Below are 576,716 nucleotides of genomic sequence, written 5' to 3' on the forward strand. Positions count from 1 at the left end.
TATGTTTAAAAGAAAATGTCTGAAATTAAATTTTAGTAAAACAAGTCCTTTCATAGAAACGATGGTGAGTCTAGTCCATGGAATTTAATAGCATACTACTTAATGAGTTTTCAGTTTATTTTTCCGATCGCAACGCTCCTGTCATGTCCCATATTTAAAAAAAAAAACAAGTATAGTTTATTATTCACCATATAGATCGTATCCGTTAGAAGCTTGTCACCGCAAGGAAGAAGGGATGCTAAACTGGAGAATTAGCTACGGTAGGTTTCAACCGTGCCGTTACTGTTACGACCAAATAGAACTGGGATACCCCGGGATAGCCTTGTTAACAATGTGATGTCCTATAATAATAAATTGTTCTTGACCAGTATCTTAACCATAGACAAATAAATAGCCAGTATAAAGAGGAAGGGAAATTTAGACTCTAAAAGGGAATTTAAATGAAGAAAGAGGGACATTTCGTCAGAAGAATTTACCATCGATGTGATCAGGGTCAGGGTTCAGGGCGTTGCTTACGTGATACTACCTGTTTTTTTTTTTTTTAATCATTTGTGTTGTGCGTAAGATTCTTACATCGTTGACGGAAGGAACTTTGATTCATACAATTTACCTTAACATTCAGAATAATATGTGAGGAAATCAAAGTAATAGCAGATACCTAAGGTATTTGGTAAAAGTGCGCGTAAGTCAAGAGTTTTTGACACTTCATTGCGTGAAGGTCAGAATAAAGTAAACTTTTCTCTTGTATTTGAAGTACCAAACAACATTATAGTTGCACAAATAGCACCTTAAATTACTATATTTTAACACATTTTTCAATTGCTTAGAACGCAAAAGTTAAAATATCTTATGCCTTGCAATACCTGACTTACGCCACTGTTGCTTTTAATTAGGTTATGTTCGGTCTGAAACCTTTCAATCACACTTTCTCGACTTGTTTTTTGGCTTTGTATAATTTTTTCCGCAATTGAAAACAAAACTGCTTCTATTTACTTTCAGTTATCGTCCACAACGTCCACATACCCCCGTTATATATTGTGTTGTTCACCACTTGTTGAATAATTATTTCCGTAAACAAGAGACAAATACGGTATCGCTCCCATTATAGATACAAATTATAACCAAATATTTTCCAGTGTAGACATTGAAGGAACAATAATTAATTAATTAATTCATTCATTCATAACTTTCTGGCCGAGGGCAGGTCTTTCACTGCAAACCCAACATTCTCCAATCTTCCCTATTTTCTGCCTTCCTCTTTGTCTTCGCATATGATCCATATCCTATCTACATCTTAATTCGTCTATCATCTGATATAAGATTCTTTTGCCCCGAACTCTTCTCCCGTTCATTCCTTCCAGTGCATTTTTAAGCAGACAGTTTCTTCTCAGCCAGTGACCCAACCAATTCATTTTTCTCTTCCTGATAAGTTTCAGCATCATTCTTTCTTCAACCACTCTTTCCAACACAGCTTCATCTCTTATTCTGTCTGTCCATTTCACACGGTCCATTCTTTTCTATATCCACATGTCGAATGCTTTTATTCGCTTCTCTTCATTTCGTCGTAATGTCCATATTTCAGCCCCGTACAATTCCACACTCCACACAAAGCACTTCACCGGTATCTTCCTTAGTTCTTTCTCCAGAGGTCCGACGATGATGCTCCTTTTTCTATTCAAAGCTTTCTTTGCCATTGCTATTCTTCTTTTGGCCCATAGCTCCTGTCCAGACCTCATCTGAGCTCTCTATAGTACACCCCAAGTATTTGAAGCTGTTCACTTATTCTACTGCCATGGACAGCTTCAAATACTTGAGGTGTACTATAAGCAGTAGGACGTGGGTGTTTAGTTTTTTACCGGTCTAATCTTATTGAGTGGGTAGCCTAGTAAGCTATCTACATGTCCTTCAAAATTCTCAAATTTTTCTAATGTATTGAAAAGTACCAGAATTAATATCTGAACTATTCTATCTGAATGCAGTGATTTTCAAGTTTCTCTAGTGCAGTGATCGGCAAAGATTACGTCTTATAAAATGCAGCCCATAATATGTTGTTGTTGTTTTCTAATGCCAGGCGTTTGACAATAAAGTCATTTGACCTCTTGCACTCCAATATTTTTCAAAGATATTATCATGACCTGCCAATGAAGCACACATTTTGAGGTGTTCCGAATCCATTTCTTGGTTTGAGTTGCACAATGGGCAGTTAGGGGACTGATATATTCCAATTCTATGCAGGTGTTTAGCCAAACAATCATGGCCTGTTGCCAATCTAAATGCAGCTACAGACGATTTTCGTGGTAAATCGGGAATTAACTGTGGATTTTGATGCAGAGAGTTCCATTTTTCATATTGGAACAGTTAAATGGCAAGTTGTAGCCGATTTAAGTGAACACCATATTTTAACATTTTGGTGGCTACTTCATTCACACACAACCCCCAGAATGTCTGGAGGACCACACCTGCTGTTGGTTGACGGGTCCATTGGACCTAGCTGGGAGATCTTGTTGTTCACCAGCTTTCCCTCCTTAAGCCACTGGAGGACGATTTTAGTGCCATAGCAGGTCAGCACTAGGAACAGAAAAGTAGAAAGAGGAGGAAGGAAAGTGAAATGAACCCCTAGGCCTCGAATGCTCTAATGCCGTCGGGTTCGAAGAAAGTAAGAGTTCAGTCAGAGGACTGGATAGGAAAGGGTAAAGAGGGAATTAGGTATTGGATAGAGGAAAATTATACCAAATTGCAACCTATAATATACAGCAAAGGGAAAGGTTTCATGCATTCTTTTCAGGGGGATTTAATACAGTTAGACCCAAACAGACTTCACAGCATGATAGAGTATGTTCAGAACTATACGAAACCATATAACACTCAATTTCGTCCGTGGGTGGGCTTAATACGGTTTGGAATGGACCTCCTCATATAATAGAGGGCTCAAAAATAATCATATACGAGTATATAAATTATAAAAATGGCCAAATGCGCTGAGCGAGTTTTGGGATTACACCCTTCAATTAACGTGAACACTTATTAATGCTGTTGGCAAGTGCAACAGTTGCAACTTTTTCCATGAATTCAACGAATTTTATTGCAAAAAGGATAATTTATTATACTCGATGCTTCTTGAAGGTCAAAGCCTCTCCATTCGTCACATAGAACACTGAATGTTGTTGTTCCACTTTCAGAAACATTTTAACCATCCATTGCTAGCCATAAATGTGTCACTGATTTATAATTGTTTAGCAATCTCTTTTGCTTTCTCCTGAAGCTGCAGTTCATTGATGGGAATACTCTTACTTCAACAAGATTGAAAAAAATTCTACTGCAAGTGTAAATCATCTATATAATATAGTTATACCACAATATTAATTATTAAGATATAAATAGATATAGTCAATTTGTCATATTTTACCAATGTAGATCTTTTGTGATGTAAAAATCTTCCTTCTACGTATATTGGATACCTTTCTAAATTGGACAAATTTTAGTGGAACCATAGGTGTCCAATCTAGACAGGCTTTACTGTTCGTAACTGAAATTAAAGTCGTGTCGCTGTTATTTCCGGCGTGACTCCTCCTCTTTGCTTACGCCTTAGGAAGTGAAGGCTCTATAAAGTCTACTCTATTTCCAACTGAAGATTGAAGTGGACGTAAACAAAACCGAAATATATTACTCCGCAATCGCAAGCTAGCTACCAAAGCAGCCACCAGGGCGCATTATTTTCAGCAAGTGAGCATGCAGGGCAGCCACCGTCTGATATATTGCAGACATTTCAACACATTCATTGAACTAACCCGTAAAATGCTCACAGAGAGTTAATATTTATTATTTCTCTACTGGGAATAGTGGATTTTCATTTTCTGTAGATTCGTGATTAAATGTTATTCTTTGAAGAATGGAGAATTTCTTTAATTCTACAGAAATTTATTTGAGGTTAACAACACTGAATCTCGCATTGTGTTATACCAGCTGTGCTGATGTGCTCTGTGAAGCTGCAAGTCACCTTGGGAGGGATTTAATGCCTATTACGCATGCTCGTTGCCATAATACATGTTACAATGATTTAACACGCAATGTCTGAAACTACTAATATAAACATGTTGTTTAAATCGTAAGAAAGTGTTCTTATAAGCATGTTTAATTCACTCCTATTCCATATATATTATACATTTTATTATTTTAAAAGGAACTATTTTAATATGAGGAAGAAGATGACAAGCATGAGTTTGGAGGCATTGTGCGTCCAATAGGCAATCAGGAACCATATGCCACACATTTACTTCAATCTTTAGCTGGAAAGAGAGTAGGTAGGTAGTATCGTTCGCCATTTTTGTTCTTTCGTTGCCAAGCTACCAGACGAGGAATCTATTTGCCGCACCGTTAAACATTATCCTGTCGTAGCTCCTATGATAATAAATCAAACGCACTGTAATTGAGCAAATAATAATTGAGCGGCAAATAATGTCCTCGTGTGCTTTCTGTGAACACCAACAAAATAACCAAAATGGCGGGCGATTATATTAAGTATTTATCGAGCCTCTTAGAAAGTGCATAATGTCATCAGCAGCGAATGACAAGACGCACACATTTAAATGTAGCCGACCTGCAACGTGATTGGCTGCCGAAAATAAGAGCAACGTGACTATAGTAGTCTCACCCTGCTGATACAAAATTTGTATGTTTCAGGTAATGATAAAAAATAATTGAGTTTTGTGGATTCAGCCAGTGTTCCTACCATGGCTTCAATAAAGAGTTTTACAAGAGCAGGGCAGGCAGAAATCCTTCGATCTGCACAAAAGGACGACCAGTTTATTGACACACTGGACAGTCTTATATCTGAGACAACGTATATGCTTGGTGGAAACAGACATTGGTTGAAATCTCGAAATTTGAGGGAAGCACTTGCAAGATTATTTTATTATGGATTTACAACTGTGTGGGGTTTCCAAACACTTGGTGAAGAATACACAGGAGTGATTCAGATTGATAAAACGAGTAAGAATGTACCAGGCAAGTTACTAAGAATCTCCATGGTTTTGCTTAACTGTGGAGGGGAATTACTTGTCCTTAAATTCCTCACTAGATTGGAAGATCATCTGAAGCAGCCATCAGATGTTACTAAACTGCGACCAGAAGCTCAAGAGAAGTTGCTTTCATATATTAATATTCTCAAAAGTGTAATTCCTTATCTTCATAGACTGCATAAAGGTATTTTCTACCTGAACGGAAATTATTACGACATTTCCAAGAGACTGACAGGAATTAAGTACATTTTAGTACGGCAGTGGTTGAAAGCTGAGGTTTCGCACATTGGTTTTCAGGTTTTGGGAGTAGTGTCATTGTTATATCTTTCGTTACTTGGTATTAACACATGTTTTTCTAAGTGGAGGCAACAGTATACATCCACAAAGCCATTTGATTTACAAGATATTAGCTCCAAAACCTCTACGTCATCAAGCACAAAACTACGATGTGCCTTATGTCTAGAAGATAGGACACACACAACGGTAACACCATGTGGTCATCTTTTCTGTTGGAATTGCATCTTGGAGTGGGTAAAGGAACAACAGATGTGTCCATTGTGCAGAGAAAAAGTGCTCCCATCTCGAGTTGTTTTGCTTCAAAACTACGAACCTTCACATGAAATTAGACATGTTTTCTGAATCAGCTTTGTATAGTAAATCTGAAATAAATTGATTTTGTGTTAAACATCACATCAGTTAAAACATATGTTTTTAAATCAGCTTTGTACAGTAAATCTTACTTACAAATAACTTTTAAAGAATCGTGAGGTTCATTGCCACCCTTACACAGGGCTGGGCAAAATACTGACATCCAAGTATTTCAAATACAAATACAAAATACTTCAAAGAATAGTATTTGAAATACAAATACAAAATACTTTTTAAAAATTAACCAAAATACATATGTATTTCAAATGCTCTATACAATATATAAAGAAATAAGAATATTACTGAAAATCTAAATATTTTTACCTCGAAGTTTTATATAAACACTGTAACTGAACATTCTTCCTTTTCCCAGTCAGCAATGAAATTATGCCATATATGAATAATTACTGCTCCCTTTCAAAAAAACCACTGTTTCAAAAAGTTTATCAGATAAGGATCCCCTTGCTTGTGAATGAATAAATCCTGCAAAACAGAACAGTCTTTCTACAGGCGCAGAAGACCACAAACTTGTATTATACCAATTTTATTATGCTCTATAAAAGCTTGTGTCATTGTTGGATAATTCTGTAGAGTGCACAGGGTTGTCCCTTACAATTGAAGAATTTTGTGAGCTCATACTCCGCAGGAGACAAGTTCTTTTCTTTTTGCTTTTCAAAGTCTGTTGTATTTTAGTTGAAAACATAAGAATTGTTTTGATCATCTTCATCGTCTGAACTGACCAAAGGTGTAGCAGAGAACTGCCCAGTTGATTTCACGCATATATTCTGTGTCCTCTTCTTATCATTTGGTAAGGCAGTGTCAGGTAGCCAGCCGTTTTAAATGATTGGTGGAAGCAAACTGCCAAAATAGCTCAATTTGCTTCTGGGGTCAGATCAAACATTGCTTTAAATATTGATGAAAACGAACTTATTACGATTGGAGTTACTTTGAATAGATGGCATAGATTACTACATAACAGAATATGTAATCTGTTTTTGAGGGAAATTAATGTGGGCAAAAGTTGGCCATAATAGCACGTCTTCTCATTTTGCATTAAATCAAAGGCTACAACAGTGGATTTCAGAACTGCACAATATTCTTCAAGGTACTGAAATTCAACAACTTTGAAGGTTGACCATCACAGATTTCACATATACTGTTTATATCATGTTTGAATTTCAATATTTGAGATATTGAGTCATAAAGAGAATTCCATCGAGTTGAGCAAGGAAACTTTAATGAATATTTCAAGACATCTGATATAATTTCTGAGGATTTGGGTCTCCTAGACGCATTCCATAATGCTGAACATTTAGCAAGTGTTGGGTGATGGATCCTTGATGCTGTTGGAAATTTCTTTATGGCATTAAGGAAATCAGTTGTGGCAAGAAAACTAAGTGTATGGCTAGCACATCTGAAATGTGTAGGCAAATAATACAAAAGCTCATTCTTCAAATCCAAATCCAAAACTTGGACAAGAAGAAGAAAGTATTTTGAGTATTTGAAATACAAAATACATCAATTTTATGTATTTAAATACAAAATACTTTCTAAAATCCTTACAAAATACAAAATACAAATGTATTTCAAATACTGCCCAGCCCTGCCCTTACATAAGCACGCCATTGGTTCCTATCCTGAGCAAGATTAATCCAGTCCCTAGCATCATATTCCACCTCCCATAATCCATTTTAACATCCTCCCATCTATGTCTCGGCCTCACCAAATGTCTTTTTTCCCTCAGACCTTCCAACTAAGTCCATACGCATTTCTGGATTCACCCATGCGTACTACATGCCCTGCCCCATCTCAAATGTCTGGATTTATCGTTTGTAATTATGTTAGGCGAAGAATATAGTAAATCTTAAATTAAGAGGTGGGCAGATTATTGGACTAAGAGTCTGAAAATCATTTATAATTACTAGCATTCTGATTATGACAACCTATCAAAGTTATTTTTTAATCTTTTAATTGTTAGAGAACAATGCTCCTATTTAAATATGAAAACTTTCCTTTATCGAGGCTCTGTTTCTTACTTTTAATTTTGTGATTAGGAGCTTTCCTTCAGTTCAGTCCTCCATATTATGACAGCTACACCGGGGTTCGAACATGTGTCCGTTGGTCGCTTAGGTGTGGCAGCGAGGGGAGCATCTGGATGCCAAGAGGGTAGAGGGGCGGTGTACTACTGCGGCGCGCGAGGGGAGGTTGCCCGTGCATCTGGTGCTGGCAGAGAGGAGAGGGATCTGGATTGTTCGAGAGTGCTATCTCTGGACACGCATGGAACCTTCTCGTCTACGTCGCTGTGGTTATAAAAGAGAAGACGCAAGTGAACGTCATTCAGTCAGTCAGTAAGCCAGTCTTGTGTAGCAGTGAAGCCAGCTTCGAGACCAGAGCGCGACTTGAGTTGTGTCCGTAACTGTGGAGCCTGAAGCCCGGAGTTCGAATGCAGTGGACCGCAGTTGGGGGACCTGAGTTCGAAGTTCAGCGGATCGTCGCTGAAGGTCTGTGGTTCGAGATTCTGTGAACGCGAGTGGTTGAGCTAGAAGAACTAGCCAAGACAAACGAGCTGTGAACTGAGAACTGACCGTTCTGTGTTGTAAATAGTGCTTTGTAAATATTAGTTAATATTAAAATTTCATTGTTGTTCAGTATAAAATTTACAATATGTTCCTCTGAGCTCTATGCCCTGTATACACCTTAAAAAGCAAACAGAGCCTTGAATTTTTCAACCTAGTCGCTAGAGAGCCCCAACCCGGTTCGTGAACGTTAACATAAACCAATTTTTGTAAGTTTTTAATTCAAGGAATTAAAAAAAAATAATATTTTATACGAACTTTAGGCATAAATTGTCTTATGCTAATTTTAGGCCTACACACTATATTTTTACAACAGCTGTTGTTGAGTCTGTCCAAAGACAGGTGTGAACCTCACAAGTGATACCAAGAAGGCACCACTTATGAGGCAACTAGGCCAGGAGATAATGGGATAACATGGCCAGTTCCTTTCTCCCTTACAACAGTTATGGAACACATATTTTCAAGAGTGTTTAACCTACAGTTTATGTCCATTGAAAAAAACGTACAGGTGCGTGTGCACGCACACACAATTATCTAAATCAACAATAAGTATTTGAAATTCCACTACTAATTATGTTGAGACGTAAAGACTTCCAACGACAACAAAAATTGTAACTGGATTTTAGGATAAACTTTAGTGACACACGAACATAACATTTTTGTTCGTGTGTCACAGTATTGTGTTACGTGTGTCACGTGTTTTTCTTGTAGAATACGTACATCAAAATGTTGTCCATATAAGAAGTTGATTGTTATGTGATATGTCTCGCTTTTACACTTATGAAACATGAAAAAATGAAATGATTTTGAAGAAATATAAACAAATGTCCATTTGAGCGTGACACACGAACTCTCAACCTTTCCTTGTAATAATTGCAATCAAGCACGAAATAATCATTGTATTACGGTTTCTATGCATTGTAATTATTAACAAAGGTCTGCGCTTCATTATTAATTGTATTTAACATACAGAAGTAATGATTTATTTGCCTTAAATGTGCATTCAAATATGTGATTTCCAGTAGATAATTTCACGCTCTTAAACCACAGACTTCTTGGCGCTTTTTCTCCCACATACGTGTTGTTACACAATGAGTGTTATCAGATTAAAAAAAATTCGGATCATAACGAAAAAAATGACATATAGCAAGCAGAGATTCGTGAGATTTTTATTTTTCGTGAAAATGTCGCATTTTCGTGGAATGACCCTTACTGTATATTGATTTCAGCATACCTTCTCACATTTCATTAGTGGACGAACCAGAGATCTGTACGCTAAGTCCTTAGATTTAGCACTTAACCTTCTTGAGTGTTTACATTATAAAATGTAAGACTGTCTGTTTTTTCCCAGTCACATAGTTGGTTTGATCCTCCCACCTAAGACTACCACTAAGATAAATGCCTAAGATAAATTCCTCTCTTAAGAGACCATTTCACAATCAATGTTATATTCAAGACTGATCATTTCTATCGTTTTACTAAGGGCACCATTCTACCCTGACTTACAATGATCACTCAATTATTTTCAAATCTCGACAATGACGGAGTTGTATTCATGGTCGATAAAGCCAAAGTTGTGAGATTTTCTCTCTCGGTTCTGCCGTTTTCCTGTCACTCTACCATCATTCTCCAAAATTCCCTTTCAATTATCTCTGTCTTGGTAAATAGGGTACTACCTTGTGTTTGTGTGATGCAGAAATGGTCTGCCATGACAGTTGTTTCTCATAATTTGTCAAAAAATTGATAGATGGCAGTAGTGATGGATTCTAGAACTGAAGCCCTCCAGGTTCCTGCTTGCCTCATGGGGACATCAACGACTCTTCTATATCTGTGAGGAATGACAGGTCACTTCCAAAGGTATGATATACAAATTTGATGGCTGGAGAGGAATGTGTAGTCTGACAGGACAGTCTGCATGCAACTCATACCATGATGGGAGTACAAAAAGCCTATTTTGTCTGAAGTGCACAGTCCCATGTCTCACCCAATTCACATCTCTGTAGTTCCCTCTCTGTTACAAAATATGTTTATGATGAGCACATAAAATTATAATGTGTTTTGATGTGCATTAAATTCAATTGAATAGAAGCTAAAACCCTTTCGGTATTCAGAGATCTGTTGTACATCTGGGTATTTATGACTATACAAACCAAGTCAATGAAAACAATGTATTGAAGATGGCCAGTTATTTGTGATGGTACAGACTAAAGAAAATCTGCATTCTGGTACAATTCAGAAAGATCTCTTGTTTCCTTGTCCCTGGGCCTGTCACCTGGAGTAAAGCAAGTGAAATTGTCCTCATTGATCCAGCGATTGCCATGGTGGATAATTCATCAATTGAGAGATGGGTAAATGGATAGAACAGATGGAATGTGGATACATAGATTTGAAATACGGACGACGACAACGAACGACGACCGACGACAGGCACAGTTAGGCAGACTAGACATCTGGATTGACAGGCAGATGAGCCGAAAGACAAACAGGCAGATGGACAGGATGGATGGACGCACAGATAGAGTGATTGATATTAATGAAAGATGCATAGATTGATTTTAAAGGGGGATAGATTGATTTGATTTTAAAGTGAGATGGACACGTTGGTTTCAAAGGGGGATACATGGATAAATTTTAAATTAGATCTGGCGCGTTTCATAATTTAGCGGATAAAATTGATCTAATTTATACTGTTAATATAGGAGTTTAGCGGTTTTTTTATAACACTCATAGTGGCAAAACGATTTCTTTTTTTCATTGTATATCAGCCCTGGTCACAATTGGTCAGGAATATCAGACTTCAGCTAACAGTTTAGCAACTTCTGCACTGGTTTATAGCGGGTTTTCAGAAATTGAGTTGGCAACACTGACCAGGGTTTTGGAATCTTAAACAAGAGAGAATCATAGGTGCCTGGGGGTACGTGAGTTGTAAAGTTTAGGCTAGTTTCGAGGAGTGTTGCAGAAATGTGATTATGACTTGACGTTACGTGATTATAACTGCTGCGCTTGAGTTGGTTAATATAATATTTTAGCACAGTATATTGTGATAAATGTGAAACTGTAATGCGAAACATTTGTAGAAATTGTGAGAGTGGTCTTCATTGCTAATGTCATGGAATGTAAATATGAGGTAATAGTAATGTAAACAGTGTTAATTACAAATGTTTAGTATAAGGAAAGTTGTCTTACAATAATTGAACATATTATATATAGGAAGAAAGGTACTTATTAGAAGAATTTGAAAGTACTGCAGTTTCTAGCTTGTTGGTTTGTTTACATTTTTGAAAAAATGGCAATTCCATTTTAAATCATGGAATTCGCATAAATGCAGTGGTAGGTCTGATAGTAAGAAAAGGTAAATAATGGTAATATTACTGAGCTATGAATATAAATAAAATTGGATGATTAGATTAATATAGTTAACTGGTATGGTGTGACTGGAATATAGAAATGTAACGGTCTACCATGAGGAATATGTATGTTGATTAACAATAAAATATGTTATCATATGTAAATTAAAATTATTTTTGTTTTGCAGGCATTTTGCTGATGATGAAGAAATGAAGTTCTAACAAGTAGTAAAGTAATAACACCAAAAATGGCCCTTAAACCAGGGCCACTTCTCAACCGATACAGACATTTTTTCTTAGGATTATTTGCCATTTTATTACTCTCCCTTGCCATAGTTGTAACAGTTCATTATTTACCATCAGGTGTTTATGAAGGACATGAAAAGATTTATCAGCATATTTCACTAGACAACCTAGACAGGATACCAGAAGTGGTGATTGCAACAGACGCACCTCTCTCTGAAGGCAGAAATCCTCACTGTAGTTATTATGACTGTTTTAATGTGTATCGCTGTGGCCATAGAGGTAGTAATAAAATACTGGTGTATGTTTACCCATTGAGAAAATATGTGGACGAGAGAGACATTCCAGTAGGAAGTCAGATGTCGAGAGAATTTTATTTCATCCTCCAGACCATTTTAGAAAGCAGATATTATACTCCAAATCCAGAAGAAGCATGCATCCTGGTACCATCGATTGACACATTGAATCAAAACCGCTTCAGAGTCATGGAAACATCTGAAGCTCTGGCTTCTTTACCATAGTAAGTATAGGAGATATCTTACTTTTAACCTTTAGATTTGCATTTAGATTGGCAACAGGCCATGACTGTTTGGCCAAACTCCTGCATAGAATTGGAATATATCAGTCCCCTAACTGCCCATTGTGCAACTCAAACCAAGAAATGGATTCGGAACACCTCAAAATCTGTGCTTCAGTGGCTGACCATGATAATATCTTTGAAAAATATTGGAGTGCAAGAGGTCAAATGACATTATTGTCAAACGCCTGGCATTAGAAAAGAACAACAACTTTTAACTTTTAAAGGCCATGTCCGCCGAGTTAGCTCTGGGGTAGCGTGTCTGCCTCCAGACTAGCAGGCCTGGGTTCGATTCCTAGTGGGGTCAGAAATTTTCTTGTAAAATTTCTACCTTAGGACTAGGAGAGATGGTGGTGCACAACGTCTAATCACTAAATTGTGCATCAATATGCCTGGGTTAAATTCCAAATCTCTTCGCAGTGTATATGAAGGGAAGGCATATGTCAATGTTGATAGTGATTCGTCCGTCGGATGGGGTCGTTTGGTGCTATTTGACAGGAGTAGGCTACTTGCTGGTACCGGGTTTCCCATTCTCCCTTCCTCACCATCATCCTCACTCATTCCCCACACTACACTTACACGAACACTTAACATAATATATACTCACCCTAGTACATGACGTAACTCTTTACAGATACACATCATGCATAATGTGGCCTGCCAAAGTGGTGTGCAATTTGAAAATGGTTACAGTCCTGCCATCTATTCGCAGTATGCGAAACCCGAATATATATATATATATATATATATATATATATATATCGCACACACACACACATACACACACACACACACACACACACAAAACTCCTTTCCCTCCCCTCTCTCTTCCCCCCCCCCCGTTAAAGCCCTGAAAACTTATACACTATTGCATGCAAATTTGTAACTAAACCTGGAATTTGCATTTCTGCATAATGGGATAAATTCATATTGGGTTCGTTAGCCGAGCTGCTTAAGATGCACAAAATATGTCCATCCAACATATCGTGCCTAAGATTGCAGGTTCGTGTTTCGGCCTGTGCAGTCAATTGAGCCTTTGGTAAAGGATGGGGAGGGACTATATAAAATAATCGATGTAATGATATGCATGGAAGCTGACATGATTTCAGTTGACTGTAGTTGAATGATTTCGCTCGCTTTAAAAAAAAAGAAACATTACAGTAGAAAAAAAATTAAAAATTCTTTTAATCAATTATAATGTCCTTAATGTTACATAAAATTAAAGAATATGAACGTACTTTATAAATAATACAAATTTATAACATATTATTATCATGTCATGACTATTGTCATGTCTGCTATAATGGACACTCAGCTCTTAAGGGTTAATTTTTCACTGTATGAAGTAGAATAATCAATTTTAAAAAATCTTCATTTTTCTATATACTGTACATTTTTAACACTTATATATCACTGATTAACTTTCCAACTTCTTTACTGTGTTAATATTTAGGAATTTACCTGGCGATTATTTTCGAAGTGTTATTCTTCATTGTCCAAAGCTTAGTGGAGATCCTGCGCTATCTTCTGGTTTCTTGTTGTGGTGAGGTGTGTTCATGATTGTGTCGAAAAGAGTGTGGTAAATTCCTAAATATTAACACAGTAAAGAAGTTGGAAAGTTAATCAGTAAAAAATTATATTTTCAAGTTTCATTGCTGATACAAGTTTTCAAGTCCTCTAGATGCACTCTCGCCATTTTCAAGTGAATGTTTGAGTATGTATCTCCTAAATTTGGGTAGAGTTTAGTATAAACAGGACCGTATTTTATTATTATTATTATTATTATTATTATCATTATTTAGGCCACCGGCGTGGCTCAGTCGGTTAAGGCGCTTGCCTGCCGGTCTGAAGTTGCGTTCGGGCGCGGGTTCGATCCCCACTTGGGCTGATTACCTGGTTGGGTTTTTTCTGAGGTTTTCCCCAACCGTAATGTGAATGTAAGGTAATCTATGGCGAATCCTCGGCCTCATCTCGCCAAATATCATCTCGCTATCACCAATCTCATCGACGCTAAATGACCTAGTAGTTGATACAGCGTCGTTAAATAACCAACTAAAATAAAAAAATAAATTATCATTATTATTTTTTTTTTTTTTTTGGTATTTAAAGTGAAGGAGGAAAATAAGAGTGAAATTTTTATGAGTGATGTATTCCCTTATCCCAGAGAGCAAATCAAATTCCTCTGCAAGAGCCATACGTAAATCTCAGAACCAAACTCATGGTGTTGTCAGATATCAGATATGGAACTTTTTTAGTGCAGCTGCAAAAGAAAGTTGTGCATCATTTTCACACACAAGCCTGGTACATGAGACTCCAATTGAATGAGAGGAGGAACTTATAGATCATGCTCTTGCAGCTGCTGAATCTTTGCAACAAATGCAAGGAGTCCTATGTATTTGCAGAGCATGTATTGAAGCAGAAGGCCACACTTTCGAATAATTTTAAAAGTGTACAATAAAAGAATGTAATCGTTTCATTCTCAACGATATCAAAGCCATTTTCATTTCTTGTCCTTCATAGGTTTACTACTCACTGAGCAATAGTTTCAGATCTATGATCATTTAACAAAAAAAAAAAAAAAAAGTTTATATTGATCTCTTCTAATATCCTTAGAAATTTGAGAATTGAATTTTGTTACTGTCTATATTAATCCAGAGACATATCCAAGTGTCGATTTTATTATGCTATTATTATTATTTTTTTTGTAATATGTTAGTATTCTATTCTTTAACTTTTTGTTAAATTTTCACTGCTTGTATACTTTGTGACCTGGTAGAGCGTAAGAGAAGTCCCTATGGCCTTAACTTTACCAGTATAAATAAAGAATTATTATTATTATTATTATTATTATTATTATTATTATTATTATTATTATTATCATCCCGTTTATTTAGCAGCAGTACTGAATCAGTCACAGAATACTATACAACTGTTTGATTACTGATGAGAGAAAGATTGTGTATCATTTAAATTTGTATAATAATTTGATATGACTTGCGTATTACACAGCTGGAAGGATGGAGAAAACCACTTGATATTCAACATGGTTCCTGGAGCTGTCCCAGACTACAGTACTGTGGTGGAATTGGCATTAGGACATGCCATAATAGCAGGTGCAGGCTTCTCTTCGTGGACGTACAGATTGGGATTTGATATTTCCTTGCCTGTCTACAGTCCTGTGGTGACACAGTTAACACAAGATGTTCAATACCGGCTTCAGAGGTAGGTGCAATACAGTCATTGTTAGATGAGCTGTTTAAAAATAATGATATATTTTATATACATACCTATCTCCAGTCTTTTGACATTAGTGACACTCCACATTCAGGAGGACCTTCGAGGTTTGATGAAGACCGTTTAAACACATTAATACACAATGATCCACGTCAGTGTATCCGAGAACAGGCAAATGTGATGAACTGTAACCATTCCACCATCGTGCAACATTTATGCCACCAACTGAGACGTCTTGCACACGCAATCCAAGAAAAACGACCAACAAGAGTGCATGAAGTGTGCTACTCCATAATAACGCCTGTCCGCACTCTGCTAACCTGACACAAAACACTATTCAGAAGTTGAGTTGGGAAGTCATTCTGCACCCACCTTATTCACCTGATCTTGCGCCTTCAGATTTTCACCTTTTCCATTCTCTCTCGAACAACCTTCAAGGAACTTGCTTTCCAGATGAAAATGCACTCTGAACATGACTTCAGTGGCGGCTCGTGCTTTTCTTGGATGGGTGTTCACAAAAAAAATGAGTAATGAACACAGTGATATATTCTCGTATAGCTAAGTCACACGTCAGAGATAAAAGTTCTAATATGCATGTACCAAATCTACGCATATAAACCAAAATTAAAACCATTAAACAAGAGTAAAATTAATTTATAGGACTAACCTTCACTGCTGTTGATGAAGATCTAGATTTATTTGTAGAGAAACTTCGTGCGCCTAGTTTTGAGAGATGCAAACTTATCAATAACTTTGCTATTGAAGTCTCTAATGTCGTTAACAAGTTTTTTTCTACTGTCAACATAGCCAATGTACTTAATCGGTCTTCTGTCATGGTGCGGAAGAATGTTTTAATCCTCTTTTAATTTCACACACATCCGTTTCCAAACTTCAAGTGTTACTGTTTCAGCTTTCAATACGCATCATTGCAGCTTGTATTTTCCTTACTTTGCTGAACAAGAGGCAACAGAATCAGCCCCCGCGCGTAACGGTATTTTGAAAAGAAAGAGTAAAGAGAGGAAAGAGGGAGAAAGGAACAGGATGCCAGACCCAAGGTAGATGGAGCATCTCTGTTTCTCTGTCACTTGCACGTTCAGACTTGTGCAAGCAGAGCTATTGTAACCATTGTAACAAACCAGAAAATATTCTCGCCTCAGGCTATTCCACCCTGCTAGAGAAAAATTGTGCGAGCTGCTGTCCAATGGAGATTTAAAGACACATGACACACGAACAGGACATTCTCTCGAGACGAAAAATGTAGGAATGTCATTGCACATTGGAAAGTAATAGATGTAATAATATTAATACAGTAATATGTATGATTATTGTTGGTTTTTAAGGTGTTCACGTGCTCCTGTGCTCATATAGAGGAACCGCCGCTGCATGACTTGACAATTTCTTTAACTCTAACCATGTGATTTCTACAGGTGTGGAATCGGAAAACTATTTCAGCCTTGGCAGGCTGTTGTAAATAGTGAAGGAGAATATATTATTAATGATTAACTTCTTCTCTCTTATATGTATCTGATATGTTTAATAAACGTACGAAAAATTGCTACGGAATTTGCACCAACCTAATATTTGATATTGATGCAGCAAGATTTCTAGTGCAGAAGAAAATTTGAAGTTTTATTGAAAAGAGGAATGTAAATGTCTTTTTCTTGCAGGCCGTGGTTAGTGGTATCTAGTCAGATCAATCTTCATCCTGAATACGAGAGGGAACTGTGGCATCTTGCTCAGGATCATTCTGAGCTGCTGCATCTAGAAGCTTGTACAGGAGATCGCCAGGGAAACTATAGTGTGAGATGTCGTGGGAAGGAAGTATTTCGCTACCCACACGTGCTACAGGCAAGTTTTTGTGGTGTCATGCCTCTTGGCTTGTACTGTAACTTGTGCGTCCTGCAATATGTTTTGCACAATTCCTTATAAAATTGACAGGAGTAGTACCATTTGGCTATCTATTCTTTGTAGAATCTGAGTTGTTTCTGGACTTTTCCAAAATGCTGTCATAACAATTTGTACTTCATATATTAAAAAAATTAATGTAAATTCTGAAAGAGGATAGTTTAGTTATCATTTTGATACATTAAAATAAATAAGATGGCTTAGTACAGTGGTCATCAGAACAGTGCACTCTTGGGCCAGCGTCTCTTATCCGCGGGTTCACATATGCGTTAAAATAAGCATATTTTGTGTAATTAATAAATACTCAGAATGTTCATTTACAATATCAGTAACCTAAAAATATAGGTATCTTTTGAAATTATTGAGAAGTCTAGTGAAAGAAGTGGATAAGCCACAAATCCTTATTATGTAGAATATCTCGTTATTTCACTGGGATTTTTATCTTTCTTCTGAGCTCAAGACTAAATAATATGAATGATTAGAACCAGAGATAAATAAATAGGTCCGAGGAATTGGTACAGACTGTTTTTCGAAAATTTCGTAATTTAATATAAGCCGAAATTAGATTTCTAGAAAAAAAAATTACATGGATCAAAATCATTTTAGAGTTAAAAGTGCCCGAAAAAAAAAAAGAGAAAGAAAAGAAATTGGAGTTAGCAATATGAAATCTTGATAGGTTTATAATAATAATAATAATAATAATAATAATAATAATAATAATAATAATAATAATAATTATATTTATTATTATTATCATTATTATTATTATTATTATTATTATTATTATTATTATTATTATTATTATAGTAATACCAATAATAGATATAAAAACTGCTATGATATTCTTTTCATTTTTCTGAATTTCAAGGTATGATATATTAGTGTTTAATCAGCATAAATGTTATTTATGTAATAGAACTACTTTAATTAAATTTTGGAATATATCAGTTCCCTAACTGCCCATTGTGCAACTCAAACCAAGAAATGGATTCGGAACACTTTAAAATGTGTGCTTCAGTGGCTGGCTATGATAATATCTTTGAAAAATATTGGAGTGTAAGAGGTCAAATGGCTTTATTGTCAAATGCCTGGCATTAAAAAACAACTACTTTAATTAAATTTCAAAACTCACGATTAACTCGAAAACTTTAAGCAATGGAAACATTTTGAAAACAAATTTAAAATCAACGCAATGATATCAATGAGAATTCGCGGTGCTAACAGACAAAAGTTTAGTCATTCTACATACAGAAGTCCGCCAGACGAAAATACTCTTCTGTTTAACTAGTCGTAACATGGAAACTAGTAAAGATTTTGAATAGCAACTATTTTTTTAGAAACTAATTTTCATTCTCTCTAAAAATTCTCTTGCTCCCCCCCCCCCCCCATTTAAAGTGAAATATAAAAGTTTATCGCTTACCAACTTTTGAGGGTGTCAGTATCTATTTTGAACAGGTCACTTTGAAGTTAGTATTTTTTTTCTCACTCGCTTTGCTCATTTTTCAAACTTTTCCTTGATTTTGTAAAAACACTTCTCAACCTTGTATCTTAAAATACTGTTACATACCATCAGCGCAGTTGCCCCTGCATGTAACAAACAAGTGTGTAGTGAACATCTGTGATATTATTAACACTTTTATCTGAAATGTTGATGGCTTTGCAGTTTAGTAGGTATGTGCCTCAAATTCTTAGTTGAATCTTCTTCTCTGTGAAGAACACATTTTGGTGACATATAAATTCCAATTATCACATGACTGGGACTGTACAATGACGTTATTATTTTCTTTTATAGCGTGCAAAGTTTTGCCTGGTGATTAGAGGAGCAAGACTTGGGCAGCCAACACTTCTGGAATCTCTTGCAGCTGGCTGCATTCCAGTTGTGTGTGCGGACTCTTTGGTGATGCCTTTCCAAGATGTGCTCGACTGGAAAAGGTGGACTTTTACACTTCCCTTAATTTATTATTTATAAGTATTGTAATAGTATGTGAAGTAAGCAGGACTCCAGAAGTCAGCAGCTGAATCTCCTAGCTAGAAAAATATTTCGCCTACCCATAATATAGGTATAATTTATATAAACATAATTATATTTCATTGGTGACGATTTTAAAATTTAAATATTAAATGTTGCAATGACAAAAATAATATGTTTTCTAATTGTTGTTAACAACACTAACATAATTCAATTTAAAGCCACTTCAAATTTAATCTCTGAAACATTGGACACAACTATCAACAATATACCTCTACTAGAAACATCAACAACCAAATTTCTTGGTTTGCATATTAATAATACAATAAATTGGAAAAATCATATCAAAGAAATAACCCCCAAACTTAGCTCAGCATGCTTCGCAATTAGGTCGTTACAACAATTTCTAAACAGCAGTATCTTAAAGACAATATATTTTGCCTATTTTCATTCCATTATGTCCCACGGAATAATATTTTGGGGAAATTCTGCAGATAGTAAAAATATATTCTTATTACAAAAAAGAGCCATTAGAATAATAGTTGGAGCAAAGGCTAGAGAATCATGTAGATTATTTTAAAAAAAATTAGAGATTCTAACCTTAACAAATCAATACATATACCCTACAATAAATTTCTTCTTATGTAATAAAGAACATTTTCCAACTAACTCAGCCATACATAGTATAAATACCTGCAGAAGGAATGATTTTCATATGCCATCATCAAATTTATCATGCTTTCAAAGGGGAGTACGTTACATGGCGATAAAATTGTTCAATAGTCTTCCTGAAGACATTAAGAATCATAGCCAAAACCCTGCATTATTTAAGGTAAAACTAAAAAATTACTTAATATCTCACACTTTCTATTCTGTAGATGAATTCTTGACATTTCACAGTACTGTGTAAATATTATAATACTATTAAATGGTAAACATATTACATTGTATAAAATATTACTGTTATTAAGGTATTAATTCTGTACATATTTCATATTTGCATTTTATATGTATTGCATTTTACGGTTAAACATAAGAATTGGACATGTTCTTTATTCTATGCTATAAAGCAAATTTAAGAATATTATGGAACGAATAAATCTATCTATTGTCGATGCGCCTCCAAAATTTGCTATGCATTCCCCCCCAGGAGAAAGAAAAAGCATTGTCACTATTAAGTCCCTTGATTTTCAAAGCTATTTTCGGTATAGTTTCAATCATTACATGATAAATGATGAGATTGCTGAAAGTAACTTTGAATATCAAGAGAATTAAACGTGATAATGCTTTTTCTTCTCTCCTGAAAATTGTTTTTAAAAACACATAGTGGATTTTGTAGGTGCAGCGATAATATGATAAAGAATACTTATATTAATTATATTATTCTAAGCAAATGAAGTAGTATATATTGAATATAGCTGAAACAAGGCTGAAAATACTTGCCTACAGTGTGTGATGAGTATTAAATTGTATAATATATAAACTTCAGAGACAGAGAGCTGGGTATATAAAATAAGTGTGTGTTCTTTACCAATTTCTTACATTTCCGTGCCTGAAAATGTTCTAAACATGGCACCTGTGATGCATTACAGTATTCACAAGTTGGTTTTTTGCATTTTGCTGTAGGCTTAAATTGATAGTTTTAAGCTTCAGTTACACTTTTATTTCATACATGGTTTAGGGTAAAGACACTTTTGTAAGAACGAGATAAGCAGTAATAGCCTTTATATCCATATGAATAAGTTCGACAGAATTATAATATTATGAATACGATATAAATTTACCTATATAAATTCAACTGAGTCTCAGTTATAATTCCGATGGACTAAAATGACAATTAAAACAGACAGTTGATATATTGTGAAAACAATTTTATTTTCTACCTGTTTCAAAACATTAATAAAATAGATATATTGTATTAGCAATTTAAATCCAAATATACAGTACCTAGCATTGACAATAATTGCTGGTCATCTTCTTATAAAGATTAATAAAAACAGCTAATTTTAACAAGGTTCCTCTTTTAGCCACAAGTTAAATCGATGGCTAAGAAGTGATACTTCGTATCTGTAAATTTGCAGGTGAATAAAAAAATGTTTTAAAACTTAATTTTTCTCAGAATAGGTAGACTTGTTATGTATGTTTCCACTTTGCAAGATCTTTTACTCGAGGACAAAATATTAGTTAACTGTCCAATTTTGTGGAAATAATAGGTTCGTTCCAACAACAGTCAAAAACTGTCCGTAACTATCGTGAGCATGCGCAGTACAGAAAAAAGGTTCAAACACACTCCAAACCAGTCCTGAACCGGAAAAATGTACTGCAGTCGGGTGTTCCAACAAACTTTTGACACAAGTCCGCAATGGTCAGAAGTAGTCAGCGGATTGAGCCATGTATTGATGAGTGCGTCTCTCGCACATGTGCATAGGCTCACCAACGTCTCCTGGATACTGAAGAAGGACATGATCAACTGTTCATGTCAATGAGATTAAAAGGAAAGTGACAGTGCAGACGAATAATAAAACTAAAGGTGTAGTTTAAATTTTCTCCAAAAAGAAAGAGAATGAAAATTATTTGGGTATTGAAATAGTTAATTACAATTTCAACATAAAACTTTGATTAAAAGTATAATAAATAACATACATAAATTAATAATTAAAAAAAAACTACTTTTAGATGAGAGTCCCCTTGTACACGACATCGAATTAGCAGAATTCTTGCCTTCCAGTAGAAGATTATCGAAATTCTGTTTTCTGCAATTTGAATTAGCTGCAAAACTATAATGATTAAGCAACCTGTTCTTAGCAAAGATGATCACAGTTATAGCATATCTGGATTAGTACACGATGATCCGAAAAGCATTCCAACATCATCCAGTTCTGTTTCAATCCCGTAGCAGATACTGAACCAACGCATGTGCATAAGATGATCCATGGTTTGTACATGAACTGATATATGAACCACTTGTTGGAATGAACCTAATAATAACACAGTTAATCTAAATAATAGTGTAGTTAAACTAAATGACCATTTTTGTAGATACGAGGTATCACTTCTTAGACATCAATATGTTGCATTACTTTGTTTCACACTTCTCAACACTGTTCCTCCAACCCATAATTAAAAGTGAATGTCCGATTCATAATGACTGAGGACCAAGAAGATAATCGATTGAACTTTTAATTCACAAAAGAATCGATTAATTTCGTTTATTGAATCTTTCCTTATTCTCTTTCAAAACAGAGCAGCAATATTTGTTTCTGAAGATGACTTGGGAAGTCTTATGGAGATCTTGACTAGTGTGTCAGATGACCGAATAGTAGAACTGCAGAGACAAGGAAGCTGGTTTTACACTCAGTATTTATCATCTTTGAAGGCTATCACCCTCACTACGCTCGACATTCTTAATGATCGGGTCTTTCCTCAAAATGCCCGCACTTACCAGGATTGGAATATGCCCTCAGATCCAGTAAGTACATTCAGTAACATACATATATTCATGTACACATGCGTGTGTAGGTTTTGAAAGTACTTTTATAATATATTTAACATTGACTTTCATTAGAACAAGAAAAGTCGGTAGATTTGTTATAATCAATGCTTTTTTTGTTAATTGTTACAGTAGCATTAATAAATATAATATACACTGTGTCCCATAATCTTTGGAATACTGAGTAAAATCTGTGTGTACGTCGTCACCTCTTCATTGAGATGATAATAATATCAATGAAACCTCTCACAGAGGAAGGAATGGTTGGCTAATAACTGTTCTGTCTTATGTCAAAAATATACTATTCATGGCTCATCATAGTGTCAGTATGAATTTGCCCAGCTGTTCAGTTTGATGATATCGATGAATACAGAATTAGTGAGATGGTAGCAAGGAGAATGAAATACTCCGAGAAAGTCTGCCACAATATTGTTTTTGTCGACACAAATTCTGTGGTTCCAAGGCAAAAGGTGATTTATGTCAATTTTTGGCGAAAATGAGATTTTTCGATATTATGTTGTGCATCCTGATCCTATCTCTATTGTATATATTATTTTAATGTACCGAAGTACATATGATATTTCCATGCAGATATTCTGCGTCATCATACGATGAAAGAGTAATGGAATGGAGAAAAACTCTCTCCGGCGCCAGGATTTGAACCCGGGTTTTCAGCTCTACGTGCTGATGCGATTCTGTCCGATGCCGGGGTGTACTTCGGTACATTAAAATAATATATATGATATGCGTAAATCACTTCGTGATTTAAGACGGCGCTTATTCTGTCGGATCCCGGCCAACTAGTCACTCATAACGAGTGCACCTCAGCACATGTGTGGACTTCAGTCCTACGATCATAGCATCTATGACGTAGTGCAGAGGGCGGCCACTAGAGGGAACCCAAGAGTTGGAACTTAAATTGAGACGATTCTGTCCGACGCCGGGGTGGGTATCTGGTGTGGCTTAGTGGATAAAGCATCAGCACGTAGAGCTGAAAACCCGGGTTCAAATCCCAGCGCCAGAGAGAGTTTTTCTCCGTTACATTACTCTTTCATCCTATCTCTATTGTGTCAAAAGATGACATGCATTCCCTATTATTTTTCTCTCTAACTGGTTGTTATGAAACATGGCGACTATGATTTTATACGGTCGTTCAAACTTTAAATGCTTACTCCTGAAAAACTGCAAGAAACGACATTTCATATTTTACCTTGGAGTCACAGAATTCCACTTTTCTTGACTGGGTTTCGATCCTAGGTGTCTGTTGCAAAAAGCTGACACATAAGCCAACAGTGCCATTAGTTTGTACTGTATGGAAATGCTTAAATTGAAGAAGTGTTTAAACATTGAGTCAGTTGAATAAAAATCAGTAAACTCTTGTGAGTGATTACTTGGCACTGAAAGTTATTACTGATCTTTAAAAGAAATCACTGATTTTCAATTGAATAAAAGTTTACTTTTACTGATAATTGTGTGTGTATCTAATGCTCAGGATTTAACAGCAAAGTTATCTTCCTTCTTGTTTCCCAATATTTGGATGTAAGATCCACAAAAGTTTCAAGGGATTCACATGATATGTAATACTATATCTTGAAAATTTTAAGTGTTTACTGGATAAAGAAATGAACAAATGCCTACATTTAGATCTGATATATTGCAGATGGCTTTGATTGTATCTCTTTTCTTGACATACACAGTAGCATGCAAATTAATCCGAACACGACATATTTTTACATTTTCTGTCATTGTTGGCCTCACAGCTGCTCATACCACTTTAATTGACATCTGTAGTACGTGTAATTCCATTGTTGAAGGTCTGTCGTTATTATTTTTTTATAATATGTGACATTTTGCCTGTCGTTTTGTACTTATAAGCATTTCAGTTGTGTTGAAGACTTAATACTGCAATCCTGTGTACATTCTGTCGTCTTCTCCACGAAAACGGTCTAAAATTATAACCTTAGCAAAGCATTCTTCTATGACACAGAGGCAAATTGCTGCAGAATGTCACATCGGTTTGGCTACTATTAATTCGATCATAAAACGATACAGGGAGACTGGATCCATTACACCCCAGAAAAAAGGAAACTGTGGCCGGAAAAGGAAGACTTCACCTGCAGATAATCGTTTAATTGTCAGGAAAAGTAAATTAAATCCTAGACTAACTGCTGTCGACTTAACCCGCGAGTTAATGGCTACCACTGGGCGAATATTCACAACACAACAGTGCGGCGTAGGCTTTTGGAAGCTGGACGAAGGGCTCTTAAGCCTATTAAGAAGCAACTGCTAACCCCTGTTATGTGCAAAAAACGCTTAATGTGGGCAAAATTACATCAACACTGGACAGTGAATGACTGGAAGAATGTACTTTTTTCCAACGAGTCTCATTTTGAGGGCCACGGCCACCGTGTTTCTTACGTACGGAAAGGATCCGAAAAAGTAACAGCAGCTCATCTCCAACAAGCACCCAATTACCCCCCTAAAGTAATGTTTTGGGGTTGTTTTACACATGAAGGGCCTGGAGCATTAATACCTATCAAGGGAATGATGAATTCTGACAAATATATTCACTTATTGGAAACCAGAATTGTACCCCAGCTGCAAAAATCATTTCCGGATGGCAGAGGTGTGTTCCAACAAGACCTGGCACCATGCCATACGTCTCGAAAAACTACAGAATTCTTCAACAAGAAGAATATTCAGGTACTCCCTTGGCCAGGCAACTCACCCGACATCAACCCCATTGAGAACTTGTGGTCAATTTGCAAAAGAAGAATGCAAAAAATGGATTGTTCTACAAAGGAGAACATGATTTCTGCCCTCATTGGTGTATGGTTTCGCAATAAAGAAATGAAGAATATTTGTGGGAAATTAGTGGAATCCATGCCAAATCATCTCAGAGCTGTTATTAGGAACAAGGGAGGCCACATAGATTACTGAGGTATGTCTTAGATCCTTTTTTTATCCCGTTTGAGTGTTTTTGCATAAGTAATTACGTTGTTCGGATTAATTTGCAGGCTACTGTAGGTAGAGATACTGTAATTTCCTTTATAACCTAACTAATAACAAATATTCGAGTCAACTCCTTAGTAAACCTAAAACTGTGGATGAGACAAGTAATCATTGAATTTTATTCAAAATATTTTAAGTCTTCACTGGAAAAATGAGTATTTACTGAACAAAAAAGTAATAACCGAGAAGTATTCAGTAAACTCTAAACTGCAAGTTATTAATGAAGTCTTATTCTGTTGTAATCACTGAAATTTCTGGAAGTAAAAGAGTTTACTTACTTTTATTCATTTGAACCATTATCTCTAATCATTTTGCATATTTTTATTGTTTTAATTTTTAAGTTTTTGTTCTGTTTGTTTCCTGTTTTAAATATAAAAATAATACCACTGACATTGAAAACTGTCTTCACATTAATATCATGGTGATTTCGTATGTCGGTGGGTTTGATAAGGATGTGTTATTAATGATATTGAAAGATAGTGTATTTTTCCTGTGACTAAACAACTATTATTCGTATGTACAGATGACTACGAAGTCACCACTCTTCTTACAAGTGACAGCACCTCGTTCTCAAGGATTCACTGCAGTGGTGTTAACATATGACCGTGTGGAGAGTCTGTTCACTCTTATTCAAAAACTGGTAAAGGCTCCAAGTCTCAACAAAGTTCTCGTTGTTTGGAACAACCAGCGTAAAGCACCACCTCACCGTAAGTGGAATTTTCAGTGTTGCTGTAGTATAAAGGGTTAGCAATTTTGTATAATTATTCAATTATCTGAATTTACTTGTAATAAATATAACAATACTGTAACAAGTCACACAGAGTTTGTGTGCACTCAAAGTTGGGTTTCTGGCGCCTTGTCAGCCCACTTGAAAAAGTAAAAAAGTAAATCCATGGTGCTACAGCCCTTTGAAGGGCCAAGACCGACAAGCCGGCTGCTGGCCTCACATCCACATGCCAAAGCAGAGGTGGACGATCATCAAACCAGAATGGAGGTATCGTGTGGTTAGCACGATGATCCCCCCAGCCGTTATAGCTGGTTTGCGAAACTGGATTTTCATTACCTATTATAGCTCCCCAAGTGCATCACGATGCTGGGTGGGCACCGGTCCCATACACTGGCCGAAATTTCATGAGAAAATTTCTTCCCCCATGAGGACTCGAACCAGTGCACATTCCATAGCGCGAGTCCTAGGCAGGATGCCTTAGACTGTGACGCCAGCCACTTGAGTTGTGTGGATATAAAGGGAAAAATTGAGACGGTGTCGGGTGTAGTTTCTGGGTAGCTCAGTCGGTAGAGCATTTGTGCGCTAAGCAAAAGGTCCCGGGATCGATGCCCGGCCCCGGAACAATTTTTCCCTTGAAATTATTGAAGTCTGCTTCACAGGGAGCTGTACCTGAAAGCTAGATTGCATAATAATACGGTGTTTTGGAAGTAGCAATCGAACAATATACCTTAGACATAATTTCACTCGTTCATTTTGTATTATTGCTATTATTAATCATGCTTTCATGTTTATTATTTATAATTGGGTAAATTTTTGTGCATAAAGTGAAACCTCTCATTTATGGACATCGAAGGGACATAACAATCTGTCCGCATCTGGGAAGTGTCCTTTATTGCAAGGGAGACTTCCCAATCTAACAGTAAATTTATAATATACATCATGTATCCCTTCACGCTTTAAATGAAATGTATTACTGTAGTTTAATTCTAAATACAGTATACTGTACAGTAAATTCTTTGCAACTTTGAACTGCAGTAGATAAGACCGAAAAAGGAAAATACAATACTGTGCCGTGCAATTTTATTCTAGGTCTACAGTTATGCAGTACTCTAATTTACAGTTTTCAACTTAACCTTTATGTTCAGGTGCCATGTCTCTCGAAACAGAACAACTGATTGAAGTGAAGAGAATAATCCTACTAACCCTATCATGTGTCGAATACAATTTCACGATCGCAGAAACCTTGGACCCATCAGATAGGTTAAATTTTATGGCTTTGTTTATCCACTCACTTTCAGCTAACAAAGGGTAGCCGGCTGGACTAGTGGTAGCCTACGAGACCCTCATTGTCTTCTTTCATGTTAAGGAATTTCTGTACAGTCCTCAAAATTAAATTTTCCATTTTTGTAACACATTAGGTCTTGAAATCCAAGTTCTGTTCGTAGTCAGGAGGTAAAGCAAGTTTTAGGACTGTGAAACAGCTATCCATGTCCATGTATGAAAGTGTCCGTAAACGAGAGTTAAATTTATCATTAATTCTATATTATTTCAGTTGGACCATAAAAATCTGTCCGTATATGAGGAATGTCCTTATATTGGGGTGTCCGTAGGGAGAGGTTTCACTGTATTTGCTTTCATATTTCTGCTAGAGTGTGATTTATGAGTCAGAGTGTTCCTTAGCACTCCAAACTCGTCCCTCTTCCCTTATCACAATGTTTTAGCATTTGTAATACTTTAATTTTATAGCTTCCATGTGGCCTAAGATCAACAAACCATTGAAAGTTATCCAGACCAAAGAAAACAAACTTTCAAATCGCTTTTATCCATATGAGGAAATTGAGACAGAAGCCATTCTCACTATTGATGATGACATTGTGATGCTAACTGCTGACGAGCTTGAGTTTGGATACGAGGTGAGTCACTGTGTAATGTTTGTTCATAAAATACTTCACTGTTACCCGAACAGCCAGCATCAGCTTTCCAAACTGGGTGATCTTTATTTCCTTTCATCCTCGTCTCGGTCCTCATTTTTATCCTTCCTTTTCTGTTGCTTATTATCATTATCCTTCTCTGCCGTCACATCCTCTTGGTGCTTTTCTTTCTCCTCCCCTATGTCTCATCTTACTTGTCCTTCTTCCTTCATTTCTAATGTGTTAGGTAATGTTGCCTCTACCATCTGTAAGTAAAGATGAAATCGTTCTTTCCATGTGTTTTCCAGTCTCTCTTCAATTGATTTTATTTCTGTTTTCTTCTTGTTTCTTTTTCTATTAAATCTAACAAATATAAGGGGTTTAAATATAGTTACAAGGATACTACAAAATTTATACCATTACTAAAAATTAAATTGAATCAATTTTATGACACTACACTGGATGAAGCACAAAATGGATTCCGAAAAGGTAGATCATGTGCAGATGGATATTTTACACTGAAGCTTTTGATCGAAAAACAGAGAATTTAATATTGAAACCCACCTGGCATTTATTGATATGAAGAAAGCCTTCGACAGAGTAGATAGAAACAAATTATTGGATATTTTAGCACATGATGGTATTCCAATCAATTAATAACAGCTATTTACAATATTTATAATAATAATCATATACAGGTTAGGATTGAAAACAGATATTCAGATGGAAACGAATAAATCAAGGAGTGAGACAGGGTTGTAGTTTATCTCCTCTATTATTTATAATATACATGAATCACATTATTAATGAATGGAGATTGAAACCACATGGAAGTATACCAATAAGTCGTTTATTCCAAATAGATACTTTATTATTTGCTGATGACATTGTGTTTATGGCAACTTCAGAAGATAATTTACAACGTTTGGTTTACAACTTTAATCAAATGGCAGAAAGTTTCAGTATGGAAATGGAACCAGTCTGTAGCAAAATATGCATAACAAATTTTAGTTATCTCGGTTACCAAATTTCATATGAAGAAGAAAAGGATTTGAATGAGAAAATTATTAAATTCAACAGAGCAATGGGGATAATTAATCAGATATTCAAACCAACCTTAGTACAAAAACACACGCGCACCAGAATTTATAAAACATTGGCCAGACCTATACTCTGTTTTGGTAGTGAAGCTTGGACGATTCGTAATATTGATTCACAAAGATTACTGGGGCAGAAATGAGATTTATGCGTCGTACAGCGGGATACACGAGAATGGATCACATTAAAAATTTTGACATTATGAAAGACCTGCAGATTGAAACGATTAAGGAATACCTACAGAAATGCAGATACAACTGGAGATCACATGTCATCAGAATGCCTCATTCTAGAATTCCACGCCAAATTTTAAATTACCATCCTGTGGGCAAGAGATCCTTGGGCAGACCGTTCAAGCATTGGCAAGAGACCGTAATGGGCCACTAGGCCCAATACATGCAAGGATGATGATGATGATGATGATGACAAGGATACTGACAGGTCACTATCATGTAAAACACCTGCTCTTCTCTTCTTACTGATGATTTCATGTGTAGGTAATGTAGAAAGAAAACGGAAGCTCCCCGACATTCAGCTCCATTGACCTGAAGCAGATGAAATCAAGTATGAATTCCCTGTGAACTGCTTTTGGACTCCCGAGCATTTCAAGAGGGTGAAGCAGTCATCTTTTTGATGTGTTATAAATGTCATTGTTTTGCACAGTTAATCCCTGTAGATTGGACGCACAGTGGACGCAAATGATACATCTACTTGCTTCTGACCATTATTTTGAGATCCCCTTGGAGGAGAAAAATAAACTCGATGTCCTAGTTTATATTTTTATACTCAGTAATTGTATTTGTTGTTGTTGTTTTCTAATGCCAGGCATTTGACAATAAAGTCATTTGACCTCTTGCACTCCAATATTTTTCAAAGATATTATCATGGCCAGCCATTGAAGCACAGATTTTGAGGTGTTCCGAATCCATTTCTTGGTTTGAGTTGCACAATGGGCAGTTAGGGGACTGATATATTCCAATTCTATGCAGGTGTTTGGCCAAACAATCATGGCCTGTTGCCAATCCAAATGCAGCTACAGACGATTTTCGTGGTAAGTCGGGAATTAACTGTGGATTATGATGCAGAGAGTTCCATTTTTTCCCTTGAGATTGTATTATCAAATTTTGTTTGTTGAAATCTAAGTATGTAGACTTAATAAATCTTTTCACAGAGTAATATGTAGATTTAGTAACAGGTCTGTAAGTAGCAGTGCTGCCCTTCTTTGCTGAAGCATCTGCATTCTCGTTTCCCTGGATTCCACAATGGGATGGTATCCATTGGAATACAATTCTTTTATTGAGTGATATTAATTGAGAGAGCATTTTAGTTATTTCTGCTGTTTGAGATGAAGGTGTGTGTTTAGAGACGATTGATAGAATAGTTGCTTTGGAGTCTGACAATATAACTGCATTCTTAAATTTATTGATGTGGCATAGAATATTCCTGAGACTTTCATTTATTGCAATGATTTCTCCATCAAAACTTGTTGTTCCATACCCAAGAGATCTATAAAGTGAGAAGAGACAGCACGTAACACCTGCACCGGCACCTTGTATTTGTATTACATTCCATTTTTCTTTATTTCTCACTTATTGTACAGGTTTGGCGAGAATTCCCAGATCGTATAGTAGGATTTCCATCTCGAACTCATGTATGGGACAATACCACACAGCGTTGGAAGTATGAATCAGAATGGACAAATCAGATCTCAATGGTGCTTACTGGAGCTGCCTTTCACCACAAGGTAAATATTATACAAAGAACTTGATTCAATGAAGTGAGTGTTTTGTAGATCCATCAGTGTTTTCCAAAGAATTTAGTTCAGGAATAGAATAAAAATAAGGTATTACTTGTCTGACGAATGATTACCGGTGACAGCAAAGACAACTGCTCGAAATGATAAATCATATGATTGAGAAACTTGTGTTGAGTTTATTAACGAACTTAAGGGTGCACTGAAGTCTCACAAATTTTGACTAATGGAGATGTACATCCTAAAGAAGTTATGCTGCTAATTTATGTGTTCGAGAAAGAAACAGTCTAGAATTTACTTTCAATAATCTATTTCCAAACATCAATTCAGACAAAAAAAAATAAATTTTAATATTCTAATTATGGTTATCACTTTTCAGTATTGGAGTTTCCTGTACACCACATCAATGCCCGGAAATATCAAGGAATGGGTGGATGAGCACATGAACTGCGAGGATATTGCCATGAACTTTCTTGTAGCTAATGTCACAAATAAGGCTCCGATTAAGGTGGGTCTTCCATATACAGGTAAAAGTATTCTTTTGCCCTCATTTGATCTATTGGCTCAAGAAGTTAATCAACTATGATACCCATATACTGTGCCCTAATAGAGGGTGAATCACATCTAAGGGACTGATACTCTTGCTGTCTCTTGGCACTACAGTCTGGCAAGCAGTTGCGGATAACATTCTTGCCAGTGGCGGCTCGTGATAAAATATTATGTGTTCACAATTTTGTGTTCTAAAATCGAAGAGAATTTGAAATTGTACGTTTTTAACCTAATATGAAATGTCATGATTCCAATGTTTCACTGTCGAAAAAACCGTATATAAATTCAAAACAACATATAATAATAATAATAATAATAATAATAATAATGAAACCTAGTCTTTTTATTTCCAATTTTTCCTGGAAAGCCAGTTTACCCAGTTCTTTACTTTTCAAAATTACTTGAACAGAGTTCATTGTTTACGTTTGTTAAAAATTAATACATAACACAATTTACAAAAGCGTTTGTTCAGTAATATATTTTGATTCACAACACACTGATACACTATAGTCTATATCAGTACTGTAATCCCATTCGCATAGATTGATTACTATAAATACATGCCAGTAAATATTATTCTTAAATAATATATACCACCATACAGATATTTAAAATCATATCACCACATTCAGCCAGCACGTCTTTGAAAGCCAAACTATGCTATATGCCGACACTGAAGTAGAGTAATTCACAAACTACACTCTCGTAGCAGCACTGTACACATATCCACATAAAGTAAACGTTCTGACAGTGAGATGCTGACACCTGCAGGCTGAAATACAGACTAATTAAATTTTCTCCTCCAGATATAGCACGTAAACGATAGGCATCGATGCACCTGACATCTGTAGGATAGATTCACTGTTCACTTAATGCTTTGTGCTCTTGACGAGTCATAAGCGGCCAGCGAAAGACAATTTTCTCCCGCACGTGCGTGAAATTTCTGTAACCTTCTTGAAAAGAGCACGGCTTGTACGTGAACGGATGTTGCCAGGTTTACATAAGAAGTTTATGCAAGATTAGGGAAGTTTAAAATACTCGATCCTGATATTATACATCCCCACTACGCCAATACGGTATTAAATAATAAAACTAGTCGTGCATTAATGGAAACAAGATGTTCACGTGCTCTTGTGCTCTTATTGACGCACCGCCACTGATTCTTGCCATTTCACAGCACTACAGTTTGGCAAGTGTTCTTTCGCGTAACTATAGTGAATTATTTATTTAAATAAATGGAGAGAATCTTGCCTCTCTTTTAGAATAGTTACTCAAAATGTTCTCCATTACATTCTATACACATTTTGCAGTGTTGTGTGAAGTTCTGGTAGACTCACTAATATTGTATAATATAATTTCATTCTTATTAACACCTATTAAATAAAATTTATTTATTTTCAGTCACACACACATCTATGTTATGGTGGAGCATCACATGTCTGCATTCCAATCCACTATAACTCTATCCACCTATCATATATTTTCTTGAATTTTTATCTTAGAAATAATATTAGTAATCTACCTTATCTTCTTAAGTGCCCCGCATGTTTCTATGTATCCATGTTCATTAACTATTCTAATATTTTACTTGAAGGATTTTTCAACTGCTACAATCAATTCACTATAAACATTACACATTAAATTTTTCTTAATACAGTGGAAACAGGATTACCAGATTCTCTCATCAGAAATGTAGCTTTTGTGTATCTGTCATGTAATAATTTAATATAATTTAGTAATTCTAGGTATAATAAAGTAACATAATAATAATAATAATAATAATAATAATTTATTTATTTATTTATTTTATTTTTTTAGACTATTAACATGCAAAACAACAGCACAAGGCCAATTACAGTTTAGCACGAGATATAAAACAAAACAAAACAAAACAAAACAGAGGAAATGATGATGAGAATGAATGATAGAAATGGCATTGAGATGGAATACAATCAGTATAATAATAATAATAATTATTATTTATTTATTTTATTTATTTAGACTATTAACGTGCAAAACAACAGCACAAGGCCAATTACAGTTTAGCACGAGATATAAAACAAAACAAAACAGAAGAAATGATGATGAGAATGAATGATAGAAATGGCATTGAGATGGAATACAATCAATATTATAATTATAATAATAATAATAATAATAATAATAATAATAATAATAATAATAATTTATTTATTTATTTATTTATTTAGACTATTAACGTGCAAAACAACAGCACAAGGCCAATTACAGTTTAGCACGAGATATAAAACAAAACAAAACAGAAGAAATGATGATGAGAATGAATGATAGAAATGGCATTGAGATGGAATACAATCAATATAATAATAATAATAATAATAATAATAATAATAGTAGTAGTAGTAGTAGTAGTAGTAGTAGTAGTAGTAGTAGTAGTAGTAATAATGTAGTGTTGTACTATGAAGCTGGCAGGTGTCTGCAGATTTAAAGTAATCTGGTAACCTGAACTTAAAATGAATGCAAAATCAGGGAAATTTATATTTACATAGATTTTGATGCTACACACTTTCAAGTAATAACTACAATATAGAAATATAAACATTTTAACTTCGCAAAATACTGGTTTTTTAATAACAATAGGTAGATAAAAAGGAAAAAAAAGTGTGTTTACTTAAGGTTATAAAATAATAACAATAATAATAATAATAATAATAATAATAATAGTAGTAATAATGTAGTGCTGTACTATGAAGCTGGCAGGTGTCTCCAGATTTAAAGTAATCTGGTAACCTGAACTTAAAATGAATGCAAAATCAGGGAAATTTATATTTACATAGATTTTGATGCTACACACTTTCAAGTAATAACTACAATATAGAAATATAAACATTTTAACTTCGCAAAATACTGGTTTTTTAATAACAATAGGTAGATAAAAAGGAAAAAAAAGTGTGTTTACTTAAGGTTATAAAATAATAATAATAATAATAATAATAATAATAATAATAATAATAGTAATAATGTAGTGCTGTACTATGAAGCTGGCAGGTGTCTCCAGATTTAAAGTAATCTGGTAACCTGAACTTAAAATGAATGCAAAATCAGGGAAATTTATATTTACATAGATTTTGATGCTACACACTTTCAAGTAATAACTACAATATAGAAATATAAACATTTTAACTTCGCAAAATACTGGTTTTTTAATAACAATAGGTAGATAAAAAGGAAAAAAAAAGTGTGTTTACTTAAGGTTATAAAATAATAATAATAATAATAATAATAATAATAATAATAATAATAATAATATTACCGATACCTACAGTGTAATTTACTTCTTCCACATGTTCATTAAGATAGGTGGTTCCTTTTTTTGCATCCTGATAAACCCTGTACCGGTATACTTTATTTTCAGCACTGCTGGGGGCAGTCATTACATTATCATAACAGTCAAATCTCATAGGTATTTCCTAGCATTGCTGATGCCTTCCAGTGCTGACAGGAAGTTGTTTGGGATTCACTGTTCCCTTAATCTTCCTCCTCCTCTTCTAACATTTGTTCTATGGTCTGAAGTTCACATTTCATTGTCACAGCTTAAATATTCTTCATATGACACACCAGCTTTTTATTGATCCCATTCGTCTTCTCTCATATTTAAGTCTATTCAGTAGTGGTTCCTCGGGGGAGGGAAGGGAGGAACGTCCTCCTCACATTTTCTTCTTTTGAAAGTAAATACCAAATAAAATATATGTGCCTTGAAATTCGAGGAAGATTCGATAATTTTTAAGTTCACAGATATAAGAAAACCTCGGTTGATCGAGTTTTAAACGACGCATGCTCATGTGCTGTAGAAAACTGTGAGAAAGATGCGAGATTGTCTGTGTGGAGGAAAGGCACTCCATTCCTCCTCTACTGCAGTTAACACACATAGACAACAGCGCACTAGCGGCCAGAGAAAGAAGCAGAGTTTTAAAGCAAGTAAATGAACGGAGAGGGAGGAGATCCTCCTCTGAATCAGTCATGGGCGGGAAATAGAAACCGACTGGTCGTGCAGCAAGCTCGCTACCGCTGCCACCTAACAATGTTGCATTCAACCACACTATAACACATCTAGGAGGAGACACAACAAAAACAGTTTTAACGCAACGCTGTGAAAGACACCATGTAAACTTTTTTTTAATTATAAATAAAACATATTATTCATTGCACTTTATATAGGCTACTATTCATGGCTTGAAACTTTCGTGGATATTTGAAAGTTAAAGTCTGGTTTATGCAAAACAAAGAGGAAGTAGTTCTACGTAGTTGGCCCCTGAAATTCACTTCTATTCATTGTTTACTAGATGGGGCAACAGCCAAGCTGTCAGTTTTGTACAAATATATTTGAAACTGAAAGTAGGTACTCCAAACTACATCATTTTTAACATAAAAAATTAATCGGCTACCGGCAGCTTTGAACAATAATGGTAGTATGACTTTACAAGAACTGACATTCTTCAAAAGCATGTGATACTGAACTTGTAAAATGTACATGTGGCAACACAGACCACGTGGGTGGGTGCAGTGTTCTCGCTTTCCTCAGATTATTTCCCATTCCCATTTCCATTTCTGTAAAACGGTTACGAGTTAGTAGCTAGTCTCTTCCAACACGTGTGATGCTGTAGTGTGCTCGAAAAATGCTACGAGGTTGTGAATTTCCTTGTAATTGTTAATTTGTGCAATTATTCAACAATGAATGGAAGTGAAAACATAATATATTTTGGACAATTTAGGAAACTCAGTTTACAAGAACAGATCATTGCTATACAGAAGGAAAGGCCAACCCCAACACTACCTGGTCTTACATGTATGCATGTAGGCTAATTTGTAGCATGTTTCATTCAAGAAGGTGTCATTTCGTGCTGTTAACTTCTTTCCTCCTCTTAAGAAATATGCAGGAGCCGCCACTGAGTCTATTGCACTTTCAACTCTGAAAGACCCACTTCCATCCACAGTAAATCCACATTTATGAAAACAGATATTGTTGAATCGTGATTGCTTTCCAAGAATCTGCAATGAAGTGCAGAGCATTCAAAACATTACCTTAATCAGAGTTGCATCACGAATCAACTGTTGTCAATTGCGCATATTATTTTCTTGCAAGATTATTTGACTATATCTTGATCAATGTAGAATAATCGATTATATTTATTGATCATTAAAAGCTTAGTATGAATGTAAAATCAAGGAATTGCACAAAAATTCAGAACGTAAAATAAAGGAAAATATAACACTGCTCTTATGTTAGTTTCAGTGATACTTTCAAAATCGGACATAGAAACAAGCAAAAAACGTAAAATTGAGATTTTACTGTACATATACAAAGTTACGGTAAAGCTCTTGCATTTTCTGTTGTAATAACTTGTTATGTAACATGCTGTGTCAAATACAATATATTAAGGCTGGCCAGATGTGGTGGGTGGATGTTTTCTGTGTACTGAGACTGGAGCATGTCCTGCAACCCAGGACAGGTATGGTACACCAGAACAGACGTCATCTGGAATATGATTTACTGCCTGCTGCCACTACCTGCTTAGATAGCTAGATAGATTTATTCGTTCCATAATATTCTTACATTTGCTTTATTGCATAGAATAAAGAACATGTCCAATTCTTATGTTTAACCGTAAAATGCAATACATATAAAATCCAAATATGAAATATGTACAGAATTAATACCTTAATAACAGTAATATTTTATACAATGTAATGTGTTTACCATTTAATAGTATTATAATATTTACACAGTACTGTGAAATGTCAAGAATTCATCTACAGAATAGAAAGTGTGAGATATTAAGTAATTTTGTAGTTTTACCTTAAATAATGCAGGGTTTTGGCTATGATTCTTAATGTCTTCAGGAAGACTATTGCACATTTTTATCGCCATGTAACATACTCCCCTTTGAAAGCATGATAAATTTGATGATGGCGTATGAAAATCATTCCTTCTGCAGGTATTTATACTATGTATGGCTGAGTTAGTTGGAAAATTTTCTTTATTACATAAGAGGAAATTTATTGTAGAGTATATGTATTGATTTGTTAAGGTTAGAATCTCTAATTTTTTAAAAAATAATCTACATGATTCTCTAGCCTTTGCTCCAACTATTATTCTAATGGCTCTTTTTTGTAATAAGAATATATTTTTGCTATCTGCAGAATTTCCCCAAAATATTATTCCGTAGGACATTATGGAATGAAAATAGCCAAAATATATTGTCTTTAAGGTACTGCTGTTTAGAAATTGTTGCAACGACCTAATTACGAAGCATGCTGAGCTAAGTTTGGGGGTTATTTCTTTGATATGATTTTTCCAATTTATTGTATTATTAATATGCAAACCAAGAAATTTGGTTGTTGATGTTTCTAGTAGAGGTATATTGTTGATATAGCATGTTTCAGAGATTAAATTTGAAGTGGCTTTAAATTGAATTATGTTAGTTTTATTAATGTTTAATGCTAGTTTATTGGTTGTAAATCAGTCATAAATTTTAAGGAGAATTATATATGTTTTATATTTGAATGTGGCAAAGTTCTTGCCTGTAATTATGATACTTGTGTCATCTGCAAATAGTATAGGATAACCTATTCCTTTTATTATGCGGCCAAGGTCATTTATAAAAATTAGAAAAAGAAGAGGCTCTAATATAGATCCTTGTGAGACCCCTGTATGAACATTTCCCCATGTTGAAGTAGATTTAAAGGAGTTATTAAATGCGTTGATTTCCACTTTTTGTGTTCTGTTTAGGAGATATGACTCAAACCACTGATATGCTATGCCTTTAATACCATAGTATTCTAATTTTTGTAGAAGAATTTTATGCTTAATACAATCAAAAGCTTTGGAGAGATCACAGAATATCCCTCCTACTTGTAATTTTATATTAATAGCTTCCAGAATTTTATCAGTTAAATTAAACGTCGCTTGCTCAGTTGATTTATTCTTTCTGAATCCAAATTGTTCCGTAATGAGAATGTTGTATCTATCAAGATGATGTTATACTCTCTTATATATAACTTTTTCGAAGACTGGTAGAAGAGATAATGGGAAGAGTATCTTTGATTCGCTGTAGAGCTGGTGAAACAAGTGAAAGCTGATAAGAATGCTCTTCTGTTTATGTGCCACATCTAACTAGCTGTATAATAGTAAATTGATTTATGTTGTGCTTGGTTTTATTTATAGGTAACACCAAGAAAGAAGTTCAAATGTCCCGAATGCACAAACACAGAAATGCTGTCCGCAGACTTGAATCACATGATGGAGAGGTCACAGTGCATTGATCGATTTTCTGCCATCTATGGCTCGATGCCGCTCCAGACTGTGGAGTTCCGCGCAGACCCAGTGCTCTACAAAGACAGCTTCCCAGAGAAGTTGAAGAGATTCAATGATATAGGGAGTCTGTAAGGGATCACATGTTCACTCCTCTGCTGCCATATAATCTGTTCTCATTAACACTTACATTCACGTTACTAAAACAAATTAAATGTGCAATTTCAAAACGTTGTAAAGGCCAAAAAAAAATAAATAAATAATAGAAGCTCCTAATCGAATGTGAGAGTAATTTGTTGGCTGGGTTGGCCTCTTCTCCATAAATCTGAGACACAAATTTTCAACTCTTGAAATCATTATAGTTGTAATGTGTTATATTTCAGTACCAGTACATAGTCGTTTAGGTAATTATGCATGATGCATCGACCAAGCAACAACAGTACATCATATCTACAACCCGTTTCAGCTCACGTTACCCGCGGCATCTTCGTGAACCATCCGTTACGTCATATACTGTACAGTCGCGAGAGAATATTAGTCTATCAGTCTAGACTAGAGCAGCGTGAGGGACGTATCTACAATCCGTTGAAGCATTTTAATACTGCATTAGTGAATTGTTTAGTTGTATTATCATTATGCATTGAATCGAACGGTACATATTTATACTCCACTGAAGCATTTTAATTCCTGCATTAGTGACTCATTTAGCTGTAATATCTTTTAATATGCTGTGTATTGAATGAAACGTTTCGTGTTTACATGTCGTTGACGCATTCTAATACTGCATTAGTGATTTATTTAGTTGTAGTATCATTGAATACACTGTGCATTCAATCAAGTTCAGTTTAGGTTTTATATAACCAAATCCATAAGATAGCCTAATGTACTGTGTGGAATTTTCAGGAAAGGATTGCAATTTTGACAAAATATGGAAACTCCTCCAAAGAAGAAACTATCCCCGAAAGTGTACAATTCTCAAAGCAGGAAGATAATTTATAACGTATTGAAATTTTGTAGAGAGGAAAAAAGAGCGGGTCTCATTCTACCTTTAGCAAAAGCAGTAGAAAGAGCAGCAGAAGCCGTTGGGGTAAGCGAAAAAACAATAAAAACAATTGGGAAAGAGTGTGAAAGAGCAGAAAAACTAGGAATTCAAATATCAACTCCCGCTAAAAACCCAAGACGCACAAAAGTAGTAGAGCTAGATGACTTCGACAAGTCCGCTATTCGGAGAACTTATCTGGAATATTATGAACAGCATAGAGAAATTCCTACCCTGAAAAAAACTTCTTTTTGCTATAAAAGACAGCATTCAGTTTCGTGGGAGTAAAACCACACTTTGGCGTCTAGTGAAAGAAATGGGATTCAGGTTTAAGAAATGTAAGAATGTCCGGAGTGCACAAATGGAGCGTAAAGATATTGTCGCTCGTAGGGCAGCTTATCTTAGAGCAGTGCGCAAAAATGAAAGGGGGCAAAATAAACCTGTAGTATACACCGACATACTGTCTATAACATTGCAACACGTACTGTACCATGTTTCCTACCCCCGCAACTCCGCTTGCTGCCCGCAGTCACCGTAGTTCTGATGTAAACAGAGACGGTAGCGACATCACTCCGAGAGATAACGTGAAGTGGAACAGGTAGTAAGTCCTGGTCCACAATAAACCGGGAATGGAAACGAGAAAGGAAAAATTGTTAAAATAAATGTATGTAATCATAATTAACGAGAAGCTTGCTGGAGCCCAGGAACAGGAACATGAGAGTTGGCGAAGTTTTAGCTTTGCTGTTCTTGTTTCCGATCACAGCTTACTAGATTCTTTCTGTTGTCATCATAACGTTATTTGGTCGTTGTATATTCTGTAGCAAGGAGGCCGTGACAATTTCTTCTTCATCCATTGCTTATAACTAACGCAAAAATTCAGTAGAATCACTTTTAATATATGCTGCATGCTGATGCATGTAAATTGAATTCTTAAATATTTCGTGTCATAAATTTTGAAGTTGGTTAATCTGTGTTTATGTTGGCTGGCTTGTACTCATGAGAGAACGCCAATGGTCAGTTATACACAAATAACATCAGACTGCATAATATCGACTTTACATATTGATATGCAGTCATTTCCATTCTCCGTTTAATATGAATAATAGTAATATGCATTACAAGAGCAGTATGTTGAAGTTTTCATGTTCGAGGAAAAGTCTGAAAAAGCAAAACGTAGTTGAGCTTTTTTAATTTCCGAGAATTGAAAGAAAACATACCGCTCGTGTATCTTACATTATTTTGTGCGAAGATCGTTTATTACATAACTGAAAGAGAAATTTCTAATTAGTTGCAATGAAATCTCCATCTTGGTTTCTGTTCAATGACGGCAAATTTGCAAAACAAAAATATCTATCTTCAACATTGTTGCTTTAAAATGTTTTCTGTGTTTACTATACTCCAGCAGGTCGTGATATACGTCTGTCTTCCCCCCCCCCCCCCCCCAGTCTATGATGAGCCTGGAATCTTGTTGATTTTTTCACGGCTTCCTTAATGTTACTTGCATCACGAATGCAGTAACTTTAGTGGAGTTGTAGAGTTTACTTAATTTTTGCAAATATTTAAAAACAATAATTAACAGTGCAATTTAGGTGAAATTGCAGTGGTAAGTTTCCAATTTATAATTATTACTATATTGAACGTCTCTAAAAATATGTTAAAAGCCTAAAGCAGTAAAATCAATATGTCACTTAAGCGGTAAGAAGAGGGAAATTGTTATGTGTGTTAGGTTGGGAATACTGAATGTGGAATTTTAGACTTTCCGTGGATTGGTTTTGTGCGGAAACCAAGCAAATACGCACGATCTCGCACAAAAAATCTTTGCGTTCACATCCTCTGCTTCTGTTCTCATTCTGGTTGTCATTCCCAGTTTATTGTGGACCAGCCTCAACAGGAGATGTGGGAATTAAGAGTTTTTGGGTAGGGACATCTTTGAGTGGAAAGAAAAATTAATTTTCTTTTCTCGTTTTCTTTTTTACTCTTCCTTCCTTTCCTTTCTCTAGTTATCCTATATTTCTACTTGACATACAGTAACACTTTATTTATTTACCCTTGCCTGACCTGGGATTCGATCGCACGTCAGTTGAGGATTTGTATTAACTTAATAGTCCAACATCAACTAGACCATGTGATCTAGTTGGAAGAAATGATTTCAGATGTGATTCATACAGTATTGAAGGGATATTTGCGGGTTACAGGGACATATTTCCCATAATACGAAATTAGGTAAGGAAGGGTGAAACAGCAGAATTCCATTATGAATAATTGAACGAGACATGAAGGAGTGCAGTTCAACCATGGAGAGTGATTTATGTGATGTGACATTAAAAAAGCGAGTGATTTGTGAGAGTATTTACAAAGGAAAGTTGACAGAGAATATTGTGGGAGAAGATCATAATATTACAACATAATTGAGAGAAGGGTACTTAGCCCCAGTGGAGAAAAATATTGCCCATATTTAAACTCTGTGCCCTGGATCTTTATTGCGGGAAGCACCCATGTAAGTACATAACTTTATGAAATACTCCTGGCTTTATAAAAGACATTAGTATGCAGAAATATACACATAAATACACTCTGATCCGTTTGGGTATGGATAATATTAATTTATTATTATAAAGCTGTTATGATAGTAGGAAAAATTTCTTGCTCAGTATATTATGATTAAAAGATAGGAGTTTCCATATATGACAATCAACAATGTATGATCTGAAAGGACAAATGAAAATCGTAGATGATTAAAATGGCTACTACAAATCAACAGCAAGCACAATGTGTTCTTTGGTATACTAAATTTGAGTGTGTTAAAAGAGTTCAAAGGGAATTTCGACGTGAGTATGGTATGCGTAATGTATCTAAATACGATTCCTTAATGTTGTGGTATCGAACATTTGTAGAAACAGGTTTTGTGTTAAGGTACGGTTACACGTCGCTACTTTTGCAGCGCTACTTTTATACTGCAGCTGCAAAAGTTGCGTGTCGTGTTCACACGTAAGCCAAAAGTAGCGCGCTACTTTTCGTGCTGCGCAACCCGAGTGCTGCAAAAGTTGCAACTGGAGGTTGCGAGTCTGTTCACACACAAGGCGCTACTTTTGCAGCTGCAGTCATGCTGCAGGTTTCCATCTCCGTGTTGACTTCTCAATATACATTTTGTGGTTATGTTCGCATTATTAAGAAACTGATGTGAAAGCTTCCTTATCTATTATTTGCTTTTCTGTCATATCTAGTATTCAAAAATTGACATTATTTTTACTATAAAGCTTTTAAAAACGCCTATATACTTAAATGATAACCAACAGCATATTCACGTAATCAATGTTGGCAACCCTCCTGTTTGGAACTACGCTATGGAAAATTTAAAAAATGAATTATATCGTCACCAATTATGCTCAGTCTGTGTTGTGTATTTAATAACTGTTACAAATAATTTATTTTCATCAAATTTAACATTAAAATATATCCAAGCAATGAAAGTATCATTGGCACATTTGGGTGGTAACACTGGTTGCAACCGCAGCAAAAGATTCAACAAAACCGATATCAAAAATGCTGCGGCTGCAACCCTGAGAACCCTGTTCACACGTCGCTGCTTTTAAGTTGCGCGCAGCATGGAAAAGTAGCGGGCAGCAGGTTCGGCAGCCGCTACTTTTCGGGTTGCACCATTGTTCACACGTCGCAGTACAAGAGTTGCGCAGTTTTTTGTACTGCATCGCTGCAAAAGTAGCGACGTGTGATCGTACCTTTAAAAAAACATGCAGGAGGTCGCATGCGATACCCAGTATGAGAAGCAGCTATCTCTTGGCTTGTCCCCCAAACTCCCCAGATCTAACCTTCCTGACTTCTTCGTGTAGGGTTTTGTTAAAGACATTGTCTATTCACAGAAATCCAGGAACATTGATGATCTGAGAGTAGAAATTACTCAAGCTTTTCAACAAATCACCCCTCTTATGTTACAACGGACATGGGCTGAATTGCATCACCGTTATGAGTTGTGCAGGGTGCCAATGGGAGCCATGTTGAGCTCTAAGGAATCTCCCATCTTTCAGTGTTGTATGCACAAAGTTTCATCAAACAAAGTTTAGTAGTAAATATTTTATGGTGTTTTTATTTTATCCATACCCAAACAGATCACCCTGTACTTGCCTATGTGAGTGAGAAAGATGGTGGCTCGGATCTGTGAGGGTGAATAATGCAGGCAGCAGAATTGGTCGATGCATTGTACATGATTACCATCTTTTATTAACAGCTCTCTATTCCTGAGTAGGCTTATATTGAAGTAATATATGTGCACTGAGTTAGTAGCCCATATCACTCTTAAAACTGACTAAGATTACTATGTGAGGTGAGTCATTGTTTGATATAATATGGGAACTTTTTATAGACGTGCCATTGTACATAACTGTAACAAATATAAGAAGATTATATTATTTAATTAAATATTATCCTTCTTATTGCCCCACACATATTACTTTGTTTATACAGAAATCCTCATAGCCAAGATATTTTACTAATGGAATGACAGCAGATTCCTCAGTGGTCAGGGGTAACATGTTCGTCAGAAACCCGAGGTTCGCAAGTTCGAACTCATCTAAGAACAATGCATTTTTAAGACTAGTAAAAATACTTGGCCTAATTTCCTTTAGAATGGACGCCCCAGCTTTCCATGCTGGTAACCCAGGTTCGAATCCTGATTAGTCAAAGTGGAATTTGTGGTAAGCAATGATGGTGTTCAGTGGTAGGTTTTCGTGGGGTACTTCTCCTTTTCCTACTGGCATTTCACCATTGCTCTATTAATCATCATACTGACGTGCCGTAGACAAACTCTCGTGATGACAGTATCAAATTACAGCATACCTCTCCTAGAGGGGGATATTTGAATGAGAGAAGTAATTCAAGTACCTGCCCAGAGAGAGGAATCTTTTGGAAGGAAAGAAAAGTCAGAGTTTCCTTGAGAAGAATGCAAACATAATTGATGAGCCATTTCTCCCATATGTAAACATTCAACTCTGCTAGTCTTTATTAGTTGGCTATTCAATAGCAGTACTTGTAAGCCACCGGCGTGGCTCAGTCGGTTAAGGTACTCTCCTGCCAGTCTGAAGTTGTGCTCCAGCGCGGGTTCGATTCCTGCTTGGGCTGATTACTTGGTTGGGTTTTTTCCGAGGTTTTCCCCAACCGTAAGGTGAATGCCAGGTAATCTACGGTGAATCCTCGACCTCATCTTGCCAAATACTATTTCGCTATCACCAGTCTCATCGACGCTAAATAACCTCGTAGTTGATACAGTGTCGTTAAATAACTTAAAAAAAAAAGCAGTACTTGTAGATTATGAAGAGGTGGAGTTTGAATTTCATAATGTTATGAAAGATGCAGCATCTTTTATAACAGCTTTTCCACCATAGGGAAGATTTGATCCCACTATGTGATATGTAAGCCTATCATAATTCATAATTTAATATTTGTACCTGGGTGGAATTATCGTGGCGCCTAACAATGCCACATCAATTTTTAATTGGTGTAAGACATGGCTGAATAATAGTTTATTACTTTCCAAACGATCACAATTCCAATACGTGAGTTGTAGCATTCGTGATAGTGTAACATTGCCATTGATTGTATTGGCATTTTCAAATGTAGAAAGTAAACCAGGAATAAAACAATGCATTTAGAAATCGTATAATGTTGCTTTGATACATTTTGAAAAACATATTTTTATACCGGCCATTACATTTTCAAAGTTCATTGATTTAAAAAATGGATTCCTTTAATATCACACACTGCATTATAATTTTTATCTTGATGTTACTGTCTTTTGAAAGCAGGAATATCATTCCTACTCGGCTTCAAACAAGGAAAATTTTCATTAATTACCTGGGGTGGATGTGGAGAAGATATTGAAATTGATGCTTCTGTGCACGAACCTGCTTTTGTAGTTTTAATATTCATTCATTCATTCATTCATTCATTCATTCATTCATTCATAGAAACCCAGCATTCTCTAATCTTTCCTATTTTCTGCCTCCCTTTTAGTCTCCGCATACAATTCATTTATCTTAATGTAGTCTATCATCTGATATCCTTTTCTGCCCTGAACTTTTCTCTCTCACCATTCCTTCCAGTGCATCCTTCAGTAAACAGTTTCTACTCAGCCAATGATCAAGCCAATTCCTTTTCTTCTTCCTGGACAGTTTCAACATATTCTCTCTTCACCCTCTCTTCCTAGACTGCTTCATTTCTTATTCTGTCTGTCCATTTCACATGCTTCATTTTTCTCCATGTTCACATTTCAAGTGCTTCTAGTCGTTTCTCTTCACTTCATCGTAATGTACAGTAGTGGCAAAAAACCATACCAACCCTTGTAGCTGATTTCAGAGCCTTGTTCACTCAAGAGCACGATGTATGTATGTATGTATGTATGTATGTATGTATGTATTTATTCACACTGCAATGGGTATATACCCGGTGGCAGTGGTAACTAATTACACTCAATAATGACAATAATAAACTTATTAATTAAAAATACAATTAATGATAATACTAATAATTAATACTAATAATAATAATAATAACAACAACAGGGAATATACTAAATTAAATGAAACGATCACTTAAAATAACATTTGAAATATTCTAATTTGTATCTTAAAACTAAGATCGAACTAAAACCCACGAGTATATGTTCATATCTGCACAAGTACCTTTCAACATTACACTCATTTCGCTGTCAACTCACTCACTGCACTGGAACTACGACACATTTCACTGATTCTATTCTGATTTCACTAACACTTCAAAAACATTTCACTGTTCAAATACTTTGCACTGCCACTATAACCTATACAGCTTCACTGACAGGAACACGTTTCACTTACACAGCACACTTCACTGACACGACATACTTCTTCACTGATACAACACACTTCACTGACACAACATAATTCTTCACTGATACAACACTTCAATAACAACATATCATTTACACCCTTTAAGTACTGTGTATAATTACCGTCTATTAGTAAGGTCCTTAAGCCTATTTTTAAATACATTTTTGGTTGTTGGTAAAGCCTTTAGTAAGTCTGCAGGTAAAGCATTCCAGTCCCTGATAGTACGATTGAGAAAAGAAAACTTTCCAGTGTCCGTCCTCTGCCTTCTTTCCCTCAATTTATATGAGTGGTCGTTCCTTGAAGAGTAATTTGGCGGCTGCAACCTATTTTTTATTTCTTTCCAGGCAGGCTCACCTCTGTATGTTTTGAACAGTGCGCATAATCGAATTCGCGTTCTCCTGTCCGTGAGTGTGTCCCATTTTAATGGTGAATTTTTCCGACAACACTTAAGAGCCCGTTTTTGAATCTTTTCCAGTGTCTTAATATGTTCTAATCTGTAAGGATCCCAACATGCAGCACCATATTCCATTACTGGACGTACTAGTAACATTACTGGACGTACTAGACTGGTAACTAAGACTTTCGTGGTTCGAATCCTGCCTAGGAAGGAAACTTTTTTTTGTTCCTTATTCAAATTTATTCCCAATACTTTTCGATTGCAGCGATATTTTACTACTCAATTAACTTATTATTTCCAGAACATGAATTTTACCAGCAATCGAAAAGTATTGGGAATAAATTTGAATAAGGAACAAAAAAAATTTCCTTCCCAGGCAGGATTCGAACCACGAATGTCTTAGTTACCAGTCTGTTGTGCTGTCAGTGTGAACAAGGCTCTGAAATCAGCTACAAGGGTCGGTCCGGTTTTTTTTTTTTTTGCCACTACTGTACATGTTTCTGCCTCATACAGTGCCACATTCCACACAAAGCACTTACTACGCTCTTGGTTCTTTTTCCAGAGTTCTGCAGAAGATGCTCCTTTTTCTATTAAAAGCTTCCTGTTGTCATTGCTATCCTCTTTTGACTTCCCATGTTACTGCAAAGGCTAATTGGGATTTCTCGTCAAAAATGCTGATAGAACTGATATTTAACTCTTGTGATCAATTTCGGTAGAGTTCAGGGGGCCTAATTAGTCATTTCTACTCTCTGGGCCTCCTGGATCTTTTAAGATGCGAAAGAGTGTGTGATGTGTGGAAAGTAATGGGAAGCTACCTCATTTATTTTAGTATAAGCTTGATATTTAGGATACTGACCATAATTATCTGAATGTTCTCATTATAATTACATTATATAGCAGGATCTTTTGTAAAGTGCGAACCTGTTGTTCTGTGGCCGTAAGGTGAAAAAAATCCAGTAATATTCTTTATTTCTGTATTACAGGTTCTTCATTGTGGATTGAAATTGTCCACAGTGGTAATGTTACTTTGACGCTCTCGTCTGACATTGTGCAAAAATTAAATTTCTCAATTTGGTTATTGTAAACTCTGGAGTTCTACTAATAATTTCTCCTCAGAAATTGCTGATGGTTGATCTCACAAGACTATCTTCCCAGGAATTTCAGATGCTTTCTGGTACCGTAGGTAAAGTATTGAATCTTGTTGCTTGATAGATACAACTTTACAGTATCATTCTGCATTGAAATCTTCGTAGCAAGAAGGTTGAATTCTAAAACTTTGAGTACTGTATAAGGATTTGTATTCTTGCTGTATGAGCTGTTTAAGTTGTCCCAGCAGTTTACATTGTTCTTGTCCACTACTAAACATGGTGGTTGTGAATCTTTCTTATTAGACTTATTATCTGTTGATTCTGCTATACTTGAAATTGTACTAGTAGTTGCTGTCTCCACAATTTTTAAAGAAGTAAAATTATTGTTCGTATTTACAGAAACTGAAGCGGCATCTTTTGCTGTACTACTAATTGTTTTCTTAATATTATGAATTCCTTTGATAAGAGAGTGCACTGTAAGTTTTTGTTGGTTTTTTAACAGAAAGTTTCTCTGGTATATCATATCCAGAATTGATTTCTCTTTGCATTTTGTTTCCATTGTGGCATTTACTTTTTTACTAAACATTTTCCAGTTGCATGTTATGGAACCTGCTATCAGGAATAGCAGGAACATGATCTTGAATCTCTCTCAATAATTCAGACACTTAAATTTACTAATATTTCTATACACAATTTACATTCTGATAAATGTGTTTCTTCTGTTATTATTCTCCTCTGCTCGAACAATGTGAAATATATATTGTTATAGTAATGCAGCTGGTAACATATTGCATGTTTCCTGGCAGTCATGATTCACGGATTTAACTGCTGGAGTATGCGATGTTGATTTAGCAATGGGTTTAACATGATGTTAGCAGTAACAGTAGATGATGATACATCTCTTCTATTAAGTTTATTGTTAAAGTGCTTTAACGACATGTTTAGTATTTCACAAAGCTTTGTGAAACTTTATAACTGAGTTAAATATTGGAATAGGATTTACAGAACACCAACTATTTGAAATAGCCGCCGTTGCAGCAAAAGCAATTAATGGGATACATAATACAATCTGTATTTATGTAGTACTTTGTATGTTACAAAGATGGCACTCTTGTAATAGTTGCAGTTACCGCCATCTGTTCACACATTTGATGAACTGTGTTTATATAGAACCCGATTCCGAAGTTTTGCCCTAGAACCTCGTTCCGTGATTAGTTTGGTAATGCAAAAATTATGTTTGTTTATAAATTGATCCTTTTTCTTTCATATTCGATTGTAAACATTCTTAATACATTCTACAAAATTGAGCTAATTCGTAATTTGACCACCGACTTCGAGTTATTGACTCTCAGCTGTTAATGTCGAGAAATAAAATTGTTAACCTGTCAGACTTTTAAAATTCATGTGGTAATCATATTCGGTTAAAATTTGTTGAGTTCTCTATTTCGTATTTTATTGCATCTGTATTATTTATACGAGTTTCAGAATTATTAATAGGTATTACAGTCGTATTCTATCTGGGTTTTAAATTATATAGTAATAATTAATTTTTCCTTATATACATGTAGTATTGAACCATGAAAGGTTATTTACCACAGTGTTCAGCACTGGCGCGTCCAGGAAATTAAAAAAGCGGCAACAGTTCGGAGATCACGGCTACTGGCTGCTGGTCCTTAACCTTACACGACTGCTCGTTGCAATGCCAAGTATGGAGTGTGACTCTTGAAACTTCTGGTTATATGTAGTCTTGTTTATCCCTTGCTCACACGTAAATCATTCTACTACCCATTGAAAGCGATTAAACATATAGAAAAGATGTTCTCTAGAGATATGTCATATAATGAGATGCGTGTTCTGTTCCATTCGGATCAAGAACACTATGAAATTTACCAAAACGAATCCCCTCCCCCCTTGTACCAATAAAGTAACAGTATAATTGAACATAAAAACGACATTAATTGTCAATAAAAGATATTGTTGCAACCTATTTTTGTATAAAAGTATAACTAATGTAATAATAAAATATAAACATTAAGTTACTGTATTATATATGTTACTGTAAATAGTCAATTAATTCACTGTATTTTGTAAACTGTAAAGAAATATTAAGCTACATATTTTTTACAAGCGTTGGAAAGAAGAATGAAATTCATTGTATTTTTATTTTACGTGCATTTGAGCGCCACGTTATTTTCTACCATTAGCATAAAAATATAGTTTCAATCTATTTTAGGAGGGAGGGTGGGTAAAGACTATTTTTAGGGATAATATAATTTTAATCCCTACTTGGTTATTTTAAACATATACTAATAGTCGTGTTCGGTAATTCAGGAGGAAATGAAGTCCGTATCTGTCAACCACGACTCTTTGCCCGAAAGGGTGGATCTTTGTTTACCATATTAGGAGAAGTTTACCTAATTTGGCAACAGCGACTTCTAAATATGGAAGTGGGGCCGTCCTTAGAGCTGTTGTTGTATCACTCCGCCATTAAGTTATATATTAAATATTTACGATTGTGTGTATTTTTAAAATTAAAATTTCGCTATATATTTATTACTATGACTATACGACTTTATACGTTGGAATAATATCTCCATAAACACGTTAATTTAATTTCCGTTCTTATGGAACTACTTTCTTCCTGTAACTCATCGTGCCAGTTGCTCACTAGCGAAGCACGTAGGTCAAATTACGAACAGTCGTGTTGTGGTGATGGTGCCGTTGCATTGGTTCCAGTGTAATTGGGTGTTGCATGGACGATTCTTGGGCGGTTCTTACGGTATTGTATTTACTGTGATGAAATAGAAAACTAGTGCTGTGCAGTGATGGATACCCCCACAGGCGGGGGAAGAGATTCCAGGTTTAATATGGGTTACAATATGTCGCTTATAAGTGGTGAAACTTCGTCAGAAATATATGCTACAACAGGCAGACCTTCAACCTCATTAAGTTCTGGTGGAGTGTCAAGGCCTTCGATGTTACCAAGTACTTGTGGTGCCGGAATTCGTGCCGGAGTCAAGAGACCTTCTGAAGTGTGTTTTGATCAAGAAGTGTCAGGTAGACCGAGCATGGCATCACAAAGTGGGATGGGCATGACAGAGTGTGGTTCGGACATAGGGGATGATAGTTTCTCTCAGCCTCAGAAAAAGACACCGCCACCAAATGGCAAGAAAACAAAAGGCCGTGTTAAAATTAAAATGGAATACATCGACAATAAACTAAGGAGATACACAACATTTTCAAAGCGGAAAACTGGAATAATGAAAAAGGTATGTCACGTGGAGGAATGTAGCTCTTGAAGCAGGAAGCGGTGTGATATGTCACACCTGTGGTTATTATTGTCATTTTAGGTTGTGTTTACAGTTAAATATTGTGTGTGTTTACTGTTTTTAAATAATGTTTTCAAAACTAATGCGCTGTCTAAAAATTAGTGTCATTAGTGTTTGATATTGTCTTTTTCCCCCCTAATCAAAATAGCTTTGTTCCAAGTTACTTATTTAGGTTATTTATGTATGTATGTCCTTTCAGTGAGTGAAACTGTCGGTATCATTTTATGCTATTCTTAGAAGAGCATTTTGTAAATATCTAGAAAAACTATAATATTAATTGCTATTGTACCGGTGTCGTATTTAATATTTAGCAGGTACATAAACTGTGCCATTAAGATTTTTTAAATTTAAGTTCTATAATATCTGTTGTAAATATAAAATGAATATGAAGTTGGCATATTAGTAATAGGCCTACTGCTCTCAGGCTAAGAATAACTGTTAAAGGAATGGTGGATTGTCTGAAGTTGCCCAGTTTTATTAAGCTATATGGTTTCTAAAAATTAACGTGTTTTTCTAGCCGGATATTTTTTATCTGCAAATTCTACTTCAAAATGAATAGGGCTTATATGCGTTTCATCCATAGTTTATAGGTTACGTTTGAAATTGTGATAAAATGAAGTGATTTTGAAGTAGCGTAATTAATGGTAACTTTATATAAGATAATATTTCTACATAGAAAAGGTCAAGGATTGTTGAAACATAAAGAAGTCGGTGTATCTTTCACTTAAAAGTAATTTATGTGTGAAATTAGTTAAATGCCTTTCTTGTTGAACTAAGTTAATCACAAAGATGATGATTGTTCTTAGTTATTTTGAAGTCATAGGCTACTGGAATGCATTAATTTAATTGTATATATCTAAATTAAATTTAAATTATTTCTTACGACTTACTATGGCATGAATGTTTCGGACAAGGACTGTAATCTAGCTGGAAGGTTAATGTTGCTGACTCTGGCTTGGAATACTATATATAACTAATGTTACTAGAATGTATACCGGTACCTATCTAATGTTACAAGAAGATAAGATGATGCTTTGAGATAATATGTTAATGATAAACAATTTCAAGCTCTGTTGAATGCAGTGTCTTTGGCCTGGGTCTGAGAAGGCTCATTACAATAGTGAACACACCTTACCTACGTGTAATGGTCGTTAATACAGTAGTATGTAGGCTCAATATGATAGAAACACAACTTTATATTAGCTCTGAGGGGGCAATATGTTTCAATTTTTATAGCTACTACCTATGTATGAACTTACCACCGTTGCAAATCCTCTGGCAAAATGGGAACATAAGTACAGTGATCTCGTAATGTATACCTTTTCACACTTTAACAGATATATCGGGGGGGGGGGGATTTACCACTAGGCTCTTCTAAGTTAAGGACAGTGATTCTCCGCAGAGCAGATAATGGAGACTGCGAGCAAAATAATAATAACAATAATAATAATAATAATAACAATGATAATAAATTGCCTCATGAGTGGTCTTATTGGAGTAATTGTTTACTTTAGCTCACAGCACGTTTTATAGACGAAATTTATTTAGAACTCGATTTGACTTGGAGAATACAAACTACAAAAATTGAACGGAAAACAATAATAATAAATAACTCTAACCTTATCAGAGCCCTCGGTTTCCTGCCACTTATCTATCCCCTCATCTAATTCACTGGAACTTTGTCACAGTCCTCTGTCTCCTGACTGGCTTACGGACTGGGAGGTCCGGGGTTCGATCCCGTGTAGTGATGGAATTTTTTTGTGACTAAACTTTCAGAATAGCCCGAGGTCCACTTAGCCTCCTATAAAATTAAGTAGTTGGTTTTTTTTCCGGGGATAAAAAGGCGGTCGGAACGTGGTGCCGACCACACCACCCATTTTAGTGCTGAAGTCAATGAATGCGTGAAGCCCTACCTCCACGCCCCCATATCCCATTCATGGCATGTACGGGATAACCTTCACCTTTCTGTCTGCTGTCTTTCAGCTATTCCCTTATCTAACCTCATTTAGATATACCTAACCTCATTTAGATATACCTAACCTAACCTAAGCCAACCCATAATATTTACGGAAATATACGCCGGCGAAGGGTAAAACACAGTGCAACACGATCCACACGATCAAATACTACAGCTAATATGTACAAAATAGTGTATATCCATAAACACACCAACTTCGGTCACCTGCTGCCAACTACAGTAGACTATATCGCATACCGGATTTACTCAGTGCACTTCAAAGCCGAAAATACCAATTTTAGTAGTTTGTACATAAATTATGACCCAAATCAAATTAAGGAGTTCTGAATAAATGGATGGTGTTCGGGAAAAGGGAGTTAATTTTTTTTTTTTTTTGTGCAAATGGAGTTTTGTCACTTGTTCCCCAGACGATTACACAAGTTAATTCTACAAGTAGGTGTGCAAAAAATAAATGAATAGGCTACTAGCATTTGATGTGTTTTATTTGTGTAGAAAATTATTTGCAAGTTTAATTTTCATATTTATCTCAAAACTCATTTTTATTGCTTATCTTCCTTTACTCAAACACCATCGAAATTTTGTCGAGAAAACGCGTCGCCAGATGAAGTAATTAATAATCACCCTTATGGGTGCCACGAGGGTCCAACCAGTCTTCGGACTTCTGATTATAACAATAGCAGTAATAATACAGTCAACTCCGGTTATAGTGAACCTCTGCGGATAGGATTGTCAACCCTCCCTTATTTCCCGGGTTTCTCCCGTATTTGTCCCAAATTTGTAACAATCTCACTGCTCCCGAATTATTCTTCTCTTCGAGCATTTTTCTCCCTTATTTTTGCATAATGTAATTTTTATTGTAAACATTTGATTTTGCCGTCAATGATGATTGATTATATAATGAATTTTGTTTTTCAAGAGATGCATTAAAATGTGCATCTTTTTAGAAAGTAAAGGTTGGTTCACAATAAATCGGAAACGAGAACGGAAATAATGTTAAAATAAGTGTATTTAAATGTGAGCATTCACAATAGTTAATTGTATTTATTTTAACATTATTTCCGTTCTCGTCGTTTCCGTTCCCGGTTTATTGTGAACCAGCCTTAATGCTTGCCAGAAATGGGTTTTAGTGCTCACTCGTCTAAAATCAAATAGGGTTAAAGCTATAAATTTGGAAAAACTGGCTAGTTTTGTTCTAAGCATACCAAGTAGTAATGCTCATACAGAGAGGCTGTTTCATCTCATAATTGGACAGATGTTCGAAACATGAGCACGACACATTTATTCAAATCAGAGCTGAAAACTGCAGTCGACTTCAACTATTACGCGAGACAGACTCTGCCTCTCAAAATACTCTCAATTTAAGCCTAGCTTCCAAAGTGCAGAATAAAGTTGTTTTTAGTAACTAAACCGAATAATTTGTCTATTTTATACGTAAAATTTTGTCGATTCCTTAGTCTCCCTATTTTCTTACAAAAAAGTTGGCAACCCTATCTGCGGGCCAGCATATTTCATTCACTAGGCCTATATCGGGTTCACTAAAACTGAAGTGTCTGTTTTTATATCACTAACGTTGCTATACATACTGTATAATATTAATGTTTCTGACAATAAATAAAGAGTAAAGAAATGAACCTTAAATTGAGAGGAATGGAAAATAATATAAATAAAATAATACTGTACTCTTATACATGCAAGACAATACCTACTTTATTCTCTAAACAAATAATAAACAAATTATAGTAAATTTTAAACAGTCTCTGTTCCTGACATGTTAGCGCACATCCACAATATTACTGGGTATTTAGATATTTTACCACCAACACATTTTTCTCCTTTAAAGTTCAGTGTTTTATTTAGCTACTGTATTATTAATAGAATAATCCAGTCTCGTTACCATTGAAAATGTAAGGCGAATACCCATTTACAAAGTCTTGGCCTCTCCGAAGTTAACTACCCTGATTTCATTTCTCGATCCACAGAATTTGCCTCCTAATCTCTGAACTCTGATGTCATGCCTTTTCTTCGACCTGTCCAGCCACCCTTCCGAACACACAAATTCTTGATTCTTGTCTACTTGTAGTAACTTGCTACTTTCTCAGCTTTGGTTTTCAGAATAGGTCCATTGAGAGAGATTCCTGAATAACTTAGCTCTGAATAATAACCTCTTTAAAGGAGTCGGAACTAATCCTTCCTTTATCCTTCACTGCGTACACTATTCTCTTTAACTCATTCAAGCTGTCCAGGAAACTGAACAAATTTTTGTCTTTCAATGCACTTATGAAGTAGAAAAGTCGAAATTTTATTCTGGGAAGTTCATGCGAGAAAGGGTTCACTTCAAAATTACATTTTTTTTTGGAAGTTTTAGTTTTTAGGTTCACTATAACCGATGTGATGCACATTTTAATGTATGCGGGTCGGGACCATCAAATTTAGGTTCACTATAGCCGAGTTCACTGCATCTTTTTTTATTTTTATTTTATTGGGTTATTTTACGACGCTGTATCAACATCTAGGTTATTTAGCGTCTGAATGAAATGAAGGTGATAATGCCGGTGAAATGAGTCCGGGGTCCAGCACCGAAAGTTACCCAGCATTTGCTCGTATTGGGTTGAGGGAAAACCCCGGAAAAAACCTCAACCAGGTAACTTGCCCCGACCGGGATTCGAACCCGGGCCACCTGGTTTCGCAGTCAGACGCGCTGACCGTTACTCCACAGGTGTGGACAGTTCACTGTATCCAAAGTTGACCTTTTAATAATACTTAATAATAATTTTTAAGGTAAAATTATTCAATAATAATCTGGCTATTACACTGAACAAATGTCACCTAGTGTTAAAATTCATCCCTGAAGGCAATGATAGCATCGTAGAAGGTTCTGGAATCTTTATTGCCAGTCTACTTCCATCCTATCACTTGAATTTGTGCGCTCGGTTTGAGTAGTTGTGGTTTATCTTGTAAAGCTGTATTCTAAACTTCTTATAATGGAAACTAATCCTCAGGATACGTATTTTCACAATCTGCTGTATTTGTTCGTAAATTTCTACTTTTAACGTCAAGATTAAGAAATAATGTTACACGTTACATAATTTATTAATATTGGGAATTTGCATCCGTTTCTCTTGAGTTACAAAATTTGTACGAATTTATGATAGGTCGTATAGTTTAGAAGGAGGGCTTGGGTTCGTGTTTATACACTTTTCATATGTCTCAGCGTGCATCAACTCATTTAAATAAAAAAAAAAATTGTTTCAGGACGCACACTGTGTTGGAACGCAAATCTGGCTGGACAAAATGAACAGCTTCTCTGCTATCCAACAGATTTTTATGAAACGTTGTACAGGAGTTACAGATAACATATATTTTTTGTGTACAAAGTCTGATTACGTTTGTAAGAGGAACTAACACTTTATAGTGGTGTATTTAGACAAAACTAATAGCTTATCTTGTAATAGATTATTGTGAAACTTTAAGTATAAAATTTACTGGTGCCATATAGTTTTGTGTACAAACTGTGATTATGTTTGTATAAGAGGAACTGCCTCTTTATACGGAGTGAATTTAGACAAAATTAATTAATTTTCTCGTAACAGATTTTTTTGAAACTTTGTACAGAAGTTACAGGTAGCATACAAACGTAATCAGAGTTTATAGGCCTACACAAAATATATGCTACCTCCAACTTCTGTACAAAGTTTCATAAAATCTTTAAAGAAAGAAATATTAATTTTGTCTAAATGTACTCCTTATTGAGGGGTAGTTCTTCTTATATAAATGTACGGTAATCTGAGTTTGTATACAAAAAGCTTATGCTACCTGTAACTTCTGTACAAAGTTTTATAAAATCTGTTAAATAGGAGAGAAGTTATTTTGTCAACTTAGATTTGCGTTCTGACCCACTGTGCAGCTTCGGCTAAGGGATGTAGCTGCCTTCAGACAATCACCCACTATCACTTTCGTCAAATTCATCATATTCGTAGGCTTATCGAGAATGCTAAGCCAGCTACTGATATTTGCATATTCCTGTTTAGTTCATCATATATTTTTATTGTGCAATTTCATAACACTGTAATTGAGTAGTGACATTGCAGCCCCCATATGATATTCATTTTCCACTTCAATGTTTTCTGTCTATGTTGTCCTTGGATTTGCACACATTTTTTATTTATAATTATCGAATACTTCGTTCTGGCAGTCAGAGATATTAATATCAGAAATCAAAATAATAAAATTAGACTCTTTTCGAATGTGGTAATTTATTATAAATTCTTTTTATAGGCCTATACGCTTACCTTATGTAATGTAGCTTATGTTTTTGCGACAAAAGCCATTATTCGACTCATTTTAACATAATTTTTATTTTAAACGATTCGTTAATTTAAATTTAATCGGTTATTTATCGAGGCTCTAAGAGGTTATTTAATATGGGTCAAATAATTGGTATTTGTCGAGATGAGACTAAGGATTCGCCATAGTATTACTCACATTTGCCTTAATGTTAGTTAAAATCTCGTAAGAAACTCAACCAGTTAATAATAATGTTGTATTAACAAAAGCCGCCCAAAATAAGGGTTCAATAGATCGGCCTACTAATCAATTCAGAATGAACAATGATTAAAAACAATTATGTATGTGACAATTTGAAAGAAAAAAAAACATGAACTCAGGCAGATAATCAGTCCAAACGGGATTCAAACACACGGCTGAATGCCTGAACTACTGAGGTAACTGACTGAATTTCTGAAGATAAATTAAAAATTATGGTAATATTTTACATTGTCACTTACAATGCATGTGAGGTATAACGTTTTAAACTGTCGGCCACATTTTTTAATAGGCCTATGCGTAATTAACAAATTGTGGAGAAAACTAGGGTTTGATGACATTTTTGCTAATGTAAATGTTATATTGAAGTAGCTATACATGTATAAAGTTCGGCAATAATTTATTGCTTAAGTCTGATGTCATTGATAATACAGCAATGTTTTCTGGAAATGGAGGTTACACGAGTTAAGTCTACTTTAAGACCAAGTTGTCCACACCTGTGGAGTAACGGTCAGCGCGTCTGGCTGCGAAACCAGGTGGCCCGGGTTCGAATCCCGGTCGGGGCAAGTTACCTGGTTGAGGCTTTTTGCGGGGTTTTCCCTCAACCCAATACGAGCAAATGCTGGGTAACTTTCGGTGCTGGACCCCGGACTCATTTCACCGGCATTATCACCTTCGTATCATTCAGACGCTAAATAACCTAGATGTTGATACAGCGTCGTAAAATAACCCAATAAAAAAAAGACCAAGTTTTCTGATGAAAACTTCATCCGTTTCACTAAGTCAGGTTTACTAAGTCATGGAAACTTACTTCATCCCGCTTAACATACCACGATTGCAATGTGCTGGGTATCTTCACCTCTTTATTTTGAACTTAATTATGAGAATTCCGTTTAGACGAGGTTATGTCGGTCTCATATGAGTCTATTGTGCTTACAGCTTCACGTTAATTTTAACAGTCATAATATCCTAAAATTTTTAGGGTGCTAGTCATAGACATTTCGGTAGCCCGCGCTACGAGCGTGCTAAATTAGCCCCGGCTATCGTCTTGTTACTTGTACAGGATTCATATAATATCATATCGGTAACACTGATTTATGAATAGGCAAAACGCTAGTTCGCTGATCATCCACCGGAAATCCGCGCTAAGAATGTCTATGAATACTGCCCTTAGTAACTTTTTTTTTTTTTTTTTTTTTTTATGGGAAGGGGTTGTATTCTCTGTCCCGAATTTATGATTCTTCCAAACAACTTAATATCCTCCCGGAATAAGGATCTAACTCAAATGGTGAAATAACGTACCTTAGACCCTTATTTCGGGGGTATTCAATTGATGGCTTGTCAGACATATGAATTATTACAAATATACAGGGTATAAGGAGTATAAGTGCCGACCTTTTCACAGTCGTCTACAGGATCGGTGTACAGAATCAAAAAATGTCCATATAACATAGAGTCAAAACTTGATAGTTTTTCCAGAAAAAAAAATTATTTTATTTGTGTTATACTGCTTATATCGTTAGTAAAATCCTAGATCATATATACGTATATGATCTAGGGTAAAATTACGAAAACAATTACATCCATAGGTATATCTAGCAAAGAGTTAATATTAGTTTAAATAATTATTTGTATGTTCTATTACGTTTTCGTGAAATTAAATAAAAATGCATGCTTAAATTTGTTAGTATTCTGGAGTGAGAGACATGGCAACGTGTTCAGCAGGCAGTACTCTGCACAGACTTAAATACGGGTCAGAGGAGTTCAAGCTCCCTGTGCATAGGTATACTGCCGAGCGGATGGCAGTTCAGTACAGGGTATTCAGTAAACAACTTACAATATCATTCACAGTTCAGGAATCTCATATGTTACTAATTTATGGAGAAAGTCGTCGTAATTCAAGTGAGACAAGAAGGATGTAACGTCGTTTTCCTCGAAGAAGGCTAACTTTTGTAGCAGTTTCTCAACGATTATTAGAAACTAGAAGTATCTTATCCCGTTTCGAAAATCACACAGTTTGTTTAAAAATGATACTGCTTTACGGGAGCGGGAGAGATTAAAATTTTGCATTAGAAAAAAGTTCGTGTGATTTTGTACAGAAAATAATTTGTTTATTTTTTAGATATACAATAAAATGGAGCAATATTGTTACATAAAATGTAAATTTGCCATAATGTTCTATTAATGAAATTGAAAGTTTGTAATTGCTGCTCGTTTTATGTAAACAACAGTATTGTCATGGTCCACTCCTGCATTAGAACAGAGCAACTGTAAGAGTACGTCTGTACCCGCTTGAACTGTACTGTGTACTCATAAACCCACTCTTTCCTATCCAGCAACGTTGCAAAAGTCTAATATTGTAAACTTTAATAATAATTAGTTGAGTATTGCAATTAGAAAAAAAAACTGTAAGTTCAGTTTTTCTTTCTTATGACATGAATAATCATCAGTTAAAATAATGGCACTTATGCCCCTTACACCCTGTATGTCAGGTAGCATCTTCTAGCCCAGAAAGTTTGTACTTTGTGTCTCATCAGAAGAGTCCTGCCATGGACATGTCTTACATGCTGTTCCAATTAGCAAACCCATAACAGTGTTCAATTCAGTCATTCTCGGACTACAGACATCTGTTATGTCCTTAGAAGGTGCATTAGTATGGTTTAACAATAGTCTCTGTCATCAACCATCAAGTTCGCTACAGTGTTACATGCATTTCTCTAATCATTGAAGCCTGATTGTTTTATCTTTTTCAACATTGTCAGTATATCTGTAGTTTTCCCGTGACTTTTTCTCATATATCTTTCTTTCATGTCTAGCTTGATTTAACTTTCTATAGGCCCTATAACTGTCATTAGACCTAACTTACTTGCATCTTGGTCATCTGGTTGTTTATTATACAGGGACATCATTTTATTTTTACTTCAATTTTTATTGTACCTGAGTTTTTTAATGTACTTCACTCCCATCCCTTCTACTAATGAAGTTCAACCGTCCTCCACACAGAACCAAGACCGCATATACAATCATAGTAGCCTTACGGTCATAGTAAACAGTACGTTCCAAAAATATGTTCGTGTTTTCCAGTGACGAAAGAGCTTTCAATATTGAATCATTTTCGCACAGGTACTGTCGTCCGTTTGCCTACGTCGTATCCCGGTTTCCCCCACCAGCTTTTATTCGCCAGCTAGTGGCTGGGCTGTCTTAGTTCTTTTCTGAGAACATTAATTTCTGTTAGGAATTGGACGTCTACGTAATATTATACAACTGTTTTAAATAACTTCAATAAAAGGGCCTCGTTAAGTAATTAACTGTCACTTGATTTCCTCCCTTTCTACGACCCTACGACATAACCACTTGGACGGACAGTAGATAGTATGTATGAGTAATTTTATCTTTTCGGATTGGGCAGAAGTGAAGATTGAATTTACAGTACGTAAGATACTCTTTTATAGAGTAGGTACAGAATTATTTCAACATGAGTAAAGACTGGTTCACAATAAACCTGGAACAGAAACGACAACAAGAACGAGAACGGAAATATTGTTAAAATAAATGTATTTAAATGTAAGCATTCACAACAGTTAATTGTGAATGCTCACATTTAAATACATTTATTTTAACAATATTTCCGTTCTCGTTCTTGTTGTCGTTTCTGTTCCAGGTTTATTGTGAACCAGTCTTTATTGGTACGAAGGACGAAACTGGTAATTGGAATTAGGTACAATAGTCTATAGTGCGATAATATGCATATTAGAACTGAAGCCTGTATCAAAATGAACGGCCACTATTTTAAAAAATGTGTTTAAATATCCATATTATGATTATTTTTCAATTTAACTTCATTCTCTATATTATACGCTAATGTGCTGTAGACAGTATAATATACACTGCATAATGAATACGTCCACATGGACAGCTCAGTTCGTTAGTAAAAACACTTATTGTTAATACTGTACTGTACTTTGATTAAACAAAAACCTAATGAAAATGATCAAACTCAAAAGCGCCATATTTCCTAGTTTACGTAAATGGATGATCTACTTTTTCTTCCCTCCTATACCTAGTAAAGTGATTTGTTTGTATATTACGCCAGTACCATCGTACTCCAGTCGTGGAAGGGGGTAAGAAACGGCGTTGATCCAGAAGTATAGCCAAATATTCTTAATATCTTTTCTTTTCATTTCCGTGTCTTCGATCTGTAAGAGTGGGTGGGAATAATTTGTTTCATTTGCACAGTGTATTCTAGTGTTAATATGTAAGATGCGATCATATTTCCTGGAATCTTGTTCTTGATATGAAATATGAGGTCGATGAATGTAGTGATACTGTGCCACGAGCAAAAGAATGAATCTGGGATCTGAGGTAAGGGGGGAGCTGTTTTGTCTTAACGTGGTCTCATCATAAAACAATGATATCGCCATATGGTCGAATCTTGCGTGGGCGCGGCTGTGTTCCACAGTTCAAGTACAAATCGTTAGAAGTACCACATGCGGTTTTGAGTAGCGATGCACCACACACAGTTACAGGAAAACACTGCAGTGATGGTCTAATATGAAAGTGCGTTGAATGTATGCTTTATTTACTATAACATTTCTATTAATGCGTCTTGCTTAGCTTTAAGCTCTGATTACGACTTGCTTTCCTCGCGACTTTAAGGCTGGTTCACAATAAACCGGGAACGGGAACGAGAACGGAAATCATGTTAAAATAAATGTATTTTGAGCATTCACAGAGGTTAATTGTGAATGCTCATATTTAAATACATTTATTTTAACAATATGACCGTTCTCGTTTTCGTTGTAGTTTCCGTTCCCGGTTTATTGTAGACCAGCCTTTATTTTCCCTGATGGTTAATAGGTATACCTGTATCTCTCGTTATGCAGTAATATACATGTTTATTACAGTATTATTTAAGCACTGTATGTGTAATTTTGTTACATGAGCCACCGGCGTGACTCAGTCGGTTAAGGCGCTTGCCTGCTGGTCTGAAGTTGCGCTCGGCGCGGTTTCGATCCCCGCTTAGACTGATTACCTGGTTGGGTTTTTTCCAAGATTTTCCCCAACCGTAAGGTGAATGCCAGGTAATCTATGGCGAATCCTCGGCCTCATCTCGCCAAATACCATCTCGCTGTCATCAATCTCATCGATGCTAAATAACCTCGTAGTTGATACAACGTCGTTAAATAACCAACTAAAAATATATATATTATTAACCGGTACAGTTTTCTTTAGGCCTACATGAAAGAAATTGAAGTTATGAATTTTGCATATGGAAACAATTTTACAACGATTTTGTTCAAAATATGCAAGAAGTGGGATTAGTGAAGCATATTCATGGATAGCAAATAAGATATGTATCCTGTTTGCATTACAAAATAGGCAATACTAGTAGACCAATAGAGTGCCAAAGTATAGGCCTGTATCAAGCTTTGCAGTATTACAATGCAGTGATGGTGATGTAGTAGTGATTGAGTATTTTTTACACCGAGAGAAGAGAAAACTGTGTTCTGATCTAATGCGAACTTGTGGGGTAGCATATCAATTAACTATCCCATCGAACTACTGTAACATTTAAGGAACATACTTGAACTTTAAAGGAAGGTACCAACGTATTAGACTGCAAGCTGGAAATCAACTGACCTACAGCTAACTATTAGGGTTGCTAGATGGATTTTATAAAAAAAATTAGAGAAGTTCCTGCTTTAAGAATTCTGGAAACCGTTATTTTAGACATTTTAAATTTATCGCACTGTTTATTAAACTAAATAAGGTTATTCATAAAATAAAATTTCACTAACAGAGAAAGAAAACTAAATTTTTATAAAACATAATGCTGAGTTTCATTGAGAGAATGTTTTCAAACTTACCTCAGTTTGATAGTTTATATTTCTCTTAAGCATCTCTTAATAGTGACGCATCATTTTTCGCAACTATATAACAGTCTTGACAGTTCAGTTTTGAATTGGCACATACTTGAAATTCTGATTTCATTAAAACAATGGAGCATCTATTCCTGCTATTTCACCATTTGTTGTTCGTTGTGAGCTTCAGTTGGGTTATTCCTCGTGGGCACAAGCCAGTTATATAGGACTACATATTCCCACCTATTTCGATAAACACTTTTTTTTTTCGATGCAGGATCATCAACTGAATTTCGCGTCTCGAAATATTTAGACACTATAATTAAAACACCGATTTCTTTGGATTTACCATTTATTACTTGACCATTCAACAGAAACAGACACAACAAAGACACATTTCCACTTTCCAGTCAAAGTGAATATCCGGATTTCCGCTTTCTTATGACGTGACTATCGAGTATCGAGTGGTGAGCATGTGATCATGATCGAGTGATTACTCGTACCACAGAGCTCAATGCAAAGAATTGACTTACAGTATTACAATCTATGTCAAATGATGTTACCAAACGTGTAGGATTAAAACTGCTGAAATTTAACTTTTGAAAAGTTTTTCAACTTGAAGAGAGAAAAGTGGGAAATCGATGTCTTAAATCCGGAAGCGGGAAATAACATAAATTCTCTAAATTTCGGGAAACCCCGCAAAAATCGGAAAATCTGGCAACCGTACTAGCTATAGCTCCACAATCAAAGAAGCGTCTTCTGACAGCAGGCTTCAGCCAATAGAAACTGAATTTGTCACTCGCCTTTTAGGAGCTACAAGACAAGTGAAGACCTCTTTGCTCAGTTTTCATCGTATCGTAAACACTTCCGCGCTTATCAATAATAAACAAACATCTGTCTGCCTGCTTTTACCTTCGGGATAAGGGGAGAGGAATGCTATGCTGCTAACTGCAACGCTGCTTTGTGTCCCTGTATCTTCCACGTGCTTCGCTAGATGCTCCATAAGTCTATGTTTTTTTTTCTTGTGACAAATACGTTTCCCTTCTGATGACGCGGCGTATGTCTGGGTCATCGATTCATGAATACAAGCATGTCTTGATGCGCGTGTTTTTCGGCCAGGAGCCGAATTGAACTCTTTGCACTGCTGTAAAGAGAATGTGTCTACAATGCTGAAAGAAATATGAAAATGTCTAAATTCTACAAAATTATATTCAACGTATAGAAATTTAGTTAGAAATGTATTGATAGCAGATATAAGAGCAAGCAAAAATTACTGTGCTGAGAAAATTATTAACTTTCAAAACTTGTTTAACACTACAGCTAAATACAATTTATTTCTGGAAGATCTGGAAAATGAGGAACGCTTGAAATAATACCGAAGTTTATTAATCATTATACGATATAGATTTCAGCTGATACATAACATACATATTGGTAGATCAGGGTATTATGAGCACTTTAAGGGATAACTATACAAAATTAATGACATATGGAAAATAATAATTTATTTTTCTAAGCCTATGGTTTTAGTAAAATACGTGAAGCATGTTTTGATGTCTTTTCAACATTTTAGCCTTAATGTTTAACCAAAGGGAGGGGTATTTACTTGATGTGCTCAGGTTGTCCAGATCATTAGTGTAATATGAGCATCCCTTTCATTGTTATATGAGCATTATATTAATTTATCACATGCATGACAACATTGAAGAAAACATATTTTAAAATAATATTTTATTGTAATTCTGAAAATTAAATGGTCTATTTTCTTTAAGTAAAGTATTAATAAGTGTTAATATTATTGATTAATATTAATATCATCAGTTAATCTACTGTATATGGCTATATTAAGTCCTGTTTAAGGGCTAGTCCTCACTTGAGAAAAGTTGAATGAATTATTCAAAATAAAATATTCATCTTACAAGCAAACATTCTCGTGGAAGCAGATAAAGTTTTTTTTTTTTTTTTTTTTTTTTCGTCCACCATGTTAACGATGTCAAAACAAATGCTTGTATACATTTTGGCCACTCGAGCGCAATTACGAGGGCCGTAAAAATAAGTTTCTCTGGGGCCGTTTACAGAACGAAAATACAATTTCACGAAAGATTTATTGGAACAGATACAGCAGTTGTTGAGCTATTTTTCAACATATTCCCCACCGCAATCGAGACATTTGTCATACCGTGGTATCAATTTTTGTATCCCTGTGTCGTAGAAGTCTGCCGTCTGCGATCGGAACCAGTGTGTGACAGCCGTCTGCACCTCTCTGTCGATCCCATGGTATGACAAATGTCTCAATTCCAGTGGAAAATATGTTGAAAAATAGCTCAATAGGTGTATCTGTTTCAATAAATATTTCCATGAAGTTTTCTTCTTTCTGTAAAGGACTCCAGGGAAACTGATTTTTTTACAGCCTTCGTAATTGCGCTCTAGTGGCCATAGTTTTTACAAGCACTTCTTGTTTTGATATTATTAACATGGTGGAAGAAAAAAAAAACTTTATCTGTCCTCATGAGTATGTTTGTTTGTGTGTTAGCCAGAGTGCTTACTGTACATTTACTATGGTGTCATCTGTTGTCAACATCTGAAGTTTTTTAAATTAACCGTCTATGTTACTTCTACATTGTTCTTTGAATAGTTATATCGTGAAACATAGTTCTGTTCCAGGACCATAGTTATGGGAAATGACTGTATTGCTTCTTCCATTCATCTTCTGTAACTGTTGTTGTATAGATTTGTTTCGAGACCAGTATGACTCGTATCATCTGGTACTACTGAAAATATAAGCTGTGTAGTCCTACAATGTTAGAAGGTCACGATTATGAATCAATATCTCTGGCCCACTCTTACTTATCCCTTACAGTGTGCTCCACTCTACCAAATCAAAACCAAATTTCTTAATGATTTAGATAAAGTTACCAGAGGAGCATGCAAAGAGCTTATTGGTCTTCCTCATGACTGCCCTGACGGAATGCTCTATTCCCCTAAAAATATCGTGGTCTTTAGTTAATGAAAGCATCTTGGGAAGCTTATGTACAACATATAAATATCTATAATACTCTTCTTCGTGTTGATTACTGCCATCTCCACATTGTTAGGGACCTTGTAAGCGAAAAAGTTTCTGCTCTGTCAAAATTGAATATCACCACTATTGATGCTATCAACTGGTAAGGTTGTAAAATTCGTAAACACTTAAGAAATGACGCATTCCAAACTTGGACAAACCATACCTTGCGTGGTAAAGGGGTTATTGTTTATAGTGATCTCCCCAAGGCTAACTCACGGGTAAGCAATCGAAAGGGCCTATCTTCCTCAGAATGGACCAATGCTTTAAAAATGTCAAGCAATATTTCGGAGGTTCGCGCAATACCGGGCAGAACTCTAAGCACAACACTTGGACACGTGCTTGGACAATGCCCTAAAGACGAGCTGCTGATCAATGCTAGACATCATCGTGTACGACATGCTTTGGCGACATCGTTAAAAACTTTAAATTGGGAGATTCATGAGGAAGTACATTGTGTATCATCAGATGGTTCTTTCAGACGGGCAGACATTGTTGCTATTAACGGACGCTTAAAACGGGCTCTTGTTCTTGACCCTACTATCCGTTTCGAAAGAAACCTAAATCAGGCCACCGAAGTTGATATTGAAAAGAAGTCTATATAATATGAACCTTGTCTGCCTTATCTTTCTCAAAAGTACAACGTCCCTCTTAAACAATGGTCTGTCATTGGTTTGCTGTTTGGCAGTAGAGGTTCAATTACAAAATTCACATGGAATTATCTTAAGGAACTTCACATTCCTTTTGATTATGTAATGTCTATTCTTATAAATATTATCAAGGATTCTCTTCAAATATTACATCATCATCATCATCTGTATTTCAATTAATCCACTTATATTTGCCTTAAACAATTAACTTTCTTTTTTCTCTAATGTATCACGTCACATTATATTGTACATGTTTATTGTATTCAGGACCCTTGTGGTCACTCAAATTCTTTGAGCTGATGTCTATAATTTAGAATTTATATAATCAGTGATCAGTTATCATATTACCATGCTAAATATAGGGAGTCCACCAACTCCCCATGGCGCAGCAGTCTCGGTGCTATAAAACATTTGTCTAATAAACTGCTGGCAAGTTTCCGAAAAAAAAAAAAAAAAAAAAACATACCTGAACTTCATTTGAACTTACAGTAAAATCTCAAAATGACGACCTCTGTTATGGGCGATTGCTTCTGATGTATAAACGATCAGCCATGCTGCATACAGTGAAGTGTTTTGTCTTGAATCTTTATTTTAAAATAATAATTATTTTTCCTGTTTTCGTCACTTGAAGACGATGAGATAATTATGAAGTCCCTTCTGTGGACCAGTTGGGATAATCTCTGCGGGCTGTTAGGTTGTCGAACATCCCTAGGGGCTGTGAATGATGGTGTAATAATAATAATAATAATAATAATAATAATAATAATAATAATGGTTTATTTCAACTGGCAGAGTTAAGACCATACGGCCTTCTCCAACATTCAACCAGGGGCAAAACTGCGATACAAAAAACACTACAAATTTACAAAGTGCAGCACACGCACACAACTGAAGTAGATAATCATAATACAATGTAAACAAGTCAGTAGAAATGAGATATAATTATGTAACATATAGAAAGAATAATAAAATGTGAACAGTAAGTCAAAATAAATGAGACATGCAAAGTATAAAAATATAATACAATAATAATAATAATAATAATAATAATAATAATAATAATAATAATAAATAGTGAAGTACAAAGCATACAATGAACATAGTATTTTTAGGTACATACAGCAAGGGAGATTATGATTATAAATAGCTCAAGTTATCACATTACAGATATACCATTGTCGGGAAATATGATGAAAACAAAAACAGATAAAATAAGATATCACTATAATAAAAAAAAATGTAGCGAATACGTGGAAACATGCAATACAACAGTTGTCATAATAGTAAGTTAGTTTGATAACTCGTCATAAGATAATTTTCTAACTTGAATTTGAAAGATTTCAAGGTTCAGCAGCCCTTGACTTCAGGCTGAATTGGTAGAAGACACCCAAGTACTCGGGAGAATCGAACCCCTATCGCCTCGGTGGAAGGCCGCCTTCTGACCAAGTCACGGCTCGACTCAAGTTGAAATATTGTTTTAATTCTTGTACTGTATGAAGATTTTTCACATAGACCTGCTATTTGAATTTACAAATAGAAATTGTAAGAATTTAAATATTGTAATCGAGGCAACCACAATCCTCGTCCAATCTTACAATCGAATACCTTCCTAATTGCGTTCCATGATAAATACGAATTGTGCGTGGTTAGGCTGTCCTACAGGAAGGAAATAACAATTTTTATCTTATGCCGTATAAGTGAACGAATGAGTCAGTATGTCATTAAATTCTCTTCTGGATTAATTTCCTATTCATGGAACATCGGTTCTGTTTTTGTTTTGCAAGAAAACTTCCTCTTATTTTCAACATGTATTCAGAAAGTATCTTTCAAGAAGCCCTTGAACGAGTGACGATAGGGTTTTTGATAAAAAAAAATGGCAGAGTGATTTACAGCATCCGATATGCAGCCGATACCGAACGTGATATATCAACTAAATTGTGTGAACGAGAAGTTTGGGCTTAGGATTAATATAAAGAAGAGGAAACTGTTGGTTGTAAGCAAGTTACTGTACCTGTTCAAACTTCAGTAACACCAATTAATAACATCCAAGCATAACAAGTTCAAGATAATAAATTATCAAGGGGCAGGGTAAATTCTCAGGCCGAAAAGAAATTTTGGCCAGGATTGAACAAGTTAGAACAGTATTCATAACAAAATAGTAATATGCGTTACAAGAGCGGTATGTTGAAGTTTTCATGTTCGAGGAAAAGATTGAAAAAGCGAAACGTAGTTGAGCTTTTTTAATTTCCGAGAACATGAAAACAAACATACCGCTCGTGTATCGTACATTATTTTGTGCGAAGATCGTTTATTACATACCTGAAAGAGGAATTTCTAATTAGTTGCAATGAAATCTCCATGTTGGTTTCTGTTCAATGACGGCCACTTTTAAAAACAAAAATATCTATCTTCAACATTGTTGCTATAAAATGTTTTCTGTGTTTACTATATTCCAGCAGGCCGTGATATACGTCTGTCTTTTTTTCACCCAGTCTATAAATGCGAACTTAAAACAAACGGTAAGGTTATGTAATGATTTATTTTTCATTTTAATATTTTAACAATATTATTTATATAACATATTGCAGTAATAACATCGGCATCTGGAATCTTGTTGATTTTTTCACGGCTTCCTTAATGTTACTTGCATTACAAATGCAGTAACTTTTGTGGTATTGTAGAGTTTACTTAATTTTTGCAAATATTTAAAAACAATAATTAACATTGCAATTTAGGTGAAATTGCAGTGGTAAGTTTCCAATTTATAATTATTACTATGTTAAACGTCTCTGAAAATAATATGTTAAAAGCCTAAAGCAGTAAAATGAATATGGCGCTTAAGCGGTAAGAAGAGGGAAATTGTTGTGTGTGTTACGTTGGGAATACTGAATGTGATATTTCACACTTACCGCGTATTGGTTTTGTGCGGAAAGCAAGCAAATACGCACGATCTCGCACAATAGTTATTTGTTTTATCCTAGTGACATAGTGTACTGTTAATCAAACTGTTATCACCTGTCAGAAATAGCCCATTACGTCACATGTGAAATAACATGGCTAACGAGAAAGACAGTCTACGGCGCGACGTCACATTCTTAGTCATAACATGGCCAACATTGAACAAGTTTATGTATTTTTTTTTAATTATGGCTTATTTAACGACACTCGCAACTGCTGAGATATCAGCGTCGCCGATGTGCCGGAATTTTGTCCCTCAGCAGTTCTTTTACATGCCAGTAAATCTACTGATATGAGCCTGTCGCATTTAAGGATATTTAAATGTCATCAACCTGGACCGGGATCGAACCCGAAACTTCGAGCACAGAAGGCCAGCGCTATACCCAGGCCTACAAGTTTATACGTATATAAATGCACGTTTAACATGAGTTTAATATAGCAATTCCTTTGTTTTTCTTAGAACTTTGAACATGTATTTAGGGGAGAATCGGGTAGTATCGGACATCGGGTAGTATCGGACAGTGCGTTTCTTTCATTTACCACCATATGGTAGTACCTAAATGACATGGTTGCGTTTCTCTGTGCGACATCACAGAAACGTAACCATGTCAATCATGTGCTATCATCGTGTGGTAGATGAAAGAAACTCATTGTCCGATATTACCCGATGTCCGATACTACCCGACTCTCCCCTATATTAGGCGATTGTCACGGTGGCCATGACCAGACCAAGATAATCACGCGACTCCGATTCGTGAAATAATGCCATCTTAGATACCATTGTTTCTTCCTGTGAAGCACTTTCTTGATTAGAAACAAACATTTTATTTATTTCCTATCGGTAACAGCAACAAATGAGTTTTTAGATCATGCTAATGCTTTAAACAATTTATTACGGCTAACTGATAAACTATTGTTTTATTGAGGAATTACTTGTCAATAAGTTTATTACGTACAATATATTTAACTTTATTTCAATCGGTAATTATGTATGGAATTATAGGTTGGGGTAGCTCATTTAAATCCAATTTTAATCCACTTTATTTATTACAGAAGAAAATAATTAAAATATGCCTTTATAAACCTATTGATTTTCCATCTCAAAATTTGTTTCTAGACTTTAATGTACTTAACGTAAGACAGATTTATTACATTGTATTAATAAAATTCATACATGAAAATCGAAATCATTTTGAATTGTATTCTCACAGTTATGAAACAAAAGGTATGAATTCTTTAAGATTGTTTGAACCAAAATGCAACACTGTTACAGGATTTAATCATAGTAGTAATTTAGGCCCAAGAATATATAACAAATGTATATTTAAATATCCTAATCTTGTCAATTCTAATAGTTCTACTTTTAAATTTAAAAAGTTATGTATGGATTTTATAAAAATTGAAAAATTGTAAATTTAAATTTATATACTATAATTGCACAGTAGACAAAAGACAAATTGTTTTGTATAATTATTAATTTCAATTCAGGAATCCGCCCCTGAGCACGAGTTCTACTCTTTCAGGGGCGAGCTAAAGTGTTTCTGTATATATTATATTTTATGTTACAATTATTAGCAAAATAATAAATAAATAAATAAATAAATAAATAAATAAATAAATTACAGTAATTACTAGGATCTAGTAAAAAAAATCTGATAGTTGTTCTCTCCGAAAGAAAAAACTGGCATGGCACAAAATTGCAGTTGAGTTTAATGCAAACTCCGAAAATATTCCTGTATATATTTATGGTACACAAAGTGGAAGTGGTATAATTACGCAAATTTTAACAGCTTATTCCTTGGGTAGAATACAAACGAAAATAACACTTTGATGGGACGTGAATACTTTTCGAAAAATACCACTTAAACCTATTTGAAATGATGCTGTAACATAAAACCTCAAAGCAGTATTTTCAACAGTAATGAAGTTGGTAAGCCTGATCGTTGTATTGTGAATTTCAGTGAGAGACACCAGAATATCCACAACAGTGTTCTTGTCGAAACAGTATCTCTTAAATTGTTGGTCACTGTACATCTCTAAAGGGTTTTCCATGTCTCTGATATATCTTTTGTTTTGCCGAAACACATTTTCATTATAGAACTCGATAAATTCATCAAAATCATAATCATCCATTGTATACCGAATCAGCTGATTACAATGCATATGAGGAAACACTTGAATAAGCTGACAAGCTACCTTATTTGAATAAGTGTTCACTTCAGTGGGATTTATGAATTGGAAATGATTATAAGCAAAGCTCGGAACTTGGGGACTTGTGTCATTGCACGTGGCTAAGCGACCGGACTTCAATGTCAACAAACTCCCGCTTCCAGCACGGAGGTACTGTCAGGTCTGCTATAAAAGTGGTTTCTGACTGGAACAACATATTGATAGTATTATGGTAGGTTGAAACACGTAATTTTACACCGTATATAATAAAAATAAACATGAGAAATATATCAAATTTACTGTTCAGCTCTGTACATTTTATTACAGTGTATGACTACGTACATTCCAATATTTTCAAACTCATAACTTCTTCGCTGATTTGAAACAAGAAAAACTTATTTCCAAGTCACATGAAGTGACGAGAGCAAACTTAAAATACTGAATGTTTTCACTGTCACTGTTTTCTGTTTGATTTTCAGCAATTGCTAGCTGATCTCGTATGTGAGAAAGATAAGTATATCCTAAATTTTTCTCAAAAATAGTTTTCAATTTGTTCTACGTAGGTTCCTCTGCTACTTGATCCATGGCTATGGACAAATTTTCCACTAATTTAAGGGACTGCAATGTCTTTCAATGAATGCCGGTTTCCAGCCTTTAGTTTGTGTGTAGCACAACTTACAAAATATAGACCTAAACTCTCCATTCGAAGAAAATAATGTATCTCCTTCGAATTCCTCCACGAAATTCTGTACCTAAAGTTTACAAAAATGTATTTTGAAACTTGTATAATATGCATTCGAAAAACACGTATTTTCTAATTCCTCAAACAGACCGTTTATCTGTAATTCTCTGAATGTCATTGTCTTCGACATGCCACAGTTTCCTCGTCCGTCTTCCTGTCATTCGATGTGACCACTTTCTTAGTACACACGACTGTCCCTGAGCGCTTGCAGGGTGAGCTGTGTGTACGTTGTACCTGTAATCTTACCCGTGCACATGAAACACAAGTCCCCAAGTTCCGAGCTTTGATTATAAGCAACTGCTTAAGGGTTTCCTTACAATAAATGTTGACTATGAATTCGGCCCTAAACCACGCCTTTGAGATGTGGGTTTAGTAACCTACAGTATGTTGCTTATATCTTGGATGGATCGAGTTACTAAACATTAGTGTTGCACAAAATGAAAATGTTTCGTGAAGCTATTTTTACTATCAATAGATTATATGGGTCTTGTTGTACATAATGGCAAATGTAAACTGCAGCATTTAATTTTACAAGGCAGTATAAGGAAACGCAACATTAGTAGACATATCCCATCATAATTGTAGCTATACAAATTCACGTGATTGTTTTGGCAAATCGTATATCCGAGCTTGTACTTAAAAAATTACAACCGATATAATAGCCAACTTTTCGAAGAGGACGACGTAATGAGGAGAAGAAGAAGAAGAAAGTAAATTTCTTGCCATTCATTTAGTAATTAATTGACATATTTTTTACGGTGCAGGTTTTCGAAAGTAACGCACATAAAAATCTACGTTTGATAGTACAATATATATGTTAATTTATTTTAAGTTTATCTATTGTTGCTGTAACCGCGAGATTGTACCGCAACCTTCTTTTGGGAATGGAACATTGGATTTCCATTTTGATAACTTCCTTCGATCTGTCCGCAGACGCATTGCCACTTAGTGACCATATCTGAAACATGTCCACCCTCAGGTCTTGCAAACAAGTGTCTGTATCTTGTGGGGAACAGTCTGGAATTTTTAAAAATAACTACTGTGGTTTCCTAGTTATTTTTATTTTATTTATTTATTTATTTATTTATTTAACCTGGTAGAGATAAAGCCATCAGGCCTTCTCTTCCCCTCTACCAGGGAATTAACAACTACAATATTAAGACTACAATTACAATTATAATTACAATTAATATTGAATTTACAAATACAATAAAAATCAAAGTACTAAAAGATTAACAGACTAATAAAAGCTAGACAGTTCATTGTAAAAATTAAGAAGATAGAATTTTTTTTTATTAACTAAGTAAAAATTTTATTTTATGACAGAGAAAAACATTAAAACCCCCGATCAGATTATCCGACCCTGGGATTTGAACCACTGAGCCACCTCGCTCGGTATATTTGACTTGCATATAACAATTCAGTCGAAATAGGGATGAGTAATATGTACTTACTGTATGTTTAGATCTGGGGCACTCAAACTTTATTTGGAGGGTCAGTAACTGTAAGAATGTTTGGTCGCGGGCCATATGTTATTTATACTAAAAGTAATTCCTCGATATACATATAAAGTTACGCATATTTACAATAATTTTGAATAATTGTATCGCAGAAAGAAGCTATTAACATGTATCCAATTTTGCTTCTGATACCAGTATTAAATTGGCAAATTTTGGTGGAAAAGCGCTTGCATAGTTGGCTACCTAGTGATAAGTGTGGAACTAGCTTTTTGAAAATAAACATGGTTAATATCTGATTTTCGTTCAGTGGTGCTGAGAAGTAAGAAGTCTTGAAGATATTCGTCACTCAAGCTCGATCTCAATTTTTGGTTTTTAATTTTCATTTCTTGAAAACATGGAGGTAATAGGCTACTCCGGGCTTGGTTCTTCAAAGCTAGGTACTTTTCTTCTAGTATTAATAGAATTTTATTAGATCTTTAGATCTTTCATTGCATCATCACACTGCATGCAGATCTAACAGTCTAATTGCAGTTGTTCTGTGCACTGTCAACATCACATGTTTTCATAAAATCTACTACTATTTTAATGCATTGATCTTCAATGCTGTCAATAACTTTCACAAAAAATGTTTCAGAATATTGGTGTTGTACAAAGTGCAATCAATATATTTCCGAACTGAACTTGTATTTGTTGTACCGTCAAACATACATGCGCGTGTCACTGAAGATCATTGCTTCCATGCCTGTTGAGTTAGTATATCAAACAGCGTCAGATTGTCTTTAAAAACTGAGCTTCTACACGTTTGTGCAAACATGTCAAGGACCTATTGCGATTTTTTCCTGAAATCTCTCCATGTACGCTTTATGGCTAGTTTTCTTCTCTGCCTTTCAAGTGATGCATTTAGTATAGACTCCAAGCATTTCCTTGCGTTTTCTATGTTCTGTGTGTTGCTTACATTTAGGACAGTCCGAAAACTTATTGATTACTCCTTGTAGATCATTGACTGTAGGGAAATGTCAATTTTCACAGATATTTGTCCATTGAATAACTTAAATTGAAATTATTTCATCGCATTATGTACATAATTGATTCATTTTTCTTTGCCTTATAAGCTAATACAGTGTTCAAGTCATTCAATATTGTTTCGTTAAATGTACAAGAAATGGTACGCAGGATAACCGGTCGTGTTCACTTGACAATTCACCCAGGCGACCTTTCTCTTCAAGAATTTTGCGGGTATCGTTTCGTAAAGCAAAAACCTTGCCGATGTGTGACCGATGCTCAGCCACCTTACTTCTGTATGGTAAATTGCATTGCCTAATTCGCTAATATGAACTAATCGTTGCACACATACCCAGGTCAGATTTCACTATCGAGACACACTGAAACAGTCGTCTTCAAGAAATAAAACTCTAAACTCGCGAATAATTTAGTATACCATTTTCACATGTTACAAGAACAAAGCCGGGCCATGGCGAGCTGTAGTTTGGACGGCCCTGGTTTAGATTTAATGTCATGCTCGCCTCTGGATAACTAGTACAGACGTGGACAAATTATTAGACATAAATTAATTATATGTGCAACAAAGCTGTATTTATCTGCAGAAATAATGAACAAAAATGCTTTTTGCTCAGAAATAATGAACGCAAAATTGAATCTTGCGGTTACTAATATTTTGTGAACATTCCCTTATTCTTTACTAACACGTTGATTTTGTGAGGGATGCTGGAAACCAAAGTTTGACACTTTCTTTGAATATCAGCATCATTTAGCCAGATAACAGACAGTGCTTAAATGAGTCCATGTTTTATTGTAAGCCTCTTCTTCTTCGCTTTCTTCTTCAGTGTAGATCACAGATTTTCAATTTCGTTCATGTCCGGTCTTCATTCAGGCCATGGGAGAACATACAGTTGAATATCTTCTGCAGTATATAATTGAAACACCAGTAGTACCAACACAGCCAGACAAAATATACTTAACCTTTGGAAAAATCTAGCAGAAGAAGTAAATAATCATATTTATAACAATAGAGACTCTGTAATAGTTACACTAAGAGTTGTAATGACGAATTATATTAAGTTCCGGAGAAAAACGTTTTAGTCTAATAATTTGTCCACGTCTGTATATCGTGTATGCCTATGAAAACTACTTCCTAAAGACCTAAAGTATTAAAAAAATGCCTGACATGAGAAGCATCCCGATCCTATTATTATCTGTGCGTGCAGACAAATATCTCTGCGTAAGAGGATATACCTGGAATGTTTTTGTTGCTGTAATAACATTATTAATAACATTGCCATTAATTCATGTCCACAGTGTATTACAGAATGTTGCATTAATCTTTAAATAGATTAAAGCTGTTGTATCAGTTGGTAGTTCTATGCGTAATAGCAGCCTGTGGTAGAAGAGGACGGTTGCTCTTCGTCCTCATGCACTATATGGTGGTTTCTGTACTTCCCTCGCCTTCCAACAAATCCACAAGCTGCATCATTCATTATTAGTAGACCTAAGGCAACAGTCAGTCATTATCCACAATGTATGATTGTCGTCGGTAGCTTGCGATTGCCACGAAGTTGTGGATTCATACAAGTGCCGAGGGTGGTGGATTTTAAAAGCAATAACATTAGCCTGGTTTTCTCCGGGAGGGAAGTAAACTTAGGAGGTCCATGTCGTAGTTTTACGACACTTGCAGTAACTCTGTTCTAGATGCAGGGCTCCAGGAAAAATTGGTCGGCTACGTTGAAATTAGACGCTGAATAACGTCTACCATTGAAAATGTCGCTATATATACAGAGTACAAGTAAAATAATCCTGCACATTGAAAGTAACGACAGGGTACACTTAAAGGAACAGAAAACATATATTACGTTTCCTGATTAAATGTGCGGTTAATTAGAAAATTAAGTTGGAAGTTTCAGCAGTCTGGCAACATCGCCGGTAATACAGTCATCTTTCTTCTCGTAATACAGATGTAAGAGGTCAACGAACTCAGGTCTGTCTCCCTACGCGAACCTCCCTCCCTGGCTGCAACGTTGCAATCTGATTGTATTGTTCAGTGGCTTGAAATTAGTGGTTTCTAAATTAAATTTACACGAAAACCGTTCACGCTATTGAAACACGCCTGAGGGATAAATGATTATTTATTAGATTTCCTATCGATATGAATAAAAAAATACGATCCTACTCGAAACAGTTACCGAATAAGAGAATGTTAAACATTTGCGGTAAACCTTTTTTTCTGAGAAAACTATGAACTTTTCATCAATATGTATTACACTTTTTTATTGTATACACCATGAGTTATTCGCTCTGAAAACCTGCAGGGTTATATTTTCACATTCACTCTGTATAATACTGGCTCTCCACAATATGATATGGCGTTTTCCGAACTTTCTGATCGTTGGGCTAAGCATTTACGCACTATTTTCGCCAATTTGTTACTAATTGTTTGTGTTAATAATTTTTAGGTTGTCGAATTATAGAATGGTCTAGGCATCGCCCTGGTGAAGTCATGCCAAAAGTGAAAGACTAGGTTAGGTCATTAAGTTGGGTAGTTTGGTTTAAATCAGCCGAAATTGTCCACGAATATGTTGTCGTTGTTCCTACAATAACTCCCATGTGCAGAATATAAAATTTTTCAGTAGGAAGAAAAAACACATTTATTCATCCTATGGCAGCCATACATAGGAGACTGTGAATTCTTACATTTTCGAAACAAAGAAATATAATTACATACAGGAGATTTTATTATTTGCTATATCACAATTTAAGTTATTTAATAGAGCAAAAATCTGAAAATCGATAAATATGTCACATAGGAGTTACTGCAGGAACAACGACAATATCTTATAAAAACATATTATTGCATTCAGTCAACAGTTCTTCACGAACATAAAAAAAGAGGGACTATGTTTTCGGAAAATAATTTGATATATTTTGTGATTAGAGCAAACGAAATTTCGAGACAAGATAATTTTAGTAATATTAAAGACCTAGGATCACTAAAATACTATAGGGAGGTTAAGCAGTTTTGGGAACAGGAAGAATATGTTAGACTGAATTCAAGGGAAGAGAGAACGGGAATGGCATGGTGGAGATTAGGTATCTGGAGACTCAAGAATAAAAGAGGGAACGTAGAGAAGGATAAATGTCCTTTGTGTGGACTAGCTGAAGACGCAATGCATATCGCGTTAAAGTGTCAGGCAACGATTGATTTGAGAAACAATTGGGTGGATAAAAAATTTCTACAAATAAATGCTGTAGTAGCTCATAAAAAATGAATGGTCACCTAAACGCCAGCAATCTTCATAAATTAGGAAAATTTCTTTTTAGAGTTAAAATTAGATGGGAAGAGAAAGTCAAAGCTCTAACGGAGATGGAATTATAAATATTGAGTAGTCACACGATAAGAAACTACGAAGAGTAGTCAATGAAGTTAACAGAATAATTCTTAAGAGATTGAGAAAAAAAATGAAAAAGCTAAGGTAGGAGTTTTAAATACAAAAGCTATACTTATTATTAGTTGTGTATTATTATTATTATTATTATTATTATTATTATTATTATTATTATTATTATTATTATTATTATTGTAAACAGAGGATACTTATAGGTTCATTATGTATTAGTTTTTGTTATATTTGTATTGAGAGTGATGACGGATTAAGAACTGGAATACATCTAATCCACCTTGACGTGATCAAAGATTGATGAAATAAATAAATAAATAGCCTAAATAAATAAATAATAAATAAATAAATAAATAAATATTTTATGATTGAAGAATGTTAGCGATTTGTGTGTTATCTTAATTAGTTCTACTTGCAATATCAACACACATTCAATGAATCAATCAGTTCTAGAGGCTTCACCTTGACGCTTAAATCACGTTTCTCTGTTCTCTGCTTTTCTTTTAATATAATCAGTTAGTGTAACTCTACTATAAAATACAGCAACCCACATTTTGCTCGGTATGTCATCAACTTTTTAAACCTTTACATTAAAAATTTTAAGGAAGATTAGAAAGACTGATGAATATCCCTTTCAAATTTTAATATTCTAACGATTGTATAAACATTTTAGTGAATTATTTAAAAAAAATCTAGTGAGAAAAGAAATTGAGAACACTGAGATGTGCCAATTTTTCTCATAACTAGTGCAAGGATTCGAATGAATTTTTTTACACAACCTACAAACATTTAATGTGGTAACTAGAATGATTTTCCTACGTTTGTCTGGAAATGAGATATGATTATTTTTTAATTAGAAAATTTAATGTGATTTTTCCATTTAAAAAAAATCATAATTCATTCCCAGACCAATATAGGGAAATGATCCTAGTTACCAAGATTAAACTACTCGTATATCTGTACGGTGTGTAAAAAAAAAAGCAAATTCTTCACACTTGTTCATGAGAAAAATTGGCACATATCTCACTGTTTTCAGTTTTCTTCTTCCACAAGATTTTTTCAAAAGCATTTTATTAAAATTTTTTTATGTTCACTAGAATATTAAAATTCACAGGTTATGTTCATCAGAGTTTCCTTAATCTGTTCAAACATTTCAATGGATGCTTTCAAAGTTTATGAGATGGAGAGCGAAATCTGGGCTGCTGTATTTTATTTTGTACTAGATTTATACTTCTTGGTTGACTTAAATTGTTAATATTTATTTCACTTCATTCTATATGGAAATAGTGTGCTTATCGCTCCTGCCATAGGAATGAAAACTGAAGCCCGAACGGTCGTGCTCTTGTATGTACATATTGTGACTCAGCTGTGTGGTGCTATCTGTTGATTCAGTTTGCATTACTTCACGGTTCCGATGGTTTCCCACTGCAGTGTCCTCCATTCCCTACTACGGCTTAAACTAATGCCATCTATACGCCAGTCACAATACCACGTCGCACCGGCACAGTTTCAGGTGGTGCTATTGCAGTGATAATGAATATTGAAGCGGAGAGTGACAGTGGAATGATGAAGGAAAACGTGAGAATACCGAGAAAATCCTCAGGAAACTTGATTTTGTCCTCCACAAATAGGACTCTGCTATTACCGGAATTTAAACCGGGTTCCGCAATCGTAAGGTAATGTTCTGCAAACTGGGCTATAAAGGCTATATAAGAGAACATAGAAATAGTTATAGATATATTAATTTGTCCTACAGAATTTATCTGTAATATTGACACTTAATATTACAGATAAATCCTGTAGGACAAATTAATATATCTATAATATTCTCTCAGCTAGCAGTGCATAATAACTGCGGATTCCCGGCCAACAAGTCATTCAGCTGAGTGCGCTCCTGGTATAATGGCAGTTGACATTGGATACACGTCAACATATACAGGGTGATTCATTATTACGTGTAAATACTTTGTGTGTGTAATGTAGAGATGAAACTAAGACTAAAACGTTCTATGCAACTTTTTCTCAAAACCTTTAATTCCAGAGTAAACGCCATTTTGCGTGGAACTTGCGCTCCCAAACAAAGAAAGGGTAACACGCCAAATGTAAACTAATTGTCACTTTCGTACAGTGCATTTGGACTTCAGTACAAAAACAACCAAAGTCACTAAACCCATATCCTCGGCAGTCCACTTATGCACGTTTTGTGAACTAAAACCAAACACAGTAAAGAATGTAAAGCAATTTCTTCTAGACTTTACACATTTGCACAATTCTTAGTGTAATGCATGTTCAAAGTGCTATCCCTCAACTTGAAGACATACCTGTGCTCGCCGCCTTAGTGATCTCTGAACGTTACACAGCCCGTTCATCTCATCACGAACAATTCCACACGCATGTTCAATTCACTGTTGTAGTACTTCTACGTTAGGTACAGCAGAGGCATACACTAACGACTTCAGGCGTCCCCGAAGGTAGAAGTCCAGAGGGTTCATGTTCGGTGATCTGGCTGGCCAAGGAGTTGGCCCTGCGCGGCCTATCCATTGATCTGGATACACAGCATTGAGATACGTCCTTACATTGCGGCAGTAATGCGCAGGAGCACCATCGTGCATAAACCATAAGTTCACTCGCGTTGCAAGAGGGATATCATGTAGCAGACCATGCGATTCGCGTTCCAAGAATGCGCGGTAGATTTCCCCATTCAACCGCGGAGGTAGAACTCGAGGTCCGAGTAACTGATTCCCCACAATACCACACCAAATGTGTGGGAGAACATCAATGCCTATGCAGTTACTGCGATATAGGTGCTATCTACTGGAACTCTGGAATTAAGGTTTTGAGAAAAAGTTGTATAGAACGTTTTAGTCTTAGTTTCACCTCTACAATACACACACAAAGTATTTACACGTAATAATGAATCACTCTGTATATGCCTAACTTGGAGTCAGGCCACAAAGGGAAACATCGAAGGAGGAAGGTTCGATCCGGTGCTGTGGATTGAATTCGGCGTAGCTCAGTGGTCAGAGCGCTTGGTACGTAGAACCAAGGACCCGGGTTCGATCCCCGGCGCCGGAGCGAATTTTTCTCCTAAAATCTATACTAATAATAAATCTGTAGCCGAAATTTTTCTGGTGATTTTCGATTTTCCAAAAATAATTGGTCCTAACATACAGTATATAATTAACCACACTGAAACCGAAAATCGCATTGTTGAAATTTTTGTTTGTTTGTCTGTCTGTATGTTTGTTACCTTTTCACGCGATAATGGCTGAACCGATTTATATGAAAATTGGAATATAAATTAAGTTCGTTGTAACTTAGATTTTAGGCTATATGGCATTCAAAATACTTAATTTAAAAGGGGGGTTATAAGGGGGCCTGAATTAAATAAATCGAATATCTCGCTTATTATTGATTTTTGTGAAAAATGTTACATAACAAAAGTTTCTTTAAAAATGATTTCCGATAAGTTTTATTCTTTACAAAATTTTGATAGGACTGATATTTAATGAGATAAATGAGTTTTAAAATTAAAATAACGCCATCTAAGACGGTGTAATGAATTAAGAACAAATGACTTTGTCTATAAGGGGCCTTGGACAACAACAATCGAAACAGGGGCCTTGGACATCAACAATCGAAAGCTATTAAACATAGCCTACAGAGAATGTTTCTGTGTTTGTATGAAGTAATATCAGAATCTAAATTAACCGATTTGTATAATTAATTATTATTTCACCATTGGAAAGTGTAGTTTCTCTAGATGGACATAATGCTATAATGTTATTACAGTAACGTCTGAGTAAATCGAGGACAGGTAAGATTCAAATAGCTTTTTATGCACAGAAAATTTGATGGGCTATTTTGTACATTCGTTTTCTGTATTTCTTAAAATAATATTTATGTACACTCATTTTAATCTCAGAGAATTAACGAACAACGAGAGTGTATTGATTTAGTATGCAGTAATAGTACGTTAGCTTAGCAATCCATTATTTTATAATTCAAATTTTAACTATGCTCAATTGAATCGTGTTAAAATACATAAAATATATATGCAATAAATGCAATGCAAAAAAAAAATTGGGTAATGAGCGAAGCAGATTATCTTGCGCTGTTGTAAAAGTTGTTCCCTGGATCAAACGTCCTATTTTAATTATGTAATTACTTTATATTTATTTCTAACAGGTGCAGCGGAGCGCACGGGTACGGCTAGTATTAAATAGAACTAGTTGTTCATAACTAGGAAGCGGATTTTAGCATATATTCATGTTTTATTCCTTAGTTGGAAATCATATGCTACCATTAAACTATATAAATGCGTTTCAAGTTATTTCCAAGACTTTTCATATTAATGTTATTTTCTGTTTTTGTGAAAACAGTGTCACTTCCCCATACACGTAGCAAAAGCTACCTACCAGTACTACTCACACAACGTAACATAAATCACTCAAACTGTCACTTTCACGCATTGGTAGCCAATAAATCACCAGTGTTCATATAAACACGTATCAGACGTTTGTCGGAAACGACATGAGACTTTTATTTAAATGACAATATTGAGCAGGAAACATTTACTTCTGGAATACTTACATTACTTACAAATGGCTTTTAAGAAACCCAGAGATTCATTGCCGCTCTCACATAAGCCTGCCATCGTTCCCTGTCCTGAGCAAGATTAATCCAGTCCCTAGCATGATTGGGGTTTCGCAACAAGCTATTTTTTTTTACGGTGATGGGTTGTTAACCCTTCGCCCAACCCCCAAGCTGGAGAACCACCCCTTATCGGCTGTCCGCGACTGCTTATTCATTATATGAGCCGTTCATAGTAGGAGTGGTGTAAGTAAAAAATAGGTAATGAGGGTTAAAGTAAACGTTCTGTAAAATACAGCGCAAAGTAGCAATTAATATTCAATTTATTTAAACTATTAGTAGTCAGTGGATAGCAAGACGGACATATTAATTGCTACTTTGCGCTGTATTTTACAGAATTTTTACTTTAAACCTCACTACCCAATTTTGACTTAGACCACTTTTGCTCTGAACGGCTCGTATACTTCTGGAATACCCAGGGCCGGGTATTTATGGAGATCGCGAAATAACGACATAATAGATACAGAATAGATTTTTACTAATCTTTACGAATTAAGTGATTCTGATTAATAATATACGGATAAAACAATCTCAAATAATTGCGAAATAAAGTTCTGATAGCGAAATATGAACACATTCGCGAATTATTAACCTACTATTGCGTCGTTTTATAACGAAGTTCATATTCTGAGTTTCTTTTTTCTTTTTTTGGATTTTTTTCGCTTGAATTTGTTATATATCCAAGTAGGCTACATTACTTGGTATTCCAGGTGTTCTGATTACATTAGTGAACTCAAAAGACGAGGAATTCAACATTTCACTAATGATATGAAAGTTTTAATTTGAGAGCTGCATGTTTTTTTTTTTTATTTCGTTTTAATGAATGTGTGTTAAATACAGCCTCAATCCAACAGATCTTGTCTATTGGCCATACCGCAACTTTACCAGAATCCAACCAACCTTTAATGTTAATTATTTGGAAAGTAATATTCATATTCAGTTTAATAATCCAATTCCAAAATAATTGTATTTTCCAAATTTCATTAATCTCCGCCAAGAGTACAAATCAATCTACAACAGTCTCAGGGTCATGTCAGTAGATTTACTGGCATGTAAAAGAACTTCTGCGGGACAAAATTCCGGCACATCCGGCGACGCTGATATAACCTCTGCAGTTGCGAGCGTCGTTAAATAAAACATAACATTAACAACAATCTCCGCCGACACCAATATAAAAAAACACACACACAAATGATAATATTTTATCTCCATAAATACCTGCTCCTGGGAATACCTAACACAAATACGATTAAGAACTGGAAAAAGCTGTTTTAGTGTTCCCACCATTGTAGCAATTTTTCTTACCTTAGTGTATGTACATTTTCCTATTGTTACTGTATTGGTACAAACTAATGTAAAATGAATAGCTAATTTTCGATTTCTATTGTCATAGTAATTTTAATTGTCTCAAACATGACAAGAATTGACTAATTTTCTAAATTTGTTTTTCCCTGTTCAGCAGTATTATTTGAGGAACTCTGCTAGGTATCACAAAAAGTCGGAAGTATAAATATCACCAGGGACAAACTGGGAGTTCAACTAAATATTTTGGAGGATTTATTAACAAGGCAGCATGTTAACATGGTATGGACTGCTACTAGAATGTCTGAGAACAGGATGCCAGAAATCACATATAATTGGATTCTAGCAAGAAAAAGAAGAAAGATCGACCACGAAGAATATAGAATAGGCCTACTATATTTTAGAGGCTATGACGGAAGGGAATTTATTAGATGATCAGTGGATGGATCGAGAAAAATGGTACTTCGTTGTTGCAGGAAATCACCTACAATGTAATTGGCGGTGATTATCAAATGTATATTGGTTTTATTTTATTTGTATTTGGTTTGTCAGAAGTTGTTAGCATTGTAAACCCAACAGAATAAATTGTGGTTAAGAAAATGAATCTAAAATTAAAAATGTAATTTCATTAAATGAGTTTAATTAAGAAATGGAAATATTGTTTTGCAAACTTGCACAATTACTTTGTCACAGAGTTAATAAGCTTGAAGAGATTAAATAATTTTGTTTTACACTATTAACTCAACCACTGATTATAGCGTACACAACTATCTGTAAAAGACCGTTTGCAAATGAGAGAGAATAAATAATTTATTTCTAGCATGTGTAACTTTCATTGTAAGTTAGACTAAAAGTTACGGCGTTACCTGGTACTTCAGTTTTATTATTGGTAAAAATTAAGTTACGTTGTTCTAACCTTAGTTACGATTATGTATTATTATCTCCATTTTGAAGATGATCAAGTATTATTGTCCAAGAAAAAGGTGTCGTTGAATAGGCCTATATGACATGTAAATTAAAAGAAGAATATTGTAAATGGGGCCTAGAAATGCATATAGATAAAACAGGATATCATTGTATTGGGAGTAGACGAAGAGATCTTCAAATAGATAATGAAAATTATGTAAAACCGGTTACTGAATTTAAGTATTTAGGATTTAAATTTTTAACAGGGAAATAGAACGAATCACTCAATCCCGTAAAGTAATAAATGCTTTAAATGCTATAATCTGGAGCAAACTTGTATTAATAAAAGTAGAAAACGTCAAACATTTAATACTATAATAAAATACATTTTGACCGCAGTGTCAATCAGACTATTACCACAGTCTCGCATATACAGTCACGAAGCTCAATATGTAATAAATACGCATCCATAGATAGTTGCTAACCACTAGGATTGCTACTATCGCCTCATTACAGACAATGCGAAATAGTACCTTCACAGTCTATTGTTCCTAGCAACCTCAACAACTCAAGCTTCGTGACTGTATATACTAGACTGTGCTATTACGCGTCAGAAGTTTGACAAATCCCAAATACTTTTGATAAGAACATTCAAATAATAGAATGGACTTTCTAAGAAGATCCGTAAGAATATCTAGGAGTGAGAAAATTATAAATTAAATAATAAGAGAGAAAATTGATGTACTAAAAAAAAGGGCATTGCAGAAGAAATGAGAGACGAAATAGCTGAAATGGTACGAACATCTTCAGTTTGTGGAAATGATAGATTGCCTAAACAGGCATTGATCTGGGTACCACTGGAATGAAGGAAAAAGGGAAGACCGAAAAGAAGCTTGCTTGAGGGAATCCTAGATTCTACAGAAAGTGGAAAGTAGACACCTCCAAGAAGAACAGAGAAGAAAGGGCTTTGGGCATTGGAAGACGACGCGGCGTCATTAGTCATAAACCGATTTAGTTATATAAATAACCTTAAAATAATACTTTTAGTGTCGCACTGTGTGTAAGACGGTAGACGCAATGGTCGTCTGTACTCGCTGAAATGGGTAAAGGGTAAGCGGAGCAACGTGTTATGCCCCGTCGTGGAACAGGAAGAGGCAGAGAGCATACCCGCCAGCAGCCACGAAAGCACCATAGTGCAGTGTCTTCTCCGCGGGTAAGGGACGCTAGCCCGAGGGTGCAGTGTGCTGATGACCGCTGCGGTAGAGGTAGATCGTCAGTAATGAAACAGCTCTCGAGGATTGCCATGTGGTTTCTATTTACAAGAGCTTAAGCGTTGCATTGGCAATAGAATACAGATTCCAGAAATATACTTTTTAGGACGCGAGAAACTGTAAATTATTAAATACAAAGAGAACTGAGGATCAGGAAAGACTGGGCAATATCTATAGTCCGGATCAGCTTGTGTAATATCCTAAGAGTGAAACTTAAACCATTTTTCCCCTATTACTACATGGTGGATGACAGGTTGAATTTTCTTTTACCAACTTTGTTTCGAATTATGAGTACTGACAAATACAATTGGCATTTATTTTATGACTGTTACGTTGGCAGCATTAATTTTGGTTTATAGTAAAGGAAACTGTTGAACTGGAAGTCTCTAAGCTTGGGAATTTTGAACGTAATTAATAATGAATTAGTTGTAATTCCAATTAACACTATATTCAGGTAAGTGTAATTAAATAAGATATAACTTATAGACTTACTACTTGATATGAAACATGCACGTAGCTAATGGGCAGAAATATATTTCTTAGTGTTCAGATTTTTATTAAAATGTCCAAGAGAGGAAATCGTATGGTAACGACTTAAGAGTATGTGTTTTAAGTAGGGTACTTCAAAGTGGTAGGCTATTCTGTTTTCGGAATTCGTACTAATCATTTCACGTGGTCAAACAAAATACATTTTTAGGTTAGATCTCGTGAATCGTAAACTGTTCAGTCAAAGCAATGAATTTCATGTTGAGACAAAATACATTTTAATACTGGATCATAGATCTACTAACCTACTAACTACCAACATAATGTGCGAGAGGTTCAGGAGGAAAATATACACCGCGTCCGAAATGAAACCTACCGATAAAGATACTAAATAATTTATTTCTTAATTATGACACACAAAAACAAATTAGGAGAAAATATTAATCAACTCAAGTTTATGTCACCATCAGTAAATCTCAACATGTCCCCATGTAATAGCACGACACACATCTAACCTGTATTCAATCTCTCTCCAGGCATTGTGTAATATCTGCGGAGTTACAGATCTTACTGTGTCGATAAACCTTTGACGTAACACTTGAAGGTTATCCACCCTGGTGTTGTAGACACGGTCTTTCACGAATCCCCAAAGAAAAAAGTCCAATGGTGTAAGATCAGGAGATCGTGGGGGGCCATGCAATAGGACTACCACGACCAATCCATCGTCCCGGGAAATGATTATGTAACGTTTCAACTGCTTGCCTGACAGATTCCCGTGGACTTCGTGTAAATGCTTCACGAATGGCTTCGACGTTTTCATCCGTCGTTCTCTTTATACCGCCGCCACCATGTCGTTGAAAGTTTCCATTTTATAGCAAATGTTTGTGCCACTGAACAGTGGTGTGCCTATCAGGAGCTGCATGGCCGTATTTTTCACGAAATTTCCGCTGAACTGAAACCGGAAACCTAAACTCTGCTAACTAATAACAGCACTGCACTTTTTCTCGCAGTGTGAATGGAGCCATTTTGGAAAACAATCTGTGTATACACAACAATAGGAATAACAGGTTCGCCAATTTCACGACATAAAAACTTGTTGAGATTCTCTACATTTTAGTTCAAGCTGGCCGTATGTAACTTCCATGGATGTCTAGTTAGTTCATTTCTTTATCGGTAGGTTTCATTTCGGACACGGTGTATTCTTTCACAAATCATTGAACCATTTATATTATTATTATTATTATTATTATTATTATTATTATTATTATTATTAGGCCTGTTATTATTTCAGTACTTGGCATTGTGACTTTACCCTCTTTAGTGATATGTGGTATTAGTTGGCAACACTGAAGAGATGGCCAAATCAGCCTTTTAGGAACTACTCTTACGTGATCGTCACTGTAACAGTGTTACTGGTAGGGTAATTGGCTTCAATAGATAACACACGTGCTGTATAGGCTACCCAAACAAGCACTACACATTTAACTACAAGATCCTAGGTATAGAAGAGCAATTTGCGAGAGAGGAGTGACCTGTAGAAACCGGTAGAGGCTCTGAAGTGAAGAGCAAAGAAGGAAGATGAGGCTCGTAACGATATACGTTCGTGTCATAAACATCTCTCACAAATAATGGTAAATTTAAGCCACTTATAAGATAAATAATACAAATGCTTACATAATGCTTTCAATTAATAATTTGTGGTAGGTGGAATTATCGATACTCCGTGGCGTGCAAGCGATTGCAAGCTCTATCGGAGTCAGCTCTCGATTTCCGAACCGAACTGAAACTTAATAGCGACGTAATTGACTTAATTTATGTAAATTAAGAGTCAGCCTTGGAAGTTCATATTAACCTATACCGTTTATTCTTGCTGACTCTGTTATGCAGAATTTGTTCTGTCTATTATTAATGAAGTTATGACGGAGTATTGAAGGTAGTTCTCCTCTCCAAAGTTTTTTTTTTCTTTCTTTCTTGTCATGTTCCGGGTCCTATCAATTGAAGGGTTTTTTTTGGAAAAACAACCATAGTCCGAAAACATAAATTTTCAGGAGAAACAAAAAAATGTCTGGCATGGGTGTTGTTGATACTTAAAGGATTGATAAATATATAATAGGATGCGAAACTGACTGAGTTTCCCGTAACACATACTATAGGCGATGTTGTAGAAATTGATCTTGCTGCCACCTGTTAGGAAGAGGGGCGTTATTACATCTAGCAGCGCACCAAGTAGCGAAAAGAGTAACTAATTACTCCATGTATTTAGCAGCGCACCTGGTGACGAAAATGTTAAACTGTGCAGAAAGTATTCCCTCCCACCCTCATCGATATTCAAAACTAACCCAATTTAAAATAAAACATTTACATTTTTATTCCTCACAGCATATTCTGCTGAAAATTCTTACCGTAGCCAAGAGGAAGATAAAAGAGACGATCTATTTTACACTACCCAATTAAAATATAACCAGACAGAGACAAAAAATAAAGCAAAAGGTTAGATAATTGGGATTGTATTCTTTGGGTATTTATTGTATAGCGCAATGGAAAAGTCTGCAAGAACTACTTAGATAGTTCAGTTTATTATATTACTATTACTTTACAATACATTCAACAACACTATTTTACAACGTCCATAAACATCACTGTTTAACATACACTGCTTATACACACACGTAGTATCACGTTAGTTCACTTATTAGCAAGTTTTTGTCTGCCATCTTGACTCCTCGAGCAATATCTAATGTTCACCACCTACGCCGTTGGACGCTGATCATCTTATTTGAGCCCCCTGCCGCCAGATGGTGCTGACCGCAGTTTCGCATCCTATTATATTATATTCATCCATGCTTAAAGTATGAAATTCATCATGCTATTTCTTAAGGTGTTGTAGAAGCTTGGGAAAATTGAAGTACGTTACAAAGATTTACAAAGATTTTTATTGCAAGCAAAAATTACATAAAAAACAAAGATTTTACAATACTATTGTAATACTCGTATATGAATATTCTTCAAAATTCGAAATTGATTATGGTACTTTAAATAACTTAAATTGCCTCACAGAAACATATGTAAAAATGTAGGTAACTGTGGACAATGATTGTTTTAAGAAAAAAAAATAGTCTGTTGAGGCTGAAGTGTGCCTGTCCTTTAATCTTCTTTTTCTTTATTATATCCTGTTTCTTCTCCTTTAGTTTCTTACGTTACTTCTGGACCTAAAGATGACTCCGTAACTAATACAACAATCCACGTGCTGAAGTATTTGTCTCTGAGGTGGCTTTTCCCGCGTACAGAAGCAGTACTGCCAATCTGCTACAGTTAAAATTGTATGGATAAATGTTTCAAGACAATGTCCTGGACAATGGCTGTTTTTACAAAAAGTAAATAAATAAATAAATAAATTGGACTATGGTTATTTTATGAAAACCACTGAAAATTTCCACTCCCATAACATATGACTATGGTGTTTTTTCCACTAACAACTAATTCAGTAGCTGGCCACTACAATATGGTCACCACATGCTTAATATCTCAAATTTGCATTTTTGGACTGTGATTGTTTTTTTAAAAGCCCTTCAATTAGTTTCTGTGGAAACCATAGGCCTATCACTTCCTGTTGGAGTTATAATTTGTAAATTGATGTAGAATTCTAGAATCGTTAAATTTAAGCACATGATTTTTTCGTTCATTCGAAGGACGTGACTTTTCATTCAATACAAGGCGCATTGACATCATCGCTATCCCGACAAGATCAACAAGCGGATTCGTAATTGATCTAACTGTAAGGATGGAAACATATGAAAATCAACCTGCTGAGGTACATCAGGAAAAATTCGACAATACGATCCCACTATACCATATTATAAGGAAAAATATCCTGTAACGTCGATCGAAGTTATTGGATTACTGATTGGGGCTAGAGGGACCATCACAAAAAGATTCGCGCATTTTTGCAAGCAGTTTGGTCTAGGACAAACTCTTGTGACTGAAATATCTCTGTCTGCAGTGAAGGGATCTATAAAAATCCTAAGAAACCATCTCTACACGTAAATAGATTGATCTCTTTCCTATGGCGATCTGCTCACTTAAGTTGGGTCTTGCAACTAGTGCTAAATAGACGATTGTGATCACCTGAAAGCAAATGGATACCGTACTAGGAAATTTTATGTTTTTTTTTTCTTTCTGGAATTAATGATCTTTTGTTTAGTCGTCTTCAATTATTTATAATTGTGTTATTTCTTTTTCTTTTCCTTCTCCATTGTTTTTTTTGCATTATAATTGTGTACCTACCATTTACTAAAAAAAAACAACAATTTTTGGTAAGCTTTGTCTTCTGGGCAGCCTTCACTTGGAGGAAGCTGAATAAAATTTATTCAAAATAATTATATGGCGTAGAATTGGTACAATTTGAAATTCCTGCAGAATGTTTATATTCCTTTCATCAGGTCTGATATAATGTACTACTTTCCTTAAGAATTTCACTCTGTTTACTACATTTCTTCTGTTATTCACAAAATTATTGGTCTGAGCCTAATTCTTGTAGTTAGTGTGTTTTGTATGACGATTTAAGTAATTTTACCAGTGTTTTTTTATTACAGTGATCTTTAACTGCAATGTAAATAAACATTCTTAAATTATAACAAAAAATTATGGCTTTATTATCTGAAGGAGGTAATCCACAACTTAATTTTTCATCATCATCGTCATCATAATCATCATCATCATCTAGATCTAATCGTGAATTAAGCAGTACTTGGTCCGTTTCGGCTTCAAGTTAACTATTCTTTAGTCTGTTGGGAAGAATACTTGGTCGTTTCCCTTTTGTGATAGTTTAGCATTTGGTGGATAGTTTAGCATTTGGTGATGTTCATTATATAGAGTAATTCAACATATTTTAAGTCTTATTCATATTCCTCTGCACTGACGTGGTTCTTCGTCATGTTCGCTAGAAGGCACGTTTTGCCGGGGCGTTACTCACGGACAGGAAGTCGTCCTATTGTGGAGTATGGTATAATATATGAGGAGTGGCGGTGAAGGGTTAATTAGAATTGGAAAGGAGTCGGGCCATGGTCCTTACAAATCGGTATTATCCCAGTATTCGCCTTGTGAAAACACAATAAACTCAAGTCAGGATAGCCGGCCCCTGGGATCGAACCTCTGGTCTTCCGCATACAAGACTTCCATTACTCCACTATGTTCGCTTAATTATGTATTATATACAGAGTGGTGGAATGGAATGGAATTTAACTGAGGAGGGGCACGGATGGCCCAGCACTGCGACCTGTTGAGATCTGTTGCGCTAACCCTCGATATGGAATGAGTTGCATGCCACAGATCCCCTATGCGCACCGCCCTAACCACATGACTCCTTAACGACCGGTCTCTACAGCCGACAGAAATCCATATACCATTCCTGCTTCGGCAACTTCCCCCAAGGCCCCCCTGTCGGTCCGAGGCGAAACTCCTCCCCCGAGAATATCCGCCTCGGGTGCTCGTTGCAGAAGCATCCAACGTCGCTTAACTACATTCCACGGAGGCCGGTCGAGAGAGCCAGTAGCTTCGGGAGGCCGCCGGTAGAGTGATCTGAAAAACCAGAAACGGGGAGTGGCGAAGATGAGTGGGGTTGCAATCGCCTAACAAAGTTACCTGATATTCATCTATAGGAGTGAGGGAAAAACCCCGAAAAAAACTCACCCAGGCAACTCGTCCTGACCGCTGGGTTCGGAGTTAAACTCGCTAATCTCTCAGCCACAACGGTGAACATACATATAACTGTAGAGATTTTAAGAGCTTATTCCTTGGATAGAGTATAACAAAAAATTCTGATCTAATAGTCTGTCCCAAATGAATACTTTTCTAATAAAAAACTATTTTATCCTTGAAAGTTACGCTGTTTCACTCAGATAGGCTACTATCCGTACGATTATAGTGTTTACTCTTTATCATTAGAGGAACTTTATCATTGGAGAAACCTTCGCCTGTTGTTCAGAGTTGAAGATGTAAGTTGGGATATTTATTTATTTTGTGCATAAAAGAGATATGTGTATTGTTATTTATAGTAAAGAAGACAAGAAGTAAGCTTTCTTAAGTGCTACAAATTCTAAGCTTCCTTAGGTGCTAATTTTTTTTGAAGGTTCGATTTTAATTTGAAACTTTATCTATCAGTAATAGATAAATGTGATCTTTACGAGCTGTAAAAGATTCAGAACCCAAGTAAAATGCGTATCGATTAGGGAGTAACAGTTAACAAAATTTTCAACCTGATCGGAACTATCAAAGCAGTCAGCAAAATAATTAGAGAATACTTTAAGATTGAGCGCGAAACGATTTCCATGTTGAGCTGAAGAACTAACAAAAAATGCATCGGGATATGGAATGTTCAGAGACGCGATGAACAAAGAGATTTCGATGATGCAGAAAGTTTGACATGTAATGGGAAGGCAACAAGGAAACACTCATCTGATGAAAGTATGATAAAGGCTATTGGCTCACGAAATAGATCAATTCAAGAAATAGTTTAGATCTCCAAACGCTTTTCCTGAAATTTACCCAAGTTCATAAATAATTGATATCTGGAAACAGCTACAGCAAAATAATACTGAATACATTTCACAACGCATGGAATAATCTCGCTATCACTAATTCCATCGACACTAGATAACACGCAGTTGATAACATACAGATAAAATATCACATTAATATTATCATAAGCTGTCTATACAGTGATGTATTAACAATATTAATATACATAGTAGTAACGTGTATCCACCTCATCAGAAATAGACTTTTGGCTATTCCCCCATGTCCGGCAATATTGCATTTCCACAGTTTCGAAACTACATACAAATTAACTTCTCTCTTTTCAAAAGAATGTGTTCAAATTTTCTAATACCGTATTACAGTGTGTTTGCTCCTCATAGAAGCTGATTATGTTCAAATATAAGTTAGTAGTTTCGAAACATTGGAAAAATGTTAAATTCTAGGACGCAATAGAATACTCTGAAGTCTGTTTCTAATTACTAGACCAGGAACTTTATGCACTAAAAAGCCTCAAAATATGTATGCAACTATGAATTAAAAAACTGTTGAAATATGCGCTAAAAATTGAAATATATGCAGTAAAAATACATTTTAAAAGTTTAATAATACGATATAAATGAAAATAATTTAAAGTAATAAGTGTTAAGAAGCCATATTGCATAGAAGACGATTTTTCCATCAGTAAAAAACATTTTTCTTCCGAAACCAATTTCTTCAATACATTTTTTGTGATACAGTACTTCTTAGGGATGGGCAAAAATAACCGGTTATTTTGATTTTTAATCCCGACTTTCTCTGATTTACTTATAATATATATGCGGGTTTTGAAGCATTTCAAACGGCGAGAAATTTTGACGTCAATATTGGTTATAGGAGAATAAATTGCTCATCAGAATGTTTCATAATCGAGATTATTATTATAAAAATGATGCAATTTTGCTATTCTTTTATTCATCTTACTATGACTCTAATGTGAGTAAAGTAATTAACTAAATTCAATTTCATAACCTCTTAGTATTTGTACTCGTATTTTGATCAGGGACGTCATTGATGATTTTTAGCATGTTCTTTCACCTATCTTCTGGTTGGTTTGCAGTTGATTGCTAATTGTTATTTAATTTCTATTTTAAATAACCTCTCAATTTGTTTTCGTGAATAATTTTTTAACGTTACAATTTCAAATAATAATAACCGAAAAATACTCGGTTAACCGGTTATTTTTGATCGGTTAACCTTCCTCAGGTTAAATTAATTTTAAAATAACCGGTTAACCGATAACCGGTTATTTTCGAATAACCTCCCATCTGTATTACTTTTTTCTTTCTGCATGTCGACGGTTAAATTTGTAAGCAGAGCGATCATGTACCGGTTCTTCGCTTGATGTGCAGTAAAACTTGTTGAAATGAAAATTTGCGCACTATGCATTGTCGCAGGTGTTTAAATACATTGTTTTGTTTCTATGAAATCAGAGCTCACCAGCAGAATTTTCTTCGCAGCAGTTCCATGACCTCAACAATACGTGACTTTATTGTTGCATGTGTCTAAGTACATTCACTAAATGAGTGTGTGTGTGTGTGTGTATCTAATGCTCTGGATTTAACAATGAAGTCACCATCCTTCTTGCTTCCCAATATTTTGATGGAAGGTCCACAAATGTCCTAAGAGTTTCACAATTAGCCAGGTGCTCCATCTCCATGTCCTCTTCTCTGGTGCACAGTAAGCATTTAGGTGAATTCAGTACTCCAATACGATGGAGGTGTTTACTGAGGCAATCATGACCAGTAATCAATCTAAACATGGCCACGGCAGATTTTCGAGGTAGATCAGGGATTAGTTTTGGATCTTTAAATGATTCTTTCCATTTTGAATTTTGATGTTTTGTCTGTTCGCTGTTACTTATTCTTTTTACGACTCGTTTTATTGATTCATATGGGAACTTGAAATTTGTTTTTAAGTTGATATAAGTTCCTTTCTTTGCTAAAATATCTGCTTTCTCGTTACCGTTCAGTCCACAGTGGGCCGGGATCCATTGGAAGACCACTTTTTTATTTAGCATTTGAATTTGTTTTACCATGCAATGAATTTCTTTTACTTTTTCCATTTTAGGGGATGTAGTTGAGCTGATGGACTGGATTGCAGCTTTGGAGTCAGACAGGATGACTGTGTTTTTGCACTGGTTTAGCCAAACAAATACATTTTGAAGTGATGTATAAATGGCTTCAACTTCGCCATCAAAATTTGTTGTGTACTTGCCAACATTTTTATAAAGAGAAAAGTATTGGCAAATAGCTCCTGCTCCAGATCCTTCATTTTGATCCATGAGAGATCCGTCAGTGTAAATATATAACCAATCCTTTTGTGGATATTTTCTATTAATTGTTTGTAGAGCAATAGCTTTTGCTACTTCTGGATTTATATCTTTTTTGTTGAAGACTTCATCAAGATCAAGGCAACAGGTTACTTTGAAGTTATTAAGTGGATTATATCGAGACAGCAAGTTTTCCTTTTCACTTGGTATTTCAAGATTTTGTTTAAGCTTTTCTACCTCTTGTATGTATCCGTTTTGGGTCCTCAATGTAAATTTAGAATCTTTGTATTTACTCCATTTATCCCAATTTGGAAGCCTTCTTAATTTTTAATAGGTTAAAAGGGCTTGTGTTTCAAGATCTCTTACAACTGGTTTATTAGATGTCATTATTTGCATGGCTTCAATTGGAGTAGTTTTGATTGCACCAGTGATGAGACGTAAAGCTTGGTTTTGAGTGCGTTCTAATATCTGTTTATTTGTGGTTGATGAGGCTATTAGTGCTTCACCACAGTACGTTAAGATAGGCTTTATGTATGTGTTGTAGGTTGTATTGAGTGTACTCCTTGAGCTACCCCATTTTGTTCCTGCCAGTCTTTTTAGTAATTTAAAACGATTTGTTGCCTTTGTGCTGATCTGTTCAATGTGATTTCTCCATGTGAGCTTATTGTCGAAATGTATACCCAGGTAATTTGCATTTTCAGTTCTATATAACTTATCATCTCTATAGTTTAGATTTATTTTTACTGGTTTCTTTCTTAATGAGAAGAGTTGAAAGTTTGTTTTTTCTGTGTTCACTGATATGTTATTTGAACACCAGGTTTCAAGTGCCACTAATGTTGACTGGATGGAATTTCGAAGTTTCTCTACTGCGTTGGTTTTATGTGACGTCCAAATAACCAAATCATCAGCAAAGAGTGCAAATGAGAGTAAAATGTGGTAAAAGTCTGAATAACATCTAGGCGACGCATATTTTCGCCCTTGCTCCTGAAAAATTACACTTACACAGCTAATATGTATACAAAATAGCAGTTAGCCTCATGTTAAAGTGGAAAACGACCCAATCTATACACTAGCGACAAGTATCCAGTGTCGTTTCAGAAATTTCAAGTCCTCAACAGAATTAAATAATTTTATTTATGCTCGACTGTGCCGAAACGTAGTAATTATACACCTGGTAGCAGACCTTTAATGCATGTCATTAAAGTACACCTACTCATTAAAGGTCAGGTCTTTCAGCCAATGACGACTCAGGTTACAACTGTTCAGTCAATGACAGGTCAGCTTTCTACCGTTATAAAACCGCAAGTATCGATTATTCTCGGATATGCAATCGAAAGAGAATTAGCGAAAAGTCACGAAGGCTGGAAATCCAATACTGTCGCAGAAGGTTATGTTCTGTTACTATAATAATTAGCGTTAATTGTAAATAATATTGAAATAAATACAGTTTGTCATCTCATTTTTCAATGTCTAATTTAATTTCAATGTTATCTCTGTAGGTTCTTATGGCCTAGCAAGGTCAATGTGGACATCTGTTCCTCGAAAAAAATCAATACTTTCGCGTCTGCGCACATCTCACAACATACGGGACATTGCTGAAGATCAGATACAATTAAACTTAATAATATCAATTTAGAAATATGGTCGAGCATAAAAAGTCGTATGAAACTCGCCTATAATGGTAATTAAGAAGCTCGTATGAAAATTATGAAACTCGCTTGCGCTCGTTTCATAAATATCCATACTCACTTCTTAATTACCTTCATTATAGGCTCGTTGCATAATGTACTATTCTGACACACTTTCTATATTTCTTGGAAATGATTCTTATATTTGTCAAAGAGAAAATTTGAAATTCGATAATAAATCGGACAAAACAAGGAAAGTTAATACATACATTTAAATATGCAAAATAAAAATGTATATTCATTTAAAAGGAAAAATCCCCGAAATATGCATTTATGCACGTTTCATTCGAGCATAAAAACCATGATCGGCAAAGACCCACTTTCACTTTTTCAACATGCCAAATCAACAAAAACATAAAATTGCATTAAATTCCGCGATTTACTGATCACTAGGGCTAAGAATTGTATGCCGTTACATCGCGCTTCATGCGCCTCTGGCTTTAGGTACCGGTACGTAATTGCGTTGGGGTGGAGGATTTCAGTGTGAAAAATTATTGCAATTATTATATATGATAAAACTATTAAAATTAAGATAATAATTATTAAGGCATGGTTATGAGATTGCTAGAGCAATTACTCCTCCTAATTTATTGGGAATTGATCGTAGAATGGCATATGCAAATAAAAAATATCATTCTGGTTGAATATGGACTTTAGTTGATCGGTTACATTACGACCGAATACTGCTATTCGTAACAGGCAACATTCAATGTCCTGTAAAGAAGAATAGCAGCAAGATGCCAACAACAGATAACATTTAACAACTTGTGCATTACAGAAAAATTTGGAACCGACGTCTTCTTTCTTGATAAACAATACTGGGGAAAGGTAAAAGCCAGCTGTAACTGGTTGTTAAATCTGTGGGCGGAAGAAGGTAAGTCGCTAACCAGTGACGATCAAGTAATATTTTGCAGTGAAGTTGAATTAGCAACAAAGTGTATTTCGTATTACAAAATGTGTCCAGTGACGTCGTGTGATGTGGAGAGGACTTTCTGAGCCTTTAAATTCATGTTAAATGACAGAAGATTGAGACTCTCAGAAAAGAAAAGAATATGGAGACGACAATTGTACGGCATCACAATGTTATTTCAAGTAAATGTTGTACAAAAGAGTGAAAGGACACTAGTATCATATTCTGTAAGGTGAAGGTATTCCCATACATGCCATGAGGGCAGGGAGGTATAGCTCCATGCATTCTCTAACCTCGGCACCACGTTCCGACCGCCTTTTACCCCTAGGAAGACCTGATACTCAATTTGATAGGTTGAGTGAATATCGGACGTTTGGTCACGTGAAAAACACGAACCCCGGACCTTCGAGCGCATAGCCAGCTGCTCCGTATACTGTATACGAATGCATGTATGTATCCAATGTCTACCCACTTCACTTTACGTGATTCGGGTTCCGCATATTGCGGATAGATGGCAGGACTGTGACACATTTTCTAGTTGTACACCACTTCGGCGGGCCAAACTGTGCATGATGTGTATCTGTGGAGAGTTATGTCGTGTACTAGGGTGAGTGTATGTATATAAGTGTAGTGTCTGGAATGAGTGATGATGAAGTTGAGGAAGGGGAAGGGGAGACCCGGTGCCGGGACGTAACCTACATCAGGGTTGCCAGATGTCCCGATTTGGCGGGACATGTCCCGATTTTCATATAAAAATTCCGAGTCCCGCTTCGATTCGAGGCGGGACGCAAAAAGTCCCTCATTCAGAAAATTAACATCACTTGTACAGGGACATCATTTTATTTTTACTTGCATTTTTATTGTACCTGCATTTCTGAATGTACTTCACTCTCACCCCTTCACTAATGTCCTTGCTCCCATCAGACACACAAACTTACGGCCGCTGTTGCATTCGAAGTCTTCAAGCAGTGAAGTAAACACTGCAGTGTATAGTGTGTTTCATAAATATGATTGCGTTTTCTATAGAAGAAACAACCTATATTAATAATATCGTGCTAAAAATTATATTCAAGAAACGATAAATTCAATTTCATAGAATATGCTTCAAAATGTTTTTAATAATATGCGTACTGAATTGAAGCCTGCATTGTAATGAACGGCAACCATTTTCAGCAACTTGTTTAAAACTTCAGATTAGCTTTTTTTGAATTGAGGTGGCTAGAAGCAAAGGAATGCTAGTGACATTTGTAATAACATGAGTTAAGTGCATCCATTGTAAGCAAAAGTATCTAAAATTTTAGTGGCAAAGGGATATTTTAATCGCATCACACATTAAAATTTAAATAAAAAATTTCACCGATTTTACGAAAGCTTAAATATTTAAACCCCATTTTCTCAAAAGTAACTTAAGTGCACTTACAGCCCTTTACTTATGACCCCCTCAATTTAAATGCACTCTCTATATTGTATGATAACATCAATAATTAATATGCTAAATAAAGTAGACATTATATAACGAACATAGCCGCCTGAAATGTTGAGTTTTTGAAAAAAAATGTTACTACTCTACTGTATTTTGATAAATTCCGTAAAAGTGATCATCAAACTGAAAATCGTAATATCGTATTTCCCTACAACATAAATGGATACACTACTTTTCTCTCCTCCTATACCTAGTAAAATGATTTGTTTACATATTGCACCAGTAACATCAAACTCCTGTAATGGAAGGGGGAAACAGTGTTTCCGAGTATAGCCAGGTTAATGTTAAAAATGTTGGTAAAAATAAAGTGATGTGTCTTATAATTTTCTCATTACCTAGTAACTATTTTCTTCTAGGTCTAAATAATTACATTAAATTTAAATTACTTTTCTTGACAAAGTAGGTTTGCACATTGGAAAAAACGAATATTTTGGCAAGTGCAAGGTTTGTGACAGCGAATTCGGTGGTGAATATAATATTTCTTAACATTTAAAAAGAGACGTTCATCAGAAATGTCTAGTACATAAAAAAAACTTGTTGAGAATGCTAAAGTCTAGTGATAAATATGTATAATAATCTCCGAAGATGTATACTGTAATTATGTCAAATAGTGGCGTTGGAGCACTAATATGCTAAGTCACAAAATTAAATTTTATGCCATTGTAATCAAAATAAACATTGCACTTTAATGTAGGTTATTTTGCGCATGTGATGCCATCTTTTGGAATTTGTGCTTTACAATCAATAATAAACAGCTTGGGAAATCTATGAGACAGAACTACTATTAAGTCTTGAACTTAATAATTTCGCATGACATAATATTGCCACAAGCCCTTCACAAAGATGCGAGAGAAACGTGATGTACTAATACAAAACAATAATTTGGCTGTAAGTCAGCCAGATAAATATTGTTTTGTACTTGGAAACCTGTACCTACAATATATTCTTTTATTAAAATTGAAATTTTGGAATTCATATTAGTCACTTCAACTGCATGTAGACGGTTAATTTTTATTCCTTTTTCTTCAACAAAACGAAAGTGCTGTATATGATGAAGAAAAGATGTCCCTTCTTGGTATATATAAAATCTGGCAACCTTGAGCCTACTCCTGTCAAATAGCATCAAGGGGGCCGCCAGGCTTAACGTCCCGTCTGACGGACGAATCCCTATCAACAGTGACTTATGCCTTCTCTTCATATGCACTGCGGAGAGATTTGGGATTTAACCCAGGCATATTAGTGCACAATCTAGTGATTAGAAGTTGCGCACCGCCATCTCTCATAGTCCCGAGGTAGAAATTTTACATGAAAATTTCTAACCCCGCCAGAATCGAACCCGGTCCGACTAGTCTGGAGGCAGACACGCTACCATAGACCTAACTCGGCGGACCTATCCCAAAGTGTGTATCGCGCCCTTTTCCTCTTGAATTTCATTTCGTTGGTAGTTATACGTTGAACATATTTTTTGTCAAAGTCCAGGCTTCTGATCCATAGACTAAAGTTGTAAGTTTTATCCAGCCGACTATTTACCATTTGAGACTTCACTGTAATTGAATTTCCCCAGAATAGTTTACAAGACAATCGCCAGGTAAGTCCAGTGGTGGGGCTGCCACTTTATATAGCCTCTGGACAGGCATTACATGGCATTTCCTCCATGTCGTTGGAACAGCCATAACGCTGTAACTCGGTCCCAGAGCCTCGTTAGTTAAAGCAGGTTGTACCACGAGCAGGTGAGGATGGGAATTGGATAGAGAAGCTATTTGAGACGCATTACTACACTTTACAACCATAAATATATATTTGCGTAATTTTAAGATATTATTTAATATGTTTATAGAACATAAAATTCTCATTTCTACTTATTACAAATTATATTTGTACACACGCATATGTTTGTAATAAGGAGGATAACGATTGATCTAACATCTTCTATTGAGATATAGTTAACATATGATTCATTTGAACTGTAGCTACGATACAAATCAAGAGGAAAATGATATGTTGGCAGAGTGAAAAAAGAGTTGGAACCATCTTTTAAGACAACCTTAACTCAGACCTACCCAGTATTGTTTATGATTATGATTATGGCGATGAATATATTAAGTGACATGTTTTGCTACTCCGGGATAACATTAAGGTTTCCCATCTTTTTGTCATAAAGTTGTTAGGTTAAAGCATTTTTCTTGTTGAGTTAAGGCAGTGTTTGTTATAATTGAAGTGGACGTATGTTTACAGCATGCAGTCCAGATGTGGACAAACAGGTTGCTTGCAGAAGTATGATGGATTGGGATAATTTTACGTTTGTGTGTTCGCATCGCCTACTTTGAAAATAATTATATGCGAGAAGACAAAGGAGGTGGGCAGATTCGTTTAAGGCTGATGCGAAATCTGTTATGGTACCGGTAACAATGAACTGGAAGATATAACTTACATTAGCAAGGAATTGAGGCATTTTGGAGGAATAAATTTGGCTATTGCGCCATGTAGTGGGTGATGATTGTGACGATGATATGATTTATACAGGGTGATTCACGAGGAGTTACCGCCATTTACGGAGCATATTCCGAAAACATTTAGAGCAAAAAATGTCATAAGCACGAGTCCTATTCTTAGTATTTTCAGAGTTACGCTAATTTGACATTAAAAAATTTCCTTTTTTTCTTTAGTTTTAAGGGTACAAGAATATTACAATTAAAGAATAAACTATTCAGAAGTATAATTTATTTAATTTGTTAGTATTCTGAAGCTAAAAATGTGTTGACACTTAATATTTTTGGGGAAAAATTCGCTCCGGCGCCGGGGATCGAACCCGGGTCCTTGGTTCTCTGTACCAAGCGCTCTGACCACTGAGCTACGCCGAATTCAATCCACAGCAGCGGATCGAAGCTTCCTCCTTCGATGTTTCCCTTTGTGGCCTGACTCCAAGTTAGGCATATATATATATATATATATATATATATATATATATATATATATATTGACGTATCCAATGACAATTGCCATTGTACTAGGAGCGCACTCAGCTGAGTGATTTGTTGGCCGGGAATCCACAGTTATTATGCACTGCTAGCTGAGAGAATATTTTATATATATATATATATATATATATATATATATATATATATATATATATATTAATTTGTCCTACAGAATTTATCTGTAATATTGGCACTTAATATTTTAGGAGAAAAATTCGCTCCGGCGCCGGGGATCGAACCCCGGCCCTTGATTCTTCGTACCAAGCGCTCTGACTACTGAGCTACGCCGAATTCAATCCACAGCACCGGATCGAACCTTCCTCCTTCGATGTTTTCCTTTATTACAGACAAAATTTCGCCATACCGGCGACGCTGATATAACCTCGGCAACTGCAAGCGTTGTTAAATAAAATATAATTTAGTTAATTAATTAATTACTTCATTAATTTTTGTTCATATGTATAGTAGGTCTAAATACGAGGATCGTTCCGAAAGTAATGCCCCACTGTCACTAATTTATGCATTAATCTGTGTAAATTGGTGGAAACCCGCTAACATGACTTTATTTAAGCGATAGCATAGCAATGTATACAATCCCGTAGCAACAAACGCGAATTCCTCTTAAAACATCCGTCACAGAATTTTGTTTCACAGCGTTCGACTCGGACCCTGCCTAAATATGTACACGAGTAATCGGCCTCAACAAGAACTATACGAATCGATTCTGCATAAAGCGTCTGAAGGGTTGAGATCTGCTGTCAGCTATTTCCAAAATCCTTTACGTGACCTATTTTGAAGAGAATCGTACTTGCGATGAAAAGTAAGTTATTTCTTCACGCAATCTAGAGAATGGAAACCAGTGGGTACCGGTGCTCTGTAAGTAAGAAGTACAACCCGTAGCTCGACAAACCCGCTTCAGGCACACGACTATGTTGTGTGTGACGTAATATTGAAATATACAAGGTGGATCAAAAGTTGCTTTCCCCAATAGTCTTTCTTAGGTTTCATATTTGTATACGTATACAGATGTCATAATTTGAACAAACGAATAGTTGGTGTAATAAGTGATGGGTTGGCAGCCATGTTCGTACGTCAACTGTTTTTCGGATGTATGTCTTCAAAACAGCCCTCGTTTTGCCGATATGCAGTTGACATGACAACAGGATGGAGCACGACCTCATTTTGGTGTAGGAGTGAGGGACTTCTTGAAGCAGCAATTCCATGAATAGATTGGCCGTTGTGGCAAAACAGGCCCATGCGACCTGACGCCATGGAATTTTTCGTTGTGGAATGTCCTGAAAAAAATTATGTTTTTGCTCAGAAACCGCTGTATCTGCATCAGTTGCGACAGATTATCGAACAGTCACTCGTGAAAATCGATTAAAATCGTGAGTTATGTCTTGCCATGTAAATCAGTGTCTAAACGTTGTGAATTGTGTTGGAGAAACAGGGCCAGCATTTTGAACCAAATCTGTAAAGGAATGTGTAGTCCAGTGATGTCAAAGCAAGCGCATTTTTCTGACCTTGACGTCGTGCGCGGGCATCAAGCGCTAACTGTGGAAAGATGAAGGGTTGTGTCCTAGATCATATATGTAACAGATAACTCCTCGCTTCGTTAAAATCGGCAGCACTTTGAAGAGAACAACCGCCAGGATCGCCACCCGTCCGCCGTAAACGAACACGAGATGGCAGCACAGTCGCTAATGCAATTCAAATGGGTATTATGACGTGACTCCTTATGTAACAACTAGATGGCAGCGCAGTAAACGTGATAAAAGTTGTTAACCTCAAAGCCTATAACCCCGACATATCTGTTACATATATGATCTAGGGTTGTGTATATTAATAAGCAGCCTGTTGGATTAAGAAAACAGTGGTGCACAAACTTCAGGCGGAACGTGAAATTTTATGTCGTTATTTTTATATGGCTTCTTTCTGTTTGATATTATCTATATTGTCTGTAAAACAAAAGTATTAATACCAATTTCTTAATATTGCAGTTGTGTTTTAAATGTCAATAACATAATAAAGAGTTAAGAAGGAATATTCACATAAATTCCATAGCAGTACAACTATACTGTACTAAATGGATGAAAGACATCATTCATAAAGAAAGTGATATCCCAAAAAAACAGATTGAGTATGACACAAGTTGGAATTGATATTGGTGGTACCTTTAGCCTTATAAAAGTAATCAATAAACTAATCAAAACAATATTACAGTACAAAGCAAAGTTACCTAGGTGCTAGATATGTTTTAAGTGTAACTAATATTCCATAACAAAACTCTTATTGCATTATGCTTTTAAGGTGATATTGGTGAGCAACTTCCTATCATCAGAATATTAAATTATTTTCTCGAAATCTGCTTAAGCTATAGAGCTGACATTATTACAACACATGGGCACGTATCTTTTGCTTATGATGTAACAGTAGGTGCTTTGTTCATTCATTTCCTTACAAACAATTTCCATGCGAATATTTTCAGAAACTTCAACACACTATCTTCAGTAATACATATTTACGGCATATTAGATTTACGAAAACATTCTGTAAGACTACTAAATAAGTAGACCTATATCTGAAAATTTCACTTTTCTATAAAACGAAGTTGAGAAAATATTTCTTTTGAATAAAAAACTCAAACTTGTAAAAAATGAGCATTAAAATTAAAACTTACATTCTTATAATGCACTTATATTTCTCAGACAAATCTAAAAATTAACATTGATACAGTTTTAATAAGTTCTCTCCCTTTTATCTACTGAATCAGTGCTGGCCATCCCTGAATATAGCTCGACCAAGCGGCATATACTACCTCTTTCGTCTGTCTCTTTCCTTTCCGCTGTAAAGCGCTCAGGCTCTCCTGAGCTCTAAAGCGCGCGCTTGCTCCTATGGGCATCAATTGACATGCCTGGTGTAGTCAAATGTAATTAAATGTAAGAAAGTGTTTTGGGAAAGCGACTTTTGACCCACCTTGTACTTCTCTTAAACGTATTCTGGATGATCGGACCGTTGATACTGATCTATATTCTCAACAGCTAGATGGTTTTTAGAATGTTTTGCGTAATTATTCGTCTTTGCTCAACCAAAAGCGAGTTGTTTACCAACGTAACAAAGCCACAGCCCATCGATCACGTTTGACATAAACCAAGAGTCGAAAACTGGAAGGCATTGAAGTTATACCATATTCAGCCTACAGTCCAAACATAGTACCTTCCGATTACGGTTTATTCTGATCGATGCGATGGCTGGTTTTCTGCATGGACAGCACTACATATCCATACGACCACAAATGTTTCGTATCTCCCAAGTCTAGGGTTGCCAGGTTTTCAGAATGTAAATAAGGGACAGTTGTAACATTTAACTCGATACTATTGTAGCAGTACTTGGAACTTCGATGAGATATACGTATAAGCGCCATCTATGAGCATATATTATCATGTTAAGGGGTTAGATACATGTTGAAGCGTATGTGTTGTAGAGGATGCTTGATTTGTTGTGTATGTGAGTTATAGTTGTGGGATGCTTGATTGTGTTTGTGTGACTATTGTGTATTAATTTATGATGTATGTTAGGGAAAGTTGCTTAATTGTGTTATAGAGTACCGCTATAAGAAATGTTTTGTTCATGTGTTGTAACTGTTTTCTGTATGTATCGATGCCTGATGTTTGATTTGCAATCGCAATGTTTAAATTACGGATTGTTTAGGTTTTATTTCCATTGTGTAAGCTAATTTATTTTTCTTTTCAATTTGTTTTATGCTTAGGCCTATTTTTTGTGTAAAACTATAGCCCTAGCATACAAATGTAAAATAGGGCTACCCCCCCATTGGAGATACAATAATAATAATAATAATAATAATAATAATAATAATAATGGGTTAGATATAGCTTACAGCAGGGTCATTCCATTGTAACAAACGTTACATTCTTACATGGATTTGAACATTTGACATTTTTCTGCAGTCAACTGTAGACAAGAGCAATGCTTTGGAACATACCTGGTAATAGAGGATAGTGTGAAGATTATATAGTACCAAAAATATAATATTGTGATGGTGCATGTTCTTGGGTTTACAATTTGAAAAAATGTAACAAATGTTACATCAAAGGACATGGATTCTCAAGTTGTGAAAGACTGTTGTGATTCTCTGTTCTTACAATATTTTATGTCAGATAAAAAAAATACAGCTTGAATCTAGGAAGATTACAGAACTAAATGACATAAACGTTTTTAATTCTACAGATGTATGTTACTTGAAAATAATTAAAAACTTAGAGTAACAAACGTTACAACAGTGTAACAAACGTTACAGAGTCAGAATTGAACAGTTTGTAAAGAACATCCTAGTGATAATTTTAAAAAAAGGTAATTTTTGAGAGTACAATAACATTCTTACTCAACTAGCACAGTAAAATTTGTGTTGAAAATAAATTTTCCCCTAACTTCCTTAGGTTTAGGCAATGTGCTTAAAACTAGGTCTGGGGATATTTCATCTATATCGTCATTTGTAGGGTACACAAAGTAAGTGTTCTTTCCTTCTCTTCTTCTCATGAATTGTACACTACACATATTACTCACATAATTGAGAAGGATTATATATCCAACATAATATTGTCCAGTTTGTGGGTAATGAACCAATACGTAATCACCAACTGATAGTTCTGAAAATTTTGAATTCATGGCATGATCAATGGAATGAGTAGATTTTGTAGGACTGCTTGTTTCTTCCTGCGTTTCTTTTATTTTATGTTTCTTAAATGGTTCAACATCTCCAGTATTTGAGAAGAGCCCAACTGTGTTTGGTGCAGCAATTTTCACACATCGGGCTTGTTGGATTCCTACCACTGGCAATGCACTTTTCCATTCTTCTACATATTTTGCAGCAATTGAGTCAATTTTACCAGCAGGGACATAAAAACAATGTATGTTGTAAATGTTAGATTTTGTGATGTCATAAAATTGCTCAGCATTTTGCACGGTAGCATTTCCTTGTAAAACTCTCTTCCATACACTGCGTTTAAGGGTAGCTCCAACACCATCGTGTGGGCCCTTACCATGGTAAGACTCGTTATAGTTCCACTCAACATTACATCCTAGAATTTTGGATAATGTGCATAAGTATGATATTGCCTTCCGGTTTTTAAAATGTTGTGCAGCACTATCAGTCCACAGATAAACTGAAGTTATAGAAGACTGCTTTAATGTAGACAGATAGTTTAGTAGGATTTCATTGAAAGCAGCAACTTCAGCAGTGCCATGACTCTGTGTATCACTAATGACTGCTAAACATATTGTTGTGACATCATCAGTAGAAGATTTTCGGAAATAGCAAACTGCAGTATAGATTGTCGTTGATGTTTCAGCTGATGTGTGTGTCTAGTGTGCTGCCATAACTTCATTCTGAAATTTTGCTACATAGTTCTCAGCAAAATCTGTTAGGAGAATCAGCTGTCCTGGTTGTAGTGATGATTTTTGATTCTGCTGTTCCTTCCATTGTCTTCTTTTATTGTATATATGTATAGTTGCGTTAGCTGATTCTTGAAATAAGTGAAGAATTCATTTATAGACATATCTTTTTGAACCAGATGTCCACCTTCCCATTGCTTGGTGTGAACCTCATCACAGTCATCATCAATTTTTGTAATCAGCGTGGATTCAATATCTCCACATTCTTGGCAACTTCTTTTCATACAGTTCTTATTTTCAGTTTGACAGACTGTTTCTTTCAGAAGCTCCTGTATGGTTTTTGGTTTTTCACTTGTTTTCCAGGGCGCTGCTGAAATCATTAACTGCGTATTTTCACAGTAAGGGCAGCAGCACATTATCTGATCCTTATCAGAGACCAACCTGACATGTTTCGGTCGCATTTCACAAAATTTTGATAGACCAATCTTTACATTTGGATTCTGCTCTTGAAAAAGCGTGTATACTTCACGCAAATGATATACAAGCTGTCTTTTTTGCATATATTCTTTCTTTCCATCCTCACGTATTATAATAAAATCTTGTTTTCCAGGGAGTTGGCGGGTAACATCGTCACATTCATAAAAATCCTTCACCATTTTCATAGTATCTGCAGTAATAGACAATGTAGAAGATGTGGAATGTTTTGCTGGCTGTACTAATAGATTAAATGATTCGGCAAGCTTTCTTAATACGGCTGTTTGTTTTCGAGGGCTCCTTGGAAGGTTTCTTTGTGCTCTTTTTATAGCCTTTTCAAAAGAATTTGCACTCTTATAAGGAGGACTTCCTGAAGAACCGTCTTTCAAAATACATGAACTTAAAACTCTTGCTTTTTGTCTTCTGCGATATTCTTGTACTCGCTTCCTAGTGGCTTCTCTTTCTGCAGATTTTTCTGATTTTGATTTTGGCTTTTTCCTAAGTTTCCTCATAATATTACGACACTTTTCTAGTCTCTCTTGAGTTTTTTCTGTGTCCATTCTAGCTCTGTACTCACGCATTCTCTCAGCAGCAGATTTTGGAGCTTTTTTCATACTGAAATGCATATATGGCCCATCAAACATGAAAACGTATTAAAACACGTCTTATTTTAAATATAGGCCTACCAAACATAGGCCATTAATCAATAATTTCATGTATTAAATCTGATTATCTTATTATTTTTTGTGTAACAAACGTTACCACATTGTTATGTAACTTTTGTTATTATTTAATGTAACGTTTGTTACACAGAATTTATATAAAATTATTATTTTAAAAATCAGAACGTCTAGTATTTATGTAGCTTACATGAGGAAGTAAGATAATACAAAGTTTCATTTTAAAATAAAAAGCAGTTTTCTAATTATGAAATAAAATTAATATTTTTGTAACAAACGTTACATAACCTAAGTATTTCTTTTAACAGTGGATAACTACTTTAATAGATTATATTTCCACTCATTGTTACTACATACAGGCACTGAAACAATTACTTTCAAAGGTAATATAGCACTAACTTCATGGAATTTCATATTCTGATAACTATGTCCTAAAATCAAATGATGTAATCTCACCAGAATCCCTCTGTAACAGCCATGTCGACTTTGCTTGTTGGGAACAAAGAAATTATGCCGCCAAAATTAAAATTATACTATGCTGTATAAAGTCAATGAATTGGAGAATTTTTAATGCAAAAGAACAGTTTCTTCGATTAAATATAAAATTTTGTCTTTATGTCCCTCATCTCGTGGAATGCCCAGCAGCAAAATGTTTGGAAATATTAAACATTTTTTTTCCTCCATTACTGTATCTTGTACAATAATGAAAATTGGTAAGTGTAAAACACTGATTTTCTGCTATATGAAAAAAATATTTTTACTGTTTAAAAAACTATTTATATTTTCTTTTTTTTTTTTCCAAAATTCAAAATGATGCCAGTTTACTGTGCATTGATGAAGCGTTTCCCTCATAACTCATAAACTCGTTAACTTTTTCATGTCCCCTCTCTTTTATTTTATTGCTGAAACTCATGTTTACAATATCATGCTCTTTCAACTACATTTCTTAATAAATAATATTTTTTTGTTTTGTGTTCGAAGGAAATACTGATTTTTGACCATTTTTAAATGAATTTATTTTTTATCAGACAATCTATCAAAGGTAGAGAAGTGATCTTCCATCATATTGTAGACATGACATGCATAAATACACACACAAAATTTCATCACAGAATGTTGGATAGTTTTGAGTTATGTGGGAAACGCTTCATCACTGCACAGTGAACTGAATTTAAAAAAAAATGTAAATATTAATTCTTTTAAAATCAAATTTGTTTTTCATATAGCAGAAGGACAGTGTTTTATACATATTAATTTTCATTATTATTCAAAATACAGTAATGGAGGAAAAAAATGTTTAATATTTTCAAAGTGTTACTCCTGTAAGCTGTACCTAAGCCTAAAGCACAGTTAAGGAAAAAATACCACAATCTTACACCATTAAAGCTTTTACATTACTAACCATCAGTTTATTTTTCTTACGAAAACTTAGAAGAGACAGTAATGATATCTGGGATTCAGATTGGGAAGTTGTAATTGCAAAGTTTGTGCCCATACAAATGTTCAATGAGTGAATATTATATTTTTCAAAATGCAACACGTCCTCTTCCTCTTTATTTAGTGCGGAAAAGAAACTCCCATTTTGATTTGAAATTTTTTTCGCATCTTCACACACACACTATAGTCTAAACAAACAATAATTACTGTACCAATAACCATGCCAACAATTGTTTGGGAAGATAATAACTTCTATCTGAACTGAGGCAGCTAGATGTTTTAATTTATTTGCTTCGTTGTCACATTTCTAAAGACGTTAATGTTACTTAAAAAGTGACCGTTTCTTATTATAATTAAACAACACGATATCCGTATGAACAGTACGGGAAAATAATAAAATATAAAAAGAAATGGACTTCATACCGGGCAAGTTTTTCAGGCCTCAAACATGGGACATCCCATACAATACGGGACGCCTAGCAACCCTACCGAAGTCCAAAGAATGAGTGCCGCCGAATTGAGTCGCTATAAGAAAGATGATCATAGCTTTGTTTCGAAAGATGGTCTGTTTGTCATTTCATTTTCTTAAAATAAAAAAAAAAATAAAAAGGTTACGTTCGTGTCAAAGAATTTTTTATGAACCTAGAATAGGCAATGTTGTGAGTAGAGATGAACAAAACTAACTGCCGCTCTCGCTCGCTGTGTTCGTTGCATTTGTCTTTCGAGTCTCGTCTCGTCTCGTCATTCTCGTGTGCTTCGAGTCTCGCTCATCATTCTCGAAATAACATTTGGTCGGCGTGGAAAGATTTCGTAACTTTGAATAACATACATCATTGAAATAAATAACATAAATGTTTAAATAAGACAAAAAGACGAAACAGAACAGTATCTTAGTTATCAAAATTTTCTGGTCCTATTATATGATATTACCTATGGTTAAATACATAAAAAAACTCTCAAATTTAATAAATTTACATTTCTAAGAAACATAAAACATAACGTTAAAATCTTCTTACCAAGATTGCACACTTGATCTCAAACATGTGAAAAGAAAATTCCTAGCGTTTTAATAAGAGCTTAGTAATTAAATAAAGACTGGGGAACGGATTATTATACACTGAAAGGTAGAGATGATGTTTCAAATAGGCTACTTGATTGTTTATACATATATAACAGTTGCCAAAGTAGATCAGAGTTCAGTCAGGTATAAACAACTGTGGCGATTCAAGGCTGCTTGACGTTCAGGATTGCAGCGATATTTTACTACTTAATTAACTTATTATTCCCAGAACATGAATTTTACCAGCAATCGAAAAGTATAGTCCACACCTGTGGAGTAACGGTTAGAGCGCCTAGCCGCGAAACCAGGTGGCCCGGGTTCGATTCCCGGTCGGGGCAAGTTACCTGGTTGAGGATTTTTCCGGGGTTTTCCCTGAACCCAATATGAGCAAATGCTGGGTAACTTTAGGTGCTGGACCCCGGGCTCATTTCACCGGCATTATCATCTTCATCTCATTCAGACGCTAAATAACCTAAGCTGTTGATAAGGCGTTGTAAAATAACCCAATAAAATAAAATAGAACTGAAAAATATTGGGAATAAATTTGAATAAGGAACAAAAACACGTTTCCTTCCCAGGCAGGATTCGAACCACGAAAGTCTTAGTTACCAGTCTGTCGTGCTCTGGAGTGAACAAGGCTCTGAAATCAGCTGCAAGGATCGGTCCGGTTTTTTTGCCACTACTGTACATTTTGTGAGCTGGAATTGTGTGACGTCGAGGAGTGGGCTTACGGCGAAGCAACCTAGCTGTGCGAACACTGCGTTCAATTTGCACTGATTCGGTGAAGTTACAACCGCATCGTACGAAATAAGTCTGCTCTCCTTCTGATTTGCTTTTATAATTAATGTTTTGCTATTTCCGTGTGTCTCAAGTGCTTTGCCACGTAGAATTTTTAAAAAATATCCTTTAAAACCTATGAGTAGATAAAAAAATTTGTAACTGGTTTCCAGCGAAAAACTACTAGGACGTAGTTTTGTTCTTCTGAGGAGAGAGAAAGATCTTATACAGAAAGTGACAGGGGATTTAAGGAAATCCCTATGATTCCATGTTATATCTGTACGGGAAATATGGTAATGGAATTAGGATAAATAAATACAATTTTCTGTAAGATTTAAGTGTGTCTAATGAACGAAGTGAAATGACCTATGAATAACAGTCAGTCAGTAGATGAATAGTAATAGTAATAATAATAATAATAATAATAATAATAATAATAATAATATAATAATAATAATGATGATGATGATAATAATAATAATATAATTTATTATTAAGAGGACAAGTAAAAAACTGCTTTTGAGCAACAAACAAGTAAGAGTTAACAGGTACAGGGACATCATTTTATTTTTACTTCAATTTTTATTGTACCTGAGTTTTTGAATGTACTTCACTCCCACCCCTTCTACTAATGAAGTTCAACCGTCCTCCAAACAGATCCAAGACCGCATATACAGTCATAGTAGCCTTACGGTCATAGTAAACAGTACGTTCCAAAAATAAGTTCGCGTTTTCCAGTGACGAAAGAGCTTCCAATATTGCATCATTTTCCATTTGCCTACGTCGCATCCCGGTTTCCCCCACCTGCTTCTATTCGCCTCTCTGTAAATGCTAGTGGCTGGGCTGTCTTAGCTCATTTCTGGGAACATTAATTTCTGTTAGAAATTGGACGTTTACGTAATATTATAACCATACAGTTGTTTAAAGTAACTTAAATAAAAGGGCCTCGTTAAGTAATTATCTATTACGTGATTTCCTCCCTTTCTACGACGCTGCGACGTAACCACTTGGACGGACAGTAGATAGCATGTCTGGGTAATTTTATCTTTTCGGATCGGGCAGAAGTGAAGATTGAATTTACAGTACGTAAGGTCTCTTTTTTTTATAGAGTAGGTACAGAATTATTTCAACATGAGTTACTGATACGATGTACAAACCTGGTAACTGGAATTACGTACAATAGTCTATAGTGCGATAATATGCACATTAGAACTGAAGCCTTTATCGAAATGAACGGCCACCATTTTCAAAAATGTGTTTAAATATCCATATTATGATTATTTTTCAATTTAACTTCATTCTCTATAGTGTACGCTAATGTGTTGTAGACAGTATAATATACACTGCATAATGAATACGTCCACATGGAAAGCTCAGTTCGTGAGTTAAAACACTCATTGTTAATACTGTACTGTATTTTGATTAAACAAAAATCTAATGAAAATTATCAAACTCAAAATCGCGATATTTTCTAGTTTACGTAAATGGATGAACTACTTTTCTTCCCTCCTATACCTAGTAAAGTGATCTGTTTGTATATTACTCCAGTATCATCGAACTCCCAGTCGTGGAAGGAGGTAGCAAACGGTGTTTCCGGTTCTTAATAGTTGACCCAAAGGTATAGCCAGGTTAATATTAGAAATGTTAGTAAAAATAAATTGATGTCCCTGTATAAGTACTGTATAATAAGCACATAAACATATCCTATAAATATTATTGTTATTTACTGTATGCATCTGTATGTGAGTAATACTAACCTTGTGTTAACCTTACTTACGCATGTAATAATAATAATAATGATTTATTTAACCTGTGCACGCGCCTGTTTTCGCATTCATGTTTAAAGTACAACGTGCAGATATTTTGATATTTGTTGAGAAACTTGCATGCAAAATAACGCCCTATTTACTTTTTTGGTTATTTAATGACGCTGTATCAACTACTAGGTTATTTACCTTCGATGAGATTGGTGATGGCGAGATAAGGCCGGGGATTCGCCATAGATTACCTGGCATTCACCTTACGGTTGGGGAAAACTTCGGAAAAAACCCAACCAGGTAATCACCCCAAGCCTGAATCGAACCCGCGCCCGAGCGCAACTACAGACCGGCAAGCAAGCGCCTTAAGCCTTGGTTTTTGTGAACCGACGCATGCGAGGTCCGTCTCGCACAAATCCGGACTGTACGAGAGATAGTGAGTGGTTTCTGTAACTGCGAGGTAAGCAGACCTCGCACCTCGCAGCCATAGAAACCACTCCCTATCTTTCATGTAGTTCGGATTTGTGCGAGACGGGCCTAGCACCTCGCACGTTGCATGCGTCGGTTCAGAAAATCAAGGCTTAATACTATGAAACGCCTGTCAGTTTAGACTATACACACGTCTTTCGGTTACATTAGTCCAGCATATTGGCTAAGATTTTCAATTCGTTAGATTCCAAATAGACATGTTCATTGCTATGTACACAAAAACTCTTATCTCTTCGTCCTCGGATCGAGGATCGTGGACCGCAACGTGACGTTGTTTATTTCGTAATGTGGCACTACGTTTCTATAAAAAAAAGTCTGCACTGGTTAAGAAAATATTAACTGTTGTTAGTTCAATAATCATTTTTAAATGCTAAATCATTTAAATTTTTTGTGATAGTTTAGAAGTGAATGCCATATCGTTTATAAAGCCATTTTTATCTTCATAATTTAGATAACATTAATTTATTTTGTTTCATTGCAGTTCACCATACTTATGAGAATAAACTGTAGGCTTTTTTTTTTTTTTTTTTTTGAAATCCGTACGTATTCGAATATATTACGGTAAAAAATAAATAATGTATTTAATCACACATGTTTAATCACCTGTGAATAAAACATTAAATTTATTACGTTTACATCACAAAGATCGTCATGGTAAGCCTGGATGATAGACAACCCCTGCAAGCTTGGCCCTCCGCGAAACCAAGCAGGCGTTCCTAGAGTTGAGTTAAATATAACAAAACATTCCACCAAATCCTTTTATTTTTTCTATTAATGTAGGTCCAATGTGGGCGTTACACGTCAGTATTTGAAAAATACAGTATATTATGTCTCGCAGGTTTTTCTTGATACGAATGTGGAAGTGAAAGGATGGGGGGGGGGGACGCTGCGAGTTTTGTCGTCAGGCCGCACGACTTGAATTTCACGGTTTCCGCTAGACCCTGTTCTGACGTTAATGAATTTTTCATTTGCCTGGTTCTTTTCTCAATTCTCTTGGTCAGTAACAATTGCTATTACAGTCTGTACGCAGAAAAGCATAGAATTGCTGATCATATATTATAGTGTTAGGAATAAACTTTGACGTCTAGGCCCGATACACCTTTGTTTTAGATTCTTTATACATATGTATACCTGAAACAATCGTAGGTTTTCTTACTTAGTAGTAATGTTTAGGAACAATATTTAGGTCGTAGGCAGTAAATCAATCAGTAATTTAATCTCCAACTGGAAAACGGAGTAGAAAAATGCAAATATCTAGAGTTACATTTAATAAAGATGGACACAGTGATGAAGATTATACACAAAATTAATAGTGGCAAAAGATAAACAAGATGTTTAAATTATATTTTGCGGGGAAAGAATTTACGGAAGAATATAAAGAGAAGAGTTTACAAAAGTATGGTCCAGAGTGTAATGACATATGAGGCGGAAGTATGGGGATTAAAGCAGACTGGACGAACAGTTTTTTGAACATTGGATTGAACGGCGTGGACCAGTAGAATGGCCGGCCAGGTCTCCAGATTTAACAGCCCTTGATTTTTTCTTTTGGGGTTACATGAGCTTGGTATATGAAGAGAAAATTGAAAATATGGATAGAACATTTTGTATCATTTCCGGGGTGACTTTAACACAGGCTTCAGTCGACCTGGTTGGCGAGTTGGTATAGCGCTGGCCTTCTATGCCCAAGGTTGCAGGTTCGATCCCGGGCCAGGTCGATGGCATATAAGTGTGCTTTAATGCGACAGGCTCATATCAGTAGATTTACTGCCATGTAAAAGAACTCCTGCGGGACAAAATTCCGGCACATCCGGCGACGCTGATATAACCTCTGCAGTTGCGAGCGTCGTTAAATAAAACATAACATTTAACATTTAACATTTAACACAGGCTTCAATGATACAGTTCTTTAAATGTGCCTCACAGCAGTTAGTAATCCGTTCAGAACTACTGTGCTAGCCCGAAAGGGAGCGGAATCAACACGGATGTTATTATTCTGCGAACTTATCGAAAGCGGGAATCAAGTTGTTCACTGTTCGACCGCAGTGGGACGCAAAACGGCAGCAGCATATCCTATATGTATACAGCCTATCCTGGTATAGCTACTTTATCCGAACCTTAGATATCATTCTTTAGTTATTGGTGAGCAGTTGAATAGTGGAAGGCAAAACGCGCCAGTATGAGTTTTCGCTGTGTGTGTAGTTACCAGTGGAGCACATTCATGTAGACTAATGGAAGATGTAAACAACAAATTCTCTTTCTTCCAGTGGCGGCTGATTGACTGAGGCAAGTGAGGCCAGGCCTCAGTCACTTCGCTTAACTGAAATCAATTTTTGTGTTTTTATACATTAGTTATTTGAATGAAGCATATATCGATATAGAAGTATTTCAAAACTTTGTGATGTATATAGACCTGTTTCACAGTAAAATTTGTTTCTGAGGCCAGGATCGCTAGTGCCGGGTCTGGCTTCTCCATTTCGTATGTTTTCGCGGACTTTGAGGATTGGCTTGAAATGTTGTAACTGAGGCACAATTCGTCTAGCCTCGTGGCCTGGTCAGCTTTCACTCCTCCCATCCATGGACCGGCCTCAAGGGTGGCAGGAGGTGGGTATAGCAGTGGTGACCTGTCTTCCTATATAGGCCGTAAATAACATAAAAATTTCCGCTGTTTAGCAGACAGAAACCCACACTGTTCTTTCCCCTTAATTAAATGACTTAAGCGAGGATGTTGTACTATTGTACTTCGTAGTACAGTAGTGAATCTGGTCCAATGTTGTTATATGTTTCGGAAAAATATAAACAGAAATAGATGCGAGAAATAATGATGATGTAGTTAATTCATTGTTAGAGTCTTCTTTTTCGAGAAGAAATTATACCCGTATTGAAAAAAAAAAAAAAGGAAGTTTTAAATAAAGAGAGAGCCTACCGAGATACCTATGCCATCGCTGACAATTTTTTCTGACAGATAATCTTAAAACGCGAGTTTCTATTGCATCTTGATATGGGCAACATAAATGGTTAAGTCGTAATGTGGTGCAAAATAAACTAAAAAAAAATAAACCTTGTTTGTTGCTGTGAAAGGAAAAAAAAAATAAAGAGGGAAGAAAGAAAGAAAGAAAGAAAGAAAACTTCTTCAGCTGAGCATAATATGGGTTGCTTCATCACACTCGATTTTTTTTTTTTTTTAATTTTAGTAGGTTATTTTACGACGCTTTGTCAGTATCTTAGGTTATTTAGCGTCTGAATGAGATGAAGGTGATAATGCCGGTGAAATGAGTCCGGGATCCAACACCGAAAATTACCCAGCATTTGCTCATATTGGGTTGAGGGAAACCCCGGAAAATACCTCAGCCAGGTAACTTGCCCAGGCCGGGAATCGAACCCGGGCCACCTGGTTTCGCGGCTAGACGCGCTAACGGTTACTCCACAGGTGTGGACATCACACTCGATCAATCACTGAAACTCACAGCATAACAACTTATTTGGTGAGTGACATTATTATTTCTCATTAATAATAATAATAATAATAATAATAATAATAATAATAATACTTACTTACAAATGGCTTTTAAGGAACCCGAAGGTTCATTGTCAGAGAATCAGTCCTATTCCGAGGCTTATTGTAGGGATTCGTAACAAGCTGTTTTTTACGGTGATGGGTTGTTAGCCCTTCGCCTAACCCCCAAGCTGGAGGACCACCCCTTATCGGCTGTCCACGACTGCTTATTCAATATATTCACAGCTACCCTCCATATCTGGAGGCCGTCTCCTCTGTCCGCAACCTGAGGACGCGCCATGCCATGGTGATAGGGACCCACAATACATGGAATAATAATAATAATAATAATAATAATAATAATAATAATAATAATAATAATAATAGGCATAATACAGTAATAATGGTATTAATAATATAATAACAGTACTAATTAATATCATGAATAAACATTTCCTATCGGAGGCACTTAAACTATTTGCATCTGGTCTCACCGAGGATTTCGTTCACCGGCCGCTACTGCTTTCTTCCCCAAGCACAAGAACAACCAGCAAAATGTTTGGCAGCGAGCTTTGTGTTCAGCGTGGGAAGGAGGGAAGTCAGTGGTGGATTCTACCTACTGGCTAAATGTTTCCGGATAATTGAAATTAATATTTTGTATGGAGTAACAAAAATATAGGCCTATATTTCAGCGTCTATTCCAAAATAAAAGAGTACCTATATTTTATTTAACTAAGTGACTCATAAAATAGAAATATAATTATATAAAACCTCCATAAGAGCCCCTCTAATTATAAGTGAAATGTTTAGAGCCATGATTCTAAGTCCGCCACTGCACTGAGTTGAACTCAGCAAACTGAATGCTTTGCTGCACCCATGAAACCTACAGATTGTAACTGCCGCTCGTACATTGGTGAGGAGGGTTTGGTAGGTAGCATTATTGTTTTTACAGTTCCCAGTCAGTGCACTCGAGTGTAGGTATTATTTTAGTAGGTAGGCCTATTTGAAAACGTGCGCAGTGTTATTCTAATAGTGAATGGGAGGAGAAATATTTTTTGTGTTATATGAAAGGAAGGAATAATGCTTAATACGCGCAACCCAGATTGAATATATAACACATTTTGCCTTAAGAAGACATTTTCAAAAAGCACATCAAGAAGATTTCTGTATGGTTGTGAAACTTGGACTCTCACTTTGAGAGAGGAACAGAGATTAAGGGTGTTTGAGAATAAGGTTTTTAGGAAAACATTTGGGGTTAAGAGGGATGAAGTTACAGAGAATGGAGAAAGTTATACAACGCAGAACTGCACGCTTTGTATTCTTCACCTGACATAATTAGGAACATTAAATCCAGACGTTTTGAGATGGGCAGGGTTTGTAGCACGATGCACGAATACAGAAATGCATATAGTGTGTTAGTTGGGAGACCGGAGGGAAAAATACCTTTGGGGTGGCCGAGACGTAGATGGGAGAATAATTTTAAAATGGATTTGAGGGATGTGGGATATGATGGTAGAGACTGGATTAATCTTGAACAGGATAGGGACCGATGGTGGGCTTATGTGAGGGCAACAATGAAGTGAGTGAGTAAGTAAATATAGTAGTGGCAAAAAAACTGGACCGACCCTTGTAGCTGCTTTCAAAGCCTTGTTCACTCCAGAGCACGATAGACTTGTAACTAAGACTCGTGGTTCGAATCCTGCCTGGGAAGGAAACTTTTTTTTGTTCCTTATTCAAATCCATTCCCAGTACTTTTCGATTGATGGTAGAATTCATGTTCTGGGAATAATAAGTTAATTAAGTAGTAAAATATCGCTGCAATTTTGGGAATAAATTTGAATAAGGAACAAAAAAGTTTCCTTCCCATGCGGGATTCGAACCACGAAAGTCTTAGTTACCAGTCTATCGTGATCTGGAGTGAACAAGGCTCTGAAATCAGCTACAAGGGTCGGGAAGGAAACTTTTTTTTGTTCCTTATTCAAATCCATTCCCAGTACTTTTCGATTGATGGTAGAATTCATGTTCTGGGAATAATAGGTTAATTAAGTAGTAAAATATCGCTGCAATTTTGGGAATAAATTTGAATAAGGAACAAAAAAGTTTCATTCCCATGCGGGATTCGAACCACGAAAGTCTTAGTTACCAGTCTATCGTGATCTGGAGTGAACAAGGCTCTGAAATCAGCTACAAGGGTCGGACCGGTTTTTTTTTTTTTTTTTTGCCACTACTGTACATCAAGGAAATTATGGTGAACATAAACACTCTGGCGTAAAATGTATTATAATTATATTCAGTCTGAGCTGTGCATATTATCTGAACATTAACACACAATAGTAATATACGTTAAAAGAGCGGTATGTTGACGTTTTCATGTTCGAGGGAAAGATTGAAAAAGCGAAACGTAGTTGAGCTTTTTTAATTTCCGAGAATTGAAAGAAAAATACCGCTCGTGTATCGTACATTATTTTGTGCGAAGATCGTTTATTACATACCTGAAAGACGAATTTCTAATTAGTTGCAATGAAATCTCCATGTTGGTTTCTGTTTAATGACAGCAACTTCGGAAAACCAAAATATCTTTCTTCAACATTGTTGCTATAAAATGTTTTCTGTGTTTACTATACTCCAGCAGGCCGTGATATACGTCTGTCTTTTTTTCCCCCCTAGTCTATAAATGCGAACTTAAAGCAAACGGTAAGGTTATGTAATGATTTATTTTTCATTTTAATATTTTAACAATATTATTTATATAACATATTGCAGTAATAACATTGGCAAGTTTAACTTTGCCGGTCTTCTTGATTTTTTCACGGCTTCCTTAATGTTACTTGCATCACGAATGCAGTAACTTTAGTGGAGTTTTAGAGTTTACTTAATTTTTGCAAATATTTAAAAACAATAATTAACAGTGCAATTTAGGTGAAATTGCAGTGGTAAGTTTCCAATTTATAATTATTACTATGGTAAACGTCTCTAAAAATAATATGTTAAAAGCCTAAAGCAGTAAAATGAATGTGGCGCTTAAGCGGTAAGAAGAGGGAAATTGTTATGTGTGTTACGTTGGGAATACTGAATGTGGTATTTCACACTTACCGCGTATTGGTTCAGTGCGGAAAACAAGCAAATACGCACGATCTGGCACAAAAATGTTTCCTTTCTCATTCACTATTAAAATAACTCAACACGGACATTTTCAAATACGAGTACTTAGAATGTCACTGGTACAGCGAGAACTCGTACCGGTGTGGCTAGACTTCTAGCATTCATCTGCTCACCAGCCATTGAAGGGCGAGCATAGGATTGGAATGAAATTTACGGGATGTGGCACTATGGATCAGCACTGTGACCTGTTACGATCTATTGCGCTAACCCTCAAGCTAGTCACATTCCTAAGCCCACACCGGCTGACTACACTAAGGTATGTAGATGCCTAATATGGGGAAAAACGGCAGAACCCCGAGAAACCCCCAACTACGACCTTGTCCGCCACAAGTGTGACTGGATTTTTTCAATAAATTCCAAACCTGACCGGGACTCGAACCCGGACCGTCTGCGTGACAGGTTGGAGGTCTGACGACTCAGTCACCACAGGGGTTTAAGCATAGGATTAGTAACAGATAGAGTTCGCACATCAAGAGAGAAAATGCCCATCTGACACAGAAACTTTCTGAACGCTATCCTATATTATTGCCTCCTAGTGATTGGTGGAGCTTGAAAGTTTAGTTGACTTCATCTGCTTTATACTGATCGTGTATTAATGCTGCATTTCGTACTGCAGACGACTCAAGGTGACGCTATATGATAGTTGGATTGGACGAGTTTTACCTGTACCATGGCCTCCTAGGTCACCGGATCTCACGCCAGTAGACTTTTTATTGGGCTACATGAAAACTTTCGTTTATGGAACACCTATGAAGAGTGGAAGTATTTTCATCGATAGAATTACTGCAACAGCCGCGGATACTGGGCGCAATGTTGACGTCTTCGAACACACATGACAAAGTCTCTTGCGACGCCTTCGTCTTTGCGTCGACATTTGTGATCGTAATTTTGAACATTTCATGTAACTCTGTAAATTGAAACAAAATTAATAAATATTCTTTCTGACACGTGTTTTCTTATTAATTCTGTAACTTCGTAAGAACGTGATTCCGACTTCACAGTATTTGCAAAACTTATTATTTAGTTTGAAGTGACCACACCTGTGGAGTAACGGTTAGTGCGTCTGGCCACGAAACCAGCTGGCTCGGGTTCGAATCCAGGTCGGGGCAAGTTATCTGGTTGAGGTTTTTCCCGGGGTTTTTCCTCAACCCAATTTGACCAAATGCTGAGTAACTTTCGGTGCTGGACCCCGGACTCATTTCACCGGCATTATCACCATCTCATTCAGACGCTAAATAACCTGAGATGTTGATACAGCGTCGTAAAATAACCTACTAAAAAACTAGTTTCAAGTCCCGTACAAAGTTTGTAGCGGCACAGTAGTGCATAGACATGTGTGCTAGTCAGAGAGCTGCAAAATAGCGCATAATACCGGTTAGAGAACAAGGTCGGGCAACCGACCGAATATTCGACTTTCAACCGATTATCCCTTATGTTTTGCAGATAGAACACCAGGCGCATTTCATCATACATGAAACGACATTTTCTGAGTACACAAACGGAGTAACAATTGAAGGAAATTTACTTTGTCTTATTAAAAAATGTGTTTGCTTGATATAGGTCTACAATTATTGATTGGACACTTTAATACACTTATATTCATAACTAATACAAAATGAACCAATGAACATCGGTAACAACAAAGGAAATAAGTGTAATGCAGAATATAAAATCTGGTGCGTAAAGAAATGTAAGAATAAAATAAATTACAAATATTTACTAAAGAGAAGAGCAAATAATTACATACGCCTTCATTCTAGTGTTACATTTATATTTTAAACTCAGAATGCGTACCTCTAAAACAGTAGTTAATATACTCGTATAATGCCTTGTAATTACTCTAAACAGCTGCATTATTATTTCATTAATAAATCATTTTTTAAGAAGATAGAGTTATTAACAAAAGGAAAAGTAATATGAAGCTCAAATGCTTGTACTTTTACGAATCATGTTGTTGCCTTTAAAAGTAACCGACTTTAATACCTAGACTGGATGAATGAATCAATCAATGAATCTATGAATGTATCAACTAATGAATCAATCGGTGAATGAATCAATTAATCCATACATGGATGAATCGATTAATTGATTGAATGTACTGAGAGAGGAAGAATTATCAATTAAATGGGAAGCCTACACGGTGATAAACACGTCCTTTCAAGGTCTCTTGTAACTCCTGCATGGTTCATGTGGTCTGCCTTTGCCATCCACCCACAAAGAATGAGAAACAACTCGAATATTCGATAAACCGACCCTGAGGCACTCTACGAGATGGGAGAGCTTTGCATACTGACTATAGTGCCAGGCGTTCAGTAGCAATATTTAATTTCTATTTTTCGTAACCGGATGTGCACGACTCTAGTGCTACTTTAGTGGTCTACTACTGCATCTACTCGGTAGTGGTCGAATACGTCTATTCGGACTTTCTCATTCCATCCATTGTACGTAATACAAAGTTACCATTCATAAAATGAACCAACAAGGACAGTTCTGTCTTTAACGCAGTCGGCTATTAATAGAAGCTGTGTAAATAAAGTCTGCCTTCAGAATTATAATTTGAAGCATTATGTAGTAACATGGGAAACGATTGCTAGGAAAATTACTGTTGATAATTAAACTGTGCTATTTTTGTATTTTACAGAACTTTTAGCTATTACATTAATTTGTATGTAAACGATGTATTAAAGATTACATAATCAAGAATAAATTTTCATTAGGCCTACTATCACGATGAGAACCAAATTTAATAAGTAGCTCACTAAGCCAATGTTCGTTTCGTTAAAAAAACTCATATTTTTGATCCTTTTTTACTATACAGAATAGATAAATTTCAAAATGCTGTCATTCTCTCTGATTCTAAAGCAGCATTATATGCAATAAATTCATATAAAATGATGTCAATCCAAATTAAAGAATGTCCAACAACTTCAAAAACTACAGAAAAGAATTCAATTGCAATGAATACCTGCACTTTGCGGAATTGCTGGAAATGAAACTGCTGACTTTCTTGCCAAAAAAGGATCCAATTTAATTCAGAATACAAATACCAGCCTACCTTTTACATCCATCAAAAGACTAATTAAAAATAAATATAAAATCAAGCAAAACCAAGCACTATGTACCAAAGCCAAAGATAAAAAATGGAGCATTTTAATAAAAAAAACAGAAATTATTCCAGAAATCCCACGTAAATCTCCAGTAGCAAAATTTAGACTGCTTACAGAACACGATTATTTGGCCAAACACTTGAATAAAATAGGAATTTACACAAATCCAAATTGCCCTCTATGCAACAAAGAAGAAGAAATGACTGAAGATCATCCCATAACCTGTGAAGTTCTACCTGATGGATCCACCACAGAGAAATATTGGAGAGCAAGAACGCTAATGGTTTCGTTGCCAAAGCCCGGCATTAGATAACAACAACTTCTTTATCCTCTTGCTCTCCAACGATAAATTATCTTATGGAAAAATGTAACATTTTAGACACTGTTGCACCTTTTGGGCACACGGGAAGCTTATTTGATACATAATAAGCTGAATTTTTCCCTCGAAATTATTCAAATCAACTTTACAGGGAGTTATACCTGAAAATCTTGATTTGCAGAATTAATAAGCTGTTACCTGGCATTCCCTGAATTGTACTTCGGAAGCAGATTCGGTATTTAAATAACTGCAATCGATAAAAAATTGCACTACTGCACCTGGAGAGCATAGTGCGCATAATTTATTACTTCCGCAAAATCTGCGCACCTTAAGACTTCATTTAAAATAGAGATAAATACTCGAGGAAGTGAAAAAAAAAATATCATTTTGGGGCGGAACAAAGGTGTCTTTTTTTTTTTTTTTCTTTCTACCTTAGCCTAGTCTGCACTCAATGGTTACATTTATATTTTGTCCCGTGTCCATTCATGCTAATTTGACTTGCTATAATAACATTAAATGTAACAAAAATAAACAGTGTTACAAATCTTTCAACCAACGTGATACTGTGGAAACCAAAGGATGAAGCTGTAAAATATCTTGGAGTGCACTTAGATCGCCGTCTATCATGGAAACATCACATCAACAACAAACTTAAATTGGCCTACTCAAGACTCGCTAAATTATATCCGCTCCTCTACAAGAAATCATCTCTAAAGCTACAAAATTGCATGCTACTTTACACATCTCTATTACGACCTCTACTGCTTTATGCCTGTCCTTTCTGGGGAGGAGCTGCAATAACTGAAATTAAACACATCCAGTCATTTCAAAATAAAGTCCTACGAATTTCACTCAATTCTCCTTGGTTTGTCCGTAACAGCCAACTACACAGAGAAACTGGTATTGACACAATCAAACAGTTTATTCATTCACAAGCTAAGAAGTTCTATGACAACCTAGAAAATGTTCCAGGCGCCGTCCATTACTCTCTCGGAAAGAAGTCCACATTTCCCACCAGAATCAAGAGCCGACTTCCAATGGACCTCATATTATAATCAAAATTCATCATCACACCAACCTATGTAAACAATTATTTATTAACAATTATTTTTGTTCATTGAGGAGCCCAATCTAGACTGCCCTCAATTCAGTGTCATATATTATATGTATAATTTTTAGAAATGATCTGCATAGCGCTAAATGCGATGATCGATCAATAAATTGAAAAAAAAAAACAGTGTTACATGTCTGAAGAACCACTTGACAAGTTGATACCAAATGTGAAGAGAATCGACCAATTACAACAGAGTTACAGCGCGAAGAAAACGGCAGACTCGCGGCACTTGCTGAGTAAGAATGCTGGGTTGTCGAAATGTGGTATGTTACCGGCTTCTTATCTCGCTCTGCAGCCACCTCCGCTGATTAAGATCATCAATTGAGTGTTACTCAGTTATATAGGAAAAATAATTAAGGGTTTTATTTCATTTTTTGACATGTGATTTTTCTACTTTTGTCTTCCTAAATATGAATTTTGGACCACTGTGTGTCGGTGTATTCTTTCAGGGCAGTAATATAGTAGTTCTGAGGTGGGTGAGTAATTTTTTTTTAAGATTATTTAGGTAGCTGACTTTGCATTTAAGTTATAAAACTTCTAATGTCTTTCCTGCATTTCATAATTCTGTAGTTACCTTTCTATCATGGAGTTACGTTAGGAATTCTACGAGTAATCAGCCGATCTGCTCTACAATTGTAGAATAAAAGAATATAAATAAGTTTATTTTCGTTCATACAGAAATTACTTTCATTTCCAAGAAACTCATAACTACTACTTTCAAAATAAAGTAAAAGAAATTAAACACATTAGCGAGGGAAAACCTGCAAAATACGAACTAACTCTGATTAAGATTAAACATATCAGTTAGGAAACATTAATTCGGATATTCGGAAGGAGAAGCCATGCAAAACAAATGATGGATTGATAGAACAGAGAAAAATTCTCTCCGGTACCGGGACTCGAACCCGGATTTTCAGCTCTACGTGCTGACACTTTATCCACTAAGCAACACCGGATTCCATCTCCGATGCCGGATCGAATCTCCTCATTTTAAGTTTTTTTATTGGGTTATTTTACGACGCTGTATCAACATCTAGGTTATTTAGCGTCTGAATGATATGAAGGTGATAATGCCGGTGAAATGAGTCCGGGGTCCAGCACCGAAAGTTACCCAGCATTTGCTCGTATTGGGTTGAGGGAAAACCCCCGGAAAAAACCTCAACCAGATAACTTGCCCCGACCGGGATTCGAACCCGGGCCACCTGGTTTCGCAGCCAGACGCGCTGACCGTTACTCCACAGGTGTGGACTCATTTTAAGTTCTACCTGCACGGAAATATCATATGTACTTCGGTACATGATAATATGATATGCGTAAGTAATCACTTAGTGATTCAAGACGACGCTCATCCTGTCGGATCCCGGCCACTTAGCCACTCGTAATGAGTACACCTCTGTACATAGTGCGTTGCACATTGTGCCACTGTCACACATCTGTGATACAATACATGAGGGTAGGCCACCAAAGAGAAAACTAAGAGGTAGAACTTAAACTGCGGGGATTCGATCCTGCATCGGAACTGGAATCCGGTGTGGCTTAGTGGATAAAGCGTCAGAACGTAGAGCTGAAAACCCGGGTTCGAGTCCCGGTGCCGGAGAACATTTTTCTCTCTTCTGTCCATCCTTCATCATATGGTAACGCAGAATTCCTGCATGGAAATATCAGATGTACTTCGGTATATCATAATAATATGCGAAAGAAAGCCTTTACTAAAAAAAAAAGCCAATTTAATGCAGTATAATACTTTTATACTCTACCATGCCGAAATGTAGTAATTATACACCTGGTAGCAGACCTTTAATGCATGCCATTAAAGTACACCTACTCATTAAAGGTCAGGTCTTTCAGCCAATGACGACTCAGGTTACAACTGTTCAGCCAATGACAGGTCAGCTTTCTACCGTTGTAAAACCGCAAGTATCGATTATTCTCGGATATGCAATCGAAAGAGAATTAGCGAAAAGTCACGGAGGCTGGAAATCCAATACTGTTGCAGAAGGTTATGTTCTGTTACTATAATAATTAGCGTTAATTGTAAATAATATTCAAATAAATTCAATTTGTCATCTCTTTTTTCAATGTCTAATTTAATTTGAATGTTATCTCTGTAGGTTCTTATGGCCTAGCAAGGTCAATGTGGACATCTGTTCCTCAGAAAAATCAATACTTTCGCGTCTGCGCACATCTCACAACATACGGGACATTGGTCAAGGTCAGATACAAAGAAAATTAATAATATCAAGTTAGAAATATGGTCGAGCATAAAAAGTCGTATGAAACTCGCCTTTAATGGTAATTAAGAAGCTCGTATGAAAATTATGAAACGAGCGCAAGCGAGTTTCATAAATATCCATACTCGCTTCTTAATTACCTTCATTATAGGCTCGTTGCATAATGTACTATTAAGAAATCATACAAATTCATTGTGGAAACAAATGAAGAGTAGACCTACACGGGAAAAACAATCGAAGTCACAATTCTCATAAGAGTGATGTCATCATCTAATTCAGTATATTACTGCAAACTTCAGTGTTTTTGTTATCAAAACTGTTAAAGGAGAATTATCACCACTAATACAGTCATCCTTTTCTACTTTTTCATTAGGAACAGCAATAAATTTTGCAGTAATATACTGAATTACAAGATGACATCACTCTTAAGAGAATTGTGACTTTGATTGGTTTCCCCTGTACTCTTCAATTGCAAGTGATCTCAGTCGTTTCCTAGCAGATAAATTTCGCCGTCGTTTCAGTAACAGGCCTAATGGTTATACTGCATCTCACATGTCTTTATATTTGTCGCTTCATAGCTGTGACTTTATACAGGAAAGCTGTCTTCTTTCATCTAACATAGATAGTTCTACTTTCTCTTGTTTCCCAGGTTTCCAGCCACTTCATGGCATTATGTTAATACACTTAGGGCCGATTGTATAAACTATTTAATCTTAGATCAGAGGTTAAATTGATCCTCGTTCTAGCTGAACTTGGAATTGTGTGTTGTATAAAGTCTAATCTGAGGTTAATTTGTCTGAAACTAAAGTCAACTTTGACTGAAGAAATTTCTCCGATTAAATTACATGATCCAAGCTCAGTTATTTCTTTTCTGTTTGAAATATACGATTGGCAGATTGTGCAAAAAGAATAACCATTATTATTAATATTAATAGATATGGTAGATATATATATATATATTTTTTTTTTTCAATTTCTTGCCTTAATACACAAACATTCTTACATTTTATAAGGCTTTATCGTGTTCAGCAGTATCAAATAACATAACCTATAATTATATTATGTTTATAACAACCATTAATTATTAACGGATATGATAGGTACATTCATAAATTTTCAATTAACTGTATTACTAAACGAATATTATCGTTTTATAAAGCTTTATTATGTTTAGCAGTAGCAAACACCATATGATGATAACAATTAGGAGAACGGTCAACCTTCTTCTTATTGTCCGCCATTATTTACAATGCACAAAACAAACCAGTGTCTCCAACAGAGTGTACGGAAAGTCGACAAAAAGTAATTGAAAAGTCGCTAGATTTCTCATTATCACAAAGAAAGATTCAATTTTGTCACCGTGGGGTGTTAAAAAGGTCGCTGAATCCCAATTTAAGCCATATAACAGTTAAAAGAAATTGTCGTTGGAAAAGAGTTAAAGTCGCTAAATTGGCAACAGTGAACAAACCTGTACAACATGGCCCGCGCATCACTTACTTCACCTGTTTATGCGATGTTGCCAAATCCTTTTCACGTGAACTTAGATTGCATTTGAACCAAGGTAATTTGATCGCAGAAAAGTTTTATACAATAGAAGAAGTGTCCGAACTCGGTTCACTTTTCGATCTCCGATCAAAGTTGATCTTTAGTCAGGGAGTTTTATACAATCGGTCCTTAACCTTTCTGCTAATTCCAAGTAGCCGCAGTGGTTCTATACGTAGACGTGAGGCTGATAATGGAGAGGTCCCCACTTCGAGATCCATTTGATTTATCCTTCTCCTTTTTCCTTTCCTGGTATGATATTCTATGTTTATAGATCTAATTATCATAATGTAATTCCACGGGATTGTTTCGATGTTAGACATTAATTTACGAACGACTTCATTTGTTTGATGTTTCATGAATCTCGTAATATCTTTCAACACAGAATTCTGGACACTTATCCGAAACCACAGTTTTATTTCTTTTTGCGTTTCTGTGTGTTAAATTATTAAGTCCATGAGAATTTACTTGTCTATCCCTTTTAGAAAGATAAAGAAGACTCACCATCTTTCTTTACACTCATTTTATGGTGACGGCGGTATGTTCGACACTAGTATCTTGCAATGTTAGAACATAGGAGAGGCAACCAAGATAATAAAAACTTCGTCTTATTTCATATGAAAAACCAATCGTTAACTTCATAGGTTCGGTGTCTAAACTTCCATCCCTAAATGATTAGCCTACATAATGAAGACAATATGTCTTACACTCGTATAACAGGTGGTTGTCGGGACATGTGCTTAATCAAATGAAGATGTTGGTTGTGGTGATGGTGGTGGTGACAAAGAAAAAGATGACAACGACTAAGTCCGCTAATTCATACACAAGCTGTGTTATTTTTCGTTCATCGATATAGTGAAGTTGATAGTTGTTTTACTTCAGTTTTGTGGTTCCGTCGTTTATAAAACATGAAGTGATCTATAGTCGCGATGCTGTTATTCCCGGCGTGACTCCTCCTCTTTGCTTACGTCTTAGGAAGTCAAGGCTCTATAAAGTCTAGGTAGGTAATATCGTTCGCCATTTTTGTTCTTTCGTTGCCGAGCTACCAGACGAGGGATCTACTGTATTTGCCAAACTGTTAAACATTATCATGTCGTAGCTCCTATGATAATAAATCAAATGCACTGCAATTCAGCAAATAATTGAGCGGCAAATAACGTGCTCGTGTGCTTTCTGCGAACGCCAACGAAAGAGCCAAAATGGCGGGCGATTAAATATTAAGTATTTATCCATCCTTAGGAAATGCTTAACATCTTCATCAGCGAATCACAAGACGCACACGTTTAAATGTAGCCGACCTGCAACGTGATTGGCTGCCGGAAATTAGAGCGATGAGACTATAATTCATGGAGACTGAAATACACGTTTCGCATGTGATTTCAGCAAAATTAGTGAAGTAGAATGAAAGCAGTCCATTATTGTTAAACAAAATTAGAACTTTGACGTACAAAGTTGACTGGAGATAATATTTGACAGTAAGTTACGCATAACCGATATTTTAATAGAATGACGGTCAAGCAAGTTAATTTACATTTGACTAGTTTATGGCGTAAACAAACACTTTCAAAACCGGTCATTGTATCGTCCGCCTACTGTTTACCTTCATTGCAGATAGCGCTTCCTACTGCCATCCTACAGTTCAGTTCCCTCTTGAATATGAAAGTGGAGATGATGTGAAAATTTTCTAGCGATACTTATCTCTGCGGATATTTCTATTATTACATTAATAACCAGTTACAAGTTCTAATAAGAAAGTGTTAAATGAAAATAACAGCAGATAAAGTCGTTGAAAGATTGGTTAGAGGAAAATTAGATATAGAATAAATAATTATAACATATTATGTAATTCGGGTCTTTAAATACAAAAGTGCACACCTCGCGGTATATATTGGGTAATAGCGACCGTTAGATTAGAAGAGAGTGATACCTGCTGCCTATGTGTTACACTGATTTCTACATTCTATCTACAGGGACATCATTTTATTTTTACTAACATTTTTAATATTAACCTGTCTATACCTTTAGAGAACCGGAAACACCGCTTGCTCCCCCCTCCAAGACTGGAGTTCGATGTTACTGGCGTAAAACACAAATCACTCTACTAGGTATAGGAAGGAAGAAAAGTAGTTCTTCCATTTACGTAAACTAGGAAATATCGCGATTTTGAGTTTGATAATTTTCATTAGGTTTTTCTTTAATCAAAGTGCAGTACTGTATTAAGAATAAGTGTTTTTACTCACGAAGTGAGTTATCCATGCGAACGTATTCATTATGCAGTGTATATTATACTGTCTACAGCACATTAGCGTACAATATAGAGAAAGAAGTTAAATTGAAAACTAATCATAATATGAATATTTAAACACAATTTTGAAAATGGTGGCCGTTCATTTCGATACAGGCTTCAGTTCTTTTGTGCATATTATCGCACTATAGACTATTGCATCTAATTCCAATTGCCAGTTTCGTCCTTCGTACTAGTAACTCATGTTGAAATAATTCTGTACCTACTCTACGTACTGTAAATTCAATCTTCACTTCTGCCCGACCCGAAAATATAAAATTACTCAGACATGCTATCTACTGTCCGTCCAAGTGGTTATGCCGCAGGATTGTAGAAACGGAGGAAATCACGTGACAGTTAATTACTTAACGAGGCCCATTTATTTAAGTTAAATTAAACAGCTGTATAATATTACGTAAACTTCCAATTCCTAAGAGAAATTAATGTTTTCAGAAAAGAGCTAAGACAGCCCAGCTATTACAGAGGGGCGAGCAGAAGCAGATGGGGGAAATCGGGATGCGACGTAGGCAAACGGACAGTACCTGTGCGAAAATATGATTCAATATTGAAAGCTCTTTCGTCGCTGGAAAACGCGAACATATTTCTGGAACGTACTATACTCAGTAACTCAGTACTGCTTACTATCTGCGGTCTTGGTTCTGTGTGGAGTTGGAACTTCCTTAGTAGAGGGGGTGGGAGTGAAGTACATTCAAAAACTCAGGTACAATAAAAATTGAAGTAAAAATAAAATGATGTCCGTGTATAACACATTAATTGTATTAGATGGCATATAGTTAGAGCGTTCTTTAAATACCCTGGCGATGCTAAAGAGGGCGCTTTCATTTGAAGAGATAAGAGTTTATTGATTAGACTTCTCAATATGTCGCTCCAGTGACATATGTTTATCACCAAATTGATTGACTACGACAAAAATTATTAGAAATTTTAATTAAAAGTAATGTTATAATTTAAAATTTATTTACTGTGGATGGTGGTGGATATCTACTGTATGTATTGATGCCGATATAAAAATACTTGTAACAAGGAATAATCTTTGCAACGAAAATGTGACAATACCGCTTGACATTACAAGTATTTGTGCGTGCATAAAAGAGAGGCCTATATCCAATTCAAAGTCTTTATTATGATGTATCGAAGTACATATGATATTTCCGTGCAGAAATTCTGCGTTATCACATGATGAATGATGGGTGGAGCGGAGAAAAATTCTCTCCGGCATCGGAACCCGAACACGGGTTTTCAGCTACGTGCTGACGCTTTGTGTATCTATTTATTCACACTGCAATGGGTATATACCCGGTGGCAGTGGTAACTAATTACACTCAATAATGACAATAATAAACGTATTAATTAAAAATACAATTAATAATAACAACAACAACAACAGCGAATATACTAAATTAAATGAAACGATCACTTAAAATAACATTTGAAATATTCTAATTTGTATCTTAAAACTAAGATCGAACTAAAACCCAAGAGTATATATTCATATCTGCACAAGTACCTTTCAACATTATACTCATTTCGCTGTCAACTCACTCACTGCACTGGAACTACGACACATCTCACTGATTCTATCCTGATTTCACTAACACTTCAAAAACATTACACTGTTCAAATTCTTTGCACTGCCACTATAAACTATAAAGCTTCACTGACAGGAACACGTTTCATTACACAGCACACTTCACTGACACGACATACTTCTTCACTGACACGACATACTTCTTCACTGATACAACACACTTCACTGACACAACATAATTCTTCACTGATACAACACTTCAATAACAACATATAATTTACACCATTTAAATACTGTGTATAATTACCGTCTATTAGTAAGGTCCTTAAACCTATTTTTAAATACATTTTTGGTTGTTGGTAAAGCCTTTAGTAAGTCTGCAGGTAAAGCATTCCAGTCCCTGATAGTACGATTGAGAAAAGAAAACTTTCCAGTGTCCGTCCTCTGCCTTCTTTCCCTCAATTTATATGAGTGGTCGTTCCTTGAAGAGTAATTTGGCGGCTGCAACCTATTTTTTATTTCTCTCCAGGCAGGCTCACCTCTGTATGTTTTGAACAGTGCGCATAATCGAATTCGCGTTCTCCTGTCCGTGAGTGTGTCCCATTTTAATGGTGAATTTTTCCGACAACACTTAAGAGCCCGTTTTTGAACTAAGCCACACCGGATTCCAGTTCCGATGCCGGATTGAATCCTCTCAGTTTCCCTTTTGTGGCCAACCCTCATGCACTGTGTCACAGATGTGTGACAGTGGCAATACACTATGTGCAGAGGTGCACTCATTACGAGTAACTAGTGGCCGAGATTCGACGGAATGAGCGCCGTATTAAATCACCAAATGATTATTTACGCATATCATATTATTATGATGTACCGAAATACATAATTATATTTCCGTGCAGAAATTCTGCGTTATCATTATGATGAAGGATGGGTGGAACGGAGAAAAATTCTCTCCGGCACCGGGATCCGAACCTGTGTTTTCAGCTCTACGTGCTGACGCTTTATTCACTGCATCGGAACTGGAATCCGGTGTGGCTTATACCAACCTTACGTAGACAAGTTCATGGAAATAGTGTATAAAAACAAGGGTGTGGACCCACGGTACATTGAAGCTATTATGATTGGCCGAAAATACATTAGCTTATATGCAAAGATTTTAAACGTCATATTATCCGTTGTGAAATGATAATTTAGATGCGTTATACTCATCTATATTAATAATAAATCTGTAGCCAAAATGTTTCTCGTAATTTTCGATTTTACAAAAATAATTGGTGTAACATGTATAATTAATCATCCTGAAACCGAAAATTGCTTTTTTGAAATTTTTGTTTGCCTGTCTGTCTGTCTGTATGTTTGTTTGTTACCTTTTCACGCGATAATGGTTGAACGGATTTCGATGAAAATTTGAATATAAATTAAGTTCGTCGTAACTTATTTTTAGGCTATATGGCATTCAAAATACGTTATTTAAAAGGAGGGTTATAAGGGGACCTGAATTAAATAAATCGAAATATCTCGTTTATTATTGATTTTTGTGAAAAATGTTACATTACAAAAGTTTCTTTAAAAATGATTTCCGATAAGTTTTATTCTATGCAAAATTTTGATAGGACTGATATTTAAGGATATACAAGACTTTTAAAATAACAATATAATACATTTTCACTGCCGCCTCAGATTATAGCGTTGTTGTTCTTGCAATAACTCGTATGTGCAAAATATAAAATTTTTGAGTAGGAAAAAAAAATTATTCATTCCATGGCAATGGTACATAGGAGATCGTGAATTCTTACATTTTCGAATGAAAGAAATATAATTAAATACCACTATATATGCTGTATCACTATTTAAGTTATTTGAAGGGTTCAGAACCATAGTGGGCCAAGCGCCATTTACTGAAGACGTAGAAAACAGTGCTTAAAATTAAGTTATTACCATAATTCAATGGAAACATATAGCAAGTAATATAAAGTTTGCACATTAAAAATAAATGATATGTCAATCTTCATTAAACTATGGTTGCATGTAATAACAAATAGGAAACATGTTATAGGAATTGTCATTGCACCAAATGAGTGCTCTCTGGCTCAAAATGATCGCATTTTAATTATTTGAATACAATTTAAATTAAGTAACATATTAAACGATTTATCCTTCTATCAAACACGAATGTTCCCTGGATCAAACGTCCTATTTTAATCATGTAATTACTTTATATTTATTTCTAACAGGTGCAGCGGAGCGCACGGGTACGGCAAGTTCTTAATAATTATACATACAGATTTATGACTAATAAGGGAACTGTCAACAAGGGTGCGTAAGACTTTCAAATTTTGCACACTGATACATCTTATTGGTGTAAAATGTTGTGCCAAAAAAGTTGCGAATATAATATGCAAGGTATTTAAAACGATGTTCCGAATATCGCTGTGAATCTAGTAGTTACAGAGCCTTTTGAGTGTAGCGTGTGGCAAAGACGAGGAACTCAAGGCTGCAACTCAAACTTTGTAAACAGCAGAGTTAAATAGGGTCCATCATTATGAACAAAATATAAACTGATTTCATGGAATTAATCTCATATTACGTTAAATTGGTAAGATGTATTTAATGGTCTCACAAATTAAACCTATGATAGTATATTTTACAATAAGTACGCCTACACAAATACAATATATTATATGTTCTTATCTACCAGATAGCACTATTTTTAGGAGGCATATCACTATTTTGACGGATTTTTTTTCTCGTTCGTACTTCTGACAGCGGGCTGGTGCGAACATTTTCTCTTGTCTGAAATAAAAAATGCAGACAACTCAAGCATATGATTTCACACGATGTACTGCGTCTTCTCTGCATTGATAAGGTTCGTCAAACAATATAGCTGCTCTATATGGAGTTAGAGGATATAATTGATTCAAAACAGGTGTCGTCAGCCCACATTAGTACATTGGAAGTGCCATCCTGCATGTTGATCTACACATTCCGAAGATCAACATTGTCCCCCGCATAAGCTACCAAAGTTTCACAACACTTTTGACCTTACGTCTGAGTCAGCCTTTTTGTGTCAAATTCTTGATAGTCATTAACTGGATTTACGTAGGAGAACAATTAAGGAAAGAACAATACTTGTACTTGAGAATATGAAATCATCATCATCATCATCATCATCGGCATTACGGCCCTTGTAGTTTAGCCTTAGCCTCCCACAGAACATCCGCCCAATCACTCCTGTCTAATGCTCGTGTACTCCAGAATATGAAATAGCTCTCTAAATTCGAAATATAATTGGGTAGCTCCCTTAACACATATTTAAGGGTAGTGGGTAGTGCCGTTTGCAGTATTTTCGCTTATAAATATGAATATGTAATAGTAATATGCGTTACAAGAGCGGTATGTTGAAGTTTTCATATTCGAGGAAAAGTTTGAAAAAGCGAAACGTAGTTGAGCTTTTTTAATTTCCGAGAATTAAAAGAAAACATACCGCTCGTGTATCGTACATTATTTTGTGCGAAGATCGTTTATTACATACCTGAAAGAGGAATTTCTAATTAGTTGCAATGAAATCTCCATCTTGGTTTCTGTTCAATGACGGCAAATTTGCAAAACAAAAATATCTATCTTCAACATTGTTGCTATAAAATGTTTTCTGTGTTTACTATACTCCAGTAGGCCGTGATATACGTCTCCCCCCCCCCCCAGTCTATAAATGCGAACTTAAAACAAACGGTAAGGTTATATAATGATTTTTGCAAATATTTAAAAACGATAATTAACAGTGCAATTTAGGTGAAATTGCAGTGGTAAGTTTCCAATTTATAATTATCACTATATTGAACGTCTCTAAAAATAATATGTTAAAAGCCTAAAGCAGTAAAACCAATATGTCACTTAAGCGGTAAGAAGAGGGAAATTGTTATGTGTGTTAGGTTGGGAATACTGAATGTGGAATTTTACACTTTCCGCGGATTGGTTTTGTGCGGAAACCAAGCAAATACGCACGATCTCGCACAAAATATTGTTTCCTCTGTTTCTATCAAACACATACTAATGCCCTTACTCCCCCGTAATAAGAGTATATCTGGATAAGGACGCAATGTAATTTACAGTATAGCCTTATTCCGGCGGGGGGTGTTCGAATGTTGGTGAGTTGTGAGGTTCTTAGGAACACTTATTACAAAAAGTTATAATCTGACACTTTACAAACTCCCCCTCACCCATGTCAAAACATATTATTTGAGAAAATGAGTGGAATTAAAATAATACTTTTTCAATTACACAAGCACAATGTGACAAATCCCCATACTTTTTTTTGGCCTATAAAAAATATGACCTCTCTCTCCACATTTCCACTACTTGAATTAAATATTTTAAAATAGTAGTTCATTTCACTATGTGTAGTTTACATTAGTATACAAAATTTCAGCTCTTTATTTTATATACAGTGCGTATACTGACTCCGCAGGTGAAGTGGCAAGCAGACGTGGGGATACGAGGAATTGTGTTGGTATCGTACAGGTAGAGTCGATGACCTTGGCCGCATTGATACGTGGAGGGAGGGAGAGAGCGAGAGAGGAGAAGTAATATTCCTATGTGTTCAAACCACACGCTACACAACTTTAACAACGCTGCCGGGTCGAATACTGCCGCTTGCTTCTCTGCGGAGCCAGTTAGTATACGCACTGTAGTTTTTGAGTAAATGGTTCCTGAATGTAGACCAATACTTTTTTTTCAATACTCTTTTTTTCTGTCATTCCTGTATTAAAACAATGAAATCTAATTTGTTTCTGTGGCCACCTCAAAACTCACCAACATTTAACACACGGCGCAAAGGACATTAGTCTGTGTTTGATGGAAACAGAGGAAAAATTATTTTATATATTCATATTTATAAGCGAAAATACTGCAAACAGCTGTACCCAGTATTCTTGATCTTTGTTTATAGGCCTGTAGTAAAGTTCATAAAGAATTAAAAGAAAGAAAACTTGCTATATTCTGGAAATGAATGTTTTCATATACGTTTTAGCATGCAATTACTGAGAATTGGCCGCCATAATAAAATTCTTTCAATGATTGCCAGTGAACTTCGCCGGCCTGATAAGCATGAGGTGTACGAGGAAATTGGGTGCCTCCCCGCTGACGGATCAACTCGAAGAGTAGATATCGTTGTTATAGACCGAAAAAAAATTGTGGACTCATTTTAGATCCCACAGTCCGTTTTGAGAACAGCGAGGAACAACCTAGAGAAATCTGCAAAGAAAAACGGGCAATTTATATGCCATGCTGCAGTAATTTGGAGACCAAATATAAGATCAAGACATGGGACGTTATAGGAATTATGATTGGTGCTAGAGACACAATCCCACGAGAGTCTTTAGAAGTCTTCAGGAAATTAAAAGTTCCTGGAGATGATATTCTCAACTGTACTGAAGTCATCGATTTGCATAATTAATCATCATTTATATTCTTTATAAAATATAATTTGTGTTGTAGCCTAAATTGTCTTTTGTATTTCCAATAAATCTTTCAATGACAGTCTACCTAAGAAGGGTTTCTATTAAAAGAAAAAATGGAATTAAATATAGATATTAATTTAGAATTGACTAGGAGGCCGATTATTTATTAAACCCTGGTTGGGACGGCTATCAAATATCCATTCATTCATTCATTCATTCATTCATTCATTCATTCATTCATTCATTCATTCAGTGTTCTCTCCAAGGACAGGTCTTTCACTGCAAACCAAGGACAGATCTTTCACTGCAAACCAAGGGCAGGTCTTTCACTGCAAATCAAGGACAGGTCTTTCACTGCAAACCAAGGACAGGTCTTTCACTGCAAACCAAGGGCAGGTCTTTCACTGCAAACCAAGGACAGGTCTTTCACTGTAAACCCAGCTTTCTCCAATCTTTCCTACTTTCTGCCTGCAATCTCAACAATAAATTGTCTTATTTTACTGACTATTATTTTCGCCTGTAGCAAAATATTGACACGGCGTCATCGTACCCCAATAATTTGTTCGTATATCGGTATCAAACAAATTTTATACTCAGTTGTTATACAGAATGAGACAGAATCTCCCCTAGATCGTAAATAAGCTAGAGAAGACACAGTATTCTCGGTGCTGTCAAAATGTGTTACTTTTACGATAAAGGGTGCTGATAACATGGAGTGCGTGAAGTTTCGAAAATTCAACTTTCTACCGATAACTACCAGCATGATTATTGCAGAAGATTGAAAGTTTTCGGTGTGAAGAGAATGCGCAGTAACTGTGACAATATTTTGTACAGTCGTCTCAAGGAAAAATGACTAGACTCTTGTTCGAATCAAAATAAAATTTTAACGCGCTGTTCACTTGTCGTTTCAAAGGAATACAATCGATAATCGAGCGTTAATTGAACGTTCGTCACTCGGACGATCTTTGTAAAGTCGTCTGTGGTCTAGCGGATAGAACTCTGGTCTCATATACAGCTGATTGGAGTTCAATACTGGTTAGGAATTTCTTTTTTGTAGTACAATTTTTCATTCTCCGTGATTTATCTCGTCTAAGTTTCTTTTTGTACAGCACACCATGAACAGACGACAGTTTTTTTTAAGAAAAAACTAGAACTAAACGGTACTGGATGTCTTTTCAAAGACAGGACCATCTCCTGGAATGTCTGTATGGATATTAAAACGGTTTCTCTTCAACACTTTGGAAGAATTGGCCGTATGCACCCTTGCGATCGCCTATAAATTATGTCAACAAATTCAGAATGCCTGCGATGACTTGGCGGAAAAGATCAGATTTAATTTGAAATATGGTATGGTATTTGTCCCAGGGATTGCTGAAAGTCATTTATTGGCATGAAAGATAAGGTTCCTACTAAAATTTGGCTTTTTATTATTTTAGTTATTTTAAATTATTCCATTTCTGTTACAGAATATGATACTTATATTTTGCGCCACATTTTTTTTTCGTCGTAAAAATACTTTCCTTCTTAGTTTCCTATGTCTGCATAAAATGCATGACTTTAATTTTAGAACTTATCTTGCAAACAATTCATAGATGCAAGTGACTCGAACCTGGGAACTCTGGATTAGAGCTATTAAACACGCTGCACGTAATATAACACGTAAGATAGCGCGTTATAGTGTAATACCTTTTCATCATGATGGTATGAAACCTGCCATAAAAGTTTAGACGTTGTATATTTATTTATTTAATTTGATAAGTAAAAAGTATCGAGAATCTAGATATTTTCTGTTTCAAAATATATATTTCATGCAAAAAGTAAAAACCGATGCTCATTATTTTTCTCAGATTTACACAGTTTTGAGTATTTAAATTGTACTTTATTCAAATAAACCTATATATGTATTTTATCAAAGTGAAAATGAGTCTAGAAGTAAATAATATGACAAGTTATTGAAAGGTTTGAATATTCACAATTGAACATGAGTTAATATTGAAATACAGTATATAAAATATATTTCGGCCTTGATGTTTCAACTTAGTTTACAAATGTCTCGTGGAAGTGTGATTAAGTGCAGTAATTATGATCTGAATTTGGCAGTGGTAGCTCAGGATGTAGTAAATCGAATCTCTGTACTTATTTTGTCTCCATGTATTACCGTCTCTAATGACAAATTGTAGAAATTAATATTATGAATACTTGTTTTGCACGTGAACGTTGTAATTGGACACAACCTTTGTTAACATTGTATTACAACCTTTGTTATTATAAATAAATAAATAAATAAATAAATAAATAAATAAATAAATGAGTAAATGAATGAATGGGTAAATGGGTGAATGAATGGATAAATGAATGGATAAATATATAAATGAAAAATAAATAAATACATAAATAAATGAATAAATAAATAAATGATTAAATGAATGAATGGATAAATGAATGAAGGGGTGAATGAATGGATAAATTAATGAATTGATAAATGAATGAATGAATAAATAAAAACATATATAAATGAATGAATAAATTAATAAACAAATAAATAAATGGTGCAAATTAAAATAACACAATAAATCACAGTAAAAACAAAATTATTTGCACTAATTATTTCGTATTTTGTTTCGCCACGTTGACTACCTTACTCACTGAACAGCAGACCTGAACTGTGTGTCTAGGGTTCAGTGCCACTGAACTATACTCCATACGCAACTACACTGTTGCGGGTTGCTTGGTAAGTCTAGATAACCAAACGCAGGACTCAAGAAATTACTAAACGTTTAAAAATAAGTAACTGATTCTACAGATTTTAAAATAATGAAAATAGTAACAATTTCGATTGATTTACAATGAAGTTAAAATGTTCAGTTCACTACATTGCACTCTGTTCAGTAAGAAGATGCGTACCAATTTTGTTTTTGAATAGGACTACTGTTAAATTCCGACTGTCATAGGTTTCAAAACGAAACCATGCTTCAAGGTAGTTTAGTTTGCAACACATGTTATTTTACTATTTAATAACGTAAATTAAATCGTATTGAGATGCAGGAAACACAACAGACAATAATTCACTTACTGAACTTGGTGCACGAATGTGGACAGTCAAGGCCAGAAGTAGAGACGGCTGGAATAAAATACTGAGAAAGCTAGGACCCTCAATGGGTTGTTGAGTCGATGATGATGATGATGATGATGATGATGATGATGATGATGATGAACTCAGTCCTGAAAAGAAAGTTCAATTTGCTATATCAAAACTGATATATATATTTACGAAAGATTTATAGGTTTTTAAGTAAGCTAAAGATTATCACTAAATCAATATGATTATACTACAGTAGAGCGTCTCGTTTAGGTTCAGTGAAAACGCAAACAAAGTGCAGGTAACGTGTGGGAGAGGATGAACCGTACGATGAACACGAGGGATGCACAAGGTTTTAGTTACAACATTTATGGCGGAGCATTAATTGAAATTATATTTTCCAAAACACACACGCTCTACTGTACTACATAAATATGCAAAAATATAATTAAATAATTGTCACGATTCGGATTCGAACTCGTGACGAAAAGATTATAGAACCGAAGTTCTGCCACTGCAGTCTTGTAGACATTCGCCTATGAAATTATATCTACCTCCGGGGACATTTTGAACTCATTATAACGGGAAGTTTATTGATTATTAAACCACTATTCATCTTTGTTACAATAAAAAATGTTTGAAATAAATTATTTTCTCTTCATTGGTGCAAATTGAAACTATTAAGACACAACCCTTTAAAAACATACTGTCTTGTGAACTCAGCTCAGGCCTTGCCGCGCATGCATAGTCCGCTTTTTTTGAGACTGAAAATTAAAGTTGGCTATTATTTTTTATTTTTTGGGTGGTGGGATCACTGTACCTCAAACGCAATTTAAACTTGCTTGGTACTCTGATTAGTATCCGGCTGATTCTTCCTACGTTATGCAACACGGGTTTAGTTAATGTGAGTTACTGATATTGTTTTGGACCTTGTGACGGATAGCAAAGTTCTCCCCAGATTAATACCTCAATGCACTTGACGTCTTTCTTAGGAATGGTTAAATTGAACATCTTTTGTTTTTATTATTCCTTTTATTGATATTGTAAATTTTTTTAAACTCAACAACAATGTAATTTATTGTCACAACAATATCTCTTCACTCTCTACAATTTAACTTCACTCCCGTCAACAATGGGATTTGCTCTCCGCACAGCAACACAGCGTTCGTTATTGTACTCCACAAACGACAATGACAATTTACTTGGACTATTACGAACAACAATGAACTGTTAATCTTAACTAATATTTACAAATCAGAATTGTCAGTCCTCAGTTCACAGTTCTTCTAGCTCAGTCATTCGAGTTCACAGTATCTCGAACCACAGACCTTCAGAGACAATCCACTGCACTCGAACTCAGGTCTTCGGATGCTGACACAGTTGCGGACGCACACTCGAGTCGAACTCCGGTACACAAGACTGGCTTGCTTGCTCTGGCTTACTCACTGAACTAATCATGAATCACACTGTCCGAGTTCACTCGCGTTTCTTCTTTTATAACCACAGCGACGTAGCCTGGAAAGTTCGACGCGTGTCCAGAGATAGCACTCCAGAGAAAGTACTCGAACAATCCGGACCCTCTTCACTCCGCACGCACCAGATGCGCGCGCAACCCGCCCAAAACACGGACGACTTAGCCTCTCCTCTCCGCCGCGTTGACGTAATACACCCCCTCTGCCCTTCAGCATGCAGATGCTCCCAGTACCAGCGTTTCGTCTGCCGCGCGCCCTGTCGGACGCGTGTTCGAACCCCGTTGCAGCTGTCACAATATTGTTTTTCTTCGTCTTGTGTGCTTCATTATTCAAGGGTTAGCCTGAGGTATCTTCCATATAAAATAATTATTTTGGAATTACAGTTTACGGATATTTATTTATTTATTTATTTATTTATTCATTATTGAACATAACAGGCAAAGTCCAATTACAAAGTAATTTATAATATATAAACAAGGAAAAGGCTTATTAAAAATTGAAACAAGATAGAAAAAAAAAAGAGAAATTGAAAATAAGGCGTGAAAGTAGCTTGAAATTAACTAACAACAATATTCTGTAAAATTTGATAACAAATAATTCTGTATTTAGAGAAATCCATATTGAAAATATCAACATTCGGATGAGAATGTAATTTATTGTATTGAAAAATTTGGAAAACTGGGGAATTTTTGTGCGTTTCAATATTTGCCCTTGGTATGAAAAATAAATTTCGAAATTTTGTATTAAGCTTAGGTGCACATAATGTTATATAATAAAATAAACCAACACAGTTCAACTTATTGTTAATAATTTTATAAAGAAAGTTTAAAGATTGACAATTTCATCTATTTGCAAACCAGGAAAATGGAAATGTTGAAGCATTGTAGCATAACTCTCATAAGTAGGATAATTATTATAAAGTCTATAATATAACCTTTTAGAAATTTATTCTTTTTTCTACTAAAAGAATAACTTGTTAGTAACTGGGTTCCAGATAAACCGCAGCATACTCTAATTTAGATTGAACAATGGAATTATACAAAATTATTTTAGTTTTGACTTCAAATTTACAAGAATTTCTCATAGCAAAACCTAAACTTTATAGGACAGATTTATAATATTACTAATATGACTATGAAATGTAAAATTATTGCTAAATAATATACCTAAATCTCCCAGTAAAATAGTATCGTAACTTGAAAATTGTGATTTGTAAAGATATGTTATTCCCCAGTGAAATACTGCAGTAAAAATATTTTTTGCTTGAACCATACTATAATACGCTCATTACACGTAACGTGACTGTACTTTAATGACATAAATTAAAGTACTGCTATTCATTATGTTATTGCAACTATCGGTTTTCAACTAACTATTTGCGATATTGATTAATATCGTACGCGAAACAACCTGCAAGCCTCGAAAGGAGTCATCCAAAATGACAGGCATAAACTGCACAGTTAACAACATGTATTTAAAATAAAATAAATTCTAGTCATGTTAATTTTAATATTCTAATAAATTGAGTTCATTTTCTGCGTTTTAATGTGTTGCTTTGATGTTAAAAAAGTCAAACTAAAGAGCTGCAAAAAATCAATAAATATGGCGTACTCGCAAAAGTGCTGCGTGCCTGCCATCTGTTGCACTAGTCGGGAACACGCTGAAGAGAGACTCGGGTAAGATACTTGTAAAACTCAAAACTTTGACATTTAATTATGGTCCAACAAAAACAGTCGTATGCATCTTGCCTATAATGGTAATTAAGACGCTCGTATGAAAATTATGAAACATACTCGCGTCTTAATTACTACCATTAAAGGCTCGTTGCATAATATACTATTAATAAATAGGCACTAAAACCTTTGATAATTTACCATTTTATTACTATAATTTTGTACCTCCAACTAGTAAAAGTGCGTTGGAAAAAATTTACAAAAGTTATATGTGATTTTCGACTTACGACAATATTTTACTATGTGTGCGATATCTAGATGTGCATGCTGTTTTACCTAGATCTTTTCATGATCCAGTTTGTGGACATAGCACTGCCCATTTTTCCTGTAAACCGCTGTTGTACAAGGCTAAAAATGTTGAATTCGTGAGTATTCCTAACTTTATTTTTGACCGCTGGTTTATATTGAGCGACAGCTCTTAAAACTTGATCTCTGACACTTCCATTTTAATTTATCACCCAGTATTCTATAGTATTCACTTAATTACAACGATCTGAGAGTCTGAGAGAGAGGAGAAACTTGATAGTTTGTTCTTAACTATTTCTAAAGACATGCAAATGTTATTTTTCTCTTCAGAGAAAGAGAAGGTCTTGAGGATGATTGACAGAATCAAAAATTGGGTGCTTCATACAAATATAATTATTCATACAGGACATTAAGGACCGTATTCATAGACATTTTTAGCGCGGGCTTTCGGTGGATTATCAGCGTTTTTCGTATTCATAAACCAGTGTTAGCGATAGGATATGATTTGAATTCTGTACTAGTAACCAGTGGATAGCCGGGGCTAGCTTAGTACGCTCGTAGCGCGTGTTGCGAAATGTCTATGAATAGCACCCATATTGTCTTAAATTATGTTGCTAATATTATTTATATTTTGGTATTCAACAGTTACCGCAGGCTACGAAGGATCAAGAGAGAATCGTAAAAATTAGATCTTGCAGTCCTGTAGTTCATTTACTTCTAAATATCGGGTCTTGCTGGACATTCAAATTATGCGGAGAGGTAAGGAAAGACAGGAAGGTGAAAAGAAAGTAGAAAAGTTCGTCTGAGATCTGCCAAATCTCTAAAGTCCCTCTTCTTGTTCATTTACGTTTATTTTCCTCTATAATATTTTCCCAATAGGGCTACGTTAATTTTTTTAAATTAATTCTTGTAAATACCTCTGTCCTAAAAGTTTTTCTGGAAGAAGTTTTCAATAGGAGATGCTATTTTATCGAAATCATTGTAAAAATTTGTAAAAAAAAAACCTTGCAAGATTCCTTGTATATGTTACATAATCATTTGTATTGTACTCAGATTTTTTTAATTGTATTCTTCAATCTTTTATATTATTATTATTGTTATTATTATTATTGTTATTATTATTATTATTATTATTATTATTATTATTCAGTCGCTAAATGATCGGAAGAAAATGGTATGAAAATTAACGTATCCAAAACTAATGTAATAACCTTTTCTAGAAAAACTTCTTCACTGAAATTTAATTATTATCTAAATAATGTACTAATTAACAGAACGGACTGCGTAAAAGATTTGGGAATATTCTTTGACAGTAAATTGTATTTTCATAGTCACGTTGATTATATTTACAATCACGCAATCAGAATGCTAGGAATAATACGGTCAATAACTTATTCTTTTTCCATGCCCGATTCTCTTTTAATGCTATACTATACATTGGTGCGATCGAAACTCGAATATGCATCTGTAGTTTGGAACTCGATTACAACTACGGACTCGGCTAAATTAGAAAATATACAAAGAAAATTTATATCCTTATGTTCATTCAGATTTCTGCCCATTAATTCCGGGTATAGTTATGAGAGAAAATGTGAATATTTTAATTGTCAAAATCTATATACTAGACGCCATGAGCTAGATTATCTGTTCTTTTGTAAAGTCCTCAAAGGTGATATATCCTGTGACTCTTTCTTAAACAATATTACCTTACGTATTCCAACAAAAGATATGAGAGCCCACAAACTTTTCTATATTAGAAATTCGAAATTTCTCTCACCAGTCTCCAGATGCATTAAAAATGCCAACATGCATGGCTGCGAATTCGATCCCTTCAATGTATAGACTTAGTTTGGTCTTGACAACGATTTATCATTTATGTATTCTTTTAGGCATTATACTCAATTATCATTGTCTCATAGTATTCTTAGTTATCCATTCATCTTCATTATTGTAATTAATTGTAATTATATTTATGTGTAATAATTATTTTTGTTTTATGTTTTTGTTATATTTGTGCTGAACTGTAATTGGCCACTGGCTGTTGTACAGCACATTAAATAAATATAAATAAAATAAATAAATAAAAATTATTATTATTATTATTCCCGACCGGGGCCCTCTTCGAAGTTGGGATCTAGGCAGCTGTCCAGTTTGCCTAGGTAGAAGTTCGCCGCTGTAATATATAGGGTATGATAGGAGTTCGATTCTTCCCGATTCCTGGATTTTTTTTTCGATGTTTGTTCGAGCGGTATGAGATCTCGCATTATCCTATTGCAAGATAAATCTATTTCGATTAACTAATGTCGGTAGGGCTACCTCTCTGTCAAAACTTCTTAAATTCTATAAAAATAGATGTTGACTGCACGTCCATTTGGAACAAACTCCCAGCGAGTCACACCTTTAAATTCCACCAGACAAATAACATTACTTTGGGTCGAACTGATTTTGTTTGGCAACTTTGGCAGGCTAACGAGGAACGAGTCATTGTTTTGAGGTGTTAGGATTGCGGTAATGTATAGTTGTTTAGTCAACTGTCCGAAGACAGCTCTGAACCTCATAATTCATAAGCGGAATCAATATGGCACCTCTTATGACGCACCTAGGCCAGGAGATAGTGTGACTAGTTCATTTCCCTCTGCATTGCATACATCGCCGATTAGCTACATGTTACACTAATCAGCAGAGCCCTGCTGTTTAGCCATTTATAACAGTTAAAATAGGCAGGCAACAAAGGTAATAAAAACGTAAAAAATGCACAAGAATCTTTTAAAAAGGCATTATAAATTTTTAAAAGGCATAATATATTTTAGCAACAAATTTAAATTATATCAACATAGCTCACATATTTACTTCGTAGGTGACACATGCTGACTTAAAAAAGACCTTTTCATGATTAACTGTCTTTTCACAAACCTTATGTAACAAAACTGTTCCATCGGCTGAAAAAACATGGGCATAAAATTCACTAACGTAAGCATGAAGTTTACTTTTCAATGGTTTACTGAATTTAGGCATTCTAGCTACCTTCTGTCACCCGACAATAACTGACTCTTCTTCTTCACTCAAATTTCTTTCTCCTACAAATTTTGTAGTAAGTTTGGAAAATATGAGAGCAAACAATAATTGAAAGTGCTACGTGACAACTTTTATGAAAACGAGCTTAATACTTAAAATTATAAAGCTGATTGTTGGTATCGTGAAGACATGGCAATATTATATTTGTGACTGTGGATTGTCGATCATTATTCCTATTACACTAATAGTATTAAAGCATGATTATTAGCAGATTAAGCATCGAAATAAGTTACTTTTATTTACTATTGTTAGTAAAATTAGCCGTTGTTTCAAATATTTAAATTTCATACACATTACGTTTCAGTTAATTAGAAAATCGCTTCAAAATTACAAAAAAGGCACCAGGCAAAGTAACCAACTGCGTGGCTATTGTTCAACTGCACAGGTGGTATTGGGTCCAAGGAATGTGCACCGACGCTCTGGAGTGAACAAGGCTCTGAAATCAGTTACAAGGGTCGGTCCGGTTTTTTTTTGTCACTACTGTACATATCAGCCAGAACATACATCAGAGGTAAATGTGTAGTTTAATTAATATCCAGGCGATGTTAAAGCGACGCTTTTCTTTGAAGAGATAAAATAGGAGTTTATTGATTAGGCCTTCTTAGATACCGCTCCAATCACAAGGATGGTAACATAGAGCGTATTCCGAATTCAGCGCTGAGTAATCTGATGGCATCACGGTGTTCCGAATTTCACCGATGGTGACACTGATGCTCCACCGGTGTCGCACCGGTTCCATCAGCTTGGAGAGGTGGTGGCAGTCTCCATCAGCCGCCATCAGTGAATCTGATTGGTTCTTGTATGGGGCGGGAATTAGCAGACGAATAACATCGTGCACTGTTGTGTCATGGCGGTGTGTTCTGCTTTAGTTCTGCTCTATTGTTTGTAATGAGCACAACGTAAAAACAATATGTTAATGGCTTATGAGCGAACATGTCAACGGACCACTTATTACTACCGGTTCAAGAAATAAATTGTTTATGCTCTCTTTTGTTTGAACGAGATGGCAGTACGGAAATTTCGCAAAATTTTGCTAGCGTAGCACAGACAACAACTTATACAGTCGCCATGACAGCCATCGATCCTACCAGCAGTTTTGTTCCTATTTTGCTGCAGCGTGACGTCATTGTTGTCCACCGGTCCGGTGAGATTCGGAATACGCTGTATAGGTCTACCATAAGAACCATAACCATAACATCCTGTAAATTATTTTGCCCAGCTAAGGAAAATGATATAGAAATGATCGGGACGAAATTGAAATACAAACTGCTGAGCCATTTATACCTGAACCCACACTTTCCGAAGTCGAAATGTGCGATAGAAAATCTGAAAAATTATAAATCTCCAGGTATCGATCAAATTCCAGCAGAATTAATACAAGAGGGTAGAATCGCATTATCTAATGAAATTTATAAGCTTGTACAGGGACATCATTTTATTTTTACTAACATTTTTAATATTAACCTGGCTATAACTTTAGAGAACCGGAAACACAAAATTGCTCCCCCTTCCACGACTGTAGTTCGATGATACTGGCGTAACACACAAACAAATCACTTTACTAGATATAGGAGGGAAGAAAAGTAGCTCATCCATTTACTTAAACTAGGAAATATCGCGATTTTGAGTTCGATAATTTTCATTAGGTTTTTGTTTAATCTTAATAGAGTACTATATTAAGAATAAGTGTTTTTACTCACGAACTGAGATAGCCATTCGAACGCATTCATTATGCAGTGTATATTATCCTGTCTACAGCACATTAGCATACAATAAAGAGAATGAAGTTAAATTGAAAAATAATCATAATATAGATATTTAAAAACATTTTTGAAAATGGTGGCAGTTCATTTAGATACAGGCTTCAGTTCTTTTCTGCATATTATCGCACTATAGACTATTGCATCTAATTCCAATTGCCAGTTTCGTCCTTCGTACTAGTAACTCATGTACCTACTCTATAAAAGAGTACGTACCTTACGTACTGTAAATTCAATCTTCACTTCTGCCCGACTGCACAGATAAAATTACTCAGACATGATATCTACTGTCCGTCCAAGTGGTTATGCAGCAGGATCTTAGAAAGGGGGAAAATCACGTGACAGTGAATTACTTAACGAGGTCCTTTTATTTAAGTTATTTTAATAGTTGTATAATATTACGTAAACGTCCAATTCCTAACAGAAATTAATGTTTTCAAGAAAGAGCTAAGACAGCCGTGCTTTTACAGAGGGGCGAACAGAAGCAGGTGGAGTAAATAGGGATGCGATGTAGGCAAACGGACAGCACCTGTGCGAAAATATGATTCAATATTGAAAGCTCTTTCGTCACTGGAAAGCGCGAACATATTTCTGGAACGTACTATACTCACTAACTCAGTGCTGTTTACAATATGCGGTCTTGGATCTATGTGTAGAGGACAGTTGGAACTTCATTAGTAGAAGGGGTGAGAGTGAAGTACATTCAGAAACTCAGGTACAATAAAAATTCAAGTAAAAATAAAATGATTTCCCTGTACTTGCTATTTGGGAAAAGGAAATTGTACCAGAACAATGGAAGGAGTCCATAATCGTACCTATCTTTAAGAAGGGGGACAAGACTAACTGTAGTAACTTTCGAGGAATATCACTTTTGTTGACGTCGTACAAAATTTTGTCCAATATTCTTTTGAGAAGATTAACTCCATATGTAGATGAAATTATTGGGGACCATCAGTGTGGTTTTAGGCGTAACAGATCAACTATTGACCATATATTTTGTATTCGACAGATAATGGAGAAAAAATGGGAGTATAAGGGTACAGTGCATCAGTTATTCATAGATTTCAAAAAGGCATATGACTCGGTTAAGAGAGAAGTTTTATATGATATTCTTATTGAATTTGGTATTCCCAAGAAACTAGTTCGATTAATTAAAATGTGTCTCAGTGAAACGTACAGCAAAGTTCGTATAGGTCAATTTCTGTCAGATGCATTTCCAATTCACTGTGGGCTAAAGCAAGGAGATGCACTATCACCTTTACTTTTTAACTTTGCTCTAGAGTATGCCATTAGAAAAGTCCAGGATAACAGGGTTTGGAATTGAACGGGTTACATCGGCTGCTTGTCTATGCGGATGACGTGAATATGTTAGGAGAAAATTCACAAACGATTAGGGAAAACACGAGGATTTTTACTGGAAGCAAGTAAAGAAATAGGTTTGGAAGTAAATCCTGAAAGGACAAAGTATATGATTATGTCTCGTGACGGAAATATTGTGCGAAATGGCAATATAAAAATTGGAAATTTATCTTTAGAAGAGGTGGAGAAGTTCAAATATCTTGGAGCAGCAGTAACAAATATAAATGATACTCGGGAGGAAATTAAACACAAAATAAATATGGGAAATGCCTGTTATTATTCAGTTGAGAAGCTTTTATCATCCAGTCTGCTGTCAAAAAATCTGAAAGTTAGAATTTATAAAACAATTATATTACCGGTTGTTCTTTATGGTTGTGAAACTTGGACTCTCATTTTGAGAGAGGAACATAGGTTAAGAGTGTTTGAGAATAAGGTTCTCAGGAACATATTTGGGCCTAAGAGGGATGAAGTTACAGGAGAATGGAGAAAGTTACACAACACAGAACTGCACGCATTGTATTCTTCACCTGACATAATTAGGAACATTAAATCCAGACGTTTGAGATGGGCAGGGCATGTAGGACGTATGGGCGAATCCAGAAATGCGTATAGAGTGTTAGTTGGAGGCCGTAGGGAAAAATACCTTTGGGGAGGTCGAGACGTAGATGGGAAGATAATATAAAAATGGATTTGAGGGAGGTGGGATAATATGATAGAGAATGGATTAATCTTGCTCAGGATAGGGACCGATGGCGGGCTTATGTGAGGGCGGCAATGAACCTCCGGGTTCCTTAAAAGCCAGTAAGTAAGTAAGGAAAATGATTGAAAAAAAAGCGACATTTAGACGACCTAAAATTATTCTAGTGGAATGTCAATAGCTCTTTTTATGACCCGACATTACATTTTCTCGTCGAACGCCATTGTATTGTTGCTCAGTTTTGTGGACTTGAGGCAATCTGGACATGGCCGATTTATTTCCGCCTCGCGTTCCGCTGTTCGTGTAGCTGCAGCTCGTGCTGGAGGCAGTAATTCTGCATCTGCGCGCCGACCCACGGCACGCGCAGTCGGCATTCAGTGCTGCGTCAGGTTTTTTGCCAGCCAGCCTCTCTCTCATGATGAAAGAGGCATTGACAAACCGTGACCCGCTGCGGAGCAGTGCAGCTGCCTCGGGCAGAGCGTACCTCTTACGGAGATTCGTGGTAGTCTGCTTTTGACGTGGGAGGGATACTAATCCACTCACATTATCCTTTACCAGATTCCCTTCTATCTCTCTAAGAAAATGGGGTAGTTTCAGCTAAAAATAGGAGACGATAGGAAATGATGACTTTGGTACAAAAATGTACTGAAGGTTATACGAGGCGCATCCAGAAAGTAAGTTTCCCTATTAAAAAAAAAAGAACACACACTTTCAGGAAAACATTTATTGGCAACAGATACAGCAATGTTTCAGCTATTTTTCAACATAGCCACCATCAGAATTGAGACACTTGTCGTATCGTGGGATCAACTTTTGTATCCCTCTGTCGTAGAACTCTGCCGCCTGTGAATGGAACCAGCGTGTGACAGACGTCTTCAGCTCTTCGTCGTTGCCAAAACGCTCACCGGAGGACAGGAATTTCTTGAGGTGTAAGAAAACGTGAAAATCGCTGGGAGCAAGATCAGGACTGTAGGGTGGGGGATGAAACAACTCCCAGCCAAATTCCTTCAAAACAGCTGCTGTGCGCCGAGCCGTATGTGGACGAGCATTGTCATGGAGGAGCACAACACCTGCAGTAAGCATTCCACGCCTCTTGTTTTGAATGTCACGTCGCAATTTTCGCAATGTTTCACAGTAACGATCAGCGTTCACTGTTTCACCTCTTGGAAAGAAGTCAATGAGCAGAAGGCTCTTCCTGTCCCAGAACACCGTGCACATCACTTTCCGTACCGACAGCGTCTGTTTGAATTTCGTCCTGGCCGGAGATCCACTATGCCGCCAATGCATTGACTGCTGCGTGGTTTCCGGGGTGAAGTGCGAAATCCAAGTCTCATCGCCCGTGACGATCCTGTCGAGGAACTCGTCGCCGTCATCGTGATACCGTTGCAGAAATGTCAGTGCTGCTCCTAAACGTTGCATTTTGTGTTCTGGTGTCAGGTTTTTCGGCACCCACCTGGCACACACTTTTTTGAACAGCAGGTGCTTAATGACAAACTCATGCAACAAGGATCGCGATATCTGCGGAAAATGGCTGCTCAGCTCCGTAATCGTGACGCGACGGTCGCCCACTGCGCTCTTCATCATGGACACTTTGACGATCTTCGGAAAACTGCCTACACCAGCGACGCACCATCTGCTTACTCATGATGTTCGGCCCATAGACCTCACAGAGCTGCCGATGAATTTCAGTTGGCGCAATGCTTTGTGCATTAAAGAACTTTATCACCGACCGACCGTCGGAGGCGGCGGGAGAAGGAATAAGAGCTTCCATTTCGGACCACTGCTGCGACGCTACTGGCAACAGGCGGGACCTGTCCGGCTGGCATATGATTGATACGTCATAGATCTGTTACGTATGCGCAATTGACACGGCTAATTACGTTTACTTTCAAGGGGAAAAAATCGCGAAACTTACTTTCTGGATGCGCCTCGTATATTAGGTGCAACAGAATAAAATTGACCGTGACTCGGGAGGCAGGAGCGTTTGCTTGCTGATGCGAAGCTGCTCTGAGCCGTGAGTTCGATTCCTGGCTGGGCTTTTTGACGTAAAACTACTACTTTCTCCTCACCAGGTAGTGTGGGGTAATTTGGGAATTGACTCGCATAAAAATGCAACCCTCCTCCGGTATGGCATAGTTGCGCTCCGAAGATGTTAGGTAGCAGAATGGGCATGGCATAGTTGCGCCCCGAAGAAATCAGGTAGCAGAATGGACAATAGTTGCGCCCTGATGGGCATAGTACACACGAAAGTGATTGTCATAAAATAAATAAATTACTTAAAAATATTATAACTATTTTACCGCTTCTGAATTCCTCGATCACGTGGTTTAAAAAACGGAGCCTATCGATATCGGTAGGCTAGCGATAATCCCTGTATAAACAGTAGAAAAACAGTCAACAAAGTACTGCCAACTTCATGGTGTTCATTTTAACGGCAGGCTATCGATAATAACTGCATAAACAGTAGAACGAGAGTTAATAAAATACTGCCAACTTGATGGTGTTCATTTTAACGGTAGGCTATCGGTAATAACTGCATAAACAGTAGAACGAGAGTTAATAAAGTACTGCCAACTTGATGGTGTTCATTTTAACGGTAGGCTATCGGTAATAACTGCATAAACAGTAGAACGAGAGTTAATAAAGTACTGCCAACTTGATGGTGTTCATTTTAACGGTAGGCTATCGATAATAACTGCATAAACAGCAGAATGAGAGTTAATAAAGTACTGCCAACTTCATGGTGTTCATTTTAACGGTATCGATAATGAATATTAAATCGAATAAGAAATCAATGAGGTTGATTGATTATGAGGCTCGAGTTTCCGTAATGTTTTTTTCTGTACCTATTTCATCGGGGCGCAACTATGCCATGCCCCATTTTTCTACCTGATGGGAACGGGGCGCAAGTATGCCCACAAAACGGGAACCCTTTTTTATCTGCTGCGTTTTATCTGACCGTGGGGCGCAACCATGCCCTGCCCCCCCTCCTCGTGTTTTTTGCATTCCCCTTGTTTTCCTCGTCTCCTCCCCTTTTCTTCTCTTCTTTTTTTCTTCATTGTCTTCCCATTTTATTCCTTGTTGTCTTTCTCTACTTAAAGATTAATTTCTTTTGATCCTACAGAATTTATCTTATATGGTAACAATGGTTATTAGAAGAGAAAAATTTGCTCCGGCGCCGGGGATCGAACACGAGTCCTTAGTTATTCGCCCAACAGTGCATATACTTTGGAATCCCGGTCACCAAGTCACTCAATTGAGTGCGCTCCTTGTATAATGGCAGTTTTATTTCTTTATTTTAGTATGTTATTTTACGACGCTTCATCAACAGCTTATTTTATTTAGCGTCTGAATGAGATGAAGATGATAATGCCGGTGAAATGAGTCCGGAGTCCAGCACCGAAAGTTACCCAGCATTTGCTCATATTGGGTTGAGGGGAAAACCCCGGAAAAAACCTCAACCAGGTAACTTGCCCCGACCGGGAATCGAACCTGGACCACCTAGTTTCGCGGCCAGACGCGCTAACCGTTACTCCACAGGTGTGGACCCTCTTTTCTCCTCGTCTTCTTTTTTTTTCCTTCGTTGTCTTCCCATTTTCTTCCTTGTTGTCTTCCGCTATGTAAAGATTAACTTTTTTTTTGGTTCTACAGAATTTAATCTGTTATGGTAACAATGGTTATTAGAGGAGAAAAATTCGCTCCGGCGCCGGGGATCGAACACGAGTCCTTGGTTCTTCTGCATATACTGTGGAATCCTGGCCACCATGTCACTCAATTGAGTGCGCTCCTTGTATAATGGCAGTTGACTTAATATTATGTCAACATATATGTCGAACATGGAGTAAGGCCACAAAGGGATAAACATTAGAGGAGGGGGATTCGATCCGAAGCTGTGGATTGAACTTCGGCGTAGTTCAGTGGTTAGAGCTCTTGGTACGTAGAACCAAGGACCCGGGTTCGATCTCCGGCGCCGGAGAGAATTTTTCTCCTTTAATAACCATTGTTATCGTCCCGCTTTTCTTCCTGTCTTCCCCTCGTTTTCCTTATCTTCTCGTCCCCTCGTTCTTTTTCCGTGAGCTGTTTGTCAACCACCCGTTCTACATAAATAATAATAATAATAATAATAATAATAATAATAATAATAATAATAATTTATATATTTAATCTGGCAGAGCTAAGGCCAGTAGGCCTTCTCTTCCACCCAGCCAGACTCTAATTCTAATTGAATGCAATTGCTTACATAGGTATTACAGTAATATCTAGACCATAAAAGAACATGAAAATAAATAATGAATGTTGGATATAATAATAATAATAATAATAATAATAATCATTATTATTATTATTATTATTATTATTATGAGATAATTTAAAGATTTATTCTGTGATATATATATATATATATATATATATATATATATATATATATATATATATATTAAACATTGAGAAACCTGAAAGAGCTATTATTGTTAACAAGCATTGTTAGAAAAATATTTCGTTAGTCTATTCTTAAATTAGTTTGATGTCTGACAGCCCTGACATTACTCGGTAGGGAATTCCAAAGCCGAGGAACAGCCACAGTGAAAGAAGATGAATATGAGGATGTTCGGTGGGAGGGAATGGATAACATTGAGGAGTGTTGTGATCGTGTGTCTAGGTTATAATGGGTGGATAAATTTTGAAAACGAGACGCAAGATAGACAGGAGTGGAGAAATGCAATATGTGAAAGAGAAGGGAAAGACAGTGGATTTTCCTACGATCTTCTAGACGGAGCCAGGACAACATACTGTATATCCAGAATATTAAAATTATGCTTCTGTCGATAGGTAATTGCACCCATACGTACAGTAAAGTATATTCACCATCATCGTGTGTAGTTCGGAGGCTTCTTTTAACATCCACTTAACAGATTTACGACTTCCTATACAACACCTCTGACCATCCCTGCCGTCCCCCATTTCCATGCTCACAGTTGCCACATTCAGTGATATTCTTGTGCTAACTGACGGGATTCTTAGAATTTGGAAAAGATGTGGCAACTCTTCCTCCACATGGATATGAAAGGAGCCTGGCAATATTTTTTCTAAACGAGAGTTGTGATTGGTTACCAATAGGCGAAGACAAGATTTCGGTCACAGTAAGGAAGACATTTATGACGGTATAAATTAGCAGGGGACCGTGTAAGATCTATCGGCAAAGTCGTTTCTGTGAAACTGCACTCCATAATATAAAATCAACTATAGTTCTATGTAAAGCTATGCAGTAGGGCGCTTTCTGAATAAAGCATATAAGGCGGAGCTAGTTCACGCCGGTCTATGTCGACTAGCCAGTAACAGTGAAGCGGTGTAGCCTACTGTGCTCCAACCACGAGAAAGTCTCCGCCGGATGAGACGAAGCGGGGTAATGCTGTGAATGAATGTTGATGTCATAAGATGTCATAAGGTCACACACGTGGGTACTCGTAACTCTATTGGCTCGCTCTCACAGCACAAACAATAACATTGATACACACATGTTTATACTACCCTAGTTACAAAATTAGATCACTGTTAATCTCCTGGTCTTTTAATCTCTTCATATAGGACATAACAAATACGGTAGAGCGCATGGTTTTTAAACAGACGTTATAACGATAATATTATCTATCTACTTCGCTCCAAGAGATGACGCAATAGTAAGTACATTCCTTTCACGGTTGATCTCCTGGTTGGAGAACAGTAGTTAAATCGCCGCAGTCTTGCTGAAGAGTCGCGTATTAGTTTCTTTCTTGCGAGCACAATATTTATGGCTAGGAATTAATTTTAAACTGTGCTACAGGAATGACAATTATATGTCAACTGGCTCGCGTGTTATCGCTTTAAGACTAAACAGAGATATCCAACCAGAACTTACAACATATTTTGCTCTGTAGTCCCTCTCTGTAAACGAAGAGAGATTCTGTTTATTTTCAAATTCAGACGTGGACTGTTTTCTCTTGTATGATGTGTAACTTACCGTAACAATGTCTCTTGAAGGTATTGCAAGTGGCTCTGGTGTTTCATCTGTTATACGCAAAAGGATAGTCCTACACTCGCAGGCGAGGAGTATTGTATTCTCTTACGTAATTTTTCTACAGGACTAGCTTATGATGCAATGCGTGTCAGTTTTTCAGAAACAAAGAATCTGACTGCAAAGGCGTGTGGTATAGAAGTGCATACGTTATCTCGTATTCTCGGACAGGGCAAAGAGACAATTCAAGAGACATCTCCTGGAAAATAACGCAAAACAAATTTGGACGATTTTCAGAACCGTGTATTACTTCATCGTATGACATTTTAAATAGACTATATTAGTAGCATGTGTTAGCAGTGCCATTGTAGAACGTGGAAAGCAAGAAGAAAGTTGAGAATAACCACAAATATAAGGTGAAATATTGCTTAAACCAGCCGTGGCGAAAATGCGATCGTGCGCCGAGCCACTGTGTAACCTGCAACGTGCATAGCACCTATGGAGGGAGGCGGACACCCGAAGGGGAAGTGAAGCAGCTGACTTATTAACGGATTTTCATTTTCCTTACGTCAAGCACTTATATAAAATTTTATACAGTGCAAGGCTACAAACTAATGTTTAGTACGTGTAACGAAGAAAGAAATGAACAAGAAAACATAGGACACATTATCACAACCTAAAATTAACTGTCTTCAGAATGTCTCTGCGACAGAGTTTCAAAATCAGGAATTATGCCACTTACTGCCAGTTCTAGGTCATCAAGAAGGTATTTGTCTGTCAGTCGTGATCTAAATTTGGTTTTTACTATTTTCATTGTTGAAAGTAATTTTTCACAAACGTAAGTTGTAGCGAACATGGCTTCAACAGAGCAAGCGAAAGAACGAAGCTTCGGATATTTATTTTTTGGCAAAGATTTGAAAGGTTGAACATTTGTCAAGTCCTTACATCTAGCTTTCATTTAACATCACAGTGTAAATCTGTGAGTTTAAATTGAAGATCTAACCGCATTATTCGTACATCTGCTGAAAAAGGATGGACGTACAGACATGATAATAATAATAATAATAATAATAATAATAATTAACCTCTTAATGTTTCCTCAGTAACTTGTAAGGCCTTTTTATGTTATACAACTGTTTTCCTCGTAATACTTGTGAACAAAGCATACATTTAATATTCTCATCATATTGGCAGCAAAAAAATGCGTCTTCCCATCCTACTTGAAACTTTCGTTTTTGTAGAGATACATGTTTCGAGAGAGACATTGCGACGATACGCCACTCGCAGGCCAGAGACAAATACAAATAGAACGGAGTTTGACTCCAGTGAGTGAGAGGGTGGGGGGTTGTGGGAGGTAGGAAGCAAGGGAAATGCACAGCTATCATTGCGAGCCACAGTGTGCTCGTGACTCATATTTTCGCCACGGCTGGCTTAAACGGATGGGATATTTGATTTCCCTCCCTCCGATATTCTCGCCAACTCAGCCATGTCAAGGAGTATTCGCTGTAGCAGTTTGCTCGCTCTAGCTTCTGGCCAGTCGCTCATAGGCAAGAGGAGTAGAATAGAATCTATTCTACTCCTCTTGCTCATAGGTACACCAGTTACACACGTCTCTTCCCCTCCCGCGGCTGTAAGAGGGACAGTATAGCAGGGGTGAGGACACGTGCCTTTCAGTGTTTAAATCAATGTTCCGCCAAACTTGCCATTAGAACTCATTCGTCTCATGTGTGACAGAAAACTGGAACATCAATGCAAGGAGAGGGGTTGTTATCTTTTACCAATCGCTCCCGCTTCCCTGAGTTACGTAACTTTGCTGCAGAGGTCATTTCAATACTAGGAAGCACATACACATGTGAACAGTTTTTTTCCAGAATAATCTCGGTAAAACTAAACAGACATTCCGTTCGACAGACAATCATCTCACGTTCATAATGAGAATTGCCAAAGTACTTTTTACCTAACGCCGCGCATATTGATGTGTAACCATTTGCGCCTCTGCCTACTTTTCAAATCTAACAATTACATCATTGTTGCAAGCAAACAGCGCCATACTGAAGTAACATCAGTTTAAATGTTCTTAATTTATAGCTAAAAACATAAATTTATAGCTGAACCACTTAAGGTCTAAAATAGCATTGTCTAGTGCAGCGTTTCTCAAACTTTTTAGAAGTGGGGACTACTTTTTTAAGTCGGAACAGTTCCGCGAACCACTCACTCTTGTTCCCTTTGAAAGCAAATTTATAATTTTTGTAGTATATTGTGAATTTTATTAGTAACAACAATGTAATTTATTCGTCACAACAATAATTCCTTTCTACAATTCGCCTTAAACGCTCTCGTCAACAATTGGATTTTCACCCAACACAGTATTCGTTATAGCACTCCACTGACAACAATGACAATTTACTTGGACTAGTACGAACAACAATGAACTGTTAATCTTAACTAATATTTACAAAGCACTATTTACAAATCAGAACTATCAGTTCTCAGTTCACAGTTCTTCTATCTCAGTCACTCGAGTTCACAGTATCTCGAACCACAGACCTTCAGAGATAGTTGACTGTACTCGAACTCAGGTCCCTCCAACTGCGGTCCACTGCACTCGAACTCAGGTCTTCGGATGCTGATACAGTTGCGGACACACACTCGAGTCGAACTCCGGTACACAAGACTGGCTTGCTTGCTCTGGCTTTCTCACTGACTGGCTGACTAATCAACTGAAAACTGCTGTCGTTCCTTCGCGTCCGTAATTTATAACCACAGCGACGTAGCCTCGAAAGTTCCACGCGTCTCTAGAGATGGCACTCCAGAAAAATCCAGAGCCCTCTCCTCTCTACCAGCACCAGATGCGCGCACACTCTCTCTCCACTCTCTCGCCGCGTAGGTCCTTTCCCCTTACTTCTCTCCGCCACGCGCCATCCCAAAGCGCTCCGCGAAGCCCGCGCCGGCCCACGCGCGGTCCGCCCTCTTGCGGGACGCTGGTCGTGAGTTCGAATCTCACGTCGCTGTCACAATATTTTAATAACAGTATACTTATATTTTAAAATAGAATTAATTAAAATAAATTAAATTAAATTAATTTTATATTAGTATTAACTAATTAAGCTGATATTAATACAAGAAATTTCATTTTGTTTCTTTAATAATTCAATGCTGTTAGAGTTTGGATAATCTTTAGCTTATTACTAAAAAAAATAAATAAATGTTGGTACTCATATTAATGAGTTGGATGAGCCTGCCGATTCTTGCACAGTTGTTCTACTGGGTGTTCAGTTCAAAATGTGTCTTGGCTCGCTGTATGCCGTCATGTGGCTAGCTGATGAGCCTAGAGAATTCAATTTTCCTACACTTCCGCAGCTCAGGTGTATAATTTAAGAGGCAGAGAAGTTGGCTAGCAAGTACGGCGTTCATTCTGAAGAGTACGTGCCGATACGTACGGTAACGCCGGTAGTGGCAGGAATGTGAACTGTTTGGAAATACGTACTGTCGGGATATGGGGAGAGGGTTAAGACGATTACTTACGTATTTGTTGACATTAACTTCGACGGTCAGCATGGACACGGAGCATTTGATTTGTGTTGTGGAATGTTACCGTACGCAACCGATGATAACAAATACCCTGCGTACGACATGCCGGCGCAAAACACAGTTCGAAAGAGGTTTAGCACACAGACCGTACAGACCGCCATCTGTTGCTACGACGTTCAAGTTATACCGTACACGTTCTCAAGTTCAGATTGAAGAACGCCTTGAATAATAGGCAACTTCTCTAACATATAAACTGAAACTCGCTTCAAATCGGTGACCCAACAACAGTGACGTCATGACACACTTTGAAATGAACACCCAGTGTATTTGGACGTATGCTGGTAAGCTTAAGTCGGAGATCATCACATACATAGAGTCGATTTCGGTAGCCTACTTTGTTTTTATTAGAGTCAGTGATGAAAACCCTTTCTCACACAGATACGTAGAAGAAAACTGAATTATAATCTCTAAAACACCATTGTACAGTTCACTATATTCTCTTTTCACTTTTAAGTAATACAGTAGTAGTTCATAAGAATTAACGTCTTAATTTAAAATAAGTTGTGTAATGACTATAGGAAGGTCAGTTTATATTATCAATTTTATTATAACGTTTCATTGTTCAGAAGGATAGTTAATGATTTATCTCTGTAGACCTAACTATTGCACGAAGATCAAAAACTGTTAAGTTCTTCTTAGTATAAATAGCCTATCTTGTTTTTTTTTTTTTTCTCTTCCCCCAGATGATAATGTTAAGAGTTAAATGGAAATATAAATATTAATGATATAGATGTTCTTAGTCCAAACATTATGCAGTTATTTCTACGTAGTTTGTAGTGATATTTACGTTATTTTTGTTTGCATTGCACAGAAATGCATGATTTACGGAAATGGCTTTTTGATAATCCTTTTTATAATATGAATGAATATTTTGAACAAGCAGGAACCCTTCACTTCTATTTTAATTTCAATTTTAATTTTAATCTATACTTCTGTTTTTTTATTGACTGACTATGCCCATAGCATTTGTTTTAAATAATTGATTAAATGGCGATCTTACTCGTGTTAATTGTGTAAGCATGTGCGGCTTACAGCTGTTTCGGTGCTTCTTCACACCATCCTCAGAGCCTAGTAGATCTCAGCGTCATGTCGAACTTCGCTGCCTGTTGTGTGGGTGCGTTCGATTGTTGAAAAGTGTTGAAATGTGGTGTCAAATAGTGTGTGTGTTCTGAAATTGATCTGTGTGTTGAGAATTTGATCGGGGTGTATTTTGGTGTGTCTGTATATTTCATATTGTTCTAGTGTGTTGAGTTGTTTTATGTTTATGGCTGTAATTAAATTAAAGTAAAATTATTTGCCGAACTTAAGAAATTGGATGGGAATTTTGAAGTTCAACCACAAATGCGTTGCATCTGCAGTTGAAATGTCTGATGTCTGAAAAATAGTAATTAGTGTATAAATTGGATCAGAAACTTTATCCGTACCTCATCAAGAAACTCATCGTCAATTATCAATACTTTGACAGCTGGCTTTTAGTTTCTTGAACCTATTGTTATTTGCAATATGCATTGTCATGCTTTGTCTTATTTTTGTTTGCAATGCATAGAGCAGACCTGCACAAGGTTTGCGCTCTCCGAGCCGGCTCACAGCTCATGAGCGGAATGCAGATATTAGCTGCGCTCTGTATAAGAGTGGACTGGAAGAAGGGGTGATCTCGTACAAAATATACACAAAAGGAAATACAGTACTAGTAAGAGTGTTTATGAAATGAATTCCCGTTCAATGTTTGCAAAACTATCTTGGACTATTATTAATTAATAACGAAGTACTTATTTTACAGAAATAATAGAAATAGCTACTTAAATGTACAATATCATTTTGTTATATTTTCGTTTATCAGTACATCAAAACGAGGTTTTATGTTGTTGGCAGCTGAAAGGAACAGTAGCCTAATGATCGTAATAAAACATCAGTTACAGATGTTCGATGTCTGCCTTTATTAAAGTTGATTATAAAAAACAGTCTGCCTTTATTAAAGTTGTTTATAGGAAACAGTTACTCACAAATATAAATGTTGAGCCAAACATAGCAATCATTTTCACAGCCAGCCTGTGTAGTCGTGGATATTATTGCTAATGTTTAGTCTTGTAAAACTCAACCAGGCTAGTAGTATTATTCAAACGATCTTTAGCCCTTAGGTCACATTGAAGATCAACAAGTTCGAGCTGTAAATCGTTAAATGTTAAATGTTAAATGTTACGTTCCGTCTTTTAGATTCCTCCATACTGTATTGTAGCAGTAGGTAAGCAACGTGAAACAGTTACTGAGAATAGGTCTACACACTGCACTCCACTAGATAGCTGAGTGGTCGTTTCCCTCTCCTCTACCTAAGCAAGTCTATGTCATTCTGACGTATCTTCCTCTCCGTTTCGGCGAGCGGTAAACACAGCTCTCCCGCTCCGAAGGAGTGCGCGCGCTCGTTGAGCGCTGTTTGTGCAGGTATGGCATAGTCTCAAGTTCACGAACCTAATAAAAATAATTACATATGTCTACATAGATTACGTAGTCTACATGGTTACGTTGTCTCCGTATTGTTCACGTGTAGACGTAGAGTATTGAACTTCACGTGAAGGCGCACATCACAGATGTGAGAGATAATTTCGGTGGTGTTTATGAAGATGATATTGATTTGTACATGTATAGCTATGATTTTGCGTGGTAAATTGTTGCACTCAAATGGGTAGCCTGTAAGCAGCAACAGACGTGCCGAAGACATACTGCGTATTCAAGGCCACATGCAACCTGCTGCGTTTCGCTTCCCGCTTCTCCCCGCCAACGCTCTCCTCTCTTTTTCGCAAACTAGCGGTGAGTTTTACGCATTAGGCTAACTGCGCGCAGTTACGTCTTGAAAAACATAATATTCCTCTTACTAATTATTATGTCAGTTTCTGTCAGATGCGTTTCCAATTCACTGTGGGCTGAAGCAAGGAGATGCACTATCACCTTTACTTTTTAACTTTTCTCTACAGTATGCTATTAGGAAAGTCCAGGATAACAGAGAGAGTTTGGAATTGAACGGGTTACATCAGCTGCTTGTCTATGCGGATGACGTGAATATGTTAGGAGAAAATCCACAAATGATTAGGGAAAACACGGGAATTTTACTGGAAGCAAGTAAAGAGATAGATAGGTTTGGAAGTAAATCCCGAAAAGACAAAGTATATGATTATGTCTCGTGACGAGAATATTGTACGAAATGGAAATATAAAATTTGGAAATTTATCTTTTGAAGAGGTGGAGAAGTTCAAATATCTTGGAGCAACAGTAACAAATATAAATTATACTCGGGAAGAAAATAAACACATAATAAATATGGGAAATGCTTATTATTATTCGGTTGAGAAACTTTTATGATCCAGTCTGCTGTCAAAAAATCTGAAAGTTAGAATTTATAAAACAGTTATATTACCGGTTGTTCTATATGGTTGTGAAACTTGGACTCTCACTTTGAGAGAGGAACATAGGTTAAGGGTGTTTGAGAATAAGGTGCTTAGGAAAATATTTGTGGCTAAGAGGGATGAAGTTACAGGAGAATGGAGAAAGTTACACAACACGGAACTTCACGCATTGTATTCTTCACCTGACATAATTAGGAACATTAAATCCAGACGCTTGAGATGGGCAGGGCATGTAGCACGTATGGGCGAATCCAGAAATGCATATAGAGTGTTAGTTGGGAGGCCGTAGGGAAAAAGACCTTTAGGGAGGCCGAGACGTAGATGGGAAGATAATATAAAAATGGACTTGAGGGAGGTGAGATATGATGATAGAGACTGGATTAATCTTGCTCAGGATAGGGACCAATGGCGGGCTTATGTGAGGGCGGCAGTGAACCTCCGGGTTCCTTAAAAGCCAATAAGTAAGTAAGTACTAATTATTATAAATACCTAGTTTTCGCAATCCGCGGATTCGCGAAGTACGGCTATAACACTTTTCCTACGTCATACTACTTTTGACTAATAAAACAGTACCTACGAAAGGACGTGTTTCAACCAATAATGGCTTTTTATCGCTACAGTTTTATCACTTCCCTAGCATTTGTTTGTTTTTATTACTTCCCTAGGATTTGTTTCCTTGTTAACATTTAAAACTGCAAATTCTTTACGGTATTATCGCCGCGGCCTCATGCTTAACATGCCGGCATCATACAATAACGTGCGGTGTGCTTTTAAAACATAATTTTGCCGACCGATTCTTGCTCTGTAGGTTTCACTCTAAGCGTTACGTTGTCACGTCTACTGCCTCGATAAGAATAAGCACTATAGTCCCGTCGCTCTAATTTCCAGCAGCCAATCGCGTTGCAGGTCGGCTACATTTAAACGTGTGCGTCTTGTGATTCGCTTATGAAGACGTTATTCATTTGTTAAGGCTCGATAAATACTTAATATAATCGCCCGCCATTTTGGCTCTTTCGTTGGCGTTCGCAGAAAGCACACGAAGACGTTATTTGCCGCTCAATTATTTGCTGAATTACAGTGCGTTTGATTTATTATCATAGGAGCTACGACATGATAATGTTTAACGGTGTGGCAAATAGATTCCTCGTATGGTAGCTCGGGAACGAAAGAACAAAAATGGCGAACGATACTACCTACCTAGACTTTATAGAGCCTTCACTTCCTAAGACGTAAGCAAAGAGGCGGAGTCACGCCGGAAATAACAGCGTCGCTACTATAGTTTGTTATATTGTTAAATGGCTAATAATAATAATAATAATAATTATTATTATTGTTATTATTATTATTATTTCATATACGAGTACATTGACATTCTTAACTCTTAATAATAACTCTTTAATAATAATTTGTAATCACATTCCTTAATGTTCGTCCTCAGCACAAGACATTGCAATCTCGGTTTTAGTCCACGTGGATTAGACAAGTAGGAGTCATTTAATAATGGAAGCAACTTATTGGTTGCAATATTGAAACTGAGGCGAGTGATTGGAGCGGCGACACAAGAGATTGAAAATAATAATACAATTATGCAAATAAAGATTTCAGGTATAACTCCCTGTAAAGTTGATTTGAATAATTTCGAGGGAAAAATTGTTCCGGAGCCGGGTATTAGAGTGCTTTTTCCCTCGAAATTATTCAAATCGACTTTACCTGAAATCTTGATTTGCATAATGCACGTCACTGTTCGTTAACAGAAAACCACAATTTAAGTCACACGGAGTTAGTGTGCACTCGAAGTTGTTTGCTTGACGGTTGTCAGCCCACTTTGAGGTCTGTGGATATAGAGGGAAAAATTGGATCGGTGTCGGTTAGAGTTCCCGGGTAGCTCAGTGGTAGAGCGTTGGTACGTTAAACCAAGGGTCCCGGGTTCGATACCCGGCTCCGGAACAATTTTTCCCTCGAAATTATTCAATAATACAATTAAATTTCAAAGACCTGCCGAATGTTATGCACGAGGCCGCTCAAAGACCTGCTGAATGTTAACCATGACAGCGCGGCGATAATACTATAAAACATGCTTTGCGATCATCATTTGTTTCGCGCATAGACAGTCAACTGAAAATGGCGGCTCCGTTCAAACGTTTTGGTGAAGCTAACATTAGTGAAATAGAATTTTAGTAAGTCAATATTTTATTGTATTAGAGTGTTTTATATACTTTCTTCTAATCGTGTAACAGTCGATTAAATCCCACTCGAGTTTTCATTTTCTCTAGATAAATCTGCTCGTGTTCTACTTGCAGATTTACCGATACAATCAAAACCCTTAATGAGATGACTGTTGATAAAAGCTAGAGTTTTATGTTTCAAGACCTTCCAGGTTAAAATATCTTTAGTTTAAACTCTCGAAATAACGCGAATTTGTTTCATCAGGAATTTATTCGAAATTAAAGTTTTTCAAGAAAAATGTGGATATTTTTGCGAAATTTTATCTAAAGAGTACGGAGACTTACTTTTCTCAAAATTTTAAATTTCATATTCAAACCCTAATTCAATACATAATTTTTAATCTAATATTCAAACCAGATTTCGAGTTAATTGTTTTTTAAATATAAAGTAGAAATAGCCTGAACATTTTATGATGCTTATTACATTATATTATTCACACACAGGATGGAAGACTTGCTCAAATTTCACAATATGTAAGTGCCTATAGAAAACTGTGTTGTTGAAATATACAAAGAACTTAGATTCCCTTATGATACAGACCTCTAGTCTTTGTAAAAGCATGCAGTAATGCATTTTGCACGACGAGAGTAAAAAAGTTATGTTCTTTAAATGTGAAATAACATCCAATTAATGTTTTAATAAGGAATAACGTCGAAATTAAGCAGATTTTTATACCGAAATTTAAAGTTCAGCCTTCAGAGTGCAATTGGAAGTGTATTCATCGTTAAGAATAAGATTGAAGCTACGATAAATTATGGTCTCACCGAATTGACAGTCGAGAATTCGATCCCTTTCCCACTCTGAGCGTCTTCCTAGCTATAAATGATGATGGATGAATTGTCCGATATAGTTGGAAATATAAAATGATATCTTAATTCATTGACATCAAAATTAAGAGAATATTTTTTCTTTCTTCAATGAAAGAGCTGCTTGGATGAAAAGTCAGTCTTCGTAACAAAAATAGTTGATTACTGAAATCAGTCAGCAAGTATTAGGGTTATTTTCTGATTCGAGCATAAAAAAACAATTGAGCGAAATTTTGTAATACAGATAGCTGTAAAGAGACATCAATAGTTCCATTAATAATATAATCTTACCGTTAGTCAAAAAAACTGATTTCATTTTTCACAACAAAAACACGATGTAACGTAAAATAAATTTGTTGATGTATTTTCAAATTTTATTAAAAAAACCGAAACTAAAATTTAGTATCGCTGTTTAATGCACTACATTACGCAAATATTTGAATAGGGTATGTTCGCCAGCCTAAACATGCAAAATATTTAATTTGCCATACTAATAATGTAAGCGTAAAAATCATGATTAGCTTGTATCAGAGAGACAGCCGTAAGTTCAGTGTGTGAATACGTCTTTCGGGATGGAATATTGAATGTAAGGTACAGTAGGCTATAAGAACGAAGGACCGCACTCGTTTTTAGTTGCGAAATATAATTTTATTTTGTAACGTGTTGGTTGCTATAGTAACCGTCGTGCTCTATCGTTTACTACCCGTTGCTTATGCTCCCGCCATTTGCGCTGCATATGCCTCGACATTTTTAATTTTCTCTCCACTCAAATTCTTTCGCGAATTTTTTCACTTAACTTGTTGATTGTTGCTCAATTGAAATTGTAGCCTGGTTCGTTACGAATCGTTCGACACCACTGAGAACGTTCTATCGCTTTGCATTCTCGATTTACACTGCCTCGGCAGTTGTGCGACCCGCCAATTCCTGTAATTTCCTTCTCCCTCGTATCGCTAGACCAGGCCTGCACAAGGTTTGCGCTCTCCGAGCCGGCTCACAGCTCATGAGCGGAATGCAGATATTAGCTGCGCTCTGTATAAGGGTGGACTGGAAGAAGGGGTGATCTCGTATAAAATATAAACAAAAGGCAGTACTATTACGAGTGTTTATGAAATGAATTCCCGTTCAGTGTCTGCAAAACTATCTTGAACTATTATTAATTAATAAAGAAATATTTATTTTACAGAAATAATAGAAATTCTATAGCTACTTATATGTACAATATCATTTTGTTATATGTTTATTTATTAGTTCATCAATACGAAGTTTTATGCTGTTGACAGCTGAAAGGAACAGTAGCCTACTGATCGTAATGAAACATCGGTTACAGATGTTCGATGTCTGCCTTTATTAAAGTTGATTATAGAAAACAGTTGCTCACAAATATAAATGTTGAGCCAAACATAGCAATCATTTTCACAGCCAACCTGTGTAGTCGTGGATATTATTGCTAATGTTTAGTTTTGTAAAACTCAACCAGGCTAGTAGTATTATTCAAACGACCTTTAGCCCTTAGGTCACATTGAAGATCAATAAGTTCGAGCTGTAAATCGTTAAATGTTAAATTTTACGTTCCGTCTTTTAGATTCCTCCATACTGTACTATAGCAGTAGGTAAGCAACGTGAAACAGTTACTGAGAATAGGCCTACACACTGCACTCCACTATACAGCTGAGTGGTCGTTTCCCTCTCCTCTACCTATAGCAAGTCTATGTCATTCTGACGTATCTTCCTCTCCGTTTCGGCGAGCAGTAAACACAGCTCTCCCGCTCCGAAGGAGTGCGCGCGCTCGTTGAGCGCTGTTTGTGCAGGTATGCGCTAGATGATGTCACCCTCTCCAACTCAAGGTCACGTTGAATAAATTGATCCTTCGTTTGTCGATCACCATTTACTTCATTGAAATATGTCGTGTAGTTCAGAAATTATAGGCGCGACAAAACTCTCCTGAAAATGTGTCGCTCGACTTTCTGGGATGGCACCCTAGTACTGCACCGAACTTAGAGTCTATTCACGTCAAAATATGAAACCGATAGAGGTTTAAAATCTAATTCATGAAACGACACGGGTTACATCAACTGCTTGTTTATGCGGATGACGTTAATATGTTAGCAGAAAATCCACAAATGTTTACAGAAAACACGAGAATTTTACTTGAAGCAAGTAAGGAGATAGGTTTGGAAGTAAACCCCGGAAAAACGAAGTATATGATTATGTCTCGTGACCACAACATAGTACGAAATGGAAATATAAAATTTGAAAATTTATCCTTTAAAAAGATGGAAAAAATTAAGTACCTTGGAGCAACAGTAACAAATACAGGGACATCATTTTATTTTTACTAACATTTCTAATATTAACCTGGTTATACCTTTGGGTCAACGATTAAGAACCGGAAACACCGTTTGCTACCCCCTTCCACGACTGGAGTTCGATGATACTGGCGTAATATACAAACAAATCACTTTACTAGGTATAGGAGAGAAGAAAAGTAGTTCATCCATTTACGGAAACTAGGAAATATCACGCTTTTGAGTTTGATAATTTTCATTAGGTTTTTGTTTAATCAAAATACAGTACAGTATTAACAATGAGTGTTTTTACTCACGAACTGAGCTTTCCATGCGGACGTATTCATTATGCAGTGTATATTATACTGTCTACAACACATTAGCGTACACTATAGAGAATGAAGTTAAATTGAAAAATAATCATAATATGGATATTTAAACACATTTTTTTAAAATGGTGGCCGTTCATTTCGATACAGGCTTCAGTTCTAATGTGCATATTATCGCACTATATACTATTGTACGTAATTCCAATTACCAGGTTCGTACTTCGTATCAGTAACTCATGTTGAAATAATTCTGTACCTACTTATAAAAGAGACCTTACATACTGTAAATTCAATCTTCACTTCTGCCCGATCGGAAAAGATAAAATTACTCAAACATGCTATCTACTGTCCGTCCAAGTGGTTACGTCGCAGCGTCGTAGAAAGGAAGGAAATCACGTGACAGTTAATAACTTAACGAGGCCCTTTTATTTAAGTTATTCTAAACAATGTATGGGTATAATATTACGTAGACGTCCAATTCCTAACAGAAATTAATGTTCTCAGAAAAGAGCTAAGACAGCTCAGCCACTAGCATTTACAGAGAGGCGAATAGAAGCAGGTTGGGGGGGGGGGGACCGGGATGCGACGTAGGCAAATGGAAAATGATGCAATATTGAAAGCTCTTTCGTCACTGGAAAACGCGAACATATTTTTGGAACGTACTGTTTACCATGACCGTAAGACTACTATGACTGTATGTGCGGTCTTGGATCTGTGTGGAGGACGATTGAATTTCATTAGTAGAAGGGGTGGGAGTGAAGTACATTCAAAAACTCAGGTACAATAAAAATTGAAGTAAAAATAAAATGATGTCCCTATATAAATGACACATTGTTCAATTCAATTCAACATTGTTTAGACAGAGGACCTAAAAATCTAGGTCTTATACATAACTTGATGAACGAAAACCTAGTTGAATTCTATCAGTTATTGATCATAATGAATTAGTAAATATTAGTAGGCCTACTGTAATTAGTAACTTTGGAGTCCAGTAAAGATTACGCTGGTATGTACATTCACTGAGTCATAGTGTTTTTATTAACAACACGCTTGTGCTTTTAGAATGAGTAACAGCTAACGAATACTGCTGGCTGATGATGTCAGGATTATCGAGAAGGCTTACTCGCGTCTTTAGCTGGAAAAATGTAAACTTTTTTGCTTCCACACATTCATGCCAAGAATAAATAGAATTAGATTTGTTAAGCTATTATCCCTTTACCAAGATTAAGACCAGCATAGCCGAGGATCAGTTTTGTTTAGGGATCATGTGCAAACAAATCGCGTGATTAGTTTACGATGCTCAGTTGTATAGGGAGACCGACAATTTTTTTTTTTTTCCTTTCTGAGGAGTGCCCGAAGACTTGCACCACAGAGGCTCGATTCACATTATACGGAACATCAACGTCACGGACCATCACCGTCACCGTCACGTCCAATGCAAACTCATTCACATTTAACGGCAAGTGACCGTCAGTTTTCCGGCGTCATCAGGAATAGATAAGTAGTTTATGCTCTCAAAAAATTTCGTAACTCTTATGTGAGACAATGAATTGCACTGTAATTTTTAGGGTTCATTATAAAAATGTCTAAGGAAAGCATAAGAAAAATTTGGAATCAAAATCTTTTTTGAACAGTGAGAAACGTCACCCGTTCAAAATTGATATTGACATATCAAAAGTTGATAAGCGGCAAAAGTTTTTTGTCATGTTAGATGGAGAGTTAAAGCGAGAGAAATGTTTAGAAAGAATGGAAATTACTTTAAAATAATAATAATAATAATAATAATAATAATAATAATAATAATAATAATATAAAAATTGGAAATTTATCTTTTGAAGAGGTGGAGAAGTTCAAATATCTTGGAGCAACAGTAACAAATATAAATGATATTCGGGAGGAAATTAAACACAGAATAAATATGGGAAATGCCTGTTATTATTCGGTTGAGAAGCTTTTATCATCCAGTCTGCTGTCAAAAAATCTGAAAGTTAGAATTTATAAAACAGTTATATTACCGGTTGTTCTTTATGGTTGTGAAACTTGGACTCTCACTTTGAGAGAGGAACATAGGTTAATGGTGTTTGAGAATAAGGTGCTTAGGAAAATATTTGGGGCTAAGAGGGATGAAGTTACAGGAGAATGGAGAAAGTTACACAACACAGAACTGCACGCATTGTATTCTTCACCTGACATAATTAGGAACATTAAATCCAGACGTTTGAGATGGGCAGGGCATGTAGGACGTATGGGCGAATCCAGAAATGCATATAGAGTGTTAGTTGGGAGGCCGGCGGGAAAAAGACCTTTGGGGAGGCCGAGACGTAGATGGGAGGATAATTTGAAAATGGATTTGAGGGAGGTGGGATATGATGATAGAGAATGGATTAATCTTGCTCAGAATAGGGACCAATGGCAGGCTTATGTGAGGGCGGCAATGAACCTCCGGGTTCCTTAAAAGCCAATAAGTAATAATAATAATAATAATAATAATAATAATAATAATAATAATAATACGAGTAAAAACGCTGCCAGATAAATTCAAATAAATTAGGTCATTTTGCCTTCTCTTCCACCTACACTAATAATAATAATAATAATAATAATAATAATAATACAATAATAAATTCTTTCTTTTCTTTTTTCTCAATTTCAAATTATGCCATACTAGTGGTTAATCAACATACTGTAGATGTTATTTATATATTGTACTAGGAATATTTTAATTACATTTCAAAACTCACAATTAACTCGAAAACCTAAAGCAATGGAAATATTCTGAATAGAAATTTGGAATCAGACCGATGATTTCTATGAGAATCCGCAGTTCTAACAGATAAAAGTTGTCGCTCTGCATAAGAAAGTCCGCCACGCAAACCCCGCATTAAAGTCGCCGTAACTCGCAAACCGGTACAGGTTTTGAATATCAGCCACTTTTAAAAGTAATTTCCATTCTTTCTAAACATTTCTGTCACTCTCACCCCCCATGTAACGTGAAAAAAAGATTGTCGCTTATCAATTTTGAGTGGCAATGTTTATTTGAACGGGTGACTTCGCTATTAGTATTTTTTTTTCTCACTGTCCAAAAGAGATTTTGATTCCAAATTTTTCCTATGCTTTCCTTAGACATTTATATATGAATCCTAAAAATTACAGTGCAATTGATTCTCTCTCGTAGGAGCTACGACATGTTAATGTGTAACGGTGCTGCTAGAGTCTAGCAGAACGAACCGTCCACGTCACGTCAAAACATTCTCTTCGAGAATCCCAGACCTTCCGTGCCGTTGATGGTCCATGACGTTGCCTGTATATGTGAACACTACCATATAAAATGCGTTGTACAATGTTTTGATGCAACGTTGCTGGTCCGTGACGTGACGTTGATGTGACGTATAATGTGAATCGAACTTTTGTGACGATGTCATTGTTGTTGTTCAGTCAACTGTCCGAAGACAGGTCTGAACCTCACAAGACACCGCCCTACGGTCGAGTTTGTCTACAATCAGAATTAGTATTTGTATTTCTGGACTATCCAGAACGAATCACTTTAAAACAGTAAAGAAGGTAGTAAAATAGAACTTTCCGATAAGATTTTAAATAAAATAAAAGTCATTAAGTTACAGTTATTATTGTATCCACTCTATAATTTGCTATATGTGTGTCCTAATTCGTCCATTGCAAGTTTCTGCAGTCTCAACAATAGGCCTTTAGAAACATTTGCCCATCCATTCATTCATAGTTTTCTGCCCAAGAACATGCCCTCCACTGCAAACCCATAATTCTCAAATCTTCTCTATTTTCCATCATCTTCATCGTCTTCGCATATGATCCTTATGTCTTAATGCTATCTCACATCTGATGTCTTCTTCTGCCTCGGACTTATTTCCCGTTCACCATTCCTTCCAGTGCATCCTTCCAGTACTCAGTTTCTTCTTAGCCGGTGACCCACCAAATTTATTTTTCTCTTTGTGATCAGTTTCAGCATTATTCTTTCTTCATCCACTCTTTCCAGCACAGCTTCGTTTCTTCTTTTGTCTGTCTATTCTACACGCTCTATTATTCTCCAGATCCACGTTAAAAAAATTATTCTTCCAGTCGTTTCTCTTCACTTCGTCGTTATGTCCTGCGCCATACAATGTCACATTCCATCAATGGCGGCTCGTGATAAAATATTATGTGTTCACAATTTTGTGTTCCAAAATCGAAGAGAATTTGAAATGGTACGTTTTTAGCCTAATATGAAATGTCATGATTCCAGTGTTTCACTGTCGAAAAAACGTATATAAATTCAAAACATATAATAATAATAATAATAATAATAATAATAATAATAATAATAATAATAAAACCTAGTCTTTTTATTTCCAATTTTTCCTCGTAAGCCAATTTACCCAGTTCTTTACTCTTCAAAATTATTTGAACAGAGTCCATTGCTTACGTTTGTTAAAAATTAATACACAACACAATTTACAAAAGCGTGTGTTCAGTAATATATTTTGGTTCACAACACACTGGTACACTATAGTCTATATTAGTACTGTAATCATTCGCATAGATTGATTACTATAAATACATGCCAGTAAATACTATTCTTATAATATATACCACCATACAGATATTTAAATTCATATCACCATCACATTCAGACAATACGTCTTTGAAAGCGAAACTATGCTATATGCCGACACTGAAGTATAGTAATTCACAAACTACACTCTCGTAGCAGCACTGTACACACATCCACATAAAGTAAACGTTCCGACAGTGAGATGCTGACACCTGCAGGCTAAAATAAATTTCCTCCTCGAGATATAGCACGTAAACGATAGGCATCGATGCACCTGACATCTGTAGGATAGATTCACTGTTCACTTAATGCTTTGTGCTCTTGAAGAGTCATAAGTGGCCAGCGAAAGACAATCTTCTCCCGCGCATGCGTGAAATTTCTGTAACCTTCTTGAAAAGAGCACGGCTTGTACGTGAACGGATGTTGCCAAGTTTACATAAGAAGTTTATGCAAGATGCGGGAAGTTTAAAATACTCGATCCTGATATTATACATCCCCACTACGCCAATACGGTATTAAATAATAAAACTAGTCGTGCATTAATGGAAACAAGATGTTCACGTGCTCTTGTGCTCTTATTGACGCACCGCCACTGCATTCCACACAAAATTTCTTCCTTTGTTCTTTTTCCAGAGATCCGCAGATGCTTCTTTTTCTATTAAAAGCTTCCTTTGCCATTGCTATCCTCGTTTTGACTTCCTGACAGCAGCTCATGTTACTACTTACAGTACATAGTACACCTCAAGTATTTGAATTTGAAGCTGTCCACTTGTTCCGCTGCCTCATTTCGAATTCACACGTTTATCGTCTTTATTTTTCTTCCAATAATCATTTGTTCATAAAGCAGGTAAACCAATAAAGAGAAATAGATGGTCGTATGACTTTTGTGTCAAGCCTTCTCTTTCTCTGGCAGCAGGCCTGTTATTTTACTTTATGTAAAACTATGCCAAACTTTCAGACGGGCCCCGAGGTTCACTCAGCCTCCTATAAAATTGAGTACCGGGTCTTTCCCGGGAGTAAAAGGCGGTCAGAGTGTGGTGCCGACCACACCACCTCATTCTAGTGCCGAGGTCATGGAAAACATGGGGCTCTACCTCCATGCCCCCCAAGTGTCTTCATGGCATGTTACGGGGATACCTTTACCTTTACCTTTACGACACTTATATACAGGCTTTACTTCTGTTGCAAAAGAAGGCCTGCTAATAAATGCATAATTTATACGGAATGTAGACTAATCGGCAAAAGTTGTCCATGGAAAGTATAAATTTCATTAACGCCACTCAGCCGATATGGAATTATTTTCTTACGGAATTTGTATCTGCCATTTAATAAAGTACCGGTAGGTATTTTAAATGTAATTAAAAATAAGCTCATTCTTCTAGGAATGTTTTTCAACATACACAAGTGTTAATGCGTTTACATTCATTGTAGCGGTTTGTCGGAGAACTGCTGTTTCCATTATATGTTAATGTTTTTAATTCTAGGAACTTCGCGAGTCATGCAATTGTTTTAAGATACGGAGTAATTAATGTTCTTTCAGTGTACATTTATTAATTTGTGTGTAAAAGAGGGTTAAGAATAATTAATTTTGGGTGTTTGAGAATAAGGTTCTTAGGAAAATATTTGGGGCTAAGAGGGATGAAGTTACAGGAGAATGGAGAAAGTTACACAACGTAGAACTGCACGCATTGTATTGTTCACCTGACATAATTGGAGCATTAAATCCATCCTTTTGAGATGGGCAGGGCATGTAGCACGTATGGGTGAATCCAGAAATGCATATAGAGTGTTAGTTGGGAGACCGGAGGGAAAAAGACCTTCGGGGAGGCCGAGACGCAGATGGGAAGATAATATTAAAATGTATTTGAGGGAGGTGGGATATGATGATAGAGACTGGATTAATCTTGCTCAGGATAGGGACCGATGGCGAGTTTATGTGAGGGCGGCAATGAAACCTGCGGGTTCCTTGAAATCCATTTGTAAGTAAGTACATAGGCCTAGTTGTTTTTTAGGCATTCAATGTCCTTGAAATTAACATTTTTAGTCAGTTCTTTTCGGATAAAGGAAAAGAATAACTATACTTCGTTCCATAATGTCTGACAGTAGAAGTAAACATTGCCGGCAGAGGAGGAGAGAAGTATAATTGCTATTCAACCAATGGTAGAGGTGTCATTCCACGCTTGACTTCAAGTTGGGCTGTCTGAAGCGTTCTACCCCCGCCCAACCTCACGTTGATCTTGGATTGAGTCCTCTGTCATTGGTTGAATAGCAGTTATTTTTCTCTCCTCTGTCGGCAATGTTCACTTCTCCTGTCAGACATTATGGAACGAAGTATAGGTTGTATCGGTCTGTAATGTAGGCCGTTCGTGCAGTGCCGTAGGATTTGTGTGACTCCAGTATGGGGAATTTTGCTTGTTGACGAAGCTTGTGAAAATGTGCCTCGTCTGACATAAACAAATTATTCAACACATTATCATTTTCTTGAAGAAAGGCACCAAATTCCATTGCAAAATGCAGTCGAGAGGCCCGATCTTGTGGTTTCAGTTGCTGAGCAACTTGAATCTTGTAGGGATGAAATTTTAGATCCTTGTGCAATATCCGACGAACTGCCCTGTCAGATATGTGCAAGGCCGCAGCATGTCGCTCTGCAGATCTTGACGGACTTCGTTGCACAGCCAGTCTCATTCTTTGGATATTTTCTGGAGTACGAACATAACGCCCACTACCATGAAAAGAAGGTTGTAAATTGCCTCTGGCATTAAACATGTTAAACCAACTCACTATTGTGTTCCTCGAAGGAATCCTACCGTGTCTCTGAACATTGAACTCACGGCGAAATCGACGTTGTGTTTGAACAACGGACTTACTTTCAATATAATTATACTGATACCACAAAAATGCGTACGTTAACTGGCCAAGCATCCATGATAAACAAAACTGCATGTTTGGAAGTTCATGTTGCCTTGACAACATTTCATTTTCGCTACTCTCATTTCATTTTACAGCTCTACCAAACTAATCAGAACCAATTGCCGGACCCTGCATTTCATGAAAGTTGTTAATTGAAACGTAAGATTGTACAGTATTTCAGTCTTTAATTTCATCTTATTTCATTTCATTCATTCATGCACATAATAGTAATATACGTTACAAGAGCGGTATGTTGACGTTTTCATGGTCGAGGAAAAGATTGAAAAAGCGAAACGTAGTTGAGCTTTTTTAATTTCCGAGAACATGAAAACAAACGTACCGCTCGTGTATCGTACATTATTTTGTGCGAAGATCGTTTATTACATCCTGAAAGACGAATTTCTAATTAGTTGCAATGAAATCTCCATGTTGGTTTCTGTTTAATGACGGCAACTTCGGAACACCAAAATATTTTTCTTCAGCATTGTTGCTATAAAATGTTTTCTGTGTTTACTATACTCCAGCAGGCCGTGGTATACGTCTGTCTTCCCCCCCCCCCCGTCTATAAATGCGAACTTAAAACAAACGGTAAGGTTATGTGATTTTATTTTTCATTTTAATATTTTAACAATATTATTTATATAACATATTGCAGTAAAAACATCGGAATCTGGAATCTTGTTTATTTTTTCACGGCTTTCTTAATGTTACTTGTATCAGGAATGCAATAAGTTTCGTGGAGTAGTAGACTTTACTTAATTTTTGCAAATATTTAAAAACAATAATTAACATTGCAATTTAGGTGAAATTGCAGTGGTAAGTTTCCGATTTATAATTATTACTATGTTAAACGTCTCTAAAAAAATATGTTAAAAGCCTAAAGCAGTAAAATGAATGTCGCGCTTACGCGGTAAGAAGAGGGAAATTGTTATGTGTGTTACGTTGGGAATATTGAATGTGCTATTTCGTACTTACCGCGTATTGGTTCTGTGCGAAAAACAAGCAAATACGCACGATCTCGCACAAATTATAAAATGTTGTACAGATTTGTTGAATTTATATATTTGTAAAACTTTTATTAATTTCTTAATTTAAACAAGATTTTTTACTCTCGTTTTATTTCACCTCATTCATCCATGTAATACACTGCCGAGCAAAAAAAAAAAAGAAAAAACGCAACACTTGAATAAATTTGAAATACCAAATCATAATACAAATTATAACATTACTGTGTGCTTCTATGGACCTCTTTGTGTTAGGCAAGTGTTAATTCATGTTTTAGGAAGAAAAGTTTACCCATTGGGTGGTTTGTGACACCATCTCCGCCACTTCCTGTCCCCTAGTTTATATTTATTGCTGTGTCATTAAAATTTACAATCCTAAACCAAGCAGCTAAAACAAAGTTACAACATTTTTTTTTTCCTTGCTTATAGTGGAATTCTGTGATAATGAACTCAGTTTTAAACAATATTTAAGAGAGCTGAGATGCCGTTAAAATCCATGAAAGCTGTTGGAGCAGTGGCGTTAGTAGAGGATGGCAGTATCTTACGTTATGTGGCTCAGGTGTTGCATACAACTCCGTCGACAGTTTCACGTACAGTGCAGAGGTACAGAGAACTTCGTTCATATTCTCGAAGACCGGATATGGTAAGAAAAGATTAACTTCTTGCAATAGATGACCAGTTCTTGCGCCTTCAAGTGCTGCGTAACTGCCACAACACTGCGGTCTAAGCCAGAAATCGTCTGGAAAAAGTGCGAGGTGTGAATGTCGCTGAATGGACTGTGAGGAGGAGGTTACATGATGCTGGCCTGATCTCCAGAAGACCTGCTCCTGTCTCAGAACTTACAAGACAACATCGTCAAACTCGCTTACAGTTTGCAAAGAAAGATCAGGAATGGGCTGAGAAACAGTGGAGAACAGCTTTGTTCTCAGATGAGACCCATTTCTGCCTCAGATCCCCAGATGGAAGAGAAAGAGTGTGGAGGAGGACTGGAGAAAGGTATTCTCCATACAAATTTTCATCAAGGACAGCCTTTCATAGCCGTTCAGTGATGGTGTGGGCAGGCATCAATTTTATTCTACGAATGGACCTTGTCTTTGTGGAGGGTGAGTTTCTTACTGCCCATCGCTACATGAAGAAATCCTTGGGCAACATGTTCTTCCTTTTGCATCATTTATTGGTGACAATTTCGTGCTCTTGGAAGACAATACACGTCCTCGTGTGGCGCGATATGTCCTCCAGTACCTCAATGAAGTAGGGATTCAACTCATTCAATGGCCGTCACGCAGTCCGGATCTTAACCTAATTGATCATCTGTGGGATATTTTAGGAAGGAATGTCCGTCACCGTGGTCCAGATACTCTTCAAGAGCTACGGGGCCATGTATGCAACATCTGAGTCACATAACGTAAGCTGTGGTCATCCTCTACCAACGCGACTACTCTAGTGGCGTTCTCGGGGCTTAACGACATCTTAACTCTCGTAAATATTGTTTAAAACTGAGTTCATTATCACAGAATTCCATTATAAACATAAAAAGAAAATAATAGTGTTGTAGCTTTGTTTTGGCTGCTTGTGTTTAGGGTTGTAAATATTAATGGCACAGCGATAAATATAGATTAAGGGACAGGAAGAGGCAAAGAGTGTGTCACAAACCACCCAATGGGTACACTTTCCTTTCCAAAACATGAATTAACACTTGCCTAAGACAAACAGGTACATAAAAGCCCACAGTAATGTTATAATTTGTATTATAGTTCGATATTTCAAATTTATTCAAGTGTTGAGTTTTTTTTTTGCTCGGCAGTGTATAAATTATATCAGATTGTACTTGGAAAAAAAAACTTTCAATATAAGATTTAATTCTGTGGCCTGGAACAAAAAGGTCTTAAGTCAATTTTTTGTGAAAATGAGATTTTTATATATTCTAAAAGCGGAAACAATTCTCTACAATCTGATAAAACGGCTAAAGTCAAATAAGACTCCTGACTGGATTTATAGGGCGTTACCAAATGTTCTAGATACCTTTTGAATCAGGTACACACAGAATAAAGGACTCAAGAATATTTAATACTTTATTCCTTACAAACATCACCTGTTTACTTTCCATGCTTCCCTATTAAAAAGGTCTAACTTGTATTTTAGCCATTTTATCACATACTGATGTGCTTTCCTTTTAAAACTTTAAGCACTATGTAAACAGTCCTATATTGTTTAAGAGCTATTTTGAATTCCTAATAATTTACATTACCCATTTATTTTGACATGAAAAAGGTCTTATATTTAAGTAGTCCCTTCTTCTCAGTTTGGGTTCTAGTCTTAAAAGGGCTTAAGTGCGGCTATTTTTGGAAATAATCAAGAAATTGTTAAATGAGCAACATTATCTATTTTAGAAGAAATATAAACAAATATCGAGGAAAAACATCTTGATTAAAAGAACTCCATAATTGACACCAATTTCAATCTTTCCACTGCTCTCCTGAAAAGTATAACATTTTTACTTAAGACCTTTTTCCTCCCGGCCACAGAATTAAACAATATTACATAATTATAATAATGTATTTATAACCCTAACATACCTATCTTACGAAAAATAGGGGTCTGTGTAAAATTTGAGTGTTATAAATAAATAATCCAACAGGACTGATATATATCGTATTGTCAGCAGGATGATCCTCCCATTTCGTTACAGCTGGTCTTCGTAACCAGATTTCGCTACATGTCGTAGCTCTCCAAATTCATTGTCATACACTGGCCGAAATTTCGTGAGAAAATTTATTTCCCGTGAGGACTTGAACCATAGCTTATTCCTACTCCTATATTCGGACATATGTTATATAAATATTACCGTGTAATGCTATTTATTGTATTGTAGTTATTGGATTTAAATTAATTTTAATTTTACGCTTAGGCTATCAATCTACTACAGAGTGATTTATATAGAACTGACACATTTCTTTCATTAATTGTTTCAAAACGAATTGTGCTAGCGACAACTTATTATACCTAAAATGTAGAGGAATTTTGGGAGATTATTGACCTCTATAGCAAATGTTGAAAATGTCCTCCATCCTGCATAAGGCACAACTCAACAGTCGTTCCATAATTCAATCTTTTATCCTTATCTGGTTCCTGTAGCTGATGAACAACCGTAACCCTATATGGCTTTAGGCCTGCACTTTTCGCAGCTCTCTGACACATTGAGTAGGTGTACCCTGTCTCCTGCGACAAACGTCTTAATGATTTTTTGGGTGACTGCTCCAGTCGTGCTCTTACGTCAACAACAACCGTGGGAAGCCTAGATGAACGTTGCTTTCCCTTTTCACTCACCAGAGATCCAGTTGTTTCCAATTTGTTTACCAGTCCCAGTATTGTGTTTCTTTTGGGAGGATTGCGAACACCAAATTCTCTCTGGTATGCCCTTTGAGTAGCTGTAATTGAATTCGTAATCCAGTATTGCTTCACAAGGAAGAGTCGTTGATTAAATGTGTACTGCATTTTCACGTTGGCACAAAATGTCGAAAACAGCTGCCAACAATAGGAATAAAACATAAACATCTGCGCATCTAGTGCTGCCAACAATAGGAATAAAACATAAACATCTGCGCATCTAGTGACAAGGAATCGAAACTCCAGAACATTCTGCTTAATTTGGTGCTAAAATTGGGATTAGTGCTGCCAGCAATAGGAATAAAACATAAACATCTGCGCATATAGTGACAAGGAATCGAAACTCCAGAACATTCTGCTTAATTTGGTGCTAAAATTCGGTCATTGAATGAATTGCCAACGGAATAATTAAAGAAAGAAATGTGTCAGTTCTATATAAATCACTCTGTATATAATGGCGTTCCACAGAACTTCTACAGTATACTGTAGACTGCCAATTTTACGCATTTTAGGCATTTGAGGGGGATTCTGCACCAAACTCAATTTTCAAAGCAATGTAACGGAAGTGCAGTCAAAGATCACATAATGGATCTCTACACTAAACGATGCACATATTTATAAACAGTATGTTGCCTGTTTTGGTCGGTAATGGATTTCTGAAATAAACTATTCAAATATCTTACGACAGTGGTAACGACAATAACAACAGAAGTTTTTAAATAGTACATTATGCAACGAGCCTATAATGATAGTAATTAAGAAAGCGAGTATGGATGTTTATGAAACGAGCGCAAGCGAGTTTCATAATTTTCATACGCGCTTCTTAATTACCATTATAGGCGAGTTTCATACGACTTTTTATGCTCGACCATATTTCTAACTTGAAATTACCGGTATTCAGATGTATACATTTTATTTGTATCTGACAAGATCGGAAGTGACCTTGTTCTAGGTCGTGAATTGCGAGATGTGCGCAGACGCGAAAGTATTGATTTTTTCCGAGGAACAATAATGTCATTGACCTTGTGTAATCCCGTTAAACGTGGTATAACTTTAATTATTGAATTCGACATTGAAAAACGAGATGACAAATTGAATTTATTTGAATATTATTTAGAATTAACGCTAATTATTATAGTAACAGAACATAACCTTCTGCGACAGTATTGGATTTCAGCCTCCGTGACTTTTCGCTAATTCTCTTTCGATTGCATATCCGAGAATAATCGATACTTGCGGTTTTATAACTGTACAAAGCTGACTTGTCATTGGCTGAACACATGTAAGCTGAGTTATCATTGGCTGAAGACCTGTACTTTAATGACATCCATTAAAGGACTGCTACCAGGTGTATAATTAGTACATTTCGGGATGGTCGAGCATAAAATAAATTAAACTATATCTTTAAGTTTAATGGTTGCCAACTGCACAATATTCACAAAACTACATGATCGAAAGTCGTAGTTCCATAAATCGGACTAAATGTTGGCTACTGATTAAGTTACTTGAAAATAAGATCGGTCCAATTTGCGTGTCGGTCCAACTTCAAGTAAAATTTATCCCTTGTTTCCGAATACATCTCATCTAGATACATTCCGTAGCAATGAAACTTGTATCTTTTATCCACAATAGAGGGTTTTAAAATAACTGCAGCACAGAAATTAAAGCCGCAATCTCTGTTCTAATCATCCTCGTACTGAAAAGTACGGCTAGCGCAACCGACGAGAAGTTGAACTTTCATTGAAATATGCTCCTTGGTATCAGTTGAATGTACTGATCCGTATGAACCCAATTTCGTTCAATAATACGAATAGTGTTCTTTGTGCGTAAATTCGTGAATTGCGTGAAGGGAACGAATTTATGCAGGATACAATAGGGATTGCATTTGTTAAAATATGTTTAATTATTTTTCTCCACAAAGTACAGAGACAGTTCTTCATTATGTAGATGGTTAACATTTGATTAAGCAATTAACTTGATTTACCCACAGTAACTGGTTTCTATTTGGTGACATAATTGTAATACAATAGCCACGCGTTAGCCACTGCCGATACTTCCTGTTTCTTGGCAGTAGACTGGTTTCATCCAGTAATTTTCCTGATATGGCCTATGTTTAATGTATTTAGTGAGTTTAAACGAAGAAGTTGAAACAAAATAATTATTGAAGCATCTCAGAAGAAATTACTTTTAAAAATAGGAGAATACTACCTACTTAAAGAAACTATTTTACATTTCATCTATTAGCAGGATCACTTGTTCTGAATTCATAATCAGTATGGGGCGGATGTTGATGACCTAAAAATCTACGTAAAATTATCATTAAAATGCCCTTAAACTAATGGAAAAATGACAAAATTGAAAGAAAATGACATATAAATATTATTCACGTACTCGCACCACGACTTCTTAAAATTAGTCACCTTGTTTCAATGACTGCACTGCAAATCTCGGATAAAGGAGGCAACTCTCTGGAATTTGGCTAAGATAAAGGAAAAGAACATGCAACAAAATGAAGGTTTTAAGGGAAAACCGTAGACTTTAATGAAGGTTTACAATGTGTTTCAGTCAGACATGGTCCACGTCAGTGCCTTCATTCTTCGTCTCCTCCTTCCCCGCTTCACTTTTGTTACCAGATCTTCCAGATGAGGGAGTGTGCATGACAAAACAAATAGTGGGCGCAGCGCGCATTCTTGCAATCTTTGTGTTAAAAATACTGTCTACTACAGTAGACATCCCTTCCGAACCATGTTGAGGACACAACGTCCTGTCCAGCACATGGTGGAAGTTTCCCCCCTTCCAAACATAAATTCTAAAGACACCCTCGTACCGACAAAAGAACAGTAACGGTCAAAGTCCTCAATTAAACTAAGCTGTTGTCAAGCATTTATATTACTTCCGTTGTGTGAAGTGAAGCCTTCAGTGGAATGAGGGATGGACTTCAGAGTCTGTTCCAAACTATAAAACTCAAACTTCACTGTTATTCACTTATTAGTAGGTAATTACTACTGACCTATTTGGTTAGAAAATGATTTAACAGACCTATCGGTAAAGAAGAAAGTAAAACGCATTCCAAATGATCTAAAAGTTCCTCAAAGTATTAAAAATGACCAAAAAATGCCGAAAAATATATAAAAATGACCTATTAGTTCAAAAACGTCAAAAAATTCAATATAAGAAATTACTTTTTTACGTTGATATTAACATAGAGAGGATTTCTATATTAATAGGCATCATCGTAATGTGAAAAATAAGAAGATGACTTTTCATCAACATCCGCTCCCTAATAGTCAGTTTTTCCACGCATTTGTCCTCCTCATTTCTGTTTCCCGATGGTCCATACGCATAAGGTTAAACAGTATATTTTCGTCCATTCTGTTCACATGATTCATTCATTCATAATTTTCTACCCAAGGGCAGATCTTTCACTGTAAACCCAGCATTGTCCAACCTTCTTTATTTCCCGCCTTCCTCTTAGTCTCCGCATACGATTCATATATCTTAATGTGGTATATCAACTGATGACTTTCGCCCCGAACATGAGGGGAAGGAATTTCGCAAGCATGATTCGCCGCACGGGTGAACATCAGAAGACAGGATCGTCAAAGCTGTTAAAAGCATGGACAGGGTGTGGCTAGAGAGGAGCGTCACCTGTTCTCTGTCGACAAGGAATCTTTACATTAATAGCACGCGACAATTCAGTTAGCTCGCTCAGAAGGTGTCCAAGGCTGGGATTGATAAAGATGAAGAGTTTCATTTGGAAAATTCCGAAATTTATGGTGGAAATATGTATAGGTCCGTGGTCCATTTCTGTTAGAACTCATCCCGACATTTAATCATAATAATAATAATAATAATAATAATAATAATAATAATAATAATAAGGGTTTATTTTAACTGGCAGAGTTAAGGCCATTCGGCCTTCTCTTCCACTCAACCAGTATGATAGAAAATTACAATTCTATGAATGTAACGTAATTAATACAATAGAATACAATTCAAAGCAATACAATACTACCAATACAAGACAATATAATACATAATTAATATAATACAATGACAATTCTTTTCATCTTCACAACACCAATAAAATAATTATGTAATAATAATAATAATAATAATAATAATAATAATAATAATAATGATAGTCATACCTAAATAAAATTAAATTATTAAGCTCGATCACAAGTATAACTTCAATTTGACTGCGCCCGTAAGAAATCGTTTAGCCTTTTCTTGAAAGTGATTATTGACTGGCAGCCCCTAATCTTCTGAGGTAGAGAATTCCATTCACGGGGGACTGAGACAGTAAAAGAGGATGAATAGTGGGATGTTCTATGGGCAGGGATTGCTAGGATTTGGCTCTCCTGTGACCTGGTGTCTAGATTGTGACTGGAGGATTAGTTAAACCGGGAACGAAGATAATTTGGAGTAGAAGTGTGGAGAACTCGAAACAGAAGAGACAGCGAATGAAGAGTTCTACGGTTACTAAGTTGCAGCCAGGATAAAGATTTGAGCGAGGGTGTAATGTGGTCAAATTTGTGAGCATTGCTGATGAATCTGACACTCATATTGTGCACACGCTGCAGCTTGTTCGAAAGGTCAGTTGTCAAGTCTGTAAGTATTACGTCGCAATAGCCAAACAGTGGTAGTACGAGGGTTTGCACTAAAGTCTGTTTTAATTCTGGCGGGAGGAAGTTTCTGAATGGGTTAAGAGAATGCATGGTATAGCACACTCTCTTGGATATTTCCTTTATCTGGCATTCCCAATTTAAATTTTCGTCCAAGAAAATGCCGAGGTTTCAGACGACGGAATGGTACGGCTCTCTTAGGGCCTTATGAAAACCACAGGCAGGATGAGTTGTCTACATTTAGAAGGTTAGCCAAGTGGCTGTAAAGACGCTAATAAAAATATTGTCGATCGAATCTGCGGGCATAATGTGGGGAAGGGTGGATATTCTAACCAAGGGGGGAAGGGAATTGTGTTTCTCGCTTAGAGAGTGGTTACGGTGGTGCATGTTTACAATCTTCATTCTGATTATATAGGGTGAACCGTAAGTAATGTCATTAATTTGAAAGTGTTATTCTTTGAGATATTTCAAACAAAATAATTTGATAAAATTTTGCTCGTTTTTGCTCCCTTTTCGAGAAAAAAAAGTATTTTATGTGAAACATTTCATAGCGTATTTTGGGAAAGCTATTGAATTAATTCCCGATATGCTCAGTCAGTTTAAGGGGTTAGGTACAGCTTACAGCAGTAAAATTTTGGAAATATTCAACATTTTTTTCCTCTATTACTGTATCGTGTACAATAATGAAAATTGGTATGTGTAAAACACTGTCCTGCTATATAAAAAATATTTTTACGATTAAAAAAATATTTACATTTTTTTTTCTTTTTTTTTTTTTTTCAAAATTCATTTCACTGTGCAGTGATGAAGCATTTCCCGCATAACAAAAAAACCATCCAACATTCTATGATGAAATTTTGAGTATGTATTTATGCATGTTATATCTATAATATGATGCAAGATCACTTCTCTACCTTTGATAGATTCTATGATAAAAAATAAATTCATTTAAAAATGGTCAAGTATCAGTACTTTCTTCTAATACAAAATTAAAAATATATACATATTTATTAATGAATGTAGTTAAAAGAGCATGATATTGTAAACATGAGTTTTAGTAGTAAAATAAAAGAGAGAGAACATGAAAAGTTGACAAATTTATGAATTGTGAGGGAAACGCTTCATTACTGCACAGTGAACTACCACCATTTTGAATTTGTAAAAAAAATATATGCATTTTTTTTAAGTTGTAGAATTTTTTTTTTTTTTTTCATATAGCAGAAGGACAGTGTTTTACACATACCAGTTTTCATTATTGTACAAGATACAGTAATGGAGGAAAAAACATGTTGAATATTTCCAATAATTTTACTGCTGTAAGCTGTACGTAACCCCTTAAGAGAGCAGTGTATTGTGATGATAAATGATTGAAAGACTTTTAATTTTGTCCTTTAAATGTGCAGAAATTTCATCTGAACAAATGTAACTTTTCGGTCTTAAAAGGAACTTTAAAATGTTACATTTGTTCGGATCAAATTTCTGCACGTTTGAAGGACAAAACTAAAATTCTTTCGAAAATGTATTATCATAATACCCTGCTCTCTTAAATTGAGTGAGCATATTGGGAATTCAATCAATGGCTTTGTCAAAACACGCTATGAAATGTTTTATATAAAACAATTTTTATCTCGAAAAGGAAGCAAAAGCGAACAGAATTATATTAAAGGTTTTGGTTTGAAATATCTCAAAGACTAACACCCTGAAATTAATCACATTATTTACAGTTCACTCTGTATAAGTGATTCAGTTGCTGATGGAAACATGTGGGTGCCGGGCTACCTAGAAAACAGAGTCCAGCCCCGTCAACCAATTTCGGAATATGGAAATGTATGGGGATGAGAATGAGGGATAATATAGGCCTAGTAATAATTCATTTAAACTATATTAGTACATAGAGGTGAAACTATAAAAAATTTGTCAAATAAACCGTACAATTCTATGTAATGCAGTGGAGTTGTCAGTGTCAATATAGTAATCTACAATAATTCTGCGCAAACAAAATCGATGAATGAATGAATGAAAGGGGACGAAGAAAGAAATGATGTTTAAAATGACAGGCAGGGTAAGCATCCCATGCCTCCATTGGTTCCCGACTTGCAATTCACTAACCTTAGATCGAGGTTCCCAGCTAAAAGCCGTTTGCCCTCTCATCTACCAGTAGTGTATTTTCCCCTGTAAATGGTAACATGAAACATGTAAACGCTGACAGTTGAATAGTGAATGAAATGAATGAAGTGAAGTTAGCACCATCCCTCGCAGTTGTTAATGAGAGGTGGAGAGTCCAGTGCTCTGGTCAGTTCTGTCCTAGTCACGTTTTTGTAGTGGCGCTAGGGAGACTCGTAACCTGTTACCAACAAAGTGGTGGGCTACTCGTTTCCGTAGAAGCCGTCTGGCTGCCTGGTTGGCTGTGGCAAGTGTCGTGTGTCGTTTCGTGGGGTTTGTGTCTGTAGTGAGTAAGGAGATAGTGAATGTCACTATTTCGTCCTGTAGTCTGTTTAGTTGCCGGTCAATGTAGGATTCTATTTTCTGCATAGCAGAACGTAGAACCCCCTCGACCAGCTGTTCCGTGGTTGTTTTGTCTGTCTGTGGATCGTCTGTAGTTGTTGTCTTGGTTGTGATAGTCTTAGCCGCATCCGCATAAGACAATTCGGGTTTGGGAAGTGTTGGTGTGAAGACGGACTGTGATGGTTTGGGTATAGGTGGCGGTATTGGTTTGTGAGTGTCTATGGGGACATGCGTGGGATCGGTGGAGGTTACAAGATTAGTCCTTGGATATTTTGGACAGCGAGCTTGGCCAGATATTGAAACTTCACTCTTTAACCGGTAAACACTTGGCAATCTCGACATGAGCGCTAGTTCGACCTAATCATCAGACAACTAACTTCTTCAAACGTGAAACATGTGACATGAGTAGTCCCTAATGAAGGTGCGAATCGAATATATTGTCCAGGCATTAAAATATTAATTGTCGATAATAATATTAGCAGTGCTTGCAGACTTGTATTGCTGTCGCGCTCATTAAAGAAAAAAAACGAGAATCATTATATAGGGTAAAGGTTGGTAATATTGTGATATGAGTAATATTATGGTAGTTATTTTTGCGAATTTATTACAATTTTACTGAGCGAGAGGAAGATAGGGTTTTTGCGTCAACGTAATAAGGGAATGTTCGTGGACAAGTTCATGCACAAAATCGGCCCTTCTCTCGCTCAGTAAAATTGTAATACATTCTAAAAAAAAACTATTACAATATTACCAACCTTTACCCTACTAGGTACACAATAATATATTATAAAATACGGAAACTATAAATTGGGCATCTAAAGGGGGTAAATGTTGTCCTTGATAGGGACAAATTAATACCTTTTCAGCAGGGGAAACCAAATTCTTCAGGGGGAACGATAGGCATCCCCTCACGTCAATCCGTACCCTGCCCCTAATCCAGCAGTTCGTCATCCTGTAGGCTATATGTGCCTTGTCCGAAACATGATATGAAGCAATATTTTATTGCAATATTCATGATGTATTGTTCTTGCTTAAAAACAACCTTATTATTATTATTATTATTATTAATATTGGTGGTGGTAATGGGTACTGGTAGAAGTACTGGGTGTTCAGTTCAAAGTATGTCATGGCTCGCTGTATGCCGTCATGTGGCTAGTCGATGAGCCTAGAGAATTCAATCTTCCTACACTTCCTCAGAGGCGTATTACCTATGTTCCAGAGAAGTTTCCTAGCAAGAAGAATACGTACTGATACGTACGGTAACGCCGGTAGTGGCAGGAATATGAACTGTTTGGAAACACGTACTGAGATTAGTTTTTTTCTTACTGTCGGGATATGGGGAGAGGGTTAAGATGATTACTTATGTATTTGTTGACATTAACTTCGACGGTCAAAATGGACACGGAGCATTTGATTTGTGTTGTGGAATGTTGCCGTACGCAACCGATGATAACAAATACCCTGCGTACGACTTGCCCGCGCAAAACACAGTTCGAAAAAGGTTATGATAGCACACAGACTTTACAGACCGCCATCTGTTGCTATGACGTTCAAGTTATACCGTACACGTTCTCAAGTTCAGATTGAACGCCTGATTAATAGGCAACTTCTCTGACATAAAACTGAAACTCGCTTCAAATCGCTGACTCACAACAGTGACGTCATGACACTTTGAAATGAACACCCAGTAGAAGTAGGGGGAGATGGAGGAGCAGAGGCATCTTGCCACGTGTTGAGTTTCTTTTCCAGTTTCCTTTAATAGCAAAAGTTAAAAAAAAAAATAGAAATATACCCATAACATCAAAGCCAATAATAGCCTGGAAGGATTTGAAATTGTCAGTACCAATTTCAGTAGCGAATGTTCCACGAGAGGACCTCAAAAAATTATACAAATGATAGCAGTGGCGTCAACTTTTTAAAAACATTAATTAGGTGGGCTCAAACACTTGATCATAATTTTCCAAAAGAATCTCATAAATCCTCCCTTTAATGATATTTTTCATAATATTGATGTGACTACGGATAGTATAGGCCTATACGATGAATATCTAAGAACGATTTTGTAATGTATGTGGTTAGTATAAGGTCCAGGGGCTATGTTCCATTTACTTGTAGGTAACATTCTTTTGGATTTTATGTGAATATCAATTTGTTCCTTCATATTAGTAACTATATACAAAAAAAAAAAAAATCTCCGCATTATCTTGTCCGTAGCTGTTCTGCACAATTCTGTGGTGTTCGGGTAAAGGGGTATGTCATTTTTTTTTTGTATAGGTGGAATTTTGTTCCCCAGATGAACACGCAAGTTAAATTATACAAGTGGGTGTGCAAAAATCAAAGAATACTAGCAGTTGATGTGTTTTATTTGTGTAGAAAATTATTTGCAATAAGGGTTCCACGTTTAATTTTCATTTATCTCCGAACTCATTTTTATGACTTATCTCCCTTTATCCAAACACCACAGAATTTTCGGTTTTTAGTAATTAAACAGAACATCACAATTGTATAAGCATTTTAACTTGGGGACTTGAATTCATTCTAACTATAAATCTATACTAATAATAAATCTGTAGCCGAAATTTTTCTGATAATTTTCGATTTTCCAAAAATAATTGGTCCTAACATATATAATTAACCACCCTGAAACCGAAAATCGCATTTTTGAAATTTTTGTTTGTATATCTGTCTGTATGTTTGTTACCTTTTCACGCGATAATGGCTGAACCGATTTATATGAAAATTGGAATATAAATTAAGTTCGTTGTAACTTAGATTATGGGCTATATGGCATTCAAAATACGTTATTTAAAAGGGGCATTATAAAGGGGCCTGAATTAAATAAATCGAAATATCTCGCTTATTATTGATTTGTGTGAAAAATGTTACATAACAAAAGTTTCTTTAAAAATGATTTCCGATAAGTTGTATTCTTTACAAAATTTTGATAGGACTGATATTTAATGAGATAAATGAGTTTTAAAATTAAAATAACGCCATCTAAGACGGTGCAATGAATTAAGAACAAATGACTTCGTCTATAAAGGGCCTTGGACATCAACAATCGAAAGCTATTAAACATAGCCTACATAGAATGTTTCTGTGTTTGTATGCAGTAATATCAGAAGCTAAATTAACCGATTTGTATAATTAATTATTATTTCACCATTGGAAAGTGTAGTTTCTCTAGATGGACATAATGCTATAATGTTATTACAGTAACGTCTGAGTAAATCGAGGACAGGTAAGATTAAAATAGCTTCTTATGCACAGAAAATTTGTTAGGCTATTTTGTAAATTCGTTTTCTGTATTTCTTAAAATAATATTTACGTACACTCATTTTAATCTCAGAGAATTAACGAACAACGAGAGTGTATTGATTTAGTATGCAGTAATAGTACGTTAGCTTAGCAATCCATTATTTTATAATTCAAATTTTAACTATGCTCAATTTAATCGTGTTAAAATACATAAAATACATATGCAATAAATGCAATGCAAAAAAATTGGCTAATGAGCGAAGCAGATTATCTTGCGCTGTTGTAAAAGTTGTTCCCTGGATCAAACGTCCTATTTTAATTATGTAATTACTTTATATTTATTTCTAACAGGTGCAGCGGAGCGCACGGGTACGGCTAGTTGATAATAAGAAAGTGGACTCACTATTACGTAGCACGGAGTGATGCAAAATGTTTCTCCCTATAAATTCGTCACAAACATCTTCTAAATCTAACTTTTCAGCATTATCCTTATGTGGCACTAGGGGAGATGAATAAAGTGCACACTAACAATGCAGCCTTACTTATTGAAATTTTACTTACTGTAATTTACTGATTTCAATAAGCAACCATCACATATGTTCTTGTTTAGTCATCTGTCCGAAGACAGGTTTGTACCTCATAAATAATACCAGTAAGGCATCACTCATGAGGTAACTAAGCCAGGAAAGAATGGAAAAGGAAATGATGATGATGATAATAACAATAATAATAATAGTAATAATAATAATAATAATAATAATAATAATAATAATAATAATAATAGTAAGACGACGACAAATTATTGGGTGGGCTCAGGCCCCATATAAATTGGCGCCACTGAATGTTAGGCCTTCCGGAAGAACTAACAATACTTGCGCAGGAAGTTAAATTTCTCAACACATGCCACATCGTAAGCGAGTGTTTCCTGACAGGAGATTGATGTGAATACTGTTTCCTCGGCCGTGGCTAACTGAGGTAATTAAGAGCCCTAATTTGTGCTTGCAGGCGTACGAGCTGTCCACGCTGACAGGCACGCAGGTGATGTTGCTCGTCGCCTCGGAAACGGGCCACGTGTACACGTTCGCGACCCGGAAGCTGCAGCCGATGATCACGTCGGAGGCAGGGAAGGCCCTCATCCAGACGTGCCTGAACTCGCCAGACCCGCCTCCCTCGGGAGTGGGCGGCGACCAGCGGATGTCGGCGACCGGCTTCGAAGAGACGGAACTCACGTACAACATCGGAGACGACGAGCAGAAAGTAAGGCAGCTCGTGTATTCGCCAAGCACACAACACATGGGGGGTGGCCCACCTCAGCAGCATCCCCACACCCAGCACTTCCAGCAACACCCCGGCTCCCCGCACCAGCACCACATGATGGCGCCCCCGCACCCCCATGCCCAGTCGCCCTCGCACCTCATCCCCTGCTCCAGCCCGGGGCCCATGATGGGAAGCGGTTACCAGCAACCCCCACATGTATCCTGTCCCTCCCCGCTGCCTCCCCACGCGGGCTACCCTCCGCCACACCCCCACATGTCTCACTCACACCCTCAACGGTAGTTACTCATAATAGTAGCATCTTCATTTGTTGCATGTGCCAACCCTCTGAGTGCAGAGTCTGCACACACTTACGGTCCGTCCCAGGAATCTGTAGAGTGACTTGGCGCTGTGCTGGAGTGTATTGCGGGCAGCATCAGCTCGAGGCCTCTAAGGGATAAGATGCTCGTGGTAGAGTGTTCAGGGTCCCGTTTCACAATCCTTACAAATTAACAATTTACAAATAACAAGTAAAAGATTACAAATTCTTGTAAATTGTGTTTCACAATGCTATTTTATTAGTTTGTAAAGTCTGACGAACTTTACAAAATCAGCTAAAGAAATTTACAAATACGCATTATTGGTTACACACGATCGCCAACGACAGTTTACAAAAATCGCTAAGGAGTAGAGCTAAAGTCGCTGTATTTTTACTTCTAACGATACATATGTTTATATTTTGGACTAAAATAGATTATTCTAAGCTTGCTGATTCATATTTCACCAACAGAAAATATAAAGTATTGTTAAAAATAATTAAAAGTATTTAGATTTTTATATATTGGCGACAATGGAGTTTCATGTTTTTGTGATTGGTCGAGAATACCAATACGTCTACAGTATTACTTAAATAACCAAAGTTAGTACAAAATTCAGTCAAATAAGTAAATAACAGATTTGGTCCACGTACAAATATGTAATTGATAAAATAATTACGATATCTAACCACAAAATCAGGTTAATTTTTTGTGTTGATCCATCAATATTTATTAATGTTGCATCCATAACCTCACAAACACTAGTGATCCCATCAGCAGCATAAAAATTCTGTGCTATAGTAAATAACATTTTGGTGATCAAAAACCTGCCCCGAATTTAACTCTTTTAACAACATCAACTACCCTGTGGGCACTTTTGCACACTGATATCTTAGAAATTCCGTGCTTATCTGCTAACCCACGGAACTGACAGCTAGTATGCATCCAATGCAAAACAATACAATTCTCGCTTTGAGGTTAGGGGCTAGGGCATCACTTTTCTCTTTTGGATGTTGGATATGATGTCCCATATCTTGTAGGAGAGATTCCAGCGAAACGGGACTCGAAACGACTTCAGAATACCGCGTAAGTAATGTCACTATTGCATTATTGAATTATTTATTTTTGGTGCAGGGAACTTCTTTATTAAGTGCGAGTATTTATTAAATACAGTCATCGTATATAAATATTTACGCAGTATTCTGAAGTATAGCGCGGAACTCATTCGAAACCTTTCATTAAATTTATACAATGATACGAACATGATATTAATAATTCTTGCCCGGAGAATTTTACGTATACGTCTTCGTTTGATTAGGCCTAAATTCAATATCTTCGTCTGAGTCATTAGAACTCCTTAATAACATCAAAACTGCTTTAGTTTAATTCTTAATATTATCCAGTTACTCAAAAATTAATTTAATAAGTATTTCTTTATTGTATTTATTCATAATTTGTTGCAATATCAAACTTTACACATCTCAGAGGCATTGTAGAAAATGTGCTAATTTTACAAGTAAAATTTACACGTTTGTAAAATTACTCTTCATTGTGAAACAGAATACTTGTAAAGTGAGCAAAATTTAATTTGTAAAGATCTGATTTCCTTTGTAAAGTTGAACATTACAAACAAAGATTGTGAAACAGAAGTTTACAATTTACAAGCAAAGTTTACAATTTACAAAGATTGTAAACATTGTGAAACAGGCCCCAGATAGAAATGATCCCCTCTCTGCAAGCGATTGGTAGTTTCGTTTATCCATTGCCTCACCCCAGAGAGGTTATTGGTCCTAGCCCTCCCACATACCGCTTGCGCACAGGTCTTATTTCGTCTTTCTACGCCACAGATTCCAGGGACGGACCATAGGTGAGCACTGTTTTCAGATTTTGTTCACGCATGCAATAGCCTGCCAGCATAGATATGCTGCTTTCGCATTTATAAAGTCATTGGTTACATTGTCCAAATTTGAAGCTGGTATGTTTCATTATTAACTCCAGTGGTGCTTTTTGTCCAAGACGCATAATAAATTTGAATGTGAAGTATGCAATTAAATCCATTAATAATTCAGCGTGTACTAGTTGAAAAATCAACAGCATAAAAGTGTGTTTTCTACAAAAAATTTTAGTAAGTCATACATTATTGCAAATTTATTTTCGGTGAACTTGCGGTCATAGAAATCAAATTCATATCGACTCTCATATAACGCAATATTTAAACATTTTTACAAGTTGTGTCAAAAGACTCAAATTAAGATACTTATATTGTTTATTATCCAAGATAAACACTTAATGGATTTTCACGCAAGAAAAAAAAATACCATATTGGAAGAAAGCAAACTTTATTTAACTTTCCAGGCATTTAATTTTCTGAAAACATTTCTGTGTCTCTTTTCATAGAAAAGATGAGATAAAATGTATCATAAAAATTAATAATTTTGCCGAACAGAATTAGATTCTGTTCTGATATATTAACATATGTTGTGGAAATACAAGAAAAAAGTGTTGAGAAAGGTCCATTAGTAACTTTTCATAGTTTCTATGACTCGTAGATTGAAAACGGGAATGGGTTTTACCTAATTTTTTAGAGTTGTTCCTTTCGGTCTCACAAGATAGAACTGTTTGAATTTGGAATGGTTTCGATTAGATTATCGATGGGCGCAATTAAAAAATAATTATGCCTTAATTTGATTTTAAATGCGTAGACATATGGAAAGATCCCTGGATGTTAAATGTTTGTAGAAGCTTGTGCACGAAATTTGATGAAATTTGGTAACTGGAGTTAATACATGAAACTAGCTAGAAATATGCATAATGTACGATAAAGCATAACCAATTTCCGATATGATCATTAGAATTACTGGTCAACTAAATATTATACATTATATATTTTCACAAAAACTCTGTAGATAATATTTTTTATCTAGTCTTTCAGACTTCTGAAGTTACAGAAGATCTGAGAGTAGAGAATTGTGTACACAATGTGTATATTTAAAGCTGTTTACCAGTGTGAAGAATTTGAGCAATATATTGCTAAAAAATGCAGGAATGTTTTGAATGACACTTTGATAAAAATTATCATGGAAAAGAGCCATTGCTTGGAAGTGTTTCAATTTTGAAGTTTGATTTCCCCGAATACGACGTAACTGCGCATTAATACGTAATATTTGAGTGACAGTTTTTTGTAGATCATTCCTCGGACTATCACTTAGTGTGATGAATTACTGTTTTCGTATAGAAAACATTTGAGATCTTGCATACACAATTTTTATCATGTCATATGGAGAAGTGAGTCATTACCTTTATTCTATGATCAGTACGCTTAAAAAGCTTTTGAGTGGGAATAAGTTAAATTGCTATCCATGTTTAATTGGCATGTAAAATAAAAATTCGAAGATTTTTCAGATTAGTCGCGGGAGTTTTTAAATATGATTGATAAATTTCATGTTAATAGCGTTTTGTGAATGTTAATCATAATATTCTGGTATAATTTTTAATTATTTTCAGTTTTTAAATTTTACTCCGTTAGGTGTGATTAAAATACAGAATAATCTGTAATATTAATAACATATTATACAGATTCACTTTCAAAATGAGACTTGTATTTGTATTTTTAATTGCAGCAACGACAAAACTGCAAATAAAATTTTTATGCCATGAAATATCCGTTATCAAAAAAAAAAAAAAAGGAAATATAAATTATTTTCGCCGTGTAAGAATTGCCTATGTTTATTCTAGTGATAATGCAAATATGTTTATAAAAATAACGCGTTTTAGTCACAGATTCTTAAAGAACGAACATGAGTGATTACCAGGCTTCGGTCCTGGGCACAGAAACGCATGAAGTTCAGAACGCAAGGGCGATAGTGTTGTGTTGGTCGAGTGGAGTGGGAGATGGAGCGCGCCGTTACTTCGTGTCTCTACATGTAAATAGTCCATCATAGTACGGCATAAAATATATTTCACCCTGTACAGATGCAGTATACACAGTACATTCATAGTGTAGACAATAAATGTCTACCATTAAAGTGTTAACGTGAGTTGTAACCTTCAATCAGGTGTCCCTACGCCGAAGCCTGTTACACGTACCGCAGCCAAGCAGCAATAGGTCTACACACAACGGTAATGGACATTACGGATCTACCTGTGCTGTTGCAGTTACCCTTCCACACGGTCATGACGTCATTTATACTCCGTGTATTCTAAACCTCGTACTGGTTACTCTGTGTCCCTAGGCCAAAGACTGGTGATTATGTCAAGATATGTCGAATTAATAAAGGGTCTTGACGTTCGTGTTATATGAAGTATTTAAAAGCTATTGTAGTTCTGTGGTTAATGCGACAACCTACAGGCTGGAAGAGCCGGGTTCAAGTCCTGGTAGGAGGAAGTTTGGCGTCTTCTAACTTCGAAAATATTTCCAAGGCTCACATAGCCAGATAGGCCTACTTATCTTTTACTTTGACATTATATAAAGTACAAAGAAAATATTGAGACGAAGAAAAGTATTCAGGGATTTTCACTGAAATACACGTGTCAGCACCCCATTAACGAAAAATCCTGATTTGGCTGTACCACCTGCTCGAATATGTACAGGTATTTCAAGTGAATTATGTATGTATTCACACGGCAAATGGGTAGATACCCGTGGCAGTGGTAACTAATTACAATCAATAATGACAATTAATAATAAACACAATTAATAAAAAATACAATTAATAATAAATTAATAATAATAATAATAATAATAATAGTAATAAAAGGGAGCATCCTAAATTAAATGAAGCACGATCACTTAAAATAACATTTAAAGTAAATCTAATTTGTATCTTAACCCTAAGTTTGGGTCGGAGTTTGATCATATTCAATTTATCCGGGAATGTTGCACATAAAATATAGGATGTTTCAGAAATACTTTGACAAATCTTGGGGGCATGTTCCTCACAACAAAAGGAGAAAAATGTTTATATAAACATACGTCTGAAAATCCTTAGTTTTTTAGTTATTAATGAAAGAACATAATGAAACATCTGTTAGATATTGTCAGCTTGGTAGCAAAGGTTGCAACTTTAATCATTTCAGAAACTCATGACAATGAACGTTTACGTTCAACGCGTTTCGAGGTACAATCCAACAACCGATAATTTATTTTGTTAGATAATCGAGTGTTGTTATCGATACAAGTCTGCTGATGCACCCATTGTATCCTGAATGGCTATGTGTTGCCAAGGAGACTTGTTTACTACAATCATTTGTCATTTGAACATTACAGAAAACGTGTACCTATTACACATTTGTAAATCGTGTGTAGTAACATGTTGTAGGTGCTCGTTAAACTATGTCAGTTAGAATCACAATAATCGGACATTTTCGATTGCCTTCTGCTAGTTGCCCAGTACACTTTCTAAATTATGCTCAATGTCCGTAATTTGCCGGACAATTTCGTAGGTAGGCCTACAGTATGTAGGAGTGGGTGTAGGGAACTTGACTGGATGCGCAGACACATTTAAAGGACAAGTGTGTGTTGAAATTTTAAAACAATCTCGTACTTGAAAAAATACAATGAAAATGAAATTCGGCAATGACATTATATAGAATGTGGATGCATTTATGTATGTACATTTATGTCGAGTATCGCAAGGCATAAATGCACTTGCCTATCGTGTAAGGAATTAATTAGTACCACAGAATATTCGACGCTATAGACGAAGTGTTGTATAACAGAATTTACTAGAGTTCGTGTTTCTTATGAATCTAATGGACAAAAGTGTCTTACAATGAACTCTCAGAAACTACTCGAACATTTAATTTTGTCCTGGTATAGACCTAGTCTCGATTAACATTGTATTATAATAATAATACTGGTAATAATAATAATAATAATAATAATAATAATAATAATAATAATAATGTTTTATTTTTCTGAAAGAGTTAAAGCTGTAAACCCTTCGTTCTCTCAACCAGAGAATGAAAAAACGCATAATAGTACAATGTTATCACAAGACAGAAATATTATATACGTAAGAAAAAAACAAAGCAACAAAATATGCATAGGCCTAAGCTAGAAGAATATAGAATAATATAATGGACTTGAATACTTAAATTATGTGACAAATTGAATTACATTATTACTTGATACACTATTTACAATAATGAATTGTACTAGGTCTTTCATAATTCCGTAAAACATTTTAGAAATTCGCCACAAATAAACTAAGCAACGGATACTACTTTTTATTACACATAAATGCAGATAAAATCTCCACTTTTTTTTTACACATCTCACAAATGATCAATGTGTCCACTCTTGATGATACGGTAGATATCTAGCCCATAATCCATTTCATACCACACGCGTATCAGCATATCATGATTGATCAGTGCCACAGCCGTGGTGATACGGTCGTGAAGTTCCTGAAGATTAGCCGGGGGTAGGGGTACAAAAAATATCCTTCACAAATCCCCAAAAGAAAAAGTCTCAAGGTGTTAAATCCGGTGACCTGTGTGGCCACCCCATTAAGGCTTCATCTTCTTGTCCTCAGCGTCCTATCCAACGTTGTGATAAATTTATGTTGAGATAACCTCGTACGTCATTATGGTAATGAGCCAGACAGCCATCTTATTGAAAACGTAATTATCACTGCCCTTGTTCATTTGTGGCATCAGCCAATTTCCCAGCATGTCTAAGTATGTTCTCCTAATGACAGTGCGCTTCATAAAACTCCTTCTAGTGGCAAATCAAGGCAACTATGTGATACAGGTTTTTCGTAACAGAACTTGGAGAGTTTCCCGTTCTGTCGGTATAAGAATTACAGTTCCAGTTGCTTAGTTTATTTGTGGTGAATTTCTAAAATGTTTCACGGACTTATGAAAGGCGATGTAGGGCCTATATACCCTGGGTCACAGTGCGATGTAAATTAAGATTTTTCGCTTTGGACTTGAAAACGTTTAAGGTCTGGGAGACCCTAACATCTGTATAGGTCGTACACAGGTATTCCCTAAAACAATCGATGTAAGAACGAGACATTCTTCAATTTTAAATATATATTTAATTTAAAAACAAAGTTCCCGACGAAATTTATGACGTAATTTAATAAAATAACTACTGTACATATTTAAAATCTTTCAATAAACGACACTATAACTCGTTAAATTTGTCATAGTGACAAAGTCACTGCATTATACATTTCCTATGTTTAAGTTATTTCTGATTAAGTAATATATTGTTACGTATTTTATCTGTTCAGTCGTATTATGTAGGTAGTATATAATAATATTTATATCACTAGACTAAAATTATCCTATTGTAGAACGTAAGTACGTATATTATTATTGAGTCTCTGATATTAACATAGACCTGTAGAAACTTTCAACCTATCAGAAGTCTGCATTGTATGGTACCATGAATAGTATGGCTTGTACGACGCCCCTCTCTGAATAACTGCGTTCCTGGTCTCGCTAGCCAGTACTGTTACATAGGCGACATAATAGGGACTTCATATCTGACCACCTGCTGAACTAAACAGTAAATGGATAAGATAATGCAAATTAGCTTCGAATTTTACAAGTTTCAATTCCTAATTTTAGTCTTGTAACTACAGGTAATATCCGTACATGGTGTCTCTAAAACATTTTAACACTTGTATAGGTAGTGATCCATTATAATAACTTCAAAATTTCTCTGCTTGTTGACCAACATGTTCAACACAAGTAAGGAACCTTTCATAGGTGGTATGCAGAGCTTCGATGCACATTTCTTGTGGAATTGATGCAATTGCATCCACTATTCTCTCTCGCAGATCGTCAACATTACGCAGCTTAGTTGTATATATACACGATCTTTCAGTATACCCCACAGCCAAAAATCACAGTAAGGTCCGGCGAACGTGCTGGCCATTGCATTGTTTCTCTTCTACCAATCCATCTTATATACGTTCGAATGTCCCGAGAGAAGTGCGATGGAGCGCCATTCAACTGAAAGTATCCACTTTTCAGGTTTAGTTGTGGTAGGTGCTCCTCTAATAATAATTTTCCGTCGTATGCAAAATGTCGCCACTGATAATTGTGTTATTTAAAAAAAGGTATGGTCCTATCACTCCTACTGCAGTGACTGCACACCTGATATCGATCTTAGGACTGGCTCTTTTTTACAATATATGAAAACAATTTCATAGTAACCATGGAAATAACATGACTTACCTTATTTTGAAGAAATAAAAACATGTTGCCACCCAAGGTCCAGTGTATAATCATATAAACATAAACTTAATCACTACCCATATGAGTGTTAATTTCTTTTTGGATACGGTGTATTTCAACAATTCTGAAAAATAAATAAATAAAATAGGTCTTAACAATTTCTCCCGACATTAACAAATCATACTTTTCGTAGTCATTATTCATTATCTTAAAATGTTAATAGTTTATTTCAATTTATTTATTCGTAATATATATTTTTTATATTTCGTATTTCGGCCGTACTTAAAGAATTTAGAATTTAACTACAAACTCAGGATATCAGTAATCGGAAGCGTGCTAACATGTTTGTATATATGTATATAAATGAATAAATTTGTACTTCAAATTATCGTAGTTTCAGGTTAATAGTCTGAAATTACATACATGATTAGAAAATGTAATTATATTGGAAGTAGTTAGTAGGAGTTTAAATGATGTAGCAAACAAATATTGTAAAATAGCATAAAAATAAAGCGTGTTCAAACATCGCTTTTTTTTTTCTTCCGAGACGTGAAACGTCTATCTATGCTTGAAGTTCAAAAGAGAAAAATTGCTGCAACGTTTTGACATGAAAAGTTTACTCTGGCGTCACTCGTGGTAACCATGGAAACGGATGTACAGTAGAACTTGGTTATAACGACATCCAAGGGACCTTAAAAATTATGTTGTTATAAACTAGTGTCGTAGTAACCGAGATTCACATTATCAATCTAGTAGGTGGAAAATGAAAAATAACAAACTTAATTAGACTTATTTTAGATTTATGTATTGACTTTTAAGCCTACAATGAACATAATAAAATACACGTAGGCCTACAATTATAAATACAGTATCCTGTATTAAAACAGTTTGTTCAGTACTCACCAAACTACTTAGAAGTGAAGTAATCAGTCATTTTACTCTCCTGTCTTCTACTTTCCCAATACACACTTTCTAGAGCTAAATTACGTTCTATGTTCATAATTTCAGTTGCAATTTCACTGCTCCCTTCCCTAGCTTCATAGAACATGTTCATAATTCTAATGACTTCTAAAGCGTCACTCACTTCTTTTAGTGGCCATACTGCGTTAAACTTGCGTGCACTTAGTGAAAACTTCCTGTCGAAACTGATCTAATACCGCATGAATTCGGGCAGGTTACAATGGGGTGGGGAATCCGCCTGCATTCCAGAGATTTATGACAGAAAGAGACTAAAGAATTTGTCAGGGTCAGAGTTCAACAAAATATTTCTTAAAATACTTTGGTTCTTAGAAAATCTTATTCCAAACTGAGGTTGAAAATGACGTTATAAGCGAGGTAGACACATATGCGTTTGTCGTATTAAGCAAGGTAGGAAAGCATAGTCTATGTCTTATAGGGAATTAGTAGAGGCCACAGAATATTTGACGTTATAGGCGAGGTGCCGCACAAAACGAGGTCGCTATAACAAAGTTCTACTGTATGTGGTTTTACACGCTATCCGTCTCGCCCCATAAACCTCAGCGTTTTCCTAAGACGTTAAGACTTGTCGGAATGACTCTTGAAAGAAATGGATGACGGACCTATCACCCACCAGTATACATTTCGGATTTTCTGTCATTTTTCTACTGACACTGCAACCTTGACATTAGCGGCGCTCCTTAAATCTGCGACAAGCATCGGGGACTTGGCTTTGGCGGTTCTGCTTTCCTCCTTCGGCTCGACGATTGGGCGGATGTGGGATGCGGCGGTAGTAGCTGTCTATGCTGTAACAGTTACAGCGTGAGTACCAGTTACAGTGTAACTGGTACTCACGCGCGGTGACTTAATTAGCCCTATTTAACGTTCCAGTAGTTGACTGTTTTTTTTTTAGGATTTTTGCCTGAAAATTTTTAGTTTAGTCCCGTAAGTGGGACAATGTGAAAGAATTGAGAGCTAGGAGCTCACATAAGAATTAAGGCGAGTCCCAAGAAATCATGCAAGGACGCGATAAACATCTTGCACCTTTTAATTAACACATCCTCCTTTGCCTTCGTTCGTTCGTTCCACACAACAGTAAGATTTAATGGAAATATTGGATATATGTATAAAGTGTTATGGAAATTACGTTTATATTTTATTACTTTCATTCAAATATAGACGTTGCTCACAATCATCAAAATTTCCTCAAATCCTTTGGCGGGTACTTAACTTCATTATTTGCCCAAGTGTCTCTATCCAGGAGTGGCGCGCCGAAGCTGTAGTTATTTTCGCCGCCGCGCCGCTTTAGTGTCGTCCTTGCTATACTATGAGAGGCGAGCTACATAGTATCACACTCTAGTATATACAATCACGAAGCTCAATACGTAATAAATATGCATCCATAGATAGTTGCTAACCACTAGGATCGCTAATATCGCCTCATTACAGACAATGCGAAATAGTACCGGCACAGTCTAATGTTCCTAGCACCCTCACAACTCAAGCTTCGTGACTGTATATACTAGACTGTGATAGTACTGCGTGATGGCTAATGGAGCAATGCTGGAATACCGTTAGGAAAAACAGCAGTATTTAGGTAAAACCTACCACCAAGCATAATCTTTGTTCACCACAAATTCCTCTTGAAACCGCCGGGATTCGAATCCAGATTACCAGCGTACAAAGCCAGCGCTTTAGGTGTTCGGCTAACAGTGTGCCCTTCGCAAGGAATTCAGGAAATTAATTCGTAATAAACACGTTAACTGATCTATGTAAGAACATTTTGTCTGGGAGTAAAATAATACATAAAAACGCAAGAAATTACAGTATAGTTATTAAAATAGCGGGACAGTAATTTTTAAGGTAATACTGTAGGTGGCATTTGGTAAAGTCCCTGTTGCACAATTTTAAACGTTAGAATGTATGTCTTGTGTCAAGCACGCTGCAGTATCTCGTGAAATCTCATACAGTAAAATTTAGGTGCAATATCTTCTTTTTCCTATTTTTATGCATTCTTGGAGCAGATATAGAATCGCCGTAATACTCGAATATTCGTCGTAATCCTGGGACTTTGTGCCGACAGACTTTTTTTCTTTCTCTCCGAAATTGAAAAGAATCAAAGGGGCCGTCGAAGTCCATGTCGCTAGCCAGCGTCATCGGAAAACATAGATGAACGACGTAAACGGTGTTAGATGAAATTAGAATGAAGTTGAATTATGTGTTGCTATATAACCGTCGGATAATTTATGACCTTTGTTAATTAATTAATTATTGTATTTTACACATATTCCGTAATTTTTCATTATGTTTGTTAGCAAACAATTAAAAAGAATATTATTTAAATATCTAAGTCATTCTACATTGCTATTTTACAAAACAGGGGAATATTAAAACAATTTTATTAATCAGGTCTTTTACCGATTTGAAGTATGACTCATTTCACTTAACTTCTGCCATTCTTACTGGTATGAGAGTTAAATCAGTACTTAACATAGGAGTTACAAAATCGATAACATTAGCCCTGGAAAGGGAAGAGTTTTAATAGTTATTTATTTGGAAAGATATCCCATTCCATGAGCAAGATAACCATTAATTGTCAATTTGGTAGACTGAGTATAGAATAATTGATCACTTCCAACAATGGATCCTTTCATGACTGGCCAATTGTGAGCCAGGAAGAAAAATAAATGTTTTTTTTTTCATACCCTTCTACATAGTGCGAAAGTGGCCAGTATTTCTTCTGTACCAGAAAAGAGTATTGGCATGTACATTAGTGCCTTCCGTGTTCATTAGGAATGAGAACATGATCATGCTGTTTGATAGGATTGATTGTTGATTTTTGTGTTGTTTTTTGTACCTCTTTGATTTTGAAATAGTCAGTGTGTCATAGTGTTTTAGAAATTAATGTTTTAATGTGATTTAGTCATCATAATTTATGTGTTTTTAATATGTAGTTTGTAAGAATAGTACTTACAAAATGCAGGAATGAAGTGACAGTTAACAATTTAACATAACTTATAAAAAAACAAACAAGTGTGTGAAAGGATCTTTTGAGCTCTTTTCAGAAACTGTGATCAGATTTGGAGTTTGCTCACCCTTGCGTTGCAAGTGCCAGTCTCTCTGCAGCTGGATTGGCTCTGTTAAATTGTTAGGGACAATATAAAATTTCTCTTATGTCAATTGTGATGTCTTGGTGCATAGACCTTTTTTAATTAAATGCAGATATACTCAGGGTTCAGTACATAGTAATTGAACGATCATAATATATTGTATGAAAATTTGTAAAGTTCTAGAGGCTTCTGGTGCCAACAAATTTGGGGGAGGGTTGAGGAGGAGTGTGGGAGATAACTGTTATAATTGAAAACGTGATGAGAGTTCCAAAAGATAAGTGTAATTGAGTGAATTTGTCCTATCAATAAACGGACATTCCATTATGATGACAGCTGTCCTCCTCTCTAAGAAGACTAGTTCCCATACATGTGTGATGGACTGATATCTAAAGCAGTATTTGATGCGTATGTGCCACATGTGTCATCGTAATACCATTTAGGTTAATGCATTTTGGGGGCAGAATGATGTTTGTCTTACAAAGTCATGTAATTAATATTCGTGCTTGAGCAGCAGATGTTGTGTTCTTGTCCCCATTATTTGCCTGGGTAATATGTTCATTTGACAGCCCAGCTCTATTTATTTCATTAAGGCATAGCATTGTCTTGCATTTTAAGACTTTCAGACTCGCTTCTGTTGGAAGGAGCTTTGTTAAGAAACATTAATCTTAGTACCGGTGCTCAGATACCACCATTATATGTTGGTTCATTTGAGCAAGTTACAATGTCCACAAACACTGGCATTAGCTGAGTCAAAGTGCAGGTTTCAGTGTTATTTAAGTTGAAATAAAGTCAGAACTTTCGGGTAATACACAAAATTACGAAATTTTGCCACAATAGTAATCGCTCATCATTGGCTAACGAATTTACAATTACTTAAGCTTTTGAGAAGTAACTGGTCGACACAGCGAATATGCGTATTCGATTGCATATGCTGCTGTTGCTCGTTTACCTGGAGTTCGCCGCAATAGCTAGCTCTATCAACGGTCACGTAAAGAGCATCGTTAAACTTCACACACTACTGGAAGTCTGGCTTTAAGGTAAACAGCGTATTCCGAATCTCACCGGACTGGTGAACAACAATGACGTCACGCTGCAGCGAAATAGGAACAAAACTGCTGGTAGGATCGATGGCTGTCATGGCGACTGTAAAAGTTGTTGTCTGTGCTACGCTAGCAAAATTTTGCGAAATTTCCGTACTGCCATCTCGTTCAATGAAAAGAGAGCATAAACAATTTCTTGAACCGGTAGTAATAACTGGTCCGTTGATATGTTCGCTCATAAGCCATTAACATATTGTTTTTACGTTGTGCTCATTACTAACAATACAGCAGAACACACCGCCGTGACACAACAGTGCACGATGTCATTCGTCTGTTAATTCCCGCCCTATACAAGAACCAATCAGATTCACTGATGGCGGCTGATGGATACTGCCACCATCTCTGCAAGCTGATGGCACCGGTGCGACACCGGTGGAGCATCAGTGACGCCATCGGTGAAATTCGAAACACCGTGATGCCATCAGATTGCTCACCGCTGAGATTCGGAATACGCTGAAAGCTCCCTTGAAATTATTCAACTCTTCTTTACAGGGAACTTTACCTGAAAGCCAGATTCGTGTAATATAATATACGTCATTGTAGGTACATTAACAAAAAACCACAATTCAAGTCACACAGAGTTTGTGTGCACTCAAAGTTGGGTTTCTGGCGCCTTGTCAGCCCACTTGAGTTGTGTGGATATAAAGGGAAAAATTGGGACGGTGTCGGGTGTAGTTCCTGAGTAGCTCAGTCGGTAGAGCACTCGTGCGCTAAGCGAAGGGTTCCGGGATCGATACCCGGTCCCGGAACAATTTTTCCCTTGAAATTATTCAAGTTCACACACTGCTATAAGTCAGTCAGTCTGAAAGCAGCAGTGGAGAAAGAAAATATTCCCATATTCTTTCACTAAAAGTGCAACAATTCTCCACAATAAAAATTGCTTCACTATAATGATTTACAAATCTATTACACTTAGCGATATTTCTCCAATGTTGTCGGCCTCGGTAGCATACTTGGTATAACGCTAGTCTTCTATGCTCGAGGTTACGGGTTCGATCCCGGCCCAGGTCGATGGCATTTAAGTGTGTTTAAATGCGACATGTTCATGTCAGTAGATTTACTGGCATGTAAAAGAACTCCTGCGGGACAAAATTCCGGCACACCGGCGACGCTGATATAATCTCTGCAGTTGCGAGCGTCGTTAAATAAACCATGATTTTAAAAAATCTCCAATGTTCGTGACCTTGGATAGCACCAAGTTGCTTGTCAAGACATATGACGTCACACTGTATGATTCTTCCACTCGTCGATATGCATGTTGTCTTTGTCGACCAGTATATTGCAGAATTTAATTAATTTTGTTTTTGTATTTATATACGTACAACACAAAACTTGGCGTATAATAGTTGCTTAGCTCGTTTGGAATTACGCGAGGTTCGAGAGAACCAATTGAAAATGTGAGTTCATTCTTTTCCTTGAATCAACCTCATGGTAAATAGACAGTTGATTATTAAATCAGCAGCAAGATTGCCGTCATTTATTTTTTATCAACGATATCTTATCATATCGGTAGAATTCATACGTCAATTTTTTATTCTTTTAAATTTAATCGAAAGAAATGTAGAACTGGAGACTACAACATTGATCGACTACGTTTTGGTTATCGATAGATGGAATTCCGATATGTAGTAACTAATTGCCTCTTATTATAGGTCTACATTCTCGTGTTTTATTCTATAATCGATCGTCAACCCTACTGTAACACAAACATTAACTCCAGACGGTAATAAAAATTGGAACAACTATAGTGTGTTATTTAAATTAGACATCATTTGGATTTCCCTTACGTCATATGAAATGGAATATTTATGGCTTGCATTTTGATATTTATGGCTACATAAATGCGAATTTCAAAAATTATTTATTAGTACCAAAAAATTACAAATTAGCAAAGATTAACGAACCAGCCTTTGACCAGCTATTACGCCAGATTCCACTAATGAGTAGTATTGCTTTTTTATTATTTATTGACTGTAACTTTATTTTGCTTTCTTTGAAGGAGCACAGTGTTTGAATGTTTATTGCCCTGTCTTTGAGTAAAGCATTACCCAGGTTTTGTAGGTTTTTCCTATGTTATGATAAATTAGGTACAATATGAACAGCTTCTCTGGCTGTAACTTACCAGTGTATACAAGTCACAATTGATGTAAATAAGTGGGCATCTCTAGCATGTAAGTACTTGTTTGTGTGATGTGACTGTGATGCCTGCTGCATCTTTATTCACAATAGCAGCTGTAGAGGAATGGTGTGTTGTTCTTTGTAAATCTCAGTTGAATTTGGGATGAGATTTATTTTATTTGTTGGAATGTAGATAGGAATAAATATGTTATGATATTAGGCTGGGCCTTCTTTTGAAACATGCACGTATGTATTTGAAATTGAGAAATCCTTTACCATACCGATAGCAATTTTCTTCCTTCAAATGTAGTGTCGTAATCCTGTCTTTCATTCCCATAGCCCTTGTCCTACCATTGGTTGAAAGAAGTTATTATGTACTAAGCCTTAAAATGTATGAAGTATGGTAGTATTTATTGTAGGTTGAATATAGTACATTGATTTTTTTTTTTTTTCGAACATGCATGAGATTTCTCCTTAGAACAACAGTCTGCATAGTTCATCAGCAAATTTTCATGAACTGCAGCCTGTGTATGGATTCTCGTTGTTACTGTTTTCTTAGAAACAAGGGGATATTTATTCGTGTATATACAGATATGTGTATATAAGTTTACATACAGTACATCTCTATAAGTATGCTATTATTTAATTAAATAGTTTAAAAATGAAATTGTGATATAAGGAATGAACAATTTATTTCCTGACCGAAAAGCGACAACTCTGGCTTGATGGGTACGCTCCCATATGCTGATTACGGAGACAGGTATCGGCAAGTTGAAAAACTACAACTATTGATGTTAAATATAAGCAGTTAAAACATAATTTACTCACTCGAAAAGTCAAGGACGAAGGTTCTGAAATTGTCTGTCTTTTTGTTTAAGATATGACCCACCACTCGCTACTGGAGGTGTTTTCCAGATGCTCTTTTTTAAACTCGTAAAGGGTATCTTTTATAAAGTTCCACAGAAATAAAAACCACTGGTTAAGTCTGGGGATCGAGAGGGTCACATTCCTACTCATGATTGGAACAGGAAGGCAGACAGTTTTAGAACCTTCTGAGTGAAGTAGTAAAACCATTTTTAAGAGAGAATTAGAAATCGGAACATTAGAGAACATCTCAGAATACAATTTAAGAGTTAGTAAATCAGTATAGAGAAGAATGGAATGTAGAATTTAATAGAACGGGAAACGACACGACTAGTTACGATATCAAATAAGAGTGGAAGTGAACGGCCGTGCAAAGGCTGCGATGATTTTATAAAATATCCAGGCAATCGATGGAAATTTCTTACATGGAACTTACAGTGCGAGTTGCGAGAAAATTGCACGTGGATTACTTAACAATATGGCTATTTTCTCAGAAAGTAGCTAAAATTAATCCTTGTAAAATGTAAGACTTTTTTCAATAGAAGAGAAACTCCAAAGCGATTCGCTTAAACGCCACTTTGCTAGCAGAAATCCTAATGCAAATCTAGAAATCCTAATGGCTAGATTAAGTTCTTTGGACGGATGAAGAGCTTTTAGAATCAAGTGGGAGAATTATAGGTATCCTACAAACAAAACTCACCTCGAACTCCCCGCGCCGCGCATGCTATACCCCTCTTACCCCCCCCCACCCTGCAGTAGGCTTGAGAGCATGCTGGGAACGGGAGCATACGTCATCTGCGCGAGACAGTCATGCCCGCTGGTTTCTGCGCACTGAGTTTTCCTTGTTGGATGCCTATAGTAACTCATAACTGCAGGATCTGATTGACACACAGTTCGAATGCTCGTTGCTCAATAAGAATATCGTTTCAAGTTACTGTTTGATGTGGTTTTACAGCACGTTTTGGCATACACCCTTCTTCTTTTGAAGAATTAGAGCATTACTTCTGCGAATTGTAAGAGTAGGCTGTGTTATACGGAATTACACACTCATGACATCGAAAACTATATGTATTTACAAGAGAAGTCCTACCTTACATTCATAAACCTGTAAAAGAAATACTTGTGGGAATCGTATTGTGACCTCATTTTTTTTTACCTTACTTCCACTGTTATCATATACAAGCTCTGCTCATTTCTGAGTATGAGATTTACTGAAAGGAAAAGTTTCCTTCGTCATCCTTTAGTACTGAAAAATTGAGGCGATATATTTCTCAAGAAGATGGTGTAGGATTTTCTTCTGAGTGCTGTACAGATCCTGAAAGAGAGGCGGTTAGTAATCGAAAAACAAAATGGTGGTCACATTTGAATATCATATTACTAGATTTTATACATAAAAAGCTCATTCTTTTTTTAGTGATACTGTGCTTTATTTTTGTACAGTTCATATTTTAACGAAAGTTTCAGTGATTTTAAAAGTCTCCCCACTTTTGAATAACTAATATAGCCTACAGTACTTATGTGTTACTGTGCAGTAATAAATCAAACTTTGGAAACAACTGTTTTTAAAATAATACTTTTTGTTCATAATTCAGGGAACTGTTACGCCAACTCTCGTTGACTATTTCGACTGAGTTGTTTATAGTTTCGTCCCAAATATCGTCGGAGAAGAACCGTTGACTACGATAATTAAATTTTCTCACCGCGTCTGATTTGAGACTCAGAGTTCTATTTCGTTCTACTTTATTATAGCCGGAGTTTCTTAAACTGTCTCTGTCACGGTTAATTTTCTTGGAACAATTCTCATAGGTAATGCGACATTGTTACTGATGGAATTATCTGTCAACGTAAGACAGAATTTTCGAGTACACATAACTGGATAATGTATTTATAAGAAACTGGAATATTTCATACTGCGTTTCTCTCTCTTGTCACCTGATCAATACGAACATTTATGACGGGCTTAGAGCACAAATGGTGTAACTCCACTTTTCATGAATCTGAAGTTACTGCCATATTTTGTAGCAAGAAGAACCGTAGTCTTCAATGCTATAAGGAAATACGTATAGACCTATAAGTTATCACTAGGGCTCGGATATTTAGGTGCTAAAAATCGGGAAAATATTTATTTTTTATGTGCTAAAAATCGAGAAAATATGTGACAAAAAAGGAAAAATATTTAATTATGTTTCAATTATTATTTTATGTGAATATAAGCAATATGCAGTACTCACCAGTATAAATTATGTTGTTTCGCAAACTGCTGAAGAAATATAGTAAGCCTACACACTGAGATTCATCCTCAAGTTGTCCATCACAAATGACTGACAGTTATCGCGGAACACTGCCTTGTATCGGAAAAAAGAGAGCCCTGGCCTTTGAGAAAACATGCATCCCCTAGAGATACGTTTATAGTTGAAAACGAAAACAGAGGCAGCTGATGTTTATGAAATTATTATTTCTTCCTGAATCAGCGTTGTGATAACTTACTAGACACTCCTAAATGATACATCAATGTCTCTGTGTGTTAGTTATAATACAATTTTTTAAATGGTAACAGCTTTTATCGCTTGTGGTAAGAAAGCAGATTGCAGTTCCACAAATCCACAGATAGACAATTTCAAGAAACAGTTGCTAGCTGTCACGTCGAAGCAACTGCACTGAACATTCGGGTTATGATTAATCTGAAATGGGTCTTTTGTCGAAAATTATTTGATGGAAACTTAATTTTTGTGTGTTTTTATGTGAATATTTGAAAATATGTATTTACATAAACGCATTCAAAATGTGTATTCGTGCGAAATAAAATTTAAAATATAGACCGCTCAGGTGACCTTGTCCGAAACTTAAAACACAATAATTACGAGTTTCTATTACAGTGCAAATAAAATATTTATTTATCCAAGAATCCTATCCGTAGTTAATCGTAGCCATAGTTATCACAGAACTCAGATGTCAGCACTGTTTCCTATACGTATTCACTTTTAGAAATTCTCTTCTTTCCCAGAACTATCCTACATGGAGTTACACCATTTGTGCTCTGATCCCCTCATATGTAGATTCCATTTATTTGAAGTAAATTTGGTATATAATTGTAATGAAAATGAATATTTAAGTTAATATCAAGAAAAGTTTTATGTGACAGCGGTATAAAAAACACAGCAAGTTCGCTGAATTTTAGTCTAGGGCTTCTTGTGTGATAAATAAGTGATATTACAATTAAGTAGAAGAACCCCTATTAGAGAAAGAAGTGAAATGAGATTGCTGAGATGAACTACAGCAAACACAAAACTGTTGGTTGCAGTGCACGCAGAGCCAAGAAGAAGATTCCTGCCTTTTTAATAAGTTTTTTTAACGAAGTTGTATCAACTATGAAGTTAACATCGATGGAAATCATCATAGTGAGATGGAATTTGGCGAGATGAGATGGAGGATTCGCTTTAGGTTTACCAGACATTCGCCTTACATTCGACGACAATTTATACAAAAGAAAGATAATCAAATCAAGCAAGATTCGAAATATGGTCGAACACAGACTCGGAGTAATAGGCAGACTCGCTACGGCCGAGTTAGATCGAGCTGTTATTAAAGAAATATTTTCATTCGGATTTAAGTTGTAGGATAATCTGCTGGAAGGATTTTGTTGGTACTCAATATCTTAGTAATTTCATCCGAGAAATATGCAGGGTGAGTCAGAAATATGGCAACATGTTTGAATGGTTATTATATTTACGGGAACTGAGACATTAGCATTAGAAAGGAAATCTTAAAATTAAATAACATTACACAACAATACCAATCGTAGTCACTTTATTGGTTCAAAATGCTTGTCGTTCACATCCAAGCAAAGAATGCGCATTCCTAACAATCATTTCCATCAGTCATTGCACAAACTACGACTGATCCACATTTTGGACGTGTCTTCAGTAATTCCAGGATTTTCTGTGGCGTGATAATGTCGATTAACACTTCCGTTCACCTGGAATACAGTTTTGTCAGCAACGAGAGCAATGAGTGACTTTCCAGAGCATTGTCGACTATGCTTGGATGTGAACGGATATACATATAAGTTTTTTACTGTAACCTGATATTATAACAATTTACAAAATTTTATAAAACCACAGTTTACAGAAAATCTGTTTAAGATTTTCTTGTTATTTATAAAAATGAATCTTAATACCATATGAAACAGAGTGGACAGTATGCCCCTAAAATGTTTGGTAGGAATTAATAAGCTTACACTCGCAAAGAGTATATGTCATCCTCCATAGGCATCATGTACGGTGGTAGAATTGGGATGAAGGAAATGTTGTATTCTGTTTATTGCTACTTACTGCAATACAAAATTAATAAACAGAATAAATATAGCACACACCCGTCTGAACAAGCTCGTGTTCGGGGGCAATTCCTATAAATAAGTTAACAATCTTGTACTAAAATACAGCACAATAAAAATTCAGTAAAACTACCAAATTTAATACAGTAATTACAAAACAGGAAATACTGTACTAAGATTAAAAAAAAAGAGAATCGAATCAAGAACAATGTAAGTTTGAATCAATAAATATATTGACATCAAGAAAAAGGAAAAAAGGGACATAAATATTAAACAACATAATTTTATTTTTAAATTTATAAAAATTAAAATACCCTATGTCTGGATTTATTATCAATATGGAATTGTATAGCCTTGGCCCGTAACTCTGGTTGTGATTTAGTCCAATGGTTGTGTGGCATTTACTCGTAGATTCAGCTAAAATTTCTTGTGGTAAAATAAAAACTGTGTTCTTTATATTTTCGACGATATTTATGATAGTATTTTAAAAATTTATATTTATACTGTATATTCGTTCCATTTCGAAAATATGAAAATCTGAATAAATCAGATTTGTTGGAAAATCAGTTGACTTTTTTTTTTTATCCGCATTTGAAAGTATAAATTTTGTTCCTCACTATCCCATTATACCATACGAGGTGGTCAGAAGCAAAGGGGTACAAGTGACGTTTCTAATAACATGAGTTATGGTCCGTCCCAGGAATCTGTGGAGTAACTTCGCGCATATGAGGGGCGGAGTCTATCTGTGCCGGAGTGTATTGCGGGCAGCATCAGCTCTAGTCCGCTGAGGGGTAAGATGCTCGTGGTAGAATATAGAGTTCAGATAGAAATTATCCCTTCTGCAAGCGATTTCTCGCTTCGTTCAAGCAATGCCTCCCCCAGAGCAGTCATTGGCCCTAACCCTCCCACATACCACTTGCGCAGAGCTCTTGTTTCGTCTTTCTATTCCACAGATGCCTGAGACGGACCATAGGTACATCCAGGGCGAGCTAAATCATCTAAAATTTTAGTTTAACCACATCACACACTAAAATTGAAATAAAAAAAAAATTCACGAAATTTACGAAAGCTTAAGTACTTTCGACCACATTTTCTCAAAAATACCTTAAGTGCACTTACACCCCTTTGCTTCTGATTCCCTCATATGACATGCTAGATTGACCAAAACCTACATAAACTAATCGCACAATATTTGTAGGATGTAAGAGCGAAGAAGAACAAACTTATAGGCCCTAAATTGCTTTACTAGTGTTGCATAAGGAAGAAACATGTTTGTCCCACCTTAGATGCTGGTCTATAATAATTCCTAAGTACTTCACTTGAGTAGATTCCTTCAGAATAGGACATTTGTGATTATCATTAATTGAACAACCAGCATTTAGTTTATCACAGGATTTTAATTATTGTAAACCACTGGCATTTAAGGCGAATGAAATCATGGAATGATATAGATCAGTGGGCCAAGATACTCTTTTCATCATGTAAGTTGCTCCCAAACCACAGCAGGTAGATAACTCTAACAATCAGAACGTTGTACCTTCCCAAAAGACAGCTCATACCATGACAGAGCTTTGCTTTAACTAGTGGTAATTTTTTATATACATATAAAGAGAAAGTATGTGTCATTTAGTGTCATTTTTCTTTCTCCTGCGAGTAAATTTCTCACTTCTTTTAAGCGGTATTGTAGTTGCTACGTAGGCTACTAATTGCTCATATGTGCACTATTTGTTGTTCGGTCTTGCTAACATGGGTTTAAACTTACCTGTTTTGAAAATATTCTTAGAGATGGTGAGACGTTTTCTTGGACGAATCTCGTAAACATTTTAATTTTGAGTTTAATTTCTTCTTATCCTTTGCATTCTTGTCTTAGAATGGAGTATTTTTTGACAGTTCTGATTAGACAGATGTTCCTTAAAGGACTTACCCTTATTTGGCTACCAGCTCAGAGCTGATTCATTGTTGAGAAAAGGATAAATAATACATTGTTGGTATACATGTAAAATTTTGGAAATAAATTTATCAAAATCATGAATTACGCTTCGGCTGATTGTTACATCCTCTATTGCAAATATTTATTTTGTCTCCTTCCCAAACATCCGTTATACACCTTTCTACAACACTCAAACTTCGGCCACAGAGTATTTGACTACCAAGGGAAACATTACATAACTGTATTCGGAGTGCATTTGCTATCGGTTTGTGAATTATGCTTCACTTGGAAAACAAATGAGTAATATACGAGGGTGAATCAGAAGTTGAAGTAGCGACTTACATTTTTAATGAGCCTCCTTAAGCTATCTGCTAGATGACCGTATTATCGATGTGTCCATAAGCGAAACAAAGAAGCGGCAGTTGCAAGATGGCGGCATCCCTGCACAAGTGTAAAATTGGTTACTTTATTAGGGCATTGATACACGCTTTGTAATAATACACCTGAGGCTAATCACCTGTGTTTATCCGGGCTAGCATATCGTGCCATTCATCCTGTCTGCTCGGATCAAGTCGCCAACCTGTAGCACATTTGCCTTCGTGAGAATTTCCACTGGTCACCGACTCATTGTTCGATACTGGTCCACACTTTACAGAACTTCTGCACCCAATTGTAGATAACTTTACGTGACAGTCAATACTCACCATACACAGACAGCATTTCTTTATGAATATCCTTTGCTGCCAGACCTTTTGTCCCAAAAATTGTAGAACGGAGCGCTTCTTGATAGTGTTATACTCGTGCAGAGGTGTCGCCATTTTGCAACTACTGCTTCTTTGTTTCACTAGTGAGCATATCATCTTGACATCTGATAAATAATGTCATCTGGCAGTGATAGCTTCAGACGTTTAATTAAAAAGTATAGGTCACTGCTTCGATTTGTAACTTACTGACTCGCCTGTGTATATGACACTCCTGACTTATGCATCCTACAACAAAATCCCCACGCTGTAGAAATATGAATTTCACAACGAGAGTTCTAGGAATGGAATCATATTTTGTTCCCGACTGCTTATTTTCTGACTTCAACCTGGTATAATTTATAGAAGCTAAATTATATACGTGACGAAGTAACTGAAATGTAATTTGTTAGTAGATTCCTCAAACCCTGTGATTTGTTGCAAGATAATATAATCAGTCTTGTTGCTTTTCTTCGATATTTGTTATTCGTAACAAAGGTTGCAATGACCGAAATAGTCTACCATACGCCTATAGTACTTGCAAGAGTATTAAACTAAAACATTATTACTATTACTATCATCATCGTAATCTTCATTATCATTATACAAAAACCTTCAAGAATTGAGCTCTTTAGTCCTTCGGCTTGTGTTCTTATGAATCGACACTGGATATCCTGAAGTAGCGGAAATGTGGTCAGCATAGCACAAGATAACCTCTTATGAAAACGCAGAACATAGAATTCACACCCACTCTCTGTGTGACGAAAATACATCTCAATTTCATTATCCTTTATACAGCATTTTGACATTCGTTGCTGTTCTATAGGGAAGGTCGTTTTAGTCGGTTGAGGGAAAATGCTGAACAGCGTAACGGGCAATCGGCAAGTCAAATGTTGCAACCCATTCTAATATAAAAAGGTAAAGGAGTCGCCTTTACATGCCATGAGGTAGACGCCCTCGTTACCTCGGCAATGGAATGAGATGGTGTCACAGTCTAGTATATACAGTCGCGAAGCTCAATACGTAGTAAATATGCAAACATTAGGTAGTTGCTCACCACTAGGATCGCTAATATCGCCTCATTACAGGCAATGCAAAATAGTACCGTCACAGTCTATTGTTTCTAGCACCCTCAAAACTCAAGCTTCGTGACTGTATATAGTAGACTGTGATGGTGTGGTCCGCTTCGACCTTCATTTTACCCCCTGAAAAGATTATAGCTATTCAATTGACAAGGAGGCTGGTTGGACTCCAAGACTGTTAAGGGAAGAGGATGGTATTTTTTGGTTAAAATTAGTAAATTTTCGAAAAATAAGATTTTTTCCTTAAAATATTCTGTGATATGTGTGGAATATATTGTATGATATTTTGTGGGTATTTGTGCCCTTATCGGATGTTGAAACGCCATTTTTAAACTTCCTGCGCTCTGGATTTTTAAATCACACCGCTCTTTGTTTGTTGTTTCCGGAACTTCATTTTTTTTTTCAAAACCAAATTTTTCTTTAAAATACTCTGTGATGTGTGTGGAATACGTACATTGTATAACATTTTGTGGATATCTGTGCTCTTATTGGATGTTGAGACGCCATTTTTAAAGTTCCTGAGCTCTGGATTATTTGATTGCTGTTTCTGGAACTTTATTTTTTTGCTACATTGCCGGACAAAAATCGATATAATTTTTGAAGTATTAAATATATATGTATGAAATTTAGAATATACATTCTCTAGACTACTAGGAAACTTTTCCCCGTAACAGAATTTTCCTAATTGATTTCATTTTAAAAATAAGTCTGTCTGTTTGCAAGAAAGAAAATAAAAAAAAATTTAAAAATTTTAATTATTTATTTTACAAATGTATGGATTAATATCAAAATTCTGTTATAGACAGTTTGTAGAGATTGCTTTTACAAATAAATTGTAACAAACTGTTTGAATTTATCTTTAAAAATGGCTTAGATATATGAGTTTAGTAAAATCCTGCACTGGGTACATTTTTGTTTTCAAATCTGGCTCCCAAAACTTTTTTTCAAAATATTTATATTTGGTTGAGTTGGTATAGCCATGAGCTCTCTACATACAAAAAATTAATATTTTACACCAAATAGGAAAAAAGTTTTAAAAAATACCATCATCTCCCCTTAAGGAACTTCTGCAACAGTAAAGATCTCATGACCACCTGCGATTGAACCTGGACCGTCCAGTCCGTAGCTTGTTCCTCAACTAATTGAGCTACCCGGTCGTTACTTTTTATTCTGATTCCATATTTTACTTTGATCTGTGAAGAAATAAATAAATTCATGTGTTTCTAAATTATTGAACAGCTGGATGATTTTTATAATGTAATTACTTGTTAGAGTTTATCATACTGTAGACCGATATAAATGTCACCGTCCAAAAACGACCGTCCTCGCTGTATAAAAACAGTGTTAGGAAGTACTAGAATGTACAAGATTAATTGCTTAGGTTGTGAGGCTTGTTACACAGACGATAAGATGATGTTCAAATTGATACACTGAAAACTGAGTGATGTGAAACGTATTAATCAATAAACAAAAGAAGACAGAATATCTTTACATTTTATGAAATGTTCTGTTTCATCGTTGTGAAAGTTAGGTAGTAAAAGATCAATTAAGACTGATGCAAGTGATATAAAAGTGGTACCATGGCAGCAGTAACACTATACCAGCGTCAGGAACAGTAAACGAAATGAAGACAAGAAATAAAATACTGACAGCATAAATAATTTTTAAAGTTCGGAGCAGAAGAAGATATTAGATGATGGGCAACATTAAGATATATGAATCGTATGAGAAGACTAAGATCCTGCATCGTGGCGTCATGGTCTAAGGCATCCTGCCTAGGACTCGTGTTACGCTGGTTCGAGTCCTCATGGGGAAAGACATTTTCACATGAAATTTCAGCCAGTGTATGGAACCGGTGCCCATCAAGCATCGTGATGCACTTGGGGAGCTACGATAGGTAGCGAAAGCCAGCTATAACGGCTGGAGGGATCATCGTGCTAACCACACGATACTTCCATTCTGGTTGGATGATCGTCAATCTCTGCTTCGGCATGTGAACGTGAGGCCAGCAGCCGGCTGGTCGGTTTGGGCCCTTCAAGGGCTGTGGCGCCACGGATTATTATTAGTATTTTATTATTATGAGAAGACTAAGAGGGTGGCGGAAAATAGGAAAGATTAGAGACTGTTGGGTTTGCAGTGAAAGACCTGGCCTTGGGCAGAAATCTGTGAAATGTAATAATTTTACTCCTAAATAAAGAGATAGTTGAAAACGTCAGTTACCATGAATTAAATATTCCTATCTACGAGAAATAGCTCAAGAATACAGACCACAATTACACAGACTAAGGGATTCGCTAAAAAAGGAATGAACATTTTTTTATTGTAAGCGTAACAGATGGATCGAATCTAATCTCTGATTAGTCCTAGAATGGACTATTATGGCGTCCTACAATGACTTTTATTTCTTCGTGTTGTGTGAATGTACGTATTATCTTCTCTTTTCTCTTTTGCCTCTCTCGTCTCTCCTAATCTCTCCAATCTAGTTCGGATTATTGCAAAAATTTCCCCACACGTAGTTACGAAAAGATGACTGTGTGCTGTAGTCGAAAGAAGGAACTTCTCATTTTCACTTCAAGTGGAAGAAGATGGATTTATGGCTGGTTTTGTCGTGGCACTCCCGTTTTTCCCTAGCGTCGTTATAACTTCATACATTAAAACCCATACGCACACTGATTTCCGCAGATCTCAAACTCGACAGAAGATGAAATAATAAGTGCTTGAGAACCATGCTATTGTAAGTCGCAAAAATTGAATTTTGAGTTTTCTCCTTGCTTATTAATGCATGAGGAACGATTCTTTCTAGATCCATACGTGATGTATTTAGTACTTTTTCTAGAAATCGACAAAGTTATGGTTATAAATCTGTGGACGGGAGGAAAAAGGTCTTAAGTAAATTTTTTGTAAAAATGAGATTTTTATATATCCTGAAAGCGGAAACAATTCTCTACAATCTGGTAAAACGGTTAAAGTCAAATAAGACTCCTGACTGGATTTATAGAGCGTTACCAAATGTCCTAAGTACTTTTTGAATCGCGCACACACAGAATAAAGAACTTAAGAATATTTAATGCTTTATTCCTTACAAACATCACATGTTTACTTTCCATGCTTCCCCATTAAAAAGATCTAACTTGTATTTTAGCTATTTTATCACATACTGGTGCCCTTTCCTTTTAAAACTTTAAGCACCAGGGTAAACAGTCCTGTAATTGTTTAAGACCCATTTTGCATTCCTAATAATTTACATTTCTCATTTATTTTGTCATGGAAAAGGTCTTATGTTTAAATAGTCCCTTCTACTCAATTTGGGTTCTAATCTTAAAAGGGCTCAAGTGCGGCTATTTTTGGAAATAATCAAGAAAATTGTTAAATGAACAACATTACCTATTTTAGAAGAAATATAAAGAAATACTATCCAGGAAAAACATCTTAATTAAAAAACTCTATAATTGACACCAATTTCAATCTTTCTACTGCTCTCGTGAAAAGTTTGAAATTTTTAGTGAAGACCTTTTTCCTCCCGGCCACAGAAGTAAAACCTGATATTAACACTTGTTTTGAAGATGGGTTGTTTTTCCTCTCTCCTGGGGGGGGGGGGAATGTGACTTAAGCGGCCTCTAGACGATCAATATTAATTCACAGTAATATTGTGCAATAATATTGACGTTCCCTCTAGAGAATTCAGTCCGAAATTAATATTACTGCACAATAATTTAGTTGACTCAGAAATGTTGGACTATTGCAACGCTGCTGTCCTCAAAGACCTGGACTTTATTTTGTTATTTTTTCCCCTGTAGCTTGTAGGGCATCTTTCTTTATATTTATTGAGCAACACATACGCCTCATTTTTCTCGTGTCTATTTTTATTCGACTTGACATTATACAAAGCTGGTAAAGTTTTGTAAAGTTGTATGCATTCAATAATAAATGCTCTTTCTTCACTTTTCGCACTCGTTGCATATTATTGAGAAAAAGGACACTATATGGAAACAAAATAAAGAACTAAACTAACAACCACGAAAAAAAGAAAACTGTGAAACAAAGAATGAAGAGGCGAGCGACTGTCTTCACAGCTTCTCGTGAACTGACGGGATATTGCGCTATTAGATGTACAGTAGTGGCAAGAAAAACCGGACCGACCCTTGTAGCTGATTTCAGAGCCTTGTTCACTCCAGAGCACGATAGACTGGTAATTAAGACTTTCGTGGTTCGAATCCTGCCTGGGAAGGAAACTTTTTTTTTGTTCCTTATTCAAATTTATGCCCAATACTTTTCGATTGCAGCGATATTTTACTACTTAATTAACTTATTATTGATTTATTGATTGTTTATTCTATAACTTACATGGCCATATACATGGATGTACACGTCAATTACATAATAAATAAAAAACACAAAATTAAAAACACTACAAGTTAAAAGACATTCAAAATAAATAATATAATCAAGTAGTACTGCATATATCATAACTTGCGATTTAAGAATTCTTTTACTGAATAAAAAGTTTGATCAGTTAAAATCTGTTTAACTTTCACTTTAAATTTTGCATAAGTTAAAGATTGTACCTGCAATGGTAATTTATTAAAAAACACAATGCCAGTATATGCAGGCGATTTTTCATATTTCACGAGTCTGTTCCCAGAACATGAATTTTACCAGCAATCGAAAAGTATTGGGAATAAACTTGAATTAGAAACAAAAACAAAGTTTCCTTCCCAGGCAGAATTCAAACCACGAAAGTCTTAGTTACCAGTCTATCGTGCTCTGGAGTGAACAAGGCTCTGAAATCAGCTACAAGGGTCGGTCCGGTTCTTTTTGCCACACTACTGTACAGACGGTACAATATATTTCAAAAAGTTTTGGTACACTCAATAATATTACACATCCTTTAATCTAACTTACACACGCTCAATATTATTACGCAATCTTAAATATTGTGCAGTAATATTGATCATCTAGGGCCTCTTTGCAATTGTGTGGCTCTAATTACTCATTCATTAGAGCCCACTCACTCGTGGACTTAAATCCTATAGACCTAAGGATTATGTTCACAAAACTCGTTTCTAAGAATCGTTCAACGTGTGAGATACACATATCCGGGACAAACGACAGTTAGAACTCTGCCTTGAACCATCTTTGATATTTGGTGGTTGCAAATGCACTCTTAAAAAAGTTTCGCACATCCCTTGTAAATTTTCTCCGAAGGAGCTTTTATATGCAATAGATAGATCGGTCGTAATGCAATGCAGATTTTAGACTGTCATTGCCTCTTCCCTGGAGAGGATGGCTTTCAAGAAATGAAGTGCAATAATAAACAACTAAATACTGAATTGACATTAGTTATAATTCTACGGGAGTCTGGGCTATCAGAAGCAATACGACAACTGTATCTTGGGTTGAATAATTTCAAGGAAAAATTGTTCTGTGGCCGGGTATCGATCCCGGGACCCTTCGCTTAGCGCGCGAACGCTCTACCGACTAAGCTACCCCAGGAACTATATACAACACCGTCACAATTTTTCCTTTTATATCCACACAACTCACATGAGCTGACAAGACGCCAGAACTCAACTGTGAGTGCACACAATACTGTGTGACTTTAGATTGTGGCTTTCTGTTAACGTACCTCCAGTAACGAATGTATTATACAAATCTGGCTTTCAGGTAGTAGCTCCCTGTAAAGCAGATTTGAATAATTTCAAGGAAAAATTGTTCCGGGACCGGGTATCGATCCCGGGACCCTTCGCTTAGCGCGCGAACGCTCTACCGACTGAGCTACCTCAGGAACTATACACGACACCGTCACCCGGCCCCGGAACAATATTTCCTTGAAATTATTCAAACCTGCTTTACAGGGAGCTACTACCTGAAAGCCAGATTTGTATATCTTGGGTTTTCTTGCAAGCAGATTTTGTAGCATTGCCTTGAGAACTACCGTTTTCTCTTAAACCACTTCTGCTATTCATCGAGAATGTCTCGCCATCTCGCTAGCATTAAATGAAAAAGTAATTTCATAAAGATTAGTGGTTGATAGATTATTTTGGGACAAGTTTTTTCGGGGTACTCCCGTTTGGTTACCATACTTCCACTACTTTTGTATGATTATCTTACTTTGATTACTTCGTGAAGGAGTGCTAAGTGGTTCGGTATTAAGCATTTAACTTGGGCTGGAAGCACATTTGAGAGAGGGAAACAGAAACATAGCGGGATGAAATGATTCTGAGAGATTGAAAAAAGGGAAAATGTAAATTGTTTCATTCTATTTCTTTTTTCGCAAATGCTGGTAAATTTAAAGCTTATGTAGTATATTGCCTATCATCTTACAAACTGTTGTGTAGAGGGCAGAAAGTAAGATGGGATGAGGAAGTGCAGGAAAGTGAAAGTGTACAAGTTGCAGTATCCAGTCGATCAGTCCTACTGAAATGGAGGAGTACACGAGAGCGGAATAAGCAGACCTGATTTTCGAATACAGATGAGCCAATGGCAACAGTAGACAAGCTCATAGATTGTATCGGGGCAAGTACCCACGCAGGAGACATCCGGCCCATACCATTTTTCCACGACTGTTCCAAAAGTTAAGGGAAGGAGGGCACGTGGTGCCAAATTACAATTCTATTTCCACACAACTATTTTTGCTTATAACTTTCGATTCAGTCATTCCGGATCATGGCTCCTTATCTCAGATTGATACATGTACCCTTCGCCATCATCCCTGAAAGTTTGTAACACCAACTCGGAAACACTCTGTATATTCATGATACATACACATACATATTATACATACTGTACATATATAATACATATATGCATATAAAGGCTACATGCATACATACTGTATATACACACACACACACACTCATACATACAGTAAACGTCGCTGAAAACTCGGATAATGTGTGATCGAATTGGACAATTTGTTGAAGCTTCTTTACATAAAAAATGCCATTTACTGTATTTCCCTTGAGATAGAAGCATATACGTGAACAAAAATAGATTTGAAAATGTAATTGAATTGATTATTCAGTGACAAGGGAGGTGACCACAAAACCGGTCTAAATAGAACTTGTTTACAGCAAGATGTAGAAAAATAACGTTGTATTCCCGTATGTTCTGATCAAATGAAATGCCCATCTCATCAAAAACTAGTCGGTATATGTTGGTAGATAAATAGTCTAGTTTGTAAGCAAAAAAATATGTTTATGAATGCGGATTGCACCATTCACATAGTTTCATTTATCTCTCTCCTTGAAACAAATATACTCCTAGATAGATTTTGAAAGATTATATTATTTTTTAACCATACAAAAGATAAGTGTTATGCAGATTATGGTTTGTTGAATTACATCGTCCATTTTTATAGTATGGTAGTTTGGTAGGGTTGAATTTAATTTGTAGGGTAGGACCTCTGCCGACATTTATTATGCCGGTAATAGCTTAATAGAAGAGGATGGAGACTGTTAAAAATGAAATTTTGTCTGAAACCCTTTTATTCATGGGTAGAGATTTTGTACTATCGTATGTTAATGACACTGATTCCGTGGATGAATTTCACTTGCGAAGAAATCTATTCTGACAATTTTTATTGGCCTTAAAATGCACCGGTGGACTTTGATCTAATGATGAACTTACAAACTACAAGAACTCCGAGGGAAACTATGCTAGATGACACAAGAGTCACTGCATCTTCGATTTATAACAGATGCTCTAATCGAGATTGATAACATTGCAGAATTATGTATGTGGGCGTCTTACAGCTTTACAGTAATGTAAAGAAACATTTGTGATCCCGAAGAAACAAGTGAAAGGACAATAAAGTTCAGCAGTATATGAGACACGTAGTTATCTATAGTATATTATAGATGCTGTCTCATAATTAATGTCAGTTTTGGAGCAAAAGTGTAGTTGGAGTGTGTTGTGAGAAGAAATTAATACATCTTGATTACACAAATTTTAACACTGTATCACTTCGGAATATGTACTATATGACTTTCTTGTGTTAAATTCTGTCGTACCTGGTTTATATGTTTCGACCTATTATGCGTCATCCTCAGAACTGGTCGTTGTTGGTCTTGGCGCCTCTTATTCTGTTTCCTGTGAGGGTGTGTTTGTGTGGTGTAATGTAGAGTCAAAGAGTATATGTGTTCTGAAATTGAGTTGTGTGTTGAGGATTTCATTGGGGTGTGATTTTGTGTGTCTGTATATTTCATACTGTTCTAGTGTGTTTAGTTCCTGGCTTTTTGGTTGGATGTGTAGTATTTCCATGTCTGTATTGATGTCTCTGTAGGTGTGGTTAGCATTTGTGATGTATTCTGCATATGTGGAGGTATTTTGTAATTTTGTTATAGCTGTGATGTATTCTTTGTACATAGGACAGACAGGCAGATCATTTCAAACACGTTACAAAGAACACATCACAGCCATAACAAAATTACAAAATACCTCCACATATGCAGAACACATCACAAATGCTAACCACACCTACAGAGACATCAACACATACATGGAAATACTACACATCCAACCAAAAAGCTAGAAACTAAACACACTAGAAAAGTATGAAATATACAGACACACAAAAACACACCCCAATGAAATTCTGAACACAGAACTCAATTTCAGAACACAAACACTCTTTGACTCTACATTACACCACCCAAACACACCCTCACAGGAAACAAAACAAGAGGCACCAAGACCAATAACGACCAGTTCTGAGGATGACCCATAATAAGTCGAAACATGTAAACCAGGTACGATAGAATGTAACACAAAAAAGTCAAATGATACATATTCTGAAGAAATTAATGTGATCCTCAAAGTAAAGGCCTTTAGATTCTATGGTCGTGAGCCGCGTTTCGGCGATATTTGTTATCTCGAGACGCTATCAGTTCCTGGCTTTTGATGCGAAGAATTCGGTTATACCTATTTCAACGTCTTTTAGGGTACTTTTCATAGACATTTCGCAGCACGCGCTACGAGCGTACTAAGCTAGCCCCGGCTATCCACTGGTTACTTGTACAGAATTCAGATCATATCCTATCGCTAACACTGGTTTATGAATACGAAAAACGCTGATCATCCACCGGAAACCCGCGCTAAAAATGTCTATGAATACGGCCCCTAAGTTTTTGGCAATTTCTTCCACGCAGGAAATGGACCATGGATCGAAACAGATGGTAATCTGAAGGCGCAAGATCAGGCTATCTGTCTGTTGAGGTAGCATTTCTATTCCTCCAATTGCTGAATTTTTTTCCATAGCTTTTCGAGCTTTATGAGTTCTCGCATTGTCTTGTTGCAAGAGAATTCTATTTCGATAAACTTATACCGGCTACCTCTCTATTAAAACTTCGTGAACTCGTTGTACTATTGAGAATAAAGATCCACATCGACTGTATGTCCGTGCGACAACCGATTTTGTTTAACAACGACTTTGGCAGGCTGACGGGGATCGAGCCACTGTTTTGAGGTGTCAGGGTTGCGGTAATGTAGCCATTTTTCATCACACGTGACAGTTTTCCTGATAAATCTATAATACATGGGATTAGCAATAAGCTGACGACAGATACTCGCTATGCGTTGAGCCTGTTCAGCTGTCGATACAGATCTACAACTTCTCTCTGATTTTCTAAGCGTCTTAATATGGCAATGTATTTTATCTTTTGAAGCACCAAGTTCTGCTGACAACCTACGATTACTTTTTTGTTGATTTTCTTCCAAAACTCTGCGTGTATTCTAAATATTCCACACCTTAGGTCTTCCAGGACGTTGTAAATCTTTAATGTTTCTTCGATTATTGAAACTGCTATACGCTCACTAACGACACCGTCACCCTCGACTTCACATATTCTTCGAGCCGGCGCAATAGCTTTGTAGTCTTATTTCCAATAGTCTTTAGAATAACTTCTTCTTCTTCTTCTTCTTCTTCTTCTTCTTCTTCATGCATTAAGCTCTACTAAGGCTTGTTGCAAGCTCCAAATTATTAGTTCATTGGTCTTTCCATCGTTTTTTTGGTCTTCCTATGTTTCGTTTTCTTTGTGGTATGTAATTTAATATTTTCCTTGGGTATCTTCTCTCATCCATTCTGTCTACGTGATGTAGCCATTTTTTTCTGTGATGGTCTATTTCTTCATTTAGGTTAAAAATCTGTAATTGATTTCTTATGTCTTCATTTCTGATTCTGTCCCTTTTAGTGACTCCCAGAACTGATCTTGAAAACCTCATTTCTGCTGCCTTTAGTCTACTTTTATTTCTACTTGTCATTGTCCAAGTTTCACTACTATATAGAGCTGCAGGAACTGCCATAGTTTTATAAACTTTTATCATCGTATCTTTTCTTACTTTATTTTTTAAAGTTCTTTTAATTGTTCCGCATATTTTTGAAAAAATTTCAACTTTATTTCCAATATCTACCTCTTTAATATATGATATTGAAGATCCTAAAAATTTAAATGTATTTACTTGTTCAATTATATTATTATTATTATTATTATTATTATTATTATTATTATTATTATTATATTATTGTCTAATACAAGTTTACATCTTAGCGGATGAGTTCCTTGAATAACTCTAATCTTAAAATATATCATCTCTATGTTGTATTCTATATGTTAACAATTGACGACTGTCATATTCTTACATTGCGCAATAATAACCATAGAGTCCTGTAAATTATATTGCCCAACTAAAAAAAAAAAATCATTAAAATCTCACAAAACATAAAAATAAAAAAATCCGACATTACTTAGAACACGAATTAATAATGTATAATCATTTTTGAAATTCTGACTCGATAGAAAATCTAAAACAGAAATTAAAATTTAATTGAAATAATTTGTTCGACGACTGCCGCACTTGCTGTTACGAAATATGTTTTGAAACCTATCATGAATATCGGTTTCCTTTCATTTCTCAGAGGCCTAATTATGTGGGAAGTAATGAGACGTAAGTTACTAGTGGAGAATTGATGTGTGGGCCACTTGCTCCATGATGTTGTCAAGCAAGAAATTATCTAGGTCGGTACTAATAAGCGTTAGATCGGGTTGACGCTGTGAAGTGCGAAATAGAACAAAATCGCCTTTTTCTGACTAGCTAACGCGCTGACAAGCTAAGCGTTGAATTTGAAAGTAATGGGATTCCCAGAAACACAAACGATTTACTGATTTTTTTTTCTCCCATACCACATGTCGCCCAAACGTTTTCTGCAATAGCTAAATGGAATTTTGTGTGCGTGTATGCTAAATAACGTTGATCATTATTTTTCGAAAAGTTTAGTAAGAAGTCAATATATAAATTATACTTTCTACATTAAATATTTTAGAGAAAAATTTTAATTAAATTATGGTTTATTTAACGATGCTCGCAACTGCAGAGGTTATACCAGCGTCGCCGGATGTGCCGGAATTTTGTCCCGCAGGAGTTATTTTACATGCCAGTAAATCTACTGAAATGAGCCTGTCGCATTTAAACACACTTAAATGCCATGGACCTGGGCCGGGATCGAACCCGCAACCTCGAGCAGAGAAGGCAGCACTATATCGACCACGCTACCGAGGCCGAGTAGACCTATGTTGTTCACATGGAAGAACTATACATGCATGCAAAGTTTCATTGAAATATCTCAAGTATTCTTGGAGTTATCAGGTAAACGCTGTCCGGGTGAATAAAACATTCATAATTTAAAAAAAATACGTTCTCAAAAACATCAAAATTGCTAAGTGATGTACAGATAGTGTATAGTAAGCATGTCAATTTTTATTCCCAAAGGACCTATAGATTTTGAGGAAAAAATGTTGAAATACCAATAAAATTATACTAGCGGAAAGTGTACCTGCCCCCTTTAACTGTGTCATCCTATGTTTGTTAGGTATGATTCCATGCTAACCCAGGTCATGGGGGACTCCAGTCATGTATTGGTCTAACTCTAAACTACATCACGTCTCTAATCGTTCAGACATAGGTATAGATGATCTTTCCAGGTCTATTCTATTGTATTAGTCCCCCTTGAGGGGAAGGACACGGGCTGGCCCTAAGTCCCACCGCGCTACAGACACCCCTGCGGGCAGTCTCTGAACACCCCTACATACTACAGAATCCCTCTACCTTTCCGGGTAGGCCTAACCAAGTCCCTCAACCCCGGTCCCACGAACTATCAGGAGTGCAGGGGAGAGTCCACGGTATATAGCCTACCACCAACAACTAATGACCACATACCACGGGGTCCATGTTCGGTAGTCACCCTCAGCCGACTCTATATCGCATCGGTGCAAGCCAGAAATATGGGAAACAAACGGAAATGACGATTAAAGAGAGAAAGTGTAATTATGATGTACAATGCCGAAAGTTACCCAACAATTCTGCTTTAATTGGTTGAGGGAGAATCTGGAAAACACCTCAACTAGGTAACTTGTTCCAAACAGAATTTGAATCCGGGCCCGTTCGTTTCACGATCAGACACGCTAATCGTTAGTCCACAGCGATGTACTTCCCAGGTCTGTAAGAAGAATAGGAAGAGAGGGATTACAGAAAGAAAAGAAAGAACAATAAACAGAAAGAAGTAGAACGAAGAGAAAATATGAGAGAATGAAAGGGAGAGAAGAGAAAGATGGAAGGTGTGAAAGAAAGAAAGAAAGAAAGAAAGAAAGAAAGAAATTAAAGGAAAATTGAAAAAATGCCAACATTTGGATTTCACTCAGCATTTTTATATTTCTTTAAAAAAAACTCATTTGACTTTGAAATTTTTTTTTTTTTTTTTTTGGCATTTGAAAATGTTATTAAGTATAAGTTGGAGGTATAATTCTATAAACTTTATGGGAACTGTATAAAATTACTACACCAATACATTTGTGTCCGTTGCTATAGCTCTGTGAATACGCGTGGACTTCCTAAGTCCTTGGCTCAGTTTCGGTGAATGTGGAGATTTATCTCCATTCCATATGACTTGATGTTTGTCCCTTGTCTTATCTTTGTTCTGTCTCTGCGTTGGTCCTGCGTTGTGCTGACCACAGTCAAGAAGGTTCGCAATGAAGAGTGTATTGTTGGTCCAAAGATCATATTTTAAAATCTCGCGAAATCTACATTTTTTTACAATTTATTTTTTTCTTTGCGTAGAACCACGAAACCTGTGATAGATACTAGTGTAGACACACGAATTTAACACTTTCTGAAAGAATTAGCACAATCGGTGGGAATTTATAGAACCCTCTCCTATACTGTATTAGCTTGTTAGTTCGTACAAAAGGCGGATGTAAAACAAGACAAAGCAAGAAAGAATTGTACATTAATATGACTGTGAAAGACCAAGCAGTAAATTAAATCAACGAAAAGAGATGAATTCATTAAATAGAATTTTTTACTTTGTGTTACTGAGGATATAGAGTGTAACAAAATTCAGTACTCAAACTTCTAGGGATAATAGAAGAGACACTGAGTATGAAACGGCATTTCACTTTTTATCGTAAGCTTCTAAAACTGTTCGAAATTGCAGCATTCTGTTTAAATGCATGCTCTGCAACGACGTGTCATTGCTTGTTCAAAGACTTAATACTTTCGTTGTAAAGAGTCAGCAGTTGCAAGAAGTCTAGCTATGAGTGTCTCCTCTCATTCAATTTGAGGCTGATGCACCAGGCTCTTTAAATGCCCCACAAAAAAAATGAAGTTGGGTGAGGTCAGGAGAACAGGCAGGCCATGCACTGGGTCCTCCGCGACCAATCCAATGCTCATCGAATTTGCGGCCGCACTTTCGAACAGTTTTAGAAGCTTACAATAAAAAGTAAAATGTAATAGTTTCCTTGTCGATGACATTGAAATCTTCCCCATTTCTTCTCCTTCACAGGTTGTCTTCTCACTCAATATTAGGCCTATTTTCATACCTATAGTTATTTAACAAAAAATGTTTGTATTGGTCTCTTCTATTAGTCATAGAAGTTTTAGTATTGAATTTTTGTTACATTCTGTATTAATTCGATCATACAAAAGACGAATGTATCATAGTCATTAAATATTGAATTTATCTTAAATACAATCAAGAAATATGGAAATAATTTCACATATCATCTGTTACTAATGCAAGTGCACAGTATTACAAAAAATACTTTAAATAGAACAGAAATAGGAATGAGTATGGGTCAGAAGGCGTTATAACTGAAGGACTTAGGACAGGTCAGACGTTCTGAAAGTTGTCGAAGACGATGATAATAGTAATAATAATAATAGTAATAATAGCAATAATAATAGTAATAATAATAATAATAATAATTGTAACTCTCGCCTTGCGAAATACTTACCTTGTACTTACCTTTATTTTCTGGTAGCCCTTTACTTCATCTTCTATAAGAAATATTGGACAAGGGTATGGTTTCACTATGAAATTATGTATAATACAATACATAACATTTTCAGTTATACATACAACGGGAATATATCACTGATAAGGCTATGTTGTTGTTTGTAATTGAATAGTTTAAAATTCACCACTTTTAGGAATGGGAAGTTTGAAGTAAGGTATGTTATGTAATGCCGTTAATTGTGCACATATTTAGCATTCTTTTTTAATTTTACAAAGTTTGAATTATATCCGTACATGTAACAAGAAATCGAGTGTGACGTCAGTCAATTGGTCGGAGGCATTTAAAAATTCATAATAATTCTGATCTTTGTTGTGGAAACTCGTGTTCACATTGGACGTCATTCCCATATGAAGAAATCTTTTAGTTACAGGGTAAAGGTTGATAATATTGTGGTAGTTCTTTTTGAGAATTTATTACAATTTTACTGAGCGAGAGAAGGACCGGTTTTGTACAGCAACTTGTCCACGAACATTCCCTTAATACGTTGACGTAAAAAACCGATCTTCCTCTCGCTCAGTAAAATTGTAATAAATTCTCAAAAAGAACTATCACAATATTACTCATATCACAGTATTACCAACCTTTACCCTACCTATGTTTAAGATGGAGTCTTGTGAACAATAGCGAATGATTTAAGAAAATAAGGGCAAATTTTTCTATCCTCCAATTTCAAAACTGGTGAACGCACATGGTGAAACTATTGCGTCATTCAGTACCGAAATCATTAACATTGTGTAACAGATGGTACCAAAAACGTATTCCCTGAAAATTGTATTATTTTTGCCTTTACTCTTTGGATCAATGTCGTATATTACAGGTTGTTGGTATCCGAAAAAGTACTCCATATTCAAATCGTGTTGATATAGTTAATGAACCTTCTTAAGATTTTTTTATATAACCATACCACAATTTGTTGTGCTTTATGAACTTAGGATCTAACATTACCCATATCTAAATAAATCTTTGGACAAGAATATGAATTAATATAAAATTAATTGTGACCGAAAAAAAGAATGAGCAGATGTGTAATTATAGGCTTAATGTGAAGGCTATGTTGTATCGGGAGTCCAGTTGTAGCATTTCTCAGATTTTTATGTATTAACATAGCTGTCGAGGAATTAAAATCCAGGAGATGAGGCAAGTTCCTCACCATAAAAAAAGGTTTTTATGACGAAAATATCGGTATAATTCGATCTCAACGTGTTTACATTCTAGATATATCTAGTGACATCTCGAAATTTTATTAAAATGTCGGAAACTGCTAAAATTGCCCATTGCTCGATATTAAGATCATCATTTGAGACATGGAAATTGCAACTAGAGAATAACATGGAATAAATTTCACAGTACATTCAGTAATGAAAAATAAACGCTACGTTAGTAATATAATGTCCTTTTCATAGAAATACAAACACAACAAAAGCCTGTGTGCAGCCTGATGCAAATATTTGTAACATGAACGACAAATAAAAATGGCTTACCGAAACTATTAGTTCAAGTACTGTAAAAGATCACTCCCACATTACATATTGTACAGTGAGGGACATAATCTTTGAGCGGACAAAATCTGTAGCTGTTCATAACAGGCTATAGGTTTAATTTCTTCTCAGCATGGATATGTAATATTTAAACAGAAAAGCGGAGCGAATATTTCGTCAACACATGACCGAAAACGTTCAGCTCGAAGAATGCGAAGTGTGGCATTTTTTGACTTTGAAAAACTCGAGTCGTTCAACTATTATGTCTCTCATTGTACATATTTTTTATGGCTGACATTTAAGCAGATTCTTTCTGCAAAATTCTATCAACGTAATTACTATGTTGCCAAAGATATCTCGTCTTACCTAACGATATTAAAAGTTAGGTTGTATTAGAATTCACAGGTGGTTTGTTCTTTAGCAATTTAGCAATTATTGACAGTTACGAAGTAACATGACATGTATTGACATTTCTAATAGGAACTGGAAGTTCGCAATACCGTGACCTTAACAGTTAACCGTAGATTATTTCTTCTGTAGTGACAGGCACTCTCCAGTTGTCTGCTAGAAATTAGCAGTGTGTAGAATACCTGCAAGATCAAAGCCAAATGTTAGAAACCTTGAGCTATTCAAGGAAATGAGCGTATCTTAAATACAGAGCTATTTAAGGAAATGAGCATATCTTAAATATAGAGTTGTTTAAGCAAATGAGCATATCTTAAATACAGAATTATTTAAGGAAATGAGCATATCTTAAATACAGAGCTATTTAAGGAAATAAGCATATCTTAAATACAGAGTTGTTTAAGGAAATGAGCTGATCTTAAATACAGATTTATTTAAGGAAATGAGCATATCTTAAATATAGAGTTGTTTAAGGAAATGAGCATATCTTAAATACAGAGCTATTTAAGGAAATAAGCATATCTTAAATACAGAGCTATTTAAGGAAATGAGCATATCTTAAATACAGAGTTGTTTAAGGAAATGAGCTGATCTTAAATACAGATTTATTTAAGGAAATGAGCATATCTTAAATACAGAGCTATTTAAGGAAATGAGCATATCTTAAATACAGAGATATTTAAGAAAATGAGCATATCTTAAATACAGAGATATTTAAGGAAATAAGCATATCTTAAATACAGAGCTATTTAAGGAAATGAGCATATCTTAAATACAGAGTTGTTTAAGGAAATGAGCTGATCTTAAATACAGATTAATTTAAGGAAATGAGCATATCTTAAATACAGAGCTATTTAAGGAAATGAGCATATCTTAAATACAGAGATATTTAAGGAAATGAGCACATCTTAAATACAGAGCTATTTAAGGAAATGAGCACATCTTAAATACAGAGCTATTTAAGCAAATGAGCACATCTTAAATACAGAGCTATTTAAGGAAATGAGCATATCTTAAATACAGAGTTGTTTAAGGAAATGAGCTTATCTTAAATACAGAGTTATTTAAGGAAATGAGCATATCTTAAATACAGAGTTATTTAAGGAAATTAGCATATCTTAAATACATAGTTATATTTGGAAATGAGCATATCTTAAATACAGAGATATTTAAGGAAATGAGCATATCTTAAATACAAAATTATTTAAGGAAATGAGCATAGCTTAAATACAGAGTTATTTAAGGAAATGAGCTTATCTTAATACAGAGATATTTAAGGAAATGAACATATCCTAAATACAGAGTTGTTTAAGGAAATGAGCTTATCTTAAATACAGAGTTATTTAAGGAAATGAGCATATCTTAAATACAGAACTATTTAAGGAAATGAGCATGTCTGAAATACAGAATGGTTTAAGGAAATGAGCATATCTTAAATACAGAGTTATTTAAGGAAATGAGCATACTTTAAATACAGAGTTATTTAAGAAAATGAGCATAGCCTATCTTAAATACAGAGTTGTTTATGGAAATGAGCATATCTGAAATATAGAGTCTTTTAAGGAAATGGCCATATCTTAAATACAGAGTTAGGTCGAATACCCCTTTTTGGAAAGCATTCTGGATGTGTATGAGGTGTTTTACCACGGGAGAAATAAAAAATGCTGGGAATCTACCGCATTTACCTTTCCCAAGAAAAACTGTAAACATGGCATGATATATGGATCATATGCGGAGACTAAGAGGAAGGCAGAAAATAGGAAAGACTGGAGAATGCTGGTTTTGCAGTGAAAACCAGCTCCTGGGTAGAAAACTATGAACGAATGAATGAATGTAATGACTAAAATGCATTCTATTTTTGAGTCACTAAACGAAGGTAATGATAAATCATTAATACTGTCTAGAAAGCATTGCGTTGTATTATTACACATTGCTACATATTCCAAACGCCTCTAATAAAGACTGGGGACGCGGGTTGAATACTAGGCTACTGGTTTGATATGAAGTTGAGACGAAGGTTTGACGATAATACTTACGGCGATCTGTGCAGCACTTGACGATGAAGGTCGCGTGCGTGCGCCCCGCTCTTGTAGGCCTAAAACGCCGTCAGCGAAGTGGAGTTCAGTCTGGAAAAGAAAACGATGTTCTTACAGCAAGCAATGTGGTTGCAGTCCCTCTTCTATGTAGAGTAGATATTGGCGAGAAAGTAATTCTGGAGGGATAGTAATAGCACAGTCTACTATATACAGTCGCGAAGCTCAATATGCAGTAAAAATGCAAACATGGATAGTTGCCCACCACTAGGATCGCTACTATCGCCTCATCATCGAAGATTTCTCTCCTAGCAGCCGACAAAATATGTTACACTTTCGTTGTGTTCTTTTGGAAAAATTAACACCTTCCTTCCATTATTGACATATTAAATGCATAAAGTTAATTTATTATTTTAATGAAGTATATTAAATTCCACCATAAACTCGAAGATACCTGCAAGAAATAGGTTAATATTATTTTTGTTTGTGCAAAACGAACTGAAATTTACTATAATCGCTTCACTCATTCAAGATTATAGCGATAATTAACTATGAAACCAATAAATATTCATTTTTATTTCCCTTTACAAAATAATAATGGAAATATGAATTAATGGAGTAACTTACGTGTACAGGTACTTGTAGTGCAGGCTTACGTAGTTAAAGTGGGGTGAGGTTAAGCAATGATAATCGCACCAGAATTGGAAATAAAACGTGATTAATAAATTTTATTGTAACAGACTTTTTCTACGTCTCTAGTAAAGTAACAAATATAAATAACAACAAAATTAACAGCTATAATTAAAAACATATCCTTTGAAAAAAAAGTAGGCCTAAGCAATAATAATCCCACCAGAATTGAAAGAAAACGTGATCAATAAATTTCATTAAAACAAACTTAATTTTTCTACATCTCTGTAAAATATTATTCCAATTATTGTATTTTAGCCATTAACATTTTCATTACAACCAATAACGAACATTTCACAAGCATCAATGTGAAATACGCAACGAGCTAGTACTCGATGGAAATACGATTCAGTCCAAAGTCGACCGTGGACAGTCTATTGTTTCTAGTTGCTAACTGCTTGGAGAGCTTTATCATGAGATTTGCAAAAAATCACCTCAAGCTTCGCGACTGTATATAGTAGACTGTGGTAATAGACGAAAGTGCATCAAATTTGCTGATGATATGGCGTTGTTAGCAGAAAAGGAGACGATACTAAGAGATATGCTACTGGAGCTAAATGACAGCTGTGACCAGTATGGGATGAAGATAAAATAGTGTAAACAAGACGAAGACCATGGTCATAGGAAGAAAAGTAAAGAAGGTAAATTGGCGAATTCTAAATGAGGCAGTAGACCAAGTGGACAGTTTCAAATACTTGGGGTGTACTGTAAGCAGTAACATGAGCTGCTGCCAGGAAGTCAAAAGGAGGAAAGCAATGGCAAAGGGAGCTTTCTTCCCCGTTTGTACCTCTGATAAAAATGTAGTGACGTCCAAATATAAAAACAGATTAACATAATGTATAATACAGATATTGTCTCATAGGTAATGTCGGTTTTAGAGCAAAATTTTAGAGTTATGACAAGAAATTAGGTAATCTTCAGAGTAAAGGCCATTAGATTCTATGGTCTTGAGCACCTTTTCAGCGAGGTTTGTTATCTCACGATGGTACCAGTTTCTGGTTTTACCTGCGAAGAATTCGGTTATATCCATTTCAACGGCTTCCACGTTTTGGAAATTTCCACGCAAGAAGTGGGCCATGGATCGGGACTATATATCGGATGTCGTAGGAGTTCGATTCCTTCCGATTCCTGTATTTTTTCCATGCTTGTTCCATGCTTGTATCCATGCGAGTTTCCCATTGTTCTGTTGTAAGATAATTCTATGTCGATTAACTAATGCCGGGTACCTCTCAAAATTTCATGAACTCGTTGTAAGTGTAGAGAATAAGGGAATAAAGTTCCGTATCTACTGCATATCCGTTTGTAACAAACTCCCACTGAATCCCACCTTGAAATTCCATCAGACACAACATTACTTAGTGGCAGAACAGATTTTAACGACGACTTTGGCAGGCTGATAAGGATGGAGCTTCTGTTTCGAGGTGACAGGATTGCGGTAATATACCCATTTTTCATCATATGTGACAATTCCCTGATAAATTGTCATCCATGGGATTAGCGATAAGTTCACTACAGATATCCACTCTGCGTTCAGCCTGTTCATGTGGTAGAGATCTGCGACTTCTTTATGATTTCTGGATGTCTTAATATGGCGATATATTGCATCATATTGTTCAGACAACCTATGACTATTTTTATTTTGTGGATTTTCTTCCAAAACTCCGCGTGTGTGTACTCTCAATATTCCATACCTTAGATCTTCCAGAACGTTGTAAACCTTCGATATCTTCTCCATTAGTGAAACGCTGGAACCAACATTGTGCTACACGCTCACTAACGATACCTTCTCCCTCGACTTCACGTATTTTTCGAGCCGCGGCTCAGTAGTAGTTTAGTACTCTAATCTCAAACTTTATCATCCCCGTTTTATATTGTTTGTATTAACAATTGACGACTGTCACATATGATTAATATCCTTAACTGGATTAATTCTTGATTATCCGAAGACTTTCTTATTTCGTTTGTTCATGTGTATATTAGGAAAGTTTTTCATCATGTGAATCTTCAAGAAATTCAGTGTGTTTTCTAGTGACTTTATAGGCTTGTTGATTTTACATAGCAACAGTGCTTACAAACATTAATTCGTTTTATTTCGTTTTTGTGTAGTTTATTTACGCGTTTTAGTTTAATTTATCAGTGATGTCAACCAACATCCCTCTGTCTACTCCATTTGATTTTACTAACACTTCTTCTGTCACTTGTACTTTATGTGATAAATCTTTTACTCATCGAGGCATCAATACCCACATTTCGAGATGTCACACATCAGAAGATTCTTCGCTGAATATTACCCCAGCAGCAGCAGAAAATCCTTACGATATTTCTACACATATTAGTGCTACTAATCAACCTGATGATAATGATTCATCATTACGACAAAATAAAATTGGATGTATTTATTGCAAAAAGTTGTATGATAAAAGGGGTATTCATAAGCACATGAAAGTGGCTCATGGTATACGGTCAACTGCACTTAACATCTGTCCTCATTGTAATAAATTTTTCAAAGGTGTTAAGCAGCATATTGCTAAAGCTCATCCGGAAGAATTTCGTACTAATCTATGTTCTAGTTATAATTCTAATAATCAGAATGTTTCCCTTGATATACCGGAGATACCACTCCCTAATCTCGAGAGTGAGAATGTTTCAGACAAAAATGATGTTCATGGGTTTCAACAAAATTTGGATGAGTGGATTCAAATTTTTCAGAGTAATATGGACGAGGAAAACTTTCAAAAATATACGGAAGATTTCAAAGATTTTCTTGGTACTGCTCATCATTTTCTCCCAGGCCCCAAACACCCCGCCACGCGGTATTATCTAGCACGCAGACGTGGTGACTTCAAAAATAATAATAGACACTATACTGAAACCACAAATCCGCAAAGGAAATCCAAACGAGAAAAGCAAGTCAGACTAGAAAAATACAATTACCAGGTGACACAATTCCTATATTATAACCAAAGAAAGAAAGCAGTTCGTCGAATATTTGAACCAAAGAAATGTCCTTTAAGTATTCCGGTAAATGAGATTGAAACTACGTTTAATAATAAATTTAATAATGTAAACCACCATCACTTGGATAATTATCCGAACCATATTACTGAAGTTGACAAAGATGATATTAACAACAAATTTCTGGATACTGTTAGTAAGGAAGAAATTCTTAAAGCTATGCAAGGTATTTCGATTGACACTTCTGCAGGACCAGATAAAATATTGATGCGAACTATTAAATGTGAAAAAGTTGCAGTAATTTTAGCATTAATAGGAACTAAAATGTTATCACACAATTGGGTACCTAATTTTTTTCGGAAAGCTAGAACTGTTCTTATATATAAAGGTGGAGAAAAAAAGGACCCAAATAATTATCGACTTATAACCATTTGTTCAGTAATTCGAAGAGTTTTGGAGAGGTGTCTTTGTTCAAGAATGCAACAATACGTAGAATTTAATGAAAACCAACGAGGATTTGTATCTACTGCTGGTGCACAGATTAATGCCTCTATATTAAATTCAGTTCTTCGTAAGGCCAAAATCGAAAAAGAAGATGTCACCATCTTGTTTCTTGATGTGCATAAAGCTTATGATACTGTTGAACATCGGCATTTGGAATCTGTCATTCACAATTCTGCCCTTCCCCAAAAATTACAGGATTTAATTATAAATTTACAGTGTGGAAATGAAACCCAGATAGAGGTTGGAATCCATAAAACAAAACCCATACCGTTTAAACAAGGGGTTATGCAAGGCGCTCCTCTTTCCCCAATGCTTTTTAATCTCAGCATAGACCACATTTTTGATGAATTATCCGAGCCTAGTGTGGCTGAAGAATTTGGATATGACCTTGTATCGGATCTAAATAATGTAGTAACATTAGGATTTGCGGATGATATTACACTTGTTGCTAAAAGTACAATTGCTGCATCTGAAATATTTACCATGACAAAACGGTCATTACAGCAGATCGGATTAAGTCTAAATGAATCTAAAACTCAAACCATCGTTATCGAGAAAGGAAAATTAAGTAGTACGACATTGAATCTTGGAGGATCAATTGTTAATAGTATTGATGGAGATGAACGAATCAAATACCTTGGGATTAATTTTTCTGATGAAATTAAGTTTGACATTGCCAAAGTAATCAATAATTTAAATAATAAGATCCAAGCTTTAACATCTACTTATCTTCTGAAACCAGAACAAAAACTCAATGTTTTAAATATGTATATTTGGCCTATACTTGTTTATCCTCTTCAAAATGCTCCCCTTCACCAGCTTTCTGACCGGTTTCTCGCAAGATGTGGATAAGTTAATTAAAAGTTCGGTGAAGGAAATTTTATGTTTGCCAGGAGACACGCCCGACGCGATGTTGTACACCGAACGTAAATATAAGGGTCTCAGCCTTTTCAAAGCTCAATGGGAAGCATATTTACAGCATCTCAATATTTGCAACACATTATTGAGAACCTCGAATCCTCTTGTCGTTTCTACAAGGAACATAGCAGCAGAAAAGAAAGTATGTTCCAGGAAGTTAAAAATTCCACCCGAAGATCTGGATATAAGTAACATCAATGTCCATAAACTACGACAAAATCTTAGGAAACAAGAGTACGACAAATGGTGTGCGCTTCCACATAAAGGAAAAGGTGTTATTTTATTTCAAGAATATACTCCCGGAAATAAATGGATTTTTTCTAAGGAGGGTCTATCTTCCTCTGAATGGCGGGACGCAATTAAGATGAATGCTAACGTAGCACCAGTGACAAGTCTTCATGGGAGATCCTTGGACGGTTTCCGTTGCAGATACTGCAACGAGATTGAAACCTTAGCACACGTCCTAGGATCCTGTCAGCATGGAGAACTCCTGAGAAATTCACGCCATCATAACATCCGAAAACTAATAGCACAAGCCCTTAGAAACAAATCCTTCGAGGTCCATGAAGAGGTGCACTGCGTTGCGTCTGAAGGCGGCGGAATTAGAAGAGCGGACATCGTGGCTCTAGACAAGACTAATAGTAAAGGCTTTATACTGGACCCAACTGTTAGATTTGAGATGAGCCAGACCCAACCATCCGAGGTCAACAAAGAAAAACAACAAATTTATGAGCCTACTATTCCGTATTTTCGAGAAAAATATCAGATGGAAGGCACCTGGGAAGTACATGGTTTAATGATCGGAGCGAGGGGCACCATCCCACGATCAACTGTAAACACTATCAAAACATTTGGAATCCATGACATCATTCCAAAAATAATTACTTCAACCATTAAAGGGTCTGTGGCAATTCTGAAAAATCATTTATACGGAATATCATAATACCCCCCCCCCTTTTCTATTCGTTAGTGTGTGATTGTTACAAATATTATTTCTTAAACTTAAGCTCCTAGTTCACATTTAAATTTGGCTCATCTATCTTACTGTAATCATTACTATTCTTATATGTGTGTTATTCTGTGTTTTTGGCAACCCAAGATGCCTGGGCAGACTATTTCTTGAAATAAATTATATATATATATATATATATATATATATATATATATATATATATATATACACAAGTAATAACCATAGCGTTCTGTAAATTGTATTACTCAAGTAAAGAAAATCATTAAAATGCTACAAAACACCGAACTTAAAAAGCTGACATTAGGCCTACTTATGGGACGACTATGAACTAACGGTCTTACTAATAAAAACTCTATATACAGACGTTTAACTGTCTTATACTTATACAATGAGTAGCTCGTTTATAAGTCGTGTGTAAATTCCTTACTAATAATCACTACATACGTCGTGTATAACAGTATATCTGTTACACAGCTACGTCATAGTTTCGTCATTACTTCGTTACGTAAGGTAATAGAATATCTGAGGTTCTCTACTGGATCCGGTAGAGCGCTCTAGTATGGCGTGTTAAATATCGATAGTACAACTGGCTCTAATCGATTACCACACTACATTTTGGTCAAAGAGTACAAGCTACAGCAATATTATTCTAATAATTCTATGATCTTTGGTTTGTTCTTCTGTGGTTACAAGCTAAACATCATCATAAAATGACAGTCGATACGAACAGCTGTTAGAGGGGCGGCCATTTTTTCCCCTATATACAACGCTTAAACGAGGGGTTTCGTGTATATAACTACTGCAAAGCAATTCCCATTGTATAGTTACATCCTGTTTATACGTCCTTAGCTTATTCACGGTTTATTAGTAACGTTTTCTGTCTCAACTCTGCATAAGTCTCGTATAAAAACTATACACGGTTTATTAGTAAGACTGTAAATGTATACATAAAGAAGACCCTGATATTGAGAGTAATCGTTCTGAAGCGGAGTGCAACGTGCTGTCTATATTTTGAAGAGTCTGCGTAGTGGTGGCATTGGTAGTGGTCGTGATCATGATGGTGGTGGTGGTAGTGGTAGTAGTTGTTGGATTGCATTATGGATGGAAGGTGGGGCAAACTGATATGGGCCTATTGTCCTATCTCGAAATCCAGACATGGTCTGGAATTCCATATTGGGGGTAGGTTTATTTTAAGTGTCGTAAATACACGTCACAGTTCCCCAGTTTTAGCCTAGATCATATATACCCAGATTGCTCGGCCTTATAGGCTTTGACGGTCACAACTTTTGTCAGGTTTACTATGCTGCCATCTAGTTGTTACATAAGGAGTCACGTCATAACTCCCATTTGAACTGCATTAGCGACTCTACTGCCATCTCGTGTTCGTTTACGGCGAACGGGTGGCGATCCTGGCGGTTGTTCTCTTCGAAGTGCTACCGATTTTAACATAGGGATGAGCAATCTATATGTGATTTGGGGTTTTAGTCTACTTCTATTGCGAAGAAAGCCATGCTAAGGATTTTATTGCCGTCGGCCAGGTTTGAACTCTTGAACCTCAGATCCGATGGAAATCATGACATGCGTTCGTCACACACTTTGCACAGCACGATTTTGCCGTCACTAGTAAAGGCATCGTCAATTTATTGAAATCCAACCTTTTAACTTACAATGCGACTGGCGCCATAGCAGTATACTAGCAAGCTGTGTCACCTGATGTCAGAATAAGCTTCTTAAGAAAACTGAAAGAACTACTATTTTCTTTCAGAGCAACTGATTGGGGGTGTTTGTGTCAACGGTCTTACCCACAGGGTAATTTTCACTTTGTCCTTCACTGTGATAGCGGTACAATGATCCACCCTTCGCATTGGTATTTGTTGCTACTTAACCGTTACTTCTTAAGGGATACACAAAATGTTAGCATGGCAAAGGGATGTCCATTTTTTGACAGAATACGTTATTATTTTCAATTATTTAATTATTTTATTACTTACAGACGAAGAGACAAACTTCATAAACAATTCCAAAACTTGTAACTTATGAATTAAGTCGAGGGAAAATTGGTGAAAAAAGCGTAGGTGTATTCTTTCAAAATGTGTAATATTATGCACCAAAATATGCAAAAATATGTAACTTAAAACTTAGGAATAATGATCCCTTTAGTGAGATTCGTAGACATTTTTAACTTTTCTTATAGCTACATACTGTATAAATAGTGAGTAAAATGTATGGAACAATGCTGTAACTTATTTCTAATTTTATGAAGGAACTATTTATACAATAGTTGTATAAATCAAAGAAGGAATATTTTGAACATGTTTTCAAATACTTTGCTTTTAATTTATAAAGAATGTGCCAAGGAGTGTTTTTTCAATGGCACCATGTGCTTATTTCCCCACTTTTGGACTCTTCAGGTCTCAGTACATACAAAATCATTTTTTTTTTTTGCCATTTATAAACTATTCTTTTTTTAAATTTCCTCTTTTGATAACAATGTCTGTCTACTGAATCAAGGGAAATTTGAATGCTTCAGTACACCAATTTGAGGAGGCTTTGGATTAAACAATTACAGACAAAAGCTAATAGAAACAAGTGAATAAAGCTAATAAAAACATATATATATATATATAGCTATAGAAATTATTAGCGATTAACAAAAAAAAAAATTTTTTTAGTTGCGATTAGAGATATGTACGTGTTTAGTGTTAAATATAGGTAGTTCTTCTACGACGATTTTCTTTTTTAATAAAACGTTCGCGAATTTTACGTCTTTCTGCGAAACTCTTAATTTGCGCGATAAACATGAAAAATAATGTTTTTTTTTTTTTTAATTTTCTTCTATTTTAACAGAAAATGATACCTAGTTTTTCGTGGAAATACTTGGTAGATATTTAATCCTTTTTACTTTATCTTATTTATATATGTTAGGGACTAAAAGTAGTTTTGCCTGCCTGTTAATAAATTGACCACCTCTTGGGAACATTGATTTTGGCCTGTATGAACATAAAAGAAGAATTTTAACGGCACTTCATATAATGAAATAAAATATTGACTATATTTTGTATCCATAATATCATTCAACCAAAATTTGTACTATATCATGTATTACATTAAATCCGCTTTATGAGAATAATAATAATAATAATAATAATAATAATAATAATAATAATAATGTAGCCTATAGAAATATATATCATTAGTGACTTATATATTTATGTAATGTTTTTAAATTTATTTCCGCGTCGAAGAAACTTTGGTAGAGGAGATGCGGTAGATGATAGATATATTATTACATTGCAACATTATCGCAAAGATGTAATACTTTATTCAACACCAAAAAAACGAAATTTAAAAAATGACACGCGGAATTTTAAGAAAAGTACCTGAGAAAAATCCACATGTGAAGAAAGAAAAATTGATTGAAAATATTTTTGAAAAATATCCTACTTTTATTATTGATATTTCTGTAGAAATGAGTTCTTTAACTAAAAGGCATTGTTGTAAAAAAAATCTATCTTAAAACACGTCTCTGACTATAGATAATAAAGACCACAAATTTCAGTGTGTGTGTGGAACAAATTGGCAGGGCATGTAGCACGTATGGACGAATCCAGAAATGCATATAGTGTTACTTGGAAGGCCGGAGGGAAAAAGACCTTTGGGGAGGGCGAGAGGTAGATGGGAGGATAATATTAAAATTGATTTGAGAGAGGTGGGATATGATGATAGAGACTGGATTAATCTTGTCCAGGACAGGGACCGATGGCGGGCTTATGTGAGGGCGGCAATGAATCTTCGGGTTCCTTAAAAGCCATTTGTAAGTAAGTATGTGTGGAACAATTAAAAAGAACACTTGGTCGTAAAACAAGAAAACATACAAAAATGAAATTGTATAAAACAGTAGCGATTCCCATGTTGTTATATGCAAGTGAACCATGGACCTTAGGAAGAACCCAAAAAGGAAAATTGAATAAGTAGAAGTGAGGTTTTTGCGCTCAGTCACTGGATATTTCTAAAGGCCAAAAAAGGGAAGCGAAAACATAAGAAATGAACTGAAGATATATAAATTGACAAAAAAAAATTCTAGAAAACACAGGATGTTGGGAGAATCAGTAGAAAGAATGCAAAATTCTAGGCTGCCGAAAATTATGTTGGATTATCATCCAATTGGGAAAAGAGACGTTGGTTAGATGTCTTTGATTAATGGGGATGGAACGAACTGTGAAGGCCCAAACCTTGTAGATGAGGAATGAATGAATTGTCTGTTTTCTACCAAAGGTCGAGATATCGGACGACCAAGGAAGCGCTGGAAAGCTGAAGAGCTTCTTGTGATTCTTCGCGAAGTGGACGTTGATTCTAAACATTTCCAAATGCCACGATGATAATTTATATACTTCATTCAGTGATTTAACTTCCTAGTGTTCGGTGGTGATGGTTGGAATTTATTCCCATTTCTAAATGTCGCCACTCTTTTTATGAAGTTTCGGCCTAGTGAGTGTTCTGTCTGCGATGTGACGTTAGACGAGATTAAAGGTCGCTCCGAACATAGTCACGAGGTTAACGTCCTTTATCGAGATTCGAACTCTTATCACAAAGCCTCCCAAGCTCCTGCTCGTCGAACTCATCAGTTGATATTTAATTTTATACTCATCTGCAAGTTTTACATCAATCCGCGTGTTCCATTTCGACAAATTTGAAATTAATCACTCTGTAAGTCTTCCAACTAATCTTTTTTTTTCCCCCCCTCTGGAATGTACATAATTATATACAGTATCATATGTTTTCTTCTGAGTATAAGATATAGAGTCAATCGCTATGGCGTAACGGTTAGCATGCTAGCGGCAGGCTTTGTGTTGGATGTATTTTGCACGCATTAGTACTTGTAATGTCAAGCGGTGTTGTGACATTTTCATTGTAAAGATTATCCTAATTACATTATTATTTTTATGCTCGACCATGCCGAAATGTAGTAATTATACACCTGGTAGCAGACCTTTAATGCATGTCATTAAAGTACACCTACTCATTAAAGGTCAGGTCTTTCAGCCAATAACGACTCAGGTTACAACTGTTGAGCCAATGACAGGTCAGCTTTCTACCGTTATAAAACCGCAAGTATCGATTATTCTCGGATATGCAATCGAAAGAGAATTAGCGAAAAGTCACGGAGACTGGAAATCCAGTACTGTCGCAGAAGGTTATGTTCTGTTACTATAATAATTAGCGTTAATTGTAAATAATATTCAAATAAATTCAATTTGTCATCTCGTTTTTCAATGTCTAATTTAATTTCAATGTTATCTCTGTAGGTTCTTATGGCCTTGCTAGGTCAATGTGGACATCTGTTCCTCGGAAAAAAATCAATACTTTCGCGTCTGCGCACATCTCACAACATACGGGACATTGCTCAAAAATTAATAATATCAAGTTAGAAATATGGTCGAGCATAAAAAGTCGTATGAAACTCGCTTGCGCTCATTTCATAAATATCCATACTCACTTCTTAATTACCTTCATTATAGGCTCGTTGCATAATGTACTATTGCACCCATATCAATACATTTATTTCTACACCACTATTCACAGTGAATACATTTTGAGCTACATGATAACTTTTAATTTAAATTGAAGTTAAAATTACTATTTTTTTGTCATCAATCAACTCGAGATGACAGTGTTGTTTTATGCTCCGCGTGGAATTGATATCAGCACGTCAATTCATTTCATTCATAGTGTTCTGTCCAAGGGCAGGTCTTTCACTGCAAACCCAGCTTTCTCTAATCTTTCCTATTTTCTGCCTTCCTCTTTGCCTCCACATATGATCCATGTATCTTAGTGTCCTATACAATCTGATATCTTCTTCTGCCCCGAACTCTTCTCCCGTTCACCATTCCTTTCAGTACATCCTTCAGTAGGCAGTTTTTTTCTCAACCAGTGACCCAGCCAATTAATCTTTCTCTTTCTAATCAGTTTCAGCATCATTCTTTTTTCTCCTACTCTTTCAACACAGCTTCAGCACATCAGTTAAAAATGCTAAGGTTTAACTGGTATACATATGTTACCGCTCTTTGTGAATGGAATGGTATCTGATGCTAATATACACAGACATCATTTTATTTTTACTTCAGTTTTTATTGTACCTGAGTTTTTAATGCACTTCACTCCCATCCCTTCTACTAATGAAGTTCAACCGTCCTCCACACAGAACCAAGGCCGTATTATGCAGTCAAAGTCGCCTTACGGTCATAGTAAACAGTATTAAGTTAGTGAATATAGTACGTTCCAGAAATATGGTCGCATTTTCCAGTGATGAAAGAGCTTTCAATATACTGTGCGTCGGTTTGCTTATGTCGCATCCCTGTTTCCCTCATACGCTTCTGCTCGCTCCTCTGTAAAGACTAGGGTTGGGCTGTCTTAGCTCTTCTCTAAAAACATTTTCTGTTAGGAATTGAACGTCTACGTAATGTTACACAACTGTTTAAAATAACTTAAATAAAAAAGACTTCGTTAAGTAATTGTCACGTGATTTCCCCTCTTTCTACGATTCTGCGACATAACCACTTGGACGGACAGTAGATAGCATGTCTGAATACTTTTATCTTTACGGATAGGGAAGAAGTGAAGATTGAATTTACAGTACGTAATTATTTCAACATGAGTTACTAGTACGAAGGACGAAACTGGTAGGCCTACTTGGAATTAGGTACAATAGTCTGTAGTGCGATAATATGCACAAAAGTACTGAAGCCTGTATCGAAATGAACTGCCATCATTTTCAAAAATGTGTTTAAATATCCATGATTATTTTTCAATTTAAATTATAGATAGCCTATTATAATATACACTGCATAATGAATACGTCCTCATGGATAGCTCAGTTCGTGAGTAAAAACACTTATTGTTAAGACTGTATTGTATCTTGATCAAAGAAAAACCTAATGAAAATTATCAAACTCAAAATCGTGATCATTCCTAGTTTACGTAAATGAACTATTTTTCTTCCCTCCTATACCTAGTAAGATGATTTGTTTGTATTTTACGCCAGTATCATCAAACTCCGGTCGTAGAAGGGGGTAACAAACAGTGTTTCCGGTTTTCAACCGTTAATTCAAAGGTACAGCAAGGTTAATATTAGACAAGTTAGTATAAAATAAAATGATGTCTCGGTATAATTGGTACACATATGTTACCGCTCTTTGTGAATGGAATGGTATCTGAGGCGTCGTAAAGGAAAACGTTGTCTTTGACACCGACTGGGTAGTAATTGAACGCAAAAACTATATCTTTTCTTGAATAGGTATAAAACGTGTAAGGTTTCATGATAAATAAAATGTTAATTGAATTTAATTACGTATATAATCGGTATAGATACGAGTGCTTGCACATCCGTATTGAAAAAAATGAACATTTTAACGCACACAGTTATCTAACCGAGGATATTACGCACTTCATTACATAACCGATGTTCTGGTAATTGGAGGAAAAAAGAATGCAGCGGATGGCATTAATGAGACCCCAGAAGCTGTAGTCGAGAGAAGGCAATCAGACATGGATGCATAAAAACAAACACCTTAATAACTGCATAAAGGAATCTTAACTCATTAATAGACGGACAAATAAAAAACACAATCCGATACCTAATAAAGCACTGCAGGGAGATTGGAACTGGTCGAAAACCTAATTCATGAAGAGTATGCGGAAAGTAATTTCTTTTATTATCTCCTTGTTATCCATGTATTGTGGGTCCCTATCACCACGGCATGGCGCGTCCTCAGGTTGCGGATAGAGGAGACGGCTTCCAGATATGGAGAGTAGCTGCGAATATATTCAATAAGCAGTCGTGGACAGCCGATAAGGGGTGGTCCTCCAGCTTGGGGGTTGGGAGAAGGGCTAACAACCCATCACCGTAAAAAACAGCTTATTACGAAACCTAACAGTAAGCCTCGGAATGGGACTCGTAAGTATATGATTATGTCTCGTGACCAGAATATTGTACGAAATGGAACTATAAAAATTGGAGATTTATCTTTCGAAGAGGTGGAAAAATTCAAATATCTTGGAGCAACAGTAACAAATATAAATGACACTCGGGAGGAAATTAAACGCAGAATAAATATGGGAAATGCGTGTTATTATTCGGTTGAGAAGCTTTTGTCATCTAGTCTTCTGTCAAAAAATCTGAAAGTTAGAATTTATAAAACAGTTATATTACCGGTTGTTCTGTATGGTTGTGAAACTTGGACTCTCACTTTGAGAGAGGAACCGAGATTAAGGGTGTTTGAGAATAAGGTTCTTAGGAAAATATTTGGGGCTAAGAGGGATGAAGTTACAGGAGAATGGAGAAAGTTACACAACGCAGAGCTGCACGCATTGTATTCTTCACCTGACATAATTAGGAACATAAAATCCAGACGTTTGAGATGGGCAGGACATGTAGCACGTATGGGCGAATCCAGAAATGCATATAGAGTGTTAGTTAGGAGACCGGAGGGAAAAAGACCTTTGGGGAGGCCGAGACGTAGGTGGGAAGATAATATTACAATGGATTTGAGGGAGATGGGATATGGTGGTAGAGACTGGATTAATCTTGCTCAGGATAGGGACCGATGGCGGGCTTATGTGAGGGCGGCAATGAACCTCCGGGTTCCTTGAAAGCCAGTAAGTAAGTAAGTATCTCCTTGTTATACGTATAAGTTACTCATAGGTAGGCAGTTGTTTTCAATCGTCCACCATTATAATTCAGTCGGCTAACGCCTGCCGATCCGGAGTTGCGCTCGGGCTTCGGTTTGATCCCCGCTTGGGCTGATTACCTGGTTGGATTTTCCAGAGGTTTTCCCCAACCTTAAGGCGAATGAAGGTAATTTATGGCGAATTCTCTACCTCATCTCGCCAAATACCATCTCGCTATTATCGATGCCATCGACGCTAAATAACGTAGTGGTTGATACAGCGTCGTTAAATAACCAATTAAAAATGTTATCAATCACTTTAAACTGAAAAACAAAATTAAAACAATGACGTTTAAACGAAAATGACCCGTAAGGGCTAAAAAAAAAAAAATATATTATAGAGCAAATGCATCAACTCTCTTCTTAAGGAACTTTTCGCACAATAAAATTAGATGTAATTATTTAACACCAGTCTCTTTGATATATTTAATTATGATCTTTTCTTTTATTGAAACTATTTTTATCTTGTCTTTAATGACAGCTTGTAAATTCAGAGGAAAAACTGGATAAATGTTTTAATATTGGTTGACATTTAAAATACAAAATGTTTAAATACATACCGACAAATTTTAATAATAAAATAATATTAAACTGCCTCCCATTGAGGGTAGCTCTTACGGACTCAGTATATCATCAAAAAAAAAAAAATTAATATACATATGTAAAGATAGATATTAAATTTTAAAGAAGGGAAACAAAGAAAAGGGCGTGAAAAATTATAATTGCTATTAATGTGGCACCATGTGATTAATTAGGATTTGGCAGGATTTTTTAACACAATTATCACAATATCATCCCTCAAGAGATGTTGGCAGAGCAAACTGCCGTTGAAATTTTTCGAAAAAAAAAAAAAAAGCTGGTATAGTCCCTCGAGCACCTATGAGCAAGCCGAATACCTCAACGTGAATTATGCATATTTCAGCTTGAAATAGTTGACTGTAGGCTCATAGATCGACTTCTTCTCAAGGTGGACCTCGGCTGACTGATGACATTCTACTTCAAAACGTATCGTGGGGTCCACAATGATGCCCTGTTTAGTGTCAGCATTGTACGCTAAAATATCTACCGTCTCGTTGACCCATTGACTGTCGTTGTGCCAGTGCCAATGTAGACACGTGAAGCCAGAGTAATGATACAGACAAAGCGAAAGTCCAGACAGCAGAAATGAACTTTATGAGAAGGTAGTATTGGACAGTGTTCCCAAACTTTAACACGTACGTTTGTGAGCTCTCATACTTTAATACGAAATCTAACGTTGTTTATGAAAGTATCACAGGTTATATATTACCTTCAAAGGACTTTGAGTAAAATGGAGAATTGAGTTCTTGGCGTTTGGAATATAATAAAATAATCATCTTCTGGAGTCACTTGACAGAAATCTATATCAACATAACGAAATGAATTTTCTTTGGATACTACTTCTAATTCAATATGGTCAGTAATAGAATTCCAGATATATTACATATAAGTACCCACATAATAAATATAATTTATAACAAGCTGATTTTAATGTGTAACAAACATTATGAAAATTACTATTATACAATCATTAACGTATGCATGTTATTTTTGTAGTAATGCAGGGATCAACACAGTGATTACCAAAATATGAATTACGAAAATTACATAGTGACTTCATTAATTAAAAAATACAGTAAAAGTGATTCAGTTTCTTTTTTATTACCATTATTCATTACTAATGTTTAAACGTCATGAATATTTTGTCGAGAGTAAACTGAGTCCGTAAGGGCCAAAAGCCACAAAATTTCTTTAACATATACAGTTAAAAATTAATTGAGATATTAAAAAACTCAGGGTGGTTATGTAAAATGTTTACTCAATGAGAAACCTGAACCTATTTTCGTGAGATATGTGATCCATTCTTAGCTTAACTTATAACAAACCATTTTTCTGGGTTTAAACGGTTTTGTCTTACTTTTCATTTCAATTTGATTTGAAAAACTAATGCATATAAATAAGTACCGGTATAGATAAAAAGAGGTAAAGGGAAGAAGTTCCATCAGAGCGATGTCACGGAGAACAGATTTTCACTTATAACGTTTCGCCAGAAGACAGACACATCTTTCACACTTTGTCTCCAAGTCTTTTTACATTGTCTCACTGAACACGTCGACAGTTCGACGAGTTACTCTTTAAGATTGGCCGGAATTTCGGTTCGTTCAACTGCCCTTCCCGAATAGGAGTTCATTATCTAAACTTTTCTATTCACATCCTCGTGTTCCATTGCTGGAAAATATTTCTCAGAATTTGTTTTCAAGTGGACAAGATGTTGAATAATATCATTGTTATGAACCCAGAATAACATTTCATTTTCCTCCGTGAACTGGCTAAGTTGGTGAAAGAGACTGTAGTCTTCAGAAACGTAAAATACAGTGAATTGTTACGAAATACAGTACTGGTAGCAAACTTTTACAGACTTACATGAATCAATTATCAAATTACGTGTCACTACACTAGCCTTCTGCTAGGATGTTAACATTATCTGGGTTAATATACGATAGTAAAAAGTACTAAACTATCACATAAACAAGCAAAACAGAGTGATTTTTAATTACTTATTCGACATTTCCTTATCTTAATCTCTAATGAGTGTACTACTGATATTAGCAATATCATGGACAAAAAAATTGTATTCCTTCAGTCCTACCCAAGTATCCCGAGGAGTACGCATATCATTGGTTCAGAAACATAGCTCTAGGATATATAATCTTAGATAGTTTTTACCATTGCTGGGAAAGCTAAGGGGAAACATTAGGATATCGTGTGAACATCTAGGAAAAATGCCGGACAGCAGACTAGGAGATTTAAGTGGTGACTAATGGGATACAGATCGAAAGAAAAGCGAGACATTGGAAGACCAAGAGCGAAGTGGGCAAGTCACTGTCACTGTCATTGGGGGAAATGGGAGGACAAACATTTAAAAAGTACGCGAAAATGCGGCCTTGCAAGAGAATTTGGGGCTGAGCAAAACTGAATATGTGATCTCTAAACCTGTTGGCCACTTTTCTGACTCCGAGTTTCACCGGCCATCTGAAGGAATTTAGAGAATTTTGAAGGGGAAAGCCGAAAATGGACGTAACCTAGTAGCTGCCATATAAGGGGGGGGAGGAGAAACATAACAGCAACATGTCAGGATCGCCGCAGATGTTAAAAGCCTGCACATTGAGTGGGACGCCGCAAGAGAAGGGATTCGAGCTCTTGTACTTTGCGAGTGACATTCGAGTGAATTCGCCCCAAGTACCAAAGGCAATATGTGAAACCAAGGCTCAGATTCAAAAGTTGAATGAAATAAAGTTTATGATGATTTTAACGTGAGTATAGTGATGGAAGAATATTTTTATCTGGATTATAATGGTGATAATTGTGGTGGTGTTGACAATGAATATTCTGGTACTAATTATGCTTATGGAAGTTACCTTGATGATACGCTAGAAATGATGACAGAAGACATTTTAACGCAATAATAATGATGCTCCAATTGACGCCAGTTTCTCAAGTGTAAAACATGAGCATATGCGTATGAAAGCCGTCTGTCTATATTTCTTTCCAGTAAGACGCGTGGGACTTGTGCTGTGCATGAGGCTGCCTGTTAGGCCTAATAGAGCGTTGGTACGTACGAACTTCAGTTAAGAGTTTGCGGCACTCATGTAGGCCTGGATATACATAAACAGCCAAGTAACGAGATGATAGGAAATTTATATATGGGACTGAATAATTTAGTAACACTTTTTCCGTATCTTAATCACAAATATCTTTGGATTGAAACCAATAAACGCTTCCATCGGGATTGTGAGCATAGACATGGGCCGTATTCATAGACATTCTTAGCGCGGGCTTCCGGTGGATGATCAGCGAACTAACGTTTTTCGTATTCATAAACCAGTGTTAGCGATATGATATGATATGAATCCTGTACAAGTAACCAGTCGATATCCGGGGCTAGTTTAGCACTCTCGTAGCGCGGGCTAGCGAAATGTCTATGAATAGCACCTGTGTTTGGGATGTGTTGTCTTGTGATTGTGATTATTATGACCACATGAAGAGGCAGTTTAATGTTTATTCACAAATTTTACCTACAGTGAGCACGGAACGAGGTGAAAGCCCTAAACTTTGACAGTAGAGAAGTACGAGAAGGATGATGATGATGATGATTATTATTATTATTATTATTATTATTATTATTATTATTATTATAAAATTGGTACCGTAAGTTATCCTCTAAGCCAGGATTTCTCAACCTATATTTGCGGAATCCAGAAAACGTGAATGGAAAACAAAAATAAACATTGATATCGAAAGATGTAGCTCAACAGTAAAGCATTGGATTCGCATTTGAGATCTCCTATATTCAAATTCTGGGTTTGGCCAACTTGATCATTTTTTAGTGATTTTCTGGATGAAAAATAACTAGGGATGTAGTTATTAAACATACGTATATATTCCGAATTGGTTCCTATTTACCCTACTGAATTACAAATACTGTTTCGTAAGACCTGAATTCCATAGGATTGTATATGGTGGACATTTCTGCAAATATGGACACTCTAAATGGCAATGTCGATGGGGATTCGCGAACTGCCAGATAGGTGGCAGAAATTGTGTATGAATTCCTGCGATTATCCTTGCGGCTACTTAAAAAATTAAATTACGTAAACTGGTTTAAAACTATCGAAAAGATAGACAATCCTGTGTACCGATAAGTCTGTTTAACCAACTTTCAGATTCATATAACTTGAACTGTGGAGTGTCACAAGGCTTGACTTTAGGACCTCTTTTTATAATCTTTATGGACGATATCTGTAAAGGTTCTGACTGTTTAATATTAGCCGACGATTTAAAGATATTTCGTACGATCAGAAGTATTAGATACTGACTGATATGTCAATCTCTTAACGCAATTTTATTGCAAATTGGTCGGAAGCAATGGCATGAAAATGAATGTTTTCAAGACGAATGTTGTGATCGCTTTAAGGAAAACTACTCTTAAATTCAACTATAACTTAGATAATGTTCAAATTATCAGAAAAGATTGTGTTACAGTCCTTGCAGTGATCTTTTACAGTAAACTTTATTTTTACATGCGTGTAGATTACAAATATACAATCATACACTCAGAATGTTGGGATTAATACGGTCAATAACTTATTTTTTCTCTGCTAATACTTTACATTAGATCGAAACTCGAATATGTAATATATCTGGAATTCTATTACTGACCATATTGAATTAGAAGTAGTATCCAAAGAAAATTCATTTCGTTATGTTGATATAGATTTCTGTCAAGTGACTCCAGAAGATGATTATTTTATTATATTCCAAACGCCAAGAACTCAATTCTCCATTTTACTCAAAGTCCTTTGAAGGTAATATATAACCTGTGATACTTTCATAAACAACGTTAGATTTCGTATTAAAGTATGAGAGCTCACAAACTTTTCTATAACAGAAATCCTTTCTCTTTCTAGATGTAGCCTATTATTAAAACTGGCAACATGCACAGATGTGAATTCGACCCATTTAATTCAGTAATTCAGTAGTAGTAATTGGTTACCGTTTTATTAAGCATTTAAAAGCTAATTCATTACAAACGTTTACGGTCAATGTAGATCATCCACCGGCCACTGAACGAATATTGCACACTTTTGTCACTGCAAATGTGGCGCTATAAACCAATTTTCAATACTTTTATCACAACGAAAACACATTTAAAATCTTATTGTACCATATATAGAGAATCATTACTACATTATCACATTTAGTATATCACGAAACATGTAAAATGTAATTGTTATGAAAGTCGCCATTGCTCCTCCTTCAAATTAGTTACGGCCGACTTGATGTTCCCTTCGCTTTTTTGTAAAAGTGAAACGAAGCGAGCATCAAGTCGGCCGTGAATTAGTAGTATTAATACGATCCACTTCCACTAGATGGAAACCGACACGATTGGCAGAGCCAGCAATACATGAAAACGAAATGATAACTAAGTGTGAGGAATGTTACTACAGGTGTGTAGTATTATGTGACAGGTTATGTTAGGTTTGATTAGGTGTGTATTATGTGACAGGTTAGGTTACGTTTGATTAAGTGTGTAGTATTGGGAGAAAGATTAGGTAAGGTTTGATTAGGTGTATGTATTATTACTATGTTGGCAACACTGAAACCCACTGTTACATTAAAGAAATATGGCGGTATTCTTCGTTCACGCATGACGATTTTCATGTATAAGTAAGGTACGTATTTAGAGCGGGCTGGGTGGGCTTACAGCTCTCCCAGTGATCACATCATTTATCTACTACTTACAAATGGCTTTTAAGGAACCCGGAGGTTCATTGCCGCCCTCACATAAGCCCGCCATTGGTCCCTATCCTGAGCAAGATTAATCCAGTCTCTGTCATCATATCCCACCTCCCTCAAATCCATTTTAATATTATCTTCCCATCTACGTCTCGGCCTCCCTAAAGGTCTTTTTCCCTCCGGCCTCCCAACTAACACTTTATGCATTTCTGGATTCGCCCATACGTGCTACATGCCCTGCCCATCTCAAACGTCTGGATTTAATGTTCCCAATTATGTCAGGTGAAGAATACAATGCGTGCAGTTCTGTGTTGTGTAACTTTCTCCATTATCCTGCACTTTCATCCCTCTTAGCCCCAAATATTTTCCTAAGTACCTTATTCTCAAACACCCTTAACCTATGTTCCTCTCTCAAAGTGAGAGTCCAAGTTTCACAACCATAAAGAACAACCGGTAATATAACTGTTTTATAAATTATATCTTTCAGATTTTTTGACAGCAGACTGGATGATAAAAGCTTCTCAATCGAATAATAACAGCCATTTCCCATATTTATTCTGTGTTTAATTTCCTCCCGAGTATCATTTATATTTGTTTCTGTTGCTCCAAGATATTTGAACTTCTCCACCTCTTCAAAAGATAAATTTCCAATTTTTATATTTCCATTTCGTACAATATTCTGTCACGAGACATAATCATATACTTTGTCTTTTCGGGATTGACTTCCAAACCTATCTCTTGACTTGCTTCCAGTAAAATTCCCGTGTTTTCCCTACTCGTTTGTGGATTTTCTCCTAACATATTCACGTCATCCGCATAGACAAGCAGCTGATGTAACCCGTTCAATTCCAAACCCTCTCTGTTATCCTGGTCTTTCCTAATGGCATACTGTAGAGGAGCCGTGGCGAAAATGTAATCGTGCGCCGAGCCACTGTTAACCTGCAACGTGCATAGCACCTATGGAGGGAGGCGGACATCCGAAGGAGAAGTGAAGCAATTGTCTGACTTATTAACGGATTTTCATTTTCCTTACATCAAGCACTTAAATATAATTTTATAGAGTATAAGGTTACAAACTAATGTTTAGTACGTGTAACGAAGAAAGAAATGAACAAGAAAACAGGACACATTATCACAACCTAAAATTAACTGTCTTCAGAATGTGTCTGCGACAGAGTTTCAGAATCAGGAATTATGTGACTTACTGCCAGTCGTAGTTGATCACGAAGGTATTTGTTTATCAGTCGTAATCTAAATTAGGTTTTTACTATTTCCATTGTTGAAAATAATTTTTCACAAACGTAGACTAAGTTGTAGCGAACATGGCTTCAAGAGAGCAAGCGAAAGAACGAAGCTTCTGATATTTATTTTGTGGCAAAGATTTGAAAAGTTCAACATTTGTCAAGTCCTTACATCTAGCTTTCATTGTAACATTACATTGTAAATCTATGAGTTTAAATTGAAGACCTAACTGCATTATTCGTACATCTGCTGAAAAAGAATCGAAATAATAATAATAATAATAATAATAATAATAACAGTAATAATAACAACACTTAATCTTTTAATGTTTCATGAGTAACATGTAGTATAATGTTGTTTTATGTTATACAACCGTTTTCCTCGTAATACTTGTGAACAAATCATACATTTAATATTCTCACCATATTGGCAGCAAAAAAATGCGTCCTCCCATCCTACTTGAAACTTTAGTTTTTGTAGAGGTACATGGTTTCGAGAGAGACATTGCGACGATACGCCACTCGCAGGTCAGAGACAAATACAGATGGAACGGACTTTGACTCCAGTGGTGAGAGGATGGGGGTTGTGGGAGGTAGGAAGCAAGAGAAGTGCACAGCTATCATTGAGAGCCACAATGTGCTCGTGAGTCGCATTTTCGCCACGGCTGCTCTAGAGCAAAGTTAAAAAATAAAGTAAAGGTGATTAATACTTTAAATCCAAGGCATTTTGAAGGTATTTTATCAAGTTCCTGTAGTGGCCGGGACATAAGTAACATTCACCACATTTACAAATAGCGAGACTGTCTGAGCATGTGGTAAGAAATCACTGCTTAGGATAACACAGCTTAAACACGAAACAAAGTAATATTTTCGTACCGGGCGTCGGACCTGGGTCCACGGTGTTTTTAGCAGACTCAAGAAAACAGCAGCGGCGACGAAGATTAGATAATGCCCCAGTCTACCCCTCAATTCATGGTAGTCATTGCTTTATTATTTACGTCTCGCAGATGGCGCTTTAAAGAATGTGTTCTGCGCTGAGTGGGGTGGGGAGAACTGCCGTCCAAACGGTACTGAGAACGCCGCGCCGCGACCCCCGATGTTGGCCTGATTGTGCTATTATAGAAATACAATCATTATTAATGGATTTCTGTGTGTTTAGCATGCCTTCACATCTTGCCAGACACGGACATTTCTCACGCTGCAAGCGCATGATTCCTTTAGCTTTCTTGTCTATAGATAATGCTATTAACCAAGACCATCTGTCCAACGAGGCGCCGTCATATTCCATCACAATGAGTTGAAGAGATTTCTCTTTTAATATGGTATCTTTTCCTGATGTAAACATTAGTCTCGCAGGCTAAGTTTTTGTTTAATATTGTGCTAAAAGGCTAATAGCTGTGAGTGTAGTGGCAGATGATGGACTTGCTCTCTCCCGTATTAGTCTGATCTCGCCGCTCTTCCTGGTTCCTGCAAATGATAGCTCAGAGATGCCTCCTCCCCTCCCACAGCCGGCGATGCTGCCTGCCTGCCTGCCCTCGTTATCTTCTGTTCTCTTTGACCGCATCAGACATTTTTTCTTTTATCTTTTGCATTCAGTTCTCCTGTCTTTAAAATGTACTCTGAGTGCCTTACATTACGGTTTTTTTTTTTTGCCCATACATGCTTTGTCAATTCTTTCGCGAGAGGTTAGTAATACATTTTACATCATCATCATCATCATCATCATCATCATCATAATCATCGGTTAGATATTTTCTCTTTCGTTAAGGCCCGCTCCCACTTAGCAGAATCGAATCGAACAGAATTTCTCTTCACAGTGTACTCGTATTTAAATGTATTTAAATAAAAAAATAATTAAACCTATTAGGCCTACTATATAATACTGTACATTGAATTTATTAATACAGTGTTATATTTACTCTGTAATTTGCCAATTATAGCTACATTTTACATTTTTGGCTATGATATCTATACTTAACTCTTTTTAATTTATTTTTATTTGGTATTTTTAAGTTATATCTACATCTGTGTCTTTTATTTAGGTAGTATCTATGTGTTTGTTTTTTTTTTTCCATTTCTAATTTTTAATTTGTAATTACACTTGTATCTTGCATTTGTTTCTGGTTTATCTTTTTTCATGTTATATGCAATTCTATGTTTTTTTTAAACAAATATCTGTACGGTCTATTGTAATTGGGGCTTTGCCCTGTTATAGACATAAATAAATAAATAAATAAATAAATAAATAAATAAATAAATAAATGGAAGATAGCAGAAAGCGGCGCGTCAAAGCAAATCGAACAGAACAGAATTCATGAGCTAGAATATTTATTCCACTGCCGGAACAGAATTTCTTGTTTCGGGTATGATCGTAAGTTCTCGTGAAGCCTTCGTGAAAAAAAACAAATGAACCACATCCATTCTTGGCGGCTTAATTTGTTTACTATTGAAAGTTATTGCTGAAATAGTACGTATACAAAAATCACAATGTAATATGAACGAAGAAAAATTGATAAATCTTTTGTAGAATTATTCTCTTTTGTATGACAAAACACAAAACATAAAAGTACTGTTCGGTTCGATTCCACTAGGTGTGAGCGGCAGCAGACTTTTCGTTTCGTTTCGATTCCGCTAAGTGGGAGTGGGCCTTTAGAAGTGGTCAGTCCAACGGTTTGACGTGGATACGTCTTCGGTACTGTCTAGGAGTCGAGGAAAAATTGGAGTAAAAAAAAAGAGGGGGTATAAAACTTTAGCTAATAGACTATCTCAAAGTACAACAGATAGCCAAAATGTGAAAACTAACTTCTACAACCGAAGGATAGAAACGCCTAACAATAGCTACTTCAAAGCCTAGATCATACATTTAACAGATAACTCATCGTTATGTTAAAATCTGCAGCACTTTGAAGAGAACAACCGCCAGGATCGCCACCCGTCCGCCGTAAACGAACACGCAATGCAATTCAAATGGGAATTATGACGTGACTCCTTATGTAACAACTAGATGGCAGCGTAGTAAACCTGACAAAAGTTGTTAACATCAAAACCTATAAGGCCGACCTATCTGTTACATATATGATCTAGGTTCAAAGTCACGTGCATGCGCGAGGAGCGGGGGGAGAGTCTGGTTCTTTCACTTCGAGTCACGCGGGTCTTCAAGCTAGTATATCTCAGTGTTGCCAACCCTAAGAAAATTTCCCTAGATTTAGGAAAAACCGAAGCAATACAGGGAAATAGTAAAACTAGGCTTGATTATAGGGAATTTTTTTTATCGTGTTTTGAGATTTTCTCGTTCTCATAACACTCGTTTCCTCATTGAAAGTATAGACCAGATTTTCTAACAATTTTCATTTGAATGAAATGATTTAAAAAAAATCACGGCGTAATTACTCCACATTGTCCTTGGAAACATGAATGTCAATTGCTCCATTAGCAGCTGAATTTCCTTCTTGTATAACACAAGAACAGATAAATGACTGAAAAGGAATGGCGATTATTGCGTAATACTAGGCCTACTATTCCAAATACAGATAAAGATATCTATGTAGCCTATGTGAAAGCTTTTTGGGAGGAAATTGCTCAGGTAAAGAAAATATCACTACGATGGCATTTCGATTCATTCTTAATCTTGTTGAACATACTGTGATATTACCACATACTATCGCTTCTGTGGAGAGTTTTTTTCATCGTAAACAATATGAAAGCAAAGATTAAGAATGAACTTGCCAATTCAACAACAATTTCAGGCCTATTGCAAAGTAGAATTCTGATAGTGAGTAAATGATTTCACATTCAGGATAGGAACCATATCACAAAATAATTTTTGAGTGTGATCAATTTCGGGTGTATTAATGTGTTTATTGTTAACTCTGAACTAATATTTAACAAAGAAATGTGATTAATGGGACTTTTTTTAACATTTAAATTGTTTGGTATGTATTTTTTTACTTGCAAGTAACTTATAAAGATTTATTATGTGTGATGCTAGACATTTGTGACTGTTGTGTGTTTAGATATACTGTACCGGTAACTTGATATTCTGGTATCATAGCATGATACCATATTGTTTCTTGCAAAATTTTATGATTTTCTTTTAGTATAAAACATAGATGTACCGTTGAATAAATGGGGTACTGTAATTAGCATGTAGAATTATAATAATTGATTTTTTTCGGTAATAATAAATTTGCAGTTTTTAAGGAAATTTAATCTATTTGGGGAGAAAACAAGCTATGGTTAGGGAAATTCGAACGCATGGGGTTGGCAACGCTGGTATATCTCCAGACTGCAACACGATAGGACGGTGATATTGGTCTCAAACGATTCGTCTGAACGAGATACAACCAGAAAACGCTAAACTATAAAAATCTAGACAGACAGTCAAAAATTATAAGTAGAGCCCGGATGTTTTGCAAAATGCTTTTTTTACTGGGTGGAAGTAAAATCATTATTTGCATAGATATAAATGTGATTTGGACTAAATCAAAGTGATAGGGCCAAATTTTATTTTGCCTGTTTAAGGTGTTTCTTACTAATAAATGCCTTTTTTGTCATTTTAAAGCAATATTTCTTGTTTATTTGCGATTTTCTAATTAACTGAAATGTAATGTGTATGAAATTTAAATATTTGAAATAATGACTAACTTTACTAACAATAGTAAAAAAATAATTTATTTCGGTGCTTAATCTGCTAATAATCGTGCTTTAATACTATTGGTGTAATATGAATAATGATCGACAATCCACAGTTACAAATATAATATTGTCATGTCTTCACGATAACAACAATCACCTTTATAATTTTAAATATCAAACTCGTTCTCATAGAAGGTGTCACGTAGCATTTATTGTTTGCCTTCATATTTTCCAATCTTACTGTTATAGTTTTGTGCTACACGTGTTTATTTATTGTAGGAGAAAGAAACTTGAGTGAGGAACAGTCAGTTATTGTCGGGTGACAGAAGGTACAAGATCTATTAGCTAGAATGCCTAAATTCAGTAAACCATTGAAAATTAAACTTCATGCTTACGTTAGTGAATTTGGTGCCCATGTGTTTTCAACCGATGGAACATTTTTGTTATGTAAGGTTTGTGAAAAGACAGTTAATCACGAAAAAAAAGTATTTTATAAGTCAACATGTGTCACCTACGAAGTAAATATGTGAGTTATGTTGATATAATTTAAATTTATTGCTAAAATATATTATGCCTTTTTAAAATGTATAATGCTTTTTTTTTTTTTTTTTTTTTTTTTTTTTTCAAAGATTATTGTGCCTTTTTTGCCTTCCTGTTTTAATTGTTATAAATGCCTAAACATCCGGGCTCTAGTTATAAGTGAGAATCCCGAAAAAAAATAATAAGCTAGTAAAATCGAAATGTTGAAATATTTGCAGCTAAAGTCAAAGTCAAATTACAATAAACGCATATCGTATGGAAGAAGAGCTAAAAAGGAATTGATTAAGCCCAAAATTATTCAAGCTGAACGATGCAGGGCTTATAGAGAGAGGTAGAGGGCAACTCGCAGAGGCCCGACCGAGCACCTCTACCGCGACCGCGAGTACGTGCGAAACAATGGATGTGGACACTGAATACGTTTCAATGGAAGCAAGCACACACGAGGAGCCATTAAACGTGGTTAGAGCTGAAGAAAAATGTGAGGAAATATAACACGAATGAATTAAATGAAATTACAGAGCAATAAACCATACATTTATTACTTCTCATACTGTACTGCTCAAGTCAATATGTTTCCAGACTGCAACGTGGTAGGACGCTGATAAGGGTCTCAAACGATTCATCTGAACGAGATCTAACCAGAAAACGCGTCTAAACTTATAGTGAAACGTTATAAGAGAGAGAGTGGACACTGAATACGATTCAGTAGAAGCAGACACACATTCCGTGCCAGTAAATATGGTTGGATCTCATGAAAAAATGGGGAAAATATAACACGAATTAAATAAATAAAATCACAGAGCAATAAACCATACGTTTGTTACTTCTCATAACATCGTTCATTAATAAATAAAATTATGCTATAGTTAACTTCTACATCTAACCCTTTACTGTTCAACACGGATCCACGTAAATTCTTAGAAAAACGTTTTGTCACACAGATACAGTGCGTTCGTAGCTCGGCCGGACCGTTCCGCGGCCTTGGACTGGGTGAAGATTGGCGCGCCTGCAGCCAGAGTAGCGCTGTAGCTACCGCTGACGCGCCAATCAGGTCCGGCCGAGCTACGAACGCACTGTACTTTATAAGTCCCGGAAAGGAGGCAGTGCCCATGATCAGAGGATGAGCTAGCTGGTTCACAAGACAGGGACTAGTTGATAATAAAATTAGTTTTGTTTCGTTGTATGTCTGATCATGCGCACTGACAACAAAACTTTTTTCTAAGACTACATAAAGCTCCATGGGTGTCACCGACAAAGTCTACCCAAATTTTTTAGTATATCCAGGATAGGCCTTTTCTGTCCTGAAGCTTTGTATTCATGGACAGTTCTCTGTAGTCACATTGAGTTCATAATAAGCAAACAACTTTCTCTATATATTTGTCATATCAGCATTGATAGAGTTTACTTTAGAAAACATTCAAAGAATTTGACATCCCCCATAAATTAATAACTCTGATCGAAATGTGCGGAATGAATACTTACTTACAAATGGCTTTTAGAGAACCCAGAGGTTCATTGCCGCCTTCACATAAGCCCACCATCGGTCCCTATCCTGAGCATGATTAATCCAGTCCTTACCATCATATCCCACCTCTTTTAAATCCATTTTAATATTATCCTTCTATCTACGTCTGGGCCTCGCCAAAGGTTTTTCCCCTCAGGTCTTCCAACTAACACACTATAAGCATTTCTGGTTTCATCCATACGTGCTACATGCCCTCCCCATCTGAAGCGTCTGGATTTAATGTTCCTAATTACATTAGGTGAAGAATACAACGTTTGTAGTTCTGCATTGTGTAACTTTGTCCGTTCTCCTGTAACTTCATCCCTGTTCGCCCCAAATATTTTCCTAAACACCTTAATCTGGAACACCCTTATTGTTTTTTTTTTCTTAATAGAAAACGTATTTACAATCTGTATCTAATGGAACATATGGACTGTCTCAGATACCGCGTTGTTTTAAAAGGATTTATACACAAAAGCATTGTCTTTCATGCAAAATAATCGTAAATATCTTGGTTTTGCGTTTTCTATAGAACAAGGCAGCCTTGTAAATATACAGACAAGTTGGTGTTAAAATATTATCACATTCGGAGTCTCTTTGCCTTAATTTAAAAAGAACTCTAAGTAGGCCTTTCTTAACGATCTCTAAATGAGTTAAGCGCTACCCGATATAAGAGAGAATAAACTGAGCTAAAACAAAATAAACAGTAAGAAGGGACAAAGTGTCGAATGAAGTTCTAAAAGCTCCTAAGAGAAAAACAGACTTGGTTTAGCTTGGTAGAAATAGTCTATATTTCAAATATAAACATCAATTTAAATTAATTGTCCAGCACAAGCGTAGACATTTACAGGAATTAATAGATTTAGAGGTTACTACACAGGGAAGTTAGTAAGTTACAAATCGAAGTAGCGACCTACATTTTTAATAGGCCGCCTGAAACTATGGGAGTATTACCCAGATGTCAACGTAGCCGATGTGCGCACAAGCGAAACAAAGAAACAAGTTGCAAGATGGCGACACATCTGCATGAGTGTAGGCTATCATTGTCGAGCAGTGCTCCGTTGTTTAATTTATTTGCGCAAAGGTTTGGTAGCAAAGGATATTCATAAAGAAATGCTGCCCGTGTATGGTGAGCATTGCCTGTGACGTCAAGCTATCTACAGTTAGGTGTAGAAGTTCTCTGAAGAGCGGACAAGAATCTAACACCGAGTCGGCCGACCAGTGGAGATTCTCACGGAAGCAAATGTGCAACAGGTTGGCGATTTGATCCGAGCAGACAGGATGAAGGGGACGATATGCTAGCCCGGATAATCACAAGTGATCAGTCTTGGATGCATCATTACCAGCCCGTGCGTGCATCAGTGCTAGAATCATGTCGCTAATAGTACACTCGTGTAGAGGTGCCGCCATCTTACAACTGCTGCTACTTTGTTTCGCTGATGTTCACATCGATAACATTCCCAACTAGTGGCGATAGCTAGTTCAGTTTGTAAGTTACTGACTCAATAGGAAGCTGAAAATGAAATCTAAAGAATCATATCGCCATTGAAAAGTAGATATTCAATTCTATCCAGTTTTAATTTTAGCTTACTAGAAGTGCACCATTTAAAGAAACTGGAAACCACTGTCCTGATCTCACTTTTAAAAATCTTCTAAGCTTTTTAATATAAATAACGTCTATTTACGTGAGTACAATAAAAAAATGTTGTGACACCAATCAATTTTTTTTTTTTTAAGTTTAATTGCTCTGTAACCATAAGGCATAGAATATTGAAACTCATACGAAAATTATTGATAAACTATAGGGGATGGATATGCTTATAAGCTGCATATACACGGTTCAATTTTCTGTGCGCGTACGCTTGCAATCTGGAAAGAATATTGAAAGAACTAAGTTTAAAACGCGGGTTCAATTAAGATGCATGAAGATTTTGTGTCTACATGGTGCGCCGTTTTGAACGTCATCTTCACTATACGTATACAAGATGATTCACGAGGATTTACCGTCACTTACGGAGTTTATTTCCGAAGACATTCTGAGCAAAAAATGCGATATAAACGTTTGTCCTAATCTCAATAATTTCAAAGTTACATTAATTTGAAGTTGTTAGCAAAATACTTTTTTCTTTAGTTTTAAGGGTAAAAAAATATTACAAATAGAGAATGAACTATTCAGAAGTGTCATTTCTTTAATTGGCTAGTGTTCTGAAGCTAAAAATGTATTGTTAATTGCTTTGTACAGATTTTATTTTTCAATTTTTAAACTAAAAATGACATTCTTACGTTATCACAAAAATTGTTACAAATCATACGACTTAAGAACTTGATTCTTTATAGTTTAATTTTACATCCTTATGTACAGTCTTAAAGAATTTACAAGAGTGGTGTGATTTGTAACTATTGTTATAAATGCGGAAGGAAATGTAATTTTGTAGTTAAAAATCGAAAAAAAAAAAATCTGTACGAGCAACTATGGAATTCGCAACACATTTTTAGCTTCAGAATACTAGATAATTAGGCTAAAGAAATTATACTCCTGAATAGTTTATTCTGTAACTGTAATATCCTTTAACCTTAAAGCTCAAGAATAATGGTATTTTACAAACAACTCAAATTGGTGTAATTCTGAAAATATTGAGATTAGGACAAATGTTTATGTGACATTTTTTGCTCAGAATGTCTTTGGAAATAAGCTCCGTAAGGGACGGTAAATCCTCGTGAATCACGCTGTATAATATATTAATTAATATTGAATATTAATCTTGCATGTATTACTTGAATGCGTAGAGTTGAAAGAAAAGTTAACCGTGTAGATGCACCTTTACGAAATACGTATAAAGTCACGACCTTTCAGAATCTGCAATCGCTTCTGCGTAGCTCAATAATAGTTTTCGAGCTACAGCGAATTTAACTACAAATTAACTGACAAAGACGCCGTTGTTACCAAGCCTCGCAGTCGTTACGTCACACTGTGTTGCGTCATACTTTTAATAACATGCAGTGCCGAACAAAAGCAATGTGAGTGAAAAACGTACTACATACTTGCAAGATATATGCGTAATTACAGAAAACGGGTGAGAGCAAGACCATAGAGATACGAGTTTTGAGTCTAGGTTGTTTAAGAGGCAGTATGTTTTAGTTTTTTTTTATTTTTAATCCGATATTTTCCATTTTTAACTGTTTCTTAGGTGCATTAAGAATAAGATGTGTGTAATCGGACTGCTGGTTTCGAAGTTAATTATTTTTAATTAAGCAAATTAGTGATATACGTAATAAAATGTTCCTACCGTATTATATTTATATACAGCAAGTTTATATTTTTCAGATGAACTCTTGATTCATGGCAAATTGAGAAATTCGTGATATCTAGGTTAATTTAGGTACAATACATTTTTTTTTTCGTATTTTTATTTAAATAATTCTTTTAGCTCTCAATTTTTAATATAGGCCTACCTAACATTTTTTAGATAATATATTCATGCATGAAAATACAGGTTGCCAGGCGACGATAGAAAACAAAAGATGCGAAAACAAAGGAATGAGGTGTATAAACAATTGAATGGTCTTCCATATTTAAGTATAAAAATATAGGGGTGCCATTTGAAATTTAAAAGTGGGGATGGCTAGGGGGGTGGGGGTGAAATTTAAAATGCAATTAAGCCTGGTTTCAGACTTCCCCCTCAATATCTAAATTGACGTGTTTTTTTGTTTAAATTGAATTCAATTTAAATAATTAGTTATTTAGACTGGAAAGTTTTGAAATGAAAGCCCTGTATAATATCTAATAAATATCTAGGCGACAAATAATCACAGACAAAAACTTACGCCCAACTTAATTTATGGTTCCCTCGTTCTCCATAGTGATACTAAATTGATGTAGCTGTTAAAGCATTTATCTTTGTGTACACATGCATTGGGATCTTATTTTTGAAGTAATTTTTACAAAATAATATTTTATAAATTGTAAATATGATTTTGTACACGTTGAGACCTGAAGAATAAAAAAATGATTGAGAAATAATTACGTGATGTCATTTAAAAGCAAACTCGTTGGCACACTCTTTATAAATGTCAAAAAATATTTGAAAATATGTTCAAAATGTTTCTTTTTTCACCCTCCATGGTCTATAACTTTTGTATATGAACTTCTTCATAAAATTAAAAGTCGGAAAGCTACAAGCAGTGTCCCATATTTTTTACTCATCTGGTATACATGTATATAGTTGTATGTGTCAGTGCTCATCTTATAGTCTAACGGTCTTACTAATAAAAACTCTATATACAGACGTTTAACTGTCTTATACTTATGCAATGAGTAGCTCGTTTATAAGTCGTGTGTAAATTCCTTACTAATAATCACTACATACGTCGTGTATAACAGTATAACTGTTACACACCTACGTCATAGTTTCGTCATTACTTCGTTACGAAAGGTAATAGAATATCTGAGGTTCTCTATTGCATCCGTTAGAGCGCTCTAGTGTGGCATGTTAAATATCGATAGTACAACTGGCTCTAATCGATTACCACACTACATTTTGGTCAAATAGTACAAGCTACAGCAATATTATTCTAATAATTCTATGATCTTTGGTTTGTTCTTCTGTGGTTACAAGGTAACCATCATCATAAAATGACAGTCGATACGAACAGCTGTTAGAGGGGCGGCCATTTTTTCCCTATATACAACGCTTAAACAAGGGGTTTCGTGCAAATCAAGATTTCAGGTATAACTCCCTGTAAAGTTGATTTGCATAATACACGTCACTGTTCGTTAACAGAAAACCACAATTTAAGTCACACAGAGTTAGTGTGCACTCGAAGTTGGTTGCTTGACGGTTGTCAGCCCACTTTGAGGTCTGTGGATATAGAGGGAAAAATTGGATCGGTGTCGGTTAGAGTTCCCGGGTAGCTCAGTGGTAGAGCGTTGGTACGTTAAACCAAAGGTCCCGGGTTCGATACCCGGCTCCGGAACAATTTTTCCCCCGAAATTATTCAAGGGGTTTCGTGTATATAACTACTGCAAAGCAATTCCCATTGTATAGTTACAGCCTGTTTATACGTCCATAGCTTATTCACTGTTTATTAGTAACGTTTTCTGTCTCAACTCTGCATAAGTCTCATATAAAAACTATACACGGTTTATTAGTAAGACTGTAAGTGAATGGATACACGAATTAACTAAATAACGCAAATAGCGAATGGGAAAATTGCAAAAGGAAATGCTTTGAAATACACGCGATATTCTCGCATCTCTGCAAGAGGTCTTCGGGGATTATTGAATATAGACCTACCTATTAGCTCGAAGCACGTTACGTATTTTATCTCACTAGTTCTGAATGCGAGATGGTGAAAAAAAAAGAGCATTTTATGTTACCTCGTCATAAATATTGTTACTAGGGGGCGGATGTTGACGAAATGTAATTATTTTTCTTTCAACTTTAAATCGATACCCTTTAATACACTATCTACCAAAAAGTAATTGGGCACTGGTTTTTGCCCCTTTAGAACCTCGTGATACCACCTCTTGTTGCTATAACAGCAGCCACCCCGTCAGGCATGTTCTCCACTAGTTTGTGTAGGATATCCACTGGAATGCGTCGCCATTCCTCTTGCAATATGGCACTCAGTTGGACAATGGAAGTTGGCCGAATTTCCCGAAACCTCAATCGCGGGTCCAATTCGTCTCAAAGTGCTCAGTGTGAATGAGACCAGGACTCTGTGCAGGCCAGTCCAACCGGTGAACATTATTGTCTGCATACCATTGCATAGTAGCCACCGAAACATGGCATCTAGCACGTAAAATCCTGGGTGCCCAATTACTTTTTGGTAGATAGTGTATAATAATAATTCATTTTATATTATCATTGCCGCCCTCACATAAGCCCGCCATCGGTCCCTATCCTGTGCAAGATTAATCCATAAAAATATTCGCTGTCCTTGACTCCCACCCTTTGATGTTTTTGCATAGATATTGCTATTAGTTTTCCATATTAAATACGATGTAAGACGAAGTTTGTAATGTCTTGGTTGTCTTTCTCAGGTTCAAACATTGCAGGACACTATTTTAAACCGCTTAAGGATTTGAACACATATCTTGAGATTAGTTTTTCATATGGAATAAAACGAATTTTGCAATGTTTTGGTTTCCTTTTTCAAGTTTGAACATTGCACAATACTAGTCGACTCTTTGGACATGTGTGTTTTTAAAATATATTTTGTTTCATTAGTTATAGGGTACGTATATTTTTGTGAATATTTATTCGTATTAATAACAAGAAAAGTTACCTATATTCATTACTATGCGTAAGTTCGCAAGATGTGTGCCTGATCTACAGCCCGGAATTGTAGGTTCTAAAAGTTAAGAATGACACTGAGTGTAGATGAATAGAAGTGGTGCCCGTGAGGAGAGTTTTAAGGTTAGTTCACAAGAGTCCGATATGTAAGTAATATACAACAGAATCAGAAGGACTGAGCAATGGATCTTGTAAACCGTGCGCTAATTTGTAAGTGGGGTTAAGAGGATTAAAGACCTTTAACGATACCAAAGGGAAAATACTGAATGACAAGAACGGCATTTCAAAGAAGTGGAGGTATGGCAGTGATCTTGTAAATCGTACGCTAGTTCGTAAGTGGTGGTTAAGAGGATTAGCGGTACCGGAGGGAAAATACTGAATGACATCTCAAAGAAGTGGGGGCATGGCTTTTATATTTATAAACTATAGCGAGGAACAATATTAACTTTTAGCACCTAAAATTCCGAACTCTACGTGATATCCTTATGCAGCTAAAGCATTAAAGGCGAAAAGAGAAGAGGAACTAAGGAGAAAGGCATCGAACATATGTAGACTAGACGCCAGTTCGGAAGGCGGTCGGCTGCTAGCGTTTGCGTCGAGAGAGACAGATAGTGAGAGAAAGGCAATGTACAGCATTGCCACATCGTACTTCACGCGCGCGCGCGCAATACAAGTAGCTGAGGAGAGAATTTCAATTTTAAAAAGACAATAATGACCTTAGCCATTGATTACTGCAAGCATGACAAACCTTTTATCGGAACATTATCAAATCTTACGTTCTATTAATAATGCTTATACCAAGTTTTAAGATTTTTATGTGCGGTATTATTATTATTATTATTATTATTATTATTATTATTATTATTATTATTATGTTATACAGTTTTAATACGAAATGTATACGGTGTATTACTAGAAAAAATGATACACTACTTATGCAAAAATTGTATTTAGGTCTATTTCTAGGCGCAAATTATTTTAGATAATTAAATACCCTAAAACAATAACTACGAGTACCATGTTATGTTGTCACATTTCGGTCACATTTAATATAAATTAGGATTTAATGAATATTCAGTCCCTGGTTTTAATCGAAGTCGCTGATTCTCTCATCAGGCCCGTCAGATTCTTCAGAGTCGGATTCTCGAAGGTACATATCTAATACTGTACGTCGCAGCACACTTTTATTAAAATCATCTAATTCAGTGACTGTTTTTTTTTTCATGACAAGGATGTTTTCCAGGAGAACGAAACGTGGCAGTTCCGCTCACATTAAAGGATTTGTTTCCTTCACTAACAATTCTTTGCACGGTTCGCAAACCCACACCACGTGCTTCTGCAGTCGTCTCCTGCGCGTTGGCAACGTTGCGGCCAGCACCATGATGCCCGGCAGAGTTCTGCTCGTTAATGTTTTTAAAATAATTATGCACCTTAAACACTATTTCCCGCGCCTGCCTGTGCAGTACTTGTCTTTTTATAGTATCTCCTTCCATTTATTTATCTTACACATACACAGTATATGTTAGTTTTACTTATTCGATGTTTTAAAACACTCACACGTGAACAAAGTAACTCGAGAAGCACTTGTTACTGACTGATTCTGATTGGTTCTCCTGTTCAAGCTTGTGACGTCACATGCCATACAGGCTACGGCGCATCTAGTATCCATCCGTCTTCCGAATTGCCGTCTAGTCTAATGAAAGAGGAAGATTGAACAAACGCAAAGGAAGCTTCTGTTCTACACAGACTCGATAAACATGAACCGAACATAAGGCCTGTTCCCGTTTTTCAATAGACTCGGTTATTTTAGTTTACATGCTTCACTTCCACGTACTGCTGGATGCCTATGGAGTACGGCGAAGTTTGTAATATCTTGGTATCCCCTCATATGTTCGAACATTGGAGGACACTAACGTCTATATAACCCTATGTTCAATTTGTTAACATTTTAAAGTCATTTTTAAATGTTTGGGGCGTATTTATGTAAATGTAAGGATATTTTATTGGTTATTTCTCACTTATGTTTAGATCATAAAAATTTGCCTCCTAGTTATTAGTTAGGCTAATATTATAAAGACACAACTGTCTTTTTAAAGGAAGTAGGTAGTTTAAAAAATGAAATTCGTTTGCGGCTAATAAGAAAGAACGCACGCTCGCCATTTTATAATGTGACCTACTCCTCCTTCAGTACAAACGGTAAATTATGTGGCTTCCATTTTGTTTTGTTTTACGTAATAGTTAATGGATGCTGAAACAAGCAACATGTATTCTTCCTTAGTGCGTACTCGGAATAGGATGCTTAATAGCAGTAGTAATGGCCTTTCTAACCATTACAAGACTAGTTTTTCCTTGTGTTTTGGATGACAATGAAGATTAATGTACGAGTAGTTAGAACGACATGCACGCGGTGTAACTTTCTCATTGCATCCTATTGTTTGTAGTCTCTGTTGACAAGATTGTGTTATATTGCAAGTATGAGGACTGCGGTTTACCTCTTGGTGGACCACAAATTCAATTTTACATTAATTTGATTTTATACTAGTTGATTTTCCAGCGTATAATTTCACCAGAGTACGTCGGCGCTGTGTGACTGTTTTCCCGCAAACTCTTTGCTCGTAAAGTGGCATTACATATGTGTAGAGACTTATGTAGATGGCTTTTGCCTATGTGGAATTTATAGGGATATCCTGAACTAGCACCAACAGATAGCGCACGTGTACTTTGAGGGATGCGCTTTGCGTGTGCATTTGTTTTTCGGTATATAAACATTGAGGATATACGTAGTGTATTAGTATATTAAATACTCTTACAAACAACTAAAAATGGCAAATTTTGTTGTGTTTCTATATGTAAAAACCAGGGAAAGATTTTTGTCTTCAATCAGGTCCCGAAATATTCTGAATATATGCTTTAAACCTTAAAAATATAAGTAATTAAATTGCGCCTCGAAAGTGCTAGCTATTAAGTAAAAGTAACTACTTCAAATAAGGAATTGTTGACTACAGTTTCATTTTGGAAGAGGAAAAAGAAAAATTAATAAAAACATATGCAACCTCGACAGCGAGCTATGTTAGCTTAGATTATATGCAGTAGTTGTAGGAGTCTCCGAAGTTCACGCCTGCAGTAAACTTTCGATAAACTGGAATGTTTATTATCCAGGACGATCCGTAGTGAAATCTATTTCGTGAATAATGTTTTTAATGTACTGTACTCTAATTATTAAAACCATGTTTTAACTTCAAATTTTCAAAATCAGCCTACATAGTATTCAAAACTGCATGTCCTTAACCTACAAATCGCACGACTAACCGTGATACTACTGCGATCATATTGTATCATCCTATTAAAAATAGCATTTGATCTTTCTGCAACTACAGAAAAAAATACAAGGAATTCAATCTCGATAGTCCCTTCCCTATAAAAAAACACATTGGTGGCTGGATATCATGTTTTTAGCGTACGGTTCTTAAATACTAATTATTAAAGAGGCAATATTCACCTTCGACATAGTTCCTATTTTTTTTTATTCGTGCACCTCGTTCTCAAAGTTCTCGTTTCGCTTCATGAACATTCAATTTACTCGTATCTATATTCTGCATACTGCAGATTTCCCCACTCATCTCAGGGAATCGCTCAATATTATACTGGTTTACGTTATTATTTATTGTAAATTAAATTAAATTATGAGGTAAGAAAATATTGAATTATATTAAATTATACTAGGTTATACAAAATAATTGCAAATATAATTTTGACACGCACAGAAAACCAACAAGCGGGATAACATAATCAACTGTAGCATATGACATAACATAGCCCTATAACATGTTGCGCCGCATGGAACGGTCCTGCCGTCTAGCGGTAAAACTTCGCATAAGATATCCCTATTGTCATAGTTCAGTGCAGTCAAATTCACCGATTTAAGGAAATTATGGCTTTAAACTGTTATTGCTAGAGATAGGCAAAATATGAAATTTCATATTATAAATAATTCCTACGCATATCTCATAGATAGGAAACAGAAAGTTGAAATCAATACAACTATGAAATCTGACTCGACATGGGGAACTATTAATAATGGAATTCCTCAAGGATCAATATTATTCCCTTACTTTTTCTAGTGTTTATAAATGATCTTGCCGCCCTAATAAAAGATGTAGGTCATCCCATATTATTTTCAGATTACACAAGTATAGTAATTACAGCCAATAACTCCAACACATTCCAATCTCGAACAGAGGAAATTCTCTTCAAAATATGTGACTGGTTCTCAGTCAATAAATTAGTATTAAATTGTAACAAAACTAACATAATTCAATTTAAATCCTGTCCAAATTCAACCTCGCAAATTTCTAGCGCAATAATTAACAATAGATCCCTATTAGAAACAACAACAATCAAATTTCTTGGCTTAAAAATCGATAATGTGCTAAATTGGAAAAATCATATTAAAGAAATTACCCCCAAACTAAATTCAGCTTGTTTTGCTATTAGATCTATGCAAAAGATAGTAAATATCAATACCTTAAAAACAATATACTTTGCATACTTCCACTCGGTAATGAGTTTTGGAATAATATTCTGAGGAAATTCCACAGATAGTAACAGTATATTTCTAATTACAAAAAAGAGTAATTAGAATAATAGTAGGTGCCAAATCTAGGGAATCGTGTAGGACTATTTAAAAAAAAACTACAAATAATGCCCATGGCTTGTCAGTACATCTTTTCATTAATAATCTTCCTCGTATGTAATCGTGAAAGCTTTGTAACTAATTCAACAGTTCATAGCATAAATACACGTCAAAAATGACTTTCATACTCCATCAGCAAGTCTATCGTGCTATCAAAAAGGAGTACGTTATATGGCAGTAAAAATTTTAATAGTCTCCCTATCGATATAAAAATGAAACTCAAAACATAAGATTATTTAGGGCCAAATTAAAGAAGTACCTAATTTCTCACGCCTTCTATTCTGTAGGTGAATTCATGACATTCAATAACACTTCATGAAATTGATACTAAACTATGTGTTGTATTATTAGACTATATTGTAAATCTCGTCTGTATATATTTCATCTAGACTGTGACTATAAATTAAGACTTTATAATAGTATTAAGTTTTTTGACTTGTTCCATATTCTAGCTGTAAAGCAATGTATGAATACCATGGAATGTTAATAAATACAATACAATACAGTACAACGATTTTCACAATTCACGATTTGTAGAATGCAACTAACGTCAAATACAGAGGGTCGTACTGAAAGTTATGAGCAACATATTGCTATAATTTCAGTTTCAACAATATAACAAAAACGATTATTTGATCATATTCTACAGACTTTACACTATGTATTGACATATTGTGACGTCATTAACTTCTATCATGTGACCACAGGCAATGTTTGCAAAATGGTCGACAACGATGGTTCGTTTCGACAACGTGCTATCATTAAATTCCTTGTTAAAGAAGAAAAATCTGCTGCTGAAATTCACCTCAGACTTCAGCTTGAATACGGAGGTGTGTGCATGGGCGCCAGCAGTGTCAGGAGATGGGTGAAACATTTCGAAGATGGGAACACGAGCATCCAAGATGAGCCTCGTAGCGGTCGCCCTCGAACTACCTCCACAGAACGCAACAAGGGAAGAGTTGAGTTCTAGGATGCATTTTAGTTGAATTTCTTGAATCTGGACAGACCATAAATGCTGTCCGCTTTATTCAGACAGTTTTGAAGCTCCGTCGTGCATTGCGCGAAAAACGCCCTGGAAAGATCATTATCTTGCAACACGATAACGCGTGGCCTCATACTGATCGTGTCACCGTGGAGAAAATCGGAACATTTGGGTGTGAAGCTGTTCCGCAATCTCCCTACAGTCCCGACTTGGCGCCTTCCAACTACCATATTTTTGGTTCTGTAGAGGAGCAGCTGCGAGGCCAACGCTACAAGACTCTGGAGGACATCCGGAAATCAGTGCTTCAGTGTCTTCGGGAAGATGAAACGGACTTCTACAGCAAGGGAATTTTCAAACTTACAGAACGGGGAAAAAATGTATGCAAAGAAATGGAGACTATGTTGAAAAGTGACAGAAAAGTCTGTAGATTGAGATGGCTAAAAAATAAAAATTAAGAACTATAACAATGGGTTGTTCATGACTTTCAGTATGGCCCTCGTAAATTGCAATATCTCATATTATTTCGGTAAAATTGTCATATTTCATAAAAAAAAACTTTCACGTTTTTTATCGCAACTAACGCCAAATAAATTTTCATATCTCACAATATTTTGTAAAATTTTCTTATTTTATAAAAATCTTCACATTTTTTTTTTCGCAACTAACGCCGAATAAATTTTCATATCTCATAATATTTTGTTGACATTTTCATATTTCATTAAAACCTTCACTTTTTTTCACAACTAACGCTGAATAAGTTTTCATATCTCTTAATATTTTGGTAAAATTTTCATATTTCATAAAAAAAACTTCATTTTTTTTTTTTCAAAATTTTCACGATTTTTTTTCCCTCCGTTAATATATCTATTACTACGATTGAATCTCACTTTCCAGACATTAGGTCTGTAAGCAGGCAATAGAGATGTTCTCCAGGATTTTCAAATTCCCTTTTAGAGTCTCTGAATGAATTCGAGAAGCCGAAACAAAATAAATGGTTCCTATTCCAACTTCGCTCATTCTTTCGAATCCAAGAGGCTTTTTAGTGTTGCCATGTCTGCTTTTATAAGTGTACATTTAAATAATTAATGTTTTAAACTGATTTCAACAATCGATTTTGCGGCCTACTTAATTTCTCCTCTTTTTGCAACTGCATAGGTTTTCATCGTACAAAACAATTATAACCGATAGAAGATGTAATCCTTTACCACCATTTCCATAACGTTTAAGTGCCAAAACCTGGAGAATCTATTTTTTCACATATATCAGTTGTAGGTGCCCTGTTTGACGATATTACGAAAGGTTATGAAGAAAATGCTCCTCGAAGTAATAAAGTAGTGCACTTTCAGGTTGAGCAAGTTACAACGTTGTATGTACTGTATAAAACTATTTTTGTTCCTACTGTAAACTTTACAAATTGACACTTACAACGTATTGGAAATGCAAGCTTCATTTTATTATTTACTAAGACTTAAAATGTGTCACAACTTTCTGTCGGATCCGTTAGAATTTAATCTGGTTGTCGTTTTTAGTTTATTTTCTGTTGTCTGATTTATAATTCCAAGGAATATCGCTACCAAAACAGCTGAATGGATTGCTTATTTTATTATTAGAGTAACCAGGGATGAAGATCCACATGAGGTAAAGATTCTATCCTAAATATTTTTTCCCTGAATCCCCAGGCGACTGCATTGTTGAGGTAACGTTTGCCATATTAGAATCTATGTTTATACAACATTTAGTGTTTCTCCGTCTAATGTACTGGAAATAATGAGCTATTTTCAATTTTTCACTATTCTGATATAATATTGGACTTGTATATTAGTAGTAATAGATGTTAAAATATTAACAGCAACTACATTTCTTTGTTTGTGCTTTATTTCGTTGCGTAGTTCGTAGTTTCTCAATTTCTTTCTTAATGACAACACTTGCTTCAGTCCTTTAGCCTGCCGTGTGGGGTAAAGATTCGCATGATAAATGGGGCAAAGATACGAATGCGGAACTTCGCCCCATGGGTCATATTGCAATATTTAGTGCGTTACTGTAATAAAATAGTACTCTAACTTCGATAGTAGATCTGTTTTTTGAACGATTACTATAAACGCTAAAATAGTTGCAGAAATTACTAGAGAAAAACGGATGCTAAGCTATTAATATACAGGGACATCATTTTATATTTACTAACATTTTTAATATTAACCTGGCTATACCTATGGATTAATGGTTCATAGCCGGAAACATCGTTTTCTATCCCCTTCCACTATTGAAGTTCGATGATACTGGCGTAAAATACAAACAAATCACTTTACTAAGTATAGGATGGAAGAAAAGTATTTCATCCATTTACGTAAACTAGGATATATCGTAATTCTGAGTTTGATAATTTTCATTAGGTTTTTGTTTAATCAAAATACAGTACTGTATTAACAATAAGTGTTTTTACTCACGAATTGAGCTATCCATTCGGACGTATTCATTATGCAGTGTATATTATACTGTCTAGAGCACATTAGCGCATAATATAGAAAATGAAGTTAAATTGAAAAATAATCATAATATGGATATTTAAACACATTTTTGAAAATGATGGCCGTTCATTTCGATACAGGCTTCAGTTCTTTTGTGCCTATTATCGCACAATAGACTATTGCATCTAATTCCAATTACCAGTTTCGTCCTTTGTACTAGTAACTCATGTTGAAATAATTCTATACCTATTATGTAAAAGAGTACCTTACGTACTGTAAATTCAATCTTCACTTTTATCCGACCCGCACAGATAACATTACTCAGACATGCTATCTAGTGTCCGTCCAAGTGGTTATGTTGCAGGATCGTAGAAGGGGGGGGGGGAAATCACGTGATAGTTAATTACATTTATTTAAGTTACTTTAAACAGTTGCGGGTAAGGGAAATCGGGATGCGACGTAGGCAAACGGACGACAGTACCCGTGCGAAAATATGATTCAATATTGAAAACTCTTTCGTCACTGGAAAACGCGAACATATTTCTAGAACGTACTATACTCACTAACTCAATACTGTTTGTGTTTACTAAGACCTTAAGGAGACTTTGACTGTATACGCTTGGTTCTGTGAGAAGAACAGTTGGAAGTTTACTAGTAGAGGAGGTGGGAGTGAAGTACATTCAAAAACTCAGGTACAATAAAAATTGAAGTAAAAATAAAATGATGTCCCTGTACAAGTATTTGATGGAACAAGTAAGACAGACAACTTTTTGGTGAGGGTATATCAAAAAGAAAATCTGACAAAATGTCAAATGTATTAGAAGAATCAACCTTAAGAAAAGGTTAAAAAAAAGACTCCGTGATTCTTCACTTCTTTCCATCAGGCGTATATTTAATGACAGATAAGGAAATGAATTGACACAGTAGGCCTACTGCAGAAATTTAAATTTGTGATTTTATGGCCTTACCCTTGAAACACTTCGTAAGCTTGCATACATGTTCGAAACAATATTAAAATTTAAAATTTATCATTGATTCTACGACAAGACATAGATGGCTGTCGTTGACTCAGCTACATCATTTATGGCAAGGTACAAGGTCGAATAATGGAATTCAATGACACAGGAGTCAAAACTTTTTTTTATAACTCGATCCAAGTAATATCCATAGTGACATTCGTATTTTGTTATTTATAAGTATATTTTATGTTCCATACTTAAGCAATTTTGCAAGTTTATATAGCAAGTATAGGCCTAGTGTTTATATTTGTTTTGGAATCCTTGCTCCTTGTTTTGAGGATCTTTACCCCAATAGTTGGAGTAAAAATCCCGATTGTTATATCTAATTTAAATTACTGTAAATGTATAAGAATAACAAATACAATTTCCACTATTTTACAAAATTTAAAGAAAACTGTAAGGCATAGGGGAAACTCGGCTAATTCCGCAGTACGGGTAATTCCGCAGTAGTGATATGATTTTACTGCGGCTTTACAATAGCGTGAACGTAAGTTTTGAGAGGCTGTCAACAGGAGGCATGTCCTCTGCAGTGCTATAGAAAAAAATCAAGGATATTGGTCGACACCTCTGTCGGCAATACAGTGAAACATCGAAAGTTGGCTGTTTTTCGTGTATTGATACACAGCTGTGAAGAAAGTGAGCATTGTTACATATAAATTGTTCCTTTTATGTTACTTTCATAATGTATTTCATAATTATTTACTGCTGCGGAGTTAGCCAAGTCCTATTGCGGATTTATCCGCATTGTTGCGGAATTACCCGAGTTGTTCTTTTTCAACTGTAATGTATGTACAACTAAATATATTTGCATTTTAATAGGTCTCTCTATCTCATTTGGTAATCAAAGGTTTCGTCCATGTCTACATACCTTGATAATATTTTTCAATAAACTTACTTACTTACTTACTTACTTACTTACTTACTTACTTACTTACTTACTTACTTACTTACTGGCTTTTAAGGAACCCGGAGGTTCATTGCCGCCCTCACATAAGACCGCCATTTGTCCCTATCCTGAGCAAAATTAATCCATTCTCTATCATCATATCCCACCTCCCTCAAATCCATTTTAATATTATCTTCCCATCTACGTCTCGGTCTCCCTAAAGGTCTTTTTCCCCTCCGGCCTCCCAACTAACACTCTATATGCATTTCTGGATTCGCCCGTACGTGCTACATGCCCTGCCCATCTCAAACTTCTGGATTTAATGTTCCTAATTATGTCAGGTGAAGAATACAATGCGTGCAGTTCTGCGTTGTGTAACTTTCTCCATTCTCCTGTAACTTCATTCCTCTTAGCCCCAAATATTTTCTTAAGAACCTTATTCTCAAAAACCCGTAATCTCTGTTCCTCTCTCAAAGTGAGAGTCCAAGTTTCACAACCATACAGAACAACCGGTAATATAACTGTTTTATAAATTCTAACTTTCAGATTTTCAATAAACATTTTGATAAAATATGATACTTCCTAATATTGAGAAATTAGCCGAGTCTCCCCTATTTAATCAAAAGCAGAGCTAAAATAATGAATAATGTGATCAGAGAAACAACAATCATAACATTTGGAGATCTTTACCCTTTGGTACTCTGTTGCATAGTACATCTTTTTAAGGATATAGTAATGTTCTAAGGTAGTTCGTGCGATCTGTAACGATATTAAATTGATCGTGTAAATTGATATAAAATACCCTGTTTTAGGTAATAGCAACTGCACCAACTATTAAATCTAAGCGTACAAATCAGTAGAAGTCTTCGCAGCCATGCTTTTGTAAATGATTGTAGTTCTTCCAAATTATATAGTTATTCTGTGGTTCCTACAGGTTTAACAGCACAAAGTTAGGTTATAAATGTTACAGTATGAAGCCTAAATATTAACAGTCTTACTAATAAACCGTGTATAGTTTTTATACGAGACTTATGCAGAGTTGAGACAGAAAACGTTAATAATAAACCGTGAATAAGCTATGGACGTATAAACAGGCTGTAACTATACAATGGGAATTGCTTTGCAATAGTTATATACACGAAACCCCTTATTTAAGCGTTGTATATAGGGAAAAAATGGCCGCCCCTTTAACAGCTGTTCGTATCGACTGTCATTTTATGATGATGTTTACCTTGTAACCACAGAAGAACAAACCAAAGATCATAGAACTATTAGAATAATATTGCTGTAGCTTGTACTCTTTGACCAAAATATAGTGTGGTAATCGATTAGAGCCAGTTGTACTATCGATATTTAACACGCCACACTAGAGCACTCTACCGGATCCAGTAGAGAACCTCTGATATTCTATTATCTTTCGTAACGAAGTAATGACGTAGCTGTGTAACAGTTATACTGTTATACACGACGTATGTAGTGATTATTAGTAAGGAATTTACACACGACTTATAAACGAGCTACTCATTGTATAAGTATAAGACAGTTAAACGTCTGTATATAGAGTTTTTATTAGTAAGACCGTAAATATAGAAAATAATAAAACTATTCATAGCTCTCTTTCCATCGAAAGTCGTGGAAATACTGATTTCATGGCCAAAGGAGTTTCACTTCACTTCGCCATAGTTTCTGGTACAACCAGTACAACATTAGAACTTCTATGTTCTTAACATAGTATAATTAATTCGCTGCTATTATTCGCGCAGACGTCGCAACTGTCTGAAGACTTACATGACATCGACTACAGAAGGGGCAAGTTAGCGACTGGAGATTCTGTTCTCCGCACTTCAATTTGAGGGCATTGTTTGCCCTTTGATGCTTTTGACAGAGCAGAAAATACTAGAAATGTCAGCGTTTATTACGAAGTTTCAAAATGTTTTTCATACCCCCAGAAGAGCACACGTCGCCATTTCCTTAAAAGCCCGTCCGAACAGATTTGGAGGTCTGAAAAAGAGGATATGTCCGAGGAAAAAAGGACATCTGATAACCGTGATTTTGATTGTTCATGAAAAGTCCTTATTTGCATAACTCTTCCTAAACAATCATAATATTCGACTTTTCTAGTACTTTAAAGTTACGGTACGTAATACAGGGACATCATTTTATTTTTACTTCAATTTTTATTGTACCTGAGTTTTTTAATGTACTTCACTCCCACCCCTTCTACTAATGAAGTTCAACCGTCCTCCATACAGATCCAAAACCGTATATACAGTCAAAGTAGCCTTACGGTCATAGTAGCTAAACAGTGCGTTCCAAAAATATATTCACGTTTTCTAGTGACGAAAGAGCTTTCAGTATTGTATCATTTTCCATTTGCCTACGTCGCATCCCGGTTTTCCCCACCTGCTTCTATTCGCCTCTCTGTAAATGCTAGTGGCTGGGCTGTCTTAGCTCTTTTCTGAGAACATTCATTTCTGTTAGGAATTGGACGTCTACGGAATATTATACCCATACAATTGTTTAAAATAACTTAAATAAAAGGGCCTCGTTAAGTAATTAACTGTCATGTGATTTCCTCCCTTTCTACGACGCTGCGAAGTAACCACTTGGACGGTCAGTAGATAGCATGTCTGAGTAATTTTATCTTTTCCGATCGGGCAGAAGTGAAGATTGAATTTACAGTACGTAAGGTACTCTGTTATAGAGTAGGTACAGAATTATTTCAACATGAGTTACTGATACGAAGTACGAACCTGGTAATTGGAATTACGTACATTATTCTATAGTGCGATAATATGCACATTAGAACTGAAGCCTGTATCGAAATGAACGGCCACAATTTAAAAAATGTGTTTAAATATCCATGTTATGATTATTTTTCAATTTAACTTCATTATCTATAGTGTATGCTGATGTGCTGTAGACAGTATAATATACACTGCATAATGAATACGTCCACATGGAAAGTCAGTTCGTGAGTAAAAACACTCATTGTTAATACTGTACTGTATTTTGATTAAACAAAAACCTAATGAAAATCATCAAACTTAAAATCGCGATATTTCCTAGTTTAAGTAAATGGATGAAGTACTTTTCTTCCCTCCTATACCTAGTAAAGTGATTGTTTTTATATTACGCCAGTATCATCGAACTCCAGTCGGGGAAGGGGGTAGCAAACGTTGTTTCCGGTTCTTAATCGTTGAACCAAAGGTATAGCCAGGTTAATATTAAAAATATTAGTAAAAATAAAATGATGTCCCTGTACAACACTAGAAGTTATGTTGTCGAGATTAATTTATAGCAAAAAAAAAAAAATGGCGGAATTCTGCCACAAAACAGCTATTTCCATTACAGTATCGAATAGCGTATCTACTATACTGTAAGCTCAAAGAAAGTGGAGGGTAATGCAGTTTTTAATTGGTTTATTTTACGACGCTTTATCGTCCACAGCTGTGGAGTAACGGTTAGCATGTCTGAGCGTGAAACGAGCGGGCCTAGGTTCAAATCTTGGTTGGGACAAGTTACCTGGTTGAGGTTTTTCCGAGGTTTTCCTCAACTTATTTAGAGCAAGTACTAGGTAACTTCCGACGCTGGACTCTGGACTAATTTTACTATTCGTAGATAAAAATATAATGTTATTAGTGATATAATTATTATTAGTGAGATAATGAAGTTTATTTCATTAATAATTATCTCCTTTGCCTCATTCAGACGCTATATAACCATAGGAGTTGAAAAAGCGTCGTAAAATAACCAATTAAAAGGAAAAAAACTACGCTTTATCAATGTTATCTAGCGTCTGAATGAAATGAAGGTTATAATGAAGTAAGTTATAATCACAACTCCAATTATTACAATTCGTATCTGACCGTGAACTACTGATGGTACGCGATACATAAAGCCTTTCAAGAAGAAGAGCTGTAGGTCTGTTACAGGGACATGTGCGAGGGGGGGAGGGTTTACTACTGGGTTTGAACCCTCCCTCTTGAACTTTAAAATAAAATTACATATATTTATTTGACTATAATTATTTATTTACTGTGCCACCTTTGCTTATCTTAAAAGTTAATACTTTACATTAACGTTTTCGATACATTATTTATTTATTATTTATTTTATTTATTTATTTAACCTGGTAGAGATAAGGCCATCAGGCCTTCCCTTCCCCTCTACAAGGGGATTACAACTACAATATAAAGAATACAATTATAATTAGAATTAGAATTAATATTGAATTTACAAATACAATAAAAAATCAAAGTACTAAAAGAATTAACAGACTAATAAAAGCTAGACAGTTCATTGTAAAAATTAAAAAGAGATATTTTTTTTTATTAACTAAGTAAAAATTAAACCTAATCTACGCAGCAAGAAAATGCTTAATAAGTTTGCTTTTGAACACTACTAAATTCCGACAGTCTCTGATGTCACTGGGTAGGGTATTCCACAAGCGCGAAAGCGAGATAGTGTATGATGATGAATACGATGAAGTCTTATGTGTTGGTATGGCTAGTATGAGGCTATTTTGCGTGCGTGTGAAGAGATTATGATATGATGACAGGTAACTGAAACGGGAGGCAAGGTAGGTGTAGAGGTGTGAAGGACTTGGAAAAGGAGAACAAGAGAATGAAAATTTCTACGTTCGTTAAGCCATAGCCAGTTTAGAGTTTGGAAGGATGGGGTAATGTGGTCAGCGCGACGGACATCGCAGACGAAGCGAACACAAGAATTATTAACACGTTGTAATCTTTGCGACTGGTTGACATTGAGGTCGGTCAGTAGAGAATCACAATAATCGAAGTGGGGCATTACTAGATACATGTGTATCATCTTCAGATGCAGAGTGTTAGGTAAACATTTATGATGAAAACCTTGCCTTATGGTATGGAACTTATTATGATTTTCGGATCTTGCTGAAGTGAATTGCTCTAACTTAACCTAATTTGGTCTATTATACACATGTTACATTAAGTTAAAATCAGCCAAGCATCAAGTAGGAGCAGTTCAACACACGTCAAATCACACGCAATGCTGTATTAAACTCATGGACTCGACAACATCCATCTTGTACCAATAACGTCAAACCACCGACACATAGCAGTATAGCAACATACGTCTATGATTTTCACATCAATCTAGTGACCAAAATCGAATGAAATGCTTTAATAATACACATCGTTAATAATTATATACATGTTAGTGATATAAACAGTACTCCGTTTCAGTTCGTTGTTAAAATCAAGATCAACAGAAGCAGCCCCATCTAACGATGTTAAGAACTGGCACACACAGTCAACAAATGCTTACAGTGTTTTAAAGTGTCCTACAACGTTATTTATATTCCTCTGATTATTTATAGTTTTATATCACTTTTAAATAATTTTAAATCTTTTAAATTATACTATATGGACTGCAAATGATTTTAACTTAATGTAACATGTGTATTATAGACCAAATTAGGTTAAGTTAGAGCAATTCACTTCAGCAAGATCCGAAAATCATAATAAGTTCCATACCATAAGGCAAGGTTTTCATCATAAATGTTTACCTAACACTCTACATCAGAAGATGATACACATGTATCGAAAACGTTAATGTAAAATATTAACTTTTAAGATAAGCAAAGGTGGCACAGTAAATATGAAAATTTCTACGTTCGTTAAGCCATAGCCAGTTTAGAGTTTGGAAGGATGGGGTAATGTGGTCAGCGCGACGGACATCGCAGACGAAGCGAACACAAGAATTATTAACACGTTGTAATCTTTGCGACTGGTTGACATTGAGGTCGGTCAGTAGAGAATCACAATAATCGAAGTGGGGCATTACTAGATACATGTGTATCATCTTCAGATGCAGAGTGTTAGGTAAACATTTATGATGAAAACCTTGCCTTATGGTATGGAACTTATTATGATTTTCGGATCTTGCTGAAGTGAATTGCTCTAACTTAACCTAATTTGGTCTATTATACACATGTTACATTAAGTTAAAATCAGCCAAGCATCAAGTAGGAGCAGTTCAACACACGTCAAATCACACGCAATGCTGTATTAAACTCATGGACTCGACAACATCCATCTTGTACCAATAACGTCAAACCACCGACACATAGCAGTATAGCAACATACGTCTATGATTTTCACATCAATCTAGTGACCAAAATCGAATGAAATGCTTTAATAATACACATCGTTAATAATTATATACATGTTAGTGATATAAACAGTACTCCGTTTCAGTTCGTTGTTAAAATCAAGATCAACAGAAGCAGCCCCATCTAACGATGTTAAGAACTGGCACACACAGTCAACAAATGCTTACAGTGTTTTAAAGTGTCCTACAACGTTATTTATATTCCTCTGATTATTTATAGTTTTATATCACTTTTAAATAATTTTAAATCTTTTAAATTATACTATATGGACTGCAAATGATTTTAACTTAATGTAACATGTGTATTATAGACCAAATTAGGTTAAGTTAGAGCAATTCACTTCAGCAAGATCCGAAAATCATAATAAGTTCCATACCATAAGGCAAGGTTTTCATCATAAATGTTTACCTAACACTCTACATCAGAAGATGATACACATGTATCGAAAACGTTAATGTAAAATATTAACTTTTAAGATAAGCAAAGGTGGCACAGTAAATAAATAATTATAGTCAAACATTAATAGCTTATCGGCATACCACAATATGAAATTGATTTACATATATTTAATTACATTTCATTGTTTCCATGGATTTTCTTGTTATGTTAAGTGTCGTAGCTATCATATACAAATAACTGTTGACTATATGTATAATTATTGTGTAAGTGTAATAATGACAAGCATTTTTAGTATACAAAATTAAACACACGTTAAAATTTGTTAAAAATTGGATATCTGAAAAAATTACGTTTCAAAGATTTTAGAAGGATATTCATGAATATGTTCGCGTTTCTCAAACTTTTTTGAAGTAGGGACCACTTTTTTAAGTCAGAACAGTTCCGCGGACCGCCTTACTCTTGTCCCCTTCGAAAGCAAATTTATCATTTTTGTAGCATATTTTAATAGCAGTATACTTATATTTTAAAACAGAATTAATTAATTATAATACTTTTATAGTTACATTTTTGTAGCCAATCACAAGTAACTTATAACAAATTCTGTGCATTGTTGATTCATCGCTTGCCTGTTAGCAGTTAGTTGTTTGAAATCCTTCTTATGTGGTACACGCTAGTACTTGTCCATGTCTCTGTTAAATAGTGTCCATTATAAATAATGGAAAACTGGCTTCAATCCGGATCTTTGGGGGGGGGGGAAAGGAACATGATGATACGCTTCATTTAGGCAGTGCTAATAATTAAGAAGCTGTGTGAGAAGAAATATATTAATTATAGTGCCATTAAAGAAATATCTAGTCCTAGTGATAGCTATTGAAAGAAAAAATATGTTCGTAAATATGACAAGAGTTATTTGGAACCTGGATTTACTTGGTGGGGAATGAGAGTGAACCAAAACGTCGGTGCGTTGTTTATTACGAACTGCTTTAAACGAGTATATGAAACCCGCGAAATTGAAACTGCACGAAACGCGCAAGTGTAAAAAGTAAACCTGTCGGATTTTAAAATGAGCAGAGTCTAAAATTTCTTATATCGTCATCTGGAAAAACAAATACAAAAATTAATGCAGAAATATGCCCAATTTTCAACAAGTAAAGATGCAATTTGGCACGTTCTATTATTGGTGTACGACGTACAGTACGTGCTCATTTCAATGTGCATATAGGGTGTCGGCAAAACTATTAAGAAAGTCATCAATACATGAAAAGGTTCCTTTTCTGTTACTTTGGTCCTCTGTTATGAATTCGGGTGGTCCCTGTCTGGGTTACAGGCTCGGCGCAAGATATGCAGGAAAAGATGGCGAGAAACGCCACGTTCACAGTGCTTTAAATCCCTCTTGTTGCTGAGAGTATAGTGGGAAGGGGGTAGACGAGTAGGATAAAAAATTTCATAAAATATTAGTACTGGGAGAAAAAGTGAAAGGCGATTGTCATGTGCCATTTCCAAACTCTGAGATTTTCAGCTATACGCAATTCGTTTGAATTTTATTTTTTCTTCTGTCTTTTTTGAAGGACCACAAGGGCAGAACTCGAGGACTACAGGTGTCCGCGGACCATAGTTTGAGAAACGCTGTTCTATTAGAACATAGTATATTATTAATAAATTATCGTAACTTAATAATAATAATCTATACTAATAATAAATCTGTAGCCGAAATTTGTCTGGTAATTTTCGATTTTCCAAAAATAATTGATCCTAACATATATAATTACCACCTGAAACCGAAAATCACTTTTTTGAAATTTTTGTTTGTATGTATGTCTGTCTGTCTGTCTGGATGTTTGTTACCTTTTCACGCGATAATGACTGAACGGATTTCGATGAAAATTGGAATATAAATTAAGTTCGTTGTAACTTAGATTTTAGGCTATATGGCATTAAAAATACGTTATTTAAAAGGGGGGGGGTTATAAGGGGGCCTGAATTAAATAAATCGAAATATCTCGCTTATTATTGATTTTTATGAAAAATGTTACATAACAAAAGTTTCTTTAAAAATCATTTCCGATATGTTTTAGTCTTTGAAAAAATTTTAAAAGGACTGATATTTAATGAGATAAATGAATTTTAAAATTAAAATAACTGCCATCTAAGGCGGTGTAATGAAATAAAAAACAAATGACTTCGTCTATAAGGGACCTTGGACAACAACAATCGAAAGCTATGAAACATCGCCTACAGAGAATGTTTCTGTGTTTGTATGAAGTAATATCGGAAGCTAAATTAACCGATTTGTATAATTAATTATTATTTAACCATTTGAAAGTGTAGTTTCTCTAGATGGACATAATGCTATAATGTTATTACAGTAACTTCTGAGTGAATTGAGGACAGATAAGATTAAAATAGCTTCTTATGCACAGAAAGCTTGATAGGCTATTCTGTAAATTCGTTTCCTGTAATTCTTAAAATAATGTTTATGTAAGTTACATCCCTTATCAACACACTTTTATATAATATAATGTAATATAATATAATATATAATATAATATAATTTAAGTTAAGTTATTTGAAGGGTTCAGGACCATAGTGGGCCAAGCGCCATTTACTGAATATGTAGAAAAAAAGGGTTAAAATTAAGTTATTACCATAATTCAATGGAAACATATAGCAAGTAAAATAAAATATACACATTAAATCTAAATGATGTCAATCTTCATTAAACTATGGTTGCATGTAATAAAAATTAAGAAACATGTTAAAGATTTTGTCATTGCACCAAATGAGTGGTCTCTGGATCAAAATGATCGCATTTTAATTATTTAAATACAATTTAAATTAAATGACGTATTAAACGATTTATCCTTCTATGAAACACGAATGTTCCCTGGACTAGATGTCCTATTTTAATTACGTAATTACTTTATATTTATTTCTAACAAGTGCAGCGGAGCGCACGGGTACGGTACAGCTAGTAATAATAATAATAATAATAATAATAATAATAATAATAATAATAATAATAATAATAATAATAACAATAATAATAATAATAATAATAATAATAATAATGCACAACTTTAAGTACATCGAACTCTTCGATCACACTAAGCAAGTAAAGGACTGTATTATACCCATCTCATAGACTGTCCTCCCCTCTCCTTCCCCTTCCATGCTTCTGCTAAAAGCGACCTCTCTACCTCCCGCGCGTCATTCTTTTAACTGCCCAGATAAGTTTCGTGGACAATAGCCTTCTATATTTAATTGTACACACATTAAAATCTTTGTATTATTTTTAATAGTATATAATTCGCGGAAAACAAAATTGTATTTCTTTAAGGCTCGAGTCAGGCCCGAACCGGAAAAACATATGTGAATTTCAACCCGAGTCCGGCCTACGGCCCCCGGACTTGACCCGCGCTCGTGCAGAGCTCTCAAGTGAATACGGAAATTCGGTTTCGCAAACCAGCTGTAAAGGTTGGGAGGATCATCGTGCTGACCAAGCGTTGCCCCGTACTGCTGAGGCATGTGGACATGAAGCCAGAATCGGCTGATCGGCCTTGGCCCTTCATGGGCTGTCGCGCCACGGATAAAAAGAAGAAATCCACAGATTCTTGGTTTGCAACCGGCGTGAAAGATATATATGCTCATTGTACTATGACATCTAATATAATTAATGATAACTTTAGTCAGTTTTATTCAAGTTATACCAGTATTTGAATAGGGTCGCATATCAACAACATTTCACAACTACCGACGCATAGTTCCACTTAAAAGTGCACTTTGGTCTGACTGTAGAGCTTATAATCGACATCCACTACAGGTTCTCCTTGCTTCTCGCTTTACCGACGTTGGAGGCATATAAAACATTAAATATATTAACGTATTTAAAGTACAATGATCATTATTTTATGCTTGTGCATTCCTATAGAAGAATAAGGAGTGTAATATTTACATGGCACCGTTTATTTATTATAAAGAATTTCTAAACCTTGTTCAGTTTTTAAAAATCCATATGCCAAGAGGATATTGCGAGTTAAGTGCCAGATGCCTTAGAAACTGTACTGTATTTGATATTCTTATGTAACGAAGTATAAAATGATAGTTTATCCTATATTGGCTCTCCGATTATATTAACATTCATGATTGTATGTTGTTTTGAAACAAAATGATAGGCACAGAGGTAAATATACCTGGTCCTAAATACAACAAATTAAAATAGCCTATCTACGACAATGTAATTATAAATTTAATACTAATTGCAATTTTATTGTTCATACTAGCCGTACCCGTGCGCTCCGCTGCACCCGTTAGAAATAAATATAAAATAATTACATAATTAAAATAGGACATTTGAACCAGAGAACATTCGTGTTTGATACAAGGATAAATCGTTTAATATGTTACTTAATTTAAATTGCAACCAAATAATTAAAATGCGATCATTTTGGTCCAGAGACACTCATTTAGTACAATGACAATTCCTTTAACATGTTTCTAATTTTTATTACATGCAACCATAGTTTAATGAAGATTGACATAGCTTTCGATTGTTGCTGTCCAAGGCCCCTTATAGACGAAGTAATTTGTTTTTTAATTCATTACACGGCCTTAGATGGCAGTTATTTTAATTTTAAAACTCATTTATCTCATTAAATATCAGTCCTATCAAAATTTTTCAAGGAATAAAACTTATCGAAAATTATTTTTAAAGAAACTTTTGTTATGTAACATTTTTCACAAAAATCAATAATAAGCGAGATATTTCGATTTATTTAATTCAGGCCCCCTTATAACCCCCCTTTTAAATAATGTATTTTGAATGCGATATAGCCTAAAATCTAAATTACAACGAACTTAATTTATATTCCAATTTTCATCGAAATCCTTTCAGCCATTATCGCGTGAAAATGTAACAAACATACAGACAGACAGCAGACAGACAGACATACAAACAAAAATGTCAAAAAAGCGATTTTCGGTTTCAGGGTGGTTAATTATATATGTTAGGACCAATTATTTTTGGAAAATCGAAAATTACCAGAAAAATTTCGGCTACAGATTTATTATTAGTATAGATTATAGTAGGAATCTCCTGGTAGAGGGGCAGAGAAGGCCTGACGGCCTTATCTCTACCAGGTTAAATAAATAAATACTAATAAATACTACTAGGTTCAAAAAGTTCCCGGAATTTTACTACCATTTTTCGTATTTATATATAACAAGGGATATTATACATTTGTTTTGTTGGTAACATTCATGATGTCATTTCCTTAAAGTTTGTTGATAATGACAATTATTGGTTTTGAGTTGTAGGCAATTGTTTATCATAGTGTTTTGTTTGTTCGTCGCATTTTGTAATTATGTCCACAGAGCAAAGTACAAACATCAAGTTCTGTGTTTTGCTGGGGACATGATCAGTATGGCTGATGAAGATGGTGATTTCTTAAACAAAATGAAACTGGTGCTACTTTTACGACCCAGTCCCTAAACGACAGTCATCTGAGTGGAAATCGAAAACATCTCCTCGGAAGCAAAAATTTCCTAGGGACACTTCCAAAGGCAAAGTTATTTTAAATGTTATGTTTTATTTAACGACGCTCGCAACTGCAGAGGTTATATCAGCATCGCCGGATGTGCCGGAATTTTGTCCCGCAGGAGTTCTTTCACATGCCAGTAAATCTACTGACATGAGCCTGTCGCATTTAAGCACACTTAAAGCAAAGTTATGTTGGAAGTTTTCTTCGACTCTCAGGGTCTCATGCACCATGAGTTCATTCCAGAAGGTCGTACTGTAACGAAAGAATTGTACGTAGAAACCCTCCGTCGCCTCCTGGACGCAGTGAGAAGGAAACGTCCAGAAAAGTGGGTAGAAAACAACTGGTTCCTTATGCATGACAATGCACCTGCTCATCGCGCAATTATTGTAAAGAATTTTCTTGCCAGGCACAACATAACTGCTTTGGATCACCCACCATACTCTCCTGATCTCTCACCACCTGATTACTTTCTGTTTCCCCGTCTGAAAAGTCATCTGAAAGGACGGAGATTCAATGCTGAAGAGGTTATCGCAAACGCGACGAGAGCACTAAGACGGGTTTCACAAAATGACTTCCAGGCCTGCTTCCAGGAACTCTACACGCGTTGGCAAAAGTGTGTTGTTGCGGAAGGCAACTATTTTGAAGGGAATGCTGTAGAATAGTGTTTAAGGTACGTTGTTTCTATGATGCTAGCAAATTCCGGGAACTTTTTGAACCTAGTATGTAATACTACTAATACTACATTATCGCCTAGGTTATAGGTTAGCATCTTCTTCATAAAAATAAATGTAGGCCCATTGGTACTTACTCGAGATGTCTACCTCGCAATTTCCACATACGCATAATTATTTCTAATTTTAATGTGGTCTTCCACAGAATTCACGGCGTAGAGAGATGGGTTTAAAAATGAATTAACACGCAAACGTCTTTCAGCCAGGACACCTTGCTTTTTGTGGTTTTTGTAATAATATATTCGAATTCGATTGGTCAATTGCTTCAAAGAATTGTCAAGTCTTTGATCGATTAGAGCATGTTCTTATTTACTTCTAAGACAGTCATAGACTTTTATAGTAGTATTGTAAGTGATTTGACAATAAAACTTGTAATGTGTTGGCAAATCTTGAAAAGTCTTGTGAAGCATTAAATTTGACGTAAATTTGCACCTTTAGCGTGACACTAGTGAAGAAATGAAGACGTAATTTTGTACGATTTCAACCAGTGAAATAGTTTTCTAGAAATTATTAGTTCTAAAACCTACAACTGTGTACACTGGGCTGCAAAATAAATACAGAGTCGAAGTCGCTATCGATTTGAAATATCGTGTTACAAGAACTTCGCTTAGGAAACAATAGAAATAGAGGAAAGCATTGCATTCAATTTTCAGTTCTGTATCTGTACTTATAATAAAATTTTATATTTATATTTATATTAAAATTGATATTTTTTGTTAATACAATATATGATAAATATGATCATATTACCCCATCCCTGGAAGCAATAGGTTGGCTTAAACTAGATGAGAAAAGAAATTTACATTCACTTCTCTTTCTCTTCGAAATCTTGAACTCTTCTATTCCTTCGTACCTGTCGTCTCGCTTCACTTACCTTTCTTCCCACCATAATCTGAACACACGCTCTCGTCATGAAACAATACTAACAATACCATCCCATCGCACCTCCTCCATACTCATCTTCTTTCACAATAGCCCTGCCAAGACTCTGGAATTCGCTACCTGCTAGCATCAGGGACTGTCGAAATAAAATTGAATTCAAACGAAAACTTACTAGGCACTTGGTCAGTAATTGATTACTTGTAAATAGTTTCTTTAATCTATCACAAAATATTTCAATATTCATTAATTTCATCACTATACAATTTTGTTATTCTAGATTTAATTTGTAATTCAGTAAATATAAAATATTCTTTGTTTCTCTATGATAAATTATCTAGCTTTAATTATTCAGGTAATCTTTTCGTACTTTGATTTTATTGTAATTGTAAATTTAATACTAATTGTAATATTGTTTGTAATTGTAATTGTAAATTTAATACTAATTGTAATTTTATTGTTGATATTGTAGTTGGAATCTCCTGGTAGAGGGGCAGAGAAGGCCTGACGGCCTTATCTCTACCAGGTTAAATAAATAAATAAATACTAAAATAAATAAATATGAAACGTAACTGGCCTTATAAATCGATTGTTACAATGACAGCATCCATGGATAATAAAGAAGGTTTAGAAATACCATATAAATTGCAGTTTCACTGTTTTCGTGTAGTACTCTTATTAATGTTGTAAAATAAAAGTATATGAATAATTTAAAACCAATTCATATTAAATAATAACGTAAACATGTTATAAAAGTCGTATTTACATGTTTTCAAAAAAACTATTCTCGGGAAAATAGCTATCCATCTCGCCATGTTTGCTGAAGTCCTCGGAAAACGATATGATTTCATATCGGCATTTCTTTTGCAGCCCAGTGTACACTGACGTTCAAAGGTATCCGACCTACGATTTTATGATCGTGTAAGAGATCTTTCCAACCACGGGATAAGTCAGAATAAAAGATATGAAAAATTGACAAACTTTGAAAGAGTTCCGCTAGTTCTCAATAGGTGTCACCATTATTGGGGGCCGCTAAAAAGTGTTAGGGAATATGATTGTGTAGATTAAACATAAATTATTCTTCTAATAGACAATATCATTGGTTTCCAGCCAAACTCAGTGTTGTTTTACAATCAGTATCGTGGGATGAAAAATTGAATTCTATAACACAGGTATATTTATCTCCGATTGGAAACAGTGACTACAGTATTATCTCCGCCATCTCTTCATAGAAGTAATAACTAAAGAATCCACACTTACACCAACAAATTATCGATCACTATCGATTAGTAGGATCAGATATTGTCTGTGTACCATATTTGACAACAAACACAAGAAGAGGAAATTATTCTGAAAAATGAAGTTCATTATTTTCAAGGACTTTATTTCACCACCTTCCTGCTATCAGCCGAATTTGTCGATTAGGAATTAAAAAAAAAAATAGACCTTTCTTACTTCTTCGAGTGCCGTTCTTATAGGAATGTTTTCATGAATCTAAACAAATTGCAGTCTGATGACGCGATAGGCTTATGTGGACTGTATGACACGTAAGGCAGCACCACATCATTTTTTTAATCCTAGATTTTTGCGTATCTATTTGGCCCCTCTGCGAGGAAATTGTCTGGCTGAAGCAGTGCGCACTGTTTGTTTATCGACGCTTCAGAACTTTGTATGTGTATAATTGATCCAGTTGTACAGGAAAAGTCGTCCTCAGTAGTACGATCATTCGGATCATTTGGGACATGTTCGCAGTATAAAATACCCTTATACACTAACAGTCTTACTAATAAACCGTGTATAGTTTTTATACTAGACTTATGCAGAGTTGAGACAGAAAACGTTACTAATAAACCAAGCATAAGCGATGGACGTATAAACAGCCTGTAACTATACAATGGGAATTGCTTTGCAGTAGTTATATACACGAAACCCCTTGTTTAAGCGTTGTATATAGAGAAAAAATGGCCGCCCCTCTAACAGCTGTTCGTATCGACTGTCATTTTATGATTATGGTTGCCTAGTAACCAAAGAAGAACAAACCAAAGAGCACAGAATAATTAGAATAATATTACTGTAGCTTGTACTCTTTGACCAAAATATAGTGTGGTCACGTATGGTAATCGATTAGAGCCAGTTGTACTATCGATACTTAATACGCCAGACTAGAGCGCTCTACCGGATGCAATAGAGAACCTCAGATATTCTATTACCTTTCGTAACGAAGTAATGACGAAACTATGACGTAGCTGTGTAACAGTTGTACTGTTCTACACGACGTATGTAGTGATTATTAGTAAGGAATTTACGCACGAGGTATAAATGAGCTACTCATTGTACAGGGATATCACTTTATTTTTACCAACATTTTTAACATTAACCTGGCTATACTCGGAAACACTGTTGCCCCCTTCCATTACAGGAGTTTGATGTTACTAGTGCAATAAGTAAACAAATCATTTTACTAGGTATAGGAGGAGAGAAAAGTAGTGTATCCATTTATGTTGTAGGGAAATACGATATTACGATTTTCAGTTTGATCATCACTTTTACGGAATTTATCAAAATACAGTAGAGTAGTAACATTTTTTTTCAAAAACTCAACTTTTCAGGCGGCTATGTTCGTTATGTAATGTCTACTTTATTTAGCATATTAATTATTGATGTTATCATACAATATAGAGAGTGCATTTAAATTGAGGGGGTCATAAGTAAAGGGCTGTAAGTGCACTTAAGTTACTTTTAAGAAAATGGGGTTTAAGTATTTAAGCTTTCGTATAATCGTTGAAATTTTTATTTAAATTTTAATGTGTGATGCGATTAAAGTATCTCTTTGCCACTAAAATTTTAGATACTTTTGCTTACACTGGATGCACTTAAATCATGTTATTACAAATGTCACTAGCATTCCTTTGCTTCTAGCCACCTCAATTCAAAATAAGCTAATCTGAATTTTTAAACAAGTTGCTGAAAATGGTTGCCGTTCATTACAATGCAGGCTTCAATTCAGTACGCATATTATTACAAACATTTTGAAGCATATTCTCTGAAATTGAATTTATCGTTTCTTGAATATAATTTTTAGTACGATATTATTAATATAGGTTCTTTCTTCTATAGAAAACGCAATCATATTTATGAAGCACACTATACACTGCAGTGTTTACTTCACTGCTTGAAGACTTCGAATGCAACAGCAGCCGTAAGTTTGTGTGTCTGACGGGAGCAAGGACATTAGTGAAGGGGTGAGAGTGAAGTACATTCAGAAATGCAGGTACAATAAAAATGCAAGTAAAAATAAAATGATGTCCCTGTATAAGTATAAGACAGTTAAACGTCTATATATATATATATATATATATATATAGAGTTTTTATTAGTAAGACCGTAAACATCTAATTGTTCATTAGGTCCTTCTCTACGGGTTAGTTACTGCATTTTCTTGTCAGAATTAGGCCTATAATTTCTAATCGCAGATCACATTCACTTTTCACAACCGGTGGGTTGTCGGATTTTAGAATAGTTACAGATTCCGTCTTATAAGTAATGTCTGTTTTGAAACAAAATTTTAACGAGGTTTGTTATCCCGCGACGGTACCAGTTTCTGGTTTTTTATGCGTGGAATTCGGTGATACCCATTTTAACGGCTTCCAAGTTTTGGAAATTTCTTCCACACAGGAATCGGCCATGGATGGATTGTAACCTGAAATTTTGTCAATCCTTTTGAGTTCATTATGTTGACGGAGGACGGGTTAAATCAAGACCCCGGCTATGATTTACCAGGTTATAACAAGTTTGACAAAACTAATAAATACAATAAATGTGATAATTTAGTTGTCTATGCAAAAATAACTTTGATGTCGCAATATTACATGTTAGATATCCCACAATGTAATTCCGTTCGTCTAAATTGTATGTTTAATAATAATCCACCCACCTTTGTGACGATATATAGGTTCCCAAACAGTTGTAAAAATTAATTTTTAGATTATTTTGAACTATTTTTGTCTAATTAAAAAAAAACAAGGAATCAAATCATTGTTGGAGACAATTAACATTCAAATTCTAGAAGATCAGTTAGACAGTACTGGCAATATAGATGCAGTAAAACCTCGTTAATCCAGACTAATTGGGGGGATAAGTTGACCGGTTTGACGAAAGTCCGGATTAACTGAAATAACCTAAAAGTGCATTAAAACTCCGTTTATAGCAACAAAACACGTTTATTATGGTGTATTTAAAGGGCGTAGGCCTAAATACACTATAGTACAGTAAAATGGAAAGCAATACATACAATGCAATACAAACGTGATACCCATAATTATGTGCCCGACGGACTTGATAGATTTTCTTTATTTTTTTAATACTATGGGTGTAATACTGTAATACCATAGTGCTAATGTATAATAATAAGTCTTAAAACAAGGTTCTCTAATTTTTCCAAACTTCCCCCCCCCCCCAAGTGTTCGCGTAGGCTTCCGCGGCTGGTGAACATGGTGTGTGGATAAGCTTCAGGGCTTCTGCCGTGTTGTCTTAGTGTTATTGGCTGACGTTTCGACGTTTTTTTTTTTTTTTCTGCCTGTTCAGATTAAACGAAGTCAGGTTTATGGGGGTACGGATTTAAAAGGTTTTACTGTATATGAATATTTTACAGGAATATGGATGTGTCAATCTTTTACACTCTATTACTCGACCTGATTCTAAGTCATGCCTTGGTCACATATTTTTTTAAACAGCAAATAAATTAGAAATTTGTATCCTCAATGTTTTGTAGTGCTTTTACTATTCAGTTATAGTATTATTCGAATTTCGAATAAAAAAAAACTCCTAGTAGACTCGTTTCATTATCCTCTTAATGTACCTAACAAGAAATATAAATCACAATCAATTAATTTCGCTTATAGAAGAAGAAAATTGAGATTCTGTCTTTAAATGTGAAAATGCTGAATCATGTTGGAAATATTCCGTAATTTTATATCTAATAAGTGTATAGACGTAAGCTCGGATGTAACTTACTGTAAAGTATCTTGTAAACTAAAGAAAATAAAACCCTCGATCACCACAGTCATTATTAATTAAATCCGTGAAAGAGACAAATTAACCAGAAATATAAAAAAGCAACACGATAATACAAATCTAATCAATTATCACAAAAAATACACAAATGCCTTAACTCTTATTAGGCCTATAAGAAACATGAAAGCAAAATATTATGAATCTCAATTTGAGAAGTACCGAATTACTCGTAGGAAATTTTGGCAAACTATTAAATAAGCCACAGGCGTAAATGTGAAATAAATCGTACTATATCAGAGATTTTAAATAAAGAGGGGGGAAATAGTTAATAGTAAAAAAGACATAGTAAATGAATTTAAGAAATATGTCTCAAATATAAGGCATAGGATTGCATCGAACATTAACAAATCGCCATTTAACACGAATAATTGGACGGAGTTACGCAATAATAGACCAACCGACAATTTGAAAAAAAAATAGATATTTGCACAAATCTGTTGATTACAGGCTAATTTAACTCGGAAAAAATCAACAATGCGATATCTGAATTTTGCTGCTATTTATAAGCAAAAAATTCGTTTATTGCATAAAATTCATTTACTTATTTTGCTTTGAAATTCAATGCTGGTCTCTTATCAGAAATCGGTTAGTCTTTTTTGCTATTATTTGTGCTATTTTTTGTAATAGTATGAATGTTATAATACTTCTTGCATAAAATGTTTTATAAAAAAACAGATTTATTTCATTGACCAATATCTCGAAACAGGTTTTTGGCGCTTGGTCTCTTATTGCGTAACTCCGTTCATATTATTGCAGTGACTATAGGCTAATAAGCACCTATCATCCTCCATGTTTGTGCCACCGATAAGCGAAGAAGAAATTTATAACATTGTTAAATCTCCAAAAAAAAAAATAAATAAATAATAATAATAATAATAATGTTTCGCCGGGTATCGACAAAATTACAAATAGTATGTATTAAAAATTATCATTAAACATCTGTCTATTAAAACCTCTTGTTTGTTTTCAGCTTAATTCTCACTCGAGGGTTTTTCCTAGAAACTCTGAAAAATACTGTAGATGTAGCCTGTCGGTCCATAAGTCAAGGGAAGGAATAACTTGAATAACTATAGACCTATATCCTTGCTCTCTAGCTTTTCCAAGATATTAGAAAATTGTTAGACATCATTATGGTTTCATAAATAAGTTTTCTACAGATAACGCGTTACTGAAGTCACTTGTAATATTATGCAGGAGACGGATGTCGGCCGTAAATGTTTAGAAATTTTCTTAGATTTAAGGAAAGCATATGCCATGGTTAATCATAGATTACAATAAAATTGTACTTCTGAGCAAAGTTTATGATATGGGAGTAGAGGTATTGTTAATAAATTATTCAGATCATACATAACTACAAGAAATCAGTTAACCGAAATTGATGATAATTTTAGTGAAAATTTAAATATTGATATAGGCGTCCCTCAGGGAGCAATATTAGGCTTTATTCTAATATATATATATATATATATATATATATATATATATATATATATATAGATTAAACATTGATTTTAACGTACATAATAGCTCCTCCTATTCTTACGCTGATGATACGGTGGTGATTTTCAGTGATTGAGCTTGGGAGGAAGTCACCGGTGTAGCTCGGTCGATTTGAGACGCTTGCTTGGCGATTCGGAGTTGCGGTCGGGCATGGATTCGTTTCCCGCTTTGGCTGATAACCTGCATGGTTTTCTCCGAGATTTTTCCTAACCGTAAGGCGAATGTCAGGTAATCTAATGCGAATCCTTTGCCTCGTCTCGACGAATATTATCTCGCTATCACCGATCCCATGGACGATAAATAAGCCAGTAGTTGATACAGCGTAGTTAAATAACCAACTAAAAAAACTTGAGAGAAAGCTTATGAATATGAAGTATAAATGTGATTAAAAATATGGCTTGATGCTAATTTGCTATGTCTAAATGTAATTAAAACTGCTTTAGCGCCTTTTTCATTAACAATCTCTAGATTGCAACAATTAAAATCACTTTCTCACTTAAAATTAACATTCCGTAACTCAATTTGTAGACATCCTACAATCTGTAAAAAAATGCCCTTGCCTGAAAGAATCTGTAGATGTGAAATACCTGGGAATTATTGTTTATCAGCACTTGAAATGGAACAGACATATCACTTTTTTATATAACAAAACCCGCTAACCAATTTACATGTTTGTAAATCTTCAGTATTACTTATCTACTTGTGTCTTACGTTTGATTTATTTGGCTATAGGCTAGTTGAATCTACTACCAATACGATATAAGTATTGCTCGTACGTTATAAGCTTGTTTCATGAGTAGGCCTATGTAAGTGCATATAATATAAATTATTTGTGACATACTGTCCATAATATCTATTAGACCTAGCTTCACACCGTGTTCCACTTAAAGGGATCGAGAAATAAGCCCTAATTTAAATAATGGTTTTTAACATAACTTTTTGCATAACTTGATGTAAGAACTCTCCGAATTTCGAGGAATAGTCATTTCAACTCGATGCATGCGCCTCGAGTTATTCTGCAGACATCTAAACGGTACTCAACCCCTTGCAAATATTCTGTGACATTTGTGGAGTGACTAGCCCAGCTGCATTTGTAATGCGTGGCCTCAGCTCTTCTAAAGTGTCAACTCTACCACATTGGTACACAACACCCTTCACAAACCTCCACAAAAATGTTAATGGGGATCAAGTCGGGTGACCTAGGTGACCAGGCAAAGAGTCCTCCTCTTACGATCAACCTATCGGGAAATTTTGCATCCAAGAAATCACGCACTGCTCCATAGTAATGGAATGGAGCCCCATATTGCTGAAAAATCGATCTATGGGAAGTTGGTCAACAATAAAAGTTCTGCAACATGTCCAGATACATATTCCCTGTGACTAAATATTGCGGACGAAGGATTAGGGAAACAGCTGGAAGTGTCTGAGGTCAGGAGCATAGACAAGACTAATGGAGGAAATGCAAGAGAAGACATGATAAGAACGAGTGAAGGAATGAAGCGACGACCAGATATTAGTGATTGTGAGGACAGAATAGATAGGGGTTTGGAGAGGTTATTAGCGAAGAAAAAGAGTGCTAAAAAGTGAGTGCAAGAAAGTTAGGGGTGGCAAAAGTGTAAGAAAAGGAACAGAGAAAGAAGTGTAAGTGTAAGAAGATAGTGTAAGAGTGTAATAAGATAGACTATCAAACAATGAACACAAGAGAATTAAAAGTGAAAAAAAAAAAAAAAAAAATCTGAACAAATGTGAAGTGGAATGAGAGAAAAATTGCAAGTGTAATTAAGTGAATTAGATATTTGATGTTTTTCAATGTTATGGGTTGAAAGTAGTATGAGGAGTACTATAACTGTAGGAGTATTATAGAAATAAATTTATGGAAAGAGACAATAAAATAGGAAATTTAGGAGTGAAGCGAAGAGAAAGGGATCAATACGTAAATAAACAGAGGATAGGAGAAAAAGAGATGTAAGTGTTGTAAAATAGAGGAAACGAAAAAGTCAGCAAGTAATGTAGGAGAAAATAGCTGGAAAACAATGATTAAGAGTAGGTAGGATTTGAGGGTAGAGAAGAAAATAAATAAATAACGCAAATTATTAAGGAAGGAATATGCAATATTTAATAGGCGAGCGAGAGATGGAAGGGAGACAGTCTAGGTAGGAGGGAGAGAATAGAAGAGGATAGAGGGGGAAGGACATATAGCAATTCAGTCTTAACAGAACATTAGAAAGTAATCAAGAAATTCTCGGCAAAGAATACATTAATAGAAAAGAGTTGTATGTATTAAAGGGATGGTGGATCGAAAAACAGAAATGTGAAGGTCCACCATAACTGTGAATTGTAAAGTTGACTGACAAATAAATATCATATCATATCATATTCCCTGTGACTGTCGCCTCGATGAAGAAAATGTTCCAATGAGGGAATTCTCTATTGAATGCCGGCAGGCTTGCTTCCGCATTAAATATTGGTGCGCATGCGCATGAACTTGTAGCTGTTTTTAAACCATTGTTGCATAAACTTGGACAGTTTCTGCATCTTGTGAGATGTAGATCAAAACAATATCTTCATCTGATTTTAAATGGTGAGCACTTATTTCTCGATCGCTCTAAGCGGAACATGGTGTATAGTGTAGCGACGAGTGTCTATAGGCCTAACTAAACCGTAATGTAAGCTATAATGCGTTTATTTTGAAAAAAGAAATAGGTACTAGTACGAAGTCAGCAGCTGAAGAATTTATGTGAAGTATAAAATGAAGAGGCGGTCAGTACTAAGGCGGGATCAAACTGGTTCAGGAGAATCAATTATGGAAACATAAACTTTGAAGACAAACCTCGCTCAGGACGATCACATTACGGAGGATAAAGCTATATTTACTTAGGTACTCGAACAGCTCAGATCCAGCCATGAGTCCGTGTCTACTAATATTAGATAGTCTCATAAATTATGTCGGTCTTTCAAGTTCAGTCTTTTAGGCCTATAAGATTTCAATGATTTCCTTTAGTTGGGCAAGCAATTTACAGGACGCTATTGTTTTTATTACGTGTTTGGAGCATGTGGCAGTAGCCAGTTATTAATAGAAAGATTATAAAATGGAGGTGTTAAAAGTTTTTGAGATTAGAATCCTTCTAAAGCACTATTGGAAACAAGATTATATGCAAAGCTGGTGCCCCGGCTCGAAAAAAATATATGAAGTCAAAGCTAAAGATGTCGTTAGTGAGCGTGTAGCACAACGATAGTTTCAACGTTTGAATAATGAAAAAGGAGACATTAAATATTCACAATATCTGGAAGACCTAAGGTATGGGTATGGAATATTGAGAACGCACGCAGAGTTTTGGAAGAAAATCCAGCGAAAAGTACTCCGTAGGTTGTCAGAAGAATTTGGTGCTGCTAAAGATACAACATATCGCCATACTAAGACGCTTAGAAAATATACGAAAGTTGTAGATCTGTACTTCATGAATTGACGCCTGAACAGGCTCAACGCAGAGTGGATATCTGTCGTTAGCTTACCGTTAATTCCATGGATTATAGATTTATCAGGAGAACTGTCATATGTGATGAAAAATGGGAATATTACCGCAATCCTGATACCTCAAGACAGTGGCTCGATCTCCCTCAGTCTGCCAAAGTCGTCATTAAACAAAATCGCTTCGGCTCCAAAATAATGTTTTGTGTCTGGTGGAATTTTGAAAGTGTGATTCACTGGAAGTTTGTTCCAAATGGATTTTCAACAACTAGAACGAGTTCATGAAGTTTTGAGAGAGAGATACTCGGCATTAGTTAATCGAAATAGAATTATCTTGGAACAGTACATTGCGAGACCCCGTACCGGTCAAACAACATATAAGAAAATGCGGGAGACTGAAAAATCGAAAAAAATTCACATAGAAATTGACTAATTATTCAGTATAATTTAACAAAAAACAAATTCATTCTACACTTTGACATACAAGGTTAAATTAAAAATATTTTGAGACATTTTTTCTCACTTATTAGTTTTTATTTTTTTTTAATTGTAAATAATTTCCTACGTGAGTATTTGAAGTTTCCAGCAATTTATAGCTATAACTTATTAGATATGTCGCGCTCCTGTTCTGATTTGATTTCATGTGTCGCGCTCCTGTTTTGATTTGATTAGATGTGTCGCGCTCCTGTTTTGATTTGATTAGATGTGTCGCGCTCCTGTTTTGATTTGATTAGATGTGTCGCGCTCCTGTTTTGATTTGATTAGATGTGTCGCGCTCCTGTTTTGATTTGATTAGATGTGTCGCGCTCTTGTTCTGATTTCATTAGGTATGTCACGCTCCATTTCTGATTAGATGTGTCGCGCTCTTGTTCTGATTTGATTAGGTGTGCCACGCTCCTTTTCTGATTAGATGTGTCGCCTCCTGTTCTGATTTGATTAGGTATGTCACGCTCCTTTTCTGATTAGATGTGTCGCGCTCTTGTTCTGATTTGATTAGGTGTGCCACGCTCCTTTTCTGATTAGATGTGTCGCCTCCTGTTCTGATTTGATTAGGTATGTCACGCTCCTTTTCTGATTAGATGTGTCGCGCTCTTGTTCTGATTTGATTAGGTGTGCCACGCTCCTTTTCTGATTAGATGTGTCGCCTCCTGTTCTGATTTGATTAGGTATGTCACGCTCCTTTTCTGATTAGATGTGTCGCGCTCTTGTTCTGATTTGATTAGGTATGTCACGCTCCTTTTCTGATTAGATGTGTCGCGCTCTTGTTCTGATTTGATTAGGTGTGCCACGCTCCTTTTCTGATTAGATGTGTCGCCTCCTGTTCTGATTTGATTAGCTATGTCACGCTCCTTTTCTGATTAGATGTGTCGCGCTCCTGTTCTGATTTGATTACATGTGTCGCGCTTCTTTTTTGATTTGATTTGATATGTCGCTCTCCTATTCTGATTTTATTTGATTAGATAGGTGAGCTCTGAAACCCATTTCTGGTAATATCGTCCACAGAAACTGTTCGGTTTAGAACAGTATTCATTAGCCTATATAAAAACCTTCATTGAAGAAATTAAATATTTGAAGTTACGTTTTTTACATTATGCAAAAATAGTGTAGAAAAATGCTCGACGTGAAGAGAGATAAGGGAGCCAGGAAACTGTTAAAAATTAAATTTAAGGAAGATCCCGAGAAATATGGGTTGGGAGTTGAACATTCCTGTTTCGTACGATATATTTAAAATCCATAAACGAAGATATTGATATGTTTAGAACTGGTATCATATATTCAGATTTATCGTAGCTATATTTTAAGGGCGAACTATTCGCTGAAGGATTTTACCACCCTTATATGCTTGGAAACAGACATAATCCTCTGCGACTAAAAGAAAGTGTTTAGGCAGATCTAATTGGATGCGTTTGTTTGGACACAGCCCGTCTCGTCCCGACGTAATTTTCAGTGCGTTAATGCAATAGTCCAACTCGTCCCCACCTAATTCTGGGCACAGTAATCCTATAGCCCAACTCGTCTTGGGTGTGTAAGAGGAGGTGAAACCAGGTGAAAACAAAATATTCCCTCCGACTTTGTGCAGACTTGGGACTGCGCAACCATTTTGCAGGTTTGCGTGATCAAAAATCTTGTTTTCCATGAGTAAAATAGTTTCAATTTTATATAAAAAAATACCATCAAATAATGAAATTACTTAAAAATAAATAATTCACATGCTTAAAAGTAAACAAGGTCTCATTTTAACTGTAATTATGCGATATTATCCGTACAAATTGAAGGCGTGAGTATTACCTATTCTTATATTTGACCAGATACTTTTCTGGTAAATCCAACTTTTTGCGGATATGAAGCGGATGTTTGATCATTTATGCTGTTACACTTAACATAGGTATTTGTCTCCCCTGAAGCCAATAGCCTGTACATATTAAATTATAATTATTTACCACGAGAATTGTTTTACCCCGCTGACTCAAGATTTCACTCAGTTGAGACATGTGTTGAGTAGGTACTGATACAGGCAATACAGAAATGCAGAATTGCCGTTACACTAACAACCACACATCGCCATCTTTCGCAAGGTTGCCAATAGTCGGTGCATGAGAATTGAAATTGGAAATATATTAAGCCGGGGACGAGACGGGTTCCTGCATTAACGAAACATATTTCAGCCGGGGACGAGACGGGTTGTTTATTTGCAGACCAGGGACGAGAGGCGCTTCGCCGGTTTGTTTCACTACCTTTTATCTATTTTCATTTGGGAAAACAGAGTTAAATGTAAGTAAGGTGAATGGATGCGTAATTTTTTTTTTCTACATTTTGAATTTAAAATGTTTTATGTAAGAAGTACCGGTATGAAAATAAAAATCACTGATTACGATATGAGTTAGTGAAATGAAATTGAGGAAGGTTAAAAAGTTGTTAGAAATATATTTAAGAACGGCGTTGAAGAAAGTAGCTTGCATTGTTGACACTTTCTCTGCCCTAAAAACTCGGCTATTGAATTCGTATATTTCATATACAAGCGCACTCATCTCGTTCAATTAAAGCCAGGACCACCTCATAGAGCGATCATCATAATAATAATAATAATAATAATAATAATAATAATAATAATAATAATAATAATAATAATAATAATAATCGAAATGCTAAACAAAGGACAAAAGTGAGTAACTGCAGAAGTTGCAACTGCGAAGTAAATTAATTTTATTTTATTTTGATATTGTGGTTATCATATAACCCAGCACGAATACTGTGGACTCTCCTAAGTTCGACAGAACAGAATTGAAAGTTCTGTCCAATAAGGGAAGAGGGTGTGGCAGGTGAAATGAATACAAATTCTTATTGGTTATCCATCAACGAATACAGTACTGTACTTGCATTTCCTGCCCGCCCCGAGACTTGTGTATGCGCTTCTAGTACCACAGTGGGTTTCGACAGTTCCGTCTCACAAATAGAAAAAGAAAAGTTCATTAATTTAAAATCAGTGATTAAATATGGATGTCCTAATCAATAAAATATTCTGTTTTCCTTTAACAAAAGTATCGCTACAAGACAGAGAACCAATTCCCATTCAAATGGCAAACCCATTTCTTAGTGCCCGTATAGAGGCGTGTCTAATTCTCCTACGTAAGCAGTCGAACTATAGGGTGTCGAACTTGATTTCTGTCAAACGTAAGAGCTTCCACTGTACCATCCCTGATGTACTGTACTATTCCCCCAGCGAGCGCATTCCCAATTCATACCAACTGACTGCTCTAAGGTTCGCTGTGTATTGGGTTGCGAGCAAGCAACCCTACAAGTGCTCGAACCTAGCCTTCCGCGCGCTTCACCAGCGATCGGGGAATGCTATGGAATAGTAATGATCTGGAGATCTTGACGGAATGATGATGCCTAACATGGGGAAACGGAAAACCCTAACTGCGTCCTTGTGCGCCACAAGTATCACAGTGGATCAGACCGCAACTCTAACACTGACCATCTGCGTGACAGGTCTCAAGCATTCAAGCCCAGATCACATATAGATTGCTCATTCCTATTTCAAAATCGATTGCAATTTGAAGAGAACAACCGCCAGGATCGCCACCCATCCGTCGTAAACTAACACGAGATGGCAGTACAGTCGTTAATGCAATTCAAATGTGAGTTATGACGTGACTCGTTATGTAACAACTAGATGGCAGCATAGTAAACCTGACAAAAGTTGTTACCGTAAAAGCCTATAACGCCGAGCAATCTAGGTATATACGATCTAGGATTCAAGGTACTACCACAGTCTACTATATACAGTCACGAAGCTTAATACTTACTAAATATGCAAACGTAAACAGTTGAAATATGCATCCATAGATAGTTGCTCACCACCAGGATCGCTACTATCGCCTCATCACAGACTCTTTCCCTAGCAAACGATAAAATGTATTGTACTTTCGATATCGTGTTCTTTTGAAAAAGTTAGCACCTTCCTTCCATTATTCAAATATGAAATACATAAGGTTTATATATTATTTTCATAAAAAAAATATATATTATATTCTATAAACTCAACTTCCTGGATCTTTCGGAAGAAGGATAGCTCTAACCTATTTTTCTTACAATTTATAGTACTACAAACGTCTCCTTGTCCCATATTATTATTCAAATTATTGTATTATACCACTCCAATGAAATTAGTGTACGTACAATTGTGTAACTTCGTCTCTTAGGTAGTACGTAAATAGAGTACTCAATTGTAGTATTAAAATACAGACAAATAGAATGTGACGGGTGTCATACATGACATTATGTTTAATTATAATGTATAATTGCGAATATAGGAATATAAGTTAAATATAGAGACTGGATTAATCTTGCTCAGGATAGGGATCAATGGCGGACTTACGTGAGGGCGGCAATGAACCTCCGGGTTCCTTAAAAGCCAGTAAGTAGGGGAGAGTCGGGTAGTATCGGACATCGGGTAATATCGGACAGTGAGTTTATTTCATCTACCACACGATGATAGTACCTGATTAACATGGTTACGTTTCTGTGATGTCGCATAGAGAAACGTAACCATGTCATTCAGGTACTACCATATGGTGGTAGATGAAAGAAACGCACTGTCCGATACTACCCGACTCTCCCCTAAGTAAGTATAGTAAACATAACCTATAACATACATTTGTAGTGGCAGGGTATTGGAGACCACTAAAATTAGACAGAAGGGGGCAACTGGTACAGTAAACATAACCTATAATTTCAACATATCTAAATATTCGTGCGGTGCAACTGAAAATTATTGAATCGTGCATAAATGAATGTACAAGAATTTCGCAATATTTAATCGAAATAAAGGCAGGTATCACACACACGAACAACGTAATTTTCACACCAAAATAATATTACACATTAACTCGCAAGGAATTATGTCTGAAGTGTCCCCTAATCATTGTTTTAAATTTTATTAATGCAATTACACTACATTTTAGAGAAATATATGTTACTCCTTATGCATTCCAATTAATTTATATGGTTGAAACGCCGCCCTTCGTGATCGGGTTAAGCGAGTCACATGGCCTGCCTTACGGCCTGTATTAGATCACGATGGCAGTGACGCAGTCTATTGTTCCTAGTACTCACAGCGCTCCAAGCGGCTAGCAACTATCGCGAGAAATGCAACTCGTTGGCAAAAAATCACCCCAAGCTTCGTGACTGTATATAGTAGACTGTGGTACTACGGGAAGGTGAACTCTAATTTCCCTCTCTTTTTCAATGAAGTAATGATTTTCGAAGTTTTCGGTACAGTTACTACTGCGTGTAATCCTCAGACGGCATAGTGACGGGGCGTTTCCCTTGCTGTCACTTCAGTTCTCGCCCATTCCCTGTTATAAGTAATACAACAAGTGTGAGTTTCATCTTGTCGATAATTTCACAAGCGCGAGGGAAATTATCTGAAAAGTTGAATTCACAAGTGATATTTACTAAGATTATTCCGTGAATAGAATATTCAGTAAACTGTATTAATGAAATAAAAATAAATATTTTATTCAATTTAATTTAGGCCTATTTCATATCCAACTTCGTACGTTGGAACGGCCTTCTATATACTTTAGTAGGCCTACTGCTTGCCGTCTAGTGTTAAAATCTCAACTACAGATGAATAAGTGAACAGGGGAATGATGTGAAGTATTCAATTTTATTAAACTGAAAGTGATCAAAACACAATGGAAGTTATTGTCGGACCATCGGATCTGTTCCCCTTCAGGGCTGTCGTCGTTCTTGAAAAAGTTAACGCCTGTACTCACTCCATTCCACCCGCTTTCCTCCCACCACGTTAAACAGCAGGCCATGAACCTTGCCGAATAGGGATGTTGCCAAACTTCCGTCAAACGGTATCATAAATAACTGGTCCTCCATGCTACAATATCATTTCTTTCAATCAAAATATATCTTGTATTTCTACATTTTTTAAAACTAAATACCATGTCTCGAATCACTTTCCGCAGCGTTTCTCTCCAACCTTGGAAAATATTGTCTCTCGCAACCTTCAGTAATTTCTTCAATGTCGGAACTTCATTCTACACGATATAAAATTCTTGTATCTTTCTTCTTAAAATACATCGGTTCATATCATCTACAAGAATTAAAGGTTCCCTTAGTCTGTTCTTCCCTGGTGATTCTAGCTTTTCATCTCCTGCACAGACTCCCTCTCACCTGATTTTCTTTATTAGCCGCTCTGACCTGCCTATATAAATTACATAAAATGTTGTATTATTAGTATTAGTTAAGTAATTTTAATACGTAATCAATTGAAATAAAATAATCCCCACCTGTAATCGCAGCTGCTCTTTTGGTTGCCTGATTTATAGGAAACAGATATTGACTTGTTTCTTTCTTTTCATCGCAAAATGCTATTACGTACTTGCTTAATAATATTTCTTTCGTCACTCCGTGCTACAGTGTTCATGTTGAGTTGACAACACTGGACTGCAAGTACAAATAAACTGTCCCGCAAGAAGGCTCAAAATTGTGAGTAGTGGGGGACAGAAAGGGAGAGAGCTAGAAAAGAGAGAGATAGGAATGCAGGGAGAGAAATGAATTACCGAGGCTGAGAAGGAATTAGGGTTCAGTTCGCATATCTTACGGGGGCACAGATCCGATGGTCCGACAATACACAATGAGTCTTCATTTGACTGTAATTTTATCAGTCACTTTTTTTTTTTCATTTCATTCGTTGGAGAATACGTTTCCACCGCACTTCAACGACCGTACCCATTTTATTGGCCTAATCGAAGATACGATGTACAGTAATGCAGCGTAACATTTGTATTTAAGCATTTCTTCCGGTGAGTTAGTGCTGCACAATCTTAATATTCAATCTGTTGGTATTAGTGTATAAATAGTAGTCGTCAATTTTACATGTGTAGTCATTCATTATTTTAAATATTTAATAGTTTTTTAATTCTCATTTGTTAACTTTTAATCTGTAACCACCACACACAAATATTGGTATTTGGTCACAATTTTAGATGTTTCATTATTATTGTTCCAAGGTTTTCATGTCTTTTTAAAGATGTTCCTTCTAATTACCTTATTTCTTAGGCTGGTATTCATAGTCGGCACTTTATATCACCACTTTGCAAAGTGACACTTTTGACGAAAGTGGCTCTTTCATATTAGCGCTATTCATAGACGTATATATATATATATATATATATATATATATATATATATATATCTGCTTCATTGGTATATCGTTTTATTCCCTCTATTTTCATTTTTGTCTTTTTCGTGAATAGTGAATGGAAGTCATAAGAATGAAATAAACACATTACTACTGCTATTATTATTACTTCTTTCTCTCTCTCCTGTCCATTATTGCTTGCTCTTCAGGAATATTTTGAATGCCAAGTTCTTCTACAATGCAAAACAAAATAGGCCTAGGCCTAATGGTACGAGATCTCTTTTCATGGTGAGGTTATGACTGCACATGAACTAGAGACAATATCTCAGCAGAAGCAGCCATATCAGATGTATTTCTTACCGGCATAAAAATATATATTATCAAAACAGTAATGATTATATCAAAATCAAGAAAAATCTTATCTCAAAATACAGGTAGTCAACAAAAATCAAAATCATTTTAAACCCAATATAATTATGGAATTAGAAAGCAGGCACATGAGGTCTCTCAATGCTAATTTTTAAGATAGTTACGCCTACATTAGATTGAAGTTAAATATTATTTAAGTTAAAAAATTCGTTTCAGTAATAAAAAATAGGTTATATATATAGGCATATCTACTTACATATCACTTCATCGAATTGAGGTTATAAATATACGAATGTTACAACAGAAATACCTGAACTATAATATTCTATGGTATTCTATGGTACACATCTGTAGCATAGAATTTTAATGCAGTCAATAACTGTATTATTGGAGGCACTGACAAACCTCTATTATTAGTTTTTGTCAACCGGCCATCGAAAAGATGAGCAATCTCAATAAGTTTCTTTATCAAATTGGAACCGTTTTTTTAATTCTATAGCATTATAAAATTCCACGGGATTGTCTTTGGGCATATCCCTAATGTAGCGCTTTCGTACATTGTCCAATAATTGTGCCACCTCTTCAGCATGTTCTAATAAATAATTCGACAACTTCCAAGACGTCCGCCATTTTTCTACAAAGTGACACTTTTCGGCTCAAAGTGTGGTCGGAAGTACACTTTCATCCAAAGTGTTCCTTTGCACCAAAGTGTCGACTGTGCAACGGAAAGTTGATACTTTGCGTCTTCCAAAGGACACTTTAATCGAAAGTGTCGACTATGAATACCAGCCTTAGACTTTAGTATGATTTTTAACAGAGTTAATTATGATGATCGTACATAGGCCTATATATGTTTCATACGCTACCTAATGATGCCTGAAAGGGCGAAAGTACTGTCGTAGCCTCTACTTATTTTCACATGTTGCTCACAAATTGTGAGATTGACAATCAAATTAAGGTTCTTGGTATAATTACTTGTTTATATTGACTTGTCAGTTAATTATGTTCTCCAAACAATGAAGGTTGTCATTTGAACTTCGTTCATTCTAAATAAAAACCTAATTCTAATCAATCACCGCGAAAGCCTAAAAATTCGTATGAAAGTTTGAAACTTTATAATATGGATCTTAATCCACACGTCTTCTAATTGAAAGTACAACTGTAGAATTGGCATTTTTAAAAGTAAAATTATTTGATGATGAGTATGATGTTGGTTGTTTTTCGTAGTTTGTTTGTAAGGCTTATAGTTTTCCTCGTTAATTTGTACATACGGTTTCAGTGAGGATGAGCTGTTACTGTCTTCTAGATATTCTTTGTACTAACCAGGAGCAATAGCGAATCAGATGCGACAATATGCAGATATTTGCCAATCAGGTTCGAGAAGATTATTTCGACATTGTTACAGTGATAGATGAACGTGATTGGTTTAAACTGAACGAATTCTAATACGGGATTGGTCTTAAAGGGTGCTATGCATAGACATTTCGCTAGCCCGCGCTACGAGCATGCTAAACTAGCCCCGGCTATTGACTGGTTACTTGTACAGGATTCATATCATATCGCTAACACTGGTTTGTGAATACGAAAAACGTTAGTTCGCTGATCATCCACCGGAAGCCCGCGCTAAGAATGTCTATGAATATGGCCCCAATAATTTTTAAAAGGAACTAGACGAAATAAATGGTACTCCGATAGGATCACGAATGTGTGGCGACAGTGGGACGGATTACCCATCCACATGGATTTAAGGATAAGTTATTAACGGCCATTGACGTAGCTCGGATGGTAGCGCGTTTTGCTACTGATCTGAGAGTGCGTTCAGACTTGGTTCGGATACCGCTTTACCGTTTGGCTTTTTTTTTTTTTTTAAGGGAATATGTATTTTGTTCGCGATACATTTCATGAGAAAATCTTAACAATTATAATGTAACACGAAGTTCAAGAGATGTTCGCTAGATGCTACACATGCCAAAGCGTACGCGTCCTGCCATCTGTCGAGTTTCTTGCAAGTGAATAAGCGACGAGCGTTATCTAATTAGCAACACAATATCTCTTACAATAACGATGAAATACAAAACTAAGATGTATCCACGCAATCATTGGAATTCTGTGAATTTCCTCTCGCTCTTTTTTTAGGCTTTTGCTAACCGTAAGGCCAATATCAGGTAATCCCAAGGCGAATCGTCAGCAGCCAAATATCATATCACTATCACAAATTCCATAGACATTACATAATCTCATAACTGGTGGGTCTACAGCATCATTAAATAACCGATTTAGAAAAGTTAGTAAGAAAAACCTTGGCTATCCTTTAGTATTAAAATCCACTAAGGCTTTTCCTGCTTTTATTAATTTTTAAATTTCTTATTTAACGACGATAAAACTGCTGATAGCGCAATGCTATTTGGCGAGATGTGTCCCGAAAATTAGTCATGAGATTGCCTGACATTTGCCGTACTACATGAGAAACTTCGAAAGGAATCCGAGTAATCAGTCTAATGTGGATTCGAACCCACACCGAAGCTCACTCATTACCTTCTGACCAGGCGTGTCAAAATCAAAATCCCAACTGGGCCAGATAACCTGTGTGTAAGATCGCGTGGGCACGAGAAAAGAAATAGTCATAATATTTAAGCCCTATATACAGGAATACATATTGTTTGCAGATTAATGTTTTCTTTCCGATATCTGATATCTCTTGTTTGTCATCAACCAACGTGTAACGTCAAAATCTCTACGCTGCGCGCCATTTTCACGTTTAATTTACGAACACACAGAACGCGGGTCGCATTCCACTTGTATCCCCATAATAAGCTGGGTCCGCACAGATATGAGCCAAGAACCGCGAGTTTTACACGTCTGCCTTTAGACCATAACGATGGTCTTCTTCTGTTGCACAAAATCGCTCCATTACTCCTTAAATGCGACTGATAATATAATCTATACTTGCTAGTTCGGAGATAGTTTTCGAAAATAAAAATGTATCCTAGTCGTAGAATACTCATTGGTTTATCTTCCACGAATGGTTTCACTTCAGTAATGTGTGATGGTGCCTTCGCCACGTCTCCAATCCATTTAATTTTCTTGAATTTAATTTTATATATCACATCTGGTCGTCTACCGGCTGGTTCAAAAGTTTCTGCTGCAACTGAAGAGGTTTATAGACGGTTCAAGATGTAGCTTTTTTCGAATAGGAACCTATGGTCTCCAGAGTAATCTTCAGTCAGTACAAAACCCGTCGGAACCTACACTGCGTATGTACTCATGGAATAGAGTGGAATGGAATTTACGGGAGGGGGACACTATGGCCTAGCACTGCGATCTGTTACAATATATTGTGCTAACCCTCAAGCTAGGCGCATTTCCAAACCCACATAGGCTTACTACACTAAGGTTCGCTGCGCACTAGGTTTCGAGCAGGCAACCCACCTTGTCCCTCGGACAGTCCCCTCTGTGCGTCGCCAGCCGGCGATCAGGGAATACTATGGAATAATGACAAAATGGATAAATGGTGACGGAATGATGTAGATGCTTAATATGGGAAAAACGGGAGAAACCCAGAGAAAACTCCTAAATGCGACTTCGTCCGCCACAAGTGTCACTATGGATTTTTCAATGAAAAATCCCAGACCTAGCCGGGACTCGAACCCGGGCCGCCTGCGTGAGCGTATGTACTCATACTTTGCATCTTACGTCCTGTCACCACATTTGAATAAGGCGATTTGTAACAATTTTTTGCAACGAGTTGTTTCAAATATCTTAAAGAACTTGCCATTTATCGCGGATGCGATAGGACGGAGCATCCGCACACTTTACCCTTGCTATAAGAGACTTCCTAAATTTCTCATATCCCGGGCGCTGCATCGGAAGAGGATGTCCGATTGAGTAGCCAGCCCGGTCCCCTGATTTCATGCTTCTTATTACTTCTTTTGGAGACTTATGAAAAGCTTTGTTTCCGAGACACCGGTGGAAGACCCAGAAACACTTTTACGAGGATACATAGAGTACCTGATGTGGTTTAAGAGATTCTGGGATGTTTGGGAAAGTGCGCCAGAGTTTTCTTTGACTATGCAATGCCTGCACTGAATGTGGTGGTCCACAGTTCGAACAAATTTTGGTGTAACACAAAATTAAGTTCATGTAATCTTTGCTCAATACTTAAATTTTTGCATAAATTACTATTACTTCACAGACTTATACTGGCTCAGGATTAGTAAGCGCCTTCAGTTTGAGCACAACCTTCCGTATCGCGTACAGAAACATATTTTAAGCGATCAAGACCCAGTTCTATCAGTAGAGAGAAATGTCTTCATTAAATATAGCTATTTATAATGTATAATTTGGGCCAAATATAGTTGAAAAAATTAAAACAGGATGATTCGCAATATTTGACTGAAATAATTTGAATATTTTTCAACGTGACGTTTTGAGAAAGATATTTGAAGCGATCAAGACCCAGTAGGCCTAATATCAGTGAAGGGAAATATAGGTATACATTAAATCGTCGTTGTTCCTGCAGTAACTCCTATGTGCAAAATAAAAAATTTTTCAGTAGGGAGAAAAAACACATTCATTCTAGGGCAGTAGTACATAGATAGGAGATTGTGAATTCTTACATTTTCGAAAGAAACAAATACAATTACATATAGGAGATTTTTAACATTTGCTGTATCATTATTTAAGTTATTTAATGGAGCAAAAATCTGAAAATTGATAAATATGTCACATAGGAGTTATTGCAGAACAACGACGAAATACATTTATAATCCGGAACCAAACAAGCTATCAAAATAAAAGCAGGCCGACTCAGGGGGATTTAATATTTTATAATAGTGTAAGAAGAAAGATCGAGAAAGTATTTGAAAAATATACAAAAGAAAGAAGACATTTAGGCCTACTTTCACTAAGATATATAGCGACAGTAAAGTTAAGAAAATGATTTCAGAATTTTGAAGATTAATGATTTAGGCCTCTAAATAAGTTTGTGACGACAAAATTGCTCGGAACTACTGTTTACGTCAGAACAGGCGATGTTCTATTCTTCGAGACGATTATTGTGAGCAAAACAACTTGCAGACAGTTACGTCTTTAAGGGGCACAGGGGGGCACGCCTCCCCTTGAGTTTGAGATTAAATAAAAATAATTCATAGTAGGCCTATTAATAAAGAAAATATGTGAGAACTGTAATTTTAATATTAAAATATTTTACTTTTTTAACGTTTAAGAAATAAAACTGATCTAGTTAATAGAAATAATAATGACTACTCAGATGAAACCAAGGCTCTACCTTTTTATACATTAGTGGTTGTTAATTATAGTAAATAAAAGGAAAATATGTTGTCAATTAAAATTTCTTTATCTAAAAATTGTGAGTCCATTTGTTCGCACCTACTCATATTAACAGAACACGCATGTGAATTACATATCGTGTAAATAAGATAAGAAGTTCATACTCGAGTAAAGTGTGGAACCTGGATATGTACTGTGAAGTGAGATGAACTTGATCATAAAACAAAAATTAATAAATAAACCATTATATGGGCCCTATTTGTTACTTAAAATAATTAAAAGTACTTAAGGAATGGACAAAAAAATAAATTAACTTTAAAAATATCTTCAGTACAAGTGATATTATGATTAAAATATTTTATGGCCAAGTTTACCCCAGTTTACGGTATAGAAAATAATTCATTTCAGAGGAAATAGGGAGGGGGTAAGCCACGCGATTTTGCCCCATAAAATATTTCCAAAAAAATCTTGCCCCAAGCACAAGCTTATAGATCACGGTCAACAAGCAACTACAGTAAAAAAAAAGTTAATCCAGAATTATTTATTGTTACCCGTGAAGTTAGAGTGAGAGTAAATATAATAATAATAATAATAATAATAATAATAATAATAATAATAATAATAATAATAATAATACGCAGTCATTTCTTGTTTTGTTTAGGCAATAATTAAAAAAATGAATATTTTTACGGACATTGCATTAATAATAATAATAATAATAATAATAATAATAATAATAATAATACGCAGTCATTTTTGTTTTGTTTAGGCAATAATTTAAAAAATTAATATTTTACGGACATTGCATTAATAATAATAATAATAATAATAATAATAATAATAATAATAATGATAATAATAATAATAATACGCAGTCATTTTTGTTTTGTTTAGGCAATAGTTAAAAAAATAATATTTTTACGGACATTGCATTAATAATAATAATAATAATAATAATAATAATAATTATAAGCAGTCATTTTTGTTTTGTTTAGGCAATAATTTAAAAAATGAATATTTTTACGGACATTGTATTAATAATAATAATAATAATAATAATAATACGCAGTTATTTTTTGTTTTGTTTAGGCAATAATTTTAAATGTGAATATTTTTACGGACATTGCATTAATAATAATAATAATAATAATAATAATAATAATAATAATAATACGCAGTCATTTTTGTTTTGTTTAGGCAATAATTTAAAAAATGAATATTTTTACGCACATTGTATTAATAATAATAATAATAATAATAATAATAATAATAATAATAATAATAATACGCAGTCATTTTTGTTTTGTTTAAGCAATAATTAAAAAAAATGAATATTTTACGGACATTGCATTAATAATAATAATAATAATAATAATAATAATACGCAGTATTTTTTTGTTTTGTTTAGGCAATAATTTTAAAAGTGAATATTTTTACGGACATTGCATTAATAATAATAATAATAATAATAATAATAATAATAATAATAATAATACGCAGTCATTTTTTGTTTTGTTCAGGCAATAATTTTAAAAGTGAATATTTTTACGGACATTGCATTTAGGTTGTCGGTAGTTTTCAACGTGATGTTTTTGTAGTACTCAACAAATCTGGTTTATCGCTCGCTATACGATGGCTACAGGACCAATATGTTACTTTGGGCCATTTATAAACTGATATCTCCCTCTATCGCACACGATCTCATCAATCTGCAACGTGCAGCTCTCGGCCCATATTATGTAACCGCGGATAATTAGGTATTCTCCCCCTCCATCTCGGTTTTGTATGAATCACCATAGTACTTCCTCTTCTTCTCTACTCCTCCTTTCCCTTCCCCCCTCTCCTTTACCCCTTCCATCTCTTCGCTCGTGTGTTCATCTCCTTAGCAGCAAGTCAGCTTTTATGGGCTTTTTTCTTCTTTTATTTCTGTTAGTGTGTCGGCCATAACAGCACGGCCCTATAGCCGGCGGGGGTGGGCAGAGCGAGGGACCAATTACTGCGCCTCCCCCCTCACCTTTCCCCTGATCCAGTCGCCCCTAACACCTGTTTACATTTTACCCATAATCCGAGAGATTGAAGTATTTTTAATTGCCCGTGACTTACCCAATACGTTTGTCATTGCTGAAGTGGTCGTCCTGCCTTGATTGCCGCCGCCTCCGCATCCTTCCTGATCTTCGTGTGTCGATTTTGTCGCTCATCTGTTGTCCGAGCTTGTGTGTTGCCGCCATCCAGCACGATTCTTTGGGGTTGTTGAACGTATACGGAGGTCAGAACGTACCGTCGCACCTTCAAATGAAACAGATGGTATTTTATTTCTGTATATCAGGTGTTTCTATTCACAATTTGCAAATGTCGTTATTAAAATTGAATATAATCTCGGCTGTCTCATACCAAATCAATTCTAAATAATTACTACTACGACGGAACTCATTTTAAAATGGAAGATTATTTTTCTTGCCCTCAATTGTAATTTACAATAAAATAGCAGGTCATCTCGAACCTTTGTCTCGTAGAGAGCAAGGTGCGGACAGACGTGCAAAAAGTTAGTGGACTTGGGGGGGGGGAAACTAATAATAATAATAATAATAATAATAATAATAATAATAATAATAATAATAATAATGATCATGCTTTGGGCATTATCCCAAGTAGTAATATACAACGGTTCAATAAAAAATTTCTCACTTGTTTTATCAGTTACTTTGCAGTTCCTTCATTTTTGTAACTTGACTGGTTAAAACAAGTAATTTCATCGTTAATATCAAAGCACGAAATAAAACACGGGTCAGTAAATTAAATAACTATCAAGAGAGAAAAGCTTACCGAAAAAATTAAGTCAATAAATGTCACCATTTACGAACAACAAAAGAATTTTAAAAAATCATTAAATAAAACAAATAATAGCATTTAATAATCACAGCACTACATCATGAGTGATAAACGTTCATAATAAAAATTACATATATATTGACTGTTTTCGGGGATGATTGTACGACTGGAACACTTGTTTTTGCTTCTTTAAAAAAGCGAAGCTGCCATAAATTGTCCTCCCACTTCTCCCGGTCACTACTGTGGTCGGCATCTCCACACAGAATTGTCACATTCAGATGACCAGACACTGTCTATTGCAATAATTTAAATTCGTGTCCACAGTCTAATGTTATTTATTGTGTAAGCAGGAGGATAGGTTAGTTTATTACTGGACAAGAAAGCATCTCCAGTCGGTAGTTAACGAGCTGGCCCTTGTAAGGAATTTTCAAATCTTAATACTGTCTCAATCGCCATAAATCATTCTTGTTACAGGGAGTGCCTTCATGTAGAATGTTATTACCTGCCTTACATCGGTATTGCACACTTTAGCGGTAATTTAATAGAGCAACAGCGGCAGAATTATGATTTTCCGCCGCTCCGCTATATTCACACCACGTGGTAGTGTCGATTTTCGACCAAACCTAGCAAGTGTCAATTCGTACAATTAAATTGCGTAGTGTACTTACGGTCGCGGTGTGGCGTTTCGCCCGTGTCTCCGTCCCTCAGCATGTCCACTCTCTCACTGATTGCAGAGCCAGCTCTTTCTTCCTCGTGTCGCTGCAGTGTCACCCCCACCCTTCCGCCACCGTGTAGGAGTCATAACAACAATACCCGACCTGACGGGAAATGCGATGTTATGGACATCTCAGCACGCGCTTCTTCTTCCTTCCGTCGGCAGTACTGACCATGTGTGTGCTTGTGAGAGAGGCAGATTTCTGACTGACTTGTATGAGTCACCGGAGACTACACATTCGAGAGAGACAGAAAGAGAGCGAGAGAGAGATCCATCTCTTTCTCTCTCTCCTCCAGCATGCCGGCCGCTCGTTTCCTTCCCGGTTTGGGCAGGGCTGCTTCGAGGGCTGCCTTAAAAGGGGAAGCGCGCGCCGGGTACCACAGCGCCGCTCTTGAAGACAACTTCCTTTTATGGTGCGGCGTGATAGGAAGCAGATACAGAGACGGTACAGCGGCCTTGGCGCGCGCTTGACCACTGCGCGAAGAGATGCTGCGTCGCACAGTAGCAGCCGGCAGGTCTCCGAAGAGTTTCTATGTCACTGAACTCGCTGCCATTTCTACTATCAGGAATTCTTACTATGTCGATGGGGTGAGAGGGGAAGCCTCCACACGAGCATCTGGCCGTAGAAATTTGTATTCTGGTCTGCGAAGCTTATGGCTGCGCGGCAAGTCGATGGGAAACGCAGCTTTTTGTAATTTGTAGTCGATCAGAAAACCGTCTGGTGCGAATTACAGTGGTTATACGGCATGTACTTATTCGGTAGGCCAGCGTGAGTGATTGTAATCTTTTTGATTGATTGAATTTGTCTTTCGCTTCTCCTTTGATATGCTAATAAGAAAACTAGTAAGCAATTAGTTTTCTTCAGGATGAAAGTGCGCAGTAGCAAAACAATAAATTCGTCGCGATTTCGCGAATTATTTATTACCTGTGAGTTGCTTTTAACTCTGGCGTTAAATTTGAGAGGCTGTAATCAGGTCATCTACGAGTGCTTGGAATTCACCTGTCAGGTCTCTCCTGCTATTTATCTCATTGTGAAAGAAGTATCCGTGGCAAGATTTTCTACAGATATTTCGGTTTCTCGTCTCATTTCAATATTATTTCATTATCATCATCATCATCATCATCATTATTGGCGCTGCAGCCCTTGGTGGGCCTGGGCCTCCCTTAGTAATTGTCGCCATCCGTCTCTATCTTGTGTAGCAGCCTTCCAATTCTTGCACCCCAACTTTCTGGCATCCTCTTCCACTCCATCAATCCACCGCAAGTGCGGTCGACCTCGTCTTCTCTGACCTCCCGGATTTGTTATTACAATTATTTCATTATAGCCATTCATATTTTTTTAAAAATAATTAAATGGTTATGGTAAAATTGTTATTACCTCTCCAGTATGCCTTGCTTAACCCCTTTAGGCCTGATGTTTGTTAAAGTGGTCCTTGTTCCTTTTATTCTTTTTTGGAATGTCTTCGATACTTTTAAATATTTTGGAAAATTCAATGTGATAGAAATGGAGAATATTATTTTTGAAACATTTCTATACCTGAATTGAAAATAAAATTTAAAATTTTGGAAGCCACCGGCGTGGCTCAGTCGGTTAAGGCGCTTGCCTGCCGGTCCGAACTTGCGCTCGGACGCGGGTTCGATCCCCGCTTGGGCTGATTACCTGGTTGGATTTTTTCCGAGGTTTTCCCCAACCGTAAGGTGAATGCCAGGTAATCTATGGCGAATTCTTGGCCTCATCTCGCCAAATACTATCTCGCTATCACCAATCTCATCGACGCTAAATAACCTCGTTGTTGATACAGCGTCGTTAAATAACAAACTAAAAAAAATTTGGGGGCCCAGGGGTCAAAATTGTCCCTAAATTTTTATTTTCTGTGAAGACTCTATTTGGGAATTTTGGATCCCCAGAATGATAGTGTGAACAGTTTTTTTTTTTTTTTTTCAATTTTTTTTAATGTAAATTCAGGACTAAAGGAGTTAAAACTAGACTTCGGATTTTTAGACTAATTAAATTTTAGGTTCATAAATTAGAATCAAAACTATGAAATAAGCTGTAATAATTAAAAAAATGGATTGTGGAAATCATATATAAAATGATCTCTCATCACATCTTACTCAAAATTAATAAATGGGCCGTTGAGAGCAGAAGTGGTGTAAGTCAAAAATGGGTAATGAGGGTTAAAGTAATCATTCTGTAAAATATAGCGCAAAGTAGCAATTAATATTCAATTTATTTAAACTATTAGTAGTCAGTGGATAGCACGGAGGACATATTAATTGCTACTTTGCGCTGTATTTTACAGAATTTTTTACTTTAAACCTTATTACCCAATTTTGACTTACACCACTTCTGCTCTGAACGGCTCATATCTCTTATACTTAGGCCTACTATTACTAGCCTAGTTGAGTATTAAGCTTTTTAGAAAAACCTTGTGCTTTTTAAAATCATATTAAACAATAGTTTGTTCTTTGCTCTCTGTATTAGGCTATATAATAATAATAATAATAATAATAATAATAATAATAATAATAATAATCCGCGGCACCAGGGGCCCAGGGCCCAGACCGACCAGCCGGCTTTTGGCCTCACGTTTACATGCTGAAGCAGAGGTGGACGATCATCCAACCGGAATAGAGGTATCGTGTGGTTAGCACGATGATCCCCCAGCCGTTATAACTGGATTCACGATGCTGGGTAGGCACCGGTCCCTTACACTGGCCGAAATTTCATGAGACAGTTTCTTCCCCCATGAGGACTCGAATCAAAGCATAGCGCGAGTCCTAGGCAGGATGCCTTAGTAGACCATGACGCCACGGCGCGGGACCACTGTATATATGGATTTACTCTTACTAAAATGGAATGGAAGTTATGCAATGATGATGAAAAGCGAAACATTATTTTATTTCCTAAATGTACATTGAGATGCGCTATTTTTTTTGCCTCGTGTATTTTTTTTATAATCGCACTCGCAATACACAACCTGTAACTTTTCTAGATCTTCGAGAGAAGAAGTCATGCGTAAATGTGTCGTTAGTGAGCTTGTAGAACAACGATAGTTCCAGGCTTCAGTAATGGAGAAGAAGACATTAAAGATTTGTAACGTCTTGGAAGATCTGAATTATGGGATAATGAGAATACATACAGATTTAAAAAAAAGTCTAAAAAAAAGTACTCGTAAGTTGTCAGAAGAACTTGATGCTTCAAAGGATACAATACTCGTATACCGGCACATTAAGACGTTTGAAAAATTATACAGAAATTATAAATCTGTAGCTCATGAATTGACACCTGGACAGGCTCAAAGCAGAGTGGATATCTGTCGTCAGTTTATCGCTAATTCCATAGATGATAAATTTATAAGGAGAATTGTCACATGTGATGAAGAATGGATATATTATCGGATCCCTGACACCTCAAGACAGTGGCTCGATCCCCATCAGCTGCCAAAGAAGTCATAGGTTCCGCCCCAAAGTAATGATACGGTATGCCTCTTGTGTTTTTTAAGGTGTGATTCACTAGGAGTTTTTCCAAACGGACGTGCAATCATTGCGGATCTTTATTCTAAATAGCTAGGACGAGTTCATGAAGTTTTGATAGAGGTACTGTGCATTAGTTAATGTGTTAATCGAAATATAATTCTCTTGAAACAGGACAGTACGAGACCCCATACGCTCGAACAACTACGGAGAAAAACATAGAAATTTGGAGAAATCGAAGCGCTACTACATCTTGCGTTTTCAGATTACAATCTGTTTCGATGCATGTTGCACTTCCTGCGTGGAAAAAATTTCCAAAACTTGGAAGCTGTTGAAATATGTTGTTGTTTTCTAATGCCAGGCATTTGATAATAAAGTCATTTGACCTCTTGCACTCCAATATTTTTCAAAGATATCATGGCCAGCCACTGAAGCACAGATTTTGAGGTGTTCCGAATCCATTTCTTGGTTTGAGTTGCACAATGGGCAGTTAGGGGACTGATATATTCCAATTCTATGCAGGTGTTTGGCCAAACAATCATGGCCTGTTGTCAATCTAAATGCAGCTACAGACGATTTTCGTGGTAAATCGGGAATTAACTGTGGATTTTGATGCAGAGAGTTCCATTTTTTCCCTTGGGATTGTGTTATCAAATTTTGTTTGTTGAAGTCTAAGTATGTAGATTTAATAAATCTTTTCACAGAGTAATACGTAGATTCAGTAACAGGTCTGTAAATAGCAGTGCTGCCCTTCTCTGCTGAAGCATCCGCATTCTCGTTTCCCAGGATTCCACAATGGGATGGTATCCATTGGAATACAATTCTTTTATTGAGTGATATTAATTGAGAGAGCATTTTAGTTATTTATTGAGATGAAGGTGTGTGTTTAGAGACTATTGATAGAAATATATAGGCCTATCACCGAATTCTTCACATCAAAAACCAGGAACTGGTACAGTCGCGAGATGACAAACCTCGCTGAAAGCTGGCTTAAGACCATAGAATCTAATGGCCTTTACTTTGAAGATTAGATTGATTTCTTGTCACAACACATTGGAACTAAAGTTTGCTCTAAAACTGACTTTGCTTGTGAGACGTATCTGTAAATAGATTTGTGTCATTGCTAGTGGTTACAAAGTTGCGTTAAGTAATCACCGACCGAAATAGAAATACAATACAAGAAAATAGCTGTGTAAAGTAGGTAGAGATGAAGTTCTGGAAAGTTTGGCGAAATTAAAAATCCCGTCCCCACACGGGCTAGAATCTGGAATACAATGTATGTTATAAGCTTCATGGATAATTATAAGATCTGTTTTAAAATTATGGTATTTGAAATGATTCGAAATACCTGAGCCTTGAAGTTGTTCAATAGTTAAATGTATACGCGGAAAAATTCCCGAAACAAGTAGCGTGATAAATTGCAGTTCTGGAAAGATTATTCACTCAGCACAGCACCAGCGCTGTGACGTCAGTGATTATGAGGTAATGGAATGGCATCTACGTAACACGTTTGCAGCCCACGTTTAATCTGTCCAATCTTACTTGACGCCAAATTCGTTCAGTCCCGTCCTGTTGGACTGGTTAGTATGACGGCGATTTTGTTCAGAGTTTCTTGTGTGAGGTACTCATCGCAGAGGCGAAAGCTGTCAGCCGTTGGTACCTCAGAGCAATTTCCCAACTCTACATCCTTTCGAAGCATATCTAGAGGTACTTGAAGTACAGCCGGTTTTACCCACTCTAATCAAAACATCTTGACAGACTTCAAATGCATAACAGTTGTAAAGAGCTTAAATAATTTAAGCAACTTGCGTTATCTCTTATATTCAAGTCGGTATGATATTTGAAGATGCGATTTTAACCTGTCAGCCGAGCAGACTCTTTGTCAAATTAAGGATGAAATGTCTTCTATGTGTTTAGAACTGGATGAAAGCAAAGAAATTATTATAAACTAGCCGTACCCGTGCGCTCCGCTGCACCCGCTAGAAATAAATATAAAGTAATTACATAGTTAAAATAGGACGTTTGATCCAGGGAACATCCGTGTTTGATAGAAGGATAAATCGTTTAATATGTTACTTAATTTAAATTGCATCCAAATAATTAAAATGCTATCATTTCGGTCCAGAGACACACATTTGGTGCAATGACAATTCCTTTAACATGTTTCTTAATTTTTATTACATGCATCCATAGTTCAATGAAGATTGACATCATTTACATTTAATGTGTATACTTTATTTTACTTCTTATATGTTTCCATTGAATTATGGTAATAACTTAATTTTAACTCTTGTTTTCTACGTATTCAGTAAATGGCGCTTGGCCCACTATGGTTCTGAACCCTTCAAATAACTTAAATAACTTATATTATATTATATTATATATTATATTATATTATATTATATTATATTATATTATATTATATTATATTATATTATATTATATTATATTATATTATATTATATTATATAAAAAGTGTGTTGATAACGGATGTACCCCGATAAGTAAGTTTTCAATTTGTTATGGGGGCTCTTGAATCTCAGGAGGAACAAATTTTATTTTACAACAGGGCAACATAATCTGCTTGGCTCATTACCCAAATTTTTTGCATTGCATTTAATGCATATGTATTTTATGTATTTTAACTCGATTCAATTGAGCATAGTTAAAATTTGGATTATAAAATAATGAAATGCTAAGCTAACATATTATTACTGCATACTAAATCAATACACTCTCGTTGTTCGTTAATTCTCTGAGATAAACATTATTTTAAGAAATACAGGAAACGAATACACAGAATAGCCTATCAAGTTTTCAGTGCATAAGAAGCTATTTTAATCTTATCTGTCCTCAATTCACTCAGAAGTTGCTGTAATAACATTATAGCATTATGTCCATCTAGAGAAACTACACTTTCCAATGGTGAAATAATAATTAATTATACAAATCGGTTAATTTAGCTTCCGATATTGCTTCATACACACACAGAAACATTTTCTGTAGGCTACGATTCATAGCTTTCGATTGTTGTTGACCAAGGCCCCTTATAGACGAAGTCATTTGTTTATTTCATTACACGGCCTTAGATGGCAGTTATTTTAATTTTAAAATTCATTTATCTCATTAAATATCAGTCCTATCAAAATTGTTCAAAGAATAAAACTTATCGGAAATGATTTTTAAAGAAATTGTTGCTATGTAACATTTTTCATAAAAATCAATAATAAGCGAGGTATTTCGATTTATTTAATTCAGGCCCCCTTATAATCCCCCTTTTAAATAATGTATTTTGAATGCCATATAGCCTATAATCTAAGTTACAACGAACTTAATTTATATTCCAATTTTCATCGAAATCCGTTCAGCCATTATCGCGTGAAAAGGTAACAAACATACAGACAGACATACAAACAAAAATTAAAAAAAAAAAAGCGATTTTCGGTTTCAGGGTGGTTAATTATATATGTTAGGAGCAGTTATTTTTGGAAAATCAAAAATTACCAGTAAAATTTCGGCTACAGATTTATTATTAGTATAGATTATATACAAATTCTGACAGACAAGTAGAGTATGAAAATTTCTGTTCTATACCAATCCTGCTAGCGGTATGGGAACAAAGATATTCACGATGTGTATAATACCGATGCAATTTTTTTTTTATTTTATTGGGTTATTTTACGACGCTTAATTAACATCTAGGTTATTTAGCGTCTGAATGATATGAAGGTGATAATGCCGGTGAAATGAGTCCGGGGTCCAGCACCGAACGTTACCCAGCATTTGCTCATATTGGATTGAGGAAAACCCCGGAAGAAACCTCAACCAGGTAACTTGGCCCGACCGGGAATCGAACCTGGGCCATCTGGTTTCGCGGCCAGACGCGCTGACCGTTACTCCACAAGTGTGGACTAAAGGCAGATGGTCAACGCCGTTATTAAAAACTATGTAGGCTATTGTAAATGAAGGTTCTTTAATCCTGACACATAGACTAACACTCACGTGTCATGGGATCAACGCCTTCACCTCACAATACGTTGAAGTCACAGTGTCAGCGGATGAGCGTCCAAGTCCCACGCATAATATGAAGTCTGTATCCGAGCCGTTGCTTCATTCGGCTCAGGGATCTACAGATGAAGTAATTATGTCTTGCTAACATGAAGTGTATTTAGTTGGACAGTATTATGACAGCAATACAAACTTGTGAGGAATAACAAGTTAACATGTGTGTTGTTTATGTCTGTCTATCAGATTGGATTATGTAATTATTGTGATGACGAATTGAAAGGCAAATAACTGCGGCCTACGAAGCACATCTTCTGATGAAAACAAAATAAGCATCCGCGGGCGTCGTGTGACCTAATATGGTTGCGGTATCAACGCTTGACCTCGCTGAGGTCTCTCGTGCCTGATAAGCGATTTATGAATTACATTTCAATGCTAATATATGTCAGCTGTCTCAGATTTAATTTATTCGTGGAAACGTGGCATATGTATGAACTTCAACATATAAACCAGTGCGTGATGTGCTTGTACGCGTAACGTTCAATAGTCTGCGTGTACAGCAGGGATGAGACGATATTAGCTCCCAATCACGGGCGCATAGCGCATCCACTGTAACGTAGACAACAGGGATGTACATGCACATGCAGCGAATAAAGGCAGCAATTATTACAATAACTTGCGTTACTAAATTTCTGGCTATGTAATAGGGCTAATTATTCAGTTATTTAATATATATGTACATATATAAACAAATCGCAAAGGGAAGGGTGTTTTAGGAACAAAAAGAGAAATAGGAAAACTTAATTGTATGTAAACCATTTTCTTGTTAAAAGCAATTATTTATTATGTAAATACTTCACTTCATTGGTTAGGAGAAACTAATAGGGTCTACCTGCTCGACGTGTGTGATCTCTAAGTACTTTTGAGTATCTGTTGAAAAAATAATAACGACAATATTGATTGTATGATTGTGAAAATGTAGTTCTTACTCTCCAGTCGTGATTACGTAATGAGTTTTCTTAGAGTGATGTGTGAGATGCACGTAACACAAAAAAAAAAAACAAATTGATTAAATTAAGATATTGAGAGCCATCGTAATTTTTGGGGTCAATCATTTAAGGGCATATGTATGACTTTTAAAACTTCCACACTTTTCAGCCAAACATTTGTGAAATTTAAACTATATAAACAGATTTATAATAATATCTGTACAAAATTTGGTGCAATTAAGTCTAATAGTTTTGAAATTATATTTCAAGTATATTTTTATATTGACGTTACTAAAAAAGCTCCTTGTATCAAAGTTTTCAAAATGTTTAGTTCATATTTACTCAAAATCCTGAAAATAGTTATTGGAATAAAAGTGAATTAGCTTTTTGAGCTTAGTAATAACATAAGTTAAAGTGCAGTCAAAGATAAAATATTATTTCTAAATTAAAGAAACACGTAGTCTAATAAAAGTAAATGTCCGGAAACAAGCAACAAATAAAACATCAACAATACATTTAAAATAAAGAAATAAAAGGAATCTAGATACAATCTACTGACCCAAATGTAATAGTAATATGCGTTACAAGAGCGGTATGTTGAAGCTTTCATGTTCGAGGAAAAGTTTGAAAAAGCGAAACGTAGTTGAGCTTTTTTAATTTCCGAGAATTGAAAGAAAACACACCGCTTGTGTATCGTACATTATTTTGTGCGAAGATCGTTTATTACATACCTGAAAGAGGAATTTCTAATTAGTTGCAATGAAATCTCCATCTTGGTTTCTGTTCAGTGACGGCAAATTTGTAAAACAAAAATATCTATCTTCAACATTGTTGATTTAAAAGGTTTCCGTGTTTACTATACTCCAGCAAGCCGTGATATACGTCTGTCTTTTTTTTCCCCCAGTCCATAAATGCAAACTTAAAACAAACGTAAGGTTATGTAATGATTTATTTTTCATTTTAATATTTTAACAATATTATTTATATAACATATTGCAGTAATAACATCGGCATCTGGAATCTTGTTGATTTTTTCACGGCTTCCTTAATGTTACTTGCATCACGAGTGCAGTAACTTTAGTGGAGTTGTAGAGTTTACTTAATTTTTGCAAATATTTAAAAACAATAATTAACATTGCAGTTTAGGTGAAATTGCAGTGGTAAGTTTCCAATTTATAATTATTACTATATTGAACGTCTCTAAAAATAATATGTTAGAAGCCTAAAGCAGTAAAATCAATATGTCACTTAAGCGGTAAGAAGAGGGAAATTGTTATGTGTGTTAGGTTGGGAATACTGAATGTGGAATTTTAGACTTTCCGCGGATTGGTTTTGTGCGGAAACCAAGCAAATACGCACGATCTCGCACAAATTAATTTATCTTCGATGTCAATTCCGAAATGAATTTATTTCTCTCTTCTCCTGAATAATGCATATATATATATATATATATATATATATATATATATTTTAATGTTGCGTCTCATAATGCCGTTTTATGTTGCTTTTTTTGCAAATGATATTTTTTTACACAAACACTGGACTTCATCACCATGTTCGAAGCATAAATATTGTCTCTTCCACTCTTCCTTGAAACTTTATTGCATGAGCGCTTCCGTTCCGTCATGATGCGCTATGTTCTAAGATCTGTACATCCTTTAGCAATGTTTACAGGTAAAAGAGCTCCGCGCGCGCAGCGGGCATAAAATAGCTCTCGCCCGCAACTATTAGTCACCATCGCAAAACTGATGTACAGTATAGCTTTCAGCACTTAGACAATGTATTGTAGACTGTTGTTTAGTGAACTGTCCGAGGACAGGTCTGAACCTCAGAAGTGATACCAACATGGCACCACTTATGAGGCAACTAGCCCAGGAGGTAATGGGGTAGGGTGACCAGTTCCTTTCCCCCTCCATTGCACACATCGCTGACTAAATGCATATTACACTAATCAGACTTCAGATGTATACAAACATTGTTCTTCCTCTGACACATATCGTCAAGTGAGATGTACTGCCTGATACTATACAGAGTTTTCATTTCAAAACTTCCCATTCTAAATAAACAAAAAACACCTCAATTTAGATATTGAGGGGGAATCTGAAACCAGGCTTAATTGCAGTTTAGATTTCACTCCCTCCACCCCCAGCCACTCCCACTTTCAAATTTCAAATGGCACCTCTATATTTTTATACTTAAACTACCGTACCCGTGCGCTCCGCTGCACCCGTTAGAAATAAATATAAAATAATTACATAATTAAAATAGGACATTTGATCCAGGGAATATTCGTGTTTGATAGAAGGATAAATCGTTTATGTTACTTAATTTAAATTGTATTTGCATAATTAAAATGCGATCATTTTGATCCAGAGACCACTCATTTGGTCATAAAAAGTATTTTAGGAAATACAGAAAACGAATGTACAGAATAGCCTATCAAGTTTTCTGTGCATAAGAAGCTATTTTTATCTTACCTGTCCTCGATTCACTCAGAAGTTACTGTGATAACATTATAGCATTATGTCCAACTAGAGAAACTACACTTTCCAATGGTGAAATAATAATTAATTATACAAATCGGTTAATTTAGCTTCCGATATTACTTCATACGAACACAGAAACATTATCTGTAGGCTATCTTTCATAGCTTTGATTGTTGCTGTCCAAGGCCCCTTATAGACGAAGTCATTTGTTTTTTAATTCATTACACGGCCTTAGATGACAGTTATTTTAATTTTAAAACTCATTTATCTCATTAAATATCAGTCCTATCAAAATTTTTTAAAGAAATAAAACTTATCGGAAATTATTTTTAAAGAAACTTTAATTATGTAACATTTTTCACAAAAATCAATAATAAGCGAGATATTTCGATTTATTTAATTCAGGCTCCCTTATAACCCCCCTTTTAAATAATGTATTTTGAATGCCATATAGCCTAAAATCTAAGTTACAACGAACTTAATTTATATTCCAGTTTTCATCGAAATCCGTTCATCCATTATCGCGTGAAAAGGTAACAAACATACAGACAGACAGACGGACATACAAACAAAAATTTCAAAAAAGCGATTTTCGGTTTCAGGGTGATTAATTATATACGTTAGGACCAATTATTTTTGGAAAATCGAAAATTACCAGAAAAATTTCGGCTACAGATTTATTATTAGTATAGATATGAAAGAGCATTCAGTTGTTTATATACCTCATTCAATTGATTTCGCATCCATATTTTCTATCGTCGCCTGGCAACATGTATTTTTGTTATTATCACTTGATTGTTTTTTTTTCAATCATAAGAAAACTTTATTATAGCTTTATGTACAATACAGTTGTGCTTAAAAATTATAAATACTGTGCTATAAAAGCACACAAAAAACATGTATGGAGGTTGCAGTCCTATGACTGTCCTCTGGCCAAATGTGAAACAAAACAAAAATGTTATTCTCCAAACAACAGATCTGAGTGTCTTTTTCTTTTTAATCTTCTTATTTGGCGAGACGGTGGAAGTTGTTCTGGGATGGTATTAAGGAGTTCATTTTGATGGTTAACCATTGAGTGATGAAGTCGTATGTAGGAGCTGCGCAGGGTGAATTCAACTGTAGGCACGTTCAAGTCTTTGCGTAGGTTGTCATTGCGGATGTACCAAGGTGCATCCACGATTAGACGAAGGACCCGGTTCTGTATTGTCTGAATTCGTCTATCACTTGATTGTAGGATGTAAACACAGCTTATTTTGTGTAATTTTCTAAATTTAATAAATAAGGATGATTTATTGTATGTTCTCTCTTGAAGGGTATACACCATTTTAAAATAATTTAATACATACAACTATTACATGAAATGCTGAATAAGTTTTTGTAGCGTTATTCTCTTCAGCTCTAATAAACAATAACAACAGATAACAGTGCAGATGATTGACAACCACTTAGTGGTAATACTTTAGGATTGGGCTCCTTTCTATACAGTTACTTTGTGAATAAATAAAATATCCCTCTTTCAAATGGTGGTAATATGTCTATTTTTTATTGGGCTATTTTACGACGCTGTATTAACATCTCAGGCTATTTAGCGCCTGAATGAAATGAAGGTGATAATGCTGGTGAAATGGGTCCGGGGTCCAGGACCGAAAGTTATCCAGAATTTGCTCATATTGGGTTGAAGGAAAACCACGGAAAAATCTCAACCAGGTAACTTAACTCGACTGGGATTCGAACCCGGGCCACCTGGTTTCGCGATTAGACGTTCTAACCGTTACTCCACAAGTGTGGACCGTCTGTCTATTCAGTATTTTTTTTATTTTACCAGGTTATTTTACGACGCTTTATCAACATCTTAGGTTATTTAGCGTCTAAATGAGATGAAAGTGATAATGCCGGTGAAATGAGTCCGGGGTCCAGCATCGAAAGTCACCCAGCATTTGCTCAGATTAGATTGAGGGAAAACCCTGGAAGAAATCTCAACCAGGTAAAGGCTGGTTCACAATAAACCGGGAACGAGAACCAGAATGAAAACGAGAAGCAGAGGACGTGAATATGAAAATTTTTGATTCACAATAAACCGAGAACGTAGATGACTATGCATATCGATATGTATGTCAATAACGATATGTAAAGTCGATATTACGCATTCTGATGTTATTTGTGTATAATTGACCAATGGCGTTCTCTCATGAGTACGAGGCAGCCAACATAAACACAGGTTAAACAACTTCGAAATTTCAACTGAAACATTTCATTAGGTACGGTACTATAAATATGCCCATGCATCTTTATTATCATGACCTATTTTAAGTCTACCGTAACGTAAAATAATTAGAGAAGAAACATTTGTAATAGAACAAAAATGAAACAACAGTAGTTATTGAATTGAAGTGTGAATATGTAGTGTGTAATATAACCAATACACTAATAAAATATGATTCGCTTCCGATGCAGCTATTGAAAGCCACGTATTCTCCTTCATTTTCTCATCTTTATACCAGCTTATCGTAAAAGTGAAGATTTTCCTCAACACTCAATATTAGAATCTCATCAAATAAAACTTGCTCCATGATGCACAGCACAGAACAAAATAATGCATAGGTTATGTCACGGTCTTCTTGCTACAAAATATACGACGACAAAATAGCTTTTAGATGGCAATAGAATGAATCTAGTGGGCTGTGATCGGAAACGTGAACATCGAAGTTGAAACTTGGCCAACTCTCCGTTCCCGATCTCGGGCTCCGACAAGCTTTTCGTTAATTGTGAATGCTTACATTTAAATGTATACATTTTAACAATTTTACCGTTTTCGTTCCGATTCTCGTTTCCGGTTTATTGTGAACCAGCCTTAACTTGCCCCGACCGGGAATCGAACCTGGGCCACTTGGTTTTGCGGCCAGACGCGCTAACCGTTACTCCACAGGTGTGGACTCTATTCAGTATTAGTCAAAATATAGTATTATGTCCAATAATAACTTGTGGACACTGCATTGTGTAATTTACATTATGATATTAATTCTCATTACTGTCACATAATTCCTCGCCTGTGTTACAGAATAGTTATTCACATTTGGTTTTTTACACCAGACGTCTCCAAAAACGTACTCGCGAGTAAACCCCTGAACGCAACCGAAGCCAGTACGTAATGAGCGCGCCTCACCCATCTCTACCTGTACTGTACTCAATGTTTATGCGCAAACGAAGAGCTGTGGCGGACTGCCATTATCATTGTGTTGGTCGGCGTGTTCCACCTTTTCACAATGTCTTCTAATCATAGACGTAGTACATTCAAGGATGAATAGGAAGAGACATTTTTGTGTTAGTGGGGAGAATGTGAAATACTTAATTTGTTCGAAAATTCTTAAGGGTATGTTAAAATTCAACATGCGACGACAATACTCGACTCTTCACAAAGAATATCATACAATTATAGGCATGTTGGACATGTGAAAATAATTTATTTTGAGGCTATCTGTATAACTGTTGGTTATACATAATAATCAGTATATTACTCAGTTCCGCATGACAAACATATAGTTTTTCGTTTAATTTTAGGTGAAATGCGTAGGCCTACAAATATTTTGATAAATATAAAACAAGAAAATACAAACACAAATCACACACGTGTCAAAAAAAAAAAGCTTTTTTGCTAGCTATTTTCTAGCTTGGAATATTGGAAAGTCAATGAAGCCCTTTACAGAAGAATCATTTGTAAAATCATGCATACAGAACGTTACTAAAATACTGTGTCCAGAACAAAGTCAGAGTTTAAGAAAATTAAAATGTTTCCAATTACAGTTCAGAGAAGCAATTTCAAGATTGTAAATGTAATTGAATCCGAAGTCGAAACCACAATTAATCAGTTTGTAGCTTACTCACTTGCATTGGTCGATAGCACAGATAGAAATGACAAAGCTCACCTAGTCACTTTCATTCGAGGAGTTAATGAACATTTTACTGTGTCTGAATGTCTTCTAGATGTAATTACAAAATACAACTGGAGAAGATCTTTTCCAGGCACTGAAAGGCACCATTGAATAGAAGAGGTTGAAGCAACAGACGGGGCTCCAGCTTCATATATGTCAAAATAATATGCAAATGTATGATATTCCTTATTCTTTTGATGTTATTATTTGTAAACTTAAGCAGACCGTTGCCGCGATCCCCCACTGATCGCTCCTATCTGTTGAGGTACGAGTCTCTCCCCCTTTCTCTATAATCCTTTCGCTGTAAGAAAAATCCTAATATAAACAATAGCACGTGACTGAAGTGAGGCTTCATTGGCCGCTGTTTGGCGCCATAGAATTCAGTACGTGTTCCCGCCTACTGTTGTACATTCTGTGCCATGTTAAACATTTCCCGTTACTCGTCAAGTAGGCCTAACCTCACTACAATGCATTCGTTTGCTTAGGAAACATTTACTTTATAATTACTGTAATTAAAACTCACATAACTTATTATCAGGGAAAGGATTTATATGTAAATACATATTTACTTATAAAGCTAATATAATTTATATTTTGCATTATCTTTATGTTTCACAATGTGTAGGGTTGAAAAATCCTACTTTTATTTTCCATATTTTTCCATATTTTAGAGTTTAGTACATATTTTCGTTAATTTCCATATATTTTCCATATTTCATATAAAACAGTCCATATTATATTAGGTTTAACAATAAAACAAAACAAAATTCCATTAACTTTTAAAAATACATTTCAACAATAGAGATTTAAACACATGTTCAGTAATCCCTTTAACATCAGAGTTATTTGAAAATTAGCAGTCCTATCAACAATGGGAAAGTAAGTTACAAAACTGTATTAATTTAATTTAAAATTTTTAACAGACTTCAGTTGTGCAGCTCAACAGTTAAATGCCAGTCAGAGTACACATAGGTTCAGTTTTGTAAATCATACTATAAAGACGGTAAATATGCCAAAAGTACGTCATTCAGTCAATTTAAAATCAAAACTAACAAGTTACATTTCAGAATTTAAAGAAGATGGTTTATCAACTGACAATAAAATATTATTTTGTAATTTGTGTCAGTGTGCAGTATCATCTACACAAAAGTTCCTGGTGCAACAACACATTACAACTAGTAAACATCAGGCCAACAAACAACTAAATTCCAAGCAGAGACAATTGTTTTTAACACAACCAACAACATCGAATGTAAGATCTGAGTTTAACATCGACCTGTGCCGTTCTCTCATCTCTGCTGATATTCCTCTCTACAAACTAAAGAATAAGGTCTTCAGGGAATTCCTTGAAAAATATACTCAACATACAATCCCGGATGAGTCAACACTTAGGAAGACGTATGCTCCATCCATCTACGATGAGACAATACAGAAGATAAGAGATGAAATTAAAGATAGTTCAATTTGGGTTTCCATTGATGAGACTCCCGACAAAGAAGGTAGACTTGTTGGTAATGTAGTTATCGGTTTGTTAAGTGAACAATATTCTGAACGAATTCTTTTACATTGTGATGTTCTAGAAAAGTGCAATAACAAAACTATAGTTAAACTGTTCAACGAAGCTATGGGTATCCTGTGGCCAAAGGGTATTATGTACGATAATGTGTTATTCTTTATTAGCGATGCTGCCCCTTATATGGTCAAAGCTGGACAAGCATTATCTGTTGTATATCCTAAATTGACTCATTTTACTTGTGTGGCGCATGCATTTCATCGTGTGGCAGAAGTGGTCAGAGACAATTTCCCTAAAGTAGATTTGTTGATTTCATCAGTGAAAAAAGTATTTCTCAAAGCTCCCAGTAGAGTTAACGTGTTGAAAGAAATGTACCCTGAAATTCCATTGCCACCAAAGCCAATTTTAACTAGATGGGGTACATGGCTAGAAGCAGTTGAATATTATGCCGAACATATAGACTCTATTAACAATGTTCTCCTTGCATTGGACTCTGAAGATGCAGTCTCAATTGATACTGCGAAAACAGTTACCTGTGACATAAGTGTGAAGAATGACTTAGCTCACATTCAGCATACATTTTCATGCATCATAAAAACGCTCAAAAGTCTCCAAAATAGGCACCTTTCACTATCTGAAAGTTTTGAAATTATAAATAGTACTGTGGAACAACTGAATCGTGGTAGAGGTAAAGTTGCAGATGCAGTAAGAGCTAAGGTGGACACTGTACTTTCAAAAAACCCTGGATATGAAGAACTACAAAAGGTTGTTGCTGTGATGAGTGGTGAATCAACAGTGAAGATTAACTTGGACTTATCCCCAGCAGACATTGTGAAATTGAATTATGTACCAGTTACTTCTTGTGACGTCGAACGCTCTTTTAGTCAGTATAAATCTATCCTCAGAGACAATAGAAGAAGATTCACTTTTCAGCACTTGAAAGAAATGTTTGTAACCTATTGTTATGGTAACAGACAATAAAAATTGTGTTTTGTTGAAACTACATTGGAAGATAAGGTACGTCCATTATATTTTTTGTTTAGTTTGATTAAAATGTACCAATATTTAACGTACATAGTCATTTTTTTATAATTTTAAGTCCATATTTAATTCCATATTTTGGTAAAAATCCATATTTAATTCCATATTTTGGTAAAAATAACTACATATATATTTACATATTTCATATATTTTTAGTCCATATAAATCCGTTCCCTGCTTATTATATATATTTAAGACTATTTGTTTTTCTCCGCTTTTGAGAGGGTTTCTACTCTTATGTTTAATAACCACACACACCGAGGATGGAGAAGCGATACTTCAGTACCACGTGCTTACCAGAACGACTATGAACTCAAGTGACGTCAGCTTGTTACAAGAACAGACTACCTCCATATTATTGTTGGTATTCATCCGCGTTCATAGTACATAACAAAATATAAAAGTAGCTTTTCTTTTACATATCGTTTCACATATGAGTGAAGTTATGTTTAATTGTATTTAACAACTAGAATTCATTTTTTTATTTTCAAATAATACAAGATGATAGTTTCCAAATACGGACTATATTTTCCTGCGTATGTGAGTGTTTCGACTGGCAGCCAATCACGGGTATGACAGCCACGTGCTTGTGTTTACAGTAGGATTTTTCTTACAGCGAAAACAGTATAGCCTTACAGCACACTGTGTTCGGCGGGCAGCATCGAGAGCACGAATGACGATACGCTTTTTGGAGACCTCTGGTTTTACACGATCCTTTGTTTAAGAGTTTTCCGTACTCCTTTCCAGGACTGTTTTTGCAATTCTTCGTGTACATTTCAGTTGGGACTGTACAAAAATTGTCAGGAGCCGCCAGCTGAATTGAACCAGCTAATAACTTAATGCGGCGGTTATAATATATTCCTTGTATTCACTTTGTAACTACCAGACATTCATAAATTTGAGAGCCTGTGCTTTTCATCGCCAGATCCTCAATCATGCAGCCATTTCATTGGTATTGAAACCTCTCAATTCCTACCAGAACACGAAGGAACTGTGAAAGAAATCATTTATGGCGCACCTAATAAACGAGGTTGTCTGGCTAATGCAGTTTTTTCTCATGAGATCTGGATCTAGCAAAATTACGACATAACTTTTTAATAAAATAGATTTTTATCTATAAATGGACTAGGTTCAATTAGCATAACTTAATCAGCCTTGTCATCAGGGAGTTATAATGCTGCATTTGTTTGAATAAAATAAATCCAGCCTCCCGCTGTCAGGTCGACCGCTCATAATTAGACGGACTTGACACACTTGTAGGCCCCATCCTACAGTCCGAATCGTGTTTGTGGCCGGGCTTCCTCTGCTGTTGACCACACAGTTTAACCTCTTCCTGATCACCCACTTGCAAAAATTAGCATTTTTTTGTGCGAGGGATGTCCACTGTTGTGAATTTACGACAACGCATTTGTAACAACGCTATCAGCACAGTCATCTTCATCTTCAGCAGGTTTTGTATGCTTAGAACAAATGTCCTGTTCTTAAGCTGCTTGTGATTTTTCTAGCGTTTCCCCGGTCGTACAATAGCCCATCTTGTCGATCTCTTGATCAGTCACTGATGGGAGATGATGTTCGTCCTTCGTTATCATTATTTAATTTTATTTATTTATTTACTTACTTATTTATTTACTTATTTGTTTACTTAATTATTTATTTACTTAATTATTTATTTACTTACTCATTTATTTACTTATTTATTTACTTATTTATTTACTTACTTATTTACTTATTTGTTTACTCAATTATTTATTTACTTATTTATTTACTTACGTATTTACTTATTATTTCTTTACTTATTTACTTATTTACTTACTTATTTACTTATTTATTTACTTATTTATTTACTTATTTATTTATTTACGTATTTGTTTACTTAATTATTTATTTACTTATTTATTTACTTACGTATTTACTGACTTATTTATTTACTTATTTACTTACGTATTTATTTACTTACTTATTTATTTACTTATTTATTTACTTGTTTATTTACTTATTTGTTTACTTAATTATTTGTTTACTTAATTATTTATTTACTTACTTATTTATTTACTTACTTATTTATTTACTTATTTATTTACTTATTTATTTACTTACGTATTTACTTATTTATTTACTTACTTATTTATTTACTTACTTATTTACTTATTTATTTACTTAATTATTTATTTACTTACTTATTTACTTACTTATTTACTTACTTATTTGTTTACTTAATTATTTATTTACTTATTTATTTATTTACTTGTTTATTTACTTAATTATTTATTTACTTATTTATTTACTTACGTATTTACTGACTTATTTACTTACTTACTTATTTATTTACTTATTTATTTACTTGTTTATTTACTAACTTATTTATTTACTTGTTTATTTATTTACTTGTTTATTTACTTATTTATTTATTTGTTTATTTACTTACTTATTTATTTACTTACTTATTTACTTACTTATTTACTTATTTAACCTACTTATTTATTTATCTATTTATTTATTTATTTATTTATTTATTATTTATTTATTTGCTTGCTTACTTATTTATAACAGGGCAATGCCCCAATTACAATATACAGTACAGATATTCGTTTAAAAAACATAGAATTGCATATAACATGAAAAAAAAGAGCTGAAACAGATACAAATGCAAGATACAAGTGTAAATACAAATTAAAATGGAAAATGAGGGGAAAAAACAGACAAATAGATATTACCTAAATAAAAGACACAGATAATCTATAGATATAAATGAAAAATACACAAATAAATTAAAAATAGTTAAGCATAGATATCATAGCCAAAAATGTAAAATGTAGCTATAGTTGGCAAATTACAGAGTAACAAATAGCAATATTATATAAAATCAACAACTACCAACAACTAAGAAAATGTTTGTATTCCATGTAAGAAATGCAGAAATCTAGATCCCATGTTTTACATATTTCATTGAAATTTGAACACATTTTTAACATTGGTGAATTTTTATGTGATGAAGTGTTTGGTTTTTTTATAATATAACAATTGACGATTTCTTAAATTTCTTATAATTATCGCAAGTTAAATACCGCATTTTAAAGCTATAAAACCTCAAATTAGATATTTTCTATTTATGTTTTAGTATATGGTTAATTTGTTTTAAGCGACGTGTTATTCTATTACACCTATAAACGAATTATTTCACACTTTTTACACAGTCTGAAAGTCTGAAATCACGTTTTTGCATTCAAACATTAATAGGGATATTTATTACTTTTTATGACATTGATGACACTTGGTCATGATAATTGGATAAATAATTAGTAAATAAACAGTAAAGACATTTAAATAAATACCCACGTAATCAGTTGGTACATCTAAGTGAATGAATAAAGAATTGAATAAACCAAACATATAGAAAAAGAATTGAATAAAGAATTGAATAAACTAAACAATAATAATATTAAAATAAATTAGTGAATATGACAGCTGTGAGCAGTATGGGATGAAGATAAATGCAAATAAGACGAAGAGTATGGTCATAGGAAAAAAATACAGAAGATAAACTGCCAATTCTAAACGAGGCTGTAGAGCAAGTGGATAGTTTCAAATACTTGGGGTGTACTATAAGCAGTAACATGACCTGCTGCCAGGAAGTCAAAAGGAGAACAGCAATGGCAAAGGAAGATTTTAATAGAAAGAGAAGCATCTTCTGCGGATCTCTGGAAAAAGAACTAAGGAAGAGACTAGTGAAGTGCTTTGTAAGGAGTGTGGCATAGTATGAGGGCACAAACATGGACATTACGACGAAGTGAAGAGAAGCGAATAGAAGCATTTGAAATATGGATGTGTAGAAGAATGGAACGTGTGAAGTGGACAGACTGAATAAGAAATGAAGCTGTGTTGGAAAGAGTGAGTGAAGAAAGAATGATGCTGAAACTGATCAGGAAGAGGAAAAGGAATTGGTTGGTCATTGGCTGAGAAGAAACTATATACCTACAGAAGAATGCACTGGAAGGAATGGTGAACTGGAGACGAGTTCGGGGTAGAAGAAGATATCAGGTGATAGACGACATTAATATATACGGATCATATGAGGAAACAAAGAGGAAGGCAGAACATAGGAAAGATTAGAGAAAGCTGGGTTTGCAGTGAAAAACCTGCCCGTAGGCAGAACGCTAAATGGATGAATGAATATGAATAAATAATTAATAAGTAAAATCTTTTTAATGGATTAACAAAAGTCATCACTCAATAAATACACTAAGATTTAAACCTGTGTTTTAACACTCTTAAGTGGTAGAGTATATCGAAATACTTGAAGATATTTTCACAGGTGAAACTCTTTTTTCAGTTACAGTGCTCTTAAGAATGAAAAATATAGGCCTACATAAATGAATATCAAATAAACAGATACAGAAATAATGGACAAATGAATAAGTTGCCTAAATATATGTGTATATAAAGTATACGTTTAAAGAAGTAAATAAGTAATAATAAAGATATTAATAATAAATAAATAGTAGAAACATTTAATCAGATGGATAAAGAAATGGACAACTAAATAAACAATTAAATATTTCAAGAATTTATAAATAATTCAGAAATTAAAATGAAGTAGCAAACAACAAATATATTAATTAATTAATTAATTAATAGTTTTATGCCTAAGAACAGGTTTTGGATAAACTCCCGAGTAGAATTGAGTGAAAAAATAAAACAAAATCATAAAGTGAAGGCATTTGCAGCGCGTATAAGCAGCTATGGTCCGTCCCAGAAATCTGTGAAGTAACTTCACGCATAAGGGGGCGGAGTCTATCTGTGCCGGAGTGTATTGCGGACAGCATCAGTTCGAGGCCGCTAAGGGGTAAGATGCTCGTGGTAGAATGTACAGTAGAGTTCAGATAGAAATGATCCAATCCCTGCAAGCGATTGCTCGCTTCGTTCACCCAACATCTCCCACCAGAGCGATCATTGACTCTAGCCCGCCCACATACCACATGCACAGAGGTCTTGTTTCGTCTTTATACTAACAGATACCTGGGACGGACCATAGTAGCACAACACATTTTTAGTTTCAGAACACTAGCCAATTTAATAAATGACACTTCTGAATAGTTCATTCTCTATTTGTAATATTTTTTACCCCTAAAACTAAATAAAAAAGGTAAATTACTAACAACTTCAAATTAGTGTAACTCTGAAAATATTGAGACTAGGGTACATGTTTACATGACATTGTTTTGCTCAGAATGTCATCTATACTAATAATAAATCTGTAGCCGAACGTTTTCTGGTAATTTTCGATTTTCCAAAAATAATTGGTCCTAACATATATAATTAACCACCCTGAAACCGAAAATCGCTTTTTTGAAATTTTTGTTTGTATGTCTGTCTGTCTGTATGTTTGTTACCATTTCACGCGATAATGGCTGAACGGATTTCGATGAAAATTGGAATATAAATTAAGTTCGTTGTAACTTAGATTTTAGGCTATATGGCACTCAAAATACATTTAAAAGGGGAGTTATAAGAGGGCCTGAATTAAATAAATCGAAATATCTCGCTTATTATTGATTTTTATGAAAAATGTTACATAACAAAAGTTTCTTTAAAAATACTTTGCGCTAAGTTTTATTCCTTAAAAAATTTTGGTAGGACTGATATTTAATGAGATAAATGAGTTTTAAATTAAAATAACTGCCATCTAAGGCCGTGTACTTCGTCTATAAGGGGCCTTGGAAGCAACAATCGAAAGCTATGAAAGATAGCCTACAGAGAATGTTTCTGTGTTTGTATGAAGTAATATCGGAAGCTAAATTAACCGATTTGTATAATTAATTATTATTTCACCATTGGAAAGTGTAGTTGCTCTAGATGGACATAATGCTGTAATGTTATTACAGTAACTTCTGATATAATATAATATAATATAATATAATATAATATAATATAATATAATATGTAATATTATATAATATAATTTAAGTTATTTGAAGGGTTCACAACCATAGTGGGCCAAGCGCCATTTACTGAATACGTAGAAAACAAGGGTTAAAATTAAGTTATTACCATCATTCAATGGAAACCTATAACAAGTAAAATAAAATATATACATTAAATCTAAATGATGTCAATCTTCATTAAACTATGGTTGCATGTAATAAAAATTAAGAAACATGTTAAAGGAATTGTCATTGCACCAAATGAGTATCTCTGGACCAAAATGATCGCATTTTAATTATTTGGATGCAATTTAAATTAAGTAACATATTAAACGATTTATCCTTTTATCAAACACGAATGTTCCCTGGATCAAATGTCCTATTTTAATTATGTAATTACTTTATATTTATTTCTAACAGGTGCAGCGGAGCGCACGGGTACGGCTAGTCGGAAATAAGCTCAGTAATACACATACATACTAAATAATATACATCCGTAAGGGATGGTAAATCCTCTCTATAAATGTTCCCAAGTCTTATTATATGGCTGTGAGACATGGAAAACAAGAAAAAATTATACAAAATAAACTGCAAACATTTGTTAATAGATGTTTACGAAGAATTAAAAAAATTAGATGGCCAGATATAATCACAAACTCAGAACTATGGAAGATAACAAATCAGAAAGAAATCACAATAGAAATCAAAAGACGAAAGTGGAATTGGATAGGGCACACAATCAGGAAAGGAGATGGAGCAGTAGAAAGAATGGCTTTGGATTGGAACCCCCAGGGTAGTAGAACAAGAGGAAGGCCAAAAAATACATGGAAGAGAACAGTTTTGGAGCAAATTGGTAGGGAGGGGAAAACATGGAGCGAAGTGAAGAAGTTGGCTACAAATAGGGTCTGATGGAGGCACTTTGTGAATGCCCTATGCTCCTCATGAGGAGATACAGGTGTTCCATTGATTGATTGATTATTTTAATAATTCCTTGGATTCATATTGTTGTAATTGCTTGACTCTTAGAATTACATGTAACTATACTTGTCTTCATTTTGCACTTATTATTATTGTTATTATTATTATTATTATTATTATTATTATTATTATTGTTGTTGTTTGTTTATTGTTACTGCATTGCTATTACTATATTTGCTATGTTGTTCTTATACTGGTTTAGTAGAAGAGAAGGCTTTGTGACCTTAACTCTGTCAGTAGAATTAAATATATTAAATAAATAAATAATAATGGACATTCATGCCCTACGTGGGATTTGAATTCGCGACCGTGACTTTCACGTAACGTTAAAACATCTCCTTGTTATATAGGCCTACGCACTTACGTGCAAGTAGTAAATGTATTTTGACAATGTCGGAACGTTTACCAATAACGATGCTACAATATGACTTAGCGATATCCATTTATTAAAGATTTAACGCCATCTAGGACGCTTTGCACTATAATGACCGGGAATAACTTCACGAAATTACTGTTCAGAAGTGTTAGTTAGCTTTGAGCTGTCGCGAGCTTCAACGGTTGGAAAACCATCAGCACTGGAAACAGGTTACGAGTTGACAAGTTTCTTGAATCCAGGACACACACTGATAAACAAATGAAACCTAGACGTGCAGCCCTCTTTTAAAGAAGAGGCTTTATGTCATTGTGACAACAAGAAGTGTACCACAAAGCGGTCAGTCAGGCTACCAGCGAGTATATCCCGAAGCTACAAGCGAATTGATGCAAAAGCGGAAGAGTGACCGTTCATTTTGTAACAACAAAATAGCCTCCCTTATGTTTTTAACACACTCCCGTCACGAATGTAGATCCATTATCATTTGACAAAGAGAGAATAAATGTCATTGATAGACCTCGGATTTTAAGCTAAATGTCTATTTTCTTCTATTTAACTAACAGTAGTTGAATATCTTCACGTTTTACACAAAATATGAACGTTTGAAAGGATTTTATTGTGCCTAAAATGTCTATTTTTTCCACTATGGCCAGGCTCTATTTGATAACATATGTTTTTAATTTTTTTGTGTAGTAGTTATTCATAGATTTCAAAAAAAAAAAAAAAAAAACATATGATCCGATTAATAGAAAAGTTTTATATAATATTTTTATTGAATTTGGTATTCCCAAGAAACTAGTTCGATTAATTAAAATGTGCCTCAATGAAACTTACAGCAGAGTCCGTAGAAGCCAGTTTCTATCTGATGCTTTTCCAATTCACTGTGGGCTAAAGCAAGGAGATGCACTATCACCTTTACTTTTTAACTTTGCTCTAGAATATGCCATTAGGAATGTCCAGGATAACACAGAGGGTTTGGAATTGAACGGGTTACATCAACTTCTTGTCTATGCGGATGACGTGAATATGTTAGGAGAAAATCCACAAACAATTAGGGAAAACACGGAAATTTTACTTGAAGCAAGTAAAACGATAGGTTTGGAAGTAAAGCCCGAAAAGACGAAGTATATGATTATGTCTCGTGACTAGAATATTGTGAGAAATGGAAATATAAAAATTGGAGATTTATCCTTCGAAGAGGTGAAAAATACAAATATCTTAGAGCAACAGTAACATATATAAATGACACTAGGGAGGAAATTAAACGCAGAATAAATATAGGAAATGCGCGTTATTATTCGGTTGAGAAGCTTTTATCACATAGTCTGCTGTCAAAAAATCTGAAAGTTAGAATTTATAAAATATATTGCCGGTTGTTATGTATGGTTGTGAAACTTGGACTCTCACTTTGAGAGAGGAACAGAGATTAAGGGTGTTTGAGAATAAGGTTCTTATGAAAATATTTGGGACTAAAAGGGATGAAGTTACAGGAGTATGGAGAAAGTTACACAACACAGAACTACACGCATTGTATTCTTCACCTGACATAATGAGAAACATTAAATCCTGACATTTGAGATGCGCAGGGCATGTAGCACGTATGGGCGAATCCAGAAATCCATATAGAGTATTAGTTGGGAGGCCGGAGGGAAAAAGACCTTTGGGGAGGCCGAGACGTAGATGGGAAGATAATATTAAAATGGATTTGAGGGAGGTGGGATATGATTGTAGAGACTGGGTTAATCTTGCTCAGGATAGGGACCGATGGCGGGCTTATGTGAGGGCGGCAATGAACCTCCGGGTTCCTTAAAAGGCAGTAAGTAGGCCTAAGTAATGTTTATATACTTTCTTCTGTTTATATCACCTCTCTACCATTTGTTTCTTTGTTTGCCAACATTTCAAATTGCAAATTCTTTAATGTACTATAAAACATGCTTTACGATCGTCATTTTTTACCGCGTAGATAGTCAACTGAAATGGCGACTTCGTTCAAACGTTTTTTATCTCAGCGTACGATCCATATATCTTAATGTTGTCTATCTGCTGATATCTTCCATTGCCCCGAACTTTTCTCCCGTTCATCATTCCTTCCAGTGCATCCTTCAGTAGGTAGTTTCTTCTTAGCAATGATAGACATTCGAAATCAACGAACAAACGAAGCAATATTCTGAGAATGCATAACACAGTAAAGAGGTATTTTCTGTAGTCCGTTTTGCTTATGACGAATGCGTGAGTTGACAGGAATGTCTTAGTAAGGCAGTTAGACGGAGCAGTTCGTGTCACGACGAACAACCGTAAATCGGTTCGTGAGACCAGAGCCATTTCCACATGCGTGCATTCTTTCTGTATCGGAATCACGGATATACGACCTCTTTCCGGCTCTTCCAAACGTTTATGGGCATTTTAAAAACACGTACAAGGTTCTAAACGATGTCTCGCCGTGTATCACAAGACATTTTGAAATTATTGTAAGGTATTTAAAAGTGTAATAGTTCCTCTCGTAAATGACCAGTATTAAAACCTTATGACACAGACCTGTATTCGTGAAGCATTTCAGAGTTTTATTGCCTACATATGTACAAGCCAGAACGATAAAACGTCGAATTCCTATGAAGAGGACCAAAATATTTTTGTTAAAAATTTCTCTCCTGATGTGAGAGGGCCGTAAAGTGAACTGCTAGGACGTAGGATTTCTACTTCGGAGACTAGGTTTCAAATTTCGAAGAATTTAAGTATAATTTGTGGTGATTAGAGATAGTATCAAGGCGGGATTCAAACGCTGTACTTCATTTTCTCTAACATCGTTCTCAGTAATTCATAATCACTATACCTCTCGGATTTTAGGTGAAAACCTATTTTATTTCTCATGTAATACATGAAAATAATGATTTATGGATATTTACGATCGAAATTGGTAGTCTCACAGTACAAAAAATACCAAAAATGATGTTAGAAGGTATTTTTATATATTTTACTTTTTTCCGAAAATCCATATCGGTACATAAACTGTATAAAAATTGTTCTAAAATATGTGGTAGCCCTAATATAGAGGATGTTTCAGAAATACTTTGACAAAATTTGGGGGCATGTTCCCCACACCAAAACAAGAAAAAGAAGTTCATATAAACATCCGAAAATCCTTAGTTTTTTTTTTTTTTTGTTTAATTATTAATGACAGAAGATAATGAAACATCTGTTAGATATTGTCAGCTTGGCAGCAAGTGTTGCAACTTTAATCAATTCAGAAACTCTTAACAAATGTTCAAAATGTTCTCCTCTTGCTTCTACTTTCATTGTTATGAGTTTCTGAGTTCATTAAAGTTGCAACACATGGTAGGACATTCGAAAAGTAATGGCAACACAGTTACTGTTTCACATTAAATTTATTTTGGTTACTTTTGACATTACATACATACTTCAAAAATAGTCTCCTGCCATGTCAACAATACGTTGCCAAATTCTTGCAAGACGGCGGACTCCATATACTGCAGAATTTCTGGATATCTCTCTCACTGATCAATCTAAATACCGTACTGTACTTACTTTACTGTACATACTGTACATTATTTATTTGTACAACTGTGACGGTACTATTTTGCATTGCCTGTAATGAGGCGATATTAGCGATCCTAGTGGTGAGCAACTATCTAATGTTTGCATATTTACTACGTATTGAGCTTCGCAACTGTATATACTAGACTGTGGTACAATTTTGTCCAATGCCGATAGTTTCCGTGTCCAGTACATAATTACGTAAGGAAAACTCTGCTAATTTCGCAGTATAAGACTTTCTGCCTATAATTATACCCAAAAATGATTAAAAAATTTTTCTTCATCCAGCAGTTAATCACTAGACATAATTGTATTGATTGATACAAAAATTTTATTTTTAAGTGTATCTCAACAAGGAAATAGCTTCATCTAAAACATGAGATAATATGTATGTGTTTCAGGAACTCGTGTAACTTCGCAGTACTGCTCGGGCAATTTCGCAGTAATTTTCAAGAATATTCTTTTTAGCTCAAAACATGTTTTAATGTAATGTAAACATCAGTAGGCCTACATGTTTACACACATGAACTGAATATACATTAAGAACTAGGCAATAAATATAAAACAACTGAGCTTGAATTATTAACGTTAATAACAGGAAAAGACTTGCATATTAATTGTAAATTAATAAATTTATCTAACACATATTTGCATTAAACATTATGCTAAATATAGAAAAAAAAAATATTTTGAGAACTATTTAGGCCTAATCCGAATCCGCTTCCGCTGGCAAGACAATTTCTCCTTTCTCTGTCATTGTTTGAAGGTAGACAGACTTTGCTCCTTTTGGGGACACAATTTTGTTAGGTTTCGTAACCAATGAAAACCCTTTTCATCTCAATTTAAAATGAGATTAGGCTTGGTACTCAGTTCTGCTTTCTCATACACACTTCCTAGCACATCATAAAAATCGTTCAAGTTCGAGCGAGTTGAGGCTGCTGCTCTGTGGTAGGACAGATTTTCTGGCTGGCGCATACTTAACCCGTAGCGCTTCTTAAAGGAAGTTAGAATCTGCGTGCCACTCGAACTGCTCTGCCGGCAACTAGCGGAAACTAGTTAAGAAATTGAGTACCGACAAAAGAATATTACAAAAAAACTAAATTAGTTAAATAAGGGTTCAAATTAATCATAAGAATATGGAGAATTTATTAATCATAGTGTGATACTTAAGTTCTGAATATCTCGACGATAAAATGTCCAGAAACACAACACTGCAAATTTATTCACCCTATCTCAGCAATCAAACACATACTATAGCAGATAGTTGTATAACTTTCGCCAGAATGCATTGCAATAGGATCTTTCTACATGAAACATCCCCGACGGGTTCAGGCATTTATCCGTATTTTTTGTAAGCTCAAACGAACTCGGACAACTCCGCAACTGATTAATATATGAGATACTGCGAAATTAGCCGAGTTTGCCTTATACATTTCTGAAGTATTAATTACGTAGATGGCCATCACAGATAACATAACCAAAATTTCTGTAAGTTGACCACCTATGTATGTTGACCAGGTGTGGTCGGAACCAGACACGGTCAACTTACACAGTTTTTCGTTTTGTTTTAACACGTATGTAAACTTATACTGTACGTACAGTACATAGTCTGATTAATAATACATCGACAGCGTCCAACTCCATGCGGGTTGTCTACGAACTCGTTACTATGTCGTAGACCATCCACAGTCTGAATGCAACGTTTTTCTTGACCTACCCAGGTTGTGTCGTTCTCAAAGTAATGTCATTAGGATTGACATATTCAAAATACTTTGAAATAAAATAATAATTATTGTGTGAAAAGTCTTCGCTGTGTTCTTTAAAGATACAGTTTTATTATGTATGTTGCTTTTTCCGAATGAAACAAAACAAATTAATTTGAGGGATTGGAGATAATTTAAGATATAATATTATCGCAACTGTTAGAAGATTAGATGACTCGATAAAGTAATATACAAAGATAAACGCGACTAGAAGAAACGTCAGAAACCCGAAAGAAAGTAAGTTATTTACATGACGGGTTGATTGCACATATTTAACTTAAAATTCTCAGATGAAGACTAAAATTCGTAACATTCACGTGACGATGTCAGTGGATGTTATATTCACCCCTAATTCAGTCTGCAAAGCCATTAAATACCTCCCACATGTCTCGGCTGCTATTTGGGCTGCCTAAAAAAAATGAACGACTGAAGTCAGACACTCTGTACACGCGGATATATGTTCATATCATCATTATCACCACCACCACTACCACCATCCTACAAAGTAGGCCTTCCAGTCATCTTTGAGAGGGCGTCCAGTGATCCAAGGTATCCTAAGAACACGAGTTCTTCAGTTATTTTGGTTCTCTGCGTTGTAGTGCAATATTGAGTCCCTAATTATTTGAAAATTTCCTCATTTTCTTGTGGTCGAATTTGCTGTATCTCACTGATCATATCATAAAACGCATTTCATAGACTCTAAGTGTCAGAGTGTCAGACTTTTTGTTTTGTGATTTTCATTATAAGCTGTTAAATATTACAATAATTGGAGATCAATATGTACTTCTGAAGTTATTGTGTCAGTATTTCCCCATAGGCCTAAATGCAAAATTTGAATTGTGTCCAGAAGTAGCAAACATAAAGTTGGCATCCCTAATTCGCAAAGAAATAACTAAAACGTTTATTTAGAAATATGACTAGAGCCATGTAGTGTTAATTGCCCATGACTAACAGAAACAACGCAATAACGGGAATTTTAATATTTGCTGTAAACGAAATTATATTAAAATATGTGTAATTATTAAACTTACAGTAATGTAAATGACATTCCATAAAAGTAAATTTATTATACTTGATGGTGGGGAAATTGAGGCTGATTAATTATTTCTGACTTTGTTGATAAATAGGTTATTGTGGTCTTCATTGATTTGGGGAACAATTACGAATAGTCAAGGTCAAGAAAATAGTGGCAACATGAAATCGAAGATATTGTAATGATAGTTGAATTTGATTGGTTGAAATTCAACTGATTGTGACACTACATACAGTGCTGAATTTGTAGCTTACGTGAGCGAAATGAAATTATTATTATTATTATTATTATTATTATTATTATTATTATTATTATTATTATTATTATTATTACTACTACTTACAAATGGCTTTTAAGGAACCCGAAGGTTAATTTCCGCCCTCACATAAGCCCGCCATCGGTCCCTATTCTGTGCAAGATTCATTCACTCTCTATCATCATATCCTACCTCCCTCAAATCCATTTTAATATTATGCTTCCATTTACGTCTTGGCCTCCCCAAAGGTCTATTTCCCTCCTGTCTTCCAACTAACACTCTGTATGAATTTCTTGATTCGCCCATACCTGCTACATGCCTTGCCCATCTCAAACGTCTGGAATTAATGTTCCTAATTATGTCAGGTGAAGAATACAATGAATGCGTGCCGTTCTGCGTTGTGTAACTTCTCCATTCTCTTGTAACTTCATCCCTCTTAGCCCCAAATATTTTCCTAAGAACCTTATTCTCAAACACCCTTAATCTCTGTTCCTCTCTCAAAGTGAGAGTCCAAGTTTCACAACCATAAAGAACAACCGGTAATATAACTGTTTTATAAATTCTAACTTTCAGATTTTTTGACAGCAGACTGGATGATAAAAGCTTCTCAACCGAATAATAACAGCCATTTCCCATATTTAATCTCCGTTGAATTTCCTCCCGAGTGTCATTTATATGTATCTGTTACTGTTGCTCCAAGATGTTTGAATTTTCCCACCTCTTCGAAGAATAAATCTCCAATTATTATTATTATTATTATTATTATTATTATTATTATTATTATTATTATTATTATTATTATTATGCAAGACGATACACCAGGCACTTTAAGGCTGATTTATTTAAGAATTGCTACATCTTGCAACGTATGTATGTGATAGTTGGCTCTGATTGGTTGATTTCAACTGATTGTTGCACTACAGTGGCGAATTAGTAGCCTACATAAGCAAAATGGAATTATTAGATTATTATTATTATTATTATTATTATTATTATTATTATTATTATTATTATTATTATTATTATTCAAGACGATGCACCAGGCACTTTAAGGCCGCTTTATTTAAAGATTACTGCATCTTGCAGCGTATGTACGAGTATATGAAGACCCTTGAATCTAATCCCACTTGAATAGTAGGCTAAGCTGTCGATTAGTTAGGCGTGGGACTTGGTCCCTACGTATTGTGACTTGAAGACTGACACATCTCGCCAAGTTACAGCAGGTGTTACAGTTGACCTCGACATATGATGCATGCTTATAATAACTTTAGAGGTCGTTTATACGTTGGCTGTAATGTGGTAAGTTAAGTATGCGCTTTTATAACACAGACGAAGCTTGTACGCTTCATGCTAATTGGCTGCTAATTGATTTAGAAATTCGAGTGTCCCTAAATATTTCATGGATATCTTTTGTATTTCGTAAGAAGTTACCTTGTAAAGATGTAACTTCAATAGCTGTTCAGGGTTGTTCTTTTTATGTGACGAAGGAAAAAATGCAAGCGGAATTAAGTGCTTATGTTTGAAACCACGTGTAGCCAGATCGCTCTTCGAATCTATTTAAAATTCTGTTTCTTGGAAAATGAGCGTGTGGTAAGATAAGCGCGGCTTTATCATTCCTGGAACTCTGTTTCAATATGCAGCGTTGGCTGCAGTGATACTTGTAATGTAAAAGTCTGAGGATAAGGGCTTTGCCTCCACTTGAAGCAGTATTCTTCCAGCACTGTCATTTCAATTACCTCAACCCTCACTTGTCCACCGTTGTGGTGTAACGATTAGCATTCAATTTTCCATGCGCGTACGCATGCAATATGGCAAAAATACTGAAAGAATCAAGTTTAAAACACGCGTTCAATTAAGATGCATGAAAATTTTGTGTCTACGTGGTGCGCCTTTTTGAACGTCATCTCCAGTACTTATATAATACGATTAAGAATGTTTTCGTTGTATTTATTTTTTTAGGGTAGATTAATTCCAACCTTATTTTTAATTTACTTAGAAATGGCTTTTAAGGAACCCAAACATTCATTGCTGCCCTCACATAAGTCCGCCATCGGTCCCTATCCTGTGCAAGATTAATCCACTCTCTGTCATCATCCCACCTCTCTCAAATCCTTTATAATAATATCCTCTCATCTACGTCTCGGCTTCTCCAAAGGTCTATTTCCCGCCGGTCTCCCAACTGACAGTCTATATGCATTTCTGGATTCGCCCATACGTGCCATCTCAAACTTCTGGATTTAATGTTTCTAATTATGTCAGGTGAAGAATACAATGCGTGCAGTTCTTTGTTGTGTAACTTTCTCCATTCTCCTGTAACTTCATCCTTCTTAGCCCCAAATATTTTCCTAAGAACCTTATTCTCAAAACACCCTTAATCTGTGTTCCTCTCTCAAAGTGAGAGTCCAAGTTTCGAAACCATACAGAAGAACCGGTAATATAACTGTTTTATAAATTCTAACTTTCAGACTAGATGAAAAAAGCTTCTCAACCGAATAATAACAAACATTACTTACTTACTTACTGGCTTTTAAGGCACCCGGAGGTTCATTGCCTTCCTCACATAAGCCCGCCATAGATCCCTATCCTGAGCAAGATCAATCCAGTCTCTATCATCATATCCCACCTCCCTCAAATCCATTTTAATATTATCTTCCCATCTACGTCTCGGCCTCCCCAAAGGTCTTTTTCCCTCTGGCCTCTCAACTAACACTCTATATGCATTTCTGGATTCGACCATACGTGCTACATGCCCTGCCCATTTCAAACGTCTGGATTTAATGTTCCTAATTATGTCAAGTGAAGAATACAATCCGTGCAGTTCTGCGTTGTGTAACTTTCTCCATTCTCCTGTAACTTCATCCCTTTTAGCCCCAAATATTTTCCTAAGAACCTTATTCTCAAACACCCTTAATCTCTGTTCCTCTCTCAAAGTGAGAGTCCAAGTTTCACAACCATACAGAACAACCGGTAATATAACTGTTTTATAAATTCTGACTTTCAGATTTTTCGACAGCAAATTAGATGATAAAAGTTTCTCAACCGAATAATAACAGACATTTCCCATATTTATTCTGTGTTTAATTTCCTCCCGAGTATCATTTATATTTGTTGTTGTTGCTCTATGATATTTGAATTTTTCCACCTCCTCGAACGATGAATCTCCAATTTTTATATTCCCCTTTCGTACAATATTCTGGTCACGAGACATAATCATATGAAGAGTTCGCGGGAAAAACGATGAATGTCACAGTTTTGTTAAGGTTGATGTCATTATGTAATTCAATGGATCACTGCGAAATTTAATGTTGTTCTTATGAAAAATGTTAAAAAGGAGAATTATCGCCACGAATACAGTAATCCTTTCCTTTATTTTCTATAGAAACAGCACTACATCTTGCAGTTATAGACTCACTTAGATCATTATCTAATCCTTAAGAGAAAAGTGACATTCATCGTTTTTCCCGCGAACTCTTCATATACTTTGTCTTTTCGGGATTTACTTCCAAACCTATCGCTTTACTTGCTTCAAGTAAAATTCCCGTGTTTTCCCTAATCGTTTGTGGATTTTCTCCTAACATATTCACGTCATCCGCATAGAGAAGCAGCTGATGTAACCCGTTCAATTCCAAATCCTCTCTGTTATCCTGACTACGTATGTAACTAGGTATATAATATATTAATTAATTTTGAATATCAATCTTTCATGCATTGCTTGAGTGTATAAAGTTGAACCGTGTAGATGCAGTTTTAGGTAATAATTATTTCCAGGATCTGTACATTGTAAGCCCAGTTACAAGGACTTGAAGCCCATAACATTTTGCGCGGAGTGTATAGCCGTGCAGTGGTCAGTCAGTTTTAAGAGTAACAAACATATTTTTCCCGTTCGAATTACAGGAAGATATTTTTACGAGTTTTGCGTGCTCATCACTATCTTTGTCATTGTTACTCGGTGTGAAACAGTTGCAAAATACACGTGTGTGCCTTAAATGGAGCGGCCGTTACCCACTCACTTGGTACGATATCCACGTCTGTTGACTCTAGGAACTATAGACGTCATATCATAGTTCCCTCTTGTTTTTACATGATCGTGCAATTCAGCATAATTGCACTCCGACCAGGTGCACGATGGCTATTCCGGTTGCTATGGGGCAGTGATTGGTCGAGTTATTGACTGATGGGGTCAAGCGGAAAGGTTGCACCTTACTCTCTTCTATAATTGGTTATAGCTACATTTACTTTACAAGCAACTTACTTCTTACTTGAAGTAAATAAAAAAAAAGTTATAGTCCTGTCAAGTTGTTTTGACAAACTTGGTGTTGTTTGCAGGAAGGGGGCATGTCCCCGCGGTCTGAGAACGGCGGAGGGGACAGCGGCGGCGACTCCAGTGGCAACGAATCGCCGACTCCTGAGCACGAGCCCGCCGGGACTCCTGACCCGCGAGGTAGGACAGCCCATATACAGCAGCCGATATGAAAGTTGGCCCCCGGTATCAAATAAGGATATCGTCAGCTTGCCCCTCCTTGCCCATGAGTGGAGTGCACAACTTGCAAATGAGGAAACGATCCCAGTGCCATTTTTGTTGAGATCAGTTTCCACTTTAAGAGAGGAAACCTGTCACAAGTAACACTTCATGTATGCGTCATTTCTTAAATTGCAGTCTGGTGGATTTTCGCCAATTCCCCACTTGTTTATTAAAAAAATTTTAGACTGGTGACTCAGCTGGTTCACTGAATAAGGTATGCATCCACCCTGGGACGAAAATCCACTCTGTTTGCTTGGGTGATAAGAAGAGCCATAGGCGGAGACAGAACCATTTCCTTGGGGAGTGCGGGGGGGTAAAGCAAAACCATAGAATCTCCATAGAACGAGGTTATGAAGGACATCATTTACCTCCTTTCCCCCGTTATAGCTTGACCGTTGTACAGTCGGAATATGATTATTTAATAAAGGTATTTTCGAGGGCAAATCCGCAAACGATTAGGGAAAACACAGGATTTTTACTTGAAACAAGTAAAGAGATAGGTTTAAAAGTAAATCTCGAAAAGACAAAGTATATGATTATGTCTCGTGACGAGAATATTGTACGAAATGGAAATATAAAAATTGGAAATTTATCTTTTGAAGAGGTGGAGAAGTTCAAATATGTGGGAGCAACAGTAACAAATATAAATGATACGCGGGAGGAAATTAAACACAGAATAAATATGGGAAATGCCTGTTATTATTCGGTTGAGAAACTTTTATCATCCAGTCTTCTATCGAAAAATCTGGAAGTTAGAATTTATAAAACAATTATATTACCGGTTGTTCTGTATGGTTGTGAAACTTGGATTCTCACTTTGAGAGAGGAGCAGAGATTAAGGGTGTTTGAGAATAAGGTGCTTAGGAAAATATTTGGGGCTAAGAGGGATGAAGTTACAGGAGAATGGAGGAAGTTACACAATACAGAACTGAACGCATTGTATTCTTCACCTGACATAATTAGGAACATTAAATCCAGACGTTTGAGATGGGCAGAGCATAGCACGCATGGGCGAATCCAGAAATGCATATAGAGTGTTAGTTGGGAGGCCGGAGGGAAAAAGACCTTTAGGAAGGCCGAGACGTAGATAGGAAGATAATATTAAAATGGATTTGAGGGAGGTGGGATATGATGATAGAGAATGGATTAATGTTGCTCATGATAGGGACCAACGGCGGGCTTATGTGAGGGCCAGTAAGTAAGTAAGTATTTTCGAAGGCATGTTTCTTACATTGTTACATCCACATCCGCCATGTTTCGGACGGAGTTGTATAAGGCTTGAATTGTATTTTTTTTATTATTTTAGTAGGTTATTTTACGACGCTTTATCAAGATCTAGGTTATTTAGCGTCTGACTTGTATGAAGGTGATAATGCCGGTGAAATGGGTCCGGGGTCCATTGAATTGTAGGTTTACTACAAATTATAATAAGTCATAACTTAAAACAATCTCCCTGTTTTTCTGTCTCATACAGAAACAGATACATACATCAGTAAAACTTCGTAACAGTGCTAACAGAAACTTTTTTATACATATATTTTTTGTTTATTTTAGTAGGTTATTTTACGACGCTTTATCAACAGCTTAGGTCATCAGAGGTGTGAAAATTTTAGAATAATCTTAATTTTAAAGGTTTTTTAATAGTTCCTTCACAAATATTACTTGAATTGATGAATATTGGTATATATTACTATACTGATGTAGGATATATTAACTACTAACAATGTCGGAAAGCAATGTTGTACATTGGTATTTTTCTTATTTTACAATTGTTATGGGAATTCAGAAATTATTATATTATGTTGGCGGAATTGGAAACACAAAAAAAATTATATGCACAAAACAGATGTATACGTTCATTTGAACCTTCACAACAATGTAAACGCAAAGAACAATTTGTTTAAAGCATTTCTTAATTAATTTTTGATGTTTCCAATTCCGCCAACATAATATAATAATTTCTGAATTCCCAGAACAATAGTAAAATAAGAAAAATACCAATGTACAACAATGCTTTCCGGCGTTGTTAGTAGTAATTATATCCTACATCAGTATAATAATATTATATACCAATATTCATCAATTCAATGAATATTTGTGAAGGAACTATTAAAAAACCTTTAAAATTAAGATTATTCTAATAATTTTCACACCTCTGTAGCGTCTGAATGAGATGAAGGTGATAATGCCGGTGAAATGAGTCCGGGATCCAACACCGAAAGTTACCCAGTATTTGCTCATATTGGGTTGAGGTAAAACCCCGGAAAAAACCTCAACCAGGTAACTTGCTCCGACCGGGAATCGAACCCTGGCCACCTGGTTTCGCGGCTAGACGTGCTGTTACTCCACAGGCGTGGACAACTTTTTTATATAAAGTTTGCATTCCTGAAGATGTAATTATGAAATGCAAACTTTAATTATTTTATTTAATCTCGTCTTTAAGTTTACACATTGTACCGGGGTCACTTTTCTTTTTTCTGCATTGTTGTGTAATACGTTATTCATATTTCTCCAAGTGGCGGCCTGAACACCTGCAGACTGTACAGGCTGTTACAAAAGAAACATTACAGTTCTTCCATTCCTCAAACGAGGTATAGAAAATCTTATAGGCTACATTCAGAAATGTGAAATAAATATTATAGTCCAGATATTGTACATGATCTGAAGACATTAATTCATCAATTTAAGAACAGAAACTTAATCATAAACAAAATCAAAAAAGATCTTTTGAATTCAATAATTTCTAACGTTAGTAGAAAAAAATTCAGACAAGTTTGGGGGAGTAGTGTCCCCCCATAACCCCGCCTATGAGGAGAGCCCAGAGTTTCGTGAATTGCCTTTTATTACTGGGTTGACATATGCCAAATTAATATCGATTTAAATACATTTCCAGAGGTAGACTATTTAAGGGGACTGGCTAGTCTAAGCGTATGGTTGTTGTGTATGAGTCAAGAAATGTTTCTAGTCTTCAATTTTTGAATCTATCAATTCACAATTTTTACAGCATAGACACAATTTTGCAAGTATATTTTGGTCTTCCTACATCATATCGATGGCTCAGAACAATTAAAAAAATTCACTTTTTGAGTTATTACCATCATTTGAACAGTTGAATTGAGAACTATGCTATGTGAAAGTGTTAAAACTCTAAAAATTTCCTAGTGGGACATAAATGCACATTGTTGTGCCATGATTCTCTAATTTACCATCTACAATGGAAAACTTTAAATGGCTCTACTGAAAAATCTCTATTTTTGAGTTGTAACAGTCTCGTTCTGAGCCATCGAAATACTTGATTTTATTAAAACAATTTAAATCTGAAAAATATTACAGTGAAACCTGCCTTTGCGGTCACTTCATTTAAACGGCCACCTGACCAAAAGGCCAATTTTCTCTGGAACGAATTGGATTTTCCATAAGATCAATACAAATTCTCTCTTTATTTAGCGGCCATCTCATGCGCCGGCCAGCGGCCGGGGTCTATTTCGATTGGAACCTGACTATAACGGTCACTGTCCAACAAAAAATCTTTTCACGGATACTGTCTGACCTATTTTTTCGATGGTTAGAGGACAGGAAGCTAAGTGTACAACAGTACACCCTCCATATCTTGGGGTTAGTTGGTTACTGTTTATGACTCTTTTGTCACTTTCCACTCCGACCCTGCACAGCTATAAATTCTTATTCGTTTTTTAAGGATTGAAACACGGAATTTTTCTATCGAAAATGTCACAGTATGTTTTAGGTAGTTAACCATTCGATTTTTTTTTCTTTCTCCTCTTTCTATCTTTCTCTATATGGACCAGCTTTTACGCATTTTTCTTCTTTTCATTCACTTGATTCAGAGGAATTGTGAAGTTAGTTTGAGAGAGAAATCATGTCTAACAATAAATTTATAGTGGTGTTAAGTTTAGAGGTGAGACGAAAAATGATTGAAGAAAGTGAGAAGGGAACATCTGCGAGAAAAATTGCAGAAATATTCAAATATGGAACGACACAAATAAACGATGTAATTAAGAATAAAGATGAAATATTAAAAGAATGGGAGGAAAAGAGAATCTGTGTTTAATAATGTAAATGATTTCGTTTACGAATGGTTCGAGTGTGCGAGGGCGAAGAAGTTGCCAATAAGCGGGCTTATGATTCAAGAGAGAGGTCTTGAAATTGCCAAAGAACTCAATGTAAGAAATTTTGTTGCTAGTAATAGTGGTTAGAGTGCTTTAGAAAACGGCACAACATTGCACTTCGTTCTGTGTCTGGTGAAGAAGGTGACATTGCAACCAATGTTATTGAAGAATAGAAAAAAATAGACTCCCTTCAATTCTTGCGGAATATGAACTCAGAGACATTTACAGTGTTGACAAAACAGGTTTTTTTCAGGGCCCTCCCTAACAAAATTTAAGTTTTAAGAAAAAAGAGTGTAAAGGGGGGAAGGTGGCAAAAGACAGAATAACCCTGCTCTTTTGTTTTAATGCTGCAGGAGAAAAAGAACCACTGTTAATGATAGGGAAATCATTGAAACCAAGATGTTTGAAAAATGTTGACGTGGGCTTATTGGAGGTGAAGTGGACTGCCAACAATAAAGCTTGGATGACATCATCATTGTTTGAGAATTAGCTGTGCGATTTCAATTCCAAAATTAAACGACAAAATCGCAAAGTGATCCATGAAATTGGTGTTTCTTCTCCCAAATACCACATCACACCTCCAGCCCCTTGATCAAGGTATTATCCAATCATTTAAACTGAGGTACCGCAAGCGAGTTTTGAAACGGCTAGTTGCAAGAATGGAACAGGCTGACATTAATATGCACGATTGTTGTACGCGCACAGTCCTAAAAAGTCAGTGAAATTCAGTACTTTCATGCTGATTCATAAAAAAACGCAACCTTAATCAAGCGGCCACCTGATAAAATGGCCATTTTTCAAGGTAACTTCAGATGGCCGCTTTAGACAGGTTTCACTGTAATTAAATTGAAGTTAAATACATAGGTTATTTTAGGAACATTTTTCTCGGAAAGCCTTTGCACTACTGGTTCCTAAAAGTTCAAGCATATTTCCAATGTAGTTGACTATATTTACCGCCATTTTCGTCACATTATTAATATTTTGAAGAGAAGCGGATAGAAGCATTTGAAATGTGGATATGGAGAAGAATGTAACGTGTGAAGTGGACAGACAGAATAAGAAATGAAGTAATTTTTTTAAACAAAACGACATAAATGTAGTAATTATAAAGTATGTCGCAGAAATAAACTTTATATAATATTCCGATAACATTTGTACAGAATTAACATCTTTCTTCTGACTTTTCCAGTGGTTACTGCTTACACGATTAGAAAATTCTAACAAGGAAAGCTCACCAAGTGATAATGGATTCTTACAACAATTTTTCCCTCATACGTTTCATTTAAAATAAGAAAGCTCTCTATAAATATTTACATCCGGGAATTGAACTCGGGCCGGCTAGTTTGAAAGCAGACACAGAACTAACTCGGCGGACTAGTTTGAATTGTTGTTTATTTCATTTGCCATAGCAACAATAGTGAAAGAATTGGAAAGAAGTTTCGAAGTTTCTTTAAAAATATACCCCATTGTTCTGTGACCGGGAGGAAAAAGGTCTTCAAGTAAAAATTTTATGCTTTTCAGGAGAGCAGTAGAAAGATTGAAATTGGTGTCAATTATAGAGGTTTTTCAATTAAGAGGTTTTTTTCTGGATATAATTTGTTTATATTTCTTCTAAAATAGGTAATGTTGCTCATTTAACATGTTCTTGATTATTTCCAAAAATAGTCGCACTTAAGCCCTTTTAAGACTAGAACCCAAACTGAGTAGAAGGGACTATTTAAACATAAGACCTTCTTCATGTCAAAATAAATGAGAAATGTAAATTATTAGGAATGCAAAATGGGTCTAAAACAATTGTAGGACTGTTTACCCTGGTGCTTAAAGTTTTAAAAGGAAAGACCATCAGTATGTGATAAAATAGCTAAAATACAAGTTAGACCTTTTTAATAGGGAAGCATGGAAAGCAAACATGTGATGGTTTGTAAGGAATAAAGTATTAAATATTCTTAAGTCCTTTATTCTGTATGTGCTCAATTCAAAAAGTACTTAGGACATTTGGTAACGCTCTATAAATCCAGTTAGGAGTCTTATTTGACTTTAACCGTTTTACCAGATTGTAGAATATATAAAAATCTCATTTTCACAAAAAAATGACTTAAGACCTTTTTCCTCCCGGCCACAGAATTATATCTGGTTGATTTGCAGTGTCCAACGACATCTAAAAGGAGTAATATGACAAAAGGAAAGTGATCAATTTTAGGTGCGACCTGCATTTCAAGTCCAGGCATTTAGCCATCAGAATCAGTATTTTTTTTTCCGGAAGTGTACAGAAAGACATTAGTTCTAGACCAGTCATGTCAATTGATGCCCATAGGAGCAGGCGCGCGCTTTAGAGCTCAGGAGAGCCTGAGCGCTTTACAGCGGAAAGGAAAGAGACAGAAGAAAGAGGTATATGCCGTTTGGTCAAGCTATATTCAGGGATGACCAGCACTGATTCAATAGATAAAGGAAAGAGAACTTATTAAAACTCATATATATATATATATATATATATATATATATATATATATATAAATTTCCTCCCGACCACAGTTTTATGAACAAAAATTTTCTTATTATTCTTCTATTAACTTGCTTTTTAACAAAATTGCAGGGCTTTCAAATATTTTGTAACTTTTGAATAATCCTAGGCTAGGCTATCATTATATTTTAACCATTTTAAGAATGCTTAACGCCATCAGAATCTCGTCATGATGTTTCTGCCCCTTTATCCGTGTCACATTTAACGGGATCAACAATTGCGTCTTTTCACAACAAGTTAATAGAGTTCCCCATATTATTGCGATAATCTAGCCATTATTTTTGACCGAATGGATTTACGGTGATTGATTTTGTCCGTTACATTAATTCTTTTAGTATGTAGAAAGGTAGAAGGTGCGTGTGGGTTTGAATTCATTTTGTGTAATACTAATCACCTTTACGTATTAGACTTGCTCTGTCCATATGTAGTTCCGGTAGAAGGAGTTGAGTAACCTAGTGGAGTTTGCCGTGGGCGAAGAGTGCCCTGTAATTTTGCATGTCGCATTATTGTTTCAGTTTCAACATTTTACACACTTTATCTTTGACAATTATTTCAACCATTGGTTCCAAAATTGTGGGTCGCGACCCCCTAGGGGACCGTGTAAAGAGCTGAGGAGGGTCGCGAGATGACTTACACAAAATAAACAAAAATCTCCTTGGGTATTTTATATATATATATATATATATATATATATATATATATATATATAATTTGAAATGGTAATGGAAATTACGGGAAAACGGCTGAAGGGATTTTAATAAATGACCCCTCATTTTGGAGCTTGGAATCCAAAGTTTTTCAGAAAAATAGTAATTTTTAGTGAAATGTCAATTTTTCAACATAATTTTCTTATTTTCTAAAATCCATCTGTCGTCACTAACTAATTGCGTTTCAGAATAAAACAAAAAACACACTGCAGTAAACAATATCACACGAAGGCCATGATCTGCAAGAATGCTGACATATTTAGAGCTCAAATTAAATTGGTTATTAAAAACTTCAAGACTTACTAAAAATAATTTACAGGTCTGATTCTGTGGTGTGTAATTTTCTGGGTACAGCTGTGTATTGGATATTAAAAACTACAAAACTTGAGGTGGTTTGATAACATTATTACAATTAGAAATAAAATATTATTATAGTTAATGCCATGATGCGACTATTTTTCATTAATTATACATAATATTAATGCTACATTGATGATATGAAAGTGAAACGTTTTTGGGTTATATAAGTAGACGTAGAGAATATCTTATATTAGATATTGATTTCTATAATTTACTGAGTGGCGGCTATATAGTACACGGTGAGCATAAATGATTGTACTAGTTTGTGGATTTTTTATAGACAAACCGTGAATAATACAACAATGGTACTAATATTACCAAATAAGGTATCTCTCAAAGGTGTATTTGAAATTATCCGCGCGGCGTTATTCCACTTCTTACCGGTAGAGGACCTGAGTTTACAGAAATGGCGACTGGTGTTGAGCGTGCATTTGTAGCGTTGGAATTTCATTCCACAAGATCAGTCATAACAGTGCAGCGAAATTTTCGAACAAGATTCCATAAAGATCTACCAGACCCCAAGACCATTGGACGATGGTACAATCAATTAGTGACCACAGGATGTCTGTGTAAAGGAAAATCTCCTGGTCGGCCACGCGTCTCACAAGAAACAGTTGAACGAGTGCGGGCATGCTTCCATTGTAGTCCACAGAAATCTACACGCCGCTCCAGCAGGGAGTTAACTGTACCGCAAAAAACTGTACCAAACAGATGGATTGGTCGTGCGAGCAGAGACGATATGCAGCTATTGTCCTGGTCTCCACGTTCCCCTGACATAACACCCTGTGATTTTTACCTGTGGGGATATGTTAAAGACTCTGTTTTTGTACCTCCATTGCCGGCAAATCTGCCGGAGTTACGCGACCGCATCATCAACGCCATCGCTGCAATCGACATGGATATAATTAATATGAAATATTAAAAGAATGGTAGCCAAAAAAGAAGAGAGAATCTGTGTTTAGTAATGTGAATGATTTCGTTTACGAATGGTTCAAGTGTGCGAGGGCGAAGAAATTGAGTTTTGAAAAGGCTAGTTGCAAGAATGGAAGAGGCTGACATTAATATGCACGATTGTTGTACGCGCACAGTACTAAAAAGTCAATGAAATTCAGTACTTTCATGCTGATTCATAAAAAACCGCAACCTTAATCAAGCGGCCACCTGATAAAACGGCCATTTTACAAGGTAACTTCAGATGGCCGCTTTAGACAGGTTTCACTGTATTAAAATAAATACAGTAGCTCCTCAAATTCGAATTCTGTATTCGAAACACACACAGTGATACCATTTTCAAGTTCAAGTGTTTGGCACCCACTACTGTAGTTGATTAATTATGAACTAATATTATGATCACAGTAAGATTTACAGAAAAAAATATTATGTAATTTGCTTCTTGAAATTTTAACACTTTCTACCCATCTTCTCGTACTGTAGGTATATGTAAGTATATCATTGGACCTTTGTTAGAATCAATTAGTTCTACTATTGAATTTACATCGTATTAAAGTACGTACTAGTGGCTTGTGCAGCAAATACTGCAGCAAACTAAGTTCGTTAGACGTTCAAATAAAAATTTTTCAGATTTATTTTCAATGAAGAATACTTGTCTTTTTGATAGTTATTTGCTTCCATAATAATGAAACATACTCCCTCTGAATGGATTTTTATAGGCCAAATACTTTTTCTTGAACCTATCCAACTTCAGTTTTTGAGTTTCAACGTGAAAACGCAAGTATCAATGTCAGGACGATAGCAGTAGCTATTTCAGGTCATTGTGGATTGTAGGCGAAAGTTAAAAAAATGTCAGGTTTGCTAAGCTTTCGAACAATAGCATTTTCGTATAGATGCTGCATGTAGAACTTGAAATGTAGAGCGTAAAATCATTTTATCCCACTAAGAGGTCTTGCTGAAATGATCTGGAGACCAGAAAATTTTCTAGGCCTCTTATTTTTCAGTAAGTAATACCTTTTTATCTTTCCTTAGGAACTGTAATTTTTGCGCTCTCTCGAGCCAATACTGAAGACAATGACACATCAATACCTACACTACACCGTCATTAAGTATATGAAAAAGACCCAACCCCACTGGGTTAATAAGTATAAAAATATTTGTTTTTTAATAACAATATTATTATCTTACTTAAGTTTTGTAGTTATATATAGCAGTCACTCAGTAAATTATAGAAATGAAGATCTAAATTAAGATATTCTCTACATTTACTTACATAACCACAAAACGTTTCACTTTCATGTCATCAATATAGCATCAATATTATGTACAATTAATGAAAAATAGATGCATCATGATATTAACTATAATAATATTTAATTTCTAATGGTAATAATGTCATCAAACCACCTCAAGTTTCGTAGATTTGAATATCCAATACACAGCTGTAGTCAGAAAATTATACACTGCATAATCAGTTTTTAATAACAAATTGAATTGAGCTCTAAATATGTAGGCAATCCTGCAGGTCATGGCCTTCGTGTAATAGCCTATTGTTTATTGTAGTGTGTGTTTTGTTCTGAAATTCAATCAAGTCGGCCGTGATTGAATAAAATTAGTTCTCAAAACTGACAACAGATGGATTTTGGAAAATAGGAAAATTTTGTAGGAAAATTGACATTTCACTGAAAACTACTACTTTTCCGAAAAACTTTGGGTTCCAAGCTTCAAAATGAGGGGCCATTTATTAAAATCCGTTCAGCTGTCTTCCCGTAATTTCCATTACCAGTTCAAATTATATATATAGATACATCTGTTTTTATGAGTATTCCAAACGGTGAAGGCGCTTGGGAATCAAATTCTTTACAGGAAGGTCCTTAAAGATTATTGTTACCAGAGTGCTTACTAATTTTACTGAAAGGCTGTTTCTAATTATTTCAGTTTTAACAAGATTTATGCTTCTAAATTTAGAGTACGCAATGGAATTGTTGCGACATACTGTATAACTAAATCAATTAGAGGAAAATGTTCACTTAGCTTCTAAACATACATAAATTGTACGAACTCTTTGAAATCTATTTCTGCACATGTTGTTTAATACCTTCTTGAATATTTCCCATTCCATTAACATTTCATTTAAATTTAGGTTATCCAGCACTAATTCGTTCATACACACTGTTCTTTCATTTTCTGTATAATCATCTTCGATTATATATATATATATTAATGACCTTTTAATAATAGACCTTAAAGAATATGAAGGTGATTTATAGTCGTATGCTGATGATACTCTATTACTTTTTAGTGGAAAAACTTGGACTGATGCTTATTATAATGCAAATTGCGGCTTAAAATTAATAAAATAATGGTTCGATTTAATTTCATTTGTGATTAATAAAGATAAAACAATAGCTATCCCATTTTCTTTAAGTAATAAAGGTAATTAACCAATTTCAACTATACTACAAATTAAAATGCATAATTCTGATTGTTCTGATATAAATTGCAATTATTCAGTCATTAATGAAGTTAAATGCTTAGGTATAATTATTGATAATCATTTAAAATGAAATAATCATATTCATTATATTTGTAATAAATTACATAAAACATTATGTTACTTTGTTATTCTAAGAAATATTTTGTCAATTAACTGTTTACGTGTAATTTATTTAGCATTATTTCAATCCATATTTATGTATGGTATTATAGGTTGGGGTGGATCTTATAAATCCAACCTTTATCCTTTATTTTTACTACAGAAAAAAAGTATTAAAAATTTGTTTAAAAAAGCAGAAAGATTACCCAACTGAATTGTTGTTTAAACATTTCAAAGTTTTCAACATTAACCAAATGTATCATTTTATTTTATTAAAATATTTTCATACAAATTTTAATAACTTTGAAAAGTATATTAATATAGAACGAAAAATATTAATTCTCTGCGTTTGTCTGAACCAAAATGTAAAACCAATACACCTTTTTATCATAGCATGAGTCAAGGTCCCAGATTATTAAACAAATTTTATTCCAATATTATTTTAACCACGAATCCTCTCCAAATTAATAAAAAAAATATATGAAAATTTGTATTGAATTTATAGTTTGGGTTTAAACATATTAAACACTATTTAATCTGTATTCACTCTCAATTTTAATTTTTTTTTTTCCTGTATTGGAATCCTCTCCTGAGCACGAGTCTTATACATTCAGGAGTGGGCTAGTTTATCTTTCATTGTATTTACTAACTTGTATTCATTTCAAACTTACTAGCAATAAAATCTATACTAATAATAAATCTATGGCCGAAATTTTTCTGGTAATTTTCAATTTTCCAAAAATAATTGGTCCTAACATATATAATTAACCACCCTGAAACCGAAAATCGCTTTTTTTTTTATTTTTGTATGTATGTATGTATGTATGTATGTATGTATGTATGTATGTATGTATGTATGTATGTATGTATGTATGTATGTATGTCTGTCTGTCTGTCTGTATGTTTGTTACCTTTTCACGCGATAATGGCTGAACGGATTTCGTTGAAAATTGGAATATAAATTAAGTTCGTTGTAACTTAGATTTTAGACTATATGGTATACAAAATACATTATTTAAAAAGGGGGGGGTTATAAGGGGTCTGAATTAAATAAATCGAAATATCTCGCTTATTATTGATTTTTGGGAAAAATGTTACATAACAAAAGTTTCTTTAAAACTCATTTCCGATAAGTTTTATTCCTTTAAAAAAATTTGATAGGACTGATATTTAATGAGATAAATGAGTTTTAAAATTAAAATAACTGCCATCTAAGGCCGTGTAATGAATTAAAAAACAAAATGACTTCGTCTATAAGGGGCCTTGGACAGCAACAATCGAAAGCTATGAAAGATAGCCTACAGAGAATGTTTCTGTGTTTTTATAAAGTAATATCGGAAGGTAAATTAACCGATTTGAATAATTAATTATTATTTCACCATTGGAAAGTGTAGTTTCTCTAGATGGACATAATGCTATAATGTTATTACAGTAACTTCTGATATCTATACTAATAATCAGGGAACGGATTTATATGGACTAAAAATATATGAAATATGTAAATATATATGTAGTTATTTTTACCAAAATATGGAATTAAATATGGATTTTTACCAAAATATGGAATTAAATATGGACTTAAAATTATAAAAAAATGACTATGTACGTTAAATATTGGTACATTTTAATCAAACTAAACAAAAAATATAATGGACGTACCTTATCTTCCAATATAGTTTCAACAAAACACAATTTTTATTGTCTGTTACCATAACAATAGGTTACAAACATTTCTTTCAAGTGCTGAAAAGTGAATCTTCTTCTATTGTCTCTGAGGATAGATTTATACTGACTAAAAGAGCGTTCGACGTCACAAGAAGTAACTGGTACATAATTCAATTTCACAATGTCTGCTGGGGATAAGTCCAAGTTAATCTTCACTGTTGATTCACCACTCATCACAGCAACAACCTTTTGTAGTTCTTCATATCCAGGGTTTTTTTAAAGTACAGTGTCCACCTTAGCTCTTACTGCATCTGCAACTTTACCTCTACCACGATTCAGTTGTTCCACAGTACTATTTATAATTTCAAAACTTTCAGATAGTGAAAGGTGCCTATTTTGGAGACTTTTGAGCGTTTTTATGATGCATGAAAATGTATGCTGAATGTGAGCTAAGTCATTCTTCACACTTATGTCACAGGTAACTGTTTTCGCAGTATCAATTGAGACTGCATCTTCAGAGTCCAATGCAAGGAGAACATTGTTAATAGAGTCTATATGTTCGGCATAATATTCAACTGCTTCTAGCCATGTACCCCATCTAGTTAAAATTGGCTTTGGTGGCAATGGAATTTCAGGGTACATTTCTTTCAACACGTTAACTCTACTGGGAGCTTTGAGAAATACTTTTTTCACTGATGAAATCAACAAATCTACTTTAGGGAAATTGTCTCTGACCACTTCTGCCACACGATGAAATGCATGCGCCACACAAGTAAAATGAGTCAATTTAGGATATACAACAGATAATGCTTGTCCAGCTTTGACCATATAAGGGGCAGCATCGCTAATAAAGAATAACACATTATCGTACATAATACCCTTTGGCCACAGGATACCCATAGCTTCGTTGAACAGTTTAACTATAGTTTTGTTATTGCACTTTTCTAGAACATCACAATGTAAAAGAATTCGTTCAGAATATTGTTCACTTAACAAACCGATAACTACATTACCAACAAGTCTACCTTCTTTGTCGGGAGTCTCATCAATGGAAACCCAAATTGAACTATCTTTAATTTCATCTCTTATCTTATGTATTGTCTCATCGTAGATGGATGGAGCATACGTCTTCCTAAGTGTTGACTCATCCGGGATTGTATGTTGAGTATATTTTTCAAGGAATTCCCTGAAGACCTTATTCTTTAGTTTGTAGAGAGGAATATCAGCAGAGATGAGAGAACGGCACAGGTCGATGTTAAACTCAGATCTTACATTCGATGTTGTTGGTTGTGTTAAAAACAATTGTCTCTGCTTGGAATTTAGTTGTTTGTTGGCCTGATGTTTACTAGTTGTAATGTGTTGTTGCACCAGGAACTTTTGTGTAGATGATACTGCACACTGACACAAATTACAAAATAATATTTTATTGTCAGTTGATAAACCATCTTCTTTAAATTCTGAAATGTAACTTGTTAGTTTTGATTTTAAATTGACTGAATGACGTACTTTTGGCATATTTACCGTCTTTATAGTATGATTTACAAAACTGAACCTATGTGTACTCTGACTGGCATTTAACTGTTGAGCTGCACAACTGAAGTCTGTTAAAAATTTTAAATTAAATTAATACAGTTTTGTAACTTACTTTCCCATTGTGGATAGGACTGCTAATTTTCAAATAACTCTGATGTTAAAGGGATTACTGAACATGTGTTTAAATCTCTATTGTTGAAATGTATTTTTAAAAGTTAATGGAATTTTGTTTTGTTTTATTGTTAAACCTAATATAATATGGACTGTTTTATATGAAATATGGAAAATATATGGAAATTAACGAAAATATGTACTAAACTCTAAAATATGGAAAAATATGGAAAATAAAAGTAGGATTTTTCAACCCTACACATTGTGAAACATAAAGATAATGCAAAATATAAATTATATTAGCTTTATAAGTAAATATGTATTTACATATAAATCCTTTCCCTGCTAATAATAAATCTGTAGCCGAAATTTTTCTGGTAATTTTCGATTTTCCAAAAATAATTGGTCCTAACATATATAATTAACCATCCTGAAACCGAAAATCGCTTTTTTGAAATTTTTGTTTGTATGTCTGTCTGTCTGTCTGTCTATCTGTCTGTCTGTATGTTTGTTACCTTTTCACGCGATAATGGCTGAACCGATTTCGATGAAAATTGGAATATAAATTAAGTTCGTTGTAACTTAGATTTTAGGCTATATGGCATTCAAAATACATTATTTAGAAGGCGGTTATAAGGGGGTTTGAATTAAATCGAAATATCTGCTTATTATTGATTTTTGTGACAAATGTTACATAACAAAACTTTCTTTAAAAATAATTTCCGATACGTTTTATTCTTTGAAAAATTTTGATAGGACTGATATTTAATGAGATAAATGAGTTTCAAAATTAAAATAACTGCCATCTAAGGCGGTGTAATGAAATAAACAAATGAATTCGTCTATAAGGGGCCTTGGACAGCAACAATCAAAAGCTATGAATCATAGCCTACAGATAATGTTTCTGTGTTTTTATGAAGTAATATCGGAAGGTAAATTAACCGATTTGTGTAATTAATTATTATTTCACCATTGGAAAGTATAGTTTCTCTATATGGACATAATGCTATAATGTTATTACAGTAACTTCGGAGTGAATTGAGAACAGGTAAGATTAAAATAGCTTCTTATGCACAAACAACTTGATAAGCTATTCTGTGTATTCGTTTCCTGTATTTCTTAAAATAATCTTTATCTCAGAGAATTAACGAACCACAAGAGTGTATTGATTTAGTATGCAGTAATAATATGTTAGCTTAGCATTCCATTATTTTATAATCCAAATTTTAACTATGCTCAATTGAATCGTGTTAAAATACATATGCATTAAATGCAATGCAAAAAATTGGGTAATGAGCCAAGCAGATTATGTTGCGCTGTTGTAAAATAAAATTTGTTCCTCCTGAGATTCAAGAGTCCCCATAACAAATTAAAAACTTACTTATCGGTGAACATCCGTTATCAACACATTTTTTATATAATATAATATAATTTAATTTAATTTAATTTATTTAAGTTATTTGAAGGGTTCAGAACCATAGTGGCCCAAGCGCCATTTACTGAATACGTAGAAAACAAGGGTTAAAATTAAGTTATCATAATTCAATGGAAACATATAGCAAGTAAAATAAAGTATACACATTAAATCCAAATGATATGTCAGTCTTCATTAAAGTATGGATGCATGTAATAAAAATTAAGAAACATGTTAAAGGAATTGTCATTGCACCAAATGAGTGGTCTCTGGACCAAAATGATCGCATTTTAATTATTTAAATACAATTTAAATTAAGTAACATATTAAACGATTTATCCTTCTATCAAACACGAATCTTCCCTGGATCAAATGTCCTATTTTAATTATGTAATTCCTTTATTTTTATTTCTAACGGGTGCAGCGGAGCGCACGGGTACGGCTAGTAATATAATATAATATAATATATAATATATATAATGTAATGTAATATTATATAATATAATTTAAGTTATTTGAAGGGTTCAGAACCATAGTGGGCCAAGCGCCCTTTACTGAATACGTAGAAAACAAGGGTTAAAATGAAGTTATTACCATAATTCAATGGAAACATATAACAAGTAAAATAAAGTATAGACATTAAATCTAAATGATGTCAATATTCATTAAACTATGGTTGCATGTAATAAAAATTAATAAACATGTTAAAGGAATTGTCATTGCACCAATGAGTGGTCTCTGGACAAAAATGATCGTATTTTAATTATTTGGATGCAATTTAAATTAAGTAACATATTAAACGATTTATCCTTGTATCAAACACGAATGTTCCCTGGATCAAACGTCCTATTTTAATTATGTAATTACTTTATATTTATTTCTAACGGGTGCAGCGGAGCGCACGGGTACGGCTAGTAAATAAATAAATAAATAAGTTCGTTCATACACAACTCTTATTTCATTTTCTATGTAATCATCTTCGATTCTGAAGTTTTCTCTAGTCTAATGTGGTTGTCGCATTTTTGCGCATTTACATTGAACGTGTCGCATTTTTATAAATCTAATAGCAAAATGTGACAAATGCGACTGTGGCTTAAACCCTGCTTTTCTATTCATAAGAACCTCTGTCTGAAGTAGGAATTGCTGTCCGGAATGTTTTATACTGTCAATGAGCTTGCTGAAGTTTCAACGTCCACTGAGTTTCCATTGTCCACGGACGTCGTTTTGTATTCCTCACTCAATCGACAAGTGACTCTCATGGTCTTGTAATCTGATGCTTGGGTTGATAAGCAGAGATCTGTTGCCAGACTACATGGCTATTCCAGCTTCGTTGTTAAGTGGAAGGTCGTATGAAGAAAGAGGAAAGACACTTTTGCATATATCACTCATTCATACTTTTCTTTTCTGCCCAAGAGCAGATCCTACACTGCAAACCCAGCATTCTCCAATCTTCTCTATTTTCCTCCTTCCTCTTAGTCTCCGCATACAATCAGTAATATCTTAATGTAGGATGACCAGATTCCCAAAATAAAAAAACGGGACACTTATTAATAGTTGACATGAATCAACATTTTATCTAAACCAGGCCTGCACAAGGTTTGCGCTCTCCGAGCCGGCTCACAGCTAATGAGCGGAATGCAGATATTAGCTGCGCTCAGTATAAGGGTGGACTGGAAGAAGGGGTGATCTCGTACAAAATATAAACAAAAGGAAGTACTATTACGAGTGTTTATGAAATGAATTCCCGTTCAATGTTTGCAAAACTATCTTGGACTATTATTAATTAATAAAGAAATATTTATTTTACAGGAGTAACAGGAATTCTGTAGCTACTTAAATGTACAATATCATTGTTATATTTTTATTTATCAGTACATCAAAACGAGGTTTTATGCTGTTGGCAGCTGAAAGGAACAGTAGCCTACTGATCATAATGAAACATCAGTTACAGATGTTCGATGTCTGCCTTTATTAAAGTTGATTATAGAAAACAGTTGCTCACAAATATAAATGTTGAGCCAAACATAGCAATCATTTTCACAGCCAGCCTGTGTAGTCGTGGATATTATTGCTAATGTTAAGTCTTGTAAAACTCAACCAGGCTAGTAGTATTATTCAAACCATCTTTAGCTCTTAGGTCACATTGAAGATCAATAAGCTCGAGCTGTAAATCGTTAAATGTTAAATGTTATGTTTCGTGTTTTAAATTCCTTCATGCTGTACTGTAGCAGTAGGTAAGCAACGTGAAACAGTTACTAAGAATAGGCCAGTAGATAACTGAGTGGTCGTTTCCCTCTCCTCTACCTACAGCAAGTCTATGTCATTCTGACGTATCTTCCTCTCCGTTTCGGCGAGCAGTAAACACCGCTCTCCCGCTCCGAAGGAGCGCTCGCGCTCGTTGAGCGCTGTTTGTGCAGGCCTCATCTAAACATTCATTATTACTTATGTTTATACAGGGTGATTCACGAGGTTTTGCCGTCCCTTACGGAGCTTATTTCCGAATACATTCTGAGCAAAAAATGTCATATAAACATTTGTCCTAATCTCAATATTTTCAGAATTACACTAATTTGAAGTTGTTTGTAAAATACCTTTATTCTTTAGATTTAAGGGTAAAAGAATTATTACAGATAAATAATGAACTATTTAGGTGTATAATTTCTTTAATTAGCTAGTATTCTGAAGCTAAAAATGTGTTGTGAATTCCATAGTTGTTACGTACAGATTGTACGATCCCTTACGGAGCTTATTTCCGAATACATTCTGAGCAAAAAATGTCATATAAACATTTGTCCTAATCTCAATATTTTTAGAGTTACACTAATTTGAATTTGTTTGTAAAATACCTTTAGTCTTTAGTTTTAAGGGTAAAAGAATATTACAGATAGAGAATGAACTATTCAGAAGTATAATTTCTTTAATTAGCTAGTATTCTGAAGCTAAAAATTGTTGTGTTGTGAATTCCATAGTTGCTACGTACAGATTTTTTTTTTCCGATTTTTAACTACAAAATTACATTTTCCTACGCATTTGTCATAACCATTGATACAAATCACGCCGCTCTTGTAAATTCTTTAAGACTGTGCGTTAGGATACATAATTAAACTGTAAAAAGAATCAAGTTCCTAAAGTCGTATGATTTGTAACAATTTTTATGATAAGTGCTTAAAATTAATGATGTAATTTTTAGTTAAAAATTGAAAAATAAAATCTGTACAAAGCAATCAACAACACATTTTTAGCTTCAGAACACTAGCCAATTAAAGAAATGACACTGAGCAATAAGATCCAGTTTTATTTATTTTAAAGTAATAAATACTACACTGTTTACAGTAACTAGGCTATAGGCCTAATAATTATGCAAGTGTATAATAGAGTAGCATGGATACTTGGCTTAAGTCATTGTTGACCATTTTTTATATTGCAACTGGTCTGGATAATTAGGTTAACTTATCTGTTTAAAAATACTTCAAGTTAATTGGACCTTACATTATATCCATGTCACTGTATTCTGAATTTGATTCATAACAAATTTTGTTTGGCTCATATTACCTTTTAACTATTTTAAATTCTCCATTTAGATTAACTGTACAACCAGCTTCATATTTCTTTGATGAGTGAATTTGCTCTAGAAGTGTTGGCCTTTCCTTCAGGAAACTATAGAAGTCCATGCAAGACACATTTTTTAAATGAAATTTTGTGATTAACATGGCCTTTATTGAATTCATTATAGTGACATCTGATGGAAACAATATAGAATTAGTCAATGGTTTACGTTATTATTAAATAATGTAAAAGAAAAAGAAATATTTCAACAATAATTCAGGGAAACGGGACGTCATTTAAAAAAAAACCGGTATATTTAGCGTCCCGAACATACTTTTCTCGGGACAGGGGACAAGAGGCTGAAAAAAAGGTACAATCCCGTTAAAAATGGGACGTCTGGTCACCCTATCTTAATGTTGTCTATCATCTGGTATCTTCTTTGCCTCAAACTTTTCCCCCGTTCACGATTCCTTCCATTGCATCCTTCAGTAGACAGTTTCTTCTTAGCCAGTGACCCAGCCAATTTATTTTTCTCATCCTGATCAGTTTTAGCATTATTCTTTCTTCACACGCTCCATTCTTCTGCATATCCACATTTCAAATGCTTCCAGTCGTTTCTGGTCACTTCTTTATAATGTTCATGTTTCTGCCCCATGCAATGCCACACTCCTCAAAAACACTTAGTACTTACTTACTTCCTTACTTACTTACTTACTTACTTACTTACTTACTTACTTACTTACTTACTTACTTACTTACTTACTTACTTACTTACTTACTTACTTACTTACTTACTTACTTACTTACTTACTTACTTACTTACTGGCTTTTAAGGAATCCGGAGGTTCATTGCCGCCCTCACATAACCCTGCCATCGGCCCCTATCCTGAGCAAGATTAATCCAGTCTCTACCATCATATCCCACCTCCCTCAAATCCATTTTAATATTATCTTCCCATCTACGTCTCGGCCTCTCCAAAGGTCTTTTTCTCTCCGGCCTCCCAACTAACACACTATGTCCATTTCTGGAATCGTCCATACGTGCTACATGCCCTGCCCATCTCAAACCTCAGGATTTAGTGTCCCTAATTATGTCAGGTGAAGAATACAATGCGTGCAGTTCTGTGTTGTGTAACTTTCTCCATTATCCTGTAACTTCATACCTCTTAGCCCCAAATATTTTCCTAACCACCTTATGAAAAGCACTTAGTGTCTTCCTTAATTCTTTTTCCTGAGGTGCGCAGAAGATGATCTTTTATATATTAAAGGCTTAATCGATTTATTAATTTATGATTTTTTTGTCAGTACTGATTCATTATAAGCTACATCTGTGTTTTAGTTTTTCTTTTCTTTTATTTGTGTTGTTAATGAGTTGCATATTCCTATTTTATAACTGCCGCTCATGTAAATCTTCAATAATTTATTATAAGTTAAATTGTTCATTTATATTTATGAGAAGAAGGTACTTTGATGGCCATCTAGCCTGTGTACTTTCGTATAAGTCATAATAAATAAACGTCATAATAAAATTATTATTAACGAAATTTTGTACGACTTGAATGATGTATTGCACACCATCGGAACAAGAAAAGCCATTATATAGTAATTTACGTAACTAGTGTATAATCTTGGTAATTAAGGCAAGAGTGAATGTTATTTTTACGAGTGTTTATAATGAAGATTATACACGTGTTACATACAACGTTTTATACCATTCTAGCATTAAAATATGTAAAAAGAACTATTATCCATTTACAAAATGTTATGTTATGACGTAGTGGAGACATGAGTACTGTATATGACGTAATATATTGCATGGTTGCTAAGTAACTATTTCTAAGACAATGTAAATTTTGTTGTTGTTTTGAAGAATTCAAAGGTATTCTTGTCAGGGAGATCATTTTAGCTTTTTCTTACAGGTACTTACTTACTTACTGGCTTTTAAGGAATCCGGAGATTCATTGCCGCCCTCACATAAGCCCGCCATTCGTCCCTATCCTGAGCAAGATTAATCCAGTCTCTATCATCATATCCCACCTCCCTCAAATCCATTTTAATATTATCTTCCTATCTACCTCTCGGCCTCCCCAAAGGTCTTTTTCCCCTCCGGCTTCCCAACTAACACTCTATATGCATTTCTGGATTCGCCCATACGTGCTACATGCCCCACCCATCTCAAATGTCTGGATTTAATGTTCCTAATTATGTCAGGTGAAGAATACAATGCGTGCAGTTCTGTGTTGTGTAACTTTCTCCATTATCCTGTAACTTCATCCCTCTTAGCCCCAAATATTTTCCTAAGCACCTAATTCTCAAACACCTTTAACCTATGTTCCTCTCTCAAAGTGAGAGTCCAAGTTTCACAACCATAAATAAGAAGAACCGATAAGATAACTGTTTTATAAATTCTAACTTCCAAATTTTTTGACAGCAGACTGGATGATAAAAGCTTCCCAACCGCATAATAATAGGCATTTCCCATATTTATTCTATGTTTAATTTCCTCCCGAGTATCATTTATATTTGTTAATGTTGTTCCCAGATATTTGAATTTTTCCACCTCTTCAAAAGATAAATTTCCAATTTTTATATCTCCATTTCGTACAATATTCTCGTCACGAGACATAATCATATACTTTGTCTTTTTCGGGATTTACTTCTAAACCTATCTCTTTACTTGCTTCAAGTAAAATTCCAGTGTTTTCCCTAATCGTTTGTGGATTTTCTCCTAACATATTCACGTCGTCCGCATACACAAGCAGCTGATGTAATGCGTTCAATTCCAAACCCTGTCTGTTATCCTGGACTTTTCTAATGGCATACTCTAAAGCAAAGTTAAAAAATAAAGGTGATAGTGCATCGCCTTGCTTTAGCCCACAGTGAATTTTGTTACAGGTACGTTATATAAAATTGCGTTGTGAAGGCATTGATGACGTGATAGAATACTAGTTGCTAGGTAATCTTTTCTGGCACCAGTGCCAAAATTAGGCCAATTGTACATGATTTACTGTATAGCGTCATAACAAGCGTGTTTTAATGTTAGGATCGCGTAAATAAAATATACTGTGATAAGATTGATGATGATAATAGTAGTAGATATGATAATATATTTTTTAATTATATCATTGTAAGAGATGCCACATGCACTGGCGTATGTGTTTTCCTTTTGACGATCTGCTTTTAATTTCAGCACCACGCATAGGTTGTAATATTTAGTGTTGGCTATATATGGGCACACGAGAGATTATTTATAATGGTTGCTAATTTTTAGAACCACTGTCTCCCTTTCTTCACTTTTTTTTGCTGACCTTGCCCTCTGTGGTTTGGGAAACGCTGATTTTGAAGCACATGTGAAGAGTTCAACGTTCAAGAAACTGATGATGTAAGTTGCTCAATATTGTCGCCTTCTTATACAACGTGCGCAACCGACAAGCTGGTACCTTTAAGGAGAACAATGGATTGCAGATGCGAGCGTAATACCTGATTGTTTAAGCGGTTGCATGTCAGGACTGGCCTTGCCCATGCTCCGTTGTTTTTATTAATACAATCCTGTTTTATACCCTTAAAGAAGTCCCTGTGCTTTAGTCCACCCCGCCGTATTTCGCACATGCAATAAAAGTATGGCACCATTCTCATTTTCCACACCATCAGCTGGCATTCGAATTGAAACACGATATTCTTATCTTGACTCGAGGCAACCTGTATTCAGGGTTGAAATATTACGCTTAAAAATGTATTTCTACATGACGCTCAAAATGCGTAATTTATGCCATTAATGTAAAAAATGTAATAAATTCGAAACTTGATATAGTCTAATACAGGCATGTCAAAAATCAGACACTGGACGTGCAGTGTATGTGCGCGGAACGCCGGTCTGTGCAGATTGCGTCATTCACGTGTTGCTCTTACCAGTTCTTAGCGGGAGGGATGCACAAGAATCTATTCTGCGCTTCTAGTGTTCAATTAAATTGACATTTGGACATTATAAACATACTTAGCAGAAGGAAAAAACACAATTATTGTCAGTGTCTATATTTGACAATAATTGAGACACAAGAAACAATAGACTTACTCAGTTACAATTCACAAAGCAGTCGTTTGTAAAGAATCATTTATTTACATGATTTGTATGCAGTGTTTGAAGAAAATATAAATATTGCAGTAATTTCGAAACAACAAAAAACGAACACAATATTTCATTTTACGTAGTAGGTACTGATTATTTCAAAGTAATACTCTTTCATTGTTCCTCAAGCATTATTGGGACCATTGGTGCACAAATGCTAAGAAAGAAAATATTTTACTCCCAATTACATGCAATAGGACATTGTGAGGCTTTTACACTGGAATTATTTCCTTACTGTATATTAATATAAATTCACATTCTTATTAATAAATTGGATAAATTAAGCTTGAATTTAAATTTATGTCTTATAGTTTATTTGGAAAACGTTGAGAGCAAGTATTAGCAAGTTGGGAGCGTTACTGAATTGAGTTAAAAGAGTACTTCATAAGCTATGAAGCGAGGACATTTTCTTTATGTCAGGTTTAAAGATTTATTGACGTAAGTATATTAAGATAATATAGTAACGTGAGGTGGAAAATTCGCCATTATGTATTATTTTTCCAGAAAATTTTTCCGCCTTACAAATAGTTGCTTTCTTCCTTCCCTCATAACCTCAAGAGCCTCACATGTATTACTATATTCTCATCACTTATCAGCTTATCAAATAAAAGTTGTAAGTCCTCTAACCATTGATGGCTGTGTTAGTACAGACTCCAAAACAACATCATTTTCATGTTTGTCTTGCCGTGAGAGTACTAATTAAGAAATAAGAGCAGGCGAATATCATATTTTGAGAACTTTACTAATATGACTTAAATTCTCTTATCACTGTTAGGTCCACATGATATGATGAAAGCCTTTCATTTTAAAATAATTACTATTGGCTGAGGAAAACATCATAACAGTTACGTTATATGATTCGTGATTTCTCTTCTTCGTTATATCTGTGGACTCCTCACTTTATTATTCATAACGCATTCACAATCACAGCTCAATGAGCACACCCGTACTGATCTGTGTTACTGAAACAAAAGCTGATCTGTTACTATAGGTACTGTACAGCCCTGTCGCGTTCCCCTCCAAGCCGATTCACTCCCTCCAGGTAGGGGAATAGGAACTGCACATCGCACAAAGACAAGTGCACAATGTGCAGAGTTTTGACATGCCTGGTCTAATACATTAAATAAAGCGCTGAATCGCTACGTGAATCCCAGTCTACCAGCGTGGTTTACTTGAGATAATTCATTCGAGCTCCTCAAATTAAATCTTCATTTCTTCTGTCCTTTGAAACGATACGCCGACATCATACAATGTTTCCTCATTCGTTTACTGGACAAATACTTGGCAATCAACAAAGCACTCTGTTAAATAGGCCTAAGTGCATTGCTGACTCTGTGCAAATTTATAACACTGGCATGTTATTATGGATGGAGTTGTGATTAAAAGAACAGTAAAGTTACTCAAAACAAGAAACCACCTTATTGTCTAGCCTACTCCGCACTGCATAAGATTTTGCCACTAGAACGCTGCAATATGATTGGAGCAGAAGGTACAGGAAATGTTCATAAAAACAGCTTGTTACGAATCCCTACAATTACAGGAGAATGGAGAAAGTTACACAACGCAGAACTGCACGCATTGTATTCTTCACCTGACATAATTAGGAACATTAAATCCAGACGTTTGAGATGGGCAGGGCATGTAGCACGCATGGGCGAATCCAGAAATGCATATAGAGTGTTAGTTGGGAGACCGGAGAGAAAAAGACCTTTAGGGAGGCCGAGACGTAGATGGGAGGATAATATTAAAATGGATTTGAGGGAGGTGGGATATGATGATAGAGACTGGATTAATCTTGCACAGGATAGGGACCGATGGCGGGCTTATGTGAGGGTGGCAATGAACCTTCGGGTTCCTTAAAAGCCATTTGTAAGTAAGTAAGTTCATAGGCTTCTTTGCACTCGCTAAACTCGAATTTCGCCACTTGTCAACAATAATGTAGGCACGATCATGCAATTTTATTTTATTTTATTATTTTTTTAACATAGAGGGTTTGGAATTGAACGGGTTACATCAGCTTCTTGTCTATGCGGATGACGTGAATATGTTAGGAGAAAATCCACAAACGATTAGGGAAAACACGGAAATTCTACTTGAAGCAAGTAAAGCGATAGGGTTGGAAGTAAATCCCGAAAAGACTAAGTATATGATTATGTCTCGTGACCAGTTTATTGTACGAAATAGAAATATAAAAATTAGAGGTTTATCCTTCGAAGAGGTGGAAAAATTCAAATATCTTGGAGCAACAGTAACAAATATAAATGACACTCAGGAGGAAATTAAACGCAGAATAAATATGGGAAATGCTGTTATTATTCGGTTGAGAAGCTTTTGTCATCTAGTCTGCTGTCAAAAAATCTGAAAGTTAGAATTTATAAAACAGTTACATTACCGGTTGTTCTATGTGGTTGTGAAGCTTGGACTCTCACTTTGAGAGAGGAACAGAGATTAAGGGTGTTTGAGAATAAGGTTCTTAGGAAACTATTTGGGGCTAAGAGGGATGAAGTTGCAGGAGAATGGAGAAAGTTACACAACGCAGAGCTGCACGTATTGTATTCTTCACCTGATATAATTAGGAACATTAAATCCTGACGCTTGAGATGGGCAGGGCATGTAGCACGTATGGACGAATCTAGAAATGGATAGAGTGTTAGTTGGGAGGCCGGCCGGAAAAAGACCTTTGGGGAGGCCGAGACGTAGATGGGAAGATAATATTAAAATGGATTTGAGGGAGGTGGGATATGATGGTAGATACTGGATTAATGTTGCTCAGGATAGGGATCAATGGCGGGCTTATGTGAGGGCGGCAATGAACCTCCGGGTTCCTTAAAAGCTAATAAGTAAGTGAGTATTTTTTTTAACTTGCCAACGCGGCAAATCAGAATATTTAATTTTATTAGGCTATAGTGACAGGTCTTAGAAACTTGACTGTGTTTAGAGTGCATTGTATTTTAGAACAGTTTAGCTGCAAGAAAATTATTAATTTGAATTAATTTTAACGAAAATACCGTATTTACTCGCATCTAATGCGCACTTTTTTCAGGTGCGCATTAGAATCGATGGCACACTAGATTCGTATGCAAACTCGAAAATACTACGTATCGTTCTGCTAGTCACCTATCTAATTCTAATCTGTCAAGACAAGTTGTACCAGATAGGCCTACGGTATTTTGATTATAAGAATAGGTCAGTAGCCTACTTTGTATATAAGAAATTGGTCAGTATTTTGTTTAGTAGCTACAAACTCATTGTTGTATGAAGTAGTGCAATATAGTTAAAAAAAAGCATAACATACGGTAAATCCAATATCATATAAAGTAATGTTGTCACACATATTGTAATACTGGTAATACGATAAAGCCCATAACTTTAAACCGTTTGCTGTACAGGGTGTCCGGGAAGGACCTGACGAAAAATAAATAACTATATCTCTGAAACTATTGCATTTATTGTCGCGATGTTTTCACACTTACAAAGAGAAACACAATAAGTTTTAATGTACCTCTATATGAGCACCATTTGTGACCAGGGCTATGTCCAGGCGATACTCAATCTCCTGTCACACACACGAAAGCTTCTCCGGTGTGACTAGCCCTATTGCTTCGTAGATTCGGCCATGTAACTCACGTCCTTCACAAGCCCCACAGAAAGAAATCCAATGGGGTCATGTCCGACGACCGTGATGGCCAAGGTTTAGGTCTGCCTCTTCCAATTCAACGGTCAGGAAACGTATCATCGAGGAAAGAGCGCACATGGTTAGCATAGTGTGGGGAGCTCCATCATGTTGAAACACGGTTTCTGGTGGTAGTTGTGGGACAGCGTAATTTCGCAGCATATCCAGGTATGTGTTACCTGTTACTTTGAGCTCTTGTCCGTTTGGAAACGACGTTGTACACGCTTGACTGGCTTAAATTCAGCCAGCCATAAAACGCATTCTGCTTTTTCTACTGTGGTAAACATTGTTCGGCTGTTCACTTGGTACACGCACAACTTGCATTCCCAGCTCTGAGAGTAAGGCTGACTATATACGCTGCGTAGAACGAGCTTTTTCTCGTTTTCTCCTAGCACGCGTGTAACATGCTGCTATGTAACAAAACTTATTGTGTTTATCTTCCTAACTGTGAAAACATTGAGGTAATAAGCCTAACTGTAACAGTTTCAGATATATAATTACTTCTTTTTCGTCAGGTCTTTCCCGGACACCCTGTATGTCGTAAAATTAAATTTTACATCAGTTTTGCATTACATTCCCCATTAAGCTTTTATTTAATTTCAAGCCTTTCAAAATTGAGGTGCGCATTAGATTCGATGGCGCATTAGATTCGAGTAAATACGGTATGTGCTAGAAGTGTAGGCCTACTGCTGAAGTAGTGGGTTGAAGGACACATAAGTTTAGCTATTGATGGTGTCTCAGTATTCTTATGTATAGCAGAAAAATCATCAATAATAATAATATTATTATTATTATTATTTTTATATATATTTTTTTTTGCAATTTCAAGAGTGCATAGTCTGTTATTTTTAATGCATATATCGTAGTTTTTAATTGCATACACGTATGCATATTTTGTCTTTTTTAATGTATGTGAATCTACCTCCTAGTTATACGATACATCGTTATTACAGACATAGGTTTAGTGTTAGGCCTACTAACTCAAATTCTTTGGGTAGACTAAGCCTCGAAAGCGTTTTAAGGAGAGAGGATGGTATTTTTTGGTGAAAATGTGTAAATTTTCAAAAAAAAAAAAAAAAAAAAGAAAAAAAGATTCTTTAAAATACTCTGTGATATGTGTGGAATGCATAGCATAATATTTTGTGGGTATTTGTGCCCTTATCGGATGTTGAGTTGCCATTTTTAAACTTCCTGCGTTATGGATTTTTAAATCACTCGCCCACTTTTATTGTTGTTTCCGGTAAATTAAATTTTCAAAAAAAGTTTTTTTTTTTCTTTAAAATACCCCTTGATACGTGTGGAATGCATTACATAACATTTTGTTGGTATTTGTGCCCTTATCGGATGTTGAGACGTCATTTTTAAACTTCCTGCGCTATGGATTTTTAAATCACACGCCCGCTTTTATCGGTTTCCAGAAACTTCATTTTTTTTTTTGCTACATTGCCAGACAAAAATGGATATAATTTCTGAACTATTAAAAATACACGCATGAAATTTAGAACACACATTCTTTAGACTATTAGGAAACGTTTCTCTGTAACAGAATTTTGTTAATTGATTTCATTTTAAAAATACGTCCGTTTGTTTGCAAGAAAGGAAATCAGAAAATTGTTATTAAATTTTAATTGTTTATTTTACAAACGTAGGGACCAATATCAAAATTCTGTTACAGACAGTTTATAGAACATGCTTTTGCAAATACATTGCAAAAAACTGTTTGAGTCTATCTTTAAAAACGGTTTAGATATATCGGTTTTAGTACAATCCTGCATTGGGTATATTTTTTTTTTTTTTCAAATTTGGGCTTCCAAATTTTTTTTTTCAAAATATTTTTATTTGGCTGAGTTGCCACAGCTATGAGCTCTCTACATACAAAAAATTAATATTTTAGACCAAATAGGAAAAAAGTTTTAAAAAATACCATCCTCTACCCTTAAGAGCTTCGCCATTGCAGGAGAAACAAGTTGGATCCTGAAAACATGGAAAAGATTGTGTCGTAAAGTTTCATACAGTCGTGAAACAAAATGAATTGTCTGTATCAAATTTGGTTTAATTAAATTAGTAATAACTAAGTAATTAAAGCCACTGTGTTTATCTTTATGCTCAATAATTTGAATATTTCACATTAGTGTTTTGTTTCGTGTGGGATCGTATGCTATGGTAAAGATCGCCGACTCTTCAACTTCTAGTGCGTTATATAAGTGCATATTTAGGCATTTTTAAGTGCACAGTTGCATGCGTATTTTAGGATTTTTAGTTTATATAATCCTCAAGTCTAATAATGTTTTGCTGATATAACAAATTTATGAATGATTTCAATGGCTGTCTTGCTTCCAGTTAACAAGCAAACATTCTGATACGGGCAGATAAAAAAGTGAAATGTTTTCTTACACCATGTTAGTAATATCAAAAGAAGTGCCTATACAAATTTTGGCCACTCGATCGCAATTACGAGGCCGTCCAGAAAGTGATTTTCCCTTGGGCTGTTTACAGAAAAAAATCACAATTGCATGGAAAAATTTATTGAAACAGATACAGCAATTGTTGCGCTATTTTTTAACATCCCCACTGGAACTGAGACATTGGTCATACCATGGGATCAGTTTTTGTATCCTTGTGTCGTAGAAGTCAACCGCCTGGGATCGAAAACCAACGTTTGACAGCCGTCTGCACCTCTCTGATAAATGTCTCAATTCCGGTGGGATATGTGTTGAAAAATAGCTCAACTCTTGTTATATCTGTTCCAATAAATTTTTCTAATGAAATTGTATTTTCTTTTTGTTAACGACGCCTGGTGAACTTATTTTTACGACCCTCGTCATTGCGGTCGAGTGGCAGAAAAATTTTGTATAAGCACTTCTTTTGACATTATTAACATGGTAGCCAGCGGCGTGGCTCAGTCGGTTAAGGCGCTTGTCTACCGGCCTGAAGTTGCGCTCGGGCGCGGGTTCGATTCCCGCTTGGGCTGATTACCTAGTTGGGTTTTTTTCCGAAGTTTTCCCCAACCGTAAGGTGAATGTCAGGTAATCTATGGCGAATCCTCGGGCTCATTTCGCCAAATACGGTCCACCTGGTTGGCGAGTTGGTATAGCGCTGGCCTTCTATGCCCAAGGTTGCGGGTTCGATCCCGGGCCAGGACGATGGCATTTAAGTGTGCTTAAATGCGATAGGCTCATGTCAGTAGATTTACTGGCATGTAAAAGAACTCCTGCGGGACAAAATTCCGGCACATCCGGCGACGCTGATATAACCTCTGCAGTTGCGAGCGTCGTTAAATAAAACATAACATTTTATTTCGCCAAATACCATCTCGCTATCACCAATCTCATCGACGCTAAATAACCTCATAGTTGATACAGCGTCGTTAAATAACCAACTAAAAAAATGAACATGGTGAAAGAGAAAAAAAAAATAGTTTTTTTTTTAATCTGCCCACATCAGAATGTTTGCTTGTAAGAGCAATGCCATCATTTCCCATAACTATGGTCTTGGAACACAACTATGATCCACGATACAACCATTCCAATTTTGTACTCCATAATGTAATACCTAGTTTATCTATATTTTTGCTGTACTGTAGTTGCATCCTTCACCTGACATAATTAGGAACATTAAATCCAGACGTTTGAGATGGGCAGTGCATGTAGCACGTATGGGCGAATCCAGAAATGCATATAGAGTATTAGTTGGGAGGCCAGAGGGGAAAAGACCTTTGGGGAGGCCGAGACGTAGATGGGAGGATAATATTAAAATGGATTTGATGGAGGTGGGATATGATGGTAGAAACTGGATTAATCTTGCTCAGGATAGGGACCAATGGCGGGCTTATGTGAGGGCGGCAATGAACCTCCGGGTTCCTTAAAAGCCAGTAAGTAAGTAAGTACTGTAGTTTGAAGTTAAGTCACTGCAGCTATCTACAAACGGTCTGTGTTACTTCTACAGTGTTCTTTGAATAGTTATATCGTGGACCATAGTTGTGTTCCAGGACCATAGTTATTGGAAACGACGGTACTTCTTATTGTGAATGGAAGCTGTTTGTAGCTCGGTATTAATTAAGCATATGGACAGGCGTCAGCATTGCAGAAGGTCTGAGAGCTATACAATAATTATAATTTTACTATGGGGCTTGGAGCGGAGATGAATGAATGAAAGATGTTTGTTCTGCACGGAAAAGCTGGCGCTCGATGTTAATGAAGGGAAGGTATAAACCAGCTCTCTCGTGTCTTGCGTGCTTTTGTCCACTTAGCGGCCTCTGAAGTCGTGAACGCAGTTTCTTAACGAAGACCAGTTCAGTGAGTGTTGACATTTTCCGTAAATTTTTATTGCGATCATTGTAGACTACGGTTAAAAATGAATCATCATATTCATCACAAACATACTGTAGTATTTGTCGCCATTAGGATCTATGTCTTCGCCATTTCTATGGTCCGTCCCCGGCATCTGTAGAGTAGAAAGACAGAATTCTAAATGAGGCAGTAGAGCAAGTGGACAGCTTCATATACTTGGGGTGTACCATAAGCAGTAACATGATCTGCTAACAGAAAGTCAAAAGCAGGATAGCAATGGCAAAGAAAACTTTTAATAGAAAAAGGAGCATCTTCTGCGGACTTCTGGAGAAAGAACTAAGGAAGAGATTAACGAAGTGCTTTGTGTGGAGTGTGGGATCGTACGGAGCAGAAACATGGACATTACGACGAAGTGAAGAGAAGTGAATAAAAGCAATTGACATATCGATATGGAGAAGAATGTAACGTGTGAAATGGACAGACAGTATAAGAAATGAATTTCATTTTTGTTTTATTTTCCGATAAGTTACTATGATATAAATGTATAATAAGTTTTTAATTGGCCACCTATGCTTATCTTTTGTACAATTGTGATTCTGATTACATGAATTAGTCTATCGCATTAACGTTTTCGATACCTTATTTTGTATCATCATCAGATGCATATGCATAGTAATAATTAAAATTAAAAACCTAGCCAGTTGGTGTATATGTTGTGAACTTCCATGATATGTTTGTGTGCATGTAATACTTATGCAAATCTAGTCTTTCAGGTGAAGCTCCCTGTAAAGCAGATTTGAATAATTTCAAGGGAAAAATTGTTCCGGGGCCGGGTATCGATTCCGGGACCTCTGGTTGAACGTACCAGCGCTCTACCGCTGAGCTACCCGGGAACTCCACCCGACACCGTCTCAACTTTTCTCTTTATATCCACACAACTCGCGTGGGCTGACGAAACGCCAGAGACCCACAACGAGTGCACACAATCTCTGTGTGACTTGGAATTGTGGTTTTCTGTTAACGTACACAGTAACGTATATATTATGCAAATCTAGTCTTTAAGGTGAAGCTCCCTGGAAAGCAGATTTGAATAATTTCAAGGGAAAAAATTGTTCCGGGGCCGGGTATCGATCCCGGGACCTCTGGTTGAACGTACCAGCGCTCTACCACTGAGCTACCCGGGAACTTCACCCGACACCGTGTCAACGTGTGTACGTTAACAGAAAACCACAATTCCAAGTCACACAGAGATTGTGTGCACTCGTTGTGGGTCTCTGGCGTTTCGTCAGCCCACGCGAGTTGTGTGGATATAAAGGGAAAAGTTGAGACGGTGTCGGGTGGAGTTCCCGGGTAGCTCAGTGGTAGAGCGCTGGTACGTTCAACCAGAGGTCCCGGGATCGATACCCGGCCCCGGAACAATTTTTCCCTTGAAATTATTCATGTAATACTTGTTCATATTTTCCTATGATGGTATCTTACGTGCTATTAACTATTGACACTAAAACATTTACATCTAAATCAATATCTAAAATACAATTTAAAACACTTGTTAAAATTCACAGTGGTTATATCACTACAGTTCATTTCTGTGATTTGCCATGTTGCGATGTTGAATGGGGCGATGTTTTTAAATTCATGAATTTTCACTAGTCTCACTTAATTGCACTATATATTACTTTCACTTGAAAATTCTTTATCTATTATTTGGATTGTTACACATTAAAATTAAGATTGCTTAAAATGAAGTTCACTGGTGTACAGTTCTAGCGTGTATAAACTCAGTCTTCTAACATATGCTACGATGTCGATTCCCGTGTTCTAGTAAAGCCGTGCATATCTGCGAACAATATTGTACAAAAGATAAGCATAGGCGGCCAATTAAAAACTTATTATACATTTATAAGAAATGAAGCTGTGTTGAAAAGAGTGGCTGAAGAAAGAATGATGCTGAAATTGATCAGGAAGAGGAAAAGGATTTGTTTGGGTCACTGACTGTGAAGAGACTGCCTACTGAATGATGCACTGGAAGGAATGGTGAACGGGAGAAGAGTTCGAGGAAGAAGATACTAGATTATAGACGACATTAAGATATACGGATCATATGCGGAGACAAAGAGGAAGGCAGAAAATAGGAAGCATTGGAGCAAGCTGGGTTCGCAGTTAAAGACCTGCCCCTGGGCAGAACACTATAAATGAATTAATTAAATTTGATTTAATTGTATTGTTTTTAATCTGTTTAAGTACATTATAGATTTATTAATTTGTCCTACAGAATAATATCTATAATATTGAGAATTAATATTTGAGGAGAAAAATTCGCTTCGGCGCCGGGGATCGAACCCGGGTCCTTGGCTCTACATACCAAGCGCTCTGACCACTGAGCTACGCCGAATTCAATCCATAGCATCGGACCGAATCCTCCCCTTTTACTATTTCCCTTTGTGGCCAGACTCCAAGTTAGACATATATGTTGATGTATATGTACAATGTCAACTGCCATTTTTCTCTTCAAATATTAATTGTCAATATTACAGATATTATTCTGTAGGACAAATTAATAAATCTATAATATTCTCATAGCTGCAGTGCATATATCTGTACAGATTACTGTGCACTTAACTGCGGAATCCCGGCCAAACAAGTCACTCAGCTGAGTGCGCTCCTAATATAATGGCAGTTGACATTGGACATATACGTCAACATATATGCCTAAATTGCAGTCAGGCCACAAAGGGAAATAGTGAAGGGGGAGAATTCGGTCCGGTGCTGTGGATTGAATTCGGCGTAGCTCAGTGGTCAGAGCGCTTGGTACGTAGAGCCAAGGATCCGGGTTCGATCCCCGGCGCCGGAGCGAATTTTTCTCCTCAAATGTTAATTGTTGAAATACATCATGGATAATCGCGATGAAAAAATACACACCAAAGCACAATTTTTTTAATCCGTACTGAGTGTCGCGTTTCCCCCCCCCCCTGGGAACCTAAATGTAATTATTTCATATGATCTCACAAACTATGATCTGTTTGAACTGTATGCCCTTGACCGCCAGCTATTCCAGGAGAATTAATCTGACACCTCTTCTATCAATATTTGCGACTAGAAATTAGATACAGTCTACTTTCCATTGTTTCACATTCTGAGAGACGTGGAATATGATATTAGCTTGGTTGTTACGCGCAAAGCTTGAATAGCGCACGTGCTCGGTTTGTATCTGACTCATAGTAAAGGATGGAAGGGCTGCTTTCCTTTCATGTCCTGCGCGCAGTAATGGTTATTATTTTCACAGTACGCTTCGCTCTTTTTGTTTGTTAAAGAGAGCTGTACTGTACGCTCATTTTACGAGTGCCAGACAGGGTTCATTTTCATAATAAATTAGCTACTTTATGGTTATTGGTTTGCCCGAACTGGCACAATCCACATAATGGTCAGAAACGCAGCCTCTGATGGCAGAGCTGGCGCCTCAGCAGTGTTCTCAGATTCGAATCGTGCAGTAGTCAACAAATCTCTTTGTTAATGATATTCATTTCCTATGACAATGTGGAGAAATAAAAAAGAATGGAAACCTAGAGATAACGAAGCATGGACAAGGCAGACTGTCACTCAACTAACCTTTTGAACTTATTTCTATGTATTCTAATCAGCCATGACTTCCATGCAGTGTTACAGACTTGTTTCTACTCCTTACGTTTCTGCTCCTGCTTCATTTATTTTATTTCTTCATTTTATTTTTGTCTTTTCCATTTTTCACGTTCTCCTCCCTTTTCCTCATCGACTTCCTCCTCTTACCTACCTCATGAAAATAGGCATTTAAAAATTACGAAAAATATACAGTACAATCATCAGAATAGTAATTTAAGGCTATGGATCGGTGAAAATAACGAAAAATCTATAAAAAAAATGGACATTTTGTTTTTAACTCTAAAAAAATTGAGGACATCACCCGAATAACGGCGTATACCCTTATACGCCCGTTTTCCGACGATCAAGGGATTAGATCAGGCCTGCACAAACAGCGCTCCTTCGGAGCGGGAGAGCGGTGTTTACCGCTCGCCGAAACGGAGAGGAAGATACGTCAGAATGACAGACTTGCTATAGGTAGAGGAGAGGGAAAGTGGAGTGCAGTGTGTAGGCATATTCTCAGTACAGAGGTGTGAAAATTATTAGAATAATCTTAATTTTAAAGGTTTTTTAATAGTTCCTTCACAAATATTCATTTAATTGATGAATATTGGTATATGATATTACTATACTGATGTAGGATATATTTGCTACTAACAATGCCGGAAAGCATTGTTGTACATTGGTATTTTTCTTATTTTACAATTGTTATAGGAATTCAGAAATTATTATATTATGTTGGCGGAATTGGAAACATCAAAAATTAATTAAGAAATGCTTGAAACAAATTGTTCTTTGCGTTTACATTGTTGTGAAGGTTCAAATGAACGTATACGTCTGTTTTGTGCACATAATTTTTTATGATTCCAATTTCGCCAACATAATATAATAATTTCTGAATTCCCATAACAATTGTAAAATAAGAAAAATACCAATGTACAACAATGCTTTCCGACATTGTTAGTAGTAAATATATCCTACATCAGTATAGTAATATATACCAATATTCATCAATTCAATTAATATTTGTGAAGGAACTATTAATAAACCTTTAAAATTAAGATTATTCTAATAATTTTCACACCCCTGTAACTGTTTCACGTTGCTTACCTACTGCACAGTACAGTATGGAGGAATCTGAAAGACGGAACATAACATTTAACATTTAACGATTTACAGCTCGAACTTACTGATCTTCAATGTGACCTAAGGGCTAAAGATCGTTTGAATAATACTACTAGCCTGGTTGAGTTTTACAAGACTAAACATTAGCAATAATATCCACGACTACACAGGCTGGCTGTGAAAATGATTGCTATGTTTGGCTCAACATTTATATTTGTGAACAACTGTTTTCTATAATCAACTTTAATAAAGGCAGGCATCGAACATCTGTAACTGATGTTTCATTACGATCAGTAGGCTACTGTTCCTTTCAGTTGCCAACAGCATAAACCCTCGTTTTGATGTACTGATAAATAAAAATATAACAAAATGATATTGTACATTTAAGTAGCTACAGAATTTCTATTACTTCTGTAAAATAAATATTTCTTTATAGTCCAAGATAGTTTTGCAAACGCTGAACGGAAATTCATTTCATAAGCACTCGTAACAGTACTTCCTTTTGTGTTTATTTTGTACGAGATCCACCCTTCTTTCAGTCCACCCTTATACAGAGCGCAGCTAATATCTGCATTCCGCTCGTGAGCTGTGAGCCGGCTCGGAGAGCGCAAACCTTGTGCAGACCTGGATTAGATAGTTGAATGTGCATAGTACACTGTAGCAAATTTTCGTAAGTCTAGCTTCAATACGTAACACAGGACACAATGTAATGTGTTTACATTGAACATTTGAACGCACCTACTACAGCGGCAGTCACATGCTGTGCAAGCCGTACTGTAGTAGGCCAGTATTCGATGTTTAGGCCTACTTCAGGTTGTCAGTTGCAGCAGTGAATCATGACCGAAAATATGGGAAAAAAAGAAGCTTGTGAGCAAAACTAAATGGAAAACTGAAGAAAGGAAAATAAATAGAAACGGTAGCAAGTCATACGCAACTTGTACAGGCAAGGAAATGGAAAAGAAGTCATTACACCAGTAAGAACGTGATATATGAAAATGTGTACAGACGAAATTTCAAAGGACGATCAACTTTCTATTTTCAAACTCTTTTGCGACATGGGTTCGAAATTAGAACAGTATCATTTTATTACTTCTTGCCTTGAAAGAGTGAATCTGAAAACTAAGAAACTTCAATCATTCAAGAATAGGGATAATTTATGAAAATACGGAGTGTTTCAAAAATACGGGGCATAATTTCAGGTATGTATTTCTCACATGTAGACAATGAAAATAGTTCATTACAACATGTGTCCGGAAATGCTTTATTTCCGAGTTATGGCCTTCACAACATTGAAATTCACCGGAACCATACCTCATGTTTTAGAAGACACTCCACTGATCAATCGTCAACACATTCACTTCTTGCATGATGGCGCTCCTGCACACTTCAGTCGTACGGCTCGCCGGTACTTGGATCCAAGGTTTCCTGATCGATGGATAGGTAGAGGTGGCCCAATTGCTTGGCCTCCACGCTCCCCTGATCTGAACCCTCTTGATTTCTACTTGTGGGGCCATTTAAAATCATTGGTTTATTCGTCTCCGGTGCCTGATTTGGAATCCCTTCGGAATCGAATTGTGGCATGTTCTGAGGACATACGCAATACTCCTGGAGTTTAGGATCGTGTTCGCAGGTCAATGAGACATCGATGTGAGGTCTGTATTCAAGCAGGAGGTGGACATTTTGAACATCTTCTGTAATGGCAACGACCTGCGGAAAGAAAAACGTTCCGGTGAATTTCAATGTTTTGAAGGCCATAACTCGGAAATGAAGCATTTCCGGACACATGTTGTAATGAACTATTTTGATTGTCTACATGTGGGAAATACATACCTGAAATTATGCCCCGTATTTTTGAAACATTCTGTATAGTGTTTTTTATAATGGGGTAAAAAATTAATGTGTCGAAACTTTCAATTGATTCTATTGCAAATTTTAGAGAAACGATTAACAACAATTCAGAATAAACTGGTGAATCCTCAATAATAAAAGGAGTACACACTTAAATCGTCCTCATACAATCATGATGAAAAAGTATAAACAACTGCAGTACAGTACATCAGGGATATTTTCAGCTTGAACCTCATACTATGCACCATTCGTTTCTTTCAACATTTGGAAGACGGGAATGGAAGTGCCGCAGCTGAAACTTTTAAGTCCAACACAAATGAACCCAGTGCCTTTGGAACCCTCCAAGGTGAAGAACTTAAGAGAACTGTTACAGTTTTTAGATGAAGATGGCCAAAGTTGGTTGAACTCAATTCTGAATAAAGCCAGGACATCATCACACAATGGCGAAGATGACTCTAGCAACAATAATGATGATGCACAAAGAAGAAAAGAACATTTAAGAACAAGAAAACCATAAACTGAAAATGTAATGTTATTTTGTAGGCCTACTTGCGTAATTATTCAATATTTTATTTAATGTGTTTTAGTAAATGTATATTTTATTGTGTTGAATTTATTTTATTTTACTTTTTAAGACAAAAGTATTAATAAAGTATGAGATGTTCCCATATATAATTAATTTTCATGTAAGGTTAGACACCTAGAACATAATAATAATTAAAAACAGTACTAAAACATATTGTCGCCGGATAAAGGGCGTATACAGAGTTCCATACTGTATTTATTTACTAATAGCAGAACATGCTATGTGCTGTCATGTTTCAATAACTTTGTTTTAAATATCCTCGAAACTATTTAACAGTAATGAATAATTTTTTTCGACTCAACTATGATGAACCTGACAGCTTAAAAACATTGAAATCAGTTTATATCGGAACTACATCTTTGTGTATACGCCCTTATTCGGGTGACGTCCTCAATTAAATGTTTCAGTTTTCTAACTCTGTGCTTATTTTAGCCTTGTGACAATTTAAAGCCCCCCCCCCCAGGGCGAATTTAAAGGGATCAGCGCGTGCGTGGAGCTGCAGCCTTTTAAACTGACACTCAGCTGTCAATCTGACAAACTTCATTCTAAGTTTATTGTTCATTCGATTCATATTTTGTGCTGTAGGAGAAAAATGTGTGTGGTAGACCTGTATAGGAAGGAAGCATATCGATAGTACATATCATATACTCGTTTTCTCGATTTTCCAATTTTAAATATTTTATAACATTCAAAATGCTCTAATCAAAGCAGTTTTTCTCCAATCTCAGTGAAATTTTGCACAGAAGTTCACAAAAACATATTAAATAAACTGGCACATGTGTTTTCTTCTGCTATTGAAAATATTCAATCACCATCCGTTGAGGATGTGATAAGTTAAAAAAAAAATTGAAAAATTAACAACTAAAAGAGTAAATATTTTGTTTTCTCAAAAGTAGGCCTAATTGAAAAAATATCAAAAGTATGTTCCGTATTTTACATACATCTTACTTACTTACTTACTTACTTATGGCTTTTAAGGAACCCGCAGGTTCATTGCCGCCCTCACATAAGCCCGCCATAGGTTCCTATCTTCAAATCCATTTTAATATTATCCTCCTATCTATGTCTCGACCTCCCCAAAGATCTTTTTCTCTCCGGCCCCCCAACTAACACACTACATGCATTTCTGGATTCGCCCATACGTGCTACATGCCCTGCCCATCTCAAACGTCTGGATTTAATGTTCCTAATTATGTCAGGTGAAGAATACAATGCGTGCAGTTCTGTGTTGTGTAACTTTCTCCATTCTCCTGTAACTTCATCCATCTTAGCCCCAAATATTTTCCTAACAACCTTATTCTCAAACACCCTTAATATCTGTTCCTCTCTCAAAGTGGGAGTCCAAGTTTCACAACCATACAGAACAAGCGGTAATATAACTGTTTTATAAATTCTAACTTTCAGATTTTTTGACAGCAGACTAGATGACAAAAAGCTTCTCAACAGAATAATAACACGCATCTACCAGGAATAAATTAAATGTAGGCTAAATTTAAAGAAAAATTATGTAAACTTTGAAAACGGGGACACTTCTAATGCAGTATTAAAAACACAACAAAAATTAATTATAAGTAAACTAATTGGAATATCAAAATGAAACTGTGTGTACTGCATGTCCACATTGTAAGAAATGCGTGGTAAAAGTTTTAAGATTAACTGATGTAAGAATGTAGAAGTTAGAAATTTCACAGATTCGTAACTTTAATATACTGTAGGTTATTTTATAAACCTGTGCATCACATTTCAGTACTTATTCTTGGTTTCGTTGTTATATGCCACAAGATAATTTTTCAAGTTCTCGACTGACATAGCCGTCTGTCAGAGAATGTTTTTTTATCATTGCAAAAGACCATTCTATTTCCACCGAAGTGATTGAAGCATAGGGTCTACTTAAAGCATTGTTGTGTTTAATGGACTCATATCGGTAACAATAGCGCAAACTAATTCGCCAGTACTGCTAATTGCTTTCAATACGATTCCACTCGTCAGAGAATTTAATATTTTTCTCTCTCTTCAATGTTTTCTAGGAATCTGTAGAAAGTGAACCTCTCAAATGAGAGAAACCAACTGTCTTGTGGTGTGATATGCAATAACTTATCAGTAATTGGCCCCACCAACCCTCTCGACCGACAGATCAGCTTAGGGTTGCTTGATACAGTAGGGATGCCACCACATATAATTTAAATGTATGTATATGGGGTGAGATTCTCCCCATTATGTAAAATATCGCTTAATTTTTTAACAGGTGCATCATTTAAACAAATACAAAATTGTTTTCTTGTATATGCTAAAATATTCGCAATTCGTACAATTTTCTTCCTTGTACTGATTAGTAGACAGTGGAAGCGGGATGACTTATCGTTGAATGTAGGTGCACATTTATTATATATTTTTTTTTTATTCAGACCATTGGCTGAACAGGTTTCAAACGTAAACAGACGACGTCAACATGCTACTATATCTCCGTACAGTCAGAAGGAAAAGAAAAATAACTTACTGTAGTACATACCTTGCAAGGTTCAGTCCTCGTCATCATTGATGCAATTACCAGCGTTGCAGTAAACGACGATATATTCTCGTAAGTTGTCGAAGCTGAATCGTCTTCGCCTATCGCTTAAACAGTTTCTGTATCGAGAGAATTTCTGAAGAAAACCTCTAAAATGGGGATCACTCAATTTCTTTAGAGGAATATTTGTACTGAGCATCATGTTGCACGTTTCGTTAGACCCGCACAACGAAATGATGATGATGATTCCTCAGATTTCATTTCAGCGCATTTCCTGTGCGATGTGCTGTTGCAATGTTTCTCTTTACCCTGAGTTGTTGTGGTTTTTATTTCAATTGTACATACATTGCACACGATATTTTCTTCGTTAATACATAAAATGTCACTCTCATACTTCTTAATTGCATTTCATATCTCTGAGCGAATTTAACGTTTTGACTTCGACATTATGAATGGATCAGCACTACACTTTTCATCTCGTACTAAATACTTGAGCAGGATAACACAACTGCACACATTGCGTTGCAATATTACTATGAACAGATCGGGGTTCATTCGTTTTGTACGCTGCTGTACTCGCCAGGTACACAAAAGACGGACGGCGCGGCATGTGCCATATATTCTGATACGAAACAACTTCACTTTTCCTTAAGTCATCCCGCATCCACTGTCTACTGATTAGTAAATATATACATAATAACAGAAAACGCCAAATAAAAAATAATACAGAGAAACGGAGAAAAGAAGGAAAAATGAAGGAAGAAAATAATTAGTGAAATAGAGAAATGGAAAAAGAACTCACGGGGAGTAGAGTAGGGAAGAATTCTTAACGCGACTACGGGCCAGTGCAGTGGCTTTTCCCCAGGTCGCATGTGCCGTATATGCGGCAGCTATATTATGTATATTTTAATGACTTTGTAGTTGTGAATAACAAGATAATTGAATATATGTGAAACAGTTTCTTTTTTTGCCATGGAATGAAACATGGAACCAGGAGATTTAAATTAACCACACCGAAGCATAAGGTCAAAGTCTTCAGCAGAACTTCCTACATTTATTTATTTTATTCCATCTCTTGTTCTTAATACATTTGGAGTATAAATTAATTTATTTGAATCGCTCGCAATTCCCTGTTTCCCATCGAACATTCCACGATTCTAATCATCTTTAAAAGGAAACTTGAATTCCTTTTTCGTCGAACTGAATGTTAATTAGCCTAACAAATCATAGTTTCTAATTCTCGCAGAGTCGAGTTCTCTCCGCCATTTACAAAATGGCTACCGGGATTCTGTCCCGGACGGTATGAAAAAATATTTTGCCTCTTCGATCCGCAAACTTTCCCTAAAATGTATTTCGCTGATATCTATTACCACACTAAAACTTCAGATTCTTCAATTTGAATTTATTTTTAACGTATCCTGTGAGCACCTTTTTAAATGTTGTGAAAAACTTCAATTCAAATGACGTGACACAATTTTAAAGAACATTCGAAATAGAATTTTTTATTGAAAGTAAGAATAAACATGTCTGCCACACTATGGTTCAGAGGCTATCGTATGCGATTTCCAACGAAAAGAAAGAGGGAGGAATTGTATCTTGGTTCACTTGGGTGACCATCCGGTAAGGTGCAGAGTATTATTGCTTTCCACTGTCAATTGTTTGCACTTTTATCTATTTTGTCAACATTCGAAATATGTTCAGACATTTTATTTTTTCATAAGATAGTTGTTTTCCTCTGCTAACTTAAAGAGTACAGTGTTTGTGGCTCAAAATCTGCCAGAAACTTTTTCCATTTCTTTGTGATATTAATTTTTTGTTTCTTCGCATCAACAGGAAGTTCACAAATTTCTGTGTTAATTAAAAATTATAGGTATAGTACAATGTTTTTCAATTTTTTTCCTACCGCGAATGAAGAAATAACTAAAACTATTGTCTATCTTGACTCACTTTGGACATGGACACAAATTCCGACTTAAACTAAATCCAGAAAAATCACAGTCAATAATTGTGCGTCATTCACGGTTGTTAAGCACTATTATCATAACAAATATTTCTCAGATTAAAAGAAACGGCACCGAAATTCCGTTCAGTGACTCAGTAAAGAATCTAAAAGAATCAAACCTTAAAGAACACGTGGAACCCTATGGTTCCGCGGTACAACTTTTAGAAACGCCACCATAGTGGAAAAAGCGTCGTCCGGTTTGTACGGCCCTGTATATGCTGGCGTCGAGGATATTAGCCAACGGGAAGCATGGCGCGATGACAATGACGGCATCAGAAACAATACAAGGAAGTGCATGTGGGGACAGCAGAATGTCTGGAAAAATGACTAATCCATACCGACTTGTTATGATCTTAACATTTGTTTATCATTTTGAGCCTATGACCTCTTTAAACTACACAGTTTAGTGATGTAATGTGGACAAATAAAGATGTGGGTTCAGTACACAGAAATGAGTGTTAGCGAAGATGACACATACTTTTCATTGTAGGTTTTACGTATTTCGTAAAAATTTATTTTATCATCTTGGGATTGGTATTTCTATTCATAGAGTATTTTGTTGAATTATTATTAAACGACAACTACCTTATACAGGGTGCGACAGTGGAATGCGACGATTTTCATGGCATTCTTGTGGGACACAACCAATTTAGACGAAAATGCTTATTCTGGAAGAAAATGACAATTTATCAGACTGTGCTTACTTCCTTCCTTACTTACTTACTTACTTACTTACTTACTTACTTACTTACGGCTTTTTAGGAATCCGGACTTCATTGCCGCCTTCACATAAGTCCGTTATCGGTCCTTATCCTGAGCAAGATTAATCCAGTCTCTACAATCATATCCCACCTCCCTCAAATCCATTTTAACATTATCCTCCCATCTACGTCTCGGTCTCCCCAAAGGTCTTTTCCCTCCGGCCTCCCAACTAACACTCTATATGCATTTCTGGATTTGCCCATACGTGCTACATGCCCTGTCAGTCTCAAACGTCTGGATTAAAGGCGCATTCACAATGAAAATTAAACGTAACGTAAGCGTTAACTTAAGAATATAAACGTTACGGTAAAATCAAGAAGTCATACCATCATTCACGATGGGAACATAAGCATAACCGCAAACATATTTGGTAACCGTGGAAACATAACAACGACGCCATTTCCTCATATTCTGTCGTATACTTCAACGCTCCACGATTGTGTTCTGTTTGCAAATCACGTAAGCATAAGCATGAAAGTTTGGAGTTTGCAAACTTTCATGTTAACGTCTTACGGTAATGTTTATGTCAATGCTTATGTGAATCATTGTGAATGATCCCATTTGGTAGCCTGGGCGCAAACTTCTGTGTTTATGTTACGTTTATGTTTAATTTTCATTGTGAATGTTACGTTTATGTTTAATTTTCATTGTGAATGGGCCTTTAATGTTCCTAATTATGTCAGGTGAAGAATACAATGCGTGAAGTTCTGCGTTGTGTAACTTCCTCCATTCTCCTGTAACTTCATCCCTCTTAGTTCCAAATATTTTCCTGAGGACCTTATTCTCAAACACCCTAACCTCTGTTCCTCTCTCAAAGTAAGAGTCCAAGTTACACAACCATACCGAACAACCGGTAATATAACTGTTTTATAAATTCTAACTTTCAGTTTACCACTCTGTACTTATTAAAAATACATTCTTTAAGGAAAGAAACGAGTCAAAGTCAGGGTAGGAATGCGAAATAGGGAGACAAGTACGACAAGGATGCCCTTTATCTTCTACCCTGTTCAACATCTACTTGGAGGATTTGGTGAAGAACTGTTTTCAGAACATGGGAGGGATGATAGTAAGAGGAAGAAGAATAAAGTGCGTAAGATTAGCTGATGATATAACGTTGTTAGCTGAAGAGGAGACGATACTAAGGGATATATGCTAATGAAGCTAAATGACAAATTTGCAAAGGTAATAATTGATTCTCTTTTCAGTATACCATGCTGAAAGAGTTATCTCTTTAATGAAGTGTAAATGGTCAGATGTAAGAAACGAGTGTTCTGTAGACTTGATAAAGACTGAACTACGAGTATATTTCCCAACTTCAGTATGCAGAGAATAAAATTCATCTTGGAAAATAACAATAATACCACAAAAGTAGGCCTACTTCAGGCTACCAAATAATAGGCCTATGTTAAATACGGTATGAGTGATGTCAGCAATGCTCCGTGTTTCCCTAGGTATGCCTGGTTTCATTACACTTACGTGGAATTTAACATGTAGGTTCTGTAAATGTATTTTATTCTCGACCATGCCGAAATGTAGCAATTATACACCTGGTAGCAGTCATTTAATGCATGTCATTAAAGTACACCTATTCATTAAAGTTCAGGTTTTCGATTATTCTCGGATATGCAATCGAAAGACGAGGGAAACGTCACGGAGGCTGGAAATCCAATATTGTCGCAGAATGTTATGTTCTGTTACTATAATAATTAGCGTTAATTGTAAATAATATTCAAATAAATTCAATTTGTCATCTCGTTTTTCAATTCTAAATCAATTTCCAGGTTATACATTCTCTGCATCACATCGAGGTCAATGACATTATTGTTCCTCGGAAAAAATCAATACTTTCGCGTCTGCGCACATCTCACAATTCACGAGCTATGAACAAGGTCACTTCCGATCTTCTGTCAGATACAAATAAAATGTATACTTCTGAATAATTTAAAGTTAGAAATATGGTCGAGCATAAAAAGTCGTATGAAACTTGCCTATAATGGTAATTAAGACGTTCGTATGAAAATTATGAAACTTGCTTTCGCTCGTTTCATAAACAGACATACTTGCATCTTAATTACTATCATTATAGGCTCGTTGCATAATGTACTATTGTGACGTTAAATGTCTAAATAGAGCTAAGAATGGTAATGATATTTTACCTTAAACAATAAACAATATTAGTGCTACTAAGTCACTGGTATGTTCGCATAACTTGCATCTTACTTGTTTTGGTTAAAATTTTCCTTTTTTTCCTAAATCAAATCTCTCGACCCTAGGTTTGGGACATATTTTCACGTGCTTTAAATCTCCTTTACTGCTTCCTAGCTTTATGTTCTTTCCCAAAGAAGCCATAGTAAAGATTTTTATAGCATAAAGTACTCAAATTTATTTATTTATTTTATTGCTAGTAAGTTTGAAATGAATACAAGCTAATACAATGTAAGATAAACTAGCCCACTCCTGAATGAGTATGACTCGTGCTCAGGAGGGGATTCCAATAGAGACGAAAATGAAATTAAAATTGAGAGTGAATACAGATTAAAAAAGTGTTTCATATGTTTAAACCCAAACTATAAATCCAATACCAATTTTTTTTATTAATTTGGACATGATTCGTGGTTAAAATTATATTTACAATAAAATTTGTTTAATAATCTGGGATCTTGACTCATGCTATGATAAAAAGCTGCATTTGGTTTTACAATTAGGTTCAGACAAACGCAGAGAATTCATATTTTTAGTTCTATATTTATGTATATACATTTCAAAGTTATTCAGATTTTTGTGAAAATATTTTAATAAAATAAAATAATAAATTTGTTTAATGTCTAAAACTTTGAAATGTTTAAACAACAATTCAATTGAGTAATCTTTCTGCTTTTTTAAAGAAATTCTTAATACTTTTTTCTGTAATAAAATTAACGGATGAAGGATGGATTTATAAGTTCCACCCCAACCTATAATACCATACATAAATGTAGATTGAAATAATGCTAAATAAATTATACGTACCGCAAACAGTTAATTGACAAAATATTTCGTAGAAAAACAAAGTAATATAATGTTTTACGTAATTTATTACAAATGTAATTACTATGATTATTCCATTTTAAATGATTATCAATAATTATACCTAAGTATTTAACCTCATTAACTTCATTAATAACTGAACAATTGCAATTTATATCGGAACACTCAAAATTATGCATTTTAATTTTTAGTGTAGATGAAATTGATTTATTACCTTTATTATTTAAAGAAAATGGGATAACTATTGTTTTATCTTTATTAATTACAAGTTAATTTAAATCGAACCATTTTTTTATTAATTTTAAGCCGCATTTTGCATTATGATAAGCATCAGTCCAAGTTTTTCCACTAAAAAGTAAAACAGTATCATCAGCATACGAATATAAATCACCTTCATATTCTTTAAGGTCTGTCATTAAAAGGTCATTAATATACGAGTATATTAAAAATAAAATCGGTCTAAAAATCGATTACTACTTTTGTGCGAGATCGTGCGTATTTCCTTGGTTTCCGCACAAAACCAATCCGCGGAAAGTCTAAAATTCCACATTCAGTATTCCCAACTTAACACATATAACAATTTCCCTCTTCTTACCGCTTAAGTGACATATTGATTTTACTGCTTTAGGCTTCTAACATATTATTTTTAGAGACGTTCAATATAGTAATGATTATAAATTGGAAACTTACCACTGCAATTTCACCTAAATTGCACTGTTAATTATTGTTTTTAAATATTTGCAAAAATTAAGTAAACTCTACGACTCCACTAAAGTTACTGCATTCGTGATGCAAGTAACATTAAGGAAGCCGTGAAAAAATCTACAAGATTCCAGACTCATCATAGACTGGGGGGTCCACACCTGTGGAGTAACGGTCAGCGCGTCTGGCTGCGAAACCAGGTGGCCCGGGTGCGAATCCCGGTCGGGGCAAGTTACCTGGTTGAGGTTTTTTCCGGGGTTTTCCCTCAACCCAATACGAGCAAATGATGGGTAACTTTCGGTGCTGGACCCCGGACTCATTTCACCGGCATTATCACCTTCATATCATTCAGACGCTAAATAACCTAGATGTTGATACAGCGTCGTAAAATAACCCAATAAAATAAATAAATAGACTGGGGGGGGGGAAGACAGACGTATATCACGGCCTGCTGGAGTATAGTAAACACAGAAAACATATTAAAGCAACACTGTTGAAGATAGATTTTTTGTTTTGCAAAATTGCCGTCATTGAAGAGAAACCAAAATGGAGATTTCATTGCAACTAATTAGAAATTCCTCTTTCAGGTATGTAATAAATGATCTTCGCACAAAATAATGTACGATATACGAGCGGTATGTTTTCTTTCAATTCTCGGAAATTAAAAAAGCTCAACTACGTTTTGCTTTTCCAAACTTTTCCTCGAACATGAAAAATTCAAATTACCGCTCTTGTAACGCATATTACTATTTTGCTAGTCCCTCTATCGCGATCAAAATGACTCTTTGTTAATAAATTTGAATTTTATAAAGACAGATGTCCGTAAAAGTGTCCATTTTTGCTTGTAAACAAGGATATATGTGTTAAAAATAGACATTTTTTCACGGAAATTCACATTTATATTGACTATCATACGAGCAGTATGCTACCGGTACTGGAAACATTGACGTATTTATGACACGCCACATTAGGAAGTTGTGTGGCATTAAGGAAGTGGAGTACGAGGCACGCAATGTTCCTCACGTTGGCAATGGTTGCAAACTACTGCGGTCCTTAAATGTCGCTGTTGGAGCGGAAACAGGACGCAGTCCAGCAGATCATGTGGGCTGGATATTATTTTTTACGTGCAGAGTCGTCATTGAAATGTGCCCGTACTTAACGACAGCAGTACAGTTAAACTTGTCACACTTCATCTTCATAACATATGTTTCTATGAATTTCCGCCGTTATGATTTATCAGTCCTTTCGATTTCTTCCAACTCGACAGAAAATCTATATTAATAATAAATCTGTAGCCGAAATTTTTCTGGTAATTTTCGATTTTCCAAAAATAATTGGTCCTAACATATAGAATTAACCACCCTGAAACCGAAAATAGCTTTTTTGAAATTTTTGCTTATATGTCTGTCTGTCTGTTTGTTACCTTTTCACGCGATAATGGATGAACGGATTTCGATGAAAATTGGAATATAAATTAAGTTCGTTGTAACTTATTTTTTACGCTATATCGCATTCAAAATACATTATTTAAAACGGGGGTTATAAGGGGGCCTGAATAAAATAAATCCAAATATCTCGTTTATTATTGATTTTTGTGAAAAATGTTACATAACAAAAGTTTCTTTAAAAATAATTTGCGATAAGTTTTATTCCTTGAAAAAGTTTGATAGGACTGATATTTAATGAGATAAATGAGTTTTAAAATTAAAATAACTGTCATCTAAGGCCGTGTAATGAATTAAAAAACAAATGACTTCGTCTATAAGGGGCCTTGGACAGCAACAATCGAAAGCTATGAAAGATAGCCTACAGAGAATGTTTCTGTGTTTGTATGAAGTAATATCGGAAGCTAAATTAACCAATTAGTATAATTAATTATTATTTCACCATTGGAAAGTGTGGTTTCTCTAGATGGACATAATGATATAATGTTATTACAGTAACTTCTGATATAATAATATAATATAATATAATATAATATAATATAATATAATATAATATAATATAATATAATATAATATAATATAATATGTCATATTATTTAAGTTATTTGAAGGGTTCAGAACCATAGTGGGCCAAGCGCCATTTAATGAATACGTAGAAAACAAGGGTTAAAATGAAGTTATTACCATAATTCAATGGAAACCTATAACAAGTAAAATAAAGTATACACATTAAATCTAAATGATGTCAATGTTCATTAAACTATGGTTGCATGTAATAAAAATTAAGAAACATGTTAAAGGAATTGTCATTGCACCAAATGAGTGTCTGTGGACCAAAATGATCCCATTTTAATTATTTGGATGCAATTTAAATTAAGTAACATATTAAACGGTTTATCCTTCTATCAAACACGAATGTTCCCTGGATCAAATGGCCTATTTTAATTATGTAATTACTTTATATTTATTTCTAACGGGTGCAGCGGAGCGCACGGGTACGGCTAGTAATAAAATAAAATAATTGATCTCGCATCTCGTGCTAGGTCTTCCAACAGATCTTTCTTCTTCTATCATACGATATACACATTTCTTATTCACTGGATAGATTTACGTTCTGCATATCCTTGTTATTTAACATTGTTTTATTTCCGTTTAGTTTTTTCTTATTGTAACTGTATACTTAGCTGGCTCACTGTTACTTGACAGAAGTGGAGCTATCATTTCATCACGGTTTCTAACTGAACTCTCGTTCCACTGTCAACTGTCCGTGTTCGTCATAGGGTTCCACCAAAATTATTAAAATTGTCTATGCGGATGACGTGAATATGTTAGGAGAAAATCCACAAACGATTAGGGAAAACGCGGAAATTCTACTTGAAGCAAGTAAAGCGATAGGGTTGGAAGTAAATCCCGAAAAGACTAAGTATATGATTATGTCTCGTGACCAGAATATTGTACGAAATGGAAATATAAAAATTGGAAATTTATCCTTCGAAGAGGTGGAAAAATTCAAATATCTTGGAGCAACAGTAACAAATATAAATGACACTCGGGACGAAATTAAACGCAGAATAAATATGGGAAATGCCTGTTATTACTTGGTTGAGAAGCCTTTGTCATCTAGTCTGCTGTCAAAAAATCTGAAAGTTAGAATTTATAAAACAGTTGTATTACCGGTTGTTCTGTATGGTTGTGAAACTTGGACTCGCACTTTGAGAGAGGAACAGAGATTAAGGGTATTTGAGAATAAGGTTCTCAGGAATATATTTGGGGCTAAGAGAGATGAAGTTACAAGATAATGTAGAAAGTTACACAATGCAGAACTGCACGCATTGCATTCTTCACCTGACATAATTAGGAACATTAAATCCAGACGTTTGAGATGGGCAGGGCATGTAGCACGTTTGGGCGAATCTAGAAATGCATACAGTGTGTTAGTTGGGAGACCGGAGGTAAATAGACCTTTGGGGAGACCGAGACGTAGATGGGAAGAAAATATTAAAATGGATTAGAGGGAGGTGGGATATGATGGTAAAGACTGGATTAATCTTGCTCAGGATAGGGACCAATGGCGGGCTTATGTGAGGGCGGCAATGAACCTCCGGGTTCCTTAAAAGCTAGTAAGTAAGTATTTGATTAGTTTTCTTTTCTTTGCTTAAGTTGAACGTTGAATGACAGAATTCGCCTTAAGCAATTTGGTTATCATACACTTATCAACATACAGTTTTGTACATGCATATGTAGGGTTACTTACATTTCATCCACTCATACATGCATATTAAAATTTATTTTTTGCATGATCATATTTTTTTTTTGTTGTATTTACAACTATTGTTGTTAGCCCTTGAAAGTTAGAATTTCCACACAGAAACTTGTTGCTATGGAAACCATTTTTTCATGACATAAAACTATACTGACATAGACCCATTACAGTGCACTTATTGTTACTTAGTTACCATTACAGTGAAGTTTTGCGAAGGCCTTGGAATAATATTGCTCTAAATTTTCAATCCAAAATATATTGTATTTGAAATTTTAAACGTATGATCGAGCAAAAAGTGTTGTACAATACACGTTTGTAAAAGAACTTTCCAACCTTTTATCGTAATATACTATTACATTTCTTTTAACTTGTTTATTTCCCTCATTCGCCTTTTTCGTACTTTGCAAAAATATCTTAAGGATTTGATTATCTGCCCATTTGTAATTCTTGATATTTTGGCTAATATAATTTATTTACTAAAATGTAGCCTTTTTTGCGTAAAAAGTGTTCACTCAAATTTGTGTTATGTTAATAATATATGTTAATATAATTCGTCACATAATACAAATGTAATTTTCTATATTGCCCTTAAAACCTTTCAGTTTTCGCACTCCTAGCCTAATCCATGCAAAACCAAACTAGCATGTCTGTCACATACATGGTCTTGACCCCATACAGTTTTAACTTTCCTGTAATTTTGTAGAGAAGTTTTATTATTCATGTAATAATTAAACATTTATTGTTTTTATATACCATTATATATATATATTTTTTTTTTCAAAACGTTGTTTCCACTTTCATGATTTTCTGTCCACAGTTGTCCTAGTCAAATTTATCTAGTTCATTTTTAAAGCGCTAACCCAATTTATTTTGTCATTCGTTACCAATTTTTTAAATTCTAAGCCAACATTTTGTTATTCTTACAATAATTTTTCCTCTGTTGCTATATCTACCACATTCCAACATTGATGTTCTCTTGGGCATCGAATTGTGGAGTTGTAAAACTCGTTTACAATATTTATTCTGTATTACATAAATTTTCTCCCAACTACTATTAAAATGTCCCCATAATATCTCAACACCGTAGAATATTCCGGATTCTATTACTGAATTATAGGTGTTATTGATAGTTTTTTTTTCTGTTTTAGCTGGGCACATATTTATTGATAATAGTGCATGCCCACAGTTCAGAGTTGCTCTACGGATTTGTTTATTCCATTTCGTCTGTGAATCTAATATTGCAGCCAGATAATTGATTTGCAAGTCATTACTGAAATATTTAACTAGTATTCTGCATTTGCATGCAAATTTAAATTTTAAATCTCGATAAGTGCAATCCTAAAAACGTGTCATCGTTTTTCTGAAATGTTTCTTGTGTTTCTACATGATATTTTTGTTTTTGGACAAAACGCTTTCGAAACAGTTGCGGCACACTATTCAGAAATTTAAATAAGATAAGATAAAGTGCACAAGATAAGATAAAGTACACAATTGAGTTTTATAAAAATTTCACAGTGCCAACTTTTCTATATGGCTGTAAGAAATGAACCTTGAAAAAGGGAGATTTCAATAACATAAAGTCAACCGAAATGAAATTTTTAGGAAATATACTATAATATAGAAAAGTACAGGATACCAGAGTGTGTTTGGAATTGAACGGGTTACATCAGCTTCTTGTTTATGGGGATGACGTGAATATGTTAGGAGAAAATCCACAAACTATTAGGGAAAACACGGAAATTTTACTTGAAGCAAGTAAAGAAATAGGTTTGGTAGTAAATCCCGAAAAGCCAAAGTATATGATTATGTCTTGTGACCAGAATATAGTACGAAATGGAAATTTAAAAATTGGAAACTTATCCTTTGAAGAGGTGGAAAAATTCAAATACCTTGGAGCAACAGTAACAAAACGATACTCGAGAGAAAATTAAACACAGTAAATAGGTGAAATGCCTGCTATTATTCGATTGAGAAACTTCTGTCATTCAGTCTACTTTAAAAAAAACTGAAAGTTAGAATTTATAAAACAGTTATATTACCGTTTCTGTATGGTTGTGAAATTAGGACTCTCACTTTGAGAGAGGAACAGAGGCCTAATTGAAAAAAATATCAAAAGTATGTTTCATATTTTACATACATCTTACTTACTTAGTTACTTACTTACTTATGGCTTTTAAGGACCCGCAAGTTCATTTCCGCCCTCACATAAGCCCGCCATAGGTTCCTATCCTCAAATCCATTTTAATATTATCCTCCTATCTACGTCTCCACCTCCCCAAAGATCTTTTTCCCTCCGGCCTTCCAACTAACACTCTATATGCATTTCTGGATTCGCCCATACGTGCTACATCCCCTGCCCATCTCAAACGTCTGGATTTAATGTTCCTAGTTATATCAGATGAAGAATACAATGCGTGCAGTTCTGTGTTGTGTAACTTTCTCCATTCTCCTATAACTTCATCCCTCTTAGGCCCGGTCTCTGCAACCTTTATTAAATTACAACAGTGTGTTATTCCATTTTAACTGTAAACTTAACAGTTGAAGCATTTCTTCAACTACTGTTAGTACTAACAGGCTGTTAAAACCTATGTTAATTTAACTGCCCAATTTCATGCAGTTAAATCATTTAACTCTCTGTTAGCATAGAAGTATCCAATATGGCTGGTGCGTTAGATGCTGAACTTATATATCTGGATTGTTTAGAAAATGATATCCATGAATACTTAAACAGAGCGGGTGATTTCTGTGATTTGACAGACCAGAAGTTCATACAAAGGTATAGGCTATTTTCTGCGAAGCCTCCTTTTCGCTTTCGACTTAGATCCGTTTGTTTGTTTATTCTCATTAATTGGTTTATACTGCGAAATAATTTCCAGCAGAAGTTTTCTTTCGAACGAAGAGAAATTAGTCCCACGATTTCTTTTTGTTCCAGTGTTTTCCATTTCATAACAGCAATAACAGCAATACCAGTACGCCGTTCCACGCCATTGTGATGCAGACGAGGAAAGAAGCAGAAATCAAACCTGAGAGAATAGAAAGACTTCTATCCTTTCTGAATCAAACAACGGAAACAAGGGAGAATCGCAATTGTCAGAGTTCATAAAACAGAAGTGACCCTATACTTGGTTATAGGTTATGGTTAAACTCTAGAATCTCTGGTCCTAACAGAGTGTTAACAAACAGAATGTTAAAATGTGAAATGTAAAGTTGAAGAAACGCAATATTTTTAACAGCAATTCATACTTTTAACTTACAGTTAATTAACGCTGTGTTAGGTGCATTTTCACAAAGGTTGAAGAAACCAGGCCTTAGCCTCAAATATTTTCATAAGGAGAAATAAAATTGAGTGAGGAACAGTCAGTTATTGTCGGGCGACAAGGTATAAGATCGTTAGCTAGAATGCCTAAGTATACCATTGTAAAGTAACCTTCATGCTTACATTAGTGAATTTGTTGCCCATATGTTTTCAACCGACGGAACAGTTTTGTTATGTAAGGTTTGTGAAAAGACAGTTAATCACGAGAAAAGGTATTTTATAAGTGAACATGTGTCAACTACGAAGTAAAAATGTGAGTTATGTTGATATAATTTAAACTTATTGCTAAAATATATTATGCCTTATCACCATCAAATCGATAAAAATTCGTTCCGGCACCGGGAATCGAACCCGGGACCTCTCAGCTCTGCGCGCTGAGGGCTCTTTCCACTGAGCTATGCCGGGACACGATCCACGGTGCCGGTCAAACTCCTCTCATTGTACTGTTTTACGGCCTACTACCTGCATTTAAACCTATGTAAGTCAATATGCAGGAGCGCATATTTAAATGACTTTTATGGCCATATTCAACAAGCGTTTGTGATAACTGTAAACATTTAATGTATCAAATATTCATTATATGAGGTCTCGCCATCCTCATTGAATATTAACACGACAGCTATGAAGTAGTCAATGTGTATTATCACCATTAAATCGAGAAAAATTCGTTCCGGCACCGGGAATCGAACCCGGGACCTCTCAGGTCTGCGCGCTGAAGGCTCCTTCCAACTGAGCTATGCCGGGACACGATCCACGGTGCCGGTCAGACTCCTCTCATTGTACTGTTTTACGGCCTACTACCTGCATTTAAACCTATGTAAGTCATTGTGCAGAAGCGCATATTTAAATGAGTTTATGGCCATATTCAACAAGAGTTTGTGATAACTGTTAACATTTAATACATCAAATATTCATTATATGAGGTCTCGCCATCCTCATTGAATATTAACGCGACTACTATGAAGTAGTCAATGTGTATTATCACCATTAAATCGAGAAAAATTCGTTCCGGCACCGGGAATCGAACCCGGGACCTCTCAGCTCTGCGCGCTGAGGGCTCCTTCCAACTGAGCTATGCCGGGACACGATCCACGGTGCCGGTCAAACTCCTCTCATTGTACTGCATTTAAACCTATATAAGTCATTGTGCAGAAGCGCACATTTAAATGAGTTTATGGCCATACATATTCAAAAAAGAGTTTGTGATAACTGTTAACATTTAATACATCAAATATTCATTATATGAGGTCTCGCCATCCTCATTAAATATTAACACGACTACTATGAAGTAGTCAATGTGTATTATCACCATTAAATCGAGAAAAATTCGTTCCGGCACCGGCAATCGAACCCGGGACCTCTCAGCTCTGCGCGCTGAGGGCTCCTTCCAACCGAGCTATGCCGGGACACGATCCACGGTGCCGGTCAAACTCCTCTCATTGTACTGTTTTACGGCCTACTACCTGCATTTAAACCTATGTAAGTCAATGTGCAGAAGCGCATATTTAAATGAGTTTATGGCCATATTCAACAAGAGTTTGTGATAACTGTTAACATTTAATACATCAAATATTCATTATATGAGGTCTCGCCATCCTCATTGAATATTAACACGACAACTATGAAGTAGTCAATGTGTATTATCACCATTAAATCGAGAAAAATTCGTTCCGGCACGGGGAATCGAACCCGGGACCTCTCAGCTCTGCGCGCTGAGGGCTCCTTCCAACTGAGCTATCCCGGAACACGATCCACGGTGCCGGTCTAGCAATAACAAAGACAGACCGCTCACTCCTGACAAGCCGAACGTTAACCTAATGAATGGGATGATAAATAAATGTGAGTGAAGCACTGTCACTGAGCACGCACTGATGTCTTGCAGGGAGCAACGGCACGAGCGAGCAGCACCAGTCCGCCAGCGAGTCTCGAAGTCCGACCGAGATGCAGCCAGTGCCGGCCTCGCAGCCACAACTGATCTCAGGCAAGGCGATCTCTTCCAGCATTAGCTTCTTATGCCACGTTTCCTAATCTGTAGCCCTTCCTTACCAGTGCGACTTTATAGGAAATACACAAACGAAAAAGGGCATGGAGCTTAACCTGTGCCTCCATCTCCGTTACTGTGCAAACGATCTTCATGAGCATGATTCAGATTCCTTTCTTGTGATTCGTTAGGTCTAGTTTTCATTAGAAGAATTAACAGTAGAGTAACTTAGTCAAGTACTAACTACCCTTTTAACTCTACCAATGTAAGCGTAATTGATAGAGTACTTGATCATGGTAGAGTAAGATTGCACAGTAGTATAGTAACTCGACCACTCGCCTTCCCCTACCACTGATTTTTACTCTACTCTATCAGCACTATACTAATGAAAACAGGTTTGGCATAGTCGAGTGTACTGTTTATGAAGATGCCGTGTGTTTGGCGAGTTCTTATACCGGTATGGCATAGTTGCGCCCCGCGGTCAATTGAGAGGCCTAGGCATGGCATAATTGCGCCCCGAAGAAATCAGGTAGCAGATGGGACATGGCATAGTTGCGCCCCGAAGAAATAAGGTAGCAGATGGGACATGGCATAGTTGCGCCCCGAAGAAATCAGGTAGCAGGATGGACATGGCATAGTTGCGCCTCGATGAGCATAGTACACACGAAAGTGACTGTCATAAAATAGATAAATTACTTAAAAATATTACAGTGATAGCTGCATTGAAATCAGGTAGGCCTAGCGTATGATCAATTTTGGTATTTAAAATAACACCTTTTTATTGATCACACACAATAAATGAACTGCATTTTTTGTTTCTACATCGATATCTTAACCCTACGGTACAGAGTTTCGAAAATTGAAACTTAGAACCATTATTATCAATTATTAACTCTTCACCCTTTTCACTAAACTTAACATTCATTTTAAATTAACCTCACTATACGCCACAGACGGTGTGAAAATCACTAATGAAATGTCAAGACTGCTAAGGCCCCATATTCCAACGGCTCACTCATTTGAATATGTCAGTTAATAAAGTACTGCCAACTTCATGGTGTTCATTTTAACGGTAGGCTATTGATAATCACTGCATAAACAGTAGAAAAACAGTTAATAAAGTACTGCCAACTTCATGGTGTTCATTTTAACGGTAGGCTATCGATAATCACTGCATAAACAGTAGAAAAACAGTTAATAAAGTACTGCCAACTTCATGGTGTTCATTTTAACGGTAGGCTATCGATAATCACTGCATAAACAGTAGGAAAACAGTTAATGAAGTACTGCCAACTTCATGGTGTTAATTTTAACGGTAGGCTATCGATAATCACTGCATAAACAGTAGAAAAACAGTTAATAAAGTACTGCCAACTTCATGGTGTTCATTTTAACGGTAGGCTATCGATAATCACTGCATAAACAGTAGAAAAACAGTTAATAAAATACTGCCAACTTCATAGTGTTCATTTAACGGTATCGATAATGAATATAAATCGCATAAGAAATCAATAAGGTTGGTTGGTTACGAGGCTCGAGTTTCCGTAGTGTCTTTTTCTCTACCTATTTCATCGGGGCGCAACTATGCCATGACATTTTCTCTACCTGAAGGGAACGGGGCGCAACTATGTCATGCTTTTTTCTCTGCCTGATGGGAACGGGGCGCAATATGCCCACAAAACAGGGACCCTTTTTTATATGCTGCATTTTATCTGATCGTGTGGCGCAACTATGCCCTGACCTCTTATACTTGTTTTTTTGAAAGATGGGACATGACAGTTAAGCGACCGAGTTTGGAACTACAGTGCCATATTGTTAATATGGACTACCACGCTGCCAGCTGATGGAAGCTAGCAATATGGATATCCTGAACTAGCACCAACAGATAGCGCGCGTGTACTTTGAGGGATGCGCTTTGCGTGTGCATTTGTTTTCCGATATATAAACATTGAGCATTTACCTAGTGTATTAATACATTAAATGCTCTTAAAAACAACTCAAAATGGCAAATTTTTGTGTGTTCCTATATGTAAAAACCAGGGAAAACCTTTTGTCTTCATTCAGGTCCCGAAATATTCTGAATATATGCTTTGAACCTTAAAAATTTAACTAATGAAATTGCGCCTCGAAAGTGTTAACAATTAAACAAAAATAACTACTTCAAGTAAGAAATTGCTGGCTACAGTTTCATTTTGGAAGAGGGAAAAGTAAATTAATAAAAACATATGCAACCTTGACAGCAAGCTATGTCTCGATAGTTTACGCCTGCAGTAAACTCTCGATTAACTGAGTTGTTTATTATCGAGCACAATCCATAGTGAAATCCATTTCGTGAATAATGTGTTTAATGTGCTGTAGATTAATTATTAAAACCATGTTTTCACTTCAAATCTTCAAAATCATCCTGCATAGTATTCAAAACTGCATGCCCTTAACCTATAAAACACAGGAATAATTGTGGTACTAGCTACTGCGATCATATTATATCATCTTATCAAACATTTCATTTGATCTTTCTGCAACTAGAGGGAAAAAATACGAGGAATTCAATCTCGATAGTCTCTTCCCTATAAAAAAAACACATTGGTGGCTGCATATCCTTTTTTTATCGTAGGCCTACGGTACTTAGAATACTAATGATTAAAGAGGTAATATTTACTTTCGACAAAGTTCCTATTTTATTTATTTTTTTGCACCTCGTTCTCAAAGTTCTTGTTTAGGTTCGTACATATTCAATTTACTCGAATCTGTATTGTGCATACTGCAGATTTCCTCATCCATCTCTTAAGGGGAATCGCTCAGTATTATACAAGTTTACGCTATTTTTATTATAAATTAAATTAAATTATGAGATAAGAAAATACTGAATTATATTAAACTAGTGGCTTGTGCAGCAAATGCTGCTGCAAACTAAGTTCGTTAGACGTTCAAATAAAAATTTTTCAGATTTATTTTCAATGAAGAATACTTGTCTTTTTGATAGTTATTTGCTTCCATAATAATGAAACATACTCCCTCTGGATGGATTTTTTTTAGGCCAAATACTTTTTCTTGAACCTATCCAACTTCAGTTTTTGAGTTTCAATGCGAAAACGCAAGTATCAATGTCAGGACGATAGCAGTAGCTATTTCAGGTCATTGTGGATTGTAGGCAAAAGTTAAAAAATGTCAGGTTTGCTAAGCTTTCGAACAATAGCATTTTCGTATAGCTGCTGCATGTACAACTTGAAATGTAGAGCGTAAAATCATTTTATCCTACTAAGAGATCTTGCTGAAATGATCTGGAGACTACAAAATTTTCTAGGCCTCTTATTTTATCAGTAAGTAATACCTTTTGATCTTTCCTTAAGAACTGTAATTTTTGCGCTCTCTCGAGCCAATACTGAAGACAATGACACATATCAATATCTACACTACACCGCCATTAAGTATATCGAAAAAGACCCAACCCCACTAGGTTAATGAGTATAAAAATATTGGATTTTTAATAACAATATTATTATCTTACTTAAGTTTAGTAGTTATATATAGCAGCCACTCAATAAATTATAGAAATGATGATCTAAATTAAGATATTCTCTACATTTACTTACATAACCTCAAAACGTTTCACTTTCATGTCATCAATATAACATCAATATTATGTACAATTAAGGAAAAATAGACGCATCATGATATTAACTATAATAATATTTAATTTCTAATGGTAACAATGTCATCAAACCACCTCAAGTTTCGTAGATTTGAATATCCAATACACAGCTGTACTCAGAAAATTATACAGTGCAGAATCAGTTTTTAATAACAAATTGAATTGAGCTCTAAATAATGGCAATCCTGCAGGTCATGGCCTTCGTGTAATAGCCTATTGTTTATTGTAGTGTGTGTTTTGTTCTGAAATTCAATCAAGTCGGCCGTGATTCAATAAAATTAGTTCTCAAAACTGACAACAGATGGATTTTGGAAAATAGGAAAATTATGTAGGAAAATTGACATTTCACTGAAAACTACAACTTTTCCGAAAAACTTTGGGTTCCAAGCTTCAAAATGAGGGGCCATTTATTAAAATCCGTTCAGGCGTTTTCCCGTAATTTCCATTACCAGTTCAAATTATTTATATATATATATATATATATATATATATATATATATAGATTATACTAGGTTATACAAAATAATTATAAATATAATTTTGACACGCATAAAAAAACAACAAGCCGGAGAACGTAATCAACTGTAGCATACGACATAATATAGCCCTACATCATGTTGTGCCGCATGGAACTCTCCTGCTATCTAACGGTAAAACTTCGCATAAGATATCCCTATTGACGTTAAGATGGCTGACGTTAAAACATTCATTGACAATTGACGCGAAAGTAAGAAAACAATACAAAAATCGACAGAGAATCAAAGACGAAACGTACCAATGCTGGCATTGTGTGCACAATAAATGTCGTCAAGAGAGCTATTAAGCACTCGCCACGTGGGAACTGTAAGTTTGGCAACTCAACCATTGTTACCATAGCAACAGACCTATGTGACATTCAGTTGTTTTTCCGATCGCAACGCTCCTGTCATGTCCCATCTTTAAAAAAAAAAACAAGTATAGTTTTGTGTATCGTCATGGTGCTTAAGGTGGAGCTGAACTGAATTTTGGTAATTTCTAAACTATAAAAAATACATGAATTATTGCATACTAGTTCAGAGCATTACTTGGTACATACATGCAAATTTTCAAAGCTGTAGTGTAAGTAATATCTGAATTATTAATTACTCATATTAATTTTATGTTAATATTTTGATATCTTGTGCTATAATTTCACAAATTGTTTAATATATTTTATTCTCAAGGTAGCTTATGGCATGGTAAAACTTAATTGGCAATTAATTTGCTCAAGATCTATGTTTTGAATTAAACATTATTGAATTTAATCATTTCAATATTTAAAAAAAAAATCATGCACATTAGGGAATTAAACATCTTTAAACCCATTCATAAACACTACACAATATTGAATGGCAGTTATCAAATATTCGAATACACTGAAAGAGCAGAAAAAATTTCAGAACAATATGTCAATAAATGTGGAGATTTTGAAAAAGTGAATGTGGAGAAAACATTTAAACCGAGAAAATAGACATCAGAGTTTAAATGCATTCTACATACATCTTGAAACTCTGCTATCAGTTGGACACGTATAATACTATCTGAAATGGACTCTCTGTCTCAATGTGCAAACAAGCGTTATTAAGGAAAACCCTGGAAAAGTAGAGTCTGTACTCCTTTTGCGTGTGAACGAGTACTCTACCAAATTCGGTAGAGTAGAGTAGATCGGCTAAAAAGTATTCTAATTTACTCTGGTGCTAACTCTACTAATGAAAACTAGGTCTAATATCTAAAATTCAACCATCTCATGTGACATGTCCTTTCAAAAAAAAAAAAAAAAAAAAAAAAAAAATGGATTTAATTATTTAGTACGAAATAAATAAATATATATATATAGGTCCAGATATTTATTTACACTACGTAATACATTCATTTGTTTAAATAATCTTATAATAAGTTGCGTGTGATTTTTTATGACTGAACTATACTTCTGCTTTGTCAGTGCAGTAGTTCTGTTCCAGTTCACTGAACCTTTGGGGTATACTCGTATACAGGGTGTTAAGAAAAAATATCCAATATTTTAGGAGGTGCTATTATGCATCACAAGAAAAAAAGTCTAATAAACATGGGTCCTACAACACATACTCTCTGATACCTCAACGCTTGTTCATAGATGGAGCTCAATGTGACGTCCATTCATGGCAATGCATTCCTCTGCCGTTCGGCGTAAGGAATCATGCACTCTTTCAGATTGACTTGGTTGTTCTTGATAACCAAAAGTGTAGGGGGATTTAGATTTGAGGAACGAGCAGGCAAGGTCTGGGGCCTCACCAATCAATCCAGCGGTCCTGAAATGTGAACGTCAGGTGTTCACGCTCATTGCGGAAAAAATGTCCTGGTGTGCCATCATGCATGAACCACATCTGTAGTCTTTGCTGACATGGCACATACTCCAGCAAGGTAGGAAATACATTAATTAGAAAATCCTGATAACAAATCCCAGTTAATCTCTGTGGTAGCACGTATGGCCCTTAACCTATCGCCAAGAACGCCTACCGATACGTTGATTGAGAATCGGTGCTGATGTTTTGTTTCTTCAAGTGCGTGGGAATTTTCATCAGCCCACACATGCTGATTACGAAAATTCACAACACCAGTTCTGCTGAACCCTGCTCATATCCGCAACCAAACTTTTCTTTTCAGTATTCCCTACGACGTATCAGTATTTCATGCCAGGAGTGTCAACTACGGTATGATTATCTGGTAGCCTGCTTTATTGTAGGGCAAAAAAATGCATTGCCATAAATGGACGTCACATTGAGCATTTCCTATGAACAAGTGTTCAGATCTCAGAAAGTATGCGTCGTAAGACCCATGTTTATTATTTTTTTTCTTGTTTTGATGCATACTATCATCTCCAAAAATATTAGATACTTTTTTATGCTCGACCATGCCGAAATGTAGTAATTATACACCTGGCAGCAGCCCTTTAATGGGCCTCATTAAAGTACACCTATTCATTAAAGTTCAGGTGTTCCACTAATCAGAAAATACCATTGTAGCAATATGAAAGCGCAAGTATCGATTATTCTCGGATATACAATCGAAAGAAACAATAAATCAATAAATCACCTATATTTGAAATAAAGTCAGTTCTGTTACTATAATAATTAGTGTTAATTGTAAATAATATTCAAATAAATTCAATTTGTCATCTCGTTTTTCAATGTCTAATTCAATTTCAAGGTTATATCAAGATTAATGTTTATTTTACTCTCTAGATTATATGAAGGTCAATGTCGACATTTGTTTCTCGGAAAATGTCAATACTTTCACGTCTGCGCACATCTCACAATTTACGAGGTATTGCACAAGGTCAGTTCCGGTCCTCAGTCATATAACATGAATCCTTATGAATAATTTCAAGTTAGAAATATGGTCAAGCATAAAAAGTCGGATGAAACTTGACTATAATGGTCATTTCATAAACATACTCGCGTCTTAATTACTACCATTATAGGCTCGTTGCATAATGTACTATTAACACCCTGTATACTACGTTTAAACATTACCTTATAATACTCCAAATCCCTTGCCCCGATTATTACTAATTAAGATTTTTTATGAATATCTGTCATTACTTGGTAAAAAAAATAATCAATAAATATTCACAAAATTACTGTCACATTTTTAACTGTAAGTACTATATTTCATTCATTTTTCAGTAAATTTTTTTAAACATTGTTTAAACTTTTTCACCAAAAACACCTGACCCTGATAATGGAAATACGTTCTCGTAATATTCTTGTTTCATATCATTATTGCAGCAACTTTTCATTTAATGTCGTTCATAAAATGAAGTCGTACGGTTAGCAATATCATCTACTTGATTTCTGTTCAGACGAATAGGTTTTCACGGTTGATCCTTGGCCGTAGTAGCATTGTGCTGGAACAGGTTCGAATTAATTCAAATTTCAGGCGTCCCGTCATGCTAATCGACCGCTCGAGCAGGGCTCATCCCTATCTCTAGCTGTCACTGTTGTTTATTATGTGAGTTTTTATGCGAATCCAAGTCCAGAAAGCAAAGGTCATAGGCTACTTCCTGGTCGTCAATTAATTGAGGTAGTTATATTCCATTTAATGAATAGCTGTAGTTCGGTGTTTTTCCATTGCTACTGGAGTATTAAAGACACAACATTTCTAAAGCACGACACTCACGGCTAAAAAGTAACTGCGGTTAAAATGTAATTTCTTCGCGCTATTAATAATCGCTGGTTACTTACACACGTTTAGCTGACACCCCATTTAACCAGAGTAAAGTCTGTGATGGTACAAAATGACAAATGGAAAGCATCGTTATCTCTGCAAAGATGTATGTATGTATGTATGTATTTATTTACACTGCAAGTGGGCAAGCACCCGGTGGCAGTGGTATATACAATATTAACAATACACAATAAAATGATAAGCAATACACAATAAAATTTACAATACATAATACAATTTACAACACATATACAATTTTATATACAATACAATAAGAATACACAATACAATTTAACACAATAATAATAAAACATAAAATAAAACACCTAATTTTACAACACAACCTACATAATTATGTATAGGTCCTACATAAGTTTCAATAGTCTTTCACTTTACTCTCATATCATTCCCTGTAGTGGCACTATGACGCATTTCACTGACACTTTAGCACACATTTCACTGACACTATAGAACACATTTCATTGACGCTATAAATTATCACTGATCGGAATTGTTCACTGCACTGTAAAACCATAACTTCACTGTCTCACCTCGCTTCACTGATACAACAGTTCAAATAAGTCAAATAATTGCATCCTTATGCATACTTATAAACAGAACTACATTTAAACTAAACATTTCTAGTCTAAGGCCCTCTTACACGCTATTTTTAAATAATTTACAATTCAAACCAAGGAAGTAAACTCGTCAGATAAATACATGTCACCTTAAAAAATTAAATGTTGAATGTCACCTTAATTTTAATTTGCACTTTATACACAACTTTTTAAGTTATTCTTGAATCTCCTTAAGGAAGGACAGCCCTCAAAGACCGCTGCAGGTAGGTCATTCCAATCATTTATAGTTCTATTTAAAAATGAGAATTTACCTACATCCGTTTTCTGTTTCCTACATTTGATTTTAAAATCATGATCGTTCCTACCATAGTACGTTGGCTTTTCTAACCGAGCCGTTATGTCTACCCATGCTTTCTGACCTAATGTGCTCTATACAATGATGTTATTCTAGTTTTCCTACGTCTGTTTTCCAAAGTTTCCCATTTAAGTTCTTTTATCGTATCGTTTCCATCTTCTCTTTTACCTTTAACAAATTTAGCTGCCCTATACTGGATTCTTTCTAAGGAATTTATCTGATATATTCTATAGGGATCCCAACACGTAGTTCCGTATTCCATTAACGGTCGCACTAACGTTAGATATGCTATTTCCCTCGATTTGGGGCTAGCCTTTCTCAAGATTCTCATAATAAAGTGAAATGCCCTCTATGCTTTGCCTGTAACATTATCAACATGCTCTCCCCAAGAAAGTTGATGATAGTGAATTCTAAAAATTGCATGCGTTTACTGTATTTTCGTGTTGCATTTATTTTGCTTTGGGCACTGTTATGTTTCCGGGTTGCATTTCTTTGTTTTTCGGTGATGTTAGGTTAAAATCTTACAGAGGAAAATAACCGAAAATCATCAGGCATGTTATCTCAGCGGGAGTCTTAAGTGATTTCAAATGTATCCCAAGTTCACAACCTTCAAATATCGTTTAATAAGGCCTTAATGCAAAAACTGATACAAAAACTTATTGAACAATTCTGTACTGCTCGAGAAAAGTGGTACAAGTCAAAAATTTTAATTTTACAGAAGAAGGAAAAAAAAATGTCTTCACACTGGTTTATGTAGATATGATTTTCTTCTTTATGAATTATTCTAATTTTGAGAAATACTGATGTCTCTTTTCCCAAGCGAGCAGATGTTCCGTAAGTTGTCAATAAACTAATAAAACTTTTTGTGGAAACTGACTTTTCCCAAGCACTGCAGAATTGATATATAATTCTAAAATATTATATCGTACTTGAAACATTAAGTTTGTTTCAAAAAATACAGATTTATATAATTTTTCCGTCTCCTGAAAATTTTACTTCTCTGGACTTGGCGAGTTTTTGAACTCCCGTTTCAATTTTAACCTGTGGCTACCGTAACTGAAGTTGATCCACGTGGGGATGAGAAGTCATTGACTAAATGCACGTGATTGAACGGAGACGAAAAACAGGAAGGGAGGTAATAAAATAAAGCAATGAAAGGGAACTCCAATACAGGAAACATCTGGAAAGGAACTAACACGTAAAATTAAACTGAGAAAATTAATAAGGAACCTATGTAGGTAGTGGTGCATCCGGAACAGACTGATGGTGAATGGGCGCGATTTTCAACTTTTTTCATCAATATAAACTGTATAACAGTCCATTGACGTCTAGCTCAGCAGTAAGTTGTCGCATTTCTCACGAGTTCTTTCCTTCCCCAGTCGATCACTATACTCCACCATTATGCAAATAATATTATTAAAGTTCACTGTTTAAAAGTTCAGTATCTCGTGTATTATGGTTGATACAAGTGTGCAAGCGCGCTGTTTATTGTGTTGATGTCACGTCGATTATAGTATGTTCTATATGACAGGTAGAGTTTTATTTATACAGAGCGTTCGCCAGAAAACAGGTTTCGCTCAGGCAAATGTCGTCGGCCTTTTACTGTTACAGATCGAACGCGACTGCGGAGAAAATAATGTGTTCATTTCCCCTATACCGAGTCTGTGAAGGTTTTGTGTTGCGTAGTAAGGAGAGATAGCACAGGTTGAAGACAACGTCAAGGTTAAGAGCAGTGATCGCCAAAAGCTGTGTCGCGACACATGCCCCTGTCTCCACTCAAGCGTAACCATGACATCATACCCCCACCCTCTGCTTACAGCCTTCACTTCGATATAAGTAAAGACATTTATCAGCAGCGGACGTACATATGTGATGTTACAAGTGTGTAGGATAATATGTTTCGATGTCTTTTCCAAAACAGATACTAAGTAAAAACTTAATTTTAAGGAGCGTGGAGCAAAAGTATTTATTTTGTGCAGATGGCAAAAATATGAGATACTTAATTTGTTGTAAAATGTTAAATGAAGTATAAAAGAACAATGTACGTTGTCATTATTCTTCTTGTTATGAAGACTACCGCGCTCTTACCTGTAACTTGAATAATAAACGAACAATAAAAAGTAACGGCTTCTATGTCTTAATCGGAGTAAAATACTTCGACGTTTTTTTTTCGACGTATGTAGTATAATTTGGATATTTCTTTAATAAATAAACAATAAAAAGTATTGGCTTCTATGTTTTAATCGGAATAAAATACTTCAACGTTTATTTTTAAGTGTGTAGTGTAATTTACAACTTCGTGACCAGCCTGGTACGTTTTTCTAATTTCAAATATCTGCTGATGTAAAGTACACACTTTTTCTATGGTAAATAAGAAAATAAATTTATTTTATTTTATTAATAATACAAAAATAATTAATAGGAGGATAAAAAATTAACATGTAAAAAGTGTGTATAGTTAATAAGTAGAAGAATATTATATTGCTTTTGTTTTTTGTTACAGTCCGTCTCTGCACTGTTATTCACTGCATTACCTGAGGAGATACTCACTCTACCCCTCTCCCTGCGATAGTGGTGTGCGGGTTGCATTTCTATTACGTCACAATCTCGTGGTGTTTGGCAACCACTGGTTAAGAGCATTAGCTAGCTTCCATTCAGCGAAGTTCAGTTTAGTGCGTGGCAATGCTGTACATATTATAACAGTAAATCTTTATTTATGGTAGCGTACATCCATTATTAGAAAGAAGTCCCACGAAAAGTGTCGTGCTATATTTATATAGAAATATACAAACCGGAATTTAATTAAAAAATTGGGAGGAACCTTCTGATTTTTAAATAGAAAATAAGACTTAATAAATCGCGTTCTAACAAATTCGCGTTTGAACAAATTTATAAGTATACGCTGTTAAAATTTTATCATAAAAATCTTAATAAGTTTATATTACAGACACATAATTATGACACAAGACGAAATATTAATTCAACATTAGTAGAACCTAAATGTCTCACATCTGCTGGTCTAAAGCATAGAATTAATTTTGGCCCTCGGTTGTACAATGCTTTAGCTAAATTGCACCCAGAACTTCTAACATGTAACCCACTAACATATAACAAGAAAATTAGAAACATGTTAATATCTTCAATTTAATTAAATAAATTTATACCCTATGTGTATGAATTAATCAACCTATATTATATTTGTATTCTATAATTTTGAAATATATATATATATATATATATATATATATATATATATATAGACTATATAAATTGTCCTACTTTTCGCGTGCGATATTATTCTTCTGTAGTGTTAATATTATATTATATAATTCCATTGCCGCTGAAATTTAAATTTTAGTTCCTATTTCATTTTATTTCTTTATTTATTTTTTTATTTTTTATATTTCTCTTATATTAACATTGTATTATATAATTTCTGTAACTGTAATTTTAATTTCATTTCCTATTTTATTTTATTTTATATTCTTTTATAGGCCTATTAATATTATATCTGAACTGCGACCGAACACGAGCGCTGCTCATTCGGTCTCAAATTTTGTTAATACTACTGTATCTCCTTTTTTATATTGATTCTATTATTTTATTTCTATTTCTCTTGTTTGTAATTATATTCTTTATTCTGTATATTTAAATTTAAATAAAAAATAAATAATAAAAAAAAAACGAAGAAAAACTCGAAGACATAGGTTAGATTATAGGCTAGAACGGTCTCCCACGAAATTGTTAAGAAAGTTAGTTCAACAGATAATTTAATAATTATTATTTGTTAAAAGATATTGTTAACATAAGACCATACATTGAAAATTTTTATTTATGGTTGGAAAAGGGAATACAAGTATATTATACCTTACTAAAGATAGAGGGCGAAATGAACTGGCCACCATATCCCTTTATCTCCTGGCTTAGTTGCCTCATAAGTGGTGCCTTCTTAGTATCACTTGTGAGGTTCAGACCTGTCTTCGGACAAGTGACTATACAACAACTAAAGATAGTGCTGACATCCGATTCCTGCGATATGTTCACTGACTTCAATTTTATTCGTCTACGTGTGTAGTCGATTCAGTATAAGTAGTGAGGTACTAAGTGGTAACTTCAACATTCCCTCCTCCCCATTACTTTATCACCTGCTTAAATATAGTGTCGAGTGTCATTTATATTTGTTACTATTGCTCCAAGGTATTTGAATTTGTCCACCTCTTCAAAGGATAAATTTCCAATTTTTCCATTTCGTACTATGTTCTGGTCACGAGATATAGGCCTAATCATATATTTCGTTTATTCGGGGTTTACTTCCAAACCTATATTCTTACTTGCTTCAAGTAAAATTTCCGTGTTTTCCCTAATCGTTTGTGGATTTTCTCCTAACATATTCACGTCATCCGCATAAACAAGCAGCTGATGTAACCCATTCAATTCCAAACCCTCTCTGTTTTTCTGGACTTTCCTAATGGAATATTTTAGAGCAAAGTTAAAAAGTAAAGGTGATAGTGCATCTCCTTGCTTTAGTCCGCAGTGAATTGGAAAAGCATCAGACAGAAACGGGCCTACGGACTCTGCTGTAAGTTTCACTGAGACACACAACTAGTTTCTTGGGAATACCAAATTCAATAAGAGTATTATATATATATATATATATATATATAAGAGCTAAAGATAAATCAAGAATAGAAGCAGCACATTATGAGGTTCCTGAGATCAACACTGGGAGTTACCCGAAGAGATAGACTACGTAATAAAGATATTAGAAACCAACTACAACAGGAGGATATGGTGGAAGAGATACAAAGATATCAGAACCAATGGAAAGAACATGTATTAAGAATGAGTCCTTCAAGACTTCCACGGCAAGATTTTTTTTAAAGACCATTTGGAGGCCGAGACGTTGGGAGACAGGTGAGAAGATGGAGTGATCAATTTGACTGAAAACACTTAATTAGCCTCGGAACGGGTCGCAAAGGCCTAAACCGTGTTTAGGAAGAAGAAGAAGAAGAAGAAGAAGAAGATATAATAATAATAATAATAATAATAATAATAATAATAATATGTAAGAGGTAAACGTGAAGAACATTTCTTCCTTATTCCTTAGACAAACAAATCACAGTTTTAGTTTTATTCTCTGTAGATTGGCCACCTGTTCAAGTTTGTTTGTTTGAAATGTCGGAACACCCGAAAATGGTAATCTGCGCTTTACTGTTTGTATTTGACCATTCACTTTTACGTGCACACACAAGATTTCCATCTGTTTTAAAAAAGAATATTTACTCCGTTCATTTACCCCTTCTCATGTATTTGATACCTGGAGGGGTAAATTATGCAATGTGGATGTCTTCCGTTTCGATTGTCTTATTGTCTGTCTGTCTTTCTTTCTTTCTTTCTTTCTTTCTTTCTTTCTTTCTTTCCTCTTTTTATATTACGTTCAGATGCTCGGGATGTACTATGCCCTTTATGTGCATTAACGGCGAATTTATTAAAATTTTAGATCGTTGGTTCCCAAAAACATAAATATTGTCATTCGACCAACTTATCTTTTTAAAATAATGAATAATGAATAGGAATTACAAATGTCAAATACCGAGTAATATGTAGCTATAAATCGAAACTGTATAGGCCTAATTTAAGATCAGCGAACAAGTTTGAGTATGTGAACTTCCAGATAAACTGTCTAAATACATAAAGGACAGAATATAAATATGAAACAAATAGATGCAGCATGTCTGCCAGCTTATTTACCTCATTTTATATACGTTTCTTACGATTACGACTGTGATTTTCATAATAATCCACATGCATTTCATTATACAGAGCGTTAACGGGACTGTCCAGGAAATAGTCTGTACATTTCCTCTGGCTCGAGCATGGGAAGGTTTTGTGTTGCGTAGTGTGACTGAAAAGTTAAAACTACAACATTAGTATACAGCTGACTTCCACTCACTACAGTTCAGTTTAGTTCGTGGCAATACAGTACACATTAGATCAGTGCATGTTCATTTATGGTACGTATATTACGACGAAATCCTAAAAAGAAAGGGGAGAAGGCATATAAATCGCGTTCTGGCTAAAAAAAAGAAGTAGACATAGACTGTATGCTAGAAGAGTTTCCCACGAAATAATTAATAAAATTAGCTCAGCAGACAGGTGTACACAAGATATCACCTTGGAAAGCGATGAAATTATTAAAACTAAAGCCTTATAAGACAACAGTCTGGTTTATAAAAACAAACATTTTATCAGGTTTATAAAAACATTAAATTTTGAGTTGTTTTCTTTTTGAACCGGGCCGTCGATATAAGATAAGTCAAGACATTACACCTGTAATGCAATGTTTTTTAAGTCACGAGATTTTATTGCCGAAAGTTGACTCGCTGAATCACCGCTAAGCGGGCTGTTACTTGCCCATGTCATTTTTCGCCGTACTAAGCGAAACCTGTTTCCAGGCGTACACCCCGTTATGTGTGCGGAACAATAATGTAACACAGAAAACCAAAAACTGGAAAGGATACTAATAATAATATTAGTACAGAATGTTACGAAAATTGTTTTCAATAAGAGCTCTGACTGCCTCCGTGGTCTGTTGGTCAGCATGCTGGCTTCCAGATCAGGAGGTCCCGGGTTCGATTCCCGGGCTAGGCTCTCGGTGAATTTTTCTTGAAGAAGAGGAATTCCCTGGGTGTCTAGAGTCTGGAAATTTGTATGAATGTGAGTGTGATTGTGAGTGTGCCGGGTTAATATAAATTAACCAGTCATCACAATATAAAAATACGTCAGGACTGTCGCTGGGCAGTAACCTGAACACACGTTTCAGCGTCACATTGTTGACAAGTAACTCCATCTGTTAGCACAACCATAAAGCATCTAATAGATGCTATAGAGTTACCAACAACGGAAAAAAAAAAAAAAGAGCTCTGCAGTCAAGGAAGTAAAACTGTGAATCCCGTCGAAGAATTACGTCGTGTAAGAGAACTACTAGTGCTACTATTACTGATACTGCTACTTATACTGCTGTTACTACTATTACGGCTGATACTACTGATACTGCTGCTACTACTATTATGGCTGATACTGCTAATACTACTACTGATACTGCTGATACTATTATTACGACTGATACTGTTGATACTACTATTACGGCTGATACTGCTGCTATTACTATTATTGCTGATATTGCTGCTACTACTACTATTACTACTACTACTGCTGCTGCTGCTACGATTACTGCTAATACTCCTGTTAATGCTACTGATAATATTATAACTACTGCTATTGCTGCTACTACTATTATGGCTGATACTGCTAATACTACTACTGATACTGCTGCTACTACTATTATGGCTGATACTGCTAATACTACTACTGATACTGCTGATACTATTATTACGGCTGATACTGTTGATACTACTATTACGGCTGATACTGCTGCTATTACTATTATTGCTGATATTGCTGCTACTACTACTATTACTACTACTGCTGCTGCTGCTATTACTGCTAATACTCCTGTTAATGCTACTGATAATATTATAACTACTGCTATTGCTGCTACTACTATTATGGCTGATACTGCTAATACTACTACTGATACTGCTGCTACTACTATTATGGCTGATATTGCTAATACTACTACTGATACTGCTGCTACTACTATTATGGCTGATACTGCTAATACTACTACTGATACTGCTGATACTATTATTACGGCTGATACTGTTGATACTACTATTACGGCTGATACTGCTGCTATTACTATTATTGCTGATATTGCTGCTACTACTACTACTACTATTACTACTACTACTGCTGCTACGATTACTGCTAATACTCCTGTTAATGCTACTGATAATATTATAACTACTGCTATTGCTGCTCAAACTACTACTAATACTGCTGCTACTACTGTACTATCACCACCATCACTATTTCGACAACGATTGCTGCTTTTGCCACCGGAATTAGGAATTAAATCATGAAAGAAACTTTGACACTGAACTTGAAGATTTCTTAAGTGAAAAGGATCTGTAAAGATTTGATTGTATTCGAATACACGGAATAAACATAGCGCACACCTGTCTGAACAAACATTTTCTGTAATTAACAATTTTGAACTAAATACAATATAACAAAAATTCAGTATGACTACTTAATTTAATATAATAATTGCAAACTGGGAAAGAAGAATCAAATCAATAATAGGATGTGTTTGAAAATTATAATATATTGATATTAAAGAAAAAGAAAAAAAAAAGGACGTGAATGTTAATAAATTATATTATCCATATGGCGTTGGACAACCTTGGCCCGAAACTCTGGCTGTAATTTAGCCCATGGTTGTGTAATATTTAGGTTCAGCTAAAGGACACGTCAAAGTTCTTCTGGTAGAATAAATATGCGGTTCTTCTGGTGGATAACTGAACAACAAATTTTTGCTTTTTGTCTTGCTCCGAAATAAAAATAGGTGAATATTACTAATATGTATACCCTAAATCTGAATTTAAAATCCAAATTGCCCCATCACGTAGTCTACCATTTTATGGGGAAAATGAATTTAATTTTTTATGAAAATACTTCTTGTTTTTTTTAATTTTTCACTGCTACTAGTAAAATTACAACACACCAGGGATTCCAAATGCCTCATAATACTTGAAAAATGTATACTGGATACAAAAATGATGTACATAGTTTAAAACACAACAATAAAAATTTTTCATGCATATAATGAGAGAAAAATCTCGGAATTTGAACTTATATTTAAAAGAATTTTCTGGGTGCCTTCTGTTTATAACTAGACCCGGAACTATCTTTTACAAGGAACCAACAATAGTCTGCAAGCATGCTGGATGATCTTCCTTTATATCACCTTTCCATTTCAGTTATTTCTTGGTGAAATCTTTTCCCATGCTCGTCGCTTACCTCTCCAAGGTTAGGAGAAAAGAAATTCAAATGAGAAAGTAAAAAGTGTATTTTGAGAGACATATTACACCCCATTTTGTAATATGCACTTGACATGGTTTCCACAACAATTTCTATGTAGTTGTCTACCCTAGAATTTCCAAGGAAATTTGAGCAAACAACTTTGAAAGCACTCCATGCCATTTTTTATGTAATGGAAAGTTTTTCCTCAAACAAAGAGTCAGCCATAACTTTGTGAATTTGTGGACAGATGAAAATGCCCGCTTTTAATTTGCCTTCACTCAAGAGGTAAACTTTTCTTTTAAATACTGAAAACCATACCCTTGTTTGATCATTACGTAGACCTCGCTTTAAACTGTTCTGAAATTTACTGAATAGAAGCGATTAATATCTGTTTATTTATTAGGAGTACAAAAGAACATGCCAACAACCATAATAAACCGAAAATAGGTCATAAACTTTAAAATGCATTAGATTTTGTTTTGGTTTACAATCCCAAACTCGCTCGAAAAGTGAAAACATAGTATATCTTAAAAACCTTGTGTGATACGAAGAAAAGAGATGCATTTTCGGATTCAGCGCATACCAAATCATAAATGACACATTGTACTGATATTGAGTCGGAGCAAAATTCTTGTTGTTCAGTGTAATTTGACATATTTCTGTAAGAGAAAAGTAAGACTTATCCGGCACCAAAGGGACCAGGCTAGTTCCGGATACAAGATTTTGCCGGATAATTGAATAAATACCGGTATATACAACAAAAGTTCCTATTTCATGGTGCCAAATGTTGAAACTGCAGCCATGTGAAGCTTATTTCTCTATCACTTGCTCATAACTGAATAAACATAAAAACTGTGTGGATTTTCATTATTAACACATGACATTATAAACACATCACACAACACAAATAGTATACACTAATTTTAGGTTTGAATATTCACTGAAAACGAAAGTTCGTTCGAACTTCATAATGTGACAACACTGACGGCCCGAACATAACTAAATAAACATAAAAACTATGTGGATTTTTTATATTAAAACACATCACATAATACACTAATTTTAGATTCGAATATTCACTGAAAACGAAAGTTCGTTCGAACTTCCTAATGTGACAACACTGACGGCGTGAACATAACTTTAAAAAAAAAAAAAACATTGAAACTATGTGGATTTTCTATATTAAAACACATCACACAACACATAATACATTAATTATAGTTTCGAATATTCACTGAAAATGAAAGTTCGTTTGAATTTCCTAATGTGGCAACACTGACGGTCCGAATATAACTAAATAAACATAAAAACTGTGTGGATTTACCTTATTAAAACACATCACACAACACAAATAATACACTAATTTTAGGTTCGAATATTCACTGAAAATGAAAGTTCATGCGAATTTCCTAATGTGGCAACACTGACGGCCGGATCATAATTAAATGAATATAAAAACTATGTGGATTTTCTTCATTAAAATACATCATACAACACAAATAATACACTAATTTTAAGTACGAATATTCACTGAAAATGAAAGTTCGTGCGAACTTCTTAATGCGGCAAAACTGACGACCCAGATTGTGGAAATGTGATAGATTTATACAATTTTTTTTCTCCCAGCCAAAAGTGCCGTTGTTTTGGTATTGCCGGTTATTTTGGTGCCGGATACGAGGGATTTTACAGTATTTGTAACGATGAAATGTAATTTAATAATGCGTATTAGGATACTTTCCCTGGAAAACCGTAGCTTAGATTTCATGTTCGTTCCTGTCTTTTCAGTCTTGAATATTTTTAGCACATTATTTTCATTCCTCTTCTGCCCTCCTGATACCAAAGCCTTCTGTTCTCTGCTGTTAATTTGTGGGCATGCTTGCTTCATTTGCATTCTCGCTGTTTGTTCTCATCTACGAGATGGTTAGGTAACTACTGCAATGGTTGTTGCTTTATGCTATAGTGCAAGCATGGCGTTGCATAATGTCGCATTGTACGATTTAGCAAAGCCGATGCAGGGAGATACTCGTTGGATTGCTGGCTCTCAATGCCTGCTTAATGTTTAGTGTTACTTTACTTTCTGTGACTGCCATAAAGGCTTCTGCTCTTGCGGCGACATTCCATGGAGATGACAACAGCAAATCGTGTTGCAAAAATAGATTGTTCATACATTTGGTACTGATTCTTCATCTTGAACTTTGTGGTGTAATATTGAGCATTTATGGCTACATATGGCTCCAGTTCTGTGTGCGTTAAATGCTTCAGGAGTTCATTTTTATTTACCCAAAATGAAATATAAAATTAATTTTGTATTCTCTTTCTCTTTTGGTTTGTTTTCACCTCAAGTGGCCGGTCAGATATGAATCCAGTTCTACTCGAATGTACTGCAGGACATTATAATACCGAATAATTCTTCCTAGGGAGCGGTGATGATGACGATTATTATCATCATCATCATTATTAGGAGAGAGTCGGGTAGTATCGGACATCGGGTAATATCGGACAGTGAGTTTCTTTCATCTACCACACGATGATAGTACCTGATTGACATGGTTACGTTTCTGTGATGTCGCATAGAGAAACGTAACCATGTCATTCAGTACTACCATATTGTAGATTTTATTACTGAACAACAATGTAATTTTATTTAAAGTAACAATAACTCTTCACTTTCTACAATTTAATTTCACTCCCGTCAACAATGGGATTTGCTCTCCGCGCAGCAACACAGCGTTCGTTATTGCACTTCACAGACGACAATGACAATTTACTTGTAATATTGAGAACAACAATGAACTATTAATTTTAACTAATGTTCACAAAGCACTATTTACAACACAGAACTGTCAGTTCTCAGTTCACAGTTCGTTTGTCTTGGCTAGTTCTTCTAGCTCAGTCACTCGCGTTCACAGAATCTCGAACCCCAGACCTTCAGAGACGATCCGCTGAACTTCGAACTCAGGTCCCCCAACTGCGGTCCACTGCACTCGAAATCCGGGCTTCAGGCTCCACAGTTACGGACACAACTCAAGTCGCGCTCTGGTCTCGAAGCTGGCTTCACTGCTACACAAGACTAACTCGCTTACTGTCCAAGTCTGCATGTAACAACACTGACTGACTGACTGACTGACTGACTGACTGACTGACTCACTTGCGTCTTCTCTTTTATAACCAAACTATAGTTTCTGGAGAGTTCGCGAAAGATTCCACTCTCGATATTTCGACGCGTGTCCAGAGGTAGCACTCCAGAGATAGCACTCGAACAATCCGAACCCCTCTCCTCTCTGCCGCGGTCACTCTTTCCCCTTTCTCCCCACAGTACATGCCCCAGGAAGCAGATGCGCGCGCAACCTGCCCGTCACGGCCGCCTTAGCCCTTCCTCCGTCGGTCGTGAGATCGAACCTCACGTGGCCGTCACAATATGGTGGTAGGTGAAAGAAACGCCCTGTCCGATATTACCCGATGTCCGATACTACCCGACTCTCCCCTAATACGAGTATTATTGATTTTTTTTTCCAATTCATTGCGGGCTAAAGCAAGGAAATCTCAGCTTTATTGTCAGTTTGTTTATATTCCAGATACAACTGAATTTAGTGTTAGGTTTGAAATAGAGTGTCATTATTTCCTATAATGTTGATTTTGGAAAGTAAAACAAGTTTGAACTAAATTAATTAACAAAACTTCATTCATGTCACAATGTCAACAACATCTTTGTCTTCAACTCCTCTAATAACATATTTTTCACATTAGTGGTGCAATAAATTGGTTCGATATCTCTCAATTTCTGTTCTCAGCATAGGAAACCTTTATCATGCATCGACGACTTTCAAGGTCATGAGTATGGTCCGGCACAATATGAAGAACATTTTGCCAAAATATGACTTTTTTTTTTTTTGGAAAAACATGAAAATATAAAATCATTATTTCAGTGCTAAATTTTCTTCGCTCCTGAACTATTAGAAACAGGTTTACGTCATTTTCATGGAATAGGCCTCTACAGATTGTAATAGTTTTGTCTATATTTAATGTACTACCAAATAAAATACAGTAAGTCTGCATAATTGAGCAGTTTTCAGCATCATCAAATTTTTACTTGAATGCAAAAACTGGGTAACTCAATTTTTTACAGCGAAGAGAAAAAATATATTTTTTACATTGGCTGAACTCAAGGCTTGTTATTATAATGCAGCACAAGTAAAGTTTCTATATTTTCTGGCAAAGGATTACACCTTTTGTCAGTTAATATCAGTGGCGTATACTGGTTAAAGGGTTTGGGCTACCACTGACCCTATTATTACACAAAATATATTTTAAAATTCCTTACATATTTACGTGAATTCCAGACGTCTTGATTGGGACGAAAATACGTTGATGACTTCGTCCTTGAAATTGCAGTTGGGCCACTTGCAAAGTTTCTGTAGAAATGACTTTTCAATGGATATTAGTGCCAAGCCGTATAAACGTTCTTGTGTATGAGTTGATCTACAGTAGGATTTTATTCTCTTCAACGCAGAAAATGTTCTTTCTACCGATGCTGACATAGCTGATATTGTCACAATTAATGTTGCCAATTTAAGGACTTCAGGAATAACTTGGTTCAGCTGGTTTTCATATATGGCAGATAATATTTCATGGATAGATTTCTTCGAAAAATCAGACTTCTGCTGAATATATTACACTTAATTCATTTTTAAAACGTACTTGATCAAAGTGACTGTTATAGGACTGAAATAATTTGTTTAGTGCCTCATTCGGGAAGTTTTCTCTATAAGCAGAAAATTTTTGAGAATCTAGAAGATGTGTGAACTGAAGCTTTCCATAGTCAGATAATCTGTCAGTAATTTCCATGTGCATACGATCTAGTATGCTGTAGTACAGCTGCCTGTATTTCAATTCATCATCTCCTTTTCTTCGCTTTAATGGTGGTTCCATTGTATTGGCTGAAGAATTTTCATTTTCCATATTACTCCATATGGACGGAAACCCACTACGTCTGAACTCGGATATAGTATTTTTTTTTTAACTTTGATACCTCTTGCAAGTAGTATGCTATGTCTAGACTTTTTGTCTGAAGAATATTGTAGAGCACATCTGTATGTGCGAACACTCTAGCATAGACTTCAAAAAGAAATATATTCTGAAACTGTGTGAAAAAATTTAAATATCCTTGAGCCTGCACATTTAGAGCATCATCCCAGTTTTCTTCAGAGTCATTACAAATGATATTTTTAAAGAAAGCAGTCCGTTTTTCTCTGTATTCCTTTACTGTATTTACAAGCCGATATGTAAAATTCAATCTAGTTGGTGCTACGTTTGGGAGTTTCTTCTTCATAAATTCCTTGAGTTTTCTGATCTTTTAGGAGATGATGAGAAAAATGCAGCTAAACCCGACAGTGTTTTGAAAAAAATGCGGCATTCTGGAATGGATGAAGTAGTTTGTTGCAAAACTAAATTGAGAACATAGCTGTAACAATGGACAAATAGTGCTTGAGGATACTTTTCTTGAACTTTTGTTTTTAAGCCATTAATATTTCCCGCCATAACTGAAGCACCATCGTATGCCTGTGCAATTAACTTATTGCCGACATTGTATTCTGCTATAACACCTTCCACATGCTGAAACAAAGCAGCAGCAATTTTGCCCGAACTGACATTTGTGAATCCTATAAACCGTTTTTGAACATTGGCAGTACTGTCGACGTATCTTAAAACAGTGGACAATTGACTCTGATTAGAGCAGTAACTTGTTTCATCAACAACAATGGCCACAAAAGGTTTTATGTTCTTTATCATAACCCCACTTATAGCAAATATTAAGTCATTCTGAATTGCGAGAGAAGTACCACGAAATACTGTTGCACTCTCAAGATGATTGGCCAGTAAATGGTCAAATTCACTTAAGGAACTTAAATATTCAATATAATTTCCTATATTGTCTGATTCCACACTCTCGTTATGACCCCGAAAAGCCAATTCTTGTTTTCCTAGAAAGCAGACTGCGTTAATAAGATGCAGTAAAATCTCCCGATTTTTTTTTCACAAGAGCATTGTGTTGGTTGATGTGTAGAGCTTTTCGCTTATCTAGCTGTAAATCAATTCTTGTCTTCCCAAAGTTTGCAAAGTTCATGCTACTACAAATATGAGCTTTTGATTTGTCGTATTCTAGGACTGCCGTTCGAAGGGAGTTCATATTAGAAAACCCCTCTTTTGACCACACATTAGTTTCGCGGCTAAATAACAAACATGGCCAGCAAAATAGTTTAGACAGTTTAGAAGTACCACACAACCAATTCCACTTACCATATGATGTTGAAGTGAAATGGCGTGTGTACTCTCGCTGTTTTTCTTTTACGTCCATGGACAAATTTAACTCAGGAGTTGGTCTTTCCATTTTCACAATTTCAACTTTCTCGTTATGTACGACGGTTAAAAGGCATTTTTAATAAACCTTCTATTACATAGTCATTTTCAACACAAACCTCTCCAGAAACTTGTTCTGCCATATTTTTCACAATATCACTTAAGTGGGAAATTAAAAACTTAATAATTCACAATTAATATAACTCTTAGACACTCAAACAAATCACAGATTTAAAATAATGCACTGCAAGAACACAATCACATTCAATTGCTAGCGTACTAAGCGTAATGCTGCTTCGCGCCTGCGAAGAAACCTATCATGAGAGCGGCAACTCGCCCGCCTACAGTGCACGATGGAAACATAAGGGAGCGAGGGGGACGGGCAGTTGTGCGACAGGACAGCATGAGCGAAACGGTCACAGGCTACCTCACGTAGCAAGTGGTTTCTCCAGCGATGCCGCCTTGACAACTTGTTTCTTTTCGAGAGCAGAGAGCGCATATAAATCTAACAATTACTTTAATTTTAATTACTATGGTAAAACTAATAATACAAAATTATTACATTATGTTATGTTATAAACTTTTTCTTTTGTAATTTCCTTGGGCTACTGCCGGTAGCCCCGGTAGTCCGCAAAATACGCCCCTGGTTAATATTGTCCATGAAGTTGCAAAAAGAGGAAAAATGAAGTCGACAGTAAAATTGATAATTGAAACCCCCTTTAAAACATTAATTTGCACTTGCATAAGCAGACATTGGAACACAATTTCGAAGATTTTAATGCACTTCATAAACGTGTATTGTATATTTTTTGTACGATTATATTTTAAAAATTGCAAATACAATATATTTTGCATTGAAAATTTAAAGCAATATTATTTCAAAGCCTTCGCAAAACTGTACTTTAATGGTGACTAAGTAACAATAAGTGCACTGTAATGGATCCATTTTAGTATAGTTTTATGTTTTGAAGAATGGTTTCCCTAGCAACAAGTTTCCGTGGGAATTCTAACTTTCAAGGCGTAACAATAATTGCTATAAATACAACAAAAACACGATCGTGCAAAAAAGACTTTTACTGAATTCGAAAGAATGAGCAGAGGTGGAATAGGAACCACTTATTTTCTCTTGGCTTTTCGAATTCAGTGACGCTACGAGGTCAATGATTCTAAAGGAAAATTTGATATTTCACTTGCCTTTAGAACCTCGAAATCGAATGGGTGGCTTGGAACTTTCAAGTGTTTCCTGGAAAAATCTGTAAGCCTATTATCTTCTTAGGCCCAATTGTATAAAACTACCTGACTAAAGATCAACTTTGATCGAAGATCGAAAAGTGAACCGAGTTCAGACACTTCTTCTATTGTATAAAACTTTTCTGCGATCAAATTACCTTGGTTCAAATGCAATCTAAGTTCACGTGAAAAGGATTTGGCAACATCGCATAAACAGGTGAAATACGTGATGCGCGGACAGGTTTGTTCAGTGTTGCCAATCTAGCGACTTTAACTCTTTTTCAACAACAATTTCTTTTAACTTTTATATTGCTTAAATAGGGATTTAGTGACCTTTTTTAACACCCCATAGTGACAAAATGTAATCTTTCTTTGTTGATAATGAGAAATCTAGCGACTTTCCAACTACTTTTTTGGCGACTTTCCGTACACTCTGTTGGAGACACTGGTTTTTTGTGCAATGTAAATAATGGCGGACAATAAGAAGAAGGTTGACTGTTCTCCGAGTTGTTATCATGTTATGGTGTTTGATACTGCTAAACATAATAAAGCTTTATAAAACGACAATTTTCGTTTAGTAATACAGTTAATTGAAAATTTATGAATGTAGCTATCATATCCATTAATAATTAATGGTTGTTATAAACATAATATAATTATAGGTTATGTTATTTGATATTGCTGAACACGATAGAGCCTTATAAAATATAAGATTGTTTGTGTATTAAGGCAAGAAATTGAAAGAAATATAGCCTATATATAAATGTACCTATCATATCTATTAATATTAATAATAATGGATATTTTATTTGCACAATCTGTCACTCGTATATTTCAAACGGAAAAGGAATAACTGAACTTGGATCATCTAACTTAATCGGAGAAATTTCTTCAGTCAAAGTTGACTTTAGTTTGAGACAAATTAATCTCAGATTAGACTTTATACAACACAAAATTCCAAGTTCAGGTGAAACAAGGATCAATTTCACCTCTGATCTAAGATTAAATGGTTTATACAATCGGGCCTTATAATGTCTGAAAGTCCAGTTCAGTGGTAGTTATAGAAATATTAAGGAAGGGAAAAAAATCGAGCAAAATATGGAATATATATGAAATATGAAGATTTTACCAAAACATTGTAGAATACGAACATTTTTGGCATTGATTGCAATCTACTGATCGTGAATCGTAAAAATCCTTGTTCTCATACCGCTAGCAGGAATGGTTTATAATAGTAGTTCCCAAAGTGGGGTCGCATGTAAGAATCTGAAGGGGGTCGCGTGATGATTTTCAATATAATACAAAAGAGTTTTAAAGAGTGGTAGTAAATTGCACTGGAATTCAAACTTCGTGCATGTAAACTGCACTGATTGTGCATGTGGTAAATTGCACTGGATGTTGTAAATTGCACTTCTTCACTTCTTCTCATTTTATCAAGTTTTTGCCCAATCTGTACACATTTGACGATCGATACATCGCCTTGCTTGAATTTGATAGGGTTTGTTTTCATGAACTGACTCCTTCATGATGTAGGCTTTTGTTGCGTATTGCAACTGATGTTTGTTTTTGAACAGACTCCATTCACTTTAGTTATGTGTACTCTAACGGTCTGTCTAGTTTAAACTTTCCAACAATAGGCACATATTTCAATGAGTTTTTCCTTCATATTTTTCTGAAATTTCAGCCAGCTGAACGAAAATGTCTAAACACGGATTCATAATCTGTCACTTCGTAATTGCTTTGAGCTTTTTTTTTTTTTTCGGAAAATATTCAAAAAGCTGTTGTGTTTAAAATTGTGGAAACTTAATTGCTTGTCGACAAGAACAAACTCAGTATTTCTCTATGATACATAGCAAAATTTTTCATAAGTTCTTTAATACACTGGATTGAATCATATTTCTATTTGTCAAGTTTCTTTATAAATCCGCTGATTTCGTCCCTGGCTGTTATTATGTTAATATATTGGAGTTGCAAATTAGTGTTCAAAGTGTTCAAGTGTTCGAAAATATGAGCAAGGAAGACCAGTCTAAGAAACCAAAAAGAATTGGAAAATAGATTTGTATATTCCGATTTTTCGTCTTACATGTACCGGTATAATGAGGATTCTGCACATTACTCCACGAAAGTCGTCTTATTTTCGTATGATAAAGAATATTTTCATATAACGAACCTATGTCTTCATGTATTTTGTTGAAAATACGAGTTTGTAAAGCTCTTCTTTGATGAAATTCACCACTTTGCATTGAACTATTACTGCAGCGCTGTCTTCGGAAAGTTGACTAAATAACAACATGGTGGTAATAGTTCGAAGTACTATAAATGATGTTTACGTAATATTTCGTGCTATTGTTACACCATATATATCTATTTTTTTCGTTCTTTGGTTGATATCCAATGGTTTTGAGTAAAATTATGGTTATGTTCTATTTTACAAGGGTTTGTATTTTTCGGTTAGCAGTTAAAATGTTAATTGCAAAATGTCCACAGCACAAATTTCTATAAACTGTAATGTCCACCTTTCCATGACATCCATATGAAATAAATGTTCACAACGAAAATGTCGACCAGGATTTAATATCCAGCAATTATATGTTCAAAATACATAAATACATACTGTAAATGTCCACAAAATATACAAAATTACATTCTATTAAAATTTGTCAGTTTTGTGGTTCTTCAACAAATACCCTGTGCATTTTCAGATGGTAAGATATGGCTCTTAGATATTGTTGAATATTGTTGTTTTCTTTGTACTGACCACATCTTCTAACTATGTCTTTACGCAACTGATTTGTTGCGTAAACCCTATTAATTGGCGTCCTGATGTTTTGAATGATTAAATTTTCATTGTTATGCTGTTCTAATTTTATATTTACTTACAAATGACTTTTAAGGAACCAGTAGGTTCATTGCCGCCCTCACATAAGCCCGCCATCGGTCCCTATCCTGTGCAAGATCAATACATTCTCTATCATCAAATCCCACCTCCCTCAAATCCACTTTAATATTATCCTCCCATCTACGTCTCGGGTTCCCCAAAGGTCTTTTTCCCTCCGGTCTCCCAGCTAATACTCTATATCCATTTCTGAATTTGCCCATATGTGCCACATGCCCTGCCCAAAAATCGCCAAATGCTAACATGATGGGCTGAAACAATATGCTGAAATTTGGAATGAAATCCTTCTACAGAATTATTGATTCTCTGGAATTCTTGCAGTGTACGTTGATAATGGTTCCATACTGGTGGTGGAAATCGGGGAGTAACAGCCCTCCGTCTACCCCCATGCTCTTGTAACACTTACATAGATATGCTCTATTATATCCAGTGAATTCCAACATAGTTAGTGGAGTTTAAAAAGGGCTCGTCAGCCACTCTGGCTATTTGTGCCCTTTAATTCCAACATATATTCATGTATATTATCATTTAACATCGTCAACATTTCAGATTATGGACACTGGACATTTATGTTATGGACTTTCATTTCTCAGATAATAGAAAAAACATAGGGAATTCAATTTACCAACATTTATGGCTTTCATAGATTATGAAAAAGCGTTTGATAAAGTTAATAGAAAAAAGCTGTGGGACATAATGCAACAAAAAGGCATACCACATCACTTAATAACAATAATAAGAAATTTGTACACTAATAACCAAATTGTAATTGATTGTGAAGGACAACAAATAGCCAATATATATATATATATATATATATATATATATATATATATATATATATATATATATATATAGAGGAGTAAGACAAGGATGCCCATTGTCACCGTCACTTTTTAATGTGGATTTGAAAGTACATTTTACAATAAAAAACATAAACTTAGATACGATACTTTTTGCCGAAGATCAGGTTTTAATTTGTGCTTCCGAAGATGACCTACAAATGGCAATATTTAAATTAAACGAAATTAGCAAAGAAAATAGCTCAACTATATCGACTACTAAAACAAAAGTGTTAATATTTAGAGGATTAGAAACAATCAGAGCCAAAATCGTGTTGAATGGAAGACTGATAGAACAAATTAATGCTTTTAATTATCTGGACTGCAATATCTCATATGCAAGAAAAGAAGACTTTACAAATAAAATAAACAAATTTAATTATGTCTGTGGGGTAATAAAAAGAACTTTAAAATACACTAGAAAAGAAGCAAGATTAAAATTCTATAAAGTTATGGCAGTCCTTATGTTGCTATACGGCTCTGAATTCTAGACTCTTACTAAATCCGAAGAAAAAAGAATCGAGATGATAGAAATGAGATTTTTTAGAAGTATAGCAGGTTATACTCTCTTAAACAAGAAACGCAATGAAGACATCAGACTAGAACTGAATATATTCAATTTAATTGAAAAACTCACAGAATATAGGAATAAATGGAAGCAACACGTTGAAAGAATGACTCAAGACCGTATTCCTAAATTAATATTCGACTACAGACCAACTGGTAAACTAAACATAGGTAGACCCAGGAAAAGATGGCTTCAACAATTTTAAAATTTATATACTTCATGAGACCGGAACGAGCCAAACAAGGCTTAAACCATGTGGCTGATGATGACCTTCATTTATGGACATTTTAGTTGTGGACATTTATGTTGTGGATTTTTATTTGCGTGGGCTTTTTGAAATGGATATTTTAACCTGGAAGCTATTTTTAGAATGGGGTTAAGTACCCGTACGTTAGTGGAGGGGGGTCCCGAAGGGAAGTTTCCCCAAAGTTGGTCGCGTCTTCAAAAAGTTTGGAAACTACTAGTTTAGAACATGAAATTTCATATTTTGCCTGTCTCTAGTCATGAGATTGAAACGCTATTGTACAGCACAGATAGATGCTCAATGTACCCATTAAAGCAGGGATGTCGAACAGCGCTCTCGAGCTGTGAACTGAAGAGCCTTCACTCCTCCCTTACCGTGCAACGGTTCAACACAGGTAGCAAGCAGACCGGGCGAATGATCGTAAACAAAAGCGAAACTACTAATGCGGCGGCTGGTACTTTGATAATTTTTATACACCTTACTAATTTTTAGGAGCTCATTTTAGATTTACACTTGAAAACTTTGATGAACGAAGAATGTAGGTCTACATGAGGATGGATGGATGGATGATGATAATATCGTTTTGTCTACTGAATCATTAATGAATGTTGTTCGTTAGTGGCAGAAATAAATCATCATAATAATGTTGCTAATTCATATTTAAAATATCAACTTTACGTGTCCTACGTGTTGTAGCAGTGCAAGTTCAAAAACGTAAATTCCTTTGATGTATAAAATTAATTAATCTTACTATGACCTGAAATTTATTCATAGTTTTTGTTACAGATTCAAAAATAGCTTCTCCTCGAGTTCGATCCTTCAGTAAAATGACATCTACAAGATCTTCATGAACATTGAAATCTGAATCGACATCCCTTATGAATATAGCTAGCTGCGCCTTATCTTTGCGGTGGTACTTTCATCAAGAGCTAGTGCGTAACAAGTAAATGTTTTCATCCTTGCTGTCAGTTGTCCGTTCAAGTTATCTCCCATTTCTGTCATGCGCTCAGCAACAATATTACGGGACAAACTTAGAGATTTAAAAACATTCCAGACATATCTCTTTTGCCTTTTCACAAGCGGAACCGGATAATTTTTCTGCCCCATAAGCTTCAGCATGCATTGAATTAAAATGCCTTTTAATATTATTATGGCTTATGTATCAAAGTTTCTTACTACATATTAAGCAATGCGCCTTTCCGCCCTTTAAGATAAAGAAATGTTTATACTTCGCACGAAAACATGACGACCTTCCCTCATCCCCTTCACCAGTTAACTGCAGGCACGCGCAAGGGATAAACCCTTAGCCGAGTTGCCAATTCTTGAAGTCATTGTGATTTGCGAAAGTTTTTCAAACTGTGTTCCGTGAAACCGCGATTTTCAGAAAGACTATATTATCTTTGTAAATATATCTTAATTTTTAATTACTAAAACAAAATTGGTATAAAAATGAACAAACTTATTTTAAAAACACTTTATATTTATATTTTCACTAACATATTTTGCCTAAATAAACAAAAAATGCAGACTTCTATAATAAGTGTTAAATTCTCATGTTATTAAAGTTCCAGAATTTTATACTTAATTAAGAATGTTGCGCTGGTAAAATTTTCTGAAACTGTGATCATTGAATAGTTATAGAATTTATAGTACAAAAGAGTAAAGTTAGATTTTATCAGCTTCGCCTTGGGTGATAATTTCCACGAACGCATAAAATCTGTTTACTCTAGTGTGCTATACAATATTTTATTCATTACTGGCATGTAAATTTAATTTTAAATTGTAGGGCTTTTCTTTGTGCTGTGTTGTTGGCGAAGAAGTTCATATATATTCATTTTACTATTGCTAATATGTTGGTTGTCATGTAGAGTGATTTAAAAACATTTAATTCACTGCTGTAAGTTAGAAAACTTTTAAGCACTGCTGTGAATAATGTCATTATTTAGGTGGCTAAGGACGGTGTTGCTGTTGGCGATATCTCTTTCGCGTACTGTTCACATACTGTTCGGCGAAGTAAATCACGTATAAAATCGTCTATCTTACCGAATTCTGTTTTAATTTGTTTATTTTCTCTTTAGTTGGTGAACCGTAATTCTTAATTTCTATGCCCATATATCCAACTCCGCCGGTTGCGTCCGATATTAAGTGATTAAGATTTATACTTATTAAACTGCCTGAACTTTCGATTACTTTATGGATAGAATTTCTAACGTTAGGCACAATTTTAACACTTTGTTTTCTTAGCTACGCTCCTCTGCAAATAAGATATTCTGTTTTCTTCGACGGTGTTATTTGTTCTTGTCGTGATGGTCCTGGATCTTCAGGTGTATCAGGAGGCCTGGCTGCGGATCATCGGCTCCAACACTCATTAATAATGGCCGGAATAAATGAGACATATTGAAGCGCATAACGGTATAAAACAACACGTCGACAAAGACACTGAGAATGGGTGAAACCCAACGGGTAGAGGCAATGACTACTAGATTTGGCAATGCTGGGATCTATTGTATTTCTGCCACGCGGCTAGGGGTTGAGTAGAGGATGGGGGTTTATGAGAGATTACCAATTCCAAGAACAGAGGCCGTCATGTTTCCGAGCCAAGTATATCTATCCATTCACTATTGAAACATCGTTCCATATCCATACCAGCCGCCAGAGTTGATAAACACACTGCTGCAGTAAGGGTAGGCTGACCTCACCGCGCCAGCTCAGGTAGTAAGCAGTACCTAATCGTTTCACAGCTTGAGAGCACTGTTCGACATCCCTGCATTAAAGTTTACAACGTTTCATTGAACAGCACAACATTTCAGAAATTCTAGTTTGACCTTCCCAAACCAATTAATTACAAATGTATCTAACCCTTCTACGCCCCATCTTGTTTGCATGTACCGTGTATGGCGAATACAAATGAATAAAGTGAATGTATATGTATGTGTGTAGCTAGTATGATGACACCCCCGTACCCAGGGGTGATGTACCAGACATCCCAAGGGATGGTGTACGCCGCCGCGCCTACTTCGGCCCTTCCTAACGGAGTCATCTTCAGCCTGAGCCAAGGTCAAATCCAGCTTCAGCATGCAGACTCGGGTACGTCAATACGCCATGTTTGTTTTGCTTTTTAGAGTCTATATACTCATTTTAAACATCTGTTCTGTTGTGTGTGTGTTTGAATTGTCAGTTCTATTTGAATGTTCTGCTTCTATTTGGCACGAGCTTGGTATTCCTTCCTTTTGTCCGTTATCAAAACAACGCATGCGCCTGGACGCCCTTCGATGTCGATTCTGCGCAAAGACTGACGGCAGATGTTTTCACAGTCACACTGTTTTTATATCCGTCGTGAACCAACACTAATTTTTAGACTCGGAATCCTTCCTCTTATCTGTCACATAAATTATTTGAGTTTAAAAACTATAAACCGCTTTTTTTGGTCTTTATTTATTGCCTGCTTGAATGCCTGCAGTTTGCGATATGGCGCGTCATGTTACGTTACAGCGCTTTATTAATATGCATTTGTCGAGAAGTGTCGGAGTGATGTGAGGAATGTTATTCGTTTTGTTCTAATTCATTACTTTTTATTTTCCTACTTTCCATGCTCTTTTTTCAATTTGCTTGTTTCTTTTTTGCTCCCCCTTATTATTTATTTTCTTGTTTGTTTTTATTTACTTCCTTTTCCATAGGCCTTACATTGTATTTTGTTTTGCTTATTTCTTGATTTTTTTTCTTTATTCCTGGGATCATTCTCCTCCCCCCTTTCCTTCCGTTTTTCACTTCTGTTCCTTCCTCTTTTCACTTCCTGTTATTTTTTCCTTTTTTTCCTTCGTACCTTGTCTTTATACCTATTAATTTGAGAAAAATTCGTTTCGGCACCGGGAATCGAATCCGGGACCTCTCAGCTCTGCACGACCTCATATATATGAATATATGTATCTACCTTGTCTTACTTATTTCCTTCTGTCATACGCTTCTTTGTTTTGTTTTGTTTTTTTTTTTTTTCAATTTTCTTGATTTTTATTGTCATAACTTTCTTTTCTCTTTTTCCCGTTACTTCTTTTCTCGTTAGTTTTCTTTTCTACTTTAATTCAGCTTTACATTCCTCTGTTTTCATCATTATTTTTACATTTTGTTCTTGTCTTTCTCCTTTTCGTTCTTATTTCCTCTCTTTTATATAAAAATCAAATTATGGTTTATTTAACTACGCTTGCAACTGCCGAGGTTATATCAGCGTCGCCGGTGTGCCGGAATTTTGTCCCGCAGGAATTCTTTCACATCCCAGTAAATCTACTAACATGAGCCTGTCGCATTTAAACATACTTAAATGCCATCGATCGAACCCGCAACCTCGAGCATAGAAGGCCAGCGCTATACCAACTACGCTACCGAGGCCGACTCTCTTTTATCCTTTGTGCCACATATCTTCCTTGGTTTCGCCCTGTCGTCTCTGTTTCTTCCCTGTCGTCCTTGTTTCGTCCCTTTCGTCCTCGTTTCATCGTTGTCCCTGTTTTCGTCCTCGACTCTGTTTCGTCGTTCTTGTCACTTTTTCCTCGCTCTCGTTCCTGTTTTCTCGTTCCCGATTCTATTTCCTCACTCTTGTCCCTGTTTCCTCGTTTTCGTCTCCTTTTCATCGTTCTCATCCCTGTTTTTTTCCTCTCGTCCCTGTTTCCTCCTTTTCGTTCCTGTTTCCTCCCACTCGTCATTGTTTCCTCCAACTAGTCCTTGTTTCCTCCCTCTCGTCCGTGTTTCCTCCCTCTCATCCTTGTTTTCGCCCTGTCGTCCTTGTTTCCTCCCTTTCTTCCTCGTTTCATCGTTGTCCCTGTTTTCGTCCTCGACTCTGTTTCATCGTTTTTGTCTCTCTTTCCTCGCTCTCATCCCTGTTTCCTCGTTCCGATCCTGTTTCCTCACTCTTGTCCCTTTTTCCTCTTTTTCATCGCTCTCGTACCTGTTTCCTCGCTCTCGTCCTTGTTTTCTCCCTCTCGTCCTTGATTCCTCCCGCTCGTCCTTCTTTCCTCCTCCTTCTACTCTTCGTTTCATCTTTATTTCCTCCCTTCCTTATGTCCTTTATTTCCTTCAATTCTATCCATCTTTCTTTGTTGAATTATTTCTTGTATTAATCCTCAGTTCCTTTTATTGTCTTTCCATTATTTTCTGTTCCCTCCTTTCTCTTGTTTGTTAAGTCCCTCTCTTCGACATTCTTTTTCCTTCCTTCGAGCCCGAACGTTTTTGTAATGCTCTAAGTGGAATAGAATGTGCAGGCTTTTGAACAGATTTATATAAAAGTAGGCATTAAACAAAACCGACTTTTGAATGGCACTTCTTGTTACAGTTCCAGTAAGTTGGAATTAAATTATCCCGCTTAACATGTGAATCAATTCCTCGTCACAGCCGATCACTCCGATCGCAGATTTCAGAGTTTATTTCTGCCATTATACTGGTCATTCAGGGAATTATTTCTTTATTCTCAGGTGTTTAACAATGTCTTGTAATGTACAAACACGTGCAAAGGAGATAATTATGTTTAAACGTGGCACACTTGTACTATAATTGTCCGTATCGATAAGGAAACCGATATAATATCAATTGAGATTTAACATTTCGTTTGCCTACTTATAATCTGAAGAGGAAAGTTGTTTGTCGTTCTCATTCGAGGAAAAAGCCAAAATATACGTTGCTGTTAGTGTTGCTATCAGTAATAGTTTGTCAGCTCAACTAGAGTGCTATTAAAAGGAGCCAGTAATACCGCCAAATGGCGATAAACAAAGGACAGACGTTTCTTCATACGAGTATCTAACGCAGGGATGCAGAACTCTGCTACAATTGAAGCACGCGTCATAACTAGGAACACGTGACTCATCCCTTCCCTTCAACCCTCGCGTTATTTTACGGTAGGGGGAGAGGAGAAGAGAGAACAGAGTACGTCACACAAACGTCATTGAAGGCTCCGGCCTTGTGGATGGGGTAACGAACTCTTTCCCCATGTTTCCACCGCTCTCTTCCCCAGTTCTGCAACCCTGATTTAACGGTTCAAGCAATTTCGTTGCTTAAGGGAAGACTGTTTGAAATAAGCGAACGTTTGACAATATCGTTCCCAGCTGAAGTTAAACATATCAGTACACTTACACGAATAGGTAAACATTAATAAGCAGGGGACGGATTTGAGCATATTTTCACGTTTTATTCCTCAATTAAAAACCATATGCTGCTATTATTTAAATGCAATTTGTCCATTACAAGACTGTTAAACACTGGAGAACGAAGAATTAAAGTCCACCGCTGTGGAGTGACAGTTAGCATGTCTGACCGTGAAACGAGCGGGTCCGGGTTCAAATCCTGGTTGGGACAAGTTACCTGGTTGAGGTTTCTTGTGGTTTTTTCTCCTCAACCCATTAAGAGCAAATGCTGGGTAACTTTCGGCGATAGACCCTGGACTCATTAGGCTGACATTATCACCTTCATCTCACTCAGACGCTATAAAACCGTAACAGTTGATAAAGCGTCGTAAAATAACCAATTAAAAATAAATAAAGAATTAAAGCTTTTTTTCTTCGTTTTGGAAATAAAAATTGTTTTATATGAAACGTTTCATAGCGTGTTTTGAGAAAAACATTCATTCAATGCTCTACCTGGTTGGCGAGTAGGTATAGCGCTGGCCTTCTATGCCCAAGGTTGCGGGTTCGATCCCGGACCAGGTCGATGGCATTTAAGTGTGCTTAAAATGCGACAGGCTCATGTCAGTAGATTTACTGGCATGTAAAAAAACTCCTGCGGGACAAAATTCCGGCACATCCGGCGACGCTGATATAACCTCTGCAGTTGCGAGCGTCGTTAAATAAAACATAACATTAACATTCATTGAATGCCCAATATGCTCAGTCAGTTTAAGAGAGCGGTGTAGTATGATAATAATTAGGCATGTTATGTTGGGGACAAGTTGAATTCAACATGGTACATAAGCCGGAGACGTGAGCTAGTACAAGGACTTTGACTTGGTTCTGCGATCGATTACTCGAATAACAAAGTGTACATGAACAAATCTCTATGCGCCTATATTGAAAATAAAATTACTTTTCTCAACTTTTATTATTAGAATTAATTAATTTAAATGATCATTATCATTTTAGAGAGAAAGAAGTTGTTGAATTAAATTTATTATTGCAAAAAATAAAGAAAATGTTCCGTCACTGATGTTACAAGAATTGTGAACTCACTTCACACTTTATTAACACTGTAAAACTCAGGTGTCTGCCTCAAGCAAAACGAGATTCATTCTCATAGTGTCCATGTGAAGTTATACAAATCTCGTGGCATCCAATTAGTTCATCAAAACGTAATCTGTAAATATTTTATAGCTGTTTCTTCCGTGTCACGGATGTTACACACATTTCTTCACGGATGTTACAAATGAGTTAATGTCCTTCATTTTTGTAGTTTCAAAACAACTGTGACATTTCTAAGTCAAAATATTCACTTAAACTGTAAGATTAAAATTATTATTAACCCAAACTACTGAAAATAAATGGCAGAAAGAATATAGTACAGGGTTAAAAGTTCCTTGATCCTGGAGCTCTGGAATTAACAGTTCAGAGACTCAAAATATTTCTTCAACAGTAGCTCCTTCAAAAACATACATTAACAGCTGATATCTCTATGAGTAAGTGCTGAAAACTTTAGGGAAACAAAACTACCCATTACCTAGCCAATACCACCTATGATCCCTCCCAGGAATCTGTAGAGTAGAAAGACGAAACAAGACCTCTGCTCAAGTGGTATGTGGGAGGGCTAGGACCAATGATCGCTCTGGGGGGAGGTGTTGGTGCAATCGCTTGCAGAGAGGGGATCATTTCTGTCTGAACTTTACTACTATGAGCATTTTACCCCTTAGCGGCGTCGAGCTTTTGCTGCCCGCAATACACTCCGGCACAGATAGACTCGGTTCCCATATGCGTGAAGTTACTCTACAGATACCTGGGTTGGACGATGGATTCAATGTCCGTAAAACTTGTAAAATATTTTCCTTTTGAAAATAAAACATTAGAATATTTAAATTTATAAACTCATTTGTGTCTTACACTAATAATAAACAAGGTCTGTTGGCAATGTTAGAAGAGGTATAAGATGGGGATTAAATGATACGTTGGAAGATCTGGGTTTTGCTGATGATATCTGTTTGTTCTCCCATAGTTTTGGTGATATGCAGAATAAAGTTAATAATTTATTAGAAGTAATAAAAGGGGCTCATATGAAAATAAACGTAAAGAAAACTAAAGAAATGAGATTAAATAGTAAAAAGACAGATAAAGTTATACTAAATAATAATAACATTGATACTATTCAAGAATTTAAATATTTCGGTAGTATAATTGACAGGGATGGTGGAGCCTTTGAGGATGTAAAGAACCGAATAAAAAATGCAAATAGTGAATTTGTCCAGTTGTACCCAATATGGAAGTCTTATATTATATCTAGATGTACAAAAATTAAAATCTATAACAGTAATGTGAAATCAGTCTTATTATATGGCAGTGAGACATGGAAAACAAGTAAAATTATACAAAATAAACTGCAAACATTTGTTAATGTTTACGAAGAATTTTAAAAATTAGATGGCCAGATATAATCTCAAACTCAGAACTATGGAACATAACAAATCAGAAAGAAATCACAATAGAAATCAAAAGACGAAAGTGGAATTGGATAGGGCATACAATCAGGAAAGGAGATGGAGCAGTAGAAAGAATGGCTTTGGATTGAAACCCCCAGGGTAGTGGAACAAGAGGAAGGCTAAAAAATACATGGAAGAGAACAGTTTTGGAGGAAATTGCTAGGGAGGAGAAAACATGGAGCGAAGTGAAGAAGTTGGCTACTAATAGGGTCCGATGGAGGCACTTTGTGAATGCCTTATGCTCCTCATGAGGAGATACAGGAGTTTGATTGATTGAATAATAAACAAATATTTCTGAAAAACTCTTTTTCAAGGAAATGTCCACTTTGCCCGGAATTGCTGCACACTAGTTTCGTCATTTGACAGTGAAACTACTACTGCAAGTAATGTACCAGAATGAAAACGACTGAAACCAATTTTCTCTGAAGAATAAATTCAAATTCACTTCAAAAATGTAACTAAATATTGTAATCTAAATGATAATGTTCAAAATTTGGCAATAGTTACATTCATAATATGCAACTAGAATGTCGAATTTAGTACAGAAGTAGTCAGAAAGAAGATATTTAGACAGGAGCTGTTCTAAACATGAAATCAACAGTTTGAAGACTGAAACAGGCAAACAGTTTAAACCTAGAAACAAGAAGACAAGCTACTAGTCATATTTTCCCCCCCTTGTCCATAGAAGTGTAATGGGGATTATTCATGTGTGAGTGATATGAATGTAATTAAATAATTTAATCACAGAAGGTAATTGTTATTCCGTAGAAGTCCGATGTGTGATTCATTCCTGCAAGACCAGTAAACAGAATACCTATTACGTGGTTCGCTTTTACAGCCATTGTCACGGACAGCTATTCCGCTTATAATTTCCAAACATCGAAATTAACTCCTCGTTATCTCGGAATTACTTCTCCTGTCTCCGCCCTCAGCATCTAAAGCTAATACCGACGTAACAAATTGATTACAAGTCAGTGCCAATAATGTAAACAGCTTCTGCAAGTAAAATAAACGTAACTGATTAAACGACTGCCTACCTTTATCATACATCGTCGACTTCATCGTCGTCATCATTAACATCACCGCTTTGGTCAAAGACCTATTTCGTCTTCACATCTATTCTTGGTCTCCCAGCTCCTCTGTTTTCATAATAAAAATATTCTTTACTTTCGCTTAACGTTGTCTATGTATCTTCTTTCTTTACTACTGCTGCTACTGTTACTGCTACTGCCACTACTACTACTACTACTACTCCTACTACCTCCTCCTACTACTACCTACTACTACTACCTAATACTACTACTATCTACTACTACTACCTCCTACTATTACTACTACTACCTACTACTACCGCTACTTACTACTACCGCTACCTACTACTACTACCACTACTATCTACTACTACTACTACTACCACTACCTACTGCTACTACTACCACGAACTACTACTACTACCTCCTACTACTACTACTACTACCACTACCTACTGCTACTACTACCACGAACTACTACTACTACCTCCTACTATCACTACCTACTACTACCACTATCTACTACTACCACCACTACCTACTACTACTACTACCTACTACTACCATCACTACCTACTACTACTACTAATTACTACTACTACCTACCACTACCTAATACTACCATATCTACTACTACTACCTCCTACTACTACTACTACCTACTACTACTACCACTACCTACTACTACTACCACTACCTACTACTACCACTACCTACTACTACTACTACTACCACTACCTACTACTACTACCACTACCTACTACTACTACCTAATACTACTACCACTACTACTACTACTACTACTACTACTACCTCCTACTACTACTACTACTACAACTACCACCACTACCTACTACTACCACGAACTACTACTACTACTACTACTACTTCTAACTACTACTACTACTAGGCTACTACTACTACTACTACCTCCTACTACTGCTACTACTACTACTACCACCACTACCTCCTACTACTACTACTACTACCACCACTACCTCCTACTACTACTACTACTACTGCTACTACTACTACCACTATCTCCTACTACTACTACTACTACTACTACTACTACTACTACTACCACTACCTCCTACTACTACTACCACTAACTGCTACTACTACCACGAACTACTACTACTACTACTACTACTACCTAATACTACTACTACCACTATCTACTACTACTACTACCACTACCTACTACTACTACCACTACCTACTACTACTACCACTACCTACTACTACTACTACTAGGCTACTACTACTACTACTACCTTCTACTACTGCTACTACCACTACCTACTACTACTACCACTACTACTACCTCCTACTACTACCTCCTACTACTACTAGTACCACTATCTACTACTACTACTACTACTACTACTACCTTCTACTACTGCTACTACCACTACCTACTACTACTACTACCACTACTACTACTCCTACTACTACCTCCTAATACTACCTCCTACTACTACTACTAGTACCACTATCTACTACTACTACTACTACTACTACCTTCTACTACTGCTACTACCACTACCTACTACTACTACCACTACCTCCTACTACTACTACTACTACTACTACTGCTACTACTACTACCACTATCTCCTACTACTACTACTACTACTACTACCACTACCTCCTACTACTACTACCACTAACTGCTACTACTACCACGAACTATTACTACTACTACCTAATACTACTACTACCACTATCTACTACTACTACCTCCTCCTACTACTACTACTACCACCACTACCTACTACTACTACCACTACCTACTACTACTACTACCTACTACTAGGCTACTACTACTACTACCTTCTACTACTACTACTACTACCTTCTACTACTGCTACTACCACTACCTACTACTACTACTATTACCACTATTTACTACTACTACTACTACTACTACCTTCTACTACTGCTACTACCACTACCTACTACTACTACTACCACTACTACTACTCCTACTACTACCTCCTACTACTACCTCCTAATACTACATCCTACTACTACTACCAGTACCACTATCTACTACTACTACTACTACCTTCTACTACTGCTACTACCACTACCTACTACTACCACTACTACTACCTCCTACTACTACTACTACTACTAGTACCACTATCTACTACTACTACTACTACTACTACTCCGGGACACGAAATGGTTTCCGATAGTGGTGAGGTGTAATTTGAAGATCTGTGATTTTGTCGCTGTGATAGGTTTATCACTGGTTCAGACTGTGACTATAGTTCCAAAATCACAGCTCCGAGAAATCGTCATCTCTACCCAATATGTGACTCACAGCAAAGGCGACTGATATAGCCTACCCAGTGAGAAAAGTGTCTAAAACTGACTGCTAAAAAAGTGGCCAGAAATGGCTAAAGAGAGAGAACTAACGAGTAGCGACCGCGCAGAAAGTACAATTTTTAATGTATTCGCACTGTGATACAATGTAACATAAACTCACCTAACAAATAGATATCCTCCTCTTCGTCCTCTTCCTCCCTTCTGATGTCAATTCCCATCTCAGCACATTCAGGTTTCTTTGCTGTTTTCGCTTACCGGTATGTGTATGCCACTTTTGTTCAAATAAGTTGTAAAACACTGGATGGGATTTCATGCGGCGAAGTCCAAACTTAATTCTTAGAATCGCTGATAGGTATTTACTTTCATCCTGTTTCTATGTTCGTTTTTCACAATATTAACCTGGCTAAAAACTCGTTCCCCTTCCCCATTTGAATGTGGCAATGTTAGGACAGAAAGAGCCAATAAAACTAATTCGGAAAAAGGATTTTCACCAGCAGCATCTTTATATTGATTCACTTCTTTCCAAAATTCTACAGATTGACCCATTTCGTGAAATGTAGGCTATGTTTCTTCACTGGTTTTCAATTTTATCAATCTAATGCTCATATCTAGACAGTGGAAGCGGAATGACTTATCGTTGAATGTAAATGCACATTTTTTCATTCAGACCATTGGCTCAACAGGTTTTAAACGTAAACAGACGACGTCAACATGCTACTGTATCTCCGTACAGTCAGAAGGAAAAGAAAAATAACGTACTGTAGTACATACCTTGCAAGTTCAGTCCTCGTCATCATTGATGCAATTACCAGCGTTGCAGTAAACGACGATATATTCTCGAAAGTTGTCGAAGCTGAATCGTCTTCGCCTATCGCTTAAACAGTTTTTGTATCGAGATAATTTCTAAAGAAAAACTCTAAAATGGGGATCACTCAATTTATTTAGAGGAATATTTGCACTGAGCATCATGTTGCACATGTCGTTTAGACCCGCACAACTAAATGATGATAATGACGACGATGATGATGATGATGATGATTCAACGCATTTCCTGTGCGATGTACTGTTGCAATGTTTCTCTATAGCATGAGTTATTCTGCTTTTATTTCAATTTTACATACATTACACACGATATTGTCTTCGTTAATACATAAAATGTCACTCTCATACTTCTTTATTGCATTTCGTATCTCTGAGCGAATTTAACGTTTTGACTTCGACATTATGAATGGATCAGCACTGCACTATTCAACTCGTACTAAATACTTGAGCAGGATAACACAACTGCACACATTGCGTTGCAATGTTACTATGAACGGACCGGGGTTCCTTCGTTTTGTACGCTGCTGTACTCGCCAGGTACACAAAAGACGGACGACGCGGCACGTGCCATATACTCTGATACGAAACAACTTCACTTTTTCTTAAGTCATCCCGCATACACTCTGTGGTCATATCCGAAAGCTATAATCAAATCAATAAGAGGTGGCTTAACTGAATTTAGAACTTCATTGTCAGTAAACAGTGACATTTTCTGGAGGATTTCAACATATTCAGGGAGCCTGTTCTGAATTCCTGTTTTGTCAGATTTTTTTAACTAACATAGGCCTACCTTTCGCGTATATGTTTCTGGATGTCACCTGACAGGTTGGAATTTTTCAGCTCATTAACGATCTAATCGACAATATTTGTTGTTGTTTAATCAACTGTCCGAAGACAGGTCTGAACCTCATAAGTGACACCAATAGGAAATTACTCATAAGGCAACTAGGCCAGGAGATAATGGGGTAGGGTGGCGAGTTCCTTTCCCCCTCCATTGCATACAATCTTCTATTAGCTACATATTCCACCAATCAGACTTCAGATGCATACAAACAATTCTTCCTTTGACACATATCGTCAAGTGAGATGTACTGCCTGATAATATTGTACATATCAGCCAGAACCTCAATCAGAGGTATCGACTGTAGTGTAATTCTGAATCTGAAATGATCGATCATAAAGCCTATAGAGGTGGGGAAACAATAACGTCATTAAAAGTAACAGCACCTTGGAATACTATGTTTCAAAATAACTGTGTTGTTCTGACATAGTACAAAATACTTGCTGTTACAAAATACTCGTTTCACTTTGGAACTACCTTACGACAACGCCTCTTCCACAGAACGGAATATCTTTGGTAGGGTCTACTTTTGGGAGCAGAAGTGAGAATCCTTTCGTCACACCGAAAGAAATGTTAGAAACTAAAATAAAAGATAAATAGTAAAGATACGAAGAGGTTCTTTGAAAAAATATGCAAATTATCTTGAAACTATTACTGAGTATAGGAATCTAGCAAACAATTAATATTTTGACTATAATTATGTGTGTATATTCCGCCTTTGCTTATCATACAATATGACACCCCCTCTACTTCCGGAAACAGACAATATAACTAACTAAAAAAATACTGTGAGCAAGTCCATCGCTCTAGTATCAGCCTAGCATCAAGCACGAGCACATCAATACACGTTAAAACTGTAAGTTACTTTTCTTACATAATAGGCATTACCCAAGCAGTTAACCATACCAATACCAGTAAAAGGAATTTCCAATTTAATTACAAACATTCCCAATTTCAAATTCATAAATTAATACTTAATCATATTGTTACAGACACGCCAGGCGATACTAAAGCCACGGACCTGACAACCTTCATTCTGTTATAATATTACATATGCCATCAACTTAATAGAAGTGTCTCAACATCACTGTCAGAAAACATAGCCATGTTACGATATTGCGTCCAACTCAACGCTAAACAAGATCACTACAAGTGCCTCATTTAACTTCAAACCGGCAAACACCACACAATAAGTGATCACATACTTCACATAGTTAAAGTGATGTAAAAACTAAGTGCTTTTAAATAGTTTTAAACAGTGTTTTTAAACAGTGTTTTATATAGTGTTTTTTAAATAATGACTGAAACATTCTAATTTAAGTTTGATAAAGTGTGGTACCAGCAAATAGTATATAATAGTTAAGGTGATCATTTGTGTAATCATGACAACACTTCACCGACATCGCACAGCATGCACAAAAACACTGACCATTTAAGTCCAGATACATGCACCCACAGGCTTGGTTAACAATTAGCATCATATACAAACATCTGAAGATGGTACAATTTACGTACCGAAAACGTTAATGAGAAAATATGACTAATTAATTCATTCATATTGTATGATAAGCAAAGGCGGAATATACACACATAATTATAGTCAAATTGTGACAGCTTATCGGTATATCTTCAACATGAAATTTTTAAACAATTAATAACATAATGCCTGTATTGTAGTAACTGTATTGTGAATTTTATCACGGGAGATGAAAATATATAGGTTAAGTTTTATTTATAAAAGTTTTCCATTTTTTTTTTTCATTATCAATTCTTGGAATTGAACTAAATTCTGTTCATACATAACTGTATTGCAACCTTAGTGAGACAGCAGGGAATGTCGAAGATTTCTTGTTTACAAAAATACAAAGGTTGTAAATTTTTCTGTTTCATTACAGTGAGATTATTATCCTTCGTAACGGTATTGTGAATTTCCGAACGACCAAAATTATTTTTATTCACTAATTTTTGGAGAAATTTAACACTATTGTGAACTGGAACTGAGAAAAGGGGAAGATTTTTTTTCTTCCACCATGTTAATACTATCAAAACAAGTGCTTATACAAATTTTGACCACTCGAGCGCAATTGTGAGGGCTGATCAGAAAATAATTTTCCCTGGGACCATTTACAGAAAGAAAACAATTTCATGAAAAAAAAAATATTGGAACAGATACAGCAATTGTTGAGCTACTTTTCAACATATTCCCCACCGTAATTGAAACATTTGTCATACCGTGGGATCAACTTCTGTATCCCTGTAAAGTAGAAGTCTGCTGCCTGGGATCGGAACCAATGTGACAGCTGTCTGCATCTCTCTGTTGATCCCACTGTATGACAGATGTTTCAATTCCGATGAGGAATATGTTGAAAAGTGGCTCAACAATAGCTGAATCTTTTTCAATAAATTTTCCAATGAAATAATGTTTTCTTTGTGTAAACGGCCCTAGGGAAACTATTTTACGCCCTTGTAATTGCGCTCGAGTGGCCAAAATTTGTATAAGCTTTGGAAATTTATCCTTTGAAGAAGTGGAAAAATTCAAATATCTTGGAGCAACAGTAACAAATATAAATAATACTCGAGAGGAAATTAAACACAGAATAAATATGGGAAATGCCTGTTATTATTCAGTTGAGAAGCTTTTATCATCCAATCTGCTTTCAAAAAATCTGAAAGTTAGAATTTATAAAACAGTTATATTACCGGTTGTTCTGTGAAACTTGGACTCTCACTTTGAGAGAGGAACATACAGACGTGGACAAATTATTAACAAAATTGACGATTTTTATGATAATTCTGTTTACAAAATTTGATTTTTCAATTTAGACTACAGTTGACAATTTTGCATATTTCTATCATTACAGTAGACAGAGATATGCAAAACTGTCAACTGTAGTTTAAATAGAAGAGTTAAATTCTGTAAAAATAAATAATAAAAATCTTCAATTTTGTTAATAATTTGTAAATTAGCAAAAATGTCAACTGCAGTCTAAATTGAAGAGTCAAATTTTGTAAAACTATAAAATAAAAATCTTCAGCTTTGCTAATAATTTGGAAATATCCAAAATGTCAACTGTATTCAAATTGAAGAATCTAATTTTGCAAAAATATATAATAAAAACCTTCAGTTTTGCTAATAATTTGTAAATATGCGAACATGTCAAATGTAGTCCAAATTGAAGAGTTAAGTTTTCTAAAAATATACAATACAAATCTTCAATTTTGCTAATAATTTGGAAATACGCAAAAATGTCAACTGTAGTCTAAATTGAAGAATCATATTTTGTAAAAATATATAATAAAAATCTTCAATTTTGCTAATAATTTGTCCACGTCTGTAGGTTGAGGGTGTTTGAGAATAAGGTACTTAGGAAAATATTTGAGGCTAAAAGGGGTGAAGTTACAGGAGAATGGAGAAAGTTACAAAACACAGAACTGCATGCATTATATTCTTCACCTGACATAATTAGGAACATTAAATGCAGACGTTTGAGATGGGCAGGGCATGTAGCAAGTATGGGCGAATCCAGAAATGCATATAGAGTGTTAGTTGGGAGGCCGGAGGGAAAAAGACCTTTGGGGAGGCCGAGACGTAGGTGGGAAGATAATATTAAAATGGATTTCAGGGAGGTGGGACATGGTGGTAGAGATTGGATTAATCTTGCTCAGGATAAGGACCAGTGGCGGGCTTAAAAGAGGGCGGCAATGAACCTCCGGGTTCCTTAAAAGCCAGTAATTAGGTACTTATTTTGACCTTACTAACATGGTGAAAAAAAAATAACTTTTTTATCTGCCTCGATTGTAATGTTTGCTTGTGAGAGAGAGTATCAACTGAACTGTACAACATCGCATTGGCTACGCGTGACTTCTTGTGTCTCTTATTATAGTAGTGTTGTTGTTGTTGGATGAATGATGTGTAGTTGTCCCAACACAGTTGATCTGCCGTGAAACAAGACTCTTGTGTGTTGACCAGGTGCCGGCGGGTCCGCCTCTTCATCGTCGTCCTCATCGGCGTCCTCGCACCACCAGCAGCAGCCTGCCCCTCACCAGCAGTTCATCACCATCCCACTGCCCATGGCGCTCTCGGCCGCGGCGGCTGCGGCGGCGGCCAACGGTCACCACCACCACCATCACCACCACCACTCCGTCGCGCAGGAGGCTGCCGACCTCACCAAGAGCCGCAAGTGACACCGGCTGCCGGACTGGACTGTCGGCGTCCCCACTGCCATAGACTCGCTTGTGGGTTGTAGTTCAATTCGTCTGTGCAATGCTGGAGAAGTGCGTGATCCGGTACCATGCAGGAAACACGGGCATTGACGTCTGTGCCCTTCTGGCATGCTGAGGAGGAATACCAAGAGGTTTGTATACACTGTATACACATACCTTCTTGTGTAGCCGATGTAGAGTCTTGAAGACTTCGCCGCTTCGAAATATTGAACCGTATTTGAATGAAGTTTAAAGATTTAAGGGTATATGTACGTGAATGACCACAAATATTATCAGAAAATGCAGGCTCTAGGGGAGAGTCGGGTAGTATCGGACATCGGGTAATATCGGACAGTGAGTTTCTTTCATCTACCACACGATGATAGTACATGATTGACATGGTTACGTTTCTGTGATGTCGCATAGAGAAACGTAACCATGTCATTCAGGTACTACCATATGGTGGTAGATGAAAGAAACGCACTGTCCGATACTACCCGATGTCCGATACTACCCGACTCTCCCCTAAATTTCTAAAATTTTATAAGGAAATGAACTCACAATTGGACAAAAATTGCAAGGTACCACAACAAGACTTATTAGAACTTAAATATCTGATAATTTTTACTTTAAATTAAATTTTCCAAAATTTTTAAATTTTCAGACATATTTCATAACTCCACAACCATTACAGATAGATTTCCGAAATTTTTTACACTGATTTAACATGCATTTATGCGAAAGGTAGAGTACAATAATGCCAATTTCTTTGAAAATAGAAAAATTAGGCCACAAAACATTAAGTAAATGTTAATATAGTTTGTATAGGGCAAATAAAAAATTAATTGTATTAAAATAAACGACTCTACATGTCTGAGAGTAGTCTACTTTTCAGAAATAAGTGTTTATTACATGCAGAAAAAATATTAAAGATGTCAGAGAGAGATCATAACAGTATTATTGTTACCAAATGATGTAACTGCAGATTTTTTGTGTTTTTTTTTTCCATACTTTGATAAAACTGGTTAAAAAATGTTATATTTTATTTAACGACGCTTGCAACTGCAGAGGTTATATCAGTGTCGCCGGATGTGCCGAAATTTTGTCCCGCAGGAGTTCTTTTACATACCAGTGAATCTACTGACATGAGCCTGTCACATTTAAGCACACTTAAATGCCATCGACCTGGCCCGGGATCGAACCCGCAACCTTGGGCATAGAAGGCCAGCGCTATACCAACTCGCCAACCAGGTCGACTGATAAAACTGGTTTGAAAAATATTATTAGTAACCTTTTTATACTTTTATAAGATATTTGAGTTTTAATAAGTATTGTTGTGGTACCTTGTAATTTTTGTCCAATTGTGAGTTTATTTTCTTATAAAACTTTAGAAATTTAGAGCCTGCATTTTCTGATAATATTTGTGGTCGTTCACATACATATACCCTTAATAACGAGATCGACAAGGCAGTAAAACCGTGGCAAGGTAGGGGAAGACGGGAAACATCGGCACTTTGATGAAAGAGTTTATTTGAAAATAATGTAATAGTTATTTATCTTATAAGTGGCTCAAATTGACTATTATTTGTGAGTTGTTTGTCACGAACGCCGTTCGTTCGTGTCATGTTTATAATTTCTCACGAACTCATAATGGACTTTCAGCCACGTGTAATATACAGGGTGTCTGACTTAAGCCGTTCATAAATTTTTTAGGCATCACGCACAACACGACTAGGGATAGACACTTTTCGTCGTTGAAATTCTCTAACTCGCAGCGCTTGTATTTTAGTTTTAATAAATATTGAAAACAGCTAAAATAATAAATAAGGGTTCCTTCAGACGAGAATTTTTCAGTCTTCCAGTGAAATAGACGTAGAAAGAGAGATACTTTTGACAAATTTGCTCATAAGGAAAAAGAATAGGCGTAAAAATAGAAGAAGAGTCTGAGTCCATCCATTAGTTTTCGAAAGACAATCGAGGACTATTCCGTACCTTGTTTGATGATTTACATCAGGAGAGTAAAAATATTAATTTAAAATTACGCAAATGAGGAACGATATGGCATAAAACTTATTTTCGTTTACTTTTTAAGAATTCAAAATTAAATATAATAGGCACCAAACATGAAACCAATCATAGCGCGTACGAATAATTCAACCATTATTCTAGAAATAGGTGTCTGTAGGGTAATGGCAAAGTCAAAGGCCCTGGTGTAATTGAACCCAGGTTCGAACCTGAGTTAGCTAATTTTTCATCTCTTTGTTAATATTTTATTTAGTACATTATTTTAGATGCGTTATTTTATTTTAACGTGAAATAAAGGGGATTTTACTACATAAATAATATATCCGTAATTCGCACTAGTCCAGCAATTTAATAGACTTTGGCTATATTATTATTATTATTATTATTATTATTATTATTATTATTATTATTATTATTATTATCTTTATCTTTATCTTTATTTTTATCGTCATTCTATATTATTCTATCGTGACATATTTTTCTAATTATACCTATACACTGTCGTGACGGTGTAGGGAATTGGTGGCCAACAGTCGTCCGTTAGTAGCGCTACTAACGCGCGTTCCCAGCGCCACTAACGCGCCACAAAGAGTGGCCTCATCTGAAGGGACACTAAATACAAACGTGTTGACTAATTAATATATTTATTCGTTCGATGGTAAAGAAACATTAATTTCTAATATACCGATCTCTCAAGTTAATTAATAGCTCTCAGTTAGAGTAATGGGTTCTATGAATATGTCGACTGCCTGTTAGGGTTCGATTACTGGTTCTTTTCGTACTCTTTAATGTCGAACTACTGGTGATTCTGGGAGTTTCTAGTTAATACTAATTTAAAACGGAAATGTGTAATTGATTAAACTTCTTATGAATCAGAATGTTCTACAGCAATAGCTATAAATCCCGAATCTTGCTTTCGGTAATCATTCACGGTTCGAATCTCTGGAACTTGTGACAACGAAAGTGAATGATGGCAACAGAAAAATTGAATATAAGATATTCCAGCAAGCAGTATACGTCGACTTGGTCCAACTCCAAGCGGGTTGTCATTGATCTCGTATGTCGTAGACCATTTGGTACGTAATAGTCTGAGTCCAATGTTTTTCAAGTTGTGACGTTCTCATTTTGGTGTCGCTAGAAGTGACATACTCAAAATATATTATTTAATTAAATGAATAAATTGTGTTAAAACTCTACGCTGTCTGTTCTTTACAGGTACCTCCCTATTATGTCCGTTATTTATTTCGAATTAAGGGAAACAAATAATTTGAGGGATTGGAGATAATTTATGTATTAAGAAATAATATGAGAAGATCAAATGACCCGAAAGACACTATCCATTGAAAAATGCAACTGTAGGCCTAAGTAAGTTTGAAAGCCGAAAGAAAATAAATAATTAATATAACAGGTTGACTGTACATTTTTATCATAAAATTATACACGAAAACTAAAATTCGTAACATTAAAGTGACGATGTCAGTGGATGTTATACACATCCCTGATTCCGCCCACGAAACCATTAAATGCCTCCCACATGTCTGGACTGATATTTTGGCTGCTTAAACAGAAATGAACGGCTTAAATCGGACACCCTGTACAACGTTTTATCTTATCCTAGTAATTATTTTCCTTGTCATGTATAATATTTTAGTTAGCCATAATGAATTGTTTAAATCCCTACCATGATGTAAAAATGCGTTTATTCGTAAGTTGCCGATAAATAAATGAAATGTTTCTTTCTCTTCAACGTATTATTTCACAGGATGAAATAATGGTAACTAAAGTACCAATATTTCACATGTAACGTACCTAATGAGCCATTTCTGGCCGTCGATAAAGGTTCGTATACAGTGCTGTATGTCACTAGGATAAGATAAAATATATTTTTTAAAAGAAAATATTATTTAACGAAACTAACATCTCTTGTATTGATTTGCAATTTAAATTTTAAAGTGTGGGTAAACATTCATTGAGGTCTCCGGAACGTTTTTTAATATTGTATATTGGTGTGTTACTGACAAGAAAAAAGAATTATGGCATGATTAGCTGTTTTGTACGTTGAAGAAAAGGCTTACTTTCAAACAATAAACTATAATTAAAGGAAAAATTATTTTATGAAAATAATATCTGATGTATTGTTACAGATGAAATATTAAATTGAAGATTTATGTTCAGAACGTTTTCTTTAAATGAAATACTGACACTGTCCAAGTTGCTTCATATTCAGAACCAAGTTGGTCGGTGGAAAATAAATACTACAAGAATAAGTGGTGCAAGCTCTTTATACAGGATGTTTCTAAAATGCTCCAACAAACTATGATATGTGTTTCTACACGCAAAAAGAATTAAGCATTTTTATATACAGATCTTTTATGATCTCTCTTCCTCTGTCCAACGTAAAAGTTTACGGTGAGGGGGAAGAGAGAGAGCGAAATTTTGTACTAATCCGTGAAAAAAAGTATGTCTTAATTCTCATCTTACACTCAAGCAAGCATTGGAATGAAGGCAACCAGATATATTTTGTTTTGCTTTTTAGTACTCTGACGCCACCATCAAGATAAGTCACTTGAAATTTAATGGTTATATAATGTAACATCTGTACACATATGTCTGCAACCGAAACATTTCAGAGCTAGAGCTCGTATACACTTGGAACTTAATGTTTCACCGATCGATACTTGTAAAGTTTATATTTTTCAATCATTTCTTAACTGAACTGGTTAGCTTCTCACTACATTGCCCCTGAAATTTCCTATTAAAATAATAGTTATTTCTAACATTACTCAAATGTCGAAATGTCTCGTCTTCCCCTACAACATTTTGTACTACGCGATCCACTCTTTTGATGCCAGGACCATGCAATGGGATCTTGGTGTCCTTCCTCAACTTTTAATTGCTTTTAGAGATGGGACATCATAATATCTCTATACAGGGTGAATATGAACTACAGGTACATACTTCAGAAAGTGATTCCTGAAGATGGGAAAAGGAACAAAAAAGTTCCTATGAACATAATATATCCATAATAGACGTTCTTCTGTGTTGACATTCGGCAGCATTTCGACACCTTTCCCGGCAGATGGATCGGACGAGAAGGTTCTGTTGCATGGCCAGCGGGGTCACCAGACTTAAACCCACTTGATTTTCACTTGTGGATGCCCCTGAAAAGAGTTATGTATGCTGAGTCAATTCATAATGTGCAGACACTTGAACAACGTGTCAGTCCATGATACGACACGTGGACTCTTGCATTGAGGTTCGTGGGAACACTTCGAACACCTCTTTAAAGTTCGAAATTAAATGACCAGTGACCTGCAATGGAATGTATTGTAATCATGCTGCATTCTAGGCACACGTTCACATGTACTTTTTTTGTTTCTTTTCCTGTCGGGAATCATATCCTGAAATTTGTCTCTGTAATTCATATTCACCTTGTATTTGTATTCTTCGACTAAATTAGAAGAAACTAAATGTTTCAAACATTGAAATGAAATTTAGCTCTGTTAGGAACATGGCGTATAATATTTTTTTCGTCTTACGAAGTAAAACTGAGGTAATTTATTCTTATTCATTTTTTTAAACAGTTACTAGGCAATAGTGCCCTGTTACGGTTCCATTCCATCTTTCAGTAGGTTTTTCTGTGGATCGGTTTTCGAGTAGGTTTATAATTTATAATTTTATCTGGATTTCTATAACTATCCATCCTAAACACACACAAATTCAGTTTTTATAATTATTTTGAAGCCCGAATCTAATGCAGTATTTAGCTTGTGAGAATGAGTACCATATTTTGTATTTATTCTGATACATTCAATTGTTATAATTAAGAATTTCATTACATTTGCCTCAATTGTTTCCTGTCACACAATTCGCCCAGGTCTTATCACTGTAATAGTAGCATTGGTCCAATCAGTGATTTACAACCTCTTTTTTGCTTGTTTATGTATCACGTTCGGTTTGAAATACTGACCTTATTATGCTTTGAATTTTAATTGCAATATCATATTCAGTTTCACAATATGATCTAATCTTGAACACAAAACTTATGGTAAATTACGAAATAAAGTTAACGTATATGCTTATTATTATTATAATAATTATTACTTCTAATATATGCCTGACTGAGCGGAATAAAAGGCCTGGTGGTCTTAGGTCTGCCGAATTAAGGCTATGGATTGGTGAAAGAAACATTGAAAAATTGAAATTTTGTTTGTAACCAAAAAAAAAAAAAGTTTCAGTTATCTAAATCTGTGCTTATTTTGGCCCTATGACAACTTAAAGCCCCTCAGAACAAATTTAAGGTACCAGCGCGTGCGTTGAGCTGCAGCCCTCTAAACTGACACTCAGCTGTCATTCTGACAGACTTTGTTCTTCATTCTAACTAATTTTACTTTTCATTCAGTTCATATTTTGCGTTGTTATGTAGGAGAAAAATGTGTGGTAGACCTGTATAGAAAGAAAGGATGTCGATTGTATGTGTCATATACTGGGTGTTCATTTCAAAGTGTATCATGACGTCACTGTTGAGTCAGCTTTTGTGTCAGAGAAGTAGCCTATTAATCAAGGCGTTCAATCTGAACTTGAGAACGTGTACTGTATAACTTGAACGTCGTAGCAACAGATTGCGGTCTGTACGGTCTGTGTGCTACCATAACCTCTTTCGAACTGTGTTTTGCGCGGCCAAGTCGTACCCAAGGTATTTGTTATCATCGGTTGCGTACGGCAACATTCCACAACACAAATCAAATGCTCCGTGTCCATGTTGACCGTCCAAGTTAATGTCAACAAATACGTAAGTAATCTTCTTAACCCTCTCCCCATATCCCGACAGTAAGAAAAAAACTCACCTCAGTACATGTTTCGAAACAGTTCTCATTCCTGCCACTACCGGCGTTACCGTACGTATCGGTAAGTACTCTTCTGAATGAACGCCGTACTTGCTAGACAACTTCTTTGGCACATAAGTAATACACCTCTGCGGAAGTGTAGGAAGATTGAATTCTCTAAGCTCATCGACTAGCCACATGACGGCATACAGCGAGCCATGACACACTTTGAACTGAACATCCAGTACATGCTGTACTTTGATACCCGTTTTCTCGATTTTCCAAATTTCAACATTTTGTAACATTCAAAATACTCTAATGAATGCAGTTTTTCTCCAATCTCAGTGACATTTTGCACTGTGAAAGCATGTGAAGTAAACTGATGCATGTGTTTTCTTCTGCTATTTACTGTAAAATATTCAATCACCATGTATTGAGGATGTGATAAGTTTTTAAAAAATTTAAAAATTAACTAAAAGGAAAAATATTTTTTTTCTCAAACATTAATTTGAAAAATATCAAAAGTACGTGTCATATTTTACATAAATCTATCAGGAATAAATGAAATATAATTTTAAAGAAAAACTATGTTAAATTGGGACAATTATAATTCAGTATTTAAAAGAAAAACAACAAAAATTAACTAAAAGTAAACTAATTGGAATATCAAAGTGAAAATCTGTATATTGCATGTCCACATTTTAAGAAATATGTGTTAAAAAAGTTTCAGATTAATTAGTGTGAAAACGTAGAAGTCAGAAATTTCACAGATCCATAGCCTTAAAATCAATAATTATTATTAATATGTAATTTATCTGAAAATATTATACGTACATGTAGAACATTCCCAGACTAAGAATCATCTGTGCGTTCTTTTCATAAATACCAAATTCATTACGTCATTAGTCCATAGAGCTTCATTTTGTGAAGAAATAAGACTTGCATTTGTGGAATATTTTTATAGATGTGGAAACATGTTATGCTTGGAACTTACATATCGGCTCAATTGTCAGGGAAGTCAAGAGCAGGTAAACCTACAAGTTGGATCTCCATGATGGGAGATATGCTCTTAGTAATGTAGTGTTTCTTGTCTCCTTTGGTGATGAAACTGAGACATAGCTTCGAAATGTTGTATGTTGCTATATATACAGTGCGATCCATTTATAATTTGAGAGCAGATATAGCGCACACTGATGAACTGAGTTAACGGCGTTTGTCGTCACCTCCTCCCGCTTAAACCGAGTCACTTTTGAGACGAAAAAACGCGTGACCGCAAAGTACTGTCTGGCATTCTAACGCAGCCGTTCAGTACAGCATTAGGCCCGTAACACACTTGAAGAATTTTCGCTAGCGAGAAATGTGTTGCGAGAAAATTCAAAGATTGATAACATGGATTCAAATGGACATCCATACACTGGAAGAGATTCTCGTTCGAGGCAAAAACCTCGCGCGAGTTTCTCGCTGGAATCGGTCGCTCAGCGAATTTTCTTGACACATTTATCAAAGATGTTTGACATTTACACTCTTTATAACAACTGAATGTAGAAAAAGATATCACAGATGGCGATAAATTGTATTGTTTTTATTTAAAAATGAGGAAAGGTGGCTGATAATTGCAGTCAGAAACTTATCGAACTTGTACGATGTCACCCGTAGGCCTATTTATAGGATACACGGGATGAAAACTATAAAAACACGAAACTTAAAGAAGAAATCTGGAGACAAATATCAGATTATCTGAAAATAAATAGGGCTATATTTTATTTTGATGAGATTTAATAGTACCTATTAAGTTAAACATTTGAAATAATGTATCTATATGTCTTAACAGTTTACATAATTTTAATCAGAACAGAGCAAAGAATCCTCTATCATATCATGAATGGAAAAAAACTGTGGTTCATTCAACCTGAAATAACGCCTAAACGTATCATCATTCAAATTGAAACCAGTGTTCAAAACTCGCCCTTATTTTCGTAAGATACAATGTGATTTTCAGATATTCCTGGCTTTAATTTTAGGCCTACTTTTTCTTTTCATTAACAAAATATGTTCATGTAACTCCATTTCCTCATCATCTGAATACTCAGATTCAACATAGCGTTCGTACGTAATTTGTAAAGTACGACAATATACTTACAGGTTATATATTTAAGTACGACAATATACGTAAATACATAACCTATAATATTTCCCCCAACGAGTGATTACTATAATCAGAAAAATGGTTTTTGCATGAAGGTAGTACATAGATGATCATAGCGAGGTGTGATCTGTGATAGCGAGAACTAGCCAAGTGTGTGGAGGAAGGCTCTTCGCCTCTTTCTCGCTAGCGAAAACTCTTCAAATGTGTTACAGCCTTAGGCAAAGAATTTTTCTGGTGAAACTTGGTTGCAGAAAAAAGACTTTGTATGAAACGTTCCGGTCCTTCAGGTTGGGGGTTGTACAAAGAGGGTTCGTGACCCTTTACTGTAAAAAATATGTGTTGTGACATTTCCCCAGGAAGAAAGGACACCCTCAGGGGAGAAATGACACCCTTGGTTTACGTGAAGAGTAGGAGTTACTGAAGGCATCCGAGCCAGAGGATTTGAAGATTGTTGCTGGGATGATAGAAATATAAAATATGAAAAAGGGGAATCGAGGGCAAAGTGGAACTCTGTTAAAAGTATAAGTAAAGGAAACCTGTTCAAAAGTTAATATCCGAAATCTCGCACTTTCAGATTATAAATGGATCTTTCTGTATAACATGGTATAAACTGACGCCATATCAATGCCGTGAAGTTGTAATTGTATCTAAAACATGTAATGTTAAGCGGATTTTCTATAAAGACATGAACTAATGTAATATTATTGGAGATACAGAAAGAACTGTGTGGTACAACACGAGTCTGGTTTTATGGAACGCAAAGGGAATAATCATTTTAAAAAATATGAAAAAATATATTGAAAAACTGTGAATAGTAGAACCTCAATATGCAGATCAGTGGGAGAATATCGCTGCTATGTAATTGGTACAGTGAAAGTAATAAAAAAGTAACATTCTTAAAACGCAACAAAAGAAAGTTTTTCACAAAAAAAAACAATACAAAAAATAAGTAGGACTCGTTCGCTGTCCTGCAGTTTGTGTTAAGGTCTTGAAACTTAAAGAATTTGACGGTATTTTTTAGTCTATTTAGAGGAATCTGTATGTGCCAAAATAGTAATAAAATTGTTAATATTCACAAAATAAAAGTTATTTCAAATACCCAAAATACACTTATGTTTATTGGTCTACATGCTCGTTCTCGTATTTTTTTTTTTTTTTTTTTTTTTGAGCTAGAGTGTAATCTCATGAAATATTCTTCTGCAGAGAAACGTCTGGACAAAGCAGAAAAATTAGTAAACTCAATATCACAGTGTTTCTATCTTATAAATCTAGAATTTGAAAATTAATTCTGATTCAGAAGGAGCTTTGGACTTTCCAGTATAGCTTTGAAACTCTTGAAGTTAGCAATAGTAGGGTTTGCTTATGCATTTCCAAAGCTGAGGTCCACGGTGTTTTACATTCCCGGAGAAAACGGTAACGGTAGCTGCTGCATTTATGAATCTGGTGCAAGATCTTCAGACAAATAGAAACAATTGACCACAAATTCCTCGTATCGGGTCACTCATTTTCGCCTAGTTGTAAAGGTTTCATATTGACACCCTGTATACCAGGCCTGCACAAGGTTTGCGCTCTCCGAGCCGGCTCACAGCTCATGAGCGGAATGCAGATATTAGCTGCGCTCTGTATAAGGGTGGACTGGAAGAAGGTGTGATCTCGTACAAAATATACACAAAAGGAAGTGCTACTACGAGTGTTTACGAAATGAATTCCCGTTCAGTGTTTGTAAAACTATCTTGGACTATAAAGAAATATTTATGTTACAGAAATAATAGAAATTCTATAGCTACTTAAATGTACAGTACAATATCATTTTGTTATATTTTTATTTATCAGTACATCAAAACGAGGTTTTATGCTGTTGGCAGCTGAAAGGAACAGTAGCCTACTGATCGTAATGAAACATCAGTTACAGATGTTCGATGTCTGCCTTTATTAAAGTTGATTATAGAAAACAGTTGCTCACAAATATAAATGTTGAGCCAAACATAGCAATCATTTTCACAGCTAGCCTGTGTAGTCGTGGATATTATTGCTAATGTTTAGTCTTGTAAAACTCAACCAGGCTAGTAGTATTATTCAAACGATCTTTAGCCCTTAGGTCACATTGAAGATCAATAAGTTGGAGCTGTAAATCGTTAAATGTTAAATGTTATGTTCCGTCTTTTAGATTCCTCCATATTGTACTGTAGCAGTAGGTAAGCAACGTGAAACAGTTACTGAGAATAGGCCTACACAGTGCACTCCACTAGATAACTGAGTGGTCGTTTCCCTCTCCTCTACCTATAGCAAGTCTATGTCATTCTGATGTATCTTCCTCTCCATTTCGGCGAGCGGTAAACACGGCTCTCCCGCTCCAAAGGAGCGCGCGCGCTCGTTGAGCGCTGTTTGTGCAGGTATGCTGTATACTCTCTCTTACTTCCCTTTCACTTTACATTTAGTTCATACACAACCAGCAGAACACAGTCCAGTACAGCTTATGATCTAGTCTCAAGAGTGTCGATAAATACATAGTTTTTGTGACGGATCCAACTAGATTCAGACAATTAAAGACAACTGTTTTGTTGGAGAAACTTGGACATATATTTTAATGGAGTGAGTTCATTTTTGTTAAATTGTATAACGTATTTTGAATTACAGATAAATGCTTTGTTGTAGGATTTCGGTTATATATTTTAATCGTGGTGTTTATACATTTTTAAATTACCATATATTTTCAATTACAGGTGAATGCTTTGGTGGAAGAATTTGGAAATAGATAGTTTTCTTCGAATGAGGATTACATATTTTGTAAGTAGTGCCAAACGCACTAGAGGATGGAAAGGACGATTAATTGAACACTAACACCGAAAAGCTTCGTAAGCTACATTCTGGGAGCAGCGAGACGAGGAAGAATTTGCGTTCGCTTCAAATACAAGTAGGTAGTCGTAGTTTTTTTCGTGACGTTAGCGAAATAATGGTGGGGGCTAACATAGAATTTCATGAAGTAGATAACCCTTTTTGCAAGTAGTTCGTAGAAAAATATAGACACAAAAATGTTCCTTACGAGTGAACACTTCGAAAAAAAAAAGTACCTGAAAGTTTGTTGTACTGACGTTTAATTATTTCACGAAAAGAAAACCATATTAAACTTGTTTACTGTTCCTGTTTATTTACATACATCTTATGTATTTATTTTACTCAAACTGGTATGATATCAATAAGATGTTTTAGGCAGTCATCACATTTTCAGTAGATCCGATTTTAATTCCGTGCCAAAAGCGCGCTCTTGTATAAGACCTATACCAAACGCCTGTCTCTAGCTACGTGTTCAAGATAGACGGTCGGAACTTCGAGCTTTATTTGTGGCTAATGGGACAGTGGTGGAATGCTGTAGGGCAGCGTTTCTCAAACTTTTTTGAAGTGGGGACCACTTTTTAAAGTCAGAACAGTTCCGCGGACCACCTTACTCTTGTTTCCTTCGAAAGCAAATTTATCATTTTCGTAGCATATTTTAATACCAATAGGCCTATATTTATATTTTAAAATTGAATTAAGGTTCGGTACTTTGGTCCTCTGTTATGAATTCGGGTGGTCTCTGGCTGGGTTACAGGCGCGGCGCCAGATGTGCAGGGAAAAGATGTCGAGAAACACCACGTATGTAGTGTTTTAAATCCCTCTTTTGTTGCTGAGAGTAGAGTGGGAAGTCGATAGACGGGTATGGTAATAAATTTCATAAAATGCAGTACTGGGAGAAAAAGTGAAATTCGATTGCCATATATCATTTCCGAACTCAGAGATTTTAAGCTATAGTGTGATACGCAATTCGTTTGAATTTTATTTTTTCTTCCGTCTTTCTTGAAGGACCACAAGGACAGACCTCGAGGACCATAGGTGGTCCGCGGACCATAGTTTGAGGAACGCTCCTGTAGGGAAAATAGGAATCTTCCGCCTAATACTATCTTTGTCCACCGAATTAGTTCTACTTGGACCCAAAGGGGCTCGAACCTGGGTTACCAGCGTATCTGTTCAGCTATCAGTGCATTTCACATAATCTTTAATCTGCGTTAACTAAAAATGTTCTAAATCTATATTATTTGTTCGTGGCATTGTATATAAAATATTTTCATGTTTTTTTTTTCTTTGAAATTGCCTCTTCTAGCCTTTTTTGTCGTCTTGAAAACGATTAGAGATATCTCAAAACAGATTGCACAATTTTTTTTTCATAAAATTTCACATGATTTTGAGTAGGCTACCTACATGACCCTCTTTCCATTTAAAATTTCAAACTTGCATCCAAAATGGCGGCTTTTGAGATAGCTGAGAGCTAGAATCGAATGTGTCACTTGTAGAGCATTTGGTTTTACAAATACTTGTAACACCTATAGTAATCGAAAATCAAGCATATAGAAGATATTTTTATGGTTTCAGACTTTTGATTCACCCTGTAGTCTATACTTTTAACTTTAAACGCTGTTTTCCGAAAATCCACATTTTTTAAGTTATAAGTAAGCTTATACTTCGTATCAAAACTATTTCAGGTACATTTATGAAATTTTAAGCTATCTTACCAAATGTAAAATAAACTGAAAAAGGCCTATCATATTTATTGAAATACAGGGTTATTCAAAAAGAAAGAGCAGATTTCAGATATTTATTTTAAACAAACTATAAACAGTAGAAACACTTGCCGCACACCATTGGATAGAGGAAGGTTTAATGTTTTATAGTCCATGAGGTTCCAAGCACTCAACATGCGCGTCATGTGTTGCGCGACAAACGTCAAAACGGTGGTCCATTTTTTGCCACACAAGACTCAACTGGTCCCTAATTATGGAATTCACGGCTTCAACAATTCGATGTCGCAGATGTTGAAGAGTAGCAGGGAGGTGTGATACAAACACCCTGTCTTTTATGTACCCCATAGATAAAAATCACAGGGGGTAAGGTCGGGGGACCTGGGGGGCCACACACGATGAACACGATCTTCTCAACCTCTTCCAATCCAACGTCCCGGAATGGTGTCGTTCGGATAATGCTCCACTAAAAAAATTTCATACACTTTCTTTACAAAACGGCGCAAAAAACATTCACCTTCAGTGAGTTCTTGCATTGCAAGAATTTTCAGTCCCTCAAATTCGGACTGGCGAGTAACTGCGGCGGACAGGCCGTTGCTGTTTCCGCTTTGCTTATGGTCCCTGATCGAGTATCGCGTGCAACCAAACGTTAAAAAAAGAAAATTGAACCTTCCTCTATCCATTTGTTTGCGGTAAATGCTTCTAGTGTTTATACTTCTCTTAAAATAAATATTTGAAATCTGTTCTTTCTTTTTGAATAGCCCTGTATATTAAAATAATTCTGACATACATTTCATTATATGAGAGAAAAGAAAAAACTCGGATATGGCCGAAGACCGGGCGTAATACTGAAATCAGTCGTCGGCAGAACGTTAAAGTAGGTGACGTCACATGAAACGCAACCCGCCTTGCAAGACGGGGTAGTAGAAAGCAGTAGGCTGGGAGGAAGAAAGGACTGAACCTCGCCTGTATAGTTTGGGAAAATTAACCGAACTACATGATGTTTTCGCATCTTTCTGGTGGATTTAAAGTTACTCAGCAGCCTATCCCGATATTTTAATTAGCAAAGTGAAATCTGGTTCTCCATCGTAAGTTGCAGTTTGTAATTGCTCAAATAAATGTTGATTCGTCAATCGGGAACGCGCTTTAATTTAACGTGGTTCATTTTTTAAAATTGCTCACATATACAGGGTGATTCACGAAGATTTGCCGTCACTTAACGAAGCTTATTTCCCAAGATATTCTAAGCAGAAAAAGTCATATAAACATTTGTCCTAATCTTAATATTTTCAAAGTTACACTAATTTGAAGTTGTTTGTAAAATTCCTTTTTTCTTTAATTTTAGGCGTAAAAGAATATTACAAATAGAGAATGAACTATTCAGAAGTATAATTTCTTTAATTGGCTAGTGTTCTGAAGCTAAAAATGTGTTGTCAGTTGCTTTGTACAGATTTTGTTTTTCAATTTTTAACGAAAAATGACATCATTCTTACGCACTTGTCACAAAAATTGTTACAAATCATACGACTTTAGGAACTTGATTCTTTACAGTTTAATTATGCACCCTAATGTACAATCTTACAAAATTTAACAGAGTGGCGTCATTTGTTGTGATAAATGCGTAAGAAAATATAATTTTGTAGCTAAAAATTAAAAAAATATATATATATCTGTACGAAGCAACTATGGAATTCACAACACATTTTTAGCTTCAGAATACTAGATAATTAATTAAAGAAATGATACTCCTGAATAATTCTTTCTTTATCTGTAATAATCTTTTACCCTTAAAGCTCAAGAATAATGGTATTTTGCGAATAACTTCAAATTAATGTTATTCTAAAAATATTAAGATTAGAACAAATGTTTACGTGACATTTTTTGCTCAGAATGTCTTCGGAAATAAGCTCCGCAAAGGACGGTAAATTCTCGTGAATCACCCTGTATGTTATAAAGAGTAGAAAATGGATATAATAAGCAGTAGAAAATCATGTAGTTGTGAATATTAGAACCTAAACTATAATCAAATAAAATGTATTATATATTTTCACAGCTTTCGCTTGACTTAACAACCAACTCCCATTCAGTAGCTATCATTTCGTGCATCAGTCCTAGCACAACGCTGTTCTATGAACGCTGTTAACGTTGTCAGGGCTGAAGTGACGACGTCTTCTTATTAAAGAGGAGGCAAAGCGTGCCTTTTACAGTCAAGGATGTAGCTGATACATGTGACGGCACATTAATGAGCAGTGAGGAGAAATGAATGGGACAAGGCTCCATGCTAAATATTTCATTATGCACTTCCATTTTTTTGGAAACAAAAGAAAACGAGACCGTAAACATCCTGCTTCTCAGATGAGTCTCCGTTTCCGCCTACAAGAGGTGATTATCCTAAACCAGCGTTTCTCAAACTATGGTCCGCGGACTACCTGTGGTCCTCGAGTTCTGCTCTTGTGGTCCTTAAAAAAAAACAGAAGAAAAAATAAATTCAAACTAATTGCGTATCACCATATAGCTGAAAATCTCAGACTTTGGAAATGACACATGGCAATAGCCTTTCACTTTTTTCTCCCAGTACGGTATTAAAAAAAAAAAATTGCTACGAAAAATGTCGGCCACTATTTCAGAGCTGTCGGTCAGCAAGGAGCTATTTTTTTCTACAGAGTACCATATACTGTTTGAAGAAAATTCTTTTCGCATGTGAAATTTCTTACCCTACCCGTCTATCCACTTCCCACTCTACTCTCAGCAACAAAAAAGGGATTTAAAGCACTATGAACGTGGCATTTCTCGCCATCTTTTCCCTATGTATCTGGCGCCGAGCCTCTAACTCAGCCAGGGACCACCCGAATTCATAACAGAGGACCAAAGTACCGAACTTTTTCATGTATTGATGACTTTCTTAATAGTTTTGCCGACACCCAGTCTGCACATTGAAATGGCCACGTACTGTACGTCGTACACCAATAATAGAACGTGCCAAATTGCATCTTTACTTGTTCAAAATCGGGTATGTTTCTGCATTAATTTTTTTATTTGTTTTTCCAGATGACGATATAATAAATTTCAAACTCCGCCTATTTTAAAATCCGATAGGTTTATTTTTTACACTTGCGTGTTTCGTCTCTAAGTGGCGTTTCAATTTCGCGGGTTTCATACACTCGTTTGAAAGCACTTCGTAACAAACAACGCACCGAGGTTTTGGTTCACTCTCATTGCCACACAGTAAATCCAAGTTCCAAATAACTCTTGTCATATTTACGAAAGCATTTTCTTTCAACCAGAACTAGATATTTCTTTAATGGCACTATAATTAATACATTTCTTCACACACAGCTTATGAACTATTAGCAGTGCCTAAATGAAGCGTATCATCATGTTCCTTTCTTTTCAAAGATCCGGATCAAAGCCAGTTTTCCATTATTTATAATGGGCACTATTTAACAGAGACATGGACAACTACTAACATGTACCACATACGAAGGATTTCAAACAACTAACTGCTAACAGGCAAACGATGAATCAACAAAGCACAGAATTTGTTATAGGTTACTTGTGATTGGCTACAAAAAAATATAAATAGAAAAGTATTATAATTAATTAATTCTGTTTTAAAATGTAAGTATACTGGTATTAAAATATGCCACAAAAAATGATAAATTTGCTTTCGAAGGGAACAAGAGTAAGGTGGTCCGCGGAACTGTTCTGACTTTAAAAAGTGGTCCCCACTTCAAAAAGTTTGAGAAACACTGTCCTAAACCGATCAACATGTAGTAGTGAAAGTTCAGATAGAAAATTCAGCTTAAAGCTGGGTCGACGCACAAACGGGGAACTTGGACTTGACGTCTTGCAGATCTGACGTAGAAACATCAGTGACGGATTTATAAATGGGCCTTCTGAGCCTGGCCTAGGGTGCGCAGTTTTTTTGGGGGGAGGGGAGTGGGGTGCAAGAGGCATCGCTTTATAAGGGAATATCCGTAACTGTAAAAAGATATGTTTATTTTTTTTTTTTTACTTTCTATCTGACGCTTTTCCAATTCACTGCAGGCTAAAGCAAGGAGATGCACTAACATCTTTACTTCTTGATTTTGCTCTAGAATATGCCATTAGGAAAGTCCAGGATAACAGAGAGGGTTTTGAATTGAACGGGTTACATCAGCTGCTTGTCTATGCGGATGACGTGAATATGTTGAGATAAAATTCACAAACTATTAGGGAAAATATGGGAATTTTACTTGAAGCAAGTAAAGAGATAGGTTTGCAAATCAATTCCGAAAAGACAAAGTAGTATATGAGTATGTCTCGTGACCGTCTACCTTTGTAGCTGAGGGGTTAGCGAGTCTAATTCCGAACCCAGCGGTCCCGGGTTCTATTCCCGGTGAGGACGAGTTGCCTGGGTGAGGTTTTTTCGGGCTTTTTCCTCACTTCTATGGATGAATATCAGGTAACTCTATCAGGCGGTTGGAACCCCACTCATCTTCGCCACTTTCTTTCCTCCCCCATCATCCTTTCCTCATCATTCCGTTTCTAGTTTTTCAGATCACCCTACTGAAACTGCTGACTCTCTCGACCGGCCTCCGTGGAATGTAGTTCAGCGACGTTGGATGACTTCTGCAATGGCACCCGAGGCGGACGTACTCGATGGAGGAGTTTCTCCTCGGACGGACGGAATCTGTCGGCTGTAGGGACCGGTCGTTAAGGGAGTCACGTGGTTAGGGCGGTGCACGTAGGGGATCATTTCATATCGAGGGTTAGGGCATTAGATCTCATTAGGTCGCAGTGCTGGGCCATCCGTGCCCCCCTAAATTAAATTCCATTCCAATTCATTCCACGTCTCGTGACCAGAACGTAGTACGAAATGGAAATATAAAAATTGGAGATTTATCCTTTGAAGAGCTGGATAAATTGTAATAGCTTGGGGCAACAGTAACAAATATAAATGACACTCGAGAGAAAATTAAACGCAGAATAAATATGGGAAATGCCTGTTATTATTCGGTTGAGAAACTTTTGTCATCTAGTCTGCTTTAAAAAAAGCTGAAAGTTAGAATCTATAAAACAGTTATATTACCGGTTGTTCTGTATGGTTGTGAAACTCGGACTCTCACTTTGAGAGGGGAACAGAGATTAAGGGTATTTGAGAATAAGGTGCTTAGGAAATTATGTGGAGCTAAGAGGGATGGAGAAAGTTACACAACACAGAACTGCACGCATTGTATTCTTCACATAACATAATTAGAAATATTTACAGATAAAACACACATGTTAGGTGAATTATACAGTGTTCATAGATTTAATAAGAAACATTAAAGATTATATATTACAGTTATATGAACACTAATAAATATAATTATTAAAGAAATTAGTAATAGTCAGACATGTTTCGGAGATGATTTTCCATCTTCAGAGACTCCTTTAAGCCAAGCAACAACGCAGTTCGATCACCTGAACCATCCGTCGTGGTAAATAGTCACTGAAGATGGAGAAGCATCTCCGAAACATGTCTATTACTAATTTCTTTAATAATTATATTATATTTATTAGTGTTCATATAACTGTAATATATAATCTTTAATGTTTATTATAATTAGAAATATTAAATCCAGATGTTTGAGATAGGCAGGACATGTAGCACGTATGAGTCAATTCAGAAATGCGTACACAGTAGAGTGTTGAGAGACCTGAGGGAAAAAGACCTTCGGGGAGACCGAGATGTAGATGGGAGGATAATATGTTCCGCAATAATCGTCATTCATTTGTGATGGACAACTTGGGGATGAATCTTAATGTGTATTGTAATTCTTCAACAGTAGGCGGAATAGCATAATTTATACTGGTGAGTACTGCATATTGTTTATATTCACATGAAATAATTGAAACATAAGTAAATGTTTTTTCTTTTTTGTCACATATTTTCCCGATTTTTATCAACAGTAATCTCACTAGACATTTTGATTTTTCTAGAGAAAATCAAAACTCGAGTGGGATTTAATTGACTATTACACGATTACAAGAAAGTATATAAAGATTAGAAGTAACGAAGTACTCCAATACAATAAAATATTAATTGACTTACGAAAATACAACTGTCTTCAAATGTATTATTTTACCATCTCAACATTACAAATATTACGCTAGATGCATGCTAGATGGCAGTAGTGTTTTTATACAGACACTGTAATGATTACTATTCAATAAATCTTAATATTAAACAATCTCAGATACGTGACTATCCATAATATCATATAGCAGAAGTTCTTTTTATCCTCTCAGAGCAGAAGCTATAACATAACCTAACTAATATACACAACTGTTAGAAAAGTTTTAATTAACGACGATGACATAAAAAATTAACATGAATAATTTTAAAATGAATAATTATCGAATGTACAATTTTCAAATTTGAATGTGGTTGGTGGTTCAATTGATGTTATATTGGACCTGTGCGTAATAGAAGTGGAACTCGTTGATTTAGGCCTACATGGTGTATTCAACTTATTCAGGATTTCCGAATGGTGCTCTTCATTTATTTGTAAATCGGATTTCAGAAGATGCATAGGTATGATCAGTGATTTTTATTAATTCTTGTTTTTGAATGCCAATGCGAGTCATATTTGAAACTGCTGTGCATCGACTGGAGTGGTTTGTAATTTTATATATATATATATATATTTTTTTTTTGACGTCCAGACCAGTTGTTGGCAAACAAAGAAACAAATGCTAGGAACGCGATAAAATTGTGCGATAAGCAGCCATGATTGGTTGAAATACGTCCTTTCGTACAGTTTTATTGGTCAAAAGTAGTATGACGTAGTAAGAGTGTAATAGTCACATAAAAAAATAAATATTTTCCCGATTTTTATCTCTTAAAATCCGAGCCCTAATAATGACTTTTTTTTACACAAAACTCGTTCAATGACGCTCTTTGCGGCCCTGCGTGAGACGCAAGGAGATACGCCTTTGTTGAAGACAGAGCGTGTGTCTCGTGATCATGTAGATGCTTCCAGTCATGTCGAGGGTTCGTAACCCGGTGTTTTTGTAATAGGCAGACTGGCGTATGTAAGTACCCAATTATAATCCCTTGCAGTCGCTATAAACAGCGTGGCTATAAAAGGAATCTTTGAGTCAACCTTGGCAGTTGGCATTGGACCACTGAGTGACAATGGAGAAGTATGAGGGTATGCACACATTATCCAGTTGTTATGTTTTAAAGACACGATTTTCTCCGCACAGGAGCTCTCCAACAAAGCTAATGCAAATTTGTATGGTTATTGTCCACGACTTCTTCTCTCATATACTGTATATGAAATAACTTGTTATGACTTCGCTGCTACTAGTCCGACTTCAGCTGTTCGTTACTGAATTTAAATTCTGGTTGGAATATCATTTTTTGCACGATCGTGTTTTTTTCTGTTAGTACTTGAAAGTTATAATTCCCACACAGATACTTGTTTCTAGGGAAACTGTTCTTCATAATGTAAAACTATACTGAAATAGACCCATTACAGTGCACTTATTGTTACTTAGTTACCATTACAGTGCAGTTTTGTGAAGATTTTGAAACAATATTGCTCTAAATGCATAATATTATACTGTATTTGCAATTTTAAAAATATGATCCTGCAAAAAATGTTGTACAATACATACGCGTTTGTGAAATGGATTACAAAATCTTGGAAATTAAAAAACTCGCTGTGCTCGTTTTTTTTTTCAAACTTTTCCTCGATTTTGTAAAAAGCACTTTCCAACTTTGTATCGTAAAGGCTCGTATCCACTATTAAACATTTAACAACATGTTAAATATAATATGTTGAATTTAACATACACGGTGAGCATAAATGATTGCCCTAGTTTGGGGATTTTTTTATAGACAAACGCGTGAATGATACAACAATGGTACTGATATTACCAAATAAGGTATCTCTCAAAGTTTTATTTGAATTTATCCGCGCGGCGTAATTCCACTTCTTGCCGGTAGAGGACCAGAGTTTACAGAAATGGCGACTGGTGTTGAGCGTACATTTGTAGCGTTGGAATTTCATTCCACGAGATCAGTCATAACAGTGCAGCGAAATTTTCGAACAAGATTCCATAAAGATCCACCAGACCCCAAGACCGTTGGACGATGGTACAATCAATTAGTGACCACAGGATGTCTGTGTAAAGGAAAATCTCCTGGTCGGCCACGCATCCCACAAGAAACAGTTGAACATTGATTTTATCTATCAACAAGACGGCGCTCCGCCTCACTTCCACAACGAAGTCCGGCAATTCCTGAACAACAGATTGCCAAACAGATGGATTGGTCGCGCGAGCAGAGACGATATGCAGCTATTGTCCTGGCCTCCACGTTCCCCTGACATAACACCCTGTGATTTTTACCTGTGGGGATATGTTAAAGACTCTGTTTTTGTACCTCCATTACCGGCAAATCTGCCAGAGTTACGCGACAGCATCATTAACGCTATCGCTGCAATCGACATGGATACACTTAATCGTGTATGGGACTACCGGCTTGATGTCTGCAGGGTCACAAGGGGAGCACACATCGAGCACCTATAAGGTATGTTAAAAAACTTGGAGAGTTTCTCTATCTACTTGTATATCTAAATATTTTCTATGTTAAATCGTTAGTCCACAAATAATTTTCGTAACTATGGCAATCATTTATGCTCACACTGTATATATGGACATTTCAAGTCTCAATTGACTTAACATGTTGTCTGAGTATGTTGAAGTTAACATGTCAAGTCAATTCATTTGCTCGTGCAGCGTCGGTACAGTTCGGCAAAGTTCATATAGTTTCCATAGCAACAACTAACTTCCGATTTTGTGGCGCGTATATTGATCATTTTTTTTACCATCATTGGTTCTTGGTGTTGGCTGTAAGTTATTCGAACTAATGGAATGGACGAAAGAAAATACATTAGAATAAAATTAATGCACTGATGGGAAGGGCTTTTTTGTGGGTTGTGTCTGCAAAAGAATACACGAGCAAAACTAAGAAGGCCGACTGTTTTAGAGAACTGGAATTATTATTTAATTGTTCTCGAGAATACAATAGAAAGTTTTCGCATTATCGTCGTATGCTAAACGCTAATGCTATTTTGATATCAGTAATGGTCGTATTTGGTGATGTATGTTAACGTTCGTAAAACTTCGGAAACAATAATTATACGATATTACCCACTCCTTTAACATCTATCATGTCGTAGGTTTTATGATAATCAATTGCGATATAATTTTTTTAAGTGACATGAAATGGCTGCTCTTAAATTGTAAAATGTAACAGGAAGTATTTTGCAGCACTATATTAAAATCGTGTTCTGACATTCTCAAGCAAGTTTTTGAATCCAAATCGATCTTCAACTTTAAGCTCGTTTAGAATGTCTTCTGCATAGTGTCTTTTACTAAGATATTGCCACATCCACATTCTCATTTTCTTCCTTTTCAAGGCCTTGTAACAAGCAATAGAGGCAACTACAAAAGTCAAATCATAATTTGAGTCCATTGTCCAAGATTTGAAAAATAAGACACTATCTACATTAAAATCTCATAGACTGTTTATGGTGGACTACGCAAAGAAAGTCAAGTTTAACATGTTGAATAACAGTGTGGACAAAGTGTTAAATGAAATTAGCATTAACATGTTCAATGAACATATTGGAATGTTAACGGTAAACAATTTAACATGTTGTTGTTAAATATTTAATAGTGGAGACGAGCCTTAATACACTGTTACAATAAAGTCGACCTTGTCTAATTCCAACGTTTTTAATTCGAAATCGTGAATAATTCGAACTTGTCACGCGGTCCCTTGATATTTCTGTACAACGCAATGTTAAAAAGAATCGTCTGTATTTTTTTTATATAATTCGAAGTGAAATTAATTGAAATTCAGTTCCGAAATTACGAAAATCTTTCCGCAATATTGCGCGAGCAGACTATAGCCCTGTCTTAAGAAGAAGAAGAAGAAGAAGAAGAAGAAGAAGAAGAAGAAGAAGAAGAAGGGCCATAACATCCCGAGAAACCATTGCTTTCAGTCGCTCAGGGAATGGACATATCCAGGAATTAAGGTGCTATGTTGTACAACAAAATGTGAGTGAACAATTTTCCATCCGCTCAGTAAACTCGAAGAATTTTGCTTGAATCAAAATTAAATGCTGAAACGCAACCAAGAGTATCAAGCTTCTTAAAAAGTTTTGAGAGTCCTGTATTTTAAGAATGTTGTACAAAATCTTGATTAAATAGCCTAGTTTTGTTCGTACTGAATTGCATTGATTTTTATACAAGAGGTATCGTGTACGATTCCCATGGGGACTAAATGTGGATTATTTGTCTCGAAGTACGTTGGTATATTTGAACCAAAATGCCTCTGGCGTAGAAAGTAAGAAAACAATAATTTAATTCGAAATCTTCGATAATTCGGTTTTTTAATGGTCCTTTCAATTTCGAATTAACAAAGTTCGACTGTAGTAACATTTCCTGCTATATAATATAATATAATATAATATAATATAATACAATTTATTGTCGCCCTCGGTAGCGTAGTTGATACAGCGCTGGCCTTCTATGCTCGAGGTTGCGGGTTCGATCCCGGTTGAGGTCGATGGCATTTAAGTGTGTTTAAATGCGACAGGCTCATGCCAGTAGATTTACTGGAATGTAAAAGAACTCCTCCGGGACAAAATTCCGGCACACCGGCGACGCTGATATAACCTCTGCAGTTGCGAGCGTCGTTAAATAAACCATAATTAATCATATAATTTATTCAAAAGAACAAGCATCAGTCTACAAAAAGTAGGTGGCTACAAGGACCCTGAATTCTAGAAGACAGTGAACATTGGAAATTTGAACATAGTTGGGTTTATATAATATTCTAAAAGCTCATAAAAAAAAAGAAAAATGCAATTTAACAATGATATAAATAAAATAGTATAAAAGTGTTCATGGCAGGTCATACTTTAACGCTGTCTGTTTCTGTCGTATATTGGTTCAATGTGCTCACCTCTGCGGTAATTGCGTGGTTCCCAATTGGTGGTCCGCGGACCAGTGGGGGGTCCACGTAACCAATCGGGTGGGGTCTGTGAATCTCTTCACAAGGAGACGATATTCTATAGCTGAAATAACATTTGAAGAGTCCAGAGGAAAATCCAGGTAAGTTACATTTTACTGTTTTTACAGGAGAGTAACATTAAAAGTTTCAAGACCCACTTTATTCTATTGTCTTCGAATAACATTCTTGAAATTTCTCTGGGCTAATCAGGTTGATATTCCGTACAGTTAAAGCATACAAAACTACATTATATTATTTGAGCTATTAAATATCGTCGAAGACAGAAAATTGACTGAAGCATTATTGTTTGCTGATGACGTAGCTGTGATTTCTAATTCTGAAGACAACCTAGAAATAGCACTGCACAGTTTCAGTAAAACTAACAAGAAACACAACCTGATGATTTAAAAAGTACAGTTTTCAATTTCGCAGAACACAGAATCTAGAGCAAATGAGTTATTTTAATTACCCAGGCTGCAATATCTTTGTTCAAATCTACCGATATGGAAAATAAGCCATTAAAATTCCAAAAACTTACAGGAATGATGAAAGGAACTGTAATAAGAAAGGTCAGACAACATAACTTAAAAGTTATACAAAGTGTTTCAAAAGTGTTTTCAGATGAAAAGTCGGCCTGGGTGGCGTAGTCGGTAGAGTGCTGGTCTTTTGTGCCCGAGGTTCCGAGTTCGACAGGCTCGTGTCAGTAGATTTACTGGCATGCATAAAAAAGTACTCCTGTGGGACAAAATTCCGGCACACCGGTGACGCTGATAAACCTCGGCAGTTACGAGCCTCGTTGAATGAAGCATAATTTTAAAAAATTATAAACTGAAATAAGCAAAAAAGCTCCAATAAACTTTGACCCGCAATAGAAATTCTGGGAGAAAGAGAGAGAAAATAAGATATTAATGCTATAGAGTTGATGTGAAATTGAATCTTAATTACTACCTAATGTCAATCTATTTAAAGTCAAACTTGTCTCATCGTTAAACTTCTTAAACCCCTAAATAACGTCGGTGGTACTTGCAATAATTATGTCTTCTGCGGATAATACGCGAAGGCGTAATGTTCGTTGTTCATTCGTTCATTTTTTTATTGGGTTATTTTACGACGCTGTATCAACATCTAGGTTATTTAGCGTCTGAATGATATGAAGGTGATAATGCCGGTGAAATGAGTCCGGGGTCCAGCACCGAAAGTTACCCAGCATTTGCTCGTATTGGGTTGAGGGAAAACCCCGGAAAAAACTTCAATCAGGTAACTTGCCCCGACCGGGATTCGAACCCGGGCCACCTGGTTTCGCAGCCAGATGCGCTGACCGTTACTCCACAGGTTAGGGATTCGTATTTTCTCAGGACAGAGAACGAATTGTACCCAACGCCCTTTCGACTACAAGGCTTATTTACAAATTGTGGAACGTTACAAAAACCATTAAATTTAATAGAATCAACCACAATAAATAGAATGTTAGAGCTTAAGAAGAACTTGGTAATAACTAATGACTTCATAAATAGGCTACTATCACCCATCTTGTCGATCTGTGAATGGTCCACTGGACTTAGAAGTTCTTAAGATGTTATAATATGTCTGAAAAAATAATTTCCTAAAAATGTAACACTTTCTTCACAAAAATGGAGGTACAAATGTTTTTTTTTAATTTCACGTCTATTTTATTTATTTTACTTGTTTATTAAACTAGCTAGCTAGTGAGTACAAATCACATTTATTAAAAAAAATGTTTCTAGCCACTACCATAAGAGCCAGGCTCGTGTACGGTGTGGTCTTAGTCAAAAATATAACATAAAATTTACAAGGAGAGTTTACTAAATACAGTAAATTCAAACTAATAAATACAACACAAGAGCAAGAATAAAGAAGAAAGAGAAAAAGAGAGAAAAATACACATTTAATATAAATTGACAATCCGACAGAAGCCAGTGATATTCAATAAAAACATGAATATAGTCGACAGAAATAAAAGATAAAAAAAATACATTTGTTAATATTATATATCATGGATAATTTTACAAATTTCACTTTTAAAAGCTTCAATTTTAAAATATTTCAAATTTGGAAAACTGTTTGTGATTTTATTATAAAGTCTTGGGCCGAAACTAGCATTATGTTTAAGAGCTGCACTTGTATGATGTTTAGGCTCAATTAATGGGAAAGTAGACTTTTGTCTTCGAGTACGATATTCATGTCGATTAGATTTATGTTTTATTTGATTTCTGTGGTAGTAAGTCAGTAAACTATATTTATAAATTTCTTCAATAGCCAATACATTAAAATCTGTATAAATTAAATTTGTTGGGTAATCCATATTTTTGGTCAGACAAATTTTTATTAACCTTCTGTGTAATGTGGAATAGCCTACTATTAACAAATTACAAGATTAACAAGCAAAGGCTATAGAGTTTTGTTTAGAGATTTTACACGTTTCTATGCACAAATATTCTACACGTATAAAAATGGCAAAAAGATGCAGTCTTGTTGGAAACCGTGGCCTCCTAGGTCACCGGATTTAAATCCGATTATGTTTTTGTGTTTGAGGTCATGTAAAAAGCCTGCTTTATACTTCTGAGGTCATCACACTTCAGGAATTGCGGTTTAGGATTGAACGTGCCTTTCAGCGAATAAGGAATGATCCAGGACTGCCCGAGAAGATTCTCAGCTCACTACAAAGAAGAGTACAACGTTGTGTTCAGATGATTAGACAGCATTTCGAGCACCTTCTTTAGGTAGAATTCAGTTAGGGATGTCTGCTCTAGTCAGCGAGGAATCTGAACAGAAAATGTGCATTATTTCGACAATGGTTAATTTCCGGACCAATGTGTATTAGAGCTTTTTTGCTTGGGTTAGTTTGTACTATTCATCTGTAAATTATTGATCAACACTTTTGAAACACTCTGTATAAAAAATATCTATTCCGATATTATTATATGGATCTGAATCTTGGACACTACAACACAAAAGCGAAAGATTGAACTGCAGAAATGTAACTTTTATGTCCTCTGGCTGGCTACAGATTATTTGATCATAAGCAAAACGAGAAAATATGGCAAGAACTGAAGTTGAATAATAGTGACAGAGGTCGTACACATCTACAACCAGCATGGTATATGAGTATGTAATCGACCGAAATACAGAGAAAATTGACCTTGCAATTTTTAAATACAATGAAACTTTTTCTGTCCGTTGACAACTGCGATACAATGCTTTGTGCAAAGTTTGAGGCATCAGAACTTCATAGTGTTTAAATTAAAAATATTTAAATTTATCGTATTTTCATTAAATTAGCAACTTTAAACTGTTGTGGCTCCGAAACCCTTTCACCCAATGATCAAAATCATGGTTTATTTTGATGCTGAGAAATTAAAGTTTATATTGACATATAAACAGTTTTTCTTACTTTTTATGGAAATGGAGAAATTTAGATTTTTTTTCATTAACACGCCTTTGCCCACGAAAAAATATTTTTAAAATATATGGTTAGATTCCGCATTGAAAGTGCAAATAAACACATATTTTTTACTGGTGCACCGTTGATAAGAAAGTATTGAAAATATCAAATAAAGAAAATAACTAGTACGCGCGTGAAGTAACCAGCTGACTGTGGGGCGGGATTTAGCCGGGACAAGCAAGGCCAGGAGACAAACACGTGATGTTTCGTCTAGTAGCGCATAGCTGGACTAGCTTTATCACAGGTTTTCATAAACACAGGAGTAAAATGACGCCCAACGCTCGCTTATCTTCAATTCTCGGCCAGTTCGTGCGGTACAGCGCCGTTCAAGTCCAGGCGTGTGAAAATAATTTAATACCCTCGAAACTTATTGCCGAGCCACTAAGCAAACAATGCCGAATCCCTCTTAATAATACAAGATTTTTTCTCAATATTTTTTACATTTTTACAAATGGGCAAAAAGCCTAAAAGTAAGTAAAATCAGATTATCTGTCTCTCTGTATACAATAAAAATAAGGATTACTTCTACCTACCAAATGCCAGCTTCAAAATGAGCTCCCATTCAATGTTCTGCAGTAAATGGTTCCAGAGTTCTGAGCGCTGAAAGAGGCTTGTTTTTATAAAATACGCTAAATTTGTCGCCTAATAGTACGAAAACCGTTTGACTTTCGATAGTATATTTTTTTTAAATGCACTGTCCACAGCACCTTGTATAAATAGGGGAAAAATTAGAGTATTAAAAATATGCGAGATTTTTTACTGATCGATTTCATATGGAATAGCCCGTAAGCTTTAAATACACTCGAGTTGAAAGATGCCGTGATGAAGTCTGAATCAAGGAGTTGAAACAGGCCTCATAATATAATGCTTGTAGATATTGTTAATGAGAAACTTGCGGTGCCGAAGTGTTACCCAGGAATTCTGCTTCAATTGGTTGGAGGAAACCTCCGGGAAAAACTCAACCAGAATTTGAACCCGGGCTGTTCGCTTCACGGTCACGTGTACTAACCGTTACTCCACACTAGTGAACATTCTTGTAGTAACTGGTCCTGCAGATAAAAATATTTGGTCTCCCCTGATATAGACATCAAGAAGACACTCGTCTACACCGGATAAGACGATCATGACATTTATGAATTAAATGTAGGCCTAAATCAGAATGAAACAAGCGTATAGTTTATCAATGTCGTCATGTCGATATCTTCATGATATTAATAACATTGAGGAAAAAGGAAACTCGTCGTCGCGACTGCAGTGATAGGCTTTCCAGAGCCACAGTTTCCTCTAATGCATGTTTGTCATTCCGCGATGCCACGCGATAATAATTTTATAATAATTGTTTCTTTTTATATTTGTATTATGACTGATGCTTGTTCTTCTGTACGTGCTCAACTAATATTTCTTCATGTCTGCAGGAACTTCGCATCCGATATTAAGTAACCACACCGCAGGTTATCATAAAATCCTAATAACAAATTTCGAAATCGTATTTCATTTAACCCTTGAACTTACCTGGGGTCTTTTCTGACCCCACAACATCTTTCGTTGTTAATATCTACATCCATATAGGCTACTCCGAAATGTTTCAGTAACCTAGATATGCTATCCTTGGTTATTTTAGTTTCCTTTACTATTAAAATCATTATTTCATAATTATAGGTAAAGGTAAAGGTATCCCCGTAACATGCCATGAAGGCACTTGGGGGGCATGGAGGTAGAGCCCCATGCTTTCCATGACCTCGGCACTAGAATGAGGTGGTGTGATCGGCACCACGCTCTGTCCGCCTTTTACCCCCGGGAAAGACCCGGTACTCAATTTTATAGGAGGCTGAGTGAACCTCGGGCCCCTTTCTGAAAGTTTGGCAACGAGAAAAAATCCTGTCGCCACCTGGGATCGAATCCCGGACCTTCCAGTCCGTAGCCAATTATATTGATTATTTTTATATCGGGTGCTTGGGTTCGTTATTTTCTAGTCAGGATTATTTAGCAGTGATAGTGTTTTGTTGTAAGCAAAATGAACATGTAGCCTACTTTGAAAAGTGAACAAATGAAACAAATACAGCGTAACTTCTATGTAGACTATGGATAAAATGTTGTAGGTTCAAGAGTAATTACCCGTATTTGTATTCATAAATTAGCTTCTTGTTCTTTCCACTGCAGCAAGTGATGAGACTATAGAATCTAAAGGCCTTTACTTCGAAGATTAGATCAATTTCTTGTCACAACACATTCCTACTAAAATATTTCTCCAAAAACGACATTACTGTCTATGAGACAGTATCTATCTGTAAAAGTCTTCCTTCGCAAGTCTTTCGTGGCTCCGACTTAAAGAATGTAGAACTTTACACTCTTTGTCTTTACTCTTTCGAATTCAGCACACTTCAACACCAAATTACCTTTCGTCTCGTTTCTCTTATCTACAATTTAACCACGACGTAAATACCACATCACTTATCTGTGTCACGCTAAGTATACCTCTTCATAGAACATCTTTTTATTTATCATCTTTTACAGTATCCACCTCGCGACAATGGAATTGCTTATCACAAAGTATTAGTGGCTGCAAAATACAGCTTAAAAGATAATCTTCTTAGTATTTCACTCCAATTATACCGACTTAAACTATCACTGACTACATTGTTACTTCTTCCTTTAGACATGCATCCTGATAGTGCTGTATTTTCAAAATTGTCTCATAATAATCTCTTTCTATTATCTAATATTATTTGAAATATATTAACATTCTATGTATGTTAGCTTAATTCTGCTACACAGTTCATATTTCATTGTTTAATTAATAGTTCGTAGTATTTTGCTGTTTAATTCGTAAATAACTCTTGTATACATGTAGCTCTTATCTAAATCAAATTGTTGAATTCTTTGTAAGTTCATACATATGTATGTATACTTTTTGCTGGTTGAGTGGAATAAAAGGCCTTACGGCCTTAACTCTGCCAGTTAAAATAAATTATTATTATTATTTATTATTATTATTTATTTATTATTATTATTTATTATTATTATTATTTATTTATTATTATTATTTATTATTGTTAGTATTATTTATTATTATTATTTATTATTATTATTTATTATTATTATTATTATTATTATTATTATTATTATTATTATTATTATTTATTATTATTATTTATTATTATTATTATTACTATTATTATTATTATTAAAAGCCTAGTACAGCCAGCAAAAATTAGATTTTTAGGAGCAGTGGAAGGAGTCACACGAAGAGATAAAATAATAAATGAAGATATAAGAGAAAGTCAAACGAATAAATGATATGATAGAAGAAAGAAGAGAAAACTAGTACGAGGACCTACAATGTACGGGCCATTCCATATGAAATCGAGCAGTAAAAAACCTCGCATTTTTTAATACTCTAATTTTTTTCCTATTTATACAAGGTGCTGAGGAGAGTACATTTTCAAAAATATACTGTCGAAAGTCAAACGGTTTTCGTACTATTGAGCGACAAATTTAGCGTATTTTATAAAAACAAGCCTCTTTCAGCGCTCAGAACCCTGGAACCATTTACTGCAGAACATTGAACTGCAGCTCATTTTGAAGCTGACATTTGGTAGATTATGTTCAGAAATAATCCTTATTTTTATTGTATACAGAGCAACAGATAATCTGATTTTACTTACTTTTAGGCTTTTTGCCCATTTGTAAAAATGTAAAAAATATTGAGAAAAAACCTTGTATTATTAAGAGGCATTCGGCATTGCTTGCTTAGTGGCTCGGCAATAAGTTTCAAGGGTATTAAATAAATTATTTTCACACGCCTAGACTTGAACGGCGCAGTACCGCACGAACTGGCCGAGAGTTGAAGATAAGCGAGCGTTGGGCGTCATTTTACTCCTGTGTTTATGAAAACCTGTGATAAAGCTAGCCCAGCTATGCGCTACTAGACGAAACATCACGTGTTTGTCTCCTGGCCTTGCTTGTCTCGGCTAAATCCCGCCTCACAGTCAGCTGGTTACTTCACGCGCGTACTAGTTATTTTCTTTATTTGATATTTTCAATACTTTCTTATAAACGGTGCACCAGTAAAAAATATGTGTTTATTTTTACTTTCAATGCGGAATCTGACTATATATTTTTAAAATATTTTTTCCTTGGCAAAGGCGTCTTAATGAGGAAAAATCTAAATTTCTCCATTTCCATAAAAAGTAAGAAAATCTGTTTATATGTCAATATAAACTTTAATTTCTCAGCATCAAAATAAACCATGATTTTGATCACTGGGTGAAAGGGTTTCGGAGCCACAACAGTTTAAAGTTGCTAATTTTATGAAAATACGATAAATTTAAATATTTTAAATTTAAACACTATGAAGTTCTGATGCCTCAAACTTTGCACAAAGAATTGTATCATAGTTGTCAACGGACAGAAAAAGTTTCATTGTATTTAAAAATTGCAAGGTCAATTTTCTCTGTATTTCGGTCGATTTGAGATGGAATAGCCCGTGTGGAGGACACCAGTACCAGTACAAGCATGGCGAAATTGACCAAGATGAACAAGAACATTTGGCAAATCCAGAAAGCGATGGAAAGAACAGTAATTGAAAACTGAAGCTGGAATGGGCTACCAGGCCTAAACCGTGAACTTGATGATGATGATGATGATTATTATTATTATTATTATTATTATTATTATTATTTTTATTATTATTATTTAAAACCAGTCTGCCTGCGAGAAAAATTGTTGGCTTTCTTCTTTGGTTACACCAGAATCCAACTTATTTCAGATGACTTTCAGGTCATTGTCTGGTTGTGTCGCAATACTGTCTCCACCCAGATGAAGCTGACGTGTCGTAAGGAATAATGCAGAAATAAAAACCTCTTAAAGGGTACAATTACCATAATTCTTTGGTAATAGTGCACTACTTAATCTCATATTGGGTAGTGCAACGTAACCCATTGTATTCAAGTAAGCATGTTAACATATTGCTGTCTGTGTTGAAATGTCTGTTGGAACTCATGTTGAAACTTAATGCACCTGATCTTCAGGCTGAGTTATCGGAGAACTGCTGACGAACCATTCGAAGAGAGTTCATTTCTATTCAGTTAAATAAAAAGAATACTTGACAGAAGAAATTAGTTACCAAATTGACATCATCGACGCGAGGGTTTGTTAAAATATAAACAAGATAATTTATACAGGGTGTTAAAAAAAGTATCCAACATTTTAGGAGGTGCTAGTATGCATCAAAACAAGAAAGAAATCTAATAAATATGGGTGCTACAACACATCCCTTCTGAGATCTGTTCTCTTGTTCATACAAGGTGCTGAATATTATTATTATTATTATTATTATTATTATTATTATTATTATTATTATTATTATTATTATTATTATCATCATCATCATCATCATCATCACTCCAAGGATTAGGCAATTGCCCGTTCCGACTTCATAATTCATCAGCCCAACGTTTTCTAAGTCTCCCGACGTCACTTCTTCCTCTAACAATGGATATCTCTCCTTACTCATTCCATTCATGTGTTCAATCCACTTTTGTCTATAATTCGTGACTTTATACAATAAAGGCTGTACTTTTAATTCTTCTCTTATATCCTCATTTCTAATTCTATCAAGTTTTGTACACCCTTTAACTTGTCTGAGGAGCCTCATCTCTGCCGTTTGTATTCTATCTTTCTGTTTTTTTTTTCGTTGGAGTCCAAGTTTCACATCCATACAATATTGTGGGAATTGCCATAACATTATACATTTTTACTTTAGTTTCTTTTCTAACTTTATTTTTGAACGTTCTCGGTATTGTTCCACATACCGTCTGAAATTTATTTATTTTAGAATCAATATCTCTTTTCATATTGTAACTAATATCGCAGCCCAAATATTTGAAACTAGACGCCTGTTCTATACTTTTATTTTCTAAAATAATATTGGATCTCACTGGATATTTTCCTCTAAATGCCATTGTCTTTGTTTTTTTTTACTGATATCTTTAGATCATATAATTTACATATTTTATTTAATTCATTATTATTATTATTATTATTATTATTATTATTATCATTATTATTATTAAGATTAAGTGTTCTGCCCATGGGCAAACTCAGCTTTCTCCAGTCTTTCCTATTTTCTTCCTTCTTCTTAGTCTCCGCATATAATCCACATATCTTAATGTCGTCTATCATCTGGTATCTTCTGTCCCGAGCTCTTCCAGTGCATCCTTCAGTAGGCATTTTCATCTCAGCCAGTGACCCAACTAATTCCTTTTTCTCTTTCTGATCAGTTTCAGCATCATTATTTCTTCACCCACTGTCTCCAACACAATTGTATTCCTTATTCTGTCTGTCCATTTCACACGCTCCATTCTTCTCCATATCCACATTTCAAATGCTTCTATTCGTTTCTCTTCATTTCGTCGTAATGTCCATGGTTTCTGCCCCATACAATACCACACATTATTATTATTATTATTATTATTATTATTATTATTATTATTATTAGTGTATTGTCCCTGTATTCATCATCACTAAAGCTAGGATTCGTATGTAGTAATCTATACTAATAATAAATCTGTAGCCGAAATTTTTCTGGTAATTTTCGATTATCCAAAAATAATTGGTCCTAACATATATAATTAACCACCCTGAAACCGAAAATCGCATTTTTGAAATTTTTGTTTGTATGTCTGTCTGTATGTTTGTTACCTTTTCACGCGATAATGGCTGAACCGATTTATATGAAAATTGAAATATAAATTAAGTTCTTTGTAACTTAGATTTTAGGCTATATGGCATTCAAAATACTTTATTTAAAAGGGGGGTTATAAGGGGACCTGAATTAAATAAATCGAAATATCTCGCTTATTATTGATTTTTGTGAAAAATGTTACATAACGAAAGTTCCTTAAAAAATGATTTCCGATAAGTTTTATTCTTTACAAAATTTTGATAGGACTGATATTTAATGAGATAAATGAGTTTTAAAATTAAAATAACGCCATCTAAGACGGTGCAATGAATTAAGAACAAATGACTTCGTCTATAAGGGGCCTTGGACAACAACAATCGAAACAGGGGCCTTGGACATCAACAATCGAAAGCTATTAAACATAGCCTACAGAGAATGTTTCTGTGTTGTATGAAGTAATATCAGAAGCTAAATTAACCGATTTGTATAATTAATTATAATTTCACCATTGGAAAGTGTAGTTTCTCTAGATGGACATAATGCTATAATGTTATTACAGTAACGTCTGAGTAAATCGAGGACAGGTAAGATTAAAATAGCTTCTTATGCACAGAAAATTTGATAGGGTATTTTGTACATTCGCTTTCTGTATTTCTTAAAATAATATTTATGTACACTCATTTTAATCTCAGAGAATTAACGAACAACGAGAGTGTATTGATTTAGTATGCAGTAATAGTACGTTAGCTTAGCAATCCATTATTTTATAATTCAAATTTTAACTATGCTCAATTGAATCGTGTTAAAATACATAAAATATATATGCAATAAATGCAATGCAAAAAAAAATTGGGTAATGAGCGAAGCAGATTATCTTGCGCTGTTGTAAAAGTTGTTCTCTGGATCAAACGTCCTATTTTAATTATGTAATTACTTTATATTTATTTCTAACAGGTGCAGCGGAGCGCACGGATACGGCTAGTAGCTAATATTTTTAGTTTGTATAGTTTACAATCATGCAAGCCATGCCCCCCACTCCTCATAATTGCCATTCTTGTCATTCAGTCCTTCCATTAGTTAGCGCTAAGGGTCTTTAATCCTCTTAACCATCACTTACAAAACAGCGGAGGTTGAAAGCTGCATTGTCTAGTCCTTGTGACTTTTCCTGCATTTCGAGTCTTGTCAACCAGGCTTAAAACCTTCTTAACCGGCATCACATCGACTCAACTATACTCGGCGTCATTCTTAACTCATACTACATATAAATCCTAGCTTTAATTCATCGCCATCCTTTCCTGTATCTCCCACTGGAGCAAATGGCCTCAACAAACTTTGGCCACCATATTTGCTTATGGCCTTAACTCTGCCATTAGAAATAAATAAATACATAAATAAATAAATAACCTAGGCCAATACTAATAATAAATATTTATCTTTAAAACAATATTCAATCATACAGCTTAGTAATACAAATATTGTTTCGTATCTGGTACGTAGGTAAAATGAATTTAAAGCACATATTTTAAAATCTTCTCAAATCATTAGGAATATGAAACAGTTTTGATAATTTGTTCAATATTGATCAATCTTTGACAAGTTTTGTTGTAAAATATTGAATAGGAAGAAAATTGTATCGTATACAATTAGCATAAACATATTAGTACATTATGCAACGAGCCTATAATGGTAGTAATTAAGACAAAAGTATGTTTGTTTATGAAACGAGCGCAAGCGAGTTTCATAATTTTCATACAAGCGTCTTAATTACCATTATAGACAAGTTTCATACGACTTTTTATGCTCCACCATATTTCTAACTTGAAATTATTCAAAATTAGGTCATGTTATGGTTATGTGCGAACTGACCTGAATTGTGAGATGTGCGCAGACGCTAAAGTATTGATTTTTTCCGAGGCCGAATGTCATTGACCTTGATAGAGAATAAGATGAACATTAGTCTGATATAACCTGGAAATTGATTTAGAATTGAAAAACGAGATGATAAATTGAATTTATTTGAATATTATTTACAATTAACACTAACTATTATAGTAACAGAACATAACCTTCTGCGACAGTATTGGATTTCCAGCCTCCGTGACTTTTCGCTAATTGTCTTTCGATTGCATATCCGAGAATAATCGATACTTGCGGTTTTATAATGGTGCAAAGGTGATTTGTCATTGGCTGAACAACTGAACTTTAATGAATAGGTGTACTTTAATGAGGTGCATTAAAGGGCAACTACCAGGTGTATAATTAACTACATTTCGGCATGGTCGAGCATAAAATTGTTTTTAGCTTAAAGGTGTCTGTAGGCTACACAATGGCTGTAACTTTCCAATACAACATACAAATTTTATTTATGTGTATTTTCTTGGGATCAATATTACCGAATTGTCCCTATTATCAGTATTAACATGTAGCCAGTTGTACACTGTTACGAATTTTAATTATATGACGAATTGTCTCTGTGACCAATTTTTTGTGACGAGTTGTCCCCAACCCAAGTATTTTCAAGTTTCTTGGCACGTATTATTCAGTTTCCTAGAACTCAGCAGACCCCGAGTACGAATCTCTATCTTGAGATGGATTCTCACATCTCGAACTGTCATCGTCATTATACTTTCGTGTAGCGTCGTGGCATTTACTTGGAATTACAAGTGTCGGGTAATAAAATCAAGAAAATAGAAAGCCCCCAGTTGTGACGTTGACAAATATTTCCAAATGTGGAAACTAGAAGCGGCGAGAGAGACTGGCTGTCTGCGGCTGCAATCCAACATAGTCTGGGAACGACGACACAAATAAGGACACTTCTCAAGGCAGCCAACCTGTCTTTGCTTTATCTTCAGCCGTGCCATACTGCGCATTGACTTAGAAAAACATTTGCGTTCTGGTACGTAAAGGATAACATTAAAATAAGTAAATTCATATCATTGTCATGTTTTGTATATTAAGGAAACCCGTACCTTAAAAAATAGTGAAGAGTTTCATTTTTTTTCACTACACTATTTTCTCTGAGACTTTCTTTTTCCAACGATATATGAAACGTGTGCACTACTCACTTCTAAAGAGGTAAAACAATTTTTTGGAACAATCTGCCATATGCAGCTGAGAGTACTAAAAAGGTTAAAGGTCATCTGGAAAAATAGTAAAAAATGTTAATTTTTTGGTTTTCTACTGCATTATATTCTCTGAAATTTCCTCTTTCCAACGGTATATGAAACAGACGCACTACTCATGTCTAAACAGCTAAAAAAAAATGTTTGTAATAAGCTGCCATATGCAGCTGAGATGTACTAGAAAATGTTGAAGGTCACCTTGAAAAATAGTGAAAATTTTCATTTTTGGTTTTAACTGCATTTTATTCTCTGACACTTCCTCTTTCCAACGGTATATGAAACAGACGCACCACTCATGCCTAAACAGCTAAAAAAAATTGTTTGTAACAATCTGCCATATGCAGCTGGGATATACCAAAAAGCATAAAGGGCACCTTGAAAAATAGTGGAAATTTATATTTTTGGTTTTTACTGCATTTTATTCTCTGAAACTTACTCTTTCCAACGGTATATGAAACAGACGCACTACTCATGTCTAAACAGCTAAAAAATTTGTTTGTAATAAGCTGCCATATGCAACTGAGATGTACTAGAATATGTTGAAGGTCACCTTGAAAAATAGTGAAAATTTTCATTTTTGGTTTTAACTGCATTTTATTCTCTGAAACTTCCTCTTTCCAACGGTATATGAAAGAGACGCACCACTCTTGTCTAAACAGCTAAAAAAAAATTGTTTGTAACAATCTGCCATATGCAGCTGGGATGTACCAAAAAGCATAAAGGGCACCTTCAAAAATAGTGAAAATTTTTATTTTTGGTTTTTTACTGCATTTTATTCTCTGAAACTTCCTCTTTCCAACGGTATATGAAACAGACGCACCACTCATGTCTAAACAGCTAAAAAAAATTGTTTGTAACAATCTGCCATATGCAGCTGGGATGTACCAAAAAGCATAAAGGGCACCTTGAAAAATAGTGGAAATTTATATTTTTGGTTTTTACTGCATTTTATTCTCTGAAACTTACTCTTTCCAACGGTATATGAAACAGACGCACTACTCATGTCTAAACAGCTAAAAAATTTGTTTGTAATAAGCTGCCATATGCAACTGAGATGTACTAGAATATGTTGAAGGTCACCTTGAAAAATAGTGAAAATTTTCATTTTTGGTTTTAACTGCATTTTATTCTCTGAAACTTCCTCTTTCCAACGGTATATGAAACAGACGCACCACTCATGTCTAAACAGCTAAAAAAATTGTTTGCAACAATCTGCTGTATGCAGCTGGGATGTATCAAAAAGCATAAAGGGCACCTTCAAAAATAGTGAAAATTTTTATTTTTGGTTTTTTACTGCATTTTATTCTCTGAAACTTCCTCTTTCCAACGGTATATGAAACAGACGCACTACTCATGTCTAAAGAACTAAAAAATTGTTTGTAACAAGCTGCCATATGCAGCTGAGATGTACCAGAAAATTTTGAAAAATTGTGAAAAATTTTCATTTTTGGTTTCTTACTACATTATATTTTCTGAAATTTTCTCTTCCAAATGGTATATGAAACAGACACACTACTGATATCTAAGCAGCTAAAAAAATTGTTTGTAACAACCTGCCATATGCAGCTAAGATGTACAGTACAGTAGTGGCAAAAAAACCGGACCGACCCTTGTAGCTGATTTCAGAGTCACAGATTCAAATTTTGCTAATAACAAAACACATCCATCTTATATAATCAATTGTAACAATGAAATTTATTGCATTTGTTCCATTCTTATCGTCTTTTGTTTCCTTCAGTGCTTCAAACTTACAGACGAAAAAACTTTGAGAGTTTTATTTTCATCTGGCATCAATATTACATTTCTATCTCCATTCGGCAAAGATAACTGCGTATTTTTACATTAAATAGCAGTACCTACCTCTGGCTTCACTATCCATATTGAAATGACCACAGTTTGACACAATACACAGCACAGGATTCTTTTGTATCAGCTACAAGGGTCGGTCCGGTATTTTTTGCCACTACTGTACCAAAAAATTTTGAAGATCACCTTGAAAAATAGTGAACATTTTAATTTTTGTTTTTAATGCATTATTTTCCCCAAAATTTCCTTTTTCCAACGATAGGCTGTGTGAAACAGATATACTACTCACTTCTAAGCTGATAAAAAAAGAATATTGTAACAATTTGCCAGATGCAGCTGAGATGTACCAAAAAAAAAAATTGAAGGTCACCTTTAAAAATATTGAAAATTTTCATTGTCGGTTTTTTACTGCATTATATTTTCTGAAATTTCTTCTTTTCAACAGTATATGAAAGATATACATTACTCACTTCTGAACAGCTAAAAAAAATGGTTTGTAACAATCTGTCATAAGCAGCTGAGATGTACCAAAAATGTTTGAAGGTCATCTTGAAAAATAGTGAACATTTTCAGTTTTTTGTTTTACTGCATTATATTCTCTGAAATTTCCTCTTACTAACGGCATATGAAACATAAACTACTCACTTCTGAAGACAATTTTTTTTTATCATTCTGCCATATGCAGCTAGGATATACTAATAATTTATTTATTTAATCTTAGCTCTGCCAGATTAAATAAATAAATTATCATTATTATAAAAAAAATATTTTGAAGGTCGTTTTCCGTATATTTATATTTACTGTACAGAATGCAATTTTTCTCAATTCCCACCAGTCAGAATTACTTCAAGCTTTCAGGGTACATTCATTACAGCATAATGCATAACTTAACCGGCCTTTTATTACATTTAAATTTACAAAGGAGTTTACCTAAAAAAATTACCAAAAAATAATGTTCAAATTTGCATTATACGACAAAAATTTCTAACTTGGAGATTATTTTTTTTTATAAAAAATGTTGAATTAACGCTAAAAGTGCAGGAATAAGCTATAAAAGAAACTCTTAAATTGTTTATAATATTTTCAGTCTCTTATTTATGCAAAATAAGTGTCTTGTATTTTATTGTCACCAAAACCAAAGCGAGAAATGACTTTGAACTTGGAAATGGTGTCATTGTGTATGTATCGAATACAGAGTCCAGATTTCAGAAGCTTTTTTTTTATCAAACACAGGCACATTCATCGCATTACTTAGCCTATTCATTATTTTGTAACTACTGAAACGTGTTTTTTCCTTCTATTTTTATGTTCAACGTTGTTTCTCTTCTTCTTCAGGAAGCAAAGAAATCTTCTTCCCAGTAGCCTTTGAAAGTGCATTTTTGTGTTTGGTTATACTGATATGTTGCGATATGAAATGTAACAACGTCGCAATGAAAAGTGAAAACTGAAAGAAAAATAACCGTTAAAAATAACGTTAGACCCGCACTCATTGTTGCCTTGTCAAATAAACACAAGCGATAATTAAAACGCTTACTGTTATACATTTTTGCACGGCAGCACTCATTGTTGCAAAGAGAATATGAACTGACTGAAAGACAATAATATACATTCGGTGAAGTCACTTTCATTGTAGCGGCAATTTTAATAATACATTAATAAATAATAGATAAATAATCAAATAAAGGCAAAAAAAGCATTTATTTTGTAAATTAGGGATTTGTATTAAAAAGGCAGAAAAGGGCAACATAAAACTGTGACGTTTCAATCACAAAGGTATAATTCGTACAGATTTACTTTAAAAATGGAGATAGATTAACACATTTAAAAAGGCTTTCTGCCAAAGTTCCGGTCTCTGCTGATCACATTCCGGAGAGTAGTTAGGCTAGAAATCTTATCTTCACCAGGGCTTGAATCCTGCTTCTTTCTACCTCTAACTCTACTAAAAGTTCACTCGACGACAACTGTAGCTTATTTTAGAGATTTAGACATTCGAAGAAAAAGAACTCTGACTGGTGACCTACATCAAATGGGATTCAGCGACATATTTATATTGATTTCGTCTTACATAAGAAACAGAAAAATCACAGATACAGTTCAAACGATGACTGTACATGGAAACAATACGCCGATGATGAAACTATAAGGGTAAACTAATTGTTCGGAGAAAACCTACCCCACACAGTGTTGCCAAGTCAGCGGTTTTGTAGCTAAATCTGGTGTTTTCAGGACTATGGTCAGCTACAGAATTTTACCGTCAGCGGCTAGCTATTTATTTGGCGCTTTTTTATGATTCCGTCAGAGGGAGATGATATTTTTAAGTTATTTTTTTTTCTGTAAAGATGTTAGTTTATAATTGTTTTATATGCACTTATGGACAACAGTGTTAATCATAAACCAGAGTTTAGTACGGTATTATCACACTTTTGCATTCTGCGAGTATAAAATATCAACGTTTTATGTTACTCGATTTGGTACAACCACGTCCATTTTCTGCCTCATCTAGTGTTGCTGTGCAAATAAGGTATGCCGCATTCATTAAACTCTTATCTAATGGATGCATCGTTTTTTTAAATGAATTGATGTATTTAATCATAAAGAATAGATGATGAACGGAATTTTATTTTCATTTATGATAGCCTACATGATATATTATTTAATTTATCATTCCGCATTATAGTTTATGTAACACAAATACTTGAACTGAAAACCAGACTCATTGTTGGCAGGACGTGCCAGCTTAGTGTGAAATCCAGACTTCGAACTGACTGTAGTGATTGTGAATGTGATTATTTCCGAAGTGTCGAGTATATTCTTTATCTATGTACTTCATTCAATTTTGAAGAAATATGGCGTGTAAAACTCTACGAGGATGAAGACGATTTTGCATAGAACATAGACACTACAAAGTGATACTTTCCCTAATTTCGTCTCTATTTAAATACAATCCTCCAATTCCAGAAACTGTATAGTTTGTATTTCAAATTTAAAAGTGATGTCTGAAGAAAAATCTGGAGTTTTTTTAACTACAGTTTAGCGGATTTCTTAAGCTTGTGCAGCGGTAAATGGAATTCCGAGTTGGCAACACTGACCCCACATTCGACTATTTTTAATTGGTTATTTTACGTCGCTTTATCAACTGCTATGATTATCTAGCGTCTGAATGAGATGATGATCATGCTAGCGAGATGAATCCAGTTGCCCTGCATTTGCTTTTAAAGGGGTTGAGGGAAAACCTCGGAAAAACCTCAACCAGGTGACTTGTCCCAACCAGGATTTGAACCCGGGCCCGATAGTTTCGCTATCACACGTGCTAGCCTTTACTCCACAGCGGTGTATCACACTTTCGACTTTTCACATCATAAAGTTCACATTATTGACCTAAGTCGTCGGCCTCGGTAGCGCAGTTGGTATAGCTCTGGCCTTCTGTGCTCGAGATTGCTGGTTCGATCCCGGCCCAGGTCGATGACATTTAAGTGTGCTCAAATGCGACAGGCTCATGTCAGTAGATTTATTGGCATTTAAAAGAACTCCTGCGGAACAAAATTCCGGCACACCGGCGACGCTGATATAACCTTGGCAGTTGCGAGCGTCATTAAATAAACCATAATTTAATTTAATTTAAATTTAATTTGACCTACGTCCGGTCATTTCAGATTCAAATTTATTAAAATTGTTCAGTTAAGTAGTATGATTCAGACTACTACTTACCCAAAATGAGCTTAAGCCCGTGGTAGGGTACAGTCCAGTAGAGCAGAATTTAGGAATTACCCTACGTAAATTTTATACAAACATCAATAGTAATTGACAGTAGTGGAATAATAATAACGAAAAAAATACAAAAGTAGTAATACCAATTTAATAATAATAATAATAATAATAATAATAATAATAATAATAATAATAATAACAATAAGGTTGATAAAATAGATATAAAACCACTTAGTGAGAGTTAACACAATTTATATAAGCATGTGGTGATCAGAAGAAGAAGAACAACAACAACAACAACAACTCAAAGTCCACTAAAAAATACATTATGTCGCAGACGACAGCAATAGCAATATTGATATTATATTGTGCATTATGAGGGGAAAAAAATGAAGTCAAACATACATACCATCTTCTTCGAATCTTCTTAAACACAACCAGAGGAAGTTAGTGCTGTTAGTCAACCATTTCTTATTTCCAGTATAAATACAATATTATGGTTCGAGTCCTCATGGGGTAAGAAATTTTCTCATGAAATTTCGGCCAGTGCATGGGACCGATGCCCACCCAGCATCGTGATGCACTTGGGGAGCTATGATAGGTAACGAAATCCGGTTGCGAAAGCCAGGTATAACGGATGGGAGGATCATCGTGCAAACCACACGATACCTCCATTCTGGTTGGATGATCGTCCATCTCTGCTTCGGCATGTGGGCGTGAGGCCAGCAGCCGGCTGGTCGGTCTAGGCCCTTCACGGGCTGTAGCGCCACGGATTATTATTATTATTATTATTATTATTATTATTATTATTATTATTATTATTATTATTATTATTATTATTATTAAACAGATTTCAGTTATAAGTCAAGCTCCCTGTCCATAGGCCTACTGCCTAGCGGATGACAGTTCGGTACCAGGTATTCGATAAACAACTTACAATGTTATTTACAGTTTAGGAATATCATATGTTATTAATTTATGGAGAAAGTCGTCGTAATTCAAGTGAGGCAATGTTTTCCGCAGTGAAGGTTACCTAATCGGCGAACTTTCGTAGCGGAGTCTCAACGATTAATAGAAACTAGGAGTCTCTTAACTCGTTTCGAAAATCACACAACCAGAAATTTCTTGAAAAATGGTACTGCTTTATGGAAGTGGGAGTGATTAAAATGTTGCGTTTAAAAAAAGGTCCTGTGATTTTGTGCAGCGAACCATTATTGTTTATTTTTAGACGTACAATAAAAAATGGACCAATATAGCCAATATTGTTAAATAAAATGGAAATTTACCATAAACTTCTATTAACGAGATTGAAAGTTCGTATATGCTGTTCGTTTTACTAAACAACGGTCCGCCCCTGCATTAGAACAGAGCATCTTTTTTTGTATCGGTATGTCTGTATCCGCTTGAGTTGTGCTGTGTACTTGTAAACACCCTCCTCCTCATCCAGCAACGTTGCTAAACGCCTAATATTGTAAACTTTAATAATTAGTTAAATATTGCAATTAGAAAAAAATGGTGACATTTTTTCTTCCTTATTACATCAATAATCATCAGTTAAAATAATGACACTTATAACCCTTGCACCCTATAGTATATATTATTTTATTGGGTTATTTTACGACGCTGTATCAACATCTAGGTTATTTAGCGTCTGAATGATATGAAGGTGATAATGCCGGTGAAATGAGTCCGGGGTCCAACACCGAAAGTTACCCAGCATTTGCTCATATTGGGTTGAGGGAAAACCCCGGAAAAAACCTCAACCAGGTAACTTTCCCCGACCAGGATTCGAACCCGGGCCACCTGGTTTCGCGGCCAGATGCGCTGACCGTTACTCCACAGGTGTGGACTATATATATATATATATATATATATATATATATATATATATATATCAAAGCGTGATCGTTCTAACTTCAGTGTCAATGTCAATAGGGGAATTTGGTAAAGAAACATTTAAAAGGTATTATCGCCGCGGCCTCATAGTTAACATGTCGGCATCATACAATAACGTGCGGTGTGCTTTTAAAACTACAGTAATTTTGCCGACACATAAGAATAAGCACTAGTTTGTTATATTGTTAAATAGTTATTATTATTATTATTATTATTATTATTATTATTATTATTATTATTTCGTATACGAGTACGTTGACATTTTCAACTCTTAATAATAACTCTTTAATAATAATTTTTAATCACATACCTTAATGTTCGTCCTCAGCACAAGACATTGCAACCTCGGTTTTAGTCCACATGGATTAGACAAGTAGGAGTCATTTAATAATGGAAGCAGCTTATTGGTTGCAACATTGAAATTGAGGCGAGTGATTGGAGCGGCGACATAAGAAATTGAAAACAATAGTACAATTAAACTTCAAAGACCTGCCGAATGTTAACCATGAGAGCGCGGCGATAATACGTGAAAATCCGTGCTTGCAAGGGAATTTGGGGCTGAGCAAAACTGAATATGTGAGGTCCAAGCCTGTTGGCTACTTGTCTCACACCGAGTTTCGCCATTCCACTGAAGAGAGTTTTGAAGGAGAAAACCGAAAATGGACGTAACCTAATAGCTACCATATGAGGGGGGAGAAGCACGACAGAACAGCAACACGACAAGATCGTCGAAAATATTAAAAGCCTGCACATCGAATGGGACGAGAGAGACGCCTCTGTCCTCGCAACAGAAGGGATTCGAGCCCTTGCTCTGTGCGAGTAACACTATGTCACTCCTACAGTGGGGGCCCACAAGAGGCTGCAGTTCCCGGTGTCTGCGACAAGCTCGGCGGAGAGCCGGTTTGTCACGTTGCGGTTTCTACACAACCTCTCTAATAAGAGGCACAAGAAGTCTACCATGTCTGGAAGTACTCAAGGGCGATAATGCGCCTCTGGATGTATTCTATTTCTATTTATGACGTTTCGAGTTACTCAAGACGTTCTTGAGGATTAATGCTACAGTTTTTGAGTTGTTTTAGACGATCCGATGGGGCAGGTTGAAGGAGAAATAAGCCGAGAGGAAGGCTTTTAATAGAATCTCTGCGCCGTGAACACTTCACAGTACAGGCAATATTATAATTTATGTGTTGTAAATCTTACAAGACGAGATTATATTTTCTGAAACGTATAAAAAACAGAATTTATTCTTCTCTTAATTTCATCATGCTGCTCATTTGTCTGTTATTAACATCGTTAAACAAGCCGAGGCGCGTAATGCCGCGTGTGTATTCTTGTAATTAACTCCGCCGGGCAGGACTGCTTCTGGAACAAGCCAGCACGCCGACCTTATAAGGCCTCGTAATTCGAAAGCATCAGTTAGGAAGTACGCGGACACGCCATGTCCGTTACTTCTGATACATGCACCATCGCACCTGATCGATCCCGGCACCTCCTGTGACGTTACTAGCAATATTATGTTATCTTCACTCTTCAATTGTGATGCAAATTTTCCGAAAATTTTTAAATAATTTTCCCCTTAAGGATCCTTTTCATTTTATCGATTTTGCTACGTTTTATACTCGTAAATTAATTTGTACTGCTGTGATTATAAATTTGCTGAAAGATGTTACCCTTATTAAGAACTAGCCGTACCCGTGCGCTCCGCTGCACCCGTTAGAAATAAATATAAAGTAATTACATAATTAAAATGGGACATTTGATCCAGGGAATATTCGTGTTTGATAGAAGGATAAATCGTTTAATATGTTACTTAATTTAAATTGCATCCAAATAATTAAAATGCGATCATTTTGGTCCAGAGACACTCATTTGGTGCAATGACAATTCCTTTAACATGTTTCTTATTTGTTATTACATGCAACCATAGTTTAATGACGATTGACATCATTTAGAATTAATGTGTATACTTTATTTTATTTGCTACATATTTCCATTGAATTATGGTAATAACTTAATTTTAACCCTTCTTTTCTATGGATTCAGTAAATGGCGTTTGGCCCACTATGGTTCTGAACCCTTCAAATAACTTAAATTATATTATATAATATTACATTACATATATTATATTATATTATATTATATTATATTATATTATATTATATTATATTATATTATATTATATTATATTATATTATATCAGAAGTTACTGTAATAACATTATAGCATTATGTCCATCTAGAGAAACTACACTTTCCAATGGTGAAATAATAATTAATTATACAAATCGGTTAATTTAGCTTCCGATATTACTTCATACAAACACAGAAACATTCTCTGTAGGCTATCTTTCATAGCTTTCGATTGTTGCTGTCCAAGGCCCCTTATATACGAAGTCATTTGTTTTTTATTTCATTATACGGCCTTAGATGGCAGTTATTTTAATTTTAAAACTCATTTATCTCATTAAATATCAGTCCTATTAAAATTTTTCAAGGAATAAAACTTATCGCAAATTATTTTTAAAGAAACGTTTGTTATGTAACATTTTTCATAAAAATCAATAATAAGCGAGATATTTCGATTTATTTAATTCAGGCCCCCTTATAACCCCCTTTTAAATAATGTATTTTGAATGCCATATAGCCTAAAATCTAAGTTACAACGAACATAATTTATATTCCAATTTTCATCGAAATCCGTTCATCCATTATCGCGTGAAAAGGTAACAAACATACAGACAGACAGACATAGAAACAAAAATTTCAAAAAAGCGATTTTCGGTTTCAGGGTGGTTAATTATATATGTTAGGATCAATTATTTTAGTCGACCTGGTTGGCAAGTTGGTGTAGCGCTGGCCTTCTATGCCCAAGGATGCGGGTTCGATCCCGGGCCAGGTCGATGGCATTTAAGTGTGCTTAAATGTGACAGGCTAATGTCAGTAGATTTACTGGCATGTAAAAGAACTCCTGCGGGACAAAATTCCGGCACATCCGGCGACGCTGATATAACCACTGCAGTTGCGAGCGTCGTTAAATAAAACATAACATTTTTCAATTATTTTTGGAAAAACGAAAATTACCAGAAAAATTTCGGCTACAGATTTATTATTAGTATAGATTTTTTAGTGTTCTATTGTAAGGTTAATCGATCAAAAATGTTTAATCGTATAATCGAGTCGATTAAAATTAATCGGTTGTTTTTTATTTGAGTAGGTTATTTTACGACGCTTTATCAACATCTTAGGTTATTTAGCGTCTGAATGAGATGAAGGTGATAATGCCGGTGAAATGAGTCCGGGGTCCAGCGCCGAAAGTTACCCAGCATTTGCTCATATTGCGTTGAGGGAAAACCCCGGAAAAAAACCTCAACCAAGTAACTTGCCCCGACAGGGAATCGAACCCGGGCCACCTGGTTTCACGGCCAGACGAGCTAGCCGTTACTCCACAGGTGTGGACTTATTCGGTTGTACTTGATATTAATTATTATGTTAACGCAAACTCAGAGTTAAAATTTCGACAATATTCGTCTCTCAGAAATTGCTTACTTCAAACACAATAATACTGTTATTTTGTAACTGCAAAGCAGGTAGCATAGGTCAAATCTTTGCACAAACACTTCAGAAAGAGATTAAGATATGAGGACAGTGACTTGGGCTAGCCCTATTGAAAGTTGAAACAATGCGAAACCCTTATTAAGTTTGTCAGCTCGTCTTCCTAGCACATGAAATACTTTTCTGGAATTCGCCCCCTCATCCCTTAGCCATAGCTACACTGTGTGCAAGTTTGGGAGTAACTATCTTCTTCTCTTTCTAAAATTATGTAACCCGATTGCAATAGGGGGCAGTCTGCTATTCTGTTGCAGTTTCTTTACTGAGTTCCTAGATGAAGCTTGTGTGTTTAGTTTGCTAAAGAAAAAAAAATCGGATTTCTGTGGTCTATGAGAAAAGTGAAAACTCCATTATGTCATAGGTCTATGAGAATTTGAGGAGTAAACTCGGTGAAACGTTTAAATTTAAATTGAACGATCGTGGAGAAGTGCTTGACATAAAAAAATCGTGTTTAGTGATGCAGGAAACATTGTTACTAAACATAGAGCAGCACTTAATTCGGAGCATGTGAATGCACTCACATGTTTAAAATCATGGATGAAGCAGTTTTAGCTAGGTGAGCCTTCATACTTTTTTATTTGTTTGTCTCAAAAATCCCAGGAGAATTAACACAATGAATTATAAGCCTACATGATAAATATGTTAGTAAATAACTAAAATAGTATTATTTTGTAATGCAACGATACAGTATATACATATATACAACATTTTATACTTACTTATCACCAAACACAAATTAAATTTAACAATAATTGTGTATTAAAGTATTATTACATCATCATCTCCATTTCAATTAATCAACTTATATTTGCCTTCACCAATTAACTTTCTTCTTTTTTTCTTTAATATAACACATCACAATATATTGTACATGTTTATTGTATTCAGGACCCTTGTGGTCACTCAAATTCTTTGAACTGATGTCTATAAATTTAGAAATTTATTAAAACTTTTTAAATCGATGAAAGTTCAATTAATGTATCAATTAATCGATTAAATTTAGATCGTTAATCGATTAAATATATTGATCGATCGACAGGGCTAATTTTTAACTTATTTTGTGTGTTTTTTATAATTCTACTGATCTACAGTTTGAAAAATGTTCTCCTTATTAAGGAATTTCTTTTAAGTTATTGATTTTGTTATATTTTATAAATTGCACTTATATACAGTAATTATAGGCCTACAATTTCCTGAATAATGTTCCCCTTTTTAAGTATTGTTTAGCTTATTGATTTTGCTAGGTATTATAAATTATTGGACTTATGGTACAGTAATTACTAGGGAAAGGGATTTGGAGTATTATAAAGAATGGTGAAACGTAGTATAGATATTCGTAGATCAGTGACTGTCAAGCGAGCTGCGTCACAGAGCATGGACGAGTACAGTCCACTTCATACAAACTTACATGCAACGTGCTGTAAACGTATTTCAGAATAAACCATTGTTATAGTTTAATGACATATAGTGGCCTACATACATAATCTGCATTTCACTTTGAACTACATGCGCTTTTCTTGGCTACGCACAAGACATCAATAAATAGCATTACAAATATACATAATTAAATATCAATCTCTGCGTCCTCGCGTGTCAGGGGAAATATTGATGGCTGATAGTTGTCTTCTGTATGGAACTCGACTCTGAATATGTGTGTTTTTCTGTCAGGAGCGTGCTAAATTAAAAACTTTATTTACAATATCATGAAATATGATAATATGTACACAACGTACACTACAGTATTTAGAATGAATATATATATATATATATATATATATATATATATATATATATATAATACTACAATATTTACAACATAGCGTAATAGAGTATCATTAAATGTTGATTCCTGCTGTGCCTTGTTACAATAAATTGTAAATATCATTTTCAAATTTTCTAAACGCAACTTTGCTCTTTTGCAAGGAAGGAAATTTTTTAACATGGAAAAACTCCGCTCTACATCTGCAGAGACAATTGGTGAGTACTTGAAACAAAATACGTCAATTAAATTCACATGTTGAATGACGTCATTGGGACATGTGTTTGTTAGTGCATCTGAAATCCGACTGAGAATACTGTACCTATCATTTTTAATCAAAAGTCTGTTTGTTTTTTCACCAACACGTTTTCCTACTTCACCTTCTACTGCACTCAGTTTATTTACAATAGTACTCATAATATTTATTTGTTCAACTAGTTCTACTCCTGACTGCACTAATCGAATAATGGAATCCGGTAAATATAAAAAATTTGACTTAATATCCATGATTTCTTTTTTGATTGTTCTATCATTTAGCAGTTCCTGGCATATTTGAATCGTAGCCGCGTCATCAAGATCGAATGACTGGACCACTTTGTTCACAGATTGGAGGTGATGTGCGTAATAATAATTATTGCAAGCTTCTAACCATGACCCCCATCTCTTAAGAACTGGACATGGGAGAAGCGATAATTTAGGGAATTGTTTCCTGAATTTTGATACTCGATCTTAGCTTTTACAAATATAGTCTTTCAATTTTGTATTGTTAGTTGGTTTCACTTTCGGCATTGTACCTGCACTTCACTACGCTGAACTGCAAACCTGCATGTTGAAGTTCTTATGCGACAACTGTCCCGTTCACCTGTTGTTGACGTGCAGAGATCTGCGAATATATCATGAAGGGGAGGACTTGGTATAAAGAGTTGTAAACAAATGACTGTGCAGATGCCAATACTAGCTTTTACTACTCCAAATTCCGTTCCCAAGTAATTACAATATAAATTTTTCCTCCACAATTTTTCACTTATTAAGGTTTTTAGCGTATTGATTTTGCTACGTTTTATAATTTATTGTACCGATGTTAATTATAAATTTTCCTATGCCAAGATAGCACAAGACAAAATGACAGAGCAACTTATTAATACTCACAACGCCCTCTATACAAAGTACATCAAAACAAACAAACTAACCTCAGTCGACCCCTGTCAACTGTACTCTTCATTGAAGTTTATCCAAGAATCTATCGTTCCTGGTAAAGGCTGGTTCCAACGAGCTTTCTAGCTCGTTGGCTGGTTCACAATAAACCGGAAACGAGAACGAGAACGGAAATGATGTTACAATAAATGTATTTAAATGTGAGTGTTCACAATAGTTAATTGTGAATGGTCACATTTAAATACATTTACTTTAACAATATTTCCGTTCTCGTTCTCGTTCTCGGTGTCGTTTTCGTTCCCGGTTTATTGTGGACCATCCTTGATTCTTTAGCTGACGATGAGTTGTTCCCGACAACATTTATTCAGAACTCGATTTGACTTGGGGAATACATAGAAATTAACTTCAAAAATTGAGTGGAAAGTAATAATTTTCATTTTATCTAGTCAGTTGGTACATATAAATTTGAATATATTGTAAGTACTAACTGACTAGATCAGCCCTGGGTATAAGAGGAGAAGTGGAAGGGACTCAGAAACTCTCGCTCATGCCATTTTCGCTTATACCGCCTTATAAACAAACGCAGATGGATTTTAGGCCATCAGCGAGAGCCGAAAATTCGTAAAAGCCTGTTACAATCCGTCACTGATTTCCTGTCCTCTCGTACCGCACGAAAACATAACTGTCTCAGCCGAGGAAAATGAAGTAAGGAGTTAAGGGGTGGTTTGCAATGACTCAATAGAACTAATAGAGCCCAGGCCTGGACTAGATAAAGTGAAAATTATTGCTTTCCGCTCAATTTTGTAGTTCTGTGTAGAGTAAAATCTCTCGTAAGGGAAGAGTCGAAGATGTGAGTGATTTTCGTGGATCGCACATGCCGCGTATTGTTTACACTTTACATTGTTCACGCGTGAAAACATAGAAAACCCCGTTATGTCTCTTGGGCCTTGCAAACAATTCACAGAGACGATATCTTTAAATTTACCACACGAACTCACCCGTTCGAACGAGTAAATAGGAAAGTGTGAAATCCTACTTCTTCTTCACAATTGCGACGTTGGCTACACTGCTCTTCACGACACATGGCTAAGGTTACGAAAACGTTTAGTATTTTTACGCTGTTATGCATTACAGTAAATTATGAACTCATGAATGTACATTACCGTATTCAGTACTAAAAATAAACATTGTACATATTTCAAAACTTTATTTTTAAATATCTACATATTATTACTTATTTATTTAACCCGGTAGAGATAAGGTCATCAGGCCTTCTCTTCCCCTCTACCAGGGGATTACAACTACAATATTAAGAATACAATCTATATATATAATTTGAACTGGTAATGGAAATTACGGGAAAATGGCTGAACGGATTTTAATAAATGACCCCTCATTTTGAAGCTTGGAACCCAAAGTTTTTCGGAAAAGTTGTAGTTTTCAGTGAAATGTCAATTTTCCTACATAATTTTCCAAAATCCATCTGTTGTCAGTTTTGAGAACTAATTTTATCGAATCACGGCCGACTTGATTGAATTTCAGAACAAAACACGCACTACAATAAACAATAGGCTATTACACGAAGGCCATGACCTGCAGGATTGCCTACATATTTAGAGCTCAATTCAATTTGTTATTAAAAACTGATTCTGCAGTATATAATAATTTTCTGAGTACAGCTGTGTATTGGATATTCAAATCTACGAAACTTGAGGTGATTTGATGACATTATTACCATTAGAAATTAAATATTATTATAGTTAATATCATGATGCATCTATTTTTCATTAATTGTACATAATATTGATGCTATATTGATGACATGAAAGTGAAACGTTTTGAAGTTATGTAAGTAAATGTAGAGAATATCTTAATTTAGATCTTCATTTTTATAATTTACTTAGTGGCTGCTATATATAACTAGAACACTTAAGTAAGATAATAATATTGTTATTAAAAATCAAATATGTTTATACTTATTAACCCAGTGGGGTTGGGTCTTTTTCATATACTTAATGGCGGTGTAGTGTAGATATTGATATGTGTCATTGTCTTCAGTATTGGCTCGACAGAGCGCAAAAATTACAGTTCCTAAGGAAAGATAAAAAAAAGTATTACTTACTGATAAAATAAGAGGCCTAGAAAATTTTCTGGTCTCCAGATCATTTCAGCAAGATCTCTTAGTAGGATAAAATGATTTTACGCTCTACATTTCAAGTTCTACATGCAGCAGCTATACGAAAATGCTACTGTTCGAAAGCTTAGCAAACCTGACATTTTTTTAACTTTCGCCTACAATCCACAATGACCTGAAATAGCTACTGCTATCGTCCTGACATTGATACTTGCGTTTTCGCGTTGAAACTCAAAAACTGAAGTTGGATAGGTTCAAGAGAAAGTATTTGGCCTAAAAAAATCCATTCAGAGGGAGTATGTTTCATTATTATGGAAACAAATAACTATCAAAAAGACAAGTATTCTTCATTGAAAATAAATCTGAAAAATGTTTATTTGAACGTCTAACGAACTTAGTTTGCAGCAGCATTTGCTGCACAAGCCACTAGTTACAATTATAATTACAATTAATATTAAATTTACAAATTCAATAAAAATCAAAGTACTAAAAGATTAACTGATTAATAAAAGCTAGACAGTTTATTGCGAAAGTTAAGAAGAGAAAATATTTTTTATTGATTACGTAACTACTCTACGCAGTAAGAAAATGCTTAATAAGTTTGTTTTTGAACGCTACTAAATTCCAAAAATATATGAAAATTACTAAATTTAAACATGGAAAAAACTGTGCAATAGAGTATGTCTTTACATACCTAACCTATAAACGTATTTTCCAATTATCCGGCAAAATGAATTATCCGCCACTGGCTTATCCCCACAGTTGCCGGATATGAGGAATTCTACTGTATTTCCTAAGTCATCAAGGTGTTCGGAATTAACGTTGTCGAGAAAAACCCGTCGTTAGCTGAAGTAAAGAATTATCAGGAATGGTACTGAAACAACATAATCTTCAAGAAGCAACAGAAACTGTGAAATACGGAATTTATTGCGATAAGTAACTAATAATAATGCTGTTATTACAACTTGAGTGTAAGGATTATCAAGACGTCAGCCATAACAATGAATTTGTTTCAAGACACGTCATTATCTCGATTTGTAAGTCACATAATGTTCGAGAATGCCCGTGTACATACAGAAAACAGCGTCTTGTGAGTCACATTGGTCATAATCGCTAAGTGATTCACTGGAATGTGGCACGCTCGTAAGTGGTTTAGTGTTTATTGAGTCTGGCAGCGAATACGACTTCCGCGTAATGACGAATGTTACTGGATGATTTCATGACATGTGCGGTGATGGAATGACTTCTAGATCGGAGAAAACACCAATAATAATAATTACTTACTTACAAATGGCTTTTAAGGAACCCGAAGGTTCATTGCCGCCCTCACATAAGCCCGCCATCGGTCCCTATCCTGTGCAAGATTAATCCAGTCTCTATCATAATATCCCACCTCCCTCAAAACCATTTTAATATTATCCTCCCATCTACGTCTCGGCCTCCCCAAAGGTATTTTTCCCTCCGGTCTCCCAACTAACACTCTATATGCATTTCTGGATTCGCCCATACGTGCTACATACCCTGCCCATCTCAAACGTCTGGATTTAATGTTCCTAATTATGTCAGGTGAAGAATACAATGCGTGCAGTTCTGTGTTGTGTAACTTTCTCCATTCTCCTGTAACTTCATGCCGCTTAGCCCTAAATATTTTCCTAAGCATCTTATTCTCAAACACCCTTAACCTATGTTCCTCTCTCAGAGTGAGAGTCCAAGTTTCACAACCATACAGAACAACCGGTAATATAACTGTTTTATAAATTCTAACTTTCAGATTTTTTGACAGCAGACTAGGTGATAAATGCTTCTCAACCGAATAATAACACGCATTTCCCATATTTATTCTGCGTTTAATTTCCTCCCGAGTGTCATTTATATTTGTTACTGTTGCTCCAAGATATTTGAATTTTTCCACCCCTTCGAAGGATAAATCTCCAATTTTTATATTTCCATTTCGTACAATATTCTGGTCACGAGACATAATCATATACTTTGTCTTTTCGGGATTTACTTCCAAACCGATAGCTTTACTTGCTTCCAGTAAAATTCCCGTGTTTTCCCTAATCCTTTGTGGATTTTCTCCTAACATATTCACGTCATCCGCATAGACAAGCAGCTGATGTAATCCGTTCAATTCCAAACCCTGCCTGTTATCCTGAACTTTCCTAATGGCATATTCTAAAGCGAAGTTAAAAAGTAAAGGTGATAGTGCATCTCCCTGCTTTAGCCCGCAGTGAATTGGAAAAGCATCAGATCGAAACTGACCTATACGGACTCTGCTGTATGTTTCACTGAGACACATTTTAATTAATCGAACTAGTTTCTTAGGAATACCAAATTCAATAAGAATATCATATAATACTTCCCTCTTAACCGAGTCATATGCCTTTTTGAAATCTATGAATAACTGATGTACTGTACCCTTATACTCCCATTTTTTCTCCATTATCTGTCGAATACAAAAAATCTGATCAATAGTCGATCTATTACGCCTAAAACCGCACTGATGATCCCCAATAATTTCATCTACGTACGGAGCTAATCTTCTCAAAAGAATATTGAACAAAATTTTGTACCCTCGAAAGATACCACAGTTGGTTTTGTCCCCCTTCTTAAAAATAGGTACAATTATGGACTCCTTCCATTGTTCTGGTACAATTTCCCTTTCCCAAATAGCAAGTACGTACGAGATTATAATAATAATAACAATAATAATAATAATAATAATAATAATAATAATAATAATAATAGTAATAATAATAATGTGAAATCATTAAATAAAACAACTAAAAGCGTATAAAATAATGGTACGCCATTCACAGTGTTTCATGATTCAGAGTTTTGAATCTAAAGGGAAAAACTTAAATACAGAATCACTCTATTTGAAATGAAGATCCTCTGCTCGCAAGCAAACATTCTCGGGAGGGGGGGGGGGAGATAAAAAAGTTATTTTTTTCTTCCATCATGTTAATAATGCCAGAACAAGTGCTTATACAAATTTCGGCCACTCGAGCGCAATTACGAGTGCCGTAAAAATAACTTTCCCTGTGGCCGTTTACAGAAAGAAAACACAATTTCATTGGAAATATTTATTGGAACAGATACAACTGTTGATCTATTTTTCAATATATTTCCCACTGGAATTGAGGCAGTATATTACTATTACAAAAAAGAGTAATTGGAATAATAGTAGGTCCCAAATCTAGGGAATGGTGTAGGAATATTTAAAAAAAAAAAACTACAAATAATGCCCATGGCTTGTCAGTATATTTCTTTTTCATTAATAATCTTCCTCTTATGTAATCGTGAAAATTTTGTAACTAATTCAACAGTTCATACCATAGGCTAAATACACGTCAAAGGATGACTTTCATACTCCATCGGCAAGTCTATCGCCCTATCAAGAAGGAGTGCGTTATATGGCAGTAAAAATGTTTAATAGCCTCCTATTCGATATAAAAAATGAAACTCAAAACATAAGATTATTTAGGGCCAAATTAAAGAAGTACCTAATTTCTCACGCCTTCTATTCTGTAGGTGAATTCATGACATTCAATAACGCTTCATGAAATTGATACTAAAACTTTGTGTTGTACTAGTAGACTATATTGTAAATCTCTTCTGTATATATTTCATCTAGACTGTGACTATAAATTAAGACTTTATAATAGTATTAAGTTTTTTGACTTGTTCCATATTCTAGCTGTGAAGCAATGTACGAATACCATGGAATGTTAATAAATACAATACAATACATTGTCATTTTGTATCTCTGTGTCGTAGTATTCTGCCGCCTGGGATCGAAATCAGTGTGTGACAGCCATATGCACCTCTCTTTTGATACCATGGTATGACAAATGTCTCAATTCCAGTGGAGAATATGTTGAAAAATAGCTCAACAGTTGTTGTACCTGTTCCAATAAATTTTTCAGATGAAATTGTGTTTTCTTTCTGAAAATGGCCCCAAGGAAACTTATTTTTACGGCCCTCGTAATTGCGCTCAAGTGCCCAAAACTTGTACAAGCTTGGAAGCAAATCTCCAACTCACCTGGCTGAGAACCCGAGAAGAGTTATTCTACTCTTGTTTTGACATTATTAACATGGTGGAAGAAAAAAATAACTTTTTTATCTGACCCCATGAGAATGTTTGCTCGTCAGCGCGAAAGAACCAAAAATTGGGACGCTGACGCTCCCAATGCTCCTCGGAAAAACGAGTGGCTTTGAAGTAGCTATTGTTAGGTGTTTCTGTCCTTCAGTTATCGAAGTCAGTTTTCACATTTTGACTATGGGTTATACTTCTTTTTAATGTTAGCCAATGTTCTATAGCCTACTTTTTGTTTTCTTTTTTGCTAAGGGTGCCGCTTTTAAAACGTACCTCCAGTTACACTGCCTCTTGCTACCGCAAATCGTGCTTCAATTTTCCCCTTCCGAGTATCGCTAGATGATGTCACCTGCTCCAACTTAAGCTCACGTTGGATACATTGATCCTTCTTCTGTCGATCGCCGTTTACTTCATTGGAATATGTCGTGTAGTTCAGAAATTATAGGCGGAATAAAACTGTCCTGAAAATGTGTTCTTCGATTTTCTGGGATGTCAACCTAGTTCTGGACCGAACTTATAGACGTATTCACTTAAAAAAATCGGATAGTCTGTATCGAAGAGACAGCCGCGAGTTTCATTCGTGAATACGTCGCTGATAGAATTGCTGATAAGGCAAACGTCAGCAGCGACAGCGCCTTTTATATCAGGCACAACAGACGCAGAAATATTGCACTCGCTCGCGCCGTATGCTTCTTGTCCGTTCTGACGCTCGGCTGTAAGAGCATCGCTTTTAAGCACACCAATCGGTTTGTCTTGATGTATAATCCTGATGCTCAGGGGCAGATATTTATGGATTAATTTTATCATTTGTGTTTTTTAATATTGGTGTCAGCGGAGATTGATTTGTAATCTCAGCGGAGATTAATGGAAATTTTGGAAAATACAATTATTTTGGAATTGGAGTATTAATTCAGTATAAATATTACTTTCCAAATAAGCAACATAAAAGATTCGTTGGATTCTAGTAAAAGTGCGGTATGGCCAATAGACAATATTTGTTGGATTAGACTGTATTTAACACACTTTTATTAAAAACGAGAAAAACTTGCAGCCCTAAAATTAACACTTTCAAATCTGTCGTCGATTTGCAAAAGAGGACATGTCCAAAACAACGAAGTGTTGGAAAATCGCAAAAAGTATAACTAAGTTAACAAATTAAAATCTTCACATATATTTTTTTCTAATTAGATCACTATGGGCACATACATTCAGGATCAATGAGCATTTTAATCTTTTAAGTCTATTATGATTTTTTTGCGATTTCCCAACACTTTGTCATTTTGGACGTGTCCTCTTTTGCAAATCGACAACAGAAATTATTAGTGGAATGTTGAATTCTCCGTCTTTTGAGTTTACTAATGTAATCAGAACACCTGAAATACCGTGTAATGTAGCCTACTTGGATATATAACAAATGCAAGCGAAAAAAAAATCCGAAAAAATAACTCAGAATACGAAATTCGCTCTAAGACGACGCAATTTAGTAGTCTAATAATTCGCGAATGTGTTCATATTTGGCTATTATAACTCTTTTCGCAATTTGTCGCGATTGTTTCATCCGCATTATTAATCAGAATCACTTAATTCGTAAAGATTAGTAAAAATCTATTACATATATGTTATGTCGTGATTTTCGCGATCTCCATAAACATCCGGCCCAGCTGATGCCCTTTCATCAATTTCCTCTTGGCTCTTTGACCGACAATCGTCGCCATTTTGAAACTCTGTCGCCTTAAAAAGAACGCCCCACACTTGTGGAGTAACTGTTAGCGCGACTTGCCGCGAAACCAGGTGGCCCGGGTTCGATTCCCGGTCGAGGCAAGATACCTGGTTGAGGTTTTTTCCGGGGTTTACCCTGAACTCAATATGAGCAAATGCTGGGAAACTTTCGGTGCTGGATCCCCGACTCATTTCACTGACATTACCACCTTCATCTCATTCAGACGCTAAATAACCTAAGATGTTGATAAAGCGTCGTAAAATAACCTACTAAAAATAAAAAGAACGCTTCCTCCCCTTTCAAATGACACCTCGATCATCGAAATACGTCCACTCATTATGAAGTTACAGCCCAAGCTAAAACAACACGGCGCTGCAATCGGCGCCATTTTGTGTTCCCTTGCTGCACTGTTATGACGTTATCAGTGGATGTGATTGTTATGTTATATCGCTTATAATTATGTCCTCTACACGATGGTGTATGTCACATAACACTAGGTTGTATATATATATATATATATATATATATATATATATATATATAGTTTCTGAGTTATAAGTACTGTAGAGCCCGATGTTTAGTAAAATGCCTTTTTTACAGATGGAAGTAAGTCATTATTTGCATAGATATAAATGTGGTTTGGAGTAAATCAAAGTGATAGCGCCAATTTTTATTTTGTCTACTTAAAGTGTTTCTTCCAATAAATGCCTTTTTTTTTGTCATTTAAAGCAATACTTCTTGTTTATTTGCAATTTTCTAATTAATTGTAATGTAATGTGTATGAAATTTAAATATTTGAAACAGTGACTAACTTTATAACAATAGTAAATAAAAGTAATTTATTTCGGTGCTTAATCTGCTAATAATCGTGCTTTAATACTATTGGTGTAATATGAATAATGATCGACAATCCACAGTTACAAATACTGTATACTATTGTCATGTCTTCACGATATCAACAATCAGCTTTATAATTTTAAATATTAAGCTCGTTCTCATAGAAATTGTCACGTAGCATTTCGAATTGTTTGCTTTCATATTTTCAAATCTTACTGTTACAGTTTTGTGCTACACGTGTTTATTATTGTGGGAGAAAGAAATTTGAGTGAGGAACAGTCAGTTATTGTCGGGTGACAGATGGGTTAGCTAGAATGCCTAAATTCAGTAAACCATTGAAAACTAAACTTTATGCTCACGTTAGTAAATTTGGTGCCCATGTGTTTTCAAACGATCGAGCAGTTTTGTTATGTAAGGTTTGTGAAAATACAGTTAATCACGAAAAAAATAGTACATTATGCAACGAGCCTATAATGGTAGTAATTAAGACGCGAGTATGTTTGTTTATGAAACGAGCGCAAGCTCGTTTCATAATTTTCATACGAGCGTCGTAATTACCATTATAGGCAAGTTTCATACGACTTTTTATGCTCGACCATATTTCTAACTTGAAATTATTGATAAGTATTTATGTTATGGTTATCTAAGTGAGGAGCGGAACTGACCTTCTAAATTGTGAGATGTGCGCAGACGCGAAAGTATTGATTTTTTTTCCGAGGAACGAATGTCATTGACCTTGATATAATCTAGATAATAACATGAACATTAATCTTGATATAACCTGGAAATTGATTTAGAATTGAAAAACGAGATGACAAATTGAATTTATTTGAATATTATTTAGAATTAACGCTAATTATTATAGTAACAGAACATAACCTTCTGCGACAGTATTGGATTTCCAGCCTCCGTGACGTTTCGCTAGTTGTCTTTCGATTGCATATCCGAGAATAATCGATACTTGCGGTTTTATGAGCTACAATGGTGATTTCTCATTGGCTGAACAACTGAACTATAATGAATGAGGTGCATTAAAGTGCTACTACCAGGTATATAATTACTACATTTCGGCATGGTCGAGCATGAAGTATTTTATAAGTCAACATGTGTCACCTACGAAGTAAATATGTGAGTTATATTGATATAATTTAAATTTATTGCTAAAATATATTATACCTTTTTAAAGTTCATGATGTCTTTTTCATAGATATTGTGCCATTTTTTACGTTTTTATTGCCTTTTTTACCTACCTATTTGAACTATTATAAATGCCTCTACAGTAGTTGTAAGTGTTGACCACGATGATATGTCAAAAAGTGTGACGTGTTGTTTCCATACTGCCAATCATACCTGTCTCGGACCGAAGCAGTGTTGCCAGGTTTTTTCATACGGAAATCCCTACAGATGTTTAAAAGATCCCCACAATCAGTAAAATATCCCTACGTTGGTGAAATAAAACGAAACAGTCCCATATGGTATCCATGCATTAATTAGGTCTACATAAATGGTGATAAATTTAAAAAAAAATTGTAGGGCTTACTTATAGTCATTGAATTTGGATTTCCTTGTTTTCTGCTATCTCTCTTTCACCCATCATAAGTCCAATAGTTTCGTCCTTTCTTTTGTTCCGTTTCTGCTTGCTTTCATTAAATAATTAAGCACTTCTTGTGTTACAGGATACTTATAGCATACCGTTCTCATGTTGCATATGTCTAATTTTATACGCAAAACTGTTTAAATAGTACTATCTGTCAACAGTTTATTTCTTGTTTTGATGTCCGGCATCATGGAAAATATGCCTTCCACAGAAGCATTAGAGTGCGGCAGAGAAAGAGAAATTTTGACAATTTTCGTTATATTTTGAAACATGAATTGAGATTTAACATTTTGGCATTCCACAGTCAGTTTCCAACATTCCAGAATTGGCAACTTTAGATAATTATGGCGATTTTTTCGGGACAGAAAAATTGGGCAAAAGCGCAAATAGACTATTCACTTGAGTCCCTAATCAACAAATTTAAGACAAAAATAAATTCTGAAATGGTACAAAATGACTAAAGTCTGTAACTGACTACGTAAGCATAGAAGTTCTTGTGTAATTGTGTAGGTGTGTTCTTATCATTATGAGCGAGAGACAGAGAGGGAGAGGTTCCTAAAAGATTGATGAATCCATGAATGTTTATTTCATCACTCCGGAGCATAAAAATGAATGCGACTGTGCTCACAGACCAATAGAAAATTAACTATTTCGGATTAGGAGGCTTGAAGCTTCTCTGAATGTTAAGAGTAAAGAATTGTCCATCAGTAATAAAAAAAGGAAAAAAACACGCATACTGAAAATCCCTACATTTTTGCAATTATTTTTTTTAAATCCCTACATCCCTTTTCATGTGAAAAATCCCTATGCCGAGGGATAAATCCCTACACATGGCAACAATGGACCGAAGGAATAGACATTCTCGTCAAAATAATCCGAACCAGATGTCAGGCCGCTAAGATTGATATCTTCAGCAAAATTCCCTCACATCGCTGAGGGTCACGATTCAACCCCAATTTGACTTAAATGTGACCCAGTGCTTTAAGAATTTTACACACTCTTTTATTGGAGACAAAGTTTGAATTATGCAACTTATGTCGAGGTTTCAGAATTTCTTATTAGTTTTTACAGACGGATCTCGTGTCAGTGATTGCATGGGTTAAGTTTTACGCTTTTACTGTAGACCGGTGCCATCGACGTAGCTCAGTCGGCTAAGGCGCTTGCCTGTCGATTCTGAGTTGCGCTGGGGCATGGGTTCGAGTCCCGCTTGGGCTGATTACCTGGTTGGGTTTATTCCGAGATTTTCCCCAATCGTAAGGCGAATGTCAGGTAATCTATGGCGGTCTTATCTCGCTATCATCATCCCATTGTCGCTAAATAACCGAGTAGTTCATAGAGCGTCGTTAAATAACGAACTAAAAAAAACACAAAAATAAACTGTGTGCTTCTTATAGAGTTTTACTCTTTAAATCAGACAAGTAGGGAGCAGATTCCGTCGCCATTCAGTTTCTTCAATCAGTTAATCCCTGCGATTGTCTCGGCGTAACGACCTAAGCTCTCTCCACTTTTGACTTCGAGCTCAGAGGTTTTAGTGATGTGGGTTTTTGACCACAAGATACCGTACATGCCCCAACACTGCTAGTATTACACAGAGAAATCTCCACACCAGCGGTGACCAGTGATTACATGCGACAGACAGCCTATGAATTAAGGAGACAGAGGAAAGGCATGAAAACTACAACCAGTGGTGATTCCTGTACTAACACCTTGATCAATCCCGCGGATAAAAATCTCAAGCTTTGCTATATCAGTAATGTCACTGCTGTCATCATGAGTCAGTAAATAACACACGATTTTTCTTGCTTCTTTTTTTTAACCTTCCTCTTGAATATAATCAGGAATTTTCTAAACTTTTCTCTCGATGTTTGGTCGAAAAATTCGTAGTTTTTCAAAATAAAAACTTCTTATGGACAAGTTATTTAAACTATTTTAACCATTACTCTTTTGAGAAATTCTGTTCTATTAAAAGGCTTTAGAGCACGAGATATTTCAAACCCCATTAGGTAGCTAACGTCCTTACATTTATTTATCTCAATTTTCTTTTCCTGGCTATGATTTAAGACATGTCAATCCCTGGTGTTTAACAGTTCGTTGGCACATAATATTGAATCATTTTTTCTACAACATTATTATTAAGTGAATAACTAATAAATAGTTACCCTCATCTAAAGATTAAGAACATTAAAATTGAAATAAAACCTAATATTTTTATCCCTCTAGGGAGAAGATCTAAAAATATCAATATTCATGCACGTAAAGAAGAATTATAGAAGCACATACGTAGTGGTCAATAATAATAATAATAATAATAATAATAATAATAATAATACATTATTCAGCGTGGCAATTAATGTTTCTGTATACTCCTAATTGAACCGTTGAGCAAAGTCCGACAGAACAACCAAAAAGTTCTTATTCTTTACGAAACCACGTCTTACTGCTTGTAGAGACAGAGTTTGTAGAGGAACATGATACCGCCACTGCTTGCCTTCAGTACGTGAATGAAACACACAGCAATGTACAGGAAACTCCTCGTACCCGTTTGAATGTAATCACGACACCCGCTTTGGTCACCGCTGCTCTACACTAAAAGTACGTGAGAGTTGAGGGTTTCTGGCCTCGAGCTTTTGATTGAATTGTGCATCTCTTTCCCATCAGGTAATGCGTGAGTAGTCAAGTTGGCAACTGCCCACATTTGCCTTTTTTGTGAGTTGTTTGCTCAGCAGTTTATTCCTGGTTATGATACACGATAATAAGAATGGTCTTGCAACTTGAATTGCTCCTGAATCTGATACCTTTCTTTGGAAAGCGACATTTCAATCGCATGCATCCTAGTTCAAATTCAACATATTGCCACCATTTTCTTCTTCTTTTTTGGTCTAAGCTTCATGCTTGTTGCGTCCCTTCAGTGTGTATCTTTAACTCTCAGTCCCCTTTCTTAATAGCATCCAGTTTCACGCAAATCGGTTTTTCTTACGGTTGTGGCCTCTTTTCAATGTTGCCTAATGTTCTATTATTTTTATTCATCTATTTGCTGGTAGGATTTCCAATTCAGACCTTACAAACGAATTGGTTTCATCTCGTAAAGCTTTATTTGATTTTTCTTGTAATAGTTGCTTATACAGGGACATCATTTTATTTTTACTAACGTTTCTAATATTAACCTGGCTATACCTTTGCATTAACGGAAGAAAACCGGAAACACTGTTTGCTACCCCCTTCCACGACTGGAGTTCGAAGATACTGGCGTAAAATACAAGCAAATCACTTTACTAGGTATAGGAGGGAAGAAAAGTAGTTCATCCATTTATATAAACTAGGAAATATCGCGATTTTGAGTTTCATAACTTTCATTAGGTTTTTGTTTAATCAAAATACAGTACAGTATTAACAATGAGAGTTTTTACTCACGAACGTAGTCATTATGCAGTGTATATTATACTGTCTACAACACATTAGCGTACACTATAGAGAATGAAGTTAAATTGAAAAATAATCATAATATGGACGTTTAAACACCTTTTTGAAAATGGTGGCTACTGATTTCGATACAGGCTTCAGTTCTAATGTGCATATTATCGCACTATAGACGATTGTACCTAATTCCAATTACCAGTTTCGTCCTCGTACTAGTAACTCATGTTGAAATAATTCTGTACCTACTCTATAAAAGAGACCTTACGTACTGTAAATTCATTCTTCACTTCTGCCCGATCCGAAAAGATAAAATTACTCAGACATGCTATCTACTGTCCGTCCAAGTGGTTATGTCGCAGGATCGTAGAAAGAGGGAAAATCACGTGACAGTTAATTACTTAACGAGGCCCTTTTATTTAAGTATTTTAAACAATTGTATGGGTATAATATTACGTAGACATCCAATTCCTAACAGAAATTAATGTTCTCAGAAAAGAGCTAAGATACTAGCCTTTACAGAGAGGCGAATAGAAGCTGGTGGGGGAAACCGGGATGCGACGTAGGCTAAAGGACGACAGTAACTGTGCAAAAATGATACACTATTGGAAGCTCTTTCGTCACTGGAAAAGGCGAACATATTTTTGGAACGTACTGTTTACTATGACCGTAAGGCTACTATGACTGTATATGCGGTCTTGTATCTGTGTGGAGGAAGGTTGAACTTCATTAGTAGAAGGGGTGGGAGTGAAGTACATTAAAAAAATCAGATACAGTAAAAATTGAAGTAAAAATAAAATGATGTCCCTGTATTTCTGTTGTTTAATGGCACTGAATAGCGTAAAATATAAAAAAATCACATTGTTTGGAGTTAAAAAATCAATATTTCTTGTAGATTAAAATATATGTGGGTTTATATTCTTACGAGAAGCATTTGAAATGCGGATATGGAGAGCAATGGAACGTGTGAAGTGGACAGACAGAATAAGAAATGAAGCTGTGTTGGAAAGAGTGGATGAAGAAAGAATGATGCTGAAACTGATCAGGAAGAGGAATAAGAATTGGTTGAGTCACTGGCTGTGAAGAAACTGCCTACTGAAGGATGCACTGGAAGAAATGGTGAACGGGAGAAGAGTTCGGGGCAGAAGAAGATATCAGATGATAGACGACATTAAGAAATATAGAACATATCGTCGTTGTTTCTGCAATAACTCCTATGTTCAAAATGTAACATTTTTCAGTAGGAAGAAAAAAACACATTTATTTATCCTATGACAGGCATACATAGGAGACTAAATTCTTCAAAACAAAGAAATATAATTACATATAGGAGATTATATTATTTGCTGTATCACTATTTAAGTTATTTATGGCAAAAATCTAAAAATCGATAAATATGTCACATAGAAGTTATTGCCGGAACAACGTCGACATACAGAGACTAAGAAGAAGGCAGAAAATAGGAAAGATTGGAGAAAGTTGTGTTTGCAGTGAAAGACCTGCCCTTGGGCAGAGCACTAAATGAATCAATGAATATTCTTACGAACATTTTAGGCCTCAAATGTATTTTTATTAGATCACGTGTCCATTTAAATGTCTGTTAGAATTTTTTTTTCTACTTACGAGAATGGAGCGTGTGAAATTGACAGGTCCACACCTGTGGAGTAACGGTTAGCACGTCTGGCCGCGAAACCAGGTGGCCCGGGTTCGATTCCCGGTCGGGGCAAGTTACCTGGTTGAGTTTTTTTCCGGGGTTTTCCCCCAACCCAATATGAGCAAATGCTGGGTAACTTTCGTTGCTGGACCCTGGACTCATTTCACCGGCATTATCACCTTCATTTCATTCAGACGCTAAATAACCTAGATGTTGATAAAGCGTCGTAAAATAACCCAATAAAAAAATTGACAGACAGAATAAGAAACGAAACTGTGTTGGAAAGAGTGGATGAAGAGAGAATAATGCTGAAACTGATCAGAAAGAGAAAGGAAATTGGCTGAGAAGAAACTGTCTACTGAAGGATGCACTGGAAGGAATGTGAACGAGAGAAGAGTTCGAGGCAGAAGAAGATATCGAATAATAGACAACGTTAAGATATATGGATCATATACAGAGATTAAGAAGAAGGCAGAAAATAGGAAAGAATGCTGGGTTTGCAGTGAAAGACCTGCCCTTGAGCAGAACGCTATGAATGTATGAATGAATGATACTATTTTTTTAGAAACATAATTTTCGTTTTCTCACAAATGGTTATAAAGATACAGTTCCCAAATTTTTCACACATCTTCTAAGTAATGTAGTACATAAATGTCAGTAAACTTCATTAATGTAATGGAAGTATTTTAAATGACACTCGGGAGGAAATTAATCACAGAATAAATATGGGCAATGCCTGTTATTATTCGGTTCAGAAGCTTTTGTCATCTAGTCATCAAATCTGAAAGTTAGAATTTATAAAACAGTTATATTACCGTTTGTTGTTTATGGTTGTGAAACTTGGACTCTCACTTTGAGAGAAGAACAGAGATTAAGGGTGTTTGAGAATAAGGTTCTTAGGAAAATATTTGGAGCTAAAAGAGATGAAGTTACAGGAGAATGGAGATAGTTACACAACGCAGAACTGCACGTATCGTATTCTTCACCTGACATAATTATTAGGAACATTAAATCCAGACGTTTGAGATGGGCAGGGTATGGGCGAAATGCATATAGAGTGTTAGTTAGGAGACCGGAGGGAAAAAGACCTTTGGGGAGACCGAGAAGCAGGTGGGAGGATAATATTAAAATGGATTTGAGGGAGGTAGGATATGATGCTAGAGACTGGATTAATTTTGCACAGGATAGGGACCGATGGCGGGCTTATGTGAGGGCGGCAATGAACCTCCGGGTTCCTTAAAAGTCATTTGTAAGTAAGTAATGGAAGTATTTATTCCCATAGTATTCATTAGATCAGTATGTGCATAGACAAGAGTTAGGAATCATCGACTTGAAGTTACCAACGGTCGTACAAGTAATATGACATATGCTTAACACAATAAAGTAGTAAAGAAGGTGGCGTAGATTATGTTCTCAGAAGATGCTTTGGGTGATGTACTGATACATGTCATTAGTTCACCAGGTGACCATTGAAACCCCCTTTCGGTAAACTGTCTTCTATTCAATGTAAATGTCTTTAGTCACTTTTATAACTCGTAGTATATTGAATAGCTTTCAAGCCTTCGACGTACAGCCATATTATGCTACATTAACCTTGGATTATCAAAAAGGCAACCCGTACTTTTAAAGTACCGGAAAGTTGACCATAATTAGTCTGATGAAGATACAGTCGGTCCCCCTGGCATACTAATCGTGTCTAGCATTCCTACACATGCCAGCGGTGTGCTCATTTGAATGGAGAACGGCTTGTGGGCGTCCATATTGTATTTCGTGCGTTATTTTTCTAATTCGTTTACCTAAAAAGGAAGGCATTGAGACAAAAGTCCGTCATTCAGTCAGGAAGTGCAGATTTCATTGTACAGCGCGTTTAATAACCTCTTACGCTTATGCAATGTAAACGAAATGTTCCCAAGTATGGCGTCCTCCACGTGCCTGAGTGAGAGAATCGCTTTATCTGGTGCCGCGGAAATTTCCTTGCTGAATATTCAGATAGGAAGAATTTTTCTTTTTTTCCCCCTAGGAAAGAGATGAGAGAGTTACCTTCTCACAAATAGTGATAACTAGAGCCCGGATATTCAAAGATAAACCACACATGTTGGGCCAATTATACAGTGTTCATGGATTTGATAAGAAACGTAACAAATTATATATTACAGTTATACAGAGACATCATTTTATTTTTACTTCAATTTTTATTCTACCTGAGTTTTTGAATGTACCTCACTCCCACCCCTTCTACTGAGGAAGTTCCAACTGCACACAGAACCAAGACAGCAGAAGTAAGCAGCACTGTGTTAGTCAGTATAGTACGTTCCAGAAATATGTTCGCGTTTTCCAGTGACGAAAGAGCTTTCAGTATTGAATCATATTTTCGCACAGGTGCTGTCCGTTTGCCTACTCGCATCCCTATTTCCTCCTCCTGCTTCTGTTCGCCCCTCTGCAAAAGCAGGGCTGTCTTAGCTCTTTTCTGAAAACATTAATTTCTGTTAGGAATTGGACGTTTACGTAATATTATACATTACGATCCTGCGACATAACCACTTGGACGGATAGTAGATAGCATGTCTGAGTAATTTTATCTGTGCAGTCGGGCAGAAGTGAAGATTGAATTTACAGTACGTAAGGTACTCTTTTATAGAGTAGGTACAGAATTATTTCAACATGAGTTACTAGTACGAAGGGCGAAACTGGCAATTGGAATTAGATGCAATAGTCTATAGTGCGATAATATGCACAAAAGAACTAAAGCCTGTGTCGAAATGAACGGCCACCATTTTCAAAAATGTTTTTAAATATCCATATTATGATTATTTTTCAATTTAACTTCATTCTCTATATTGTACGCTAATGTGCTGTAGACAGTATAATATACACTGCATAATGAATACGTTCGAATTGCTAACTCAGTTCGTGAGTAAAAACACCTATTCTTAATACAGTACTGTATTAAGATTAAACAAAAACCTAATGCAAATTATCGAACTCAAAATCGCTATATTTCCTAGTTTACGTAAATGGATGAACTACTTTTCTTCCCTCCTATACTTAGTAAAGTGATTTGTTTGTGTGTTACGCCAGTATCATCGAACTGCAGTCGTGGAAGGGGGAGCAATCTGTCTTTCTGGTTCTCTAAAGGTAGAGCCAGGTTAATATTAAAAATGTTAGTAAAAATAAAATGATGTCCCTGTATGAACACTAATAAGTAGGCCTATAATATAATTATTAAAAATTAGTAAAAGTCAGACATGTTTCGGAGACTGACACGCAACAGCGCGGTTCGATCACCTGAACCAGCCGTCGTGGTAAAGTCACTGAGGATGGAGAAGCAGTCTCCGAAACATGTCTGACTTTTACTAATTTTTAATAATTATATTATATTTATTAGTGTTCATATATAGGCACATCATTTTAGTTTTACTTCAACTTTTATTGTACCTGAGTTTTTGAATGTACTTCACTCCCACCCCTTCTACTAACGAAGTTCCTCCACACACACAACCAAGGCCGCAGCACTGAGTTAATGATTATAGTACGTTTCAGAAATATGTTCGCGTTTTCCAGTGACGAAAACTTCCAATATTGAATCATATTTTCGCACAGGTATTGTCGTCCGTTTGCTTACGTCGCATCCCAATTTCCCCCACCTGCTTCTGCTCGCTCCACTGTAAAGACTAGTGGCTGGGCTTTCTTAGCTCTTTTCTGAAATCATTAATTTCTGTTAGGAATTAATTGGACGTCTACGTAATATTATACAACTGTTTAAAATAACTTAAATAAAAGGGCCTCGTTAAGTAATTAACTATCACGTGATTCCCCCCCCCTTTCTACGATCCTGCGACATAACCACTTGGAGGGACAGTAGAAAGCATGTCTGAGTAATTTTATCTGTGCGGATCAGACAGAAGTGAAGACTGAATTTACAGTACGTAAGGTAGGCCTACTCTTTTACAGAGTAGGTACAGAATTACTTCAACATGAGTTACTAAGAATGAAGGACGAAACTGGTAATTGGAATTAGATGCAATAGTCTATAGTGCGATAATATGCACAAAAGAACTGAAGCCTGTATCGAAATGAACGGTCACAATTTAAAAAAAAATGTGTTTAAATATCCATATTATGACTATTTTTCATTTTAACTTTATTCTCTATATTGTACGCTAATGTGCTGTAGACAGTATAATATACACTGCTTAATGAATATGTCAGCATGGATAACTCAGTTCGTGAGTAAAAACATTCATTGTTAATACTGTACTGTATTTTGATTAAACAAAACCTAATGAAAATTATCACGATCAAAATCGCGAATTTCCTACTTTACGTAAATGGATGAACTACTTTTCTTCCCTCCTGTACCTAGTAAAGTGATTTGTTTGTATTTTACGCCAGTGTCATCGAACTCCAGTCGTGGAAGGAGGTAACAAACGGTGTTCCCAGGTGTCAATCATTAATCCAAAGGTATAGTCAGGTTAATATTAAAAATGTTAGTAAAAATAAAATGATGTCCCTGTACTAGGCTACAAGTACAGTATTTGTTACCGAAAATTAGGCGGAAATAGCGTCAAAACATGTATAGAACCTGAAGATTAACTTTATCTTAACTGAATACGTTCAGATAACTGTTGTGTGTGAAATTTTATGACTTCGATGGTTACTGTAACCAGTGGTCAGCGAAGATTACGTCATATAAAGTACAGCCCACATAAACAGCAAAGGGGAAGATTGGCGGGAGAGTATATCCAAACTGCGTAACATTCAATGGACAAGTGATTAGTAATGGGACGGAGATCATGTCTTACCCCTCCACCATTCTGGTCTAATGTGGGATTGAAACGCGAGTCAAGTAATGCCGACCACTGTTGTAGAGCTATATTTAAATGTGAGCACTTTACGAATTGTAACTCATTTGTCTATCTCTTTAAACCTAATGATAAAGAAAAATAATTCGTTCATTCAAAGTGTTCTGCACATGGGCAGGTCTGTCTTTCACTGCAAACCCAACATTCTCCAGTCTTTCCTATTTTCTACCACCCTCTTTGTCTCCTCATTTGATCCACACGGTATATCTTAATGTCATTTACCAAAAGTATTTTCTTCAGCCCCGAACTCTTCTCCCGTTCACCATTCCTTCCAGTGCATCCTTCAGAAGGCAGTTTCTTCTCAACCAATTCCTTTTCCTCTTTCTGCTCAGTTTCAGCATCATTCGTTCGTCATCCACTCTTTCCAACACAGCTTGGTTTCTTATTGTGACTGTACATTTGACATGCTCCATCCTTCTCCAAACTCACATTTCAATTGCTTCTAGTCGCTCCTCTTCACTTCGTCGTAATGTCCAAGTTTTTGTTCTATACAATGCTACAAACCAACACAAAGCACTCCTCACTCTTATTTCTTTCTCCAGAGATCCGCAGAAGGTCTCTTTTTTCTAGGATAAAGTTCCTTTGCCATTGCTGTACTCCTTTTTAGTTCTTAGCAGCACGTAATGTACTGCTTATACTGCACCCCAAATATTTGAAGCTGTCAACTTGCTCTACAGCCTCATTTAGAATTCGCAAGTTTACCTTCTTTACTTTTCCTCCTATGGCCATGGTCTTCGTCTTGTTGGCATTTATCTTTATTCCATACCGCCGTCGACCTCGGTAGCGCAGTTGGTATAGCGCTGGCCTTCTGTGCTCGAGGTTGCGGGATCGATCCCGGCCCAATCTGTGCTTAAATGCGACAGGATCATGTCAGTAGATTTACAGGCATATAAGAGAATCCCTGCGAGACAAAATTCCGGCGCACCGACGAGCTGATGTAACCTCGGCAGTTGCGAGCGTCCTTAAATAAACCGTAACATAAAATTTTCCATACTGCCGACAGCCATCATTTAGCTCTAGTAGCATATCCCTTAGTACCATCTTCTCTTCTGCTAACAACGCCATATCATCAGCAAATCTTATACACATCATTCTTCTTCCTCCCACTATCACTCCTCCCATGTTCTGAAAACAATTCTTCACTAAACCCTCCAAGTAGATGTAGAACAGTGTACGTGATAAAGGGCATCCTTTCGTACTGCAGTCCCTGTTTCACCTCTTCTGTTGTCTCTTCTCCTACCCTGTGAATTGCTGTGCATAGGTTTGATTCAAGTAATTGTCTTTTCAGTTTTCTTAGTTTCGAAAGACTGAGGCTGTAACACGTTAGGTTTTACATCACACATTCATTTTGTATGAGGTCTCGCCCACCTCATTGAATACTACACGCTTACTATGAAGTAGCCAATATGTATTATTACTATTTAATACGAGAAAAATTCGTACCGGCACCGGCAATCGAACCCAGGACCTCTGAGCTCTGCGCGCTGAGCGCTCTTTCCAACTGAGCAGTCATTTAAATATGCGCTCCTGCATATATGATTTGTATCGTCTCAAATGCAGGTAGTAAGGCCGTAAAAGCATTACGAGAGGGGTTCGGCCGGCGCCGTGGATCGTGTCCCGGCATAGCTCAGTTGGAAAGAGCGCTCAGCGCGCAGAGGTGAGAGGTCCTGGGTTCGACTTCCGGTGCCGGTACGAATTTTTCTCATATTAAATAGTAATAGTACATATTGGCTACTTCATAGTAGCCGTGTAGTATTCAATGAGGTGGGCGAGACCTCATACAAAATGAATATGTGATGTATTAACTGTTAGCAGTTGTCACAAACTGATGTTCAATATGGCTACCTAGTCATTTATATATTCGCTCCTGCATATACTGCGTGTTCAATTCAAAGTATGTCATGGCTCGCTGTATGCCGTCATGTGGCTAGTCGATGAGCCTAGAAAATTCAATCTTCCTACGCTTACGCAGAGGCGTATTACCTATGTGCCAGAGAAGTTGCCTAGCAAGTACGGCGTTCATTCTGAAGAGTACTTACCGATACGTACGGTAACGCCTGTAGTGGCAGGAATGTGAACGGTTTGGAAACACGTACTGAGGTGAGTTTTTTACTTACTTTCGGGATATGGGCAGACTATTATTTACGTAGCCTATTTGTTGACGTTAACTTCGACGGTCAACATGGACACGAAGCATTTGATTTGTATTGTGGAAAGTTGCTGTACGCAACCGATGATAAATACCCTGCGTACGACTTGCCCGCGCAAAACACAGTTCGAAAGAGGTTATGGTAGCACACAGACCGTACAGACCGCAATCTCTTGCTACGACGAAGTTATACTGTACTCGTTCTAAAGTTCAGATTGAACGCCTTGATTAATAGGCAACTTCTCTGACAAAATCTGAAACTCGCTTCAAATTGCTGACTCACAACAGTGAGGTTATGACACACTTTGAAATGAACACCCAGTATGAATAGTATCGTCTCAAATACAGGTAGTAAGGCTGTAAAAGCATTACGAGAGGGGTTCGGCCGCCGCCGTGGATCGTGTCCCGGCATAGCTCAGTCGGAAAGAGTTCTCAGCGCGCAGAGCTGAGAGGCCCTGGGTTCGATTCCCGGTGCCGGTACTAACTTTTTTCCTATTAAATAGTAATAACGGTAGGTTTTGTATACTCTATAACAGATTAGAGTGAGCACATTGTTCGGCAAATAAAATAGTATTAGAACTAAAGAAAATGTAACAAATATAATTTAAATAAATATATGATATTTTATATGTAATGCTTACTTACATACAAGTGGCTTTTATGGAACCCGGTGGTTCATTGCCGCCCTCACATAAGCCCGCCGTCGGTGCCTATCCTGTGCAAGATTAATCCAGTCTCTGTCATCAAATCCTACCTCCCTCAAATCCATTTTATTATTATCCTTTCATCTACGTCTCGGCCTCCACAAAGGTCTTCTTCTCTCCGGTCTCCCAACTGACTCTCTATATGCATTTCTGGATTCTCCCATACATGCTACATGCCCTGCTCATCTCAAACGTCTGGATTTAATGTTCCTAATTATGTCAAGCGAAGAAAACAATGCGTGCAGTTCTGCAATGTGTAACTTTCTCCATTCTCCTGTTACTTCATCCCTCTTAGCACCAAATATTTTCCTAAGAACCTTATTCTCAAACACCCTTAATCTCTGTTCCTCTCTCAATGTTTCACAACCAAACAGAACAAACAGTAATATAAGTGTTTTATAAATTCTAACTTTCTAATTTTTTGACAGCAGACTGGATGACAAAAGATTCTCAACCGAATAATAACAGGCATTTCCTATATTTATTCTGCGATTAATTTCCTCCCGAGTGTCATTATATTTGTTTTGTATGTAATGCAACAAAGAAAAAATATCTTATTATTCGGTTGTAAAGAATTATTTGAAATAATACTGTTAAATTTTAATGGAAAACAAACTCTAAAAAGGAATAGGCCTATGAATAATTCGCTACATAAGAAAATGGATTGTTGGGAAATGTGTAAAACATTTCAGCTTCGTGAAAAAAGAAATAGAGTGACCAAAACGTACTTGTACACCCATTCGAAAAAATTAGATCTTTGGTTACTATGTAACATAAAATATTTTCAACAAATATTTGCTATCAATTGCAACCCATTGCATACTACACATTTCTATCGTTATGTCCCGTTGCTGCAGACACTTGAATACTTTCGGTGCCAATATTGACAATCCTCAGTACTGTAGGCAGAGTTAAACTATTCTCAGGGTATCCAAGGAGTGTCTGGTGTCCGTTACGTTTGAAATTAGTAGCAGGAAGTACAAATAATACTCAAAATGGGGAAACTCGTTGAGTTCTACAGGCTGGGTTCGTTCATAAGAGATATTCATGAGTTTGGTCTCTTAGGTTTAACCCAAATCATACACAGAAAAACAGCTTTTGAATATATATGTTCTTCCAATTTGATTTCCCTAATCAAAATGTCTTTCTCTATAAACCTTTGTCGCTGCAAGTCCGCAAGGATTATGTAATATCAGAAACCCGATATTGAGAATGAATAATACTACTTTAACAGACAGTAAACATTGATGTTTCAGCGCAATTTTAATTAAAATCACGCAGCTCACAAGACATTTGCGGAAATTGCAGGGACTCATCCTGATATTGGCTGTGGACTAATTAATGTTTACAGAATTTAAGGCACGCATATAAAGCACTCATGATCTGAGATTGAAACTGTTTTATAATATTGATAATTCGTGTAATTTTATTCTAATTTTGAAGGATGTGTCAAGTGTCCAAGACGAAGCCCGCCATCTGTGTAATTCTAAGTGGACCTCGAATTGAGGAATAAGAAGTTTTCAACAGAATAATTGTTTAATAAACATGCACCTTAATTACATAAGTATTGTAATACAGTCACTGCAAAATTTAATTTAACAATCAATATTTATTAATTCATAGCGAACTTTAAGTTTTGAGAGTTACTCGTTTATTGAATCTGTTACTCCGCCGCATGTCTCAACTGTTACTCCGCCGCTTCTCACAGGTTTTACTCCGCCGCATGTCTCAACTTTTACTCCGCCGCTTCTCACAGGTTTTACTCCGCCGCATATCTCAACTGTTACTCCGCCGCTTCTCACAGGTTTTACTCCGCCGCATGTCTCAACTGTTACTGCGCCGCTTATCACAGGTTTTACTCCGCCGCATGTCTCAACTTTTACTCCGCCGCTTCTCACAGGTTTTACTCCGCCACATGTCTCAACTGTTACTGCGCCGCTTATCACAGGTTTTACTCCGCCGCATATCTCAACTGTTACTCCGCCGCTTCTCACAGGATTTACTCCGCCGCATGTCTCAACTGTTACTCTGCCGCTTCTCACAGCCTTTACAACGCCCTATGTATCAACTATTACTTCGCCGCTTCTCACAGCTTTTACTCCGCTGCATGTCTCAACTGTTACTCTGCCGCTTCTCACAGCATTTATACCGCCCTATGTATCAACTGTTAATCCGCCGCTTCTCACAGATTTTACTCCGCCGCATGTCTCAACTGTTACTCCGGCGCTTCTCACAGGTTTTACTCCGCCGCGTTACTCAACTGTTAATCCGCCGCTTCTCACAGGTTTTACTCCGCCGCGTGTCTCAACTGTTACTCCGCCGCTTCTCACAGGTTTTACTCAGCCGCATGTCTCAACTTTTACTCCGCCGCTTCTCACAGGTTTTACTCCGCCGCATGTCTCAACTGTTACTCCGCCGCTTCTCACATCTTTTAGACCGCCGCATGTATCAACTGTTACTCCGCCGCTTATCACAGGTTTTATTCCGCCGCATGTCTCAACTGTTACTCCGCCGTTTCTCACAGGTTTTACTCCGCCGCATGTCTCAACTGTTACTCTGCCGCTTCTCACAGCATTTACACCGCCCTATGTATCAACTGTTAATCCGCCGCATTTCACAGCTTTTACACCGCCCTATGTATCAACTGTTACTTCGCCGCTTCTCACAGGTTTTACTCCGCCGCATGTCTCAACTGTTACTTCGCAGTTTCTCACAGGTTTTACTCCGCCGCATGTCTCAACTGTTACTCTGCCGCTTCTCACAGCATTTACACCGCCCTATGTATCAACTGTTAATCCGCAGCTTTTCACAGCTTTTACAGCGCCCTATGTATCAACTGTTACTTCGCCGCTTCTCACACGTTTTACCCTGCCGCATGTCTCAACTGTTACTCTGCCGCTTCTCACAGCTTTTACAACGCCCTATGTATCAACTGTTACTTCGCCGTTTCTCACAGCTTTTACTCCGCCGCATGTCTCAACTGTTACTCTGCCGCTTCTCACAGCATTTATACCGCCCTATGTATCAACTGTTAATCCGCCGCTTCTCACAGATTTTACTCCGCCGCATGTCTCAACTGTTACTCCGCCGCTTCTCACAGGTTTTACTCCGCCGCATGTCTCAACTGGTACTCTGCCGCTTTTCACAGCTCTTACACCGCCCTATGTATCAACTGTTATTTCGCCGCTTCTCACAGGTTTTACTCCGCCGCATGTCTCCATTGTTACTCTGCCGCTTCTCACAGCTTTTACACCGCCGCATGTCTCAACTTTTATTCCGCCGCTTCTCACAGCTTTTACTCCGCCGCATGTCTCAAATGTTACTCCGCCGCTTCTCACAGCTTTTACACCGCCCTATTATCAACTGTTACTTCGCCGCTTCTCACAGGTTTCACTCCGCCGCATGTCCCAACTGTTACTCTGCCGCTTCTCACAGCATTTACACCGCCCTATGTATCAACTGTTAATCCGCCGCTTTTCGCAGCTTTTACACCGCCCTATGTATCAACTGTTACTTCGCCGCTTCTCACACGTTTTACTCTGCCGCATGTCTTAACTGTTACTCTGCCGCTTCTCACAGCTTTTACAATTCCCTAGGTATCAACTGTTACTTCGCCGCTTCTCACAGGTTTTACTCCGCCGCATGTCTCCGCTGTTACTCTGCCGCTTCTCACAGCTTTTACACCGCCGCATGTCTCAACTGCTACTCTGCCCTTTTTCACAGATTTTACACCGCGCTATTTAACAACTGTTACTTCGCCGCTTCTCACAGATTTTACTCCGCCCCATGTCTCAACTGTTACTCCGCCGCTTCTCACAGGTTTTACTCCGCCGCATGTCTCAACTATTACTCTGACCTTTTTCACAGCTTTTACACCGCCCTATGTATCAACTGTTACTTCGCCGCTTCTCACACTTTTTACTCCGCCGCATGACTCAACTGTTACTCTGCCGCTTCTCACTGCTGTTACACAGCCTTATATATCATATTTTCCTCTGCCGCTTCTCACAGGTTTTTATCCGCCGCATGTCTCAACTGTTACTCTGCCGCTTCTTACAGCTTTTACTCCGCCGCATGTCTCAACTGTTACTCTGTCGCTTCTCACAGCTTTTACTTCGCCGCATGTCTCAACTGTTACTCCGCCGCTTCTCACAGCTTATACACTGCCCTATGTATCAACTGTTACTCTGCCGCTTCTCACTGCTTCTACTCCGCCGCATGTCTCAACTGTTACTCTGCCGCTTCTCACAGCTTTTACTCCGCCACATGTCTCAACATTTACTCTGCCGCTTCTCACAGCTTTTACTCCGCCGCATTTCTCAACTGTTACTCTGCCGCTTTGCACAGCTTTTACACCGCGCTATGTCTCAACTGTTACTCAGCCGCTTCTCACAGGTTTTACTCCGCCGCATGTCTCAACTGTTACTCCGCCGCTTCTCACAGCTTTTAATTCGCCGCATGTTTCAAATGTTACTCCGCCGCTTCTCACAGCTTTTACACCGCCACTTGTCTCAACTGTTACCCGCTGCTTCTCACAGCTTTAACACCGTCGCATCTCTGAACTGATACTCCGCCCATTCTCTCGAGATTTACTCCTCTGCATCTCTGAACTGTTACTGAGTCTCTTCTCTCAATTGCTACTTCGGCGCATCTCTCAACCTTTACATTGCTTCTTCAGGCAACCGCTGCACCGGAGCATCTGGTAACGCCGATTCCGTTGCCTCTGGCAACTCAGAAGCCGCTGCCTCTGGTAATACCGAAAAAGCTGCAGCTACCACTGTCGAAACAGCTGCAGCTAGCAATACCGAAATAGCTGCCCCTAGCAATAGCTGCATGTACCAATACGAAAACAGCTGCATGTACCAATGCGAAAACAGCTGCATGTACCAATACGAAAACAGCAGCATGTACCAATACGAAAACAGCTGCATGTACCAATACGAAAACACCTGCATGTACCAATGCGAAAACAGCTGCATGTACCAATACGAAAACAGCTGCATGTACCAATGCGAAAACAGCTGCATGTACCAATACGAAAACAGCTGCATGTACCAATACGAAAACAGCTGCATGTACCAATGCGAAAACAGCTGCATGTACCAATGCGAAAACAGCTGCATGTACCAATGCGAAAACAGCTGCATGTACCAATACGAAAACAGCTGCATGTACCAATGCGAAAACAGCTGCATGTACCAATACGAAAACAGCTGCATGTACCAATGCGAAAACAGCTGCATGTACCAATAGGAAAACAGCTGCATGTACCAATGCGAAAACAGCTGCATGTACCAATACGAAAACAGCTGCATGTACCAATGCGAAAACAGCTGCATGTACCAATACGAAAACAGCTGCATGTACCAATGCGAAAACAGCTGCATGTACCAATACGAAAATAGCTGCATGTACCAATGCGAAAACAGCTGCCTCTGACGACACCGATGACACTGCCTGTGGGAACACCGACACTGCAGCCTCTGCAAACTCTGACACCGCTATCTCTGGCAATTGGTGAACCGCTGTTTGGCGCAAAGTTTTCGCCTCCTGACTGGAATTGAATATTGAAACATGTGTCGTCACTATCTTGAATTGAAACGTGACATTGTACATTTGAACTTAATTGAAAATTGAAACAACTTTGTCTTTGGTAATGTGAATTGAAATATCTATCTTTAATAATAATAATAATAATAATAATAATAATAATAATAATAATAATAATAATGGCTTTATTTAACCTGGCAGAGTTAAGGCCGTAAGGCCTTTTCTTACTCTCAACCAGGACAAAACTTGCTTACATAGTTGAAAATAAAACTGGATCAGAATTAAGTAATTACGTACCGTACTGATACAATTTAGGTACATAATGAGATCAAAAGAGGCAGTTACATAAAAATTTACCTTATAAAATAAAAATAAACATAGTGTGAAATACATATTAAGGTTGTTGGAATCAAATACGAATCACATAAAGACAGAAGCCGATAATTCAATGAAAAAAAAATGTACGCAGTAAAAATAAAAATAAACACATTAGTATACATATTAGTATTAGATTACAGTTAAGTAGGATTCACATAATTAAACCATAAACCGACAATTGAATAAAATGTACACAAAATGAGATTAATAATAAAGAAATAACACATTGAGATACATATTGGCGTTAATTGTGATAAATAAACACGATTTACGTGGTTACACACTAAAAATAAGAAACAAAAAGAAAATAAAAAAAAATAAAAATAAATACATTTGAACACATTCTATTAAATATTTGCAACGCGTTAGGTCTGGCAACTCATCATAAGATATTATTTTAATTTACATTTAAAGGAAATTAAAGTTCGGCAGCCCTTGAATTCAGGCGGCAGAGAATTCCAGTGACGAGAAGTAGCAACAGTGAAAGATGAAGAATAAAGTGATGATGTGTGGAATAGTATTTCTAGCGTGTTATCATATTGTGACCGAGTATTTAAGTTATGAAATCGAGAAAGACTGTGGAATCGGACAGATAAGTAAGAGGGAGTAGAGGTGTACCAAATTCGGTATAAGAGAGAAAGGGAATGTAACTTCCTCCTCTCATTTAACCTGAGCCACAATAATTTATCGAAAGAAGGCGAAATGTGATCGTAGTAGCGGACATTACAAATGAAACGAACACACGCATTATGAACACGTTGCAGTTTCTCGGATAAATCCAGCCCGAGATCATTGAGTAAAGCGTCAAAATAATCGAAATGAGGCATTATAAGAGTCTGTACAAGCGTCTGCTTTAATTTAGCTGGATAGTGGTACAATCTTTTTAAAAGGTGAAGAGTGGAAAATACTTTCTTGTACGTGTGTTTGATATGCGTGTCCCAGGTAAGGTTAGATTCAAAATGAACTCCCAGGTTTTTTACAGTTGAACGGAATGGAATGATCGCTTTATTCAGAGTCACAGGAGGAAGATTCAGCTTATTAATATCGGGGATTAATCTTTTATTCGAAAATAAGATAGCCTGTGATTTATCTGTATTTAAGTTAAGTCCGAATTGTTGAGACCAGTTGAAACGGATTCGAGATCTTTATTGAGTCTGTTAATACAGTCACTTAGTCTATCAGGACTGGCGGAAATGTATAATTGAACGTCATCTGCATAAATGTGATATCTGCAATATTTAAAAGACTTGGCGATATCGTTAATATAGAGACAGAAAAGCAATGGACCCAATACCGAACCCTGGGGAATTCCTGACTCTACTCTCTACCAGGAGGAGAACCGATTATTAAAGACAACACGCTGCTGGCGGCCAGTGAAGTAGGAGTGCATCCATGTGATAACGCTGTCAGAAAAATTTAACACTCGAAGCTTAGTTAATAGTAGATCCATGTCAATAGACTCAAATGCTTTACTTAATGCTCGACCATGCCGAAATGTAGTAATTATACACCTTGTAGCAGTCCTTTAAAGCATATCATTAAAGTACACCTACTCATTAAAGTACAGGTGTTCAGCGAATGACAACTCAGCCTACAGGTTTTCAGCCAATGACAAGTTAGCTTTGTACCGTTATAAAACCGCAAGTATCGATTATTCTCGGATATGCAATCCAAAGAGAATTAGCGAAAAGTCACGGAGGCTAGAAATCCAATACTGTCACAGAATGTTATGTTCTGTTACTATAATAATTAGCGTTAATTGTAAATAATATTCAAATAAATTCAATTAGTCATCTCCTTTTTCAATGTCGAATTCAATAATCAAGGTTATATCAAGTTTAACCGCATTACATCAAGGTCAATGACATTATTGTTCCTCGGAAAAAATCAATACTTTCGCGTCTGCGCACATCTCATAATTCACGGCCTAGAACAAGGTCACTTCCGATCTTGTCAGATGCAAATAAAATGTATACATCTGAACAATTTCAAGTTAGAAATATGGTCGAGCATAATAAGTCGTATGAAACTCGCATATAATGGTAATTCAGAAGCTCGCTTGCGCTCGTTTCATAAACATCCATAGTCACTTCTTAATTACTGTCATTATAGGCTCGTTGCGTAATGTACTATTATATGGCTGTAAGTTTTACGGGCTTAAAATAACTCTCGAATTATATTAGGACAGCTGGTTATTTAACCGATCTTTCATTCTGTACTATATTATAGGTGTATCAAGAAGAGTTGTGTTTGTTCCATTAGGGAGGTAATGGTCATACGTTGATTTAGAAGAAATACTTGTATATATTTGAATTCAAGTGCCTAGATGTGAACACGTGATTGAGTATAGCCCAAAAATATCGTAACTGTATAAATATATTCGGAAGGCTTTTTTATTTTTACCAAGTTCTTGTCACCATTGCGGCATTTTTTGATTTGGAAATATTTATCGTCTTGGTATTGGACGACCGTCGAGTCACCAGTGCGCCCGCCTGGGGTATAGCAGAACGAGTGATGTATTTGTAAGCAAAATGTGCCCTGGTTCTGAAATTTCGGTAGTATCGGTAGTTGTTGTGTATGTCGTCACCACCACCACCAATTTTTTTTAATTTCTTTAGAGCAGGTTTACTTTACATTTTTATTATTATAGACAAAATTGAAAGTTTTGTTATGGTATTTATTGTTATTTTTGCGATATTTACGAGAATATTTATTATTTTATTTGATATTGATTTTCTTAATATTTATTAATTTCAGACTACCATTTACGCAGGAATACTTACGTAATGTGAGACGAAAAAACATGGAATCAAATCCAGGTTGTTGGGTCTGCGGAGTACATTTCACTGTGAAAATGTTTAAATGTGAATAAAATACAACTTTTGGCAAAAGAAAAAAAAAATAGAAAGAAAAAAAATGTCCTGCTGCCAACTCTCCTCGAAAAATATACCTTGACGCTGCCTGGGCCAGCCAGGTCTGAAATACATCCCTAAGTACAACTAATGATGTCCTATCAGTGTGTTAATGTCAAGAAATGCTTACTTACTTACTTACTTATTTACTTACTTACTGGCTTTTAAGGAACCCGGAGGTTCATTGCCGCCCTCACATAAGCCCGCCATTTGTCCCTATCCTGAGCAAGATTAATCCAGTCTCTACCATCATATTCCACCTTCCTCAAATCCACTTTAATATTATCTTCCCATCTACGTCTCGGCCTCCCCAAAGGTCTTTTTCGCGCTGGCCTCCCTACTAACCCTCTATATGCATTTCTGGATTCGTCCATACGTGCTACATGCCCTGCCCATCTCAAGCGTCTGGATTTGTTCCTAATTATGTCAGGTGAAGAATACAATGCGTGCAGCTCTGCGTTGTGTAACTTTCTCCATTCTCCTGTAACTTCATCCCTCTCAGCCCCAAAGATTTTCCTAAGAACTTTATTCTCAAACACCCTTAATCTCTTTTCCACTCTCAAAATGAGAGTCCAAGCTCACAACCATATAGAACAACCGGTAATATAACTGTTTTATAAATTCTAACTTTAAGATTTTTTGACAGCAGAGTAGATGACAAAAGCTTCTCAACGGAATAATAACAGGCATTTCCCATATTTAATCTGTGTTTAATTTCCTCCTGAGTGTCATTTATATTTGTTACTGTTGCTCCAATATATTTGAATTTTTCCACCTCTTGGAAGGGTAAATCTCTAATTTTTATATTTCCATTTCGTACAATATTCTGGTCACGAGACATAATCATATACTTAGTCTTTTCGGGATTTACTTCCTACCCTATCGCTTTACTTGCTTCAAGTAGAATTTCCGTGTTTTCCCCAATCGTTTGTGGATTTTCTCCTAACATATTCACGTCATTCGCATAGACGAGAAGCTGATGTAAACCGTTCAATTCCAAACCCTCTGTGTTATTCTTAACTTTCCTAATGGCATATTCTAGAGCAAACTTAAAAAGGAGAGGTGACAATGCATCTCCCTGCTTCAGCCCGCAGTGAATTGGAAAAGCTACCCTGTAAAATTTAAGATTAGTGAATTGGCATGTTTTTTGCTTGGATCCTTCAAATATAAAAGTAACGGATAGAGACTGGACAGTCATAGCCTTGCGAAAGCAGTACTGGAAGTATCAGCCTAAAATTAGTTTAGGAAGGTGAAGAATGTTGGACCGGAGTAGGCCGCGTGGTCTAAGTCAAGATGGCGGTGGTGTTATACCGATACCCGATCGTAACTAGAATTTAATAATGTGAGGAACTCTAATGTTGCCCCATGGAGAGAGTTGAGTGGGATGACGGGTAACTCACCTTCTATAATACGAATTTAGCGATCTTGCTTGATTGTCTTCCAAAAACCTCACACCTCAGCTTACGGTTGTCTTGAAGTTTCCATAGAAACAGCCGGCATTGTGAGGTATTTATTATTACGATTGATTGATATGGAAACATTTGTCATTCTTTACACACACGACACACACAAATCCGTGTAGTTTGACTTACTTTTAGTTAGTTACATTTCGAAGTGACAGTTGTGATAAAGTGAAAAATATCTAGTTCTTATATCAGCATTGCTTTGTTAGAAACTTAGCACTGTTTTGTCTTTGTAAATTGACTTTAAATGTCATCACATTTAACAAATTATAGACCTTAATTTCGGAGGATTTCCTCCGTGAATTTGTTGTGTCGTGCAGAATAAACTGACAAATATGACTGATAGCTTAATTATGGAATATTCATTCCTGACAAACAATTGATTTGTATAAATTCATGAATCAGTTTAATTCACAATTTTATTATTGCTTATGTTGTGCCAAGTAATAAAATAAAAAATAATTAATTTTATTTTTTTCTTTCTTTTTATACCATTAAGTACGAGAAAAATTCGTACCGGCACCGGGAATCGAACCCAGGACCTCTCAGCTGTGCGCGCTGAGTGCTCTCTAACGAACTGAGCTATTCCGGGACCCGATTCACGACGCCGGCCGAACTCCTCTCGTAGTATCGTGTTACGGCCTTACTACCTGCACTTGAGACGATACACGTCATATATGTACAGGAGCGCATATTACATGACTTTATGGCCATATCCAACAACAGTTTCTTTAAACTGCTAACATCATATATGTATCAAATATGAATGAGGTCTCGCCCACCTCATTATATTTTGCTCGACTAGTATGACTAGTCAGTTTGTTTTTTTATACTATGGAGTAGGAGAAAATTCGTACCGGCACCGGGAATCGAACCCAGGACCTCTCAGCTGTGCGCGCTGAGTGCTCTCTAACCAACTGAGCTATGCCGGGACCCGATTTACGACGCCGGCCGAACTCCTCTCGTAGTATCGTGTTATGGCCCGGTGCCGGTACGAATTTTTCTCGTACTTAATGGTATAAAAAAAACAAACTGACTAGTCATACTAGTCGAGCAAAATATAATGAGGTGGGCGAGACCTCATTCATATTTGATACATAATTGATACACAATTAATTTTATGTTAAATAAAGGAGTAATATGTGATAGAATATTGTCAAATGTTTAATTTTATTGGATGAAAAGTGAAGTATGAACCTGACTATGAAATATATTTTTCATGTAACAATATCGCCATATAGGCCTATTTATTTAAAATTTAGAAGTACAAGACAATTTTATTAGAATGTACTGTAGGCTACAAGTACAGTATTTGTTACCGAAAATTATGCGGAAATAGCGTCAAAACATATATAGAACCTGAAGATTAACTTTATCTTAACTGAATACGTTGAGATAACTGTTGTGTGTGAAATTTTATGATTTCGATGGTTACTGTAAACCAGTGGTCAGCGAAGATTACGTCATATAAAGTACAGCCCACATAAACAGCAAAGGGGAAGATTGGCGGGAGAGTATATCCAAACTGCGTAACATTCAATGGACAAGTGATTAGTAATGGGACGGAGATCATGTCTTACCCCTCCGCCCTTCTGGCGTAATGTGGGATTGAAACGCGAGTCAAGTAATGCCGACCACTGTTGTAGAGCTATATTTAAATGTGAGCACTTTACGAATTGTAACTCATTTGTCTATCTCTTTAAACCTAATGATAAAGAAAAATAATTCGTTCATTCAAAGTGTTCTGCACATAGGCAGGTCTGTCTTTCACTGCAAACCCAGCATTCTCCAGTCTTTCCTATTTTCTACCATCCTCTTTGTCTCCTCATTTGATCTATACGGTATATCTTAATGTCATTTACCAAAAGTATTTTCTTCAGCCCCGAACTCTTCTCCCGTTCACCATTCCTTCCAGTGCATCCTTCAGAAGGCAGTTTCTTCTCAACCAATTCCTTTTCCTCTTTCTGCTCAGTTTCAGCATCATTCGTTCTTCATCCACTCTTTCCAGCACAGCTTGGTTTCTTATTGTGACTGTACATTTGACATGCTCCATCCTTCTCCAAACTCACATTTCAATTGCTTCTAGTCGCTTCTCTTCACTTCGTCGTAATGTCCAAGTTTTTGTTCTATACAATGCTACAATCCACACAAAGCACTCCTCATTCTTATTTCTTTCTCCAGAGATCCGCAGAAGATCTCGTTTTTCTACGATAAAGTTCCTTTGCCATTGCTGTACTCCTTTTAGTTCTTGGCAGCACGTAATGTACTGCTTATACTGCACCCCAAGTATTTGAAGCTGTCAACTTGTTCTACTGCCTCATTTAGAATTCGCAAGTTTACCTTCTTTACTTTTCCTCCTATGGCCATGGTCTTCGTCTTGTTGGCATTTATCTTTATTCCATACCGCCGTCGACCTCGGTAGCGCAGTTGGTATAGCGCTGGCCTTCTGTGCTCGAGGTTGCGGGATCGATCCCGGCCCAATCTGTGCTTAAATGCGACAGGATCATGTCAGTAGATTTACAGGCATATAAGAGAATCCCTGCGAGACAAAATTCCGGCACACCGACGAGCTGATGTAACCTCGGCAGTTGCGAGCGTCCTTAAATAAACCGTAACATAAAATTTTCCATACTGCCGACAGCCATCATTTAGCTCTAGTAGCATATCCCTTAGTACCATCTTCTCTTCTGCTAACAACGCCATATCATCAGCAGATCTTATACACATCATTCTTCTTCCTCCCACTATCACTCCTCCCATGTTCTGAAAACAATTCTTCACTAAACCCTCCAAGTAGATGTAGAACAGTGTACGTGATAAAGGGCATCCTTTCGTACTGCAGTCCCTGTTTCACCTCTTCTGTTGTCTCTTCTCCTACCCTGTGAATTGCTGTGTATAGGTTTCATTAAAGTAATTGTCTTTTCAGTTTTCTTAGTTTCGAAAGACTGAGGTTGTAACACGTTACGTTTTACATCACATATTCATTTTGTATGAGGTCTCGCCCACCTCATTGAATACTACACGCTTACTACGAAGTAGCCAATATGTATTATTACTATTTAATACGAGAAATATTCGTACCGGCACCGGGAATCGAACCCAGGACCTCTGAGCTCTGCGCGCTGAGCGCTCTTTCCAACTGAGCAGTCATTTAAATATGCGCTCCTGCATATATGATTTGTATCGTCTCAAATGCAGGTAGTAAGGCCGTAAAAGCATTACGAGAGGGGTTCGGCCGGCGCCGTGGATCGTGTCCCGGCATAGCTCAGTTGGAAAGAGCGCTCAGCGCGCAGAGGTGAAAGGTCCTGGGTTCGACTTCCGGTGCCGGTACGAATTTTTCTCATATTAAATAGTAATAGTACATATTGGCTACTTCATAGTAGCCGTGTAGTATTCAATGAGGTGGGCGAGACCTCATACAAAATGAATATGTGATGTATTAACTGTTAGCAGTTGTCACAAACTGATGTTGAATATGGCCACCTAGTCATTTATATATTCGCTCCTGCATATACTGCGTGTTCAATTCAAAGTATGTCATGGCTCGCTGTATGCCGTCATGTGGCTAGTCGATGAGCCTAGAAAATTCAATCTTCCTACGCTTACGCAGAGGCGTATTACCTATTTGCCAGAGAAGTTGCCTAGCAAGTATGGCGTTCATTCTGAAGAGTACTTACCGATATGTACGGTAACGCCTGTAGTGGCAGGAATGTGAACGGTTTGGAAACACGTACTGAGGTGAGTTTTTTACTTACTTTCGGGATATGGGCAGACTATAACTTACGTAGCCTATTTGTTGACGTTAACTTCGACGGTCAACATGGACACGAAGCATTTGATTTGTATTGTGGAAAGTTGCTGTACGCAACCGATGATAAATACCCTGCGTACGACTAGCCCGCGCAAAACACAGTTCGAAAGAGGTTATGGTAGCACACAGACCGTAGAGACCGCAATCTCTTGCTACGACGTTCAAGTTATACTGTACTCGTTGTAAAGTTCAGATTGAACGCCTTGATTAATAGGCAACTTCTCTGACAAAATCTGAAAATCGCTTCAAAATGCTGACTCACAACAGTGAGGTTATGACACACTTTGAAATGAACACCCAGTATGAATAGTATCGTCTAAAATACAGGTAGTAAGGCTGTAAAAGCATTACGAGAGGGGTTCGGCCGGCGCCGTGGATCGTGTCCCGGCATAGCTCAGTCGGAAAGAGTTCTCAGCGCGCAGAGCTCAGAGGCCCTGGGTTCGATTCCCGGTGCCGGTACTAACTTTTTTCCTTTTAAATAGTAATAACGATAGGTTTTGTATACTCTATAACAGATTAGAGTGAGCACATTGTTCGGCAAATAAAATAGTATTAGAACTAAAGAAAATGTAACAAATATAATTTAAATAAATATATGATATTTTATATGTAATGCATACTTACATACAAGTGGCTTTTATGGAACCCGGTGGTTCATTGCCGCCCTCACATAAGCCCGCCGTCGGTGCCTATCCTGTGCAAGATTAATCCAGTCTCTGTCATCAAATCCTACCTCCCTCAAATCCATTTTATTATTATCCTTTCATCTACGTCTCGGCCTCCACAAAGGTCTTCTTCTCTCCGGTCTCCCAACTGACTCTCTATATGCATTTCTGGATTCTCCCATACATGCTACATGCCCTGCTCATCTCAAACGTCTGGATTTAATGTTCCTAATTATGTCAAGCGAAGAAAACAATGCGTGCAGTTCTGCAATGTGTAACTTTCTCCATTCTCCTGTTACTTCATCCCTCTTAGCACCAAATATTTTCCTAAGAACCTTATTCTCAAACACCCTTAATCTCTGTTCCTCTCTCAATGTTTCACAACCAAACAGAACAAACAGTAATATAAGTGTTTTATAAATTCTAACTTTCTAATTTTTTGACAGCAGACTGGATGACAAAAGATTCTCAACCGAATAATAACAGGCATTTCCTATATTTATTCTGCGATTAATTTCCTCCCGAGTGTCATTATATTTGTTTTGTATGTAATGCAACAAAGAAAAAATATCTTATTATTCGGTTGTAAAGAATTATTTGAAATAATACTGTTAAATTTTAATGGAAAACAAACTCTAAAAAGGAATAGGCCTATGAATAATTCGCTACATAAGAAAATGGATTGTTGGGAAATGTGTAAAACATTTCAGCTTCGTGAAAAAAGAAATAGAGTGACCAAAACGTACTTGTACACCCATTCGAAAAAATTAGATCTTTGGTTACTATGTAACATAAAATATTTTCAACAAATATTTGCTATCAATTGCAACCCATTGCATACTACACATTTCTATCGTTATGTCCCGTTGCTGCAGACACTTGAATACTTTCGGTGCCAATATTGACAATCCTCAGTACTGTAGGCAGAGTTAAACTATTCTCAGGGTATCCAAGGAGTGTCTGGTGTCCGTTACGTTTGAAATTAGTAGCAGGAAGTACAAATAATACTCAAAATGGGGAAACTCGTTGAGTTCTACAGGCTGGGTTCGTTCATAAGAGATATTCATGAGTTTGGTCTCTTAGGTTTAACCCAAATCATACACAGAAAAACAGCTTTTGAATATATATGTTCTTCCAATTTGATTTCCCTAATCAAAATGTCTTTCTCTATAAACCTTTGTCGCTGCAAGTCCGCAAGGATTATGTAATATCAGAAACCCGATATTGAGAATGAATAATACTACTTTAACAGACAGTAAACATTGATGTTTCAGCGCAATTTTAATTAAAATCACGCAGCTCACAAGACATTTGCGGAAATTGCAGGGACTCATCCTGATATTGGCTGTGGACTAATTAATGTTTACAGAACTTAAGGCACGCATATAAAGCACTCATGATCTGAGATTGAAACTGTTTTATAATATTGATAATTCGTGTAATTTTATTCTAATTTTGAAGGATGTGTCAAGTGTCCAAGACGAAGCCCGCCATCTGTGTAATTCTAAGTGGACCTCGAATTGAGGAATAAGAAGTTTTCAACAGAATAATTGTTTAATAAACATGCACCTTAATTACATAAGTATTGTAATACAGTCACTGCAAAATTTAATTTAACAATCAATATTTATTAATTCATAGCGAACTTTAAGTTTTGAGAGTTACTCGTTTATTGAATCTGTTACTCCGCCGCATGTCTCAACTGTTACTCCGCCGCTTCTCACAGGTTTTACTCCGCCGCATGTCTCAACTTTTACTCCGCCGCTTCTCACAGGTTTTACTCCGCCGCATATCTCAACTGTTACTCCGCCGCTTCTCACAGGTTTTACTCCGCCGCATGTCTCAACTGTTACTGCGCCGCTTATCACAGGTTTTACTCCGCCGCATTTCTCAACTTTTACTCCGCCGCTTCTCACAGGTTTTACTCCGCCACATGTCTCAACTGTTACTGCGCCGCTTATCACAGGTTTTACTCCGCCGCATATCTCAACTGTTACTCCGCCGCTTCTCACAGGATTTACTCCGCCGCATGTCTCAACTGTTACTCTGCCGCTTCTCACAGCCTTTACAACGCCCTATGTATCAACTATTACTTCGCCGCTTCTCACAGCTTTTACTCCGCTGCATGTCTCAACTGTTACTCTGCCGCTTCTCACAGCATTTATACCGCCCTATGTATCAACTGTTAATCCGCCGCTTCTCACAGATTTTACTCCGCCGCATGTCTCAACTGTTACTCCGCCGCTTCTCACAAGTTTTACTCCGCCGCATGTCTCAACTGTTACTCCGGCGCTTCTCACAGGTTTTACTCCGCCGCGTTACTCAACTGTTACTCCGCCGCTTCTCACAGGTTTTACTCCGCCGCGTGTCTCAACTGTTACTCCGCCGCTTCTCACAGGTTTTACTCAGCCGCATGTCTCAACTGTTACTCCGCCGCTTCTCACAGGATTTACTCCGCCGCATGTCTCAACTGTTACTCTGCCGCTTCTCACAGCCTTTACAACGCCCTATGTATCAACTATTACTTCGCCGCTTCTCACAGCTTTTACTCCGCTGCATGTCTCAACTGTTACTCTGCCGCTTCTCACAGCATTTATACCGCCCTATGTATCAACTGTTAATCCGCCGCTTCTCACAGATTTTACTCCGCCGCATGTCTCAACTGTTACTCCGCCGCTTCTCACAAGTTTTACTCCGCCGCATGTCTCAACTGTTACTCCGGCGCTTCTCACAGGTTTTACTCCGCCGCGTTACTCAACTGTTACTCCGCCGCTTCTCACAGGTTTTACTCCGCCGCATGTCTCAACTGTTACTCCGCCGCTTCTCACATATTTTAGACCGCCGCATGTATCAACTGTTACTCCGCCGCTTATCACAGGTTTTATTCCGCCGCATGTCTCAACTGTTACTCCGCCGTTTCTCACAGGTTTTACTCCGCCGCATGTCTCAACTGTTACTCTGCCGCTTCTCACAGCATTTACACCGCCCTATGTATCAACTGTTAATCCGCCGCATTTCACAGCTTTTACACCGCCCTATGTATCAACTGTTACTTCGCCGCTTCTCACAGGTTTTACTCCGCCGCATGTCTCAACTGTTACTCCGCCGTTTCTCACAGGTTTTACTCCGCCGCATGTCTCAACTGTTACTCTGCCGCTTCTCACAGCATTTACACCGCCCTATGTATCAACTGTTAATCCGCAGCTTTTCACAGCTTTTACACCGCCCTATGTATCAACTGTTACTTCGCCGCTTCTCACACGTTTTACCCTGCCGCATGTCTCAACTGTTACTCTGCCGCTTCTCACAGCTTTTACAACGCCCTATGTATCAACTGTTACTTCGCCGCTTCTCACAGCTTTTACTCCGCCGCATGTCTCAACTGTTACTCTGCCGCTTCTCACAGCAGTTATACCGCCCTATGTATCAACTGTTAATCCGCCGCTTCTCACAGATTTTACTCCGCCGCATGTCTCAACTGTTACTCCGCCGCTTCTCACAGGTTTTACTCCGCCGCATGTCTCAACTGGTACTCTGCCGCTTTTCACAGCTCTTACACCGCCCTATGTATCAACTGTTATTTCGCCGCTTCTCACAGGTTTTACTCCGCCGCATATCTCCATTGTTACTCTGCCGCTTCTCACAGCTTTTACACCGCCGCATGTCTCAACTTTTATTCCGCCGCTTCTCACAGATTTTACTCCGCCACATGTCTCAAATGTTACTCCGCCGCTTCTCACAGCTTTTACACCGCCCTATTATCAACTGTTACTTCGCCGCTTCTCACAGGTTTCACTCCGCCGCATGTCCTAACTGTTACTCTGCCGCTTCTCACAGCATTTACACCGCCCTATGTACAACTGTTAATCCGCCGCTTTTCGCAGCTTTTACACCGCCCTATGTATCAACTGTTACTTCGCCGCTTCTCACACGTTTTACTCTGCCGCATGTCTTAACTGTTACTCTGCCGCTTCTCACAGCTTTTACAATTCCCTATGTATCAACTGTTACTTCGCCGCTTCTCACAGGTTTTACTCCGCCGCATGTCTCCGCTGTTACTCTGCCGCTTCTCACAGCTTTTACACCGCCGCATGTCTCAACTGCTACTCTGCCCTTTTTCACAGCTTTTACACCGCGCTATTTAACAACTGTTACTTCGCCGCTTCTCACAGATTTTACTCCGCCGCATGTCTCAACTGTTACTCCGCCGCTTCTCACAGGTTTTACTCCGCCGCATGTCTCAACTATTACTCTGACCTTTTTCACAGCTTTTCACCGCCCTATGTATCAACTGTTACTTCGCCGCTTCTCACACTTTTTACTCCGCCGCATGACTCAACTGTTACTCTGCCGCTTCTCACTGCTGTTACACAGCCTTATATATCATATTTTCCTCTGCCGCTTCTCACAGGTTTTACTCCGCCGCATGTATCAACTGTTACTCTGCCGCTTCTCACTGCTTCTACTCCGCCGCATGTCTCAACTGTTACTCTGCCGCTTCTCACAGCTTTTACTCCGCCACATGTCTCAACATTTACTCTGCCGCTTCTCACAGCTTTTACTCCGCCGCATTTCTCAACTGTTACTCTGCCGCTTTGCACAGCTTTTACACCGCGCTATGTCTCAACTGTTACTCAGCCGCTTCTCACAGGTTTTACTCCGCCGCATGTCTCAACTGTTACTCCGCCGCTTCTCACAGCTTTTAATTCGCCGCATGTCTCAAATGTTACTCCGCCGCTTCTCACAGCTTTTACACCGCCACTTGTCTCAACTGTTACCCGCTGCTTCTCACAGCTTTAACACCGTCGCATCTCTGAACTGTTACTCCGCCCATTCTCTCGAGATTTACTCCTCTGCATCTCTGAACTGTTACTGAGTCTCTTCTCTCAATTGCTACTTCGGCGCATCTCTCAACCTTTACATTGCTTCTTCAGGCAACCGCTGCACCGGAGCATCTGGTAACGCCGATTCCGTTGCCTCTGGCAACTCAGAAGCCGCTGCCTCTGGTAATACCGAAAAAGCTGCAGCTAGCACTGTCGAAACAGCTGCAGCTAGCAATACCGAAATAGCTGCCCCTAGCAATAGCTGCATGTACCAATACGAAAACAGCTGCATGTACCAATGCGAAAACAGCTGTATGTACCAATACGAAAACAGCTGCATGTACCAATACGAAAACAGCTGCATGTACCAATACGAAAACACCTGCATGTACCAATACGAAAACAGCTGCATGTACCAATACGAAAACAGCTGCATGTACCAATACGAAAACAGCTGCATGTACCAATACGAAAACAGCTGCATGTACCAATGCGAAAACAGCTGCATGTACCAATACGAAAACAGCTGCATGTACCAATGCGAAAACAGCTGCATGTACCAATACGAAAACAGCTGCATGTACCAATACGAAAACAGCTGCATGTACCAATACGAAAACAGCTGCATGTACCAATACGAAAACAGCTGCATGTACCAATGCGAAAACAGCTGCATGTACCAATGCGAAAACAGCTGCATGTACCAATGCGAAAACAGCTGCATGTACCAATGCGAAAACAGCTGCATGTACCAATACGAAAACAGCTGCATGTACCAATGCGAAAACAGCTGCATGTACCAATACGAAAACAGCTGCATGTACCAATGCGAAAACAGCTGCATGTACCAATACGAAAACAGCTGCATGTACCAATGCGAAAATAGCTGCATGTACCAATACGAAAACAGCTGCATGTACCAATGCGAAAACAGCTGCATGTACCAATACGAAAACAGCTGCATGTACCAATGCGAAAACAGCTGCCTCTGACGACACCGATGACACTGCCTGTGGGAACACCGACACTGCAGCCTCTGCAAACTCTGACACCGCTATCTCTGGCAATTGGTGAACCGCTGTTTGGCGCAAAGTTTTCGCCTCCTGACTGGAATTGAATATTGAAACATGTGTCGTCACTATCTTGAATTGAAACGTGACATTGTACATTTGAACTTAATTGAAAATTGAAACAACTTTGTCTTTGGTAATGTGAATTGAAATATCTATCTTTAATAATAATAATAATAATAATAATAATAATAATAATAATAATAATAATGGCTTTATTTAACCTGGCAGAGTTAAGGCCGTAAGGCCTTCTCTTACTCTCAACCAGGACAAAACTTGCTTACATAGTTGAAAATAAAACTGGATCAGAATTAAGTAATTACATACCGTACTGATACAATTTAGGTACATAATGAGATCAAAAGAGGCAGTTACATAAAAATTTACCTTATAAAATAAAAATAAACATAGTGTGAAATACATATTAAGGTTGTTGGAATCAAATACGAATCACATAAAGACAGAAGCCGATAATTCAATGAAAAAAAAATGTACGCAGTAAAAATAAAAATAAACACATTAGTATACATATTAGTATTAGATTACAGTTAAGTAGGATTCACATAATTAAACCATAAACCGACAATTGAATAAAATGTACACAAAATGAGATTAATAATAAAGAAATAACACATTGAGATACATATTGGCGTTAATTGTGATAAATAAACACGATTTACGTGGTTACACAATAAAAATAAGAAACAAAAAGAAAATAAAAAAAAAATAAAAATAAATACATTTGAACACATTCTATTAAATATTTGCAACGCGTTAGGTCTGGCAACTCATCATAAGATATTTTTTTAATTTACATTTAAAGGAAATTAAAGTTCGGCAGCCCTTGAATTCAGGCGGCAGAGAATTCCAGTGACGAGAAGTAGCAACAGTGAAAGATGAAGAATAAAGTGATGATGTGTGGAATAGTATTTCTAGCGTGTTATCATATTGTGACCGAGTATTTAAGTTATGAAATCGAGAAAGACTGTGGAATCGGACAGATAAGTAACAGGGAGTAGAGGTGTGCCAAATTCGGTATAACAGAGAAAGGGAATGTAACTTCCTCCTCTCATTTAACCTGAGCCACAATAATTTATCGAAAGAAGGCGAAATGTGATCGTAGTAGCGGACATTACAAATGAAACGAACACACGCATTATGAACACGTTGCAGTTTCTCGGATAAATCCACCCCGAGATCACTGAATAAAGCGTCACAATAATCGAAATGAGGCATTATAAGAGTCTGTACAAGCGTCTGCTTTAATTTAGCAGGATAGTGGTACAATCTTTTTAAAAGGTGAAGAGTGGAAAATACTTTCTTCTACGTGTGTTTGATATGCGTGTCCCAGGTAAGGTTAGATTCAAAATGAACTCCCAGGTTTTTTACAGTTGAACTGAATGGAATGATCGCTTTATTCAGAGTCACAGGAGGAAGATTCAGCTTATTAATATCGGGGATTAATCTTTTATTAGAAAATAAGATAGCCTGTGATTTATCTGTATTTAAGTTAAGTCCGAATTGTTGAGACCAGATGAAACGGATTCGAGATCTTTATTGAGTCTGTTAATACAGTCACTTAGTCTATCAGGACTGGCGGAAATGTATAATTGAACGTCATCTGCATAAATATGATATCTACAATATTTAAATGACTTTGCGATATCTTTAATATAGAGACAGAAAAGCAATGGACCCAATACCGAACCCTGGGGAATACCTGACTCAACTCCCTACCAGGAGGAGAACCGATTATTAAAGACAACACGCTGCTGGCGGCCAGTGAAGTAGGAGTGCATCCATGTGATAACGCTGTCAGAAAAATTTAACACTCGTAGCTTAGTTAATAGTAGATCCATGTCAATAGACTCAAATGCTTTACTTTATGCTCGACCATGCCGAAATGTAGTAATTATGCACCTTGTAGCAGTCCTTTAATGCATGTCATTAAAGTACACCTACTCATTAAAGTACAGGTGTTCAGCGAATGACAACTCAGCTTACAGGTTTTCAGCCAATGACAAGTTAGCTTTTTACCGTTATAAAACCGCAAGTATCGATTATTCTCGGATATGAAATCCAAAGACAATTAGCGAAAAGTCACGGAGGCTGGAAATCCAATACTGTCGCAGAATGTTATGTTCTGTTACTATAATAATTAGCGTTAATTGTAAATAATATTCAAATAAATTAAATTAGTCATCTCGTTTTTCAATGTCGAATTCAATAATCAAGGTTATATCAAGTTTAACGGGATTACATCAAGGTCAATGACATTATTGTTCCTCGGAAAAAATCAATACTTTCGCGTCTGCGCACATCTCATAATTCACGACCTAGAACAAGGTCACTTCCGATCTTGTCAGATGCAAATAAAATGTATACATCTGAACAATTTCAAGTTAGAAATATGGTCGAGCATAAAAAGTCGTATGAAACTCGCCTATGATGGTAATTCAGAAGCTCGCTTGCGCTCGTTTCATAAACATCCATAGTCGCTTCTTAATTACTGTCATTATAGGCTCGTTGCATAATGTACTATTATATGGCTGTAAGTTTTACGGGCTTAAAATAACTCTCGAATTATATTAGGACAGCTGGTTATTTAACCGATCTTTCATTCTGTACTGTGTTATAGGTGTATCAAGAAGAGTTGTGTTTGTTCCATTAGGGAGGTAATGGTCATACGTTGATTTAGAAGAAATACTTGTATAGATTTGAATTCAAGTGCCTAGATGTGAACACGTGATTGAGTATAGCTCAAAAATATCGTAACTGTATAAATATATTCGGAAGGCTTTTTTATTTTTACCAAGTTCTTGTCACCATTGCGGCATTTTTTGATTTGGAAATATTTATCGTCTTGGTATTGGACGACCGTCGAGTCACCAGTGCGCCCGCCTGGGGTATAGCAGAACGAGTGATGTATTTGTAAGCAAAATGTGCCCTGGTTCTGGAATTTCGGTAGTATCGGTAGTTGTTGTTTATGTCGTCACCACCACCACCAATTTTTTTAATTTTTTTGGAGCAGGTTTACTTTACATTTTTATTATTATAGAGAAAATAGAATGTATTGTTATGGTATTTATTGTTATTTTTGCGATATTTACGAGAATATTTATTATTTTATTTGATATTGATTTTCTTAATATTTATTAATTTCAGACTACCATTTACGCAGGAATACTTACGTAATGTGAGACGAAAATACATGGAATCAAATCCAGGTAGTTGGGTCTGCGGAGTACATTTCACTGTGAAAATGTTTAAATGTGAATAAAATACAACTTTTGGCAAAAGAAAAAGAAATAGAAACAAAAAAATGTGTCCTGGTGCCAACTCTCCTCGAAAAATATACCTTGACGATACCTGGGCCAGCCACGTCTGAAATACATCCCTAAGTACAACTAATGATGTCCTATCAGTGTGTTAATGTTAAGAAATGCTTACTTACTTACTTACTTACTGTACTGGCTTTTAAGGAACCCGGAGGTTCATTGCCGCCCTCACATAAGCCCGCCATTTGTCCCTATCCTGAGCAAGATTAATCCAGTCTCTACCATCATATTCCACCTTCCTCAAATCCACTTTAATATTATCTTCCCATCTACGTCTCGGCCTCCCCAAAGGTCTTTTTCGCGCTGGCCTCCCTACTAACCCTCTATATGCATTTCTGGATTCGTCCATACGTGCTACATGCCCTGCCCATCTCAAGCGTCTGGATTTGTTCCTAATTATGTCAGGTGAAGAATACAATGCGTGCAGCTCTGCGTTGTGTAACTTTCTCCATTCTCCTGTAACTTCATCCCTCTCAGCCCCAAAGATTTTCCTAAGAACTTTATTCTCAAACACCCTTAATCTCTTTTCCACTCTCAAAATGAGAGTCCAAGCTCACAACCATATAGAACAACCGGTAATATAACTGTTTTATAAATTCTAACTTTAAGATTTTTTGACAGCAGAGTAGATGACAAAAGCTTCTCAACGGAATAATAACAGGCATTTCCCATATTTAATCTGTGTTTAATTTCCTCCTGAGTATCATTTATATTTGTTACTGTTGCTCCAATATATTTGAATTTTTCCACCTCTTCGAAGGGTAAATCTCCAATTTTTATATTTCCATTTCGTACAATATTCTGGTCACGAGACATAATCATATACTTAGTCTTTTCGGGATTTACTTCCTACCCTATCGCTTTACTTGCTTCAAGTAGAATTTCCGTGTTTTCCCCAATCGTTTGTGGATTTTCTCCTAACATATTCACGTCATTCGCATAGACGAGAAGCTGATGTAACCCGTTCAATTCCAAACCCTCTGTGTTATCCTTAACTTTCCTAATGGCATATTCTAGAGTAAAATTAAAAAGGAGAGGTGACAATGCATCTCCCTGCTTCAGCCTGCAGTGAATTGGAAAAGCTACCCTGTAAAATTTAAGATTAGTGAATTGGCATGTTTTTTTGCGTGGATCCTTCAAATATAAAAGTAACGGATAGAGACTGGACAGTCATAGCCTTGCGAAAGCAGTACTGGAAGTATCAGCCTAAAATTAGTTTAGGAAGGTGAAGAATGTTGGACCGGAGTAGGCCGCGTGGTCTAAGTCAAGATGGCGGCGGTGTTATACCGATACCCGATCGTAACTAGAATTTAATAATGTGAGGAACTCTAATGTAGCCCCATGGAGAGAGTTGAGTGGGATGACGGGTAACTCACCTTCTATAATACGAAATTAGCGATCTTGCTTGATTGCCTTCCAAAAACCTCACGCCTCAGCTTACGGTTGTCTTGAAGTTTCCATAGAAACAGCCGGCATTGTGAGATATTTATTATTACGATTGATTGATATGGAAATATTTGTCATTCTTTACACACACGACACACACAAATCCCGGTAGTTTGACTTACTTTTAGTTAGTTACATTTCGAAGTGACAGTTGTGATAAAGTGAAAAATATCTAGTTCTTATATCAGCATTGCCTTGTTAGAAACTTAGCACTGTTTTGTCTTTGAAAATTGACTTTAAATGTCATCACATTTAACAAATTATAGACCTTAATTTCGGAGGATTTCCTCCGTGAATTTGTTGTGTCGTGCAGAATAAACTGACAAATATGACTGATAGCTTAATTATGGAATATTCATTCGTGAGAAACAATTGATTTGTATAAATTCATGAATCAGTTTAATTCACAATTTTATTATTGCTTATGTTGTGCCAAGTAATAAAATAAAAAATAATTTATTTTATTTTTTTATTTCTTTTTATACCATTAAGTACGAGAAAAATTCGTACCGGCACCGGGAATCGAACCCAGGACCTCTCAGCTGTGCGCGCTGAGTGCTCTCTAACCAACTGAGCTATGCCGGGACCCGATTTACGACGCCGGCCGAACTCCTCTCGTAGTATCGTGTTACGGCCCGGTGCCGGTACGAATTTTTCTCGTACTTAATGGTATAAAAAAATAAACTGACTAGTCATACTAGTCGAGCAAAATATAATGAGGTGGGCGAGACCTCATTCATATTTGATACATATTTGATACACAATTAATTTTATGTTAAATAAAGGAATAATATGTGATAGAATATTGTGAAATGTTTAATTTTATTGGATGAAAAGTGAAGTATGAACCTGACTATGAAATATATTTTTCATGTAACAATATCCGCATATATGCCTATTTATTTAAAATTTAGAAGTACAAGACAATTTTATTAGAATGTACTGTAGGCTACAAGTACAGTATTTGTTACCGAAAATTAGGCGGAAATAGCGTCAAAACATGTATAGAACCTGAAGATTAAATTTATCTTAACTGAATACGTTGAGATAACTGTTGTGTGTGAAATTTTATGATTTCGATGGTTACTGTAAACCAGTGGTCAGCGAAGATTACGTCATATAAAGTACAGCCCACATAAACAGCAAAGGGGAAGATTGGCGGGAGAGTATATCCAAACTGCGTAACATTGAATGAACAAGTGATTAGTAATGGGACGGAGATCATGTCTTACCCCTCCGCCCTTCTGGCCTAATGGTGGATTGAAACGCGAGTCAAGTAATGCCGACCACTGTTGTAGAGCTATATTTAAATGTGAGCACTTTACGAATTGTAACTCATTTGTCTATCTCTATAAACCTAATGATAAAGAAAAATAATTCGTTCATCCAAAGTGTTCTGCACATGGGCAGGTCTGTCTTTCACTGCAAACCCAGCATTCTCCAGTCTTTCCTATTTTCTACCATCCTCTTTGTCTCCTCATTTGATCTATACGGTATATCTTAATGTCGTCTACCAAAAGTATTTTCTTCAGCCCCGAACTCTTCTCCCGTTCACCATTCCTTCCAGTGCATCCTTCAGAAGGCAGTTTCTTCTCAACCAATTCCTTTTCCTCTTTTTGCTCAGTTTCAGCATCATTCGTTCTTCATCCACTCTTTCCAGCACAGCTTGGTTTCTTATTGTGACTGTACATATGAAATGCTCCATCCTTCTCCAAACTCACATTTCAATTGCTTCTAGTCGCTTCTCTTCACTTCGTCGTAATGTCCAAGTTTTTGTTCTATACAATGCTACAATCCACACAAAGCACTCCTCATTCTTATTTCTTTCTCCAGAGATCCGCAGAAGATCTCGTTTTTCTAGGATAAAGTTCCTTTGCCATTGCTGTACTCCTTTTAGTTCTTGGCAGCACGTAATGTACTGCTTATACTGCACCCCAAGTATTTGAAGCTGTCAACTTGTTCTACTGCCTCATTTAGAATTCGCAAGTTTACCTTCTTTACTTTTCCTCCTATGGCCATGGTCTTCGTCTTGTTGGCATTTATCTTTATTCCATACCGCCGTCGACCTCGGTAGCGCAGTTGGTATAGCGCTGGCCTTCTGTGCTCGAGGTTGCGGGATCGATCCCGGCCCAATCTGTGCTTAAATGCGACAGGATCATGTCAGTAGATTTACAGGCATATAAGAGAATCCCTGCGAGACAAAATTCCGGCACACCGACGAGCTGATGTAACCTCGGCAGTTGCGAGCGTCCTTAAATAAACCGTAACATAAAATTTTCCATACTGCCGACAGCCATCATTTAGCTCTAGTAGCATATCCCTTAGTACCATCTTCTCTTCTGCTAACAACGCCATATCATCAGCAAATCTTATACACATCATTCTTCTTCCTCCCACTATCACTCCTCCCATGTTCTGAAAACAATTCTTCACTAAACCCTCCAAGTAGATGTAGAACAGTGTACGTGATAAAGGGCATCCTTTCGTACTGCTGTCCCTGTTTCACCTCTTCTGTTGTCTCTTCTCCTACCCTGTGAATTGCTGTGTATAGGTTTGATTAAAGTAACTGTCTTTTCAGTTTTCTTAGTTTCGAAAGACTGAGGCTGTAACACGTTACGTTTTACATCACATATTCATTTTGTATGAGGTCTCGCCCACCTCATTGAATACTACACGGTTACTATGAAGTAGCCAATATGTATTATTACTATTTAATACGAGAAAAATTCGTACCGGCACCGGGAATCGAACCCAGGACCTCTCAGCTCTGCGCGCTGAGCGCTCTTTCCAACTGAGCAGTCATTTAAATATGCGCTCCTGCATATATGATTTGTATCGTCTCAAATGCAGGTAGTAAGGCCGTAAAAGCATTACGAGAGGGGTTCGGCCGGCGCCGTGGATCGTGTCCCGGCATAGCTCAGTTGGAAAGAGCGCTCAGCGCGCAGAGGTGAGAGGTCCTGGGTTCGACTTCCGGTGCCGGTACGAATTTTTCTCATATTAAATAGTAATAGTACATATTGGCTACTTCATAGTAGCCGTGTAGTATCCAATGAGGTGGGCGAGACCTCATACAAAATGAATATGTGATGTATTAACTGTTAGCAGTTGTCACAAACTGATGTTGAATATGGCTACCTAGTCATTTATATATTCGCTCCTGTATATACTGCGTGTTCAATTCAAAGTATGTCATGGCTCGCTGTATGCCGTCATGTGGCTAGTCGATGAGCCTAGAAAATTCAATCTTCCTACGCTTACGCAGAGGCGTATTACCTATGTGCCAGAGAAGTTGCCTAGCAAGTACGGCGTTCATTCTGAAGAGTACTTACCGATACGTACGGTAACGCCTGTAGTGGCAGGAATGTGAACGGTTTGGAAACACGTACTGAGGTGAATTTTTTACTTACTTTCGGGATATGGGCAGACTATTACTTACGTAGCCTATTTGTTGACGTTAACTTCGACGGTCAACATGGACACGAAGCATTTGATTTGTATTGTGGAAACTTGCTGTACGCAACCGATGATAAATACCCTGCGTACGACTTGCCCGCGCAAAACACAGTTCGAAAGAGGTTATGGTAGCACACAGACCGTACAGACCGCAATCTCTTGCTACGACGTTCAAGTTATACTGTACTCGTTCTAAAGTTCAGATTGAACGCTTGATTAATAGGCAACTTCTCTGACAAAATCTGAAACTCGCTTCAAATTGCTGACTCACAACAGTGAGGTTATGACACACTTTGAAATAAACACCCATTATGAATAGTATCGTCTCAAATACAGCTAGTAAGGCTGTAAAAGCATTACGAGAGGGGTTCGGCCGGCGCCGTGAATCGTGTCCCGGCATAGCTCAGTCGGAAAGAGCTCTCAGCGCGCAGAGCTGAGAGGCCCTGGGTTCGATTCCCGGTGCCGGTACGAACTTTTTTCCTATTAAATAGTAATAACGGTAGGTTTTGTATACTCTATAACAGATTAGAGTGAGCACATTGTTCGGCAAATAAAATAGTATTAGAACTAAAGAAAATGTAACAAATATAATTTAAATAAATATATGATATTTTATATGTAATGCATACTTACATACAAGTGGCTTTTATGGAACCCGGTGGTTCATTGCCGCCCTCACATAAGCCCGCCGTCGGTGCCTATCCTGTGCAAGATTAATCCAGTCTCTGTCATCAAATCCTACCTCCCTCAAATCCATTTTAATATTATCCTTTCATCTACGTCTCGGCCTCCACAAAGGTCTTCTTCTCTCCGGTCTCCCAACTGACTCTCTATATGCATTTCTGGATTCTCCCATACATGCTACATGCCCTGCTCATCTCAAACGTCTGGATTTAATGTTCCTAATTATGTCAAGCGAAGAAAACAATGCGTGCAGTTCTGCAATGTGTAACTTTCTCCATTCTCCTGTTACTTCATCCCTCTTAGCACCAAATATTTTCCTAAGAACCTTATTCTCAAACACCCTTAATCTCTGTTCCTCTCTCAATGTTTCACAACCAAACAGAACAAACAGTAATATAAGTGTTTTATAAATTCTAACTTTCTAATTTTTTGACAGCAGACTGGATGACAAAAGATTCTCAACCGAATAATAACAGGCATTTCCTATATTTATTCTGCGATTAATTTCCTCCCGAGTGTCAATATATTTGTTTTGTATGTAATGCAACAAAGAAAAATATCTTATTATTCGGTTGTAAAGAATTATTTGAAATAACACTGTTAAATTTTAATGGAAAACAAACTCTAAAAAGGAATAGGCCTATGAATAATTCGCTACATAAGAAAATGGATTGTTGGGAAATGTGTAAAACATTTCAGCTTCGTGAAAAAAGAAATAGAGTGACCAAAACGTACTTGTACACCCATTCGAAAAAATTAGATCTTTGGTTACTATGTAACATAAAATATTTTCAACAAATATTTGCTATCAATTGCAACCCATTGCATACTGCACTTTTCTATCGTTATGTCCCGTTGCTGCAGACACTTGAATACTTTCGGTGCCAATATTGACAATCCTCAGTACTGTAGGCAGAGTTAAACTATTCTCAGGGTATCCAAGGAGTGTCTGGTGTCCGTTACGTTTGAAATTAGTAGCAGGAAGTACAAATAATACTCAAAATGGGGAAACTCGTTGAGTTCTACAGGCTGGGTTCGTTCATAAGAGATATTCATGAGTTTGGTCTCTTAGGTTTAACCCAAATCATACACAGAAAAACAGCTTTTGAATATATATGTTCTTCCAATTTGATTTCCCTAATCAAAATGTCTTTCTCTATAAACCTTTGTCGCTGCAAGTCCGCAAGGATTATGTAATATCAGAAACCCGATATTGAGAATGAATAATACTACTTTAACAGACAGTAAACATTGATGTTTCAGCGCAATTTTAATTAAAATCACGCAGCTCACAAGACATTTGCGGAAATTGCAGGGACTCATCCTGATATTGGCTGTGGACTAATTAATGTTTACAGAACTTAAGGCACGCATATAAAGCACTCATGATCTGAGATTGAAACTGTTTTATAATATTGATAATTCGTGTAATTTTATTCTAATTTTGAAGGATGTGTCAAGTGTCCAAGACGAAGCCCGCCATCTGTGTAATTCTAAGTGGACCTCGAATTGAGGAATAAGAAGTTTTCAACAGAATAATTGTTTAATAAACATGCACCTTAATTACATAAGTATTGTAATACAGTCACTGCAAAATTTAATTTAACAATCAATATTTATTAATTCATAGCGAACTTTAAGTTTTGAGAGTTACTCGTTTATTGAATCTGTTACTCCGCCGCATGTCTCAACTGTTACTCCGCCGCTTCTCACAGGTTTTACTCCGCCGCATGTCTCAACTTTTACTCCGCCGCTTCTCACAGGTTTTACTCCGCCGCATATCTCAACTGTTACTCCGCCGCTTCTCACAGGTTTTACTCCGCCGCATGTCTCAACTGTTACTGCGCCGCTTATCACAGGTTTTACTCCGCCGCATGTCTCAACTGTTACTCTGCCTCTTCTCACAGGTTTTACTCCGCCGCATGTCTCAACTGTTACTGCGCCGCTTATCACAGGTTTTACTCCGCCGCTTGTCTCAACTTTTACTCCGCCGCTTCTCACAGGTTTTACTCCGCCACATGTCTCAACTGTTACTGCGCCGCTTATCACAGGTTTTACTCCGCCGCATATCTCAACTGTTACTCCGCCGCTTCTCACAGGTTTTACTCCGCCGCATGTCTCAACTGTTACTCTGCCGCTTCTCACAGCCTTTACAACGCCCTATGTATCAACTATTACTTCGCCGCTTCTCACAGCTTTTACTCCGCTGCATGTCTCAACTGTTACTCTGCCGCTTCTCACAGCATTTATACCGCCCTATGTATCAACTGTTAATCCGCCGCTTCTCACAGATTTTACTCCGCCGCATGTCTCAACTGTTACTCCGCCGCTTCTCACAGGTTTTACTCCGCCGCATGTCTCAACTGTTACTCCGGCGCTTCTCACAGGTTTTACTCCGCCGCGTTACTCAACTGTTACTCCGCCGCTTCTCACAGGTTTTACTCCGCCGCGTGTCTCAACTGTTACTCCGCCGCTTCTCACAGGTTTTACTCAGCCGCATGTCTCAACTTTTACTCCGCCGCTTCTCACAGGTTTTACTCCGCCCCATGTCTCAACTGTTACTCCGCCGCTTCTCACATCTTTTAGACCGCCGCATGTATCAACTGTTACTCCGCCGCTTATCACTGGTTTTATTCCGCCGCATGTCTCAACTGTTACTCCGCCGTTTCTCACAGGTTTTACTCCGCCGCATGTCTCAACTGTTACTCTGCCGCTTCTCACAGCATTTACACCGCCCTATGTATCAACTGTTAATCCGCCGCATTTCACAGCTTTTACACCGCCCTATGTATCAACTGTTACTTCGCCGCTTCCCCCAGGTTTTACTCCACCGCATGTCTCAACTGTTACTCCGCCGTTTCTCACAGGTTTTACTCCGCCGCATGTCTCAACTGTTACTCTGCCGCTTCTCACAGCATTTACACCGCCCTATGTATCAACTGTTAATCCGCAGCTTTTCACAGCTTTTACACCGCCCTATGTATCAACTGTTACTTCGCCGCTTCTCACACGTTTTACCCTGCCGCATGTCTCAACTGTTACTCTGCCGCTTCTCACAGCTTTTACAACGCCCTATGTATCAACTGTTACTTCGCCGCTTCTCACAGCTTTTACTCCGCCGCATGTCTCAACTGTTACTCTGCCGCTTCTCACAGCATTTATACCGCCCTATGTATCAACTGTTAATCCGCCGCTTCTCACAGATTTTACTCCGCCGCATGTCTCAACTGTTACTCCGCCGCTTCTCACAGGTTTTACTCCGCCGCATGTCTCAACTGGTACTCTGCCGCTTTTCACAGCTCTTACACCGCCCTATGTATCAACTGTTATTTCGCCGCTTCTCACAGGTTTTACTCCGCCGCATGTCTCCATTGTTACTCTGCCGCTTCTCACAGCTCTTACACCGCCGCATGTCTCAACTTTTATTCCGCCGCTTCTCACAGCTTTTACTCCGCCGCATGTCTCAAATGTTACTCCGCCGCTTCTCACAGCTTTTACACCGCCCTATTATCAACTGTTACTTCGCCGCTTCTCACAGGTTTCACTCCGCCGCATGTCCCAACTGTTACTCTGCCGCTTCTCACAGCATTTACACCGCCCTATGTATCAACTGTTAATCCGCCGCTTTTCGCAGCTTTTACACCGCCCTATGTATCAACTGTTACTTCGCCGCTTCTCACACGTTTTACTCTGCCGCATGTCTTAACTGTTACTCTGCCGCTTCTCACAGTTTTACAATTCCCTATGTATCAACTGTTACTTCGCCGCGTCTCACAGGTTTTACTCCGCCGCATGTCTCCGCTGTTACTCTGCCGCTTCTCACAGCTTTTACACCGCCGCATGTCTCAACTGCTACTCTGCCCTTTTTCACAGCTTTTACACCGCGCTATTTAACAACTGTTACTTCGCCGCTTCTCACAGATTTTACTCCGCCGTATGTCTCAACTGTTACTCCGCCGCTTCTCACAGGTTTTACTCCGCCGCATGTCTCAACTATTACTCTGACCTTTTTCACAGCTTTTACACCGCCCTATGTATCAACTGTTACTTCGCCGCTTCTCACACTTTTTACTCCGCCGCATGACTCAACTGTTACTCTGCCGCTTCTCACTGCTGTTACACAGCCTTATATATCATATTTTCCTCTGCCGCTTCTCACAGTTTTTACTCCGCCGCATGTCTCAACTGTTACTCTGCCGCTTCTTACAGCTTTTACTCCGCCGCATGTCTCAACTGTTACTCTGTCGCTTCTGACAGCTTTTACTTCGCCGCATGTCTCAACTGTTACTCCGCCGCTTCTCACAGCTTTTACACTGCCCTATGTATCAACTGTTACTCTGCCGCTTCTCACTGCTTCTACTCCGCCGCATGTCTCAACTGTTACTCTGCCGCTTCTCACAGCTTTTACTCCGCCACATGTCTCAACATTTACTCTGCCGCTTCTCACAGCTTTTACTCCGCCGCATTTCTCAACTATTACTCTGCCGCTTTGCACAGCTTTTACACCGCGCTATGTCTCAACTGTTACTCAGCCGCTTCTCACAGGTTTTACTCCGCCGCATGTCTCAACTGTTACTGCGCTGCTTCTCACAGCTTTTAATTCGCCGCATGTCTCAAATGTTACTCCGCCGCTTCTCACAGCTTTTACACCGCCACTTGTCTCAACTGTTACCCGCTGCTTCTCACAGCTTTAACACCGTCGCATCTCTGAACTGTTACTCCGCCCATTCTCTCGAGATTTACTCCTCTGCATCTCTGAACTGTTACTGAGTCTCTTCTCTCAATTGCTACTTCGGCGCATCTCTCAACCTTTACATTGCTTCTTCAGGCAACCGCTGCACCGGAGCATCTGGTAACGCCGATTCCGTTGCCTCTGGCAACTCAGAAGCCGCTGCCTCTGGTAATACCGAAAAAGCTGCAGCTAGCACTGTCGAAACAGCTGCAGCTAGCAATACCGAAATAGCTGCCCCTAGCAATAGCTGCATGTACCAATACGAAAACAGCTGCATGTACCAATGCGAAAACAGCTGCATGTACCAATACGAAAACAGCTGCATGTACCAATACGAAAACAGCTGCATGTACCAATACGAAAACACCTGCATGTACCAATACGAAAACAGCTGCATGTACCAATACGAAAACAACTGCATGTACCAATACGAAAACAGCTGCATGTACCAATACGAAAACAGCTGCATGTACCAATACGAAAACAGCTGCATGTACCAATGCGAAAACAGCTGCATGTACCAATACGAAAACAGCTGCATGTACCAATGCGAAAACAGCTGCATGTACCAATACGAAAACAGCTGCATGTACCAATACGAAAACAGCTGCATGTACCAATGCGAAAACAGCTGCAGGTACCAATACGAAAACAGCTGCATGTACCAATGCGAAAACAGCTGCATGTACCAATATGAAAACAGCTGCATGTACCAATGCGAAAACAGCTGCATGTACCAATACGAAAACAGCTGCATGTACCAATGCGAAAACAGCTGCATGTACCAATACGAAAACAGCTGCATGTACCAATACGAAAACAGCTGCATGTACCAATGCGAAAACAGCTGCATGTACCAATACGAAAACAGCTGCATGTACCAATGCGAAAACAGCTGCATGTACCAATACGAAAACAGCTGCATGTACCAATGCGAAAACAGCTGCCTCTGACGACACCGATGACACTGCCTGTGGGAACACCGACACTGCAGCCTCTGCAAACTCTGACACCGCTATCTCTGGCAATTGGTGAACCGCTGTTTGGCGCAAAGTTTTCGCCTCCTGACTGGAATTGAATATTGAAACATGTGTCGTCACTATCTTGAATTGAAATGTGATATTGTACATTTGAACTTAATTGAAAATTGAAACAACTTTGTCTTTGGTAATGTGAATTGAAATATCTATCTTTAATAATAATAATAATAATAATAATAATAATAATAATAATAATAATAATAATAATGGCTTTATTTAACCTGGCAGTGTTAAGGCCGTAAGGCCTTCTCTTACTTTCAACCAGGACAAAACTTGCTTACATAGTTGAAAATAAATCTGGATCAGAATTAAGTAATTACATACCGTACTGATACAATTTAGGTACATAATGAGATCAAAAGAGGCAGTTACATAAAAATTTACCTTATAAAATAAAAATAAACATAGTGTGAAATACATATTAAGGTTGTTGGAATCAAATACGAATCACATAAAGACAGAAGCCGATAATTCAATGAAAAAAAAATGTACGCAGTAAAAATAAAAATAAACACATTAGTATACATATTAGTATTAGATTACAGTTAAGTAGGATTCACATAATTAAACCATAAACCGACAATTGAATAAAATGTACACAAAATGAGATTAATAATAAAGAAATAACACATTGAGATACATATTGGCGTTAATTGTGATAAATAAACACGATTTACGTGGTTACACAATAA

General features: G+C 36.0%; 3 protein-coding genes, 1 long non-coding RNA gene and 2 other non-coding genes across 13 annotated transcripts; 3 read left to right on the plus strand and 3 right to left on the minus strand.

The window, feature by feature from the left end:
• Positions 1-512: 512 nt before the first annotated feature.
• On the plus strand, positions 513-5,708 carry LOC138703620 (peroxisome biogenesis factor 10-like). Of its 5 annotated transcripts, none has more exons than XM_069831661.1 (2): positions 513-630; positions 4,681-5,708. In XM_069831661.1, the coding sequence occupies exon 2, from the start codon at positions 4,731-4,733 to the stop codon at positions 5,655-5,657; it is 927 nt and encodes a 308-aa protein (XP_069687762.1). In that variant the 5' UTR covers positions 513-630; positions 4,681-4,730; the 3' UTR covers positions 5,658-5,708. The 5 variants fall into 5 exon arrangements, with proteins under 5 accessions (XP_069687762.1, XP_069687761.1, XP_069687760.1 ...); XM_069831660.1 differs by having other exon boundaries at positions 543-663; XM_069831659.1 differs by having other exon boundaries at positions 576-718.
• Positions 5,709-10,065: 4,357 nt separating this feature from the next.
• Positions 10,066-39,623, plus strand: sotv (exostosin glycosyltransferase sotv). Of its 2 annotated transcripts, none has more exons than XM_069831664.1 (11): positions 10,066-11,369; positions 11,778-12,352; positions 15,419-15,631; positions 17,311-17,491; positions 19,341-19,480; positions 22,761-22,986; positions 26,543-26,726; positions 28,493-28,659; positions 31,355-31,498; positions 31,887-32,015; positions 39,261-39,623. In XM_069831664.1, the coding sequence occupies exons 2-11, from the start codon at positions 11,838-11,840 to the stop codon at positions 39,480-39,482; spliced, it is 2,121 nt and encodes a 706-aa protein (XP_069687765.1). In that variant the 5' UTR covers positions 10,066-11,369; positions 11,778-11,837; the 3' UTR covers positions 39,483-39,623. The 2 variants fall into 2 exon arrangements, with proteins under 2 accessions (XP_069687765.1, XP_069687766.1); XM_069831665.1 differs by having other exon boundaries at positions 11,137-11,156.
• An 11,793-nt stretch (positions 39,624-51,416) lies between these two features.
• Positions 51,417-474,768, plus strand: bs (serum response factor blistered). 3 transcript variants are annotated; one of them, XR_011333218.1, is made up of 7 exons: positions 51,417-52,018; positions 196,080-196,331; positions 360,925-361,039; positions 417,819-417,917; positions 450,732-450,878; positions 465,449-472,171; positions 472,212-474,768. XR_011333218.1 is itself a non-coding variant. In XM_069831666.1 (6 exons), exons 1-6 carry the CDS (start codon positions 51,575-51,577, stop codon positions 465,661-465,663), a joined length of 1,272 nt encoding a protein of 423 aa, XP_069687767.1. In that variant the 5' UTR covers positions 51,417-51,574; the 3' UTR covers positions 465,664-474,768. The 3 variants fall into 3 exon arrangements, 2 of the variants coding, with proteins under 2 accessions (XP_069687767.1, XP_069687769.1); XM_069831666.1 differs by having other exon boundaries at positions 465,449-474,768; XM_069831668.1 differs by lacking the exon at positions 450,732-450,878 and having other exon boundaries at positions 465,449-474,768.
• On the minus strand, positions 104,238-104,310 carry TRNAS-AGA (transfer RNA serine (anticodon AGA)). The gene has a single exon. It is a non-coding gene; the product is annotated as a tRNA-Ser (tRNA).
• Positions 235,597-325,795, minus strand: LOC138703621 (uncharacterized). The gene is made up of 4 exons (XR_011333217.1): positions 325,236-325,795; positions 323,842-324,024; positions 239,340-239,429; positions 235,597-237,488 (listed from the first exon to the last, which is right to left on the minus strand). It is a non-coding gene; the product is annotated as an uncharacterized lncRNA (long non-coding RNA).
• Positions 395,059-395,131, minus strand: TRNAY-GUA (transfer RNA tyrosine (anticodon GUA)). The gene has a single exon. It is a non-coding gene; the product is annotated as a tRNA-Tyr (tRNA).
• Positions 474,769-576,716: the final 101,948 nt, after the last annotated feature.

Source organism: Periplaneta americana, chromosome 7, assembly GCF_040183065.1.
Source record: "Periplaneta americana isolate PAMFEO1 chromosome 7, P.americana_PAMFEO1_priV1, whole genome shotgun sequence".
In the NCBI taxonomy this organism is placed as follows: Eukaryota; Metazoa; Arthropoda; class Insecta; order Blattodea; family Blattidae; genus Periplaneta; species Periplaneta americana.

Bases quoted from the DNA above. Each gene is read 5' to 3' on its own strand.
- LOC138703620 (XM_069831661.1), top strand. From the start codon at position 4,731: ATGGCTTCAATAAAGAGTTTTACAAGAGCAGGGCAGGCAGAAATCCTT.
- bs (XM_069831666.1), top strand. From the start codon at position 51,575: ATGGATACCCCCACAGGCGGGGGAAGAGATTCCAGGTTTAATATGGGT. The intron at 417,918-450,731 runs GCAAGGCGATCT...GTATGTGTGTAG, and splicing joins GCAGCCACAACTGATCTCAG to CTAGTATGATGACACCCCCG. The intron at 450,879-465,448 runs GTACGTCAATAC...TGTGTTGACCAG, and splicing joins GCTTCAGCATGCAGACTCGG to GTGCCGGCGGGTCCGCCTCT.
- sotv (XM_069831664.1), top strand. From the start codon at position 11,838: ATGGCCCTTAAACCAGGGCCACTTCTCAACCGATACAGACATTTTTTC. The intron at 12,353-15,418 runs GTAAGTATAGGA...CGTATTACACAG, and splicing joins GCTCTGGCTTCTTTACCATA to CTGGAAGGATGGAGAAAACC. The intron at 32,016-39,260 runs GTGGGTCTTCCA...TTTTATTTATAG, and splicing joins CAAATAAGGCTCCGATTAAG to GTAACACCAAGAAAGAAGTT.